Source organism: Patagioenas fasciata, chromosome 1 (assembly GCF_037038585.1).
Source record: "Patagioenas fasciata isolate bPatFas1 chromosome 1, bPatFas1.hap1, whole genome shotgun sequence".
Taxonomy (NCBI): domain Eukaryota; kingdom Metazoa; phylum Chordata; class Aves; order Columbiformes; family Columbidae; genus Patagioenas; species Patagioenas fasciata.
In genome coordinates, this window is record NC_092520.1 from 199,917,122 (window position 1) to 200,456,007 (window position 538,886).

At 40.4% G+C, this 538,886-nt stretch overlaps 11 protein-coding genes across 27 annotated transcripts; 3 read left to right on the top strand and 8 right to left on the bottom strand.

Annotated features, from left to right (window-relative positions):
- Positions 1–25,805: 25,805 nt before the first annotated feature.
- SLC26A3 (solute carrier family 26 member 3) lies at positions 25,806–45,479 on the top strand. The gene is made up of 21 exons (XM_065849926.2): positions 25,806–25,890; positions 29,461–29,658; positions 30,459–30,598; positions 30,682–30,792; positions 30,884–31,041; positions 31,800–31,964; positions 32,671–32,823; positions 33,537–33,619; positions 34,898–35,045; positions 35,177–35,290; positions 35,404–35,481; positions 35,935–36,030; positions 37,310–37,416; positions 37,673–37,742; positions 37,831–37,923; positions 39,291–39,386; positions 40,020–40,253; positions 41,949–42,003; positions 42,502–42,647; positions 43,428–43,493; positions 44,024–45,479. The coding sequence occupies exons 2-21, from the start codon at positions 29,528–29,530 to the stop codon at positions 44,045–44,047; spliced, it is 2,268 nt and encodes a 755-aa protein (XP_065705998.2). The 5' UTR covers positions 25,806–25,890; positions 29,461–29,527; the 3' UTR covers positions 44,048–45,479.
- A 1,861-nt stretch (positions 45,480–47,340) lies between these two features.
- CBLL1 (Cbl proto-oncogene like 1) lies at positions 47,341–56,091 on the bottom strand. 4 transcript variants are annotated; one of them, XM_065862778.2, is made up of 6 exons: positions 55,938–56,091; positions 53,468–53,635; positions 53,042–53,142; positions 52,704–52,787; positions 51,821–51,894; positions 47,341–51,258 (listed from the first exon to the last, which is right to left on the bottom strand). In XM_065862778.2, the coding sequence occupies exons 1-6, from the start codon at positions 55,948–55,950 to the stop codon at positions 50,217–50,219; spliced, it is 1,482 nt and encodes a 493-aa protein (XP_065718850.1). In that variant the 5' UTR covers positions 55,951–56,091; the 3' UTR covers positions 47,341–50,216. The 4 variants fall into 4 exon arrangements, with proteins under 4 accessions (XP_065718850.1, XP_065718851.1, XP_065718852.1 ...); XM_065862779.2 differs by having other exon boundaries at positions 53,042–53,139; positions 55,938–56,090; XM_065862780.2 differs by lacking the exon at positions 55,938–56,091 and adding an exon at positions 55,289–55,519.
- Positions 56,092–57,290: 1,199 nt separating this feature from the next.
- Positions 57,291–82,489, bottom strand: SLC26A4 (solute carrier family 26 member 4). Its single transcript, XM_065848032.2, has 20 exons — positions 82,315–82,489; positions 81,815–81,954; positions 79,524–79,634; positions 77,590–77,780; positions 76,941–77,105; positions 74,214–74,366; positions 74,020–74,102; positions 72,919–73,066; positions 70,428–70,541; positions 69,584–69,661; positions 69,285–69,380; positions 67,777–67,883; positions 66,343–66,412; positions 65,928–66,020; positions 65,730–65,825; positions 64,666–64,896; positions 63,396–63,450; positions 62,927–63,072; positions 61,672–61,755; positions 57,291–60,075 (listed from the first exon to the last, which is right to left on the bottom strand). The coding sequence occupies exons 1-20, from the start codon at positions 82,467–82,469 to the stop codon at positions 60,052–60,054; spliced, it is 2,340 nt and encodes a 779-aa protein (XP_065704104.1). The 5' UTR covers positions 82,470–82,489; the 3' UTR covers positions 57,291–60,051.
- Positions 82,490–88,448: 5,959 nt separating this feature from the next.
- On the bottom strand, positions 88,449–111,726 carry BCAP29 (B cell receptor associated protein 29). Of its 5 annotated transcripts, none has more exons than XM_065857669.2 (8): positions 111,601–111,726; positions 111,044–111,147; positions 108,303–108,403; positions 106,043–106,193; positions 101,417–101,552; positions 98,704–98,809; positions 90,758–90,858; positions 88,449–89,416 (listed from the first exon to the last, which is right to left on the bottom strand). In XM_065857669.2, the coding sequence occupies exons 2-8, from the start codon at positions 111,133–111,135 to the stop codon at positions 89,378–89,380; spliced, it is 726 nt and encodes a 241-aa protein (XP_065713741.2). In that variant the 5' UTR covers positions 111,136–111,147; positions 111,601–111,726; the 3' UTR covers positions 88,449–89,377. The 5 variants fall into 5 exon arrangements, with proteins under 5 accessions (XP_065713741.2, XP_065713734.2, XP_065713750.2 ...); XM_065857662.2 differs by having other exon boundaries at positions 111,503–111,635; XM_065857678.2 differs by having other exon boundaries at positions 111,499–111,635.
- A 4,173-nt stretch (positions 111,727–115,899) lies between these two features.
- DUS4L (dihydrouridine synthase 4 like) lies at positions 115,900–129,879 on the bottom strand. 3 transcript variants are annotated; one of them, XM_071803430.1, is made up of 8 exons: positions 129,763–129,879; positions 128,796–128,930; positions 128,439–128,560; positions 123,504–123,551; positions 121,414–121,531; positions 119,831–119,953; positions 118,687–118,913; positions 115,900–117,269 (listed from the first exon to the last, which is right to left on the bottom strand). In XM_071803430.1, the coding sequence occupies exons 2-8, from the start codon at positions 128,903–128,905 to the stop codon at positions 117,022–117,024; spliced, it is 996 nt and encodes a 331-aa protein (XP_071659531.1). In that variant the 5' UTR covers positions 128,906–128,930; positions 129,763–129,879; the 3' UTR covers positions 115,900–117,021. The 3 variants fall into 3 exon arrangements, with proteins under 3 accessions (XP_071659531.1, XP_071659532.1, XP_065713716.1); XM_071803431.1 differs by lacking the exon at positions 129,763–129,879 and adding an exon at positions 129,374–129,708; XM_065857644.2 differs by lacking the exon at positions 123,504–123,551.
- COG5 (component of oligomeric golgi complex 5) lies at positions 129,835–316,662 on the top strand. Of its 2 annotated transcripts, none has more exons than XM_065857617.2 (22): positions 129,835–129,956; positions 130,860–130,999; positions 131,977–132,034; positions 134,134–134,188; positions 134,285–134,354; positions 139,147–139,267; positions 208,670–208,800; positions 253,304–253,469; positions 254,538–254,650; positions 254,745–254,822; positions 268,765–268,846; positions 271,118–271,322; positions 272,466–272,627; positions 274,120–274,219; positions 292,443–292,553; positions 293,923–293,985; positions 294,785–294,888; positions 296,269–296,506; positions 305,249–305,325; positions 305,817–305,943; positions 306,494–306,573; positions 315,084–316,662. In XM_065857617.2, the coding sequence occupies exons 1-22, from the start codon at positions 129,887–129,889 to the stop codon at positions 315,196–315,198; spliced, it is 2,466 nt and encodes an 821-aa protein (XP_065713689.1). In that variant the 5' UTR covers positions 129,835–129,886; the 3' UTR covers positions 315,199–316,662. The 2 variants fall into 2 exon arrangements, with proteins under 2 accessions (XP_065713689.1, XP_071659530.1); XM_071803429.1 differs by lacking the exon at positions 315,084–316,662 and adding an exon at positions 310,532–311,287.
- On the bottom strand, positions 160,370–167,660 carry GPR22 (G protein-coupled receptor 22). Of its 3 annotated transcripts, none has more exons than XM_071803428.1 (3): positions 167,268–167,660; positions 166,000–166,260; positions 160,370–163,302 (listed from the first exon to the last, which is right to left on the bottom strand). In XM_071803428.1, the coding sequence occupies exon 3, from the start codon at positions 163,275–163,277 to the stop codon at positions 161,976–161,978; it is 1,302 nt and encodes a 433-aa protein (XP_071659529.1). In that variant the 5' UTR covers positions 163,278–163,302; positions 166,000–166,260; positions 167,268–167,660; the 3' UTR covers positions 160,370–161,975. The 3 variants fall into 3 exon arrangements, with proteins under 3 accessions (XP_071659529.1, XP_071659528.1, XP_065702855.1); XM_071803427.1 differs by having other exon boundaries at positions 165,422–166,260; XM_065846783.2 differs by having other exon boundaries at positions 165,187–166,260.
- Positions 315,875–334,664, bottom strand: HBP1 (HMG-box transcription factor 1). Its single transcript, XM_065857633.2, has 11 exons — positions 334,599–334,664; positions 330,228–330,420; positions 328,888–329,122; positions 327,852–327,984; positions 326,988–327,099; positions 326,768–326,880; positions 326,297–326,453; positions 325,595–325,739; positions 322,894–323,223; positions 318,951–319,092; positions 315,875–316,989 (listed from the first exon to the last, which is right to left on the bottom strand). Exons 1-11 carry the CDS (start codon positions 334,611–334,613, stop codon positions 316,972–316,974), a joined length of 1,593 nt encoding a protein of 530 aa, XP_065713705.1. The 5' UTR covers positions 334,614–334,664; the 3' UTR covers positions 315,875–316,971.
- Positions 334,665–341,993: 7,329 nt separating this feature from the next.
- On the bottom strand, positions 341,994–430,545 carry PRKAR2B (protein kinase cAMP-dependent type II regulatory subunit beta). Of its 3 annotated transcripts, XM_071803435.1 has the most exons (12): positions 429,923–430,002; positions 399,858–399,893; positions 382,778–382,887; positions 365,268–365,320; positions 364,067–364,150; positions 351,032–351,138; positions 348,738–348,891; positions 347,368–347,469; positions 346,723–346,797; positions 345,906–345,971; positions 345,612–345,750; positions 341,994–344,176 (listed from the first exon to the last, which is right to left on the bottom strand). In XM_071803435.1, exons 3-12 carry the CDS (start codon positions 382,842–382,844, stop codon positions 344,043–344,045), a joined length of 981 nt encoding a protein of 326 aa, XP_071659536.1. In that variant the 5' UTR covers positions 382,845–382,887; positions 399,858–399,893; positions 429,923–430,002; the 3' UTR covers positions 341,994–344,042. The 3 variants fall into 3 exon arrangements, with proteins under 3 accessions (XP_071659536.1, XP_065703472.1, XP_071659535.1); XM_065847400.2 differs by lacking the exon at positions 382,778–382,887 and having other exon boundaries at positions 429,923–430,545; XM_071803434.1 differs by lacking the exons at positions 382,778–382,887; positions 429,923–430,002 and adding an exon at positions 400,273–400,344.
- Positions 430,546–457,518: 26,973 nt separating this feature from the next.
- PIK3CG (phosphatidylinositol-4,5-bisphosphate 3-kinase catalytic subunit gamma) lies at positions 457,519–491,492 on the bottom strand. 3 transcript variants are annotated; one of them, XM_065839140.2, is made up of 11 exons: positions 491,259–491,489; positions 483,266–485,281; positions 478,997–479,062; positions 478,667–478,892; positions 474,745–474,848; positions 473,022–473,168; positions 471,622–471,712; positions 467,804–467,934; positions 467,076–467,187; positions 464,939–465,096; positions 457,519–459,563 (listed from the first exon to the last, which is right to left on the bottom strand). In XM_065839140.2, the coding sequence occupies exons 2-11, from the start codon at positions 485,267–485,269 to the stop codon at positions 459,282–459,284; spliced, it is 3,321 nt and encodes a 1,106-aa protein (XP_065695212.1). In that variant the 5' UTR covers positions 485,270–485,281; positions 491,259–491,489; the 3' UTR covers positions 457,519–459,281. The 3 variants fall into 3 exon arrangements, with proteins under 3 accessions (XP_065695212.1, XP_065695221.1, XP_065695247.2); XM_065839149.2 differs by lacking the exon at positions 491,259–491,489 and adding an exon at positions 486,590–486,740; XM_065839175.2 differs by lacking the exon at positions 457,519–459,563 and adding an exon at positions 459,570–462,423 and having other exon boundaries at positions 491,259–491,492.
- Positions 491,493–518,056: 26,564 nt separating this feature from the next.
- Positions 518,057–519,889, top strand: CCDC71L (coiled-coil domain containing 71 like). Its single transcript, XM_065843875.2, has one exon. It carries the CDS (start codon positions 518,236–518,238, stop codon positions 519,088–519,090), a length of 855 nt encoding a protein of 284 aa, XP_065699947.1. The 5' UTR covers positions 518,057–518,235; the 3' UTR covers positions 519,091–519,889.
- The last annotated feature ends 18,997 nt before the right edge of the window (positions 519,890–538,886 follow it).

Genomic DNA, 538,886 nt, shown 5'->3' on the forward strand with positions numbered 1-538,886 from the left:
GAGGTAAATTTATAGCAACTATAAAGGCATTGCAAACTTGCTCGTAGTTTGCAGCAATCTATTTGCAAATAAAATAAAAATAAAATAAAATAAATAAACTGTCTTTGCAAGTTTTAGTTGTGAGCAAAGGTAGAATCAGAGCTGCTTCAGTTGTTAGGCAAGACCTTATAAATTTGCTTAACTGATGACTTCCAAGATAACTGTGGTTCAAAATATGCTAACAGAAGTCACATGGCTTTTTATCCAAAAGGTTATATTAGGAAAACCCTATGGACTCTTCTGGATTTAACATTTTTGAGGGAAGAACAGTGTACTTTACCATAACAGATAAAATGACTGATACTGTTTTAGTTACTAATGAGATGAAGGGTATCATAACTCTCCCAAATTTATTACATCAAGGTCTTGCTAGATAATGGCTCAAGCAGAACATGTTATTTATTGTTTAGAATTTCCAAAGATTTAGTCTCTCTTGGCAGCTAATAATATTGGGGCAGTATCAGGTAGCAATACAATTTATTTCACTTGATCTGCACAGCTGGTCATAGCCTTACCTGGCACCAAAACGAATGCTCAGGTCAAACAGAGCAGCCAGAGAACTGCATCTAATGAATGAAAATAAAATTTGGGAATCACCAGAGTATGGAAAAATATTTCATTTTTCAGAATGAAACCTCTTTCTTCTAAATGACAGTGAAATGTACGTAAATTCTACTTTTAAAATACTCAAAAATATATAAGCTAAGATATTTCATTTTTGAAAGAATTTCAAGTAATTAGGAATAACTGATTTCAGTTTATTTAATCGTGAAAAATTGAACCAGAATATCAAGACATTTTTATAATTAACACAGCTTAATTTCATGGTATTTACATTCTTCCAGGCATGCCCCTCAGTCCTCTGTTATTTGCACTTCAGCACATCAGTATTTGAAATGTAAATCCTTCCTTACCTGTGGGGGAGTGGCAACAAGGCAAGACCATTTTCCTTCTATATTGAATTCCACCTATTGTAGAACATGTGCAATACCATGGTCAATTTATGCTAAAAACACCTAAACGTGGTTTTAGGTAAATAATATGCAGCATAGTTCATAATGTTGCTTGCCCATCTTACCCAAAAATGAAAATGTTTTCTGTGAAAAAGAGTTCTCAGGTTTTCTAGACTTACTAATTTCGTCTATAAAATCAAGATTTCCATGAGGTGGCAGTGTTCTGCTGTTTCCCATACAGAGAAGCATGTAATTAAGGACAGATTTTAGAGATTCCTGAAAAGAGAGACATAATATTAGTAAATGCCATGCTTTTGATTAGAGCAGACTTAAATTACTTAGAGGAACCACCCAGGAGAAGAGCAATTCACCCACTAAAAAAGTATAATCAGATCTGTCAAAAGTGCATTAGCTAATGAAGGTGCTGGCACCAAAAAACACTGTGTGAATGAATGCACCTGGGTTCAAAACGAAAGGCCATATTCAGTGGGCAGAATTCTTCTTCTATCTTTCTACACAACTATTTCTCCTCTTGCACCTCCAGCAACACTAAAGACTGGATGTGCCTGATATTTTTGTATTTAAATCCCTAAATCTTAGGCTTAGCATCCCAGCATCCCCAGTGCTTGCAGCAAAGTATCATGGCTCCATCATTTCCTCCCACCATTGCTAAAGAGCAGACCAAAAAGAATAAAAAGTAAAAATCCTTCTGTTGTAGCTAACTGAAAGTACACCGTCAGCACATTTTAGTTTTCCGTGTTCTCCCAGCACTGGTGTGCAGTAGGGTACCAGACCCCCCTCTCGGCACAGGCAGCATGTGAGAATTTCTGGGGAAATGAAATTTTTTCAGACATAGATCTGAATGCCATGAGCACATTGTTATTGCTGACAATGAGTAAGACTATCTTCTGCAACAAGAAATGACTTGAGGCTCTGAAGGACAAGCTTTGGGGACGTCATATCTTGCCAAGACAGCAATGTCAGGGTAGCAATTGCAACAACAGGACGGGGTAGAGCAAATGGCTGCCCATCCCCATCCCTCTCCAAGAGGGAAGCCAAGGCCCCAGCAGAGCTGCTAGAGAGCCCGCAGAGATGCAGCATCTCCTTGCACTCCCCATGTCCCAGCTGGAGAGCTCAGACACGGGTTTGTGCTGCACCGTGAAGTTTTCTCAAACTAGAGACATTGATGGTTACTGGAGCCACTGAAGGGAAAGGGGGTTGTGTGGCCATTGCTTCAGGACCCAGGAGGAGCAAGAGGGTTGAAAGAGACCTGGAGGAATGTAGAAAGTATTAAAGCTGTCTTGGTGGATGGGGAACAGCCTTGTCCATTAGCCGTGTGTCACTTGGGGTCATGGTGGCTGGGACTGCCTTTCTGAAGCTTCCAGGGGACTTTGCTGGAATTTGAATGTTGTTAAAATATTTTCTTGACGTTTTACATCTCAGGGTAATAAAGACCACAAACATCAAAACCCCAGTGGATTGCCTTTAGGACTGCAGTAGTTGTAAACTAGGATCACCCAAGTGTTTTTTGTTCTATTGCTCCTGGCGTGACTCTACCTCACCCTTCTTTGGTTGTGGCACTCCGTCCCTGAATGCTGAGCTTACCATACCTGGGTACACTCCTGCTTTTTATTACATTCATTAGCATGCATGAAATATCCCCCTGCAGCAAAGCTGGCCTCCAGGATCCCAGGCTGCGTGAGGAGGAGTGTTGCCAGCAGGCAGAGGGAGATGATCTCTCCCCACTGCTCAGCACTGGGGAGGCCACAGCTGGAGTGCTGAGTCCAGTTCTGGGCTCCCTGGTAGAAGAGAGACATCAATATCTGGAGAAAATCCAACAAGGGGCCATAAAAGTGATGAAGGCATCGCAGCATCTCTCCTGTGAAGAAAGGCTGAGAGAGTTGGGACTGTTCACCCTGGAGAAGCCTCAGAGGGATCTCATCAATATATATAAACACCTGAAGGGAGGGTGCAGAGAAGCTCGAACCAGGCTATTCTCAGCGATGCCCAGTGACAGGACCAAAGGCCATGCACAAAAAGTGAAACAAGGAGGTTCCCTCTGAGCATCAAGAAACTCTTTTTCACTGTGAGGGTGACCGAGCACTGGCACAGATTGCCCAGGGAGGTTGTGGGGTCTTCATCCTTGTAGATACTCAAAAGCCAACTGGACACAGTCCTGGGCAGCTGTTTCTAGGTGACTCTGCTTGAGCAGAGGGTTGGATGAGATGACCTCCAGAGGTCCCTTCTAACCTCAAATGTTCTGTGATTCTATGTCAGGAAAATAAAAGGTACTATGAAGTTTTCTTGTGAGCTGTCCTGAGAACAAGAGTGAGCTCTGACTTGAAGATAGAGGAAAGCTGCAGGCACATACTGAAGTCAACAGAGGGCAACATGACTTCATATACTAACAGGGAGGTCTGCAAGAATGTTTTAGAAAGAAGTACATGTAAAACCTAAAGCATTACATTTCTTTGAAGCACTGAATGTTTTCTTGCATGGCAAATGGTATTTTTACACATATGTGTATGCACACTTTTATTTGTACACATCGAGATTATCAAATTATCAATCTAAACAAACTATTACACTGGCTCTGACTCAGGAAAACGGAACTGAAAGACCTACCACCCTGGGTCCAAGGACTGGATGGTGGCCATCGGTGTCTTGTACCTTGCAAAGCCATATATTACAAAACAAATTTTCAGATGATTCCTCTTATGTTTGATAAATGCTTTTGCTAAACTCCTCTCTTTGGTGAGAGCGAGCACCGTGGTAGGGTAAGGTACATCCAAGAAGGAGGCATGGGTGGCATGTTGTTTTGTATCCTTGTCCAAAGCAGGGTACTGTACTGCTTTCCAGACTGCTTAGCTTAGTGCTCTGCTTAGGAAAGTTTTCCATCACTCAGACATTATAGTAAGATGAGTAGAGAAGTGGAGAGAAAGCTGCAGCAAGTTCATGACCTCTGTTTGAGGTTCTGCACCAATATGTGGGCAATATGGGATAAACAAGGAGGAAAGCAAGTGGGAGAGGGCCAGATGCAGAACAGCAGCATACCTCAGATTCATTGAAGAGGCAGGACAAATGTATTGAGACTATGTCAGGACTCCTGGTATGTGCTCTGTTCTGCAGGTATTTTACAGTGATCTGTGGCTCCCAAATGCTTGCAGAAGAGCTAAGCGATCAGGACATTCCTCTGCTAGCTGGACTTGTGAAGGAGCCCACATGGGCAAACAGGGGGTCAGGGAGGCTGAAGTGCTGCATTTTCAAGCCAAAGTTAGACAGGAGTTCTGGATGCTAGAAAGGGCACCAGAGCTGAGTCTACCAGCAGCACCCATTTGGGTTCTCTCACACCACATGGTGATCACAGAAAAGAACATTGGTCCAAGCTCTAACCATGATATGCCTAAGGCCTCATCACATACCATGGTTAAACACCCAGCACACTGCCTCTGGCTTGTGAGTCAGGTGCAATGCAGCTGCCTCACCTGAGGGAGCGATTCTTCTTTGCATTTAAATGCTAGGCACCTAGTGAAGGCATCCTCCTAAAGCAGGAACCTAAATTCCCTGGGTGGTCAGCAGGTGCCTTTGAAAATAAGTACCAAGAACATCCTGTCTGCCTATCTTATATGCATGTACCAAGGCCAACAAAATCTTCCTTGGGGCCTTCAAGGATTCCTGCCTCTGCTTTTATTATCCAGAGAAAGCAAGCAATCAAGGCAGGATTTGTCTAACCTCACTGCAGCTGTCAAGGCTGGACATCTGGTTTAGCAGGTTTAGTAGAAAGCTAGTCTTCTGGCCTCCTATGGGAGATGCAGAACAATAGGCAAATCAAGAGGGTTCTTCATCCTGTCCCAAGGTGGTGTCAAGGATTGTCCTCCAATGACTGGCTGCAGTGTTACCATCTGCTGAGCAGAGAGGGAACCCCAGTGGCCTACATGAAACACCTAACTTTGAGATAGTCAAAGCTGGTGGGATAAAAGCTCACTTCATTTACGAAGGAGTGCCTCCATAGCCATGGAGAACTTGGGTGCTGGTTGGACATCTCAGGCAGTTCAAGTGGGACCTGCCCTGGGTCTCCCAGGAATGCAATTATGCTACTGCCCCTCAAAGGAAACAGAGATAAATCCCCCTTTAGTCATCAGTTTGCTTAACTTTTCAAGGCTGTACTGCAGAAAGTGGAAGCTCTATGTCTGATGTCCTTTCCTCCAATTCCCTTCAATCTGACTTCCTGCTGGGTATTAATTATTTCACAATAACAGTGAGTGGCTTTGTGTATCAGTAACTTGGTGTACCTTGTAAAATTCTGTTCCCTGCACCTTACTCATTTCTGAAAATTTGTGACCTTCTATCTAGAGAGGAGATTGTGGGTAAGGATGTTGTGGCATATGAAAGCCTGGTTTGGACATGTGGAAAAGTCTGAGTTATTTCTAGTAGGTTATGCAGAAGAAAAAAATTATTCACTGCAGGATAAAATTATGCAGTGCCCACAATTCAGAGTCTTTGCAATGTGAATTAGGATGGATTATGTATTAGGGACGTTTTCCTTTTGCTGTGCTCAATTTGTCATTGCCCATTTAAACTCCTTAATAAACATTCATACCAGAGCTGTTCATAATGTGTCAGTTAATTTTCACTTAAAAAACCCCACAAACAAACAAGCAAAACACACACACACACAAACCCCAGAACACAACAACAACAAGCATACACACACACCCCCCAAAAAACCAAACAAAAATCAAAACCAAACCAACCAACAAACAAAAAATTGCAGCACTTTCATTTGCTTTGAGCTTCCAGTTAAAGTTCCAGGTTTTTAATAAAAATCAAAACCAAAACTAAAGATATTTTGTATTTTTTAAGCACCTGTAATTTTAATTTGCTTTATTGTTGTTGGAAAACACGTACATCTAAACTGCAGTGGAAAGTTTCCACACAAATTTTCACATGAACTAAAATCTTGCTTTTATCCCCAAACAAGGCCATTTAAAATGCAGTGACTATGCAGCATTTAATTTTCTTTGATTACAAAAGCTCTGGCAAACAAGGTAATTAAAAGAAAGGAAAACAAAACAAAACAAGGCAATTGACTCGCAGATGCCCTTCAAGAGATACAGATTACATCAGGGAGATGGCAAAATTCTACTCAGGGGATGGGTGTTCTCATACCCTGCTCTCTTAATCCAGGATCTGGCCTTTAAATCCCCTGAGCAAAGGGATTTTGTGGCTAACAGGAAATTTTGCACCAGGAGTCAGGGTCATTTTCAGTGTTCAGATAGAAAAATCCTCAAAGTAATAAATTTCCATTGTTAGATCATCTTGGCTTTATAAAAGTCAAAGTTCTCCCTGAAGCACAATGTTATCATACAGCTTGGATCTTTCTCAGTGATAAGAGTGATAAACATTGTATTTCCTGCATCTGAGATCACTACAGTGTTAACAGATCAACTGACACCATGAAAATCAAGGTGCACACACTGTGCTAATCTGCAGTTTGCCCTTTAATAACTGTAATTGATATAGTTTAGTTATATTAACAATACTGTTTGCTTGTGATATCGTGTGTCAGTCTGTTAATACAGTACATTATGACAAAGTCATGCACCTGGGTAACACTAACCCCATGTGACAGTGTAGGCTGAGTTCCAGCTGGCAAGAAAGCAGCTCTGGAGAAAAGGGCCTGGTGGTCCTGGTGGACACCAAGCTGACCATGAGCTGGCAGTGTGCCCTGGCAGCAAAGGCCGACAGCTTGAGCTGTGTGAGCAAAGGTGTAGCCAGCAGGTCGAGAGGTGCTTGTGGGACTACATCTAAAGGTCTTCATCCAATTTTGGCTGCCTGATGCGTGGTGACATGGTGACAGAGGAAGCTGGAGCAAGAGTCCTGTGTCCTTGTTCTTGGCACCTGCCTGGCCACCCCTGTGGCTATCTAACCTGCCTGTTAGGAGCTCCACAGAGATTTTACAATGCTGTTGGCTACCTAGTCCTCACTTCTAGTATCATTATCATTAGAAAGTTTCACATCTACTTTAACTCTACGTTGGGCTGACTGCTCTATCAAAGTATTGTATCAGTTTGATACAATTTGTTTTTGAAAAGTGTCTGTTCATCATTGCTTATCTCTTTATTGCATTCAAGGTGCTAAAACTTCTATAAAAACGTTGAAGCAGTCTCAGATTCCTTTGGTTCTCCTTTCTCTTTCAGTTAAAGTTTTGTAATTTTGTACTCATCAAGACTCCTACACCATCCCATCCTTCTCCAGGTGTCAGAAGATAGTCACAGGTTGCTTCTCTGACTCCTTGAGTAGTCCAGGGTGAATTTCACCAAGTTCTGACAACCTGGGAGCCTTTACCTGCAGTCTGCAAGCAAAAGTCTATAAGCAAAAACTTTTAATATACATTTTTTGTTTATTGTTAGGGTACAGAATAGAGAAAAAAAGAGGTCATATAACACTTAGACAATGTATAATGATATACAACTCAACTTTACACTGGGGGTTGGTGTTTCAGCGATGAAGAAATGTAATTTTGCAGGTAGTAAGACAATGCCAAGTCAAGTGTTGCCTGAAACTACTCATACATAAGCATAAAGAAAAGGAGAGAAAAAGAAGCATGCAGAAAAAAAATGAAGGTTAAAATTAATGAAATTAGCATGACTTGCATTACAAAGTGAATAAGCGCAGAGGCAAGAGCTACCTTTAGATTAACATGTAGTACATTGTACTGGTTTAGACTGGAACAGAGTTAAATTTCTTCACAGTAGCTCATATGGTGCTATGTTTTGGATTTCTGCGCGAAACAGTGCTGATAACACAGAGATGTTTTAGGTGTTGCTGAGCAGTGCTTGCACAGCATCAAGGCTTTTCCTACTCCTCTTACTGCCCTGCTAGTGAGTAGGCTGGGGATGCTCAAGGAGTTGGGAGGAGACACAGTTGGGACAGCTGACCTCAATTCACTGAAAGGATATTTCATACTATATGATGTTGGGCTCAGCAATAAAAGCTGGGGGAAGAAGGAGAAAAGGGGGACATTTGGAGTGACAGCATTTGTCTTTCCAAATAGCCGTTGCACTTGATGGAGCCCTGCTGTCCTGGAGATGGTTGAACACCCACCTGCCATGGGAAGTAGTGAATGAATCCCTTGTTTTGCTTTGCTTGTGTGCGTGGTTTTTGCTTTACCTATTAAACTGTCTGTCTCAACCCACAGGTTCTCAAACTTTTACCCTTCTGATTATCTCCCTCATCCCACTGGATGGAGGAGTAAGCAAGCACCTGTGTACGTCTGAGTTGCTGGCTGGATATCAATCGCAGCATACGTACAAACAGGAGTGGATTTGTGGCAAAGTGGTTGGTGCTGAGGACCTTAAATCCCCATTTCAGTGTTTTTCTTTCTTTTGGATAAGCTGTAGCCTGGCTCTGTTGAATTCCCCTCTGCCGCTGCTCGTAGATGTGTCCCTGGAGCACATTTTCCCATTGAATCCAGTGCCCAGGGATCTGGTTCATGTAGTTTGAGGCTGCTCCATCACATGGCCCAAAGCAGAAGAATGTGAGACGATCAAAAGATTTGCTAGGGAAGTGTTCTGAATCAACACACAGATGTAGATGCTCCCACTGAGACTGCAGGAAGAGGCTGCGGGTGCTCAAATAAAATAAATCTATGGCAGAAAGTTTGGAAATCACAGTGAAGGAGAAGAGATAATTCAGAGAGAGACTCAAAATCATGTATTAGCTCACAACCTCCACTTTTGAAAAGTGCACACATAGCAGAGAAGGTAATCCTGATGGATTACTCAAACCGATGCCACAAAAGGAAAGAGAAACAATAATAATATAATTCTTCTAAAATGGCTGCAGGGCTGTCTTTGGAGGTTTAGCAGATAGCTAATGTTAATTAGTGTTCCTCCACAGTGAGCCTTAATAAACATTGAACCCAAAAATGTGAACTTCACTTTCTCTTCCATTCTACATCTTAATAAAAGATCTCATTGTCATTAACACATTGACATAGAGACAGGCTAGGAGCTGTCTGGAAAGTTTGGTTTTCCCTCTGTTTAGGGTCTCTGGCTTTCAGTGCATGAGAGCAGCCGGTGCTGGGATGGCAGGAGTGAGGAGGAGGCAGGTCCCAGCCCGACAGCAGCGGAAGGCCCTGCGATGCAGTTTGGGGAACCGTAGCTTGGGCTACCGCAGTTTGGGATACTGCACCTGTCTCCCACAGCAGGGCTGCACTCCCTTCTGACAGCTTCCTTTGCCCCACTGCAGCCCAACATGTCGTGGTTTGTGTCTTTCACTTTAACTTGTGTCCTGGAAAGGACTTAACATGCTTCAGTTCAGTCACTTTTCCTAATCCTGATCTGGACACTAGCACAAATGTGTTTCTACTGCTGACACTCCCAGAGCCAGATGTGCAGGAGCCCAAATGGACCTTCTGCGCCACCCCTGTGACTTCATCAGCAGGGGAAGTCTCCTTGCACCCAGGTTCATGCACTTGCAGACAAATTTCAGTGCTGGAGGAAGGCTAAGCATAGTCAGAAGTGAACCAGGGAGCCAATAAGATGAAAAAAAAGTACAAAAAATATCTGACACAAGAATCCAGCTGCTGTAGAGCAGAAAAGAGGATATGGAGAAGTTTATATGCAACTAGGTGCAAGTCAAACTATAGTGTTTTCTGTTATCAGCATCTAAATTAACCAATTTCAGCAAGTTCAGGAATGTCTGTGTCAGTGGGAGTGAAATGCAGCCATACTCCTAAACGCAGCTTCAGGGTGATAGAAGTGCCCAGATAAGCTCTGCAAGGCTGAGCTGCTTTGGGAAAAGGACATCTGTGGATCTTTAAGGCTGGTTTCAAGTAGAATACAAAAGAAGCACCAGAAAGTTAATGCTCCTGTGCCAACTGCTGGGCAGATTTGTCCCCACTGCACTGCTGGGTCATTAGATGCTCCAATGTCCCAAAGTCACCAAGCAGTAGCCTAAAGTACATTACCATCACCTGTGAGGAATCCAGATCTGCCCCTTCTATAGGACTAAGGAATCTTTATTTCAGATACTTTCACTCCTTCTAATGCCCTAATTAACTTGGGCATATTTAGACATTGATTCAGTAACATCAGTTAAAATCCATCTGTTTTCTCTGTCAGTTTGTTCTAGAGGATTATTTTCATGGCTCACCAGAGATATTACTACATCCATTTCTCTCTTGCAGCAGCCATTTGAGGTGACTGACTTCTCTGTGCATTTAGAACTAAATTCACAGTGACTATGCTGTAGCTCAAGTATATTTATTCTGCCTTGCTCTAAAATAACTTCACCACCTCCAGAGAGAGCTGGGGGAACTTGAAAACTCCAGAAGATACGGGGCTGGGTAAGGATTTGGAATGTGGGCTGTGTGTCATGTGGCCACCAGAAAGCCTGCTGTTGGGGAAAGTCTAGTAGCAGAGATTCACTTCAAAGCTTTTGGTTTGCCGTTGCTCTTTGTCGAGGGTTTTGATTGCGGGGTGACAATAAAACCCTGGCAGATGTATTGTTAATCCCCTCTCCCCGCTCTTCCCCCTTCAGCCCCTCCCTCTCCCCACTTCCTCCTAAGGACAGGTGATCGGGACGGAAAGAAAGACAGAGAGAAGAGAGTTGGAAAAATTAAAAATGTTTTACTAATGCTACTAATAAGAACAGAGAAAATAATACAAAATATACAAAACCAATCTTGTAAGTCTCAGCAACTGCAGAACCGGCACCCAAAGTCCTGGATTGGACTCTGCAGCCAACCGGAGCTGGATTCAGTCTGTCGCTAGGCCTCAGTTCGCAAGGACGACCAGCAAAGTCCTCTCCTAATGTCGGCCATAAGCAAAAGGGACGAGATCCTCGTGATCTCCCACTTTTATATGAAGTATTCATGTGAATGGGATGTTATACTCCATTGGTCAGTTTCCTGGTCACCTGTTTCTCATTGCTCCTCTCTTGAGATGTGAATCTGTCCTTACCAATAACCTCGCATTCCATTGCTGTGTTTACCAAAACATGTGTCTGGTTCTCCAGGAAAATGCAGCTAATATGAAGGCTTTAGCTGACAGGCAAATTCACTAAAAGAGAAACTTGTTTTTGACAAAACCAGGATACTCCTCCACCCTGATTTATGCTGTAAACCTGTCATCTGACTATCCCAAGGGGACATCTGGCAGGTTTACTTGGAAAATTGCAGAGCAGACTCACAGTGTCTGTCTACACTAGTAGCTGACACGTTTGCACTCATCTTTCTCCTCTTCTCCTTACTGTTCCTCTTCTATCTGTTCCTCAGTCAAGCTGCACAGTAGCACCTTTGCTGTGGGGCAGACAACACACCAGCAACACACAACAGAGGTGTCAGGGTGCTGGAGAGGGGAGCAGAACCTCCCCGTTAGCACCCATGGCCCCTTAGATCCGATGTTGATCCAGGAGGGCACTGTCAGCTCAGCAAACAAACACAGGAGTTGTCTTATTGCACCCAGCCAGAATCTACACTGCTCTGTCATGATCCAAAGCAGACAGATGTTGGAAATTCATCTTGTGTTCCTGAAGCCCTCCAACTTTGCCCAATCTCCATTTAGTGAGACCTTCCATTATGCACCAAGGATAGGAGTCAAATCACTGGACTTTAAACATCTGCAAAGTCAACACCTGCATCTGGGAGACTCCTGTGGAGTGCCTCTACAGTTGGTAGGAGTGACAGATACTCACATGACCGAATTCAGATGACCTCCTGTAGACAGCCACCATAGGAAGATGGGCTGATCACACCCTGGAAGTGCCCGTCTTTTGATAAGATGGCTGAGTGTGACAAGTTCAGGTATGGGCACTCACATGAGCCTTCTTCCATGAGATATCCTGTCCACCTCCAGCAAAGACTTCCTTTGATCTGAAAGAGGCAAGGGTCCTGTGGGGCACAGCCATGAGATCCTGAAGTTAATGTCTATATCCAACATAGATGCACATAAGCAACTTGAATTCCACCACGTCATAATTTTGTCCATCTTAATAGTTTTCTTTAATTAGTGTTTATTTCTGGGCTTCTTTAAAAAGTGATAGCAAGAAATCAGAAGATCAAATAGCTGGCTTGTTTTGGTTTCCTCTTAGCAGGTCTGCAGCCTTGAGGCCCACTGCACGGAGCAAGGAGGATGAGCTGGAGTGACAGTGGGTGGAAGTGGACATTTCATGGATAAAAGGAATGCAGTCTCCCTAAGTCATATTCTTAGAAATGTCTGAACCATTTGGACTGAAACCATCCCAGAATTAATCCTGAAGCAGATTCTATTCATGAGAGCTTATTACAAAGTCCTGCAGCTCAGCACGGAGTACTGCACCTGCAAAGGGGGGCAGTCAATATTCGCTTGCTAAATTCCTGGTGTACTACTGGACCAAATGAGAGAAAAAGGATTTCCTTTATGGGTTTTGAATCTAGTTTCATTGACATTTTTTCTAATATTGAGAGCTAGGGAGATCAGGAACTCCAACTCAGCATCCTTTGCACAGAGGTAAGTGCGCCTTTTGCAGAGCCGCATTTTTAACATATTTGTGGAGCACAGTCATATTAATGTCTAACAGACTAATGTCGCATACCTGCAATGCCTCTCACAGACCTCCCAAACAACCTTAACCTCAACCTCAGTTATTGCAATTCAGGAATTCTTGCTGGTGGTCCAATCAATAACTAAAATGGATTAAAGAGACATTGTTGGGAAACAATTAAGGAAGACATTCGGTAACACATCCTCACGGATGGCAGCACACAAACAATAGGATATGAACAGCCAGGTCACATAGTTGAGGCGCAACAACCCACGCAAGGACGTGGCTGCCTGCCCTGTACAAGCCAGTCAGTCATGGAGCAAATCAGTGCAGACTCCTGAGACACGGCGGTGGTTTTGAACTGGTTGAAAAACCACATCAGTAATCCAGCTCCACTCTGATTGTGACATGAAAGCAATAGCTCTAACAGCAAAACCTTTGTTCTGCTTTTCAGAACCTGCTTCCCTGCCTGAAGGAGGGAGCAGATTTCTAGGGCAGGGTTTTTCAGCCCAGGGATCTTAAGACCTGGAACAGTCTGAAGGACCTTCCACTGACTTGAAGCACGAGTGAGAGAGAATGTGAGGATGGTAAATTTTTTCCTATTGAAATCATTCAAAGCTTAGCCAGGCTCTCAGAAGTCTTCCTTCAGTCAAGGCTATTTTAATTCCAGAACAATTAAGGCTGTTGATTGCTATGAGCTAATATCTGCCTCTAACAAAGCTGCACTGGGATGTCTTGGCTGTCACATGAGATGTCCTTGCAAAGGAAGTTTCCAAAATACCTATCAATAAAACATCCTTTGATGTGGCACAAGGTATTTTTAAATGTCTTAATTTTCTTTAAGTAAAGCAAATATATAATATATTTATCTACTGCTGAATGTTGTTGTAAAGTCACACTATTAGTCATAAAGCAATTCAAGAATCTTGAGTAGAAGGTCCTAAAAGTGACAAGTGCTATTATATCATTAATAAATTGATGGTGAGATATCTCAGGTAATGTTTAACTGTAACACGAGACAATACTAATAAAAATGACACTTGAACAAGCATTAATTGTTCTTCTAATCAAGATACTGTTGCTCTAATTGAACTATTATCTTCAAAAAAATTGGAGTGATTTAATAAGAGGCATATTTACAAACACTTTCTCTTCAGACAGAGTGTAAAGGTTATCAACATAGGTTTATGTTAACAAATCATGCTTGAGTAAGAATTGTATTTTTGATTGGTTCTCAAGTGCTAACTGGGAATAAAAGAGTTCACTGGCATTTCATATACTGTACTTTTAGACTGTCAAGGTAAAATATTTATATATGTATATATAAATGTATATATAATAAAATATCCATATATAGAAAAAGAATGGTTTATGGTGGCCACAAGAGCCCCAACTAAATTTGTGCACAATCAGGCCAGTCTAATTGTTGTGTTCGCATTGTTGTTAACGTTGATTAATAGCTGTGCTGGAATTGTTATCAGTATTCATTTGTGGTTTTGTAAATGTATGTAAGGAATCTGGCACTGGCAGACATAGACAGGTAGATGTCTAGAAAGTGTGGAGAGAGCTTTACGTATTGAATCTTCAAAAAAAACAAACCAGGTTTTCACAGCTGTATCAATTATAAGTGGGATGCCTGGGATATTCATCTTCACTCTTTTCTCCTGGAGATTCAGAGACTAATTTGTTGGTACCTTAAGGAGACACCCATTAGTCTGCACATGACTTTTATTCCCTCTACATATTTTGCTGGCACCTTGTTTCTCTGTCACAGACATGATACTCTTTCATCCTCTCCACCCTGCCTTCAGAATGCTAAAACTACCCAAGTTTTTCTTGCCTTCCATGAGCATGAGGCACGTGCGGTCCTAGGACAGCCCAGACTGTGTTCCACAACCACATATAATTCTGTGTCTCTTGTTCCCCACACTACTCCCTAAATCACGGGGAGGAGACAGAGAGGTTACAGCAATGGTCCAGTATGTGCTGGGCTCCTGTTTGCACAACAGGACTCCTTCCTAGCATGACTCTTCACTTTCCCAGGACACTGTGCAGGTCAGCTGTCATGTGTGATAGCTTCACCAGAAATACTGCTTGCAGTTCTCCAAGACAAGCCCAATTATCTGCCGTGACATCCAGCCCACGCACTTTGTAACTCTTGGTCTGCAGGAACACATGCCACCGGTGCCACTCAGCAGCTCAGACGCACCGGGGCTGCCCTGCTTACACAACTCTGCTTAAACCACAAACCCTTCTGGGCTTCTGGGATAAGAGTCAAAAGACTGAGCTTAAATATTAACAAAATGCTCTGCGGTGCACGAGGCAGTCAAGGCTGAGCAGAGTGTTCTGCAATTGGGTTGTGCCAGTTTGGAAAAAGCTTTCAATTGCTTCATGTATACACAATAAAGTTTCATTTTCCAGCATGTAGGCAGTTGGCAAGAGAAGACATGATCTGTTGTGTTTAAGAAATTATCTTTTTTGCCTCATATGGCTAAATCAAGCCCAGAATTGTCTCTTTTCAGCCTAGAATGAGTGCTCAGTTGTTTCTGCTCACCTGTGGGTGGACAGGAGGAGGGGAAGGGCTGGGAGCAGAGTGGTGGAAACATCTCCCTGCTCCTTCTCCCTAGTGGGCTGATTCCTGAGCCTTCCAAAGGGGCCCCGCAGGAGGGTCACCCATGGGAGAGAGCATGCGAGCAGCCCTCTGTGCAAGGAGAAGACCTCAGCTGGGGATACAAGGAAACCGGTCAGACCACCCTGTCCCTGCATCCCCAGGCCCTTCATGCACATGGAGGTGTCACAGGACCATGCAGGGGCTGCTGCTGTGTTGGGGCTTTGCACCCACCTCCCACACACGTTCCAGACCATAGGCACAGAAAACCCTTCAGGAGCACAAGGCCCAAGACCCTTCATAGGTTAATTTTGTATTTGCTCACCTCATATTGGCTTCCCCAGCAAGCTGGGTTTCCCAGTTACTCCTGTTGTCTCACCTGTCCGCAGCTCAGCATTTCTGCCTGTGCTTTCCTAAAAGTGCCCTGACTTTCTCCTTTTGCTTCACCCAGATAATTTTGATCAACTTTTGTTATGTCTTGCTACAGAGGCTTGTGTTTTAATCAGTCATTATAAGGACAAACAAAACCCAGTTGCCTGAGAGTAAAGGAGGCATAGCTTCAGGAGGAAGAAAGTCATCTTAGAAAGTTCACGAACATCTTAAAGTTTGACGGAAAGGCAGAAGGGTTCTTGTGGAGATGGATATGCTTTTGGAAAAGCCTCACTTTACAAAAGATGAGGCAGAAAGGTTTTTGGACTTGCCACCACTGACAGCAGAAGGTCTCTTTTCCCACATAGGGAGCCTGCAGGGCCTAGCCTGGTCTGGACAATGCAGCCTCTCTAACGCAAACTGCAGCAACTCAGTACTCTTTAGGACATCACAAATCACACAAAATTTTGTGTATATCATTATTTATTGTGATTGCTAATTAGGACCTGGGACCGATGGGAACAACAGCACTGCACCATATCTGCAATCAGACTCCACAGTGTTGTTTAAATTCAGCCCCGAGTAGATAGTTCTAGAAATAAAGGGTTGCATTGGCTAGAAAAACAGAATGATCTAACAAAATGAAGGAATACACACATGATTGTGTGGTTGTTTTTCCACGGGCACATCACAGGACAGAGGACGTTTAATCAGGGCTTGTACTGATAGTGACATTAGACTACAACCAGCTCATATTTATCAGATGTACTTAGATACCATGTTTTTATTTTAGGCCCATCCTGAGTCATAAATAAAAAAGTCTTTCCAGAAGACCTTGGAAAATATCACATATACAAGTAGAGCCAGTAGGTAAAATGTAATTAACTTCTGTTCATAAATGCAGATAATAAAAAGAATACAGATATTTGGATGCATTGTTCATGGAAGTCACTGTCATTTAAAAAGCTACTACTGTACTCATAATAATTGAATGTAAAAAGTTAGTTATTATTAATGCCTTTGTAAGGAATATGGCTGAAAGGAATAAAGGATATGACACAAGTGAGGAGTTTCCTCAGATCATGTGGCACTTCGTAGTATAGTTTCAGGATTGAACTTTAAGCCCCAGAAATACGTGGTTTTATGGCATTACAAAGATCAAGCTTTTAATTTCCATTGAGACCCACACTGGATTTCCGAAACATACTCGCTCCAAGCACACCATCTGCGTGACCATTTTTTTATGCAAACATCTTGAGAAATGAGAGAGAAGACACTCTGGAGATATGAAGGAGAGTCTGATAAGACCTAATTAATTTTCTGACCTTTCTTTGGAAGATCACCTCCCCAGAGCTCCAGTTGCAGGTTTCTACCCAGCTGACTCCATTTTCCCCATCTCCCTTTGCCCAGCCCTGACAACCACCCGGTTGTGTTTGCAGAGGCTCCCAGGTACTGTTGGCCCCATCCCAAGGAGCATTTGCCTCCTCACTCTTCAGGGAAGAGCCCTGCTGGAAATCCTGCTCTTATTTTAACCTCCTTTTGTTCGCTCTAAATTCCGTGCTTCGTAGACTTTGACAACTGGATGGTAAATACAGGCAGCTCCCCTCTCCCCTGACATTCACCAGTCCTCAAAATGTTTGTTTTTAACTGACTTGTATCTGAGATTACAATTGTTTTTTCCAGCCCAAAGCTGCCCTTCGGGCAGTCCAGTTCCTTACTGCCTTATCTTTGGGTGCTTTTGCATGAAGCTCGGTGTGGGGGAGATTCCCTCTTTAGTTTCACCCAAAAGACTTTTTCATTTCACTCCAGCAGCTCAGCTCTTTGAGCCCCACCAATGACTCAGTGGAAATGATGCCAGCTGTTGAGAAAGAAGCTAATTTCCTGGAGCGACTATCTTTTCCCAAGGTGGCCTTTATCCTAAACTGATTAGATTGCAATATTTTTAGATTGCTGGTTTGGCATAATTACAAGCTGAAGCTGTCTGGCAAGTAGCGAAGGGGAACACCAGCTTCATCAGTAGGTGCTGTGCCCAGGGTCCCTTCCCCAGAAGCTGCTGCAGAAGAAGGTGCCACCACTCTGGACTGAAGGGTCTTCCCATTGCTGTTACTGCTTTGCTGGCTGCAAAATTGCTGGCACACATGTTTTTGCATATTTCTGTTCCAGCTGGAGGAAGTACAACTCTTTTCATCAATAATGCTGCAGATGGGAATTGCAATAGTGGCCAGTTTGGGATACAAAGACAACTATGGGCCTGATTACAGCCCTGCATGGCCAAACTTTATCGTCAGGTTTGGCACAGGGAACAAATAAGCCTGGGCTAAGGGTGATAAAAACAGCTAAAAAAATTTTAAAAAGGCTGAAACCATAGGCTGTAGGAAAGTCACAACAAACCATGTGAACTGCAAGGCTTCTCCTTGTACAAGCAGAGGCCATAATATCAGGCACAAGAATCATGCAGGGGAAGGAAAAAAACAACAGGACTCCTGGCTTGATTGGCTCAGAGATGCTGTGGATGAGCCCAGGAGTCCCGGGACTGGCAGGCCCAGGACTGTGAGCTCAGGAATACAGACATTGCTACCTGCTCTGTGCTTCACCAAGAGACAAATGAAAATTAATGCAAATGTTCCATTTATGGCTGGGGTTTTATTTGCTGGATCTCTCAGCTGCTATTCTTGTATACCTTCTCAAGTCAGTAGTGCTAATAAGAAGTGCTACCACTGGGATTATCGAATAATCCGGAATTACCACTTTCCTACTCTTGCCTTTTCCCGAGCCGATAGTGAACCAGGTCAAGCCACCTGCTGATCTGCATAAGGATATTTTATCATTTCTCTGTGTTGGTCTGAGAACAAGCAGATAGGAAAGATATTCAGGGGTGTGAATGCAACAGAATGTATTGAGAGGTGTTTAAACAATGTGAGAAAAATCTCATTTGTAAATTCAGAATGAGAGGGATGAAAAAAATGTTTAACTTTGGCTTACAACTAACTCAACTCAGCTTTTCAATTTGTCCTTTAATTTGTCCTGCTCATATTTATGATAATTATTTAAAAAAAAATATTTAATATTTTATTGAGTGTTTAATATATTTTAATATTTTAAAGTATGTGATCTCTGTATGATACAGAGTAACAAACTCTAAAGATGTGAAAGTTTTCTAGCACTAATTTAAAAAATTAATCTAAACTACTGATCTTTGAACCTACTGCTTTACTTCTTACATTCTCTCCAACACAAGTAAGGAAAATGGGTTTTCTGTGCTAGATGGCAATGTTTATGTGCTGTATGGAAATGTTTATCAGCCCACAAATGGAAAAAGTTAACTATGTCAACAGTAAATTGAAAAATTTTTAAAAAAGCATTTCAGTGACAGCTCATTGCAAACAGAAACTGAAAATTCTTCTCTTAAAAATTACCAAAATATTCAATAAAATCAGGCTGCTTAAATGATCTGAAACTATCCCACCATAAAACACTCCATGTCCCACGACTATCAGGTTTGTGCAATCCCAGGAGAAGACCAGGCTGGTAATAAAAGTGAGTTCAGGTTTAAAATTCCCAAATCCAGATGTGATTTCAAAGGATTATAAAGCCAAATAGTTCTGGAACAAACACTTGGAGAAGGTGTGGGGGAGCATAAATGTCAGATGTGTCAAGCCATGGAGCCTGCTGCTGGGTGAACCCCCCTGCTAGATGAACACAACTATGTTGTTCCATGAGCAAAACCTCAGATCATTTTATTTTGCACATTCTTGCAAACCAGGCTGAAACTGATAGGAACCCAAGAACTGATAAGAGACCTGGTGAAATATTGGGAAATACATTTTTCCATGTAGCTGTTACCTGAGGGAAACCTCAGGCATAATTCAAACTGTTTAAGAAATGGCACAGTCTAAAGTATCTGGAGATAGTGGAGTATTTTATTGCACTGCTATCTGCAAAAGTACACCACACAGGGAGACCTAGAGCACAAACATACGTGATTACAGGGAGATGGCTCCGACTTAATGTTTGAATACATTCAAATGTTCCACCAGCTACACAGAAATATCTGCTGCGTATTTATTTATTTAGGTTATTTTTAACAGTACCCTTAAGGGTGTTTCAAAATGGATAAGCAACTAGAAGTGTGCTCAGCTGAACTTTTAAGAGGAAATTTGGAACAGTGTCCAGGGCTTGTCTGGGAAATAGGGTTCTGGCACTAGTTTGGAAAAGCTACTTGAAATATTCTGCCAGGCAGCCTTTTGGCCATTTATAATTACTGTTTAGTTTTGGTTTTGTTTTCATCTCAGTTTGATTTTGCTCCTATTTAACATAAATGTTTTGGGCTTAAGAAAGGAAATTCAGCTGACTGCTGTTGTGGCCTTCAAGAGTCATTATCTTGGCTGACCTCTGGAGAGGCACAAACCAGACCACAGTCATGGCCTGGTGATGGAGTAATGGAAAACGGTCCAGCAGTGCTGAGAGGTGAGAAAACAGACACGAGTGTCAGGCCCCATCCAACAGCTCCTGGGCTCGAGTTGACCAACTTCCACCAAGAGAGGAATAAACTATTCCTCCCTCTACCATCTGCTCCTGCTTGCCAGGAGGGAAAGACCTCTAAGGAGATGCAGTGGGAACTCCACAGCTTTCCCCAAGGCTGGCACCACACCACCATAGTATTCACACAACAGCCCTGCACAGTCTCACAGTAAAGGGCTGTGGTGTGAGCTGGCACCACGGCTTCCTAGAGCTGGAATGTATCTACAGAAGGGATATCCACAGTTGCTGTATGCAAGCATGAGGTGGACAGGGCGCCCTGCAATGCTTCTCCTTTAGGCTGGGGGAATGTAGGGTGTGTTTAGACTCTCACAGGTCTAGAAACACTTCGCAAATGGGTGTTCCACAAGCATCTCTTGGAGCAGGTGTCCTTGGAGCCAGTGGGAATGAGCTCAGGATGGAGAGCCAGGGCTGTGCTTCCCACCCCAGCACTGCACAAGCAAGATTATCTATGCCTCTACTTTATTCTCAGATATCTGAACACTCATTGCTTTGTGTGTTAAACGTAACTCCATGTGCGTGTAGCAGTATCTGTACCGAAGGACAGAGCACGTCAGGCTGTGACGCTGCAGATTCCCTGACTCACTCATCACCAGCAGGAGAAGCTCTGCAGGGCCCTGTGGTCATGCATCATTGCTGTGATTTGCAGCCTGGTTGAGTCTCAAATAATGTGTTACTATATTCAGCCACAGTGTGAACATACAGTTAAATGCTGAATCAACAAGTCTAATCTGGCTGGTTGTCTCTGATGTGAGAGCTCTCTTAAGAAATTAATTTGCTTGACAAACTCAAAAGAGAGAGAGGACTTTAAATAAAAACAAAGGAACTACTCATGCCTTAAGCAAAATATGGAAAGTTCATAAGAGAGAAAATAACATTAACATTGAGTTAAATATGACATTTCGTCTTGAAGAATTAAGCTTAATTTCTAATGTTGGCAGAGGAGGACAACAAAACTGGCCCTACTGTGAAAGGCAATGTGCAGGGGTTTGTGTTTGTGCTCTTTGTGGTGTAATGCCATCATATAAGCACCCATCACCCAGGCTAGGATTGCTGGCTTTCAGGGACTCTAAAGTCCATAATAAAAGGGAATTAAAATACATAAGTGTAATAAAAGAAATTAGAATAAAAAATGAGAGGGGTGAGGATATAGCACCAACCGTTTTACTGGAAATTTTCAGCTCCTCTGCACAATACGCTGCACTGGGTGCTCCTGCTCATTGTGTGCTTTATATAAAGGAGCGATAACCTTCACTGACCCATACCCTGGCAGAGTGTTCTCTCTTCCTGAGTCATTAAGCAAAATTCAGACCCTCTTTATCTGCAAGTCTTGGTAAATCTGAGCAATCCAGAAAAATCACTGTTAGTGGAACTGACCTTCTCTTCCTGGCAATGCCACTGCCCTTCCCAATCTTACACTGACTGCCTGATACTTACTTCTTAGCTAAACTCACTGATCCTCACCCCCATTTTATGCATCGCCACTGAATTTGACCCAGTATCATGGCTGATTTGATTTGTGCCTCAGTGTACTTGAAAGAGAAACTTGCTGAAAAAAAAAAACAAGATACTAGAGAGTATAAGAAGCTGGAAGTGAAATGACACAATGTTTCTTTCTGGCATAATGTCCTGAGTCTGTGAGCACAGATGACGACTCTGCTTTCTATCCATTCAGGGCCATCCAGTTTTCTTTTTGTTTTTCTTTCTTTGAGGTCCTCAACAGGGGCTTAAAATCTTCCTGAGGATGCCATCCACAGGCTGCAGCCACTGTCCTTCCTCCAAAATGGGAACGAGAATGCACTGAGCTTCCCAAGTAGAGCTTAGTGTCATGTTTGAAAAGGTTGGAAGAACTTGAATTTACGATATTTTGCACTAGAAGCATCACAGCAGATGGTATTGTGAGCAATATTTTGGGCAGAACCGGGCAGCAGGGTGACCAACTGGGCAGCAGAAGACATGTCATGGCCAGAAAGCTACACATGGGAACAGAAGCTTTATACATGGTGAAGGAAAACATTGGGAAACACTAGAAATCTTCACAGGCTGATGCTGTTATCTGCATTCTCAAGCAGCTAATCTCCCAGTATTGATACTGGTGTTTATGTAACACTAAAGAAAGACGTGGATCTCTTCACAAAACAAGTAGAATGCATCTCTGGCAGAACTGTTTTCTTCTTTCTTTGTGAAAAATAGCTTCTTTCTGCAGTTGTAAGCTGCTCAGACAATTTGTTGCTGCTTTATCTCTTTCCAGTCACTTGTTCCTCGCTCCCTATCCCAGCTGGGGCAGGAGGCAGCGCACATGAAGCCCTTCAGAGCTCAACTCACCAAGTGGCTTTCACAAGCTGTGAGTGGTTTTCAGCTCCCATGAAAACAAGAGGAAGCTGAGGGTACTTGAGACTTGTCAAAAGATCAGGCTGTGACTGATTTGTGGCACTGAACTCTGCATTTCTGAGGCTGCCTGAGAGACAGAGCAATGGAAAATTTTCTTTTCCTCCTCCACTCTGCCTTGGCAGAAAAGGCCATGCCTTCCCAATCAGTTGTGGAGTTTTACTGGTGTTTAAAGACCCAATGTAAAGACATCAGGGGTTTGCACAGCTGAAACCACAGTGTGGAACAGAGGCAACCTGCCCCCTGTACGACCTTCGTATAGCAAACCTCCTCTGCACCATCAGAATAAAACGATGGTTTTAACATTGCTGCTTCAAACAGAAGGGCCAAAGTGTTTATTGCCTTCATCACTCCAGGTAGCACCTTATTGCTACAGCAAATTAGTGTAAATAATCCAAGAGTAGAGCACTTACAGGTGGAGGTGATCAAGCCAAAGACAAGACTCTACTGACTTCGTTAAAGCCAAGGTGCCTCCTGCGTTTAAACCTAGCCCTAGAAAAGCTGTCCTACTGTTTTACGTTGCAACTTCTCATGGTGTATCCTGAATACAAAGAATTAAGAATACATTCAAGACTTCAAAGGGGTTTTAAAATACCATTATGACTGCACCATGCCTGCACTTTGAGCGGGGAGGCCAAAAGCTGTCTGTTTTATGGTTTCATATGTTCTACATCTTTTAAAATGATTGTTATTTTAATGGTAAAAGTAATTCCTGTGTCAGTTTTACCAACTGCAGCAAATATCTTAAGCCTAACAGCAGTTACCAAAAACAGGGGTTTGCTGTCACAGAGAAGGTAGTCTCAACAGTTTAGGAAGTGACCTGGTATGTTTACTGACTAGGGGAGCTTATAGTCTTAGAAGTGTAACTACAGCTTTCAAAAGCACCTGACGTCCATAAAGACTGTCAGGGAACTCAGAGCCATGGGTTAAAGCACAAGAAAGAAATCCTGATTGAATGGTCTAATAGAGCTCTCACTTTGTGGGGATGGATACTGAGGTCCTTCTTGCTTCATTTTTTCTTGATCTAATCATTGACTGAAATACGGGTAAGTCACCTGAGAGCAGAACCTCAGGCTCCTCCTGTCTCTTCTCCTAGACCTATGCCTGTGACTGTCCATCTGGAGTACACAGGTTGCGCTCCCTCCATGCCGTGTCTTGAGAAAACTTTATTAAGGGGCAGGGTCTGTGATTTCCAACCCCTAAAGGCTAAGGTAAGCTCTGTATTCCAGATGGGAGGAGTGTCCTAAGGAGTCAGGCAATCCACAGTCTTCCCAATACCATGGTATCAACAGCTGAAGAGTTTCTCGGTGTTCATGGCAGTGTGACCTATGGAAAGGGTTGTTAAGACAGTTTTCATCAGGAAACTTTCATGCTGTGGTGCCCTCAGCACTGAAGGTTCACTGCTCTCCTGAGCACAGAATACCCGAACACAGACATCTGCAGCTGAATTTGCAGCCTGAGGCATCAAAATACTATTTGAGCTACCTCCTTAGGTGGTTTTAGGTATCTTGGGAAATGTTTACAAAGGCTCACTTTGGCCTAGGGAGGATAATTTCCCTCAGTTCCTCTATAGGCAGTGAAGGGGAGCAGGATCCTGCAGCACAGTCCAACCTGCCTACACCATGTTTGTGCCCCAGCACTCAGCTGCACAGATTTTCTGCACCTTTCCAGTGTCTGTAACTGGATGTCACAGCTGTCAGCTCCACCAAGTCACAGGTGGCCTTCAGAAATCCCTGCAAAGGCTATTTTTAGCAATGATCTGAGCACTCAGGAATTGCTTCTGAAAGGATAGTTTAGAGTTGCTTCAAGGTGCCTTGGAGGAAGGTTCACAGAGGCACATGTTCACAGAATCACAGAATGTTAGGGATTGGAAGGGATCTCAAAAGATCATCCAGTCCAATTCCCCTGCCAGAGCAGGAATGCCCAGATGAGGTTGCACAGGAAGGTGTCCAGGTGGGTTTTGAATGTCTCCAGAGAAGGAAACTTCACAACTCCCCTGGGCAGCCTGTTCCAGTGCTCTGTCACCCTCACTGAGAAGAAGTTTCTTCTCAAATTTAAGTGGAACCTCTTGTGTTCCAATTTGAACCCATTACCCCTTGTCCTACCATTGGTTTCCACCGAGAAGAGCTTGACTCCATCCTTCTGACACTCACCCTTTATATATTTATAAGCAGTAACGAGGTCACCCCTCAGTTTCCTCTTCTCCAGGCTAAAGGAACGCAGCTCCCTCAGCCTTTCCTCATATGGGAGATGCTCCACTCCCTTCATCATCTTTGTGGCTCTGTGCTGGACTCTCTCCAGCAGTTCCCTGTCCTTCTGGAACTGAAGGGCACAGAACTGGACACAATATTCCAGATGTGGTCTCACCAGGGCAGAGTAGAGGGGAAGGAGAACCTCTCTCAACCTACTAACCACTCCCCTTCTAATACACCCCAGGATGCCATTGGCCTTCTTGGCCACAAGGGCACAGTGCTGGCTCATGGTCATCCTGCTGTCCACCAGGACCACCAGGTCCCTTTGTCCTGCACTGCTCTCTGATAGGTCATTCCCCAACTTATACTGGAACCTGGGGTTGTTCCTACCCAGATGCAAGACTCTACACTTGCCCTTGTTATATTTCATTAAATTTTTCGCCACCCAACTCTCCAGCCTGTCCAGGTCTCTGGATGGCAGCACAGCCTTCTGGCGTGTCAGCCACTCCTCCCAGCTTGGTGTCATCGGCAAACTTGCTGATAGTACACTCTATTCCTTTATCCAAGTTATTGATGAATATATTGAATAGTACTGGCCCCAGTACTGACCCTTGAGGCACTCCACTAGATACAGGCCTCCAAATGGACTCCACTGCATTGACCACGACTCTCTGGCTTCTTTACTTCAGTCAGTTCACAGTCCACCTCACTACCCAATCATCCAGACCGTAATCCCTCAGTTTAGCTGTAAGGATGCTGTGGGAGACTGTGTCAAATTGTTGTCCAGAGCTGGGACACCCAGCAGCCCCATCTCCCCTACCACTGGCTTCTGCTCCTTCAGAAATGAAGTGTGACACAGCCGAGCTCTGGTCACCACTTCCCACCATGCCCGACAGAAACCTGGCAGATGTACAGCACAGGATTGCAACAGACAGTCCTTCTTATTCATCTCTGTTTTCCCATATTAGTCTCTGCAGATCAATCACAAACAGATCGCCAAACAAAGTTAAGCAATATCACAGAGAACTTAAAGAAATTACTCTTATCATCCCTCCCGAGGATAGGCTCAATGGTCAAGGGCACAGTGAAATCTTCCTTTTCTTGTAAAAGTTAACTGAAGTTAGTTATTAAAGTGCTGCCACTATTTAGGGAGGTTCTGAAATGAAGAACAGCACAAGATACCGGCACTGCCTCCAGCAATTTCAAGGATATATTGTTTTCCTTAAAATCTTGGTGTGGTTTCTTTTGAAGAGCTTCCTGGAAGACACAGCAGGTACAATTTTGACTTTTTCAGTCTGGGTGTGGAATGTGTGAAGTAATGGTTATAAATGAAATGCTTCTCCTAATGTGTTGTGTTTCTTGTAAAATGTAAAAGCTTCCCTTGTGGAATTTGTTTGTATTTTTCAAATGTTTGTGGGATTAAGCATGTGAATATTTAATTATTATGTAATTATTCAGTTGAAGTAACCAGAGTTTTGTGTACTACTTGGTCAATATTTAGCATAAATTAACAAAGGGAAAAAATATCTCCTCAACAAAATGACACACGTCAAAATATGCATTAGTATTAGCAGCAGAGTTTGAGTGTTTTACATGTGGAAGATGGTAATGCTATTAATTGCTGGCCATGACAATAGGATCAGAGGCTATACGGAATAAACCTGAATCAGAATGTTATCTCTGGGGTTTCAGTTGAGATCTAGTCTCGGTCAATAGCAAATAAAAGTTACTACCACTCAATAGCTGTGTGGTGTAAGCTTGGTCTCTGTTTCTGTTTTCCATGTGTGGATGGACATACTATAGAAGTCATCTGAAGAACTGTGCTAATTGGTTGTGTCCCACAAGGAGTCCAAGGACTGAATGATGGGAGCACTCTGGAAAAGCAGCGTGGGTTTCTGGAGTACAGACCTCTCTTTTAGGGGATTTGCAGATGATGTCGGCCTCCACTATGCTGGCACACCTCACAATTTTCTGTAAAACTCCCAAAATAATAAATGGTGCTGACAGCTGAAAAAAATGTCCCTAAGCAGAGGACATCCATCTTTCTAAACATGTATGGGAAGAAAACAAGAGTGAGCAAGAGGAAATCAGTTCCGAATGAAGTCATGGTAGCTGACAGCTGCCGAACTACATGAGAAGAGCTCAACTAGCAAGTGACTTGCAGCAGTGGTCATCTGGCTGTAGTGTGGTCTGCAGTGTGCTGCACCATGTGGTCTCATTTACCTGTCAGAAAACACGTTGAAGGCACTTTACACCGCACTTGAGGTGCTCAGGCTGGCTTGGTTAAACTTAACTTGAGTAATACCACATGGCACCATAGTCTTTAGAGCAGACTCATGCTCACATGGCTCAGCTCAATGAGCCCCTCGGGGTGAGGCTCCGGGGTTCCTTCTGCAGCTCTAAGTCACTGACCAGGAGGAGAGTCAGTAAACTGGGGCTCCTGTCAGGAAGGAAAAAGCACACGCAAAATACTTGTACCTTCAACAAGCCCAGCACTAATAAACCAGAGTCAATTCAGAGGGTTGTAAAGGGGCACAGTGTATGTTCCCTGAGACTGGGACATTAAATTTGGCCTGCAGAAAGAGTAAAGGCTGGGCAAGGAGCAGGAGTGACAACTGACGTACTTCGAAAAGCTACAGCAGCTGCAGCACTGGGGAAAATCTGAAGTGGAAGAGTAACCCATGCACTTCTTTTATTTTTGTGCCTTATGAACATTTCAAAGGGTACAAATAGTACATCTACAATGTAATGAACAAAACAATTCAACAGGACTTTAAGCAATATTCCTCTCGGCAATGTGAAGTCTGAAAGACTGATAGGCTGATTAGGAAACAGAGCAATTCTAAAAATCGTTGATAGAGTAAACTTCACCCTGGAAATCTAAGTACATCGAGATTTTTCAGAGAAAGAACTAAATTAACCATTTATTTCACTGAAATTTAATCAGCCTCATGTTTGGAGCTCTGATCCAGGGATAGTAGTGTACAATTATACAATTGCAGTATGTTTTTAACTGACTTTGGATCAGGGTCTTGAATGAGCTTAGATTTTCAGTATTAGTCTGTTAAAACAACTATCCTGCAGTTTTTGGAAATTACTACAAATACCATTTTTTAATGTTAAAACACAGAGCTAAAATGTTTAACCCACTGCCAAAATAGTAAACCCTTTGTGGAAAATTAGTGTATTAATAAAAAAATCCCACCATATCTAAGAGGTTCATCTGACACTATTTGTACTTCTACTGAACTAGGAAGAAACTAAAACAAAATCACTTGAAATAGGTCAATAATGGGCCCTGACCTGTAGTAAAGTTTCAGAATGAGATTGACATTTTAATGCCAAAATTGTCATAGATAAAAAGCTTTCCCTCTCTTCATAACTATGCAAACTTCTTTGTGCCACTTGAAAATCTGTCCTGTGATATCACCATATGTTGAGTTTGAATTCGAAATGCCCAGGAAAGGAGCTAGTGTTGGTCAGGCATCTGTTGTGAGACAAGCAGCAAGGTGTCAAGGAACACCTAGGGGAGAGAAAGTGAAGAATTCAGTGCCGGAGCACTAGAACAGGCTCCCCAGGGAGGTGTCACAGCCCCAGGCCTGACAGTGTTCAAGAAGAGACTGGACAACACCCTCAGACACATGGTGTGAACTGTGGGGTTGTCACGTGCAGGGACAGCAGTTGGACTCGATGATCCTTGTGGGCCCCTCCCAACTCAGGACATTTTATGATTCTAAGAAAGAAAAATGCTCTATTATCAGTATCACAAGACTTCTTGCTTCCTGCAATACATCTTTGTCTCTGAGTCAAAAGAAAATAGACCGGGATAGAACGGATTAGTTCCAGTTGAAAGGATCCTACAATGATCATCTAGTTCAGCTGTGGCTACCAGAAGCAAGTTCCATGACTCCTGTTCAGGACTAGTCCTGTATTAAATATTTGATGGTGGCTGCAACAGAGAGAAGTTTTTTTAGCTAATACATTTATTTAGGTGAAAATAATGTGGGAAGAATGTGAGGCATAGAGAGAAACATAACAGCGCATAAAGAGAAACATAACAGTGATGCCATCAATTAATTGCTGCAAAATACCCAGTGGTACAGACTGAAAATAATCTTGAGTCTTCTCATGTGTAATGTGGGCTTTAGGGGTCACTTCTCTAGTGACTGAGGATAGTTTCTCTTCAGCATAAATATGCAAATGTGGGTTGGGACAAGGCAGAAAACAATATTTAGGTCAGACATTGCAACAACTGTTTGTGAGTATGAAACAGAAGAGAAGCCATCCAGACAACCCATAGAAAGAAATCTTACAAATAACAAGCAGCAAAAACGTGCTTTTTCAGTACCAAGCCTGACCTCCTCGTCACACAGACCCAAGCCAAAAGATTCAGCCCAGTCTCTGAGTGCAAGAGAGAACGGCTTAGCCCAGCCCTGGCTCTGCCTTTCCCCCCACGTCGGTGGGTTTCAGGGAGCTCCCAGCCCTCCCAGTGTTGCCACGAAGAGAAACGGCTTGCGATCCGCTTGTTCGCTCTTTAAGAATCTAGTCTTCCTTGAGGAAGGCAGACTTTGTAGACAGCTGACTTGGAGATAAATTAACTCAAAATCCATCTTGTCCACCTTTTGGCTGCATGTTTAGAAAGAAATACTTCATGCTCCAGCAAAACACTGCCCTTCAGTGGGAGGAGGAGGGCAGGAGATCACCTTGGCAAAGCCAAGTGGGTGTCTCAACCATCTCTCTTTTGATCTTCAAAGGTGGTAACGCTCAGTTTGGAGTTCACTCATCTATGCTACAAATACCTGCCCCGCAGTACATAAAGATCTAACCACATTCTTTGTTTCAGGTTTTTTAAGCGACTAAAGCCAGGGAATACACACAAGTTGCCATCCTCACCTGGCATTTCAGGAGAAATGGTTGAACCTGTGGGGAATCACTATGTTGTAGCCAGACCTGTGTACTCGGAGAATTTATTCAACGAAGAGCATGAGAAATTGCACAGATACCATAAAACCTTTTGGGATCACGTGAAACTATATTTTCGGTAAGATTTTTTTTTTTTTTTTATATGGAGCTAAGAACAGCCTGAACTGCCATTCTCTGACAGCATGAACCCCATCCTGACAACTTCTACCTCAGACTCCAACAAAGCAAACAAAAACTCATTAAACAAATACAATGTCAGATTTTTCTAAAGGTTTTTAGCTGCTGTTACCCTTAAGAGTCTTCCTACAGTCATAGCCCAGGCAGCTTCTCTTTCCCTGGGCACTTGGCAGCACAGACTTTGGGGAGACCTTATTCTAGCCTTTCAGTACTTAAAGGGGTCTTATAAGAAAGATGAGACAGACTTTTTAGCAGGGCCTGTTGCAATAGGACAAGGGGTAATGGCTTTAAACTTATAGTGGGTAGGTTCAGATTTTATAGAAGGAAGAAATTTTTTACAATGAGGGTGATAAAACACTGGCCCAGGTTGCCCAGAGAGGTGGTAGATGCCCCATCCTCGGAGACACTGAAGGTCAGGTTGGACAAGACTTGGAGCAACATGATCTGGTTGAAGACGTCCCCGTTCATTGCAGGGGGTTGGACTAGATGACCTTTGACAGTCCCAACCCAAACCATTCTATGATTCTATGAAAACTTTGGTTGGAAGAGATCTCTGGAGGCCACCAGGTCCTCCTTGAAGCCCAGTTGGCAGAGTAGGTTGATCAGCACTGTGTCTGGGTGAGATTTTGAACCCTGGCAGCCTGAACCTGAATCCTTCCCCCTTCATTTCCACTCCAAAAACAGGCTGTGACCCAGCTGAGCTGTTCATCTACAGGCCTCTGTCCTCTTGTGTCTTTACAGCTGCTCTCCACAAAGGGTCAAAAAAATTGCCTTGGGTTTGTTTCCCATCACCTCGTGGCTGCCAGCGTACCGCTTCAGGGAGTGGATCCTGAGTGACATTGTCTCCGGCATCAACACGGGGCTCGTGGCTGTCCTGCAAGGTATCGCCATGCCAGGCACAAAGGAACTGCTGGCTTCACCATATGACACACATGTCACCTTCCCTGGGCCCCTGTCTTCGCAGGTCTTGCCTTTGCTTTGCTGGTGAACGTCCCCCCCAGCTATGGACTCTATGCAGCATTTTTCCCTGTCCTGGTCTATTTTATCTTTGGCACATCCAGACATATCTCAGTGGGTAAGTTCAGGCACACCAACCACCCTCCTCACTGGTAAAGAAGGACATGGTGGCACTTGGGGGTCTCTAACAAATGCCTTGTGGTGCTCAGGTCCCTTCCCCGTCCTGAGCTTGATGGTGGGAGGAGCTGTTGTCAGGCTGGTCCCCGATGACACTGCTGGAAACGGCACTTCCACGAATACCTCAACAATAGATGAAGAGAGGGTGATGGTGGCTGCATCTGTAACCTTCCTTTCTGGGGTTTTCCAGGTTGGTAAACATAGGTGTGTGTGTTCACATGCATCTGCATGTGTGTATATTAACAGATGAACGGGGGATTGGCCTTCCTTTTTGTTATCTGCTGGTGCAGTCACCAAAGTAATTCTCTTCCCCTTCCCACACAACTGACCTTGGCTCACTGATTAAGAGACACCTGCCCCACTCCAGTGACCAGCCACTGACTCATGCTCTGAAATCCTTGGGTTTGCCCAGACCTGAGCCTACAGCCCACACAGGTCCACCAACCTACAGCAAAAGCTAATCTGCTGGGTAGGAGAAAGTAGTTGTGAGAGTAACATGAATAATGCAGTCACAGCAGCGCGAGTAAAAGCTTTATCTCATAATAGAAAAGTATTTGGATTTATCTTTTAAAAACAAAGCAATTTCTCCTTCCTCCTTAACATAGAATTCCTGCAGTTCTTTCCTTCCTAACATATTAATAAGTCTGTGCTTCATGAAACACTGGTACCATGTAAAAATACGGACTGAAAACCCTAAGACTAAGGAGGTTTATTTTAGCTATAAAATAAAAATAATAAGTTTTAACTGCTCTAGCAATTTTACTAGCCTTGTGCTCTGTTGCTAAATGAACTTTTATTGCAATTCTGGTGACAGTGTTTTCCTTAATCCCTGGATATGTGGGATTAGGTTAAAATCTTTATTCCCATTAAATACAGTTCTTTTTTGTTGCAGAGGTTGCTTAAAAGCATGAATAAATCATACTGACGTATGGTCATTTTGCATTTCAGTTGCTTCTGGGAATTTTCCAGTTTGGATTCTTTGTTATATATCTATCACAATCATTAATCAGTGGTTTCACAACTGCTGCAGCTGTCCATGTTGTGGTATCTCAGCTGAAATTCATGCTTCAATTGTCTGTCCCCGGATTTAACGAACCACTTGGCATTGTCTATGTAAGTGCTAAGTGTTCATTATTTGATAATGCTATTGAAACCTGTGATGTATATCTGACTGTATATCACAAGGCAGTAATAACAGAACTGGGCATAAAAACAGCCAAGCAGGATGAAACACAAGAGAAAAACATAAAAGATGTGTTATTAGTATATGACCAATCTTTAAATTTATTACAAAACACCAAGTTACAACCCACTGGGCTAATTAGATAATATTTTCTATTGTGTGTTGGCATACTTTAATGAAGCACTCAACTTTGCCTCAAGCATTTAATTATTCATTTTTACTCCACTGATATTATATATATTTAATTTGGATATGACTCCATGAGGGCTGTTGGGTGAGAAAGGTGGAAGGAGAAGGGCAGGAAGAAGAAGCAGAGAGCGGCACCTGCTCAGTAATTCCATTGCTCTCATTTCCCATCGCACATGTGCCTATTGCTCTGGCCCTGCCTCTGGGGGAGGACAGGAGGAGAGGGTCACGAGCCAGCGGAAGGGGCTTTTTGGGAGTTTTTTTGTTATTTGGATGATGCACATGCACATTCATCGGGGCTTGCAAACCACGTCATGCCACAGGGAATAAATCCCAACTGCCATAACCCTCAGAACAACTCAGATACAGGCCCTTCTGGGAAGGGTAGGGCTACTGTGACACAACACTACTATTTCTAAAGCACTACTTTTTTTTTTCCTGGTTTTGCAGACTCTGGAGAGCGTTTTCAGCCAAATCACAAAAGCAAACATTGCTGACCTGGTCACATCCCTTGTTGTCTTGCTTATTGTGTTCGTGGTGAAAGAAATGAACGATCGATACAAAGCAAAGTTACCAACCCCCATCCCCATCGAACTCCTGGTGGTAATGGTCACTTCTCTTTGATTTTGCAACTGCTCCATCACTATGGTGATACAGGAAGCAGCCTTTTAAGGTTTTCTTCTCCTGTTCTGTATTAAATGATGGGTTGTCATTTTACTTGTAAGGAAAAATTGACAGCGTTCATGAGCTACCACAAGGTGTTTTACTTCTACTTAGCTGTTCTTAACTGAACTGTGTAAAATGTTATAAAATATAATTTTCTTTCTTGGACAAATTTGGGTCTGAGACCAGCTGGCTGCAGTCGCACAGCTGAAGCCCCTCTGCACCAACCCTGCAAGCAGCCACTGAAGTCTTGACCATCCATGGCCAAGCACTAAACAGTTTTGCCCTCCAGCAGCAGATGGTTTTGCCCCTCCAAGTGACAGTGGGGTAAGGGAAGCCTCACATGAGGAGTGAGCTCCTAAAGCCATGGAAGATGTTGTTATAGATGCAGGTGGTGCTTGCTTTCCCCCAGGGCTAGCACAGTACTTGGTTAGAAAACACCTGGGTGGGATGTTCTCTGTTGCTAGTGAGATATTCTTATATATTCTCCATGTGATTTGTGAATGTGAACCCTTACCTGTAAGGGCGTTCGGGAATGACAGCTGAACAGCAAAGGGATGTGCAGACTTGGGCCATAATTCTGTCTCTAGCGATGAGACTGGAGGGCATGTGGGAGAATGCGCCTAATGGATGTGGGGTTTTTTATCTTTCAGACGGTCTTAGCAGCACTGCTTTCCCATTTTGTTAAGTTTGAAGAGAAATTTAATGTAGCTGTTGTTGGAAAGCTAGAGGAAGGGTAAGTAATTTGCTTAAAATTCACCAGTGAAGCGAAAGCTCTCTCCATTTTGTCAGTGCTAATTCGGTTCAGCTCTGTTTTTTGTTTAAAATAATCTGCTTCATCTTCTTTCAGTAGGTAAAGAAACATTTTGCTCTCAACAATATGATGAAACTTTCAATAGATAAAAATTACACACTAGTCACGAAGTAACTGCTTGCTTCATTTGCCAAGACAGCTGTTGAGCAGGAGGTTGATATTTGTCCCTTTTACTGGACTACTCACTCCTGAACCCCTCCATCTCCCTCAAAGTACACGCGTGGTTCAGCAGCCACCACAAGCCCTGGGAACCCACCACAACATCACACAGTTCTCCTGCCTGCTCCCCTGCCACCAGCATCTCCCCAGGCACCATTGTCCTCAGGAGGTCTCAACGGCTGCTCTTCAGGACTATATCCATACAGAGAGATTTATCCATATATAGGGTATATATGGATATATAGAGTGAATATCCAAACGGAGACTATATCCAGCTGTGCCAGAATTTTGGCATAAAGAATTAATAGGCACACATTAAGTTAAAAAGAGGGAGGAAGACATTTACTCGGACAGCCATTTACCCACTGGGACAGTCTTGATTGTCTCTTGTAGCCCTGCGGTTGTTAGTGAATGAAGCTTGCAGAGGAACAGCTATTTCTGCTCAAGAGTCTCCATTCTTCAGATTTCAGTTCACTGAAAAAAGAAAGGTGGAAAAAAATATAAAAGACCAGAGAGGAATTGTCCCTCAGATCTGCAAAAACCCCTGACCAAAAGCAGGAAATGCTGAAGCTAAAGCATCTAGCAGCCTGAGAGACTGGACAGTATTACCTGACCTGGTATATATTTGTCTAGCTGTCTGAAGTGCTTCAATGAAGCACACAGAGATATATTTTTTTGGTTGCAATTAAGTGAAATTCTTCATGTGCAAATTGTCTGTGCGAGAAGCTCAGCACTGGGTCAGACCTTACATCCATCTATAACTAGAAGGCAGAACTGTGCATGCACCTCAGACAAAATAAGTTGTCACTGGTCCTGGCCAACTAATGAAAACCTGCTGAGATACAAATTGAGCTAAGTGCGGATAAACAGAGTCCATGTTCCGAACAAGGATTCTGCAAAGTTTTACAGGATTCAGAGCTGCAATTCTGTGTCAGATCTCTCCAAAATGCTCAGTATGAGCTGGACCACTGCCTTGCTCGCTTGCTTGACAACTTGTCTCCTCTAGGCGTGTCCTTAATGGGTAGAGTTTTTGTCTTTCAGGTTTCAATCGCCTGTTGCACCTGATGTAGGTGTCCTCCAAAAGTGTATTGGCGACAGTATTTCCATCGCAATTGTTGGGTTTGCAGTAGCCTTCTCTGTGGCTAAAGTGTATTCCATCAAGCACGACTACCCACTAGATGGCAACCAGGTAGGTGAATAACGCAGAAGTCAATACAAGGCATTCGTCAACAGGAAATAAGTATTTTTAGGAATGCTTTGCCTTGTGAATAACCGACATGAACTAGCTTTTAAGAACAACCTCTTTTGTTTTTATTTCAGGAACTAATTGCTTTTGGGCTGGGTAATATAGTTGGTGGATCATTCAAAGGATTTGCCTCCAGCACAGCCCTGTCGAGATCAGGTGTGCAGGAGAGCACAGGAGGCAAAACACAGGTATAAAAGACAACAAATCATGGAGATGTTTAATGTGAGAAAGCCCTCTTTTTTCCTAGCTGACCATAATGCCTGTGGGCACTTATTCATGGTGGAATTGTTCTCTCATGCAGATTGCTGGTATTATCTCAGCTGTCATTGTCTTGATTGTGATCTTGGCCATTGGGTTTCTCCTGGCACCATTACAGAAGGTATTCATGAATTTCACCTTGTGCTTCCTCCACTTGCCAAAGACTGGGCTGCTCCAGGGATCACTGAAAGTGTTCATAGGCTTTGGTGGGAGCCAAACAGGGTTTTGCAAAGCTTGGTTCTTCTTCCAAGATCATGACAGAGAGGACCACTACATTTGGTCCCTCAAAGGGAATGCAAGTGCCCAAACACAAAACATCACAGCACCAGTTTTTAGGTGCCAAAAATAAGTGGCATTTGTGGCCCCAGGTCAGGCACCTGCTCTTAACCATGGCTAGGGAGGTTCCAGTGCAACGGACGGGGCATCCTGCCTCTCACTCCAGTGACACAATGCAAGGAGGTGCCTGGTCTTACAGCTGCACTTTGGCCCTATTTGTATGATCTTCTAAGCCTTAGTGTTCAACGTTTGCTTTGCTTGCTTTAGAATTCAGCATGTATTTTGGTCTTTTTCACAGTCAGTCCTTGCATCTTTGGCTCTTGGCAACTTGAAAGGAATGCTCATGCAGTTCAAGGAAGTAGGCATGCTGTGGAGAAAGGACAAGTATGACTGTGTAAGTTGAGTCCTACAACACTCTGGGAAATAAATCTATGATGAAAATTTGCTTACAAGCTATCTTTATTCTTGCCTTACTTCACTAACGGAAAGTACAATTGTGGCATGCCTTTTTTACTCTTATATCCCTTGCTTATGTTTTCCATTTTGTCCCACTTACTTTGAGTCAATTCTCTCTCCTAACTTCTTTTTGGTGATATTAGTTTTCATCCATGCCATCAAAAATCTATTAAAATACAACTCATGTAAAGTCAAATATAGAAAAAAGTTACAGAAAACATCTAAATACTTACACATTCAGGGACACTTTCTCTCATATGGCATGTTACAGAATAATAGAATGGTTGGGGTTGGAAGGGACCTCTGGAGATCATCTAGTCCAACCCACCTGCTAAAGCAGGTTCACCAGAGCAGATCGCACAGGAATGTGTCCAGGTGGGTTTGAATGTCTCCAGGGAAGGAGACCCCACAACCTCTCTGGGTAGCCTGTTCCAGGGCTCTGACACCCTCAAAGTAAAGAAGTTTCTCCTCATGTTCAGATGGAACCTCCTGTGCTTCATTCTGTGCCCATTTCCCCTCATCCTATCATTGGGCACCACTGAAAGGAGTCTGGTCCCATCCCCTTGACACCCACCCTTGAGATATTTATAAGCATTGATAAGAACCCCTCTGTGGGAGATCATGGCTTGAAAGATTTAGTCCGAATAGTAAAGCTCATGGCTGGAGGGCAGGACTAATACTAAGAAAACAAAGGCTCTTGGCTTCCTCATTGGCCAATTCTTTGTGTTCTCAAATGGTTCCAGGCCTCAGTTCTCCCAGCTTCCAAATAGTTATTTACCATGTGAAAATGCTTTGAGATCTGTGGTGAAAAATGCTCTAATCATTTGTGCTCATCAGTCAAGTACATTCACAGCACCTATGTTTGCCTGTTTTGATACCCAGAGCACATTTACAACTCTCAGATTTCCCAGGATTCTGGTTTACTTGTAACCACGCCTTTCTGCTGGGTTTTTATTGAGTATTTAGTGAACCACCTATAGAAGATCCACACTCCTATTATTCTAAGCCTTTATTGTCTACAAATTGTTATCCCTAGAAACACTCTGTGGTGCTAGTCAGTGCGTCTGGCCCTGTTTTACAAGAACAAAAGCTAGGAAATATGAAACCCATCACCAAAGGCTGGACAAGCCCTGAGATCTGTTGCTGCTCCAGCCCTGAGCTCATGACGCAGGTCCTTGGCACGTTCGTAACCACTGCAATCCACCTCCTTGTTACAGGTTATATGGGTGGTGACTTTCTTAGCTGCCATTTTTCTTGGCCTGGATATTGGACTAGCAGCTGCCGTGGCATTCCAGCTACTGACCGTGGTGATCCGCTCCCAGATGTGAGTACTTGTTTGACACAATAATATACGTCAGGGCCTCCCTCTATAAATTAACTCCCCCTGTGCAGAGAAGGCCAACAGCCCCATGCCTTGGTCTGTCCAGAAACCATGTATGGAAAAGTCACTTACAGGCGTGAACCTCTGGATGTGGGTTCCCTCTTCATTCTACCACCAGAGCTGATGTAGCTTTCTCTGATCCTTCCCTTCTGCCAGGTTTCAGTACAGGGTGCAAATAATTGTGTGTGTTTGTTCACAGCCCAAGCTGCACCGTTTTGGCTAATGTTGGGAGAAGTAACATCTACAGAAACAGGAAGGATTATACTGATGTAAGAAATATCTTGTTTCTTTTTCTATCTACTGCATTTGTGTTTCCATAGCAGATATCATTACTGATACTTTTCCTTCATTGTACAGATCTATGAGCCAGAGGGAGTGAAGATTTTCAGATGCGCATCACCGATCTTCTTCGCCAACATTGAATTCTTCAGAGAGAAACTCATCACTGCTGTAAGTGTTTGAGGCTGTCATTCTCAACATATTAATCGCATGACACATTAAGGTGAATACAATTTCCCAATAGTTACTATATATGCAGTCCGTCCACAGTTCAAAGATGAGGTTTTAATGAATTATTCAAATATTGTTACCACTACTGTAATCCCACAAGTATGTACACACCTCTGAGAAAGAGAACAGCCTGACTCATGTAGAACTTCTACTATAACAATGGTCTTTTATAAGAATGTTGTATAAACATAAATAATAAAAATGGAGATTATTTTATTTTATTAGCATTTATAGCCTTTGCACCAGTAAATGCTGGTTTACTCATCTTGCCCCAAGGAACATAACCACAACAGTCAGAAGAAAAGCAGAAAGAAATCGTACTATCGAAGAGGTCTTAATATCTTCCATGACAAACTGAGAGAAGACGCCTGGTCTTTCCACAACCAGCATGGAGACCCAGGACCCCTTGGCCCTCACCACACCAGAAAGGCCAACCAAACCCAAACTGAACCAAACTTGCACCCATAACTTCCCTTTCCTGCTGCTTTTAGGGGAGAATCAATAAGCAGTGGCTGCCATGAACATTGTTAATGAGCAGATCGTTGTTCACAAGAGGGACTGAAATCGGCAGAAGAACCAGGAGATCTGGCATGTTTGGATCTCCATGTGCTTGGCTTTCACCTCAGAAGAGCCTAAAGGTTTTTTTTCTAGGAGTGCAGACGCTCACACCACTCTCTTTCTTTACAAATACAGGCATTTCTAACACCTCTCTCCTCCACCCACTAGATGGATGAGACAGACCACCTGCAGGAATTTAGTATTTTTGCAACCTTTATTGGACTAATTTGCCTGCTGTCTAATTTTGCTAAAACCAGCTAAGAGGTTCAAGAGACATATGCAGTCAGCATGAACGACTTTTGTTTTCTCCTTCAAGAAAACAAAATGATGTGCAGAGGACCCACACTGCAGTCAGGTGGTACAGGGCAGAGACAACCTGTGAGCTCTCTGACCTCGGTCCCCTGGGTTGCCACCTCATAATGAAGACAAGAAGGACAAGCTCTGGGCTAGGCAGCACTGTACCAGCCTGCTGAAGTTACTGACCTCTGCTACAGCATCGTAACTGCCTTGTTGCTGTCCATGCAACATGTCCTAAAGCTGGCACAGATGGGCCTGCCTGTTTGCAGTTGTACCTGTAGACATCTTTCCAACCAAGAAAAAAGGCCCTTGTTTGAATTGGTGAAAAGTGGCAGGTACAAACCATGCTCATCGTGACTATAAAGAAAAGCTGCATGAGATGCTGTGCCCTTCCCTCAGTGTCACTGGATCTGTGGGGGGTTTTTTAATTATTAAAAGTGTTTTTTCTGCAGGTCGGCTTCAACCCACTGAGAGTCCTGAGGAAACGCAATAAAGCTTTAATGAAGATCAGAAAGATGCTGAAGAAAGGGGAGCTGCAAGTGACACCCGTAAGTAAGGCAATTGCACCCAGGAGGGGTTAAGCAACCCTCTCCCTGGCTTGAAGTGGCAGAGAACTGCCTCACAGCCTCCTGTCCTAATGAGATATGCTGCTCCCCAAGTTGCCACTTCATCACATAAATATGATTCAAAAATAAGATTTGAAATGGCTCTCACAGTAAGAGGCCTAGAACTTTACCATGAGCAGAGCTTGTATGTGCCCACTGCCCTCAGATGGCAGGATTAGATCCCACAGATGCGATGTTCGTACTGTGTTAACGGCAGGATAAAGCTGCTTTTCTCTCAGCCCAAATCCCACGTGCTTTTTGTTGACCTTTCCAAAACTACTGAGTAAAAAACTTATCTGACCGTTGACTTCAGGGAACAATAAAAAGCCATCACTAATTGGTTCTGCTGATCATTATTAAATGATTGATGAAAGGAAAGCCAACATTTCCAATTTCCTTCAACTGCAGGATAGGCATAACTTTTCCTAGTGTAAAGCACAGGTGGGTCTTGCTCCATTTCATGGGTACATCTGCTTTGTGCTGCCATCACTTTTGCCCTTGTGTGAGATGCACTACTACCCAGGTTGGGTCTTTAACAGATATATTAATTATGACTTTTTTTCTCTGACAACACAGAAAGGCTTGATTTGCACAACTAACCATACCCACGAGTCAGATGATGAATTGGACAACAACAGGATAGAAGAGCTGGACCAGCCCACCAATGTGGCAGACTTGCCAATTCAGATCAACTGGGGTGCTGACCTCCCCCTCGGCATCACTGTGCCACGGGTCAACATCCACAGCATCATTCTGGATTTCTCATCAGTGTCCTTCCTTGATTTTTCTGCCATGAGAGTCCTCCAAAAGGTAATTCGAATTCACAAGACAGACAGTGATCGTATGAAAGAAAAGCATAGGAACATAGTTATACTTGCAGGGTACTCTTGAGGGAAGGAATGGCACCCAGAGGGATTTTGATAGACCTGATGAGCGGGCCCATGTGAACTTCAGGAAGTTCAACAAGGCCAAGTGCGAGGTCCTGCACCTGGGTCAGGGCAATCCCCAGCAGCAATACAGGCTGGGGAATTAAGGGATTGAGAGCAGCTCTGTGGAGAAGGGCCTGGAGATAATGGTTGATGAAAAGGTGGACATGACCGGGCAATGAGTGTTTACAGCCCAAAAGGCAAATCATATCCTGGGCTGCATCAACAGGAGCATGGCCGGCAGGTCAGGGAGCTGATTCTGCCCCTCTGCTCTGCTCTGGTGAGACCCCACCTGGAGTGCTGTGTCCAGCTCTGGAGCCCTCAGTACAGGACAGACCTGTTGGAGAGGGGAGGAGGGACACCAAGATGATCAGAGGGCTGGAACAGCTCTGCTGTGAGGACAGGCTGAGAGAGTTGGGGTTGTTCTGCCTGGAGAAGAGAAGGCTCCAGGGAGATTTTGTTGTGGCCTTTCAGTAGTTAAAGGGGGCCTATAAAAAAGACAGGGACAGACTTTTTACCAGGGCCTGTAGTGACAGGAGAAGGAAAAACAGTTTTAAACTAAAAGAGGGTAGACTTAGATTAGATACAAGCAAGTTTTTTTTTACAATGAGGATGATGAGGCACTGGAACACGCTGCCCAGAGAAGTTGTGGATGCCCCATCCCTGAAGTGTTCAAGATCAAGTAGAACGAAGCTTTGAGTAACCTGTTCTGGTGGAGAATGTCCCTGCCCAGGGGGCTGGACTAAAGGATCTTTCTTTAAAGGTCCCTTCCAACCCAAACCGATTCTATTCTGTGAGTCTAGCCTTCTTCTTAAAGGCATTTCTATATGACCTGGAAAGACAGTGGCAACCTTTGAGTTTATGTGAAATTTAATGTACATTTTGCATAGAAAAAGTTTGGGAAACAGATTAAGTAATCAATCTAAATATTATTGGAATTAGAATACTGGCTGTGGCAACCTTTATTCACCTGGTAATATTATGGGAAGCTTTACAGAAATGTTTATATGAAATACAGCTTTAAACATCAGGCTGGGATTTGGAACATTAAAGTTTCAGTTCTGCTCCTGCTTTTGCTTCCCTGGATAACCTTGAACAAAGCAGTAAGAACAACATTTTCAAACAGCAATAGCTAAAGTTAACTAGCTAGATCCACGTAGAGTGTGTAAATCTATTTCCATAGGTACTAAACACCTACCATATACAGTGGGAACTGCAGTTCTGCTTGAATCCCTGGTTCTAAAAATCTCCACAGAAGCTTTTGGAGTCTTAGTTTCATCATGTGTCAAGTAGGTACAATTAAGCCATACAATTTATGAAAGGTCATCTTTTTCACTGTTGGCTAAGTGTATTTAATACTGCCCGTTTTCAAAAAGATCAGTCAGCCCAATCTGCTGCCATGTGAAGAGATCATCCTGCTCCAAGGTGCAGCAGAGTTTGAGTTTAGAGCTGTTTGCCATCATTCAAAATACAATCAAAATCTTGAAGTGGTTTGTACATTTGCTGTGGCTAATCACCATAACAGCTGTTATCAGCAAAAATAGCAGTATCTAAATAGTGCCTGTTTCTGGTTTAACAGACTTTGAAAGAATTTGTCCGGATCAACATCGACATTTACATTGCAGGAGCACATGGTGAGTGCCTGTTCTTCCACCAGCATCACCGCAGATGCCTTGTCCCGCTGCCTTGTCTGTCCACCACTGAGCACGGCTCGGGGAGCTCATCCCAGTTTTACCTTCCAGCCTTTGGTGACCAGCAGATGCAGCTAAGCAGAGGCATCATCTTGCCCATGTTTTCCCCAGCAGGCTAGGACCACACATAACAGCTTATTTTGCCTATGGCCACCACTGTGCTGTACAGCCCTGGGCTGCAAGATGCGCTATCGGTCAGCCTGGCTTAGCCATTAAACAAGAAACTGAGCTCAAGTTCTGTTCTGCTTGGCATCAAGCAGGGCAGTACTGATGGGTGTTTATATCCCATTCCCTCCACATCAGTGAAGAGGAACCCACCTGCTCTAATAAATAAAACAGTGCTGTATACCACAAATTCCTGTGCTCACTCAGTGGAGACGCTATTTCTTCATTTATCAAGGCCCGCAGATCACTTTGTGCTTTGATTTTGTTCCCCCACAGAGGGTTTCCTGGACAAACTGGAGAGATGTGCATTTTTTGACGAGGAGATAAAGCCATCCATGTTCTTCCTCACCATTCATGATGCGGTTTTACACATTTTGCTGAAGAAGGACATAGCCAGCTCCCCCAAATTAAAGCTCACTAAGGTAATGCTATGGTTTCTATCTTTCACTACTGTGCTGCCTTATATCACCCACAGGCACCCCAGCATGCTCTGCATAGCGAGCCGTGTGCTCTCTAGCATGTCTCTGTTTAAAAAGTTAAGGATTAAAACTCAGCTGGTCTCCAATAAATTTGGAGAATAAAAGTGGCCCTTGATCCAGGTGCCTGGCAAACCTCTAGCAAAAGGAGTGAGTAATTCCCACTGGAAACTGGCCTGGCCATGGACTTCACTTGAAGCCATCTCCTTGGAAAGAGCATAGAGCAGGGATGGAGTCTTGGCCCATCCATGGGCACCCTCTGTGGTCACCCAGCTGTCAGGGACTGCTGCAGATGCTGCAGCAGCTCTTGCAAGGCAGACTTGATGCTGCTTGCATGTGGGCTTCCCAGGCCTGTCCGCCTTCAAAAGGACTGCTGAAGTATTCCAGATAAATCAGTACAGTCATATGTGGTGTCAGCCTTTCTGGGAGTGTTCTTCAGTCAAGAGCAAGGAAGGATCTTGCTTATGTTAAATCTGTTTAAAAGTACCTACCCCAGAATGCTGCTCATCCGGAAACTGATCCCACTTAGCTGAACTGGCCCAGGTCTTCTGCACTTCCCTGGCAGGGGGCATAAAGGGTTGAAAACTGAGAGTACCCTTCCTTCCACGTCAACTTCTCAGACGTGTTCCAGAGATTTAAAAAGTAAGGCCTTCTTCAGAGTGAAAAAGGAAAAAAAAAAAAGAAGCAATCCATTCCCTAACCCACAACTTCTTGTGTTCATTTCAGGAGAAGACCAACAACGATGACTATATCATCATCACCAGCAATGGGCTGCGCAGCCGGGAGTGCACGGTAAGGCCCCTGTCCCAGGTAGCAGCACTCCAGCCATAGGGAATGCAGCCCCAGAAGCTGCTCATGGGACCTGCAAGGTCAGACAACAAAAGCATCTTCATCCCCGAGCTCTTATATCAGCCCAACTATCAGCATCCAAACAGCTTATTGATGGGATTTGACTTAAGGCAGAGCATTACAGGACAAGAGGGTGTGCTCACCTGTCCACCACAGTTTCCCCATGATGAGCTCACTAGTAGAATGCCCACGTGGCAGAGATATCAACATTAGTCCCATTTATCTAAATGTCTTGGGCAGAAGTGGAGTCTGCAGACAGGGATAAGAAAGGGACAAGCACAGCCTTTCATCACAGACTTGAAGAGAAGGGCCACATCCAGCACACAGCAAACCCCTGAGGAAAAAATATCAAACCATGGTCTTCGCACTCAAATGCTTCAGAGGAGCAAATTCTTACACATCACTCACCAAAGGGCACCCACCCTGGCTATTCCTTACAGAGGGTGACATTTATTTCCTTTTATTTCCTACAGATTCCAACAGAAACAAAATTTTAGAATTAGTTTTCTAAACACAATATCCTCCAGCAGCACAGAGTCACTTTCAGAAGATGAATGCAGATGCAGTGATGAGCGTGAAGACAAAGGATAATTTTAAATACCTTGAACAGGATTTACTACACATGGTTATGTTCCAAGTATTGGAATGGGCTTGTTAGTCTTTATATGTCTCTGTATATATAGAAATATATTTATGTACATACATGGAGGCTAAAATCACATGGATTTTCTTATTTCCTACTTTGTTGACAGCCTACTCACAGAGTTGAAGAAGCAGGTGTAACCCTATTTGCATACACTTGCACATGTATCTATATTATTCTGACGGTTTATAGACAACCTGTACAGTTACTAGAGAATATATAAATATTTGAAAACTTGTAACTTATAACACAAATTAATAGCTGGGAGTGATATTTTATCTTCAGCTTGTATATGACTTGTATAAAGTTTACCTTATGGTTTGTAAGATACCTAGTACACAGAGTTTGAACTTGTTTTCAGCTGGTGCATGCAGTGACCAATGTATCTGCTGTAAAACATGAAGATGGTTCAGGAAAGACACAAGACAGCATTTTCAGATCCGAACATGATTCATTGACTTGGCTTGGGCTGATATAAAGTGCATAAGAGAGGACACTTTTATAGTGAACTATTAAATACTGATTTTGCTAACTCTGCATTGCTTGCCGCATTTGTCAATGTACCACCGAGGAGGCGGCTCACAACCCCGACAGACCGCTGGCCCCAGACTCGGCTCTGCAGGAGCTGGGGGTGCAGAGCTGCTGGGGGAGACTGAATTGCCCAGGTCTCTCGAATAGATGCGCAGGGGACTCCAACTCAAGAAGAGTCAATGCTGAACCTCTAGTTTGCACAACCCAATTGCACAGCTGCCTAGTTTTCACTTTGCAGTGGAGAAGAGATTGCTTGTGTAAAATAGGCAAAAAATTCAAAATTATGAAGTTATTCAAGGTTTGGGCCCAATGGAGAGAGCATTATAAGCTGCAAATCCATATTTTTTTTTAATTTAAACCCAAGTTTCTATTTAGGAAAAACTATCTTCAGGTACTTCTTTACTGGAAAGAAATGTCACTTAGATTTTCTTATTAGTCATCCTTGTGTCGAATGTAGGCAGCTTTCTTTTCTTACTCTTAAAAAAAAGGTCCGCTCCCTTCTGCTTCCAAACAAAGTGCCTGAAAGTCTACCTGACCCAGAGATGGCAAAGAACAAGTGCGGGAACTCTCATTGGTACTTGTGTGATTTTATTCAGTGTAGGAATTAATTCACCATAAATTATCTTGGAGCTGTGTTCAAGCATTTGCTTTCACAAACGAATATGAAGAAAACTCTTGTCAACTGACACATATTCACATTTATTTAAAATTACTCAATTTGGTGGTGGTTTTTTTGGTTTGGTTTGGTTTTTTGTGTGTGTGTTTTTTGTTTGTTTGTTTTTTAAGCAGTTCAGCTGAAGTTCTTTTGTGAAACATTACTATATAAAAATGGAAACATTCCTGCCTGCTTGTGTACATTATCACTCTTTCTATTAACAGAAGTGTATTACAATCAGCCCTACTAGAACTCAAGAATCACTTGCATTCTACTATTATCAAAATGAATGATAAAAGTTTAAAGACAACTGAGATAATTCACCAGGTCCTGCTGCTATCCCCCCTACACCTTTCTGGATGTATGCTGGGTTTTTTTAATCTTTTAATCTCTTTTACTCATGAACTGAGTCAAAACAAAATACATTTTTAAAATAATCCCAACTTAAAATTCATGTCCCATATTCAGCCAACAAAGAGATACAATTCAGAGTATGAAAAGTTTCTAGTGTCACTCTGTCTTATGGCAAAGACTAAAAGTAGTTTCAAACTTCCTTATTCTCACTCACATGGCCCAAACAAATGTAACTGGTTCAGTTTACAAACTGGTCAGTATGAACTGTCACTATGAATATAACATACCTGAACACAGTGAAGAACCTCGCAGTTGTGAAGGCACCATTACTATATAGACATGATTTAACAATTGCTAATAATTGCTTTTAACACCATAAAATAAAAAACGGGGGAAACACAAGTTGTATAATACTGACACTTCCTTTAGAAATGTAGTCAGGATGAAAATGAACCATGCACATTTCTCTGCTGCATTGGACCCTGTAGTGCCATATCTATGAACAGAAGTTCAAACTTATTTCCCATACATTCACTATTACGTTGCAACTGCAACCTGCTGCGCTCCTCCAGCCTCCCAGGCTCAGCAGGACCTTCTGACGGGACCCTGTGCACGCAGAGACAAACAGCACAAAACCAGTCACAAGTTTCATAGAGTAGAAAACATGTTCAAATTCAGTCCACAGGGAACACACACCCACAGACGTGCTGTTGACAACATTTGACTTCACCTAACACAGGAGACAGTTCTTCTCCTGTGCTATGTCTGTAAACTTGAACATGGCATGAATATGAGTTACTTCCACTTAATTTTTTTACAAACAGAATTAGACACTCGTTTGAGAGCAGTAAATGAAAAGAAGTGGAAACTCCATTCAGTAAGGTTTTCTGATTCTCTTGGAGTAGGTTTTTTAAAAATAATTCACTTTATTTTTTTTTAATTCATGAAGAATATAATTTAACACATGTAGGTATCCAATCTTTATGTTAATAGCATTTATTAAAAAAACATCAAATGTAAAGTACATGTCAGGTAATTAGCCTGCTTGTTGTAAAGTATGCATGGTTGTAGGCAACCCTTTAAGTGAAGTTATCAATGGAATTGAAGATAAAGCGTAAGGAGACAAGCATCTAAACCCCAGATGATTTCAGGCCATCTGCTGACGCCCTTTCATTCATTCCATGGTGGACACAAACCATCATCAAACCTCTTTTCATTCCCTCACATGACATTATTAGAAGAACCTACAATGGCTGACAAATTTAAATGTCGCCAGAGTTCTCTTTGAAACTCGAGATCCACTCAGCAATGCCTCAGGAGGGAGATCACTGCCACAGACAGGGTTGTTTATTCTAAATAAACATAATTCATTTCAAACGTTTGTCTTTACAAGAAGACATAAGTAGAAATCCAAAGAATTTGCAAGTACATCTCAACATTTCTAAGACCATCAATAATACCATTAAATACAATATATGGCGTTTCTGAACTTCCCACTGAAATGATCAGGTATTTTGCAAAACAAAAACAAAACTCAACCAATTAAACAAAACAAAAAAATATGCCCAAACCCACATAAACAAATTGAAGAGACTGTTAACGCAAGGTTTCTACCAATGCGGATATTTATAAACTTTGCAAATATGAAAGTATCAACAGTACCATTAGGTTCATAGGTATACTTAAAACTTAATAAATAAACAAACTGATGTAGGCGTTCCTGTACAGGCAGGGCACAGGAATTTGACCCAATCCAAGTCCTGCCTATGTAAGATGACTTTTCAGTAAGTCCTCTATCACACAGACTTTTGGTCCATGGTGATTGAACAATCCAAGGGATCCCACTGATCTTTTGTGTAATATGTCATGGTCCATAAGACATATGCCACCTTTGTCTCAAATATGACCAGCAAAAAATGCTCACACACGCTCTGCAGTGACATACATTTACATTTTGTGCTTTTTGACAGACCAAAGGCTGCTGCTTTCCCTTAATCAATTCAACTACCTCTGCATTTATGGAAAAGCACTTTATCAATAACTTCAATAACAGCAGTGGACCCAGAATTATTAATTTTGAACCCTTCATCTGTTTCACAACAGACTGTGTAACATAAAAGCACGCAACCTGCCTGACTTCTAAAAACAAGTATGAGTTGCCTTGTTTCCTCATCACCTGCAACTGATGGGCAATAGCTGATTTCAGAATGTCTTATTTTCCAAACCAAGAGTGCACGGGTGAGGCTGATGCGCCTTCCTGCAGAAAAGCTGGACACATAGTGAACCCACATGTGTTACCTTCTCAGCCTGATCCAAATGGTACCAAGAATCATCAGGAAGTCCGTTTAAAACAGGTACATCTCACCTAAGTTTGGCTTTGCAGAGCCAAAGAATCAGATATGCAATTTCCTCCCAGCTGTAACCTAAAGGTGCCTAAACCTTCCTCCTACCAAGCAATTTGACAGCGACAAAAGGGGGTCCTGTAAAGCTCCTTGTGTTTATTGTCAGTTACTGAAATAACACTGGCAGAGTAATTTTCCCCTTCATACGCACCAAAACAGTAAATTTTCAATCAACCCCATACCATAGCACACTATCACAATCAGCCTCTTTTACTTTGCCAGTGTGTTTTGCTTCAACTGACTTATTTTTCAGAGAAAACAAAACAAAGAAGCCTGTCTTAGAAAGACGCAGGTTACAGCTAAGCAGACTTCTGAGCGGTTGGCACTTATGCAAATTCTGTGCTATACAAATGGCCAGCATCTCAGAATTTATCTGCACATCGCTAAGAAAGTATTTATCTGAAAAGTATTCTAAAAGGTTTGCCCGTGGTCACAAGGAAATCAACAGTGATCAAGGACAGAGAGTAAATCTTCAGAGACCTTGCTCTGGCAATTTGAAAAAAATGCCGTTTATACCTAAAATTACAAAATCTGGAATGTTGCGCTGCCAAAGCTCATTCATATATTGAACATATGAGGCGGTCAAGAAGGTTTACAAAATAAATAGTAACACTGAGACGTTAAGATGGTTTGGATTATTTGAGTGGGAAATTACAAACCTTCAAAAAGACCCCACAAGATTTCTTCATCTATGAGCACCACTAATGCAGAATTTTGAAAAAAGGTTCAGCACTAACATTGATCAGCAATGCAAAGATAAGCATTTCAAACAGCAGACGGTACTGTCACTGTCCTGTTCTGCTACCAGCTGCACTAAAAAAGAACATTGGCATTTTATGTTATATTTCTCTTTAAAGGTATGCTTGTAAAACATAAATTTCAGACCAAAACAGACCTCAGCACTCATTTATATTGCTACTTTATAAAAAACAAAAACAAAAACAAAAAAAAAAAAAAAACCAACCAAAACAAAACACCTAACTGTTGTCTGTTCAATTAAATCTGTATCACGAAATCAAAACAGATAAAGGGGTAGCTTTTAATTTCTTTCTATCTACATATGGGATTTCAGAATACTTCTTTCAGGTTCTCCTCATGGGAAGTTTTCCTACCCAGCACATTATATGAAGTGACAGAGACAAACACCACTTCCCCACCTAAAATAATCTGCTTCTCACGGACAGGGCAAGCCAGTTCACAGCCACTTCCACCCAAAAATAGCCACAGGCAAACACAATAGCTTGAATTCAACTCCAGTGAGCAGCGCACATGTAAACAGAGCCTTCTGAACCAAAACTAGCTTTGAAACAAACCAACCAACCCAAAAACCCAAACAAAACCCCCCACTGAAACCCACAATACATTATTATGTGGTTCCATGACACACCCAAAGCTACACTCACAAATTTATCCGGCTGCATAACTTTAAAGAAAAAAAATGAAGAAAACACTGAAATGCTGTATTCTGCATGTTCCATTTCTAGTGCCATGAATTCACCACAGCCTGAATTCATTATAAGTAATGGTAACTGTCAGTAGGAGAAATATTAAACTTCCCTTAATATTTCATTACACTGCCCATTTGCAAAGTATAGGTGCCAAAATGGTGTCCCAGAAATATGTCTGTGTTAACTTAATATAAAAACTCACAACTTTTACAACCATATTTCAATTTAATTATTGTACACAGGTTAACAAAAATGTATCACAAGTGAAACTAAACACTGGATTTAACAAAAACAATATTCAGAATGGTACAACACGTGTTCATTTTCTCCAGTAAATAATGTTACAAGTGTTCATCTTAGGACAATTTAGCCACACTAGAGACAGAAGTTCTGTTAAAATGCAACCGTGGTCTACTAAGCCACTTATTTTAGCACTACAGACTATCTGAAGTCAGAGTCCTAGCGCCAAGGCTTAAAAATCATTTAAGATTCAAACCCAAAAATGTCTTACAGTCAAAATGACAGTATCTTAAAAAAAACCACAACAAAATAACCCCCAAACACTTAATTAAAAGGCTGTTGTATATAGCTGTATCCTCTTCATAGCACTCTCTATGCATGTAACTGCTCATATCACTGGTAATAGGGTCTGTATCTGGCTTGGTCAGGGTGGTGCGGTCCGGGAAGCGGGGCCTGGGCAGGAGGCCCCTGCATTCGTGGGGGTGGAGGTGGCCCCCTTGGAGCCGGCCAGATCCCTGGGCTCATCCCCCCGGGCTGTGTGAATGGGGGACTAAGAGTTCCTTGATCTTCACTGAACTGTGGCAAAGAGTTAGGATTATAGTGGTGGGGAGGGGGCGCACTGACATTTACTGGGGGGCCTCCGTGCTGAGGAGGGGGAGGTCCTGGAGGAGGATGATTCATATATGGTGGCATCTGGGCAATGATATGTCCAGGTGGTGGGGTTATTGGAGGAGGAGCAGAGGTCATTGGTGGCGGAGGAGCTTGGCTGTACACCATGTGAGGAGTACCTGCTGCCTGGGGAGGGTGCTGCAGCGGATGGCTTATCGGTGGAGGTGGTGGGGGGGGCGGTGCATAATGTTGCTGTGGAGGCATTATATGGTGAGGGTGTGATACCACCGGTTGACCCTGGTACTCAGGATGATGATGAGCAGGTGCAGGGGCTGGTGGAGGTGGTTCTCGAGCACCCGAATTCGAGTCATCCTGAATGGGGACAGTTATTAAGTTGCTGTGTTTTCTCGTTGAAATGCGGAAGGTGTCCTGACTGACGGGGCGAGGAGGCGGGGGAGCCATTGCCATCTCTGCAGGAGGAGCACGAATGTCTTCATGTGGCTGGTTATAATGCTCATGTGGCACATGCTGTAAAGGAGGCGGTGGCATCATGATGTGCTGCTTTGGCGGAATGTGGGTCATATGATGTTTCTCAGGTGGCATTATGAAGCGCTCAGGAATTTCGGCAGGCGGTGGGGCAATGGGAGGATGCACAGGTTCAATTGGAGGACGAGTAACAGGCTTTCCAGCTCTCATATGACGGTGGTTGATGTGAGCTTGTAGGTCCCTCTGTGACAAGTAAGTTCTCTTGCACCCTTGAACAATGCTACACATGAAGAGAGACCCTCGGACACACTGCTCAATTCGCTGCACAGGTTCATTACAGCTACATCAGGAGAGAATATTGGTTATATTGGTTTATTGTCATCACAGAGAGCTCAATCTGCCTTTTGTTTTTCCCCCCAAATCAACCAGTTTAACATAATCATCCAAATTCGAACTGGGAATTTTTCTCCACTGTGGCAATCAAACAAACAACTCATTGATTTTGAAGCTTATCTAGTTTTTAAGTCTCCAAACACAACTATGAAATGACATAAAAATTTTGAGGTGTAAATTTATAAATAGCATCATTCTCCCTCTTTTGTTAAGACTTTTAAGTGCAGAAAAGTCACTCTCACTAAGTAAATTAAACTGTCATTTATTACTTTTCAAATTGGAGCAATAACAGGTTATCTACACAAATACTTAAACACCAAAGTAAACATTGATTTCTTATAATCCCAAAATACAGGATATGAAACTACAATCAAGTTGTGTAGTATAGAATACTCTACTGCCTCTGTTAAATGTACATGAATAAGAACCATGTTAATACAGTATCTGAAATAAGATACTGAAGTTACTTTCCTACACTTCCTTTAATAATAAATCTTGAGATAACTTACCCTGGACACATCTTGTCTCCCTTTTTCTCATGTAGTATAGCACAGTCATAGCAGAAAACATGCTTGCAAGGTATCTAGAGACAAAACATGACTCTGTTAAGACATCATATATAAACATCTGTATCATTTTGCAGAATACAGTTTTGCCCCCCAGCACATAATTTCTAGTAATAGAAGTGACGTATGAGGTGAAAAGGCACAGTGGCAGTTAGCAGTTAACAGCATGTTCGTATAGAAACTTTATAAAACAGTTTGTGTTGAGTTTGGGTTTTTGGGAGTAGGTTTGTTTGGTTTTATAAAAGTTGGCTAAAACGTATAGGCAAAAGTCTTGCAGTAATATCAACAGTGAACATTCACAGAAGCAGTATATGCAATCTAATTACATTTGTCTTGCTGGCAAGGAAGGAAAGTTTTAAAAGCATTAACTGTCATTAAGTCCACCCTGAAGCCTGTTACATCACACATCTAAATCTAAATTAATCTCAGGGATTTTGTTACACTAATTTTAAAGGGACATAAAAGCGAAAAGTGTTTTCTAACTTCACTGCAAGTCTCTAACTGAGATAAAGACTTTACTTTAAAAGCTAAGTTGTGTAAGGTCAAAAGCCACTAGACTTGAAGCTTCCTTTTTTTGTTGGCAATGGCATTTTGACTTTTTGTTTAACATTTTGAAGCTCAGTTTATTGAATCAGGGGGTAAAGAGAAATCAGCACGACAGATGGAACAAAAACACTCCAGCAAGGAAGGCCGCTGTTTCCATCCTGATGTTCTTCTGGTACTTATTCAGAGGCCTGCTGAAATCAGTAACCTCCAGTGGCCTCATGGAGACATAGTAAAGCCTAATTTTACCTAAAGAGAAATCATGGCTGCATCTTCCACTCACCATGCGTCCATACATTTTGATGGGTAATCCACACTTATCACAGAAATGGACTGGTGTATCATCCTTTTCCCCCAGCAAGTTTATCTGATAGGATAGAGAACACAGTGAGAGAGAAAAAAATCCAACATCACTAAAGCTTCTCATTTCTATTATCACCAACATGCCCATTATTTCTGAATTAGTTGAGAAGGAAACAACAGCACAAACCCGAGAAAGCAGAAAACATATTTTCAGTCAAAAGTAAAGGGAGCACTTTATTTAAGAAGGTATCTCCCAGGACTACCTACAGTTTGCTAAGATTCACAAAGATTCACAACTTCCCATCCATGACTCTTTACCTTATAGTCCCAAAAGATGGGTCCAGGAAACCTCCTTTGATTGCCAAACATTTCACCTCCTTTACATTCATATCGCTCCTCTTCATTATAATCAAATTCTTCTGTGGAAAAAAAGAAAGAGAAGAAAGACACGAGCCAACCACAATGCTTCCCTAATTGACACTGGCTCCTATTAAGAGTATTTGTCCTTCTATATTGGAATCATCAAGGGATGTCACAGGTCTTCTAATCTGCTGAGCCCATCCTAGAGAAAGGCACAGTGAGACAGTTTGCTTTGGAATGCGCATCATTTAATCCTTAACGTGTGGCAGTACTTGGAAATTTAAAACTTGTTTTGCACTTGGGCAGAACCTTGGACCTTTGTTTCTAAGGCTGAATAAAGTCTTGAACAATGCTGCCACCAGCCTAGTATTTATATTAATTTACCTTCATCACCAGCTTGTGTCTTTGAAGGTATCCTGTTCATATTTCTTGGAGTTCGAGGTGCCGGTTTGGCTTTATTCGTCTGTTTTGAGATAAGCTTTATAGGGATTCTTCTACGAACATCAAGACCACCCAATGATCCTGAACTATTTGTTCCTTGCAAATCATTGTCTATGAAAGAAAAAAAAAAATAGTTTATATATTTTTTCAGTTATCTAATAGTTTCTAAAGAGACTAAATATTAACAGTTTTAAGAAAATCTTTTTTGAAGTTTGTTTAAGACTCTTATGACATATCAAAGCTTAACCACTAGAAAATAAATATATTCACATACAATTCTTTCTAGAATTCTATAATCTAGAATTCACATACAATCCAATCTAGAAATCAAATCTAGTCCTAAAACTAAAGCTACTGTAAAAAGTTAGTCTGTCATTTCTACACAACAGAAAAAAAAATGAATTGTATAGCTCGTTTCACAGCATGAATACTACTTTGTACAAGCTTGACAACATAACAGGATGTAGTAGTATCCTTGCTAAACTGAAAATTACTGTTCCATATTACACACAGAATTCTCTATGACCAGATTTAAATCCAAGCAACAGGGCAAATGAAGCAATAAATAGCCTGACACACACCTCAGTAGATCCAGGCTCCAAGAGAGAACCTGGAGGGGATATTGCAACAAGCAACACCCATGAAGGGGTACAACTCCCTACACTTCCAGCGAGTCTTCATACAAAAACAGTTACATCCGTTGTGAATCTACCCAGCTCACTTTCATTTTAATTGAAATTGCCATTCTGACAGGCATTTCAAAGCGGGACGTGCTCAGCCCCGAAGGGGTGTGTCACAAGCCACCAAAACTAGGAATTCCGACAAAGTTTCAAGTTGGGACTGTGCCCTGACAGTCACTTAATCTCAAAACCACAAGCCCTCAATTTCCTGTGACAGATCAAATGTATTTATTCCTCTTGGCACTGTGGTTGACGCCTTTCACTCTAAAAGGTAATACGTAAAAAGGCAAAACCAAAAAAGCCTGGTTTTACTTTTGTTCATTTGTTGCTTTTGTTTAAGCTGTCCTGTTGGCTAACCAGATGGCCCAGTAAACACAGGACACCAGGCTTCTCAGAGACTGCTGGGACTAGAACACTCAATATAATAAAACTAAAGCTGTTTTCCACTTACTGGGAAATTCTGTTTTCTACCAGCATACACAAAACACAACATCATAGACCAGAAAAATGTCTCTGCAGGATCTCAATCCATTTGCAAATAGGGATGACTAAAACAAATGGGAAAAACAACAACACACAACCCAAACACCAACAAAACCCTGTATATTATTTAGCCCACTGAACTGTCAATAGAAAACAATTATGTTCTGATGCTTTTCTTCCACATAGCTTCACAAGCTAGGAACAGTTACATGAGTCAGCTACTCAACTAATCCAAACTAGGAAGTTAACTAGTCATTCATGTTTCACAGAAGGCTAATAAATTCCAGTCTGTGTAAGCAGAACTATCAGGATTAAGTCTAGAAAAAAAAACCAAGTAAAACATACCAAATTTATTATGACTACTTAGAGAAACTTTAATTAGAGGTGATACATCCTCCTGAACTGTCACCTTCATCAACTTCAGCTTATTTTTGCATTTCATGTTTGTTTGTTTTTAATTTATAAATACTTCTCAAATACTAGACCTTATTCATACCAATTTATAATGCAATATTTGCTATGGGGAAGAAAAAATTCGCCCCAACCTAGCTAAAGACCCACATCCACTCATCTGTTTCCGGGACTACATCAGCGCACTGACCAGCGAAATGTCAAAGCTACGATGCCAAATCCAGGAACGTGAGAAAATTTCCTCTCCAGAGCCCACAGACCCAACCACGCAACAAGGTACCGGCCCCGGGCTGCGGAAACGCCGCGGGAACACCAGTGCGTCGCCGCCGCCCCCGGGATGCTCCAGGCCGCATCCACCTGCTGCGGGCCGGCGGGCTCCGCACACACCGCGCTGCTGAGCCAGGCCGAGAGCGCGAAGCCCCCACCGGCAGCGGCCGCGCCTGACGCTGCGTCAACCCCCGCTCCGCGGCCCGGCCGGGCCGGCGTTGGGCCCTCCCGCCGCCGACCGGCCCAGCCGGGTGGGGGCAGGGCCGAACCGCCGCGCCGGGGGAAAGGGGGCGGGGCCGCCGGGCGCGAACGTTGGCGGGCGCGCGGTGGGGGAAGGGAAGGGGTCGATCGCGAGCCCGGCGCCGAGGGGAGCGACCAGGCCCCGCCGCGCGGGGAACCGCGGCGAACCCGGGCCCCGCCGGCGTTACCGGGCGCTGGGCCGCATCCTGCCGTTACGCTGGCGCCGCCCCGCACCCGGCGGCCCCGCAGGCGGCCTCTTGCTGCCCGGTAGCGCGGAGCGAGCCCGGGTGGGGACGCGTGTAAATGGGTCTCCCGGCCTCTCCCCTCCTCACCATTGTGGTCCATGATTCGGCGCGGGGCACTGTGGGAGCGGAAGGGTGCGGCCGGAAGCGGAAGTGACTAGTTGCAGGCGGGGGAGACGTGACAAAGTGCGCCGTGGGGAAGTGTCTGTGCTACCGCGCTCGCTGCGCCCCTGCGGAGCGGCCGCGGGACAGCGCGGGGGCGGTCGGGCCCATGGGGCAGCTCGGCCGGGCGGCGCCGCCGTCTCGCAAAGGGACCCTCGGTCTCGACAGGCGCTGCGGCCAGGCCGGGGTGGAAGGTGTGGCGGTGCCGCAGTGCCTGCCGGGACGGCGGCTGGCGGACTGCTGCCGTTTGGGGGTTGTAGTGCCGCATGCACCGCGCATGCGCGCTGCGGGGTAGCGGCCATGGCGGCGGGGCCGGGGCCGACGCCGACGGGGTAGAGCTCCGGGGATGTAGTGCGCCCCTCGGGGCCGTTCCCCTGGAACCGCTTCCTGCCGCTCTGGGCGGAATCCGGACGCGCTGCCGCCTTGGGGGCGGAGGCGGTGGCGGGCACGGAAGGGCTGAGAGCCGCAGTTGAAGTAGGAGTCGTTGTACGGAAGGACCTTGAGGCTTCTTGGAGACTGGGGACGCTGAAAGGGACCCTCCTGATGGGAGCCGCGACAGCCCTGCCTGCGCACCCACGGGAAGGGTGGCTCATGTGGTGTGAGTTGCCAAAAAATCGGACAAATGTGAGACCACGTCGCACTGTCTGAGCTGCTGCTGGTCAGACTGCGGGTTTGCCTTGGAAACGGCAGATATTCGAACGCCGGGGCTGCGGGAGTGCCGATGGCTTGATGGAACGAGGGGCCTCCAGGGCACCCCAAAGCTTCACAGCCTCTAGAAACCACTTTGTGTAAGGTCCATAAACTCTGCGTTTTGTAAATGCTCTGTAATTCAGTGGGATACTGTCTTTATAGGACTAAAGAAAGGAGTATAAATACAATTGAATCGTAGGTTATAGCGTACAAAGTGGCCACAAGCAGCCCTGCCACAATCCAAATGCAGGGACAGCTCTGCTCCACACATTTGCCATTGGTAACTGTCCCTCTGAAGGCCCTGGGATTGGGATCTTGTGTCCCTGTAATATCTCTCATTATCTTTATAACCTTACCATTTAAAGCTGTCATTTAGGCCTAATGTGTCTTGCCATACCACACAAGGCAGAGAGATCAGGTTTCCTTTGTAGTTCCTCAAAAGACAGACCCAAGGGAAACCTGACACCAATCCCTCCGTAATGTTTTATTTCCCCATAACAGGAATTCTCTAAGAGTTTTAAAAAAATATATATCGTGCAGATACACGGAGCGTGTCTTCAGCATGCACAACTTTATTTTATAGTTAATGGGTAGAATTACTTTTAAAATGCAGCTTTTTAAAAAACTTTAAATATTTCTCCAAATTTAATACCTGACATGCAAAGACAGAATAGTAATACTCAAAATACATACAAAAATATCGCTTCTTCATTCTACTGGAAAAAGATAAGCACGCCTAGATGCATTACTTATGGATGTTTGAATTAGTACAAAATTGTAGGGAATTCTAGCTTCATTGAAAAATTTTGGTATCCTCCATTTTGATGGATAAAGAAAATTAAGAAGCACACGCCCCCGCCCCACTGAGAAAGCATTTGCCGTCTGCATGTTACCTCTGTGGAACTGTAGGCTTTGTGTGCAATGCTATTTTCAGGAAAAGCTGAATATTTTGTGCCAGTTGAATTAAGAACAAATACCACCACGTGTTGAAGAAATATGCAGGCCAATAATAACTGCATTGCATCATACTTTATCATGATTAGTTCCATCTGAAATGTCATATTTGGAAAGGAAACTGGAAGACTGTTGGATATTTAATTGCTTTTTGTAAATACCTGTATGGACAAGAACTGGAGAAGGTTCAAAAAATAGAAGAAGCCCACATTTCTGTCAGATAAGAATGCATACTCAAACTTCACAGTGCAGATGATGTCCTCTTGAGGAAAATAAATCCACTGCTATCATTTTTTTAATACTATCTTTTTCATAGTATGTGCCCTGCATAAAAATCAGCTGAAAGCTCACTTGTCAGTCCCAGGTAGAATATAAAGTGCAGGTGCACTTTAGAAAAGCAATAGAGCTTCTGAGAAACGCGTCACTGGCTTTGTCCTGTGTGCGCTGGCAGCTGTGCCTGAGATGTGGGTTAATGGAAGCTGGGGCCATGGCCTGACAGGAAAGTTTTGTCAGGAATTGGGCAAAAGCACCAACCTCCTGTGTCAGGCTAGTGAAGGGAAGGGGGGAGAATGAGGAGAGGTAATGCTAAAAGCCCAAATTGTCAAATCCCAGCCTGAGCTTAAGCCTTAGCGTCAATAGAAATTACTGCTTTCGTCTGAGGAGGTGCGGATCAGCCTGATTTGGCAATTAAACACGGGCCTAATTCTCAGCTTGTGGAGATGTCAGTCCCACATCCCAATGGCATATGTATATTTGTATTGCATTTGAAATGGGAAACTTAACTGACTGTCACGAAGGCTGAAGTTTTTGCCTTAATTACAGCATGGAGATGCCAGTCTGGTGGTGTTACGTACTGTGTAAGGTACTGTCCAGGTGAGAGAAAGTTATAGGATTTTTTCCACTGATTTCGATGAAGTTCATTCAGGTCCTTAGGACAGAATAATTTATTTAGTGCTTAGCTTTTCACCTGAGATTTTCCACTAACATTACTTGCAGAAAAAGAACCTCTGTGCAGTGTGATATAGGAACATTTCTCCAATGAAATCAAAGAAGGAGACTTAAATATGTGAACGTACTGAAGCTAATTAGCTGACATTGTGGAACTTAAACGGGTTTTATACCGGGACACTTCTCACACTTTTGTTATTATCTGTTCCCTCACCATTCAGGGTGTTTTTCCATTTAAAAAAATAATGTAGTGCTAAAAAATTTAAGGTAGCAATTTGTTTTCCACCAAAACACATTTCTTCTTCATGAAAAGTGAGAACATTGCTTTCCTGCGTATCTCTTTTATATAGTCCTGAAGTAAGGATTAAAGTTTTGCAGGTCAAATTATTTGTGTTTTGTAAATTATTGCACTTGTGCATTATGGACTGTCAAATGTAAAAGAACAGCAGCAGTTTGATGTAGAATATTAAAAGAAAAATATGCTATATAAAAATATAACTATTAAACTAAAAAACCTCCTATATACCATTTAATTAAAAAGAAAAACCTCTATACTAGGTCGCATTCTGAATTTCTTACTTGCACTCAGTAGCAGCCTGTTCTACAGATTCCATTAGGTACTTGGGGACTAAGGTTTTCCTTAATCTAATCTATGTCACAATCTGCCTCTTGATCAAGGACATGTAACCTAGCCAAAATAGTCTTCTGTGTATACTTCACTGTAGGGACGATCATTAATAGTAGTGCATGATTTGCTACAATGGGATTAGTACAGAACTAATGAGCCCACACTCAAGGGTCTTTTCTATTGAAACTTTTCCTATTTAAAGTTTTATAGGAGTTCAGTGCCATTTACTGTTCATATGACTGTTTCACCTGTCACCTGTTTCAGTTATCTAACAACCTGCAGCAATTTAAGGAATTGCTTGGAAAAAACCAATCACAATGATACATTTCTCAAGCCTTGTCAGCACATATGTTCACGGTAATGTTCTACAATAGCAAAGCCTTGGCAGGCTAGAACTCCTGCTCTCCTGCTAGGCATTGTACAAATACAGAACAAAAGGCTTCCCATCCAAAGATTTTGGTCTCTTCAACTCTCCTGGGCAGACCACATAGCAGCTTTTCATCCTGTACACACTGATAAAATGCTGTAATGTACCTTCTGCCTCACTAGTCCCAAAACCGAGTATGTCTTTCGTAATAGTCTTCTGATTTTTTTTTTATCAATATAACATATCAGAAAGTGCTTGCAGAATCAAGGTCCAGAATATTTCTGGGATAATGTTAGCTAAAATGTGGAGATTTCTAGAGATCTGTATCATTCAGACAAACAATCAGGGTTTTCTTCAAGTGCAAAGATTGGTTTCATTGCAGAAAATGCTTATATAGTACAGGTGCATAAATATTGCTGTGAGTCCACAGGTAAGACAGTTCCAACAGTCCGTCCTCACGAAGCAAGTCTGAGCATAGCCTAGCGAGATGGTTTTCAGAAGGTGGAGAGAAATAGGCCATGGTTAGTTCTGAGTAGGCACAACAAAAGTACAGATAAAGTAACTGTTCTGAGGTAGCTACCCTCTGACTTGTGCACTGGATAATTCAGTCAGGAACCTGCAGGTCTGAAGGTTACCAGTGTTCACCTTCAAAATGTGGCTATAAAGGTGGAGGACAGAAATCTCTCAAAATACTCTTTGACCTTGGCTTGATACTTTTGTGTCTGGCTTCTTCTCTTACTTAACAACAATTAGATAAATATACAAGCAATCCTGTGAATAGAAATGAGAATTCAAGTCTTTTTGGCTTGCCATTCCCAAACACTCTGTTACAGATCATGGTGTTTTTCTAGCTTTTTTAATCCTTCATTCCTTTCTGCACTGTGATTTACAGAGGAGTGGGAAGTGCATCTCCCCATTTTAGTTATAAAGAATAATATTTGGGTATCTTGCAATATGCATACCAACCAAAAAAGGAGGGGGTGAATCAGGAGTACCAAGTGTCAGGTACTGACCAAGCCCTGATGAAGTTTGAGAGGCATTTGCTCAGGGTCTTGGTTTCTTCTCTCACCGATCTGTCTTCCAAGCTGACCTGACTTTTTCCTAAAGGACTTCATGCTATGGTAGAATCTACAATGCGTGGTGATGCTGAGAACCTCTGCCAAGCACAACCCCCTCTTAGCGACTTCCCTCCAGGGACCTCTGTGTCCCACGTGCACAGCAACCTTGCTGCCACATTTTGCTAGAACATGATGGAGAAGCGGGTGACAGTGTGGCTGCACCCCCTTTCTGTTCCTGCTGCTGGAGCAGAGAGGCCAAGCACAGGGCACTACCCCGTTTTAAATCAGGAATTAAGAACAGACTTCTGACTAGTACCACAATAGGAGGGAAACATGATAATTGTGCCTTTACCTACATGGAGTGTTGTAAAACTTCCAAGGTGTTGATATATCAGTAGTTTAATCCGTCTCAGACTATAAAAGGGCATTTAGGCTAATCTCCCAATTTCTGAATAAATGTCTGCTGCCCCAGTATTTTAGCAGTAAGTGCTACTTTATTTTCTGGCAGTATTCTCTAAACGCAAAATATCATGGTATTGCTTTAATGGACTTGCACTGTTGCATGTTAGTTATGTTCAGTACACTGCTTTACTGCAGACTCCTCTCAAAGGTTTGGATTGTGCAAGTACGTGTCTGCTGTGTTAAAAAGGAGGAATGAAGGGGCGAGGTTGACCATAATTTTGGACTCCGGTGCCTCAAGCCTTATGAAGTCTTCTTCCAGGCACCTAACTCATGATTAGATCTGTTTATAAGCCTGTGTAAGGCAAAAGTGGCCCTAAGGAGACAGAAATCAGGAGGTGCTTGTCCACATATCATCTACTATATCTCAAGAAAAACTTCCTCCACTAAGCACTGACATTCAGATACCCAGGCAGTGTATTTATTCATAGAGAAGGAAACTGTTGAGGGCTTAGTTGATCCGCCGTACTTTCACCCCATGACTTAATGCTAAAGGCAAAGGAATAGAGCCAGCAGTATTGCATAAGTAAGAGACACATTCATTTCCAAAGTGCGTACCTCTTCCTGAACATCCAGTTGATCTTCAGGCTGACTTGTTTCTGTGAATTCTATGGGTTCTTTAGACTCCTGCATGAGTGAAATCTTGGCAGAAGGAAATTAAGAAACATGATGAGTTACATGTTGTCTGTATAATTGAAACTGATTTATTACTCTGAAATACCTTAAGACAGATTCCACAGCTTACAGGAGTCTGATGTTTACTGCTCCTTGACAAAGCTGTTGATTTAGTTCAGTTGAGAGGAACTTAAATGCTGAAAAGCTTTTGGTCCTGCCTCTCCTTGTATGACTAGTTATGGCTTTGTAAAAATAATAAAAGCAGAATCTATCTCTAAACTGCTGTATAGCTTTGTCAAAATGTTAATCTATACTGTAAGAAAGTAGTATGCAAAAATTATGAAAAAATAAGGGTCCTGTCCTAGTTATCAGTAATATTAGTTTTAATTACTATTTATTCATAATACTGCAATAGTGATTGCTAGGGAAGGAATTGTGGTGAAAAGACAGGAGACCATTATAAAGCCATTTTCCTAATGTGAGCCCACATCTTTGTATGCTGCAGAGTGTGCTGGTTATCTCAAAAAACAGAGAATACAACTAGGAAATGCAGAGAATGAATGGGAATGAACACTAGTGTGGAAAAGCTTCCATACACACTCACACCAAGTAGGATGGGACTTTTCAGCTTTGACCAGAGATACATGAAATTACTAATAGTGTTGGGAAAAGGAGCAAGGAATGGTTATTCATTGCTACTAGCAATCCTGAAATCCAGCAGGCTTAAAACAAAGCGGAAATATTTGTCATATAACACATTAAAAAATTACAGAACCCATCTCCACAGGGTAGTGTCAAGCTAAAATGTATAAAGGGGTTCCAGAAGCTGTATGATGGACACATTGAAGAAAACTCCATCTGTGACAATTAAGTACAATGGTCCAAATGCAAACTCCAGCTGAGAAAGTTCTTAACCTGTCAGTTGTCAGAAACTAGAAAATGTGTCTTAGGATAAAGTGTTCTCTGTGTGTTCTGTTTCTTGTGTTCTTTTCACTGTTAAGATCCCGGGGTCGCCAGACCCTTCCTTTGATCTAGCAAAATATTCGTGTACTACAGAAGCTGCCCAATTTACTAGACTCTCACTTTTTTGTACTACAGCTCTATGTCTCGTTTCCAAACATGCCATACAGTAATGGAAATTCCAAGAATGAATGCTAGATGGTAGAAGGAAGGGAAACATACTACTGGATATCCTTACCTTCTCAAATATGGGATCCTGCTTGTCACTGTATGTCATTCGATTCCTTATGTAGAGCACAGCATCATGGACAGTCAGGAAGAACATGTCTTTTCTGACAGTATCATCAAAGAAGGCACTCCGTTCCAGTTGAGATATAAGGTTGTCTGAATATGAGAAAGTCATAAAAGGTTAATACAATTTGAAGAAATTTAAGAAATAAATGTCAAAATACATGGTTGCAACTATCAAAAAAAATCAAACGTACAGCCAAATCAAGCTGTCAATCTTAATTTTGCCTTGACTTTTACTTTCCATATTTCCTTTCAACCCCACCATTCTTTGTCTCCCACCACAGCGCATCATGTTTATCAGTGTGATAATTCACATTTTTATTAGAACAAATGCTCCCACAGACACATCTAGAGATTCCTTTTCATCTTCATTTTATTCTTTGCATGAGTGGTATTAGAAATATTTGGATGTTTACCTTGACATGAAGCAAAGTATACTCTCACATCAATTCTCTCAAACTCTCTAATTATCTAAAAAAAGATAAAAGTTCGCAACAAGGACATAAATAAAGTCTGTAAGGAGAAAATACATATATATATATATATATGTCTATATATGTAATATATAGGCACACACACACTTCATTTGTTTCTGAGTGTCTTCATTCCAAATGTTTTATTTATTTATCATAAATAAGGAACTGCTATACATAAAGATTCAGTATGTAGGTACCTGGTTGCTGAAGTGGCCTATATTCAGCTATGTAATTTTACACATACATACACACAAGGTTCTCATTCTGTTCTCATAACATGAATAACCACATCTCTTCAAGTGAGAACCACGTGGGCCTGAGCGAGCTTTATTTCCCCCCATGTATTTCAGTTAGTTAAAAGGGGGAAGGCTGGATTCTACCTCTGTCTCCCTGGTAACAGGCAACTCTTTTATAATAGTGTTTCCAGAGGTGATTGATAATTCCATACTCTTCTGTTCATTGATAAACTAGAGTCTTGGTAATCTAAGATCTGATTTATAGATAGGCTAAGCAGTCCCAGCTCCGAAATAAAGTTAGTGAAAGCAGAAATCTGAACACAAAAAGTATAATAAAAGACTAAAGACTGAACAGTCTTTGTAGCTGGGCACCAAAAAATAATGGAAATACTCTTCACCTCATTTCCCTCTCACTAAACTAGGAATATTAGCTCCTTATTAAGTAGGGTGATGTTTGAGGATGAATTAATGAATATTGATTATGTGCTCTGATATTAGCCACAGAAAACCCTATAAAGAAATGAATTGTTCTTCCTTCATAATGTAAATAATATGGAATTAATAAATAAATACGGTAGTTAAAGCCTCAAAAGTGATGGAAGACAAAATTTTGACTACCTCTGTGTTGAGCGAGCATTATCCTGTGCCCAGATTAAAGCAGGAGGCATGTGGAAAGAAAATATATAGCCAAATATTTCATAACATATGCATACAAGGTGACCACATTTTGCAGTTCTAATTTTAGAGTACTTGACTATGTAACCTTCATATTGTTCTTTTAATGCATTTTTAATTTTTTTCCCCACATAAAATATGCATACACCAATATTCTACCTCTTGCTGTATAAGTTTTGAAGGTATTTTTCAACAGCAGACTTTTAAAAGCTCAGAAATTAACTTCAGCTGACAGCTCTTGGTTTACATACTACTGACTAGTTTCATTTTCATGGAATACCAGAAAAAACCGCCCTTACCGTTTTTATTGATCTCACAGCTACAATGTCCAAGAAGGTTACTGCTCCAAAATCAAAAATGAAACTGTGGATGGGCACCTTGGGGACGTTTACTTTGACTGGGAGTTCTGAGTTCCAGTCCACTTGGATCTCTACTTCTTTGGTGGGAACTTGAAGATCTTCATTGTCTTCAGGTTCCTCATCAGTCGTGAAAGCTTCATTATTAATACCAGGCTCACTGATGATGCCATTCTAATGTGCAGATAATATATTAAATATATCATTTAAACATGGAGAAGGTTTTGGAGTTACAGGAAATACTTCCCTATGATAACTTCTGTTTCAGGAATGAATGAGACTGATACCTGTGACCTGTACCCCCTGCTCCCAACCCCTGGTGACATCGTTAGCATAACTAATGACAAAAGACAAGCAGCCATTCTCTGTGTCCAAGCAGGTCACATATTTGTTCCCTTTCCCCTCATTCTCAGGCCTTGAAGGTCCTGTGGATCAAGTAGAGAAACCAAACAGATTTATTCTTCTCCTTCCTAGCAGCCCCAAGATTCCTGGGTACCAGGCTGGTTATTCCCTTCCTTGTGTCAGCAATACTGTGGCCAGCAGGACCAAGGCAGTGATCAGCACTGTGATCCCTGTACTCAGCACTGATGAGGCCCCACCTCGAATCCTGTGTTCAGTTTTGGGCCCTTCACTACGAGGAAGACATTGAGGGGCTGAAGCGTGTGCATAGGAAGCTGGCTAGTAATAGTATGTACACGTGAAAGAGTCGGCACTTCTACTGCACAGAGACAATGTGAGGTGATGAGGTGTGGAGGTAGGATCACGGAATCTCTTGCTTCCACTCCTATTAACACTATGACTGTCACAGCTGCCTGAATCTGTGGGGTCTCTGGCAACAGGTGTAGTGGTCTCGTAAGTCACCTGCAGGTCCCAGACTTACAGTAATAAGTCACACTTTTCCATCTTTATTTTAAAGATGAGTACAGAGGAACTCGTACTTAAAGGTAAAGTAATAAGCTGTAGCAGTAATCCTTTGGGAAAGAACAGAAAGAAAAAAATCAATTTACCTTAGTAGCTTTTAATTTCCCCTTCTTGATTAGCTTTTGTATCTTCCTCAGTGCTTTGAGCCTCTTGTTATATACCTTGACTGCATCAAACCCCACCTACAGAAAAAGGATCAAAATTATTTAATTTTAGCTAGATTTAATTTTGAGGAAATCTCAAAGACAATTAAGAAGCATCCAAGACAGTCACATATCACTTACTGTGGATTTGAGGCTGCTTTTCAGTCCATCGATGTTAGCATAAAAAATTGGACTTGAAAACCTGAGGATCTTCACACCTTCTGGTTCTATAACCTGTTGCCAAAAATATAAGGTTAAGCAGCAGCAAGCATATTTTGGCTCATGAGAAGCAGTTTAACTATTTTAACAGTTCAGCTACACATCTAATTCAGAAAAAATGGTGTGTCTTTGTGAAGAATTGGTGATTCAGTTTTCAGAAGCTTAGAGCCCAAGCACGCAATATGGATCACCCATCGATATCCAAATGAAGAATTTAATGCTGAAACTTCTTATTTTTGAGAACTCCATTTCCAAATTCAAGTTGTCCACAACATGCAAGGCACAACTTTGTCTTACACTGGTTTGTAGACTGGGAAACAACTCAACAATGACTTACATTTTTGTAGTTCTTGACTTTCTTGTAGATGTCTGTGCCAGGAATGTTTCCAAAGCCACCCCATGAAGGACTAACAGAAGCAAAAGACAGTGAAGGTAAACATCATATTTTGGTATTCACAGAATATAAGGGATTGCTGCATGCAAACTGTCATAGACTCTTGTAGTCTGCTGTCTTCTGCCAAACTACTGGTCTCATTGGAAAAGTGTTGTATCTTTGTTTTGTGTCACTGTGGAAGGGTCTTTTTCCAACTTGTAGTGAATGATGCTTTTTAAAGACAAGGTATTTTGGTCTCAGTCTACTTGCTGCACCATTTTTGTGTAGAACTGAATGAATAACTTGTTGCATTTGTTTCCCAAGCCATAAAAATGTAGTAAGAGCAGGTTAGTTTGGTTTGAATGAAAAACAAAAAAAAGACTCAAAAAAATTAATGTTTTTCATTTCAACTCAACTGAAACAATGCATTTACATTCTTTTCAGATTACTTAAAACTTTTTGTCCAATCCTTTAAATTTTGATTTCAGTCAATAACAAAAGCAAAATATTTTGCAGTCTCCAGACTTATTTTTAACAATTGAAGCAAATTATTTGTAAGTTTGTAAAGCCTCACCTCCCTTCTATAATTTGATTTCACAAATCTAAGTTGAATTTGGAATGTTTTTTGAGACTCTTCAAATTCAATTTTTTATAATCTACTATTCTGTAGGAACTTTTGCAAAGCTTTATTTTTAGGCATCTGCTGACAGTGCAGCTATCCTTTGGCATTGTTAGTGACCGTACTCTCTGGCCTCCAGGCTGAAGGAAAGGATTTATGTTGAATTTTCAGAGAAAAAAAAAAATCAATGAAAAGTAACAAGATGGCCGAAGAATATTCTGCGAAGCCACCTTTTCTCACAATTCCACTACCATTTGTTCATGGAGCAGCAACAAATCAGCCACAAGCACAAAATTTTGTCTTATTCTCATGTGTTCTCTTCCTCTTCTTTCACAGGTGCACACTCAGTCTTGTATAAGCAGTAAGTGAAAAGTTATCGGCATGTGTAACATACCATAGCAGTATTACCTGATAAGCATCACTATAATGATCAATTAATTACAGAAGCCATTCATACATCTTTTTACATTTGATCTGCAATGTTCCTGTCCCTTTCCAGAACTCAGCTATGTAAGTGCATAAATAACATACAGTGAAGTACCACCAGAGTACCCAACATGATATAGAATAAATAGTGATAAAATAATGCAGATTGTATTTTATCAATGTAATTAAATGATAGCACACAATGTTTTGCTCTAAATAATAGATTTCACCCATTTCAAAATCTTTGTAAACCCAAGCAGATTTTCTGCCACAGATCATCTTGCTTTTCAGCATATTGTCTTCCTTTTTCATGGTATAACACTAACAATTATTTCTAATCCTGTGTTACTTACAACTGAACTCTCAGCACAACCGTCAGCAATCCAAACAAAAGGCCAGCAAGTAATCCCAAATCAAGTCCCAGAATGATTGATGCTACACATGTGAAAACCCAGATCATCTGGAGAGGAAATAACAAGTGTAAAGTCTTTTAATTATAAAATACAGCTCCTGGTCATGCTAAAGAACCACTGGGCCAGACACTATGAGTAGCAGAAGAATTTAACTTTGGAGGTGGTCATAGCACACTGGCAATTAGCTGACTTCCATACAAAAGCCTTCCTCCATAATAATTCTACCAATCACTATCTTCTTAGTCATAGTTAGCTTTTTTAGGAAATAAGTTTTTAAACGTAACAACATTTTTCAAGGATCAAGTTAATTTAGTGAAAGCAAAGGGGATGCAGTTAACCATTGCATTTTCTTATTTCTGATGGCAGCAGTCTTTGTTAATCTTCCTTTAGAATTTGGAAATAATTTATTTTCCCAGGATATAAAATACTGTAAGATGCCCCACCTACAGACATACAGAGAGGGAATGGGGCTCCTCTAAGAATCTAAGAATCAGAACTGTTCCAGAGAGGTATTTCATATTAACAGGTTGATGGTACTCTCTAAAGTCTCCACTGAATACTCAGGCAGAACAGTTGAAGTGGGCTCCTCAGCTCCTCTCTACACCGCTGCCCAGGCAGAACACCCAGTGGACCCAATCACACAAAAAGCTGAGTGCTCGCACTTGTCACTGTAGTTTTTTTTTACCTGTAAAGAGGACTAGTAAATTATTGACTAGAAAGTTTCAGATCTACCCTAGGTAAGTTCTGCCCGATGACACACGCTGTAAAATCTGTGCATAGTAAGGACTGCATGGAGAAAATACTTTCCATGCAATCTTTTCCACAGAAAACACAGTGAGAGATGTAAGCAAGCACCCTGACATATGATTATAGTGGTTCTTAAGTCTGCTCATATATCCATTAGCATGACAAATGAAATCCACATTCTAGTTTGGATTAACCTTGCTAGAACAATTAGACATTTTTTGAGGACTACCTGAAATTATTCAAGCAAATACTAATGTGATAACAACATAAATGTATGTATGTAAATTAAGAAAATGTTAGATTTTCTGGCCCATTTAAACTGTGCAAAAGATAAAAGCAGAATGGTAAAGGTGGCAACAGGTTATCTTTATTCTGATTTTCAAGCCATCGCAACAAGATTGCTGTAAACTATGGTAATTGCTATGGAGTCATCACTGCACAGGAATGCCCCAATTGGCACCCTTACTGTGGGACAGATGGAATAGAGAAAATGAGCAAAGAAAACTCTGAAATGGGGAACTTTTAACTGACCTCAGGACACTTGTATTTTAGGGACGCAAATAAAAGTTTTCCAATGTTAACTCTACAAAATTCTGTTTATGTGGTAGTTAAGAGAAACTTGGATGGCATTAAAAGGCAAAAAGAAAAACAGAAAAAAACCCCAACAACATTCAGTAAAAATAAAAAATGAGGTTACTTACAGCATCCACTTTATTCTGTCTCCATAGACGGGGAACATCAAACACTTGCATGAACATCCCTTTCAAGTTAGCAATGACTACAGCTGCCAACACAGACTGGGAAGAATAATGATGAAAACATGTTATTCAGAAGCAAAAATGCATATTAAGATACTGCTCAACGTTATACACTATAAACCAGAGCCTTGTCTGGTGTCAGTCAGCATAGTTTAAACAGGACTATTAATCCTGCCCATGCAAGCTGAGCATTCAGATGGCATTGCTGCAGGTGGCTGTGCTGCAGAGGACAAGCACGGTACCTTTTGTAAGGGCTCTAGCAATTTCCCCAGGGCCACAATCACGATCAGAACAATCCCAGCTGAGATGATACCAGCAACCTGCAAAGAACAGAGTGTTTATAGGAAATGAGCTTATTAAGACTCTGTCTTATGTTTCTAGGATTACAAAGAAAAATGTACAAGTAGTTGCACATCACCTTTCTTTAGGAACAAAGAGACCTGCCAAAATGCTGTTGTGCTTAGGCGTACGTGGGCAATCATTGTACACTTCAGCTAGCACAGAGGGAATTCAATTAAGCAGGTAGCATAAACTACTGCACGCAAGGTAGTAGCTCTTGGTAGGGTTACACTGCATTAACAGATGAAAGCAGAGTCTGTGTGTTGGCCAGAAAAGGGGCTGCTGGATAACCCGAAGTTTTCCACTGTTAAAAGGTGTAAAGCTGTAGTGCTGTAAAATAGAGCAGCACACTCAACATGAGAAAGATGATGAATGGCATATGGCAGGGCTGCTCAGACCAGCACATGGGAGCTTCATTGGCAGCTGTGGGAGCATTTCCTGCCTCATCCTGAATTACCACTGTGACAAACTCAGTCCCTGAACTGGGAATGAAATTCTGGGGAATTAGGTTGGAAGGATTTCTGACCCCTGGTGTAACTCATGCTATGTAAAACCTGATTGCCCTCTTCTGGCAGAGCTACAGAAATGATTCACTGCCAGAGCACAAGCTGCTAGCTAAGATGCCTGTGGCTTTCCATGTGCCAGCAACGCAATCGTTTTAGGGCTATTTTCATCCCATTGTGAGAGCTGTGCCCTATGTAAGATTACATTTACTCATGCACACTACTAGTAAGGAGAGGTCATTACCTGAGTCTTTCCACCAGTACTTTCTTGGACGGCTGTCCGTGAAAGAGCAGTAGTTGCAACAAAACAAGAAAAGGCACCTGCAAAAATGTTGCTGATCCCAAAGGCAAGGAATTCCTGAAAGATAATTGAATAATACTGTAAACACAGATGCCTGAAGACAGTTTTGCAATGGAGAATGACAATAGCTTCTACAGTAGTTTATAAAGTAGGTAGCACAATAATATTGAGAAGATTAGGAGTTACTAGTAGCTGTTAAATGTGTACAAAAGTTCCTCTTGCGCCAGTGTGACTACCTCTGTTTGGAAATCAATACAATGAAGTTGGTACACTCTCCCTGACATGGGCATACTCATCTCAGTATAAAGACATTTAAAGCTTATTTCCATCAATGTTATCAAACCTAACATTTCTAACAATTACACTGGTATAACTGCATCAACAAATGGAACTAGTATAAATTTAACTCCCAAGTATCATCAGCTAAACAAATTTTAATCAGTACAACAGTCTGAGTTTAGACAAGCCTCTAACTAATGCAAAGCATTGTATGATTAGTAGAACTAATCAGGAACTTCGCAATAAAACACAGTTTCACTGAAAACTTCTAGTTTGTTGAGCCAGATTTTTTTCACTCTCAACATCCCAATGAACTCACGCTGAGTCCCAGGCAGCGTTCTCATAGATTTGCCCCAGGGTCACAGATGCTGGCGCCTACTGATGCTGCTTGTTCTGCTCAAGTGACAAGGACCCTGGGAGCTTTATGTCCTGGGATCTGGGCCATTCCTCTGCTGGGAAATTAGGCATTTGGGAGCTGCCTGCAACCCCATATAATTGACAGAAACATTGTTTTCACCAAGCTGACACAGTCACAAGGGCTTTTCACTCACTGCAAATTATTTAAGATATAATTTGAGATCTTATTTTTACTCCCTCCTGTCTTTTCTCCAGAATGGAATTTCTTGTAAGCTTTTCATTAAGCTCCAACTACAAGAACAGGATTTTAAATTAATATTCTTTAACAGAATAGACCTAGATGATTTGTGTCTATTCCTGTGTAACAGCTGTGGTCTGCAAGAAAATACTGGAGGAATAGTTCCTGGTGTTCTTAGGTTCTTCAAAATTATTTTACTACCTGCTTTTATGATGGTGTTTTAACTTCTCCAGTTCAAGTAAACTATGTGCCCATCACTCATGGCTGCATTTAACCTTTGCTATGTGTAAAATTCATAGCATAGGATTGAAAGGAAGGCACTTCGCTTTTATAGACAGTAATTCTACTACTACAATATTTAATCAGTATCTTTGAAGCACATCAGTGCTGGCAGAACAGCGTATTCAACAAAAGAATGGCATAAACAGCACTTCCAGGAATATGTATTATTTATTTAGGTTTATTATACTGAAAGTCAATGCATGTTAGGCAACTTTAAGTCAAAGTGTTACCAGATATGAACTTTGACTACTGTAAAATGATCAGCATGTTCAGAAGTATAGTTTTGTTACATACTGCAAAATAGTGTTTCCAAAATCAAACTTTATGTAACACATTAATATTAAAATAAAGGACTCATTAAACAAAGTCCTCAGCTTATCTATTTATTGTAGCAAGTGTATTTTCTCATGTGTTCAAAGGATGACATTCAAAATTAGCATAGATACAGGACAAGGAAGCTTTCCAGCATTTTTCTCCCACACCCATGGGGAAGACACAGAACCCCTGGGGAGGGCACCGAACAGCAGCAGGAGTCCTTTAAGAGCTTGTTGATGTTCCACTCATGGAACATTCTAGCTCTGTGCCTTTAGACACCAATGGTTAAAACAATTCAGCCATTTGGTGCAGACAGGTATTCAAGTATGTTGATACGCTGGTAGACATTCACTTTTGTGAAGCTGCAGGACATAGCTATACAGCTGCAAGTATATTTGTATTGGTGCAACTGGTATCATGCTGAGAAGTACAATAAATTATTCTGTAGGAATAAAATCGTGCCTTAACTGAAAAGTTCAGCTGATACAAATCCTGCATGTAGACTAAGCCTAAATAAAGCTGTCTGGAGCAGCTGCTTAGCCTGACATTGCCTTCCCCCTGGGTCCCCAGCAACACACCTCCAAATATGCCTCACAAGTAGAAATGGAAAGCAAGTTGCTAAAGCTGGCCACATCAACTCGACATCACCAGACAATTCCCCTATAAGTGCTTAGCTTTAATTACCTTCTCAGGGCTACTGCAGTCACTAAAGCAATACAGAAGGAATTAACTAGTATGACAAGCCCATGCTGAAGATAGAGCACATCTCTATGTGGTAAATTTTTCAGGTAATATATGGACTTTTCAGTCTTCTTTTTTTCAATAGTTGAAAGAATTTTTCCTGTCAAACTTCAACTTTAGTCTGAAATAGTTGTATGAATGTTTCTTTCACTTGGCTGCATAAGTCAACATGAAACAGAATTTACATTCACGATGTTTCTAAATTATTTCAGCTGTACATACCTGGTTTCCATTAATAGCATAATCATACTTGGTTGCATATACTTGCCCCACGGATACAGCAATAGCATAAGCAACAATAGCAATGGAAAAGGAGGATGCTATCATCTGGGAAAACAGGCTGACATCTGGAGCTTCAGGAGGCAAAAATCTAGCATTTAGAAAATACATTCATGTTATCAACTTGGGTCAAATTCTGTTCTTACTACAACTGTCAAGGAGTTTGAGGTGGAGGCATACAGGTTGCTTATAATATGAAGTGTAATGTTTCAAGTTAATAAAAAGGTGGAAACAGCCCATTGACATACAGAACACGCTTATCTAGCTCACCATAGCCCAAATCCTGATGCTATTAGTCAGCAACAAAGCTCCCATTGTTCTCAGCATGACTGAGATTTGGCCTTATGATAGCAAAGTGAAAAAGTACATTTTTTGGAGCATTGAATAAAGGATGTATTGAATATTATGACAAATTACATAAATATGTTAATGACACTTCATACTATTGTTAACATACATCTTCAGAAGATCTCAAAAACATTTAATCCCCTACTGTGTTTCCACAAATTTTAATTAATCAAGGCCTGAATACCAAATGGAATGTGAAGGTTACTACTGTGAAGTGTTCTGAATCTTTCAAGTGAAAGTGTCTGCCAGTGTAATCCCGAACATCCTTCCTCCTGCGACCGTGGAAGTGACAAGACTGATTGGGATAACAATAGTGGCTTGAATATGAACCACAGTGGGATAACTCAGGTCTACAAGAATTAAATCTATGCAGAATTTCATTATTAAAAATTCATTAATTTCTTTTTTTTAGATTTTCCATAGTCATGTATTTACTTTATGAGCATGAAGCAATTAATTCAGCATGACATTCCTATGCCCATTTTACAGATGATGGAAATCTAGGCAACACATTTAGGTGGCATAGTGGACAGAGTAAGTAAAACTTAGAGTTACAGAGAAGTAAAACTCAGGAAATCTCCAGCTCTAACTTTTAAACTCAGGTTACAGCTCTCAATATCTCTTTCATGTCTTTTCACTTACCACTGTCATTTTTAGCCAAAAAATACCTATTTCCCAGAAAACAAAAGCACTCACCCGCTTGGAACGCTTCCAACAATGCCTGCATTGTATTTGCCTTCCAAGTCAGCAGCATATGAAATGCCAGTGGCTATTATTGTCTGTAACAAAGAAAACAACAGTTTTAATACTAAAAAAGTATTCTTGTCTTCCTGTAGCTAGCACCATCTATTTTATCTGTTATCAGGTTTTTGTTATGCTCCGTTGCTTACCACAATAACTTCTATTGGTATAGGTATACGTATCTTGTGTTTGAATCGATCATTTATCTCTTTAACTACCACGCAGACAACAATAGTGATGAGTCCAGCAATAAGATCTGCAATGTTGGTGGTACCAATTCTTTGAAATATTTCAATAAGAGTCTGAAAAATAAAAATGACAAAATGAAACATGCCTATGATCACTTGAAGGATGTGAAAATACTCATGAGAAGATCCAGACGCATGGGGTTTTGGAGGAAGCTGAGTTACTTCCTTGTCCAGGCCTGGAGGAGCATGACGATAATGTACTGTCAAGGTGCTGCAGAATCTGTGCATGGATTTAACGGTGAATTTAACTGAAAAAGCCCCTAACTGCAAGAATTGTCCACATAGGGGACTTCTGCTTCCTGATTTTTAGGAAATCAGTACTAAGTAAGAGGAGATAAACCCCTACCTGTGTATTACCTCTACCTGTTATTGGAGCAAAGAACAGAAGATCTATAGCTGTTCCACTTTGTCTGAGTAGCAAGAGACATCCTCATTTTTCTGTTCAAAAGACAGCTAGCAGACCCATCGGCAAGACTCTGGTTCACTATATGCCCAGTACATATGGTCTGTAGATTACATTTTCCTATTTCCAGAGAATGTGTATGAACACATGGGTTCTGCCAGGCTGTGGAGAATCCCACGCTTAAGAAAAGCAGTCACTAAAGCTCACCTGATGGTACATTAACCCTCCCAGCAGAAGTCAGTCCTCTCCTCAGCCGGAGGGCTCACAACTGCAATAGGCAGCTCCCTCCTCTACCCTTGCTACGCCCTTGCCCTATTATTTATTGCAAACAAGTGTACAGAGAAAACATGAAGGGATGATTACAGAACAGCTTCAAATACTCCTCTGTCCTCCTAGGCATCGTGATAATCCTCACTTGTCTCCTGTCTCCAAGAAAATGTAATTATTCCATACATAGTGAAGCAGCTTTAGCAAAACGATCTAGTAGAAAAGAGGTTAGAAAGAGACTCCTTGCATTCTGGTTAGCTCCCACATACCGACCTGTCAGTTTAAAGGCAAGGGGAGGGTTGCAGCAGCACTAGTACCATTCCAAAAAGACTCTGGTTTTGAAATAAAACATCTAAGTGCTGAATCAGCTCTGGTTTCTAAGCTAAAGCAGCAGCCTTCCTGAATGTCTGAACAAGACGCCTTTCCCCGGGTGACTGAAGGTGTTCCTTGCCCATCATTCTGCTCACACCAGAGCCCGTGCTCACTGCCCATCTCTCACATCACCCCGCTTCGCAGGGGAACAATAACTTCCTAACTTGAGGGGGTGAATTCTGCTCATGTTGGATGCTTAGTGTTGCAGTTTGTTGAACACCACTCCTGAAGCAAGTCCAAAACTTGCTGAAGCTGACGCAGCAAGTCACTGGTTGAGCAGACCAGAAATCACAATTTCTTTGCTCTACACGCATCTGCAAACACATTGACTTGGCTCACCTGTAAGAACACAGAAGCTTTGAGCTTAAACGTAAAACGTCAGCATTCCACTCAGGCTTGCAGGAGCTGGAAGAACCTTGTAATTCCTTTTCAAAAATACCTTCTACTAAATGTATCACATTTACGTAAACATAAAAAATAGAGAGAGAAAAACCTGCTGCATTAATGACCTACCATGTCTGCTCTAAGGTCTATTACATAGTAATTTGTCTCATTTAATTTTCCGTGTTCTGAAGTAAAGAGTTTTCACTAATTCTGAAAAGGCTCTTAATACCTTTTTTTTTTTTTCCAAAGAGTTCACCAGATTTTTTTTCCTAAAATTTGCTTTGTTGTTTGTAGTTATATTCATCCTATTTTTGCTAATTTAGATGTCTAATGTATTTTCACTAACCTGGTTGCCTGAACTGGTACGTAAAATCCGTAAATACATTTTTTTGTCTAGAACAGCCTCTTTTAGAAATCTGTTTTTCCAATGTGAAGTGCTACCTAAGACCTAAAACACTATGAACCTGAATAGTTTCTTGCTGGAGTCAGTGACAAAACTCTCAATAATTTTCCCGGGGAAGGAGACTATTCCATAATATGAGACCTGTAGGAATTCAGTATTTCTGTAATGCAGCCAAGACATTTCTCCATTTGATCATTTTGTCTAAGATCAACAAATGGAGTTGTGACAGCAACATGTAGCCTCACCTTAGCTAACCAGTAGGTACCTGGCGGCAGGGTGGGAATCCACATCCTTCTTTAGGTATTCACAAGAATGGCTACAGTGTGGTACGGAGAATGATGCCCTTTACCAGAATAACCTGCTGGTTTAAGAGTAAAGAGGCTTGGGATCGGTCAGTTTTGGGAGATGACCTGACAGCATTAAGAAATGATGAAACACCCTTCACAATAAGACAAAAAACAAGGGGTGGGATGGAAAGTAGTCTCCAGAAGAGACAACCTAGAGAAGAAAAACTGTTTTGCTGGATAATTATGTTTAAATTTTATATGAAAAACTGCTCTGCCTGAAATTCAATATAGCAATTAGACTTTCAGCATCTGGGGAACCAAGAAAGCAGCTACTTAGAGCCCAACAGCTGTAAAAGGACTGCTGCAGATCTTTGTGAGAGTGAGAACTAAATGAATGCCCTATACTTACCACCATATATATGAACCATTCCTGTAAGAAACGGAAGCAGAAGATAAACAATTATATAAAAATTCTTGCGTAAAACCAAAACGGATGAGAAGGGCGTACTTACATATATTATGGAAAGGACACCGTTATAGTTTGCAGTCGAAACGTTTAGGAGTATTTTCAGTTGTGACACGAGCACTTGAAAAGCAGCTGCAGTTGTGAATCCCCCAACTAGTGGATCTGCAAGGTACCTCACAATGAAACCAATCCGAAGGACTCCAAATGCTACCTGGAAAAGTCATGAAGAATAACAGCTCGCTAAACAACGAGAAGGTACAATTTTATTTGGTGATTTCTTATGCTTTGTTATTTTCTCTTGGTTGATACAGAGTCTTAGGACCATCTTCCCCCATTTCAGCTTAGTGCAGCTTAAGATCATGCCATTCAAGGGAATAAAGGAGACCTGATGAAATATGTGATAGGATGCTCCAGGATATGCACCATTAGCACTTGGTTTTGTGCAGGTCTCTTGGTCTGCAATCACAGGGCTATTCTTCAGCTGTCTGTGCTCCCAGTCATGCTGCCACAGACTCTGCCCAGGATAAGAAGAATAATCCCCCCAAAACTCTTCAGAGTTTGAGATTACTTTCCTTCATTTTTGTGTTTTGCTACAGGAAATTGTCTTACTGCCCTAGTAGGTATTTCCATGCTGTATGTTTTCCCATTAAAATCAAATCAATATCAACCTCATGTCTTCAATCCCACTATTTTACCTGTAAAATTCCAACCAGAAATGTGAGAGTACTAGCAATCAGCACTCTCTGTGCATCTCTGGCTGTAGTGTCTATCAGTGTCTCAGTACCATTAGTCCCTGTAGCATTACTGCCATCTATGAGAAAATTATCATCAGGGGCCATGCTCAATACAACAGATCCCACCATCAAACTGACTACAGGGAATGGACCTGTAATGACAAACAGAACACACTGCAGTTTAATACACATTGAAAAGAAGCATTTATCAGACAAGACAAGCAAACTCTAAATCAGAAAATCCATTTAATATTTTAACTGGGGTACAGAAGTATTAGAGTGTTAGGGGGGCAGGAGCCACAGGCACTGCAAACATGACACAAAGACACAATTCCTTCCGTAAATAATTTATATTGTACATGCAGGTGCAGTTTTATGCTTTGCCAATTTAGGGCTGTACCAAGGCCAAAAGGGGCAACATGTTCCAACCATCTCCCTTGTATCAGTACCACAGTACCAAAGCCAGACAAAACACATCACTGATCCAGCTGAAAGCAACATTTATTTAAATTTCATTTGTGGGGTTTTGTTTTGTTTTGTGTGTTGTTTTTGGTTGGTTGGGGGCCAGGGAGGGTGGTGTGGGGGTTTTTGCTGTTGTGGTGGTGTTTGGGGTTTTGTGGGTTTTTTGTTTGTTTTTGGGGTTTTATTTTGTTTTTTTTTGGGGGGGTTGGGTTTGGTTGTTTTTTTGGTCACAGTTTTCAGCTGATCCAGGTTACCATATAGCTGCACAGTAAGGAATCCCACCACCGTGTTGGTGGCAGGAACATGCACCAGGGGTAGGACCACATCTTTTGGCAGTAGTGTGGTACTACATTGGCTAAAGATGACTGAAACTATACTTTGGGCAAGATACAGAGAGAGTCAGTGGTCATCGTGTCAGCAACACACAATCTAAAAGCAATCACCTTTGTTGCGGTTATTTACTAAAATTATGCAGAGAAGGAAAATGTTCTTAAATGTCTTAAAGAAGGATAAGTTAATTTTACAGATACCTTAGAGGATATTTAATGAGTAAGAGTATTAGAGAAAGCATGAAAAGGAGTGTTTGATAATCTAGAAAGTACGAATGTCAACATGAATAGAGGTGACAGCTCAGACCTGGATAGCGAATCTGAGCTGATAGGTAGGGTAGGAAGAAGCTAACAAAGTGGAGGGAACACACAGAAGTATTCAATGCAGCAGAGGAGAAAGCTGATGAAAAAGCTTAATATCATGCAAAAGCTTTGGGAAGGGAGAACAATCTATTCTTACTAAATATGAACAAAGACAGACTGTATTTTGTTAGAATTAAAAAAAGAAACTTCAGCGATCAAGCTGTAACATGAATTTTAAATGTGAGAACTGACAGGAGATAAATCCCATATTTTAAAGAAAGTATTCAGAAAGAAAGAACAAGGTTTACCCATAGCCTTGATGTGAGGACCTAGAGCGAGGCTGGAGCAGACACACAGGTTCTGGGTCTCCGTGACAGGCAAGAAGATGATATTATCCACAGTGATCAAAAAAGGATGCAGCAAGGAAGGCTTGTAGAGAAGACTAAGAGTTCTGTTTTAGCCATCTTGAGCTTTAGCTGATAGACAAAACGTCTGTTCATACTGCCTACTGAGGCCTTGATCTAGTAATTTCTTGCAAAGAGTGTAGCCAAAGACAAAATTTAAACTTCAGCATAAATGCAAGCAAAAAGCATGCGTGCGCACAACTGAAGTTAGCTGTTATGCACAACTACCTGTACAGAGAAGAAATAAGCATTAAGTCCCCCAAACCCATGAATATTAATATTCAGCAAAACCAGTTTGGTTCAGAAAGTAGCTATTTTGTATGAAACACAAATGTTTACAGTAAGAATTAACATTTTGTAATATATCATTCACTGTAACTTGAACATATGCAGTTACCAACTGAGATGTGCCTTGATGTTCCCAGGAAAAAGTATGTCAGGATGGGAAAAAAAGCAGAATAGAGACCATATTCAACAGGCACGTAAGCCAGCAAAGCATATGCCAAACCTGAAATGACAGATCATCAAAATGTCAGATTCAAAATCTCTGGATACACCACTCTCTTGTCTAGAGTGGACTTTCAGAAAGATTTACTCCATTTGACCAGATACAATTTAGTATGTGTTTTGTCTATAAATCAGTTGCGGGCACATATGTAAATATCAATGACTGTAAATTATTGTATATCCCACAATGATAGCTGGATGAGTAAGTCCCGAGAGATGTTCCTATATGTCTACAGCGAGCACAAAACATAGGCTGAAAAAAGTTTAAGTGGGGGAAGAGTGACCAGTCCACCCCTTGAGATAAAAGAGGGATGTGTGAAGTGTTCCAGTCACAGACAGAAATTTCAAGCAGACTTTAAATTACTGAAGTACAAATACGCTTCAGTTATGTTCAGCCCTCTGAAAAATCAGGCTTTTTTTTTTTTTCAGTACCAGCTTATGAACTTAAAACCCAAAAGTAAATCACGCAAATTTGAGTTTTGATTCTTAACATCCTCTTCCCTTGTATACCTGTTCAAGCCATCAAATCCAACAAAGAAACATACAAACAAAAGTGCTCAGTGTCATAACCCAGTTAGCTCCCACTGCAGGGGCTAATATTCTGTGGTATTGATCTTCAAAGATACCACAGAAACCTTTCAGAGGTCAAAACGATTGAAGTCCCGGTCATACTGCTGTGACTGGTGGGAGGGCTGCAAGCAACACACGCAGTTGCGGGGAGTTAGGGACTGCAGGGACTTCAAGATCCCAGAAACCTCTTTTTTGGCAAACATTTTGGTCAATTTTCCCTCCATCACATGATTTAAAATTTCAGATTTTTTTAAAATTACAGCTAGATTTAGATTTGAACTAATGTCGTTGTTTTATCTTTGTTTGTTTTAATACATAGGTGGGAGACCAAACAATATATTTCAGAAACCAACTTTACAATTGGAATCTAATTGTGAGAAAATCAGGTCCCACTGTAAAAAAAAAAAAAAAAAAAAGGAGGGGGTTAGAGTAAGAGCATAAGAGCTGTTGAAAGTTATAGGAAAAGCCCATCTAGCTGACTTCATTTTTAAAAGGCAGGGGAATCCTGTAACTGTGGCACTACCTTCGGCAGCGATTCTCCAGCTCTGACACAGACTCTCCGCTGGGCTGTGGACGAATCACTTGGTTATTCCTCAGGCAACTGTTTGCCTGGGGCAGAAGTTTGTAATGCTTTTTTTTCAGCCAGTCTGAGCCTCCCTAGCACCTCCAAGGGAACAGACAGCGGGGAATACTTGTGGCTAATTAGGAATGCACCAACTGCTTTCTTCATTCTGCATGTGTGCCATTGTCCCCTTGTGCAAACACTTAATTTTCATTGAGAGAAAATGTGGGGTTGACACAGCTAATCTCCCCCAGCCCTGAAAAATTCTGAAAATAGTGTGAGAATGCTATTGAGATGAAAGAAATGAATGTGCTGGATCGCACTCAGGGTTATAGCTCATCCTGTCTTTGAAAGAGGACCTCAGCAGCTGCCTCAGGCAGAAGGTTCTGCCCTTTAAGTCTTCCTTAACTAGCTTATTTTAATGATTTTCTGCTTATTTTTGCCACTTTTCTATTTGTTCGTCTACTGAATGCTTTCCTAGTACATGAAATAAGGAAATAAGGAAAACTTAATATTGCAAGCCACGTACTCTAAGTATCAATCAAGTTTATAATTTTTTAAAATGTGGATGCTCCACCATCTCCTTCAGGTTGTTTTCTGCAGATACCTGAACAATCTCATGGGGCAAATTTTAAAGGAGGGTAGATATCAAGTTTGCATTACTTTGGGGCAATAACTAGATTTTTGTAGGCAGCTTCAGAAGAGCTATAGGCTTAGATAACCAAGAAAGAGAAACAAGACCACATTACATTTCTGAGCTATTGCAATGTATTTACAATTTTAACTATCAAAATTAATATTGTCTGAGTAAAACGCTCAAAAAAAAAAAGTTAAATATATCTTTATAGCATATCAAAGGAAATTTAAATCTTCTAGCCAAGCAGAGAAAAAAAAATACATTAAATCCATCAATTATTTATCAAAAAATAATACCTAATATCTAGTATTAAATAACAAGTCTCAGATTTGTAATTCCACCTGCATAACATCCCTGTGTTCAGCTGCCTCCCTCACAGAAACCTCCTGAGAGCCGACGTGCCCAGCTTTACCTTGCAAGGTGGCGACAAGGCCGGTGCTGACCCCCGAGATGATGTCATTGATCAGCCACTCTTTCACCCGGTAGCTGGGCAGCCACTCCAGGATGGGCAGGAAGGATTTGGTGATATGAAAGGCCCTTTTTCTTGAACATCTGCGAGGAAAAAAGTGGTAAACGTACCCCGCGGGGCAGCAACTGGAAAGCCCTCACCAAGCCGCAGCGGACAGAAGCCGGGGCAATGCACATTTGGGCAGGCAGAGGTTGGCACGGTCACGGCTTCCAGACGGGGATGGGGCAGGTACTGGTGACAAAAGTGCCGTCCGCTGAAAGAAGCGCCTTCGATGTGAAGGGGCGCAAAGACCGATCTATCGACAGATCGGCGTTGTGCGGGCCACTTCATCCCTCGGCGGGTGGAGTTTATCGGCGCCCGGGCAGCGCGTCCCCCGGCGCCCGCCACCTGTGCTCTCCTCACCGCCCCCCGCGCCCCGCGCAGCCCCGGGCGCCGCCACGCACCTGCAGGCCGCCTGCGCCCGCTCGCGGAGCGTGGGGGGCGGCGGCGGCCGCCGCTCGTTCTCCTCCTGGAAGCCCGCTTCGCTGTAGATGGGCCGCGCCACCACGTAGTGGCTGAGCTCCGCCAGCGGCTCCTCCGGCCGCTCGCCCGCTGCCATGGCCCCGCCTGAGGCGGAGGGCAGGGAGCAGCGCCCGCGGCACCCCCTGGCGGCCCGACACCCCCTGGCGGCCCAGCCACCACCACCGGCCCCGACCGCCTCCCGTCAGGCAGGGCAGGGCAGGGCGCGGCCCGGCCCGCGACGCAGCGCTGTCCGCGTCCTGAAGCTGCGGCTCCGCCGGGGCCGCCGACGGCTCTACCTGCGCCCGCTCTCCGGCGTGGGGCAGGGCGAGCCGGCCCCGCCGCAGCGGCATTTATACGGCCGGCAGCTTTATTTACGGGGAAACAGACAGACCTGGCCCCGGGCTGGCCCGAGCGACGCCTCCGTCCGCCCTCCGGCCCCGGTGGCCCCCTCGCAAGCCCTGCCCCGGGCCGGCACTCCCCGGAGCGACCCTCCCAGCCCCGCGGCGGCCGCCACCCCCGCCCCATCCTCTCCCGTTCCCTCGGGGCCGGGGGCTGCATTCCACAGCCGGGAATGGCCGCCCGGACAGCGCGGGCTGAGGGGCGTTGTTCTGGGAACGGGCCCGGGCGCGGAGCGGGGCTCTCTGCACGCACACCAGCCCCGCGGCAGGTGGATGGTCCCGTCTCCCTTCAGCAGCTGCCCCGAGAAGCCATCTGCCCAGCACAGCCTGCGGACGTGCTCACTGTCGAGACGAGCCTGAGGGCACAAGGCAGGCCTGGCCACCACACATTGCTTGGCCCACACAGAGACCTCCTCCCAGTCTCCAAAGCCCAGCTGCATCCCATGATCCCAGCTTTGGGAACTGGCTTCACACAGAAACACAAACGCCAGATAAACTGCATCTGGTCTCTGTACCGTCCCTGTGCTCAACCAGCTGCATTGGCAGGAAGAAGTGGTTTGGAGCACACAGTCTCTTTGTGTCACACCTGAAATGACAGAAGATGGGTTGCAGCTTCTAGTTTGTCCAAACTGGGTCAGAGCGAATGAGCTTCTTGGCAGCCCTGTTGTAATTTAGGATTAGAGGTAAGACTGGGGCTGAAAAAGTCAACCCTGCATGGCTATGTTGCAGCTCTTCCATGTTACACATGCAGGACAACCTAGTGAGGATCTTGCAGAAGTGAAGTGTGTGTCCTCCTTAACCCAGGAGGTTTGGAAATCAGAATCAGTGCCAATGTTTCAGCTAACACCAGAGGTGCTGAGGGTGCTGCATCAGGCAAAATACTTGTTGAATGAACTACTCAGGCATGGATATTCTCAATGGCCTTAGTTTCAAAGCATTTTAGTATAGTCCTAACTTCAGGTATGTTGAAGCCAGCATTGCTAAACTGGAAAAAAAGCTACTTGGTGAAAGTACATTTCATAGTGTAACACAGTTCAGGCTTCCGAACTCTGCAACAGGCTTCCCCTGCTGCTGTACTGTGAGAAATGTCCACGTACACTGCTGAGATGCTGTGATCTGAGCAGTGTTACATCAGGAAGAGAAACAGCCAGCTTTCTCAACCGAGGGCAAAGTTTGTAGAGGCTTGTGAGCATGGCACTGGAGGGAGTAAAAGCTGAGAGTTTATATCTAGTGGTGCAACTTTGTGTTTTAAGGAAAATGAGCTTATGTAAACATTACTCCAGAGTGGGAAAGCTTAATATTACAGGGAAATGAAATTAATATTGGAAAACAGAAGAGTAGCTTAATTAAGTTAGACATATGCTAAAGTACATACAGAAAACTGGACTGGCATCAAAACTGAGTAATCTGTTGAGTTAGAATCCACCTCTGATAAAAATGGAGTAGCATGAAAAGCAGTTTTGAAATCTAACTTTGCAAAGCTGTTGTGGTAGCATCTTAGGTTCTAAAATTAACACAAAGAAAGTGAAACTACTCTAAAAAGAATAATGGCTTCTAGGTTAATCATTAAAACAAAGGATAACAGCAAAAACATTTGCAGGAACCAAACATAGACATCCTACACTTAAACTCACTTCTTAGGACTGGATGTGTATTACATACTATTTTCTTCTAGAACACCCACGAAACTATGATAATATTATTCATGTAAGTAGGAATTAAGAAGAAAACCAGGTGATATCAAGAAGAAAAACGGTCATACTGAAAATGGCAATTAACACAAGACGACTACGATCAGAAGAATCTGCATTGGCTGTAACTTGCACTCCTTGCAAATTCCTTTCCTGCAGCAGGCATCTGTCTGAGTGGAACTCCAAGGTTCAGCATCTCAGGTGATGAGATGCTGTAGGATCATCAGCAGATGATGTACAGATGAGAACTCTGTAGGACCATGCACATTGACAGGACAGAAGTAGACATGTTTTAGGACAAAATGTTTCAAGAAAAAAGCTCCATCAGTGTAACACAATGCACTTACCAGTGTTTGAAAATTATTTGAGGAAGAGGATAAAGAATGCAAATCCTGGCTCCGAATTGATCCTATATACAGACTTGTGTGAAATCAGAAGCAATGAGTTTCTAACCTGCGATGTTGCTGACCCCATTCAGGATGCTGCCCCATGTAGCATTCCCTTCCCCTGGAACACAAACCCTTTGAGCTAGAAGGCAGGCTTTGTTTTGTTGTTCTAGTTTTGTTAGCTTGAAACCTACATCAGTCTTCTAAATCCTTTTGTTCACCTTATTATTTGTTACCCAGATCATGTTCATTTTGTACTTGCTATAAGACAAACAACTCAGGATGGACACACAACCTGTTTCCAAGTCCCTGCATAAAATATCATTGCATGCTCTGTTCCCAAGTGCTTAACTCTAAATGCCTAAGTCATGTCTGGAGAAGAATCAAAGCCTAAGATTTTGTCCCTACTGGCCAAAAATAACAGTCTCTCCCTTCCTCTCACATTGCCTCTATTCTGCACCTTAAAATCAAAAGGAAAGGAGTTGTTTAACACCTTCCTAGCCAAGGTAGTTTCTTCTTCCATTGTCACAGGAATATGGGTTTAAAACTCAGGCTCAGTAGGATGTAAAACATCATCTCACTTTCTAGGGGAGCAACTATTAAGCTACCTCACCAAACACAATTATCACTGAAACTACTGTCTCTTCTGGCTATGTCTTCAAAGAGAAGAGTAAATATCCAATCAGACTACACAGTCTGATCTCAGAATAAAGGAAAGAATTTAAGCTATAACTTACAGAGTCACAGCTTAAACTGCAGGTCTTGCAGAGATACTTTTATCACAGCTGCAATTGGTATCCAATTTTCAGACAAATGAGTTTTGGGAGATGCTTCTCATTTTCATTTTTCCTAGTAGTGGGCTTTGGCATCTCCTCACTTCCAACAGACATGCTAGCGCTAGGATCTAACTCCCCCTCGGCACTAGGTGTCGGGGGTAAGCTCCCACTCGCTAAACGCTGATGCACCCAAGTGTGTTTGGGAATTGCAATCTCCCAGACTTGGCTGTGTTGATGCAGACTGAGATGACCTCAGCAGAGTTCGGAAGGGACTCTTCCAGCATGTATAGTGCTGCTCTGCAGGGATGCAGCCTCTCCCTCCCCACTCAGCTCTCCTGAAGCCAGAGGTGGAATGGCAACATTTTAGGGCAGACTTGCTGATAATAACAGGAATTTGCTGTGGACCACAATTGTATTTCAGAGTGATGGACACAAAACTAGAAGGACTCTGTTGTTTTCCTCACAAATACACCTTGCAACATCCATCTCTATTTGAACATTGCCTCAAGAGCCAAACACAAGTATTACGTTTTATCACAGAAAATAAAATATTCCATGATTCCCAAATCGGGGATGCTCAGTTCCAGAACTATGTTTTTAGACTTTATACAATTATTATGCACAGTAACATTGAGCACAGAGTACTGGAAAGACATAACTGAGATCTCATTTGCCAACTAACTTTGTCTGTAAAATGATTCATATTAGGTTACATTGGGACCCGTATTACAGTTGCCACAGGGATAAGCACTGTCCAAAGGCAAGGCAACATGAGGGTTTCTGTCCCAAAGAGCTTACAAAGGAAATTCAGCATTTCAATAAACACTTGAAAATGGAGGCAGTCATGCAATACTTCCACAATAACTTCACAATTGGAAAAACAAACTTAAATATTATTCTCAATGCTGAGTGAAAACCAGAGCCTTCACTCTTGAGAACAAGCAGGGAAAGCAGAAAATGGAGTTTATGAAAAAAGCATGAAAACACATATCATTCTTTTTGAAAGCTATTGGTTAAACCTGTGCAAATATTTTTAGAATTAATGCTCTCTCCTATGCTTCTCCACCAAAGGATTGAAAATGCGTATTCCTACTTATGTAAACAGGGAAAAAAGCTCCAAAACAATCAGACAATTACTTTGACGTTATATAAAGAGCTCTAAATTCTTACTTCTGGAGACATAACTAGAATTAAATCAACTGTCAAACACGAGTACCAAAAGTAATTTTGATTCCATCAGTATGAGACTCCTGCAGGCTCTGAACAAGTATAAAGTATTGTGAAACAATATGAATGCAAAATATTCTGAAAGACTTGCCATTTACTGGAATTTCCAGATACACTGGACCTCTAATTTTATGAAAAACCCCTATGTTCTTTCCAAGAATACAGTCCTACAAATCAGATATTGCAAAGTATTTTCAGTCTGAGTAACAAAAGATTATTTTTACGTAGACAAATCTGGGACTCCAAAGAGGTGAGTAAGTGATAACACAACTCAGTCAAACATGTGTGATCCTCCCTAACAGACAACCAGAAAAATGCTGATGGCCACGTTCTACCCTGACAGGGAAATCTGGTAAGTGATACAAATAACAGACATGAGAGAAGAAAGGACTGGAGTCAAGGTAGGAAGTCTGCAAGTTTTATGCAATCTCTAATTTTTAATTAAGGAAACATCCTCTGTAGCCTGATGTGCAGCATGTTTTGTTTGAAGCTGTTGTCGTCTCAATCTCTCACCCGGTGGATCCCCATCTTCCACACAGCCCACAAGATACTGCCAGGCTGAGCTGACTGATGCAATTACACAGGACAGCATGCAAATACATCTTGAATGAACATCGTATGTTTAAAAATAGCAGGCATGATTCCAACTTCTGGGGGAGCAGGACATGCCAGGGTGCACTCCTGCACACTTCAGTCATGCTCCACAGCAAGTGTTACCATGAAGCATTCAGACTTCCTTCGTAAGGAGGAGTGTTGATACTATCAGTGCAGTCACAGCTATCCATTTTTCATCCCATGTTATTTTTTTAAGATTATTTTTTTAGGGATGAAGAGCCCAGTGCATGATGTCTTTCATTCTAAGTTGCTAATTTATCTACATAATTATTTACTTCCATTATAGGAAGAAATGCTTGAAATTTAATGAATAGATAACAGTAAATACTAATTTATATTTGCTTTTGCTCTAGGTCTTAAAATAAGAAAAAAAAAAGAGGTGATTTTTTAAGTTCTATTATTCAAACCAGCAGTTACTGTTATACCTCCAAGGCAGGGGCATAAAACTCATTTTCAGCAGGGGCCACATCACCCCTGCTCTAAGGCTTCCAACCACAGTCTTTACATCAGATTGTAGGTAATACTCTGCCATAAACTTAAATATTTCAGAAGGGAGGTAGGGAGGAAAAAAAAAAAAGCAGCATTCAACCATTCAACTACATCACAAAACCTGTGTGCATGTGGGTATTAAAATATGTAGCTTTTCCTGAAAGTTTTGATATGAATAAACGAATCTCCAGTGTGGCAGAACACACTCTGTACTACTTCAGCAAGGATGAAGTATTTTTTAAAAACATAAGCATATTAACATAGCACATTAAATAAGAATGCCTTATAGTACTTAATACACCGTGGTTAAATTCTAAGCTAAACAAATTCTGTTTCTGGATAAATCAAAACTATCCCTATGAAGACAGCTGTATTTCCAGGAGAAGTTAAACATCACCAAATTAAAAGTGTATTTTGTTCCTTGTGTATATGCCTATTAACTCAGATGAGACAACATATTGGGAGATATTTACATGAATAAACCCAGAAACTCATGAAATTAAGCAATGCCTTTAATACAGCAAACATATCCAACTTTCAAACGTCCACTGGAACCAACAGAAAAGAAACTCAAACCAACTTTCTGAATGCCAAAAGGGCTTATGCAAAACAGTGCATGTTTATTTGAGGTATCGTATCCATGAAAACAAAACAAAACAAACCCGACTATCTACATTTAAAAAGAATTTTTACTTAGCAAGGCAAAAGAATTTAGGTGGCACATACAGAGTAAACATGTCAACAACGTAAAAAAATACAGCATGTTAATATCAACCGATCCCACACTTTGGTTATGAAAACTGAAATAAACCAATAAAGAAAAATAATCCAGAGGCATGCAAAATGTCAATATACACTCATCCATGTGGCCAAGTGAAAGACACAAGCTAGTGAAATGGATTCAGAAATAGTCTTTCTTCTTTATTTTTTTTGATTGATTGTCATTCAATTTTCCACTGAAATGGAATGGCTGATGAAAAGCTTTCAGCCTTCTTCAACTCACCAGTACCTGAATTTCTGAAGACTCCAAACAGATGTTGCAAAGGAGGTTTAGGTAATTGGGTTTTTGTGATACAGCATGATATACAACCTCGCTGAAGTGCTACAAGCAAATGGTGCATGATTTGTTACCCTTCCAGAAGGCAAAAGCTTGGAGAAGTCAGGTTGCTCCAGATGGAACTGAATGATTTTCAAGTTTCTCCTCACAAGAGCAGTGACAAACTCCATGGTAAACTGGGTAAGCCACTTAATTTTTTATTTGCAACACGGAATATTTTGGCAACCAAGATACATCAGAGGAATCTGAATAGTGACCATTTTTCAGAAAAATCAGGTTTTGTTTCAGATCTGCTTCAGATACCTAAACAGCACAAGACTTTCCACATTGAAGCAATCATACCAATGCCACCAGTCTCAGATGCACCTACAGTTCTTTCTTGTTTTCCGCTTCATTTAAACTCTTCTGAAAAAGAGACAGATTAAAAATGTTTTATGTTTGGTAATATTAGAAACTGCTGACTCCAGATGCCACATTTTGCCCCCTTGCAGTTGTACCCTTCGAAGTTGCAGTCCCATCAATCCCACCCCACATAACATTCGCATTTCTGATCCCAGTACAGTAGCAGCCAGGCACTCCACTGCTGCTCCCTGCTCATGGCACAGCAAAACTGTGCAGCAAACTCATCAGAAAACATTTCCTGATATGAGCTGATTTATCCTTTGGAGCAGCACCTACTGTGTGCTCAGTACCTTCTGTTCTTTCCATTCAGAGACAAACACAGAAAACTGTAAGGATGTGTGTTCTAGACCACAAGACTGTTAGAAATGCTGCAGGACTACTATGGGTCATTACACAGGGAAGCACAACAAAGACAGGACATGCATGGTGGTCTTAATTCAAACACAGAGATCAGTTGAGCAATCTCTGTGAGAGCATAAGGTGAGGCTGGGAAGCACTAAGTGGCTTCACAGGGTACAGGAAAAATATAACCAGCTCAAATTTGTCCTTTTTAATTTTATTAATACATGACCAGCGAACAGCTCTTCTTGAAAAGCAGGTCACCATAGTTTTCACATCAATCATATATTTTCTCCCAAGACAGGTTAACTTTCATTTTTATTGAATTTCATTGAATTCTAACACAGATGTTAGCCATGGAATATACAAACACCTGTCAGACAACTTAAAGAACAGGCAAGGCTCCCAGTTCTACCAGAAATAATTACTGTATATATTACATGTATTATAGCCATGTGCATATTCAAACCAAATCAAATCGCTAATTCAGCTTTCGTTTGCTTTTTAAAAAATTTTTGTACTTCAGTTTGAGTTTTTATAGTAGTCTGTTTTTAGTCTGGGCTGTTTGTTGTTGGTTTCTTTTTTTCTCTTGCGCATCAACAGTATTGCAACATTTATAATCCAGTATTGCAAAACCATGTTTAAAGAGCAAACAAAATTACTCTTACAAATTATGTATATACCACACACACTACTCCTATCATTTTCTTACAAGATTCCAGTTTGATCATCACATACAAAACCATCTGAACCTTATCTCCCAAGTGACAGCAAAATAGAGTCTAACAATGACCTGAGCTTTGTCACCTGAAGTGCAAAAAAGAAAATGCTAATAGCTTTGCTGCCCAGTCCTTGAAAAGAAAAAATTCTATGAAGTTTAACATTGTAACTTTATGCTGTAAAAGATTTTGGTGAATTCTCTTGCATAATAAATATCCAGTAAGCAGAATTTTTCTGGTACAATTTCTGAACATTGTGCTCATACAGCGATCCAGAACCACCTACCTGAAGCCGTTCATATTCTTTCATCAGATGATCATATTCTCTTTTAAGGCCTTCAGACTGCTTTTTAACCACAATCACTTCATGATTTGCCTTATGGAGAGCTATAAAATATGAGAAATAGTGTTTTAATCATTATTTGTATTCCTGCAGTTCCTCAGAGCCCTAGTTATGTATTAAGGCTCCACTGCACCCACTGCACTAGACAGTCCTTCCTCTAAAAAAAAAAACAGAAAAACCACTCTTTAAATTTAAAACTGAGCATTACAGATGGACAAAGAAAGAGATGTGCAGGACAGGGAGAGGAAAAAGAATGCCTTGTGTTCAGGAATAGCAGTGCAAGGAACAGGAAGGGGCTGAAAGAAAGGTAAGGGCAAGATCAGTAACCTGCTGACAAAGGTGACAAGTTACTGATGACTACAGCGTTCTGTCACATTGCAGAAGACAGTGCTAGAAAAAACAAAACTCTGCGACCCCAAACCCAGAACTGTCAGCCTTCTCAAAACAAAGAGGGAACTCAAACACTTGGCAAGATTTTAGCAAAGCAACTGAGGCAGTCCATAAAATGTGGAGGGGTAAAAAATAGAGAGATAATATATTATTATAGGAGCACAGACTCTCCTGCTTTTCACCCCATTATGTATTTTACTATGCATGAGTTAATTCATTAGAAGCATCACGTTATGGATGAGAAGGCAGAAATGGTAGTGATAAGACAGACAACTCTGAACAGGTTTCTAACACAAGAAGAAGTAATTATTACTTTACTCGCAATCTCAACAGCAATAAGTGAAGAGAATATCTATTCTGCAGTACAAAGCTGCCCAGGATTCTGTAGAGGCTAATTTGGAATGAAGGGCAAATCAACATAAAATTTCACAAACCCATTACTCCTAACCGTCATGTAATTATCCAAGTAAGGTCATTTAGACATTTTTATATTCCTCTGCTATAGATATCTAAGGTACCTTAATCTATTTTTCCAGTGTAGTAGCACAAGCATACCCTAAAACTTCATTTTTTCATGCTAAAAGAGAGAAACGTTGTTAATGACCTATAAGGCGGCCACACAGAGCCATATTTAAGAAACAAATTTCAATAGTACAAACAAAAAAAGAAACATTTACAAGTTTCCTTGTTCCAAAAATGTGGATCTATCCTTTGACTGTGAGCTGCCTCAGACAGGCTGTTCTTTCCCAGGGACCTCTAAGAATTGCAGCACCTCTGTTCTCAAAAGATCAGGGGCTAGATGTCTTTTTTTGTTAAGCACCCAGCTGCAAGCACTCTGCTCTGAACCATGGTTCTACGTGGCCACAAGGTTCCTGAAGCATCAGGACACATGAGATTTGACCACTCTTCTACAAGCAAAAAGGAAGACTCCATCCCTAGCTTTTCTACAATTTTTAATTAATTAATTTGTATGTACAGATTCACAATAATTCTCATTTTAAAAGCCTGCTAGTTATTTTCCAATAACAGGACTTTTACCTAGTCTGAAATTCTGGTGTACTGAAGTTAATTTCACTTATGTCTATTGATTCCAACACGGTCACAAATTCATCCCACCTTTTTACATCCTTTCTCTCATTTCCATACTCTTACACAGATACCCTTCATCCTTTAATGTATTCTTGACAGCATCACGGCAAAAAATGTTTTCTAAAGGTTTTGGTATTTGGAATAACTAAGATTTCCACACACCTAACAAGATAAAACCCATTGCACTTACTCTCTTCTCTGATCTTCCTATTGTTTAAAACATTCAAGAGTAAACTTTGGAAATCACTCCAAATTAAACTTGTGACAATTTGATAAGGTTCTGTATTTTAAGTTGTGTGCAAAAACCACATGCATACCTCATTTCACCTCTTCAAGAGGTGAAATTAGAAAGCTAGATTTAGCCTTTGTTTAAACATTCTTGCACATAATTACAGTAAAAACTAACAATATCTAATTTCTGCAAAAGTTGTAACTTAATGTTACTGATACTATTTAGCTGTTTAAAAGCAGCAGCACAGTACTTTAGTTGCAACTAAAAACAACTGTATCTTTAAAACATGATCAAAGTATCTAAAAGTATCTGCAAAGCAAGAAAGCAAACAAGCTGCTGCATTGTTACAATGTTTTGACCAAAACAGATGTGTGACAGGAATACCTCACCTAACCCTAGAAGAAGAAAAAGCAAAGAACAGATTGTCCTTTCCACCTGTTTTGGCTAAGGACAAAAAAAAAACCACTTTAAAAAAAACCCAAACCAAAAAACAACCCAAAACCTACACCACCCAACCAAACACAGACTCATTCCTGCTGGAGTCACACAATAAAAAAAACCAAGGCATAATATCTTTGACAATGTGAATTCCCTAGCATGCCAACTTCTCTGGATGCTTTATTGTACACAGAGACCATCCACACATCACTGCTCAACTATTTTGCCATTGCAAGAGCACCGCAGTGCAGCCAAGTTGATCATACAGGTATATTGTTTGTCATATGGATCGTATCATATGAACAGTGATCCAGCAAAAAACAGGAGATCTTTTGTGTGCACAATACAGCCAGTAATTATTTCTAGCTTCCATCTGGCCTGTTACTTTCCAGGAGACAGAACATCTGGACAGGCAGCAAGTAAAACCCAACAGCTGATTGTTCCTACCAAGTAAATGCATGAGCAAGCAGAGGCGAGAATCCTGCTTCTGTGTTATTGCAACTAACGAGAGGTATAGTCAGTAAGTCCCCAAACTGGAATCCAGCTTCAGTACTGGGACAGGTGGGCTATTCTTTTTCATTCCTTCTCTTCAAAGAAAAATAAAAATACTCCTAGGGCAGTGTATCAACAGAAGACATGGAAAATTTATTCCTTTACTTCTCCCAACTTGTAAATGTTACATTAGTTGATAGACTCCCAGTCACACATGAAGTGTAGAGAACTTGTCCTTCCCTTACCACATTCTCTGTATCCTGTTCCAAGAAAGATAGTTTACTTTAGATTCCTCTTAAGTTGAAGAAGGATGAGGAATAAAATTGCTCTGAAGAGGTTACCACAGCCCAGCAGCTGTAGCATTTATATTATCTTGCATTTTAGCATGGATGGAGAACTGAACAGTAAAACAAAACCAAACAGCAACAAAAGCAACCAATGATTCTTTGAGCATTTCCCTGCACAACTGCTAGTCCCAGTCTGACTAAATCACTTGAGTTACAGTGTTTGCTACTAAGGAAACGATGTGGAACTTAAATTAGCATTGCTCACAATACAAGTCTAAAACCCAAATGATCTGGACTAGTTTAAGACTAAGAAAGATCTTTCTCTTTCAAGAGTCTTCAAGTTGAGAAAGAGCTATTCACATTTAAGAATTTAGGCACTGACGGGACAAGAGGTTTGCCAACAAATACGCTATAAAGCTTGGAACACAACTCCAGTCAAGTAATTCCATACCAATTCTGAATTCTCTTCTTAAGGTGTAATGGTCAGAAGAAGCTTAAAAAGAGAAGGCAGGGCCAAAAAACCCCAACAAATACACAAAAATTTGCTCCAAGTACCTCTCACAACCTCAAATTAAATTTTGTTACAGGATGTTACAGCATCCTTCAAATGGCATAAAGGGCTTTGTGTAACAAAACCATACTTGCTGTATGCAGTGACATCCCTTCAAATCAACAAATATGAGTATCAGCTCTTGTGGCATATGACATTATGTGATGGCTCACACCAAGGTTATGATCTTGCAGTTAAAAAGTAAGGTTAAGATGGACTTTGTTTTTAAACCTCCCTCTACCATTGCCTAAATAACACAAGATTGTGGCCAACTCTTAACTTGTATCTCCTGTTCCCAGCTCACAAAAGAAAGCTGAAAGGTTTGTTGTTGTTGTTTGTTTTGTTCAATTGTTTGTTTCTAAAAACTGAAGTGCTTCAGTGGAACTCAACATAGATCTAATTTTCATACATGGCCCTAGCCTGCCTCACCACACAAAAGCCGAGCTGAACTCTCCCTAGAAGCAACAGTTCTATTATATGAAATGTATCCCAGTGTCTGTATTGTTTACGTCTTCCTAACACCTAATACTCAAGTGAGAGCTCTACATCTGTACATGCATTCTTTATAGAACAGTCAACAATTAAAAGCTATTTCCAAACCAGTTCCCCACATGAATTGTTCCTCTCTTACAGTCTCCTACAACACTATGCAAACATGAAACAAAAAGCACTCTTGTGACACATTCTGTACACAAAACAAACCTCATTAAAGGATGCACAGAAGTTTCATCAGCATTTCTTCCTGCCCTACTGTATGCCTATGACAACAATATATAAATAGAGTACTATGAGAAAAAGCTGAACTAAAGTTCAAAAGCACCTAAATGGCTATGGCAAGTCATTTCTTCGCAAAGTAAAATCCTAATGGCAGAGACAAAGAAATGGTTTGGGTTTTGTCTTAATGTGGCACTACAGACTCAGCTCAAAGATGCAATAAAGCCACAGCTCAGTAACTGCACACCGGTGCTGGGAACTGCAATGTCTGTCATGCTGCATCAGATGCAGGCAGAAACTGTAGGTGCTTGTCATTTGCCATGAAATGTTGTTAGAAGAGCGAGGGGTTGATGAGCTGGACAGAATTCTGCCAACAGTGTGTTCTGATGCAAGACTTGATCAATATTAGCTGTTCTGTATAAATTTCTGTTGTGTAAATGAAGCTGTAGCCTTTATTATACACTATCATAGCGTCACCAAAAAAATTATCTGAGGCAGAAAGCGAAACAGAACAGTATCGCAGAAGTCTCCTTCCTGCCCAAAGGGTCCCATAATAACAAATGGACATTTTACACATCAGCATTTCCATAACACAGAATCTGTGAGCAAGAAAATAAAGTTCATGCACCAAAAGTGCCACTCCTGTCCCCACCCTAAGGACCGCTGTAAGGACAGCTGCTCTGTGAAACTTCTCCAAGACTTTGTCCAGTTGCAGATAGTTTGCTTTACTGTAGCTTTTTGGATAATTTTCAAAACTATCAAAATGAAACAATTACATAGCACATCTTCTTTCCCCAGAGAATTCCTTTAAGTTGAGACTGGCAGCCATGCTGAGACTCTTTAATTATCTGAATTAATATTTTGTTAGAAATACATCTAATGTGTAGCAGGAGAAACATTCTCACATCTACACTGGGTGCTCCTAGGAGTATGTTTATTTATTTCTAGGTATCAGCAAGACTTTTTCATAATATACAAGTGTATCGATAAAATATCATCTCAGAAGGTTTCTAAACAGTCATGTTATTACATGTCCATCAGGTATGCTAAAAATGGGTTTAGGCTCTGGAAATGCTAGCCCCACTGCTGGGTGCCTATAAAGCCCCCAGTATGTGGATGTGCAATAAACTTGTGAAGAACTAGCCCCCCTTTGCTTCAGTTTCACAATAAAGTGAAAGAGGGCATCAAGGTGGATAAAAAAGTTAAGTCTGAAAAGAAAAATTTGGCTGAAATCTTTGTCACTCATTTCCAACCTTTCCTCAGACTTTTGTAATTTCACTACTCAATCCATCTTGTATTTTCATTCTTCCTCTTCACCTGTCCAGAGCACACTAAGTGGCAAAATGTCTTTTTAACTTAGGTTTTCACTTACAGTTAAGTGGGCAAACAAATAAGGTAGACTGCAATTCCTGTAAAAGGTAGAAAGCTGAAGAACTAGTGATGAGTCTCCTGTCAGTCTGCAATAATCATGGTCTACACTATAATTTCAGTCAGAATTTCAGAAAGAGGAGACGTATAGTATTTTCTCTGCCAGAAGTTGTAAATACTGGATCAAAAACTTAGAGAAAATGTGGATCTCCCCTGAAGTCACAGCACTAATCTGATACTAAACTACATTACTTACATGCGAAGCAGACTTATATTTAGGAATCCTCCTGGGTGCCACTCTATTGAAGGAACTCACCTTTCAGCACATGGCCTAATATAAAGTAATGTATCACCCTATCACCATGCATAAGTAGCTAAACAAATGTTCAGATCAGAGCAATGGATATTTGAAACTGCTTTGTGAAAAAGATTAGACTTGTCTTTTTAATCCAAGCAGCAAAATAAGTCAAAACCCCAACCAAAGAAGAACAAAATTCAAATTTATGACTTGTACTGATACTACAGCTAAAGAAGAAAACCCCCAAAACCCAAACCAGTAAAGTTTTCCTTTTTATATGAGTTTTGCCTTGTTTCATTACTAGGTGACACCCTCCATACTCCTCACTCCTTCCCCTCCCCCCAAAATTTCATTAATTGGACTTTGTGGACACAACAGAAAGATTACTTTGGTCACGTGAGCTCAGTAGCATGCAACAAACTGTTAAAAAGAGTTAAAACAAGGGTTTCAATCTCAATTTTGATTTTGCATAATGCATAGCTGACACCTAGTGAGCATGAAACTAGATATTCGCCTGCTCAGTTGCAAAAGTTTCAAAAGAAAAAAAAAAGTAAATTCAGTTCACACTAAATCTTTAACACTCCGCAGAAAGCTGTGCCTACAAATGTGTTTATTATCAAGTACTTTAAGCTTTTTGGCTATCAATTTGCTCAAAATAATGTATAAGAAAATTTACAAAAAGTAAAATAGACATGCCTTAAGACCATCTAGCTGATGATGGTAATTAAGGTAACCATGATTTGGCAATGAGGGGGATAGCATTAAAGGGAAGGGTTGTAAATATTTTCCTATTCATTTCTTAAAATGCCCCTCTCCCCCTAACAAAAGACTCAAGCATGCCTTAATTTATACATCTTTTGGATGGACAACAGTCCACAGGGAGAATGCAGCTGAAACAGCATGAGGTAAGCCTATTTATTCCTTAGCTTTCTCTGGCATTCCTGACTGAAAAGCTTACATTATATTAGTGTTACATACCACCAGTTAGTTTAAATAAAACCTATGCATTTAAGTTTTTCATTGATCCTGTCACTTCAAAGGCAGTTTTCCCCCCTTTCTTTAAGAAAACAGCAGGAGAGGGAAAACCCAGAATCAAACGTGCCTGAGAATGTGAACTAATGAGATCCACTATTTAAAGACTCTTGCTGCCTCTAGTCCAGCTGAAAACAGCTGTTCTACAGTTCTTGTTTGCCTTCCCAGTGGACAATGAAAAATGATTTATGAAACATTTGTTGTTATTTATAGAGCTTTGTAGCAGTGACATGCAATATGAAAGCAAGGCTATGTTTTGATGACAACATGCTATCTGGTACCACGAAAATCTGTATTTTGTTACCGTCTGAACATGTGATTAATGCTTGCAAGGTCACAAGCAGTGTTATCTTAAAAACACTAATTTCAGATGAGTGTGTGTTCATAAGCATCACACACCTTGATAGATCCCAGCAAGACAGAACCAAACAGGTAAAATCTGCTTCTATCTTAATCTGGGTTGCCAAGAAAGCAGTTTTGACAACCTAAACACGGAAACTGCTAAGAGAAGTATTATGTTACAAACCGCAAGGCATGTTTCCTTGTAGACCAAAAAAAGAAAGATTACAATAATAAATGCCAATGCCTCTGCTGCAGGAGATACATCAATTCAGAAGAGTAGTCCAGGCCTTTCCTGGCAGCTGACCAATACCCTACCTTATAAAAAACATCCCATTTTACACAGGGAGAGTGGCTGATATATATGACATGAAAGATCAGTCTGAGGCCTATAAGCAACCTGCAATTGGTTCCATATCTTGGTTATGTCATTGATGAAGATGAGCCAACACCACTTAAATAGATAATTCAATTTGTTAATAATTACAATGCAACCAAGTTGTTCAAATTACACCATACATGTTTCTATAATGAAAACGTTTACTAAAATATGGAAATGGCAACAGCATGTTTTTCCAGTTCCTAGTCAAACGTGAAAAAGCCCCAATCCAAGTGTTCTGATGAAGTCTTAACTGCAAAGAAGTCCTAAGCAACACCTACCATTTGAGGTCTTCTGTAGTTCTGCTTTCAAACGTTCAACTTCCTTCTTCAACGTCTCATCAGTTACTTCCGATGACTCTTTATCACTTCCTTTTTCACTCAAGGCCTATTAAAAAACACAGTTGCTACAATTAATTTTGTTCAAATTTGTCTGACATTGACACCAGAGAATGTCAGCCTTGATCTTTCAAGGCGACACGTTTTCTCAAATGCCGACTGACACTGACACATACTCGTTCCAGGAAAAGAACAAAATCAAAACCCCTCAGTGTTTTAAGTTGATAGTAATGGTATACTTGTAATAGTGTGGCATTACCTCCCATGTAAGAGTACTTTGTATCTCCGTATCAAGCCCATAATTTGTGTGAGGTTATAAATGGCTTTTCCAGAAGACTAATGCCAGGGCTGCAAGTGACAGAATGCTGTCATATTTATGTGCAACGTGTTCTAGTAAGTTATTCTGATTCAAGTAATGTAATATATCACAAATCCCTCACTGTAGGTTTGCAGCTACTTCTTCAATCTTCAGAATACCTCAATACTCAGATTTGACTTCCACTGAAATTAAGAAAATGAACTAGGAAAGCTTTCAGGAAGAGCCCTGTAAGTACTAGACACAAGAGCAGTATACTCCTTGTACTCTAAAAATGTTGGCACTATTATACTTAATGCACACTCTTATCATTAAGGTAATTAGTATTGATGGCTTAAAGTATTAAATGTTAAGGGTTAGACCCCATAATTAGACCCTTTACTCATACAGCCTCTGTTATCCAACCAAGCATCATCTTGGTCATGAAAATGGCAAAAGAAGTCAAACGTTTAATGGGAAAAAGAAAAGCTGAACAACTGAGATGAACAGTGTTTGAAAAACTTGTGATGTCAGAGCTTACTGGGCACTGGTGGGAACAGAGGGGAAATATTACTCTAGGAATAACAATAAGAACTGTCTATAAACACTGGTAAACAATCCAAATAAAAGAGCTGAAGAAAATTTTCCAGAAACAATTTAACCAAAGAGCAGAGATTATATTTGACTGCTGGTAACAAAACCATAGCCAATTTGTCACGAAATCAGCCATGAATTGCCTCCTTTACTTCGTGTTCACCTCTTTCTATTAATACAAAAGTAGTTATTTCTGTCGATTTTTATCTGAAGTCCTGTGCTCCATGGAACCGCTGAACAAGAGACAGCACAGACCTAACACACTGGAGTAAACTTACAGTATTTATACGCACAGCTATTGCCCTGTGTGCAATTGCTCTTGCCTCTCTCCAATGGGGAAGGAAGCAGCTTGTAAATGAACAGAAATGCAGGGCCCAAGCCACAGAGGAAATTAAGTCATAGCACCTCTATAAAGTGAAAATAAACCAATTCTGCACACGTTGCTTCCCCAGCACAATGGAGATCCAGCCAACACGTGCTGGCTGTACCTGGAGCTACCACAGTTTTTGCAAACTGTGCAATCAAACACAAACAGGAACAGACAGCAATGCCGCTTCCAGTTTCTGGCTTTTGCTTACAAGCAGCTAAGAGAATGTGTTGCTAAGAGAATGTGAAAGCAGAATAAAAAGAGGACTTTTGGCCAAATCCCAACAAGACAGAGAGAAGAAAATAAAGTAGTACCAGTATGCAGTAAAGAGACAGGAAGGGACTGAGGAAGGGACTCTGGATCATTTTTCCAACATATCAAATCCCAAAACTTTGGAATAATTTCGTACTTGGGAAATACCTAATACGCACTCTAGTGATCCTCGTTTTAAGACACCTCTCAAACAACTGGATTTCTGGTGTCCTTTACAGTATTTTTTGTCCACAGTCTGTTCTCTTCGAAGATGTATTACCAAAAAATTACAGTGCTGGTAACCACAGACATTGCTTCAGACAAACTGAAAGAAAAACTGTACACATTTGCAGTGAGTTTTATTTTGACAATGTGCCAGACTGAAGCTTATGGTCCAATCTCTTCCAACGGAAGTTAAACTAACCAATTATGAGGAAAGATTTCATACATTTATCTTCATTATCTTTGCTGTCTTCCCTCCCTGCATACAACTGCATATTGAACCACAACAGACAAATGATAACTTAATTTTCTCCATTCTTCTCACAACAAAAACACATCTTTGATCCATTGGCAGTTCTTTTAAGTAGGACATTTTTGGTAGTATTTTCATTAATACTACAGCAGTGCTTTACTGAGAAAGGAAGCTATTAAGAAATGGGCTGACCCAACATAAAAATAGATGCAGGAATACAAAATAGAAAAGACCGATTTTGCAAGTTCGAAAAGACATTTCAGGACTGGAGTAAATCCTGCACAGAAGAAACAGTCAGTATGAGAACAGCTATAATGTAGGCTTTTCTGTACTGGACTGCTATAGATCTTAACTAAAAAGCCAACTCTTCAGGATAAAAAGAATAAAATTAGTGTCTCCCTCTTGCTATGACTAAATTCAAAGAGATATTTTATGAATATATTACAACTTGCATGAAATTAGTACTGGAAAGACAGATTACTTTAGCCTCCTTTGTTAATAAAGTGCTACTGAAATTTGTATTCAGAATTCTGAATTGCATATTGTAAGAACACTGTTCTTCCTTTTTCCACCAGAAAAAAAAACCAAACACTATTCAGTAGTAAACCATTCCAGAGTACTTTGTACTAACTACTTGCTATATAAGAAAATAATTTAAAAAGTTCAAAGATACCTCTTGCAGCCTTTCATTCTCAGACATGTATTTTTTGGCTGCTTCAGTAGCATCATTTACTTGTGTTTCCAGAGCTGCATGAGATGCCATTCCTTTTGCCAGCTGAGTAAGAAGGGTAACAGTACGCCTCAAAACACTGGTGAAGAAACACAGTGAACAGCAGAGTAATTCACAACACAAATTTAAAACAAACAAAATGAAAATACACAAACCAAAACAACCCCTTTTCTCTCTCTCTGCATTGTATGTGAAAACAAAACCACAAGAGGACTGTTTAAGCACCTGAAAGGAAACATCCAGGCTCATCGATGACAAATATTAGTTAAGAGACAGAAAATATTTTCATTGATCAAAAATCTGATTTTTACCTGATGCGGAACCCCCCTCCACCCAAAATCCCGCAGCCATTATGGGGTCAGAGACCTGCTTGCTTAAAGCCTGAATACATTTACATGACCTAGTGTTTTAAATAGGATACATCTCTGAATACAACACCCAAGGAATGTATTATGGCAATGAGTACAATGCAAAAAAAAAAAAAAAAAAAGAACCAACCCAACTTCATAAAAGGCCTTACAAGAACAAAATCAGCAATGTGAGTAGATTAATCTTCAAAGTGCTCTGTCAATACCATATAAATCAGAACCTGCATAAATGTCAGCACTCGTATGGCACCTCAAATCTAAGCTTGAAAACACCTCCCTTGATCTGATCTAGTGATTGCCTCCTTGTGTGACTCTACTTTCATTATTCATGTTGGAGTATTTCAAAGCAGTATGTTGCTGAATCAACGAAAGGTCAAAGCAACACTGAATTAAATTAATTCCTGTAATACAACTATGCAGCTGCTCTTCATAAGAAATTTGAAAATGCAAGTAATTGGGTTTTCCATAACTTAAAGTGCATTAATAGAACTTTTGATTTTCAAGGTAAGCCATCCTCACCACTTTTTCGTTGAAAGCTCATTTTCTTACTTTTTTGGTTTTAATAAAAAAGTTAAGGCCCCCATGTCACTACTTTTCCAAGGGTTAGCATGTTGAATGTTGGTTATTAATCTATGGATGCAGCAGTCAGGAGTCAGTAAAACATTGTTACTGAAACAGAATCACAGAATCATGTAGATTCAAAGGGGCTTCCAGAGGTCATCATGTCCCAGCCCCTGCCCAAAGCAGGAACAGGTAAAGCAGATTGCACAGAGGCTTGTCCAGCTGAGTTTGCACTGTCTCTAATGATGGAGATTCTACAATCTTTCAGGTTCGCATCCTATTGCCTCTGTCATTCCTGTTCTTCCTGAGAAGACCTGGCTTCATCTTCTCTACATCCAGCCACGAGATAGCTGTAGAAAGCAACAGGATCCCCCCTTCAGTGTCTTTTTTTTATTTCCTGGTTGAAGCCAAGCTCCCTCATCCTCTCCTCACAGGTCACATGTTTCAGCTCCCAACCTTCTTGGTGCCCTGTTGAAGTACTCCAGTATTCTGGAGAGTCAAAACTGGACATTATCCTGCAGCTGCAGTACCACATGCATCAGATAAGAAAGGAATAACCACTTCAGTTGATCTGCTGGCTACACTCTTGCTATTATGGCTCAATACATTACTGACTGTCTACCAAGATCCCCAGGTCCTTTTCTACAAAACTGTTTCTACTCAGTCAGCCAGCCCTCAGTCTGGATGCTGTGCAGGGTTATCCTACAAGATGTTGGAATTTGCATTTGCCTTTGTTGAACTTAATGAGATTTCTGGCAGCACATTTCTCCAACCTGTCCAGCTCCCTCTGAACAGCAGCCCTGCCCTCCGAGGTGTCAACCACCTTCATTTGGTACTGCCTGCAAACTTGCTGAGAGCACATTCAATCCCATCACCCAGGTTGTTAATAAGGACATTCAACATTATTGAGCCCTGTACCAGTCCCTGAGGGGCACTAGCTGGAATCTGCATTACTATCATCCTCTGAGCCCAAAGTCCCAGGGAATTTTCTACCTCCTTCTTTCTCCACTTCTCCAGCCCACATCCCTCTACGGTTAGGCTAACGGGATACCACAAGAGACTACATCACAGGCCTCACTAAAGGCACAAAACATCTACTGCTCTGTCCTTCATTCACACAGTTAGTCATCTCATAGCAAAAGGCAATAGGGATGATCAAGCATCACTTTTCCTCAGTAAATCTGCACTGGCTGGTCCAAGTCACTGTATCCTTCATGTCCATTGAAATGGTTTTGAGTAAGATTTGCTCTATAACCTTTCCAGGGACTGAGGCAAAGATGCCTAGTCTCTAGTTCCCTATATCCTGCTTTTTATCATTCTTGAAGACAGGTGCAATGTTTGCCTTCTGTAGTCACCACGATCCTCCCTTCATCATCATGATCTTTCAAACATGACAGAGTAGGGCCTTGCAATGACATTGGCCAACTCTCTTGCACACAAGGGTGCATCCCATCCTAGGATGTCACGGACTTGCATATGCCCAATCTGTTTAAGTACTCCCTAGCAACACCTTCCGCTACTGTGGCTAACATTAACATTTTCCAATGACTCTCCTAGCAGGCTCAGGGAATTGGGAGGCCAAACAGCAGTCTTTAACACTAAGAAACCATGCAAGGTTGGTAATGAGACACTGTCTCATTCTTTTCCATATCCTTAATCATCTGGTCCCCTGCCCCACTGAGCAGTGGGCCCATATTTTCCTTAGCGTTCCTTTCATTTTCAGCTCTTCTCATCCCTCTCTAGTTCGGCATGGGGTAACAGAGGGACAGACAAGCCTTGTCAGGCTCTCCACATCGCCCAAGACATCATCAAATTAGCAGATGGATGCCTCTGTCCTACCCAGGGAACAGCCTCTGGTAGCTACAACCCTCCTCTTTTCTGTGCAGACAGCTGGTGCGTGAAGGCTCAGCTGGACCCTAGGCCTCCACTGAGAGGTCATTTTCCTCACCTGTACCCAGTGTTCTGCAATTGCTGAACTGCAGATGGAGAAGAGCTTTTGTTGTGTTGCCAGAAGTGACAAGCTTCCAGGCTCCTCCATTTCAGGAATCTCCATCTACCATTCTTCTGTAATTCTCCTATTGGCTGATGTAATAAAATGAACCAAAACTGACCCAAAGAAGGAACTAGGGGCATCCAAATACCCATTTGTGCCTACATGTGGTCTCATCCTACACTGATACTACTGTCACATAGCCAAGTTAAGGCAACTCAAGGAGCACTTTTTCCTCCTTCTCTGATAGACATCATGCCTGTTTAATGGATAAGCAAAATAGCTCTACTACAAAAAGCCCTTTGATCTAACCACTACTGAAGGAACATTAATTTCTTCTAAATCTTGGTGAAAGGCCAGTAGTCCAAAAAAGGTCTTAAGCAAACCTCTTCAAGACCAGAACTTTTATGCACAATAAAATCTACTAGGGCCACCTGACAAGTTCTCTTCCTTAAAAGCTGAGTGGGAGTAAGATCCTGGGAGAACAGCTTTCAAGTCTAGTGTAGGACACAATCCAGTTTTTTCTCTCTTGAAGCAGAGATCACAAATATATTTCTGCACATTTACTTAACCTTTCTGAAGGAAGACAAAGAACATGAAGTATTCCTATCACTATTATGCAGGGCTACAGCCACCTTTGTTTTTTCCAAGGTTTTCCTGTTCAAGTTTTGTATTAATTTTTCCTTGATGCTTCTTTATGTACAATGCTCATCAATCATCAGCTAAAATGGTGATACATCACTCTAACGGGAAGAAGTTTGTCTGAAATCTCTGACTACACACATCTCTCTTGCATATCTAGGCAACGCCAAGCAGATCACTGAAGGAATTCAGAAGAAGGCCAGCATTCCTTGCCCAATGTTTTTCCAGATATAAAATTGTCTGACCAACATGTGTTTTTCCACTCATTCACATTATCTGTGTCCAATTACTTCATGTGCTCCTTGTCCAACTGAGAAAATGTGTGGCTACTGTGAAGATTCACTGGTAGTCTTGGCTGCTACTGCTGGGCAGTACAGAACTGTCCTTTACATTACCCTGTTTTATTAGCTGTGTTTAAACATCCTGAAAGGGATACCACACTGAAGATCATAACATCATAGTAGGCCAGTTGCCACAAAGTGCTTGACCTGAAGTAATATCTGAAAATTTCTCAGAAGCCGGAACATTTTCCTACAGTTCCTAACTTAGAGCTTTAGATGAAGTGCTTCAAGTCAGATTCCAGCTTTGCTTCTTAACACAGCAGGATGCAATTAATACCAGCTTGCAACGTATAATTTTATCAGTAATTTAGTTTTTGAAGGTTTTTTTTAATTCCAGTTCTCCATGTTAAAAATAAGCAAAACATAGGGCACAAGTTTAAGGAAGGACATGAGTATTCCCTGAAGAAAATTCTCCTGCAAAAGACATGTTTTCTCAAACATTCAAAATGTTTATTTCCACATGTTGCTAACATATCCTTCCAACCTTCAAACATTTGTAAGATATTATTTTCCCCGATCTTACTTGACTCATAGCCAATCTGTTCACACTTAATTCTTTAATCTCCTGAAATCGTCCTTCTATTCTTTTTTACAGTTGCATTACCTTGTGGGATAGTTTCTGTAAGAAACATACTATATAGAATTTTTTTTTTAAAGTTATACTTACAGCCAAAGAAATAAGGAAAAACCTGAGATATAGAGGTTTCTTTGCGATCGGAAGAGTTTCATCTGAATATGATCAAAGGCATTCGCATTGACATTTACAGCCTTTTCCATCACATGAACAGCTGAGTACTTCCTAACTTCTCTAACAGCATCTGCAAAGAAAAAAAGTGTGTTCACATCTGTGGGTATGCAGGTGTGATAAACCAGATATAATAACAGAAATATGTATTCAGAATTTCTGCTCCACGAACAGGCGTAGGAAAAACAGTGACATTACTTCTGTTATCCATACAATTCAGAGACAGGTCTTGATAAATCACTGAAGCAATAGCACATTTCCAGAGATACGCCAAACCATTATTCAGAACATGCTTGAACAGTCATTTCCAACATTTGCACCCAGTCACCGGGGATCACGTCAAAGCAACACATTCTACAAATGTTACCAGAGACCCTATGGAAGGTGTCAAAATGTCACTGCTGGCAACTGAATTAAAACCCAGTCAGTGGACAAACAGTGAGAAGAACAGGAAAAGAAAGGAAAAAAGAGATGCCTTCTGAAGTATTTGCCTCAATGGAATTTGATAGATAAGCATGTATTTTAGTAATGACAGAAGTGTCTACTCCACGCTTGAGTCACGGAGGGAGAAAATGATTTCTATAACATCCATCAAAATAGGAAAACTCTAGTAAGCATCAAACATAAACAGAACCTCAGCTTTCTTTCATCTGCCTTTCATCCATCTTTTAGCTTCCTTTCATCCATCATATACTCCCGATAGTTCTGCAGAAGAGCCAATACACTGCCAACACTTTTCAAAGGACAAAGTAATTAATTAGGACTTAGATCCACATAAAACCAAATTCTAACCCAGTTAAAGAGTTTGTATTATAATCTGTAAACTTGAGGTTATCATACATACTTAAGGCAAATACAACACTTAAAACCTCCTCCTGCACATCAATAAAAATACACATTTCATGACATATCATCAGTTCTTGCAGAATATTTTGGCTATGTGTTATTAATTTGCTGCTGCATTTATCTAAGCAGAAAAATCAACTCCAAAGAAAAGCATGTGTGAATATCATCACTTATGACTGTGTTTTTTATTTAGAAGGAAAAAAAAATATTTGAAGTGAAACTTCAAACAATGCAACAAAGACTAACACCAAACAGAAGTCTGTACCCTTGTGCTATAGGAAGATTCTAGTCCTGCAGTTACCTGTCATCTTACACTATACAGCAAGTATCTCACCACTGCTTTACTTTAGCCCAAATCTGTCTTTCTGCAAAATCAATGACCATCACCAACTCAAAAGCAAGCTGTGGTTCAAGTTTTTGATAGGAGTTCAAGAAGAGTAAATGAAATTCATCAGTTCTCAATCTTAAGCCATTTACTGAAGGACCTACTTCTAAGGATAATACTAAAGATAATTTTTAAAAAGTTAATTTGCATTTCCAGCACCTTTTTAATATCAGAAATATCATCTTGCAGTCTAGTGTGACTTTGTTATACATGCAGTGTACCTGTATGTTTCTCTCAGCAGGCAGTAAACCCAAGCATTTTTTGTTTTTAAAGTAGTTTGGAATTCAATAACATTTTCACTGTAAGGCTCTGGAAACACTTCTATCCATGGAGGAGAACTACTTGATCACTGAAACACAGGAGAACTATTTCCATCCCTGAAATATGGGAGATGCTTACCACACAAAGGAGTCAGGAGAGACATTAAATTAAATCAATCAGGCATATGGTTGCCATTCAAGCTCCAGTTTCACTGAAGCTTTACTCCCACTTGATACACCTTTGGATCTATTCATAGCAAATGTGGCCAACAGCTGGTTTGTATCTGTGCTGAGCAAAAGTACTCAAATAGCCCAGTGCTTTGACACATTCTTCTGGTCTTCTATTTCAACAGCAACCAAGAGAAAGAGTGCCATCTGCTGCATATTAAGCAGCTCAGCCCCATTCTGGTATCAAACATTTTAAGTCCGTTCACTTGTGTGAGAAAGTGAAACCAAACAGCAGCCTCAGCCAAGCTCCGTTTTGTCTCCTCATTCTCTATTACAGCATTACTGCACGTGGATTCCCAACACAGATGCAGTTTAAGTCTTCACCTCTTCCATTCTATTGTAGAACTTCTAAATAAATTAGCCGATTTACATTAGACTTGAATTCTTTCCATTAATCTACTGCCACAAATACCACATACTGGTTTTTTTCCCCCCATTCGTTGAGAAATTATTTAACGCTTACCAATAAACAAGACGATCAGCAAAACTATTATTGTAAGAAACATCTTGTTCCAAAAAACTGCCATTTTGCTCCATAGAGGAATCATAAAAATCTTCTGCCATCTGTAAAATAGCATTGTGTTATTCAAAAATAATTAAACACTAAAAGAAAAGCATAATAACCTCACAGAAGAGAGCCTTGTTATTGATAGGAGACTTACGTAAGGTCTCTAAACAGCTGCTTTAATTGCAATGTAACTTGGGTATACATAACTTTTCCAATAATCCAACTTGCTTATCTCTTTTGTTTCTTGTCAATACAGGCAAAGACAGTTGGTTCAATTTGAAAACTTCTCTCATGATAGCAGGTACTCTCCAGACGTGTTTTCTTCTAGCTTTTACTTTAGCTAACGTTATTTTGTGTTCAGTACTGACCACAATAAAGTCAGGGATGGGGTAAAGACTGTAAAAACACATTCCATTGTTTTTATTTATATCCACTTATACTCCTTGTTGCCAAGTAAAATAAAAACCCTCCACAAATTAAGATTGCTTCTACCTGCCTTCTTCAGAAGGCTTATCTTTTATTTACATTCTAAACTGCAAATGACAACGAAAGGATGAAACTTCTGTTTATACTTTGTCAAGTGTTAAAACTTCTTCCAAATGCATAAATTTGTTGGTTAAGGAAGCAACTTCAGAGGCCCAGTGCTGCTGAAGACCACTTTTTTTGTTTAAACAATCAGTTGCCTATTCAGTATTAGTGCATGGAGGGCTCTGCAAGAACTCATACTTGCAGCACAAATTAAGAACATGTGATGTGCTCAGATGAACTGAAATCCACAAGAGACAACAACGGAACAGTTACTTGTCCTTTCCGCAGGTTAGGATCAGTGCTGCTGCAAAAATGAAGTAATACCAAGTTATACCAGTAGGGATGTAACAGAGACATGACAGTCATCACCTGATTATGTCAGGTAAAATTCCCTTTTCCTAGGAGTACTTACATTTTTTGGAGACTGTTCAAATTTGTCCTTTAACAAAGCAGTTTCCAAGCTACTATGAACCTAATTTAAATCAGACTGTAGCATCACCTTCTTTTGGTTATTCACCAACAAGAATTAAAATATTGTAGCACTGTCTGTCCACAAACCTCATTTAAATATTTTAGTATAATCCGCATTATTCATAGCACAAGATTCCTGGGACAGTTTTGTTAACAAGACAACTGAAGGATAAAGCTATTTCGCTCTTTCAGAAACCACTGTTCAAAGGAATAGCCAAATGCTACAAACCAAAGGCAAAAATCTACCCTTTGTATGTAATTAAAAGGACCGCGCTTAATGTTTGAATAAATTTTGGTAAGACTGAAGGTGACGAATTTGCTTTTCAGCCACAAAGCCTGGCTTCAAGTCCTATCTATGTTGTAAGTGAAACCTCTTTCAGCACTCCCAATATACTGTGCATGTGTCATCAGCATGCAGAAATTCTTGCAGCAAGTTACTTCACATAAGCCATTAATAATCTGATAATTATAGCTCCCATAATACTTCTCCCTTCTTACATACAAATACACTTTTGATTAGAGAACAAGAGAAATTATGAGAACTCAATGATTTATGTTGAAATGCTGAACTCCCAACAAGCCAGCTTGTAAAAATAAAAGATTTTAGAACAGTTTCAACTTCTGAAGCTGAGGCAACATGACTAATCATTGATATCAACTGTGAAGAATCCAAACATTGTCAAGACTCTCCCACAGGTTTAAGTAGTTAAATTCTGACTCTTCACACAGTAGACTTTTAGGATTTGGTCCTAAAGATATTACAGTAAAAGCTGCATTCTTCATTCCAAATATATCTAAAGATGCAGAAAATCAATCATGTAACAGTTTTTAGACAACACTGAACAGCAATGGTTTTGAAAAACTTTAAGGTTTCATCCTACTTTTTTTACAAATTACTGATACTCTCGAAAGAAATAATGAAATCACAACTGTTTCTCTTGACTCTTTCAGAGACACTACCTTCCTTCCTATGCAAGAATAAAAACATTACCAAATTTGAGGAAGCTTGCTTACTTACAGGAAACAAGATAATGCTGTAAGCCAGGCCTTTGCATACAACACATTTTGTTTATTTTCCTTACTAAGAGCATTTATTTTACAATAATGAATTATTTTTATTAATGTTTGTTTTCAAGAAGTATTATTATTTTTTAAAATCTATATATAAGTTTACAGAGGCCTTGTGAGGATTTTAAACAAACAAATACAAGTTTCTTACAGCCCTTACACATCCTGTGTGTGGTTAACTCCGAATATCCGATCTCTCTTATCTGTCCAGCACCCACAATGCCTAGTGAACACCAAAACATTGTAAAGCTGCTCCTCCTCAACGTAACAACTAATGAAAAGGCTGCAAGACCCTCGCTTTTCCGATGGAGCTCATGTCATGGGAAGGCAGATGCTCTCCCGTGTTCTGGCTACCCCAAAACCCCCAAAAGAAGACAACGTCCCGCTTGGAGGTGAAGAAATAAGGGCCCCCGCCGCTCCCGGATCAAACAGTAGCGTGTGGAAAGCTAACATAAAGCTCCCTCAAAGAGCCTTACCGTTCTAGAAACTCCTGGTGCCGGAGTCCCGCCCAGCATTCCTCCAGCTTAGCTCACTGCGAGTTTAAGACGCAGCAGAACTTGGTGTTTATAAAAACAAAAATGTAAAACAAGACGCCGGAGCTGGGGTTGGCCAGCAGACTGGAGTCCTACCTCAGCGGGGAGATGAACGGCAGGCAGAGCACCAGCAGCACTCCGATCTCCCCGTACAGGAAGGTGGCCGCTGCGGTCCACTGGAAAGTCATGGTCCCGCACACCTGCGGAGGAGAACGCAGCTCAGGCCCGGCCGCGGCAGCTCCCGCGGGCCCCGGCTCCCCACGGACTTTCGAAGGGAAGTATTTCTAAGCAACTTAACCGCAACTAGGGGATGGTGGTGTCCCTCTGTACTGACTTCCCCTCCCCGGGGGCAGAGCGTGTGTCGGCCGAGGCAGGAAGCTGGGGCCCTGGTTCCTCACCACCGCCCGGCTGGGCGGGCAGCGCAGGGCCCGCTGGCGGCACCCCCGTGACGAGAACGCAGCACCGCCCGGGCCGCAGGCTCCCTCCCCCCCTCAAGCGCTGCCCGCCGCCCCCATACCCCCTGCACAGTCTGAGCCGCCTCGGGCCCCTACCGACCCCCCGCACAGCCACTCGGCCTTCGCAGCCTCCTCGGCGCCCGGCTGAGCCTGATGACGGCAAGCCGCTCCCGAAGGGGCGGAGAGCGGGGGCCTCACCCGAGCGGGCAGGGGCTGGAAGCTAGCGAACCGGTCCCTCTATCTGGTGCTGAGGGGCGGCCACGCCGCGGGCCGGACGTGCAGGCGGGGGCCAACCCTGCCCCGCCCGCAGGGCGTGGGCCGGGCCGGCCCGGGGCTGAGTGACATGGCCGCCGGGGCTACCGACGAGAGGTGCGGGCGGGCCTGGTGGGAGAACCTCCTCCGGTTTCACCCGGGGGAGCGGCAGGCTTCCCGCCGTCCTGCCCACTCCTCAGAGCCCACCTTTAGCTGCCATCCCGGGCTCTGCAGTGGCGGCTGCCGAGGGGTTTGTGTGGGGCAGCTGGAAAGTCGAGTGTGACGGTGGACGGGAATTCGCTGAGATGCTACATCTCTGTAGGAAAATGCAGGGATCTAGACGTTAAGAAAGGTTAAAATTAGTGTATTTTTCACGTTTAAGGCATTATTGTAAGCATTTTGCTGCAGTATCTTGCAGTGATCATCCCACTGCTCCATGACTCGAGCTTATTCGATCGAGGACTTCAACTCTGCTCTGTGGCACGCTGAATAGTTTCTGAAGTTCAGTTAAAATATTGTGTGTCACTGTTCCCCGCCCTCCCCCCCTTGCCCCGGTTATACTACCTTAATGTATTAAGATCCTGTAAATGTTTTGTCAATGAAAATAGGGCCATTATTCATGAAGACACCACAAATAACAACCAAACAACAGTCTCGAACACTCTTAAACAGGTCTGTTTGGACCTCATGAATAATGCAATATTCCTCCAGAAAATCCTGTTCCATCCTGCTGTCCCATGCGGTGCTTTTTATCAGCATAACAAAGCTCCAAGCACATTATTTCCATGCCTTGGTACCCATTTTCCCATTTCTTGATTATCTCTTTCGTCACCCTTGCAACTCTTCTTCATAACCATAATCCCTTTTCCCTGTTGTTCCCAGTTTTGCTGTATCTGTACCCACATGCAGTATTTCTGATGCTGTTACTTGGACAGCCTTGGCCCTGTGTGATATTACTGAGGTACTGATATTGTTATCGGGCACTCCTGCCCCTGCAAGTTTCTAGTCCTGAAAGGACTCCCCCAAACTGCTCTCCAGTTATCTGCATAGTTCACTTGTTTTTGATGTAACTCCCTCTTAACTACCGGTGAAATCCAGCCGTCCATTCCAGTGCTATCTGTGGCTTTTGCCACCTTCTCATGCTGTTATATGTCACAACCAGCAGCTTCATGTCACATCCAGGAGTTTTCTGCACCCTGTTCAGTGAGCTCAGGCCAGGGCCCCCTCAACAGTTTCTCTACTTGCCTGCAGTGCTAACATCCTGAGGTGCTGCTGGTGGAAGAGGTTACCTGGTCTAGCTGGGCATCACCAGCCCTCTTGACACAGGTGCCTGCTTTTGGGAATTCAGTCCCAATTAATTTCCATGAAATTGAGACAGATTAAATGCTGTGAATAGTAGCTTTTGTTACTCTAATCCATCTGAACTGAAACTGGGTAGGAAATTCTTGCATAAGCAGTTTTGAGCAGAGTTGTTTGCAGCTGCTCACAGTCTGAAATTGTTTGCAGTTAAAATTTCCCAGGTCTGTGGCCTGGGGATGGAGCCAGTGTGTTAACATTTTCCTGGTTGCTGCCAGGCAATGTCTGGATGAAAGGTTACATCCCAAATAATTGTTTATGCATAGCAAACACTGGAGAGTGACACAACCAGCCATTTCAATCCAATCTACACAGTGCAAACAGCCTGGGTTTTCAGAAGTATTTCTCACATGTTTTCATAAACATATTTAATCAGAAGCATAGACAAAACATAACCTCTTAGTACATCCCAGTAATTGCATTTTAGCTATTGGCCTACAGCCATTATACTTTATCGAAGCTGTTAAAATGTTATTAAAGACTTTACTTACAGAGCAGTTTCCATTTCTGAGCTGCTTATGTACTTCTTCCTAGCTGCACAATGACGGGCTGGATTTGCACATCCTTGTTACCAGAGACTCTGATTCTGCTTTTTCGCTTCAGGGGCATCATAAGATCTCAGACTGACTCTCTCTGCGGGGACTGCTGTGCGCTGCCCCTGCAGCTGCTGTGTGTTCCACACCAACCTGGAACGCAACCTGAGGGTCAGAGAGAAGCCTCCTGCAAATGTCTGTCAGATCTCCCTACTGCTGAGCAAATATGTTCCATTCTAGTTTGTCTTGTCTGACAGCTATCTCTTCATCACACGCTGCATTTGCCCAACTATCAACCTGAGATAGAGAAGAGACCTAAGAAACAATGGCAGGGAATGGGGAAAATGGGATTGTGCAGGCTGTGTGAGGGAGATGGGATTACTTTAGTGCAGCAGGGTAGAAGTTGCAAGAAAGTACAGGTATTATGAAAATATGGCACTGTATCAAAAATAGCATGGTCAGCAGGACAACAGAAGTGATCCTTCCCCTGTACTCTACATCAGTGAGGCCACTCCTGGAGTATTGTGTTCAGTTCAGGAAAGATATTGCAGTGCTGGAGTGGGTCCAGAGAAGAGCAACAAGACTGGTGAAGGGACTTGAACGCCAGACCTATGGGGAGAGGCTGAGGGAGCTGGGGTTGTTTAGTCTGGAGAAGAGGAGGCTTAGAGGTGACTTCATCACTCTCTATAACTACCTGAAAGGAAGTTATAGCCAGGTGGGGATTGGTCTCTTCTCCCAGGCAGTCAGCAATAGGACAAGGGGACATGGGCTTAAACTCTGCCAGGGGAAATTTAGGCTGGATATTAGAAAGAAATTCTTTACAGAGAGAGTAGTCAGGCATTGGAATGGCTGCCCAGGGAGGGGGTGGACTCGCCGTCCCTGGAGGTTTTTAAACTGAGATTGGACATGGCACTTAGTGCCATGATCTAGTAAATGGACTGGAGTTGGACCAAGGCTTGGACTTTACGATCTCTGAGGTCTTTTCCAATGCAGTCAGTTCTGTGATTCTGTGCGATTCAAATGGCTTATAATGAGATATATGATCATACTGTAAAACAACAGTTGAAGCTAAATAACTAGCTCCCATCTTTAGCAATTTATGTATATTTGAACAGTATGGCTGTTAAGAGTGTGGCTTTAAGACTGCAATTTTGCAGTTTATTCTATGTCAACACGGTGAAGTGTTCAGATGCATACAAAATCCACACAGTAAGAAGACATACAATTAATTTAACTCTCAAAAAAGGATGATAAACTTCTGTTGACTTTTATGATGCATAATTGGCCAGATCAAGCACTCCTTAATTACGAGTGATATTAACAGCAACCTAGGTCTTGTACTTCAGGCAGAAATCTCTGATTGATCTCACACAGGCACAACAACTGTTGCCTTCAAAATCACCAAGTATTCAGTTCCTAAATAGGTCAAGGTATTTAAAGTCCTCAAAAATTAAGTTTTCCCACTATTACACACAAAATAAAAGCCAAATCCAAACACCTTACATTTGTGTTATTTGATTATAATAAATAACTTTTTCTGTTCTGCTGCTTGTGGCCAATGGGACAGTTCACAGCAAGTAACCGTTGCTTGCCAAATAATAAAAATCTTAAGAAAATGCTAATACAGGGCTTGGTTAATACTTTCAAGAATCCCTTTCTTCTACAACCCAGTTGTATAGTTTTACTTTTCAGTTTTGATGCAGAGGGCTGTAGGCATTTCCAGAACTGAGGAGAACTGAGCATTGCACTATAGCTGGATGAATTTGAGACTGGAAATTCAGCAGTACAAAATACAATGTCATGCAGTTGGGAAATAAGAACTTTTGCTGTAAAACTGGGAGTTCATAAATTACGTGATGAATATTAGCTGAGGAAAGCAAAGTATTAACTGCAGAAGTCATTGCTGGGGTTTTACCTGAAATGCCATACATAATTGTGCTCATCTAGTGTGAAGAAAACATTACAATCCAGAAAAACGAAGGAATGGAGAACCTACCACACCAAAAAAGGCTGTAGAGATTGTGTCAATTAGCCTAGGACAGCAAAGCATGTCTGTAGTTTTCCATTTGTTAACACATCAGGAAGGTGACCACATCAGAAGAGCTACATAACTTCGGTGTCTTAAATAGTGACCTGGACTTGATGGTTGTGTCTTTCAAACTTTTGTTCATGTGCCTAAATTGGAACATATTAGCTATAAAAAAATCATCAAGTCTTTTATGCCATTGCATTAAAAGAATTGTGAGAATGTAGGTAGTTGAATGATTAAAAGATTTGGGGAGTACTATCAAAAGCAACCATCCCTCCCCCAGGTTGTCACAGTTTATAGTGTAATAAAAAAAAAATTACAGTTGCATACAAAACCAAGTAATTTATTTAGAAAATTTAGAACTATTTACTTGTATATTCACAGAAGTATCAGAGTCAGAAAACGAAGCAATTTCTGGTATGAATTTATGTGTAAACATATAAAGAAAACAAATTATTTGATTACAAATAATTGTACTGCACAGATTTGTGAAATTTCCCTTGCAGAACAAATGCAGCTGGTCTGTAATGTTATTATCTTGTTCTAATTTTCACGATTTCCCTTCTATACAAAGATTCTAAGCCAAGTGGCTGTCATGCTTTGATAAGCAACATGCCAGCAGGCAGAAAGGACTGTAAGAGCCCACTGAGAGAATCTGTTAGCTTTTCTTTGACCTACAAAGTTCTGTTTTGGTATATGACAAGGATTTAGTCTTTTATATAATTATTATACAGTAGATAAAAAAACCTGAATTTAGTTAGGTTGAACTTTCAAGTCTTTTAATTTAGATTCAGTCGTTTGTAATTACTTTAAACTATCTCCCCATTTTACTCTTTCCTTCTTTCTGTCATTTATCTGTTCTAGGCTTCTTTCACTATATGAAGTGTGGAATTCTTCTGAGTTGTAAGCAAGTTTAGAAAGTTTAAGACAGCAAAAGAAACATTTTATTTTAAAGAGGATACTATGCTGGGCCTCATGGCCTCACAGTCTTTAAACCTGAAAAATGTATTCAAAAGTACAGCTTATATCAGTTAAGGCAAAAATGCCTATAATTGCTCCCTTCATATTCTTTTGGTCTCAAATTCTTGGTGTTATTTCTGAGTAGTTGTTCTGAATTTAGGAGGTTTCACATAAGAAAGGCCCTAGTTTTGCAAACACATTGCTGTGAGCAATTGTCTGGTGAAAAAAAATTACTGGAATCTTACAATAATCCTCTGTGTAGTAGTGCATTTTAAATAGAACACAACATTTGTGCAATCTGGAATATTTTCTGGAGTGAAAAATGCTGACATAAAAATACTAAAGTATTATCCTGATCAGAATGTTATGCTGTGTTGAAAATATGCAATATATGAGTATGACTTATAAGTAGGAACCCAATTAAAACTTCAACAATGTGTCGACAGTTGCAAAATACAAGTTTACATAGAACTAAAACACTTTCAGTTATCACACGCCATAATGGTCGTTCAGATAATCTAGTACTGCTGAGGTACTTGATAAAGCATTAAAAACTTTTTTCTCTTGTTTTGAAGTTATGCGTTCCATCATGTACATCAAGTGGTGGTGAAAACACGTAAAAGGAGTTCCATGCTCAAGAGCAATGTCAACCCAGTCCTGGATGCACTCCAAAGGTGTCTCTTCGTATCCTGCAAACATTGCCGGATTTGCTAAGAGTCCTCGAGCCACCATTGTACCTTCAAATTGGAAATGAAAGCAGTAAGTTACATTATAGTTTACATTTTACATTAGGTCTTCCTGTAGATTTTGTATAACATCCCTCAGGACAACCACCCAAAGCTTACAGACAAGCAATGGGAGAACAACAGGGATAATCATTATAGCTGGATCAGAGAAATCTGTTTAACGATCCAAACTTCGGAGTACTACAATACCTGTCAATGCATTCCAATTCATGACATATCCTGCCAGAAATTTTGAAATGAAATGCAGGACACAGAAGCCTTTCTTCCCTACTTTTGAAACTGCAATTCAATACCATTTTGTTTTTATTTACTACACACACAAGCCTGCCTTTTTAACACACAATTATGACGGAAAGACACAAGGGTAGTAATACGCTAAATTTAGTTATTTTTAGTGCAACTCAGCTGATTCACTGACGTAGAATCCTTCCTCCAGTAAGAGCTCAATGTCTCAATTATATAAATCTCAGGGTTCTTGATCTGCAGTAAATCTTTCTGAAGTGTATTTACAACTATAATTCCAAATTGTCAGACAAACCCATAGAAATTCTATTGTAATTTTTCTGTGATTAAGAGATTCTGTTTTCCTGCACTGTCAACACATAATCTATCACACTTAGTCTCTTCTTCTCTTCAACTAGTTTTTATTGCTGCCATTAAATACCAATAGTGTCAAAAGAGACCCGCCACATGAACGTTTCCATGTAACACTACCTACTGTTCTCTGTCCTGTTATTCTCTAGCTGTGAGATCCAAAGTGTATAGATACAGATCACCTCTTCAAAACATATACTGAATTTCCATATTGTCTTGAAACCATAGACAGTTGCAGGAATCTATTCTGCCTAAATAACTTCAGGGCAATCCTTTACCCCAAAATTCTACCACTGAAGTGTATGATGACATAAATACATACAGATATGAGAGTGCAAACACTCACTGTGTCCTTGAAGCTAACCATCTTAACTGTTAAGGATTTGGCTTAGCAATATTTCTTTTTTCTGCCATATTCTAGCTGTAAGAAATCTGCTCTGTGTGCAGGAAGTAGAGATTTCCAAGTGGAAGTTTACAGTTCTTTAAAAGATGATCAGCTCCATAAAGAGATGGAATGAATATCTGAAGTGAACTGAACTCCACTACTGAGTGATGAGACAGCATAATTAAGCAAAGAGCTTTTGTAATTTGCCTTAGAAATCATTACTTGTGGCTTTGAATAACAGTGCTCTAGTGCTCTGATGATTACAAGTGATTCTGTTTATGAGAATCCAAAGTCATCTAAAATATCCTCTTTCATTTGTCTCCTCAAAGAGCGAAAAGCACTCAAATCATGTCCTACTTACAGCCAAAATAAATACGTTGAAATCTGATTTGTAAGTTTACTTAGAAAATAGAGTATGTATAATCTTACCATCTGCTCCTGTCAAGTGATGAACATTTTCAGCATCTTTTAAAGTTTTAATGTCTCCATTAGCCACAACAGGTATAGACGTGCTTTGTTTAATTATTTTAATTGCATCATAATGTACAGGCTGATGTCTTTCTTGAACACTTCTCCCATGTACTGTAATCCATGAAACTCCAGTTGCTTCGGCTTTTTGACAAAGGTCAACTGTTCTTTTTAAGTCCTCATGGATCCTAAAATTCCAAGGAATGAAAACATTAGATAGTAAGTTACCTGAATTGTACAAAAAGCCTCCTCCCTAAGGAGGAGTTACCACAGGTTTGTATAACAGTATAAATAAAGAAAATACTACTGTTTAATTTGTTTAATAAAGACATATGAGTTTAATGTATTGAAATCACTATTTAATTCAGCACTTCCTAATTAAATCACATATCCGAAATGCACATGGTAAATTTTATAGACATTAAGCAAGGGTGCCCAAAATATTCTAAAATAAACATCATTATTTTTGCGTATTTTATGAAAAAAAATCTGATTTATACTAGTTCCCCTTTCCTGAAGGACTGCAAACTGAGTTGAAATTTAACTGACAGATATGCAAAAGCCACATGGGATGTGTGGATAAATAGCTGGTGAAGTGGTTTAGAGAAGTTTCAGAAGTGATGAAGGGAAGCAGGACGTGTTCCTTACAGCAGCTGTGAGGATGAGTTCCCAGTTTTGTTACTCTTCCCTTTATAGCCAAATGGCAACCGTGGCCTCTAACAGCTCACAAAGTAAATGCTTGTGACAGTACAGATCATGCATTGCTTTTCTTGTATGGAACCCTAGACCTTTTAGCTTGTGCTTTCATGTCGTTTGGATGGCAAGAAAACTCTAGCATCCAGTAGGTTATCTAGGTAAGCCATCAAAGGCTGTGCTGGTTCTACTATCTAAGCCTGGGATTGTTTGCCCCAGATAGTCTTCCACCATCTGGGGTCAAAAAATCTCAGCAGTCTTCAAATGTAAGAAAATAATTACAATGTGTAATAACAGAATTCGATATATTAAAGTATAGTGTAACTATTACACTAATATGTTTACTTAAAAAAAGTTAAAAGGATTCTTCCATGTACCACAAAGTAGTAAGAAGCACTTAAGTTAGACCTACCTTATTTTAATAGATACTGAAAATCCAGGGTTGTCGATCTGATTCCGTACATGTCTCACCATATCTTGAATGAGCTCTGGTTTATTTATTAAGCAAGCACCATAACCTTCTGACATTGCCCATCTTTAAAAGAAAAAGAACATTTGTACTCTAGATTTGAAAAAATGCAAACCCATTTCAGTCAAATAGATCAGTTTCTTTCCTTAGGACCTTTGGAATGTGTAGCTGAATAAACAGAGATAGTACTGGCTGTAAATCAATGATTTCTTTGTTGTTTGACACCAGCTTTTAGATCCCCATTCAGTCTCCATTGTGCTGTTAGAACTTTGGGCAAGTTACTAATCTCTTCCAGTTCAATTTTCTGTCCACAAAATGGACTCACAAGATAAATTAGCATTTAATCAATGATGGTTTATATCATATATAAAATAGTTTGATGTTTCCTTTTCCATTGGATCATGGATTTCTTTTAAACAGAAAATTTGGATTGAAAAGGAAGATTTTGGAGTGCAAGGAAGGATATGATTTCAGTAATATTCTGTTTTCCCTCAACTGTAAAACACTTTATTTTGATTAGCAGGAGTAAACTTTGCCTTAGCAGCAGCAGTTTTTTTCTCAAACATTTTTTTCTAATAAAGGCAGATTAAGTGCACAAAGTTATGTTATTTTGAAACCAGCACACACGAGAAACAAAGGATTCAAATGTAAGCATATATTTTTGGCCTAAAAGGAACTTACAGTTTGGCATACTTAACAGTAGTTAGCTTAGAAAAAAACATACATTTCCATTCTGAAGTCTGAGATCTCTCCAGAAAAGTTTTCTCAAATATTATAATTTTAATATTATAATTTTAAGTCAAGACAACCTAATTAGAATAGACAAATTAAGTATTTTCTTTTACGTTCCTACATTTATCTTTGAGGTCTTCACTTGGAAAAAGACTGCCTGACAAGCATGTAAGAAATAGTTCTCAACTGAATGAGTTAGCAAGAATCTTCATTTATGCATTACTACTTTGTTTCACTGTCAAGACAAAATCTTAATCAATTTAAGTGAAAAGTAGATCACTAAGTCACTGTATTTATAAACCTAATAAAAGATAGAAGAAATTATTTTCAGCACTTCCAGAATAATATAATCTGTATAATTATATTTTAGAGACGATCCTTCATTTGCAGAAGTCTGAGACATCAGGGATTTGTCTCGTTATTTTGGGAATTGCCACATCATTTCTCAAAACACTCTCCAAGTTATTTGCAGCAAGCTCTTTTTGGTAATGCATATTTAACAGCTGTTGAGAAGGGATGGACACTTTCCTTCTGAGCCAACACTCAATATCTCAGAAATGAAAAAAGGTAAGCTGGCAAATACACCTGGTTTTCCCAGTCTCACCATGGTGACAGGCATCTCAGAACATTCAGAACAGTGCCTTGCCACAGAGACATTCCTGACAGGTTAAAAAGCTGTTTCTCTGTCAAAGTCTATTTATAAGTTAAGACAGAAGTTACTATGAAAATGAAGACCAGCATTCTTTATTCTCAAATGATTTCATCATATTTATCCAGCTTTTTCAAAACTTTACCTCTGAGGACAGCCACAGTTCAGGTCTATTCCATCTGCAAAAGGACAGACGATACGGGCAGCATCACACAAAACCTGTGCTTCTTTAGCAGCAAACTGAACAATCAATGGACGATCACCTACTCCAAAGAAAAGATATTTAGAAATTAAAAAAAACCCAAACAAACCAACAAAATAAAAAGAAGAAATTCTAAATGTTTAATGTTTTCATATATTGAAAAGCTGTCTGGTGACGCTCCTGGGCAACTGGTTCTAGATGACCCCGCTTGAGCATGGGTGCTGGATAACATGATCTACAGAGGTCCTTCCAAACTCAACTCTTTTTGTGACCCTATGAGCCCCAGATTACAAATAAATACAGGTAGCTGACCAGTGGTTACTAAATGTCTATTGAGATAGGTGGGAATTCAGACAAACATGTGGCCTAGATGGCTGCTGCTGGCTCAACTTATACTTTTTCTGATTGAAACTGCTTAGATGCTTATCTTTCACAAAGCTGATATATGAAACTAAGTATTCTTTATTTTTCAGCAGCCATTGTGCTTCCCCTTCTAGCCTGCCCCTTCTTGTCTGAACACTGTGTCTTTGCCGCGCTGAGACAGCTGTCTGTCTTGCCAGGTGGGAAACTTGCTGTTGTGGTGTAACCTCAGCCAGCAACTCAGCACCACGCAGCCGCTTGCTCGCTCCTCACCCCATGGGATGCGGGAGAGAATCAGAAAAGTGAGAAAACTTGTGGGTTGACATAAAGACAGTTTAACAGGTAAAGCAAAAGCCACGGATGCAAGCAATGCAAAACTAAGAATGCATTCACTGCTTCCCATGGGCAGGCAGGTGTTCAGCCATCCCCAGGACAGCAGGGCTCCATTACATGTAATGGTTACTTGGGAAGACAAATGTCATCACTCTGAATGTCCTGCCCTTCCTTCTTCCCTCCAAATATATACTGAGCATGGCATCTTATGGTATGGAGTATCCCTTTGGCCAGTTTAGGTCAGTTGTCCTGGCTGTGCTCCCTCCCAGCTTCTTGTGCACCTGCAGCTTTCTAAATGAAAAGTGCTTGACTTGTGTCATGTACTGATAAGTATAATGGCTGAAACATTGTGGCAAAACCAGTTCATCCAGACACAGGAGATGATACATTCAGTATAAGGTGAATTGCGATTTACATATCAAAGACAAGTCACAGACCAGGCTGGCTGGTCAATACAGGAGGTGGGGGACACATGCCAGAGGGCACACAGCTCCACCTTCTGATACGCCCAGCACAGCACAAAGGGAAAAGCCAAGAGCCTTCAACATGGCTGGAGATTTGTCAATCTTTCGCAATCACCCCTTCCCCCCAGACTTTTCTCTCTTTCACAATAACATCTCCAGAAAAGACCAGAAGTTACGCAAGCAGGCAACCCAGAGGGCTATAAAGGTCCACCTTGTACAAGCACTGGCGGCGCCCACCCACCATCCTGAAGATCACTCTGCCCACCAGTCTCACCACATGAACTGAACAAGACATCAGAGGACACTGGACATTGCTGGACCTGAGACTGCGAACTCCATCACACATAAAGTGGAGCCATAAGGATGGTGAAGTCTCTCTCTCTTTTCTTTCCGATACTTCTACCTTTTTTGCTTTCCCTTTTATAAGTAACATAAGATTTACAACCCTGCATATGCCACAAAATTTTTATGTTTACCAATCAAACCTACAACAATGTAAATCCTTCTGTCACCAAATCAAATACCATTTGGGCCATGGTGCAAAATAAAAGCCTTTTGTTTGTGGACCTTAAATACTGTGTGTACTGTCTTCCAAACGAGGGGGACCCACAAACCTGAGTCACTTCTCCCCTCATACCGGATGGCGGGATGTGACAACTTGGTATAAACATTGCTTGGCAATAACCAAAACATCAGTGTATTATCAAGATTCTTCTCATACTAAATCCAGAACACAGCACTATACCAGCTACTAGGAAGAAAATTAACCCTACCCCAGCTGAAACCAGTACGCTTTTTTACAGAACCAACCCTTCAGAAAGGAGCTAAAAACCCCAAAGGCTTTGCCCTTCCTTATCCCAGTCTATCTTTTCCTACCTTCTGTGCCAACATGGCTGCTTTTTATCCACAGTGTGATATGCAGAGCTGGAATGAGAACACACGGACACAGGCAGCTTTAGCAGCTTTGTCTCAAGTGGGAAACCAAAGTGTCAGTGCTCCTCAACTTGGGTTTGTTGAACTACTTGTGGTTTACTAAGCCCCTGCAGAGAGCCAGATGGTCATTTGGAACACGCTCTCCTCTTTTACAGCTACTGCATTACATTAAAGGCATCTAAAAATATCTCAAACAGTCTTAGCACTCACTTACCATATAAACAATTGCTGCAGTCAAGAGAAAGCGGGATATCTGAGCCCTGATGGAAAGAGATGATCCAGCAAATGTACAAAGCAAGTGCACAAAGCAAATGCACTTCTGGTACTGAAAAGACCACAAGTGCTTCTGAAGACTTTTCTGTTTTAGTGAAAAAGAAGTAGTTCTTGAAGTAGTGGAGCTTAAGTCAGAAAGGCAGCAGTGCCCTCTCAATCAAGCTGAAACACTTCTAGAAGTTACCTAAAAATCCAGCAAGCAAAAAACAATCCCTTGCATATTTTCAAAACAGCATCCATTCAATACAGAGCTCCAGCTGAAGAGATTTATATTGTTACAGCTAATATTTTGGAATAATCCCACACTCCCATTTTTTTTGGTTGAGGATTAGGTAATAAAAATACCAAGTCTAGTCATATTAATTTTTTAGCAGCACCCACAAAGAACAGCTACCTCTGCTTGAGAAATATGCAACAAAGAAACATCAATGCTGAAGAAAATCGAAAACAGAAATTGCAATTGTAGATTCCAAACCTACTCCAGTAATAAGAATACAAAATCCCAAACAGCCAGGAAGTTAAACAAAAACACAGTAAAATTTCACAACCTGTTGTGGAGCTACTTGTTAAAATCATAAAAGCTAACAATATAAATATTATAATCTTGGCAAAGCTGTCTGAGGCAGAATGTTTTAGAGGCCTATAAAATTAAGGCCAGCATGAAAGAAGTGAATAGTGATAAGATGTTTGAAACACTAGAACATTTCATTTTGCACCCCTTGTTATCAGGCAGCAAAGTTACAGCATAAAGGAGAATTTCCTCTTTCCCTGCCCCTGCACCCCCCAGAATACACTACATATCTGAAGTGTGGAACTTCAATGTCACAGGCTGTTGAGTAGATTGGAAATATAAGTAAATTCAAAGGGGGAAAACTGGTCGCTCTGTGGAGCTTTGAGCCATACATATTGTTACTTACGTTCTTTATTTTTACACATAAAGAATTATTCATGCTTCTAAAAGTTGAATTCCACTAATAAGAGAGTCTACCTGTGTTTCCCAATGTGACTTTTCTCTGAAATTGCTCTGCTCTATTTGAATAATGCACAATAGTAAACAGCCAGTGCCAAAATAACAATATATACTTCCCCTGCTATTACATATACACTTATGAAACCACCAATTCAGTGGTCTGAATAGATTAAATAATCACATTTCATAAATCCTGCATGCTGATCTTACTAGCACGTTAGCAGCGCTCTCTTCATTCCTGCGGTTGCGGCCTATGCTTGTGTGTTCCTTGTTACACTCTTCTTCTGCAGCCACTTCAGGCCAGCAGATCTGTACCATTATTGTCACATCTTCCCACATATTTCACATCACTTTTATCTTTTGCTTTACAGCCAGGGCTCTGTACAACTTCTTATACTCCTTCCTTTTGTTTTGGTTATGTTTCTGTACCATGCCTGAAGCCTTGCTTCTCCTCATCAACCCCGGCCATGCTTCAACTTTCAACCTTTGGAGACTGAGGGGTGACCTTATTAATGTTTACAAATATATAAAAGGTGTGTGTCAGGAAGATGGAGCCAGGCTCTTCTTGGTGACAACCAACGGTAGGACAAGGGGTAATAGGTTCAAACTGGAATACAAGAGGTTCCACTTAAATTTGAGAAGAAACTTCTTCATGGTGAGGGTGACAGAACACTGGAACAGGCTGCCCAGGGGCGTTGTGGAGTCTCCTCCTCTGGAGACATTCAAAACCCGCCTGGACACATTCCTGTGTAACCTCACTGTGTAAGTGTTCCTGCTCCGGCAGGGGGATCGGACTAGATGATCTTTTGAGGTCCCTTCCAATCCCTAACATTCTGTGATTCTGTGAACCTCCTGGTCTCTTTTTGCTCCTTTTTATCACCCATCAAAATCTCAAGGAGTTCACCAACCACCAACCACCCCTCCCTTTCTACTCCAGCTAATTTGAAACTGCTTCTTTTATCAGTCCTTGATTCCACTGTATCAATGTCTGGCCTATTAATCTTTTCATCTTTAGCAACACCTTAGTTTTGTTAGAGACCAGAAAGTTTTTCCTGGTGAGTTAACTGTTCGTCTCTGAAAGACACAAGAAACAGCAATTGCTCGGAAAAGAATCTTCCTACCATCCTGTACTGGCTCTGGCTGGCATGGAGTTAATTTTTAACTGTATTTGAAGTATATTTATAGCAATCTGTATGGTACTGTGTTTTGGATTTTGTGACAAAACCAGTGTTGATAATGCACCAGTGCTTTGGCTATTGCTACACAGGACTTGCACAGTGACAAAACTTTTTCTCACTCAGTCCCCCCATCCCCGGCAAACAGATTGAGGTAGGCAAGAAACTGGGAGTGGACATGGCTGGGACAGCTGACCCCAACTGGCCCAGAGAATATTGCACACTGCACAACATCAAGTTCAGCAATAAAACTGGAGCAGCAAGGGATGAAGAAAGGGGGCTGGGACACAGAAATTGTGTTCCAGGGTGGTTGTCGCTTGCAGACTGGCTGGCCATTGGTCTGCTGGTGTGAAGTGGAAAGTGATTGCCTCTGCATCACTTGTTTTTTTTTCTCCTTCTTTCTTCACTTATTAAGCTGTATTTATCTTGATCAAGCAAGTTTTTCTTGCCTTTGCTCTTCCTTTGCTTCTTCACTGCTGGAGGCTGTCCTGAGGAGCCCCGTACCCCTGAGGCCCCAGAGGAAGTCAGGGGAATGGAGGAGTTTGCCCTGGTTGATGAGGACTGGGTTAACGACCAGTTAAGCAATCTGGACATCCATAAATCCATGGGTCCTGATGGGATGCACCTGCAGGTGCTGAGGCAGCTGGCTGAAGTCATTGCTAGGCCACTCTCCATCATCTTTGCTAAGTCGTGGGAAATGGGAGAGGTGCCTGAGGACTGAGGGAAGCAAATGTCACTCCAGTCTTCAAAAAGGGCAAGGAGGACTTGGGTAACTGTAGACCAGTCAGCCTCACCTCCATCCCTGGAAAGGTGATTGAACAACTTATCCTTGGTGTCATCTCAAGGCATATCAAAGGCAATAGGGTCATTAGGGGCAGTCATCATGGCTTCACCAAGGGGAAGTCCTGCTTAACCAACCTCATAGCCTTTTATGAGGACATAACCAGGTGGATAGATGATGATAGAGTGGTGGATGTGGTCTATCTTGATTTCAGTAAAGCATTTGATACTGTCTCTCACAGGATCCTCACAGCTAAACTGAGGAAGTGTGGACTGGATGATCGGGTAGTGAGGTGGACTGCGAACTGGTTGAAGGAAAGAAGCCAGAGAGTCGTGGTCAATGGGACAGTGTCAACTTGGAGGCCTGTATCTAGTGGAGTCCTTCAAGGGTCAGTACTGGGACCAGTACTATTCAATATATTCATCAATGACTTGGATGAGGGAATAGAGTGTACTGTCAGCAAGTTTGCTGATGACACCAAGCTGGGAGGAGTGGCTGATACTCCAGAAGGCGGTGCTGCCATCCAGCGAGACCTGGACAGGCTTGAGAGTTGGGCAGGGAAAAATTTAATGAAATATAACAAGGGCAAGTGTGGAATCTTGCATCTGGGCAGGAACAACCCCAGGTTCCATAAGAAGTTGGGGAACGACCTGTTAGAGAGCAGCGTAGGGGAACGGGACCTGGGGGTCCTGGTGGACAGCAGGATGACCATGAGCCAGCACTGTGCCCTTGTGGCCAGGAAGGCCAATGGCATCCTCGGGTGTATGAGAAGGGGGGTGGTTAGTAGGTTGAGAGAGGTTCTTCTTCCCCTCTACTCTGCCCTGGTGAGACCACACCTGGAATGTTGTGTCCAGTTCTGGGCCCCTCAGTTCAAGAAGGACAGGGAACTGCTGGAGACAGTCCAGCGCAGAGCAACAAAGATGATGGAGTGGAGCATCTCCCTTATGAGGAAAGGCTGAGGGAGCTGGGTCTCTTTAGCTTGGAGGAGACTGAGGTGTGACCTCATTAATGTTCATAAATAATGTAAAAGGTGAGTGTCACGAGGATGGAGTCAGGCTTTTCTTGATGACAACCAATGATAGGACAAGGGGCAATGGGTACAAACTGGAACGCAAGAGGTTCCACTTAAATATGAGAAGAAACTTCTTCACAGTGAGGGTGACAGAGCACTGGAATAGGCTGCTCAGGGGGGTTGTGGAGTCTCCTTCTCTGGAGACATTCAAAACCTGCCCAGACACATTCCTGTGTAACCTCATCTAGGTGTTCCTTCTCTAGCAGGGGGACTGGACCAGATGATCTTTTGACGTCACTTGCAACGCCTAACATTCTGTGATTCTGTGATTCCTATTCTCCCCCTGTGCTGCTGGGGGGCATGGAAGAGGAACAAGTGAGCAGCTGTGTGGGTGCATAGCTACTGGACAGCTATGTGTGATCAAACCACCACACATCTAAATCAGTTTGGAGGCCCCGATTTCATGTGGAGATAAGATTTTCCACACTATCACTTGGGTGTGCTTACTGTCACTTAGAATATTTCTGTGGTTTTACAATCCATCAGATACGGTATACCAAAATTGTTAACGGATGTCAAGTTGTGTGACAGACTTCATTCACTTGGCCAATTTGGCCTATCACCACATAAAACATTCTGACAAGGCAATGATTTATTAAAAAAATACCTTTGTTTGTTGTGAATTCGCTGTCTCTGGCTTTTGCAGATCTCACAAAATCAGCTGCCACTATCATTGGTGTGTAACACAAATCACAACTGTACTTCCTAACCAAGGTTCTGAAAGCCAACCTGCAGACATATGAAAATTAAGAGGTAGATAGTAAAGAATTTTTTCTGATTAGCTATTCTAAAAAGCTGTTCTGATATGCAGTACTGTGGGGATGTCCAATTACAATAATAAGATAAAACATGTCCCACATCTATCTCTGTTTCAAATAATTGAAAAAGGTAATAATCTTTGTTTTTCCAGTCAAGATAAACTTCCTCAGACAAAAAAAACCTGACATAGTTGACAGTTACTTACTTTGAATAGCGGACCATAGGGGCACATATTTTTACAACTTGCCCAGAATGAAACAAATCCATGGGATCCTTTACTTGGCATTGTTCAGTTTCTACGATGTCGCCAATCATGTATAATTAACAATCCTTTCAGCATCTGGAAAAACAAACAGTATTTGCAGTATAAGTAATTCAGCTGTTTCTCATGGGCCACACAGCAAAGCATTAGAGCTTAAACTGGACTTGCTTTTCAGTAAAGCATCCTGCAAGAAGGTGAAGTGACCTTCAGAGGTCACCTAGTCCAACCCCCTGCAATGAGCAGGGACATCTTCAACTAGATCAGGTTGCTCAGAGCCCTGTCCAGCCTGGCCTGGGATGTCTTCAGGAATGGGGCATCCACCACCTCTCTGTGCAACCTGGGCCAGTGTTTCAACATCCTAATTGTAAAAAATTCCTTCTTCATTTTTAGTCTGAACCTCTCTTCTTTTAGTTTAACACCATTACCCGCTGTCCTGTCGTAACAAGCCCTGCTAAAAAGTTTGTCCCTCCCTTGCACAGTGTCAAAACACGCCTGTTGCCACCACCTGCGCCCCGCTGTACCTGGTGACACCCGCGGTACCGCCGGTGTGTGCCATTTCCCTCAGCACGGACCGATCGGGCCGCCAGGCAAGTCCCGGTTCTGAGTCCGGACCAGGCGCTCCGGGCAGCCCCTGCCCAGCCCTGACCCGCGGGCCTCACGGAGAAAGTTTTTCCTCATGTCCGGCGAGAACCGCCGCTGCCTTAGCCCAGGTCCGCTGCCTCCCGTCCTCCCGCTACAGGCCCAGCTCCCTCCGCCTCTCCCCGCACGGCGGGGGCGGCGGCCCGACCACCCCTGCGTGCGCTCGCTCTCGTTTGCTGGAGCTTTCCGGGTGCCGCTGCCGCCACAGTCCGCCCGCTCCCCGCTGCCCCCGCTGCCCGCGCTGCCCCGCCAGGCCCGGCCCCGCGCTCACCACGCGCGCCGCCGCTGCCACCAGCCCGCCCGCTCGCGGGGCGGCCCCGTTCCGTCGCGCGCCTTCGCCATCATCGCCGCGCGCCGCCGCCCGGGAGTGACGCGCGGTCCCGGCACCTGCCAGCATGGAGGAGCCGGCGGGCGGCGGCGCGGCCCCGGCCCCGGCCCCGGCCCTCGCTGAGCTGCTGGCGGACGGTGAGGCGCGGCCGGTGGCGGCGGGGGGGCCGCGCGGGGCTGGCTCTGCGGCGGCGGCGCGGGGAAGCAGGGCCTGGGTGCGCTCCCGCCGGCGGGATCGTGTCGGGGGTGCCGTCCCCGAGGAGATGGAGGGTCCTGCCTGAGGGCGGTCTTGGGCCGGGCGGGCAGAGCCGGGGGAGAGGCGGCGGTGCTCGGGACGGGGCGAGGATGGCGGGGAAACCCCGTGCTGTGAAGTGCCGGAAAGTTTCGGCGGCGGGGGGGCCGGGGCTGCTGTCGAGCCACCCCGCCAGGGCCGGAGACCCTGCTGCGGCACAGGGACTGTCACAGCGCGCGCCCCGGCTCCTGACGGGGACAAAAAGTGCTCTGAGAGGAGAGATGGGGGTTCTTGGTGACACCAGTGTGTGCTGTCCGGAAACTCGGGTCTGGCTTGATCCAGAGTCATCGCTGCAGTATCATTCCTTAATTTAGTGTTTTTAAACCAATACCGTTATAAGAGTCTGGCATGATTTCATGGAGTGGTGTCTCATGCCGCTTCGATCCTCCACAGTCTGAAGGTGAGAAATGCATGTTTGGAAATGCGTACAGCCTCAACATCCTTACCCTGGTTACACTGTAAAGTTTGAAGAAGTAGGTGTCAATGCTTTTTAATGCATTCTACTCAAGAAAAGGATGTCAGGAATAAAGGAACATGTGTCTTTTTCACCTCCCCAGCCCCCCAGTCATAATCTCCAAACTTGATTGTGGTCTCTTTCTCAAATCAGTGTTTTATTTAATTATGTGATGTAGAGAATATATATACTTTTATATTTGGAGAAACAGCAGGTCACAAAACTGTATGCTTTAGGTCCATGAATGTTATTTAACTGTTCTGAAGCATGAAGATAAAGTCTAAATCTTTTTCAGAATGTTATGCTGACTTCTTCAGAGAAGATTTTGATGTGAAAGCTTATACTTCCCAGTCCATCCATCAGGCTGTGATAGCTGAGCAACTAGCAAAACTTGCCCAAGGTATTAGTCAGTTGGATAAAGAGCTTCATTTACAAGTAAGTTTAAAGCATACCTGTTATTCTGGGGTGGTTGGTATAAACTAGTCAAAAGCTTAGTTATCTTACGATCTTGTTGCTTCTGAAACTAAAGGCACAACTTGCAGCAAAGCTTGTAATGAATCTGATACTTGACTAAGTCAAGCCTACCCTTAATACTCCTACCCAGAAGCCATGTACTGCTTTGTTTTCAATTTTGGCAGTTGACCTCTGGGTACATGGAGGTTCTGCCCTTCCTTGTAAGCATCTTCCCTGACTCTTCAAGTAATCATGTCAGCTGTCAGAAGCACTGGCCTGTGTGTTGGGATGACAATTGTGAGAACATAGGGAGTGATTTAAGTTACACCTTTTCATTCTGTGCTGGAGAGTAGCCTAGGCTTACCTTTAGTTGGGCAAATGCAACTTTTGTTAGCACACCTCCACACCTTCAGGAAAGCTTTTGAGTTTGGATAGTAGGAAGCTTTTTGGTAAAATCTATAGAAACACTGTGCATCCACAGTGGACCTTGCAATGAAAACACTTGCGAAGTTTGTGCATGGTTTGAAAACCTTCTTCCTCTCTCCCCCTGCCCGAATTGGTAAATTCTTTGGGAACTAGCTTCTAAATGTCATAAATAGAAAATATGTAAAATGCAAATATACATTATTATTCTGTGATGATTAAGCTTATATTTACAATTATTATTATACATGGTGTATTGAAATGTGATTGCTCTGCTGGCTTTAATTAAGATGTCAGCTATGCTGCAGTTACTGACCCTCTTTTCATTCTGAGCTTGCTGCTTTTGTGAATTAAAATGTGTTCTGAAAACCCTTTAATCTTTGAGGTTTGCTTGCTTTTTCCTGTGCCTACCTAATGCATGATAGATATGATGAGACTTTAATGCCTAATGTAGGAACATGATAATATTATTAGTCCTTTTGGGCACACCTCCCCATTTTTCTGTGTTGATTTCTCTATTCTGTTTTTTTTTTAAGGTTGTTGCAAGACATGAAGACCTGTTGGCCCAAGCAACTGGAATTGAATCCCTGGAAGGTAGGTACTGTTATATTGTGCTTGCTACTTCTTACAGTGGAGGAAACACTTCTAATATTTGTTCAGGGAATGTAATTCACTGCCAACTTTGGCCCCTAATCTTAAGGCTATGGATCTTACTTCTGAGGAGTAACGTGTGGCACCTTTTTTTTTGATGTCAGTAGATGGAGCTCCAGGGAGAAGATTTGGAGTAACTAACTCATAGGGAAATGTATTTTGATAATCAGTTCTGAGCAACTTTAGCAATCAGGTCTTTTAAGCCTTTTAAGGAATTTTTCTAAATAACCTTGATTTTGTTGGAACATTAATATCTATTGTTGTAAGTACGAAGTTTGTTCATGTTACATAAGCATGTGTTCCACAGTTCGCAAGTCTTAACCAAAGAGGCATTAAAACATAATCTTAACTGCATTGAGATAGTCTATGCACACAAAGATGATGCTTTAAGTTTTGCAAAACTTGCTTATCTTTGCCCTGCTTGTGCTACGTGTGTTATATGGTTACTGTAGAATAAACACTGAGTCAACATTCATAAGAAAAAGAAAAAATGGATGTTAATAGAAACCTTAATTGTGAAGTTAGAAACACGTCTCTTGGTATGTTTATCGAGAAAGTTAGTAAGTGAAGATGATGGAACTAATTCACAGTATGAGCAATCATTTGGGTGTGTGAAAGTGAATCTCATTAAATGTTTGAAGTCAATATACCCAACTTGTTGAGTCCTTTCTTTTTTAGGTCTGTGGACTGTATTTTAATGGTACACTCATATGGTATACAGACTCTCTTCTGTTTGTAGGCAGCTCAGTAGATATCTTGAGCTACCTGCTAGCTCAAGATAGGCTAAATAGCATCATCCTGTATCTTACGCAGCAGATGGAAGGGTTGGATTGCCTTTTCACCCATCCTAATTCTGCCTTCTGGCCAGAGGCCTGCTGTATGCTCTACAGCAATGCCAGTCATAGATGGAGCAATGTCATGTGACTGGCCCTCCCCCATTATTGCAATGTAGAGTAGAAAATTCAGCCTATTTTGCCAACTTTTCACTGTATCTCTTATCTTCATCCTCTGATGTGTGAGAATTGCATGTCTACCATTCCATGTATAAATGTTAGAGAACTCTTGAGTCTGTCACTAAGCCAAGCTAATCATTCTGAAATATGGAGAAGATGGGAGTTGGCATAATTATACAAAATATGTGAGATACAGTCCCAGAGCAGGACAAGCTGAATAAAACTATTAGCAGTAGTTATGTTTACCTTCCATCTTACTGTATTGGTAGTTTCATCCAATTTAATAATGACATACTTGTAAACAGGGCTTTACAAAAATGTAGTACAATCCTAACAATAACTGGAACAAAAATAATTTCATAGGCCTATGTATCCGTAACTTAATTAAATTCTCAGCAGGCTGATTCCATATTGCAAAAATGACTGCTACCCTTGACTACTTTGTTTGCAATTTGACAAGAAAAGAACAAACATGCTTGTAGGCTTTCTTTGTGTTGATTTGCCAAACTAATCTGGAACAAACATGATTAGGGTATTTTGCTCTGTTTGTAATCTAAATTAGATGACCTCATGATGACATTGATACCTTAATTTTTGCTAAAGATGTTTATGCACTGGAAGAAAACTTTAAAATAGAATTTATTGTCTTCTCAGTCCTCTTTGTTGGTTTCTCTGAACTGTCTAGTCACTATATTAAATAGTGTTAAATAGTTTGTGCCATTTTTGTATATCATGTTCAGGTGTTTGTAGCAGGTTATATGCCTTTGAACAGCAGTCCTGATCATCATACAATATTTAAAGCAACATGTTTGAAAGTTAACATATGATGAATTTCAGAGTGATATTTTTTCTGTAGGTTTGTGTTCTTTACCAATAAATTTTCCATAGCATTCTAAGTGACCAACTACAGGCTCAGTTTATTTCCAAATATGTTGTGCTTTACTCCTTTCAATCTGTTTGAATGCTTTGTTGCAAGGGGGGAAACATTTTTTGTATGCTAAAGTAGTCCACAGTAGTTACTATGACTTGAAGAATAGTTCTTCCTGTAATTTACAAGTGTTCCATGTAAAAAATCTCTCTATTTTGCAGGTGTCCTTCAAATGATGCAGACTAGGATTGGTGCTCTACAAAGTACTGTTGATAGGTATGCCATTCATTATATGATTAGAAAGTATAAATTCTTAATTGTTCTATTATGTTATTAATACTGCTATAAATAAATTTATCTTCTTACTTTTAGAATTAGAGTCAAAATTGTTGACCCCTACAACAAAATAGTGTCTCGCACAGCTCAGCTAGCAAAACTTCAAGTAAGTTGTATTAAAAACGTATTTAAAAAAAATCTATTTGAATGTGTGTTGTTTCCAAAGTGTCAGATGTGGGTGGAATTTTCATACTCCAGTAGCGGGTAGTTCGTTGTTAGTATTTCTCGGTGAAAATCAATATTTGTGTGTCTCTTCATGAGGTTTTGTGAAGTACTTTTTATTGCAAAGTAGGAAACTGACCTTTGCATTACTTGAGTTTTTGTAGAGATGGAGGGAAGAGGGAAGCATTATCTGAGTACAGATTAATTAGGTTCTCATTATTATTTGTGTATTTTGGGTATTTAATGTTATGGTACCGTTGTATAGAAGGGGCGTTTCTGCTCTAAGTGAATGCATGCTTGACTGCTGCTTAATAAGGAGTTTGGGAGTTACATCTTTAAAACCAGTCAAGATGCAATTTACAGTGCCAGTTGTTGTTCTGGAGTTTTATAAGCTCAGGTACATACTTGTCCCTGACTTTTGACTATAAGTGGAGACTACAGGAGAATGTAAATTGCTGTTAGAGGATAGCAGTGGAAGAGAACTTATCACAGTGATGGTGAGGTAAGTGTCAAACACTTCCATTTTTAATTTTCTATTAGTTGAAAATGATTCCATAGATCTTCAGTCATGTAGCTGCTCTCTATTCAGTTTATGTTTGAAAAGCAGGACAACTCCAAATCCACAAGTGTTTAATGAATTATTGTTTGAACTGTTGTCTTCACAAGTTTACCTTGACTTTGCAGAGTTAGGAATTTATCTTTCAGTAGCTGACGTTCGAGCTGTGGGTATACACTCCAGCTGATTGCCATCTGCAGGGGACTGCTGTCGTACAGCAGAGTAGATGAAGCTGCAAACCGTTGTGCAGTTTCCAGTCTGGGGGCCACTGGAGCAGCTGCAGTAGTCTCTTGGCTGAACTTCTATTTTCTGCATTACTTCCAGTAGCAGTGAAGTTCAGCAGGAGGCTCTTAACACTGTTCAACCACTTTATCCAGCTGCTTCTCCTGTTCTTTTCAACTCCAGCTGGTTACTGTTTATACCACTGGGCAGAACTTCTGTGACTTACATGTGGCAGATTAGGTGCAGTTCTTTTTTTTTGTTTTCTGGTGTATGTTGCAGATGTGGAAAGGGTTATGGGAATTTGGAGCTAAAGATGAAGATCATTTCTGTCCTGGCTTATTCAAAAACAAGCTGCAGAAGGATGACTGAGAAGAATGAGTCCCTGAACTTAGAAAATGTTTATTGGATGCTCTTTCCTTCCTCTTTGCTGTAGCAGGATTACATGGATTTTCCTGTGGTGTGAAAGCAGCATGCATCCAGGGTCAGCATTACTCAACCCATGCTAGGGAATTAGTAATATTTGGCTTTTCTTAGCTCTAAGTCAGAAAAAAGATGTGCAGGGTAAGGGGAGCCTGCTAAGCTACACTTCCTACCATCCAAATCCACTTGCCTCAATGTAGAAAGAGGAATGATGATTCCAGCTTCTGTGCCAGTGAGAGTCCATTCTTGGCACGAGAACTGCTGTCCCTTCTTGCATTGGCAGATACATGATGAGTGCTCTATGTTGCACTACGCTGCTGCGACAAGTTGAGGGTCAGGACCTCTGAATTATGAAATGGAGCTGGTCTTATGGAGAGCTGAGTCAATAGGCCTTTGAAATCTCAGTCCTCCTGCCTTTCCTAGAGGCTCTGCTCTGGTGTCTCTTTACCTGGCTGACTTGTTTGTTCAGGAAGGAAGGGCAACAGTGCAGCAAACAATTCATTTGCTGATGGTGGCAGGGCTTATGACATGAAATTGCTCAAAATACTGTCAAAATCTGTAGGGTTGGCAGGTATGTTTTGCTGACCAGTGTGGTGTTTAAGGGCCTCTTGTACTCGTGATGGTATTATTTCAGTGCTTCTCCAGTGATTGCTGTGGGACTGCTCACAAACTGAAGGAATATTTGGCTTCCATAAAGCTGGATTTTAATTGTTTTTAATATAGTCTGTCTTTTTCATAAACATTCTCACTGCAGATTCATTGTCAAACTTCAAATCTAGTCCTGAATTCCAAATTTTTGCTGTGTGCTTGTGTATATTGTGTCTCATTCTGCTCTGAGAGCTTCATGAGATCCCAAGGGAACAACAGACTCACAAAGCTTACTTCCTGCTTTAAATCATGCTGTCCTCTCCTGAGTCTTCCCATAGTCGATCACAAGCTAAATGGGAATATTTAACAGCTGAAATAGGTAGACAGTGTGTTTGTCCTTCAGAGGGTTATTTTCTGTGCAGCTCTGTTTAAACAAGTGTTTCTACATGCTCTCTTAATTAGCTATCTCGGTGTTTAAAAAACCTTACAATAGCCAAATTTTTAAAAACCTTTTTAAAAAAGAATAATTCTGTATTTTAAACTTATTCTCTCTTTAAAATGTTCACTAGTAGCAGATTTCATCCTGGTGCTACCATAACTGTAGTTTGAAGATAGTGGACTGTCTCATCTTTCCTCGGGCTTCTGTTGCATATACATTCAATTACATTATGATCTAGCAGATATATGTAATTGCATGTTTGAGCTATGCACCGGCACATTTTCAAGTGGTCCTGTCCTTATAGTTAAGTCCTCTTTCAAGAATTTATTAAAATTGAGATTCAAAGTGAGCGGCTTTTTGATTTCTTGAGCTGTAGAAATAATATCTGTTAGTGTTGATATGTTGCATTAAATTTCGGGAGATACCTAGCATGTAATCTCCATAAAAATTGTGTTTTATTTTTAATTTTACTAAAACCACTGGGACTAGCTCAAGCTATTGGCCTCTTCCAAATTAATTCTTGCTTGAACAGTGGAATTCATTCCTTCTTGGATAAAAGCCACTCCTTTAGAAAAGCATACTGTACCAACTCAGGAAAGGAATGTTTCCAGAACTAATTCAGACTTCTGTTATGTAGGTAGGCAGGTTAAAGGATCTAGCATCTGTGAACAACTCCAATATTAGAAAAACATTTTTGTTTCCATTACACGGGCCTCATATATTAGATTCTTTTACAGTGACTAAGATTTTTATTAAGTCAAGCAACTCATGTACCTGGAAATACTTGGGTGAAAGAATCTTTGTCAAGGACGCAATGCAGTAGCAATCACTGTGAAGTTCAGTGTATCTTCAGTGTCTTTGGATTTTTCTCCTCCTAATTCACTGAGCCAGAAGTTCACTCGTGTCTAAATATACCTTTTCCCATCTTATTGAGTTTGATAGGCCTTTTAAAAGATTGTTTCTTGGGACAGGAGATAAGGAAAAGAAATGGTCTTTGGCATATAAAGTAAAATAAGGCCAGAAGATAACTGAAGTTGAATTCCTGGGGAAAACTACACAGTTGGATGAGAGAATAATTACGTTTGAACACAAAGTAGTAATGCTATGCCCTCTTATTTGGCGAAGCAGAGTGCGCTATATAAAAAGCTATTTTTGATTCATATTGGTGAACTAAATTTCTGCAAGATGAAAGTGATATGTGGATCAAGATTTTTCTAATTAAACGAATGAATTAATAAAAACTAATACGTTAATCTCTCAAAGTAGGATAAGCCCCACTTGGTTCTCCCTAATGGTAATAGAAATCATGTGGTTAAATTGTCTTAGAATGCTTAGGAAACTTGCACTGCAGACTGTGTGATACAGAGCCAAAGGTGGCGAGAGTAAGCGTGCTTTTGGTGATTTTCCCCAGTGGGGCTTCTTCTGATTTTTCCTTTTTATTCTGTCTAGATGTTTAATAAAATTAAACTATAAATGTTTGTGATTTGATTGGTTTGTGCTGGCACAGGGAAGAGACTGACAAGTTGTGGAGTCCACTGAATATTGACTGTACTGAAATCCACATACTTTCTTAACTTCTCCTGGGTCGCATTTCTGAATTCTAGTTTAGATCTTATCCACTCCAGAATGTTGTTGCTCCTCTAGCCTGTACCTCCTAACACCAGTGACCCAATTCAACCCTAGAGGAACTCTACACTTGATGTGACTCTTACTGTTTCTCTGTCTCAATTATTTACCATGTAGGAGGAGAAAACCTCTTTCAAGATCTTAGACGAGTGAAAAATTAATAAACTATTATGTTTGATTTAGATGTCAGCAATGCCTTTATTCTATATTGTTGCTAACAAAATATACACAAATGTATCCTGAATATTTGCATATACATCTGTCTTCTTAATTTTTAGCCAAGAATGCTGTGTATTTTAATAAACCTGTGAAAGAATGTGAACTAACAATTGGCTGAATGAAGGTGACTGGCCTTATGAAAGTTTTGCTGAAGATGAGTTTTTACATGTATTTCTGCTGTAATAGTCCATGTCTGTAACAACAGTTTAGCCTTTAAGTTTTGTTGTCCTCTGAAGTGTGTGCCGCCATTTTGCTTATTTTGGGTCAATATTTGGTTGGCAAGGCCAACTTCTTAATTTTACTAAAGCTTACAGAGGGGAGGAGTGCTGAGGAGAGATGCACAATATCAAATAAAGCTCATTTCTAGTTAGAAATAGAACATGTCTCTCTCATAGGGTTTTGAGTTTCCTTTTTTTTTTCTTTTTAATAGTGATGACAACAAAATCTCAGTAGCCTTGAGAATGGAATTACCAGCTTTAGAAATTATTGGTCTGTATTGCATAAAATTATGCTTAAAAGTCCTGGAAAAAGATATTTCTAAAGTTCCTTGGTTTTATTCACATTCATATGTCCTTTTTTTGGTTAAAATATTTCCATATTTGAGACCTAATATTATGTGATCATAATGTACCGATAATATCCCCTAATGCTGTGATTTCTCTGCAGGCTGCCTGTGACTTGCTGCGGAGGATAATACGCATCTTGTATCTCAGTAAGAGGCTTCAAGGACAACTGCAAGGAGGAAGCAGAGAGATAACAAAAGCTGCCCAGAGTCTCAATGAACTTGGTGAGTCCTTCTTAGTTCCTTTTAGGGGCATTTTTAGCTTGCATTCCTGTGGCTCACACTAGTGTTTGGCTTGAAAAACAAACCCCCAAAACTTTTTACTGTGATTCTTGCTGTCTGCTTCCTGATTGGAACTGAGAAATGGAGTATACAGAACTCATTAGTACTTTCAATTTTTTCATATGACTTCTCTAGATAAGGGTATTAACAAGAAAATTCTATGATAAGAACATGTTATTTTGGGCAACAGTTTTTTTGTGATTAAATTAATTTCTTATTGGTTTGTGTTTGTATAAAACACTTTCAGAGGCAGCAGATATATATTGAGCTTTTGGAAGACATTGCACTACAATAAGGCATAGTTTGAATTACAGTTTATATTCTAAAAGAAAATTATTGGCCGTGTGACCTTTATGAAAGCCATATGTGATGTGATATACAGATACCTGACCTGATTCAGACACTGGAAGCGTTCTGCTGCAGTAGCGACTAATTTATCCTGTATTTTATTGGCTTCTAGGAAGAATGATGAAATAGTTCTCATGTGGCTCATGTTAGATTGCTAGATTGTTTTCTGTTCTTGAGCTAGCTCGGGTACTTCCAGGGTTTGCTGCAGAACGCAGGGAGGAGCCTCCTCCAGCTTGGAGATCAGCCCTTGGTGTTGAATATGGTGTTGCCAGCTGTTTCTCCTTTGATTTAATGGTATTCAAATTTAAGCTTCCAAAAATAGGTTGTGGGAGGGCTGAACTATCAAACATTCAGAATCATCCTGAGATTTATTGTCCATATTTGTCACTGCTCTTTTTATAGCATATAATAAAAAAAATTATTAGACAATGACTTAGTCTTATAATTAGCAGATGCTGTGTTGCAAATGGAAAATATATATATATTTATTTAGTATATCAGTTTGACTGGAGTACTTAAGCATCAATTGTAGCATTCTAAGATAGAATATTTTTTCTAATTTTCTATTTTTTTCTAGTGTTTTTTTTTTCTGTTTTGATCTCCCTTCACATCTTCAGAATATACAAAGTAATACTGTCTTTTAACAATCTGAATTACAAGTCTTGTGGCATTAATCTGAATGCTAGATCCTGTTCAAATAATTAGTACAACTTAATGGAAAAATTTGAGATGTTGATCTTGTGTAGTTTTTATGATTTCTTTCTTTTAAAGAAAATGCGTTTTATTACTCTCCTTCTTTATTCCTTTCCTTTCACCATTAAAAAAAAAATAGAGCTTGCACTTTCCTTTGTTAAAGTGTGATGGTCTTTTGAATCATAGAATGGGTTGGAAGGGACCTTTAAAGATCATCTTGTTCCAACCCCCCTGCCATGGACAGGGACACCTTCCACTAGACCAGGTTGCTCAAAGCCCCATCCAACCTGACCTTGAACACTGCCAGGGTTGGGGCATCCACAGCTTCTCTGGGCAGCCTGTTCCAGTGCCCCACCACCCTCATGGGGAAGAATTTCTTCCTTATATCTAATCCAGATCTACCCTCTTTCAGTTTAACACCAGTATCCCTTGTCCTATCACTGCATGCCCTTCTAAAAAGTCCCTCTCCGGATTTCTTGTAGTTCCCTTTTAGGCACTGGGTGACTGCTATAAGATCTCCTCAAAGCCTTCTCCAGGATGAACAACGCCAGCTCTCTCAACCTGTCTTCCTGTTTTCAAATACTTGGTCTTTTCCTGAAGCTTAGAGAAGTCTGAGTCATTATTATTGTTAAAGATGAAGGGAAGCACGTCCCCTTATGAAGCAGCTTTGAATTTCGTTCTGTAGACAGCAGGGGAGAGCCAAGGCTTGTGGTCCTTAATCTAATCTTTAATTAATCCTTAATTCTGGATGGTTTATGACCAGGTAAAATACCTTGTCTACTGTCATTTCTCTCTCCTTCTCTTTCCATGGTATATTCCTTTCTTTTCTCTTACCTCTCCATCTGCATTCTTCCTACATGTTTTGGCTGTCTGTTCTTTGTGTTATCCTCTGCTGCCCACCTGATGCCAATTCTCGTTGCCTCCAACTGGCCATGGCACCTGGCACCCAGCACCCAAGGGGTGGGAACACCCCACTGAGGAGTGGCTGGTGTGGTGGGTTACTGGGTATGGGTGGCTCTGTTTGGAGGAAGGTGCGTAGTGGCTGGAGTTAACACGGCTCAGAGTCCTGCAGTGGGAGTCAGGAGCAGGGGTATGTGATACAGGGAGCCTGGATTTTAGGCTGTGCCTAGAGCAGCAGTGTTTTGCACTTCTGGCCTTGGAAAGCATTGGAATGTGTGCAAGACTTGGGCGTGGTGGTGACAACAGCATGGGGGAGGAGAGCAGTGAAGCTGTGGTGACTTGGGGTGAGGTTGAGGAAATGCTGTATTTCAGAAAGATGGGAAATGTGTTGGTGTTGGAAGGGTGGAAAGTGTGGGGACTGGGCACTGGTTATTCAGTGGTGAGATCCAAAAGCTTTGGGAGGACTTGGAAAGTACTACAGCATCTGATGGTAGTATATAGGTGGTAGACCTGAGTAGTGTGAAAGCCTGGTATTGGACAGGGGGCTCTGTGTCATGGAGGCTTGCTTTTGGATTGGGGATCATGGCCAGTATTAATATTAATTTCTGAGTTTAGCCAGATATTTTTGAACATCCCTTTTGTCTTTCGTTCAGGGAAAAATTCTTCCCATTGTTTGTTACCTTTCTCTTGTGCGTGTGGTCCAATGTAATTTCTGCTCTGTTGAGATCAGCAGCACTGTGTTATTACTGTGAAAGCTTTGCACTTTTTATGATATAATATAACTTTTATTGCTTACGGGTTATTCTCGGTAGAATCTTGGGATAACTGGCCATTTATTTTTATCTACTGTTATACTCCGTCTGTATGTTTGGGGGACACAAATGTGTGTGTGCCCATTTGGGTATATGTATTCAATGTGTATTTCTTCTGCAGATCTGTATTAGTTCACTTACGGCTTTTACTTAGTTGTACCTTGAAGTTCATTTTGCAGTGATGGGAAAAGATATAAAAAAGTAGAAAACCTTGGAATTATATAGAAACGTGAGTCAGTCAGAGGAACTACAAAAACCAGTAGCTTTTATTGCAAAGTGCTTTTTATTGGACACTTGTTAAGTTGCTAATAGCCTGCAGATCTCCAGCTTCAGTGGATGATGTTAGGAACTTTACTATGAAAGCATTTGGTAATATTTTCACTACTTAAAATTAAAGTAGATGTAAAATTCCTCTGTGTTGGACTTTTACATTCTTTGAAGTTAACTTTCCACTTTGGCGCAGTAAGAAGAAACAATTCCCTATGTAATTTTTAGAGATTAAATGTGATTAATGTGTGTGTGTATATATATATATGTATTAAGAACTCCAAGCTTTCTTCTGCAACTCCTCCACCTCTGTTGTGGTTTAATCAGGCAGACAGCTGAACACCACATAGCCATTTGTTCACTCCTCCTGCCAGTGGGATGAGGGAGAGAATCAGAAGAAAAATGTAAACCTCTTGGATTGAGATAAACATAGCTTAATAGGACAGAAAAGGGAAGGAAAATAATAATAATAATAATAATGATAAAAGAATATACAGAATAAGTGATGCACAATGGAATTGCTCACCACCTGATGACTAACCCGTCCCCAAGCAGTGGCCACCTGGCCAGCTCTCCCCATAATTTATATACTGATCATGACAAAATATGGTGTGGAATATCCCTTTGGTCACCGGGGTCAGCTGTCCCAGCTGTGTCCCCTCCCAACTTCTTGTGCACTCCCAGCCCACTCACTGGTGGGTGGTGTGAGGAGGAGAGAAGTCCTTGACCCTTTGTGAGCGCTGTTCAGCCGTTACTAAAACAACCCTGCTATCAACGTTATTCTCATTCTAAATCCAGAACACAACACTATGCCAGCTACAAGGAAGAAAATTAACTCTGGCCCAGGTGAAATCAGGACAACCTCTCAACACACTTGTTTGGGTTCTCTACCAAAGTAGAAACAGAGCTGTGACAGTCTGTTGAATAAGCTATTAGTTGCTTCTCCAGTGGTGATTCTTCATACCACACAATCCAAGTCAGTGTATGTACAGGTAAAACAAATAGCATATTCAAATGTCACACAGTGTCTAATGCAGTGAATTACATGCCCTGACGATGCTCCTTGGTGATATTTTAATATAAATATTTTATAAAGCGGAAAAACATTGCTAAGCAAGTTTAAACAACAGAATGTGACAAGAAAATGGTACATTGTCTACAGTTCCCTTTCACAGGAGAAATTCTGCAGGTATTAAAAAATCTGCTGTATTCTCTATGGGTGTGGAGAAATCACAGTTGGCAACAGTGGCCAGTGACTGGTCAGATGAAGGTGAAAAACTCTTGGTTGTGCAGTGAATGCTGGTTTGGCTGTGGGCAGGTTGTTAATTCCATCTGTCAGTTACAGGGCTGGCTCTGGACAAAGGATTTATCACTTTTGCTTCTTAAATACCTATAGCTGATGTCATCATTATTCATACAAATGCCTAGAGTTCTTCTAATTATAATATATTCTTAGTCTCTATATATGATTGTATTATAATTTATTTCACAGCAAATGAATTTATTTGCTTGAATGACCTTGTGAGCAGGTTCTTGCAGCAGCCATAATTTTGCTCTTTTGCAAACTCAGAGTTAGTCTGTGACTAAGCTGTGCAACCATAAAATGAAGGGGAAGGGGTCTGTTGAAATACAGTTTTGGGTGTCTTCAAGGTGGAAGTTTCTCCAGCACAATAGTGCCTGTTGTGTAACTTTTGAGAAGAGAGAATGAGGGAAGATAGGACTATGACCTTACTTTAAAGCTAAATAATTCTGGAAAAAAGACAAAATATTGTTGGTTACAGAAGTCTAGCTAAAATGGAGAAAGCCCCATGTATGTATTGTGTTCTTTATAAAGAGGGAGCAAAGCCTACACAGTTTTTTAGCTTACAGTTATTTAGGCTTAATGTGACAATAGAAGCCTTAAGGGAAATTCAAAGAAATAAAGCTCAGTTTTGATGATCCTTGTAGAGAATTGTAGCTTGGATGGAGCAAACTGCAATTAGTTAGGATCTGCATGACACTGGGTAAATATAATTTGAAAGAAGTTATTTGGCTGTGCCTAGATGGCCTCTTTGTAGCTGGGGTAATGTAAGTGGTGGTAGCACTGTCTTCTAAAGTGCGTTCCAGAACGAGGGACATCTGCACAAAGGTGACAGCGGTCTTGGGCCTGAAAAATTCTCTTGTGGAGGCTAGAAAAAATTGGATGTAGGACCTTTCTAGGGTAAACAAGATGGATCATGATGTAATTTAAACAAGAAAAAGCCTGGGTATAGCTGATATCTTTGTTAGAGTCAAAATTGGAGGAAATGAGAGGAGGGAAATGACCTCATCTGCCTGTGTCTATGGGGATTGCGTTGGTGGGACCTTGTCTCATCCAGTGCTGAGGCTTCTCTGTTGCAGTGTGCTTTCCTAGTATTCCTACTGTATGTAATATGTGGGGGACTACGGTGGGTCCGTGGATTCCCTGACGGAGGGCATGGGAACAGAAATTAGCCTTGAAGATATGAAGGCCTACCCATGAGAAAGATGGGAGTAAAGGAGTATCCGGAGATATTAAGGATGTACCCGTGAGAGAGAAGGGAGTAGAAGAGTAACACTGATGATAGCAAAATTAGCCAATGAGATGTTACTGCTGTAACTTGTAACCAATAGTGAAGAGACACATGAATTGGTAAAACTGTATAAAAATGCACTTGTGGCAATAAATGGCATCTACTACTTTCATCCTGGAAGAACTTGGTCCATGTCGTTTGTCCATCTCAACCACGACAGTAATACCCTGGAGTTTCCACCGAAAGGGAACATTGTTGTAAAGACTGGACTTATCTATAGTATTGCAGCTCATCACCCAGTTTGTGTCATACAATAATACAAAATAATGCTTTATAGAGGGAGAGAATTAAATTGCTGTGTGAAAATTCACTGTTTCTTTTTACATTTTGTTCTTGTAGTTCTGTGTTGTAGTAATGTCACTTGGTCTGTGGTTTCCCTGTCTTTGAAAATGCTTATGACATTAAATAGAGCAAGATCTGTCCAAATATATATCTAAGAAGTCTATTTTTTTCTTCTTTTTCTCTGTTCCTGTTAAAACAGGGACCTATTCTGTGGAAAGCAGAGCATGTTCCTTTGTGTGCATGTCTATATGTGTATGTCTATAAATATTTATAAATACAAATATAAACAATATGTATATTCATCCGATTGTATCTCAGCTGCCTTTTAGAGTAATCTCATTGTTCTTAGTGGTCATCTTTGGGGACTCCTAAGGGAAGAGAGGAGATTCCAGGAGACCAGAGAGCTTGCTTTATTGAAAACAGAAGTCATTGGCTCCTATTTTATTTAAACAACTCAAACTAACTTGACTTCATTAAGCAAAGAAACTCTAGAACAAATAAAAAATTTGTAAGAGTCTAGAATATAAAAGTGCTATTAAATAATAGACCACATAGATTTATCAAGACTGAATCCTGTTTAACCAGCCATGTTTTCTTGGCAGCATAACATGTCTTAGGACTAGAGAGATCAATGACTGCCTTGTAGTTTGATTTAAATAGGGCCCTTGACACTATGTCACACTAGCAGGATCAGCAAATAATCCTGATGAAAATGTTGTGCAATGAATGCAGAAGTTTTGAGAAAGCTGTACCCCCAAATTTATCATCAGTTGTTCACTGTTGCCCTGCAATATATCAAGTGGAGTTTCGTTAAAATGTGTGCTGCAATTGGCTAATGTTTTCATTAATGATTTGAGTGATGTAATATGGTATATCCTTATTAAATTTACAAGTAATAATCAAGCAGAGAAGAATGGAAAGTATGTTGGGAAACAGGATTAGAATGAAGAATATTCTGAGCAAATTGGAGGTACATCTTAGCTGAACTGGTTTCATTTGTCTTTCAGACAAGTGGAAAGTCCCAGCAATAAATAATCATAGTTACCAGCAGGAAGAGGAGAAATGACTGTATGGATAACAGTTCTGCAGAGAGGCTTGAGAGTTCCTCACAAATTGAGTGCAAGCCACTTGTTCATTTGTGTTGTAGCAGCATGATATTGTTGGCAATGAAATTTGTACTGATCTTTATAAGGGTGTTGTGGGCAAGGCACTTGAAACAAACCTTTTATTCGTGCTGGAGTATCAAGTCCCTTCAGAGGCACTTCATTCAAGGCAGAGGTAGGTTAATTGGAGAAAGTCCTAATTACAGCAGTAATGGTGGCGGGTTGAATGGAGGAATTTAAAGTGTCTGGCTCTTTGATTTGGAGAAGAGGGATCTGAGAGGCAGAGTAACATTCTTTAGCTAAGTAAAAGTTTTTCAAATGACGACTAAATGGCTCCATATCCACTGAAGGAAAAAAAATTATCTAAAATGTTGGGAGAGTTTTCTGCCAGTAATGGTAGTTTCAGAGGAGCTGTGAAGTCAGTATTTGAAGCTTTTTTAAAAGCAGTTTAGACAAAACATGTATCGGGAGTAGTTCAGATACAGGTGGTTTTGCCTTGAAGCAGGAGGGCTGAGTAAGCTGACCTGGTGCCAGTCCTTTGTTTCTCTCTGAGATGCTTCCACCTGCAACTCTGTAAATAGAAAATGTGTTATAGAGCAGTTTTGGTGTGTGGTGGTGGTGGGTTTTTTTGTTTGTTTGTTTGAGTGTGGTTTTTTTTTTTTTTGGTGTGATATGGTGTGGTTTGTTTTTTTTTCTTAATTGGTCTGCTTGATATAAAATTTTCTTCCCACAAATTGGTTTGTTGGGCGCTGTGCCCAGATACCTCTTGGAGTATTAGGATAATGTGACTGGAAAATTTCTGCCATCACTTTAGCTCGGCCTGTTCTTATCACTCCTTTAGATGAAATAGATAAATCTCCTCAAAGACCTTCAGCTCACCCCTCTGACACAATTACTTCTCTTCTGGTTGTGACTGACATTCAAGTTAACTTCACACAGTTCATCATGTTACTGGAGTGCTGCATAAATTGACCCTCAAAAACTATTATGTCAATATTCTGCAGGAGAATGCAGTGAGCAGGAAAAGGAAGGTGGTGCTGACTATTGTGAATGTAGATGTCATGTATCTAATTTCTTTTCCTTTGCCAGGAAGGAAGGGAAGCTCTCTGTTTCTCAGTGACCCAACTGTTTTTAAGAAATATATTAAAATATATTAATTTACTCCTGTAAGTTTTTAATATTTGTGGAACAATGATGAATATTGTTTTTTGTTTATCAATATAGTAATCATTGCCAGTTAGTGTTCAGGAAACAACAGTTCTGATTTGTTGAAAACTGAAATGATTAAATTTAGTAGTAAGCGTTCATATGTATTTGTTTTATGGCAGCTGCCACAGGTACTATGGTAGTTATCTATCCCTGCTGCCGCCTTCTTCTATCATATTCAGTGATGAAATTAATGCTTTTTTTTTTTTTTTCCTCTATTCCGAGGAAAAATTGAGAGTGTACGATTGCCAAGCCAGATCTGGTGTTGACTGCAATTAAAGTGAGGAAGGACTTGGTTACTGTCATGTCAGTGAGGTCTTTCACTGTTAGTACACAGTGCAGACAGATTTGTTGATGTTAATATTGCCGTGTGGAGTTTCTCATAAGAATCAACACACTTGAATCTGGATGGAAAAGTTGCTTTCATGGTGCTTTTGCTTAAGGAATTGGATGCATTACAGTTTACTACTTTGTGCAAGACCTGGTGTCCTCCAAAATCATAGAGCATATGTCTGTGGGGTAAGTGAACTGATTTGATTAAAAGAAATTACACGGCCATGCTAGCATGATGCTTTGCCTGGGGTAATTAGTCCTGCTGAGAATGACTGAATTGTATTACTGGCTCAGAGCCGTCTGCATTGTTTTTGAATGTCACTGCTTCAGGTCGTACAATCTGCATCCACACTAAGTGCAAATACCTTGCTAAAACATTTTTCTTCTGTCCCTGGTGGTGTTACCAGTAACACTGCCAGACCCGCACTGAAATTATTTGGGCTGAAATACCCTGTGCCTTTCTGTAGCTGAGTGTCATCTCCATGTTCTTCAGTTTCATGTTGTTCGTTTCAGTTGAGTGTTCGTGTGCATGTGTTGGTTTTTTTTTCCCTGCTGAGGCTCTGTTACCATAAGATGGAAGATTTTGCAAAAAGTTGCTTTGTGAAGTTTTATTTGTAGTATCCCAGGCCAAAAAAACCTCTCTGGTGGGAAGGTGCAAGCAGACAGACAAATAATTTAAAAGCCTTGATATTTGTAAATTTAAAACAGAGAGTCTTGAACTGTTTGGAAGCTGGGAACTCATTTTTGAATAAAAGCTTAATTTTTCCGAAATAAAACTGCTGAAAAATGTTTAATGCCTCAATTTACTGTGTTTATAAAGATCCTGGTTTTATTAGCTGGTCTGTCTTTTCAAGGAAAGGAGTGCGGTGCAAGCTATGGATAGTTAGCGCTAACACGAATTCCTCTTGGTTAGTAAGAAGATCTAGTTGTTTTCTTAGTATTGCTCCTGGCTTCATGTTTCCAAAGTCACTACTTGATTTATTGTGAATTAATGTGAAAGGAAGAGTCTTCTGCTGAGTTGCGTTATTTCACGAATTATGATGTATTTTGTGTAATGAGTGTAGAAACTGGTCCTTATGCTCTTGTGTAGTCGCTGTATGACCTGCTTATTTCTTTCTCTGTTTCAGTTATGCAAACAACAATCTTGTTCTGGGCCATGTTATTTTATGCCACCTTGACCATTTATGCAGTGTTAAGAAGCTTCTGTGGATATTAATTTATTTCTTGTTAGCTTTTGAAATAAAGAAAGAAAAATCTTGATAGTATGTAACAAGTTCATTAATTTGAACTACTCACTATAAGATACTGAATTAATGTGCATGTAACAAAATGACTTGTAAAACGTAATGCAATTTATCATTAGTAAGAGGCTAATAGCATAAGACCTCTTGATCCTCTATTGAACAAGGCAGACAGAACATACAGATTTTACCATCAAATTGCATTTTGCTGTGATTAGGATTCCTAGCTTGGAAACCTTATATTAGACCAAGCATTTTATGTAAATAGTTGGTATGTTTTACTTAATCTCTGTCATGCATTCTTTTTCTAACCATTTTCAATAGAAGACACTAAATAATTACAGGCACATGAGAGAAAAAGACTAAATTTGGTTGGATACAAGAGAAAAAAATCCTGTTGGAATTTTGTTTTTCAACATAACCTTTAAATTATTAGGACTTGAAATTACATTTCCTCAGGTTTTTAAAAGTCTGGTTTCTGTTAATGTAACTTCATTGTAGTTTCATTGCTGTGTCACTGTTTCCAAAGTTCTAACTGTTCTGATCTCTTGAAATTTAATTTTCTTTATGCATACAGATCTATAAAGTAAATCCACGTATACTTGTAACAGTGGATTCCCTCTATGCCTGGTTTCCTTTGAGTGACTATAAACATGTTTCAGATTATGAAACTATTTTTTCATGTTGGCATTAAGCTGGTTTCTGGTTTTGATGAGCCTAATCTTTTAGCTGTAACTACTCAAAGTATTTGATTTTGCTGTATGATTGAGCATTTGATGTAGACCTTGCCAGAGGTCTCTATATTGCGTATTTAAAAATGGATTTAGTACTCTGTTTTCTATCTTGAGGTGTTAACCTGTTCCTGAGAGATATGTTATTGATGTCCCATTAGCAAGGCTGTGTCAGAAGTTACAGTGTGTTCAAGTTGCCTTTGCTGTAGCACATGGAGTATTTCTAACAGTTTTTATCCAGATTCCAGGCTCATCAAAGACTATTTTCTGTCCTTTGCTCTTTCTTGCTCCCAGTTACAGGTGTCCACACCTTTTGTTCCTTACATTTCTGGAAAGTGTTGCTCTTTCAGCCTCTGTCATCTGTTACTCTGAACCTGATTGCTACTATTTCATTATTAATATCAGTTATTATTGTTGTTATTGTCATGATCTAAGGTATGGAAGATTTGGTTTTAGGCCAATATTACAATAAGCTAGGCTTCAGCAGGTACAGAGCAAAATCTGGGGCATGACAGCTCTTGATTTATTTGCTTTTAACAGTTCAGAGGACTCCAGTAGGCAAGAAATGATAGTGCCCAAGAACTGAGAAAGGGGAGGGGGTGTGGGGTAGACTACCAAAACATGTTTTCTGCTAGGAGAGGAATTTTTGTCAGGACAGCAGAGCAGCTGTGCCAGTCATGCAGCTGATAAGTTACTACGCATTTGAACTCTCCTGTGTACTGTCCTGTGCACGAGGCACAAGTAGTGTTTGCCCCGGTAACACGTTCAGTTCTGTGTTAAGCTCATACTTCTTATTTCTTAGAAACACTGAAACTACAGTATTTCCCGTCTGCTTTGATAATGTGTCAGGTGGTCTGGGGCTTTGAGAGTCAGGGGTTTGTAGTCCCACCTGGGCTGGGTAAGGCTGAAACAGAGGGGCCTGGGAATTTTGGAAGAGGAACTGGTTAGAAATGAAGAGCAGAAAGAGTGGTAGAATAGCACAGTTGTGGAAGAAGGTCTTGGTAATTACTCTGTCCTATCTTTTTTCATTTATGAGCTTAAATGTAAAGGCCATGTCTCATAAGGTAGGTTTTTTCCAGATTTTGTTTCTTTGTTTTGCAATTATTGAATTTAAATTTGTGATTCTGAGATCTGAAAACTATACTTCCATTCTGTTTCTCTAATAACAAAATTCCCCTTCTGTTTTCTTCTCAAAGTATCTCTGTAGAGCAGAGGGGAATGATACCAAACCTCTTTCTGTCTTCTTGTTAAGGAATACTTGCTCTCCACCAGAAGGATGTATCCCAGCTAGTAAGGGTGTTTGGACTTTGTTTTTGCTTTACCCTTAATCATTTTAAGCATTTGAACAGTAAGTGTTTTTGTGGTTGTTGGCTAGGGTGTATCATGGGAGGGGAGATACTAAAGGATTTGGAACAACCAGTAACATACATAGTCTTGTGGTTGTGAATGCTTATGTTTAGCCAAATACAGGAAAAGTACAACGTCAGAGGTGTTTTGTTTTGTTTTTTTTTGTTTTGTTTTTCCAATTTTTAATTACATTGAAACAGTCATAATTGTGTAACTAGTACAGATCTTAGGGCATCTTTGAGTTTGGAGACTAAGTATTACGTTACTGGGTAGTCATACTTTTAAAAATAAAACTACATAATTAAAATTAGAAATGAAAGCTGTGGGTTTTTGCTTGCAGGTGACATACAAAAGTTATCAAGACCCAAAGATATCGGCAAGCTCTGTCTGCGTTTGAATCCAGTAACTTTCTGTGCACTGACTTTAAACGTTGTATTAGTTAAAAAAAAAAATGTACTCACCAAAGATGCAAAAAGAGTTTAAGATAATTACTTGGCTGAGAGAGAAGAGAGACAGGTTAGCTGTGAATCTCTGAAAGATCATCTTTTTGCATTTTGTAAATTATCAATACACTGTAGAGTAAGAATAGCTGACCAGAGTTTGAAAATAATTTGTAGTGTATTTTACATGTTGTATAAACAAAGAAAAAAGTATCTGCACACTGGTGTCTGTATGTTCATGGAGATAAAGACAAGTTGGATTACATGATTTAAAATAAGTGAATGCAGGAATATCAGCAAAGCAGGGAGATGTCACCTCTAAATGGAGTGCTGGCGCATTCTCACTGTGTTTCGGTAGGTATAAAAGTTCAAGAAAACAGTTGAGAGATAGGACTCAGTACCTATTATAAACAATTCAGTGATACTAACAACTGATATGGAAAAATTCAGTTCTGTAGCATTTGACACCATTTACAGCTAGAATGATACATATGAAAGAGCACAGCTCTGGTTGTGTGTTCTGCTCTGTGTGGAGGTTCTGCAAGAAATGACAATTTGATGTTTTGGGCATGTCTGCATATGCACTGACTGAGACTCTGGTAGGAACTGACATTTATGACTTTCTCTGTTTTCTTCATTGCCTGAGCGTTTACACACTTGGAAATTCAATAGTAAGCTGCAGGCTGGTGCTCCCAGAGCCAGAGTCCTGATCTCAGAGGTGATCAGACTCACTGGATTGAGGTCGGTAGATAATCACTTCCCCATGGGAAGATGTGGAGAGATGTCACAGCTGTTTTTTCTAGGGAAGCTGGCTGCAGTACCTGGGAGGACGTGTACTTGTGTGCTTCCTTTTGTTTTCCTATGGCCAATGGTGAAATCAGTTGATTAGTGGTCAAGGAAATAACTTAGAGAAAGCAGTTAATAATATCAGTCTTTTTCTTTCTGCTGGGACTGAAACATTTATTAGTGCATAACCTGGTGGGTGTGCTGAAGAAGAACATGGTTAGTTCAGAAAAAATACTTCAGTGTTGTGTAAGTGTCTGATAAAACAGAGTTGGTTTTTTTTCCTTCTCTTTTGAGCAATTGGATTCAGAAATGGTCAGAGAGAAGAGAGAGAATAGAAATGGCTGAAATGGACAGGTAACTTGTGACCACCAAGGAAGACAAACGAGCATTTGATTAGAATGCTTACTAGAAGATCAAGTAATGGTGATAGCAAATCCTGTCTGGAAAATTTATTTGGGGGTAACGGAATGAGAGGTTACAGTAGAAATATCTGTAAATATGCATAGATCAAAGAGACAGCTAACAAAATCCCAAAGAAGTTACTTTCTCAACCCACTGAATTAAACCAGAAAAATGGAAGCATTGCTGTCTGAGGATATTTCTGAGATGCGTGGAAGGATGGTGTTGGGAGCCTAGGCTATTTGTCCTCTATGGGCAGTAGTAAAAAAAAATCACGAATTTCTAACACAGGAATTATCAACAGGGAGAAGCATTATTCGGGATTCTCTTACAATAAGTAAATTTACTGGATTTGGAAGCCAGTTGTTACCAGAGCGGCAAGTTGTGATGCAACTGAGGATAGACCCAGTTCTTAATACTTCATTTTTGAAAGAGTAATTTGGACAAACTTGAAAGTTGACAACTCACTGAGAAGGCTACATTAGACTGTGGAATACTGGCTTTTTGGCAGTCAAGAAAGAGGGTAGTCCTGGCTAAGGCCTGTTTTGGTGTAACGACAACGCAAAGGCAACTACTATAATTGAAAAACAATGTGTAGACACTACTGAATGAATTACAAGTGTATCGATATGATAAATTTAAAATATTGCAGAAAAATCCGTGGCTGGCAAGAACCAGAAGGACACCTATCATAATCTTATTAATATGCAGGTTTCCAGATTGTTAATAATGATTTAGAATAGGAGGATTTTTCAATAAATGCTCTTGCTTTATTTTTGGAGGTGAGGTAGTTTGTTTTTCCATGAAGTAAGGACACCTTGTAATCCAGCAATAAATAAAGAGGATGTTACACACGTGTACTAACTTCCCAGAGTCATTTGTTTGTAACTCCTTACTGAATGGAGAGGGGGAAAGTCCAACTTGTGGTGCTCCGATGTTCAGAAAGAGCAACAGGGTATTTCTGTGGAAGTCAAAGTCAGACACAAAGCTGCTATAGAAAAGTGGTAGAGAAGTTGAATTCATTTGAAAGATGAATTCAGGGCTGTAAAACTGAATTAATGATAGTCAATTACATTTTTATGGAAAATATGCATTGTCAAACGAATTTGTGTGTTTTGATTACTTAGTTGATCAAAGAAATTGTGTAGATGCATTATAGATTTATGTTCATAATCTACAATTTAGATGACTTAAATCTCCTTTAAGATATTGTTCTCCTAAGTAAGTATTTAAATAAGCCGTCTTCTCCTCACCTCACAGTTACTCTGCGTTCTTGGTAGATAATTTTGTTGCCAGAGGAGCTGGAAGAGAGGAAGAGGGGTAAATAAAGTGGTGGTAGTTTTCAATGGGCGTACGTCTCAGGTTAAGGCAGACTGCTGGAGAAGAAGCAGCTGTGAATGGGCAGAGCACCTTCCAAGTTCAACACGTGCACATAACATGCTTTTTAAATTTAAAAAAAAGGAGAAAAAAGTATGATCTCTGTTTTTACAAATATGAAAATATGGTAGTAAACCTCTGTCAAGTGTTGGAACTGGACTGCATCCATGCTGGGATTGCTTTACCAAGGTTGTTTCTGTTTTAGCATTCGTACAGCTGTGTCAGGCAAATCGGTACTTCTGCATTTGGTATAGGGAATTGTGCTGTACAGATAAAAATGTAGTTTTGTGGTTACCTGTGAATAAATACAATTATACATGTCACAGTAGGAGATTAAATGGGCTCTTTTTCTTGAAGATTAAAACTATAGAGATGCATTCATGGGGAGAAAATAAAGGGTCGCAGAAGGGCTCTTTGATTAGCAGAAAAAAAAAATGACAAGAGCTAAGGACTGGAAAGTGATGCCTGGCAAATTCAGAAGTACAAAATAATTGAAAAATGAGATTGTGTGCACAATTTTGTTGTAATTCCTCAAGTAAATACTGGTTGTTCAAATAATAAATGTAATAACCGATTTTACCCTGTTCATTTCTAATTAAAGTGTGAGCCAGTTCAGGTTAAAAAAATCTAACCAAATAGCTACGAAAAGAAGACTGAAGTCTAATCCCTGTTCAAGTCCTGGATGGGAGCCAGTATTCCTGTAACTGTCAATTCTGCCTCGCCTTAAAGATCAGTGGAGGTTTTACTGTATGTAATACAAAGTAATGAGTAGTGAGAGTAAGATTTAATTCTTGAACATAGGAAACAACTTTAAAAATAGACTGTTTTCACAGGAGTAGTTTTTCCTCTGTTTATGGACTCAGTTATGGCTTGAAAAGTCACGTAGTCCAGTTTTTTTGTTTACTATTCAGGTCCGACCTTCCATTGCTCGCAGGCACCAAATCTGATTACTGGCTTTGTTGTCTTAAAGGTAGGACCCTCTTCAGCTGAAGAACAGTGTGGTCTCATATGTCTTTTCATGTAATTTCAGGGAAAGATGTGAAAGCCTATCCTCATTAAAAGAAGGAACATCCTATTATTTTGAGAACATTCTGTTTCTGTGGCAGATTGTCTACAGTTCCAAAGATTTCTACCCCACCCTCCCCCCACCCACACCCAATTTTTAGCTGAACTAACTTGGAAACTAAAGATGTAGGAGAAACTTGAGATTTTTGACTGAAACAAAATTGGGGCATCACAAAGTCTCAGTGACTGATTTAAAAGTTGCCCACTTTTATTCCAGTCTATTTAAACTGCTTCTGGAATTGTCATTGTAAGCTGTACAACCGAGGAAAGGTTTGTCAGAAGCTTCTGAATACATTTATTTTTTAAAGATGTCTTCAACTTGTTTTCCTGTGCACTTTTTTGGTGCTTTATCCATGTTTAATGCGACTACAGATGACCTGTATAGCTCCATTTTATATTTATGGGCATATATCCTCATATGGTCAAAATTATTAAACCTAAAGGTTTATTCTAGATTAAACACAGAAAATGAAGTGATTCACTCTATTTGGAAATTTCTTATGATTTGGTGTTTGCTTGGTATCCTTTCAGAAGATGAATTTATAATTTGAGTAACACTTACTTTAGTTGCATGCAAATATACTTCTAGAAAGTGCTGTATCTGAAAAAAAAATTTTTATGAAACTTTACTTACTAACATCAGTGTAGAAGCTGCTGCTGTTGTTATTGAGCCACAGAACTGGGTTAAAAACCTTCCCTTTGCCCACAAATTCATTTCAGGAATTTAGTTTTCTTCTCATTCATTGATAGATCTCACCAGCCATTAGAGCTGTTAGCAGGAGTAACGGACCTTCTTCGTTATTGTTAAAGTGTTGTACAACAGCAGTGCTCCCATTCGCCTCTTGTTTTGTGATGATACATACATTGCAAATAGTGTTCCTTTCCCATTTTCTTTTTCCTCATGCATGTTTTCAGTGCAGTGGCAGAAGCAACCTGGTGCACAAAGTATCACTGATATTTGTAATAACAGACCAATGTGGGAAGCTTGTCCTTTTTTTCTGCTTCTCCCTTCTTCCTTCTCTGTTTATATGTGACAGGGGTTTATGAAAAATATCTTGAAATGAGATTTGGAAGAAAACCACGGTACAGAGTAGCAATAGGTTGTCATCAGTTATTGTTCTTCCTCCTCCCACTGATTGAGTTTAAACTGAGTTTAATTTGAAGTAAAATCTCACAACAGATTGTGAGAGATCCTAGTACAGTTGAAAAGTAAAGCTGTGCTAATATTGCTCTGTTAATAACAGTCTGACATAGCCAGAGTGACAGATTTTACAGCAATAATGTTGTTTCAGCAGTGACATTGATTTGTTTATCAGATATGGTATCAAGTTAAACTGTTGCAAGATAGGATAGGAAGTTAGAGATCACAGCAGGGTAACAGAAACCAAAAGCCTATTTCCAGAAACCCAGCCTGGAAAGGAAACAAGGACACGCTGTTTGCCAACAGCTCGGTGCCGTCTGCCTGCTTGCCTCAGAAATCGGAACGAGCATGTAGAAATGCGCATATTCAAAGCATATAATTAATTCAAGCTATAGAAAATAAATGAGGTTTTAGTAATTTCAGGTTACGTACCTACCACAAAACTTTCAGTGTAAATCTTCTGTTTTTTCGTTTTAACCAAATTTCATTTCATAGGGTGAGAATTTCTTTGCTAAACAGAAAAACAGCTGATACAGAAATCTATAAAATAAAGACACAGGAAGATATTTCTTCTATCCTGACTCAATTTATAGTAATCACTGAAGTTTAATTTTAGCAAATAACATAAAGATGTCTAATGATATTTCTCCTTCAATTTAATGCTCTACAAAAATAATTAAATTGAGATAAAGAAGCAGTAATAGAAAACATACTGTGGTAGTGAAACACTCAGAGCATCAAGACAAACTGAAGATATCTGACCAATACTAATTTCAGAGAAAATTCAATGTAACTTTTTAAAATTTATCACTGGGCACAGACATCTAACAACATTTTCTTTTCAGGTCTGTGTTTGGAACGCATGTACTCTATATGTACTTTGTACTTGGTAAAATGTATAGTTTGTCTCTAGAAAAAGGGATAGGATTAGATGGATTAGATAGAATAAAGCACTCGCTTGGTTTTTCTGTTATCCTGTGTATGATGTGTTAAATCAAAAGCCTTTTCTGGAGTTGCTGTTCATGCTGTTTTCCCCTCTCCTCCCAGCAATTTTGACAAAACCACATCTCACACTTGGTGATTCAAAGATAAGTTCTTCTTGTACTTTTGTTTATTAGGATTCTTTCCCTGGCGGGTATGTGTTGCCCTTCACCTTTCTGTGGTCCCGGTAGCCATACCTGGCTTACAGCGGCTCCTTCCACCTTCACCTCTTTTCCTCTTGACCTCTGCTCTCCACCTACCTCACATCCTTCTTCCCTGACACTCTATGGGTATAAGTCCATTTTGATTTTCCTTTTTTCCTTTTTTTTTTTTCTCCAGAATGCCCCCAGTAAAACAAATCCCAAACCCTGTGTTTAACTTTACTTTTTGAATTGCTCAAGTGTTCTATGAAGTAGGAAAAGGAGAAAGTAATTACAGAGACTGATTCTTCTCTCCACTTGGTGTAAAACAAATAAATTCTGTGATATTACAGCAGAATGTGTGAAGCGGAATTTGGCTGTCGTAAAGCTGAAAGGTTTTATGACAGAAGCTGATTATCCTTAGTGATATGTTGGAGGTATTTTGTTTGAACAATGGGAGAAGGAAGGTTAAGTTAGTTTATTCTATATTTTTTTAATATTACATCAAAACTTCGCTAAAGAATGCTGTATTATATCCTTTTAAGGGAGTTTTATGGCAATTGGTAACTAAACAGCTTTTTTTTTCAGAGAGAACAAACATGGCTAACATATTCAGCTATCAAAGAAATCTGATGACTAGCACGTCGTGTTTTGAAAAAGGACTATTATGTGCATTGCAATATGATACACATAGCGGTTAAGAGAGCAAAAAAATTCTTGTGCCCAGGTAAACTCTGTATCTTCTTGAATGTATTATTTCATTTAAAGAGAAAAAGACGGTGGTGGGGAAGAGAAGGCATTCAAGTCTATGTGTGGTGAGGCATAGTGCCTGTCTGTCCAGTTCAGAGATATTCTTATCAAAAGCCCCTCCATATAAATATAAAATATATGCTAATGGATATAAGTATGAAATAGATGTTAATGTTGAACTCTACTTTTGGTGTGTATGGATGTATACTAATTATGTATTATGTACATGTGTGTATTTATGTAGCAATGAAGGCAGAGAGGTGTATTGATCTGATATGTACCTGGATACAGCATTTTAAATCTAATACACTGAGAAATCATTGAAGTGATTCCTATTCCCTGACACTAATGAAGCAGACAGAACTTCTGACTGTGTAGCAGCGCCTTGTACTCCGTTGTTGCCAATTTGGAACAAGATATTTGTGATGTAGTCACATTTCTGTTTCACTGGTTTGTGATGTACTAGTGTGTTAAGATGCTTTTCTTAAATATTCTAATAGATACTGGCACTATACTGAACTTTTTGTATTATTTAGTGTGGGCTAACCACATTTTACAATGTAAAATAGAGTGAAGTTAAAAGGTAACACATTCAGATACCAGCTGATACTTTAAGGAGAGAAAACACGTGGAAACTGGTGCTGGTTGCTTGTGTGTCTGAAACGTATTTGCTGGAATTGATATTTTGTGAGTCCTGTACAATTCTGCTTGCCTTAGGCTGAGTGGTGTGAAATGTAATTGAACTAATGACTCACTGTGCTGAGATCATTTTTAAGAATGTAGTGGGCTTCTTATTGTACAATACTGTGGCATATATTTGCCCTTTTTCCTCCAGTGATGATGCCTATTTTTGCATTCTGTTTTAGTCTGTCTGTCAAGCACCCACGGCACACCTTCATATCCCTCCTAGAATCCTCTTCTCTATCTGTAGGATATACAGTCTTTCTGCACTAGTTAGTCTTTGTTTTGTCTTGTTTGTGTTAAATCTGTGTTGTCTTTGTGGTACACATCATGTATGATTCTGTTTTGTAATATATATATGATTGCACATATTCTTACTCCCTACTCTATGTGGAATATTCTTCTGCAGACCTCAAGTGTACTCCAACATGGTGTATATCCTCTCTTTTTTTCCCCTTCATTTGATGAAAGATGAGTATTAAATGTGAAAATGAACTTGCTTAGATTCTTTAAGGCAATCAATGTCTGTGATCAACATACCCTTTAAAACCTGACTTAATCTCTCTGACTGATTCCTAAGCTGTATTTTCTCTTTGTTGTGAAGTAGTGCTTCATTGAATCTAATGAATAATCTTTTAACACTAAACATGTAGTACTTGAGGACTTATTTCTTTTTGAAAAGTCAAGTCATGTTGTCAGAAACCTCTCAAGTCTGAAAGCTTTCCTTAAATGCTTATTTCAGATAAGGACATGGATAAGCTTATTCATGTGTTGGTCATTATAATTTCTTTTTAAAAAAAATATTTTAAAATAAATGAATAGCATTTATTTAAGAATGCTTTATTGCAAGATAAGAAATCAATTAAATCATATTATGCCATTAAGTCTAGCGATTCCACTTTTTCCTCCTTCTAGTGTTCAGAATACAGAGGTTAGCTGGGCAGAGAAAGGAAAAAGTCTTACAAAAAAGAAAAAATAGTTCTTAGGTTTTTTGGGCACATTTCTTTTCAGAAGAGCTTATTCCTGAAATAATGTTTTTGCAGTGATAAATTCAGAGCATATGGGATTTAGAAAAAGAGCTTCTTGCGTAAAACCATTAAGATTACTTCTCCCTGCAACCTCTCAAATAAGAGGAAGGATTTCAGTTCTTGTAGGAGACAGGGACAGCCTGGATGAAACGAGCACTGTAAGTGGGTTCAGTTGACTGCAGATGTGGTTGGGCTGGCTTATAGAAAAAAGTCAGTGAAATAATGTTTAAATATATGCTACACAGTAATACTAGTTAACAAATCATTATTGGTAAGATAATAAAACTTCTAGGTAGAATTTTGATGATTTTTAGTGGCTAGTCTTTGTGGAATATGGAGCTGTAGTATTACTTTTTGATCTTCTGTTCTGGTAAGCTAATGCATGAGCCTAAGTAAAATAAGGTACATTACAAATACTACTGTTTATTTTTAACCACAAAAACAGGTTTGGAAATACACATATGATTAATAATTTAATGTTGTGATGGAAAATAGTTTTTTGCTCTCTTAAACTCATTTTTTAATATTCAACTTCAGAAAAGTGCTTTAGAAATCCTCATTTTTTATGTAATACTTTAGTCAAAGTAACTCTCATATTCCTTTTTTTTTTTTCCTAATAGCAGCCAATACTTATTGAGAATTAGCCCTTCAGTTATTGTTTTTTGTTTTGTTTCACTCCCCTCTGTCCCATAATTGGTAACTACATCAATTAATGTAGCCACTGTTCATTGAAATTATGAATTTTTAAGCATGGGACTGTGCAAACCACTAAACAAACTTCTGTTCGGATTAATATCTTAGTTCTCGCTTACAGTACTGTGGATGATGATGGCTTCTTAATTCTTCTTGTCAGGTACGAAGTGAAGTAGAAAAAAAGGGTATAGCATGATGATGTAGCGTGGTTGTCCAGGACATAAAGCAATAGGGTAACTCAGTCTTGGTGATCAGCTGGTGACAGAGCAGTCGCATGGCTGGAACTGAACATCATTGCTTAAGAAGTGAAATCAAAGTAATACGAAAGTTATTGAGAGCAAAAAACCAATCTTTTGCTTTAGCTGTGGCACTTGACAGCTCTGTCTGTGTAGGTATATGGTATGAATGAAAAATCTCTGTATAAAAGGCTCCCGTGTCACACTAGAGGTCTGGCTGTTTCTCTGCCCCTTCAGAGTGACGATCTGAGCCTTTGCACTGGAGTGGCTTTATGTGTTGCTTGTCTTTTAGCATTGGGCCAAATAACCTTCTTGTCTCTGTGGTTTTTGCCTTCATTTAGCCTGTCTTTCCCCCTTACCCTCTCAGCATCTCCAGCGTAATTATTCAAATTTATGTATTTTCTGTGTAGAAACTGTGGATCTAAGATTGTATATGCAAGACCTTTTTATTTTAAGTACTGTCAATTTTTGGGCCAATGTGATTTTTTTTTTCCCCATCAAAATTAACTGATTCTGAACCATTACTTGAAGGACATTATGTAAACGGCTTTGTCTACACATGCATGGTAATTGCATGCTGGAGAAATTTGAAATAAGTAGCTATCTAAATATGAGGTCAAAATGTGTCGAAGTTGTAGCTGTATAGCATTCAGAATATCTCCGATCAATACTGTTTATGAATTAAATTTAAAATTACCATATCATGCAAAATGTTGTATTTGTGCTTTAGAAAAGTATTCCCAAGTGGAATTTTTGTTTAAAAATTCTTTTATATCTACAGAGAAACCGAACCATACAAATATTTTTAAAAGTTTGCACTTCTTTAAGGCTATTTATTTTCTAAAAAAGAGGACTTGAATATTTTTGACAAATATACACATGGTGTTACGCTAACAAACGGCCATGCAACGTATATCTTACATAATGAAGAAATTGAATATACAAGACCTACTCTATTTAACATATATATTGAAAATGTACAGTCTCGCCAATAGTTAAAAAAAGTTTTTCTTATTTGGCAGTAGTTTTTTACAATTTGTTCAAATATTCTGCTTGATGAGTTTTGGTGAGTACTGAAATCTAGTCAGTGACAACCTGAGGTACTAAACATTTCTGCCTTACTTCGTGGTCTCCAAAGGTGATCTTTTTGTTTCTTTTAGGCTCTATCCATGAGTTGTGTATTACAGCATTATTTGGCAGAGGATCTGCTTCCACTATTGAAACAACTCGCTTTTTCATCTTACTTTTCAGAACTTTCTGAAACTTTTGCCTCGTGAATGCATAAAGTAGAGGGTGAAATATAGTTGTTCCGTACGCCATTACTAGAAAACATAATCGCAACTTTACCAAAAGGTCACTTGGGCCCAAACATAAGATGGTGGTGTTTAAAACAGAGATGGGTGTCCAGCAGAGAAGGAACGTTGAGATAATCAAGAGGGACATTCTGAAGACTCTCTTTTGCCGTTCTCGCCGCTCCCGGTGCCGTTTCACAGCTCTGCGTAGGGCGATGATGACAGACACTGAAGTCCTTACGCCAAAGACGACGTTTCTTCCTCCGCTACTGTGGGACACGTCCGTAGTCTCATGCTGAGTGGTCAAAGAAATAGTTTTTTTCTTTCTCGCTTTCTTCTTTTGCCCCGTTGTAAATCTGGTGCCAATCCGAATGTTTAGAGCCTGGAGTATTTTGGTGTAGGTAATTAACATTACTATAACTGTGAAGAAAAAGATTGGGATCTGAACGAGAAGGTGATAGTACATTCCTAGCTCGGTGTGGTACTCGTCTGTACTCACACACAGAAGCGTCTTATTTTCCCAAGTGCTTGCGCTTCGAAGACTGAAAAAATTGACTTCAATGAAAGGAATCAGGAAAGAGAAAAGTGAAATGATCCATATTGATGTCATTAATATCACAGCCCTTCCCATGGTCAGGATTCGGTTGGCGGGTTTTACGGAGATGTCGTATCGGTCCAGAGTGATAGCAAAGACGTTGATTGCGGTTGAGACGCTTGCGAAAGAGACGCAAGCCTCGTGGAAGCAGCAGATGAGAGCCGTGTTACTCTCCAGTGAAAGCAGAAGTATAACTATAGTTAGAGGAATACATCCCACACAAATTATTACATCAAGTACATGAAGGTTCATTGTAATTATGTTACTGACAGAATTGATTAAGTTGGATTTCATACAGTAAAGTACCAGCACGGTGAGGTTACTGCCGAGTCCCAAAACGATTTCTAGCATCAAAAATCCAGTGAGAGAAACTTGAAAGCTTAATGGGTATGACAGTGGTTGGTACATGTTCGTGTCAATGTCGTCAATGGCATCTCGGACGGTGATGTTAGATTCAGACTGCATGTTGACGTCCAGAATGGGGGAGAAACACATTCTTTTGTTGCAGCTGTTTTTTCTCCTGAAAGGTGAAATAGAATATGAAACTATTTCATTTCTTTCTTTTTTTTTTTTTTTTTTTTTTTTTTTTTAACAGTTATTGTAGCTAAATGCTGGGGAAGGAGGAGGGAGGAAAAGCATCTATTCTTATTGAACTCTTGATTTACTGTATGTTTAGACCTTTAGTTGGCATGGACTCAAAAGCCTGAGAATCTAGAATAAGGTCTTTCCTTTTTAAAGGAAAGCAGGATTTGTTTAAAAAAAAAAAAAGTGAAAAGCTTCCACTTAGGGAGACAAGGCTTTATTTATAGCGATGTGGTTTTTACAAAGGGCCCATTTGTTGAATAAACTATACTTGTGCATTGCCTTTGTATTGCATTGAGGGTCATTTTTAGAAGAATGTTGTTAAGTATTAACAAATTAGTACTCAAGATCATTTTAAAAAGGCTCTTGAAAGTGATAGGAACATGGAGCACTGTTGCTTATGTATCACTAAAAGAACATTTAAATTATTTATGGCCATTTAGCAGCCTCTTTCTTATGAAGAGTTTGCAGCAGTGTTGTGGGCTGAAACTTGAAGGTCTGGAATTCAGCAGATTTTTACAGAGCTTGAAGACTTATGTTCAGTTTTATCTTGTGTGCATCTCCATGTATGAAACCACTACAACAATTTTATAAAAGTATATATAATTTCAAGTGCAAAACTTATGTGGCTTTGGGGGAATCAAATTTGTTATACTACATTTCCTTTTTCTGATTTGAATATTCAATTTATTCAATAAATCAGTGCCTACATGAAATAGAAGAGTATTTAGTTTTATTCCAGAATAGATTTAAGGGAATAATTTTAGAAAATAATACTTAAAACCAAAATAGTCTCAGGGATTTTTTTTTTTCTTTCCATACACACTGCAATTAAATCCAACAGATTTATATAAATAGCATGTCTGGTTTAGGAATAAGTGAGGTTCAAAAAAGTAGCATTTATTACATCTAGGTGTTTTTTAATTTTTGTGGCTCTTCTGCTTTGTTTTACACATGCCAATAGGTTGTAAATGTAGCATCTGCATGTAATACCTGATGTATGTATTGTTTATTTTGTCAGGCAGCTCTTGAGTTTGTAATGAACTGGATAAATAGAGATTATTCAATTTCTTATTATGATAGTTGATTTTTTTTTTTTTTAAGGTACCTTTAAATTTAGGAAGGGCCGTACTTGGCATGAAAATAAATTCAAATGCGGACCTTTGTTTCATTCTGAATACATTAAAAATAGATAGCACTAAGGTGAACAAAAATGAGCTCTTTTTAAATGGAAGTATGAGTTAAGCACACTTGGGATACAATATGCAAATGTATTTCATCTGCAGTTCTGAAAAGCCTGAATTGCACAATACTATTAATTGCAAATTGTAGGATGAAAATTCTTGGTGTGCTTCAACAGTTATTTCACATGTGCCTCTTAAATACAAAAGATGTAAATTAGAACGTATTAGTCTCAGGTGTGAAATGAAACAAGAAATATTTCAAAAGCTTTGTCTAATTTCTAATTTAGGCAACCTCTATGAGGTTTGTATTAACCCTCAGGAATGCAATTCCCTCTGTGGTTACTGTCCTGGCTGTGACTGGATTTCAAGAAACCGTTCCGAATGCACTACTGGATAAAGGCATTAGCAAAAGCCAGGAGGAAATCAAACACAGATCTGCTAAAACAAATGACAACCTTGTCTCTAACATTATGATAACTGAATTTTTGTGAAAACAGGAAGCTTCAGATGTGCTCAGTCTTATGGACAGGTTAAACATCCCCTCTTTGTCACATTGGGCGGGTTCCAGTTAAATGAACGCAGGTGAGTGAGGGCAGGGAGCCGTTTTACCCGGAGCAGCCGGGGCAGCGCTGACCTACCTGCTCCCTCAGGCTCAGGGTCCCCTCAGAGCATCGCAGCAGCGTGACATGGGCTGAAACGCGGTGTCACTGACAGATATTGACATGCACTGTAACCTGGAAACCAAGCGGTAGCTGGGTTCTTATTTTGTTCCTTGTAGGTTGTTTTGATTTTTCTCTTTTTTTTTTTTTTTTGTTTTGTTCCAGCAGTTCAGCAGCAAAAAATTCTGATTAAACACGGGGACGTCTTAATTACCTGAGATACTTGTTCAGAGCAGTGCATACTCTGCATGTCTGTTCTGAGTTTCGAGCCAGCAATGACAAATAAACCGTCTTTTAAGAGATGTTAATTTCTCTTGCCTGTTGCATTTTGTAGAAGCCTGTTTTTATTTTCCAGGTTTTAAAAAAAATGGATTCTGATCTCTGTGTTCAGAGTGTATGTAGACATCCTTCAGTTTATGGTTGCGTATTTATTTCTGTAATATTCCTGCTCGTTACTTTTGAGTGATGGCTTAGTCAAAGAAGTTGCTATACAGCATAAAATCCAGTTCATGTGCTTTGAGAGTAACCATGAGTTACCTAATTTGGTTTATTTTCATTTAAGGAGAATACATAACAGACCATAAAATGGAGAGAAAAATATCCATTAGTCATTATGACAAATAAGTTATTTAATAAGTAGTATAGAAAAAGCCTGGTTAGACCCTTATTCAGCTTGCTGGTGAAGTATGCATATTCTCCTTTTGGGAATTCATGTTTCATTGTTTCTTCATGCATCAGTAGTTTCCACAATTCTGGTTTTAAATTATAAATCCCTCTTTAAGAAATGCTCACCATTTTAAGAATCAATCATTGCACTCTTCTTCTAATGAAAATCTGAGCAGATGTGTTAGTCTTCCATGTATATTGCTGGAGTGTCGTGCACGTAAATGGTGATACAAGTGTTTTCCATGTTTTGTTTCTAATTCCTTTATGTCTTAAGAATACATTTTAGTGATGCGTCCTGCTGCTTGTAGGTCATACAGCTAGAAAGATACCCGGTCAACTGCATTCTTCGTATTGTCACTTGTAAAACTGAATTAGTTGCTGCATGCCCTTGTGAAGGGGAGGAAAAAAAAGGTTAAAAGTAGGGCTTATAATTTCAAAATAAAATAATGCAAGAATATATTTTCTAATATCACTTATTTAATGAATAAAACATCTCTAAAATTGGATCATATAGATTACATAGAAAATCAGTTAGTGTGTTCACTATTTGCTACTAAAATCACGTCATTCTTCTGGCAGCTTACATGAATTTAGTGTTTTGGGTAGGTTTCCTGTTCTGCAAATAGTGCAGGTTACAAAAACCCTGACTAGAACCAGTAACTGTTGGACGTAGAGTGTCTGTGACCAGAGCTAGAAAATATAGTTTTTTAGCTCCTGTGAGCAGGTAGTTTATACATACAACTCTCTTCTAATGAGAAATTAAACAGAGTCAACGAGCTTTATAGGAAATATGCTTTTGTTTAATTTGCACATTGTTACAATTTCCGTTCTTGAAATCAATGTTTAGCAAATCTGTGTTTTTAATAAATGGCTCGAATGTGCACGGTAAAGAAAGAAATAAGTTTGTTTTTTTTTTTTTAAAACAATCAAACAAAAAAAGGAGGATTTCTTGAGCAGAGATTAGTCGTATTAGCCAGCCTTCATAAAGCAATAAGTATACACCAATTATAGACTGTCTCAGCCTTCAAAGAGTGACTGAATAAATCTGTAACATATTCAGCTGCCAATATTTGGAAATACTGCCAAGGGAGGAAAAACATATTCCCAGTTGCATTTTGTATTTTTCCCCCCGTACTGTATTAGCTGAAACTGTACTGTCGTTATGTTACATGAACAGAACAGGTTCTTAATATTCTACAAGTCTTTCATACAAAATAACATTTTTCTACCACTGTGTTTTTAATGGGGGAAATAGCATTTGAATATTTCCTGGTCTCAAACATAACGAGATACTAGCGCTTAATGTAAATGGCATCTGATCTCTTCCCTTTTTTTTCTCATATTTTTGCTAAATGTTGCTTATTCTGCATACCATAATAAGGAACAGATCTTACCTCCACTAAAGATTTGATAAATTCTCGATGCAGGTGAAGCAGTTCCAGGTTGGAGGGATTCATTTTGTTCACTTGTTAGCAGAGTAGAAGGGAAAGAGGGTAATAAGCATATCTTCAAAAAAGGACCTTAATGAGAATTTGTGCCTGTACTGTGCCATTGTTTCAGCATACTGCTAATGTATACACTGCTTTAGTTCTGCTTTACAGGCTGCTGCAGTCTCCCGCTCTTCCTACGGTAGAATCAATAAGCATCTGAAAATACATAATGAAAGTAATTTAACATACTGAAGGCTTCTTGTCTCCAGAGACACCACTGGGATTCAGGCTTTCTGAAAAAGAAAAGCAGCGCTTCTGAGCGAGAGCCTGCGAGGGGCAGCTTGTGCAGAATGCCAGCCTACCTTGTGGCTGCTCCTCACTGCAGAGAGATGCAGTGCGTTCACTAATTGTGATTGGTCAGCGATGCTGGGCTTAAATTGTGCTTCAGATATGGGAGCGATGCTCCCCCCGCCGCTCCCCGATTTATATAAGGATTCTTTTATAAATTTACAAATGAATTCTGGAATATATTAAGGGGATGGCAGTTTTATTTTTACCTTTTCACTCTTTACTTTGTGTACACTGGAAACCACATGACACTGAAAAAAATGGGATTAAACGTTTATCACTTAAAAAGCTTCCAACAATCTATATTTGAATTTGCCTGCTTTCCATTTGTGCCTTTTTTTTTTTTTATAGTTATTCTAAGAACATCTCTGACATAAAACTGCCTCTTGGAGCCATGCTGAATTTCACCTGATAGATTTATATGCAAGTGAACATTTAACTCTTGACTTAAATAAATTACATTCAGGACAGGTTGGTACCTGCATGCATTTAAGGAAAATTTCTATTAGACTTCATGAAGATTATTCAGACCCTCGAAATGGGCCGATAATTAATCTTAATTCATGAATCAGAAAAGAATGATTTTTAGGATCCATTACCACATACAATGTATGTATAGTAGTGTAGGCTGATAATTTTGTTGAAATGTTAACTTCTAAAAACAAATCTTGTATGTTCCACATGAATTTTGCTAGAAACTTCACAGCATTTTGTAAGGAGATCTTGTATGATCCTCTTGACCTTCACTTCGCAGGGGGCAAGAGGTGTCTTTGTTTTCACTTTATTTCTTTTTGGTAACTTATTTTTCCCATTCTGTTCTATCGGTATAAACAATGCTCACAACCACATCATGAGGAGCAGAAGAAGTGTAACACAATATCTGTTTTAATTAGTACTTATGCTAAAATAAACCTTGGAAATTCAGTATGCAATCCCAAATATTTTTTTTAAATTGTTTTGCTGAAGCAAGTAATTTAAGAATACCTGAGTATAAAATACTCTGCTGGTAGTTTTTAGTCTCAAGTAAGTGTGGGGTTTAGGGCTTTTTTTTTCTTTCCTTAAGTTTAAAGATTTATATTTTTTAAGTTTGATAAAGTACTAAATGTTAAAGCATGGTTCTTAAATAAGCAACTATATTTTGTCAAATTTTTATGAGGTCCTCTGTTTTTAAGTTGTTAATGCAATTATAAAATGCAATTTTGTAACTCAGATGTTTGAATTTCTTCTCTTTTTCTCTCAGTCAGTCTTCCAATATATTATTTATCTTTAGGTAACTTTATTTATTAATACTTTATTTTTTTAAATGGCTACATATCCATCTAGCATGCTTCCTATTCCGCACTCTTTTACATTTAGAAAATACCTAGATAAAGATTGCAGAAACTTCGAGCAAAGATCACAAACTCAGTAGGTACCAACTGGCTATGCTGAGTTCTTTGAGCCGTTTCTGTGTCGTCTGCCTCCCAAGAGCTTGAAACCAGTGATACCAGCAGAGCTCTTAAGGGTGACGTGATAAAGAGGATTCCTGAAATGAAAGCGTAAATACTAATATATTAAAGAGATTTACTTGCTTCACTTTCAGTATGACTTAGGATAAGTAGGGAAGCCTGTCTAAATTTAAACAGATGAATCTTCATCTCCTTTTATAATTCTTCAGTGTGTGCCTGAACAAAGATGGAGCTATTGGATGAGCTGTACTGTTAGAAAGAAAAAGATGTATACACGGAGGAATACTGTAGTGGGATTTTGGATGTAGCAGGGATATGTGGTTCAGACGCGGGCACAGGGGTCACAAAAGACTCCCGGTATTGCAGGAGGTGATAATGGCAGAAGCTTCATCTGCAAAAACTGTCTGAAGAGAATGATAAAGAGCTGAGTTGTGAACATACCAAGCTTAAGTTTTCTGGAGAGAGAATGAGGAGAAGCAGCAGTACCATATGGAGGCAAGGAGGAGTAGGTGGATGGATAGACATGCTCACAAACCATGGCTGTGCAGCTGCTCGGTGAGATGGTGTGAACAGATGACATCATCCTCAAAGGGTAGACAGGGAAGAGTGGGCAAAAGAGACAGAAAAATATGCTGTTCTCATACCTGTTTCTGTATAGCACAGAATGGAAGAGAAGGAATTTGACTGATATTTTGGGTTTTAGGGGAGCGAAAAGTTGGGGTGGAAGGGTAATTAGAGGGTAGAAATCTCAGGGAACAGCAGGTGTCTTAAACCAGGAGATTGGTGAGGAAGGGTCTTGGGACTGAGAAGGGGAACACAAGGGTAGAGGGAGACCCAGAATGTGACTGGGGATAGAACTGTGAAGGGTTGATGCTCCTGGGTCTGACGTGGGGAGAAAATGAATGCAGAGAGCCAGGAACCTGAAGCAGAGCAGAACAGAACAGAGCCAGGTGCGTGTAAACAGACACGGGTGCACAGGGTAGAGAGAACTGCAACAGCCATAGCATACGCCCCTGTGGTACTTTTAGTTGAATTCAGGAGTCGTAACTGTCTGTTAGAATATGTTTTTCTGTTTTGCTGAGAGCAGGAAGTAAAAAAATTTGGATGTTTTAGTGTGTTTCTCGGTCTTCCTGTCTTTTATCCGCTCTCTTACTTTCTGCATGCAGAAAGTAATGTCCTAGTGTTGACTGTTACTGCATTCTGAAACGGTGGTAGGTCTTCTGCAGGTCTGGAGATCTAAACTCTGCTGGTGAGTTGTTACGATCATCCAGAATGCAGCTTCTTGCACTGCAGTTTTTTGAAACAGCTCACTTGGTTATGAAGGCTCCTTAGGCTCACAAGGTCTAGCAGGGTCAAATGAAGTACTCAGTTCTGGTGTTTTTTATCAGAGTCCTTGATTTTGGAGCTTTATAATTCTTTTAATGTGCTTTAGGGTTTAACTTTACATAAACCTGTCACAGGCTGTCTTAACATCCAGGTGTCATGGAATAGACACATTCATGAAGATCTTTATTGGCACAGTTAGGAAACTGTGTCTGCTTACTTCCCTTGTTCTCTGAATTATTCTTCTTTCAGTTTCTACAATTATCTCCCCTGAGTGCTTCAGCAGCATTTTCTGTTTCTTTCTTTGGACTGCACATCTTGTTTCCTAGTTTGAATCTTGCTGCTCATTTAGTGGCTAGTTAGAATTTTAGTACTTCTGGGTCTAGAAATGTCATCTGTTCTCACATTTGCAAGAGACTTGGGCTCCTGACACATACAAATTTTTCAGTGACACAAAATCTCTTTAGAGGTTAAGTCACTTTCGAAAATGAACATTGGGTGATTTTGGCCATCTTGCCCTGGGCTTGTTCTTATTTACGAGGTGCACCTGCACAATTCCAGCTGAACGGATGCTCCCGTACCTTACACTCACTGCCCCTGGTCAGTGGGATTCCCTATTCTAGTATAGCTCTTCTAGATGGTTTGTTTGTATCTGTTCTAGCAGCTTGTGATTTGTATCTAAAACGTGATTTTTACCTCATTGCATCTTAGTTTCCTCAAGAAACTGTTGCGAAGAACTGTGGTAGAATGTAGTTGAAAATCCGGTAACTTTTATAATATCAAGGAAAAATGAACAGTGGATAATAGCAGTTTGTGTTTGGGTGTTGAGCTGATGTGCCCTCGTTATGTTGGATTTGTCAAGTTGTTCTGTTGTACAGGCCAGGCTTGCTGGCCTGGATAATGCTGCAGCATGCTTTTATGTTGAAAAGGTGTGACTCTGACTCCTGTCCAGTACATAAGTCTAGTTGTAAAGGGTTTTATTATTGTTTAAGAGTCATATGCTGAATAGATGTCAAAAACTCTGCTAGAATTTGTACGTAAATAGAATTCTGACTCTGATGGTAATGCAATCTTTTATTTCTTTTGACACAAGTACTTTATTCTCATTTCTTTAATCTATTGAGAATGATTCTAAGACTGTTACTCCTTTTCTGTAGTAAAGACTGACATCCACAAAATTACTTTTCTATTCCTTGTCCAATCCTTAATGTTTATTTTCTTTTCTCCCTGATTGTTGATTGCCATACAGCTTTCTTTGTTATTTTTATAATGACTTGTTTAGGTTGGTTTTGTCTGTGCGTGTTTGGCTTTTTTTTTCTTTTGGTTCTAGCTTCCATTTTTCCCTTCCTAGGAAACATTTCTACCCATGGGACATTGTTGATCTCAGTTTCTCCATTGCAGAATTACATTCATAGATTTAAAACAAATTGGATTTTCCAGCTTAATTACATATCGTTTCATTGTGCTTCCTCTTGTATTTGCAAAGATTTACACCTTTGGAAGTAACACAAAGACAAGTATTTTTAAATAGATACAAAACATATTGCATATAAAGCATATATATGATACCTTATAATATGATATATATTTTCTATTTTTAGATAGATATACATATTAATATATTGAATATATATTAATTTTCAAGATGCAGAGTTAATTTTAGCATAGCAGCTTGGGTATGGAAAAATTACCTGCTTATGCTACGAAATAAGGGTTGTCTTATAAGATTCATTTGGTTTTGTGTAATTGTAAGACATGGGTTATTTGTGCAGTAGTATTCCATGTTCAACTGTTGAACTGTTGACCTTTTCAGCACTGGAAGTTCCTGTACTCATGAGGAAATGTGTAAGTTATGGAATGCCCTTTAGCAATTAATACAATTAATACTGAAGTCTTGTAGTTTTGCCCAATGAGGTGATATCAAAGAAGAATTATAGAACCAGTACTGAATATCACTCATATACATAGAAGGTGTCCTTTTCATATTCTAACAGTTAATTCGGTATAGTGATGTAGTTAAATCATGATCCCGGTGCATTATTGCACAATTAATTAAGCATTTTAGTAAAGAAAAAAAAAGAATATCAGTTATCTTCAGGAAGGAAGTATGACTGCTAAATTTAATAGTGATTTGAATAACATCAGTCTGACTGAAGCTTTTCTGCATGGAAATGGTTTGTCCTCTAGTATAAGCATTCATGATGAATGGTGCTGTATCTTGTAGCAGTTATTGGTAAAATATTAAATAGTCACTGTAAATTTCAAGATGAAGTTTTCCTTCTTCTATAAAAATTGTGATATTCCTGTGAATTTAGTTTTTCCTTCATTAAAGATGTACTTCGAGTACTATGAGAATTTGAGAGGTTCCTGCTTTTATAAAGTATCCTTAGAACTAAGATGGCAATTGCTACTGAATTTCAGTGAGGGTTTTCATTATTATGGAAAGGTGTTTGCAGTTCTGACATCATATCTTCTGTTTTGTTTCAAACATAAAGAGAAAAAAGCCACCTGCTTGCATTTGTTTGAGCTTGTGGAAGTGCCTTCAAGAACATTGATTCCATAACTTGGGAAGCAATTCAGCACAATGGTTGAAGGCTGCTGGAGCTGGAGTGCTGGCACTGTGTGGCTGTAGAATAAGGAAATAGTACCTCGTGGTTTCAAGCCCCAGGTGGTTGCTTACCTTACTGTCATCAAAATATTTCAGATGTTGGAAGAAGTTTTCAGTGCTCTTCCCTGCTGCTGGGGTTCCTGCGTCGCCTGGCATCTCCAGGGCCTTGCTCGTCATGGTACTGTGCTAGGTGAGCAGCATCGGCAGAAACGTTTTGTTAGCTTTCTGGCTGGCTTAGAACAGTGAATTGGATTCACAGGCAGCTGAACTTAATGTGTAGCGTTTAAACGTCAGGCTCTGGTTCCATATTCTCGACGCTGTGGGAGCCGTGCCTGGCAGAGTACACGGGATGGGCAGCAGCAGGAGCTGCACCAGCTACCCCCGTACAACCCCCCGATGCAGTGGAATTGCAAATTTTAAACAAAACAAGAAACCAGGAAGATTTCCTTTAGAGTTGTTGATTCAACAGAGACCTTGGAGAGACTTTATTTCTAGTCATTTTAAAAAACAGGGAGACAATATGAGTTTTTCTTAATTAGGACAAGGTGTTCATGTGCTGTGCCCGGTAGTGAGCATTCTTCTACCTGAAATTAAGAGACAAAAAAGTCTTATGATCTTAATTGCCCTGTGAGTAAAGAGCAAACACAACATGAATAGGTATTGCAACATAAACTGTGTTCTTTTAGTTTTGTTAAGATCACCCACAGTGTAAGGGTTGAGTTTATACATTGAAGCCTCTCTCGGAGGAGGCCACAAAAATGATCTGGAACAGCTGTGGGGACAGACTGAGGGAGTTGAGGTTGTTCAGCCAGGAGAAGAGGAGGCTCCGGGGAGACCTAATTGCAGCCTTTCAGTACTTAAAAGGGGCCTGTGAGAAAGATGGGGAGAGAGTTTTTTAGCTGGGCCCAGACAAGGCGTGATGGTTTTAAACTAAAAGAGGGGAGATGCAGGCTAGACAAAAGGAAGAAATATATTACAATGAGGGTGGTGAAACACTGGCCCAGGTTGCCCATAGAGGTGGTGGATGCCCCATCCCTGGAGACATCCCAGGCCAGGCTGGATGGGGCTCTGAGCAACCTGATCTAGTTGAAGATGTCCCTGCTCATTGCATGGGGGTTGGACTGGATGACCTTTGATGGTCCCTTCCAGCCCAAACCATTTTTTGATTCTATGATTCATTTACCCCCTAGGCTCATTTGGTTTGGAAGCACTATATAAAGTGTGTGAAAAGGATCCAGTGGGCTTACTGCCTTTAGAATCAAAGTTCAGTGACCACACACAGTAACTGCATATTTCCATATAGCTGTGGTGACAGGAGCATGTTTGGCCTTCTTCGGACAATAAAGTCTATGGGCAGTAGTTAGCTTCACTCCTGAGTTTTTAACGACTGCTCTAAGTAGTTAAAACTGTCTGTCAGGCCCCCGTGTTCAGTTCAAACATAAGAATACATTCACATCAGCCTCATAGTGGTGATATTCCTCACATTAAGTTATCAGAATCTGAAAAATTAGATGAAGTACCATGTGTTTTCTTGTCTGATTTTTCTTTTTTTAGTGATGAAGTACTCTTTCATCCTCTCTTTGCCACCTTAGTCCTTGAGTAATTATTTTTACAAGGTTGTTTAAGGAAACTGATAGAAGATCTGTTTATGTAGTGCCATAAAAAGATCTGTGAGAGAAGTTTAAAAGTAATAAGCTATAATGATAAATGCATAATAGTAAGGAAACTGAACTAAGCCAGTCCAGTGTGCTGGATTCACCATTTCCTCTGCTAAACAGAATATGATTGATATGCATGTTAATTTAAATTCATATTTGTATTGGTGTCATATACAGTTTATTTTCTTTCTTCCTTCCTGTGTTGTTTGTGTGCACTGGTTTCCATCATTTGTATCTGTAATATAGTTTATTTTTGTGATTATTGATTATTGAATAGTTGCTCATTTTTATTTTAAAAACATACATACTGTAGTTCTAGAGTCCGAAATAAGTATCTAAACTGTGTTTAAAATGCATACATATGCGTGCATATGAAGAACTAATTTTATCTATGAAGCTTTCAAATGTCATGGATTTTTGTGCCTAAACCATAGTTTGAGGTTTTTTCAGTCTCCTAAAGTATTTTTAACCTCACTACATAATTGCTATATTTGAAATCACTTATTGTAGTACTAAAGCAAACTGGAGCTTGTTAGAAAAATGCTTTCATTTGCTGTTTTTTGGGGAAGGCTGAGAGCAATAGTGTCAGTGGTATGTCTGTGGAAGGGAATACTGTTTTGCTTTGTATGTGTCGATGCCTGGAAGTGGCTTTGCAGTCATTAGCTTGAAGCCTAGGTTTTATTTTACTAATAAAATCTCAAGAAAATGAAAGTGGTTGGTGGAGACGTTTTTGTTACACCAATGAATGATAAGCAAATACGTGTTTGTGGAGAAAAAACTTGTCTTATTCTTCAGCAGACTTCACTGATGATTTACTTAATAAATTAAAATGTATAGGTGGAATGAGTTGTAACAATAGGAGCTATAAACTGTAGTTGAAGTGGAAAAGAGGAAAAATGTTATTTGCATTATCTCCAGTACCTTTTGAAGTGAGAAGCTTCAATATTACTGGGTAGGCTGGCAAGTCTGCAAATTGATACCTACGGTTAGGGGCTCCTGGAGGAAACGTGGAAGACGGAATGTAGCAACTCCTACAACCCATCAACCGGAAAACTGCATGAGTTATTACTTACTGACTCTGCCTGTTACCACGCTGTCTTTCTAAAAGAGAAATTGCAGTTCTGATACAATAAAGGTCTTTTCCAGTCCTTGTTCTTTCCACAGTAGATACAGTGCCCAGTGAGAAATGGCACCCCCTGAGAGACAACTGGATGTGGAGAACATTATTTCTCTTACTAATCAAGCAAATTAGTTTTCGTGAGAGGAAAGAATGGAAGGGAGAGCTTACCCTTTGAAAGTGGTTACTCTTTTGAGCCTGCCGGTGGTTAGTTTGGAAATGTTTTTCTTTAAAGTTGTTTTACATTGTGATACCTACTGTCCTGCTCTCAAACGAGAAAGAAAAACTCAGCCAGCGCTTCCTGTCCTCCCCCAGGGTAACATTTTTTTCCCTACAGATTTTTCATTTATCCTTCAGAAACTTATTTTGTTCACTACCATAAAAAAATTCTAGTTGTCTACCTATTTATTGAGTTTCTGATAATACCCTGTTTAACACTTCCATTCCAAAAATCTTTAAGCCAAGATTATCACATTATGTACTTTGGTCTAGGGTAGAATACCTCAAGGAAAATTTTCCAGTGGTGTTTCGGTACATCTGTATGTAAGGACTATATGGCTCTTTGGATGTCAGTTAAATGTACACCTTGATGAGTATTACAGCCTGTGATAGTAGCAAGTACTTAATACAGTTTGTGAGAGTATAAAAAACCGCTCTCAGTAATCTTGAAGCCTGTAGGCAAAGCAGCTATTACTGTGTGCTTTGGAGCAATAAGGATTGATATTAATCACAGAAACTTTACTTTGTATTCAGTACTCTTAATCTAGAACAATTTTACATGGAGAGTTAGAGATAAGGGGGGTTAACACTTCAGATAAGGATTTTAGCTGCTCGTGCAATGTCTGTGACCACAATACCTGCACATCTTGGATCTACTCTGTAGTTTCTCTTCACATCATTCTGTTCTGTAGCAAAATAATTTGGCTACATGCTAGAAACCTAAGGTGGATCTGGAAGGTCCATCTTTATTTAATGAATCTGTCCAGTCTCTATAATACAAGACTAATTTCTCTTTTAAAAAATGCAGGGACTGTATAAATTTTCCACATTAATTCTCTTTTCAAGCCTTTAAGCACAGATTTTTTTTTTTATGTCTAACTAGACTTGACAAAGAAAGTTAAGCCAAGGCTATGCTTTGGAGTAATAATAAGCAAATTGAGGTTTGAGTGGAAAAATATTTGATGTACCTAAATCTTTCTCTCAGGACATTAATTTTTTTTTTTTGTAAAGTCATGTATTGGCGAAGCCGGAATATAAATTATTTCTTGCACTAACCTGACTTCTGTCTGGATTGCTTTAAGGCCTCAATGGCATTGGAAGGGAGGAAGCAAAACAAACCCAAAGAATGTGCAAATAATTAATGAGATTTAAAAAACATATTGATGAAACACTATAGAACTCTCTACTTCATCGTCCAGCTTTTCAAAATTAACCACCCCCCCCTCCATCTCTAAGGAAACAGGCCTTGCAGCATGCATAGAAGATTATTAAGCACAGGACAAAAATGTAGAACCACATTTGGAGAACATTTCATTTGGATTTTGACATATAGGAGCTGTTGCTTCTAACATTTGCAGGGAAGTTAAATTAAGTGTAAAGATATTTGCTAAACAAAACCCATAATCATATCGGATCTAACAGTTCTACAAATCAATATTATGAATAGAACAAACTGGATAAAATGTTTTATGTATGCTACTTTGGATTGTGCCATGCTGGAAAACTTTATGCTTATATATTAGGTGCCTCGTGTTTTGGTGCATTTCTCCTTCTCTTATCCTTCCCAGTATAACCTATTATCTATGTGAGAGTGTGACATGGCAGAAAGAAGAAAAGATATGTCTGTTTAGGATGGGCCAGACATGGAGCTGGGAGGATTAATTTTTTATGAGAACTGAAGAAGTCAGATGCAAGGACAGGGAAGTTGTGAGAATTGCTACAAGGGTGACTGAGCTGCTCTTCAGAATTATAAGTAAGACTTTCCTCGTTTTCTTAATGATCTTTTGCTGTAAGTGGACAGAGCATGCTGAATGCTGAATTTCATGGTTGCTTTTGTAGCACCCTGCTAAGAGCTTGACTTGTAACCATTACTTCAGTTTTGGGTTTTTTTTAAAAAGCTCTTCAGCAATATCACTACCTCTTCACTTTGGTACCACAATAGGATTCCTTTGGGTACGGCTGCCGCGTATGGCAATCTACCGGTTAGCATCCTGCCATCAGCTGGGCACAGAATAGCCCTGAGTAGATTTGCACATCCACAACACAAAGAAATGAGAATGGAAATGGGATCGATCCCCAAAATTTTGTAGACCAGCAGCTGCAGAGAGAACTGTGGACTGTAGAGAGTCCACATAAAACTGCTAATCTGTAATTTTAAATCTTTGTTTAAATCTGTGATTACGATGCAAAGTTTATTTTCTCTTTCTGTTCTTGCCTGAAAGCATCTATGTTTTCAAAGTATGTTTTAAGATCGCTGAGAGCTGCTAGTCATAGATGCTGAAGAATTGAATTCACTGAATCTTTTAAATTTTTTAGATTCTTTTTAGAAACACATCCAGCTGATAAAACTTAATATTCTGTTCTTGTGCAGAGTCTTGGCAAATGCATCTGTCGAATGAATAAATAAATGGAAAGAAATGCAGTTTTAATTCTGGCAAAAAACTATTTTTATTGCTTGCTTGTAAAATTGGCAGCAGTATTCTACTCTGGGATAGTATTATTGGTTACTGACATGGTGGAATAATAGTAGTAGTTAGAAATAAATCTGAATTTATCTGAATTTTATAGTTTGGGCTTTTATTTATTATTTTAAAGAAATTCTAGCACCTGCAAAATAATGCAAGATGCTGGCTTCTCTTTTGGCAAATATTACACATTCCCAGATTAATGTACAGCTTGTAATCTCCATTGATTGCTATTATCTAGCAAGTGCTTGCTGGATATCGAAGCAGCCTGACGCTGTGAGCAGGTTGCAGGTTGAGCCAAGCTGTTCTTTGAGGCTCAGGAGAGCAGCGGCGCAGCTACTGCTTTACCCTCTGGACAGAAAAATCTATTTCTTTTTTTCATCTGCCTGCCGGCTCTTGGCTTCCCACAGAGTTAGTAAGTAATTTATTTGCTTTGGTATTTGAATGATACTTGAACTTTTAATGAGGAAATCCTGTTATGCTGCTTCTGAGAGGACAAAGTAGTATCCAAATAGTTTTAATTGCAGTACCCAGCTCTTTGCTCTTCAATTTTTCTGGTCAACATAGGGCTGCTGAAAGTGTGGGCTGTGTCCAGCTCCTGAGGCCGTCTCGGCACTGCCCCAGACCCTCTGCCCAGCATGGGGACTCTGGTGCTGGCACAGCTGGAACCAGGCACTCTTGGTTGCTCTTGAAGAAATCTGTGCTTGCTCAACTTGGTTAAAACTCACATTGTTGCTGCCACTGACAGGCAGTGCTCACCCTCGGTCCGTCCTGCTTGGCTGAACAGTGCGGACAAAGGAGTTATGCTATAACTCCTATAAATATCATATGCAGACCATATTTGTATTTTGTATGACTGCATGTATGTATGTAAAGAATTCAATCTTAGTTGTAAAATTGACTTTAATTTTCTAGAAGTGGTGTGAATTACACTCTTTCTGGCAATTGTTTCTGTAGAAACAGATGTCATTAAATCAGTTGGTCTTATGCTGTGGCCTTTCTAGCAAATGTAGCCTGAGAAATTGATGTCTAACAATTTTTTTCCTCTTATGGTCTTTAATTGTGACAAAAACTTTGTAATGTCTTTGCACATTGGAATGGGAACGGAGTTCCAAAGTAGTTCTATGACAACAGTGAATTGTCTTACTTTGGTTGCTTTATTACATCTCTTAAGTGCCCACTTAACAGGAATTAGCATACGTCCTTCAGATTTTTCTGTCAGAGTTGACATTACAAATAATTACAAGCAGTAAACTGTTTCATGCTTCTAATTGATTTGCGGAAGTCTTGATCCTGGTCTTCCAGCATCCAAGAATCAATGAATAAATCTTTTTCTGTGCTCATGAAGATTCTTTTCTGGTGACTTATGTGTGTTTAACACGGCAGTATAATTTCATTAAGGGAAATTTCATTATATATTTAGAGAAAGAAAAAGCAAGCTCAAACAAGAAGGTAGGTATCCTACTGTCAACCAAATATTAACAAAGAAAAGACTATTCCATTCAAAGAATTAAAACATCTGCAAGTAACTCTGCTCATAGCATTTTGGAATAGATGCTGATCATTTTTGATTCTTCAGCAGGTTTTGGGAATGGTAGAATTTTTGTTACTGACCACTTTTTAAATTGGTGAACTCTAATGTAAATGTTTCTTTAAGGACCTTGTGGCCAAATGCAGTCTCTGCAGAGGTGTCGCATGTGGGAGGAGGACAGTAGAGCAGTTTTGAGGTCAACGGAGCCCCTGTCTGAACTGGAGGAAGGGCTGAGCACCCATCAGTGCAGCAAAAGGCACAGGCAAACGGGCTGTTCTAGCTGGTGCTGGAGGAGGGTGAAAAGCTGAAGCCCGTAGTAGTTCTGGCCCGCGTGCAGGAGATGGACAGCACGGAGCTGCGACACAGCTCTGCTCATTTTCATTTTCACAGTTCTTGCTGGCTGATAAATTTCTACCATTACCCAACTTAATGTAATGAACCAGAGACGAGAACCAAAACCCACTTCCCTTCTACAGTTTGCTAAAATATCCAATAATGCTTTCTCCAAAGTGGAATCTTCCAGAAAGATACCAAGAATGCTGAATTTGACATAATGTGCTCTCAGCCCAGAGGCTTTCCAAAATGAGCTTTTCACCAAGGATGGGTCTGCTGCAATGGCAATGGAAAAACCAGTTGAAACCATGGTTTGAATGGACATTTTGACCCTGATTTTATTTCACAATAGATTTCATCCCCCTCCCCCCCCAACCCCCCCCAGTTCCAATTTCCAATTAACAAAGTTTTTCTTTTGGCATTACTTCTGCTTAAATATATCAGAAGAAGGATCATTGTATGTGTGAGGGTTGGGAAGGAGCAAAGACAAACACAGATCTATTTACAGTACTACGATCAATCCCTGCTGAAATTTAGATTTTTGTACAAATGAAAGGATAGTATTCATGTTTTCTCTTATATTTTTAATCTGAAAATTTCATTTCAAATAAAGGGGGACTCTCATGATATGAGATTTTCATTTGTGCAATCAAACCACCTCTTAAAGATAAAAAAAAATGGAGATGTGTAGTTGAAGGTATAAGGAAGTTTTTTTCTTCACCTTCCCTCACTTTGGAAGACTTCATAACTCTCCAGTGAAGTTGGTTGTACTCATGGGCAGAAGTAAGTCAAAGGAAAACAAGCTTGGGGAAAAATTAATTAACGGGCTGGGAATGGAGGAAGCATTGGACAAAATCCCAAGGCAGTTTGAGTTAAGAGACAGAGAATTATGCTTCTCTTATACTGCTGTTCACAGGACTTGGGTTTTAACTTTGGTTTAAATGTAGACTTGTTACCTGGATAAGTTACTCAGTGTTCAACTTCCCTTTATAAAAATGCTTAAAACATTAGCCAAAAATGCTGTGAGATCTGAAGAGGAACTGTAGGCAAGTGCCATCTTCTAAAAGTCATTGAAGACATATAGTCTCTGTAATTTTTGAGCAATTTTACAAACTACAACCTTGCATGATGAATGAAAGGCAGTAGGGGAAAGGATTTTACTTTCAAGCTTCATGCATCAATATGATTTTTTAAATATCACGGGAAAGCACTGTAGCAGTTGCATCTGAATGTCGTGCTTTCCTTAACTGTTTAAAAGATGAGCATGAATGGCTGTGTAAATATCGATAGCTTTAAAGACCTGAAGAAAAATTACGGTGAAAACTAGATTTTGGATAGACTCAAATACTGCAAATTCAAGACAAGATTTTTAATGGAATATCCTATAAGTAGTCTTAAGTAATTCTCCCTTAATAATAATAAAATATACAAGTCTGCCCCTCACCTTTGGAATGGCAAAAATAGCAGCAAGGAGGAAATTTCCGCTGCTCGAAGCCAATTGCACCAATTGCAATGCTTGAAAAAATTACCAATGCATGAAACTCACAGAAAATTTCTCTTTCATTGTTTATTAAATATGAACTTGTTTGATTTGTAGACTGTCCTTTACGTTTTCCTACCGAAGGGCACTTTATTCACACTTGAAGAGGGAAACCTCGGAGTGTACGTCATTCTGTGTAGTTGTGCATTGGTTTTAAATTATCTGAACAAATGATATTTTTCTCTACTTCTTTTTAGACTTTTATTACTTCATCTCATGTTCAAATAGGCATGAGCGAAGAAAGGGTGTTGAAGTCACACTCTCCTAATCTAGATATGATCTCTGAGGCATCAAAAAATATGAATTGTTGCACTAATACCCGTAATTATTAAAATGAATTCTCTGCTGTCTGCCTTAAGCTGACGCTTTCATTGTTGAGCATGGTAATATAAGAGATGAAATTATAATTCTGCCATTGTGATATACGAAATAACTACTTGTATCTATAGTACCAAAGCAAACACATCTATCTGTGGTGAAATCTAAAGCACAATGTCAGCTTTCTAGTAAAATGCTAAGTATTACAGATAGTTCTCATATTGGTGAGTGTAAAACCTTTTAATAAATCAGATCTATGGATGGTAGGGTTTTCTGTATATGTATTTAAAGTTTCTATTACACTGCTGCACCACACTTCCATTCCAGTTACAGTAGTTATGCATTGAGTTTCGTGTAGATTGATCTGGTTCTCAGGCTGAATGTATCAGGCTGGATTTGGAACCAATTAGAGCATTTTTAAGTCTGGAGAAGTTTATTTTTAGTCTCGAAGGGAGTTCAATAGGCAAAGATATCTTACAGTTTCTGCTTCATGTTTATTATAACTGTATTTCTACTTGGACAAATCCTTCTTCCCTTCATTTGGGGATGGATTAAATAAATTGGCAGCTTGCATAGATACAAGCAGAGCACAAAGAAAAGGCAGTTCTGCCTTGGAATGTTATGCTGCAGCCTTTTCACCCCGCCTGTGAATGGTGGTGAATGACACATTTCTTTTTGATCCAAAGCTTTATTTATAAAGTAATTGTCTACTGTGCTATAGCAGCACAGAAATCAGGATTATGAGGTTGATGCAGAACGAGAGTAGATGGAAAAATGAACTGGTATACATACATGTAGAAGGAAAATAGTTATGCTGCTCAGTTTCCCTGAATAAATGATCCCACTTGAGAAGGCACGAGTGCAGTGATCCCATTCCTAGGGAAGTTCTTCTCTGAATTCTTGCTCAGAAAATAACAAGTCATTGAACTCCTGAAGCTTCCAGGCTTGAGCTTCTGTTTCTAGCCCCAGTTTCAGACCTGAAAGTCTGAGCTGTGAAAGTTTTGGCTCATCAGATTCACAAATTCTCAAGTGTTACTTATTTAAAGCAGGTTGAGGTAGTTGCACCATGTATTATGTAATCTTGTAGTCAAAAAGATTCCCCCCCTCAAGGTAGTCTAAAGAGAAGAAGTTGGTTTATGTCACTGTGTTCTAATACATAACAAGTGACCTACTTTTGTACTTTATGGAAACATAAAGAACAATACTATATTTGTGTACTTCAGTATCTTCCTACACCTTTCTTTGTCCTTTATTTAGTTTTCTCTTTCCTCTTTTGTGTTCTATGCCCCAAAATGAGAGGGTCAGTGAAATAAGACAACAATATTTTTATTTAACCAGTGTACAACTGTTCATAAATTCCTGTTAATATGATTCCCAGTGCTCACTTTCACATTTCTTTGAAAAGAAAAAGGATTTTTTCACATCTATGTCTTAACATATATCTCTGTATTTGTCTGAATTTTTGGTTTTGGTAGACATCTCATACAAATTTACTTAATTTAACCTGTAAGAAAAAGGAGTCTTTGTATTTAATTTTTAGGGCTTTTTCCTTGGCAAGGGAGGAACTTGACTCTTGCGTAATTGTGAAAAAAATGTTAAAATTTATACATACAAAATGCTGTTAAATGTATAGCTTAAATTAGACTTTTCCCCTTGAACTGACCTTTTCTACTTTATCATAAAGCATGTAATTGTAACAAAGTCAGATAGCAGAAAATTTTCAAGCAGGAATGTTTCTGAGATTCATGGCATCTGCTGAATTGGTGTTCATGAAGCACTTTGAGATGCTCAGATGAATGAGGCTGTATTAGTGTATGTGTTGGATGACACCGTTGGAAGGAGCGGCATGTCTGAGTAACTTGGACTTGTATAAATTTAGCTATATACAAACCCTGCTAAGTAAAATAGCCCATGAAAGGCAAAACATAAGCATTAAATTCCTTGGATGTCTTTTATTGGGGAAGCAGGAATGATAAAGGCACAATATGTTGCAGGCTTTATTTCGCAGCTCTGCCAACACGAGTCCAATCTGAGCTGGAGCGCAGCTGCTATTCCTGCCAGTCCTTCTGAAGGAGCTTGATCAGCTTGCTTTGTTTTTCTGTGTTCTCTTAAAACGGAGACTGTTTAATGACCATTTCTAATGAATTTGTGATGTCCTGTTTGGGGGCTTCTCTTTACAGAGTGCTTCCCTGCACCATTAAAATACTCTTTACTGACACAGTATAGGGCGAGGTAATGAGGAAAAATAGATGTGAAGTTGGAGATGGATTGTGATGGATAGAAATACGTAGAGAAAACTAGATGTTCTTACAACAATTGTGCTATTCTTTTTATCCTTGTAACACAGTTACTCCTCCTCCGCCCCCCACACAACAGATTTGTAATGAAAGAATAGAATCTTGCAGGCTGCAACTCCCAGAGGTAAAACCCACAGTACTAGACTTCCATCTGTATAGCTTATTTTATTTCAGAGAGATTACATGTCGTTTTCCTTGGTTAAATTAGTCTGAAATACCGTCTTTGCAAGTTCATTAAAATTATTCCATAATGGGCATGTTCAGTTTCTTGGTGATGGTGCTTGCTGTTTACCTGGTCGTCATCCTTTCTGCTGCATCCTGATATTTGTTGTGCTCTTGCCTTTCCACTCGCCCTCACGGCCAAGAGTGTTACTCCCGATCCAGTCTCTGTAGCAGTCTCTCGCTCTCCCCTCCCACCCCCATAATAAAATACTGGAGTGAAAATGATGTCACCTGTGTTAGTTACATGTAATTGGAGCAGGGAAGGGAATCCTCTTTGTTGAATAATATATTTTTATATAATTTAAGAAGATTATTTTGCCAGAATACTTGTCTGTAATGTTCACATTTACCAAACATAGCCCTTACTGATGAGTAAAGGGTTTTTTTATCTGCTTGGAGAAACCTGAGTTTGAAATAAAACTATGCATGTAAAATTTAAAAAAAACACCAACAACTTGCTGGGGAAGGGGGCGGTGCTGGGTTTTGTTTTTACTCTTCAACTAGCGTGTTAATATGTACTGAATCAATACTTTGGATCAATACACATGTATTCAATAGTTTCTTAGGAGCAGTTAGACGTACATAGGAGGCCTAACCCTGATGAGACCTGTGCATGTGGATGGTTTAATAACCTGCAAGCCCACAGGGTGAGTCCAACCACAGAGCCCAGTGTGGGACTGAGACAGACTGGTGAGAATGGGGCTTGCCAGCCCAGCATTGTCGCTCCGCACACTGGGAGTGCTCCAGCGCTCACGGACTTCTGCTCTTCACTGGCCTGTAAGACTGTATAGCATTAGCTTTCTCCTTTGCCAAGTAGTAAATTCTGCATCCTCCAAAACATGAGAAAATAGATGAATTAGATACATAAATTACTATGAATATACTTGGGAGCCACTTAAGCTATTTTTGTGAAGGGCAGTGGTTGAACACTTGAAAAAGACTGATTGTGAGTATTATGTGAATAATCTGGATTTGTCTAATTGCCCTCTAAAAGCTTCTTTACTTTTTCCACATGGAATTTACTCTTATTAAAGGTATTTGTTTCAATACCAAGTAATCACAGAACCACAGAATGTTAGGGATTGGAAGGGACCTCAAAAGCTCATCCAGTCCAATCCCCCTGCTGGAGCAGGAACACCCAGATGAGGTTACACAGGAAGGTGTCCAGGCGGGTTTTGAATGTCTGCAGAGAAGGAGACTCCATAACCCCCCTGGGCAGCCTGTTCCAGTGTCTGTCACCCTCACTGAGAAGAAGTTTCTTCTCATATTTAAATGGAACCTCCTGTGTTCCAGTTTGTGCCCATTGCCCCTTGTCCTATCATTGATTGTCACTGAGAAGAGCCTGGCTCCATCCTCGTGACACTTACCCTTTATATATTTATAAACATTAATGAGGTCACCCCTCAGTCTCCTCTTCTCCAAGTTAAAGTGACCCAGCTCTCTCAGCCACTTTGTCTTCTTAAGTTGGTTGCTTTGCTCAACTCCTTTCTCTTCAGAATTTGCATTTCAGCTTTGAAATTTTTGAGTGATTTTGGCAGTACTAATTTATGTATTTGCTTATTTATATGTTCTATGCATGTGTTAATTAGTTACTGAGTAAATGGAAATAAATATAGTAGAATAAATAGAATAAATATAGTAATTGCTGAATAAGATGGTAGAAAGTTGATGCCAGTATGAACCAAAACTTTACATGGTTCCGTATATTACTGCTTTACTGTGGAGCTTCACAGACACAGTGGATTAAAGATTGACTTCTGTGTCTGGTTAATTGATATACATTGTTCTCCTGTGATTATTTTTCTCCTTGCATCTCTGCCATGCACGGGTTCTTGTTCCTTGTGTAGGTGCTGGTGCACGTAAGTCTGGAGGAGTGAGGGGCTGACCTGAGGGACTGACCCAAGGGGCTGAACCAAGGGGTTAGCAGAATCACAGAATGGTTGGTGTAGGAAGGGACCTCTGGAGATCATCTAGTCCAGCTGACCCAAGGCTCTGACCCAAGGGACTGGCCCAAGGCTCTGACCTGGCTGCTGGCCCTTGGGGTCCCGTTCAGCAGGACCGTTGTGTGCATGCGGAGGAGGGGAGGAGACAACGTGGCTAGGAGATGGGGAGGGAGGGAGCCACAGGTCCAGACAGGTAGCACAAAGCCATGTGAAACTGCATCACAAGATACTTGGGTCTGGTGCCAGATCTCAGTATCTTCGCTTTCTTAAAATCTGTAGTATGGTCAGATAACATACAAGTGAGTGTCTGAATCATTACTGTTTCCCTTCTCCCTTGGAGGTCTCTGAACACTCAGTAAATTCCAGTGGAGCGGGAGAAAGCTGACCTTATGGCACGACTCAGGAGGGGTGAATGCAATGACTCACAACCTGGGTCAGTTTAGCATTTGCCTTTGACAGAATAGTTTCTGACTAATGATGCGGGACATAACAAGTAAGAGGCAATCATAATTCTAATCAGTACTCCTGAAAATATTTTTTGCCAATTGATTTTTGCTTTATCTTTATTGTCATAGCATTCTTTTAACATCACACATAGGTATGGGGTGACCTGTATGCTGTGGATTGAGATTGCTGTAGTTTATGTTATGGTTTTAAATACTTTTTCTAAATGGGAATGAGAAAATTAAGTCACGAATTTTGCATAGACTCTGAGACAAGCATTGGACACAGCTGTTTTGCTAACAGAGCTTGCAGGATCCTTTTACCACCCTTTGTCACTTAATTTCTGCAACTACAAGTGGAAAGAGTTTAATAAAAGGTAATAAACTGATTTGTTTTTTTAAAGTAAGATTACAAGTCTGATAAAGCTTAAACTTATTAACGCTATTGAGTTCTGTAGGCCTTTTAATAACTTTAAGGAAAAAAATAAAGTAAAATCTAAAACCAATCAAACCCTTAGTAACTAATTTGATAGAATCAATGGCAGAGCAGCTTTGGCTTGAAAAAGAGTGGTTTCATCTTCGTTGTTGTCTTTAGTAGAATTTTTTCCATCCTCAGTTCTGAAGACTCCTTAAGTCTTCCAACCATTTCCATCTTCGAGCTGGAAGTCTTTTGTGTGCATAGTATGTTTAAGAACTTTTTGTTTTGTTTTGAACACCTCTAATTTTTATTGTAATTTTCCTTGTAATGTATTTCTTAAACTCTTACATATTTCTTCATTAGCGTTTTTTTTCAGCACAAAATATCCCCTGTCTGTCAGAAGCTGACTTATGATTCCATTCTTCATCCATCCAACGAGCACCTGTTGTTACTTTTTGAATTTATAATTACATCTTCATTTCATAAAACAGTAGTAGTATGTCTCATGTAAGTATTAATGCTATTTTAAGAATTCACAGGATGGGAGAAGAATGAAAAAGAGTGGCAGTTTGTGTAGTTGTGGGGTTGGGGTGTAAGGGACTCGTGGGGATGAGCTCTGCTGCGTGAGCAGCAGCACTGAATTAGGGCAAAGCATCAGGCATAGTTCTCTTCTGTTTTGTTCCTTGATCAATATGCAGGTGCCTCTTGGTCGTATCGTTCTTTTCTGCTTATTTAATGTGCTTTCATTTTATGAGACCTGTACAATGGGGTAGTTTGAATTATTTTCATTTGCTGTGACATTGTTTTTAACGTACCAGGGTCATTTATTGGAAGTCTGTACTGTTAGCTGCCATTAAGATAAAAATAGCTCATCTACAAAACCAGGTAACTGTCTGTAGCCAAGTGTCTCAGGTTAAACGATCTGCCCTATTTGAGGAAGTTACACAGATTCAGTGTCTCTACTTCAAAATGTCAGGTATTGTCCAGTAGTTTGTTTTGTTATATTTCATTTCATTTTTTTTTTTTTTTTTCACTCTGAAAACCGGGGAAATATTAATTCACAGCAGAACAATTTGATTGCAGTGTGAACAGTGCTGAAGATGGGTTTGCTTAGAACAGACTTTTGCTGAGCAGCAGCCCATGCGCTGCCGCGTGGCAGCATCATTCTTAATTCTCAGCTTGCTGTCTGCCTGGCGGTGTGTGCTCCAGGGACTAGCTGGAAATCAAAATAGATGGTGCACGCTCCGCTGTTGTGCTCTTGCAGTGCAGAGGTGCCTGAGTAGCTTTGCTCTGATCTGCACTAGAAAGGTTTTGCTGATGTGGCTCTTCCAGAGAATTCTTCCGGTATACGTGTAGTGGTGCAAATGTGTCTTTGCCTGTGCAGACTCTGTTTGCTCCTGGGTGACATGGGATAAACTATATCAGCAAAAACACTTTTCTGCACTTATCCTTTTTACTAGTATAAAAATACTTTGGACCTTTTACTTCATCGACATGATGCTGCACTAGGAAAAGTTTGTAATCTAGAGCTGGATTTAATAAACTCTTCCAGTAAAGAATAGAACATAAAATCAACCATGTTACACTTAGTAGGCAAAGCTAGTGAAAAATACTGAATGAGTCATAATGAGAACTGTATTTTTTTCTATCCCCCTTTTTTGTCCTCAAAACAATTTGATGGGGCTGGTTTAACAGATGGGCAAAAAACCTTTCAGTGTGTGTTGGAAAACTGTTCCCAAATGAAGAACAGTTTTCTTAAGTCATCTGCACTCTTTTTTTCTTTGTTCAACATTGACTGAACTAGTCAAAACATTTTAAGTATATTAAGCAATAACATATTAAGCAAGTCTATAAAATAATTAAATTGAAACTAGAAGCTAAGAGTTCTTAGAAATATTTACATTAATATTTGACTCAGTATAAATTTTATGATAACTACTTTTGAATCTTCTAGGAACCTTGTGCTGAAGATAGAGAAAATGTTTCTCAGGGTTGGTATGCTGTTTCATACTAAAAATATTTAGGATTGTCTGCTGAATTTATTTCTGAATCCAAAATGAGCTGTGCTTTCACTTTCCTGTAAGTGCTCAGATATTATGAGACAGAGAGTCATAAGGTTTATGGCTGTCCTTCCAAGAGACATTTCGTACAGTTATTAAGGTGTCACAACACCCTTTGTTTTTCACAGACTTTATTTCAGTTCATTTTCCTCTCCAGCAATTGCACAGCAATGCTGTGCCTGAATTCAGGTGGGGGTTTTTAATGGTTCTTCCTTATCTGTTCTGGTCCTGGTCACAGCTATTACGAACTGCGAAGGTCTGCCCTCTGCGTGTTCCTTGGGAAGATCCAGCCTCTTAAAATTTATGTAAGGTTAATAGTCTGCATAATTTTTCAGAGTATGAGCAAGTACTTGGCAGCAGGTGCCAGAAAGCTGTGGCAGATTTATGTTGTGCTCTGTAGTCTCAAAATGGGTTCAAAGGACACTGCTGATAACAGGTGACTAATAATACACCATGAAATAACTCTTCTGTGGTGGAGATGAGTCAGGTAGTTATCAATTTCTAAACACATTTGCAAAGCAAAATCCATCTAACAAGAGAGATTTGGACTTTTTTTGGATTTGTGATTTTCTGTAATCCTGCTGAAACGTGTATGTAATTTTTTGGGATCTTTTTTCGTGTCCACACTCCGTGAAAGGCGATGGGAGAATCCTGTGACTTCGTGTTCTTCCAGTGTCCAGTAATTCTCAAGCCCTTGCAGTGTCTTCAGTATGTTTTCCCTTACATAAGATAAGAGAAATCTCTGGCCTGCAGTTTTTTTACCATTAAGATGCTTTCTCTCTTACCTCTGCCTGCAGGCTCTCCATGCAGTTCTCACTGGTGAACCGTCTGATTCCTCTCAAGCCTTTGCTTGAGAGAGCCAGCAAAGGGGGATCACTTTCAGGAGGAGGCAGTGAGAGAAGTGCAGCTGAAAAACAGCTTCTTAACCTTTCTCCATTAAGCATATCGCCTGCAAGTGGGGCTACTACAGCTTCCTTTGTTATCAGACCCAGACTTCTCACACTGTGCCCCTCTTTCAGAAAATTGCTTTGAAGATCTGGCCTGGCTGCTACACGTTCTCTGGGAAAGGGAAAGGCAGTACTATGCCTCTGTGACTACATTGCTAGCTTGTGGCAACGTAGGACTGAAAATCTCATGCTATTTGTAATATATATATATATATTTCCAGATTTTCAGATGCTATTATCAAGATAAAGTTGGAGAGTCTGAACTTTAAAGATCCCATTTAGTTCTGAAAACCTTGGAAATGCAAAGCAAGGGTTCTCTAGAAGTCTAGAAATAGAGAAACCAAGTAAAATATACATCCCAATGTTGTTTTAAAGAAGTTAGAGCTATGCCGTGGTTTTTTGAGGGCTGACTCATTTTTTGAACTCTTGACACTTGCTGCTGCTCTTTGCCTTCTCTGCCGTTTTCCAGGGAAAGAAGCAGTGGTTAGCTGCCTCTCTCCATCTTCCCATCTTCTGCTTCCTCTTTCCTGACCATACACCAGATTTTCTGGCTTTGCTTGGGCCAGATTGTGAGGGAGGCTGAGACTCACAGCAGCTCGAATGGTTACTTGGAGAGTACAGGTATAATGAAGAACATACCTGCAAACAGTCCCTAGACACCCAAAATGTGGGTCCTCAAAGACATAAAGCATGACCATACTAAGTATTCTCAAATGTTCTGCTTTATCAGGCTGAGGAATGTTTGTTTATTATTCTGGGTTTTTTTCTCCTCTCAGAAATGTTTGTGCATTTTATTGATGTGATTCCCTCAGTGAGCCCAGACAAATGCCCATCTCTCAGTTGCTATATAAGGTCTTTGATAGTCAATTTCACTTTTTTCATCTCATTGTCCCTGGAGACATTCAAAGCCCGCCTGGACACATTCCTGTGTGACCTCACCTAGGCGTTCCTGCTCCAGCAGGGGGATTGGACTAGATGATCTTTTGAGGTCCCTTCCAATCCCAAACATACTGTGATACTGTGATACTGTGATTGTATTTCTAAAATTGGAATTTTGTTCAGCCCATTTTACCTCTGCAATAGGCTTCATACAAAACCTTTCTACCTTTCCTTGTGGTGTATGAATTTTGAGGGATGATTTGTAAATATATGCCCGTTCATGCTTTTTTTTTTTTTTTAACAAGCCACTACTTGTTGCGGTTCATAGGACCATAGAATGGTTTGGGTTAGAAGGGACCTTCAAAGGTCATCCAGTCCAACCCCAGCAATGAGCAGGAACATCTTCAACCAGATCAGGTTGCTCAGAGCCCTGTGCAGCCTGGCCTGGGATGTCCCCAGAGATGGGGCATCTACCACCTCAGGGCAACACGTTCTAGTGTTTTACCACCCTAATTGAAAAACAGTTCTTCCTCATGTCTAGCCAATAAATCGTATATGAGAAGATGGAAACCTGACATTCTCTAAACAAGCCAATGAAATTATTTTCCTATTTCCTGCTATCAAATAAAAAATTTTATTATTGAAGCCTGATGCTCCCAAGGAGTGCTCTGTCTTACCTAGAATGCCTTTGAAGACCTGTCTGCTTTCCCTTACTCCAGCAATTTACCTTGATCCCTAATGCTGCTTCCCAAAGTCAGACCAAGCATAATTAACTTTGTGGATGAAAATAAGTCTTAGGAGGAGTTAAATGAAACGTGAAATTGTTGCTTTCTGAGAAGGCTTGACATTTTGAAATCTGTTTTTTGTCCAATTCATGATAAATCTAAAACTACAACAAAACAGAAATCAGAAGAGTTGTGTACTTTGAAGCTGGATAGGCCTTACTTGTTTTTTCCCCTCCAAATTATTTCATAGCATAATATGACAAAATTAAAATATTTGTATTTAATTAGGAAGTAATAGCTGTTTCTAAACAGTTACTAAAATATCTTATAAAACAATGCTTTTAGTTTTGAATTCTCATTTATAACAGCATGCAAACATGGATTAAAAAATTAAAAGCCAGTGCCTTGCAGAGGCTACAGTTTTCATTCTTAGTTCTTTTGTGTAGGTGAACGAGAAATTCTGTTAAATATGAATTTTTTATATTTATACTCAAGTAATCCCTTGTCCTAGAGCCTTATTTTCTCTTCAGTGCTTGTTCTCGGTGATGGAAGGAGCTGAGGTCCATCAGAGCCATCGCAGGAGCCCACTGGTGGCTGTGGTGGCCGTCACGGGCGGGACCAAGCGCTGCTGATCTGTGGCTGCCTCTGCCAGGTTCCTCTACTTCAGTCGGTCCTAATATGCCATTTTATTTACAAATGTGATCTGTGTAATGTCTCCCGAAATGCAGTCAGCTAATCCTGCCTTTTTAATTACTTACAATGACCTTAATTGGATCAGAAAACAGCAAGAAATATAAAGTAGTAATGTAATAGAGCTTGCACAGTGGGAGGACTCTTGCTGTAAGCTGCAGCCAGAACACTGTGTTCCTCGACTGTCTCCATCTGCAGTGGCTGTCACCTGCCTCCCCACTCTGCCACAGCCTCTGGGCCGTGCTGGTGTGGAACTCTGCTGCCATGCAAGTACCAGGACAGCCGTGTTCATGTAAGATGTTCAGGAGCTGGCGCTTGTCAGTATTTCAGGCTCTCAAGCATTGAAAAAAACTTTTGAACCAAGAATGGTTGACCAGTGTTGAGCCTCAGTGTATCACTGTGTCTTGCTGGTGCCCCTAGAGTAGTTGGATCTTAAGGCCCTCCCGTTTGCCACTTTCTCACCATTTCAGCAATCCAGTGCTATGTGTAATAAGTACACCAGTGTCTTCAAAACCAAATTGCAAATCTTTCTTCCTTTTCTAAAGGGCATTGCACAGGGTGAGTAGTTACTCAGTGTAGCTGCTTCCCCTGGGAAATCAGGCAGACCTTCATGTTGAGACTGACCGGTTACTGGTGGCTCTGGTTGCTTTATTGAAAGTTGATTTGGGGGACTCGGTATCCTCGAGCAACTATTATTGCTCTTTACTTTCTGACCATGTTGAGCCACACAACTGAGGGGCTTGATATGTATTTCTGTGTTACATACTTCTGAATTTAGAACTTTTAAGATTTCCCTGGCTGGCTGTTTTGGACTTTTTTTAACCTTATTTTTTTTTTTTTTTTTAAGTTCCAACATGTAGAAAGGAATTTTAAACTATACCCAAAGTACTCATGAGTTCCTATATTTCTACAAATGTTCATATTGCAATGTATATTTTCTCTAAAAAAAGAGTCCCCTCTCAGATACTTATTTTGCAAATAAAATGGCGAAGAACATAATAAAATCGATTAAGTGAATAAAGAGTTTTATTTGAAAGGATATTCACAAACATTTTGTTGTTTTTCCCAGCTGATAGGAATTACAACGAGTCCGTGGGAGCCCCGAAGGGTCAGGGTCGGGCTCGGTGCTGCGCTGGCACCGCTGTGGTTAGTGAGTGTGCCTGCCAGCCATCCTCACTCTCTGTCGAGATTCTCACGTCAGAGAAGTAGTTACATAGCATTTGATAAATCCGTGACTTGCTGCCCTCAAGATTATCCAATGCAGAAATGCGTGGCAAATGCTCTTGTAGTAGGGTGAGGGTGGACAGGTCAGTCACAGTGGCCACCCCCCTATAAATTACTTTAAAATGACTGAGGGGGAAATAGAATGGAGTTATATAAAATCATGAATGCCATGGGAAAAGCAAAAAGACGTAACAGTCTCTGTTTTCCAGTACAAGCACTAAAAGGTGTTGAATTAAACTGTCGGGTGGCAGGTTCACAACATAAAGTTGCTGTTCCATGCAACGTGCATTTCAGTTGTCATGGAAAGCAGTGATTACTAAATGTTTCCATGGGTTCGAGGAGTGATTTTATGGTTAACAGAAAAGAAACAGAAATTCAGGATTATCAAATGTAACAGTACCATTGCTCATAATATTACTAAACCATAAATTATGACTCTGTAGAACAACTTCTTTCCAAATTGTGCATGCTTGGGGCTCAGTACTCTAGCTTGGAAGATGAGCTTGGCCATCCTGAGGGCAAATCAAGTCATGGAAGGCAATAGCTGAGACCACAGCTAGTCCAGGAGCTCGTCTCTTAGGATCTGCTGGCGATTGTTTTACCCAGTTCTAGAGATTTTATGCTGCAGGGATCTCACAGCAACATATATTGGACAGAAATAAGTTTTACATATTAGAATTGCAGATGTTGTCATGTTTCCAGTCCAGACTCTGTGCTGCTCCTGCTTGGTTTCCAGTATTCAACTGATAAGTGGTCATAAGTCTAGTAATACCGATAATTCTGAAGATCATTGATAATCTTTACTTAATTTTCTGCTAAAGATAAATAGTTATTTTCACTTCTTGATTTATTTTTTTTTTTGCTTGGCAAAATACACTTTCTGGATATTGGAAAAATGTGGTGCAGTGTAATAATTTCTTTACTTCAGGATTGGGTTCCTATAAGAAAGTTCAGTATATACTATTGATAAATTGTTTTCCCCCTGAATTTTTAAATTAATTTTTATTTTAAGTTTTTTCCCCACTGAAGGAAGTGTTTAATGTAAACAAGGGTAAGGTTCGTTTTAGAGAAGGATCTCTTTCTTTCCTGATCTTGAAATAATTCAGAACTATCAGCAGTGTATTCCACAAATTATGCTTTGTGAGACTTGAGAAAAAACTGTTGTCAGACTAAATATTGTTTAGAGTTAGAGGAACCGTAATAAAAATTGTGATACAGACTCATTGTGTAGTTATGCAATTGTATGTTTTCTCAGTTTTATTTTTAAGTATTAAATTGCTAAACATCTTTTATCCTTAAAGCAGCAATTCTTTTTTTGTCTGTTCAACTTTTTTGTGTCAATTATTAGATGTAATTGGCTGACAGATGTAGGTAATAATAATTGGCTCATAGATAATAATGTAATTCTACAAAGACAATATCAGCATTATTTATTTAATAACAATTATTTGCTAAATCAAATGTTATCACCCATCTGTTAACAATTTGTGTCTTTAACAACTGAAAGACTTGTTTGAACATGTTTGCTTCCTTGGATATTCAGTCTTCAAAAAAAAAATGTTCTTGATATTTTTAGCATTTAGCTCATTATTTTGAACTCTGCTACCAAAGACATTAATATTTAATTTTGTCTCTGTATGGCATTAATGATAGTAGAACTCAAACGTGTCATCAGTACCATATTTGAGAAGACTTAGCTCTTCCTTTTTGCCTGTTTCAAAATAACAGAAGAAAAACTATGGTTTCTGTTTACATTGATGTTTGATCATATTAAGAAGACAAGTACCTTTTTCTGTGAAATCTTAATTCATGGTAATTTTCAACCTTCATACATGTGTGTGCTTCCTAATTTTGACAATATAAATATGTTTTTCTTGGAAGAAATTATGACCAGGACGCATGAGAGATTCCAGACAAAGTAAAGATAAATCGTACTAGTCTTTCAGGTCGTTGAGGAGGCAGCTGTGGTGCTGCAGCTGTCGGGAGGCAGACCCAGGGTGGGCGTTGGGGTTGTCCCCTGTCACCTCATCTTTGGGGAGCAGTCAAGTGGGTTTGCTCTTCACAGTCCCTTTCGCTGGTGTCTGGGGGTGAGCAATGGCTCAGGTTTGTCACCTGGTGGGTCTGGAGGCTCCAGCAGATGCTGCAGGATAGGTCGGGTTTCCTCAGCTTCCTGGAGTTCTTGTTACTGCAGGTACAGCTAAACATCACAGCAAGTGCTAAGGGCGAGGCTTGTATTTTACTGATTTGTAGCTACGCAATTTTTTACCAAATTGCAACAAATCTGGGCGGAGAGGAAAGCATTAAAGCTGTTTTATTTTTTCAGTCTCACTATCCAAATTGTACAAGTTAGAAGGTATTAAAGCATCATCACAGGTAACTGCTGTCAGTCTTTGTGTCATAGTTAGATATTTTATATTTCTATTGGGAAGTTGAAAGACAGGCACCGGTGGAAGGTAACTTTAAATGCAAGTGCTTGGAATCTGAACACTTACATTCAGTTGGGCTTTCAAACAATATTCTTTTCTTCCCCATCTTTGTAGTGCTGTTGCTAAGTTTTATTATTGCTAGAAGAATTGGTGAGAATTCTGGCAGACTGGGCAGATTTCTGCCATAGGCTCATCCCTCTATTTTAAAAAGGCTGTATGGTTAGAGATAAGATATATTAGATGATATTTTAAAATTTGCAGTTATGTTCAAGTTGTCTACAGAAGCACTCTGGATAATACAAGGTTCACTTTGTTCTTCCGCAACAAATTTGAGGTACATAAAACCTGTGTGATTTATAGCCTGTGCAACATCTGTTGACTCTAAAGATGAAAAAATGAAGTAAATCTGCAGCTAATTGCAGGAAGTTATTGATGGTATGCCAGGGTAGAGGTGGGAGGAATTAAATACGCATTTATTAAAGATACAAATTATGTATATTCTAAAGTATCGAGGGAGTTAATACAGCTGATACTAAAGAAAATGCAGTTCTGCTTTTGCAGAAATGTTTTCCCGAAGGTGTGAGTATGAAAGGGGTGAACAGTGGGTGTTGAAAAGAGGCAGGAGAGACCCAGAAGGAGAGAGGAATATGAAAGAAATCTTTGCAGCTTATATATGTAGTAAAGAGAAAAGTAGTATTCCTCCTTATCCAGGGGCCAAGCTAAGAGCATGATTTTTTTTTTTTTTAAATTTGATTTTGCAGCCCTGTAGCACTACTGATCTTAAAATACCTCCTGACATTTACAAGTATGATAAAAACTCAAAAAAATGTAGGATGTATCTCACCGAAATGAAAAAAATGAAGTGCAGCTTTTGGTGACTAACTCAGTAAGGTAGTTGTAGACCTGTACACCTAAGGTCTGTGACTGTCCATATATACCTTTATCTAGATGTAAAAGTATTAAAGAATTAGGTGATTAACCATTCACATCATGAATTAAAACACACAAATGAACTAACATCTCTTCTGCCCTCCTTTGAGGGCACTGATTCAGTGAGGACTCAGCCATCTTTGCCATCTCAGCAGCCAGTGGGATGTTGGAAATCAGTTATTTTTGACTAAGATTTTTTGAAACACATCATCCATTTTCCTTCATTTTCTTTTATCGTTGCATGGCTCTATAGGAACATGGCATAGTACTGAGGGAAACTGAATCATTGTACCTTTACATAATGTTCTATATTGAGAGATTCTACCTAGCTATTGAATGATAGCATGTTCATAATACTAAAGCTGCCAAAAATACTGGTATTTTCAGGCCAACATGTAAATGTAGGTTATCTTTTACATCCATCTACTCATATTATGCTTGCTCTCATGGCTTTAATTGTGATGCAAACTTAGGTAAATAAGATAGAGCTGAAGTCATATACCTTTGTTTAGATGAGTCCTTGTGTTTGTTCAGGAAAGAGAGGGTTTTCCTCAGCCGCTCCAGTAATACAGTTGGAAAGGCATAATTCCTTTACATGGGTTTATGATGCAGTTGCAATATATTTTCAATGCAATTATCTCTTGCAGATATGAGAGTACATTTCTGTTCATCCTGCTTCATTTTGATACTGATCTGATGCTCCATTTCAAGGAGAACTGCTTGTTGTTCACCTGTTGAGGTTTTAAGAAATATTTTCCTGACAGCAAAAATCCTGATGAATGTCTGCTTGAAATTTATTAAAAACAAGCTTTATTCACCCTTTTTTTTCTTTTTCCAGTTTTGGATGCTCTACTGCAATTTCAGCAGAAATGCGGTTGGCATCGGTAACAAGCAGGCGGTGCAGTGCTACAGGCTTGGGTGGGAGGAAACTGTCCAGGTGGAATGCAGATGATGGCACTAAATTACTCTAACAGATTAATAAGACCAAACTGTATGAACTGACTTGTATTTTTATCCTTTCACAAGTTACATCACTTCGTATTTTTCTGTATCTTATATTTGAGCATGCTGTCATTCTCATAGCTTTCAACCCGTAAGTTCATTTCATCTGTAATCCCCCACCTGACCTTCATCTCTCTTCTGTTCCATATGATACCTTTCTGTCCTCCTTTCTGTTTCCATCTTTTTCACATATGCTGTACACATTGCTTCGCATCTGTGATGCTATGAAGTCTGTTCAAAACAGAAATAGGACAACTAGATTTTTACTGCAACGTTCTTATATTTTTACTTAGCTCCAAAAAAAGCCCATGAGGGGTATTGATTTGTGGAGGTATTATTGCTTTATTGGCACAATAAATATTATTTTGAAAGTCCATGTACATCTGAAGAGCAGTTCCTTGTCTGTGCAGTGTCTAAATTAAACTCCAATGACTTTATTATGGTGAAGTGTTTTTTATTCTCTGTTTATTTTTAATGGACAGTGTTAATTATCAGAATTAAATGTGATCTTTATGAATAATAGAGATATTGGTTTTGTTTTCATGATTATAACTTTTGCTCCATGTTATGGACCTGTTGTACTTGTAATTTATAGGTATCAGTGTAAGAAATTTTCTTTTGAATGTTTTCTCATTTCTAGGCCATCGCTCAAATGGGATATTTAGGATGGAGTTTGTTTCAGCTCCATCCAAATGCTGACGAGGAATGATATGAATGTTACAGTTCTTTGGGAGTCTGTTATCACAGAGAATTCAGGAAAAATGCAGTTTTAGTTACTAAAAATGTTCTGAGAGGTCTTAAGGAACTTTCTCAAATCAGCTTAATTTGAGGGAAAGCTTAAGAAGCTCAGGCTGATTTTTAGAGGTCTAGATCTTAATGTTTCACACTTTGCCAATTTAAATTATATTCAAAACTAATGTGTGCATTCACAGAATCACAGAATGTTAGGGATTGGAAGGGACAGGTAAACATCCTCCATGGGTAAGGTGTATGGCACCATAAATATGGTATTCTCCTCAGGTGTCTCATCAGAATTTCCTGCGCTGTAGTTTCTGTGCCTTGCCTTCCGCCCTGTCCTTGTGCACCTCTGAGCAAGATCTGACTCTGTTTTCTCCTGACCACCTGTTAGGTAGCAGAAGGGAGCAGTTAGATTTCTTCTTAATCGTCTGTCTTCTAGGTTAACAGACTCGGTTCTCTCAGCCTCTCTTCTTACTCATATGCTTCAATACCCTGTCTTGGTGATTCCCTGTTGGACTCACTCCAGTTTGTCAGTGTCTTTCTTGTACTGGGTGGTATGGAGTACAGTGTCCTTACAAGTGCCAAACAATAAGAATAATCACTTCTTTCAACCTACTGTCTATACCCCCGCTACATCTGGTCCAGCACATGGTGGGATGCCTCTGCCGCAAGTACATACTTCTGGTTTACGTTCAGCTGGCTCTGTTTCTGCAAAGCTGCTCTCCAGCGAAGGAGCACCTGACCTGCTCAGGTGCACAGGGTCATGCCAACCCCGGTGAACAGGCCTTAATTTGCTGTTGTTGAACTTTATGATGTTTCTGTCTGTCCATTTCTCAAGGTCACTGAGGTTCTTCAGCCCTGCCCTCCCAGGTACTGAGCACCTCCCCCAAATTGCTGTCACCCGCAAGCTCACAGAGGGTTAATTTTGTCCCATCACCCAGGTTGTTAACGGTGATATTAAACAATATCGGCTCCCCTTTGAGCCTGTCAGGCCAGGCAACTGAGGAGACAGTCGGGAAAACAGCAAAGAGCAGCTTTAGTGGGTCTTGGTTAAGTGAGGTTGTGAGTCTGTGCTCTAAGGTGAGGGGGAGGCCTGGGGGAGATCTAATGGTGTGTGGGTAGGGGAACCTTGAAGGAGTTCAACAGCTCCTGCTTTAGGCCTAAGTGAATGTGGGAGTCGTGTGGTATAACTTGTGATTAGACCTAAGTAATGTTTGTCTTGGCATGTCAAGCTATTTTCTGAATCATGGCATTTTCACAGGAATGTCTCTAAAATATGGTGCTCATTGTTAAGTCAGTGATGATGATAAAAATAGATATCAAAGTCATTTCCATCAATTCCAGATCCTGCCTGGCATCTGATTTCCAGCCCAGAGAGCAGTAGGAATTAACTCTTCCGTCAAGACAACTTAAATGCAGCTTTAATATAATATTAAAAATAGCTAGTCAGTCTTCCTCACTACTGCTCCACTATTCATATCAACTTTGGGTGTGTTTTTTGAGTTTTATGCATGCAGTCTGGAGAGAAACAGCAAGTTTCTTCTGTAGATAGGATTGATCATAGATGATAATTAAAGCACTATTAAATGTTTTACCACAAACCATATTCCTTAAAAAACTCAGCTGGAATAATTTGGAGGAAATACAGCTGAACCCAAGTGCAGGATGACAGCTCATGCCTTCTTATTCCAACCTACCTGTACACCTAGAATTTTCCCCTTTGTTTTAACATGCTAGAAAAAGTTCAGTTCTTTCATACCTATGTGATCTCTAAAATTAGAGTGTTGAATTCTCGATTTTCTTCTGCAGTAAAGCTTTAATCTGGTAAGATAATGCCTCGTCATTGAAGTGTTCAAGGTCAGGTTGGACAGGGATTTGAGCAACATGATACAGTGAAGGATGCCCCTGCCTATTGGACTAGATGATCTTTAAAGGCCCCTTCGGACTCAAACCGTTCCCTGATTCTATGATAGTGCAATGTAGATGATAGGTCTGTTTTACAGTACAAGATAATTGTCTGTGTTTAAATGAGGGCTTCAAGTTGTGCTTTCTTCGAATCATGTGCTTTCCACCAGTTTGGTTTTGGTACTGTTGACCTTGTTTTTCTAAAACTAAACCAGTCTTGGCATGCGATTGGTATAAAAAACTGAGAAGTGTTTTGCTTTGGTTTTATTTTTAATGTCCCCCTTCACTAGGGACATCTATAAGAAGCTATTATGTACCTGGTTGTGTAACACATTCTTCTTCCTTTCTGGACTCAGGCAGCAGGAACACGGTAACATGCTGTCCAAGCTGGCAAACTGAAGTACAGTGCCATGGGCCCCACTCGGCTTCTGGCTCCAGCAGGACAGTTGCACCTTAATTAATGTTGCTCAAACAGCTGAAAAATGAAACCTTATATATTATGCATACAAGCAATTAGTTTTTAAGATTGTAGAAATTTGCTAAATAGAGATCAGTTTTCATAGGAACTTAATGGTGTTTTAGTGACAGAGATTTTATTCTCATTTGTTTCACTGAGGAAAGGAAAAGTTGAAAGGAATCTTGTCCTGTAGAAAAAGGAAGGAAAGGTAGCAGGAGTTTTGTAAGTAACTGGTATCTTAGTAAAATAAAAATTTATTCCTCTTTGTGAAAGAATTCTTGATATCTGCAAAAAATTTTAAAAATCTATCCTTTAAAATTCAAAATTAATCACTTTATAAAGCATATCTAAAATGTATTGCATATTGCATACAGCATGTGGTATAGAGCAATGATGTTCTTATTTTGAACACTTTAAAAGCCACCATAATCTATGCAGTTTTTATAGGAATAAGTGTTTTTCTGGAGAGCTCACGTTGCATAAGATGGCTGTAAGATATTGTTTCATAGTAACTGCAGTAGAATCTGTTTCACTTGATTTAAAGGCTTAATATAATCCTTTCTTCAGCAAGTGCTTCGGTGACTGATGCAGACTGTGGGGCCGTGATTTCAGCCTATGCAGAGAATTAGTCTGATTAAAGAAGAACATGGAGAAGGGTTCTTTTTGGAGCCAGTAGCTTCCAGTCTGAAGACCTATAAATGTATCTGCTCTTGCCATTCTCCATCTGCTCTATACATCAATTGCAAGAAAAATTGGAGTGACTCTAAGAACCAGACTATTGTTCTTTAAGTTCAGGGTGTTTGCCTATTCCACTTAGAGAAAAAAGATGTAATATCAAATGTTAGGTTGTTTTCACTGAAGGGTGAGCATTGGGTTTCTGCTGAGGTATTGAAATCTCAGGCTCTGTTCTAAGACTGGTTTTCATTTCATATTACCTGCATTGATAAAAATTGACATATTCAGGCGCATCAGCATCCTGTGTTGTTGGGGCAGACAGCATCTCCTTCCTTTTCAGTAGCTAGTGCCATAACTAACATTCCCATTAGGACTGTGGAAGTTTCCATGCTAGATTAGATCTGTAGCCCATTTGAATTAGTAAATTACTTTGAGGTTCCTTAGAAGCAGATGGAAAAAAAATTCAAATAGGTCCTCAGCAGTTCTAACAAATCAATCCACTCATTCTGTTTGTTTTGTGCTTGTATCTAGGCACTGCTGGAGGACCAAAGACTGAAGGTTTAATAACCCCTTTCAAAACTGAAATTGATTGTCATTACTGAATGCTTCTCCCTCGTAGGAAAGATTTTATGTGGTTTTACAGTATCTGTCTAGTCCCTTCTAATTTTGTGTAACAGAAATAAATATTGCGAATAGCAGATTCATGAGCTTCTTCCACCAATGCACCCGTGAGCTTCCGCTGAGAGGGGAGGTTGTGTCCTGCATGTGGGTTCCTGCCCTCTCCCTGTGCTCGTCCGTCTGCACCCTGAGTCAGAGGAGAGAATGTCTTGACGTGAGAACTAACTCGACAGAAAAACTCTTATGAGTGCTGAAACTTGGAGGCTGGGGTGGAGTGAAAGAATGGGGCAGCAGGTTAGGGGCACAGAGATGGAAATCAGAGAGTGTTCTGTTCAGGGCAGCCTGTGCTCAGATCAGGTTAAAGTAATAATGACATTGTGGTTTTACTCCATCTTGACATCCTTTATTTTTAATATGCTGTTTCTAATGGGCACTTTCAACCAATTTGTTCTGATGCTTAAATTACCTCTAGAGAAATTTTCAGTACAAATGCTGTGCTGCGTGCATTGTAATGTTTGCGCTATAGCAATCTTCTACAGTATTTCTTAATCATGATTTGGTAGCCTCTCATCTTCTGCATACTTAAATCTCAGCAGAATTCTTGAGTATCATTTGGACCTGTTGACTTTTTAGAATTTAAATTATTAGTTTCTTCCAAAATTGTAATTTTTCTTCATTATGGAAAAAGAACAGCTTTGGAGTACAGATATCACCAACGTTTTTCTTTAACTAAGACTGCAGAAGCAAAATAAAACAAATGACCCATGCAAAAGAAATAAGCCACAAACCTTCATCAAGCTGGCAAACAAAAACCTAGGATTTTATGTTTTTATCTTTTTATTTAGAATTTCAGGATTGGCTTAATTTCATTTAATCCCCTCTCCAAAATGAAACACCTCTTCATTTGTCATTGGATTCTTGCTACTTATGCATCTGGGGGGGTGGTGTGGATCTGAGGTGCTTGCCCCTGAGGAATGCACTTTAACTCTTCTGATTTCCTTCTTTCCTCTTCTTTATTAGTGTCATTGAGGTTACTTCTCAGAGCACAGAAGGATTTATCTTTTGGCTCAAGTAGCCTCTTGAGTGACGCAGCGTAATCACGCTGGTTTATTACTGACTGTCCTGGTTTCCTCTTTGTTGGTGCACCTGATTGTCCTCGGTAGACTTCTGTTGCTTCCCTAGTTTCTAGCAAAAGCTCAAAATCAACTCAGCCTAAATAAAGAGCATAATACAGCTTTTTAAAAGTTCATAGGGCTGCTAACTTCATAGTTATATTTTTTCCAAAACGTATTTTAGTACCCACAGAAAGTTTTAATTCAGATTTTATCCTATCTTCATTATATATTATTATAGAGCAATATTTGAGGTCAAAAAATGAAAAAATGTAGTAGAAAGATTCTACGTTGTTGAGCCACTTAGATTAAGAAATACTAATCGTTTTGCTTAGAGTGTTATTTTTCTATCTAATGTACCACGTGCATATTGGATTTCTCTCTTGTCTAGTAAACTTCTTTTACTTAACTATCTGGGAAATGTTGGTTTAAAAACTGCGTTTTTAAGTAGCATCTCAGCCAGTAGATTAGAAGAACTGTTCAGGTTTAGTAAATCAAGAAAATTTGAAACTTTAATGACCAAAATATTTTTTGTTTGAGAAATATAAAGTTCGCACCCTTTGTTAGGCTGAGATAGATTATAAATGTCACTGATTCCTGGGGCTCACTCTATTCTGCCTTGACATATATAGTATTTTTGTTCGGGAAGAGGATTCAGCAGGCAGTCTGTATTTGAAGTCCTTAAGTGATTTCCAGCTGTGCTTTCCAAACTTAATAAGGTGTGATAGTTAGAAGGTAAGCAATACCAACACCCTATGGGAGAGTTACAGATTGTCCTTTATGTTTATGAACCTATATAAAGAGGTAGGGTTATCAGAGGGACGGGAGGTGGAGGGGTGGCTGTAGGACTGTGTCTTCCTCCCCTCATTTCCTCCTGGGCTTCACTGAGCAGAACTGACCCGTGTCCCATGCTGGTGAGGGCGATGCCGTCCTGGCTGCATCCAGCCCTGCCATGTAGTGGTACAGGATATTTAGGTCCTAATTAATTTAAAGCACAAGTCTTCTCAAAGTTAATAAAATGTTATATTTGTGCTTTTGAAATCTGCTCAGGTAGAGCTGGCAGTTATAAATACTATACTCACTAAATGTCTTATGATTGTCGTAGTAAGGTTAAAGCAGAAGGAAAGATGGCAAGTTTTAAACTGGGCCCCAGTCCCCAGAGTCTGTGCTAACTGGGAGATGAACTACTTAATTCCTGAGAAGAAGACACGAGTAGCTTATGGCCCGTATCACCCTCACCTCTGATCGTGACTATGGTCTTATCGACTGTGCACAGCAAGAAACAGAATAATGGTTGCACAAGTGCCTGAAGCAAAATCCTACGTTTGCTGGTCCCTGGGTTAATAACTGGTAGTACAACTGTTATATTTCATGTGGTGCGGTTTCTTTATTACCTAAAATCGGCCGTTTAGAATGTGCGAGTTCCTCTGCGATATTTTTGATGCAACGTGGCTCTGGCCATGATCTGACTGCCCTGGTGTCAGCTACCCTTCTACTGGGTTTTGTCGTGCTGTCCGCGATGGCAGCATCGCTCCTGAGAATACGCAACTGCAGAAATTTCTAACATTATGTTGTCTGTTTAGATGACAAAAACTATCCAAAGACACATTTCCTGCCTGTGTTGCAGCTTCTGCTCTCACATAGGAATGGCAGGAAAACACTTGCAGGTGTTCCTGCTGTAGACCTGCTGTTCTTAGGGAAACTGCTTTTGCTTTCACTACAGTTCAATACAATTACTGGGGCTTCCCTACAGGTTAGAATGGCAACTCAGAGCATCCATAGCAGCATGTCTTGCCACTGGACCCATGGAAAGGCCTTCTGTTTGGAAGTCCTGCTGAAATGCATTGTCTCAAAGTATTTTGCTAGGATTGCAGGAAATTTGGAACAAAGCTGCACATTTTGGCAATTTTGCAGGAGGTGGCTGCCAGTCTGAGGCGCAGATGGAGGTATTTGGATAAGCTGAAGCAGCATGGCCTTTCTGTTCTTTCCTTGAAACCATCAGAAGGATTAGATTTTTAGCACTTGAAATGGCTTATTTTTGATTTTGAGATCAGGTACAGCAGGGAGAAGCAGTCTCTTTTTTAGTTCTCTTCCACAAGTTTTCCTGTGTGTTTGGGAGATCAGAACCATATTTTAATTTTATTTTGTTTAAGCGGCCTGCAGTTGCAGAATATGATTTACTGATATAAATGAACCCCATAGCAGATCTTGTATTTGTGGAGTATATAGGTCTTTGGTTATATTTGCAAGTTTTTAAACCACGTGTTGCCAAGAAACTACTTCAGCATTTGCTGTGGCAGTAGACTTATTGACTTATTTTGTGAGTAGCTCTTTGCGCTTTCTTTTTTCCTGTACAGCTGAGAGGAAGGGGTCAGAAAACTTGTCTTCACATTCCAGATACTTGCTCATTGAAGCTGGTGGAAGTTTAATATTAGCTTTAATCGGTTCCTATGGAGGCCCCCTGTAGATATGCAGCTGGGTCACAGCAAAAAGGTGCAGGGAGGTGATGGGTAAGTGGGGCCACTGCAGCCCCTGGCAGAAGCAGCTTTTTCAGCGTGTCTGCAATAGGGGGACATGCTGTCCTGCTGCTCGGCTGCCCTCTGACTTCTCTGATCCGTTTTTAAACAAACACATATGGACAAAAGCATTTGCAGGCCTGTTCTTAGTAGACTAAAACCTATTAGACATACTGTACTGTTAAGAGAGCTGATTTCCTTTATGCCTGATGAAGCTTTATGTAGTACTTCTCTGAACTTTTTGTTTCATTTTCTTATGTGGTGTTTTTTATATGCAGGTACAGGGATGATCTTCTCTGCATAGCTGTGAAGTGACTCACTTGGAATATTGTGTTCAGTTGTGAACGTGTGGTTGCTAAAATTAATCTGAGGCTTAGATTATTTTTTTTTGTGAATAAACAACAATACTAGGCTGCTGAAGTGAAAGGTTATTTGGCAAAGATTTAGAAGTTCAGTTAGCGTAGTTGGAATTTAAGTCTGTGCCTTAATGAACTTACTGGGAGGACATAAAACGAAGATAGCTTCATTAAGAAGTTGTAGTGGGCTATTTATAAATAGTGGAATGTTGTCTGACACCAGGTAAAATGCCTTGGTCATTATTTTGTTAGTTTTACTGGTTCTTTCAAAAGCAGCAGTGGAAGACCTGCTTGATTGCGCAGAATCCTGAAAAATGTGTGAGTGGTCCTATGTTACCTTGGAGATAAGCAGTAGTGTAAAGGTCTAGACTATATTGACATGGGGAATTGGGAAGACTTAAATCTAGAAAGATAAAAAAGGAGTGGAAAAAAAGAAGAATATTTTAACTGTGGAAGTTCCTCAGGTTCGCTGGGTACCTTCCTAGGCTGCCTTTTCATTTCTCTGTGGATCTAATCTAAGGCACCCAGACATGTTCAGAAGTGTTCGTTTTAAAAATGTGATCGTCCAGTTCCCACCTAATCTATGTTTAATTCAGAGTTTTAAGTGGAGAGGTGTGTCTGTTCTTGGAAGAGCTTAAAGCATTAGATATTTTCAGGTTGTGCTTTCCAATTCCAGGAATATGGATTTCAGAGCAGTGGCCATAGTTCGTTTGATTTGCAAAAATGTGCAATAATTATAGGTGTAATTGCATAATATTTGAATGATTTAAGTTCTAGCCAAATGTAAGCTGTAGGAAGCTGAATATACTGTTCTTGCATTCCAAGTGAGTGTTAGTAACAAATTGAAGATACCTGGTAAGAGGCATCCTCCAGCCCTTCTTTCACTAACAGGTCAAGTTAGGAGACCAAGATTGGGCAAAGAGCCAACAGGAGAGAACTTAGATGTCAGGGACTTCAGGGAGGGCAAAAACCTCATTTTTACTCCCTGGGTTGTGTTTTAAATCTAAAATTGTCTCATGTGAAAAACCTAAATAATCCAAAGAGTAAGCTTTGTAATGTTACCCCCTTTAAAAGAAACTAATTGTGTCTGGGAGAAAGGATGACACATATTCAAGTCTCCTTTGATAAAGGGAGATGAAATGTTGGGTTTTCTACGTGCTGGAGTGCTCTTATTACGAGGTGGCTGTTAGTGAAAGATGAAGTGATTTGGCCGAATCTATGTAGCTAGTGACAAAAGTTTGAGGTTGAATAGATTTTCTTACTGCAGTCTCCAGTCCAGTCCAATAATCTGTAGATACCCTTCTGATGGTGGTTTCCCTGATGATAATAAATTTTGTGATGTTTCTGTGGTCAAAAATGAAAAAAATATTGTTTTGTTTTCTTGCCGTTCTTCTGTGTTTGATCCCAACTGTTTAGAAGTGCAGTTTAAATATATGGAGTACAATGTAAATCTATTAATGCATAATACACCTGGAATTTCAGATCTTGGAGTAAATTTTGCTTATTCGAAGATTAGAGGTTAGAGAAGTTTAATTATCTGGTCAATCCTTTGGGACAAGGAGACAACTTCTTGCTCCTTCCTGCCTTGTCACTGAGATTCTGGAATTCCTGAAACTCACACTGTGTACCTCTTTGACAGCATTTGGGTCTAGAGAAGTGCAGTCCAGTGAATTCAATGTATTTAATAGCCAGATTTTATTGAATAACAATCTTTTGATTTTGAGTTTTTCTGGTATACTACGTCAATTTGACGTACTGTATTGTCAAGTGTTGTATGTAAAAATACCCTTTGGAAATAACAGTAACTTCTAAATGTTTCAGCGTGTTTAAAGTGTTCCATTATCCTGTGCTTATCCGTGTTTTGTTGCTTTGTAGATTACCTTTCTCAAGGGATAGACCTGTCTGGAATAGAAGTAATTGAAAATGACCTGCTTTTTATTGCAAGAGCTCGGCTTGAGGTGGAAAATCAGGCTAAAAGGTTACTTGAGCAAGGTGTGGAGACTCAGGTAAAATACACTTCCTTCTTTATTTCCTTTCAAGACTCAAGTGTCAAAGTGCTCTGGGCTTTCTTTCCTTTGTTTTGTGTAGCATTGTCTAATGGAGATGAAACACAAAAAGTTCTTACATGAGAAATTCTCACACATGAGATTATCCAGAGAAATTGACAAAACTGAACTTGTACAATATTTGCAAGGATAAAATTTTGCAGGATCTGATCCTGAAATGTAGAATAAAGTAGGTGCTGGTATGAAGAGTTTAAACACTGATAAAAGCTTGATGATTGATAGGACTTTGCATTAAGCACAGTATACTACATTGACAATATTGCCAAGCTTTTTAGATATATCTGAAAAATGCGGTTTCTTAAAACAGTAAGATTTCTACATTTTAGCTGTACAGTAATATATTGAAAAGGTTTGAAAGATTTCCCATTAAAATTTTAAAGGGCATTTTAAACTTTGAGGTAAACATTCACTGTAGGGAATATCAAAACGAATATGCATAATTACATTCATCCATACTAAATGTAGTTATCTACATTTTTAATGACCTGGCTATGTCTATTATTTAACTATTTGTAGTATCATTGGTGCTGTCTTCTTGCCTTTTAAAAATTCATTCTCTCTTGTCTATACTTTTTAGCATCCCTTTAAAAAAAATAGAATTTTAAATCTCGATTTCTACAGCATGAGGAAAAATCTGATACAAGTTCCTATCAAATTTGGGTGTTAAATTAGGGAACAAGGAGGATTAGCACAAGACAGTTTTATGCTCTTTGTTACCAGTGGTTAAACTTACCAGTAAGTCAGTATAGCATTCATTGAAGGTTGACATGAAAACAGAACATATACAGAATGGAAAATCTCTTTATTAAATTGGCTTGGTTAGATAATTGGGGATTAAAATTATCAATATGTCTCACACTTTTACTTAGACCTCTCATTTCAAGAGATTTTCTGCAATAAGAAGTCATGATTGTGGTAAATACCTTTGGCTCTTTCCTGATAACAAAATGGTAGGAAAAAACAGCCCGTTTTTTACTTGATTACTATTCAAAAGTTGAAATTCTTGGTTAATTGAGCATGTTGCCACTCTGTGATTGGGCTTGTTACAAGCTATGAAGCATATGTGATGTTAAATAAAGACTGAAGAAAGATAGGGCCTAAGAAAAAACAAGTGGACATTTATTTTAAATGTAGCAAAAGTCTTCATCAGTTTGTACTCCTCCTAGTTTTTCGTGTCAGATTTGACCTTCTCTAATAATTTTCTCTTCATATTAAGCACTAAAACGGAACTGACAAAGAAACCTTGGGGAAATCAATCCCACTCCACTTGAAAAATAGACAGATTTATTAGATGTTCCAGGCTGTATGCAGGTAATCAAGAGATTATTACAGTATGTGCCTGTTGTGCTTTAGCCAGGGGCCTGTTTCCAGCTAATGGAAGATTGTTTGGAAGAACATTATTAGTGCTTAGTCATATCAGAAGTGGGGATGTTTCCATGAGGAGGTGTTGGCCTACGCTTCACAGGTTTGTTGTTGGAGATGATTCGCAAATTTAATGTTGGAAAAATAGTGTGCTTTAGAAAACACGCATGCTTGCATTGCTCGAGAAATCTAGAATTTGAAATATTACTAGCAGATAGTGTGTCTTTTGTTCTTATTATTGTAGCTGTGTGTTGTATTGACAAGCTGATTTACTTTTATACTTTCCAAGCCCTGAGATTTCCCTTAAGAGGGCGTGGGATCTTCATCTTTTCCTCTGCGTTTTGTACCGCATATTTCCTCAGATGGGCTAGCATCTCTTCTGGTAGCCAGCTCTGAACCTTTGAGAATAGTGCATCTGTGTTTGTCCAGGTGGTTCTTCACTTATTTGATATTCATATTTGCAGTTGCAATTGTAGTTCTCACCTTTGTTTTGATCTACTGTGTAAGTAATAGAGATCAGTTGCCTGCAGAATGGCGAGCTTATTTCTGTATTTCATCTAGCACTTTTCAGCGATGCCGTAAGAAGAAAGTTAGTCTTATGTCTCCATTTAGGAGGACTTCAGTGTCCACCTGGAAGAGAAGCAGGAAGTGGAAATACTTAACAAAAACCCAAATAAACAACAAAAAAAGCCCAACAGCAAACAACCCATAAGTATCTCCTCTTAAGCAGAAGTCTTTAGAATTTGGTGAATGTCTTCCCTAGAATTCACCTTCATTTTTCAGAGCTGCTACTAGAAGTTACTCTGACAAAAAGAACAGAGCTAAAAAGTTTAAAGTGCCCCTTTCAACATTTTGATTTATCTCCTTTGTTTAAGTACGAAACTGGTTTTGTTATTTTGATTATTTATTTAATGGTGTATAAGTCACATGCTAAAGAGCTGATCCCGGATTCCCCAATAACCACCAGTAGCAGCATGTGAAACCAGATATATTGTCTTTTTCTCAGCATTGTAATGCACATTTTTATTGCATGTCCATCATTGTAACATTTGTGTGTTTCTCAGAAAAACAAAATCTCTTTCCCTCTTCCTTTAGACGTGTGGCATTAGCCGTTGACTGCTAGAAGTGAAGTCCTCCACTGATATTCATGGTGGTATCTTTAGAGCTGCCATCTGGGTGTAAACTAGAGGTGTCTGGTAGCATGTCTAGGCTTAATAGGCTTTCACAGAGCTGCCAGCCGTGCTTGTCTTCCTAATCCTTTTAGAAAGGGTAAGCCCTCTTTGCTCTTACTGACAAAAGTAATACAAATAATATCAAACCCGATCAAGCAGGGGAACCGGTGGCTATGGGCAGGTTGTTTATTGTCATGTACGCTTTGTGGCGCACTCCTAGTGAACAGCGCACAGACTGATGCTCTTCCGTGACCCACAGAACAGTATCAAGAAAATGGATTCGGACCCCATCCTTAGTGCTTCGTCCCGAACGCCTTGGTAGCTTTCCTTCATGCTGGAAGCAGGTTAATGGCAGATGATAGTACAGAAAGCAGGAGAGGCTGCTTTAGAAGAGATAGGTTTAGAACTTTATTAAAGCCACCATTCTAAGAGAACAGACAGCAATGTTTTCTGCTTTAAAAAAGACAAGAAGAGGTATATATCCAGCTTGCAGCCGCCTGAAGCATCTCAAGCATTTCTTTTGCTCACAGGATGAACCCTTGACAGAAGGATCTAGATTGGCTCTTGACACCACCTCTTTATTGAACAGCATTATGTTGTGTAAAGCAGAGATGAATAATAAGAAATCACTTGAAAAAAGAGAAATTTGTTACAATTACCATAGGTCAATTCCAGGCAGAACTGCTGCTCTATTTGAAAAGAAAAAAACTTTCTCTGCAACTTCACTCATGCTGGAAACCCTTTCTGCTACATGTTGTCATTCTTGGTGTGGGACTTCTCTTCTTACAGCCGGGGGTGCCCAAACTTAATTCCATCAGATAATTACAAGGCTGGTAGCATTAGGAGCCAGGTCACATGTGTGCAGGAAACAGGTGCATTTTCATTTCCTCCAACCCTACTCCTCTGCAGAGGTAGCCCTAGTTTTGAGCTAAGTTCACTGCTTTAACAACAGCTATGTGTAAGATGGATGACTTTTCACATATATGTACTCGTATACATGAATTGGCTTAGGAACTTTTGCTCTTGCTTTTGACTTTATCGATACAGACTTTACTAGTTAGTTAGGATAATGGAGAGGACTGTGATATCATTAAAGATTAATTAATATATAAAATATCCATTTAGGTCAAACAAGACATGGTGTGTAGATGAGAGTAGAACTCGGATTTCCTTGGCTTTGTACCTTATATACAGTTTGTCTTTTGTGTGTTACAGAAACATTCTGTATCTTTGACCACAGTTAGTAAAACTTTTCCTTATTTGTCTCCTGGAATGATCAATAGGTGTCTGACTATTTTGTTTAAGGAAGGTTTTGGATAAATTATGTGATGTTTGTCACCCAGTTTATCTTATTTAAGATGTGGGCAAGTTCCTTTTCCTGCCCAACATGGGTCTGGAGAGACTTAAATTCACTGATAATTCACTGAAATTGTTTTTGTGATCATGTAGTGAAGTTTCTTGACCATGTTAGACAAAGCAAAAAATAAGTGAAGCTTAATAACTGTGTTTTGTCCAAATTAATGTTAAATTTTGCCTGAGTTTGTTTTTTTAAATACACCTTCCTCGTGCCCCCTCCCCCCCCCCCGCCTCAAATGAAGAGTTTTGCTAATTACAGCTTCATGGAATAAAGAAGAAGAAGACAAGCCAACAACATAAATTAATCATAAACTCTACTTCTGCAAAATGTTCAAATGCTGGGTTTGTATACACAGGATGAAATTTTAAACAGTATAATCTAAACAAAAATGTTTCAGTTAATTTCAGTGTAACATCTTTATACTATTGTCACTGAGGGTATTTGTGGGCATTTTGAATTTTCATATTTTAACTTGCTGAGTAGAATTTGTTTTGTTTTGCATTCTTTTTCATACTGAACCTTTCGTCTAAGTTGTCATCTCTGGGACAAGTATAGCATTTCTTTTTCACATTACAAAATTATTAACTAGATGTGTATGCATGATCGTTCTTGATAACACTGTTTAGTGCCTGAGAAAAGTGATGGATGAAGTATTTGCATAATTAACCAGTTTTCTGGAGGTGATTATCAAGAAGTTGCTCAGTTTATCTCAGCTTAGGGTTCCCTACGCTTGTGTAGAACATCTTGCAGTGTTATGGCAAAATCGGTGAAATTAATCTGAAATCTTTCAAAGACCAGCATTTAATCTCATGTTGAGGATCTCTAACAATAGCTGTTCTTTATTATCGACAAGGGATTGGAGGGTAAAGTGTGTGCATAATTGACCATTTTTGCAGACATCATCATCAAGAAGTTCCATAATTTCTTTCATTTCAGGGTCCTCTGAGCTCAGTACTTGGTAGTAGAAATACAACTTGCAGTTTTACGGCAAGATTGGTGCAATTAGTCTTAAATCCTTCATAGGGCAGTGTTTAATGTAAATGATTTTAAACAATACATGCTCTTTATTATCCTGTGGCAGCATTTTCCAGCTGTGCAAATGCACTTGTACGTGATCGAGATATTCAGACACTAGGAATGGCTGGCACTGGACTCCCTTTTTCACTTTTGGTGAACTTTTAAAGAAGATGATAATGTTGCATTCTTGAGCTACTTGTTTTATTACTACCAAAGCCATGAGTGTCTCTTGCAGCACTACTGTCTGGGCAAGGCCCTGGAATCTTATTTCTTGTTTTCCATCTCACATACTTTAGCAAGAATATATATTCCACTGAAATATTCTTTTTTCTAGATTAGCTTATGGTGTTTTAACACTTTGATTTAAATCAAAGAAGCACTTGGTAGTTTTCACTAGTTTAGTGTCATCTTCGTATTTGCATACTTTATAGTAAAATGGGCTGGGTGTCACCACTGAATGCAGGGCAATAATAACCTCTGGCAGATGCTCTCTCTTACCCAACCCCCCATGTCCCCACCTCCTCCCCTTTAAGGAAAGGGAATAGGAGGAAAAGAGAGACAGACTTGCAAGTTGGAAAAAGTTAAAAATGTTTTACTAATGCTACTAATAAAATAGCGAAAATAATACAAGACATACAAAACCGATCTTGAATTTCCCAGCACAGCTCCGCGTTGCCTGGCAGATCCGGCTGCTCCAGGGCAGGCACCTGGAAGTCCTGGGCTGGACTCTAAAGTAAACCGGAACTGGATTTGGGGATGCAGGGTCTGGATCCAGGCCTTGGGTTGCAGGGACGACAGGAAGGGTCCCCTTCAGGTGCTAGCCATTGTCGAAGAGAGCGAGACCCTTGTGATCACCCCCTTTTATAGGGTGTATGACAATTATGGGATGGAACACTCAGTTGATCAATTTTAGTCACCTGTTCTGTTTGCCCCTCCTTGCAAATACGCCCCTCTCACTTATGGTATGTGCATTTTTATCAGTATTTTGCATTCCATTGCTATGTTATCAGCTCCTGTCTGCAAAAACATGTAGCCAAATTCAGAAAAGTGCAGTTAGTTAGAAGAACTTAGCTGAAAGGAAAATTCACTACAAGAGAAACTGGTCTTGTTTTTAACAAAACCGGGGCACTGTGCAAGTGTATGAATATGGTGTCTAAGGTTGTCGGCACCTTGGAGCCATGCTGGACTGTAGAACAAAGTCCAGTGTCATAGGAGAAGGTCACTTTGTGTGTCCTGTGGTGGACCTCTTCATGTTTATCTTTAGTTCATTTAGCTTGGGATGTGTTACCTTGCCCACACTGTTGTACTGTGCTAGTCAAAAGAAAAATTTTAACTTCCAGATCTTTTTGCCTACCCTTTGCTGCTCTTACATATTAGCTGTCTCATACCTTTCAAATAATATAAACCCTTACATACTTCAGAATAACAAATTAAGTGGAAAGATAGGAGAAAAGAACTCCTCTAATTTGGCACACAACTGGTCATCTTTTTATCCATATACTGTAAGTAGTTAGCCTCATAAAAAGTCTGGAAATGGAAATGCTACCCAGAGTATAAATTTTTTAAGGCAAACGGTAGTCATTGCCTTTTTTTTTTTTTCCTTCTGACATTTATTTTTACTTTGAAAGCTAGAAGCTGGAATTTAACCTCATCACTGTCAAAAATTTAACCAATATAGTACCTTTTAGGCGGTTGATGTTGTGTTTCCTTATTATTCCACAATCTTGATTCCCTGGAGGAGATCCTGATGGAGACTAGACTGAGACTGCTGTTTCATAATAAAGTGATTGACTACAATATGATATAGAAATGGAAGGCATTTTTGATTATTCAGTTTGAAGTCAATTACTTGAATCTAGACTAAGAAGACTCAAGTATTATCTGTAAAAAGGAGAACTTTTGTCATAGGATGAGGGTGGTAGCTATAGTTAACTTTAAATCATCTACTTTTGCTTAGTGAAAACAGACAATGAGATCCAAAGCTTTTTATTTAAATTCACCATTTAAATTTAAATTAGCCACCCATTTTACCACTTTTTGTTATTCTAATCTAGACAGTGAAGACTTATTTCAACATGTTACAGCTGTCATATTGGTTTTCATTGTAAAAGATCACAGTGGCATATGAGTCTATTTAATTAAAATCCTACTAACTCATACTGTTTCTGTTTTTTCTTTTACAGTAGTTCTGTATGCATGTAGAGAATTTTCACTGCGTGTTTATACACCCGTACAAGTTTTACTCTATAAGTTTCTTTGTCACAGAAGCATACTCATGTCGCATAATTCAATTTTATTTTTCATCTTCAATATTGTGATTATGGATTTTGTGATCTTGTTAACTTGCCAAATCAGATTCCTTCATCTGGCCATCTGGTGCATGACACTGCTAAGGGAGTTTTTGATAAATCTGAACTATTTCTTCCTTCAACTACTCTGTTAAGATGTGGCATAGGAAGTTATTGGTCATCTACCAACTAAAAAATATCTGCCATGTATGCATTAGTTATAACCTACATCCGAATCGTAAACTTCATGGGGATTAACCAAACCTTATGAAATTTTCCTCTTACTTTTCTGGTCTAAAAAGAGTTTATCTTAAAGTGTGATCTCATGGAACTGAAGTGTTAACCATGCTTCAGTAATTCAAAATCACCAAGCTAAACACTAAGCATGAATTTATACCTCTGAACTATGGATTAAAATAAACCACAGATTTCTCTGCAGCATAATCGGCTGATACTGATATAACCTAGAATATCCTTTCAGTTTCCATAGGAACAGATGATAGAATGTTTTGGATCTTGGCATAGCTAAAATGAATGTCTGGCTTCAATATAGTTCACTTATATTTTGCAGCTTGCAACCTCTGCATACAAGGGCTTAAAGTGTGCATAAAAAAAGAAAGGTGGAATCTTGATATAACACATATTAAAATGTTTTTAGTAGCAGTAGTGATGACAACAACAACAATAACAATAAAATTACTTTAGGTGTTTCTGTGCATAATTCTTTAGTTGTTAGCTCTGTGTTTTATTATACAGATGTAAAAAGTATTTCCAAATCTGTAGGAAAAGAAAACTATTAATTATTCCTATGTGTTAATGCTTCTTTAACTTAATATAGCCAGAAAGAAAATATGAGCAAAACGTTAGTGCAATATACAGTGTCATATAGGTGGCTATGGCAAAAGATGGTGATCCAAGAACAGGCAAGGAAACATGCTGGCTGTAGTACTTGTTCCATCAGATGTTTGACATCTTAACAGATCATGTTGTTAAATCAGAGAAGGTGTGAGTGTGAAAACATGAACAAAATTTAAAGGATACCTCTTTGTTTGAGATTAATGGATATGTAACTCCAGCGTTGGTATAGAGAGAAAACATGGAGGCCTGGTAACAAACCGTTAGGGATCTAAGTGCCTGAGGCCTCAGAACACCAGTACAAATGAGAGTGTGTGACTGACTGCTCAGTACTTGGGCTCTTTGCACTTTTAGGAACTTTGCATTTAAGATACTTGATCTTTAGTACATCTTGTATGTAGAAATTAGGATGGTACTGAAAGAAAAAAAAAGGCAAAAAGAGGCAAACCAAGGAAAAAGTAGCAAGTTAACTTGTGATAGTTTCTCTTTTCAGTACAACAGTTTTTTGATCTTGGAATGAAGCTGCACTGTGCTAATGTAGTTCAAATAGTAACTTTTTCAAATATCTATGTTCCAAGATAATTTTCAGCTACCTTTAATATAGAAGACTCTTGAGAACTATAGTTATTGGAACATATGGGCAAGTTCAATAGCAATATTTTGAAAATAGAAGGATTTTAAAATAAAGGTAATATGTAGGGCTTTTCTGCTCAGTATTAGAATACAATTTACTGTTATAAGTGTGCAGAGGACCCTATGGCACATGGAATCATAGAATACCAGGTTGGAAAGGACATGAAGGATCATTTGGTCCAACATTTCCTGGCAAAAACACATTTTAGACAAGATGGCCCAGCACCCTGTCCAACTGAATCTTAAAAGTGTCCAGTGTTGGGGAATCCACCATTTCCCTGGGGAGATTATTCCAATGGCTGATTGTTCTAATAGTGAAAAATTTCCCTCTTGTGTCTGATCGGAATCTCCCCAGGAGTAACTTGTGCCCATTGCCCCTCATCTTCTCCTTGTGAAAAGGGAGTCTCCATCTTCTTTGCAGCTACTCTTTAAATATTGGAACATGTTACTTTCTGAATATTGATCCTCTTTTATTAAAGGTTCTCATTTGCACTTTGCCAGCATCATTTAGAAAATCCCTCACAAGCTGTCTAGTAGGTGGTTGAGGCTGGTATTAGCAAAGCTCATTCTGCAGATGGGCAAATACAGAAAAGTTCTAAATTACAAAAAGTCCGAAGGTATTTGAGTTTGTAAGTTTCTGTGCTTTAACAATTAGGTAACATTGGCCCGGTTTAACAGGCCTTGTTTCATGAAAATGCTGGGTTTTCACCTTATGAAAATAACATTTTTTTCTTAAATAGATCCTGTAAGCTTCTATTTTCTCACCCAGTAATATCTGCAACTGTAATTGTTTATCTTTTGAAATATATTGCAGTTAAAGGAGAATAAGCATTGCAAGATTAATGTCAATTTTAGTTCTTTAAAAAGTTTGCAGGTGTGGGAGTGAGGTCCAGGGCTGGCTGACTGGGGATGGAAGGGCCCCTTGCCTTCCACCCTTTCCCAGGCAGCGGCTCTTGCGAGGGGTTTCCCTGCCCAGCCGTGTGGTGGCTATGTGGCCGTGCAGCTGTGCAGCTCCACACTCCACTGCAGTATTCAGTGTCTGGTTTGGTCCTTCTAAAGTTGAAAGATTATTATGCACCAAATACTGAAGTAACAAGGTCTCTATTAGTAAAACATACAAAATGCACAGGTTTTCTTTTTTTATGAGGAGGTAGTATTGGGAGAAATTTGTAACTCTCTATCAGAGGCCATGATTCATATTATGGTTTCAACAGAAGTTTCAAATTTAATTAGGCCCAGGTTAGAGAACATTTTTTTCCTGTCCTTTGGATTTTTTTTTTTTCTTCAAATCACATTAAGGCAGGGAACTGAGAAATGAAATTATCATTGTTTCCCAGATTTGGATTGCCTGACTCCCTCCACTGGGGTGATGGCAATGGCAGCGGCTTCTGTTGCAGTGCCTTGGCGGGTGCTTGTTCAGGGTGAGGATGTACCACCCTCATATTATCTTCCATCCTTCAGCTGGATGCCATTATGCTTCCATTTACCTAGGTCTCAAAATGCCTTCAAAAGCATCCAGATTAAAAACTCTGCTCGCATTGGCTATCTTGCTGTCATACCTCGATTGATTTCCAACTTGCCAGCTGCCGTGTGAGAGCCCTGTGTTGGTGTCTGAGGTGCTCCCGCTGCCTCCCCCTTTGCCCTTTGCCATGGGACCGTGGCCGCCTCCCCCTTTGCCCTGAGTGTCCCCTGCACCGTGCTCAGGAGGTGTTGGCTCAGGGGTTTGGGTGGCCTGGCCGAGGGAGTGACATGTCTTGTTGATCACCTGTTGGTGTCCATGGCTGTTAACTGTACGTTCGCTGGACACGTGTTCCACAGCGTCGTTTTGTCCACCTGCAAAGCAGACAGTCCCAGTGAGATGGTGTCAAAAGCAAATGAAGCATGAAACAGTCTTTCCCTTTTCCCTTCCCTCGGTGGCAGGTAGTGTGCCGTGGTGTAAGGAATTTGGAACTAGTTGGTATGAGGCACAGGCAGAAAGGCAGCGACTTTAAACAAATACTGGAAATAGCAGAAAGCAGGAGACTGTGTTTTGAGGAAAAACCTCCTTGGATAGATACATGCATATTTAATCAGTCTTCAATGATTCATGTAATATTAACATGGTGCATGCAGCAATACAGGTGTTTAGTTTTTGGCTGAAATTCTAATACTTAATTGGGGATTGTTGGCTTTTTAAAAATATCTTAAAATTCTTTGGGACGAGGTAGAATTAACTTAAGTAAACAATAAAGTTACTGCAACTATGTATGCTATACATATTTAATTGAAAATAGTTTAGTACTTAAAGTCACTAAGCTTTTATTAACTGAAAACTGTGTCTGATTTTTCCACAAATATTTTTGTGCCGTGACTTTTTTCAGTGCCTTTCCCAGAGAATCCATTGGTATCTAAACTGTCATTTTTTCCTTTACTGTTTTTCTTCTGACAAAGTGCTGCTTTATGCTTGCTAGTCTGAATTAAAAAAAAGACATCTGCGACAAATAGCATAAATGCTGCTTTATGTTATAAAAAAGCAAAAAAGGCAGACGTTTTTACTGCTCAGTTTTATTAGTGGTATTTTATTAAACTGATGAAGTTAAATTTGCATCTTACCGTTCTAACTTGTCCAAGTTTTATAATATATGTATAATATAGTACTATATATATTATATAAATCTATAGTATGGTATTAAATTTCATTAAATGGACTTTTAAGAATTTGGGGATCAACTCTTTTACAAGCTCTTTAACAAAGTGTGGTATTTCTTCATGTATAGTGAGGTGAAGATTGTTTGAGCAATTACATGAATAATCAGTAGCTTGAATCCTGAGGCAGGTCCAGCATTTCTGCTGGGTAGACATACTGGAACTGCAGAAGAAAGGAAAGCACAGTAACTTCTGAAGAGATCCAGATGTGCAGATTTTTGCAGATCCCCTTGCTTCATGTGAGAGATGTAGTTTTGTCCCACATACAGTGTGCTTTCCAGAGCGAAAGGCTTTGTAACTCAGCAGAGAGTGATGATTTCCTTGGTGAATAATGTTGGGAAAACAGGATTGCCCGGGAAGTGCCTGAGTGCGTGTTTCAGAAGCCTAAATTTTAGGGAGCATCTCGACAGCATAATAGAGATAACGTAGTAGCAAAGATGGCCATGATAGTGTTTTGTTTAATGTAGCCAGGATTAGTTCATGCCAAAATATATCGCTTGTCCTCTGGCTGCTGAACCGTGCTGAAGCGTGTACGGCTGTTGCTGCCTCTGATCGTCTTCAGGAACATAAGCACAGCAGTGTGTGCCCACGCCGCAAGCGAGATGGGCAGCGTGTGGGTATTTTCATTCTGCTCTCTTGGTCGCAAAGCTTACATGTAACAGTGGTTCTTGGGTGCTGATACGTATTCCTACTGCAGAGCTCAGATGGTGCTTATTTTTGTGTGACTCTTTCGCTCCAGGAGTGGAGAACAAGGGAAGCTGGAAGATGAACTCTGCTCAGTCTTTCCCCCTCCCTCCTCCAGCACTGTATGTGAGCAAAGCTAAAGTGTATTAATATGTGCATTTGGGGAGGAATGTGTGTTGGAGTAGGAGTTACCAGCAAGGAGGATGGGAGGGTGCCATATGTTCTCCTGCACTGCAGGTTTTACTATTCCCTGGAGACTTGTTCTGAAATCCTACTGATTTATTGTCCAAAAAATTTTAGTTGTCTTGCAGTACTTGGTCAATATTGTAGAAGATTTGGCTATTACTGTGTAGTGCTGCTGTCTTTGCTGTTATTGGGATGTAAGCACTGACTTACCTGAAGAAAGCCTCAGTCACCTTGTTCTTTGCTATTAATATTAGATGAAGCATTTGCCTGAATTCAGATCTGGGTCAGTATTTATTTATCATTATTCTTGTTTTTTTGGGTACTGCATATTGAAAAAAAACATTCCTGAAGCGCAAATACATCACCCAATAGAAACTTTTGATACGGCATTAATGTTACTCAGTTGCTTTTATCTGCAGACTTTTTTGTCTGCTTGAGAAGATGTTAATGCATGAGGCCTTTTACATTCTGTCTGTCTTTCTACTTGACTCTTGTTTTATCCCCTTTTAAAATGCTAACTAGGAATCTGAGTTTCAAAGTCCCCTGCAAATAAGTACAAACATTTCCAAATACTAAAGACTATTTCAGTTGCTGTGTTGCTACACGCCATTCTTCTACACATTTTGAAAATCAGCTCCCCTTAATTTAGCCAGGCCTCAGCACTTCTGCCACACCTTAGAATTAAAATTATGATCAAAGACATTTTTCTTCTTAATACCAAGTAGTATTCTTCATGGAGACCCTCTGACAGTGTTCTCATACCTGTCGCAGTGGGAAAGCAGAACTGTGTCAAGTTTATGTTGTTTCAGTTATGAAGAAATCAGGAAAGCTCAGGAAATGTGGGTTGGATGAATGCACGGTGAGATGGATCATGAACTGGCTGGGTGGCAGAGCTCAGAGGGTTGTGATCAGTGGGGCAGAGTCTGGTTAGAGGCCTGTAGTGGGATTTCCCAGGGGTCAGTACTGGGTCCAGTCCTGTTCAACCTGTGTATCAATGACCTGGATGAGGAGACTGAGCACACCCTCAGCAAGTTTGCTGATGATACCAAACTGGGAGGAAGGGTTGACACACCAGAAGGCTGTGCTGCCATTCAGTGTGACCTGGACAGCCTAGAGGACTGGGCAGAGAAGAACCTGATGAAGTTTAACAGGAGAAAGCGTAGGGTCCTGCAGCTGGGGAGGAATAACCCCAGGCACCAGTACAGGTTAGGGGTTGACCTGCTGGAAAGCAGCACTGCAGAGAAAGACCTGGGAGTTTTGGTCGACAACAGATTGACCGTGAGTCAGCAATGTGACCTTGTGTCCAAGAAGGCCAATGGTATCCTGGGGTGCATTAGGAAAAGTGTGACCAGCAGGTCGAGGGAGGTTCTCCTCCCCCTCCTCTCTGCCCTGGTGAGGCCGCATCTGGAGTTCTGTGTCCAGTTCTGGGCTCCCCGGGTTAAGAAGAACAAGGAATTACTGGAGGGAGTCCAGTGCAGGCTACAAAGATAATAAGGCATCTGGAGCATCTTTCTTACGAGGAGAGACTGAAAGAGCTGGGTCTGTTCAACCTGGAGAAGAGAAGGCTGAGAGGGGATCTCATCAATGTTTATAAGTATCTCAAGGGTGGGTGTCAAGAGGAAGGACCAGACTTCTTTCGGTGGTGCCCAACGACAGGATGAGGGGCAATGGGCACAGACTGAAGCACAGGAGGTTCCATCTGGACATGAGAAACTTCTTTACTTTGAGGGTGCCAGAGCCCTGGAACATGCTGCCCAGAGAGGCTGTGGAGTCTCCTTCTCTGGAGACATTCAAACCCGCCTGGACACATTCCTGTGTGATCTGCTCTGGTGAACCTGCTTTAGCAGGTGGGTTGGACTAGATGATCTCCAGAGGTCCCTTCCAATCCCAACCATCCTGTGGTTCGGTGATTCTGTGAATCATAAAATTAATTAATTCATAGACTTCTACAGTGAGCTAGGAAACCTTGTGCTCATGTAGTCTGACCTCTGTAGTGCTGGATACAGACTTTAAATCATTAGGCGGTGAACTGTAGTGTATGAAGAATAATAACTATTCTGAGCTGTAAATAACATTCTAAAAGAGGAGATTTGATAACTAGTTAACTTTTATTGGACTGACTGGTCTTAACTTTTAAAAAGAAATTGTATAGCCATGTAAATAACGTAGTTTTTGCTCTGAGGTGGATGACACAGCAAAACTGCTGCAAAAATGAAGTAGATCATTGAAATAATGGTCTGGCTTGTGAACATCTGAAAATTGATCTCATGCATGTTTTTTTAAGATACAAATTTGTTTATAATCAGGTCTGTATTTATATGTTATGTTCTCTATTCAGTTTAGAAATCTTAAAATTTTATAGAATTTTTTTGGGGTTTTATCTTTAGAGAAGGTAAGTTTTAACACAGCTTTTACTTCTGGTCAAAGTAGGTTTTGGTTTTGTTTTTTTCCAACAAGTTGTGCCCAGGTATAATTTCTCTTGCACACTAAACTCCTCCTGTAAGCACTGTTTCCATTGCATCTGTATACAATTTTTATGAACAAGTAATTAATTCCCTTTTTTTTCTTGAAAATTATACTAGTAAATACAGTGTGCCCTGGATAAAAGTACTAAACGTTCTAACACTGTCATGTGTTTCACATGTAATGTTATTATGCATTCCAGTTTCTATAAGGGATGTTTGCATCTTTGTTTTCCATAACACATTGTGGCCTTATATATATTTCATGGTAGTTAAGTTCACAGTTTATGTATCATTGAAACAAGGGAAAATACTAGGGGGATAACAACTGAATTTTAATAATGAATGAGGAAGTGAATTGTAATTGCAGTAGTTTTCCTAAAGCAATTTTAAAAAAATTTTTATACAAATGGCAGTGTTTTACCTTGGCTCTGAGTATTCAGAGGAGGTCTGGCAAAGCTAATTTCTGTTTTAGTTTATAGAGTTCAGAATCAGTTTTCCTTCCTTCTTGTAGGCGTCTGTCTTAAATTTGGTATAATTTTACACAACACATAAGTCAAAAAAGAACTTGACCACTAGGTAGTGGCCACTTATGCTACTGCTCTGAAGATTCTGGGCAAGAGCAAGCAACTAATATTATTTGTCATAATGTTTTAAGTGTTAATTTCTACCTCTAGGTTTGTGGGTTTCTTTTTTTTTTTTTTTCCATAGAAATTCAGACTTTAACTTGGAATTTATGAAAAACTGGCACGGCGTATGGTTGTACATGCGTGCTAAGAACGCCCCTAAGCCACAGAGTTTGTGTTGATTGTGAGTGGGATTCATATTCCATATGCCTTAATGTGACGTTTTAGTTTGTACAGTATACAGTGTCTTTGCGGATTGTAAGACTGTCCACCTGCAGAACTTGTGTGCCATCGTGGCTTATCATCATCTGCAAATTTTAATAATCCTGTCATCTCCTCTGCCATTTGCAGGCCCGTAAGTGAGAATATTGAATAGTACCAGAGTTAAGACAGGCAATGGGAGACACAGGCATTCGAGTGTCATAGAATCATAGAGTTGTTTTGGTTGGAAATGACCTTTTAAGATCATAGAGTCCAGCCATCATACCCTTTTGGTTTTGAAGTTAATCGTATAAATACTCTTTGAGTAAGGTTATCCCACCCAATTCTTTACATCTGTCTTATGGCCATTCAATCTAGACCATGTTTTATTTGCTTTCTTAGGAGAAATTCCCTTAAAATAGTGTCAGCCTTGCTTCAGATCCAAACGTATTATATCTCCCATGAAAAGGTACGTTACTCTGTCACAGAAATAAATTACTTTGGTTTGGCATGAGTTGTTTCTGACAAAGTCATCTTGGCTGTTATTTAGCACCATGTTAAAATTTCCTTGTGCATATCAAAAGGTAATTTAACTGTGCAGTCAAATGTAAATAAGTTATTACTTTGTAGCAATAAGACTATATAATATTACAGTGCTGTTTGATGGTCCAGTTTTGAAGAACAAAAATGTAATATATGAGATGCTAATTTCGGAACACCGGTAGTGTTAATGACTTTGTTATGTGATAGCTTTAAAATCCTTAATGTCTTGTTTGGATTTCATCTCAAGTTTCTGGGAATTTGCTCAAGTAGGTTGGTAATTGAGTTGCTTTCTGGACATAATTAGTGAAGCATACTGTAATTAAAAAACTTGCAATCACTAAAGGTAAAACGTGTTCTTAAAGTACTACAACTTGGATCATAAAAGCATTTACAACCTAGATCATTCATGGAAAACAATAGTACTCAATGTATTTTGCAATGAATCAGCTCTGTTCTCCTTCTTCAGCCCCCGCTGCTGATAGTTATTTGAAGATCAGAACTAATACTTGTGTATATGTAGCTCCTGTAAATTGGATGGATTAAAGAAAGCACGTTTTTTGATGATGCTGAAGCTGAAGTAAATTTTCTAAGGTGGGTTGTACATCGGCTGTAAATGTATAGCAGAATTCTTCTGTAATAAATTCAAGTGTTTATGAAAAGCCTGGATCGCGTGCTAGCTAGTAAGCATATATTATAGGCTTGCCCTGTGCAGGGACAGGAGTTGGACTTGATGATCCTTGTGTGTCCCTTCTGACTCAGGACATTCTATGATTCTATGATATTATTCTACTCATTACACTATCTTACTTCTGTATGGAGCTGGGCACATCCAGTTAAGAAGTGGGAACAGATATTTTTGTGGACTACTGTAATTGGTTCTCTGACAGCCAAATGGGATGATAAAATGCAACTAACATTGTCTACTCTGAAGCTTTTTACAAAATTTCTCATAGTTGAAGACAGTTTCTGGCCAGCCATTAAATTGCATGTGGAAGTGTATGCTTTCTGAAAGGTCTTCATGTTACCTCATAGGATGTAGCCACGACTCATTATAGCTTTTCTGGCTTTGTTTTCTGGAAGTCACCACTCTGAAGGCCAGGTAATGGATTGGATGGGAAGTTGCTCTGTGACAATTTTTACCTTTTTATTAGGTGATTTGTGCCCTGGATTTTTCGAGTCACGTTTACTGATTTTTCTGCTTTTTCTGCTTAACCGTGCTGGTCAAAATTTGTGAGTGGATCCTTGCTCATAATCCCTACAAAAAGGGGGGTGGGCAACTGGAATAGTTTTCCTCTGGCTTTCAGTTTCGTGGTGGTTGTTTTGTTGTTTGTTTGTTTGTTTGTGTTTTTTTTTTTCTTTCAGAGGAGTTTGAATCTTTAACTTTGAAATCTTTGCACTGAAATAGTCCATTTCATGAGCTCATGACAGTAAAATTTAGCTCTACTTATAGCTGTGACTCTGATCAACAATTTTAGAAAGCTGATTTCCTGCTGATTGAAATTTGTATTTTTAGATATTATGTCTATCCATACATAATTTATGCATGTTACAGGGAGAAATGTGCTAGAAATAATGAAGGTTAAAGTTTTTTAACAGGGATATATCTAAAGGTACAAGAAGCAGCAACACATTCCTGGAGGTTGTCATAAGCACAGAGCTGACACAAAACCAAAGGTGACTGGTCCTAGCAGTTGAGGGAACAATTAAAAACATTAAAGGTGTAGCTAAGAAGCGTCCTTCTCCTTTTCCTCCTTCTTTTTTCCTTTTCCCCTTTCCTTTTTCCAGAGTCATAGAATCATTTAGGTTGGAAAAGACCTTTGAGATCATCAAGTCCAACCATTCACCTAACACTGCCAAGCCCACCTCCAAACCACATCCCTGAGCACCACATCTACATTTCCAGGGATGGTGACTCAACCATTTCCCTGGGCAGCCTGTTCCAATGACTGACAGCCCCTTCACTGTAGAAATTGTTCCTAATATCCAAACTAAACTTCCCCTAGTGCAACTTGAGACCATTTCCTCTCATCCTGTTGCTTGTTACTTGGGAGAAGAGACCAACACCCACCATGGTACAGCTTATTGAAGATAATGTTGGGGAAAATACATCTACTTTTCAAAAAATCAACATGAAAGGATGTAGAAGATACTAACGTAATTATGTAAATTGAGAATATGGTCACATTTAGAATACTCTAAAATATACTCACTCTATCTCAGTAATAGGATTCAGAAAAATTTCAGAAAAGAGCACATAGAAGTTTAGGAATATGAAACAAAATTGAAAATATTTTGGTTATTTAGATTAGAAGGCAAATAGGTTGAGCAAATAAAATATATGTAAGCATGTGAAACAGTGACTGATACAGAGAAGAGAAAGTGGAATCGTTTATACTCTCCAGGTTTCCAGCCAGGTCATACAATAGTTGTCCAACAGAGGGTTTCAGAACAGTCAGCAACTTCTGTGACGTGTGTCTGACAAAAGTCACAACAGTAAAGGAATTGATTTGTTAAATATTAGCATTAGTACTTATGAAGATGTTAATACAGAACGTCTCTGAAACACACACATTTAATGTATGTCCCTTTGAAGAGATCTCTGTATCTCAGAAAAGGTGCAGAGATCTGTTGCTCTTAAGAAAATGTTGCAGTACTTTTTTGCTTTTAGTTTTCAACATTAATTCACACTTCGGTTAATGTAAAATCATTTGTGTGTTGTAGAAGCTTGACATACTTCTGTGTCATCAGGAGCTTTGATTAATTATTTCTGCAGTTAGCTTCAAAAATAAAGTACACTTGGTCGTAATACTCATTTGGTATTGTTCTGCATTTGCAGTAATGGTAGAGAGTTCCAAAAGTGCAAAAAGAGAATAACAAAAGCTGTATTACCATTATTTTTGTAATAAACTTTAGAAGAAAAGTTCTTAGCCACTAGTAACTTCTTTGCTCACGAGGATGTTAGATTACATCTGCCTACATTTAGGAACAAGGACATGTTTTGTCTCTTGAAAATAGTGAAGTACTGAAAAGTCCAAATGCTGTTATTGTGGTAAACTGTTCACATGGAAGTATTCTTGCATCTTCTTCAATTTATTTTTTTTTTTTTCAAAGAGATGTGCAACAGCATTTCACTGCTTATTACCTGTTTCATGGTCATTGATGACCTTTACAGCAAAGCGAAGACATTCTTATATATAACACCTTGCTAGGTTGGAGGAAGAGAGGGATTTTTATCAGGAGGTGAACTACTGTTGCTTTGCTAAATTCCCATAAAATTTATTAAGTAAGATAACACTGTTTTAACAATGACATTGTTTTTAAAATAAAACTATTTGTGATGCTTTAATAGGTCCATAATGCCAAGACTTGGCTGGCATACATGGTGTCAAGATGTCAGTGAAAGATGACTTTTGGTTCTAGCTTAACTTAGTACAGTGGTTTTGTTATATTCTTCAAGGTTAGGAAATGAATAGCAGTTATCCAGTACTTAGCTTAGTAGGTTCCGTTTCATAAATAACCATCATAATGGCCCCAGATAAACAGAAATCTTGAATTGTTGAACAGATATCTTCTGTCCAAATTTGTTCTCATGAAAAATAATCATTAAAAGGCACTTCAGCATATGCATATATATAAAATTCATCCTTAGTTGCTGACTGCTGCAAGTTAACCTCAGCTGTGCACTTGTATGTGACGTAAGTGATGTCACACTGTGTTTCCAAGTGACATTATCACAGGAAGTAACTATTATTAGTCAAAATGTTTCCCTTTTAGGAATCCATTGGAAACTGATCGAGCCTATGTGGGTTTATGTTGACATAGGTCCCTGTACAGGTCGTGCCCTACTATTATAAGACTTCTTTGCCTCTTTTTTTGCTTGAAAAAGCAAGCAGACAACACCTGAACATAATTGCACCCTCTGTCTTGCACATGACCCAAACAAATATTTATCTCCCAAGAAAGTTATATGAAGTCCCTTATCTAGAATTTTTAGAAAAGAGGTATTACATTAGGTGTCAGAACAATTCCACAAAGTTCAGAGGTTTTATGAGGAATTGTGAGAAAATTTGTGTAATGCCGTTCTAGGGTTCAGTTAGCTTCAACCCAACTGTTTGGAGCTGTGAAATCAGAAGTTTCTGCAAGGGTTAAGAATCTGCCAAATGTACAGATTGCTGATTGTTTTTGTTAGAATGGGCTATCTGACATTGAATGAAGTGTAAGAAAATATGCGTTCCTTTTGTCTTTAGCCATATAAGAGAATGGATCGGACTCTGAACAAATGCAAATTGTAGATTTTTTTTGTCTTGAAGTCCAGAGGGTTTTTGTACCCTCTTGAGCCCTTTTAAATACAATGTTAAGGCTTAAGACATACAGGAGTGACAATGCTGAGCATTGTAAATGCTGTTTTCAGTTTTCCTTAATGAAAAACATACTATGTTATGGGGTATAAATCCACGTTTAAATTACATCTCCTTGGGGAATTGTCTTAATGCCTTCTGATGAAATTCAGCAGTTACCTGATGCTTGAGCCAAAACAAGATCCTTTAGTACAAGAATTGCTCACTCATTATCATCACTGCAGGGTGAAAGCTGATACCCTATATAGTATAGTTTACCATACTGCATCAGGATTAGTGTTACTCCTTTAATTCTTATTGGTGATTTGGAGTGGATGCATAGGACCGTGCAATACTTAGGCCTGGGGAAGAAACCAATGCATTTTAGGGTTTATTCTTACATGATCAAATCATCCTTTGATCACTTAGAAGGTTAAAGAATGTTTATATGCTCCTTGAGATTTTTGGATGTAGACAGACACAAGCGTTTTCCCTGATGTAATGATTCAACAAGCAAAGTTCAAACGATCAATAAGAAACCATTATCTCTGCAATGCTGCCTTATGTGCACTGTCAGCAAACAAGGAGAGTGAACAAGGATTCATCACCTCCCTAGAGAAACAGGACAAGTCAGTAAAGCAAAACATCAGATCATAGGAGTCCTTGCCATAGTTTGTTTTAAGTTTGCCAAAAAACCAAAAAAAAGTCTGTCATTCTGGAATGGTCCATTTGTGGAATGCAGTGCAGATCATGCGCCTCATCTCTTCAAAATAAAACTGTGTTTTTTCATTTTCTGTGTCACTCCTTTTTAAATCACAGGGGTGAACACGAAGGCCAACTGCTTAGTGTATTTTGCTAACAGATCCCTCTCCAGGGAATTGAATCGTGAACCAGGATTTAATTCAGAAAAGAAAATGAACCTAAATTACTATAATCAGTGAATTTTTGTTCAGATTGGTGGTAAATGAGCTGATACACTAGAACTTAATACTAGTATCAGTGTCTGGAAGGATACTAAGGATCAGATGGGTAAAGAATGAGCAAAATGTATAAAGCCTTCTTAAGTGATAACTGTCCATTAGGAGCAAGCAAACATTGTTTTATGGCAGAGCCACTGCTTCTGTGCCTGTCCTGAATAGGTGAAAGGTGTCATAAGATTTTTTTCCCCCCAGACTTAGTCAATAGTTAGAGGGTTTGTAGCAGAGTTACCGATTTGTAAATCAAAATCTGGACCTAAAATCAATCAAGAGGGTCCGAACTGTACCTGGGCTGGCTGGGAGGCTGTGGGTGATTACAGTTGATAGGAAGATTACGATGTGTTACTGACTTTGGTAAGCCAGAGGTCAGAGGGATGCAGTGTTTGTGTAGCTAAGCAGCCTTTATCTGCTTATTAATCTTCTTACAACTTGAAAAGTTAAACTGTATGTAGTTGTTTCCTTGGCTTAAAGCTACCTATGTGTTTCTGCATAGAATGACATGTAGCTAGGTAGCTTGCTGTGGAGTGGGAAAAAGCTGATGTTCCTACAAGTTAATTTATTTTGTATGTTTTGTATGGCTTGTAGAGCAGTACTCTCAGTATTGACCCTCTCACGGTGTGTTGACTGAATGTATTCCATGCTTTAAATTGAGTTTTGGTGTTAGATAATTGTTCATAGCTGCTTTTCAGTAAACCTCTGGTGGTCTAAGTATATCATAGAATCACAGGATGGTTTGGGTTGGAAGGGACCTTGAAGATCATCTTGTTCCAGCACCCCTGCCATGGGCAGGGACACCTTTCACTGGACCATGTTGCTCAAAGCCCCGTCCAACCTGACCTTGAACACTACCAGGGATGGGGCATCCACAGCTTCTCTGGGCAACCTGTTCCAGTGCCCCACTACCTCATGGGTAAGAGTTTCTTCCCTGTGTCTGATCTAAATCTACCCTCTTCTACTTTAAAGCCATTCCTCCTTGTCCTGTCACTACATGCCCTTGTAAAAAGTCCCTCTCCAGCTTTCCTATAGGTCCCTTTAGGCACTGGAAGACTGCTATATGGTCTCTCCAGAACCTTCTCTTCTCCAGGCTGAACAACCCCAGCTCTCTCAGCCTGTCCTCATAGGAGAGCTGCTCCATCCCTCTGATCATCTTCTTGTCCCTCCTTTGGACTCACTCCAACAGCTCCATGTCTCTCTTACGCTGGAGGCCCCAGAGCTGAACAGCACTGCGGGTGGATCTCACCAGGGCAGAGCAGAGGGGCAGAATCACCTGCCTGATCTGCTGGTCACACTTCTTCTGATGCAGGCCGGGACATGGTTGGCTTTCTAGGCTGCAGGCGCACATTGCCAGCTCATATTGAGCTTTTCACCCAGCACTGTCCTGAAGACCTTCTCCGCAAAGCTGCTGTCAAGTCGTTCATGCCACAGCCGGTACTGATCCTGGGGATTGCCCTGACCCAGTGCAGGACCTTGCGCTTGGCCTTGTTGAACTTCATATTCAGAACTTGTCTTAGTTTGTCTGGTACTAGACCACCTGATGCTGGAGTCAGAAGTTCTAATCAAATGCTTATTATTTTTTGTAATAACTGTTAGAGGTTTGTGAGTATCCCACCTATTTCCACCCTACAAAACCTCAAAGAGTTAAGTGTACAGAAGCACTGTTCAGTAGCAAACATTTTAACGGGCTGTGGTCAATCATGCTATTACGTGGGCTGGTTTTAGTTGTTTCAACCACTGATGATTGTAGTGTAAAGCTTCCTCTCTAGAATTCTGCCATGAATAATGGTGTGAGACAACTTGAAAATACTCTTGCTGCTCTATGCTTATTATTTGCCTACATCCAACCTTAGAGAAATACTCTTAGGTCATCTTTGAGATTGTTTCTTCCTGACCAAAATTGCTTGATTTGCATTAATGTCCCATAACCTGTACTAATAGAATAATTCAAACGGATCAGTTCATTATATGGCAGTGAAATAGATCCAAGTCAGGAAACCCCATTGAATCACTACATCTGACTTCTGCAACTTGATTTTATTTCAACTAGGGCATTTTATCCTCAAGAGATGTACCACGATCAGGACCATGATCCAGATATCTGTGTGTCAGGGAACTGGCAGGGTGAAATATGCCCTTGCAAGCAGCCTGGAGAAGGAGTGAGGTGAAATACTACAAAGATTCATACTGTTGATCTTTGAGAAATATTCCTGTCCAGGGAATAGTCTGCCAGCCATTATAGCATTCTCTATGGCTTGAAGAGGGAGATGCAGCTGATCCTTTTCCCTTGGCATCTATCTGATGCTTGGTAAGAATCTGTGAAGCCACTTGTGAGACAGAGAAGAATGTTGTTTCACGTGTTGCAGGCAGGGGATCCTAAGTTTGAAAACTGATTTAATAGCTGCTCTACCAGAGACCCGCACGTGGTATGAGGATGTAGAAAGCAAAACAGAGCTGCCTGTTTTCTCAAAAGCTACAAGAGGAGATTTCTGGAATACATAGTTTCACAAATATACACACATAAAGACGAAAAAGATCCACTGTAAACATATTACTCTTTTCCACCTTTTGATCCTTCCCCCGCTCTGGAGTTTCTCAGGAAACATGCTTTTTGCAAGGCCCTCAGAAGTATTTCATAGTGCACTCTCTTTAGAATCTATTACCTTTTCAAGAAATGTTCCTTGGTAAGTGAAGAAAGACTAGAGAGTTTTAAAAAGTAATCTTGTATTTTCACTTACCTTTAGCTTTCTCTGGAATTATTAGAAGTTGTATTGTCCAGTTAGTTGGCCATTAGTAAAAATAAACTACGGGATAGAGAAGGCAAGGAAGGTGTCAAAAGTAGCTGAAGGTATAGCTGAGTATAGTCTATGGTTGTATTGAATGGTTATGTTAGGCTTTTCAGTGGAAAAAAGAAAAAAGACCAGTTTTGATTTTTAAGGACTAAAACACATAGCTTTAATTTAATTTAATTTAATTTTGTGGTAAGGCTTTCTGTTGTTTGTCTTAATCCAGCCTCATAATGAGCAGCAACGTGTCATCAGAATTAGAACATAAATTACATTTATTTTTTCTTTGTTTTGCCATTTCTTTTATTGAGCGAAGGAGAGCTGGGCACTCTTTTTACCTTTTCTCAATCCATGGCTCATCTTTTCAGTTTGGCTTTTGGGATGCTGCTGTTTGCCTCCTCCTTCCCAGCTGTTCACTAGAAGATTCAGGACTAATGCCAATTCATTTGCTTTCCTACTTTATTACCAAAAATGGCAAAATTTTGCCAATGTTGTCATTTTCCCACTTCAATAATAGATAATAAAGATGCACATGGGATTTTTTGCATATCTTCAATTTCTTGAGTGTGGGTGGACTACTATTTCAAGCTCTTACTCTGAAATGCTAAAACATGAAAGACTGTAATATGTATTTTTTCCATGATAACCAATATTTTTAGCTTATTTCTGATTCATCTGAATCAGAGGCTATCAGAGGCACAGAAATGAATGGTCTTGTAAGTGCCCTGGGTTTTCTTTCTCTAAACATATAGAGAAGACAAAGTGTTTGAGACACTGTGTAGGGAAGAGGGAGAAAAAATCCCAAACTTCTGGGAAATGTGTTTTTTTCAGTTTGCATTTTGCCAGAGGAGGAAGTTTCTTGACATCAGCTGTAATTGAGTTTGATAGGAGCTAGTTTAAATCCATGGAGAGTAAATGCTATTGAACTTAAATAGATTTAAATACTATGTTGTACAGGGTGTTTTGATTTAATTGTATTTGTAAATGCTGTATAGCTTTATTAGCTTTATTAGAAAATGTTTGGACTAAATTTTTTGGAAAGGCAAATGGAGAGCAAAAATCTGTCCAGATTACTGTACTATATCCAGGGTCAGATATGGATGCTATGAGGAATTACTAAAATAAATTATCTGAAATTAATAAGCTCTGGCAGACCAGATTGCTGATGTGAAGGGATCTGTAGGCTTTGTGCCAAATTAATGTTGAATAATGTAGCATGTGTGTGCCTTCCTGCTCCAGCTTCCCCATGTAATCATATGGCTTCCACTGTTCCTCTTTCAGATTAAGTTTGTCTCCACCCTTATTAATGAAAATGTATCTCACTATAAAACAGAGTTTTGTTAAGGAAGGCTGTGAATTGTGAGTTACAGATTTTAAGGTGAAAGGGGAATATGACATATATGACTCAAGAATCCTGCAGCCGTGCAGGTAATCTCCAAGAGCTAAGGGACATTTTTGTAGAGGAGATGCAATTTGATTTACAGAATTAAAAAAAAAAAAAAAGGTTTAACTAACCTATCCACTATTTTATCTGTTAGGTTGTTTTTTTTAATGCAGAAAATGTTAATTTCCCTTGCTATCAGCAGTGGAATTTTGTTATATAGGCATACCCACTATCCGTTGAGGATGAACTCCTGAAAAATGCAGTGTTAGTGTTTTGACAGATAGCAAAGCAATTTTCCCTGTTAGGGGGTGCAGGCACATGTGGGTCCTTCAAGTACACCAGGACCAGACCCGTGTTGTGGTGGATGGACACGCAATGGCAGCGTTTTCAGGACTGTCAGCTGGAGGAGGTGCTGGCTTAGCAGCAGCTGACTTTTCTGACCAGCCTGTCACTCCAGAAGAAAGAGCTCAGCTGCTTCCTATGTGCGATTGATTGCCCAATTTTCATTTATTACCCTGGGCATCCTTGCATTCTTCTGCCTTTTCACTGTGCAAGCCATCTTCCTCAGAATAATGGAGATCAATTAAAGCGAAGATGAAAGACTGAAAACTGAGGTTTATCACAATGATTAGCCGCAGTATGGGATATTAGGTGATGGGTGAAAGAAGCTTAAAACTAAACATATCGATGAGACAGGTAGTGGAGTGTTCTTTTACCACTGTTTAGTCATGTTACTGGGGAATGTCAGCAATTAGATGTTAGGGTAATCAGGAATTAATGCTTTTGAAACACATCTTAGAGGGTAACAAGTCTTTTAAATACTTCTGTTAGCATTCTCAGTCATGTTGCTATGTTAATATTTCATGTTTCTAAAATCAAAATCCTTTTTGAGGTAACAAATGAATGTCTTGGCCTCCTAAATGTATTGACTGAATTTTAATTTTCCTTCTAACAGCTTTGTTAAAATACATTAGATACCATTTAAAAAGGGTAACTCATCACAATGATATGTAATACAAGAAAAATACTAGGGTACTGACTGATATTTCAAAGATTTAACCTTTGTTTCTAGAACTTTTCAGCTACTCTATTTAATCTACATGTAATTTTAGAGGGTATCTAGTTTAACTTTCAAAGAAGGGATTGGATGCTGGAAAAAGGTATGAAAGTTATATATTATTTTCTCCTGGAAAAGAGAAATACTTCTCTGACAATTCCATGAGGTCATCACAAGAGAACATTCTTCCTCAGAATGTTCCACCTCAGTGCAGTTCTTTAGGTTATGAATTCCAAGCGACTGGTGTATGTGCTGAGGATGATGTGCTGTAGTGGCAATGAACCCTTCGTCTGCAGGCCACATGTTGCCCCTCAGGAGAAGTGACCCAATCTGACACCTGCTTCTGAGAGCTCCCTGCGTGCTGGGGTGTGTGAGGATGGCAGCTGCTTCCTCGCACCTGGTGTCTGTCGTGATGGCCTCTAGTGCTCCCCTGGTACATCACTGTGCCTGGGCTTTTTTGTCACGTTGCGTCCATGAACACAGACACCCACACACACTTTCTTGGTGTCCCAGATGTGCCTGATAACGTGTGTGTGGAGTCAACTTCATGATCAGCACAGACTTCTCAAGAATGAGTCCTGTCAAACCAGCTTAGTTTCCTCTCTTGAATGGTGGATCGCTTTAGTGGGTGGAGGTGTAAAAGGTGGGGTCTGATATTTTGTCTGTAATACTTTTACCTGTGGCATTTTCAAATTCAAACTGAAGAAGGATGATCTAGATGAAACTGCTACAAGATCAATGCAGAACAGTTTGGAAAGCCATACACGGCATTGATTCGCTTCTGAAATGGAAGAACGTATCAAGTGAGTTTCTGCAGGGATTTGCCCCAGGGCTAGCACTATTCACTGCTTGCGTTAATGATCTGGATGATGGAATATGGAATATACTTATTAAATTCACAGACTCCACCTGTCTAAGAAGGATTGAGAGGTCTTGTAAGGACAGAGTTTGCATTCAGAATGATCTTGAGAATTTGATTTGGAAAAATAGGATGCTGTTGAAAAGAAACAAATGTAGGGAAATGCATGAAGAAAAAATGTAGGTATATAGGAAACAGCTGTGTGGATAACAGACCTGCAGAAGGGGATTTTGAGGTGGTAGTGGATTATGGGCTGAATGTCAGCCATGTCAAACAGATACAAAGGAGGAAAATGTTGTACTGGGAGGTGTAAACAAAAGTTTAGCTTGTTAAATGCTGTATTCTACTCATGTGGCATACCCTGTGTGTTCTAGTAGTTCAGCTCCTTGGGAAGGATGTGGACTAACCTGAGAGAAAGGTGGGGAGCAATGAAAAACTATATTTACAAAGAACAATTTGGGTGAATTTCTGCTAGATGTTTCTATTTTTAGGTGTAGATACGGTTGTTTTAGAGAAGGAGAGTAAAGTTGAACTACTTTTTAAGATCTTTCCAACCTGTGTGGTAAATCTAGTGACTTCTTGGAAAAGTCAGATGACACAGTGTCCTGGAACTGACACCCGATGGCAGTGGATGCACACGTATGAGATGGCTCACCTGAGCATACGAGAGCACCGACTCTTCAGCAATTGTCATGTCCCTGACACACGAAATGCTACTGGCATGTCTGCTGTGGTCTTCTTAGAGGGTAGGGAACATGGTCCTTTCCTGCACAAAGGCAAGTGGTCCACCCAGCCAGAAAGGCTGGGCATCTCTCCAAGCTCTTCATAATGTATGGTCAACACCACACATTTGTAATGGATTTGAAGTTTCACTGATGGAAAATACTCGCTACTGTAAACAAAGTAAATCACCGTATCGTCAGTTCAATACTGTGTTTCACACACTGATAAGTTTGTGAATCTGTTGGCACACAACCTGAGCTGGTTGCAGCGATGTTCAGTACCAGCAGTTTGCTTTCTCATATACGAAGGCCAGCAGCGTGCTTTGGAGGCAGAAAAAAAGAGGGAATCATGTTTTGTCAGAACGCTGAAAATCTGAATGATGACTTCTTTAGGTAACTCTTACCTGGAGCCCTCTTACCTGCAAGGTCATCAGTGGCCTGATGCAAACCACAAGAGAAATCAAGATGACATTTATGTAGGATAGAAGATGAAGAAAATTTTCGAAAAGAACTAATAAAATTTTGCTGAAGAAAAAACATGTCATGTTTTAAATGGAAAAAAAACCAATAAACATCTTAAGATAAATGCTGATCAGACTGAAATGAACATTACGTAGAGTGTTTGTTAAGTAGAGCAGAGAAGAATTTATGCTTTTGGAAGCAAAGAATGGTCTCTGAGCAAAGGACACTCCATTGATGAGTGCTGTAGAGATCCAAACTTGAATAATTAATTTTCCCAATTAAAAATATACGTTTCAGTAACACTAGTCCTTCAGAAACATATGTAAATCTGTGTGTTTTAACTATCAGTTGGTATTTACTAAAGCTTTTAAATTAGAGCATGAGGTTGAAATACAGTATGTGTGGTTTTGGTTTGCTGGGACTCTGTGCATGTCTCAGGAATGCTCTGCACACGCTGTTAGGAATAATCAAAGAGAAACTCTGTTGGCCTCTTGAGGGGTGATATTCTTCTGAGCTAGTACAAATCATTTGGAGGGATCCACTCTGGAGTTTCTCTCAAAATATTTGTACTGAGCTCACTACACCCACTCACTTAATATAAGATTTTGTTGAAATGCTCATGTGCAGAAGTAGAGATAATAGTCATGTAAAGTAAGAGTAGTTTGTAGCTCACATCTTAGGAATTTAAACACATGTTATGGATAGATCATTTTTGTGTAAGGTAGTTAACACATATATCCTAATAGGTTTTCGATTTCTATGTCGGGGATTTTATTTATTGAAAATATGAGTGATACTGGAAATCAGTGAAGGTGGACACAGTTCTTTTGTAGGCTCAGTGGAGCTGCAGAACTTCAGCAGTAATGAACAAGTAAATTTATACATTAAAAATGTCTGCACTAGAGAGCTTAACACTTGTGGTACCAGAGTATTGTACTACAGTGTTATAACTGAAGGAGAGAGTAGATGATTTCCTTCAGTTGTCATTTCACTCATCTCTCCCTTCTATCAGCTGTACCTTTTTTCCACTGACGATAGTGTCATTATATTGAAGCTGGAATTGTATGTCCTCGATTTTAACTCGTTTAGCTCTTGACACCATTATTAAAAATGTGTATGACATACCAGTGATCCACTTGAATGTAGATAAAGGGCAGTATTACACACCGAAGCGCTGTTTCTAGGAATTCCTCTAGGCTTCTATTAAAAAAAACCCCAACAAATCGGTGGATTTCAGTCTACAAACATTTTGGCAACAGTCCGTGATTTAAATGATAGTTTGATCTTTATTCAGGGTGTCTGCCTGACCAGAAAACTGAAACTACTTTTTTACATTTATATTGGTAGTTAGAGGTACTTAGTGACATATGTCTCATGTAAAAGATAAAATATTATTTCATTTTCTTGAAAAGTATCTGACATCAAATCTTATTGACTCAGTGTCTAAAAAAGACATTGTGGATAGTTGCATGTATCTTTTAATCTCTTTACTTTTTGTATTACTTTTACTGGTATATAGCTAGAGGAATACAGTTTTTATCTGACAGCTCAGCTGTCATGTATTGCTTCGTCCTTGTGTGAGCTGTTACAAATGTGTGCATGTGTTTTAATGGATCAGTTTCTTCAGAGATAGTACTAAATTGCCGCATTTCATCAGATTAGTTCTTTGTGTTCATGATAAATCAAGAAACATCTCTTTTGATCACATATGTTACCCAGGATTCAAGCAGAAGGAAGGCAGCTACTAAGACTGAGAAACCTTTATGCGTCTTCCAGAAATTCCCTGTGCCAAGTCTTATATTTACTGCACATTGTTCCCAGGTGTGCAGAGCAAAAATGCCGTTGCTGTTCTCTGATATTTACTATTTTCTGTTCTGGAGTGTTGATGTTTTCAGTTTAGCTGAGCTTGATGTGTCCTTCTACATTAAATAACTCTGAAATCTGCATTACCAGAATTCCTTACACTTCTACTGTTATCCCTTTGTGACAGAGGTGAAGTACAGGCATCTGTGGTCTGCAGGTGAACAACAGAGACCAAGGAGAGCTCACGGACCAGGTTTATGATGCTCCGAGGTCTGGCCAGGCACAGTGCAGGTTGTGACAGGGGGGCCTGTGCTGTGGGGCTGCAAGAGTGGGGTTTGCAGTGTGTCATCTGGGTTCTGCACTCAGCGAATTAAGCACCTAAGAATGAGATTTTTGGGAGAGAATGTTGGTACATGAAAACTGAACCTCGGCACACGTTTGCAGCTCTTCTAGGGGTGGTTCTGGTGGGATTCACCACCCGCCACCTTTCACAAGCAGAAGTATCTGGAGCTTCCTTCTGGACATGGGTGACTGCTTGTTTAACTAAAAAGTGATGGCAAAACTGAAGGTGCTGGTGAGGAAGTGTTAATGTACTTCTTCAGAAACTGGGAGCAAAGACCAGGGTCATTGTAAGCCTGTGTCTCGTTTGGGAGGGATGATGTGTCCTGGAGCAGCAGGCAGGCCTGGGGCGGCCGCATGCTGCTGTGGCTCCTGAGGGCTCGACACTGAGGCATGGCACTGGGTGGTCCCTGGCAAGATCATCATGTACTTGTGCAGACAGGACAGTTCGTTTGTGCTTACAGGTTGGATCTATTTAATAAAGATGATATAGACCCAAGGGGGGTGATATCCATTGCAAGAGCTGCTGTTTCACTGACTGTTTGTTAACTGCACTGCTCTTGCTTCTTACCCAAGAATTCAGGTGGTTGAAACCAATTTTAAAAATAAGCTTGCCCATACTCAGCAGACTTAAACCTGTAAAGGGCCAGCAAACAAGCATCTTTCAGTATTGCTTCCATTCTGCTGCTGCTTTGACTGTAGAGGCAATTTAGTTACTTTTTTTTTTCTTTTTTTTTTTAATCTCCCCTTTTTATTCTACTGAAAGTTATTTTTTTATAATAGAAATAGAGAAGGCAGAAGGGAGTGATTGCTGCAAGGAAGTACTATGGAAACCTGTTTCAAATGAAAGCGAATCTTCAGCTCTTTAAAAAGTCAGATTCTAGTGTCTCCTGTAGAGGCAGAGTTGGAGAGGAAGGACACGTATACACGTGTTGAGGAGAACAAATATTCTTGCTTTTCACTGGGGGAAAATACATTTCTGGGCTCATCCTTGCAATTATGTATCCCGCAATGTACTTATTATCTGGGACCTAAAATTTCCCAATTATTTAATCTGTTGTAATGCAATGCGAGCAATATTGTCCTTTATGGTTGATTAGACACATTTGCCATAAAATCTAGGTTGTGTTTCTGACTTTTTTCTTTTTTTTTTTTTTTTAATAGAAAACATGGGCAGATCCTTCCCTTCTTTGAAGGAATTATTCACAAAGCTGAAAAGAAGTTACTGGTGGTGCATACAGCAATAATTAAATAAACATAGCATTAGCATACATTTCAGTTGTGGGTGATTGTCCATATTTTCCAGATGGAAAATGCAAAGCATGAGCTGAATGTGTATTAGATCCAAAGTCACTTGATATTTGTTGTCTGTGCCGTTGCTAAAGAAAACACCGTCAAATGCATTTTGTTGTTATTAGTAAAGCACACAGAAGATTAAAAATGGCATGAATGTAGTACTGCTAGTAATGTTATGATTGACAGATTCACTTTGTTCTCCTGTTACACTTGTAGTGCCTTTTAAAAATTGCTAGTTGTTTCAGTACTATACTACTGCATAATAGCGTATATACATCTCTATATGAACGTGAATATTTTTGAATTAAAATGAATGTTTGGAGTGCAGGTGATTAATCACTAAAATACAGCGTCCAATGGCACTACCTGGCGATATTCCGAAAATGTGCAGTGAATTCAAATACTGAAGTGTTTCATCTCCCTATGGTCACTTAAGTTCCTGGGCATATTTTCTAATGTTTGTTGGTCATGTTAGTTGTTACTAGAAGTGTTCAAAAGCAATATCTAGTAAATAGAGAATACGAACAGGAGATTTTTTTTAAATTTAAAAATACTACTTTTCTTAAAGGATTAGTAAGAAAAAAAGAGTAAAAAGACTTGTTGGTGAAATCATTCTAAAGTAGTAGATTACTCTTTTATACTGTGCGAACATATAATAGAAGCTTTCTTTTAAGATTAACTTTTCATATTTTGACTTAAATTTTTTATTGCTGAGTTATAAAGCCTTGAAAATAGTAAACATGGTAATAGTCTCTTTTGTCCTGTAAGATCCTGATCTTTCAGATTTTGATGAGTCTATGTGCATTTGTTAAAATAATATACTGAATTAGAAACAGATTATGGGATTGTGCAGACTTTGTCTGATTTCAGCTGTGATACAGAAAGCTTTGTATCACTTTGCCATTGTGCACTTGCCCTATATAGAGGTAATTTAGGAAGCTTAATGCAATTGATGTCCAACTGTGGCACAGTATTTTTGTAAAAGTAAAGTTCTTCGCTGCTCCTATCGTGTGTAAATGGTTAATCAAAGTGGATCAACAGATTATGTGTCTAGGTTTCTTCTTTTTTCTCTCTCTCCCCTGTAGGTGTTTGTGACTCATAAATGCAGAATTAGACCGAAAATCTGTGACTGGATAATGGAGTATTTGCAAGTACTTTACTGCAGTTTTCAGTGCAGCACAACAGATAGCCTGCACTTTCTGGTGTTTATTTGTAAGGATTTATTATTCTCTGGCCCTGCTAATCCCATAATTTTTTTTCCTGTTTTTATGATAGTGCAAGAAAGTTGTTTATAAATAGTTTCTATAAATGGGTATTCCTGAAAATACATCTGATCTGAACAATATTTTTACATAACTGTCTTTTATGGTAAAGTAATAGGTGAAAATTGAGAAGTCATTAATGTTTTATATCCCTTCACTCTGCTATGAATCATCACATAGCTGTTTGCCAAGATCTTTGTATTCTGTTTAGTGACACTTTTATATGAGAATCAGCCGGATAATTTTAAAATTCACTCCTTGTCCTTTTCTTTGAAGGTTCATCTTGATTAATTTGGCCAGTTGCCAACAAAATGTTAAAACTTAGTCTCCCTTTGTAGAGGATGTTTTACATACCTGTTAACTTAGAGCTCAAGAATGCTTTTCGAAGAGTACGGATAGCTTTACTGGTCCCAAATTTGTAGAAACTGAATACATTCTAAGAAATTAGTACCTATGCATTGTGTGTGTTAGGAAAAAAAGAGTCAGAATGCTTTAGAAAGCTATGAGAAACCACCTTGTGTGTTAGATCTTCCTGTTGAGACTAGTTATTTTGAAATATGAAGCACTTAGTTTGGTTTCACACCAATTCATACATGTCATATGAGATCACTAAAAAATTATTCCTCATAGAATACCCGTCAGGAAAACACAGGAATGTTTGGTAACATTGACTTCAGCTTTCTTTGCAGACAGAAATGATTTTAAATTGGAGGCTGCTGCATAGTCTGCTGTGTTCTGGTTGTCCATCTGTTTAGGTGCTTTCTCTGAACTGGAAATATGTCAACCAGTGGGTCTTGGCCAGCTCTGACCACTCTGTGGAATTGGAACTGCACTAGGACTAGCTAGTGCCTCTGAGGGCAGGAAGGTACCTGATTCTTATGCTTTTAAGATAATTAATGCAAATATGATAATTGATTCATCCATTTATATGCAGAGAGGCATGGGCCACTGCTATGAGCAACTCAACTGTGAAAGGCTTTGTAAATAAAGTATGCTGTAGGGGGAGAATGGAGGAGACTGAGGACAGTTTGTATCAATATGGAAACAGGAAACTGAGTTTAGAAGTGGAAGGTGGCTCCAAAGAGAAAGATATGAAGGAAGGAGCTGTTACTAGAATGAGACTGCAGAAGGGCTGGAGGGTGGAACAGGAGATGGATGAGGTGGAACTGTGAAACAGGGAAGTGGTGATTGCCTTGATACAGATAAAGAAAGGCAGGCTAAGATTAGATCTTGTTGCATATAATTGAGGTAAGATTAGAATGAGAACCATAGAGGTTTTCCTTTGTCAGACATTGTTTTAATTACATGGGCCTAGTCTTTATAGAATGAGCTTAATTAAAACTGACATAAAGTAGTCTTCTTCCAAAGTCACAGAATCACAGAACGGTTGGGGGGTCAGAAGGGACCTCTGGAGATCATCCAGTCCAACCCACCTGCTAAAAAAGGTTCACCAGAGCAGATCACACAGGAATGTGTCCAGGTGGGTTTGAATGTCTCCAGGGAAGGAGACTCCACAACCTCTCTGGGCAGCCTGTTCCAGGCTCTGGCAGCCTCAAAGTGAAGAAGTTTCTCCTCATATTCAGATGGAACCTCTTGTGCTTCAATCTGTGCCCATTGCCCCTCATCCTGTCGTTGGGCACCACTGAGAGGAGTCTGGTCCCATCCTCTTGACACCCACCCTTGAGATATTTATAATAATTGATGAGATCCCCTCTCAGCCTTCTCTTCTCCAGTCCTTGTCTGTTTGAGTGTTTTATAACAAACTGATTAAAATTATTTCTGATATTGTTTAAATACTCAAAGATAAACAGTACGTGTGAAATTCTACTAAGATTCCAGGGATGCAGCTGAGCAGAGACTGACCCTGGCTTTGGCTGGGTTTCTGTTTAATCCATCCCAGGCTTTTTAATTGGTGCCTTCGTGTATCTGTCTCTCTTCAAAACTAAGGCTATACTGAGGCTCTTTCTCTCCAGATAAGATAGTATGTTACTGTTAAATGCCTTTCCCAGACTGTAATTCTATTTGTGGTCTGTACTGTTGGCTGTTGATTGTTAACAGGTTCTGAAATAACGCAATTAAGTGATCCGAGAAGAACATATAAAGCATTAATAAGCCACATCTGCATACAGCAGAGTGAAAAATATTATCGACTAGCCGTGATACTCATCTAAATAAGATAATATAATTAATTTTGCCTTTTTCTCAGGTTAATAATCTGTTCTTAATCTTCTCTGAAAAATGGGTGTTTCATCGTGTTCTTCATCTGCTACTCAGTGCCACATGAAATTCTGCTTTATCATACATTTGGAGGTGTTCTTACGGTAACAAAAGATTTAAAGCTTCAGCTTAACTTGAAATGGCATACAGAACTGAACAGTATGTTACATTAGAAAGGAGAAATCTTGCGTCAAAATGCCACAGTTTCTAGACGATTAATAATGCCCTCTGTATGAAACAAGTTATGCACTGAACTACTTATTCTTCTCTCTTTTATCTCCCTTCTTTCCTTCTGCAGGTAATGCCCCCAACAAGTTCCTACTTGTGTGAAGGTTTCAAAATGCATTACTGGCAGATAAGTGAAGTGAGGGGCAGATCCCAAATGCGTGTGCTAGTTGCAAGCAAAACTAGGCATAATATTTCTTTTTCTTTTGATGACTTCAGGTTTTCTTCTTCATAGTAAGGTTTTTGTATAATTTAACTTTGCCCATTTATTGTTAAAGAGACTACCCATTTATTTTTAAGAAGACTATAGAAATATAACATGTATTTCTTTAAATATAGCATCTCTAGCAGAAAGAGGTGATCTTGTCATGGTTCGCCCAGTGGACAAATTTGGAAGATGGATATTATTATCAGGGGGTGGGGAACACTACTGACACCAAAGTGTTGTTAGGTGTGTGTAGAGATGCTTGCTCTCTTTTAGCCTGGCCTCAGTGAAACTCAGTGAAAATGACTGCAAAGTTCCAGCGGTACCTTTTCCTGGAGGTGAAGGCAGAAGTAGGGAGGGCAGGTGGAGCAGGAGCAGGCTCAGGATGTCTTCTGACCTGTCTCTGCCTTGCAAGGCCCTGAGCAGCCTGGTCTGCAGAGCCTCCTTTGAGCAGGAGGTGGATTAGGTGATCTCCAGGGGTCCCTGCCTATGCTGTGGTTCTATGATTTCTTCACCAATAAAACTGCAGACCTGAAATTTCCTGTAGGTGGGTGATACAAGGCATTTGAATTTTGTATTAAGAAGAAAAAGAATGTTTTTAAATGTGATCCAACAGCAAATCTGGCATTGATGGAGCTTTGTCTGTACTTGAATATGAAAATAATAACTGAAAAGAATTTAAAATAAAGTAACTTTTAAAAGTTCATTCCTTTTAAATATTTGAGGGCACTTCAGAGCTGTTGACAATATGCACACAGATTCCAAAAATGAGAGACTGTCACTTGCATAGGTAATTATTATCTTGTTGCAAAAAATAGCAAGAGAATAAGAAAACCCAGATGGCTTTAGGTAGATATTTAAATCATTTGGAGCATACCATTTAAGGGGTATTTTGTCTGAAATTGGATTTATTTTGCAAACACAGAAAATATTGTAACCCTTCAATAGCTAATTCCTATTCTTAATGGCTAAGACTGGTTCAAAAGTAAAACCTGATGTTTCTGTTTTGTAATGGCTTTGTTCAACCAGTTAACAGAGTGAGCATGTCCATAATGATATTGTGAGGTGGTAGAAATCGTCTGGTTGCAAGTGGCTGTCCAAAGATCAGAGTTAGTAATGAGATTTTGTGTCCCTGTACTTCCGTGTTTCAGCAATGGGACTTGAGTCAGCAGGTGCAAGTCGAGGTTGTCCAAGGACAAGAGGGGTGCTACAACCTTGCCCTTTATGCTCTGTCATCAGAAAATGACAGCTGTGCTTTTAATAGAGAAACCACATCTTCAGATTAACTGGCCAACTGGTTCATCATTGGTGATGGCTTTAGAGATTGGTCAAGTTGTGTAAGAGGGGAGAGAAGCATTTTAAGAAGCTTGATTTGGCTCAGATACCCCCATTTACTTATTGCCTGTTAGTTTTCATCATTCTTTATTATTTCTACAGTAATTTATACTCTTTCTACACTCAAAGACAGCATTATAGGATCAAATTTGTAATTGTTATGAGCTAGTATGATCTAGCTGAAATGTCCTCAGAGGTGCCAGATATTTTATTTGAAATTGCCATCACATTCATAGCCTGAGGCTTGGTAAACTTTGGAATATTGCTTGATGTTTCATAAGATAATTCTTCACAACAGTTCCTGATGCCTTTCTGTTCCATTAGCTCTTAGCCATCTGTTGCTTTGATTATACTATTATAGGGAATAAGTGTTTGGGCAAGCTATTTAGCTGTGTTGAAAAATCTTGTTTCTTTGCTTTCTAGTATTTTATTGCTGCTGGGGTTTTTTATTTATTTTTTAATTTTTTTTTTTTTTTTTATCAACCTTTATTGTACAATGCTTCTTCTTATTTACTTCTTATTCTAAGAAACAGAAGTCTGACCTAGTTTGAGGACATGATGAGGTTTATGACTGTACTTTATGGCTGTTTTCCTTTCCTGTGAAAGTCCTTCTACCACAAGAAGTTGTGTATTCCAAACAGGGGCTGACAGAAGGTAGATATTGAAACCTAACCATATGTAAATGTTTAGCTTTGGGATTCTTTGCTTTTAAGACTTAAAATGTGCTTTTCTAGAGTCTGGCCAATGTGTTATGTCAGTATTACTTTCTATAGAAAATTATAACATCTTAACCTCTCACTCCTTCCAACACTGCAAAGGTCAAAACAGAAGAACTGGAAAATCATTAGAAAGTATTCTGTATTCTCTGCCTTTACATTGTCAATTTGACCTTTTCATGTATTGCTCAGATTTTAAAGATGAACAGAGTGAAAGACAGATGGGGTGATAATGAACACAGAGACGTGCTTCCCTAAGTAGGTTCATTTTTAGGAGCTGTGATATACCAATTAATTTTTTTTTAGGCATGGACTTTTGAAAACTAAACTACTCTTTTAAACTGCAGCTGTATTTCATTGACATTTAATTTCTACTTTAAGTTTTTTATTTTAATTTTTCATGCAATTAAAATAGCCGAGTGATACTGCAAAGCAAGAATTCCAGCAGTTCTTGTTGCTCAATAGGTCATTTTGCCTTGGCTGTGACTGAGGTGGCTAAATTTCCTTCACTTCTTACCTGCTTGAGGTTTTTAAACTGAATTACAGCTTCTCCTGGTGTAACTTCTCACTTTTTTCACTTCTGGCGTCTGTAACAGACGACTAAGAACTACTTGTAATTGGTAGCTGCAAGTGCTTACAAACCCTAAGTTTCTTGGTCTTCAAGTAGAAGTACTAGTCACTGGGGACAGTAACGTTATTTATGGGAACATTATTTGAAGGAGGCCATGTGTTGTAATGGTAGCAATATTGGAGAAGGAGTAAATACTGTAAATGAAGATCTGATGGGATTCTGAGCCCACAAAGTGATCTTTTTGGGGATTATTTGACTGACCTTGTGAAGCTGTACTGTGTTGGAAATTGCACCTGCTATTTCATACAAACAAAAAGAACTGTGTGACATAAACATAGAAAAGTAACTGAAATACTTCCTAAAAGAGTAAATCTACTATCAAATGAAACTATTTAATACTAAGTGCCAGTCAAAGGTACTTGGAAGTATCATTCTGGAAACTGTTTTTGCAGTTACCCTGGCAGGACTTCAAGAACCTTTTGTATTTGTATCACACAATACACGGTAGCTTGCGAGTTTGGTTATTTCAATGTGTGTCCTGTTCTAGGGTTATTGTATTTAAATGGTGATTATTTCTTGATGGCTAGGGAATGTTGTGGTTTTGTTCAAAATATTCTGCGTGGTATTTCTTGCTTGTGACATTGTCAGACCAGTCTGTTTAAACGGTACCTGGACTAATTAGTGATTATGAATGTTGCTTCAGCTAAGCAACTTATGTAATTCTTTTTGTACTGTGTTATGCTTTTAGTGCTTGCATATGGGACATGGTAAACATTTTACCACAAAAGAGGTAAGGATGTGGCAGCACACTGAAATCACAGCTGTTGAGTAGTATCTATATATATGTGCATACATATATAGTGAAAACTTTCTGTTGTGTTCCTGCCAGTCTTTCCTAAACTGCAGAATAATAAAGATTTTCATCCAGAGTGGCTGTTCTGATTATAGTAAGCAAAACAGAAATGTTCTTGTGCACCTTAGTAGCTGTGGAACATCATTTCTAAGTGAGGGACTAGTCCAAGTTTGACTTCTCTGTATGTGGTGCTTCCAAACTGCTACATGAAAGAACATTTCCTCGGAGAGCTGTTCTGATTATGTGATGCAGGCACTCGTGAAATGTACCTACATGTACCTTAAGCAGTTAAGTAGATTTTTAACTCTACTTCTTTATGAAAGCAGTTGTAATTGTCACAGGTAGTATTGACCATAAATATTTTGGGCAATTAACACATCTTCATTTAAGGAAGAAGTTGCTAGTCCACAGAGGTGAAAACCGTGCAGCTTGGGTTCACGTCGGTAGATTTGCACTAGATAAAGCAATAATGATATGATGCTCCCTAAGACAACACTGGTTGGAGAAGAAAGGTCCACACGGTGAATCCTGTACCCTGAGAAGGCAGACTGTGAGTTTGGAAGCTGTGTTCGTAGCACTCAAGCCAATTTGTTTTGCCTGTCATCCAGCTTTCTTGGTTTTGGCTCAGCTGTATGCTAGGAATCTTCCTGTCCCCAGATTAGCTCAGTGTCATCACCACATTCCCTTGTGAGGGCAGACTTGCTCGTCCAAGCCACATTGCTTGTCTCTGATGGTCTACAGAACCAAATGGGATGGGATAAAATTAATTGAAAATTATGTTAGTAAAATGAACAGTTCTCAATCATAGAGAAAATGAGCAAATGTGTTTGGTACAAATATATCTTTGTAGTCGCTGCTGAATGACTGTCTTTATGTTTTGCTAAAACATAAATTGAAACATCCATGCCTCTTTTCAAGTAGTAGCTAATAGCACCCTTCTGACCAAGCTATTGAATGTATTGTCTGATGGATGCTTAGCAACTTTAATGCTTTTAAAAATTTTTGAGAGTTGCTTTTGAGCAAGTAGATTGTTTTTTTTAAATAGGTTGAACTGATGATTCACTGAGTCTTCCTAAGCTCTTAAGTTTGTACACTTTAGTTTCCATATATCTATAACAAATCATGTTGTGACATGCCAGATGGAGGAGTGCTCTGAATGGAGAAGGGTATTATTGGTGGACCTAACCCCATCTCTCCTTAGCACCCTGCTTCATTACAATTTTTACAATCTGAAGATCACTGCAGCTGATCTTTGAGTAGGTATTGTTGTAGGCCTGCTGTTTGTGAGGCCATGGGTTTATTTCACTTGGTATGCTTGTGTTCATGCACATTGTACTGCACTGCCAACATATTACTACATGTTGTACTGTTTTTCTTTGCCCTCTACTCTCTTGATTGTTATCACTTAACTTTTATGGAGTATGTACGAATATTTTTAGGATGCTAATTTATTGTGTAAAAGTGTATTTTCTAGTAAGACACTACCTTGTGAGAAGCAGAATTGTGTCTCATCGTTGCTCTAACTGCCCATACATTTTTACATAGTAAAGCCAGCCTAAAAAAACAGCCTAAAAACTACTGCCTCTGAGCTTTCATTTACATAATAAGACACTAAACCAAAAAAGAACATAGGATCTTATGGACAGAGATTCTATGGAGAACAGTTACAAATAGCTAAGTGTAGTTGCCTGCAGTGGCAGACAACTTGATTATAAAATACTACTAATAAACTCAGTAAATTGAGTCTCAAAAATAGTTACATTATTTTCCCTATTGTTTCTGTTGGATAGCTGTTCTCAATATTATTCTCTGATGTGATTCCATTTTCCATTTTAAATCACTTCTGTAGTGAGGTTTTTCTTGTGTACTTTGCATGCATTCTTTCCATTTGATAAGAATTGTGTCAGTCTTTTAAATCTCAGAAATGTTTAGCTTTAAGCTTTCCAAATGGAATGAAAATATTAGGGGAAAAAATCTTATAAATGAAGTCTGTTGGTAATGGCAAATTCTGCAATACTGATTCTCAGATTTTTATCCAGTGTGTATTAATGATAAGCAGTCAAATTTTTGTATGCAAGCCTGGAAGCATAATTATTTGTTTTCTTCCTGTTTTCCAACATTTTCTTTCCACATAATAATTTTTGTCCCAAGAGATGCTCCATTTTTTAATACATACTGTATAAACCTAGAAACTAGCTGTGCATTAAAAATGCAGTTCTCTTAGGATTAGTGGTAAACCAACAAAGGACTTTATATAGCCTCTCTGGGGCATACAAAACACAAACTGGTTTTGAGGAGAGAAAAATACTATATATGAAACAAACAAAAAAAGGTATTTTATTGTACATTTTCAGAGTTTTAATATATCTCTAATTCCTGCAATACAAAATGAATACATGAGCTAGAAGCCCTCTGCCAGTAGCTATGTTCACAATTTAAAGCAAATAAGAAATAGGCCATCTGCACAATCTTTGCTCTATTCTAATTTATCTTTGGTTCTAGATTTGAAAGACACTTTGAGTGAATAGCGTAATGATGTGTTTTGGCTGTTCTCAAACTATTTCTTAACTTCAGAATAAATTGACAACTTTTGGCTAAAAACAGTTCTTTTGAAACATAGCTCGGGCTCTCTTGGAGCGCATAATTGTGTCCTTCCTGACCAGTAGCTGCAGAGTTAGTTTGCTGAACTATGACGTGGGAGCTCTGAGATTCATCTTTTGCCTGAAATCGTTTGTGCCTGTACTGCCTGTTTGTCAGGACAGTAAGTATCTGACCATCAGTTATTGAGGGCTGGCAGTGCCTTGCTCACCTTTTGATGCTGTTCTGGTTTTTTGTTAGTTCATATATGAACGTTTACTAGAGTCTGACTGTACCTAGGTTGAGTGCTTTTACTGTAGTAGTAAGGTATTGATTTTATATTACTGACTTGCTACCTGATTTTATAATTATGTAAGTATTCTATAAGAAACAGGAAAGACTGGTAAATGAAGTGTTTCTTCTGCTTTCCTTCCATGCTCTTTCTTCCTTCATTTCTTTTCATTCTGTTCCCCATCCTCTTCCCATTTATGCTTTCTTTCTCATGTTCATTCTGTCCCCAAATTCCCTCCTTGCATTATACTACTCTTCATTTTCTGACATCCCATTAATCTCCCAGTCTTTATGGCTTACTTTCCCACCCGCAGTAGGACACCCACAAGATACTTAGAAATTTTACAGCACACCCAGTTGTCAAAAACCTGAATCTACAAGTCCCAGACCCATAATACTATGCTGGGAATGCTCATTAACTCCCACACTGTTTGGAAAAAGAAACTGGTAGAGTTAGTATGAGCTCTGCAAACCGTAATAAATGCCTAATATTCCTTTGCTTTCCACTAAACCTGGAATCTCCTCATTGGAGTTTGGGAGGGAGGTGGGATCTGGTTTTTTGTTTTTGTTTTTTTTTTCCTTCAGCTGTGGTTCTGATCTTTGCAGAAACCCCAGAAAGAGAGACATGAAAGTGCAGTTGTAGTGCTGTGGCCTCTGAAACGTAAGGTGTGAGGAGAGTGCTCTGTTCATCAATGGACGCGTTGCAGGAGGTGGATGAACCAGCAAGTGAACCCTCAGCACAGCAGCTGCCTCGTAGTTTCACTGCTGCGGTGTCAGTGCATGTTCCCCACAGCCGAGGGGCAGATGAGCACTCCCTCTTTCCTTGAGTCAAAAACGTCTGGCCAAGAACACTGTGACCTAGGGAAGATGAAGGACAGTTGTGCTGGTCTCACTGTCGCCCCTTGTCATGTCAGTGACTGCTGCTGCTGCAGCCACCAGCAGGAAGAGTGCGAGGTCTCAGCACCCGAGTCACAGGGGGTGTCTCGTGGGACATCCCTGTGGTCTCAGGTGCTTCTGTCCAGTCTGGGTGCCAGGATTTCTGCCAGACCATGTTCTTTGCTGCTGGCAGAAGTCACTAAGAAAAATGACAAAAGACCGCATCCCTAATGTGTGTATGATCAACTGATCGCCCCCTCCACTAATTGCCTGTGAGTGCAAATAAAAAAGCAGTGTTCAGTGTATGGATGACAGTGCTTAGTTTCCAAAGGCAATAATTTGAGGCTTTTCTCTTGCTAAATAGCACCCATGGCAGTGTTTATTGTTGCTCAATGGAATTATCATCAGTTTTAATCTTAATCAAAGGTCTCTTAAATAACAGACTCGAACAGTTTTTTGATTGTTTTTGCTTTCCTGTATTTTGGAAAAACTGAACACTACAGAGAAACTTTGTTTTTTCTGTTTGTTTGTTTGGGGTTGGGTTTTTTGTTTGTTTTTGTATTTGTGTGTGTGTGTATTTTGTTTTGTTTGTTTGTGGTTTTTGTTTTCAGGCTTTGGAATTGATCACTGTGTTGCTTTGCACTCTCAGTTCTGCTGTGAGGAAGAGAAAGTTACTGTCAGCATTAGAAACAGAAATGTAGAAATACAAGCTTAAATTCTGTACTAGTCAGTAGCAGGGGCATGTCCTGCTTGTCCTTGGTTACTATTTTTTTTAAGTATATATCACATTTAACTAACTTTTTCACACTTAAATGACACTATTGTAACAGATACTGCATGTTAAGATGGTGTTACTAGCTACACCATAGCTGAATATGACTGTACAGGAGCTGACCTTGGAATTATTGCATCAATCACCAGTAACCCACCCCAGGTTAGATGTTGCCAACAGTGCTTCCAGTTATTTTTTTTACATTCTTCTTATTCAAAGGGTAGTGGCAAAGTAAGCGAAGCAAAACACTGCTAAGCAATCAAAGGAAATCAGTCCTTTCCTTTACCCTCTGTTCTGTTATGCAGCAATTACGCCAGTTAGTTAACGTTAAATTAAATGAATTAGCAGAATGAACTTACAGCTGAACTTGCCCAGTAAAATGATGCCTCATCATGGATAAAAAACTGTATAGTACAGTTTAAGATAATAATTCTTTTTTAAAACTTCCTTCTCTAGAATCCTACTCAAGTGGGAACTGCTCTTCAGGTTTTCCATAACCTTGGGACTTTGAAGGATACCATCGCTAATGTGGTGGATGGATACTGCACAGGCCTGGAGGAGAACATTAAAAGTGCTTTGGATATCAAAGTGTTGACCCAACCATCTCAGACGGCTACAAGAGGTATGATACTTATTTTGCAGAGAATGATAACTGATTTTTTTGACAGAAGTGCAGTGTGTTCTCAAATGGAAGAAACTCTCACATCCAAGCCTGCTACAGGGATGTTTCTCTGCTTGCTTTAACCATTAGAAGACGGGAGCGGGCATGTCTCAGAAATCATCTAATACAAAGCCAAAATTGGATCTGTCATTATTGGGCTCAGAAGTTTTCCTTTGTTCCCCACCCTTCCTCTTCTTCCTGACTTGCCCAGAAAATAGACCTCATTAGTTTACAACTTTGCAGCATTTTCTTAACAGTTTCTCATGGAAAGACGAATCCAAATTCTGCTTTCTTTGTGTTGATGGGAGAATAATGGTTGAAAATTATTTACAAGCAATGCAACAAACATGAAACTACATTGTGGTGCTTTTGTCAGATGAAAATCTTTTCAAAGCAGCATATTTAATAAGAAGGAATGTTGCAGTATTAAAACATTTAGTTCCCACATGTTAGTTCAGATACCAAAGAATACTGAGGAATTGGGTGGACAGGCAAATTTGAACTGTGGCAATATGAACATTTAAAAAAAACCCCTTTGGAACAAGCTGGAGGTCCAAAACTGTAATCACCAACATAACAAAGAAATACAGCCCCTCTCAAGGAAAATGGTGGTTCAGAAGCTGCATGCCCTTCAGCTCAAATATCACTTTTTTCAGCAGTTCGCCTACGCATTTAAGTCTTGAGCTGGTAATACCTGTATTTTTCACAGCTACTGTCTTTGTCATTTCACTTTACTGTTACATCCTGCAGCAGCACTCATTGGCATAGACCTCGGTGTTTCTGAGCAGGTCAGGTTTGGTAGAGCGAGTGACAATGATGAACATGGAAGTATCTCACTGAACTTCGGAGTTCAGTTGACTTCTCAGTTGACACAACCAAGGCCATTCAGAAAGTTCTGAAGCTATTTTAGGCTGCTTTGATTTTTTTTTTTTTTTTAATATTTTTATTTTGGAGAGCATAGAGGTCTAGATTTCTGCTGTTTTACTTTTCATCTGTGAAAGCTGTTGTGTGTTCTTAAAAAACATGTAGGTGGCCCTGGTAGAGCTGCTATGCCAACACCTGGGAACACAGCAGCTTTTCGAGCAGCCCTCTGGACAAACATGGAGAAACTCATGGATCAGATCTGTGCTGCTTGTGGACAGGTACTCATCAACTATTTCCTGTTTGTCTACTCATGCAATTTTGCATATAAGATATTAGGTGTCACTTTTTGTCTCAATAAATTCTTTCTTACAGGTGCAGCATTTGCAGAAAGTATTGACAAAGAAAAGAGATCCTGTGTCACATGTCTGCTTCATAGAGGAAATACTTAAGGTAAAATTTTAATCTGGCTGAATATGTTTTAGTAATTCAGTTAAGGAAAACGTGATGAGGGAATGCTTTTGTTTGCAATTTTACGATTCCATAAGAATTTTGTAATTTAATTAATGGGAAAGTGTTGAAAGTCAAACTAACATTGAAAGCTGTATTTATGGTCTGTGGGTTACATCTGTAGAGTATAAACACGTTATTTTTAAGTAATTTCTTTTGTTTTCTTCAAAGGGAGCTGATGAAGCACTACTGTCAGTTTTTATTACCGATCGTTAATGTCATTCCATAAAATAACATGTGGTTTGGGTAATTAATTAAGTCTGTTAGTTTGCGTAGGAAAATGTGTCTTCATCTAACACTTTCAGCCATCTCTTTCTCTGTTTCTTGGCCATTTCTTCCTTGAAAAATAATCATGGCTGTTCTTTTGAATACCTATTCATTTCTATTCAATTGCATTGTTTTCTATTAGTATTTGGAATAATTTGATTAATGGTCTCCTTCAATGTTAGGACCAGAATTACTGAAGCTATCTCATCTGCCCTAGCAGATGAGAAGAAACAAAAACAAAAGGTGTGTTTATGCTATGCAGACATGTCCTTTTCCAAGTATATGGCTGGATTTTTAATTTACATGAATTTAATTTTTGAAATATGTTGGGGAATCTCTTCATATGCAAATGTGGTCTTCTCAATGGTGAAAGCAAATAATGAAGGTTAAATACAGCATTTAAGTTTATTTGTCTGTTAAGCCCATCTCCAAAAGATGTTACACAGAACGTCACTTTTCTATGAGGCAATTCAAGCTTCTCTTTCTCTGCTGTGAAAACCAAAACACCAAGCACTAAACACCCCAAAGGGTTTGTAAACTTTTAGAATCTTTTCTTCATTAAAAAGTTTGATCTGGCAAAAAACATCTTTTGCTGCCTTGGTGGAGCCCTAGGGCAGATCAACATGTTTAAGAAGAAGCAAGAAACCTAGAGACAGAAGGAGAAACTCTGGAAGGCTCAGGAACAGTTGGGATGGAAAGGGAACTTAGATAAATGAGTGGCTGCCACCCTGAGCCTGTGCTTCTCGCTTTCACTCTTCCCTTCTTCACAGCACTTGAAAAGGGGTAGGAGTTTCTCCAGTTGTTGCAGATGATAATAGAGGGAAGCCAAAGGAAAACTTTTATCATCCTGGAGAATAAATGAACAGGGAAGATGAATCTCAGTAGAAGCTAGAAGCAAAGTAAGGAAAAATACATTAGAAAATCAAAAGGCTTTTGGGTTGTCATATGCTAAACTTGTTCCATGGTATCTCTGATTACTCTTCCTTGCCTTTGACTTCATCCTGCAGGATTGCATCTAAATGACAAATTGTATTTCCCAAATAAAATACAACTGTCTGTTTCTCCATAGTTATCTCTATTCCACTTAGTTTGCTCTTCAACAGGTGTTTTGGTGGAATATAACACGAAACCAGACAGCTGTTGTTCTCAGTGAGGCAGCTGAGGAGCAGTGGCACATCCTTGTCTCATGCTCCCAGAACTCTGAGCATGACACGGTGCTGCCGATTGCACTGGTGCTTTACTTCCTTCTTACCTGAGATGGTTCAGTGTAGCACAGTGTTTCGCTTGGCTCTTCTCACAGTTATACCCTGTGTTCTAGGGTCCCGTGAGAAAGGCACAGCCTGCAGATGGGTGAAGTCACACCAAACAGTAGAGCTGTTGTTTAGACAAAACCAGCCAAGTACTAGATGCTGCTGGAATTTGAGAGCGTATGTACAGATGACTGTAAGGGAAAGTATGAATTGTTGTGTACATTAAAAACTGAAGAAATTGGTATTTTGCCATTTACTAATGAAGATTCCACCTCGAATTAATCCAAACTGAAAGAACATGTTTTCCTCAGCAAGTGTTCTGAAGGGGGAGGAGATTGTATTCAATTGTATTCAATTTCATTAATAAACTGAACAAATGAACAGAACAAACTAAAGGTAACATTATACCCATTCTCTAGGACAGCATACCCACGCCAGAAGATAGAAAAACGAATCATCCACTCTACAGTCTGTGCACTAATTACTGTTACTGATGTCAACATTATTATTATAGTCATCTTCTGCAACAGCTGCAGTACCACTTCGCCTGTCCATCTGCTTCCTTGTTTTGATTACTGTAGTGCAAGTATCATCCGAGGAAGCATAAGAGAGGAGGAGACCCAGCCTTTTTAATTCACAAGTCCTTTAATAGCAAGGAAGCTACTTGCCTTCTTTTTTTTTAAATCATTCTCTTTTTTTCTATTGGGGATTTTTTGTGTCTTTCTCTTCACAGACAGCACAGCCTGCATTTTTTCTAATTTTGTATTATGACCTCGAACATGTGATTTCTGACCTTCTAATTACCTGTTTCTATAATAATACTTAATAGTGTTGTATCATGTCATATCCAAAAATGTAGTTTTAATGCCACTAATTAATTAATAAGAGGATTCACAAAAGCTCTCTTAAAAAAAAAAAAACAAACAAAAAAACCCCCAAAACCCCAAAAAAACCCTAGTCAAACAAAAAAATCTGAAAGATGGAGAAACTGAGGCACAGAACTTGTAAAATTTATAAATACTGGAGTTCGACTGCAGGACAATGGCATCACCTGGATCTTTTCTGCGCTATGATTTGTCTTACAGAATTCACCTCCAAATTTTTCTACTGTTAGATGTGGCCAAGAGGTGAGTGACATACCAAGGCTTGCATGAGTATCATGGAGGCATATGGAGATTAAATTTACACTGCACTTTTCCCCGCTCCTTCCTTTTGCAGATCTAAGTTTTTGTGGTTTTCCCTCGCCACAATATGAAGTGAATGCAATTTTGAAAAGAAATCATGCACTCGTAGTATGTTGTAAAGATGCTTACATTTAATTCTCTTAATGAACTATAGATTCCTTGTTAATATGTGAGTATTAAAATCATAGATTTGATTTCCAAAAAAGATCTATCTACAAGATATTTAAAGGAGAGATATATTTATGTTAAGACTGAATGGACATTTTTCTGGTTTTATCTAACAAAAAAGGCCTTTAATGACTACATTTTAGTTGAGGAGCAAGCCTAAAATAATTCAGAATACATTAAGTTCTGAGTTCTAGTTTTGGGGAAAACAAGCAGAGATTTAATTTTATAAATTTTTTAGAAGATGAGGTTATTGTTTTCATAATGTTGAGAGTAAGGTTTAAATAATGTAAAATTGATATTTTTGTTCACCTAGTGACTGATTATTTGTATCACTTCTTTCAACTGCTTCATTCTCCTTCAGAGAGCTAATAGGTTACTCCAGTTTATTCTGCTTTGCTGCTTTTCTGTTTCCATGTGTAGTGACTAATCCTGCCTCAGCTGTTGTAATTCCTAAATTACAACTGACTTCAGTGTAAGTCTCAGCAGAAAATATCATCCTGTGACAGCCAGCTTCCTAATTAGAGATAAGAATCCCTCTAAGCCCCTCGTAAAAGAGTTGAAAGCGATCTCTGATCCTGATCTATTTTGGGTCCTTCACTCCTACAGAGGCATCAGGGAACAGTTCTGCAAAGTGAGAAGCAGCTTTAAGAGCCGTGAATCGTTTTGTAGGGGGGTTTTGGGGTGGCTGATAGAAAGGGTGGGCTGGGGTCTCTCTGCTGGGCAGAGCCACTTAGTGCCCGGGAAAGAGCAGATCTGCCCTTGTTCGCCTGTGCTCTGCTGGCGTCCCACTTGCCAGCAGCGAGGGTACACGGCAAACCCTGGCGTTTACGTAAGCCTCTGGGTAAAAAAGTGAGCTGAGGGTTGTAGGGAGTGTTATTATGTACTTGGCGGAGGGCTCTTAGCATTGCTTCTCCTGATGAACGTGTGGTGAGTAAGCAGGCTATTTTCCTGAGTTGTCAACACTGGCAATATGAGGTGTTAACGGTACAGAAGGAAATGTCCTCATCATTACATAAGATTAAGAAAATAAATGGAAAGTATAAGTGTTGATTGCCCCAAGTGCACTTGTGTTTCACCTTCTTATTTCTCCTCCCCATCCAAACTTGTTTAAAAATGTTGCTGCTTAGAAATTATTCACATCTAACATCACATATTCACGTTCAGTTGACCCAATTAAAAAATAATCCCAAGTGGGAAAAAAAGAAAAATAATCTAATTGCTGCCTTATGTGAGTTCAGAAAATAATCTGGTTTTCACCTAATATTTCAAGTGTATGATTTATTTTGCAGTAGCAGAATTGGATTACTTGTGCATCATCTCTACTGTGGTTTGTGTTTGTTATTTAAGCCACAACAAAGTACTTTGTGGATATATAATCATAGGTGAATAAGCAAGTTTTTGATCCCCAAAATACTGAAGATGCTCTTTCTTTCAAACCTACAAATTGTTACTCTGAATTCAGTTGCAATATTTTTTAGACCTCTCTTTAGAAAAACACAAAAAGCTCTTAGGAGTTAAAAGTTCTAATTCTAGTTTTGGATGAACCAGTGTGTCCAGACAGTCTTGCTAAAAGTAATTCGGTTCTAATTCAAATAGGAAGATCAGAGCTTGTGCAATGTTTTCCTAATGACACTGTGTTTTTCTAGAAGTTTAATTCCATTTCTCTGGCAGAAATGTGCAGCCATAAATAAAAGGGATGGTGTGGAGGTTGTTTGGGTTAGAAGGTTGTAATGACCTTTCTTCTTTGTCACTTCTCGTTTGGTGGGGTTTGTGCAAATTGCGGTTCAATGATGATGGGAAATTATTAAGTCAGTTGGTTTTCAGTCAGCTTGCTACGCGATAAGAAATGCATTTACCAGAAGTGCCGCCTTTTATCATTGTTCTTGTCAGTCTTACCTGATTGATTACGCTGAGCAGACATGGTAACGAACCACCCTTTCATCCTCAGATGGGGTATGGAGTAGTCAAGGTGAAAGCATAGTTCCAGTTGCTGCTGTACGTGCTAAATCTGTTCTCTGGGTAGAAGAAAACTGTCAGGTCCCTTGGGTAGTTACTGGCTTTTGGAAACACCAAGTTCATTTACTTGCAGTTGATGCATATCTTGCAGGAATATGTGGGGATTAATTAATGTTTTAAGTAGTTTTGAAGATATAGGACACTGTTTAAGACCTAAGTATTTTTCTTCCTTACAAATTAGTTTTTCTGAGAAATCACATAAGAATTCTAATAGGAAAAATGGACAGTCTTAACTTTATTTTCCAGTTAAGAAGGTTGTATTTTTGGAAAAAACAAACAAAACCACAGGTTTTGTTTCTTTTGTAAGCTGCATAAAGAGACCTTTTTAAAAAGTGGCACTACTTCTGGAAATCTAGAAACTATTACACTTTGGGTATAAACTGATCAACTCAGTGTAATGAAATTCTGTGCCCTGCAGTAAAACAAAAAAAACAAAGGTCATTTTTAAAATCACAGTGTCATTTCTTGACATCTGTTCACCTGCAATGTATAATGTAGACAACATTAGAAATTTAAATGCGCTGTTCTTTTTAAAAATTAAATCTTGACTACTTTGAGAAGATAGAAAAGGTTTATTGAAAACACATTCAGAATTTGTCTGTTTCTTTACTGATTAATTGCACTACTGAGGATGATGGCTTTTTGTTCACAGTCTAACATTTGACAGTTACGTTGCTATAGAAATAGTGCAAATAGATTTCCTTATTTCTGTCCCATAAGATCTTGCCACACAAAATTGTTAAATCACTGACATTGTTGCTTTATTGGTGGAAAATATTTAGGCTGTCCTTTAAATGTCTTCTGTTTTTAGAGCAACATTCTCGAGTCCCGTATTTCTTTCTGGTGGAGCCTTTGATTACAGATAGAAAACACTGTATGTATTAGTATGCAAAGCCTGATTTCAGGAGCCTGCAGCAACTAGCTGCATGGTAATATTCACTATATTGTTTTACATTTCAAAGAGGCTTCACAATAAAGATGTTTTTCACATTCTACTCAAAGTATCAAAATTTCTACAGGAAAAAATAAGTTGGAAGTGATTGTCATGAAGGGAGAGCCAGTTTAGAATCAGTGGGTCAGATTTGTTATTTGAATGTTAGAATAGCTATTTTAGACACACACAAATATGATAATTCACAGATGGGAAATTATACTCATTAAGTTCTAAATTTACAGTGTGGAGGAAATAGAGACATTTGTAAAAATAAATACGTCTTTTCAGCATCTTCTTGCATTCTTGTCTAATACTGAATAAGGGGGTACTTTCATTCTCATTCCTTGAATTTAGATTTAATGTTAGATACTAAATAGTTTTATTAAGAGCAAAGCTTAAGAGATTTCAGTTCAGTAATAGCAAAGTTAATTAGTAGTTTGATATGTTTTGTAAAAATGAGGGAAGCTGTTCTGGTTTTATGTTTGAGGAGACTTTAGATCAGTTTTCCAAGCTGCAGCATTAGCATTATTGTAGAGTAACAGTGACTGCAGATCTTCAAATATCTTTGCCCTTACGGTGCTGGTATTCAGTCAACTATTGTTCGGTGGTTTATTAACTTACTAGTAGCTATTAGTGAAAGTGGGTTATACTTTTTGAACTGTGAAATCAAGTCACTTTCATGTGAGTAAACAGGGAAGGGTTTTAGCATGTAGATTCTGTCAACCTGTAGATTTCTCCAGCAAAGATAATATTGTAATCCTGTAAGCAGGCAACATTAATCTACATTTTGAATCTATACAGTTGAGTAGTAATGTTGCTTCATGCTACTAACAAGTCTGCATACATGCTATAATACTAAAAGATATAAAGACTACTGACAAGAATAATATTCAAGTGTGTTTTTCCCCCTGTTCATTCCATCTCAATAAAAGAATACTGAGTCCTTTCCTTGCCACTAGTCATTACGTAGAAGATGGTTGAATCTGCAGTCACTCTCAGTTGCGCTGTGTGCTAAGACAGCCCTGGTTTTGGAGTTCTGAAACTCAGCTTTTTATGAACACAAGGTTGCTCATGAATGACCCAGCTGAATGGCCAGGCCCTGGGGATGGTGACCAGTGACTCTGAGGACCAATAACTGATGATGTACCTCAGGAATCAAAACAGGGTCCAGTCCTGTTTAACATTAATGGTCTAGATGATGGGGCAGAGGTTATCCGCAGCAAGTGTGCAGGTGACACAAAATGGGGAGGAGTGCCTGGTGCTCCAGGGGGTTGTGCTGCCATCCAGAAGGACCTCAGCAGGCTGGAGAAATGGTCTCATAGGAACCTCGTGAACTTCAACAAGGAGAAGTGCAAAGTCCTGCACTTGAGGAGGAACAACCCCAGGCACCAGTACATGCTGGGAGCCACCCGGCTGGAAAGCAGCTTGGCAGAAAAGGACTTGGGGGTCCTGTTGGCCGCCAAGTTGAACATAAGCCAGCAATGTGCTCTTGAGGCAAAGGCGGCAAATAGTGTCTTGGGCTGCATTGAGCAAAGTGTTGCCAGCAGACTGAAGAGGTGATTCTTCCCTTTATACACCACTGGTGAGGTCACACATGGAGTACTGTGTTGAGTTCTGGGTTCCCCAGTACAGGAGAGATGTGGACACACTGGGGAGAGTCCAAGAAAGGGCCACATAGATGAAAAGACTGGAGTGGCTTTCCTTTGAGGAGGAGGAGCTGAGAGAGCTGGGATTGTTCAGCCTGGAGAGAAGGCGGCTCAGGGGGATCTCATCAGTGTATATAAATACCTGAAGGGAGGGTGCAGAGAATCTGGGGCCAGGCTCTTCTCAACGGTGCCCAGTGACAGGACCAGAGACCATGGGCACAAACTGAAACACAGGAGGATCCCTCTGAACATCAGTAAGCATTATTTCACCATGAGGGTGACCAAGCAGTGGCACAAGTTACCGCGGGAGGTTGTGAGGTCTCCATCCTTGGAGGTGTACAAAAACCACCTGGACACAGTTCTGGGCAACGTGGTCTAGGTGGCCTTGCTTAAGCAGGGCGGTTTGCCCAGATGACCTCCAGAGGTCCTTTCCAACCTCAGCTTGCAGCTTGCGCCTTAAAATTTCGGCCTAAAAGGCCAGTCAGCTGCTTTGAATTTGTCATCCGCTACATGTAGATGTTTTCTGTCCTAGACTAGCAAAAGTGTTAAACTTGGCCATTAGAATATTAAATTTTCACACTTAGTATGCTTGCATTATTGGAAGAAGACTCAATTTTATTAGTTAACAACAGAAACATTTACTTAAGAGAACCTTATCTTAAAATACAGTTTGCTAGCTTGTGTTCACCTGGAGTGCACAAGCTTGTGTTCAACTTTTCTTTCTTGAGCTGGGACAGAGACCAGGATGGACTGGCACTGTCCACGTCTCCTGACACTGCCATTATGCAGTATCATCACACATTCCTAAATGTTCTTAAATGTTAAATGGGGAAGCTGCACAATACTACCGTCTGTGCAAAGTATTGACAGTAGTAACTTTGTAGTAACAGTTGAGACTATTTACAGAAGGTGAACACACTTTTTGCTGATTGTTGATTATGGCCCTGATTCAGCAAAGCACTCAAGCACATTCTTAATTTCACATAAATAAGGTATACCATGGAAGTCAAACAGACAGCCTGCATCTATTATTCTAATAAGGGCAAACTTTGTTGAATTATAGCTTGCACTAATGATCTTTGTCCAGGTCATGTACTCAATAAAGTGGGCCCTACTGTTGAGAAAATTCATTGCCATTTGTCTTCTAGCCTGCAAGACATATTTTGCCTGATTTATGTGTGTAATTTCCATGAACGAATAATTCTTGTGTGAATAGCATGTGTGACTGAGTATCGAATTTTTAAACAGTATGAAAAAGGGTAAAATTATAGTGGATGGGCCAGACTGGAATCTGAATGTTGTGTTTTTCTATTTTACTCTACACAGATGTAAATGGATCCCCTAGGAAAAACATTTTCAAAACATAGCTAAGTGCTTATAGCCCATACGTGTTTCAAAAATCATCTTTCTGTTCCCCTCGTTCTGGCCAGCCATCCAGCAAGTCCGAGCAGCAGAGGGTTGCCCCAGTTCATGTTACTGGGCAGTTGTTCAGTTCGTTTCTGACAGCGGAGGATGGAGAAGGGGAAGGCAGGCCTGGGCTGTCTTGCACTGCCCGGGGGGTTGCATAGGGGCTACTGAATCATGTGAGTATCAGTGTTGGGGAATAAAGTCACTGGATGCAGGAACAGCAGTGACAATATTTTTTATTCCCAGTTTGGGATGGTAGATTAGTAGTTTATGTGAGTGTAGTTTAGATTTAGGAGCATTTTCACAGCAGATTTTTATGGAAAACATACCCTGTTCTGCAGCTGATCTTAACCTCACAACCATTTTGTAGTGGTGCAAAGTATGATTTATGTGCAGATTTCCTCTGCTGCAAGATCAAAAGAAAACTGTGAACAGATAATACCATCACTTCAAAAATGCTGAGTTAAATGGATCTGCTTTCAGGAGAAAATCCTATTTTGCCATTATAGTCTTACAGTTGCTTTTAATTAATGTTCATAAATTTAATTCAGTTATATTATATATTGGGGAAAATATGTATATGTCAACCTAAATGTTGCCTGTCCAGAGTTTTAGGTACCATCAATTACATTTAAGGTTTTTTGTTGAAGAAAGAACGTATTGCATGAAAAAAGGAAACAGCATTCTATAATATTCTAAAGTGTAATAACTTCCTTCCTTAAATGATGTACGGATGTTTTCTGTAGGATTTCTATATATGTAATATGCTACCGAAACAGTTTTGCCTCAGATAACAGTACCAGACCTCTTAACTTCAAAAGGTTTATGTGGTCTCTGAGTTATTAAACACGTACACTGATGGGGGGCAAATACGACAGAATGGTGACCTTTTTCCAGTGTTGTTGGTTATGGAATAGGAAACTGTTGGGAAATGATTGCCACAGAGCTGAAAAGATAATCGGATGCAGTTCATTACTCATCTTGTCAGCTGCTCCTGCTACAAGGGATTGTATCACAAGATGTTAATCTGCTTGTGACTAGATTTCAAAGCAAGCATTTTTATTTTGGAGGGGGTGTAATTTCACATCTTTCAATGTTATTTCATTTTCAGAAGCAAGAGAAATGGAAAATTCCCAATTTAAAGTCTCAGAATATTAATTGATAAAAATATTAGTACATCCTTGTGGGTTCTGTTACAAAAATATGATGATACTGTGCAAAAAGCTATTTAGTTGCAGAAGTTGTTCTTTTTAAGCTAATGATGAGGTTGTGTATTCCTTAAAGAGTGGAAGTTAGTTAGTCTGCCAGCACACTTCAGTGGGTACTGCAGGACAACAAATAGAGGCACAAGACAGATTTGCACCAAAAATAATCCCTTCTATGCATTGAATCACTAATGTGGATGTACCCAATATGTTGTCAACCGGTGAGGGTATTGGGTGGAAATGTAGGGGAGAACCAAATTCATTGCTTACACTCCACAGATGGGGAGATGACAGGAATGCAGTTTTAGCTAGGTGACATTTTCTGAAAGTGAAAGACCCAAAAGAGCAGTTACTTTCTGATACTGTGGGGTGTTGCTCACGGTGCTATATGAAGCATAGGGGAAGGCTGATAAATTTTCCATTACGATAAAACGAGCCAGATTTGTTGTGTACATTTCATGCAAGCAGTGCCGCGCTTTCCTCTTCTACCTTCATCCTGCCTGTCGTCTTCAGTGCTTGAAGTTGTCCAGTACAATTTCCTGTTATGCTGGAGAAAAACACTCCTTTTGCTACCCTTTTTTGATGTCATTTTCTACTATTGATTATTGTCAATGGAATTGCACACTAGATTTTAAATAGTTAAATTATAATTTCCATTGTTATCTACAGGCACAGATGTAATTTCTGTTAGAATATGTGGTTTAAAAAATAAGCAGTGAGTTACTTAAAAGTATTTAAAAATAATATACTGAGTTAATGTGTAAGGAAAGAAATGACAGATTTAAACAAAATAAATAAATGGTTTCTGGGTGCTCATGGTTGCATATGGCACTTTTTACTCCACCAGGGTTATCTAATGCTAATGCTTTGCTGTATTCCAATTTTGGTAGCTACAGTCCACCCACTTAAATACCCCCTGGTGTATGCGTGGGCAACAACATTCTCTAGTTCCTGCCACAAACTCTTACGTGGTCTTTTGTGTGCTGTTAATCAGCATCTCTATTTCACCTTCAGAGTGAGTGCATCTCAACACTGGACAGAGTGGAGTATTGTACCTTATATTGTAGAAGCAACCAGTAATGGCTCTGTAGATAGTGTTTTTAGTTGATCCAAAACATGTATCATTTTTTCCCCTAAACATTTTTGACTGAGTGGTCAATCAGTATGAAATGTTATTTGGATTTTCTGTGTAGCTTTTCCCCTCTTTTCTCCTCATCCATGATACAGCAGTTAGCTGAGACGTGAGAGCCTTCTTCACTACAAAATTCTCGTACAGTTAACGAACCACTTGTCCAGGTCAGAAGACACAAGCTAATGGGCAGAGGCTTAATTGCTGCAGCTGCAGCTAATACGCAAGTGCTTACATGAGTACATATGTATATATGTCTGAATTGATATTATTTATTTATATAGATACCTACAGAAGTTACAGATTTTCACAAAAACATTAAATGTCATCACGTGTTATTTGTCACTGTGTTGGTTCTGACAGTTAGGATAGAAATGTCAATGCAGGGGGACTACGTGCAAGTTCATTTTCAAGATCCTTTAATCATTACATTTTGTGCTGAGACTGTGACAGAAGTGTAGTTGGTGATTACAGTAATGAAAAAAAGTTGTTTGAAAGTGCTCTGTAAGGATTTTTCCACCTCCATTAGATCATTTAGAAATTGAATTGAGTTACCATGCTGAATAGGCAAACATTGTTCCAGGCTGGGATAGAGAATATGAAAGCTAATTAATTTACTTCACAGTTGATGTGAAAGGCCATTTGTTTTATAGTAATTTTCATGTTTTAGATGTGAAACTGTGAAAGAGTAATTTCGTGTTTATACTGTAGTAATACCACTACCAAAAAAACCCAAAGATATTTTATGCAGCACACCTTCTGAATAATTGTCTAATATTATCATTTTAGTTTGCCCATTTATGAAAATCAAGCACAATTTTACAGAAAATACAAACATAGCTATAAAATAAGTTACATCAGTTTCTAAATCCATCAGTGTCCTCAAGCAGCCAAAAATGAGATTCCATCATCTCAGTTTATTTTAGAATTCTATTTTAATTTTCATACGTTTTACAAGCATGAGTCCAACAGCATAAAAGATGTTCTCTCTCAATTCTTAACACATAAATTTTGTATTTCTTTTAATATCTTTAGAGATAATGGGTAGGGCTGGAAGAATTCGTCATCTAATCTCAGAATTTGTTTAAGTATTCTATTTTAGTTGATTTTTTTAGATGCCTCCATGTACTTTTGGCCAGTTTTCAGATTTTAGATCAATTATTTAAGATGATAGTTTTGGGACTGAGACTTGAACTTGCAGTCTTTCAATGACTGGGATGCAGTGGTACCCTGTTAATGAATGACATTCCAAACACCGTCATTGCTTTGTATGTTATTGCCAGTGCGAGTGAATACAGTGCATTCTTTCTTCCTCTGTCATCTTAAGTAGTAATTAATTTTGGAGTAGCTGGACTTTTATATTTGACAGCTAATCTCCTTTCTGTGGTGCTGGACAGAGCAGTTGAATTGACACTTTAAAAGGGCTTGTCTCATTAACAAGAACTAGCATTGTTTGGTGTTTGGTTTTGTTTGTTTGTTTGTTCATTTGTGGTTTTGTGTTTGTTTGGTTTTGTTTTTGTTTGTTTGTTGGTCATAGCGAAGTCACTGGCAGTGCCAAAGGAAAAGCTGAGAAAACGCACCCCTCTGACAGTGATTCAGTGTTGAGCCCTTTGCTGAAACCCATCTTTAGCTGTGAATGTTGTGCTTTGATTTAAAGCCTTGGATGTTTCAGTGTGTGTTCAGATGGAAGCAGCCAAGAGCAGTGTAAGATCCTCAGATCCGCTGACATTTGTCATCACTGCTGGCTGTTCCAGTTTTCCATTCTGAGCACTTTTTGCTGATTATCATTACTATAGCGATTTGGTCAAACTGGGTAATTTATACAGTGGGGTCAATCCACTACCCTGTGTACCATGCAATGAAGAAAACTGTTCTGTCCAGAGCGAGCATCCCCTTGCCATGGAAACACTGGACAGCGTTGCAAGTATCCAGCTGGTGGGCAGGACAGGGTACCCATCGCCATCTCTTACAGTTTTTTTTATCTCAAACACACAGAGAGGAAGAACGCAAAACACAGAAAGCAAAATCATGCTTTAGTGCTTGAGCATAAGTGCAAGGTGTTGGGGAGAGTAAGGAAACAGCCTTCTGCTTCTTGTGCGTCCTTTTTGCAAGAACGCGCCTCCCTGTTTCCACTCCTGACAGCAAACGCTGTTGACACAAGGTGGTGGAGAGTCAACTGTGAGGTTCGCTGTATTTTCATGTGACTTACTTTGTTTTGAAATGGGAAACTGTCCTGTGTGGAGCAAAGCAGCGTGCACTGGGTTTAGTCCCTGGTCAGTGTTGGCAAGTGTGTTGTGATGGCAGTAACAGCCATCGCTGTGATGGATCAGCAGGAGAACCCCTATGGGATGAGGAGGTCCCTGCAACGCAAAGAGATTTTCTAACATGTCTCCTGAGGTGCGCAGCTTTGGTCTACACTCATGCCCATAGAGAGCTGGGAACATCTCTATCAGACTTAAAGGGAAATACTCCATTTGAGACAAGACTGAAGCTTTAACTTTTGTTTTCTCCAGTATTTTTTCTAGCTTTAAACCTGAGGAAGACTTCTCAGACTTCATTTACTTAGTTTTTGTTCTCGGTGATGGTGGAACATCTTTGAGTGGAAGCATTTGCATTGTTTAAAATTCTTTGAAAAGAGTATATTTTGATACTTGTCTTTCTTTTGTTCCTTGCTATCAGGATGGCCAGTCTGACATTTTGTGCAAATTTTGGACTGCAGTAACGCAGACACTTTCATCTCAGTTTCAGTCAGCAACAGACTGTAAGTATTCAGTATAAATGATTTGCAGTGTGCTCTATAGCTATTTTATATCTCATTTCAGTAAGCCCTTTGCTCGTTGTCTCCTCACTAGAACTAGAGCAGAGCTTCACTCAGCGTGGGGTCTCTGAATTTAGAGCTTCATGGTATAGTAACCACACAGGGGGATCCTCAACTGTGGCTGAATTTTCAGAAAGAAATATTTTCTACTTCATTAAGTAGTCATTGTCTAATAACAAAAACTTATTTTTGCAAACTGCATGTGGAGATAAAAATGCTTGGAATGGTATGTTATACTTCAAAGGTGAAGTGGGTTTGCCAAATTCAAAAATAGTAATTTGATTTTAAAGAACAATTCTTTCAGTCTTGTTGAACGCTCATCAGTTGCAAAAATCTGATTTTAGCCATTTTTGGATACCTTTGTAAGTAGGAGTTGAGTTTCTTCAAAATTTTGTCTTGTCTAAATATAAATTGCTGGTGTTCTGAGTATACACAATATTCTTTACATATGCAATATGTAAGTAGCAGATACAATCAAGGAATATTACATAAAAATAATGTATAAACATACAACAGTACTATTACCCTTTCATGCTAATGCAACATGCAGTTGGAACGTAGGTGAGTTTGGTGCTGTCATAAATGTATCTTTAATGTTGTATACAGTGTATAAAGTCTATTTTTTATTCATACAGGTAAAGTGTATAAGATTCGCATTTATCTTCATGATCTCAGCTGTTGCATTGGCCCTTAAAAATTTGGTCCTTCCAGGCTTTATAGCAGCGGTAGAATTTTAAGGAACTAACTGGCTGATTCATGTTCAGCAGTTGCTAAGTAACTAGATGATCCCAAAAGAATATGTATTCATCTTGTATTAAAACATATTAATTTTACTGTTTGCCTTACGGATTACTTTAACAGCTCTATGAACATACCCGGAATCTCATCTGTTCACACTGAACGTGTGCTACCTGTTTTCAGCACTTGGGTTTAAGATTGTTAAATTGTGACATCAGTTAATGGGATCAGTCAACATTTCAGAAGTAAGGGAACTCTCACATTTTGTCAGCAGTACTTTGTCTGACAGCTATTCCATAATATTTTATTACTTATGATTTTTCATCTTGTTTTCTCTATAAGCATTTAGAGGGAACAGTTGGATTTTTGAACTGTGAAAGAAGTTTTTATTTTACTACAGCTGAGTTTTGTGGAAAAATGCTTACAGCAAGTAGACTTTCGTTTAGGTGACACATCTATATAAGAATGTTCATTTTTAACATATAAATTCTAAGTGATTGAATCCAGTGACATCAGTCACCGACCTCTGGATCATATAGATCAGCAGAAGACTAGACAATATCAGAAAAATAGTGTAAAAGTGGGAATTCATGGCAGTTTACAGAGTTTGATAAGGATCGTTATCTGCTTTTGTGAGGCTGGCACAGGCTTTATAAACAGAGCCTTGTGACCTAAAATAACTCTGTGTTTGATAATGTGAATCCTCCCATATTCAAAATTAGAGTATATTTGAGTTGAAAGGACAGGCTGGGTGAAATGGGGCAGATCCCTGGAGCCTGAAAAATCAGCGAATGAATGGAACAGTGTTAATCTCCTAATGTAGTGGGAAATCCATAAAGTATGAGTGATGTTAGGTCAAGATTAACATCAGTTGCTGGAGCAGTTGTACATTTGTTTCATTTCCTGTTACCTGCCGCAAGCCTTTCAAGGCTGAAAATAGCACTGATTTTTCTGCTGGCTTTGTCATTCTTTATTTGTCGAGTTTAGGAGTTGCATTTTAGGTACCCTGTTTTAAGAAGCGTGTGTAAAAGCATATGCCTCCCTCATCAGACTTTGACTCATAGAAGTTGTCTTCGTCTGTTTTAAATGGGTATCTTCAAAGTTACACAGCCCCAAACTTTCTCCCCATCAAGCTATTGTTAGAAAATCTCTAGATTTAGAGAGTTCTAATCAGACTTTGGCCTCAAATGAACGGTAAGAATGATAATTAAGATTAGCGTCTTTATTGTACAAACTAAGTTTTCCACGTCCAGTCTTCCAATTCTGGATTTTCTGCTGGTGCTTTAGATATGTGCCATTTAATGTGATAACTCATGCCACTTTGAAATGAATTGTAAATATTACTTCATTAATACTAAAGATAGGATAAAATTATATATCATTCATTGATAGAAATGCAAAGATACAGATTGGTTATATGAATCAAAAAACGGTTTAAACTTAGCAGCGCTTATTGCTTACTGCTTTATTTTTCAGCCTCTATGTTTCTGAAACAAGCTTTTGAAGGAGAGTACCCAAAATTACTGAGGCTTTATAATGACTTGTGGAAGCGCCTGCAACAATATAGTCAAAATATTCAGAGGAATTTTAACACAAGTGGAACTACTGACCTCTTTGCTGAACTACAGCAAATGGAAGAAGATACACAGGACATCTTCATGCAGAAAAAACAAGATTATGAGTATGTATTATGAACTCTAAGGCAACAAAATGTAAAGCTTTTCACTCTGCAAAAAACACAGAATATTTTTAATAACCTAGTGTTATTCAAGTTGTCAGAGTGGGAAAAGTTTAAAGGCTTTTTTTTTTCCTCTTGCAGTAGTTGGTTTAATACTATTTTAGAGCTGCAGGATTTTCATTAGTTTATATAATTAACAGTGTTGGGTTGTCTTTCACAAAGTCCCTAATTTTGGAACTAGTTTTATCTTTTTGTCTCTTTGGGTGAAAAAAAGAACAGAATGCTATAAATTCAGTTTTGTATGTGTTGCAATTACGGCAGTAGCTTTCTCTTAATGATACTGCAATCACTGGCGTGTGACAAATGCTCGGTTTGTTATGATTCACAGTTTTTATGTTTATACATCGTAGAATAAACGTGCTGAGTGGTAGATATCAGATCAAACTGGGACAGGCCCATCAAGTCTATTAGAACTTCTAGACTTACATAAAATAAGATGGATATTTTATGTGGGATTTCTGTTGGCTTAAATATGTTCCTGAGCAGTTAGGGGGACTCTTCTGATTGACCTCAATGAAAGCAAAGTAAAAACCTCACCGAACTTCTGACAATGAGGTAAAATGTTTAAGAGAGCTACTGCTTATGCATTTGCACAACTAGAAGTACTAAAGACTGAAGCTTATTAAAGGTAAATTGAACAAGAATCTTTCTATTTGAAGCTTTCTATATGCATACCTATACCAGGAGATACTTTTTTTGGTAAAATACGTCAAGTACAAGCTATCAGCTGATGAAGTATGTGGATGTAAAATGGTCTTTCATTGCAGTTCTGGGTATCTTGCTGTTATTTTACAGATGTTTTTAGCACTGTTTGTCTCAAGAACACCTTGAATTAGGGATTCCATGTAGGTCTTACAGAAAGTACTAAGAACCGTATTGAACTACGCAGAATGGCTCCCTGACTAGTTACATGGTTCAAGTGAAAAGCAAGGTGCTCCACACTATCAAAATATTTTTCAAGTGCATATGTTTAAAGAGCAGACAGAAAACCGAGGTTCAATACTGCAAAGTCTATATCATCCGGAAAGACTCAATGCTATTGTGTATTTTAATTTAAAATGTATTCATTTTGTCTTATGCTCACAGTCCAGAAAAGGCCTTGAAAGATTCACTGCAACAGTATGAAGCTGCTTATTTGTCAAAATCTTTGTCTCGACTCTTTGACCCCATCAATCTTGTTTTCCCTCCTGGAGGTCGGAATCCTCCTTCTTCTGATGAGCTCGACAGCATCATTAAAACTATAGCCAGGTATGCATGTATAATACATAGAAAAATGTACTCTTCAACATGTTTTTTCTCATAAGTTACAATTTTATAAATGAGACTTTCTTAGCAGTGAAAGATAGATTACTCTTTAGTTATGAAACTGGTTAGTGTAAAAATTAAGTCAGGGAATGGAATGGAATGGAATGGAATGGAATGGAATGGAATGGAATGGAATGGAATGGAATGGAATGGAATGGAATGGAATGGAATGGAATGGAATGGAATAATATTTCAGTTGGAAGCAACGTACAGAGATCATCTAGTCCAACTGCCTGACCACTTCAGGGCTGACCAAAAGTTAAAGTGTGTTGTTAAGGACATTGTTCAAATGCCTCTTAAGCATCTGGAAGAGAAACTTCACACATACTGTAAATGTCTGATATCTTAATTATCTGACTTTGTCAAAGGGAAGATGATAGTGGCTTGGCTGCAAGTGATAATACCTGATGTAAATAATCTGTTAGAGTGAAACAGCCAGATAATACATAAAGAGAACTATTCCAGGAAGATTTTGTAGAATGAGATGCTTCAATTACCAATGATGTGTTTTCCCTCATAAGGTTTTGGAAAGCACAACTGTGTTTAATACAGTCTGGAAATGACGGACAGTATTCACAGTATGTGTGTGTGCACTATTAAATACTGACACTGAATTTGTAACTGGGAGTTACAGATGTGCAGAACGTGCCTGTTGGTTATTTTGCTCCCTGCAGAGGAGAAGGGGAAACGACACAAAAATTACGAAATTTCAGCTGAATTTTCCAGAGTGACCTTTAGCTAATGATGTTTGGAGCCCTGCAGAGTTCACGGAGGTTATTCCTATGTCAGGGTGCCTGGTGTCTCTCCAGCTCTTGGGAGAGGTTAATCTCATCACAAGCAACATGATGGTCCCTGTGCTTCTCTGTTTTCAGTTTTCATTTATTAATGCAGCCCCAACTGATGGAGATCTGGGGCGGCTGCATGAACAAGAAATGCTGCAAGTGATTTAGAAGTATTTTCCTTCTTCCATTTGTTCCCTGTCGTTCCTTTGGGGCCTCTGTTACTATAAAGGATTGCTTAAAACGCAGCTTAGTAGTTGTGTCAAGCTGAGGCGTCCCCTGGGTATTTCTGCACAGCTCATGTAATTCTAGAGTTGAATGACTGTGTATTCACCTGTAATGTTTGAAGGCTGCTGCCAAAGCTTGAATGTAGTTAATTGCAGTCAATATTTTTGAATGGCTTACTAATAGTGATTTCATACTGAAGTGTCATTCCTAAACTTTGCTCATTTTTACTAGAATAGGAACACTGCACATAAAATTCCCAAATGACTTGTTAAATCGTAAACTGAATTACGGTGCTTAGAAAGACTTGGTTGTATGTGTTACTCTCTCTAAATTGATGTGCCATGTAACTACATATTCATAGTTAATTCTTTATCAACTAATACAGCACTGCGTAGTTGTTAATTAATATTTGTAATCTTTGCTTCCAGTGAGCTAAATGTGGCTGCTGTTGATCCAGACCTGAGTTTGGCTGTGGCAAAAAATGTGGCAAAGACCATTCAGCTCTACGGTGTGAAGTCCGAGCAGCTTGTAAGCAATTTTAAATTCCTAAAAACTCATGTTTTTTATGTACAATGTTCTGGGTTTTGTGGATTTTTAACATAAGAGTAAAGCAGTCTAGATAGACAAAACCTTCAAATTGGCTTTTCGTTGTAGTTGGAAACATTTTCACTTAAATTCTGCCTTCAGATAAACACGGTCTATTGGTAGCAATAAAATTTATCTGTATAACTCCAAACTGAATTTGCCGTATTAATTTAATAAAAACCAAAATTGTAGTTCTTGTTTAGTAAAATTAAGACAGTTCCATTTGGTTTAATACTTACCAACATTTGATATTCCATCAGCTGCATGATGCATCGTCATTATGGTATTAAAATTTGAACTATTCGAATATATTTTTTTCACTATTTGCAACAAAAATTGGGCATTTTTCCATGGATTTATTATTTGACATTCATTTAACTGACCTTTGATTTGTTTGCATATCTCAAACACTTCTAGTCATTTGCCGTGCACTGTTATCTAGTGTTAACTGAATAGAGGAAGGTTCCCAAAGCCTTATCCTTTGGGTAAGGATCCCCAAAAAGCCAATGGATAGTACAGTGAATGTTGTTGTCATATGAAAAATTAATTTTTAAGATCAACAGTTTTCTTGTGAAGTCTGTTGCTGAAATTTTAATGCTTTTCTTATGAAGAGATGAAAATTATTTTTTGCAATACACAGACCCACAAGAAACGACTGCTTCTATTTGTAAACAAGTTTTTAACTTAACATGAATTCTGAGAGCAAACTCAGAATCCAGTGACACTCATTTACTCTATGGTTCTTTTAAAGAGAGATACTTGTTAACCATTTTGTGTAACAATTGGCTACAAAACATTGCAGCAATTAAGTTAGTATGGATTCTGTTTACCTTTTAGACACCTACTGTCTCTGAATAGCTTTAAAGAAATTGAAATTCAATACGACATACCTTGTTTACCATGTCTGTTGGCTGAATTGTATTGGAAGTTTGCAAACTAGTGTATGGAAGAGTAATGTAGATGGAGCAGCATTAAGGCCATCAAGAATATTTAAGATTTTAAAATAAAAAAGTGTTTATATTATTTTGCTGTATATTTGGAGCATAGTGCTTAAGTTGGGTCTTTTGTTAAAGACAGCCGATCATGGTTTCATAATTTCAGAGTGAAATTTGCTCATGAAAGAAATCAGAATTTTTAGTAGGTTGCAAGAGTCATCGTGAGTAAAGCATATTACACTTGTGTCCCTATTTATCATGGATTGTGGCACCAAATACTGGCATTCAACTGGAAAAAAAGACATATCAGCTGTAACAGCGAAAGCAGCAGGGTCTGTTGTGCTCATCATCTCTGTCAGAGTTTGAATCTGCGCAGTAGCTTGTTCGAAAGCACACATCGTTTTGTGATCAGCCAGCTGACACATTCTTAAGAAATGCTGAGCAAAATGGGTATGTAGAAATAAGCTGACAAGTGTATGATTTGTGGCTTTGTATTAGCTGACCTTAAACTAAAGGAGCATGGAAGTAAAGAGGGAGTCTGAGCCCTTGAACTTCTTGATATTGACAACTGAAAATAAAACCTGAAACTTTGAAAAACTGACTGGTTTAGTCAAACTGGCAGAATAAACATGATTTTCTTTCAATAATATACCTGCAAATTGTAAAGCGATATCACAGAATCAACTAATTATTCCACAGCTACTTTTTTATCTCTCTCTTTTTTTTTTCTCTTTGCTTACTGATGCACATGTTACAAAACTAAGTGTTGGAAGGACTCAACAGAGTTGCCACGCCATAGGTGTATGGTGCCATGGTTAAGTGCTAAAATGTCATGCGTAGCCTCCAGCTGCCTCTCCCCTTCTCCTGTGCCGTGCTTGCCAGCTCTGTGGATATAATCTAGAATATCTTAATTTTTTTTTGTACCTATTTTTGGGCAGACAGATTGAGGCTGAGATGTGTACCATGTGTAGAACAGGAGCTATGTCAGACAGCACTGTTTCATTATGTTTTAGTGGTGTAGCCAAGAATGCAATCTTCATTCAGTCTTGCAATCCAGCTTGCAACAATGACTTTGTGAAGCTGAGCGGGGTGACCGTGGAACATTTCCGCTCAAATGCTTCATTTCTGATAGATATAGTAGAGCAGTGCTAAAGATGGAAATTTGATTTCCTGGAGGATTCACAATTGACTTATCTTCCAAATTGAAAGTAAACAAAAGTATCTCAGAATTCTCAGAGAAGAAAGACTGGGGAGAACTTTTAAGAGTCATTAGAATATTTTTTTAAATATTGTAATAGTAAAGGTGAAAAACTGAAATGTGCGGTCTTAAAATGTTGAGACATTCTGATGTCAGAGTTTTCATTTATTCCATTTCACAAAAGAAGGAATTGTGATTCACTACGATTTCATCGCTGTTTCTCTGGTTAGCTTTAGATAGGACGAATGACAATAAAAGTGTTATTCATGACTCAAAGATTTTACTTTTGAATAAAAGCAACATCTAGCAATCTGTATATATAGTACTAAACCAAAAACAAGTAAGAAAAAATGGCCTTTTCCTGTGAATCCAAAACATGTGTTTGTGTTACTTGTGACTTTGTATATTCCTGGCTTTCGGTTTTCTGCTTTCCGCACACCAAGAACTTGCTGTTGCTGTGCCTGAGACCTGTTCTCGTGTTAACCAGTTCAGATTATTTCAGAGAAGATATAAATAACCCTCTGTAAGCAGTAGGTATAGATACATTCTGCAATTGGGTGAATCTTTAGCTAATTCCTTGCTGATGCTTGATGTGGTTGGTTTATGCCATGAAGCATTCAGAAGAATTGTCCTAATTTCACTGAGTGTGATTGCAGATGTTCTTACTATACAGGGTTTGAAGGGATAATTATACATTGCACTAAATTAAAAAAAAAAAAATCTGTTATTTTAAGAATATTGTGTCTCAACTTTATCACACATCCTGTGTTTTGTTAGGTGATGCTGAGGAAGGGTGCTTGGTATATTTTCTCTGTACCATTATTATTTTGTCTCTTCTTGTTCACTTTTTCTCTAAATCAGGCAGCTCAATCATCTTCATAACGATTACAGACCTCACGAGATTTTAGTTTAGTCACCATTTCTACATCCTTCTCGTTCCAGATTGGAAGGGAGATTAACAAATCTTATCGTATTTCGGATAAGAGCAAAATTTTTCTCTTCTGCATTTGCACGTTGTAATCCACTGCTTACTTTTTTACATGACTACTTACTGAGCCAGATTTTGTTCACTAGCCACTTTTTCATACAAGTGCCTTAGCCCACATAAAAAAGGACGTTAACTTTTCTCCTTTATTTGAGAGTTTTCCAGAGGGGTCATCCATTCCTATTTGCAAATACCCTAAGTTACCCATCTTGACTGACACATATAACATGTGCTCCTGTTTAGTTGGCCATGTATATGTATATCTATTTCTTTATAAGTTATGTACATGTACCATGGAAATTCTAGTATATTCCTCCTGTACCCCTTTGGATTGTCTTGCGTAACGCCTATGGTGCATGCACCCCACTTTGAAGACTAGTGCTCTAGGGTAATACTCTGCAATAATCTTCCATAGTAAGGAGTGAATAGATTTTGGCGTTTTTTGAAAAGATGCCCGATTGATTGCAGAAGTCTTTTAAATTCATGTTTGATTTCATGTGTATGCTGCTTTAAATCAGATTTCTTATTTATGTATACAAAAACGAAAACGATAATCACCTGTAGATTTGAAGTGACACAAAACTGTATTTCCCCAGTCGATTACCTGTTATTTAGTCATTTACTGAGCTGAATTTTAAATGGTCTTGAAATGTTGCGATTTCTCTCATAATTAAAAATCTCTTTGTTGCAACTTTGCAATAGCTTTGTTTTGGTTTGCCTGTTGATAAAGCTCTTTCTCTTACTGATGCTTAGAGGTGGATGTCTTGGCAGAGAGAAGTCGTGAAACATTGAGGGTTAAAAGCTCTGAAACTTTACAAGACATGTAATTTTGCCAACAACCAGAAAAATAAATTGCAAGATCCATTGTCCTTATAGAGATTAAAGATGAAAGAGCCCTATTTGGTCATCTAATCTATTCCCTTCCCAGCACGGGACTATTTCAAACAATATTTACTGTTAGGGTTTTTGTTGTGTTCTTTCTGCTTTTAGAGTGATGATTTCAGTTACCTCTTATATTGTGAGTGAAATGTAAGTACTGTACGTTCTCTTACTTTTTGCTATTTCTGTTCAGCTTGGCATGTGAGTGGGTTGAAATACACTAACACACCCACCAAGTGCACAGAAATGAAATGTGTTGTGCTGTGAATGTGAAAATGCAGTTGTTTAGAGAAGATGTGGTTCTCCTACTTTTTGATCCTGGAGACCTCTAGTTTCCTCCCTGGAGTTACAGTCATCCTGTCAGACTGTCTTTACTGACTGCAGTCAGAGTCCCACAGTAATCCTTCCTGTCTTGTCTCCTGGAGGTTGTGCCTTGCTGCCTCCTCCCGCCACGGGGCATCACTGTCAGAGACAAAGTGGCCTGGTATCTTTTGGCCAATAAACAGTCAATGTGCAGAGGCAGGATTATAAAAATCAGATTGCCCACTTGCTTCTCAGAGCAGATGGGGGCAATTACACTGGCAAATTCTGGTGGGTCAAACTATCTTAAAAAGTGTTTTTATATGTGGGTATGTGATGGTATGCTCACGTGATTTAGGCAAACACAAACTCACTCTGCTCTGCTCCCAGATGGCAGGGCACATTTTAGCTGCACTCCAAGCCAGGGTGACCAGCTCAGCCTTAACACCTTGCTGAGCATTACACCATTCAGCCTGGAGCACAAGCACAGCAAGTTCATGTCTGCTTCAAGTACAGGCAAAGCAAGAATGGCCATGTTACCCTAGGCAGATTTATCCTAAGGTTAAGGCAGATAAGGCTAAAACCAGTGGGAGCTGCAATTGTCTATAATTGGAGAGATTCCCAAAAATGGAATATTGTATTTATGGAGTAATATGTTTCAGAAAAGTTTGTCTTAAAAAAAAGGAATCTTTCCAACAGACAAGAGGCTGCAGGCAGATGATATAATGGGGATCTTCCCCACTGTCAGACTTGCAAGCAATCATAAAGAGGAAGCACTCAGAAGATGGAGAAGGAGAGTGGGTGTAATGAGGGAGCAATGAAATAGAGAATTTGAATAGTCTTTTTATTCCCTTAACTAAATGTGGTTGGACTTGTGTCATACATCTTACAGAAGCTGATGAATTAGGTAGAGGCCTGAAATACAGCCTGTAGGCAGTGCTCTGGGAGAGCTACTAATCCATCCTTTGCCCACAGCTCATGGTAGAGGCTTGGCTTCTCATCAGGATTTTATCCTGGGCAATGGTTGTGGGATTTTCTGATTATCAGGTTTTGCTAGTATAAGCCACTTGGAAATTTTTAAGCACTGTGTGGAGAGCAGAGTCCTTCCTGGTGTTTTGAAGAATTCTTCCCCAACCTTAAGAAAAATTTAAGGTGACACTTGGAGTACTTTATGTATTTCAAAGTTAAAGTGCTAAAGACACAGTAATAGAAGTGATTTTTGAGATTAAAGAGAAGACATAGGTTCCTCAAAAATTAGAGTCCTTGCACCAAGGTTCAAATAGTTGTCCGATATCCTCAAGGTGTAGCGCATTGATTCACATATTGAAGACCTCTGGTACTGGACATGGCAAAAGGCAAAATGAGAGGAAAAACTTGCTACTCTGATCCCAAAACCCATGAATCGCTATACACCAGAGACACAAAGAAATTTGTATGTGTTTCCTTTGGTAAATTAGGTTTTTATATTCTCGGTTGTTTTGAGGGAAAAGTCAGAATCAGCTAATATCTGTGATAGAGAGTAGGCAACCTCTTTCTCACTATCAGTAGTGTAATGATCTCTATCTACATGTACTTAAGTAAATATTTGAGTTATGTAATGTTATACGTGGATTTAGAATGCACACCAGTTGCAGAGTACCAGCCAGTAATACGAGCAGTACTATGCCGGTACTCAGCCAAGTACAAAAGGTTCTTGGGAAATATCTGTGAAGCTTTGGTTAAGCCAGTTATTGTTTTTCAATGCAGTGGTGAAACTGGATTCCAGATGTTGCGAAATAATTCTGAATGTTTATTTGGATTAATGTTTAAATGTAAAGTGAGTCGGACATAAAAATTCTATAATTAAAACTAATATATATTCTCTTGAAACTTTATTCTGAGGGTTTACTGAGATCTACTTTTCAATTAACTGGTACTAAATAGTGTAACTGTGACTGTGTTATTTTAAAGTATTATTATCTGTCATAATTATGAGAAAAGTACTTGATGACAGATTTTTTAGTGCATTATCGCTTAAGAAAGTAAATACCAAAAAAAAGCATAGGAAGTAGAAAAATGTAACAATTCATTGTTGTTTCAGCCCCTCCTTCAGAGTCAAACACTGATATATCCCAATCGCTCACTGCTTGTCCTCAAATAGTATTTGCTTTTGAAACTGAGAGTGGATATGGAAGGAAAAACATAACTGTCCTCAGAACAGCAAATTTAAACAAGTAAATAAGCTTGGTCTCATCTGTTTGAAGGCAAATTTGTATCATCAAGGCTTGTTGTGATGAACGTTGGCCTCGCTTCAAGGATCAGCAAAATGTGTCTGGTTTTGCTGCAGAAAGGCCAGGCATTTAATCACTCCACACTGTCACCCTGATGTTTGTGTTAATGTCTGCCTCTCTCAGTTGAGAGCATAAGCACAGTAAAGGTTTATGACTGACACTCAGGACTTAATTTGCCACCCACTCTGTGTCTCCAACACAGGACGTAGCAGTTATGTCTGTACTGGTAAGGGAAGGGTGCCAGGGAACATTCCTGGGCCTGGACCTGCTGCAATATTGCCTCCCCTGAGCTGTGGATGGAGGTTATTTGAGAGATTGGTTGCTGGCCCAGGCCAAACACTTGCAAATGGCTGTCGTGACAGCGTGGCGGTACAGACGACCACGTGCCAGATCCAGGAGCCTTTCCTGGCGCTGTCAGGTTTACTGCTATATGGGGGTAGCCAATGTGTGAATGAGACTGAATGAGAGCGACGTGCAAAATCTGTTAAAGACAAAGTTTAAAATGCTGACAGATTGGTGTAATTTTTTTCTTGCATCTGGAATTCATACTTTCTTACTTCTGATGTAAATAAATCTCTAAGGCAAAAGTTAGGAGATGCTGATTTCTTCTACGGTAACATTGCTTTTGGCCTAAAGATTTTCTTAGATTGCCAGAGTTGTAAAAGATATGCTTTCCTAAACATGTTTTTCTATCTGTAATGCTTGTCAGCTGTGCTTGACTTATTTTCAAATAGCATGCGGTGTTTCCACCAGAGTATAAGTCCTTGAAAAGAGCACAGTTGTCTGTGGTGTTATGGCTAGTTGATGACTCCAAGTATTGGATGGATGCAAGAACATTCTTGGACATTAACTCTTTTCAGGACTGCAACACTTTCTTCAGGTAGTGTTACATTTCTTCGAGTCAACTCAGATGACACCTTTTCGGATGTCAGTGGAACCAACCCCTTCTGTAATTTAATATTCTGTTTTTAGTGAATGCAATGGATGGAGATACAGGCTGAGGAGCATCTATCTATCTGTCATGTTCACATATTTTTAGAGCACTGATCTTTGTAATGCTGATCAGCACCAAATGCATTACATAAGATTAGCATCAAAATATATATAATGGAAAGTCAGCTCTGCTGCAGTTGTTCTTAAATTATTTTTAGTGTTGCCCACAAAACTTGTGTGGCTCAGTGCATTTTCCTGCCATTGTGCTCTGTCTCTGCTCTATAGGAGCCATTTTAAAGGATGAATTTCTGTTCTCTCAGATGTTTTCACTCCTTTCTGAGCCTTCAAATAAGATTGTCAGTCAGTGGTACACATTACGAAGATTTTAATAAATGCCCACTTTCCAGCAGAACTGAAACTGAGACAAACAATTTATCTCTCATGTTCCTTTAATCCAGCTTATATTTGAACTTGTGGTTTGCAAGTTCAAGATTCCAAATTCTGCTTTTCTTACATCTTCAGCTACTGTTGTGTTCTTTAATGCTGCTCAGGTGGCTTAATCTTTTGCAGTTACTCATAATGATCTTTTCAATTTTCCACTTTTAATGGATATTCATCATTAATATCTCAATTTTAAATAGCTCTGGTCCACTAGCTAGCTGTTTAGAATAGCTTGAATACATTATTTGGGAGGGCTTTTGAGTTTAAAGAAGTAGACTGTGAGAAAATATACCATATTCTTCTCACAGTAATTTAGAAAATTTATTTTTGTCTTTCAGATTTTCTGAGAAAAAAACTGATCCTTTCCTTTGAGTATGTTTAAAAAACTAGCTTGTAATTACTGAGGTTTAAAATAAACCTCATTTTTCTGCACATCCATCCCATCATCATAACTCTTTGTGATATTGTGGTAGATGAGTCTTGATTTTTTTCATTATTTCTTTCATTGTGGGTTTATGGTGCATCTCATCTATGAGAGTCTATAGAAAATAGTCCGCTGTTTGTTTTTTAGTGATGTAGTTTTGAAAGCGTAATTCTATCATGCCACGGCTTCGCAGATCTTCCCTTCCAGGATCTCTCTTCCTGTGGTTACAATTAAATGTGCTCTGATCTTGGTTTATATTTTTACTGTTTAAAAACAATCTCTAATGTATTCATGCTTCTCCTTTGTTTGTAAACCTTGTTGCAATAAGGAGCATGAGGAGCAAAAGTGCTAGAACACCAGGTGGAATAGAAAAACAGCTATTAATTCAGCTTAAACTCTGAGCCGAGATAGAGACAGCGTCTTTACAAAGAATTTTCGTAATGTCATCTGTTGAAGAAAAAGTGTCTGTCATGCTTGATCAGGGCAATGAAGATTTAAAGAAGCTGTTTTCAGTGAATTATTTAGATGATAAGCACTATGAATGGCATATTTTTGTCCAGAATGTAAAAGGCTAAGTGTATTATAACTGATGCAGAGGCTAAATTGGAACATCTTGGCTCAATCAGTGAAGTTGTTAAGAAAAGCAGAAATGCAAAGGAAGATGGGATTTTAAAATTAAAATATTGCAATGATAAAACAGTTGGATGAGAAGGATCCATTCTTTGTCTTCTCTGAGTATTAACAGAGATAGGAAATTTTTGTGAACCTTTCGGTCTATACTTAGTGGTTGACTAGGAAGAGGCAGAGAGGGGCTGGACTGCAGTTCTCAAATTGTGCCCCGTCTGCCTAGTGGCCAGGAAAAATATCTGTAACGTGTTGCAAGAAAGGAAGATGTTGATCTAGGAGAGGTGTAATTTTGGTTTCTTCTTAGGGGAAATGAAAAAAGTTAAGACCTCATTTATGGAAAGCATTTGTTGGGTTGGCTTTTATCATATGTATTCCTACAGGAGAAATGTACCTTACACCAAACAAAAATGCTCATTTAATTGCTCATTTAATTTATACAAATTCCTGAAATGAAATACACTACAGTAGCAACAAAAGGGATGTGAGCTGCATCTCTGTTAGGATGTTTATTGATGTTTACTGACATAACTGTGGTTTGGGGTATCTGCATCGTTGGTTGTTCTTGTCCACCCATCTTCTTATCTGACATGGCTAAATTTAACTAGCTGAATAAGTCAGCGAAGCAGGGGAGAACAGGATGGAGATGGAGAGAGGAAAGATTTCCTGGAATCAGATTGTTCCAGTGAAGGGAAAATACTGCTCATGCCCTGGAATTTTGGCACCAGCTTTAAACTCCGGCAAAGTTCTGAGGACTGTGATGGTTTTGAATTGAAAAGCATGATGGATTCTCATTGTAATGACATAAAGTGAATTTCTGATTGCCTTTTTTATTATGTGATCTTACAAGAATTAATCTATGTCTTGTATTAGATGGTGTTATATTGAATTGTGAGCTTTCATTTGCGGGTGAATCACTATTCAGGACATATTCCAACAATGAAATTTGTCTGACAGTTCCAGGGAAACGTATCTAGTCCTCCTGTCTAAATGTCGAATATTGTGAACTTGCATGGAGGTATGGAATGTAATAAGCTCACAAATAATCAGGAACAGTAGTGAAATGACACTTTAGGAAAGGTTTTCTGTAAATAACAGGTCAGTTACAGTGTAAGTGTAACTAATGTGTAAGTGTAAGTAATGTGAAAGATTATATTTTCCCCAGTTCAATTTGAGATATGTGAATTAATTGTATAATATTATACCAGTACCTTGAAGACATGGTGTTACTGTCATTGAAAAACTTGTATCTGTGCTATTTAAATGAGAGAACCCAAAAAAATGAATTCAATATTTGGCGCATTAAAGGAATTCATTAATAGGTATTTAAATAGAATATGTGGGAGGCTATTATGTACTTAAATAATTTCAGAATAATTACTATTTGACTGTGCAGTAATAAAAGCTAAAGATGGCAGTAGGTCTAATTTAAAAATAATCAGAAGTCAGCTAAGGTTTTGTAATTTTTTTTAATGTAAAGATCAGAAGAGTTTTGTTAAAAGAGTCAGTAAGAAGCTGCTTATATTGGTCAGAGAGTACTTAGAAATGTCAAGCTGATAAGTCCCTTAAAAAAGCATTTAAAATTTTAAAAATGGAATTAAAAATCTAGAGGGGAAAGCTGCATTAAAAAATAACTTCATGAAACATTGACTTCATTCTCATGTTGTCTTTTGCTGGGTAGATCGTGACTCACATAACAAATGTGCGATTTTTTGGATTTTTTTTTAATGAGATTCTGGCTGAACTCCAGAAAAAATCATCCAAGCATGAAAGGCTGGTTTGAGAGTACTATGTACTTTAGTTTGTCTTGCTGTGAAAGTCCTTAAAAGACTTCTTTAGATCTAGCATGTAATTTTGCTAAAAGGTAGAAAAAGAGCGAGAATGCACAATCCTCACACTATTTTGTTATAGGGTGCTCTGTGTTGTTTCATACCAGATTAAATTATATGATTCAGAAATGGATTTGGTTAAATATATGTTGATATGGGAAAGGCTTTGGAATTCTGCAATTTTGGAACAACTCTAACAAGTGTTTGACAGTGTAAAGCTCATTTATAACCTTCTGCAGGGTAGAAGTGTTCTGATCTCAACACCTGGACTTGATACCAAAAAAGGCAGATGGCAATTAAATAAGTTGATTATACAGGGTGTTTCAAAAAGATGGACCAAATTTCACGGTGGCAACCTGTAACAATTATACAAAAATTTACAAATGGTTTAATGAGTTATCAAGTTTCCGTAACCTTTTTATAAATGTTCTATGTTCCCTCCACTTGTTGTATGGGCAATGTTGAGGCAACAGTTGAATTTGTGTATGGTGATTTCAAACTGGGTCCATCTTTTGGAAACAGGCTGTATATTTTATGTGTAGGCGAATGTCACCCTGTGATGTTGGGGATGGATATCTGCTCTTCAGCTCTGGAGGTGCATTCTCAGGGGTTGGTTGGGGCCAACAGCTATTGGAATGGCATATAAAATATGATTAATCATTCAGTCATTAATCTGGCAAGCATGAAAAATTCAGTAAACTGTTATAGTCAGAGGTATCAGGATCAACACACATTGTCCTTGAAATCCTCCTCAGACTTGGGTAGCTGGATAAACTTGAGGTGAGAAAATGTCCAACACAAGGAGCATAGTTTTGAGAAGTTGAGAAATTATTCTGAGTGCTTCAGGTTCAGGATTTTCTGAGATTCCTTTAAGGAACTGGTTTCAGGTGCTTTCTGAGAGCAGAGTTGCTTTAAAGCATCTCATTATTTAAGAACCATGAGCCATTACTCACTTTTTAGTATTTGTACAGTGCATTTCTTCGCAGATGATTCAAAGTCTCAGAGATAAATCCTGTATTTTCTGTTACAGAAAGGCTATTTGCTGCTTTTATTTCATTGAAAATATTAAGGAATTAAAAACAAACAAACAAACCAAAACCCCACCACCAACAGTACAAAATACCTCCAAGGGAACAGTTTGATGATTGCTGCTGTTCTAGCATGAACAGTACGAGCACAGCATCCAGTGTTTTCTCTTGGTCAATGACTTAACAGTCCCTTCAAATTTTTCTTCCCAAAATGATTGTGTTTTCTATAAGATTTTTGAATGCCTTTACCATAGAGCTCCTTTTCTATATTCCTAGAATATAAAGTTTTCATTTTTCTGAGGAAGCTAAAAAAAAATCAGCATATTCTGGAAGCTACAAGAATGTCCTGAGGGTGCTATATAAATGTTTTTATGTACATTTTAAGTTATTGCCTGCACTCACAGCTTATTGCTTTCTTCGTGTCTTGAAATATTACTTGTTCTTTGAAAAATCAGAAGTCGTTCCAAGAACATAAGTTCTTCTTTATGATTTATTCTTAAATTTTAGTTGTTTTTTTTTTTTTTAAGCAGAATATTCATTTTATCTTTATCAGTCAGGGACCTTATTTTCCCCAACACATTCATTAAAATCCCGCACTTTGAACTTCTAAATGATGTCTCTTCCTTTTACAAATTGTCCCCTAAGTAGCTAATATATGAGGTGGCGTAGCTAGTGGAGTTCAGATTGGTTTGTGTATTTCTGCTAAAGAGTGTCATATTTTTGAAAAAAGTAGCAAACTGATTCTAGTAAACTTTTGCGTTTCTTAGATGGAAAGAGATTGTAAAAGTCTCCTTCTGACATACTAAAAATGTTAAACCTAATAGTAAATCATCCCAATTATTTGTAGCTTACAGGAGACATCCCAGGGCCAAGCCCTATTGACTCAGAACCTCTGTAAGTGGATTCTGTGCTGTATAAGAAGCTGGTATGATCAGGCAGGAGGCCAAGCACCAGATGGATTGATCGCTTTCTGCCAGAGGTACGGCCACATCAGCTGCCTCTGCTAGGAATGTATTTATTCTTGGAAATGTCAGCATGACAATTGGAGTTCATTTTGTGCCGTCAACACACATTAGTCTCGTGATCCCAGAGTAAGATCAAATACCTTGTTGAGAGGCACTGCTCTTGTCTTATTTTGATTTAAGGTCTTCTTACTCCTTCTAAATTATGATGCTGTTTCCTGCTCTTCAGAGAGTGGGTTTGCTGAAGCTGTTTTAGAGTAGGGAAATCAAATAAATGGAGTTTTCCAAAGCTGTCAGTAAGGATGCACACAACATCTTAGGTACTTAGTAAGAAACTGAACTTTTTCACAAAATGTCCTGTCTGTGAAGGGAATGATAGCAAACCAGCTCACAAATCAGTGTTTCTTGTCAGCTGCCACCTGTTGAATGAGGGCAAGTTAGTCACTTGGAAACACTAAACAAATTATAGGAAAAAATGTATCAATAGTCTGAGCTTTTCTACAAGAAAAGGCAGACTCAGTTAGCATTTTTTATAACCCAAGGGAGAACTGATGTTTTGATTCACGTCCTAATCTAAATTCTACATCCATTTCTTCATGGTGAAAACAAGAATTTAAACCCAAAGCAATATTATCATAGCACATGTCTCAACATGTGAGATAAAATCTATGCTGTTAAATTACACGTGTTCTTAGGTATTAAACATAGAAAAGTATAAAATCCGGAACACTTGATCTGGTTATTTCCAAGGCATGTTTCCAAAGCAGGTCTATGCAAAGGGGTGCAAATATGTTTATAGGGTGAGAATTCATCTGACAAGGCTTCAGGCAGTATAGCTCCCTGTATGTATCTGCAGTGCTGCTTTAGATTCCCTTTATAGTTAGTGGAGGGAAATAGGTGCAGACAAGGTTCATTTACTCCCTCCCTAAAGCAGGGTCTCTAAAATAGGCTAGCTGGATTACTCAGTGAGTTGCTTATTTCTCTGCTTTGTGGTTTCCTGCATGTGGTCAGGTGAATCATTCCTGAAATTTTCTGCATTGGGCAACTTACTGACCCAGTACAAGGCACCTGCAATCTCTGCAGGTGAAGCAGCATAACCACAATAGTGTACGGAAGGATACCAACTAAAATAAACTGTTTTCCAGAAGGACTTCTGACTTGGGTGATGGCATAGTGCCAGTCACAGCTTTCAATTTCTCAACCATGTCAGACTGAAGCAAGTCAGGTGGCTTTCAGTCATGTTGCTCCTCTTCCTGACACGTTTTTTTGTCTGTTAGTTTCTACAAGTGTCTTTTTTTGGTTCAATAAACTACCCGATTCTCAGTTTCTACTGATACAGATTTTAAAAAAAGCAAAAGTCTGAAGTCTTCTAGGCAACTTCTTCCAGCTAGTTAGCTATTGGATGGAATCTGCAAATGTCCTCATGTGCATGTCAGGTAGTACCTCCAGTGTTTCTTTCTCATTTTAGTTTAACAGCTGCCCTTTGAGTTTTGTTGAAATGCTGTGTGGGACAGAAGCTTGCATTCACGTTCTCGAGGGTACCACAAGACACAGCCCATGTCCTAGTGCCTGGATGCATGATACAGAAGTCCTGGCTGATATTTACTGGTGGGAGATCTCTCTCCTCTCTTCCTCAGTAGCATCTCATGTTGCCAGTGTGCTGGTATCTCATGCTGGCAAAGGAAGCTCATACAGACATGTCTCCCCTTGTAGAATTGCCACTTGCAGGGAAATGGGGTGCCTGTGCTTTGCCTAGCAGCCATGAAATTGCTGTAAATAGTAGACAGGCTTTGAGGTAAAGAATTTAGCTGTCTAAAGTGACAAGTGTAAGAAATCAATTGCTACACTTACAGACAGAAGACTAGGACTGCTACAGTCCTCATTACTGCTCATTCAGGTCTGGCTTTAGCATAGTTTCTTTTCCTCTGTTTTCTTTCCAGCTAGCAGGCTCAAAGCCAGACTGACTCCGAGGGTGACTGATGCTTCCCTGGAGATGGGATGTGGTCCTTCAGCTACACTTTCTCTCAGTTATTTCTTTCCCCAAATAGATTCTGATTTGGGATGAAGTCACCCCTTCTGTAGTCCCTATTTCTGCTTAGCATAAATTCACCCTCCTGGCCTTCTGCATTCTGGATAAATCTAACTGATTAAAAAACCATCAGATTTTGTCTTTAGTGCCCTCATCAAAAAGAAGGCCCTTGGACTGCGTCTTTCAGCTGAGTGGATGTGGCTAAGCTTTACACTTACTTGGCTTAACCTGCCTACACAGCACAATCCCCAGTGGGCAGATAGCAGAGGAAGGGTTACATTACCACCAGCTTGACTGCATAAGCTGTGTCCAGCACAGAACTTCAAAAGTACTTGCGATATAAATGAGAGTGATGGATGTGAATCGTTGATAAAACCTGGTATGATAGAAATTAAACTGGGGGATGATTTGTGTCTAAAGGAAATGGGCTAAAAGTGTGGTTTGTTGGAACCGGGGAGGCACGATGATGGCATTTTTCTCCCTGGATGCGTGGTTGTACAGTGGATATTAGAGGTGTCAAGAATTCAGTCTGATGCACTGAAATATTGGAATAATGATAAACTACCTGAAATCCAGATGTATGCCAGTGACAAAGTGTATGTACGTGAACCTTGTTGGACAGAGTCAGTGCAGAACCTTCTTGCATCAAGGCAAGGTCATAGAAATCATTGTGGTGACAGCAAGAGGTGGGAACCACTCCGTGAGACTTCTGCTGTAGATGGCACGACACAGCTACCCATGTAGGAGCCGGGTGTTCCCATGCTGGCAGGGGACACCTATCCGTGTATGTGCCAGGTGTTCCCATGGTGGCAGGGGACACCTGCCTGTGTAGGAGCTGGGTGTTCCCAAGGTGCGCCTTGAAGAGAGGCAGTGCTAGGGAAACACATCTAGCTGTCAAAGTTCAAATTGATTAATTTAAGGGAATTCAGTATGGTAAACAATTTTAGGAAGATTGGTTGCTTTTAAGGCGTTTTTAGACTTTGCCTGTGAAGCTGTTGTGCACTATTGCTGACTGCAAGAGTTGCTGCTGCAGAAGGGTTATGTTTGTACTTGTTAGTGGTTTTACTTATCAGTTAAGCTTTTTCACCAGCAGAAGAAACATGGTTTAATTATTTCATAATGTCTAAGAAAAAGAATTTGTGAAATCTTTACAACAGAGTCTGAGGAGCAGAAATGTAAGTGACTAATACGTAAAATTTTACTCTCTTAGTAGTGTCTTCTATGTTTAAGAGTTCTAAATGTGCAACAAACCAATTTAATAGTCTGTACAGTGCTTAAAAATGCTGTGAAAAAACTTTAATGAGGTCTGGGAGGATGATCAGCTGGGTGGACAGGATGTTTCTCTGCACAGCTGTTTTGTTATTAATCTGTGAAGCTGTAAGCTTGAGAAGCAGAATTCTTAAAACCAGTTGTGTCTGTCAAATGGAAATATCAGGAAGGCAGCAGAGATGTACGCAGCTCACATGGCTGTTCTCATCAGGAAGGCAGGAAGATGCTGAGATGGTATATTTGTCAGCTAGTTGAAGGATGCATTCTGATGTCAAATAATTGAAGATACATTGGAAAAGATTTTTCCCTCTGCAAAGGCCTCAGAAACCTATTTATCCTGAAATAATCCCTAAATATGAAGAAAGGGAAATGAACTGATATTGTCACTGTAGTGCTGTGAATAAGTTTGAGTTCCTGTGTGCTTGCAAGAACTTGTCTAAAACTTCATTATTACCAGCACTGGCAAATAGATAACTTTACTTGCATGCTGTCTGTTTGTGCTGACAGGAAGCTATGGGATGTACAGGAATAATCTTTCACTAGTTAAAGAATCACTGTTTCCTATTACTTAAAAAATTTCATGCTTGTTCCTTTTGTTGCTGTACACTCAGTTTTAGTTTAGGAGCTTTCTGTAGGACCTACAACTGTGTTTAAAGACACACTTCATAAAAGTCTCTTGATGACTTGTTCAATGAGTTGAATATGTTTTTACTGAGAGACTTTTGGAGCTAGGCATCTTCAGGAGTTTCCTGGAGGAATCTAGATAATTAGCCAGATAATTATATCTCAGTAAAGCCTTCTATTAATAGCTGTTCTTGCTGTAATATTCTGATGTACTTCTACAATTCACATAGCCTTTTGTCAATTCTTTGTATTTCTGCAGATTTCAGTGCACAAGAAAATTTCTGTTTCCTAGTTACAATTTATTTTATTTTAAGCTGTAAACTTCTGCTGTTCTGTAGTTAATTGCTGTTTATGTATCACCTTGGAACTTTGATTTCTATGGTAATGATAAAAAAATATGTGCTTTGTGGAGCTTAAATATGAAAAAAATATTTTTTATATATATTTTTGCTGAAAGGTTCATGGATAGAACTCTCTTTAATGGCTGGACTAACAGTTTTGGTCCTTGCAGTTCTATTTTCCTGTTCATTTACAAGCTGCTAATATGTACAAAGCTGTAAGCCATCTATTTAAAGAAATTGAGTTTTTAAGGAGGGGCTCAAATGGATGTCAGAAGTAAGGACAGAAAGTATATGGGAAAAGCACAACCTGTTCTTTTCTTCTGGTGGTAGTTTATCCTGCATCCTTAAGGGGGTGAATTCACCTGACTCTTAGATTACAAAACAGAAGTCATGTTGGGACTATGGTATCTCCAAGAGATCTGGATCTGAGTGCTGGGGTCTTGGAGCTGGGACAGCAGCCTCTTGTGACTCCTGTTGTTCCATTTGTATTATATTATCTGGAGATGGAAGCCATATGAATCAAGACAAGAGTTAACTAGAAGAACACTGGTACTAAAGCCCTCTGTATTTTTGCAATGTTCTAAGTTTAGTTGCAAAGATGATGAAGGGTCTGGAGCATCTTTCTCGTGAGGAGAGACTGAGAGAGCTGGGTCTGTTCAGCCTGGAGAAGAGAAGGCTGAGAGGGGATCTCATCAATGTTTATAAGTATCTCAAGAGTGGGTGTCAAGAGGATGGGACCAGGCTCCTTTCAGTGGTGCCCAACGACAGGATGAGGGGTAACAGTCACAGACTGAAGCACAGGAGGTTCCATCTGAACATGAGGAGAAACTTCTTTACTTTGAGGGTGCCAAAGCCCTGGAACAGGCTGCCCAGAGAGGTTGTGGAGTCTCCTTCTCTGGAGACATTCAAACCCACCTGGGCACATTCCTGTGTGATCTGCTCTGGTGAACCTGCTTTAGCAGGTGGGTTGGACTGGATGATCTCCAGAGGTCCCTTCCAACCCAAACCATTCTGTGATTCTGTGTACTGTAATTTTGTGGTGATGCACTGTTCAAAGAGTTAGTACTGCTTTAACGATTTCTGCAATCACTGCAGCTGTCTACCCAAGGAGATGCCAGCCAGGTGATTGGACCACTCACAGAGGGACAGAGGAGGAACGTGGCTGTAGTTAATTCACTGTACAAACTGCACCAGTCGGTTCTGAAGGTAGGCTTCCTTGGATACTTCTCCTCTTGCCATAATGTTAACTTCTTTGTTCCATCGTGTGCATATTCTCCCATTAGCTGATGAGAACTCTGACAAATACAGCCCAATTTTGGGTTAAGAGCTGCACCCTGCTGTGCATTTGTACAAATCTTTGAGACTTGGTTGGCCCTTGTAAAGCACCACTTTGTGATAAATGGTTAATATTAGAAGCGGTGTGAAAGATTTGTTTATAGAGAATAATCATGTCTCACAGCCATTGTTTTGTGAGCCTAAACAATTGAACTCTTTTGTTTTTTCTTGTCAAGTAAGCTCTGTCTTTGTATGGGTCACCCTGATAGCCCTTGTCTGCCACTGTCCCAGCCCAAGCTTATGTTTCTCAGAAGACCCCCAATGCTTTCCCACTATTGTGGCCAAACTGAAAAGGGGAAGGGTGAAATCAAGAAAAGCAGCACCTCACAGATATCTCCATGCATTGTTACTGTGACCGAAGTCTGGCCTGGAGATGTTTTCAGGACTAAGCACAGTTATGAATAATTCCAATTTACTGGTTTAGTGATGCCAACACTTACACGGTCTCTATAAATTAAAACAGGTAAGTGGTAATTGTGTTTAAATCCTGGCCTGATTAGAAAAAAGATCATGAGTACTCCTGGCTGTGGATATGTTTAAAGAATGTTTAAAAATGCTAAAAAGCCTATAAAATTTGCTTGGATTTTGCAAACAGATGGTAGATCAACTTTTAAGTCTGCTTTCTCTGATGTGTTTAGTAATGAACCTCATGTGCCTTAGTGTTGGAGGGAGATCTGATATGATTCAGTCTTCGAGTTTAGTATCTATCTGGCTTAAAAATACTATCATATAGCATGTTGATAACTAAGGAAATTGGTAGAATATTCCTTCAGATCATTCCTGAACTTTGAATTCTAATACCACTGTGGCTGTACATAAACAGCTATTTAACACTTAGTGTTATAATAATCATAATACTGAGAAAGATCAACCATTCTTTCAAATATTTGCTGTAGACCTGTTTGTGTAATTCTCCTTAAATTCTATACTTAGCAGTGGAAGAATGCACCACTTATTTTTATTCTGATTCTGTCAACCCATCAGCTCCATTTCAGTTGAACTCAATTGAATCCTCTCTTTGCCAGGGCAGAAGCAGAGCCCATAGGAAATTTGAGAGCACAGGACTGATACCAGTGCACTGAAAATGCTGTCTGTATGAAACACATTTAATAGTTATCTATACCTATGTAAACCACTTATTACTAAAAGTAAATCAGTATGGTTTTAGATGAAATTAAATATTATGGATTCTAATAATTTGTTGAATGTTGACTGTTAACTATTACTTTACAATTTGTAGGTCATTACCAATCAGAGCTCATTTCCAGCAGCCGCTGAGCAAACAGTTACAACTGCCTTGAAGGTAATTGAATGTCCATACGCTGCAGGGATAGGGCTGAGCTTTGCTTTGTCTGTCACACTTCAAATGAGCACTTATTTTCCCAGGTATTATTTCGTGTTATGTCAAAGGCGTACAAATACTCTGAAATTTATATTTTGCAGTTTATTTATATTTCACATATGCCAAATCACTGCTTGAGTAGCATTTGTATTCACAGAATCACAGAGTATTCAAGAATATTCTTGTAATGGTCGGAACCCAGATGTCATCTGATTGTGAAAATAAATGTATTTCTCTGCAGCATTCACACAGCAATAACTGCATCCTTCATCGCCCCTGTACCCCTTCCAACACACATAAAAATACGATTTTTATGCTACCTGGTGCTGTCCTGGGGGGTGATGCGAATGGCGGCGCCGCCCTCCGTGGATGACAGCTGTGCGCATCTGTCCTGCTGTGCGCTGATCCGGGAGGAGCTGTGCGCAGAGGAATGAAGGGCAGCTTGTGTGTCTGGGGAATGAACAGCGGAATGAAGTGTGTGCACCAAAACATGTACATTTACAAACCAGGAATACCAGATTTTTGAAGGAAGGCTATACATAGAACTAGTAAACAGCCTTATTTCTGCATTTGACTGGTAAAGTCAAGTAAAGAGAAATGTTATCTTAGGCTGTTGTCCTTCTATTTAGCAGTTTCTAATGCAGAAAAATAAAAAACTCAGTTGAAAAGAACTGTTTGTCAAGGTATTTTTGAGGTCTCAAAATGCAAATGCTTCTAATTTTGGTTTCCTTACTTCTGCTTTTTTCTTATTCTATTTTAGGTGGTCCATGATCTAATGGGTAGTGCTGTTCAACCGTTACTGAACTCTGTGGGAGATTCAGTAGAAGCTATTATCATCACTATGCACCAGGAAGATTTTTCTGGGTAACTAGAAATGTGTTTTAAATTTAAACTTGCTTTAGTAAGATGTCCTGCATATGCATAATAGATTGTTATTGCCATGATGTCCTTGGAGCAAGGGTGCATTTTTGTTGAGGGGAAGGCAATGCTTTATGGTCAGTGAAGACAGAAAGCAGAATTACACCTATATTGAAACAAATTAATCAGATAGCATCTGTCTTCTTGCCTTTTTTTCATGTCTGTTGAGTTAAATTCATTTTAAATAGAAAAATAAAGCCAAGCAGAGGCCGTTTTTTGTCCTTAAAAAAACCCTTTTGTTTTGAAAACTTATTTTTTGTGGACTGTCTTCAGAACTGTCAGTATTCTTGACTGAAAATAAAGCAAATAACCTCTGATTTAAAATTACACATATTTTTTCTGAAGTATTAGCGAATATGAAATTATTCAAAAGATCTTTTTTTATAGAAAGCTCACATTCGGTGTGTTATGCTATTTTCCCAAAGCATTTTAATTAAAATTTCCAGTATTCTTCCTCTGCAAAAATCTCGAGCCCTATCTATCATTGAGACTTCCTTCTTGAGTGTTATTTTAGTTGTTATCACTGTTCAGACATCGCTTATCATTAGATGCCTTGTTTTCTGTCTTGGAAATTCACTGAAAACAGTGTATTTTCAAAAGTGTTTTAAATTTTCCTTTTGCTTTTTTTTTCCTTTTTTTTAAAAAAAAAAAAAAACAACAAAAACAAACCTAATATTTTACCCTCTCCATCTTTATTTTGCTACCACGAGCAAAATACCTCTCTGTGTGGATAAACCGAGTCAGCTAAAGGCTGAGCTTTGTGTGGTAGCCTGCACACTCAGGTTCCTGAGTTTGGAAGAGCCTGGCTGTGATTCAAATAAAGAGAAAGGTGATTGATTTCTGTGTCCTGTAGCTTCTGTGCTGCTTCTGTGATAATTAGATTTTTATAACCCTGGATTTGGAGGAATCTAGGAAACTAGTTCTGTACAGAGCACAGGTTTGGAATAGGCTGAAGTAGTAACCCAGTGACATGTGCTTGTGTTTTCTGACCCATTATTAGAGTTTCAAATCAACAACTGGGACATTTAGATTTAGGGGCTGGGTTTGATGTTTAGGCTCCAGAGTGGTGGGTGCTCTGCAAGCTGGGTAGGAGTGGAGTGGTGTCCTTTATCTTTGTTAGGATGGCTGATACAAAGATTTTTTGACTACAGTTTCAGACAGAGCTACATGCTCTTTATTCTGAGTAGAAATGAAACTCTATAATTCATGCCATGACTTTGTGGGATGGGAAAAAAATAAAAAGAATCCAGTAGATTTTGACTGTGATTTAAAGATGAATTTAGCTGTCCCCATTTCTTTTTTCTTTTGTTTTTTTTTTTTTTCCAGATCATTACCTAGCTCAGGAAAACCAGATGTCCCTTGTTCTCTGTACATGAAAGAACTCCAGGGTTTTATAGCAAGAGTCATGAGTGACTACTTCAGACATTTTGAATGTTTCGACTTTGTCTTTGATAACACTGAAGCCATGGCTCAAAGAGCAATTGAACTTTTCATTCGCCATGCCAGTCTAATAAGGCCCCTTGGTGAAGGTGGGAAGATGCGGCTTGCAGCGGATTTTGCGCAGGTACCTTAATACTGATTTCTGCTTTTTACTGTTACTTCACTGTGCTCACTGAAAGATATCAGTAGTTTTGTACCCATCCGAGTGTAAACAGGCGGTTGTAGAGATCGGTGCATTCCAGTTCTGAACACCCTCTCTGCTGAGATACTGGATCCTGAGAAATGCATCCACTAAATAGCTGAAGATCCGCTATCACCATAAGGCACATTCAGGGAGGTGTGACAGCTCCCTGTCAAGTGACTGTTGCATTTAAATTCAGCTGTGCCTCGACATTTCATTCCAGCTGCCTGACCTTTTTGGTACGTCCATCATTTGCCACCATTCATTCACTTCATTCTTTCTCTCTCTTCTAATGGAATAGTGTGTTGCTTTCTTAATTGCTTTATATATCACAGTGCCCACAGTGGCCAACCATTAATTCAGCTGCCTTACAGTGCAGGAGACAAGCTAAAGAAATCCCAGTATCCTGTGGAAGAACTGCCCTTTCGGTAACAGACGGGCAGTTTTCTTGTGGGATTCTTTTCATGCCATGATTGACTTATCTGCCTCTCAGCTTTATCTAACTCTGGTTACTGGACTAAAACACAAACCAAATTACCAGATTAATATCTACTACCTGTCTGCCTTATCTACTATATTCAAATTTAATTTGTCAATAGTAACACTGTGTGATTAACTTGCCAAAGAATACAGGCATCCACTAGATTGGTCTGAGAGTCCTCGTAATTAGTATCCAAGTGGAAAGGGAATTAGCAGCAGCTGTCTGCATACCAAGTGGTGCTTTGGGCTGGTAAGCAACTGAGGCAGGAGAGGGCGGCATCACTGCCATCTCGCTACTGCTTGTGACTGCTTTGTATCACTTGCCTGTGAGTTATATACTCACGAGTAAAGTTTTTTTCTTCATTACTCAAAAGGAGCAAATCAGCTGTTAACCACAGAAGTTACAGGGAAGTTTTCAATTGCTTTCAGTGAGAAGGTTCAGTTCACTTCTCTGTTTTGAAGACAATGGCATAAAATTGGAGAAAAAAAAAAAAAGAAGAATGCTTGACAACTCCTTTGGAAGGAATATAGATAATTTTTGTAATTTATGCTGCAGTACTAAAGTAAGTCTTATAAATTTGGGAAATATCTTCACCGAATTCTACAGTAACGAGCATCTGATCTAAGCACCTATTATAATAATACTAAAAATAGCACTCGTTTATCTTTTCTAAACACTTATTTTTCTCATTCTGACATGGGCTGCCTTTTAAGTGAAAAATGAAGGTATGTTTTAATTTGAGTGTAGAGGGCTTAGCATGTTCTTCCCCACGCTGAGTATAACTCTGAACGAACAACTGTGTGAAAATAAATATTCTGATTTCTTTTGTACTGTGGAAGAAAAAAAAAAAAGGTTTTGAATTCATTCTTGTCTCCTGCCTTCCATTGTTGCTGCGTCTGGGGGCTGCCTTGTGTTTTTCTAATGTTCACATTGTGCCGTATTTTTGACTTGTTTAGAAATGGACTTAAGAAAAGAACTGTCTGGGTCCACCCAACCCCATACAGCCAGCTCAGTGCTCACTCTGGGCCATTGACCATCTCTGCACAGAGCTCCTTGTGGCGCCCCAGGCTGCACAGGGGCTGTAGTGTCTAAAATGGTCTCGACACTATATCCTGTCACTCGGGATAACAGAAAAAGGACCAAAACGTTTTATATGTAGAAGTTGCCTTAAATCCATGTTTTCTGGGCTGTGTCTGCCCCTCCTGAAAACTTGGTGGGTTTTGGGCACGTGCCCATGACACCAGCTCCTGGTAGCCCCACCGGGGAGGTTGTAGTTGCTCTGACCTGCTCGGGAGTCCTGGGCATGTTTGCTGAAATGTGGCTGTAAACTTGAACAGGACTCCTTTCACTTCATGCTCCCAATCCTGTGGCACATGGCCTTGTCAAGGAAAAGTCTTGATTCCTCCAAAGAGGAGGGGAAGTTGCTGCTGCTGCAGGCTGAGGAGAGCGGGGAGAGGGTATTTAGCTGGGCTGCTGCTTGATGGGAAGGGTAAACATTCCATAAATGCTGCGTGCAGGGTTTTTTTTTCAGTCCCAGAAAGGCACTGCATTGTTGGACTAAAGCCAAACCCAAAGGAAAGGACCTTCCTTCAAAGACACTCTGTGTGTAGGAGGAGGTTTGTTTATAAACCGTTTTTAGTTGTGCTCTGTCTTGTAGAGTCAATTTGAATTTTCTGTACTCAAAAAGAGTTACATGTTCGTGCTTAATACCGGCTTTAGAGATCTAAAACCGCTGTTGGTGTTTTGGGGTTACTTGCAAGCAAAAAACCTGGGCAGAAACCCGTCCAGAAGCTTTGGTTAATTTGAAGTTCTATTATAAACTCGCATGCAGTAAGTCAAATAATCTTGGGTTGCATCAGGTTTTGGGTATCTCGTGCTTGTGCACGTTTCTTTCAGAGCACTCAGAGTTACAGCTGCCTTGCACTCAGCAGAACAGCTTTGACGGAGACTCAGACTTGAAAATTTTTGCAGTGGAAACGTGTTTTACTGATAAGTTGCCTCAAAACAACAGGTGTCTATACAGAAGCGGGGAAACTGAGGCTTCAAGTTATCCTCATTCAGAACTGGGTTTGGTGAGGTGCACAGCAGACAGTTTTCTTAAGTAAGGCTCTTATACAGTTAGGAATTATTGCTGTAATTCTTTTGAATTCTCTCTCTTATCCTGTTTCCAGTGTCAGAATTGCATTTTGCTATCTTGTGCATTACAGATATTTCAGCAGTAAGACCAGGTGTGTTCTAGTGTGGCAGCTGTAAACAGATGTATGATAGGCTTGAAATATGCCTGAATATCATTAATATGATTTCATGAAGATCAGTGCTTACAGGGACAGAGAGACATTTTAAGCCTTAGGAAACGTCTGCAGTGCTGCAAGGTTATTATCACATACTGTGCTGTTCTTGGGACTCTTCTTGTTCAAAATATTTCTAGTCTACAGGCTGAATTCACCTCTTTTCATACTCTCAGTTTTTATGCAGGCAATTGCACAGGATTATTTTTTTAGTTCACTCCTATAAATTCCTGGTTCAGTTTGACTTCATTTGTTTTTGTATTTTTAAGGTGACTATAATTCAGTATTCATGTATGTAATACCCAATTTCACTTTTTAATTCAGTACTAGTCAGACTGAGAAAAATGTTCTCCTGGAGGCAAGCAAGCCAGCAAGCCCTGATGGTTTTGCAACATTTATGTTTCTGGGAAGTACTAGAAATGAGGAATCTACAGTAACATTTGGCATGGAAATCAGTAGTCCGCTACATAAAGTTTGGAAGCTGATATAGGAAAACAGCTGTTTATTGATAGCAGATACAAATCACAACTGCATTGAAATAAACTAGTGTAGGAATTGCAAACACTAAATAATCTGTATGCTTCATGGCATGAAGGCATGACATGAATTCCCATCTTTTCGTAGTGCAGGTGTGTGTGTGGAGTGACATATAAGGCGGGAGCCACTGTCTGTGCCAAGAACCCCATCTCATGTCATGACAGATTATTGTCAGCCTTATTGAGTGAACTATTTTTATTGGTTCTGTTCGGGTTAATGCTATTCTATATATACCCTCGTATATTTCTTATCTAGCTGTGATTTATAGGTGTTTTTTTGGCAGTGTTCGGTGCTGTGTTCAAACAGTTTTGATGGGGCATAGTTAACACTGCCAGCAATTCTTCAAGTCTTTATCAATAAACTTCTGCAAAATGTCTTGGTTTTATTGAATCTTCCTAGAAAAATGTTTTTACTGTAGATGTTGAGAATGCTAAATTCTAGTGCAGAAGAAATGTTTCTATCTGCTGCTTAACCTATGCTCAGAATCCAGTTTCCTGATTCAGTACGTGGTGTTAAAAAACAAGAATATTATGTATTTGGGTTTTTTTAAAATATTAACAGATTTGCTTGTTTGATCAAACATGATGATACAAGTCCAAAAATGCTTTTTATCATTGTTTTTGTAAAAAAATTTCCTCTATAGTTTCTCACAGAGAAGTGAGAAAAGCAAGATGTTGTAATGACAGTTGCAGTCATAAGGACAGAAACTGCTAAAGCAAAAATGCGCTTAATGCTAACTATCTTACCAGAAGGAGAAAGTGATTTTCTGGTGTGTGTTATTTTGGAGGTATTGCAGCTGAAGATTTACTTAAATGTCCACCATTTTGGAATTGCTACATGGCAGAAATCAGATTCCACATCCCTTCAAGGGCAGCTGCTTTCATATATCAGTTCAGAGCTCTTCTGCTCTCTTGCTTGTTAACACAGTCTCTCCCAGTGAATGGCTAGAAAAAAGCATTTTGAGTTAACGTTTAAAAACTTGAAATTCATCTTGGCCAAGAGGAAATATAATTGATAAAAATTTAATGTTAAGATTTTCTAGCTGAAAAAACAGCTGTTCAGTAATCAGAGATCTTGAAAATACCACAATAGGCACTAAACAATAACTTCACTGCACTCTTCAATATATATGCATTATCTGTATCTAGACTACATATTAACTTCACCCTTGGGTTGCTGAACATAATCCAATTAGAGAAGCCAGCCATGTGATGTATTTTGTACAATATGGGTAGCCAGTGAATATTTCAACAGATAATTGACCACCTAGCCATGGGCTGTGGCAGGGTCATATAAGAAGAAAATATAATATAGCCTTTTTGGGTTTAGTGAGGAAGAAGCATGTGTTGGGCAGGAGTCTCCCACTGTGTTCTGCAAAGCATAGCAAAACAACATGAAAAGCCATGGGGTTTGAACAAGATTACAGGAAATGAGGCGGAGTCACTAGGCCTATCCTCCCTGCCTCTTCCTTTTCGGCAGGCATGTGCACTTCCTACCGCTTCTCTGATCCTTTGTTAATGATTCTTTCACATTAGTCAATCAAGCCTCTGTGGTTGCCAGTTACTGCTTGGACACTTGATTCATACCTGAATTTAACCTGCATATCCGAGTTTTCAAATTTGCAATTCTGGGATAAAAATTTGGAAAAGAAACAATACTACATCCCCTTTCATATGTAAAGTCCATAGGACACAGCTGTAGGAGAAGCCTTGCACACGCGATACAAATACTGGCTTGCAGAGAGCTGAAAACATCACCTGACCTGTCAAGGCTCACCAAGATGCTTTGGAAACTAGAGCTGTGTGTCATAGCAAAAGCTGCCACGCTATAAACATGCTGCATGAATTGAGAGTTGGTGCAGCTTCAGGTGATGACAGGTAGCAAAACAAAGAAGTGAGGTACACTCAGTCCTCTGCCCGATTCCAGCACCGAACAAACAGCAGCTGCTCCGGCGGTGCCGGCCGGCACGATGCTCAACGGAGACACACAACCCCGCTCAGTGGGCCTGCAGAAATGAATGTAACAGCAGAAAGATGCTGTAGCATCTCAGTGCATCATTTGGCTCAGACAAATAGCTAAAATTCAAGTGAAGGAAACAATCTTAGCTATTATGTGAAGTATAGTTTTTATTGGAGAGATTGGGTTATAATACATAGCAGACTAGTGTTGTAAATTAAAACAAAAAAAAAGTTTCTGTGGTTTATGTACGTTTTTCCCACATTAGTTTTCACTGATTCCCACTCTTCATGAGTCAATTTGAGATGGTATAGTATGCTGCAAAGCTTAAAAACAACTTTTTTCTTTGGCAACTAGTACTTCACGAATCAACCATCTGCTGCCACTAAATCTATCTAGTTCTAGCAATACTGATAATTTCCTTCCATGAATAGAGGTTGAAGATGAAGTAATAGAATTTTCCAAAGTAAATTTTATTCTTTAGTACTTAAGAATAAAGATATTGATTTATGGAAACTGCCAAGTATGTTCAAATTTGTCTTAATAAGGCGTTGGTTAAGCTGTAGAAGGTTTCACTTACATCTCATTATATCATATTATGTTCCAGGAGTGAAACAATCATTTAAAACTTATTAAGCAAAATTATATTTTGCTGTGCTGGGATTTCTTTCCCCTCATGAGTACGGTTTGGTGCATGCATCTCTGTTTCCACAAATCAGACTGGCAGTTTGTTGCCTGTTATCAAATTCTCTAAAGCACCTAAAAGAATTATCTTCTCCCTCGTTCTTCCCAGCTACAAGCCCACGGCTCCCACCAGAGCTGAGACACCAGCTCCTGCAGGATCTCAGTTACTTCCAGCTGCCCCTAGACAATCCTGATGCCTGAAAAGAAGCTCTGGAGAAATCAGAGTGTTGCTCCCATTTGTTTTTCCAGGTCCATAGGGTTCTTGTATCATGATGCAGCAAAACCTACTTAATTACCTTCTCTTCTCGGCTACTTGCTTCTGATCCTGTGCAACAGACTGGCCTTTTGGCTCCAATACGTGCTCAGAAGTGTCCTGGGGGTTTAGGGGAACGACATGCTGACTCACTCTAAGTTTCATTGCACTTTGGAATTGGGCACCCCCCGGCAGTAATCCCTGGGGAGAACCTACCTGCCCGTCCCAGAGTGTGCACCCAACCTGGCGCCCTTGTGCCAGCAGATCCAGCGACAGCACAGGGGCTGGCGGCTCCTCCTCCAGCGTGGGGACGTTGGGATCCTGTGTCTCTGCCTTGTGCCCTGCCTGGCAGGCAGTGTGCGTGCTCAGGAGCTGCAGAGCTGGGTCAGACCTGCTCTTCAGCCCAAGGAACAGGTTGCCCTTGCGCCTGCGTGCGGCAGAGGTGACCCAGCCCTCAGGCTGCGGGGTCGCAGGGGCAGGGCAGGGATCCCCACAGCTGTAGGGAAGGGTCCAGTTCATAGCCCAGAGTGGAGGATTTGGCATCCAGAAGGGCAGGAGGGAGCCAGGCTGTTACCCAGGGCTGCAGCATTCATCTGAAGGCAGAAGACAAAGATCCTTATTTCCACGTCCTGGATTTTTATTCGCTTTCTGCTTCTGTGAGTGTCTGCTTTATATCAAATGTAGGTTTCAGGCAGCCTGGAAGTGCTCAATGTGGGGCAGGTACTCCAAGGTTCCTAGGCTGGGGGAGCGGCTTTGCACTATTGCTAGGCCAACCCTGTGGGGCTTTCCCCGTCGCCTGTCAGAGGTGTCCCCATCTCCTCCTTGCAGAGGCAGCTTAGGGGGCTGGGTTTGGCCCGCTGGCTTTTCCAGCTTTGTCTGACCAAGTGTCATGTAGGTGGACACTCCTATAACATGACCCACCTGACCAGTTTTAGATGTTTGCCTTGGAGAGACATGCATCCCATCCCAGGAGTGGCTGTTGATCTCCACTGGGTGTGAAGAGAACCTGCAGATGTTGAGAAGTAGGTGAGATGACTCCCATCCCACCACCTGCTTTTTAAGATGGGTGCCTGAAATATACGGCCTTAATTTGCATTAATTTCTCATTTATTTTCTTCTGGTTTTAGATGAATTATGGCATCGTAGTTTGCCGTACCGTCTTTCTTGTTTGTGCTAGAACCCCAGCATAGTTACGTGCTCTTGGTGAAGCCGGTGCCCCAGCAGCCAGCGCTGTCTGAGGAAATGCTACAACCTGAAAGATAATAATATTAAACACTTCACCGTAAATAGTGTCTTATCACAAACACTTTGAAACTCATTCAGCAATGTTACTTAAATGGGAAGCTCATTGCATAGTGGTTTTGATCTTCTTATTTATTTTAGTTCTCATCCTTTGAAACTTAGCTTAATTGTGCATTATATGGAAATCAAAGTCTGAATAGTCTTTCAAGTTGGGGATTTTAAAAAACGTACACAGAGAATAAAGCTTGCATCTCTCTGACTGACACTTCAGGAATGCACAAAATAAATACTTAATCCATATCTGGCTAAAATTACTTTACCTATGGGTTTCATTGAGGGGTGGTGTTTGTATTAGTGTGCATATTAACTGAAGCTTTGCCATGTAATATTCATGTTCAGTCTGGGATTTGGAAGTTAAATTGTGCTTTCTCATTTCTGTGTCCTCACTGCGAGTGAAAAGCCTGGGACAGAATCTTGTTTCATGTGCATGATGTAAAAACCCAAGCAGAGCCTGGCTTTTGTTTGAAAAGGCAGGAGAACTCCAGTGCTTAAAAACAGAAAGTGTTTAAAAATGTTTTGTTTTTAAAGATGGCTGCTGTAACTCCGAGACCAAACAGTAGGAAAATAAGTAGGAAAATGATGCTCGACTGATCGTCCTTTGCCTGTGGTTCCACATGACTCTGGCACAACAGCTCTCAGCTGCCTTCTATCAAGTCTGTGTAGGTTTTGAGCCCCAGAAATCGCATTAAAGTGTTTAAGAAAGAATCTCTTTAACCTTGTCACAGGAAAGGGTGCCCAGCTGAAATTACTGCCTGTTTTTACTGCTTTAGGAGCAGTTTGAGGAGATCTGCCTAGATTTGCTTTGTTCCCAGACTGCAGGCAGGTTTTTGCGGTACTGACATAAGAGCTTTATCAGGAAACTCATCACCAACAAAATAAACCTGCTGCGAGAAACAAAGCTTTGGTCTCAGGAAGCTCATGAGACCCCTTCTGTTCTTAACCACAGACTATCACTATTGTTTGCTGTGGGATGCTCACTGCCTTGCCAGGAATAAGGCAGGAGCCTTGGCTTGGGCAAGGCAGTATGGAAGGAAAGGAAAACTTCTTGTCTTAAATTCAGCTGCCAGTGAGAAGTCAGTGACTTGGTCTGCAGGTTTGGATTATTGCTTAAAGGCAGGCTACTTCAATACCGAGTTTTATACTTTGGGACAATCTAATTCAAATTAAAATGTTTGGGTTTCCAGATGGAGTTGGCAGTTGCACCGCTGTGTCGGCGAGTCTCTGACCTAGGAAAGTCGTACAGACAGCTCAGGTCCTTCAGGTGAGTTGCAGTCACAGGAACTAGTGATTGGCAGTATGTCCACATGGTGTTTCAAAACTGATTTATTACCTCGTGTTACTTCTGATTGAACTGAGAGCTTTTTTGGCAACACCCACCTGCAAATCAGAAATAGATTAAAGTTCTTTTAAATTTTATGCAGAGCATATCTGTGATTTAACAATCTTTGTCATGCAAATGTTGGCCAATTTGTACTTTTTTGTGTTGCTTTCAGTGCAACTTCTGTATGAGAGTTCTATAGCTACATTAAGTGTTTTCACTGAAATATGAAATTTACAGTCCTGTGTTAATTACAATAGTCAATTTCTGTAAATTTTTGCAAACTGAACCTGTGTTGAAAACCTAAGATGCAGACTAGTGGAAAAAATTAGATGAATCTATCCTGACACAGTATTGCCAATGTATAGGCGTGTTCCTAATGCATAAGATAAGCTTTTTCTTCCTTTCACAAGTCTATTGTTCCATTTTTCCAGACCACTGCTGTTCCAGACCAGTGAGCATATTGCCAGTAGCCCAGCTCTGGGAGAGGTTATTCCATTCAGCATTATTCTTCAGTTCTTATTTGCAAGAGCACCACCAGAGTTAAAATCACCCTTCCAGGTAAACAAGATCAGTCTTTCCTTTTGAGATGTCCTAAGGAGGAATGGACATTATAGTTTGCCCTAATTATTTTAGTTAAAAAGCATTCAAGCTCATACTTTATATGATCTGTTGGCTTTTGTTTTTATTGTGGCAAAGGTGTTGTGGTCGCTGACTTCATATTTTTATTAACAACAGTAGGAAGATGATAACCTGATTTTAAATAGACTCTCAATTCTTTAAATTCTGTCAGCTCATAGAAGAAATTGCAAGTCTTATCTCAGACTGCAGATTGCCTGGATCCTGCTCATGTAAGATGCAGGAAATCTGCATTCCACTTCCTGTCGGAATTGGGCAAACAGCTGATGTAGGAGATCACGTCTGAGCTCCCAAATAATGTATTGGGCTATTTCTGTTAATTTGTTTCTGACTCCATAACTCATTCTGCATCACTGCGTTGTTAAGAGAGCCTCACGTGGCCTTCATTGACGTCATCTTTGATTCTGAAGTTGGTGTGTGTGTTTCCTTTTCATATTTATGTGTAATTGGTGTTTGTGTTTCTCTGTATCAGAGGGCTGAGTGGTCCATTGCCCGCTACTCCCAGTGGCTCGATGATCATCCATCTGAAAAAGACAGGCTCGCTCTCATACGGTAAAAATCATGCTTCTTTCTTCTCTACATTTATGATAATGGAGCAGTAACTTATCTGCACACCAGGATTGGTCTTGAAAAATAAAAAATGTGCTGTGGGACATGTATCATAAATACCATTACCCTCTCTCCACTCATGGGATGAGTTGCAAAGTGAGAGAATGTATAAACTGAACACTCCCCGTCACCCCCACATACCCAAACCATCCAGCACGTAATCCTCTTGCACAAGAAGGAAACGATGCACAATGATGGAGTAAAGGAATACTGTGTTTTAGTAAAACTGCCTGTCTCAACTGTTGGAAAGTCAAGGCGGCAGCCATCCTGTCTTCTGTATCAGGAAAAAGAAGCTTGGGAAGCTCAAGCAATGAAAATATAGATAGGAATTTAAAGATGGAAGACCCTTTTTGCACCCCTGTAATGTTATTCTTTGATAAATCAGCCTGGGATCTTTAGGAAGTGATAATTACATCAGATTTTTAAAATCTTCCTAGGGTAGATGACTTTATAGCTGAATACTATTTTGCATCGTAAAATGTTAGAAGTTGTGAAGAGTCTTGTTTTTCAAAACAAACGGATTTTTCAAATGTGTTAGAGAGAACAGATGTGTTGTACGAACATGACAGAGCCAGGCTGAGGATCCTAAGGATTCCAGGCTCAGATGATCATTTGGCTCCGAACACCCTAACTCCTCCAGCGATCTTCTCCATGTCCTGTCCTCAGTGTCACCCGCTCCGGTGGCACGGAAAAGGTTGTCACATATAGCTGCACCAGGCTTGATCTGGCCTGGGAGCAAACTCTGTCCTTGAACTTCTGCTTGTGGATGTTGCCAGCTTTTGCTGAATTCATAAAAGCTGACTTTTAAGTTCCAGCCAGCAGTGGCTGTGCTTGGGAAAATCACCCATTATCTGTCCACACTTCTAAAGCAGCCAAGAGGAGGCTGCTGCAAATATTTACAGTTCTTGAAGCTGATAGCACCATGGAGTCCGGTGTAGTGTTTGGGCCAATTAAGGAGATACTAGTTGATCACCAGTAGATGTTATTAGGATTTATTTCCAAAATATTAAAATGCAAACTGTGTCTCTTCATATGTATATTAAAAGAGTGTTTTCTGAAAATCATACATGTCCAGGTTGGCTACAAAACTAGGTTTTATTGAATCTCAAGCTATGACATGTTGAATTACAGAGGAATGGATATTAGATACAGGGCTGATACGGCTGTATATATAACTTAGTTATTAATATTTTTATTTTAATTTCTGTCCTGTTAGTACTGGCAAAACTGACAATGTTGAATTTCAGATATATTAAGGAAAGCCAAGAATGCAAATCATTTGGGAACTGATTGGATTTTGTTCTCTTCAATCCTTTTACACAAATTTGAAAATGCCATCCTTAAACTACAACACATTTTTGTCTTTGCTTGCAATTAAATTTCATCCAGACTGATTCAGTTAATGGGCTTGCTGGTGGTCATGTTGAGACACTGACAAACTGCTCTGACCATGGGGGTATTAAGTGACAGGCCTTGGGACAAAGCTTTTAGGCAGAGAAAGTGTGATCCATTAGACCAAGTAGTGTAGCTGAAATACTTCGACTTTTCATTTCAATCCTTTCATTGAATCCTTTATTCATTTTGCATGACATACCACTTTTCAAATATTTTAACTTTGTTATCTCAAGAATCTGCTGCTGCAAGGTGTCAGTTGGCAAAGTTATCACTTGAGCGATTTACAGTCAGTGTGTTCCTTTTGCTTTGCAGTGTGGAGTGCTTGGACACTGCTCAGACATTGGTCCTCCCAGGGTGTTTAGAGGGCAGCTTTGCAGATCTGCCCTTCCCAGAGGCCTCTGTGAGCACTCCCGTGGCTCTTCCCTGCTCTTGGAGCACCAGAACAGGGCTCTTTGTCACTCCCCACACTTCACTGCTTCTCCCTCCATCCCCAGGCCCACCGCTTGCAGGCACCATTCATGGAGCTCTGCTGAGCCACATGAATTAACTGTAACTGCACTGGATTTGTCGAGCAGACTCTTCCCTGGGGTGGTTTGGTTGGCGCTCGTGCAGTGCTCGTGTCGGGGAGCACAGAGCGGGGTTTGCTGAGCAGCGCTCGGATGTGGTGAGTCAAGGGAAGGCAGGCATTGCCGTATCCATTTGCCGTCTCACCATCTCCTCTGGCCTGTTCATCATTTCTAAATAGGCTGGTTATCTGTACGTAAGGCAGGCAAACAAACATCAGTCACTAGTATGACCATGTTTCACTCATGTTTTCTTTAATACTCTATCGGAACATTTCTGAGCCTGCTCTTCATGTGTCTCGTATGAAGCTAAGGAACTACAGGTGTCTTGCTCATTTGTCTGGAGTCTTTTATCAATCACCACCTTCAAGATTTGTCTGCCTGGAGTTTTTCAGCTGTGCTAGTTGAACCTTGGATGTTTAGAGTCTTCAGATCCCTGCCCTGACCTACATTGACAAATGATCTTTACGTTTGCTGCAACCTTGCGAATCGTAGTTTTCTGCAGCTGCCCTTTGTAACAACTGTGAAATTACTCTAGGGACCTGCTGCTTAGATATTAGTTTACTTGTGTTATCAGAATCCTTACAGCTTCATATTAAATCATTACAGCTTCTTCCGCTCTGTAGATCTTAAATGCTTCATATGCCACGTGGTGTTAATGTGAATTAGTGGCATTCTGAGCATTTTGGTGCATTTCTTTCTGCTTGTATTCAGCATGAAGGGTGGGATTTACCTGGCCAGAAGTGTATTAGCCACACTCCCTTTACAGTCAACAGAAACAAACAGGCGCTGCTGGGGCTGATGTGTCTCGTCCTGAAGTCGGTACCTAAAGTAGGTCAGTTGCGCTGTGTCCTGGGTCCGTGTTCTGTGTGGGGCGCAGGGTGGGGGCTCTGGGGCAGAGGCAGGTGAGTGGCCCTGCTGCTGGGTTGTGCTGAAATCAGTGCTTCTTTCAGCAGCCAGGGCAGATTTTTTCTTTTTAAATTAAGCTTGAAAACTCAACTTGCCTTCTCTAGAAGAAACTTTCCTGTTATACGTGGCAGGATTTGAGCTGACCCCGGAACAGCCCGATTCTTCTCTTTACCGTTCCAGTGTGGGTGAACTCCCCTTGTTCAGCTCACTGCTGCTGGAGCAGAGCTGAAAGTCAGGCCCAGCAAAGGGATCATTTTCATAACGAGCTGATGTCCTGAGCCTGGGCAGGGACAAGTGCCAGCTTGGGAACCACCACGAAAGCCCCGTCAGTGCGTTAGGCGCAGTTTTGCGAGGCGCAGCAGCACGGCAGCTCTGCTTTGCTCTGCTCAAACCAAGCAAGCGGCAGCCAGGCAGCGGTTGGGGCTGCCAGCGCCTCCCAGTGCACCCAACCAGCCCCAGACCCCAGAAAAACCCTCCATGGCACTTAACACTTGTCCATCAATGCACGGTCCCTTCCATCTCTTTATTTTGCGATCTGCAGTAGACCGGAGATGTCTCTTGCTAGTCTGTTGTCCTCCGGATGATGCTGTTGGAGATTTTACTGCTCGGTTTTACAGTAACTTCTATCGCACTCGATTGAATAGACGTGTGTGTCAGACAGATGTGCTCTTACACAGCGTGTTTTCCATTTTGCTCTTTGTCCTGAAGTTTGCAGAGCAAACAGGCTTTTAGCAAAGTCCTGAAGAGGAGTCCTGGCCCCGCTGTCCTCCCGCTGCCCTTGTATAACGGGTCAGGACCTGCGTGCACAGGGCTGCTCCGCTGCTGAGCTGAAAGACGATCCCAGCCTCCTCTAAAGCTTGATATTCAAATCAGGCTCTGTTTGACCGAGTCAGAGCCCAGGAGGGTAGCACTCACAATTCCATATAAAATTAACTAATTAATTAGAGTAATTCTAAATGATACGGCTTAAGATCCCTTATAGAACCACAGCCCAAATCATGCACTTTTTTTTTTTTTTTTGCTTTTAATTGTAGATATAAATCTTCATGGGTTGAAATAACATTTTCAAAAAGAACTATCTGCGTCTTATATAACCAGCTTGTCCTGATTTTCAAGAAAGCTCATGTTTTTGCTCAGGCAAGTGAAGTAATTTAATAAGTGCTTTAAAATCCTTTTCCTTATGTGGGAGGGCATCTTAAACTTAGATTATTTTTTTCCTTACTTCTTATGGCATTTTTAATGAAACATTAATATATGCAGAACATCCCACCAACTCTCTTTCCATAACTCCCTTTTACAAACAAGATTTGTAATGTATACCATAGCTTGTCTTTTAAAATAGAAACAGATTGCTGAACAGGTTTTATGTCCTTTATTAGAATGGGAGATGCTGAATTTAGGGCATTATTTAGTCTAATCCCTTCAAGAGTATGTTTCGTATATTACATAAACAGGGTTTCTTCCATCTTCTTAAACATCAGTAATATGACTATAAATTACGTCTCTTTTTATGAGAACAGCTGTGATCTCTTCTGTGCTGGAGACTTGATGATAGCTGCCTTCACCCATGATGCCATTTCTTTTTCTGTTACTACTTATGTACTGGCGTTTTCACAGTGTCCTCTACAGGAGCAAACCTTCTTTTTTTTTAAATACAAGTTTTTAATGGTAAAAGGGTGCATCTGAATTGAACTCTGTACTTCCAGCATACTTTACAAAAGCTCATTTGAGCTAGAAATGGTAAACTTTACAAAAATGTCATAATAAAATCTGCATTTCAAGTGTTCACATCACCACTAAACTCGTTTGTCTCCCCGGATGAGGTGCAGCGGTGTAGGCATCTCAGCAGCTTCAGCTGCCCAGCTCAGCCGGTCTCCGGCTCCGTGCGGCAGCACCCGCCTTGCTTTACTGCGAGCAGCTTCCTGCACAGCCCATCCCGCCCTCGCACCCTGTCACAACCCCACCATCACTGTCTGCGCTGAAAACCTCCTTTCTCCCTGGATCCATCATTTCTGCAGTTTTAGCACCTGGACCTTTTGTTAGCAGAGACGCTGTTCATAATAGGATGGACACGCTTCCTGGCCTCTCGCTGTCCTGTCCTTACCACGGGTGGCAATGCTGTGGAGGCTTTCCTGAGCTGACCAGAGCCTGACTGTGATTATGAGCTGTTCCAGGTCCCCAGGTTGGGCACAGAGCTCCAGGAATCTGTGGCTGCCTCTTGGCTCCCAGCTGCAGCAGCTTTTCATCCTCCCCCCTGGTGTGAGGCCCCTCCAGCTGCTTTCGTCCACGCGCCCAGCCGGGAGGCGGACCGCTGCGGGCAGTTCTCCAGGCCAGTTCTGTTCTGGAGGTGCCCGTGTCCTCTGTCCGGTGATAGGTGTTTCTCCATGGCTTGTTCATCCCCTTGGCACTGTGGTTCCCGTCAGCTGCTCCCCCAGCGCTACAGTGAAATCCTCACCAATGGGAGACGTGGCATTTGCAAAAGAACCTTCACAAATGTATGGCTGGCAAGTCACGGGAACTTTGACATGAATGTTACATTTGGGGAGCAGTCAGCACTCACCACGCCTGTGTCATGGATTTGGCCATTAGCAAAACTCTTACTGTGTGAGAAGAAACAAGCTTTGGGGCCAAGTACTTGATTATGAATTGCACTTTGACATTCAGTTTTATAGTGTTTACACACTTTTATTGGAGATGCAAGTATGGGACATGAGAAAATAGCGAATGCATCTAGAGTATTGAGAAAGCTTTTATCTTCATTGTTTACTATAAAGCCGGACAGGGTCTATTTCAGAGTAGTAATTATTGGTTGTCTTTTGAGCGGAAAAGAGAGTTAGTTAAGATGCTCCTGAGTTGGTCATATTGATGTAGTTTGTCTCTTTGAAAGCAGAGGCACAGTAAAGAGCAAGCACAGCAGAAGGGTGCTGACAAACATCAGCTTCTAACGGCTGTTGGTCTCTGCTGGGAAGGAGAAGGGTCTGGGCAGTTCTGAGGCCACCAAACCATTTGCCAAGTTCCTTTTAGCTGCATTTTGAGTTGTAAGAGGACAGTGGCTGTCCCTGATGGAGTTGGTTTTACCAGTTAAATCATATTTGAGGCAGGAGAGGAAGCGAAAAGATAAAAGCTGCTGGAAGGTATGATAGGAGGACTCTAATACTGGCGTTTGGCACTTAGCATAGCCTAAATCTCATTCCTGCTTGTTTGATCTGATGTAAGTCTGGCTAAGGATTATCACGGGCTGACATTTAGTGGTTTTGGGTGCTGCTTTTAAGGTAAAGCTTCTCCCTTTCATCTGAAGGGATCTGGTTATCTCTGTCATCTTTTTCAAGGGCTTTTTCAAAGCAAGCAGATAACGTCAGAAAGGGATAGCAATGTTACCATCTGGATAATGATGGCAACCCACAACTTCATCAAGAGGTGTCAGAACTTTCTAAGTTAAGCAGATCAATATGTTTTTTTCTATTTTCAGTTTTTGTTGACTTCTAAAAACTATTTGCACCCAACAAACTTTGGGGAGTGTATAGAGGAAAGGCCAGTGACACTGGTGACTGGGAGAGATTCAGCAAGATGAGTGACAGCTACAGTTAGAAAACTGTCACAGGAGTTTCTCAACTGTCTTTTTAATACAAGGGACTATTCTTTGTAGAAGGTAACTAACATATAAAGTGTTCAATGATTACTGCTGCTCAGAGCACTTGAGTGCTGACCCAAGTGGAAGGGTGAGACACGTCTGACTCTTGTGAAACATCTCTGCTCATGCTGGTGGGATCCCGGAGCCTCCCCTGCCTGCATCTCCCACTCGCTGCTGTCTGCTCACACGTGCTCTGCCCCTCGGGGCCACCAGAGGCCAGTTTATCTGAGAAGCACCTGCTGTCCCACTCCCTCGGTCTCACTTCTTCTCTTTACATCTTGGGAATTAGCACTAACGTGTGGCTGTGCCTGATCTCTCTGCAGTCTGTCACGCTGGTGGCCTTTGCTGGGACTGGGGTGCAGTGAGCTGTCGTTTAGTTGTTGCCTCTTTCCCTGTAGACCAGAAGTGTCAAACTCATTTTCACCGGGGGCCACGTCAGCCTACGTAAACTAACTATTCCTACCTTTTTTTAAAATATATATATATATGTATATACACATATAGAGTCCTAAAATTACATTCAGCCCTTTGAAGGTGACTGCAAGGCTGATGTGGCCCCTGATGAAAATGCGTTTGACAGCCCTGGTGTAGCCGCTGTGCTGCTCCCCAGAGACCACCGGGAAGAGCAGACTGAACGTTTCCAGGGAGCAGGCTGCAAAACATCAGCTTTATTTTGGCTAGATAAATATTCTTTCCCTGCTTTTCTGGCTGTAACGTGGGATAACTTTTCTGTTGCTGTTGATGTGCAAAGAATGCCAAGTGACTCATCAGAGCATGTTGGTACCTGGTGTGGACCCCTCAGCAGTAACTCAGTAGTAGTTGTTACCGAAACTGAAGAGCTCTCAGGTGCGTCCCCACCAACACGAGGGACTGTTGCTTTGCTCAGTCTGTTCTGAAACCTTGCAGAGCCCCTGAGGGATGATTTCAGCTCTGCTGCTGCCCCGTGGGACGGTGCCTGACATGGCAGGGAAGGTCTGCACGGTGTTGGTGCTGCAGCTGTCACCAACCAGAAGAGGATTCGCTGTGTGCTGGGAGTTGTCCCTGTCCCCAGTTGGAACGCAGGCTGTCTGTGCATGCATTTTCGTGAATGTCACAATTTTGCTGAAAGTAGCACCAATGGAACATAATATAGCAAAGGGATTTAGAAGGAAACCCCATGATCATGAGATCTGTTACATGAAAGGAAGAAAAATCAATTAAATTAGAAGCCATATTTAGGCATGGCAAAACTAACTTGGCCTACTTAACTGTTAGGTCAAAATCTGAACATTTCAGCATTTACAGAATCTTTTACAGCTCTGCTGTTCTTCAACACCACTGTTTACTGGATTTGTTGGGTGAAAGGTAGGCTTGTGTTATCAAGCAAGTTCAATTAAGTACAGACAGGTATGTAATCACAATGGCCCCATTTACCTTTGAAATGGCTGTATTTGTGTAGATCACCCAAGACTTCTCTGTGTGACATCCTGTGACAACATAGAAGAAAAACACAGCGTAGACACAGGAACACCAATACACTTTGGTGGCACCGTGCTCCCCAAGGGGCAGCAGCGGGTCAGAAGACTGAACCAGGAATCACCCAAAGGCACCTTGGTTGTTCAACAGTGCCCCAGTTTTCATTCTCTAAGTTCTGCTCATAGTGTCTGCAGCAGCTGGAGTCGCTTCTTTTCGTTTCTAAAGGTTACCAGTACAGCACTGTGCCCGGGTCTGTGCGTCAGAGCTGTCATTTCAAGCCATCTGCAACATGCTGCTGATTTAAATGTTAACTTGTTCGCTCCTCAAAACATGTAAGGAGGGAGACAGAGATAAGGGAACAATTATGTAGAGCAAGATCACACAAGATCATAGGAGCAAAATTCTGCAGTAGGGGGAAAAGAAAAAAATCAGTTAATTTCCGTTGCAGATGCTGAATTTACCGTACTTGCATGCTATTCACTCTTATTTTTCTTTTCCAGTGGTGCACTGGAAGCTTATGTTCAATCAGTAAGAACACGAGAGGAAAAGGAGTTTGCACCAGTCTATCCCATAATGGTTCAGCTGCTGCAGAAAGCCATGTCGGCCCTTCAGTGAATATGTTTGGACAACTCTTCCAAAAGAGGGAATGGACAGTAACACAGGCATGGGTCTTTGTACTTCTGGTTCATGTAAATTATTCTCAAATCCATGTGCTTTACAATGAAATGCACTTACCTCCGTCATTGGTGCCACTTCTGCCTTTTTGCTTTACATTCGCATTATAGAACTTACTTATACACAACTATTGTAAGGAAATTGTACAATTTCTATGTGCTGTGAGCCTACATCTAATAGAAATGAATCATTCTTTAGCATTCCTTTTGAATTTAGAAAGGTTTAAAATTAGAACATAGATATTACAGTATAGTTGCTGAATATCTCAAATAAGGAAGATGCTCTTTTCCTACAAGTAGAGTTTTAAGTGGTTGAATACATTTTAGCCTTATTCAGAAAATTGTACTTTTGTAACTCCAGAATCATCAGTTTCCATCTAAAAATCACTAATTTTAACACAAGGAAAAATATTTATAAATTTACATAAATGATTCTCTATTACACTGCTATTCACTTTGAAATAATTTATATTGATTTCAACTCTCTTTTTGCTTAAACTGTAATAAAGAGCATTGACTATCTAATCCTGAACTTGGTATGTGAAATTCTTCAGCAAAGCATCACACGGTACAGGGCTGACTTCATCATGTCTTCATCTTACAAAATACACAACACCAAATTTTAATGACTTTATTTGAAATAATATACAAGAATATAGTGTGCAAAAAATTTTAGGGGCAACATCATGTAGACGTGTCAAACTGAAATTTACAGTTGTGATTCTTAAAAAAAAGAAACACACAGCTGTTTAGTACATGAAAAGCCACGATTGTAAAAGTTCACAGCAGAAGCAATTTGTAATCCTAATGCAGCTGCTCTAATTTTAGACAGTTGGAGGAAAAAAAAAAAAGTAAAGTGCAAGTGTTGCACGTATAGATAAGTGCAAAGTTTGCCCCCACCATAAAGATGTCATATGGCAAAATAAAATATTGTAGAATATGTGGCAAAGACAAAACACAGAGTTAAAACTATGATGGTGATGATAGCAACAGCACCATTTTTCTTGAGATAACGCTACTTTATTCATTTCATCCTGTCTTGGGCCATTGTTTCTACTGGAAATAACAGCTCTCACTAGTGCCGGCTGGTGCAAAAAACAGCTCACTTGTGGCTACAAATGTTTGACGTGGCAACCCAAGCGGCAGCTCCCGTGCTCCATGACCCTGCGCTCTCCATCTACCACGTTCTGGTAACTTGTTGGCATCTGGGCAGGCTGGGAAGCAAGAGGCTGAGAATACATTTTGCCATTTCAGAAAAGCCCAGGCCCCAGAATCGTAATCAATAATATGGTTGTGCAATACATATTAATCAGCAATAAGAATCAATGTATATAAACAGCTGTTACTTATTTTAAAATTCCCCTTTTTGTACATTTTCTTCTAAAAATAAACATTTTTACAGGTCTCCTTCGCCTCTTTCTAAAGTACTTTAGCACCACAGGATATCCATTTTCAAGCCTATATTACCTGATACATAGATGAAGTTTGGAAGAAAAATAAGGCAATTTGGTTTAAAATGTTGATAGTTTTAGCTTACTTAATGTTCTATTGTAAAAAGCAAATCTGCACTCATGTTAGATCATTTCTGACTTGATGGTGCCAGTATTTTATGGTCACACGAAGTCACAACAAATAGTAAGACCTTGATCTTGCATCGTCTTGCCATCAAGCAACAGCCATTTTGTAAATACAGAGTCGACAGGAAAATTCTGGCTTAATGCTGTTGTGAGCCCTGAGAAAAGAGAAGAGAAAACCAGGTAAGCAGTTACTGAGCAAAGGGGCACGAGATACTGTCTTGAATCCAGCAAACACTTGTTTTGAAAGCCACCACTACTTGTAATCATTGGTCAGTTATTCAGAAGAAAACTAAAGGCCGTAACACAAGATGTTAATTCCTCATCACCAAAAGACCATGAAGACTTCGTCACAGCCTGGAGTCCACCATCACAACCTGGTAAGGTGACCAAGCTGTGAAAAAAGTCTTAGTTCACTGAGGGGTGACCTTATTAACGTTTACAAATATATAAAGAGTGAGTGTCAGGAGGATGGAGCCAGGCTCTTCTCAGTGACAACCAATAGCAGGACAAGGGGTAATGGGTTTGAACTGGAACACAAGAGGTTCCACTTAAAACTGAGAAGAGATTTCTTCTCAGTGAGGGTGACAGAGCACTGGACCAGGCTGCCCAGGGAGGTTGTGGAGTCTCCTTCTCTGCAGACATTCAAACTCGCCTGGACACCTTCCTGTGTAACCTCATCTGGGTGTTCCTGCTCCAGCAGGGGGATTGGACTGGATGGTCTGGTCCCTTCCAATCCCTAATGTTCTGTGATTCTGTGATTTTAAAAAAAAAAAAAAAAGGTATTTCCTGCTGTAACACAGAGGTAACAGGTTCTACAGATTCTGTTATGTTGGCCTGAAGACCCTAAGGACAAGGAAGATCCTACTACAACGCAGGTAGAAAACCATCCTTTCTACTAAGGCCAGCCCATCCCTATTCCTCTCAGGTACACACAGACACCCCGCAGTGAGTTCCTGAAGCTCAGAGGTGCACAGTGAACATGATCTCACCACACCATGCCTGAGACTGCAGTAGTGTAAAACCAGAATAAATCCTATTATTTTAACTAACCCCACAAGGAAATCTAAGAGCAGCTGTCACTGTTGGTTCCAATAGAATACAGAGAACAGAAAACCAGTTTGTTCTTCACAGCTGGGAGCTGGTGAAACCTTCTGCACCAAGGGACTGAAAACTCAGCACCAAGTACGTACCGCAAGAAGCAACTTGGCATTGGAGCATTTCTGATTCAGCCTTGAGGCAACACTTGCGTATATTCTCAAGAAAGTTAACCTCATTTACACACAAAAGGAACAGAGCGTAATTTGAAGACGAAAACCTAAAACTTGCAAAGCCCACAGCACACCTGGTCTCCTACCCAGGCACAAAGCGGCTGAGGAAAGGCCCTGGCATTCTGGGCACCTCAGTGCTCTCTCCTTCCAACCTGCTCTTCTAGCTGAACATGCAAGTTGGCAGATTCTCCTTTTTCTGCTGTTCTCTTTATATAATGTATTAGCTTGAAAGCCCTTATCTTACCTAATACATCCAACCACCTACCAATACACTACAGCAGACTCTTAAATTGATGGACTTTTCTATGAAGTGGAAAGCAATTAATTTCCCTACAGAAGAAGTGTTATTTAATTGCAAAATAAATAAAATAGAGTAATAAATGAAAGTGATTAATGGAAAAAAAATTTGCTCCCTCCATAACTTCATATATGCTGACAGAAACTACAAGTAAAAAATACAAAACTGGAAACGAACTTTTACTGAAGAAAAAGGAGACTGATTGAATCACAGCAGACAATTTTGTGAAACTCTGAGTGTTTTTGAGGGGAATGGGCAGACGTAATTTAGGTACAACCTTATAAACTCAGTTACTTCAAACGGAAATTTGTGCATTTCACAAGCACACTCACTTTCAGTCCAACAGAACGTGGAACCCTCACAATATACTCAGAGACAGAGCCTCTCCTGGTCTGTCTCCTGCCACCTGTCCCACAGCACAAGGCAGGAATGGGAAGGTTTGGGCTACCAGACAGCAGCGGACAGCAGAGTTTGCCCTGAACAAACCCACTCCAGCTGCCGTAGGAACACGTTTAGTTGTACAACAAAAAAGATCACTTCACAAACATACCGAATTTGTTCGTTTTCGTTTCCAACAGTCAGGATTTAAACGTTTCTGTTCTTCTGCCAAGGCCTTGGCTTCTAGTGTGTACATCCGTCTTTCCTCATTTTTCATTTTCTTCCACCTGTCACCAAGTATCACACTTATGGCTCTGCAAGAGAAATGTTTACAGTATGATCAGGATAAGGTGTTAAGAAATACTCTTATTTTTTCCTCTTTCATCTCAGCACTTTCAAGAAGACAAAAGTTAAAAGCAGACATAATACACACAGAAGAAATCAATTGTATCTTAATTTTTTTAACAATCATGTTTCTGATTATCTTCTCATACTTCTTGTAACAGTTAAACAGCTAAGAGTTCTGTGTTAGCTGAGCATGGGTCAATGCACATTCTAACATTTCGAAGGGAGTTCATTAGAATACACAGCAACTTGCATAAAACAGCAAAATAGGGATGTTTAAAAAAACCACCACCAAATGGTAACTCACATTTGTTTTGCTCTGCTTTTGTACTAGATGATCATATGACAGATTTGCTGAAAATATGTTCTCTAATAATTAGAGCAATGATCTGAATACGACCTCAGCCAAACAAATATCTGATTAACTGCAACCCCATGTCTATATAATAGATGTGTGTAGCTCTCTCCACCTTTTACCCCCACTGGGGAGAACATGAGTGGGTGGAACGTACCGGAAAGTTCCCGTTTGTTCTAACACACCTATTATTATTGCCAGTAGCTGAATCAATCGCTTTTCCTGCTCCTTATGAACTTCATGTCTTCTGGGCAGTATTTCCCCATGTTATCATGCCATACTGCTTAACTGCACTCCCACAAATGTTGGATCAATATTCCATTAAAGCTTTTAACTCCATCCTGTAGCTGAATGAAATTCTCTGAACAACAGCTCTTTTATCAATGACTACTACTAAACTACTGAGTAGGGATGCTCTGGCTTCAGATTACAGTGATGAAAGTTCTACAAAAAAGGTGTGTACGACTAAGTACTTCGCTTTATCATATTAAAAAGTTCCTTGTGACCGCAAAGCTACTGACAGACTAACAGAACCAAGAAGAGCAGAGTCTCATCAACCATTTCCACATCATTTCACATGCAGCAATTCTGAAGGCGCTTCTGCACCACACCAAGGAAACGGATTTGGCTCCTGCAAGCCTGTGCGGCACCGCTCAGGGTCCCGGAGCTGCAAAGCTCTGGGTCACAGCGAGACCTCGCCCAGGCTGTGCTGCACCCCTGTTGGCACCTGCTGTCACCTGCTCTGGTGGCTCCTCGCAGCAAATTCCTCCAGCTGCAGCCAGGTCCCTTCAACATCAAACCCAAGTGCACAGCCTGTCTGTATGGCAATGGAATTTCTGCTTTTCTACCGGAATTAAGAACCGGTATCTTAGTTCTGTTGTCAGAATTAAACACACTCCAGCTTAACTAGCAGATGTTTCATGTTTTGGCGGTATCCAGAGGCAAATCAACAGCACCAGAAACCTGTCTGGTTTTGGTCACCAGTCTGTATCGGGTCACTCATAGCCCAGGAAAGAGCACAGTGACCCAGAGTGAGCAGGTTTGCTGAGAAAGCCATTGCATTTCCAAATAAAACTGCGCTATGAAATCTTTGTATTTCAAATGCAAAAATACAGATTCTGTATCTCCAGAGAAAAAACTGCACTGAGGCACTGAAAGTGAATACAGATCTGTATGTCTCAAAAAGCTTGAAAAAATGTAGAAATTGAGCTTTTGTCTTTGCGTTACAAGGAAATAGTTCAATGAGCAAACCACTGAGACTGAAAAATGATGTGTAGAGAAATTTCCTGACATAACAGACCTAATTCTCCCGACCAGAATCAAGAAAACACTGACCCTAGTGCATCCCTGCCTCAGGTGCCCTTCACCAGTCAGAACACGGCAGCGCACTGTGTGCCGCCCTCCTCCTCTGACAATGCTGGAGAGGCACCGGATAACGTTTTAGGAACAGACTGGTGTGCAGGATGCCATCCCTTACACTGCAGCTAATTCAAAAGCAGCTGTCAAACAGTAGTTGAGAATGCCTCAAGTTTACTCAGCAGTTATGTTCAGCATGAACAAACGCTGTTAATAGTTCAGGTGATTTTCTTTATCTTTAGAACGTACACTACTCCAATTATTCAAGTATTTCTGAACCCACAATCAAGTCCAACTACAGTTACAGTGAGAATATCTAGAAAAGAAGTGCCACTCTAACACCAGTTTCTCAAGTACAGTCATAGGGTCCACAGTACGTTTAAGTATCATGTGAATGTTAACTTGTGTTTTTAACCTTTACAGCTCCTTATCTTGTTGACATGGCTTGAGCTACTTTGTCTCAGAAGAAACCTTTTAACTCTGAATACCTCAAGTTCTATAATTTCTTATATGCATTAAGAAAAATGACTGCAGCAAACATAAGAACTCCATGTACAGAAACGGGTACTACCTGTAACCAACTGTAAGATCTACTCAGTAATCTGAAAATGACACAATAGTTACACTTAAGCAAGAGAGTTGCCTCTGAACAGGTGAAATTAGTACATGTCCCAGCAACACTTTAACAACAGTAGCTGAACGCCTATAAACCAAATTATCACTAACTTCTATGACTTCTTCTGTGCTGTATTTTGTGGATGCCACAGAACTGCACCCCAGCGCACTGCCTCCCAAATGGGACTGCAAGTGGCGTGCTCTGCCGCCCACGTGGAACTTCGCCATCGCCTTCCTTCAAGGTTCTCACTGAAATATTCCATTTGTTTTCAAATCCACCTAGCTGCAGATGCAGTTCACTGCACCCATTTGAAATCAGCATTTTAAATTAAATATATAATCACCATAAACCTTCCCAGCTGACATTCTGTTCCGTTTCTCATTGATAGCTGCAATGAATGTGAAGGCATCAGATCTGCTTCACTGGAATTGCTATAAACACTGCAGAGCATCATTGCCAGGACACACAAGACTGGCTGGGATTTAAGGATGAGCTACCTGTATGGTAGGATTTTCTTTCTCAACACCAGTTACAGCCTCCTTACTGGAACATTATAAAATAGCCAAAACTCTCTCAAATCCCTGTCACCTTTAGTTTTTACCAGACTTAGTACTAGAATTTTTATGTGACAATGCAATTTCGACAGTAACAGTTTTCATGTTGTTACATATATTAATAATATGATTATAAGATCAGTGCGTGTTCATTCTTTGGTTTATATTTCATACGCACAATTAGCATAGCATATAATTTAAACCATATGTAATGGACATCTTTATATAAAAAATGTTTAGATGTGAATGTGCATATGAACAAAAGAACAAACCAACAAAGAACCCTTCCCCAAAGGCATGGTCATATGACTCCTGCAAATTTCAGCAGATTGTTGAATGCCTTTAAGACAAACAAAATTTAGCAATGTTTTGTTTGGTTGAAGATCTTTCAGATACCCTAACAATCGGTACTTCATTATTCAATATGATACACAGACAGACTAAATCATAGGAAGTACACTGAACAATTTGCAATAATACGTCAAGACTTAATTAGAAGAACCAGAAATTCCCTTTTTCCAATAAAACACATGAGCAGCGAGCCTGGTACTTTTTATCCCACAGACATTTCTCACCAGTGTAAACAAAGACAGTTGTGTACTTGTGACTCTGGGTGCACATATATACATATGTCAGTTGCTTTACCCAAATTCTTTCTCGGAAGTTAAGTTTGCCAAAAATGGCTTGTGTCAAATTTACCAAGTACTGTATATATTTGAAGTCCACCCATAACTTAAGTTTGTGTCAGTATCTTACAAAACTTGTTCTTAAAACAGCATACACACATTTTATGTCAAATGCAAAATTTAGTCCACTTAAATTTAAAGGTGGGGCATGGATGTTTGGCCAGCACACCAGTAATTAAAAAACTAGAATTTTAAACCATTACCTGTTGTCTTTTCCTGGATACATCTGAGTATATTCAACTCTGTATTTTTTGGCAAAAAGCATGAAGGCATTCATTGGTCTTTTGCACTTGTTTGGAGAAGTGGCACTCACAGTACTTGCAGTCCCTGAGCTGTGGCTTTTGCCAGCTTTGCTGTACAAAGAATTGGAGGAAAGATGTGACGATGCAGCAGATGCACAGTTTTTACTACTGCATTCTGATCTCTCAGCATCTGGATTGTTTGATCCTCCACAAGACAGAGAAGCGCGACGCTGGCGAGCCATGCTGCTGAGCACATACACTGCAGAGGAATCCATTGGTGTAAAATCGTAACTACAAGAAAAAGACATATCGTAAAACAATCAAGGAATTTTAATGTGAAATCCCTAGAGAGCTGCTCGCTCTTCACCTGTACTAAATTTCTAGTATTCTGGTCTCTTTTGTGTGACATAATGACTTGTGCTTGATGCAATGTCATTGTGAAAAAAAACAAACAAACCAGCCACCAACCCAAAAAAAGAAAACCAAAAGCCACACCAAACTTTGGCAGATTAATTAATAGTTTTTTTCAATGTGCTGGTAGATTGCAACTCTGCAAGATCTGCTGTGTATTATCAATTCCCCAGCTGTATATCAATTAAATATACACTGTTTTCAAATTTAATCCTCTTTTGAAATAAGTTTCTTTCTTTCTGCTTCTGTCCTTACTATAAATCAAATCTATTTGGTGAATTATAGATGTGGGAAGAATAAGCACTTGAAAATATACAACAATCACGAATATGAAGACACTATATTAATATATAATATACATTATTGAATAACTTCTCTAAGCAGTTAAATACATATTATTTTACAGCCAAACCTTTCACTGATACTAAAAAATTGTTTAAAGATCCATAATGTTGCAAACTATTTGATTCAAAGCTGACAAACGTCTGCCCTCTAGTGACAAAAATGTGAGGTTCCTCAATATTTCAAGGTATTTCAACAGCTTAGATAAGCTGTTTCCATACAATGTAGACCTCCAAATACTGCAACTGTTGTAATCTGTGGTTGACAAACAACTACAATTAACTACAGAAGAAGTTTAATTCCACAGGCTACTTATTATCGTGTCCAGGTGTGTGCAGATCAGTCTGGGAGCCACAGGCTATCCTGTCTTTAGCACACCGTATGTCGAAAACACACTGGTCAAAGTGCTAATCGGTCATAACTCCAAAACACTCCACCACAAAATAAACATGAAATGTATATACCTCTAAGGTTGTGCTCACTCACTGTTCAATGTGGCTATAGCTGCATAATTTACAGCAAAAATAAGGGCTCTGGAGAGCTTTTTTCTGCACACAAAGTAGAACTACTGGAAAGGCAGGACTGCAAGTGGCAGTCCAGCCCCTTCTGCAAAGGACGGAACCAGGAGCAAGGGTAGAGCCTGAAGGGTTGTCTCCAAAATCCCTCAGAAAAGTAAAAAGCAACAACAAAAGGATAATGCCACCAACCTTGCAGGTGAGCTTGAGATAATGAGAAAGGATCTCTCTGTTCTACAAACACCCTTCCTATTCCTAATCTCCTTCCCATAACCCAGCAACAAAATAGTGTTTCTTAATTCTTCTGTCCTGTAAACAGTTGCTGCTGCACGTTCCTTTCTCAGTGACTTACTCCCTTCTGCCCAGAGAGACAAGGAAGCATCCAGGCTGTATTCAGCTGGGCTGCAGGATGAATAAGGAGGTACAAGTCCAATTTTTTCAGTGAGATATGACTATAATGACTAACAGCTCTGTACATAGGCAGTTCAGAATAGGAGTTAATAAGAAAGAAAAAACAACCCCAAGACAGCAAATGAGTGAAGACAAGCAATCTGAACTCTCTATGCCAGACTGACATCATGCAAGCCTCCTACGGCTTGAACTGCAAACAGCATTTTAAATTCTTTTTTTTTAATTGTAAAAAACAAAAAACAACAGGACTAAGAACAATGCTAAAAAGGGTCCAATATCGTAGGAGAAGATGAATTCTACTAAACCTAGAAATCTCAAAATTGTATGGAAAAATCTTCGTGAGTAATAATATTTCCTTAGAATCTTAGAATAATTTCTGTTGGACAGGACCTCTCAAGGTTATCTGGTAGAACTTCTTGCTCAAAGCAAGGCAAAACTCAAAGTTAATCAAACTTTGAAGTTGGGTAAGTTTGATATATTAGAAAAAACATCACAAAAAGCAGAGTATACAAAAATAGTAAGAACTAGTTATGCAAGTCCTGTATTCTAAAGCCACAGCACATGCCTTTATTACTAAGAAACTAGTCGGATAATTCAGATACACAGCTGCATACAAAGCACAAGTTAATAGCCTGCAGACATACTATTGTGGGAAAACTACTAGGTTTTTTCAAACATAACCCACTTTACCTGAAGAATTTATACAGATAAAATATATTTTTTCACTGTTTCATCTAATCTGTCTTAGACTATCAGAAAAAGGAGCTGAAATGTTATTTCACTCCAAAGTATTACTTCACAGGTTAGCAGAGCACATAATTACATAGCTTTCCTAGCATTCAGTCTTGATTTTCCCATCTCATTTATCTTGTGTTACCCATAAGTATTCTCTTTTTTCCTCTACATGCTTCAAATTCTTGTAGACTTAAGGTGCCTACTCATTAAATAGAAGAACCACTGAGGCCACTTTATCCAAAAATTACCTTTTAAATGTATCAAAAACACCTGAATCATCAAAGTTAATGGCATCAGGGTGTCCAGGAGGTAGACACAGATCTCCAAGATGCATTTCACAGCATGGAATGCCATGCTGTACCACAGTCAAGCTTGGATAAAAAGATGACCAACCTGAAGTGGTAAAGAGTTAAATTAGACAAACGGCCAGACAATCTCTCTAGTTCTTAACTGGAGCAATCCTGTATCTCTAAATGATATCATCTTATAAAAATGTTCTGATGTCGCTTCTTTCACCCAGAAGAATAATCAGAAACACACACTCAGGGAATTCTTACTGCAAATAGTTTATTTTTATCTCAAGTAAAATCTCCTAGTAAAAAAAGTAATCAAAACCTGGAAACTTTTATCACCAGAAGTTCCATGTTTAGCAAGTGAGAAAAGCCTCCCTTATTTGCAACTTTCCTTTCTCCCCCCAGTTTTTCTCCTTTCCTGAGCTCCATTTATATATTTGATCAAATCTTTCCTTATGAGAGATGCAGTATTTCTGTAGCCTTATAGCTTTACAGTTTTGTCTATTAAAATTCTGGACTTCTTTAAAAATATAGTAAATTGATTCTACAACACCACTCTAATCAATTTCTTGAGCAATATGGGATGCCAATAGAATCTGCAACCACTTTCTAAGAATATTTTAATATACAACTAAGTATAGTTGTAGTATTTCGTACCTTTATTTTTAACATAAAAAGGATGATCGAGTCGGCATTCTACTGTAAGCAAGCCATCTTCTACTGTGCCAGGATCAAAAGTCAGCTTCAGCACTGACTCACCAAAGGAAATGCTTTCTTCATGAGAAATCAACTTCAAACCATCGGCACCGTAGCCCTGTAAACAAACACGCAGTTCAGAGCCTTTCCCCCAGGAAAGCATATACCTGTGTATACTGCAGGTTTATATCCTCATCTTATACTAAAAAATACCAGCATTCTTAGTGCTCTCACTAGAAATTAATAATGATACAAGATTCAAGACACACCTAAATGAATTCAGTTGAATTGCTTTATAGCAAGATACTTAAATAGTGCAGTGTAGACTAGTATAAACATGTCATCCCTGTGCCTTTAGTTACTGTCTCAGGAATAAAGAAACTAAATATTTGCTACAGGTATTGAAATGAATTTAATACAAATAATAGCTACCTTATAAGGACTTGCTGGGAGATTTTCCTCTTTTCCACAGCTTTCAGATCTTGCAAAATCTTCAACATCCTGCCACTCCTTATTGCGTCCTTTATGAAAGCACAAACGAGAGCCTAACACATTTTTAGGGGAAAAAAAAAAAGAGGAAAGCCTGTGTCACAAAAAAAAAAAAAAAAAAGCAAACAAAACAAATACTTATTTGACAATACATGTTCTTTACCTTTTAGAAAACAATGCCAGACAGTTGAGGGCCAGGAATGGCACCATCCTAAATCATCATCATCTGAAAGTGATGACATGCAGAAAATGCCAGATTCTGATTCACTGCTCACCTATTGAAAAAAGCAAAATAGTGTTAATATTTTACTGCAGAAGATTGTAGGGCTGGGCTTGTATGTCTTTAGACACATTCTTTAACTTGCATCTGTGTCATCACTTTGCCTTAAATACTAATAGGAATGTAACATGAAGACAAAGACTCAAGGAACACAGTAAATGCGAATGGAATATTTTCATCTCCTTTTTTTGAAATGTGCCATCCTGAAATTTCCGCGTTTTGTTCTCTGAGATTAATTTTGCACCTCTGGATCCCCTTATGCTTAGGCACAAGCATTTTACAAGTCATTCCTTGGCCTTCCACAGAACCACCCAAAGCACACGTTACTGTATGGTCAAATTACTGGAAAGCTGTAAGTGCAAGTCAGTTCAAGATAAATCACTGGGAAAAACGCAATGTCTTTATCACACAAGTTTCAGACACTACACAGCAAAGGGAGAAACAGGACTGACGGGTTTTGTGCATGTAAAAGGAGATGGTTTCATACTTCCTTTTTGAGACAGCACACAAGTTAATACAATTTTTTTAAAGCTTGCTATAGAGCAAACTATAAGACAAGTAGAGTTTTCTTAGAATGTGATCACAAGAATGTGGACTCGATGATGCAGCACTACAAGCCTACTGTGTTTGGTAAAAAGAAAAGTAACAGAAAACCTAGCTTAAATAGGAATGGTATTATAACTAAACAGATGTTTTTTTAAAACTAGCTTCTCTTTTCAAAAAGCTTAACCCATTACTCATGCTCACCCTTTCATGTCTGACTGGTGTTTCATCCAAATCATTCTTGGAGAAGTTAGGATCATTCCTTGAGGATCCTGGTGGAGGACGTGCATAGGAATGTAAACTTTTGCTTGTAGCTATTATGTGAACAGGAGATGATCTGCAATAGAAAAATTTACTTTAAAGTATCTCAGATTAAGACAATACAAGCCTTAGCTGCCATTACTCTAAAATGCTCTTATTTAATAATTATTGCTGTTTGCATAAGCTGAATACCAAATAAACTTCCTACACACCACAATATTCAAACGGGGTGATTAAAGGGTGCAAGCTCAGGCAAAGGGAGTATTTACCATAATTTGTGCATAGCTTTTATACACCACCCAAATGTCAGTACTTCTGCCACATCAGCATCTCCTTGTCACAATGCTGAAGTTTTCACAAATATCTTGAAGTGAATGCCTCATTTCTTAGAGTACATCAAGACACCTTCTCTGTCCTAATGATTAAAACCCAAGCGCACTACTGTTAACAGTACTGTATTTAATTTTCTTATTACAAACCTAAGACCAAACCTGTACAACAGAAGGTAAAGTCCAGAAATTTCTAAGATCCCACACTGCTTCTCACAGCCTTGTGAAATTTACAGATCACCAATGTGAAACAGCATCAAAAAAATACACAATAGATTTCCAACTAGCTCTTAAAAAAATAATCTAAAGCCAGTGCACTAGTAAATATTAAGAATTCAATGTAACAAGTTCATCTTCATTTTTTATCTACTCCTTCACACGAGGTAAATGCCAATAATTTCTGAGCCTCCTGTGGTTAAGCAATGTCCTTATACCGCCCTACCTCATTCATGGCTGGCAATTAAGAAGTTTTTGCAACAGGCTCTGAAATGAGTCCTGTGCCATCATCTGTAGAAAAATAAAGTTTCTATATAGAAAGATCAAAAATAGGCTTCCAGTTCAAAGTCAGAGGGTGTGAAGAATGAAGGGAATATTTCTGAAGACAGAATATTATTAATCTTAGAGTTTGACATGGAAATAAATGTCAGTACCTGTTATAAAAAGAGCACTGCATCAAAGGACTCTGAGGACTTGTGGCTATATTTGCTAATTCTGTCAACCAGTTCACTCCATTCTCACAAGAATAAGCATTTTCCGCATCGCTGTTTGAGGTATTTTGGTTCCATGAAGGCCTTGAACATTCCTGATGTGAAACATCAGCACCAAGCTGGAAAAGTGCAGGTGGGGTAGAATCTGTCTGCACAGCCTGTAGTTCAGGAAGATCATCTACAAACAAATGCACAAATTACCATAACTATACCCACTGATCAATTCTAGTTGACAACAAATTTTGCAAATAAAAATCAAAACAGAACCACAACGAAGTAACTGATTTTATTTTCTCATATCACAATTATGTACATCTCACAAACCCTATTCATAATATGAACAAAATGGCCACAGAAATAATCACGTCTCTAGTCCATTGCACATTCATACAAGCAGTTTAAGAAAAACATTAAGTAACTAGATAAAAATGTAGTTCTGGTTTTGAAGTTTTTACTCGACTGACTAATTTACACAGAATTGTACTGCAGAATTATGCAAAAGTAGCAACATGTTTCACTAAAATACTAAAACATTCAATAAAAGGCAACTAAATTAACGTCTTAGCAGGTGTGACACTAAAAAAAATATCAACAGCAGGGGCTGTACAAGTTAAAAGTTTTCCATGTTTCCAGCAGTGAATGGAATTAAGTAACTGAGAAGTCATGAAAGCTGGGTATACAGTCTGGTAGGGCTGAATTCCTATCAATAATCTACACATTTCACATGTTATACAAACTACAAGAGTTCAGCTTGTTAACAAAAGCCTGTGTTACATGTTCTCATGTAACTAAGTATCATTATTCTTAATTACTCCATGACTTCAATTAAGTGTGTTAAGATTTTATTGATTATATCAATACTTTCTAACCTATATGCTATTTTTCTCCAATAAATAAGAACCAAAGTTAAATGTTCTTCTAGCCCAGAATCTCTATTTGCAGCTGATCTAAAGCAGCATAATTTCCCTTTAGGAGGAGCTCCTGAGCTTTCCGTTTGTTATTCTTGTGCCAAAGAAAGCTCCTCCAGGGATTAGGAGCAGAAATTTGTAGCTCTGAGTTCACGAACACATTTAAGGCAACAGGCCAGTGTGTCAGAACTGGAACTTGGTTAAAGGGAAAAGTGACTGAAAATAAGACCTTCAGATATCACAATTTACTATCATATTCGCTCCCCTACTTAAGCTAAAAATCAGTAATCTAAGTTGACTTCCAGTAATACCACTATAGGAAAACTACAACAAACTTCAGAATCCGGCTGCTTCTGAAAAAGTCATGTTATTTACCAAGTTCCATGTGTTCATCACCAGATGCATAGCCAGGAGAAGAGGGCAGGTTTTCATTACACTTCAGCAAATCCAGTGACTCATTCATGCCTGAAGGTCTCTTGTCCACTACCAGAAGGAGTTTCTGAACTGCATTAGGCATTTGATTTGTCTTCACTTCCCAGACCATGTTAGGATGTTCCAAAGTATCTGACTTTAAAGAGACAGGCGTTAAAAATTTGTATACACATAAACTGTTTTACCAGCTACTTTGCTACCAAAATCCCAAGTCCTCCACAGTCTGTTGAGAATCACAGCATGATTTAGCTTGAAAGGGACCTCTAGAGATGATCTGGTACCATTCCTGCAGAAAGTAGAGCCAACTCTAAAGTCAAATGAGGCTCCCTGGGGCCCTGGCCACTTGAGTTTCTAGTATCTCGAAGGATGGAGGTTCCCTGACACCTCTCAGGAATCTGTTCCAGTGACTACTCTTGCTGTAAACAAGTTTTGCCTTACACATGGTTTGAATTTCCATTGCCAACACCTGTGCCCACTGCCTCCGAGAGTCTGGGGTCACCTCCTCGACCACCACTCAAGCCAAGGTAAACAATATTCACTGGGTACCCTGAGCCACGCATCCCGTCACACAAGGCAAGCAGACAAGTCAGACAAGATCTGACTTTGGTTCATCTCTCCTGGATATTCCCAGTCACCTTCTTGCCTCGTAAGAACCAGGACATGGCTGTCAGAGGATCCACTCCACAATCTTCTTGCAGACCAAGGTTAGGCCAACCAGCCTGTAGCTTCCCCACATCCTCCTCCTTGAAGCCAGGTGTGACATTTTCTTTTTTCCAGTAACTGGGAGCCCTCCCACCACCAAATCCACTGCCTTTTGGAGACCATCCTCACAACAACACTGACCAGCTCCCCCGATGCTTGCACCCGGTCTCACCGATGGTACGTGGCTGCTCATGGACCTGGCCTGCCCCAACCTGCTCTTCATCTGCCAGACACAAAGAAGGACCCTGCTCCTTCAGATGCATGGTGCTAGGCCCAGGGACCTGAAGAATCTGGAAAAAGGCCTTGCAAATAAAGAACAAAGCAAAGAAGATGCCGTCCTCAGCCTGGACTGACATGGGGTCTCCTACACCATTTAGCATCAGGCCCACATTCCCTCTGCTCACTCTTTCACCAACGGTGAATCCGCAGGAGCCTTTTTCACTGCCCTTCACGTCCCTCACTACCTCAACTCTAGCTACGGTCTCAAACACATTTGACTGCTAACATCCTTCCCTGTGCTGTAAATGGAAAGAAAAGGAAGCTTCTATTAGTAGATATCACTGTGGTTTCAATCCCCAAAACCCAGTACTGTAACATTTATACTAAAAGAAATACTTTGAAACATCTTCAGCAGTCAGAAAATTCTGTGACTATTCTACACAACCAGTGCCTCTAAAAGCTGGAAAACAAGGTTATGCAGTCTTCAGTAATTTGGTTATCTACAGTTTTTTCAGATGATGATGAAATAAAGTTACCGTAACGTTATTACCTCGTACTCTAATGCAGTGTCATTGAAAAAGTAATTGCAAGTCCCTCAAAAAGGCGCAAAAAACACATGAGTAAGAAAGAAAATCTGAAAAGCCTACCACACACGTCCACTAAGTTATCATGCACCACATTAGAGAAATACAAACAATAGCTAAAAATAGTCCAATATTTTCATATGAAACAGTAAGCCCATCAGCCTGAAAGTTCCCTTAGTGAAATTCATAAAAAGCCATCTGATAACGATTACAAAAAAAAAAATCTTTATTAAAATAGTTACAAGGTATTGTGTGTATACAACCAACACTAACAACATGCCATGGTTTTACTCATTCTATGAATCTGTTTCATTCATTTTGCAGCTTGTCCTGTACATAATATAGTTCAGACATAACCCTTCAAATTAGATACTGGCCCCACCAGAAGAGGCCTAACCTAATAAGTAAATTTTTTTTACTGGAAAATTTCTAACCTGCTCATCTCCTAACCTTTCAAATACATGCAAAACTCAAATAAACTTGCATTCCAAACACAAGATGTTTGATTCTACTCAAAGGGCACTACTACAATAGCCACAACAGTGTAATTCTGATTTTTAAGAGGCAGAGAGCAAAGGCAAGAGAAATAAGAATATACAATCAAGTAAACTATCAATGGCATGTGTATGTCACCTGTAAGAAGCATCTTTAATACAAATTATGCCTGTACCACCACAAAAGCAGAAAGTCTGGTCATTTCTGAATAGGAAAAATCAGACCTCAGTAGTACAGGTCAGGACCTTGATGATTATCTCCACGCAATCAACTCTGAAAAGCCACTCCTTCTTTTTCTGGCTTGTCTACGTCCCTTCTGCCTTGTTTTTTCCCATTTTTTCCTCTCTTTCTCTCCCATTTTCCTGCCAAAATGAACGACTTAACTTATTTTGAGAATGTTACCTATCCCTTCCTTCCCACCAGTTGCCAAGATTTTGAAGTACCTGTCCCGGTATCCTAACACACTGAATATCAGAGATAAGGTAGAGATACAACATGCTAGTCTGACAAGAAAGATACTTATTTGAGAAACGAATTGTTGTTCCAAGTCACAAGAATTTCTCTAAACCAAAGCCACTCATGTACAAAAGCCAAAAAATCCTCTAACCAATGCATTAAAAAGAAAAACAAAAAAATAAGCCCAACTTTTCAGTTTTTCTGTTCTACTTGATTAAACTCTGGTTTGGACATCATGTGCTTCTCTTGTCCTCAGCCTTTCAATGTTTTGGAACGTTAAGGGAATGGTATTATCTAGCTTGAAAATATTTTTTTTTTTTTTCCCCCCCTCAAATTCAACTTCGGGTTCAAAACTCGTTGCAACAGATGTTTTCTAGAAATATGCTTCATAGGACTGTAACTACTGCCATTTTCTTCAGAGGCTAAATGGCTTCATTTATGAACTTGTCATGGTAAAACAAATGGCAACATCAACAAAGAGTTTATTAATCAAACCGTGACTATTTTTGCGGGGAGAAAAAAAAATCGTGACAAAAGTAAATAAAGACTGTGGTTGAGAAGGGGTGCTGCAGGAAACGGAGAACACCGACCCACGCCGGACAGTGCAGGAATGCCTGAGTGGAAGTGCTGCCCCCTGGTTTTCCTTGTGTTATTTGCCTTCCTTCCCCCAGCCTACTTCCCAAGTCCCAAGCAAGGTCTTCCCCTGCAGTAATTCACTGGAGTTTAATACAGAGAACAGCTCCCCCAAGCAAAACACAACATACTGGCAGGACTGGATCGACACCGGGGACTGCGACTGGCAGAGCTGCCCTGACCAGGGATCCTGCTCCGCAGCCCCGAGCCAGAAAACGCCGCAGCCTGAGCGAGGCACGGAACATGATTCACCATGTTTTTGCAGACACGGCCCTTTAGCATCGCACAGGCCGAACCGCAGCTTCACCGCTGCCTCCCCCGCCGCAGGAGGGGCCGCGGAGGAGGCGCTACCACCCCACACCGTTCAGCCGCCCGCCACTCAACAGCCACCGCTTCGATTACACAAGGAAGACATTTAGAGCAGAACCAAAGCCCGCAGCAGTGCGTGACCCCCGGGCGAGGGCCACAGCCTCACCGGCGCCCCCGGGGAGCCCCGTTCCCCACCAGCGCCTCCACCACGGCCGCGGAACCCCGGGCCCGCGCCTGAGCCGGGGCCGCGCCCGCGAGCGCGCTCCCGCTTCTCTTCCCCCCACCCCGTCATGTGATCCCGCCTGGACGCGGCCCTTGTTTATAAACTTCAGGCGGCAGCGCGCATGCGCGCAAGGCCCCATTCATTCACAACTGCGTAACAGCTCGGCCCGGACGGGGGGAGACGAGGGGGGCGCCCCCCCACCCCGCACCCACCGTTCTCCCCAGGCGCAGCCACCCGCCATGCCGACCCCACCTGGCGCAAAGCTCCCCCCGCCTTCTCTCCCCAAGCAGCCGCTGCTCCCCACCGCGGGGCAGAGCGCCCTCGCTCTGACAGAGCGGGGCAGGCAGGCAGCTCCCCGGGGAAAACAAGGGGGGGCACCGGCTTTCTTTCGCTGGCTTTCGCGGTCCGGCGCCGCAGCTGAAAGGGCCCCAAGGGGCGCCGGCGCCCCCACGCACCCCGCCGGTTTCAGCCCAGCCCCGCGGGAGGGTGGCGGCTCCGCCGGGCCGCTGAGGGAAGGCGCCCAGTAAACAATGTCCGGGCTCAGCCGCCGCCAAAAGCCACAACCCAACGGCCTCCTCAGCTCGGCCCGCGGCCGCCGCCGCCGCTCCCCTCCGGCCTAGCGGACTCTGTCCGTCCCCCGCCGGCGCCTCGCAGGCCCCTAGAAGCGGCAGCTCCAAACTTTAAAGCACTTACCAAACCCGTCGCCATTACCAAATTCCCTTCGACTGCCCCCCCCCCGCCTCCTCCCCACAGCGGAGTCCCGCCCGGCCCTGGCGATGCTCGGTCGCCGAGTGGTCAAAGACGACGTTGCTCAACCCGAAGCCGCTTTCTATTGGCTGTTTGGCTTGCCTATCAGGAATCCGCCCGGAGGGCGGACATGTTTTGACTCTTTTGTGCAGCGGATTGCGCCGCGCTGCCCATCAATCACCCGTGGGCAGCGCCCCGATTGGTCAATGCCCGCGACAGGTCACGGAGACGCATTCTGGGAGTTGTAGTCTTCACCGCCGCCACCGCCTGCCGGCTTGGCGGCGATAGGACGACAGCTCCCAGGATGCCCCGCGCGGCGCTCGGCCGATAGTAAACAAGAGTCACCGGGACACGTGTACCGCGCCCCGGGCCCAGGCCGCCCCGGTGTCCGGCGGCGGGAGGGCCCTCCTGGCTCTCGCAGCTCCCCCGGGCCGGGCGGGGCGCTGTCTGACAACGTCAGCGTGGAAGCGGTGACCGGGCCGGTGCCTGCGCGTACCGATCCCCGGGTGGGGGGGGCCTGGCATCTCTCGTGATTCACCACCCCTCATTAACGCTCCAACGTTGTTGCGAAACGGCCCCGCTCGCGTTCCGCCCGGCGGAGGCTGCGGAGGTGAGAGGAGTTGCCAAAGGTCAGAGCGTGAGTCAGCAGCCGCTCCGCCTCGGCCTCGGCGCCGTCCCTGGCACAGACGCTGCTGGGCTCGAGTCCAAAACACAAGTTAGTGAGGAAAAAAAGCTTTTTTTTTTTTTTTTTTTAATCCATGCGGATTTATTTTATTAGTGTCTCCTGGACATTCCCGTATGTTTATTGCCAAAATAACAACCTGGTTTGGTTCCACTTCTGTTTTACTGTCAGAGAAATGGCACTACAGATATTATGAGATTTGCCCACTTAATGACCTGGGAGACGGCAGAGACAAGAACGGACTCCTGAGGCCACATCCTCATAAAATCTGTTACTGTGCATGATCCAATACAAAGCAAATAAATGCGCAATTCGGAAATAATCAATAGGATTTTAGAAACTGAGGGAGGGTGTTTTGCAACTGTTGTGGTCTTTCGAAGGAAAGCATTTCTTACTCTCTCTATTTTCAACATCATCCCAAGCGTGGTAACGTGTCCTAAATCCTGTAGCAGAGCATTTGTTGGAATTTGGTATCTGCAACAGTTCTGACTGTCGGGGACCCTAACACAGGTGTGTGAGAAAATAAGAAAGAGGGAAAAAAAAAAGAAGGAGTTTACTACTACAATTTAAATAGAAATGGTTCCGTATTTGGAGTTCCGTGCAAGCTGTGTGTCCCATGAAACATGCGGTTAGTGGCCACTAGAGGGAATGCTGGCTTCATTGTTTGCACAGGTCTGCAAAGGGTAATGCGGTTGAAAACGAAAACACACACCCCCCGAAATTGTACTTAGCATCGAAACACACTCGGTATGCAGGTGTCATTGGCACATCAGTTTAAGTTTGGCTTTTCCAAGAAGTGATAAATTTGACGGTTAGTAAAGTTATTGCCATGTGTAGGTGCTGTTGAAGAAACACGTTACTTTCAAAAACGTAGTATCTTCCACAGTACGAGTTTGAAATCACTTTTTATGTGTATATGTGCATCGTTAGCTTAAAAATAGTAGAAAAACCAGTGCCATGGAATTTAAGTGAAATTCTTGTGTGCTTATTCACATAAGAAGCCAACCCTTTGCAGATAATTTTCCCAGTTGTGAAAACACAATATTTATTTGAACAAGTGCCTCCAGGAAAAATCTGAAAATTAATGTGGAGATTCAGCTGTTAAGAGACTAGGCAGCTTATTGTATATCAGCTGTCTAACCCTACATCTCACAAACTCAAATTTTAGAATTCAGGATTTTCCTTACATCTTTATAAAAGAAAGCTTTCGTGGCATCCTCTAAAATACATTTTTTAATAAATTGAAAATTGGTAAACCAGGAATAATCTTTTTTACACCACTCCACAATAAAGTTAACTTTAAAGCTGTGTTCCTTCCTCCCCTTCCCTTTCTCTTTTGATCTCCCATACACATGTAAACTGCCTTAGGTCTCTTTGGAGAGAGATCCGATCTTCTTGGGTTTTTCATGAACTTTGCTGCAGACCCCGCGTCTCCAGACGAAGGCTTGGCAGAAGACCTGCGTTTGCAGATGTCTCCATTCTGCAAACGGGCTACTCTGCTTGCAGTGCAGTCACTTGCAAGGCAGAACTCAGAATTTACTCAGCGGAAAGCTCCGTCTGCCGCCGCGTGGGAGGTGGAGAGCGCAGGGGCCGGATCAAGCAGCTGCAGAAGATATGAAATCCTGTCTCAAGCCCCATCAGATTCTTCAGAAAAGGACTGTTTGGTCTAAAGGTTTGCACCTTGTTATGGAGCACATTTCCAGCCCACTATGTACTTTTTCTACCCAGAAGGAGAAAAGCATTTTTCCTGAACTAAATGTCGATTCGCTGTAAAATTTCACGGTTCTCTATAAAAATTTAGGCAGGAGTGTTATGTGTGAAGCCCAGTCTTCTGAGGTCCACTGGCCCAGATTCCAGATGCAGAGAAGTTAATACCACTGCTGAATTAGAGCTTTGATATCACACCATCTATGACTTATCCAGAAAGCACAAAAATGTGTATCCCACCTAGGACTGAGATTAAAATCATGTAAAGATGAATGTCTGAATTGTTTTGAGGTTCTAAAACCAGAAATGTAACAGCTTTCTTATTTTCAAATCTACTTATTCTCCTTTGCATATGGTAAATTTAACATTTAACAGTGAGGATGCAAGAGAAAATCAGTAAAAGGACAGGTAGTCCGTGCAGCAGATGGCAGCAGAACACATAAAATTGTCTCAAAGCTTATTTACTTACTAACCCCCTTGATTGAAGTCAAATATGTATCTTCTAAATTTCAGAACTAAGGTTAGGTCAATGCCATGCTCCTTGCTGTGTGCCTAGTCTCTAATTAAATCATTATTCCCCCTCCACACACCCCTACCTCACCTTACTCCATGCCCAAAATGAATGGATGCTCAGAGAATGAGTCAATACTGTGTAACACAGCAATTGTTGGTAGCTTTGCTGATTCAGTTGCTTCTGCTGTTGTAAGAGAGGTAGAAAATTAAGTGAGGGATTGGAAGGTGTTTGCTCTGAGTTCTTGTCACATTATGGATGACTATCTAGAAGCACAAAATAAGCAGGAGAGACTACACAAACAGAAAATAAAGACAGAAGTAAATCTGCATCCTTAACTATTTACCTCTTAAAACTGCCAGCCACACAGTCGAGAAACCACAAGGTAGATTTTAAAAATGAACAATATTACAGTCAAAGTCATATTAGTAAAATACATATTCTGTGTCGGGTTTGTGCCTATCTCTGCTTTTAATCTCTCCCATTCAAAGCCAATGTCCTGTCCTGCCCTTATGACACAGCTGCTACTGCTGACTTTCTGAAATAACAACACATCATTATTTTAAACCTGCTACTGGAGCTTTCACATCCACATGTGGACATCCACCCTCCGTCATTAACTGACACTCCCCAGACATCAGAGTAGGCTCTGATGAAGCTTACCAGAGCTTCCACCCAGCACAGCAGCCCTTCTGCCAGACCCTCCCACATCAGTTTTTCTGCACCTCCTAAAGCTGTTTGTACTGCTTCCCTCTTCTCACAGCCCTTTGTGGCCAGCTGCAGTGGGGGCTGGCTCTCTCCACCTTCCTAAGGACAGCTCTGGGCATGCCCACCCCCACATTTCACCTCTTTATCTCCTCACAGAGGACGCTGGTGGGGATGCAGAGCAGAGGAACAGAGGACTTGTTGCTCCCAGGAAAGATATTTTTTCTTGAGTGCTAGAAAAGCAGCTTCGCTTGCCTTCTGCAGTGGTTCAAGTTGGGGAGAAACAGAATAAATAACAGACCAGAGATTTTTTTTTTTTTCCTTCTCCTGATACAGGAATTAATGAGAAATTTACTTCACGTGATTGTGGTACAGATTCCAGTTTTAGCTAAACTTTTATCACCTACAGAGAAAGACAAAAAATTACAGTAGTATCAGAAAAAAAGAAAGGCCTGACATATGTAGAAACAATCCAGAAGAGCGATAAATAAGGAACCCCTGGATCCCAGCTCAAAGCTTGCAGAAAAGTGAGTCAAGAGGAGACTACTGATGATCTGTAGGTTCCCTCTATGCTGGCTGGTAAATTAAAATGCCAGGGAGTGTCCCTGGGCACTGGAACACAATCATCTGTACTGTAATTTTTTTTAGAATAGCCCTGGCATAGTTTTTATGTGGGCAAATAGCAAATAATTTTCGGATATGGTCTGGGAGCTACCACAGGCCAAGGACTATTCTCCGTTGGCCATCTGTGTATGGCCACCCCATGTGGAAAGCTGGAAAAAAGCTTCTAACACAGTTTATAAATGAGCCCACACAAACACTGGAAAATAGTATGAATGGTGATCATTCAGTGCCTCAGTACCAGCAAATGGTCTCAGGCACATAAAATTTCCTACCATGGGTGTAACCACACAGATACAACAAAAACTAAAAGCATAGTAAAGCTAAGGTTGCTTAAGACAGTCACACCACCTGACTCCACAAGGACAAAGCAACAAAAAGAAGATATAGCTTGGTGATACTTCGACAGCTTTTTCCAAATAAGACATTTCTCAGAACTGAATTTCCCGTATCTTCAGAGATGTGGGGGAGTAGGTCCCAGAGGTTCCACAAAAAGACCTGCACAGAGTGTTATCCTTACCCAAAACTTCATAGCTACTCAGCTGAAAAAAAAAAAAAAAAATCAATACTCTCAAAGAAGAAAGGACAAAGTATTTGTATCGTGCCATGATGCTATTTTTAGGCCGTCTAATTTACCTCAATGAGAAAAGCTTAGAGTCAACAGATACTGTCACAATGGCCTAGTCTAACCTATTGTCAGAGGCTTCACACAGTTTTGACTGGGCACAGTTTCTTTTATGAAATAGTTTGGCCTTTCTCTTTTCCCTGTTCCCCACAGATACACACATCTTTACCAGTTCTAAGGAAGAAACACAGCCCTACCCACAGTGTTCACACAGCCATGGCAACACCATTCCTGCACTGCAGCTCAGAGTGATTTGCTGTCGCAGAAGGGACAGGGACGGGACAAAGGAGATGAGGAGGGGAGAGTCACTGCCCCATCAACCAGGCCACTGCGTCCCAGCACGGACCCAGCCAGTCACTCCACTTGACTTACATCCCCCTGCTGCCACTGGCTCTTAGCTGGCCCCCAGAATAAAGATCATTTAAGGGGAAAGACAGAAATGGGGTGAAGGAAGAGACAATGTTAAAATATAATTTTCTTTTGGCTTTTCATATCCTACCAAGATTATTCAACTTCCCTCCAGTCCATGAAGTGAGCATATCCAGCCTGTTAAGCCTCTTTCTGAGCCAAAAAAGCAGATGAAGAACTTAGGAACAGTCTTGGTACATATCAGAAGGAAATCCAGCTCTTGGAATGATTTGAAAATCATCCTAAATTTCGTAAGACAGTCAACAGCACAGATCTGTACATACTCAGCATACAAAGAGGAAACTACTCCTACAAAAAACTGCTGTAGTGCTTACTTGAGGACTACAGACACAGGAAAGTATCTTAGAAACTAAAAAAAAAATAGCCATCAAGTGTATGGACGGATAAAAAGAGCTTTAAAGTAACACAAAAACTTCAGCAAGGGCATGTGAGAATGTCCATGCTGTGGCTGACAGACTTTCAGCAAAGCACTTCATCTAGCAAATGATCATATGCAGTAAGCGTCTGAAGAATGACGAGGAACTTGGTGTGCCGGGCATCTCTGAGAGGTGACCAGCAGATACTGAATCTGTACATCCAAGAACTCTTGATATTGAAAAACAATAATGCTCGCCATGTTTCCATGTGTCATAAACTACAAAATGACACAAATAATGATGTAACTGATCCCAGCACCAAACATTTCAAACAAAACAAATCTGATCACCAAAACCAAACCCACCATTCTGGCAAGGACCAGAATAGTCTTTATGAAGACAAAAGACAACTCGAGGAAAGATCATGGAGAGACAACGGTTTAGGTTTTAGGTGGTCTCACAATGCTTTTCACAGCTTTGCCCCAAGACTTCCACAATCAGTCACTTCTGGACCTCAAAAAGAGGATTCAGAAGGGAATGATTTCAGAAGTGTTTATTCCACATGAACTTTAAAAAAATCTCATGAAGCACAAACAAATGACATGTAGAAAATGATGGCATCAGCACAAGGACCAAGGAAGCTTGCTTTCCTCAGGGCTTATGTCTTGTGATCAACTGAGGGCTGTGGTCAATTTTTTGTTTCCCGTGGTTAAAGCATTTGTAAACATTTGCTGTCATGTGGATTCTCTTTTAGTAACATGTGAGCCCATGAATGCCGTTCTCGTACAGGATTTCTCTCAGGCTTTTCTCTCCTCACGCAGCAGGACATACTTTCAGCAAACTCCTTGGAGCTTTCTCCCCCCCGCACTAGAACTTAATCCTCTCTCAAATTCATTTAGATCATCTGCAGGATTACAAATTGCTGGTGAGGTTGAGAAGAGAGGCGAGAAACAAACTAAGTTGTACGTGCCAAGTAACTGCCCAAGTCCCATTCCTTTAGAGATCCCACTGCAAACAAGGACAATAAAATCTTTAATAACAGAAGCAACAGGTAATCTAAGTATGGACACAGACAGTCTTATAAGGTAAACATGACATAGTATTGTTGAAAATTATTAGAATTATCTACCTTTTTTTGAAAGGTCAGAAAAAAATCAGTGACTTGGTATAATTTCCTTCTTAGGATGAACACTCACCACATTTATGAGACAAGGACAAGCATGTTTGCAGCATACACATGAACAGATCCAGGACAAATCCCACGTGCTGACTGATGAAGGATATAATGATCTGGACAAAACTTACAAAGCGACAGTTTATTACTGTTGGTTAAACCCTCCTGAATTCGCTGACAAAGAAAAGTCCAGAAATCCTCCAGTACCCAAGAGGAACACAAAAAAACTGCTGCAAAATGAAGCTCCGCTTCAGGACTCAGAAAATCCAGAGTCTCTGATTATCTTTACATTTATCACTCCGCAGCTTTTTCCCAGCTATAAGCTTCAAGGAAATAATCAAATACAAAGTATCTATGACAATTACTACACTTTGTCATCTATTCTGAGTAGACAGAGCATCTGCATAACATCATTTATTAAAGTCGACATGAAAGTGTTAAGAATTAGGAATGTTTTCATAAACGAATATGAATAGGTCACTTGTAACTTTATGATAATGGAATTAATACACAACAATATCAATAAACAGATTTTTTTATATAAAAGTGTCATTTATTGTAAGGAAACTTTAAATATAACCAACAATATTGAAAATATCGTGACTGGCATTTATGGCCTTGATTGTAGTTTACTGCCATACAAGTAATTTCTAGCGTTTTTCATAATGACATCAAGCTAGTGCAAAATATAGGTAGCTTTTAGAGATTAAGCATACAGAATGACAAGAGTGTAGATTTTGGTTACCTGATATTTCCTTCTAGTATAACAGGCTTTTCTTTTTCTCCATAAATCAAAAGTACAAAGGCAAATCATCATATGTGCAATTACTCATACCACGTTTCCAGGGTTAAAAAATAAAATTACATTTGTAAATTTTGCTCAGATTGTATTTTGTTCGGAGTCTGACTTATAATTTATACCATACTGTATGATATAAATTATGTATTGTTATCATAGTATATAATCATAACCTCATATACAAGTATGATTATATAAATTGTCAGAACATGTCACTAACTATAGGATAATAATTCCATCAACATACACAAATATATGGCATTAGAAAAGTCATTATCTAAGAAGGAAAGATGTTATAGTTCAGATGTTTGAAACAGGGCACAAGCAGCCTTCCTACAATACTTGTAGTGTCATTTTGACAGCACCGTTGCCAATTGCCATGATGTGCACTAGCTTTCCATGTACATCAACAGTTACGTCAGTAAGTAGTATTAAAATTGGACTGTGCCTGAAATTTCCAGCCACAGACCCTTGTAAGCAATGAGCCCTGTGCTCCTAATCAAGACAATATTCTCTCTCCTCAGTCTCACAAGGTATCCCATGCTATTATGGCTAAAAAGACACTATTTGATGATGACTTGCAGGGTTTTGAAAGCAGGACATGTTAGCTTTAACAATGACATACTTCCCAGACCTGCACAAAGCTTTTGAAGTATTGATCTTCCAAATTAAAAATATTTTTGTACTTCCTGATAAGGATTTTTTCAAGGACAAGCTTAGTTTAGCATGGCTTTCAATATCAATCACTTCAGTAATTGAGTCTGGTCTCTGACAGCTAAAATTCAACTGCAAGAAGAGAGAGATATACAGAGATCATTTCATTTGAAATAGGTAAAAGATTTAACAGATAAAAAAGGTGAGATCTAAAAAAAAAAAATTAACTAGAGAACAAGCATAGATAGAGAAGACAAAATGCATAAATATAAAACAAGGGAGAAGGGAAAAATATAGGTTATATATGATTAGGTAGAACATGACAATGACCTATGCCTTTGTTTTTAAAGCATTAAGTATGTCAGCTGTCCTCACTCTAGACTGTACACAATACATGTAACTAATAAAAAATGCAGTTTATTGCAAAAATATACAAGTCCTCTAAATTGCATAAGATATTACAATGTCGTGCTGAAACATGACATATTAAACAAAGAGGACTTTAAAACAAATTACAAAATGTTAAAAATCAGATTTAGTTATGAGCGTTACACAAAATGCATTGTCATGCTTTATTTACGATTAGTCTTGTGATTCCCTACATCTGTGATAAACGCAACATAAAATCATGACAGCTGTAATAGTCAGAAAGTAATAACTACTGTATATCTTCTGTATTAATACATAATAAACACTTTGTGTGCACTAATACTTTCAACATATCACATTCAAACTAACAGTCTTTCCAGAAAAGTAGTAACGTTTTTGAAGAACAGAAGCTGGTTTAACAATTTTATCGCATGTGGGTTTTTTGAAATCTACTCTTTAAGGAGGTCCTTCTGTGTTGAAGGACTTGATTTTCAAAGGTGCTGTACTACTTCAGGTTGTCTTAATGCCAGGTGGAACCACCAATACCGAGCACTTTCAAAAATCAAGCCCACAATTTATTTAATTCGTATTTTGTTTACTAGTATTTTCCACTATAATAAGTCCAAAAAATACCCCCAAACCCACTCTTAAAATCACAAAAAATGCTTGGCATCTATAGGAAGAGAGACAATTTCTCAGTGCACTAACCACTACTGTGCTATGTTCTCGTAACAGATCTTGTTGCTCCAATGCTTAGTTCATGCGCTGGGATCGGCAATGTCCATGTTTGATCCAAACAGAGCAACTAGCTGCTCTTCATAGTTTGCAATGTTCCTTTTCAGAATTTCCATACAAGGTCCCAAAAGCCTTTCAAACGCCTGCACATCCATAACTAAGATAGAAGGGGAGAGAAAGAGAAAGAATATAACATGTTTGTCTTGGTGTTTATGACATTCCAATGTAAAATTTTAAATGATAACAGGACAGATACTACCAAGGTATATACTTTCTTTGCACAGAGGAGAACCATTTACTGTAGCAAAGCCAAGAACAACCAACACGTTGTTATCTTGAAAGTTCATAACTAAACTTATAATTTGCTAGGTTTCTTATTTATGTGACCCAAGAGCTGCTGGCAAAGTCTGGAGGGGCCTGGATTCCTCCACAGAATTCAGTTTTAAGACCCTTGAGATTAAAAAACCCCACATCCTTTGCTGATGTTGTTGGCTGTATTTGGGGTCTAACTTGGCGTATTTCCTTGCCACTTTTACGTGTTTCCACCCACAGTGGAAATTGGAATAGATACTTACTGCCTTGCAAATGTACAAAAAGTTGAAAACTGTCATTCACATGGCATGTCAATGCATAGCCAACCAGACTATCTTCTTTACCTGATCACACAATGTTATCTTCTATAGTCCTAGCCAAAAGGCCAGGGAGGAAGCTTCCTACTTCAATCAGCTTCCAAGCTGGTGGCCTGTAGTCTCTCGACTCCTGAGAAAAGTTCAAGATCTCCGCTCTTTGGGAAGTGCCAGAGCTCTTACCCTGTACTGAGCAGTGACACTTCCTCACCACTGCCTCTTGTTCTTTTCTCTCTATTGTCTTGGATCTTTATTTCCTGATCATCCCTGTATGTTGGTGGATAAGGATTTTAAAAAATGATCCCTTTATAAGCAAGAGAGAACTTTGCGGTTACCGGCTTGGTAATCAAACTGTCACTCAAGAATGCCAAATCTGTCTTTGCAGTTTACAGTTTTCTCATAATTAGACACAAATATTTAGGAGCTAAACATTAGACCATGAAAAGCAACGGATATGAAGGGTTGTCTATGAGCACAGCTCCTACTCTTTTCCTGAGTCAGGAGGCAATAGTGTGAAGGAATCATTAAATTTACAGCTGGTGAAGACAAATAATTCGTTAAAGCTTAAGTCATGGTGATAAAATGCATAGGATTTTTACCGTGGTTATTTCTTGGATGAGAGTCAGCCTATGGAGAAAATAAATACTTTACCTTCCTGCAGAGTATTAGACACTTATCTGATAGCTACAAATGTTTTGCAGCAATACTCTCCGTACCATCCTGAAAAAATTTTTACTTCCATGCAATCAGAGAAATGTTAGAGAATGTGTCTTTAATACCAGTTGCCAATTGCAAATCATTTCTGCAGATAAATAATGTAAATATGAATGCACATTAAGAGATTATGTACTTTAAAAGTTTTATTTGGGTAAATTTAATTAAATCGATAAACAGATTTCACAATAAAAAACACCAGATAGATTATGTATCATTTTACACCAGATATAAAATATTATTGAACAATACCTAAACATTTGACAGTGCCAAGAGCAAATGCAGAAGCGGCTCGTGGTTTGTTAGTTACAAGAGCAAGTTCTCCAAAATATTGTCCTCTTGAGCATCGAGCTATTTCAACTGCTCCATTCTCTTCTACATCTTGTTTACCCTGAAACATCAGGTTAAAAAAAAAAAAAGAGAGACAGGAGGAGAATGAGAGATTTGTTGAACTCAGGATTGTATACGCAAAATTAGCAACAATGGCAGCATTACTACTAAACACTTAAAATAATTTAAAAAATTCTGTGTTTTAGGGATGTTTACCTTCCTCGTCATTATAATCCTTACTTCTCCAGATTCCACAATGAAGAAAGAATCAGCCAAGTCACCCTGTAGAAGAAGAAAAATAGAGTAAAGGAAGTGTGACATTTCTTTTTTAGTTTAATGGTAACATTAAAATATTTGCAGCCAGTGCCTTGAAATTCATCTTTTTGATACCTGTTGTAAAAGAAACCACTTTTATTGTGAAAATCATACTCAAGGCACATAATAATCAAACAGAGCTGACAGCAAGGCCTTTTAATGAAAAGATGTAGCTGACTGTGCCTCATACAAAAAGCAGAGAAAAACAATGTTATGGAAGATTTTAGGATCCTTACTCCTGCATCTCCACCTTTGTATTCCTTCTAAATTATTTTGCGTACAGGGCTTCCAGTGTAAAAAAGCCTCCAAGAGCTATGTGATAGCAAATAATTATTCTGGGGCAAGATAATCTCAGTTGCCTATTCTGAAGGTTTACTTTTGCATTCTTCCTCAAAAGATTATCATATTTTAACAACAAAACCAGGACAAGTCTTCAGTGCTACTTATTGCAAGCAATCATTCTTTCATATAGTTTGAATTTCTAAGTATACTAAAAACATCGACTCCTTTATTACTTCCAAAGAGGGATGTTTTTCAAAGTAGTGTAAGTGAAAAATTAGCTTCTGAAACGAAATAATCACACCTCTTACATGCAACATTAATTGGTTTTGTTTCATTTGACAAAGAAAAAATAGCTTAAAAATATGCATTATCTATAGATAACATGATAATTGTTCCCTATTGGAAAAGAAGACCTGAAAGTAGAAATCAAGTGTACCTGAGCAATGATTTGTTCTCCATCTTTGTATACTTTGGTGCCAATCACATCAACCACTTTTAAACGCTCAGATACCTTCATTTAAAAAAGAAAATGTAAGAAATATTTGGTTAACATTACAATACTACATTTAGAAAGACCTTTCATATTTCTTTTCATGAACCTTTACATAGAATAGTGTGTCTTTATTTTCCTGTTTTGATAATCATTAAAAAAAGAACTGCTGAATAGTGTTCCAAAGCATACATTATAGTCTTAACAGCTACTCATTTTGACAAAGATTCCATTTTTGTATGAAGTCTGTATATCCCAAGTCTTCAAAAATTATTTTCAGGAAAGTATGCATGTAAAAATATAGCTGCTAAATGAAAATACTTTGGAATTCTCTAAATCATTGTTTAATTTTTTTGGCTAATATTTTGTAAAATTATCCTTAAGAAAATGAAAGGTAAAAATGTATATATATATTTAAAAATTAGAATATTAACAATAGTTCTTTATCCTGAAGATTCAGAGATATCCAAAAGAAAAGTATGCAAAATTTTACTGTGGAGAAAATCTTCATTCCAAATTAAAGTCTGCAAAAGCAGAATCTTATAAGGTACCTCTGACACAGCCATTAAAATAATGCAACAGAACTCTTACTTCTAAAGACTTGAGGAATGGCAATGACTCGATAAAATTTTCATACATTCTTCTCTTTTTGGCATTATTTTTTACAATGATTCTTCGGAACGTTACCCTGTCCTGTAAACACAAAAAGAGTGTTTATTAACAGAAAATACGCATGTGGTAGAAAATACTTTGCAAATGGCTGAATATGTTCAAATTCCCCAATTTTATACACTCAGTTTAGCTGTCAAACCAGCTGGCTGGTATATTAGTTGAGAAAGACTCCTCTAGAGGTCAATCAAGAGCTCCTGAAGTTGAGCTCCTGATCTGATTCACATTCTGAAAATCTTCTCTGTCCTTCAGCAGTGAATACACAGAGTTTACATACGGAGGGTATATAGTTTAACTGAAACAGGTTGGCTACACAATGAATGTTGAGTAGGTAATTTAAAATATTGAAGAAATCCTCAATATTTAAGCATTTAATTTACAAAGTTCACTATCCTGAGGTCCTGTTCATATCGATATGTACACAAAGAGGTTTTTATGTTATTATACAAACAAAACCAAAATACATGGGGGTCTGGGTCTTAGGTCAGTCCACTTTTTGCTGTTTCAGCAGAACAGGACTCACTGCTGCCCTAAACAGCCAAGTGGACATTCCTTACTATTTGGCAATCTAAGTGAAGCAGACGGATGGAAAAACTACATATATGCGGGTTTCTTCTCTCAGCTTCACACGACTGTCTGCTGGTGACAGACAAGAGGTGAAATGCTGTGCAAGCCTTTGCGGCCACAGGTGGGACTTGCTGGCCAATCCAGCCCAATCCAATTTAAAGTCATTCTTATAGCATCCCAAACTCTGCCACAATCCCCAAAGTCATATGGATTGAGATAATGAAAAAAACATGTGTTTCGCTTCAACAGGAAAATGCTATATTTGGATCAGTCATTAGATTGATATACACATCTTGAAGAAGAAGGCTATCCCAGTTTTATTCTTTTAGCAGATTCTGTAATTGTTGTCAAGGATCCAGGCAGTATAACTGATAAATAACCTCATATTTTAATTTTACTCTAGCACTAAAGGCATTTGCTATCAAGATGTGGGAAAACATTTTATATATGCTTCTAAGTAATTGCCAAGTGGTTTGCAATTTGGGAAATTATTATTAAAATAGAATAAAACAAAATTATTTTTTTAAAACTCAATGTCTTCTAAAGCCTTACGTTTATTTCTGCAGATTCTGGGAGAAGACAGTCTTGTGTTGGGAACTCTCGAAAGTTTTAAAATTGAACTTTCCAAACTTAAAATTATTTTTTTTAATGCTGATATAGCACACCAGCACACTTATATCAAATAACTAAAATAAAGAATATCTTAAAACAAGTATTTCACTTACCAAACCCCAGATGGCACCAGGAGAGGTAGCTATAATTGTAGCTGCTCTAGGTGTATTGTACATTAAGGCCAACTCACCAAAACTTCCTCGGTTATCATAGGTTCCAACACACCTCCCAACACCATCACATTTTACATAAATATCATATGTACCTCTGTTAATAAAATACATAAAAATTCAGTGAGGGGAACCCATTCCTGGTCTTTACTAAGCAGCTTCTCACTATATTTTTTAATAGCGTGAATTCCAAAGATAAAGTATTTGAAATATACATTTGCTTGTTTAAATTATATTAAACACTTTGCAGAGACATCTCAATCACTTTCATAAATACTAAAAGTAGTTCCTTCTTAAAGGGAAGGATAGGATTATTTGTTTTTACACTAATGCACTTTAAAGATAGACTGGATTTTCAGTGATGTATTGATCACCAGAACTTATTAAAAATTAAGAACTAACTTAGAATCTGTTTCTTAATTTGATTTTAAACACACTAAATACAAATGTAACAAATCTTTGCAAAATTTTCTATGATATGATCACTGAAATAATAATACAAGTTATTTAACATATAAAATATTGTAAAGTAGTAATGTATAATGTAAGAAATAGAGGAGATGCACGAAACAGAAGGAATGTATATGAAAAGCAACATAAGATTATGAAATAAAGACATGTATTTCTCTAATACATTCTGGATTTCTTCTCCCCATCATTAAATTAGTAACTTCTTTTTTCTTTGGGAATGCAGTAAAATCTGGTATCTTGTAAAACATGGCACAGCCATCCCCATTGATGCTGAGCCATCACTTTGTTCAGTGCTGAATATTTGCATAGTACGTGTTGATAAATCATGTGAATACAAAAATCTGTACAATTATTTCATTTATAAGGGAGTTGGAGGTGATTCACTGCACCTAAAAACTTCAAGGCTGACAAAACACTGTGAAGTCCCTGCAGCTTTTTGGATAAGAGATGACAAACTGTAACCTCACAAAGCTGAAAAACATTGGCTCTTCAGTGAAGAATCTTGGCAGACTTTCATGGTCTTCTGACTAAATACTTCAGTTGGAAGCGGCCTAAAATGATCATCTAGTCCGACTGCTTGACCACTTCAGGACCAAAAGTTAAAACATGTTATTAAGGGCATTGTCCAAATGCCTCTTAAACACTGACAGGCCTGGGGCATCGACCACCTCTCTAGGAAGCCTGTTCCAGGGTTTGACCACCCTCTCAGTACAGAAATGCTTCCTAATGTCCAGTTTAGACTTCCCCTGGCACAGGTTTGAGCCACTGCCATGTGTCCTCTCACTGGGTACCAGGGAGAAGAGCTCAGCAGCTCCCTCCCACATGCCCTCCTCAGGAAGCTGTAGAGAGCAATGGGGTCACCCCTCAGCCTCCTGTTCTCCAAACCAGACAAACCCAGAGTCCTCAGCCGCTCCTCACAGGACATTCCTTCCAGCCCAGTCACCAGCTCTGTTGTCCTCTGGGCACATTCAAGGACCTGAACATCCTTTTTATACTGTGGGGCCCAGAACTGCTCGCAGTACTCCAGGTGAGGCTGCGCCAATGCTGAATACAGCCAAACAATCACCTCTTCTGACTGGCTGCTTATATTGATCTTTGCAATTTCTTCTAGAGTTCTAGCATAATATTCCTTTCAAATGTTCTCAGAAATCACTGTGTTAGCCTAGAACTAAAGGTACAAATAAGAAAAAGTGTTTTGGGACAGCCTGGCTGGAGCCTGTGCCAACAGACTCATGAAAGATATCAAAGTAAATGCTCTTCCTAACTCACTGGATTCAACAGTAATCAATATCCAGGATTTTACTTAGTTACCTGCTTTTTCCAGTACAGATTTGCAAATGAGAGTAGTGACTTAGCTACTCAAGGTCTAATAATATTAACGTGAATGAGAACGTCCACAGAGTATTGAAATGCAGTAAGATTTCAAATTTTGAGCTGTAAAACTTCTCCCATTGTGTTTTATGTTGGATCTCTTTCTATGTAAAAGCAAAACAAAATAAAGAACAAGGAGATAAACCCAACCAAACAGCCTTTGGGATCTACTAATACATAAAGAGGACAGGGACATATTTTCACATGGAAAATCTGTCTCTTTTCAAAAACCACCCTCTGTAGCTGTGACAGAGCTGTACTGGTTCACGTGTGTTCTTGTTTCTTTCTCCCATGCAAACCTATGTAGGAGTTAAATACAAGCACATAGAGAAATACATTTTTCTCAATGGACTTCTGCATAATACTTTGTGCTACGATAAGACACAGCGATTCACCTATCAATGACGTAGAAGTTGTCACCGTCATCCCCTTGATCAATGACATGTTCCCCTCCTTCAACCAGCTTTTCAAACATCGCATCCAACACCTGAGACATCTGTTCCTATTTAAAAGAACACAGACAAAGACAAGAAATTATCATCTGTTTTTAATAATTTTACTCTTCAAATTAACATTTCAGCCTCCCAAATATGCAGATAAAGCTTAGAGACATAAAAATGTTTGTGCTTAAGGAATGTGTGGATCAATCAGAAAGACAGTTTATTTAGCATTCAGGGTTAGCTTTTTCCTCTTCCAGCTTCCTTTCTTATCCCTAACAATAACATAGATCTTGTCTGCGATATAAATTTCTCATGAGCATCCAAAGGTAGAATTTCACCCTTTACAATTGCGAAATGTTAAAAGAAAAAACTGTATCCCGTATTGTGAAAAATACAATTACCTGGTTTTGTCATTAGAAATATTTTACGGAATTTAAAGTTTCAAAATGATTGTGAAGTATTTTGGAAATCTAGATTATAAAATGCCTGCAAAATGTTGAGATGGATATAATTATAAAGATCTACAACACTCTGGTTGAGTAAGGAAATACTGGACTCCTTTGGAAGTAGGAACTTACACATGGTAATAAAACTACTTTGTTAATTTGAATGGAACACAAATGTTTAGAGAGAGAAATGCTAACAGACTAACAAAATGTCAGCATCTGAGTTATGACTGTCTAATAACAAAAACAAATCACTAATTACATAATCTGTCTTGTTTGGTGTAAGTCTGCTAAAACATTACTATTGACGTAAAAAAAACCAAAGCACAGCTCACTGTGGATTAATTATATGAATCCTAAAAAGTTAACTTAATAATTCAAATTCTATTTTCAGTTTGTCCAGCAATATGTCTAAAATTCTGACAATCAACACAAAATTATCCTCCATTTTTTTAAACTTAGTAAGTATGTATCATACTGGAACAAACAGTTCTAGTGAAAACCAGGTAAAGAGAAGCCTGTGGATTTAGATCCCCACACATTTTACAGTTGTTCAATTCACAGCATTTCCAGCCACTGAAGGATGGCATTTGCCGTTCTAAACAAGACCAGTCTAAGTCAGCCCTCTAGAGTCCTTCTGCAGGCCATGGACAGCCCATAACCACACCAGAAAGCTAGAATCCTCCTCTAGAGATCCTCTTTTATTTTCCTCTGGTGATAGAGGTCCACTATAACTCACAGTTAGATGTTTCATTTTTATGCAGATAAAATTAGGTGGAATGAATTCCATCCTTATTCTGTTGAATTTCTTCACATACTCAAAGCTTTTAAAAACATCAGCACTACCCTGTTACTGGAGCCTTTTTAAAAAATGGAAGCTAAGTACAATTTTACTTCACAGAGTTCATTGTGTGTGGGCACAAATAACAGTGGAATGGCAGCGTCCATATTCAGTACAACTGATCATGGTGAAATACAGCGAGACATCGTGCAGCCTGCACAGGCCAGCAAGGAACCCCTTAACTACGCTTCTATTTAGTAACGTTTTTAGTATAGACAGGTACATATTTGCAAAAAGAAGGATCATTTCACTATCAGCTCAGTAAATGAGTTATAGTTCATTTCGAGGAAAGAGAAAAGTCTCTGTGCGCTATCGGGAGAGACTGAAAATTATGTACAAAAACTTTCATGTTTAAATTCATAGGTAATATTACTTCAGTCTTTCAGTTTTCCCTATGTAAACTAAAAAGAACTCCTACAGAATCTGCAAAACTGATATAGTATCAATTAATTATCTAAAGCACTTGAAGCAGCACCTTTCCCTCCACTTGGCTTTGTATCTGAACAGGCAAAGTGGCTCCGCAACCAGGAGCCCTCGGCTGCTGTTGGAAGATAAATAAGAATACGGAGGATGCTCCACACTTATGGGAGGGCAGAGGGTACACGTTGTCCTCTAAATGCAAGCAACGCACAATAAAATGGGTTATGCAGGCCCCGATCCCTGGAAACGAAAATAATCCCAAGACATATTGAAAAAAAAAATAAATCCATTTTTCTTAAGGATAATGCACTCTACAGATATAAAGAACCATATCTAAAGTTTAATATTTTTTCAAAGTCAATTGTTTCTATGTTTATTTACATACTCTGATTAATACATGCAGTGGATTTTTTTTCATTCTAAACTGTGAAGCAGGCAAATGCTTCAAAAAAGAAACATTTTTTAGAAAATTATGGGAACCTTGGATTGTTGCCATGAAAGCACACTTCCATCACCATCCTTTGTGATAGAGAAAATATTTTAACTGCCTTAAAAGCGAGGAGGCTGAATGGGAAATCACATTTTTTGAAAGACACATTCACAATACAAACTAAATTTATGTATCAAGATTTTCTTTTTATAAAGGTATTTCCTTGCTTTAAATTGTAGTCACTGCATTCCTCTCAAAAAGTCTTTTTAACAATTGGACTTGAATGACAGAGTGTGATTTCACAAAATAATTTACTAGACAAGTGAATAAACAGGCCATAGTTACAGCCATCATCACTCTCTCAATCACCCTTGCTTTCAAATGTGAATGTACCTGCTGGGAAGGAGTGTAAAGGAGTGTTAGCTCCCTTACCAGTAGCAGCCAGCATGATACACCCTTTCATTTCACCTAAAGCAGAGATGATGTGGTTTTCTTTCCTCTCTTACTTAGATCAAGATGGTATCTACCGTGCTTTTATATCAACTTAAATTAATTGTGCTTGTAAAGTTCTTTTGAACGTTTACGTCAGTCAGAATCGGAGTCTGCAACTATGAAGCACAAACTGAACAGGACTAGGGGATGGACTCAAGCACTGACACAGTACAGTCTGGGCTGGTTTGCTCTTGGTGCAATTGTCAGCACAGCTGGTACAGCTTTGTCTTGTGCCAACTATCACTCCTCCTGGCAAACCTTGGTCAGGGTTTGGAGGAATGTTTGAGCCAGGGCTTCTTCCCAGTAGAGACAAAACCACCCTGGTTAGTTGCTTGATTTGGAGGAGTTAGGAGAGGAAGGTGCAAGAGAGTTTAGCTGTATATACATATGTCATACTGCACTGCATGGCCTCAGGGACAGAGAATGTCCTCTCATGTAGTTTGTTGTTACCGATTACTGAACTGAACAAAGGTGACAAGACTGGAAAATTTAAAAATAATCTACTGCAGTCAGTCAGACTGCGTTTGGGCATCCTTCTTAATTTCCTGACAAACAAAAACTGTATTTCTAGTCTTGCACACTGTTTCCAGCTTCCCTTCAAACTCCCATCTGCACAAACTATACCTCAACTGCAAAGTCTCTGCTGGTTCGCCCTCTTTGCTACTCCTGCGAGCGAGCTCTCCTCAGCAGCCGTTACCCAGATGCTCTTCAGCAAAACTTCACTGGGGGCCCCATGTTCTCTGACAGTCATCTTGTGAGTAAATATTATAAACACTATACATGTGGCAAAAAATATTTGTCCCTTCTTCCCCTTTATCGCATGGTGGCCACATGAACCTCTTAGCATAGAAGCAGAAGTTTAATGTCAAAAAATCCCTCTGGTAGTTACAATGGTGCCTATGAACAGCATAACACCTAAGCAGAGACTTTATGAATCATTCTGAGTTAGGAAATATTTTATTGTGACTAAAGTGAAACTGAGATACCAGGTGCCTTTAAGACTCTAGGCCTGTGGTGATAGCCATGCATAAGTGTGTGCAAGCCTGAGGTATTGCCATGTCATATCTGAAACATACAAAATTCTGTGCATGTTTACAGTCAGTTACAAGCAAAAGACATGACAGAAGATTCAGAAGAACAAAGTCCCAGACATTAATAATAATTTTACTAAGGACATCCCCTTGGAATAGGGTCTGATTCCATCCTTCTTGCCAGGTCAAGTGAAAAACTGCAAATAATCACTCAGAGCTGTCCTAATACGTGCTTTGTATCACATGAGTACTATCCTCCAGATGCATGTTGCATTATTTGAAAAAATATGTTAGCCTCAATTTATTTCAAGTCAACAAAACAAACATGGCAATTACATATCAAGACAATTCCTTGGAAAAAAAAATCAGATAATGGACAGTGACTATAATTTAAACTGCATTTTTTTTTAATGTGTATTTCACACAGATTAAAAACTCCGACACTCATATGTCCTTGCAAGAGTTTTTGATTCATTCAGGAGAGCTGGCAGATCACGGCACGTCCTTCCCAAATGTCAGTGGCTCTTTTAACTGCCAGCCTACCAAGTGATTTGCTACCACTGTGCCAGGTACGTGTTTCTTAACATCAGTCTATCGATTTACTGTGAGACATTTTGTAAAGGTAAAAAAACAAAGCTCTCCATACTAAACTCAACCTTTCTTAAACACTGAAGCTTCTAAGAAGCATCAGTGTTTGAATTGCCAATATAAACCTTTGCTGTCTAACACAGTGCTGTCCATTCTGAATCAATGAAGGCACTACAGATAAAACAGAAAGTAGGACACAATCATCAATGGAAATTGATACAATGACAAATGTTAAAAGTAACTTCTGAAAAATATCTTTCCCCACTGTTTAAGGGAAGGTATTCAGGAGATAGAAAGCACAACCCCATTTCTACAATTAAAATGATGTGGTTTTTAACAGCAAACCAAGACAATCTTAATTTGGTATTTGACAGGAGCTGGTGAACTCCAGCTATTAAGCTGGATGCAGTGAGTCCCCAAATTATGGGATAGTATGTTGGGACTATATATGCTTCCCCCAAAAGAAAGATGAGTGTGCTGCTGGTGTGCTTCCTGGTAGACAGGAAATCTCAGTTAATTTCCCTTTTAGATCCAAGACATCCTGCACAATCTAAACAGGCATGAAACTGCCTTGCACTTCAGTACAATAGTAGCAAGAAGACTTGCCTATCTCATGTGACTTGTGAAAATTGTCATGTTCTGAGACACAACCATAAGGCTATCCTATGAACAAAGTGAATCCACAGTTCTCCTATTGCCTCTGAGTTCATAAATCACTTCATTCTTTACTCCAACAACCATTTTACTAAAATGAGCCCAAGTTAGAACAGCATCCTACTGGCCACCTTATCATCACCTTAAGCCATATGAAATATCAACAAATTAATGCTCAGCATGATATTAAGAAGGTAATGAAGCAGACAGAATACCAGAATAGGAAGGGAAAAAAGAGGGAGAGAAAGAGAGAAAGAAGGAGAAAGTTAGTAAAACATAGGCAGGGAAACCGTGGAAAGAAAAGGAGTTCCTAATTAACAAGTAAGGACCTTGGAGAGGAGGAGTAAATGACAGAATTCATGTCTACAGCTCTCCACAGTTGTTTTTCAGAACGAATCCAGGTAGATACACTCCCCTGAAACTGTGATATCAATGTTAGCAGCACTATTAATCCAATTCAAAATACTTAGCTGCCTTGTCTTCTATCCACTTTTAACTAATCAAAAGGCATTTATTTCCTCACTATCAAATAATCTAATTTGTGTTTAGAGGTATAATCAATATTTTTCAAGGAATAATATTTTCCTTTAGAATGTACCTTAACATGTAAGTGTGTGGAGGAAGGTTAAATTAGTATTCTGCCTCTCAAATATCATGCACATGCCCATCAGTCCGGCTCAGTAACACTTTCCATATTTTTGATATTTTGTAACTAGGCCTCTAAGAAAGTTGCCTCATTCTTTTTAGAGTTTGCTAAAAAAGAGCAAAAATAATCCAGAGTTGCACATAGTTTCCAAAATTCCTAAATCAAAGATGAAGGCACCTTATGTTGGGCAGTTCCTTTGCAGCATAATCAATAACTGATAATAGAATCAAAGAATCATTTAGATTGTAAAAGGCCTTTAAGATCATCAAGTCCAACCATAAACCTAACACTGCCAAGTCCACCTCTAAACCATGTCCTTAAGAACCTCATCTAAATGCCTTTTAAACACCTCCAGGGATGGTGACTCAAACACCCTGGTCAGCCTGTTCCAATGCCTGACAACCTTTTTTGTGAAGAAATTGTTCCTAATATCCAACCTGAACCTCCCCTGGTGCAACTTGAGGTCATTTTCTCTCGTCTTATTGCTTGTTACTTGGGAGACCAACACCCACCTCACTACAACCTCCTTTCAGGTAGCTGTAGACAGCGATAAGGTCTCCCCTCAGCCTCCTGTTCTCCAGGCTGAACAGCCCCAGTTCCCTCAGCCGCTCCTCATCACACTTGTGCTCCAGGTCCCTCACCAGCTTCACTGCCCTTCTCTGCACTCTCTCCAGCACCACAACATCTTTCTTATCATGAGGAGCCCAAAACTGACCCCAGGGTTCGTGGTGCAGCCTCAGCAGTACCCAGTACTGTGGAACAATCACTTCTCTAGTCCTGCTGGCCACACTAGTGCTGATACAATAGGCAAGGTGGAGAGAATCCCTGTTTGCTAGATCTGGTGTAAGAATTAATTTTGCCCTAGGGAAAAAACAGATTAAGCACAGTTCTAATTGTTTTGGAACCTATTAGTTTGCAGAGAGTTTTGTGCCATCTAAGACGGTAGAGTATTTATGTGTTCAGGCATTCTAGGCTCACTCGTATATATGTGTGTGTGTGTTGCCATTAATTGCTTCAACAGCTGTAGTTCTAATTCTTCATCAAAATTTTAAAGAATGTAAGAGCATTATGAGAATATTCTGTTAGTAACACTTTTAAAGGAATGCTTTGGCCTGAAGTATAAGTTTGCTATTCACAAAACACAGTTGCATTATGCTTGCTTTCATCTTCCTTCAAGTTAATCAATTCTAATTGATTAATCAATATTTGTGCTCTCTTATAATAATTCTCCAGGTGCATGAGTGGCAATAGGCCCAGAAATTGCTCTTGCATATTTGTGAAGAATATGTATAATTTATTACCTTTTAGAAAAGGGTCAAGACCTATTTGAAATGTTCTCTACAGCATTAGCAGGGCAAAGCTCTCCAAAATAAAATTTCCCTGAATGAGGACAGATGACCTAACACTGCTTGTGAATTTTTGCTAAAGGATTCAAACTTTAAGTGCAAGGGTGCAGCACAGCTTTGATGGTACCACTACCTTGAGCCACCCTCATTACTCTGCTAATAGGTTCATCAGTTTTTTAACTACTGGCCTATGGGCCGCAACAGTCAAACCCAATACCCTGTTGTTCATCATCCCCAGCAAAGTTTCCTCTTAGAAGACAAAATCAAAATAATAACTTCTCTGAACTGCTTTGTAAAAAGGAAGTGTAGAAAGCTATGTTGGCCACTAGATGAGCTACTGCTGCTATTCATGCCAGTGACGGAACAGACATTTGTCTGAACAGAGACAAATTCTAGTAACAGCAGCTTTGGGCTTATACTCAGTAATAGCCCAAGGCATCTCGTCATCATCTTGTTTTCTCTTTGCTGGCTTATACAAAGTGGAAGCGGAGGGGAAAGAGGACATGCAGCTTCTGATTCCACTGCCAGTAATCTCCAGCAGCTGGAGCACAAAGGAGAAGGTATAGTAACATGATTTGTGGGTGCATCCAGAGCAAGTGGCCTGGCACACCATGGCAGTCCTGGGAGAACAAAAGTAATACTAGGATCTCTGGCAATGGCATAGCAAGCAACCAAAGAAGAACATTAAATAATACTGCGGTCTAATAGGAAGAGGTTTTTCTGGAAAGAACAACAGGATTCCTTAGAAGAGGAATGGGTTAATCTAACATAGTTTAGGTTAATAGTGTGGGGAAGGGAGAAAAAAACATTTGAATGCACCTTTCTCTCTTCTAATGCACTCATCCACACACTTCTGCTCCTGAATTTCTCTTGACTCTTTCCTGAAATGGTCCTTAAATAAGTAGCCAAAGAGCTGTGCAAAAACCTCTCTCCCTCACCTTGTTGCATGTGCACATTTCAATCCATATTCTTCTCTTCAAGTAATTTTTTCAACACTGTTACACACTAGGTAAAACTGATATTGAGTGACAGGAACACGATGGAAATGAATAAGTCCCCTGAAAAGTGAAAAAAATGCTAACACATCAATTCTTTAAAAGTACTTTTTATTTAAGTGAGTTAACTCAGGAGTTCCTTGCTCTACTGACATTAGTTGACCAGTCACATCCTTATCAATCCACAAAGTTAAGGAAAGTTTCAAGAAAATTCAAGTAACTTCACAGACTTTAAGGAATTTAGAACAGCTGGGCTTTAAAACATAGCGTGCTGCTCAAGGAATTACACCAGAGCTGATGTTCCTTTATACTATGCTATATTTTCAATCAAAGACCATATTTGAAATATTGATATTTATAGACACTTCTCCATAAGTTTACCTATCTGATATTCAAACACTGCTATCGGGTAAATGCAGGCTTGAGACTGTTGTGTGTGTCTAGAAAGTCCTACGTTGTCTCAAAGTCTGAAGGTTATCTTTTTCTCCTCTCTCTCATTTCATCTCACATTAAAATGGTTCTGCTGTTCTTTACTTTTATTTGAAGGCTCTTGTCTGTTCAGATGGACTCTTTAATTCAAATACTTAGCAGTACTGTGAGTCACCTCCTAACTACTGCAACTTCTCCTTCTGCTTTAATGATACCCGTATGTTATCCTTTCATTCAAACTAAAATACAGCGTGTCAGGGTGGGATAAAATTTTAAGAAAGGGTGGACTCGGTTCAGTATCAATGCTGTAACACATGTTGTTATATTGTATTTCAGAGTGGTGCCCTTTCTAGGAACGGTGATTGACACCTTGCTAAAAGGTCATCAGGGAAAAGCCATTGAGCACTTTACATTGTCTCTTCCCCTCTAACTCACTGATCTCTGAAACAATGTTTTTCATACACAGAACTGTAGCAGAAAGAGGCTGAAGTTCAATGCAAGGAAAAAAAAAAAAAAAAACCAACAACAGTGGGAGCTGGAGACTCTATCCATACAGGGCTTGACTTTTGTTCCAGAGACTTTAGCATTGGCAGCTGAAGATATGATCTCCCTCCAAGATGGAGGTTTTTTGGTAACACACCAGAGAGCGAACTGCAGTAGCTGGCACCACGTGTGCTCGTGCTGCTGGTTGGAGAGGCAGAGGAGAGGAAGACAGCCGGGACAGGAACATCTAAATCACTGCAGTGACAGCGGCAGAGCTCTTGAGTCACTGCCTCGCACCAGAACAAGGAGGAGTGGGAGAAGTCCTCTGGGGACTACAGATCTCAGCTCCACAGAAGGAGCAAGCCAGACTGAATAAGGCTACATTTTAATTACCTTGCTATCTTCAGAACTCAGTAGCTTTCCAATGCCTTTTATGAGGAAAAATGAAAAACTCTTTTACAAAAATTATCTTATTCAACTTTCTAGTACACTGTCTGTGGCAGGTTTAAAGCAGAAGGAAGTGTTCTTAATCCACTGGACATCCTGAGCAAAGGGCAATAAACAAGACTTGGAAGATCCCAGGAGTGGATTTCGAGGCTTTGAATTGCAAAGCTCCACAAGGGGAGGACTCCGCTAAGAAGACTTCTGCTAAATACCTGTAACAGACAGTGGGAACTATTAGCAATTACAAATAACTGATCCAGAAGTAAAAAACGAGCTCAAAACATCAAGGGAATAAGGTATTGAGACAGCAGCACAGTCCAAAGACCATCTCCACTAACAGGGGAAGTGATCCCTCAATATTCCCTGGAACAGTTATATCAAGTGCCCACACTAGAACAGTTTAACACTCTACATCTACACCACGTTACAATATCGCTGATGCAAAGCCAATAGATCTGTGCCCTGCAGACCAAGTGGCTGATGACTGCTATTAGAAAAGGAAGGTCAAATAAAGTGTATCCCCCCAGATCAGCAAAACTGGTAAACAGGTAACAACGGACAAGGAGAAGGTTGAGGTACTCAACAACTTCTTTGCCTCAGCCTTCACAGGCAAGCTCTCTTCCCAAATGTCTCAAGTGAAAATGAACTGCAAGACAGCGACTGGGGGAGCAAAGTCCCTCCCACTGTAAGTGAGGATCAGGTTCATGACTACTTAAGGAACCTGAACCTACATAAGTCTATGGAACCTGATGTGATGCACTGTAGAGTCCTGAGGGAATTGGGTGATGTAGTTGCCAAGACACTCTCCATGATATTTGAGAAGTTGTGATAGTCAGGTGAAGTCATTGGTGACTGGAAAAAGGGAAACATCACACCCATTTTTTAAAAAGGTAGAAAGGAGGAGCCTGGGAACTACCAACCTGTCAGCCTCACCTCTGTGCCTGGGAAGATCACGGAACAGATCCTCCTAGAGGCTGTGCTAAGGCACATGGAGGACAGGGAGGTGATATGAGACAGCCAGCACAGTGTCACCAAGGGCAATCCTGCCTGACCAACCTAGTGACCTTCTACAATGGAGCAACTACATCAGTGGGCAAAGGAAGGCTATGGATGTTGTCTGTCTGGACTTCTGTAAAGCCTTAGACATGGTCCCCCACAACATCTTTCTCTCTAAATTGGAGAGATATGGATTTGATGGGTGGACTGTTCGGTGGATGAGGAATTGCTTGGATGGTCACAGCCAGAGAGTAATGGTCAATGGCACAAAGTCTGAATGGACATCAGTAACAAGTGGTGTCCCTCAGGGGACTGAGACCAGTACTGTTTAATATCTTTGTCAATGACACAGACAGTGGGACTGAGTGCACCCTCAGCAAGTTTGCAGATGACACCAAGCTGAGTGGTGCAGTTGACACACCTGAGGGATGGGATGCCATCCAGAGGGACCTGGGTAAGCTCGAGAACTGCACCCATGCGAACATCATGAGGTTCAACAAGGCCAGTGCAAGGTCCTGCGCTTGGGTCAGGGCAACCCCCAGTATCAATACGGGCTGGGGGATGAAGGGATGGAAATCAGCCCTGCGGAGAAGGACTTGGGGGTCCTGGTGGATGAGAGACTGGACATGAGCCGGCAATGTGTGCTTGCAGCCCAGAGAGGCAATTGTATCCTGGAATACATCAAAAGGAGCGTGGCCAGCAGGTCAAGGGAGGTGATTCTGCCCCTCTGCTCTGCTCTGGTGAGACCTCACCTGTAATACTGCATCTTGGAGACCCTTAGTACAGGAAAGACATGGACCTGTTGGAGAGGATCCAGAGGAGGGCCACAAAAATGATCAGAGGGCTGGAGAACCTCTCATATGAGGACTTTCAGTACTTAAAAGGGGCCTATAAGAAAGGTGAGGACAGACTTTTTAGAACAGCCTGTTACAACAGTACAAGGGGTAATGGTTTTAAACTGAAAGAGGGATGATTCATAAGGAAGTAATTTTTTACAGTTAGGGTGGTAAAACACTGGCCCAGGTTGCCCAGAGAGGTGGTAGATGCCCCATCCCTGGAAACATTCCAGGCCAGGCTGGACGGGGCTCTGAGCAACCTGATCTAGTTGAAGATGTCCCTGCTCATGGCAGAGGGGTTGGACTAGGTGACCTTTAAAGGTCCCTTCCAATCCAAACTATTCAATGATTTAGACAGAAGATCTTCTCACTGGAAGAGAAAGCAGATCTCATCCAGAGGATTGATACTATAGGAAGATACTACCAAGAAACTGCATAAAGCCAGAATCAGGAAAGCAGTAGCTCAATGTTAACGTAACTGCAGATTCTAGGAGCACACGATAATCCATTGTCACAGGGCTCATAAGAGAGAAATGTTTAGAGACTAATCAAGAGGGGTCCTCCAAAATGCCATTGGCGGGCTAATGTAATGATGGTCTGGCCAAGTGCAAGCCAGGACACAGCAACAATAAGGATGTTATACAATAAAGCAATTTCACATGCAGAGCAGATGCCCACAAACTACTATATCCCTGAAGATATGCAGCAAAATAGTTCAGGAGTGGAAGGGGCAAATGTTTGGGTGTCTTGAGCTTCAACAAGTATAGTGGAAGAGCTAATTAACTATCCATTAAACAGACAGCACGAGGGCATTAGTTAAGAAATCATCTGTGTCAGGATCCCTAGTGTCCCAAGAATGCAGAGCTATTAGCACCTATGTGAGACTTTTGATGCCCTCCTATAGCTCTAACTGCAGGGTTCTGCAAAGCTGGGGGTCTGTGGTTCACTGCTCCTCAGGGCCTCTCCAGGAACACGGAACAGCCTGTGTGCTGACAAAAGCAGGAGTGAGAAACCTGCAGCACGAATTAATGTGGATTCTCTGTAACAGAACCTGACTTCCAGACAGAGCTGCAGGCTGGTCTTCCCATTGGCTCCCTCTTGAATCAAATTTAAAACTTTCTGTTCTCATGCTTAAAACTCTACATACTTATTTCCCTTTCCCCATGCTCCCTGCCCTGACAGCACCAAATCAATTCTCCTGAGAAAGCATTTGGTGTGCTGCAAGTCAGCCCATCCTCAGTGTGGATGTGTTGACTGATACACTCGCCTTTTCCCTTAAACAACCCAGTGCTTTTTTGAAGCATTATCACCTTTCTCTGATCCAGATCACTCATTCACTGCATTTCAGCTTTCTTAAAAGCCCATAATTGTTTTTATAGGCAACAGACAGAAATTATCTGTACAGAAGAAAATTGTCTGTGGCGTTTTTACAATATCTGTATTAAGCTGAAATAATAATGTAAACACCTCACTATTGCCATTCTCTTACTCTCTATTAGATAATTTGCTGTTCAATTACATGTATAGCTAAGCTGTGGGTTTTAGGTTTTGATGGAGCACTCAGCACCCTTTTGGATGAAAAAAAAAATGAACGACCTAAGTGTTCCAGTTAACTGATGAGTTTATATACTTCCATGTAAAGCAAGAAGATTTAAAAAAAGAAAATACAATACTTAACAATCATATTAATGTATACATTTATTTAATGTACTCCAAGGCTATGATTCATTGTGGTGAACAAGAGGCTCTGTATACAGGACACATCAGTTATCAAAACGGCATTTCTGGAGTTTGCAATGGGGTCAAAAAAGGACACATAAGAACTTACAACAGTCAAATTTGTAAACTTCTGTTCAAAACTTCAAGAGAATTAATTCTTAGTAGCACGTTGTGCATTACCAAGAATCTCTTACCGGATCTAGGTTCTTAAAAAGAAGAATGTCCTTGCACGCCTCCTGCAGTCTGTTTCTTTGATCATCTGTTTTAGGGTGAATAATCTGAGGGGTATAATAGAAAAACCTTTAAAGTGGTTATCACATGGCAGCACTAGGTGAAGGACTGAGCTAATTCAGCTAAGCATTTTACACAATATTTTGGCCATGCTTCATAACACTTTCTGGATTTGAATGAACACTCATTGATAACATTATATCACCATAGTGTTAGCAAATGAAGCACTGCTGTATTTAAGCTAACAAGATCTTTACATTTGTAGAATCCAGTTCATTTCTGAAAGCCATTCTGGATACCTTGATCTGAAGTATTGCTGCATAAACGTTACTCCACTACTCTCTAATCAAATTTGGAGCATGCATGTTTTACAAAAAGCATCACTGTTACATTTAGCTCTTTGCCATGACTACTTCCCAAAGACTATCTATGTTAAATCTATATTGGAAGTTCCACAAAGTAAACAACAAACTTGGCACTATCCAAGTGAGTCAGAGATTTACTAAATTACCAGTGCCTGCTTAATGAATCAATCAAGTTGCTCCATGAATACACATGCTTAAAAAGGTATGCCAGGTTTCAAAGCTGTGATACTGTAGGATAACTTTTTTGAAAGTTTTACAAGCTAGAAATTAGGTAGAATATAAACATTTAAATTTGTCCTAAAAGTCATACTTATGCTATTTCATATTAAAAGCTAAGTAAATGCCTTTAAAACGGTGACATAAGTAAAATAAATATAGTTCATTAGTTATTGCACTGTACATCTGAAAATCTTAGTGATTTTATAATTTACTTTTTTTTTCTGCCTTATGAAAAATACTAGAATATTGAGAAAACCACTTTGAGATTATGGGGACATCAAGTAAGTACTTTAAGGAGCAGGCGCTCTCTGGGCAAATATAATTGCACAGAAATTTTTCCTTAACAGACCATGTATCAAAGGTGTGGTAATTCTGAATAATACTCACATCAGGTCCTACAGAGGTGACTATTACAGAGAATGTGTAAATGTTCCTTTAGCATGACAACCCAAAAGGTTATTAAAGTACTTTATAATAAGAATGCTTTTAGAAAGGAATGGTAATGCTGGTTACATTTTTCTTCCTAAATTGGATGCCTGAGAACTGAAAAAATAAGTATTTGACTCAAAGTATTAAATACCCTAGATTCTGCGTCGTCCTCTTCCTCATCAGGATTGTAAGCTTCTGCACACACTGAAATAAAAGAAGTATAATCTTAATTCAAAGTACAATAATGTTTCACAAAATTTGCACAACAGAAATGCATTGTGTGGCACAGTATTAACACACAGTAATGTAACACATTAATAGAGAACCACAGAAGATACTGCTGACAGGGTCTGTAGCAGATCATCTCTGAAATGCAGGTGAAACAAAGCTACATTTGTATCGTTTTGAACAGTTTTCTGTATTTGAAAGGATCTCTAATATAGTTAAAAATTTCTCACCTAACCTGTTCTAAGTGATCTTATCTTACTTTTTTTTTTTTTTTTCTCCTTTTCCTCCTGATGGCTAAACATTCATTCTTGTTAGAATGTAAGTTTTCCATGCTGGAGGCAGAAACCCTTCACCTGTGTAAGTTCAAGGTGATCTGAGGGTTGTTGGTGGTTTTTTTGGCATTTTTTGTTGTTGTTTTGGTTGTTTTGGGGTTTTGTTTGGTTTAATTTGTGGGTTTTGGTGTGTTTTGGTTTTGTTTTTTTTCTTTGGTTGGGTATTTTTTTTTGTTTTCCATACTGGAAAACTTTTCTCTCCTACCTATATTTTACTTTTCAAGGTAAATAATACTGGTTCTTCATTTTTTTCCATACAAGTCACGTTTCTCAGCTCTCTAACTATCCCCATTGCCATTCTCTGAAGTCCCTCCAATTAGCCCTATCTTTATTGACATGTGATGCTTAAAACTGGACCCAGTATTTGAGCAGAGTACTGAGTACAATAGATGAATTATTCCACACATTTTGCAAGCTATATGTCTTTTTCATCCATCCACACCTTTTTCATAACAGCTTATGTTTATTCATGTAATCTTAATGACCTATGTATCATTTTCAAAAGCCACTGGTCACCCAGCTGTCCTGTGTCCTGTATAGGGCTATTCTGCCCAAGTGTAGCACTACGCACTTGCACCTATTAAATATTAATGTTACCTTTTTCCCAAAGCCATTCCTCCAATGTGCCAAGATCATTTTCAGTTCTAATCCTGTTCTCCAGCATCCTTCCAAACCTCTCTCCATTTTGTGACAGTTGCAAATTTAATAAGCATATTCTCTAATACATAATCCAGATTATTAGTAAAAAACCACAACAGTCTCTACAGTAAACTCTTGCGGAAAACACACACAGCAGTGAAATAGCAGTAGCTGCTCGGAGGTTACCTTATCCACCCAGTTTTGCAGCTGTATCCTACGCAACTTACTTTAAGACACTGCTTGATGTTCCCCAGCTTGTTGATTGGGGACTTTTGTGAGACAGCATTCAAAATTTTCTGAAAATGAAAATGTAGGACACCTGCTCCTTTTCTTTTATCCACAGATTTTCATCTCTTGTTATCAGGTATTTGGTAGTTCTAACAAACCCATGCTGGTTACTGTTTGTTGCTTTCCTCCAGGTACTTACAAAATGTTTGAATATTTGTCTGTAATTTCCTTAGGAACAAAAATGATTCGTAAATCTGTGATAGGCCTCTTCCATCCACAGCTTCACCACTATTTTAAGGCTTTTCTATTTTTCTGTTTTTTCACACTCTCTCATTTTTCTTCTTCAGATTCTCAATGGTAAATGTTAACAGGGCTGAGACTGATTTAGCCAGTTCTTCCCGTTTCCAAGTATAGCGCGTCTCAGGCACAGCTAACCAGGGAACACCTAACATGTTAAGTACTCTCTGATGCGTCCTTTCTCTATTCTAGGCTGAGTTTTCCATATGCTCTTACTACCGTTAGTGAAGACTGACGTGCTTCTGTTAAACAGCAGAGCAACACTTTCCTGGAACACGCTCTAACCAGAAATACACTTCCAGAACAATTTCTGTTACTCTTCATGTTCATTCTTGTACACAGCCTTTTCTTGTTCACATTTTTTGGCCTTGGATTCTTTGATTTACACACACCCCTCTTCCTCCTTTTGCTATTCTTTTGCACGTGTTCTGAATAATCCAACCTAGTTTTAATTTCCTACTTGCTTCCTTCTTGTACTTGATATAAATAAGGTGCTTATGTTTTAGACAGGTTTATTTTCCTATTCTTTTTGTCCTTCTCCTGTTCTGCCTCAATTTGCATTTTTTCTTTTTAAGGAAAAAACAATTCCTTTAACAACTTTTCTCCAGACTCCTTTCCAAAGAGATTATGCCCACAGTCCTCTCATACCCCATTAAAACCTGTTGTTCTGATTCTTTTACGCAGCCTCTTTCCCCTCCCAAAATCTGTAAGCTCTATCATGCCAGGGTTATTCTTACTCAAGCCGCCTTTTCTCTCCCTATTCTTGAACAGTTTCTCCCTTAGAGTTGGTATCAAATAGAATAGCTTCCCCTTCAGTTGCGTTTCCCATCATCTCAAAATTTGGTCCTAAGTGCATTGCAAAACATGTTGGGCAGTTGGTATTCTCCTTTATTGGTTTCCAACAGATGATTGATTGATTGATTGATTGATTGATTGTTTCATTGAAATCTCTCATCACCACCATCCCCTGTACTCTGTCAATAAAAATCCCAATCTACCTGATCTGTCCGTTGGTCTGTGCAATGCCTGTGTAACTATAGAGCCCCTTTAGTATTACTCACACAACACCAGAGTGTCCAACCCCTACTACAGCAGGGTCAAAGCACAAGTGCCTGAACCCAATACACAACAGAAATATCCTTGTCCTCCTCCCTGTCCTCCCATCATGTCTTTGCTGTGCTGGTCCAGTCACACTGTCACTCATGGATTAAGATTTCAGGTCCTCTTGTTTATTCCCCACATTTCCTATGCTATTACACAAACAAACTCTAAAGTAGTGACCAGCTAGACCCATTAATGTCCTCATTATCCAACCCAATTAAGATTATTTAATGGCAAAACATATCATTGCACATATTATGCAGAGTCTCAAAGAAGTCTTGGTCCTCACCACATGAGGCACCTGGAAAACACTAAAATGACAACTTTATAAAACTTGGCATCTTTAAAAAAAAATAAATTTGATAGAAGTCCCTCTGGAACTGACTGAAAAATTCCTACCAAGTTTACTAGGAACTGAATTTGGTCCCAAATAATTACAAATGCCCACAAAAGGAAGTCTGCAATCTGTTGAACAAGTATAATATTTTACCTCTGCATAAACAAAATGTTCCTACCAACTGTTTTTGTGGTACTATAGTTACTTCAGTCTTCTCTGAAATAAACTTCAGGGGATTTTATTTCAATAGCAACAATAGTAACACATCAAGTAAGCACCATGGCCCATCACAACGTAAATCTCTACTTTGAGCTGGTATCAGTCTCTGCGCCCTTGTGCATGTATGTACATAGGAGTCAACAAATCCATATTAAAGTACAGTGTGCTGCTGGGGGTACAAATAGTCCGTCTCAGTCTGATGTACAGTTACATCCTGTCCTTGCCTCCGATAAAACCTCTACATGAAAAAAAATATACAAAACAGGAAATTAATTTAATAGCTTTGATGTTTTCATCCCAGAACTTACAGGTCTCAGAAAGCCTGGCTGAAAATCTAACAGCCTGCCAAACCACATGAAATAAACCGAATTTAGCCTCATACGTGCCCACCCCGAATCACGCTATCAGTCCCTTTCACAGAGCCCGAAGCAGGATCAGTTCAGAAACAGGGTGTGTTCCTGAGGTGTCTGTGGCGTCTGGTGTCTCTGCTCCAACTTCACCCTTCTCTGCTAGAAGTTCATTTCAAGTCAATCTCAGTGACTATTATCAGCAAGTGCCTTTTATAAATACTTCTTCTTTATCACTGATTATGGACAATATATTTAAGAACTGCAGTTTCTCCTGGCTACTGCCTTTCTGTCCAAATTTTAAAATGATTTATTCTTATAATCTGTGATGAGAAGCCTATTCTTCTGGTTACAATTCTGTACTTTGCCTTGGTTTATCTTTTTGCCATAATCACAGATGGATGCAATTTTCATTCGGGCCACAAATATTATACCAGTCTGTGGTTCTGTGTTTTAAATATGGAATTTCCTTCCCTTCCTCGCTTACCGCAGTGATCTGCCCTGCAGACTTTACAGTCTAGTAATATTAATTGCTAAGTTCGCAGCACTAGATGTGTCAGGGAAAAACTTGATAGGTTTTACTTCTGTTCTTGAAATATGGCTTCTGACATTACTACAACCAACTGAATTTCATGACATGAACACTGGTGGTTTGAGACATGAGAATCCTAATGACATAAAGCATCTAATGCTAAGACGCCTCTTACGTACAGAACCATATCTGCAGAAGTCACCTGGATTCCAGTTACAGTCAATGGAGAGAAATGGGCACATGTACAAAGTGATTCACCTAACCCGTATTACACATCCAGATGAGATTAATCTAAAATGTGGCTCACTGGCCAAGATAAACCCTATCCCTCTTGAAATGAGTCCTGTTAGTTACAACAACCTGCAAGACTGGTTTCCGCGCTTCTCCATTTAGTTAATATTTCTTGGAAAATAAAGAAATTAATCATTTGATTATGACAGTGGGTTGCTCATGCAATAGCACAACTTCTCTATTCTTTTTGTATATTCCAGGGAGACAGTCTGTGCTCCCCACTCGTTTTGTCTAAGAGTTGACTGACACCATGTCCCTTAATTATTTTGAAACATTCTATGATTCCACAAGTGCACTGCTGGTGGCTGCAATGCTCATAGTGTTCAGCATTTTATTTTTCTATCTGTCCAGCTCACTCCACACTCCTGACATAACACAGTACACAGTGATTTCATCATGCCCAAACACCCTGCCACATTTTGCTACATGTTGCTGCTGAATGGCAATACTCACATCATTGCTCAAAACATAGTCCTAATACCATTCTTAGGGACCTATTTAATCCCATGCATAATTATGGTATTGAAAAAGAGTGATACAAACACTGTACATATAGCTCTACTGGTTGCCAAGCTCGACTAAGTGAAACTATTTTTATTCAGTTTTTCCAGCTGAGGGTTATGTTTCACATATAATTTCCCAAGATGGACACAAACACAAACAAGCCCAAATACATCAATGCAAAATATTTGTAAGAAAAGTCTGAATTGTCAAAAGGCAGTGGATTATTAAAATACATGTGCTGAAAACTGCACACAACTCTAGATGGATTGCTTTGTCAGCACGAAGAGGTAAGCTTTTATAATTCCTAACTCATCACTCCAAGTAAAGTCAATTTTCTGGTTTTCAGCTAGTAAATATGTTTTATATTCAAAACCAGAAATACAGTCACTTCAGATATGAATTAATTATAAAATGAAAATTAACATACAGTTAGTAATCATCAGATCACCAAAAATGTAAGTCATGCTCTATCTATTCCTTTGATGTATCAGGAAATAAGAAGCTATCAATAATGAAATGAATGAAAATCCATATATAGTCATAAAATAATGTATTATACTCAAAACATGGCTGGAAAAAAAAAAAAATCAGTATGTGTGTACCTTTTCCCTTTTCTAAAATACAAAACCTCCAAGTCATAAAGCAAAAAAAGAGCTGTGGAGATATTTCTTCATCCCATTCAGGGCAAATCAAGAGCAGAGTTTTGCCAGCACAACTAATCAGGCTGGAGAATGAAAACCAACCATCTCTAACCCCTGCAGCTCTGCCAGCATGCCACACGTTCCAAACAACATCCCTAACCACGACCACTATGCCCATCTCCTCATACAGCAAGAATGTCACTTCCCCGGTTTAGCTGTACAGAAATTGCTATGGTGACTTAAAGGCAGTGTGAGATTTTTCCCCATTTTGTCAGGACATACTTCTCTCCATCTACTAAACCCAGATTAGAAACGTGGTGAGCAGAGACTCCTTGCAGGGTAGGTGGTAGTTCCAAACTAGACCGCAAATACTATGGGACCTCCAAAGCTGCTGACACAGAAACCCATTTTTTAACATCTCACCAAATCTTACCACTGCAGGATGAACTAGCAAGAGAGCCCTGCACCCCAAAATCCCAGAAGCGTAAGTAGTTTTTCTTTAAACAAAAGCAACCCTGTGTGATGGCAGCAATTAGAAATAACTGGTCATGGTCTCTGATGCTTACAACTACCAAATCTCATGTTATTTCTAGACCTGGTTGTGACTGAACCACATGGAAGATGAGATTGAAGAGCTTTAAGTAAACTTAAGGACTGAAAAACAACACAGAAAAGGAGATCAACTTTTCCCTCTATCTAAGTGCACAAAGAGATGAGAAAATTTATCTGATTCCATGCATGATACAATAAGGCAATACCAACTGGCTCTGATGCTGAGATCCATTTGTGCAAAACCCTGAGACTATTTCAAGGAGTTAAGTTTACTTCAAATATAAGCTAATTTGGAACAAAGCATGATCGCTGGGGCTATCATTTCCCATGATACTGTCAAAAAGAAAGCATCTGTGAAACGCCTACACCTGATAGGGTCACTAAACTGAAAGTTAATTTAAGCATTATTAGGCAAATTAATACAAAAATGCCTGACAGCTTGCAATTCTGTGTTATTACTACATTACACATAGAACATTACAAATGCTATCCAAACTGGAATAAAAGTATGTATGCTCAGGAAAAAAAAAAAAGGTCTGGCAATCACATAGACATGAATATTCTTTAGATTTTCTCAGATGCAACAAACCCAAAATTGAAGAAATTCCCTTCCAATCTACCAGATTTATGGGGTAGTGACTTTTGAGTGGTCCACCACCTCACATACATGACTAAGTGCTCAGGACACTAGCCTAAAAATCCAAAGCTGAATAAAATCAAGGCAGCTTGTTTGCTCTTAATTATCTGGAAGGTGGCCTTCAGTTCATCAGGCAGGGACTGACTGAATCAGTCTTGGGAGCACGGCCAAGACAGTCTCTTTCAAGATCAGCTGCTCATGAAGGACAGTTATCTCCTCTTGCTTTCAGCATATAGACTGAAATTCTCCAAAGGTTGCCTGATAGTCACGAACACGTACCAAATACTGAGTTTGTGCTCAGCTACGCAGCTTAACGCCAGAACCTTTTGCCAGAGCTGGAAGACTTTGCTCAGTCTGCACTACATGCTTGCAAGAAATCAAACACTCCCACAATCAACTTTTACACAGTATTTTCTCTCGTCCATCTGCTACCAACGCTATTTCTAATTAGTCAAACTTCAAGATATTTCCTCCAGCATTTCCGATTAACGTGAAGTGCCTAATATAACATGTAGCATCTTGAATGCGGTCCATGCCAACAGTGAGTCACAGAACCTCCCAATGATTCCCCATTCAAGAGTGCACATGAGGTTTATTCATATTTCACCAATCCTCACGCTGAAGCAGGGATTTCATCAAGATGGTACTGAACACTATGAAAGCCCATTTGAAGAAATGTGATTGCCCACACAAGACATTTTTAGATAACTTTATCCCAAGAGATTTATTTGCGTGTGGGCACATGTTATTTGGTATTTAACAGTGAAAACTGCGATGTGTTAGACAGCAGTAACCTCCTGTACTCCAGAGGTCAAAGCAAGCTGCATCGCAGCCAGCATGCTCCTCGCTGGGTCAAACATGTGCACTCTTCCCTGGAATCATAGTGGTTTGAATCGCTAAATAGGCTTCTCCACAGAAACAGTGTGTTCCAACTTCACCGCAAGGAGCTGAAAAGACTTCCCTGTTTTTTAAACAGGGAAGCAGAAAGGGTTTTAACAGAATTTCCCTAAGGACTTACATAGTACTTAGTCCTTTTTCTAGTCCTATTTCAGTTCTTTCCATAATTGTGTAATTTGTCAAGATGGAGCTAAAAAAACAACCAGGCTTCTGGCTGATGGTAGGAGACAGTTTTACTTGGCTTCTCAGGACATGCTTGACTTCATCTGGCTGGTTGGCGAAAACCGGTACAAACACACATCACAGTGTCCAGGACACTACAGGTAGTTATTAAACAATAAAATAATTACAAAAGTAAGATGCACTTCTGCTAGAAGAGTTTGCCAATATATACCATGTACTATACTACCTACTCTATAAGCTTTCCCAGTATAGCATATGGAGTAGCATAACATATAGCAACACACTGTACTCTGGTGTTGACTTGTGTAACCTTCTGTTCTCATTCTCATAGGAGTCCAAGCAGCTCACGATGCTACAGTATGTTTTTTGGGACATATCTGAAATACGCATAAATATTTGACAAAGTCTGAGCAGACACAGCTCTCTTTGCATACATTTTCACTTTATATTTGCTAATACTACAAGATTAAAGCAGAACTGCCCCCAGTTGTTCCTCCCATATTTAGTACTTCATGGCCATCAACTACAGCTTTTTTTCTTATTGAAAAGTCAGCATCAGAAAGATCTCAGAGAGTGTACATTGTTTTCCCACTAGAAAACTCATCCTTACATAGAAAGCGAGTAAAGATAAATTGCAGCTATTAAGAAAACATATTCTGAACAACGCAACGTAGTCTTTTTGCCTATTTTGTATCTGCTTTTTAAAATCAGATTTAATTATTTTACATCAAAATATTTTTCACTATAACAAACAGCTTTGAAACCTGATTTGCTACAAACATTTTAAAAATTGAAGCTACAACTGTTCATCTCCAGAGCCTACAACCTGAGATGTACATGTCTGCATTTTTAAACTAGCAACATAGTAGTACAGTTTAAAGAAACCATATACAATGCAATAAACCACAACAGCAGCTTGCTCTTACCCAAAATGAATTATCTGTCTAGTCTGACAGTGTTTGTAATTTATACTGTACATCACATCGGGTTTCATATAATACAGCCAAAAATTATAAAAGAGTTGCTGTTGATTTTTACTATGTAAACTTCAACAAGAAACTTAGATGAGTTCTAGTACATTTGAAGACACATTAAAGTGGTCAATAGCATACTTAGCCAGTTCTTGAAAAATGACAGTAGCCAATTTTTTCGAACTTGATGGCAAAATTATACATATTGAATACCATAAAGAGGAAAGAGAAATAGACATTTGAATTAATTTATTACCCATTAATATCTTTTAATCCCTCCTTTGGTTTGTCCACTCATGTCTTGCCCTCAATCTTGCATAATATCTGAAAAAGGAGGCATTAATTCTGGTTGTTAAATGAAATATTTGTACTTGGGGCTTAATTATTAAAAATAATTATTTTTAATGATGGGCTAAATATGAAATATGTGTGCAAAAAGACACCACTGAAATTACAAACCTAACAAAGTAAAAAAAAAAAAAGGAAAGAAAGAAAATAAAGAAAATGGGAGAAAAATAGAAAAATACAAGTAGAGAAATGCCAGATAAGGAAGTGCTCAAATTTTGGAGTTTGAGAAAATTTTGAAGGTGAGATGTAAGAATGAGTCAGACATAGGACAGGGTGGGTACAACCAACTGGGAATTATTTGTACACACAGAAAAAAAAAAGAAAGCTAAAATCATAGAAGTAAATAAGTGTATTGGGTTTGCGTGGTCAGGTTTTAATAGTGGGGGGGTTACACGGGTGGCTTCTGTGAGAAGATGCTAGAAGCTTCTCCCATGTCCAACAGAGCCAATGCCAGTCAGCTCCAGGAAGGACCCGCTGCTGGCCAAGGCTGAGCCATCAGCAATGGTGGTAGCATCTCTGGGTTAATGTATTTAAGAAGGTGGAAAAAAACTTGCAGGGAAAGGCAGCAGCCAGAAGAGAGGAATGAAGATAATGTGAGAGCAACAACTCTGCAGCCAGCAAGGCCAGTGAAGAAGGTGGGGAGAAGGTGCTCCAGGCTGTGGAGCAGAGATTCCCCTGCAGCCCGTGGTGCAGCCCATGGTGAGGCCACTGTTTCCCTGCAGCCCGTGGAGGTCCATGGTGGAGCAGATTTCCACCTGCAGCCTGTGGGGGCCCCATGTCAGAGCAGGTGGATGCCCAAAGGAGGCTGTGACCCCATGGGAAGCCCATGCTGGAACAGGGTACTGGCAGGACCTCTGACCCTGTGGAGAGAGGAACCTGGGCTGGAGTAGGTTTTCTGGCAGGACTTGTGACCCCAGGGGGACCCAGGCTGGAGCAGTCTGCCCCTCAAGGGCTGCACTTTGTGGAAGGGGCCCACACTGGAACAGCTCATGAAGAACTGCAGCCTGTGGGAAGGACCCACACTGGAGGAGTTTGTGGAGGACTGTCTGTCACAGCAAGGACTCCACGCTGGAGCAGGGGAAGAGTGTGGGAAGGAAGGAACAGCAGAGACAATGTGTGATGAACTGACCACAACCCCCATCATCTCCCTGTGCCACTCTGGGGGAGGAGCTAGAAAAAATTGGAAATAAAGTTAAACCCAAGAAGAAAGGAGGGGTGTGAGGAACATGTTTTTAAGATCTGGTTTTATTTCTCATTTTCCTACTCTGATTTGTTTTGTAATAAGTCCATTTCCCCAAGTCGGGTCTGTTTTGCCTGTGAAGGTAATTGCTGAGTGATCTCTACCTGTCCTTTTTTCAAACCACTAGACTTTCCTTATTTTCTCTCTCCCTGTCCAGCTGAGGAGGGGAGTGGCAGAGCAGCTTTGGTGGGCACCCGGTGTCCAGCCAGGGTCAACCCACCACAATAAGGTAAGTAAAGACATACAGAAGGGGAAGAGGTGAAAGATGCTCTTCTCCAAGGCACTAACATTCTGGAGAAGAAGGAGGGGTGCCTATGCTGTGTAAAGGAGCATTTGGAAAAGTAGGAGTAGAACTCAGAAAAGCATTAAGAAACACAGAATTCAAGAGGGGAAAACAGCAGAACTGAGGTCTGCCAGCAGGTCACCAGGTAAAACAGCTGAGCACCACTCTGATTTAACTGGACTGGAACAGGGAACAGGGAGAGGGACTAGTGTTACAAATCTGCAAAGAGTTACAAAGGTTAACTAAACAAAAAGGTGGTTATTTTATAGAATCACATTTTTGTTTACTTTATATGCCAGTGTTTTAAAGATTAACACAAGAACGAAAATGGTTATGAGTGACACACAAAGAAAATAGTCACTGATGACTGGATATGTAAAGATATAAAAGTATTCAATAAAAGAGAAAAAAATGTAAATTAAGAGCAGACAAGAGAAGGTGACCTCCAAGCCAAAGACTCATGAGAAGAGTGACTGCAGGGAGGTGAGGGACACAGCCCAAACTCTGACAAGCTCAGTGTCCCAGCCATGGACTGATTTGCCCAAGACAAGGAGAGAAAGGTGAGAAATCTGCCAATAGCAGTATAATCGATCACTGAGCAAGATGAGGAAGGTACAGATAATACTAAATCCAGAATACTCCTAGGAGTATTTGGAATGGTATCTAATTAAGTCATAATTACAAGAGTCCCTCAGAGGCACGTGTCAAAATCAGTGTTCCCATGTACAAGGTAGACTTGGCCTAGGCAGCTAAGGGAGTGCAAAATTCAATCTCAACAGGCTTCACAGAAAACCCTGCATCCATACGAGATTCAGAATAGTAAACTGAGGATAGGCACCTAAAAAAAGAGGCGGAGTCATCCTTTCAAAAGAATGGTTGCTATGGCAAATTTACCTTCGCTTTTCACAGCTGTGGGACCAAGGGAAGGAAGCCTGAACCCATTTTCAGAAATGCCCTACATTCTACATTACAGAATACTCTGTAATAAGATGCTCTTCCTTCCTCCTGGGCCCAGGCTGCTCAGCAAAATGAAATGCAGTAATAAGTTAAAGGAGCTTATCTCCTGGAATTTCAGCATGCTGATTTTAGGTGTGTTGGCTTTGAGTGAATGGGTAAGCCATGCACACATAATCCGCTATATAAGAAATATGATAAACCAAATTTACTAAACAGGTTCCAGATAAAACAGGAAGACAGGTAGACAAAAGACATTATGGAAAATATTTCTGCCAAGTTTTGAAAAGGTTGATTTTGAACATCTGGTTTCTCAACAATTCCAAGTAATCCCTTTAAGTCTTTTTGCTGACAGGATTCTCTTTAGATAGCCAAAGGAAGTTTAGAAGACAAATCATGACTATGAAATACGCTGGTTTACTTTTTCATAGTCAAAATATAAGCTGTTGTTATGAAATAATACTGGTACTACACACTAAGGTAAAAAAGCAAGCATCCAACATAGTAATCACTCACCTACATTTGTAATGGTGCAGACAGCTATAACAAGCCAAAAATGAACTACAAATATTACCCTTTGAAGAAGTGAGACTGTAATCATCCTGAGAACACAGATTACAACATTTATACTCCAAAATAATAGAAGCCCGTAACTGTGTGGTTACTTACCACTCAGAACAAGAAAGAAGGCATCATCACAGAAATAGTTAATCTTTTTTCTAAAAATAAAAACAAACAGCTCCACTCGTTCAGCTAGTGAACTGTTACTACTTGGAACTAATATTTCTCAGAAAGTCCTTAGCCAAAGGTAAATGCAGACAGTGTACTCTGATAACTGAAAAATCGCATCTGTATTCCCAGCTTTCTAAACACCCTCCACCCCTCCCACACATACGCATTTGGTGCCATTACGAACTAAATACTACTGTATTCAACAGACTAAATGGGTGAACACAAAACCTGATGCAAATCAAGCTTTTTTCCTGCATATTGTAAAATCAGTTTTATTTCTTCTTCTACCTATGGAAGATTTTGCAGATTTTCACAGTGTTCTGCTCCCTCTTGTTTTATACTATTATAAGAGGATGCAGAAAGGCTGGATAAGGTGTCATCAACACATGTAGGACACTCCAAGTTGTATCACTCTTCCATGCTGGTCATCACCACTTAACTCTGTTTTCTTACTACTTACTTGAAACCACGTTACACTTGAAGATAAGCTGGCTAAGGCTGAGTCCAGAAAAACTGACACAAAGTATACAGGAGAAGATCACTGGGGAACATCTGGCAACATGACCTCAAACAGCCTCCAACTGTCGAGACGGTTGTTTTGGACTTCCCAGTCCACTCCACACCCAAACAGCTGTGATGGCAAAAGCACGCTCGCCCACCTGCAGCCGACCAAGACAGACTTTGCTCTTTCCACTTAATGAAGGACCAAAGTGATCCATCCATGAATGGCCTTCAGACTTCTGCAACAGATCTCAAATAATTACATCGCATTATCTTGGAAAAAGCTGACCACATCTCCACAACCATTTGCTGCTGTATTCCAGCCCCTGTTCCAGTATTGCCCATTTTCCACAGAGTTCCTCGTTTTACACAAACCTCAACTCGTAGTTTCATGCCCTCATACGCAGGACCTCCAGCGCGAGCAGCTCTTGCGTTCCCCTGCACAACCACAACCTTACACTGTTTCAGCAGAAAATTAAACTGTCCGACAGGAGGAAGCTCATGAGTGTGAATGCAGCAACGCTCTCAGCAACTGGATCCACAGCAGAAAACCTCAGAAGAAAAGCGGACTTTCCATTTTGAAAACTAAACATAAAATTAATGCTTCTAGCTCTGCTTCTTCTTGGTCAGTTATACAAGCAAATCAGATCCATACTTCCAGCAAAATAATAGACATATGAAATTATTCTTACTGAAAGGGTGGAAAGATTTTTATTTCTACTTTTACTTCATGAGAGGACAGATAAAAACACATGCCTGCTCTGTAAACTACAATTCCTTCAAATTTGGAGGAGAAAAAAAGAAATCCTAACCTGAGCCAGTTACTTTACATTTACTGAAACCTATACCATAGGAAATCATGTATTCCAGGTGTCCACTTTTCAGAAAAGCTCCTAGAATTACAGCACATGTTAAACAGAGTTAACATCTCACTTTGGGGGTGCTAGAATTCAGGCGTACAGTTCAGTCTTTTTCTCCTGTGAAAGGAATTACCTACAGATGCTCTTCAGCAACAACTCTGTTAAACACCAAAGGAGAATAAATGAACCCTTAGGGTAAGACAGAGCGGCATCTAGCTTCTTCAGCCAAAACAGTCATTTGTAACAGAATGTTCTTTCAGACATAAAACTTAGAAGGAATAATCAAGGCCACAGAGAAAGCTGAAGGAACCACAAGGAAATGGTATTCTTTTATACATACCCTGTGTCTAAGTAGCAGTGCTCAAGAACTTCTGATTTAATTTATATACAATTCCCTTGACACTTCTAGAAATGTCCAGTTTAATGATTAAATAATAATTCAGTGTAAAAGTTACCAAGATAACAAAAATATTCTAGTTGAAGGAACCAGGCCATTTGCTGACTGAGGTACCCACTGCTGATATATTAAATATAACTACTCTAATTCTAAACAAATTGAAAACAATAAAAAGTAATACAAATTAAAAGCTACAAGTCTTAAAAATAAACAGTGGCAGGCTTGGAATATAGTGAGCAGCAGTCACTTTCAGTATGCTGGGGAAGACTGCAGGGACTGCACACAGCCAAATGCATAAAACACAAATACTATCGATTGTAGCCCTGAGCATGTTATTGGTGTTTATGTCCCAATGCCCCTAACAGATTAGAGAGACCAAAGTTAATTAGTGTTTCATGGTAAATAAACTTCTGCTTCTGTGTAGTTCATTTGAAATTATTATTTTGCAGATAGTGCTTTTAATTTAACCATAGGAGGCCTCACCTGGGGCTCCTCACCCTGACAAAAACACAGAAAGAAGCAAAAGGAGAAAATGTTCAATGTATCCAAGAATGGCCTGTAAATTTTTGAATGAAACCAGAACATTGTCCTGGTGACTGAAAAAGAGAAGCCATTATATGACAGATTCTTAACATGTCAGCATGTTCCTATACAGGCCAGAACTCTGAAACCAGGATGTCCCAGTGAAAACAGCAGCTGCCAGGAACCTTACGGCCACAGCTACAAACCTAGAGTACCTCAAAGAGATGTTCTAGAAGCAATCTGGGCTTCGGCAAGGAGTCTTGTTAGTCACAGAAAGCTGGACAAAGACAATGCAAGATCTTAACAAGCTGCCATTGTTCAGAACAAACAGAATCTGATAAATCACAAGTCAGAATCATAATACTGAAAATAAAGACATACATTCTCCCCCTACCCCCCAGACTACCAAGCATTTCACTTCACCAAGAATGAATTAGCTGTATCAAAGCATAGAAAGTTCACATTCATAAAAATATTATATTTCCTCAGCAATTCTACAGGCAGTAAAACGGCAAAAGATAGCATTTCTCCTAAGAAAGTCAACTGATTTCAGGCTGACCTTATTACTGCGGAGCAACACAGAAGTGCAGGAAACTGATGAGAAATACCCATGGGGTCTCCATATGTTTTAATTACAGAAATCTTGGGCTAACCTTCCACTCATCTGAACATAACCTGACAAGAACACTGGCCACTGTAGTACATTAAACACTGTCTCCTTGCATGAGATGGAGAACACTGAGCCAGAGCGATTGTCTGAAGAGAGTCTTGGGGAAAAAAAGCTGAGGCCACATCCTGAAGTGAGATACGTATGTCTACCTACTCCGTAATAAGCAGCTGAACTGAAGCATTCAATACTAGTGCTAGTTGAACTGTAAACAGAGAAAACTGTGTCCTAAGTATTTACATCAAGAATATAATAACCCATCAGGTACAATGAATGATCATTATTCTTACAAAACTCATAGCTCCTTTTCCTCACCTTGGAATAAGATGCATTTCCAAATGATCACTACTGCCACCCACCAAAGAAAGTGCCCAAGATAACATTCATTTTCATATCCACATTCACATTGACCTCATTAATGTTTATAAATATGTAAAGGGTGAGTGTCACGAGGATGGAGCCAGGCTCTTCTCAGTGACAACCAATGATAGGACAAGGGGCAATGGGTACAAACTGGAACACAGGAGGTTCCACTTAAATATGAGAAGAAACTTCTTCTCAGAATGGGTGCCAGAGCACTGGAACAGGCTGCCCAGGGAGGTTGTGGAGTCTCCTTCCCTGGAGACATTCAAAACCTGCCCAGACACATTCCTATGTAACCTCATCTGGGTGTTCCTGCTCCAGCAGGGGGATTGGACTAGCTGATCTTCTGAGGTCCCTTCCCATCCCTGACATTCTGTGATTCTGTGATTCACATCTTAGGGACTGTATCACAGCACTTAGGGTCTAAGATTATTTCCGGTGTTTCACTTTCTTGAACTTGCTTGAACAAAGTGCTGTGTGTTACTACTGAGACCGAAGTGTCACTTTTACAGAAGTAACCCCAGTTGGTGCCAGGGGATCTGATGGAGCTGTAAATCACACAGTTGCTGAACTGGAAAAAGCTGATATATGCATAAACATCTTGGTGTATATTTGGTAAACCGGTGATATAGAGTCAGTGTCACCACACAAGCTTCATCCACGTCACAAGACCCTGTGGTTACTCCATGGATCCCAATGGTCTTTATCATGACAAGCGGAGAAAGAGACAGGCATCTCTTTGAGGAGCCATCTTAGGAACAGTATCCCAAAAAATCTGGTCCCAGAGGTGCACAGAGCGGTGCTGGTCCCTGGCAGTGTCCAAGAAGCTCACTGCAACCTCAGACACCTGGAGCAGCTGAGGCCTTTGGGGCTCTCCCAGTTCCACTCCTGGGCAACACAGGCACCTGATCCCTGCACTTGCTCAATTGAAAAGAACAGCAAATAGAACACTTAGCAGGAATGCATCACTTCCTAAGCAATAAAAAAACTTCACAGGTGGATCAAAGATGGAATTCAAACCTCCCAAGTCTCACAGCACTAAATGTAAATTAGAAAGACATTACTGCTTTAAACAAAAAGAACTGGACACAGAATAATCCATCATGCAGAATAAAATCCACCTAAGCAGAAAGTGGTTCATCTCTGCAGAGTGGCTGGAGGAGCAGACATGTCCCTGGGCATGTCACAGCTCCTGTTGTCACCCGCTCCTGCCTCTGAGGATGCGGGAGGGTCCGGCATTGAGTCCCTAAGGGTATTGCCAAGGGAAAACAATTATGTGATCTGCAGTGAGGAGCATGTACACTGACACTGTCAATGTCCCCTTAGAGTATCATCCACAGAAATACATAATTATTTATTGACGACAACAAAACTATCTAAAATAGACATTAATTCCTACTGTTACGCTTACATTCAGCAAGAAAAAGGCCTTTCTTATTTTCTTTTATTCCAAGAACAGTACAGAACAAAGTGTTTGCTATTACACTGTCACCACTGAAAATCTAATGACTTAGAAAAGGCACATTACAAGAAGGAAGATTAAAAAAAATCAGTGAACTGCTAATGAAAGGAAATTCTAAAATCCTCCAGATCATATAAACCCATTCATAACTCATCAGCATACTACACTGACCTTTGAAAATTATAAATTTAAAAAATCGGTCAAAACATTGCAAAAAAATAAAAAGTATAAATATTACCACTGGTTTCAGTGGGCATGGCAGAAGGCCCTCAGAGTATTTTTAAGCTGTCATGAAGTTAAATAATATCAATATAACACACCTGTAAGGATGAAGCCAGGTAATAACTATAGGACTACAAAAGAATTAGAGACACCACGTAAAAGCACTGTACATACAGCATGGGTAGCCTGTGGGATCCAGAGAATAGTGGATACACCATATACAGAGCCTCCGCTCCCTCATGCTGCTGCATCTGTCCCCCGCAGTCCCCAGCCACTCCTTATATCTGCAAGAATATAATAGAAAGAAAAGGCATAATAGGGTGCTTCAGGACCTGAGAGAGGAGGGGAGCACACGGTTCAGAGGCTCCACTCCCTCACCCAGGTACCACCCAACAACTCTGGGCCTTCAGTTCTCCATCGCGAAGAACAAACTCCTACACTTTCACAGCCACAAGGGCACGGTGCAAAACGCTGATGTTTAATACAGTTTTTAGAAGGCAGGGGACCATTGCTCAATGGATTACAGTTACAGATTGTTGTTCCAATCTGTTTTGCTATGTTTATCACTGTAATTATATATTGTGATAAGCACAAAAGACGTATGACTAAAATTGGATTTCCCAAGGGAGCAAAGACTGAAAGACTATAAAGTAAAAAGAACCCTCAAAAGCCTAAAAAGAAAGTTTTCTAGTCATCAGCTTTGTTGCCTGCAAAAATAAATTAAAATTCTACCTTATATTCCCCAATATCCATGCCAGAGGTAAAGGGAAACAGCATACAGTTCCCAATATATGTTTGTGGCTGTATCAACTAAAGGATCAACGACTCAACTGGAAAATGGAAGTTTAAGTCTTCACTGGACTGGATCCTCCAAAAAATCAAAAGCAGACAATACAAAGAAGTAAACAGTCATGCTGCTCTCACTTCATTTGGTGTGGAACACACACACAAAAACCCCTCCCGTAGGTTAAAAAAACTCCAAAGTTCTGACAGTAAACATTTGTTTAATAGAGAAAGAAGTGTACATGTGTATCCTAGGTGGCTGGGAACAAAGAGCTTCCATTAACCCAGCCAGCCCAGGGTTACATTATTCCCTTCTGTTAAGCCACTTACGTATATTCTACCCACTTGGATCAATGTGCGATTTTATAACCTAATCATTAAAGTGTGTTGATTCTATCTTCAGAAGGAAGGACAGTGGTAGTTTTAACTTTGCAGTCATAAAACCAATGTAAGGAAACAAAGCAGAGGAGTTTCATTGAAAAGGAGTATTCATTAAAAACGGCAACATGGGGATTTAAATGCGGAGTTCCTGCTGGTACCACTCGTGTGATAAATGCGCTACGAAACCCAGTAGTCGGATGTGATTGCAGCCAGCCTATAAATAAACACAATTCCAATTGCTCATGTAAATAATGTCTTTGAAAATGATCCATCAGCCACGTTGTGTTCTGATTAAAGAGCCCTGCATGAAAAGTGTGAACTGAACAGAAATGACCCTGAAATTTGCTTCCTCCCTTGCACAACACAACCACTTGCCCCCTCAACTTCCATCCAACTGAGCACCTTCATTCTCATTTAAATTGGTGGGAGATACTTAGTGCCTTTTAAAAATAGGTCTAGTCCTGAATACATAGGCTTAATAAATTCATGATAGAAAACCTAACTCGGTCAGTTTTAACTTTTGGTAAGAAAAGTTTTTTCTACTTAATAATTCAACCTTAATGCAGAGCTTTTAACCATAGATTTTAAAGCTAGTTTGTCACATATGTGGTCAGTAAACTAAAATCACATGACACAGAAAATTATTTTGCTTCAGCCTTGAAAATGTCACAGACACTGAAAGAACTTTGCTCTGCAGACTGCAAACAAGAATTACATTATGGTCAGAGACTAACCACAAAATATTAAATCTTAAAATTATCTGCCAGAAATTTATGGGTGTGTCACAACAATGGGTACATTGGTACTTTTTAGTAACCACAATTCAATAAGTCCAGTTACCTAAAGAGTTGTTTAATAGAATAAACACATTCTGAAACTCAATAAACTTCTACTCGTTATGAAAACTAAGGCTGATAGCATTCACTCTAGAAAATTTCTCAATTCAAACCAAGCATTTAAAATAAATATCACTGCACTATATCACAATTTCAAGTGTTGCCACCCCCACCCCCCAGTTTGACCACCAAAATACTATAAAAATAAAATAAATAATTGCTAAATCATTGCCACAGCAACTGACAGAGGAAGCCTACTAGCATCCCTGAAACCTCGTCTGCTCTTTCAGAATGAAAGAAACCTAAAATTTAACAAAAACAGAAACTGAATAATAAATAAATAAATAAATAAATAAATAAATAAATAAATGTCTACCTGTCACAAGAAATGAAACAGAGCATTATTTTATGGACAACAAAATTAGAATCCCACAAGGATTATTGAGAAAGAAAACATGTAAGCAATTCTACTTAGGAAGTAAGTACTGGTCCTCTCTCTCCCTCATACACTCCCCTCCATCCACAGGCACACTTGACAGCATTTTGAGACTTCCAAGGCCTGACCACCAACCCAGCCCCAGATCTCTCTGTTCCACGTATGCTCTCATGCCAGAAGGGCAGGAAGCCGCTATTCTGCAAATCTAAAAAACAGTTGGGGTTTTTTTAAATTTTGCTTTCTTGTCCCTCAGAGGCCACTCTTGTAGCTTATTCCAGGCACATTATTCACAACCATTTAGAGAACAATTACACTTTTTATTTATTTAAGACACCATTTATACTCCTGCTCTGTAACATCACAAGAGCCTGAGCTGCAGTTCCCAGGGATCTGGGGCACAGTCCCATGTACCTTTGTTTATGATCTCCAATGCGTCATGACCAGCTAAATGTACTTGTGAATTCAATTAACTGGTTTTAATGTAAATTTGTCAGGATAGCTTTTTGTTCTGTGTCAAGTGACAGTTAATATCCCATCCTCATCCTTGTGGGGGCCTGAGCATCTACAGTAATTAATTTATTCCTGTTACTTTCAGCTTTAAATTTACACGGTTTCTTGACCATTCTACAGTCAAGTTGTGTTCAAGAAGGTTTTAAGCAACTGGCGCCCAGAGTTAGGGGTGAGGATACCATGAGCTGCACAGCCACATCAGCAAGTACAGAGCATCAGCACAATAATATGTGCAGTCTACACCTCCGTAAAACTGCAGCAAACCAGGCACTCTTTGTCTCCTTTCTGCAGCACAGTTTTTATGTTGCTATGCACGTTAATCTTGCTTCCCTTCGAGACCTGCAGTGTTGGGAACGGAACGTGTATAGAGCAGGAGATGAGGATCCCACACCCAACACGCAGTGCTGCCAGGCCCTGGGTGGTAGGTGCACCACGGAGGATTTGAAACTCCACTCAACTCTTCATTTTTGACTGTATTAAGCACAGGCTTCCTACTCTCCTCTTCTAGGCCCTTACTAACCCAGTCTATCAGCTACTGTCACACTGTGTTACTACTCTGTCTCTGCTTTGCTGCTGTGACACCTGCCTGACCACAGCTCTTCAACGGCCCTTGCAGAGTTTTTTCCACACCGTCCTTTACATGTGGATTGCGTTTCTTGAGCTGATCCATAAAAACTGTAACACTTTCCCTTCCTCATTCTTGCAGCAGACCAGTTTCTTGGATGGCATGTGAAAGAAGCCAAATGGGTTGATTCAGTAAGCCCCCTACACAAGATGAAGTATGGGGCACTCCATACTCAACCTTCCTACATGGTTTGACTTGTGCAAGCAAGAAATTTAGTTATCAAAATGTACGTTCTTTACCAACATATCAGTGTAGTTGGGTACTACTGAGACATGATGACAACTTAGATTCTCCTCTGTAATTACTCATCAACAAACTGATCCCAGGAGCACACCATGTGAGGAACATTTTGATTAGGCTCTCGTCTTTTTCAGTGTAATTATGCTGCACAGTAGACATAAGTATTTCTTTTCTCCTTTCTTAGTTGTCTGGCAGCTGAAGCATTCCTTCATACTGACCGTGAGAAAACGTGACTGACTCCATGTGATATGCCTAAAAATCCTATAGAACCGCAAGTGAGACTTATACAAGGAGCCATTTTTGCTGTGTTTTATATAAAATACCTACACGCACTAGCTTTTTTTGCCTGTTGATGGCTGATTTGTCTTAGCCTGTTTGAGCCTGAACCCCGAACTGGTGATGCCTGACGTTCCCCAGGAATTTATTCCCAAATGGCTAGAATAAATTGGGCAGTTCTTTTAGAATAAATCATAAGATTAGTATCTATCTTCTCAGTAAAGAAAATGACTGAAAAAAAAAAAAAAAATCTGTTCTGCACTACTATCTTTGCTTGATACTGAATATATTACTATGATGGGATAGACAAAAAAATAAGAGTAGGTGTACTCTGCTCTAGACCCACCCAGAATGGGTGTGAAAATAGTTCCCAAACCAATGCTATCAGGAAAAAATGGATGAAAGATGTCTCTTCCTGTTGCCCACAGGTAAGAATATGAGGGAGCAGAAAGCAATTCTTCTTTATGAGTCCCTGCTTCCAGTGTTCTAATTCCCCAGCTCACAGAGCACTCTTTTGCTGTTGTACAGCTCCATGCTAAAGCTGTATTTCCAAAACACAGACTGTAAGAGCAGAAAAGACCAAGGCTGGGAAGCAGGTGTTGAATTTGTGCCTTAAAAGATGCACCCATCACTTACTTGACCGCATACACAGGAATTTTAAGGGTATAAACTCCCAGTTTTGTCGCAGAGTGTAGCTGATGTTCAACACGCAAGATGGTTTAAGAGGCTGATTGCAGCTTTGAGGTCAGGCTGATGGGGGCCTTCTCATGTGACTGGTTATTCGAAACTGAATCTCCACGTTTTCATTATTTTCTTGTGTATGGAGAGGGGAAAGAGTGTTACCATGCAGCCTGACATTTAACAAGAAAGACAAGCAAGGCTTTAACATTTCTACTTAAAATGCATTCCTTTGACAAGTTCATTTTTCTTTATTTTCTGATCAACTTCTTCTACCTAGCCTAGCTATGTAATAAATAGATACATACAATTTTCTTCATGAGTAGACCGTGGTATATAGCAATTTTTCATTCTGGCATACTCATAATAATTCTTAACAACAATTGCGAAGACACCAGGAAAAAGGTCTTTCTCAATTTCACACAAAATAGTGGTCAGAACACGGGTGTTATTCACCTTTTTGTTACTGATTGACATCACTAGCTCAAAACCAAAACCCTTAAACATGCATTGAATTAATACAACAATCTTTTATTATTTTTAAATTTAATTTCCCCCTAAAGAAGAAAAATAATTTAATTTGGAGGAGAGAGGTATAAAGGAAGACAAATACATTTAATTTTTATTCAAAGAAATTTCTGAAACTAAAAGTCAGAGATTTTCAAATTAATGTTCAGTTCTCCTACAGTCTCCTTACAAATTTTATACTAAAAATCTATGTATACCCTGCATCGCACACACACATGAACAGCATTGCCATACAATGGCCAGATCCTTCTTCATTTGCCATGTAATCAAGCACCATGGGAGGGAGCAGGACTTGTCAGAACTTACAGTCTGTGTATGACTGAACCAGAGGGAGATATCCCAAGTTCAACATCTATTAAGGAGATTCCTTACTAGTAAGCTAATAATCAAATATGACAAGTGGGAGTAAAAACAGTGCATGCAGAAAGATGTCTGGAGTCCCTTACCGGAATACGCCTTGCAATGCTCCACTGTCATTTCGTGCTGCTAAAACACAACTGTGCACAGTACAAAATGCTTTGCACTGCCCCAGTTGCTTGTACGCAATGGTCACATAAACATTTCCAGAAGTTTCTGTATACAACAGTAAACCAAACACATATAATGCACGAAGAGTGACGAGTGTTAAACCACAGTATATAGTAACAGTATGACAGCAATAGTGACTTGCCTAGCACAGTTCTAAGTAACCCATACACACATACACACTCGATTTAAAAATTAGATCTCCAAATGAGTTTTCAAGAGAGAAGACTTTTCACATCTGTCTAGAAGAGAAGGTGAGATCTGAAATGAGAAAACGGGCATTGCCTAGTGTTAAAGAAAGCAAATAAGGCTCCAAGTTAGGAAAAAAAAGTATTAATGGTATGTACCAATCTGCTTGGCTGTTAAATTTATGTGGATGTCCAGCACACAAGTATGGAACACTGGTGAGACCCACTGACAAGAATACAAATTGATTTCAGAGATGCTATTTTCTCCCAGGCTTTAAACTTGTCTATATCCTCCAAACTAGATGGAGAAGTGGATCTGACAGATATATGGTAAAGACGCATGAAGCAAAGATGCTGTGGACCAGGATGATGTGGGGGCAGCGGGGTGGGTGCAGGAAACAGGGAGTGTTTGACTACAAGAAAGCCTTGGGCTTGTGCTTTGACAAAGGACATTTTGTTTAAGCAACTGAGAAGTACACCCCACAGCTCAAGGCATCGGGCTTCCTACGAAACATACGGAACTGACAGGGAGTGTTTAGGAAGCAAAACATCGGGCTGCTGTTCATTTTATACAATGTGAATAAGTGGCATCTGGCGCTTTAAACAACACAGTATCTAGCAAAGATATTTAAATACATAACTTTCCTCTTTCTTTGACTCCACAGTATTTAGAAGCAGCAATACTTGCCAAATACTAAGCCAAACTTGAAGGTCAAAGGCCAAGCCATTTGTACTATGGTGTTCTACAAGAAAACCTGCTAATCAAAATGTTCCAAAACCATTTTTGTTCCATTTTGAACAACTCACTATGTAAAACGTGACTTGTCCTACTCATCTTTTATCCTCCAGAACAAATCTTCTCTAGCATGCAAGCCAAACCACATGAGATCACAGATGCAATGGAATTGTTTCGGAAAACAGGTAAGCAGATACTACAGCTTACAGATATATGCTCTATCACCTCAAGTGGAGGCAGCATCACTCCCTAATCTAAACACAAAGAACAAAAGAGCACAGCAACTTAAGTAAAACTTATCATAGATACAGATACTGAAATATTTTAGAGAAAATATCAGAATTAATAAATAAGGACTATCAATGCACATCTGCTCCAAAAATAATTTTTAAATCCTTCCTACTTCTTTCAGTAATATGCATACTCATTCAAAAAAAGAGCAATTATTTAATTTCTTTCAAAATTATGAGTTAAAAGCATCCTGATAAAAGCATTAGAAGGTTATTAGCTGCTCTGATCATGTTTAGATTCTGAAGTGTTACTGGGACTGCTGAGATTATCAATGGCGAATGCAAACTTGTAAGCAGATTAAAACAGAAAACATAGTATGACCTACAAGTTGTCAGGCACAGGAAGAATTTGTTGTGTGTCAAATGGTAACTGGAGCTAAGAGAGGAACCTTTACTCTGAAAAACCTGGGTACAAAATGAAAAGAAATTAAAATAAAACGGAGAATAATCTGTGTTTTATATCAACTCATTCCCAGCACTCCTTGCAATCTGAGAGTATCCATTAATAAATCCTAGTACATTTATTCAGTAATCATTGATGTGCAAACTACTGCTTGCAGACAAATAACAGCCATATTTATTGTTATTAGTATGAACATTTGGCCTCATTTCTGTATTTATTTTGATAGAAAGTCTGTTTTGTCTGAAAATCCTGTCTTCTCTGGAATTTATTCACTACTACTTAGTTACATAGCAAGAAGAAGATCTCTTTGTCTAGAATGGATTTGTTTGGTCATGAAATAAATATTAGATACTACATTAAAGCATTCCAAACACGGTAGTGTCAAATACTGATCTACCTAAAGTAATAAAAAGAGCTCCTTAGATAGTGTTGAGCAGAACAGGAGACAACGCCAATGTGGGTGCTGGGGAAGCCGGGCTCCAGCGCGGTGCTGGCACAGTCCCCAAGGGAGGTGAGGATGAGGCTGCAGAATGGTTTCACATACAGACACAAGCTCATACTTTTCCATACCCATCTTGTTTACTAGTTACATACATAAAATGAGTTCAAAGGTACTGCTCAGTCAGGCTAACCGCTCCGTATCCTGCCAGAATATCTGAGCTCTTCACCAAACTGTCCAGGCAACAGCCCGTTAAGAAGAATTTGACTCATATTTCAACATCTACCTCTGGTTTGTGTTTCATATAACTGAAACACGATTATCCCAAATAGTTGAAAAAACTACAGTAATTAATTTTATTGAAACAGAACTATATGCAGAATACTTTTCAAAGATAAAACTAAAATAGCAGGAAAAATTACAATTTCCCATAAAGGGGTGTGTGCAGTAATTTGTGAACTCAAAACACATTCATAACTCTTCTGTTTTCTAAAGAGGTTGCTATCTAGCTTTACCAAATTGCACAATTTAAAAATAATTACTCCGTACATTTTAGTCAGTCTATAAAACGCAATCTAGAAATATGTGCTTGCAAAGTCATCTAAACAAACACAGAAATAGAGATGAAACCTCAAGAAATCACCTGAATCATGCCCATGCACTGCTGTGGTATGAATTACACCTCTGTCGCTACAGAAAAAGTCTTCATTTTCCTTAAAACTTCTGAGATAATACTGTATTCCCGGGGAATTTAGTCTACTGCTTCACTAAGTGCTTAGTTAGAAAGTTTTCCCCAAAGCCTAGCCTAAATATTTGTTTGTGTAAAAGCTGGGCCAATGTATTTCTTTCCTTCCTTCCCTTGTCACCTCCTTGGGACAAATATTGATGCCCTCTCTATAGCAACTTACCCCACCACGCAAGACTTACGCATTTATTCGTACCATCGCCCCTCCCGCCCTTGCCTTGCCTTGCCTTCTTTCCTCCCTTCCTCCACCACCTCAAACTCTGCCTACAGTATGCATCTACTAATCCCTTCCTATTTTATTAAGCTTAAAGTATTATGACAAAAGAGCTAAAATCTGGCATGACATTAATTTGCAACGGTTAGACTACGTCTGTAACTCTGGTCCATAAATGGGCTCTGAAAACTTCGTATTCAACCTCTGCTGATGATCTATACTGCGAAACACTTTGATACAACCTGCTAGAATCTCTGTTTTAGATTTTGGAGGTTTAATAAAGGAATAGATGAATGTTCAAAGTGAACCATTTGAAAAGTTCCAGAAGAAATGTACAGATAGCTTACATTTGGGGTTTTTTTTGAATAAGAATACTACCGTCCAACTATACACTGTTGTATGGAAGAGTTATGGTATAGATGTAATGTAATCTAGAGAAGAAAAAGTTCCATGCGCAGAATCTTTCAGTAGAACAGTTAGAACAACTGAGCCAGGAAGGAGGCAGATGAGCTGCTGAGCACAGCAGCTCTTCTTCAGATCTGCACCAAAGGCAACAAATCTCAACATTACAACAGGTCAGGACTAAGTACTCCAAGTTTAATGTGATTGTTATTTTATCAGACATTCTGAACAAAAACAGTGGTTAGCCTTGAGAAGCAAACGTGCATACTCTCTAAACATCCCTAAGCCTATGTTAATACATCATTTATCTACAGGAAGTTTTCTCAAATTCCCAGAAAATATAAGAGGAGTGCAGACAGAGCAAATTAAACTCTTGTTTCTGTGACGCTCTCATTTGCAGCAGAAACTGGTGAAGTGCACAGCAAATAAACTACACAAGAGGAAACTAAAGAAAGAAGCCAGTTCGCTTGGTCATGGATTGAGCAGGAAACAGCTTCTATCACTAACTTTCCACAGACCCAAAAGCGCTGTCAGGCCACCAAAATAAGTTCTTCATTCTCCAGAGTTACACATGTGCTTCGAGCAGGAGCAGACTGAAGCAGGGCTCTCTGCCTGACCCAATGGCTTTCGGTGCCTACAGCTCAGCACACCATGCCCATACTGTTATACAGCAGCCTAGGCTCAGTCCAGAGACAAGTCTCACCAGCTCCTGTGGCACCTGATAGCAGAGACTGCTCTTGGGAAAATTATGCAGGTCTTTTCTCCTCATGACACTGGCCATGAGATCACCCTGCAAGAGCAGATGGAATATATGAGTTGCAAGTTCCATTGTGGCACGCAGGAAAAAATACAGGGTAGACACGGGGCAAAGAGATATAATCATCTGATCTTAAAACTGCTGTGTACATCCAATTACAGCTATACTCTGTACGAGTTCTGATGCTAAGGGCTTCGCTGAAAGTAAACAAGGGATTTTGTGTAGGGTATTCCATTTCTGATGCAGAAATCTCCAGATCCTATAAGCTCAGGATACTCTTCATTTGTTAATGGGAACAGGTATTGGGCAATTCCTCAAGGTTTGCAAAGGATTTAAGTGTTACAGTGACGGTAACTGTAAGAGAGGCCATGACAAGGAAAGACACTATCCTCTGCAAGGACTGGAGAGTACAGACTGTACATCGCATGTGTGCAAAATCACAAAATAAAGAAGAGAGTGTGTTCTCAACAAGCAGCGATTGAGGCAGTCGCTATTACAGAATATGGTGGAAGTGAAACGGCTGCATAAAAAGCTGCATGAACAGTATGGATGGCTGCCTTGCCAGGGGAGCAGAAGCCAACAAAGGGTAGGTCCACTTGCACAGGGATGCATGGTGTGTGTCTGTGCCCACATACAGCTGCAGCTCTGCACAAGTCAGCACAGTTTAACAATCCCATTACCAGGCTGAAATTAGGCAAGATTTTCTGCTTCTGTGACTTTCAGTAAGTCACAACGTACCACACTGATGTGCCACCATAAGCTTAGGAGTCTTCTTTACCATGCTCTGTCATACAATGTAGATACACCCTAAAATTCTGACCGCACTTTTTCTTCTGGTTTTCCTCACTATTATGACAGCAGCCTTAGTGCTTAACTGAGTTTTAGTGTTAGATACTACTGCACTTCACTTGACGAGGTCCCTGTTTATTTCAGAAGCCTGAAGCACTGGCCATTTTAACTTACGGATTGACTGCATGCATGTAACAAAGAATAAAGATGAATCCAACATCACTTGAATTCAGTTTGGGGGTTATTCGTCACTCAGAATGAGCTGAACCAGTAACTCTGCTTGAAGAGCTACACTGGATTACTGGTTCATCAATAAAGTTCTTTATTCTTCTTTCTTCTGTCACTATGACTTGATATGCCTCTACAACAACGTTGCCTGCTACCCGAGCATTTCAAAGGGGAGTTTACAGTTAATTCATTCCTCACCACTGTTTTTGGTACAGTTCCAGCTTCTGCCTTACTGTATAAACGGGAACAGCACTTCATTTCAGTTAGCTGCCTTTCTCTGACAATTTTTAACATGTTCTAGGAAAGTAGATGCCAACCTCTTTAAGAAAATCTCAATATAATTCAAGCAGATTGTAATTACAAATGAAACATTGTTCCTATGGGCATATTCTGTTCTTGTCTAACAGTATAAACTTGCTCTTCCTAAATATTAGTTTATATTTAACAACTGAATTCAGTATCACCTATGCTCTTTCATACTTATAACTTCAGAAAGCAATTAGCTGTTCCTTCACTAACAAACTCCCATGGTGTAAATTCAGTAAAATTCCTCAGCGTTTCTTAAGTAGGTTGTCACATTTTGTGTAGAAATCATTAAATTGAAAACCAGCAGCGATATATGTAAATGCTACTGTGGGAATGACTAATCCACAGTCCACACATCTCTTCAGAATAATGAAGCCCAAAACTTTCATCTTGTCACTTTCTTCCTAATTGCACCTTACAAAAAGAGGGAGAATAGATAAATTGTTCTGGCAAACTTGTTCCCAGATTTTCCCTTTTATGAGAGCTGTGCAGAACCTCTCCCCTCCCATCTGAGCGCCTACCAAAACACGGGTGTCATCTGCCATGTGCCAGGCAGAGGCGGGAGCCCTGAGTGCCAGGCGAGGAGAGCTGAGCACCCATCGCTGCGTGACGAGGCTCGGGCAGGGCTGGTGACACCGTGGGGACAGCCCTGGAGCGTGACCTACGTGTGCCGGTGTGTAGGCGTGTACCCAGTCTCTGATGCGGTGGTCCCATCCTGCTCCCAGCTGCGCAGTCTCCGGGCTCTGACACCAGCTCACCATCCACGTCAGCAGCGCACCTGATGATGCTATAACGTGCTCACTAACCTGTTTGTGAAGCGTTTCGCTGCATGTATGTGGTATTTTAATCAAAATAACTAGCTTGAGAGGCTTTGAAATGAATCAGTGTGTTTCAGCTAAAAGATTTACTTATTTCCAAAAATTCTAAAATGACTGAAAATGTCATAGGTTTCCTATTAAGAGTTTTCTGCTGACTGAGGTTAACAAAAAATATTTATAAACTGTAGAAATTCTTGCTGGAAAATACTTAAATAATTTTAAGGCTTGAGAAGAAGTGAACTAAAACAACTCCTCTATCAATTCAAATTAACTACCATCTGAGTTCAACAATTCCATTATAAAGGCTTTTGGGCATCTAAAGCAATTAAGAGTGAAGAGAATGTTCCATCTCTTCCTTTCTCTTCAAGCTGTTGATGTTTTGTAAATCTAAAATTCGTAGAGTTAAGCAAAATGGGTTTTGATTCTTAGAGAAACTTCCATACTTTTATTAAGAGAGAAAAAATAAATTAAAAAAAAATTAAAAAGAAGACAGGGCACTAAACACAGCCCCATCTTTATCAGAAATTACTGCAGTACATAAGCAATTTGACCTCCATACAAAAATATTTTGAGTACCTGCTAAATGAATTAAACACATATTTCTGAAAGGGTATAAAAACCAGATTCCTTATTTCTCAGCCTTTCCTCTACAGTTAATCGGCCATGTACCTAAAAGAGACAGTTTTCGGCAGTGTGTGTAAAGGTAAAAAACGTTTCAAATTTCAACAACTGGAAATTACAAAGGAGTTTGAAAGTAAAAAAAAAAAAAAATATGGCACGAAGGTGTCCTCCAGTATCATGTGAGATCCTGTCCCTTAGGCTGATGCGGTCGGTTTATAATGAAGTATCATTTCATTTATAATGTGTTTTTTTGTGTTTTCTTTGGAGAGCTCCTTACTGGCATCCATGATAAAGACGCCTGAAAGTTTTTGCCTTCTCTGCTTCCTTCTATTCTTTCCACAACAGTAGTATCTCCTTGATTGTAAGTTTATTCCAAATATATGTAAGTCAGTTTCTCCCTTGAGGTTCAGCACTGATGTACTCTGACTGTTGACTGTTTAAATTACTTTTTTAAGAGTTTTGCGGTTAAGTTCACAAATAAATCAAGCTGCTTCTCTTTCCCATGTGGTTGAGAGAACAATATTTAAAACTTCATTTATTTCCTTTCCACAGGCCGAAAATCGTATTTTGGAATTAGACATTGTTTAGGGGAGAGGAATGAGGAACTTCTCTCTGTTGTTGGTAAGAGATGCTCCAGAGATGCCCTTGAGAGTATCTACCAGCTCTTCTTAGCTCGAGAAGCCTAACTCAGCGCAACCTCAGTCAGGTGCTCTTCACTATTTCAGAAGCTTAAGCAGATACATAACTTAAGTAACTTCATAGGCTGTTATCTATTTCTTAATTAAGATTATTTTACACATTTGAATGTAATACTAGTCAATGGGTATAAATAGCCTGCGTAAATGGTATCTATCAAGTATAAATTTAAAGTTCATCCTATGACAAACCCATGCTGGTTTCGTTACATTATTCTAAACTCCTGGCAGTATTTAATGAGATAATTTACTTGTTTATCTAGCCATCAAGATGCTGAAAAGCAGGAACTCAATGCTTTTGCTGACACAAAGAACCACATTAGCTTTCCAACCCTAGATATCTTATACTTGGATGGATGAAAACTAATCTCATCCATAGCAAGAAAGTATCTGTCTGTATTCAGAAACTGCACCTTGTGGCTACCTCAGCTTGTTCAGGAATTTCCACTTATTTTTCACCTCATGAATATACAGCTTTCTCTTCTATTTCATGCTGCTTCTACCTCCATACCCCCCTTTCTTCCCATCCAAGCCTCTTGATTGTCTCAACAGTTTTTCTCCTTTCTCTTCATCTCGGTCCCACCAGATTTTAAAAGGCAAATTAAGGATTAACTATTTGCAGCTGGCTCATTGTTCATTTTAGCTCTGTAACGTATTTTTAATCTCCTCTTCTTGCTAAACTTCTCTGTTTAAGACTATGATATCTATTATTCTTTGTGCATACCCTAGAACAATGGAGTGCATTATTAACTAGCCCATAAGTAGCTATGTCATCAGCACTATGGTATATGTGTATTTTATATACAGAGCCCACACTGCATATATACACACATTTGCATAAACACATAGAAGATATACTAAATTAGGTAGCTCAATAAATGTTAAGAATTGAAATTCAAGAATGATTAATTGATCCTAGCTTACTTATGCCTTTATCCTCTACATACCAATGACAGCATATTAATACATTCACAGCATGTTAACAGGAACAGCTGTTAAATAATAAATGCCTTACTATATTGTTTTCAGCAGGTGCTTCAGCAATTAAACTCTGGCGGCTTAATTTCTAGCTCAGTTAGGAAAAATAACTATATCTTATGCCACCAAGTAAAACACTAGGTATTATCCAAAGAATAACAGAAACATCAAAATCAAGACATCCGCTGTAGAGAATTATTGTTCTTTGTGAAGAAATGTGTGTCATCTCCTGGCTTCTCCCTGCTTATCATTGCAAGAGCTCATACAGCAGCTTTTAGCAGAACAGTCTAGGAGCCTTTGCTGCAGATATTCACTTGATATTTCACCACAGCTGGTGTCAGCAGTTCAGCTCCTTCTCCATCCCACCACTGGCTAAAGGCAGTCACTACTACCCTCCTTTCACTACCACCCCTCTTTAAGTGGTTGTTGGGGAGCCACAGCACAGGTCAGTTGCAGAATCAACGGAAATCAACACACCAAGTCCTCCTGTATTTCTATTTTCTTCAAATCAATGCACCTTCAGGTAGCACAACTCTTGGGTCTCTGCAAGGGATGCAGAGATAACCTCTGGGCAGCGGTGTGACAAAGGCAGGGACCCTAAAATCACCCTCTGGGCAGGTGCAACGTGAAACCATGAGCTGTGGCTGACTCTCCAAACTCTCCTCATCGACTCAGAGTAATGTTCATCAGACATAAATCTTCGAAACCATTCAGGACTCAACAATCTTGCACATCTCAGACTTTAAAATAGCTCTTAGCTAAACAGCCTAAAATTAAGAGAAATCCATATTTGAGAAAAAGCAAAACAAAACAAACTGTGTTTCATTTGGCTTCTAATTTCCTAAACAGGAAAATCAGCTTCAATTACAGAATGCTATTAAGCTGCCAAGCATACAAAAAACCCAGCTACTATCTGGCTTTTCCACTTGCAAGGTATCTTGACTATCTTAATGTATCCAAACAATTATTCAATTTTTTAAAAATATCTAAAAATGTGGTTAGGACTGCAAACATAAAAGATTTGTGTTATCAGCATAGTCTGTTTCATACTCTTAATTTTATACTTTATCAATCAAGTTTCTTAAATGTACTGTACCTCTTCAGTAGCCATTTAATATTTAAGAGAAAAGTAAGAACTATCACCTTTCACTGGCTTTGTTTGAAAATGATTATTTTTACTATTAAAGCTGCCAGAAACTTTATTAGAAAGTACATATAGTAAACCATGATTTACATATGGACCATACCATAAAACTTGACTCCTTATTCTGAATGATATAACTCCATTTTATCTCTCCACAAGACCAAAACACAAACATTAAATGCCCATAGAAATTATTTCCCCAATAATTGTGCAAAAATTTCAGGCTTCTAACATGTTTCAGTTTCCTTTTAAAGGAACATTAAAAATAACTGGTTTTCTTTTTCCTGAGCAAGTATTAGCTTTTCAAACAATCAGACTCTCCTACTGAAATGCAAAAGTCTTTCTCACGTCTGTTATAAGGACCGCATTCATTAAAGTCAGCTATCAATCAGTCACAGTAAAACCTTCCTTAAAACACGCAATGAATTTGCATAAAGCCCTGCTCACTGTTCCTGAATGCTACTTAACAAATCATTCCTTTCATTTCATGCTACAGTACCTCACAAAGTATTATCAATACTAAAAGCATGAGAACATTTGGAATTCACTACACTTTCTTGCTTTGTGCTACATACGCTATGCGCCAATCCTCCAAATGCAAACCTTCATTTTTCTATACAGCCCCTTAGTAATCCTGAGGATCTTCACTAATATTTTCAAACTGACAAGGAACTATCTGACTGAGATTGTTAGAAGTCTGGATAGACTTACTGAATGATGGAAGGCAAACTTTATTACATTTATTAAAAGTGATCTGCAGTTGCAAACAGAAAGCATTTTATAGTTAGATTTTAAACTTAGCATACTGAGATGACTGGGAACAGCTCACACCTCCTGCTCTGCTGACTCTTCTGAGTCAGTCATGAGTCTCATTACATTTACTGGTGGCTTTCACACCCCACTTTCAGATACATAGTATTCCACACAAATAAAACTTAGGCTTTGGGCCTCATGATTCAGGAGAAAAAGCCCTCAAAACCTAAGCCTAAAGGCTACAATACAGCAGAACAACAAGGAGAGGCCAGGAATATTAATTTTTAATGCTATGTAATTTGGAGGGATCTGTTACATTTAATGGAACAGGGTAGAGTCCTCTGAGCTGGCAGGAACCAAGTTAACTTGAGGATCACACAGATTGGCCCTGAGCTGGGAAGGCGCAGACCCAGCACCAGACACAGCCACCACGGCAAAGCTGAGCCTGGGCCCTGACCTGCACGCTCAGCACCACGCAACAACGCGCCTGAACACAAACTCACTCCAGTCTGAAAAACACGGGGAAATTTCTAGCACAGTTGTACCTTTTCTCATGCATACATGATCACCAAATTGCTGTTCCAGGTTGTCTATGAAGTAAGCAAGACCACCCTGGTTAAGATCACATTCAGTTCTTGCTTTCAAAGTTCAGTTCTGTTAGGGCTAAAATTACTGTCTTTAAAGGAAAAAAGCAAAGCTTTTGTTTTTCATAAATTCCACAGCAACAAGGCAGCTTAATGCAAGTTCCATGACCTGAAACCTTGGCTACATTTTCCAGTACACCAGATGACAGATGTGGGGTTAACCTAAGTCAGTCATCTCTGAAGAAACCTGACTAATGTCACATCATGTTTTACACAACAATCACCGTCAGCATTACGTTTCAACTCTTATGTAGAACAATGAAGCATGCAACTCCATCCAACTTACCTGATGCACGTCTGGTGAACCGGTTTATCACTGGAGCTGAAAGAAAACACGACATTTCAATTAGATTCTTTCTGTAACAGTCTAACACTTTAAACATAACAATGTTATACTTCAAAGTGCGACAGCTACAAAAATCTGTTAACCATTATTTTTGTATCTTTATAGAAACCCATGTTAACTTCATACACATTTAAACTTTTAAGCAGATAGTAACAAGTAGCTTTCAAGGCCATTTTCGGGTTCTTAAGAGTTACTGTTACTTATTGCTGTTCGTGACTGCGTGTGAAACATTTAGATCTGCATTTCCATTATTTATCAAGAGCACAGAAACTGGAATCTTGTAAACACTGACGCAAGCATGAATTAAAAAAAAATGTAAAAAAAAAAAAAAATCATTTACTTTTACAAAATATACCTATTAGAAATCTAGCACCAAAGATACTCCTACAGAGAAAAAGACTAATTTGCAATCCCATCTGAAAGATCAACTTTTGCTTTGACTAACCTTTAAACCTCCTTGGGTAAGTCAATAACAATGTCAGCCCCCGCCCAGACCCCAGTTTTACAGTGCAAATGACTGGTTTATAGTGCCCTCCTGGCACATCTCCAACCCATGCTGCAAACATTTGGAATCCTGTCTTGCTTCCAACTGGGAGAGATTGCAAAATACATCTTAAAGCACACGGTTTTGCCTCTAATTAATTTTCAGGCTTACCAGCTTCTTCAAGAGCTACTAGATATAAAACAAAGAAATAAACTTTTTAATGTTTTGCCTTCCAAATACAACCTTCAGTCTGCTCCTAATTAGTATAAAACACTGGTCTTGAACTCTTCTTTCACGTGATACATTAACTGCTGGAATAAACAAGAAGAAAATCTGAATGACCTAATTTCAAACGTGGGCAGCAGCTACATTAAAAATGTATGTACTCACAGTGCTTATTAACATTCAATCTTAAAAAAAAAAAAGAAAAATCACTCTTTATGTTTACATGGAACTGAAAAATGAAAAATATTGGACTTTTTAATTTTATTCCACTTTTACATGGGAGTTCTGCATCATTTCTTAAACATCTAAGCCAAGACAAAGAGAAAAAAAAATGCTGAGAAAACAGGAGAGACAGTAACATCTTGAGAGGCAAACTGACTTTTTATTCCTTTGGGGAGGAAAAAAGAAAACAGAGCAAAGCTACAATTTCTGAAGCACAGTCACAGACAGTTTGCGTGAGCACATACAGTAGTGACAGGGCCAAGGGGTAAGAACCACACAGGGAAACCCGACTGCGGTGGTTCAGAGTGCGAGTCACGAGCAAGGAAATCTCTGGTGGACAAGCTGTCACAAACCCCAGAGATATATATAAATAAACCAGAGAGTAACATAACCAGCAAAGTTATTCTTAAACCTGAATTCTGATTCCCCACAACATTTTTTTTAAATAAAAAGACAATAAATATAGACATATTTTTATTAGAGCTGACACCACATTTTATGCAACTACTGTTTTGTAATACAGGGGGCTGTTTTGTTCCTCAAAACTGTTCATTTCGTCACTAGGGTTACAGGCCAAATTCATTTCAGGACACTAGTCGTGACTGTCACCATCAGATGGCTGAGCTGTTACCTCCAGTGTGTAAACCAGCAGCAGCTCTCAGCAGACGTGCTCATATTAAAAAATACTTGGAATCTGACACATTTCTAATAAGAAAACACAAAATATTGCTCTGCTCCCAGTCAAAAGCCTTCCCCAAACTCAGGGAGAGTATTTGGCTTTGCCTGTCAGTTCTGTACATCATCTGTAGATAGGAAGATCTAACTCCTCTAGATAGCTACCACAGCACATTTTACCAACACAAAAAAATACATTAAAAAAGAACATATAACACTAAATTAACATAATTTTGAGACTGCATCTCTTTGAAACAAGTTACTGGCACTGTTGAAGAGACAAGTCCTTCTCTGGTTACGTATTTCTAAATTCCTTTGTTTCTTTGGTTGCAGTAAGCTTAGTTTATTTTACAATCTATTTTACAAATTATTCACTGTTAGGGGAAAAAGAAAAAAAGGAAAAAAATAGCTAGAATGTCAAAACCTTGATAAGCACCTATTTTTGAGCTCTTGTGAATAATCAGTGTTTGAGCAGCAACCAGGCAAAGCCTTTCTGCCCAGACAGGGATTTTGTGAAGGTCATCCAAATGTGTTACTGGGAGATTTAGAAGCAGAACCCACAGTTCTTTGTCATGGAGCAAGCTGAAATACTCTCTATTTCTCTTGTAGAAAATGGCAATATACTTTTTTTTTGGCCCAGAAAGAAGGAAGTGATAGGTCACAGAGAATCATCAGCCCTACAGAAATTTAGCTGGTATATTCACGACAAAGTAGATGCACGGTCAACGAGGTTGCTAGGATAGCTGGCAGGCTAAGCATAGTAAGGTGGGCAAAAGAGTCTAAGAAGCATTTTTCTGGAACCATAAAAACCCCCAACACCCCACTTGCAATACTACTGACATGCGCCAGTTCACAGCACCACCATATTCCAACGAGGGGAAACTCAGCAAAAGAATGGGCTTGATGCAAGACCTCCATGGCTATTAAGGTAAACTCTACACAAAAATATACTTTAAGGTTAGAGTGACATTGTGCTGAGGGTCAGCTGCTCAGAACGATTCAATAAAACAACTTGCTAGAAAGAAACTGCTTAGAGTAACTTACAGCTATAGCTGCCCCACCACGGACTTGGTGCAAAATGTAAAAGGAACAAAAAACATGGATTGCAAAACCTTGACATTGCAAAATCCAGGGATTTTTCCCAATAAAGGGTAAACTGGCATGCAGATAAATTCAGAACATGTCCAGTGACACTTGGTCTTTTTTTACAGTAAGAGAAAGAACGCTGCACCACAACTGAGCAATGTACTGCTGTGCACAGAGGATCTTGTTTAAGTGCATGGTGTCACTTCAATATTAAACATGACTCTTCATATTCCAGCTTGTCTCAACCAAAACCTATTACAGCCTTACATGGAGGAAAATGAATAAAAGGAGAGAAAAAGAGACATGGCAGGGGTCTGTATCCTGATGAAGTTTTGATTAAATTACCATTTGAGAGTGAGCAAGCTATTGATCCTTATCTGACATATTATAGTTGTTCTGCTGTTAGTGCTATATAAGAGAGAATTTCATCATCTAGGATGTTACCTGCTGGTAAGTGAAATTCATGTTTGCATATTCTTGCTCAGATGACTGTACAATTGTACAGTTTTTAAAATATTTTGGCAATACAAATCAAGTAAATAAACAGAAATAATTGATAAATGATCAAAAGAGCCTAGAGTGTTCTCACACATCTATTCACCAAGAATATAGGCTGTAAAAACAACATCAAACTACAAGAAGCATGCACTAAAAATTTTACCATCACTTGACAACTGTCCATTGCTTCTTGCTCCACTATACTTTACCTCTCATCTGTTCTTTATGAGCACTAAGCAGTCATCACAACAGCCCTGTGAAACAGACCATAAAAGCAGCATATTTTTTTAAGAAGAGGAAGAAATTGGGGTCTATGGGGTTGTCTGCAGAGCACCAAGACTAAGAAGGTAATGCCAAAGGAGGAATCCTCCCTAGGCATCCTCTATCCCAGGGGTGTCAAATTTGTTTTCACAGGGGGTCACATCAGCCTCGCGGTCACCTTCAAAGAGTCAAATGTAATTTTAGGAGTGTATCAATGTAACTACTCCTACATTCATACAGTCCTAAAATTGCATTCAGCCCCTTTAAAGGTGACCACGAGGCTGATGTGGCCCCCGCTGAAAATGAGTTTGACACCCCTGCTCTACACAGTTAACTTGAGCTGTCCTTTTTTGCAGACTCTCAATGTAAGTGCTCAAAGTCAAGTTTGATTCAGAAACAGAGATTCTTGTGCCATTAATGTCACCTGGAATAAGAAGCTAAAACATCGCAGATGTAAGACGTGCAGCCTTCCTAAGAAGTCAGGGACTGTCAGCCTGGGATTTAAGAAGAGGTTCTGCTTATCAGGGGCTGCTAAGGACAAACTCCCTCTGACAACCAGACCTGCACACTGGTGCCTTCTGCAGGTCTGCAAAGCAGACACACACACAACCCTGGGCGGTGTTGCAGAGCACACGGGACCCTGTGTGTGCCCAAGGCTGGGTGGGCACACCCGACTCCCCGCAGCTGGAGGCCATCGGGAAGCTGCTCAGGCCATGTTCACGGCAACTCAAGGCGATGCTCTTTCAGAGCAAAACACACAAAGGCAAAATGCCTTCTCTGAGTGACAAGGGCTGGCAGGAGATTAGTGATTAATCTTCAGTATTAGTAAAAATTAGAACACTTTCCACAAGCTCCACTTCCAATTAGCCACTGTAATTTCTTCATAAGACAAAGGACTAAACCTCCTTAAAAAAAGCAAACAAACAAAAAATTAAATTCAGTTGTTAAACCTCTAAAGCCCTCAAATTTGGCAGCCCATAGCTCCCAAACAACAGCTCTATTTACAGAGTAGGAACATCACTATTATATCCTAACAGGTATATACAAACAGAAATATCTGCACCATAGTGTATCATCCTTCGGTGAAAGACTCAAACGCCCCAAGTGAGTCTATGAAACAAAAGTCTTCTAATAAGGACAAAACAGTGTTAAAACTCTCAAGGACCTCACTGAGGCCCAAATGGCCCAAATTTCAAAAAGCAACTGAGAACCTGCTCTTCACACACCACAGGATTTTATATAGCCTAACTCCAGTGATTTCAGAAGAGTCATTCCTGGTTTATACATGCTTTTTCATGACATATTTCAAAATCCCAGGCCAAGTTTCAACTGATGAGCAACATGGACACTACAGGCTCCACCTCTTCAGTTCCAAGCTCACTCATTTCTCAGAGGTCCAGTAACTTTCAGATATACTTTGAATTATGCCTATCGTAATCACATTCCTATACTACGCAAATTCACATTAGCCTGTCTTCCTTCATAAATGGATTATTAATTAGAGTGAACTAATCAGAACAAGAGAAAAATCAAATCTAAATGAACACCTTTCTAAAATACATGCTTTAGTCACACTTACGGGGTTTTTATGTCCCAAATGGATGAAAGACAGTTAACTCCCTGTTACCCAGGACAATGACAGACTGGGACATCATGGATAACACTAATAGTAATAATTTGGAGCCTCTCCGATTTCCCTCTGTTGCTGGAAACTTTCATTTTGGTTCAGGATTATTCCAGGCAGAACGATTATTTCTGAGCATTCCCAGCTTGAAACAGACAAAAAATAATACAATTACGTTAACGTACCTTCACAGTAATGAAACCTCACAGAATTTCAAGTAAGGCAGGACCACTGTCACCACCTTGTGTGCTCTCAGCCCCAGTAGCCACCCACAGCCAGTCTCAGCAGGGCACATCTTCCTCTTCCAGCGCCGCTGGGGCTGAGCCCAGGTTAATGAAACAGCCTTCCCAAAATGAACTCCAGCCAGCTGCCTTTGCGTGCTGAGGTTTGCAGGCACATCATGAGCACCTGAGCTGCCCCTGCCCAGGGTCAGCACTGGAGCTGGCTGTCCAGGAACTTCAGCTGGGCTTGGGCAGCACAACCAGCACAGGTAGCAGCAGCACAGCTAATCAGCCTGGTTTGACTGAAAGTGAGTTAATTTTTTTCATGCAGTTAGAAACTTCTGTTTTTCATAGCTAGCACAGTTGTTGTTTGGATTTAGTTTGAGAACAAGATAACACCCCAGGGCAGAATTAATGTTTTTCTCCAAGTAACTCTCCAGCTTTTTTTGAGTTGGAACAAAGAGGATGCAAAAGCTTACTGTTATCTTAGCTGTTGTGTGGAAGCCAAGGTCTTTCTGAGCTCTCTGCCCACAGGTGGTGTCATCCAGACTGATCAATGAGAATATTCCATGCCATTAGCATACTGCTTCATATTTAATGAGAGTTGGGTTTTCTGGCTAGAGAGACACATTCCAGTTCTGCTCCATTTAGGCTGAGTTTCATCCTTTTAGTTTGGCCTTTTGCATTCTGCTGATTTGCAGTGGCCTCTGGGCCTTTCTGACTTTTTATTTTTCTCTCCCTCTAGGGTAAGTTGTTTGGGACCAGGGTGTTCTCTTCCTGGGACTGGCTGAGGAAGTTCAAGAGGAATTGAATTGTGTATCTTTTATATTCTGTTTTCCATTTTATATATATTAATAGTAGTAGTATATTAGCATTGGTTTTTTTATTTTATTAAACTGCATTTATCTCAATTCATGAGTCTCTCCCTGCCCTTTCAATTCTCACCCTTATTTGAAGGGGGGTGGGGAGCAGGCAGAGTGAGGTGAGCAGCTACCACAGTTTTGATTGCTAGCTCGGGTTAAACCACAACAGTAATCCACAACCACAATGGGACAGACTATCCACAGCAGATAACTTACCAGTGGAGAATTAATAGCTGATTGTATTTAGGGTTGGTAGCATACCTGAGGTCAAGGTACATGGTCTTTCCTTGCTTAGAATCTCTAAATACTAAATAGTACTAGAATACAGATTTAGTAAGATGATAAAATCAAGCTGTTAAAAAGTAAAATGAAATTACATAAACTACGTAAATAAAACTGTGCAATATACATCTCGACATTTCTTAAGAAATCTGTTACAGTTGGAATAACTGTAGAAATGGTTCACTTCACTCTGAAGAGCTATTCTTCCTTCTAGTTATCAGATGCCGGTTGGTATGTGCACTGACAGTTTCAAGAAGTGTCTCTGACAAAGGGAGTTGTCAGGTCCATGGAGAATGGTTCTCACCATTTCTCTGTGAAAGGCCATAACGATTGTGAGGAATGAGGAGAGGGGATGAGTCCAGGGAACACACAACTGTTATTCATAAGACAAACAGCCCTTGCAATACAGTAGTTAGATAGAGCATAGCTTTCTACATAGGTGTGTTTCAATTTCTAGAAATTTAACAGCAACAGTAATATTTTAATGATGAAATACATAAGATATATTTTATTATTCCCCTCACCAAGTAAGTCTGTCTCAAAAGATGATTTTTTTTATTAAAAACAAAATTCAGGAACAGCACACAACATGGGCCTTTACACAAGGAGAAAGGGTAGATCATGGCCATGCAGTTACACACTCTAACACCTGGCCAAAGAACCTGAAAGGTTAGCAACACTGCTGCCAAATTTCCCAGTAAACAAACCTTAACATTTCAGAAGGTTCTGAAGTCCACTCCGAAACACTGATTTCCCTTGGGAAGGAAAACCCCCCAGCTCCTCAAAGGGTAAGATCTGCAGGCAGAGGGATCTGGCTCCATCCAAGGAGGGGTGTGTTGCTGAAAGGCATTGCAAGTACGTGCTCTTCGGAAGAGCGTGCTCACCGAGGAGTCACAGCTGCCATGCACCCGAGGAGGCAGAATGCATACACGTACATGTATTCATATACACACGTAGAATGCGGGCAGGGAGACCAGAAGTAAACGCGTGCTTTCAGGGAGTCCTGTGCATAGAGACTGAGGAGCCCAAGATGAGGAAACAATGCTACAGTGGTATTATCTAAGTGGTACTGGCAGAAAAACTGAGAGAGAATAATTTTCCTGTTGCAGGTAAAATAGATGTTGGCAAGAGAAAATAGCTACAGAAGATAGAATGCCCTAAGATTTTTTTTTTATTAGAAATCACACCTACAGATTTTAAAGCCATCTGTATCACAACAAATATATACATGATTATTTCTGTCTCTGAAGACACTAACACACCTGTAAGAGAAAAAAAAATATACAGAAACCAGAATATCCCATTATTCCAATTTTTATAACGTGCAAACTAAACTAAATTTACAAGAGGCTGCAGTCCTAAAATGCAGTTAGTCAAACCCAAATTTTGAGATTTTTATTGGCTCTACAGATTACTTCTTTTCATTTCTCAGTCTGGAAAATGAGTTCCATTTCACTGTAGAATAATTCCTGAAGAAAGTTGGGAAAGCCTTGTAGTCACAATAATTTGAAAACTACATCACATAATTGCCTTGTGCTCCTCGCAATTTAGCTCTGGAGCTCAAATTTCCAGAATTATGTGCTAGTACACTAGGACTGCCCCTTTCCAAACCCAAAGCCACACACTTTGAAAGGCTGCACAGGATTCTATGGTCTCCTACAATAATCTTAAAGGAAGCTGAGATGAAGAATCACAGTAATTTATTTTATTCTTACAAATGCATAAACGTTCCTTTAAAGAAAGGTTGCCAAAAACAGCACAGAAGAAAGCTGCTCTACTTTACATATTTCACCCCACATACTAATATGTGCTTCCTGGGTGATGCACATGAATTGCTGCTTCAAACCAAAACCGAACAGCAAACTCTCCTACCTCACCTCTCTCTGATGAATACACAGTAACAGGCCACAAATTATTTCTTCAAAACCCAAAAGCTTGACTTGATAACTTCCATCAAAAAAAAGCTCAGTAAATTTTTTGGCAATTAATTAATTGATTGATTATTAAGATGTCACTGCCCAAGAATGTCAATTAAATATGTGGATACATACTGTGGGTTTTGCTTTGTGAAAGATGAAAATGCCATGTATCTATTTAAACCCATCACTATGGTATCAGGAAAACAGCAATGTTATAAATGGAGTCCCTGAAAACATTTAATAAATAGAAAATCTAAAATATTACTTCAGGATTTTTACATTATTTGCAGGTTATAATTAGTGTTGATGTTAAAAATATTTGTTTTCAAAATGCTACTAAGGAGCAGCAGGCTTTCATGGTCGTGTTTTGACATGTATGTACAGCCAGTCGCTATGCTGCAAGTTGGCTGGTTGTTTAACCTGTCATAACATCAACCTCGAAAGAGAGGCAAAGAAATCTTCCCCACTTTATCAGCTAAGAGATTTCAGCTTTTATGAATAATTGATGCTGCACGTCACTACTAACACTGAAAATAAAAAGATGAAGTGTCTGTCTGATGTATCAGACCAATGACCCAATGCAGTCAAAGAGGCTGTCACAGCCCATTAATGGGAATGAAATGCTGCTCTTGGAGAGCATATTTACTTTTGCCACCCAAGCAGCTTGTTTGAGATTTGGCCTTTTTTTTAATTTTTAAACATAGCACTTCTTTCAGATTGATGTTGCATGTTAGAACATAGAAGTATTAAACGAAGATGCTGCTGTATTTAATTTTTCTATCTAATATATGCAGTCTTTGCAGGACACACGCTGGGCTATGAAGACCACAGCCTTCCCACAGAGCCAAACCCCAAGACCTGGAGTGGTGCTTTAGCTTGGGCACCACCTATAGATCCCATTTTCCTTGTACAATTTACCAAACTGCCTATTTCTGCCTAGCAGAGTGGGTTGGGGATTTTTAGGTTTTTGGTTGGTTGGTTTGTTCATTTTTGGGTTGTTGTTGGGTTTGGGGGGTTGTGTTGTAGTGGTGGTTTTTTGTTCGTCTGTTTTTGTTTTGTTTTGTTATTTTTTTTAATGTGATCATTATGCCCCAACACCATTTGCCGTAACATGTCTCTTTGCTAAGCAATTTATTACCATCTCCAAAGAATATTGTGCTATAGCCATAGCATAGTTTACAATTGCCACTAAACCCCATCTGATACAAAATGCCAGTAATGCTTTTATCTTCTTACCATCTGTAAATGGCTTCTTTCCACTTGAAATTTCAAAGGCTATTTTAAGAATATTATGGTTATTTGCTTTCTAACACTGCTGCGTAGGCGTCCAGATCCAATTTCATGTTCTTTTCTGCTTTCTAATTTTGCTGCCTGAGCATATTTACTGATGTATGCATGTTCCCATTCAGAATGGGAGGAAAAAAAATGGTAATTCTGCCAAAGCTCTACCAGCAATGCCCAAATCAGTTGGGTGGTGCTGCTTATCTGTAAAACTATCCAACTGATATTTTGTATGTCATCAGGCTCCAGGATCACCATCTCATAAAATGAAGAATAATTTGCACCTGTCCTTGATCAATATTTCTGTCAGACTGCAAACTAGGCCACCCAAGATTTTACAGGAGTGACCTGCCCTCCTGAATTCCTGCGAGCCAACAGCTTCTGTTAACTATTACACAACTGCGCTTTAGGCTCTGTTCTCTTCTTACAAAATCTTGGCCTATGTTTTTTGTCTCTTGACAGCACCTGCAAGTTATATTTATTCCAAAGGAATAAGGTCGCAATCTTGCTGGTGGTAGTGGGTTGGAGGAGACGTCATGGCTGTCAGTATTCTTGTCTGAGGGAACAGATCTTTGTGTGGAGTTTATAATTATCTCATCTATTTTATACGGTTTAACAACTGTGAACATAACTGCTTTCTCCCATACACATTCAATACTACCCATGTTTAATCCAAAGCCTCAAACCTTTTGAGACTCAGGGTTTCCTGCTACTATTCATGTTTTTGTCACTTTGCCATTACGCTATTATAACAAATCCTACATGGGCAAAGCACCATTAAAACTTCCTGAAGTTGAGATTTTATACAAAGCCCCTGCTTCCTAGGACAATCTTGGCAGAAACGTGTGCTACCTTGATGAAGAAATACATGAATATGTACGATCTGCAATCTGCATTGCCTGTTTATTCATTTCCTGGTGAAATTTAAGATTTTGGACTTGACGCGTATTTTAAAGTTTGCATATTTTAAGGATATTACGTACTTAACAGGAGTTTCTCTTGCATTCAGGATAACTCATTCCCAGCTGGTCAGAACTAAAATAACAATTTTGTTAGCTTTCAGATCATGAGGCCAAGCACGTTTTCCCACTTGGTTTTAAAGAAAGGCTGAGAGATGTACTTCAGAGAGCATAGTGACTCTGAAAGTAAAAGAAAAGCCCAAACCCCAACTGCTTGATTATAATTAGAAGAATGGCATTGAGACTGCATCAGGAACAAAAAAATTCTCTGTATGTAAGTATCTAAATCGGAAAGTCATGACCAAAAAGAAAAGCACTTGAGCATTATTCTGTCCTGACTCCTACCACATAAACACCAGCTCCACAGAAATCGGCTGATACAGCTGGCAGGATGGTGCGTCCCGACTCCCGCATGCTGACTGACGAAACCTGCCGCGGTCCTCAGGCAGAACACGGCGCCTGGTTCCTGCTCAGATGTCTCACTGGTTTAACAGCCTACCAGTAACATGCTTCCCATCACCAGACAAACTGCCCCTTGTCTGGCAGCCAACAAAACCAGCTAGTGAAACAACAACAAAATGTGAAAGTTCCAGCGTCCTCCCACCGGCTCAGAACACATGCACTGGAGTCACTCAGTGTGGTGGTTGACACCTTCCCCAAGCTCAGGTCCCACAGGCCAGAGTGCAGTTTCTCAGAATGAGTTTGGGATATTTTGGGGTTTTGTTTCTCTGTTTCTAGTAAATGCTTGTACTCTTAGGCTCCAGGCCCGGATAAAAGCAGTAACATAAAAGCCTGGGCTCCCAGTGTTGAGATTTGAGAGGCTGAGCAAAAGGAAGAAAAGATAAAAGCAGAGAGGAAAAAAAAAAATACTGTTCATTTCCCACATACATGCAAAGCTAAACTGCCACAAGCAGCTGTCAGGGATTATGGTGAAGCTGTTAGCCAAAACACCCTTCATGATTTGGCCTTTCCAGTTCTCGGAGACAAGTGAATGAAGCACAGCTGGTGCTGGTGGCTGCATTCACCACAGGCCTTGGGTTCTCTTGCAATATCTGCTCTCATTTACTCTTGCAAACATGCAGGACAGCATGCAAACATTACTCCAGGGAGAAGGTGGGATACAAATTCACCCTTAATAATACAAGCCTCTCCCCCACTTGCAGATGGTCAAAACCACTATCCACATCCAGAAGACTACTGATGATGCACTAACTAGAGAGCCCTCAGGCATGATTCAGGTTGACCATTATGAATGGCTTCATAAAAAAAAAAAAAAGGAGTAGAAAAGGCCACAAAAGAATGCCTGGTGACAGCGATATCTAAGTGCTAGGTCCTGCAAGGTACTGGTGGATGAAAGGTTGGATGTGATCTGGCAACATGCGTTTGCAGCCCAGATGGCAAACAGTGTCCTGGGCTGCTGTAAATGTGAACAGCAGGTTAGAGAGGTGATTGTGCCCCTCTGCTCCGCTCTGGTGAGACCCCACCTGCAGTGCTGTGTCCAGCTCTGGGACCCCAACATAAGAGGGAAATGGAGCTGTTGCAATGAATCCAGAGTAGGGCCACAAAAATGATCAGAGGGCTGGAACAGCTCTGCTGGGAGGACAGGCTGAGAGAGTTGGGGTTGGTCAGCCTGGGAAGAGAAGGTTCCAGGGAGACCTCACTGTGGCCTTTCGGTACTTAAGAGGAGGCTTCTGTAATAGATGGGAACAGACTTTTTAGCAGGGCCTGTTGCGATAGGATGAGGGGTAGTGGTTTAAAACTAAATGAGTGGTGAAATACTAGAACAGGTTGCCCAGAGAGGTGGTAGATGTCCCATCACTGGAAACACTGAAGGTCAGGTTGGATGAGGCTCTGAGCAACCCAATCTAGTTGAAGATGCCCCTGCTTCATGCAGGGAGGTTGGACTAGATGACCATTGAAGGTCCCTTCCAAACCAAATAATTCTATGTTGTTAAGTGACTCCACAAGTCTCCACAAGCTTAATGTTCAATTAGCTGCATGTTGGCCTGTCGACATGGCACCGGCAATGCAGGTGCTACTGAAGGCATCATGAAACCTGCCAGACCAACTGAAGGACTGCAGCTAATGGCAAAAATCCATCAACAATGAGCTATGGTGACTTGCAATAAACCAAATTATTGTGTGATTCTTTGTCAATATGGAGAACACAGGAGAAAACAAAGGGCAAACACAACATGGACCTCAACTCCATAATGATCCTGATCCTGAAATTCTCACTTGAATGGCTAATATTTTGGAACATGATACCCCATCGCCAGCTATCCCTCTTCTCACAAATGTAAGCATGCAGAATGTGTTGCACCTCACAACATAACATGTATCACAACACAGTTTCCATCGTGTACTCTGTCTTCATACAAATGCGCTAGCACTTGTATGACTATGATCAAACACAGACCCATACTGCTGCATATTACTGTCCCAGTGCCAAGATGCAAACTACAGCAAATAACATAGCACATATATGGTATAATGCCTTTGTTCAGGTTCTTTTTCCAGGCCTGCAATCATCTCAAACTGTTTTTTCTGTTCCATGGTAACAACTTAAAACCTCCCCAGAACATGTTAGGATTGTATCCCAGACTACACAGAACACATATAGAAAATGGAGAGCTCAGTTGCCTGACTTGATGTGGAGATTTTTGTGCCCTAAAGGTAAAATTTGTGGATAATGATACTAAACGTTGTCACTTGAGTCCCTTTATAAATCTAGTCTCTACTCTCAAACTGCCCCTCGCTGAGCCAGTGCCTGTGCCTCGATTATGGGGCATTTGAGACCAAATAACTGGTTTCTCAAGAGAATGGAGAGGTCAGTGTGAACACACCTTACGGGCAGGTTAATCAGATATGCCTTTTCTGTCCTGAACCAACTGACTTGTACAGGAGAGATGAGGAGTGGCCAAAGCAGTGACAGACAGAAATTCACTTCAGCATCCTCTGTTTTTTTAGTAGGAAACAGAGATTACTGGTAGCATCTGAGCTACGCCTCCAAGCAGAGAGATGGTCAAGCTGCAATATAAAGACCTATCTACTGTAATTTGATGTCTTCCTACACTGCAGTACCATTAAAAGCATTCAATGAGACTATGTAGAACTGTAAATCCCACTACGGCTGAATTACTGGGATCACATTCAGAAACATCCAGTAATGGTGAGTACTTGATTTTTCAGTGCTATTCCATTTTGCTCAATAGTTTGGGCAGCATTTGAGAAGTTGCATCTGTTGTAAGTAAACTTCAGCATCACAGTCGCTTTCACTCCCCTTCCGCTCTGCTCCTGGCTAGCAAAGCTTGAGAACATAGTCCTGACTTCCTTCGGTAACTATCTGTGAGATTCCTACCAGGGGCCAACTTTCCATGGCTCTTGATAACAAAACTCTCCAATGAGCTGATTAGTCATCAGGCAATGAAATAACTCTAGGCATAAAATAATAGTCTTCCACCAAAGGGCTTTTAAAAATAATAATAATAATAATAATAACCTACTGTGGTCCCAGTTTGGATTGTCTAGCAAAATTACATTTGATAATGACACCACTACCTGAAATACAGCTAACACCAATCGTAACAAACATAGTAGTCATGACTCAAAGATCCTTTACCTCTAAACCCATTCAAGAAGTCCAACACGCACTTTTTTCACATTGTCTTTTTACAGTTACCTACCTAGGCAGATAATTTGAAGTATACAGGGAAGTATAGAGAGAGAATAAAAGCAGACCAACAGATGCAGTTGGAGATCTGGAGTCTTGCTGAGACTCTCTGTTTGAGGGAAACTCTTTACTGTGTGTCTGATGAGGTGGTACTTGTCCTGTCTAGTGTGTTCCTTCAACCTCCACTGCCTTTGAAGAAAAATTTTAGAGAAGGTAAACAGAAAGGGTCAAGATCACATCAAAAAGGGAGAAACAAAAACTAAGAGATGAGTCTGTTTGCTGGGTTATGTGTCAGACTAGCAACTCACACCACCGAAAAAAATGCCCTATTCCCCAGGCCATGCCATATTCCAAGGTCAAGCACTGAAAGCTCTTCTCTTGAAGGCAAGTCAATGTGCAAGCAAGCATGCTGAAAAGCAGATAAGATGCCTGGCTCTGACCTAGTAGTCTGGATATTCAAGTGTCCACAAAGACAAGCTAGTTTCTTTTCCAACCTACTGGAACACATGTGCTTTACACTATGCCCTCAGTAGGAAAAAAAATATAAAACTGATTTCCGTAAATTACTTGTGAATTTCTAACATTTCTTTCTTGCTTTCTCAGATTTTTTTTTTTTTTTTAATGTACACTGCTTCAGAAAGTTTCTGAAACTAAAGGATACTCGACTTCATAAACTTAAGATAAATATTACTTTAACTCATATTCCCAGTATCCACATTAGGTCAATACAAGTGAAGATGAGGAGTACTTCTGCTAATTTTTCTTATAAAAGTTACTTTGGGCAAGAAAAAACAACTGAATTCTACTTTTTGTCCTACTAGTAGATTTTTCAAAAAAATTACAAACAAGGGTAACTTTTCGTTTTTAAAAACAACACAAAACTATTTTCACCCTTTATAGTCTGGGTCTATACGTGACTTTCATGTTAAGTGTGACAAGAAGAGTGCATTGTTTAATGTAGATTCTGTAATGGTTGTATGGCAGAAGTCCATATTCATAACCAAAAACTGCCTTTTATATAAACAATTTGGTAAACAGCAGCATTTGTTAGGAACATCAAGCAATGCAGACAAGATAGTTCTGCACTCACTGCACAGGAGGTTGTGCTTGAGAAGCTCTGGCGGGGTGCAGGCACCTAAGGCCACCCCCCACATGGTGTCCCCCTACCATGGCACAGAGCCCTCCTGGGGCAGCTGCTGGCCAGACAAATGCCTTCAGCTTCTCCTGCTCCTTCTTTCTTACTCATGCTCCAAGAGTTTCCATCCCCAGCCCATCCTGTAGCTCTGTCCCCACACTCCCCTAAAGGAGTTCAAATCCATCTGGAAATGAGCAGCTCTTCTCACTAGAGCATCATATTATAGTTATCAACAACTTTACCAGCACTCTCCTGTGATAAAATCTGGAAGAAGGGAAGCTGGCCCAGACATCATCTATGACAACATTCACTGAAGCTTTCTCAGTTTCGGTGCTCCTAAACAGGACATATAGGTTCCCTCTGTCTACAAGAGCTTTGATGATTATTCAGGTATTCCTGAACACTTCAGTGAAATAGAAATCCCTTATTTTCTACATCTGGTCAGAAAAAATGATGCAACAGACAAAAATTTCTTAAATTCTAGCATCGGCTGAGCTCTGGACTCTAGATACTAGAGATTTTTTAAAGTATTGCAGGCAAACAATGCTATTAATATATGAGCCCCTCACAGCCCTTCACACAAATACTGCCACAGGTCACTGAAAGGTGGGGATGGCCAGTATTCTATTTTACCAAGTTATAGCGTGTGCTCAGGTGTACAGTGCAAGGTACTCAAAGGCACACAGTACGTCTGTAACACACATGGAGACTTAACCCTATTTGTCTGAACCCTCAGAGCGCTGTTTTTAATTGCTGGACCGTTCTTCTTCCCTAAAGGATGATTATCAAGGGATGAGATTAGAAAAGACCAAACTTCAATCCACATTCTCGTGGATTTCATCCAGACCCATGGAGTATTTAAATAATTTTTGCACAATTATTAAATATCTTCTATGACCAGTATGATATGGGAAAAGTTGCGCTCAGCTACTATACGGCAGCATTAACACTCATTTAAAAACATGTTTGTCACTAACTTGACAGACTATAACAGCTTCATTAGGCCAGCCTATAAAAGTAGACATGTATGCATTTTCTGAAGCATAGAGTTTCATAGGCCCTGTAGGTGTTCTTGTATCATGACCTTAAAATTTCTAGAAGTATTCCAGATAAACACTATCCAGTTTTACACACATGCCAATAATAGTGATTAACATGTCTCTTTCATTTGTTTCATAGCTCCAGAGCAAAGTTCTCTTTTTTATTATCAAAACAAGAGGTTACTTAAAAATCAAACCAGTTGCATAAAATATGTAAGATTTGACCAATAGAAAACAGCAGTCTAATAATATGAATACATATTTTCTTAGAAATCAAAACAACTGATCATCAAAAAAAATTTTTAAACTGAGAACTATAAGTAAACATCCTTTTGATACAAACAGAAAAAAGCGACCATTTTATATCCAGTGGCAAGTTTCATCTCACAGTGTAACTAGAATTTGTGTGACTTTCCAATTACAGATGAAAACTTCAGCCTTCTTTCCACTCCCTAAAGTACAATCAGTTATAAGCTTTCAGTCCCTCACTCTATAAACACAGAAATCAATGTTAAACATAAACTACAGTAAGGGAAGTTATCTTTAGAAAACATTGCAACTGTTGAATCTCTGAAACACAGTTTGTGCAAGAAAAAGTATGAAGCTACTTTTATAGAGAAAACAAACTTTACTAGCTAAAATGTACTCTATTAAAAACTATAACATGAAGAAGAAAGCTAAATTAATCCCTTCACCTAAAAAAAGGGTAGTTCTACAGCTTTATAAACTGTTTTGTCCTGGAACGCAGAACACAAGTTAAACCATGTCAGTTCCTAGCCAGAAGTAAATATAAAGTAGAGTTTCCGGAGTGAATGAGTAAATCTTCTTGGCTCTGCCTTTACATTTTTAAAACAGCGCATGTGTTTATATTCTGACTTTTGTACTTTTTCCAAATGAAAACAAAACAAAAATCATAAAGAAATACTTTTCAGCAATAACCGGGCTTCTATTACTTTCCGAGTACCAGTTACACTAACAGGCAACTGCCATAAGTGAAACAGCAATTACGTTTCTATTCTTGATACTTATGAGGAAAGAGTGTGCTTCCACAGAACCTAACCTGTCCGATTTAAATGGTTTAAATGTGTTTAAATGGTTTGTGCTGAAACTAAACATGACATTTCATTTGCAAATGACATACCAATTGCTAAAAGAAAAAAAAGGCAATCAATAAAGGTTATTGCATGCTCTGTTGCTATTAATTGCTGTCAGTAATAACCACCTCATTTACAGAAAACTGCTTCATTATTTCTTTCACCTTGGTTCACAGCGAAGTTTATACAGCCATGCCCTCCACCTACTTGTTCCCCTTACCAGCTTTGGAACTTTATGAAACATTTCAATTGAATTTAACGATGAAGAAAGTCTCAAAGCAAAGAAGTTCCTTATAATTTGCAAAACTTAGTAGCTGACACCAAACTGCAATGCAATGTGAAGGAAAGGTCACACAAATTCAGTGTTGGTCTGTCTCATCCGGACTATCCATCAGCAGCCAGTACCAGCGGCTCTCAGCGCTGCCCCATCTGAACACTGACGTGCCTGGAGTAATGTGCTTCCTGAATACAGCTAGATGTTGCAAAGGTGCGATATAAACTCCATGTCATACACCAACTGGATCTTTCCGGCCATAAAACATTCTGGTTTGGTTTTCCCCCAACTGAACTGAACATGTATCAACCATTTAGAGTGCTGAGACAACTTCCCACTATGATTTTTATACTATGACTTAAACAATAGAGGTATATGCCAGTTTGTACGGTCAGTGCCCTGTAGTCAATGTTATTAGTTCTTCACAAGCAACTGAGTAACAGCTTCAGCAAATAAAACATCAAAACAACAACAAAATATTCCATAGAAGAGGAACTTGCAATGAACATTGAAGGTGAGACATCGGATCGCAGTGTAGTGATTTCTAACAGAGCCACAAACAGTAAGCCCGGTCTCAGAAGTAAAACGCATCTCAGAAACCATGGAAAACTCCAGGTACGTGAGAGGAACAAAACTCATTGTGCTCAATGGTTGAATTCCCTCATGCCAGCAGCACAAAGCCCTGGCAGTGCCCAGCCCCCCAGGCAGCGACCACAGGCCAGCCCCTCAAAAAGGGACCCTGGGCTGGTCACCTCCAAGCCAGAGAGATAACCAGTGGCCTGGTTTATTAGAAAGAAGCACTAACAGGCTCCTTAACATGTAAGATTTAAGGATATTTGGTTTTGAAGCTCATTCACGTGCTTTGTTTTGATTTTTGTCAAGGATTCAGATTCTACAGTGGCACACTTCCAGAATGAGACATAAACCCATGTTTTTAACATAAAAAAAGCATATTCCAGTAAGCACCCAAAGAAGTACGGGCTAATACCAAGAACAGTGCAATGATTTGGATCCAAGAGAACTTGCCCCTTCTTCTGAAAGGCCTATACATGCACCTTAACTCACTCCCCAGCTGTCTTCCACATCTGGTGTTACAGCTCTAAAGACACTGTCATGCTAGAATTGTAAATATCAACCTGTCTCCTTTTGACTGAGAAGTGTGATCACACACATTTCTGTCATTTATCTTCCATTACTGTCAAGCAGAACTGCAAATAAGCCTTTATCTCAAAACAAGCTAAATGGATGCTAGCCACTGACTGAGCTTCTCTATCAATAGCAGTTGAAGCAACCTTCATAATTTTGCATACTGCAAAAAAGCAAGAGAAGGAAAACAAAACACTTGATACACTCTTTAACAGCGACAAAAAGTGAAAAATAGAAATGATGTTACCGTCTTTTACTGTCTCTTACTATTGTTCGTTTCTCAAAAAAATAAAATTAAAATAAAAAATAATTTAAAAAAAAGATCAGTGCATGAGAAAGATCCTTTAGCAAAAAAAACCCCTCACCGCCACCACAATAGCTGAGATGGAAGAAGTAGGTTGGAACTCATTGCTTTACTCTTACAGTTTATATAAGCTCCCGAGGAAAATCCTCTCTTCAGTGGAAATGGATCAATGGCATCCAATTTTGGCAGCAGCATGAAAGTCGGGTCTTTCCAGCAGTATTTACAGAAGTTCACATTAAGAAACTTTACTCTAGAGGCTGTTCCACACTCCCAAAACTCCCCAAAAACAAATCAGAGGACAAACACCTACATTTCTGTATGGAAAGCACACTTTTCTCTCACACGCTCAAACTGTTTTTTGATTGAGACTTCCCAAGATCTCAAGACTTCCCAGTTGCTTCTGCATCCCAAAGCCTATTTCAGCACTGAATGCAATGATTTGAAGGATGAACTTAGAGAAAGCATGATATTGCTTCTCTTCTTTTTTCAAGTTTTTGAGGCCATAACCTGAAATAATTAAAGACCAGCCATGTTCATATGACAATATATCCCAGATAACAAACGAGGGCCTACTTAAAGAGTAACTCCATTTTATTAATGTTCCTAAGAAAGTAAAACCAGAAGAATACATCACTTCGCTTTGCAAGGTGGATAATGGAAATGAATCTGTGCCTACTCCCACAACTGCCAGCAGCAGCTACATTCCAGCAGGACAAAACTGACAGATTAGCAAGGGAGACGTGCAGATAAATTTTTACCAAGAATTGAAGTTAGTAGTATCTAAGAATAAATAACCATCTGTCTACTTTCAGAACATTTTTTTATATATGCATTAGCCACTAAATAATATTTCCTGTAGGTTGAGGCAACAGGAAGGAAGGAAGGAAGGCTGTTAACTCTATATTTAAATTACTTCACAAATGCTTAAATAATGCAGTGAAGCAAGCTAGATCAGAGTTTCTTATGTTTTGAGCACCTATTAAAAACCGATAGAGACAGATAAACTATCACCTAAAAGATGGCTTTTAGAGAAAGATTCCTGAACATTACTCAAAAGTATTGAACAAAATGTCTAGAAATAGAAAATGCTACGCATTAAAAAAACACCAACAACACGGAACTAAAGATAGAATGATGACTGAGCCTAGTACCAAAGAGACAGAAGAAGCAGATCTATAGAGGTGCCTGGATCTTAACTCCTCAATTTCAACAGAAATTAGGCAAAACTGAAAAAAAAAAAAAAAAAAACCAAAAATCAAAAACCCGTCCCTCTAATGTTTCATAGTGTCTATTATTGAGAACCTACCTTCTTCAAAACACATTCATGATGAAAAAATTGTTTTATTAGAATGGTAGAAAACATTGTGTTCAAAACTTTAAGAAAACTTTAACATAACTCTATAGTAGACATCTTCATTGTTTCTGACTGTGTGATGAGTATCACAAACATTGATTTGGAAGAGAATAATAAACCTCAGGACAATCCCAGCTCCCCATTAGACAAAGTTTTTGGCATTAAAGGTCTTGACTATTGTTAATCCATAAGAGTGTTTAAACAGACTTACTAGCTTGTAGACACTCACAGAATCTTAAAAAGCAAAACTTAAAAATTTCTTGATGAACACCTATTTCGAGGACTTGTGACACCAGCCTGAACCTTTTACCGAAGGCAAGAACTGGCCTAACGATGGAGTTCCTTAAGCATCAATAAAAAGAAGTGTCACACCTTCAAATAAAGGATCTAAAAGGGAACAAGTTCACCAGTAGTAGGGCAAGATTAGTACGGTGACAATACATACTCATTTGCAGGGTAATCCAAAAAAGGCAACCACAATGCTGCCACGGACAGCTTGAGTTCAAGCTAATCCACACCCTGCAACAGCTACCAATGCCTTCCAGCTCACAGCGATGGATTTCGTTTGTCACACTAGCATTACAACTTCATCGTTAAAATAAAACCGGGAAAACACACCAAACCTTTCAGCCTGCACTCTCAGACGAACAAGTCTGAATGAATATGCTTGGTTCCAGCTTGTATCCATCCCAAAACTGAGGACTCTGTACATCTTTTATTTATAGTCTATACTGAGACTTTGCAAGGAATGTTTTCTTTCCAGCATTGGGCAAGGATTTATTTTCTTCCTGTCTGCTATGTTTTACAATAGACACGTCTGCTAAAAAGTTACACTACAAAGAGACTATCACTATTTATAAAAACACATTTTACATCTGCATCACAGGGATTCAGAAGTTGATGCTATTATAAAGAACTTTATACAAGTAGGATAGTATCTGGAACAAGTCTGAGCAGGAAAGATCACGTTACTTCTCCTCCTTTCAAAATCTATTTTATACAGCAATTTTCTAGTCCATCCATTAAGGAAGTCTTCATAATATTTACTAATTGGCCCTTTTAGCCCAGCTTTACAAAAAACACTTTAGTCAAATAACTGGAACAGTTTGCGTAAGAAAGCTATTCTCGTTATCAGCTTTAACCTGCACAAGCACTCAGCTTCAAATTCTTGCTCTGATGACTTTTTCTTAATATTAATATAATTAAGCAGAGCAATTTAAGAGGCAAACGTACAAGTGAAAAATACTTTCTGTTGTTACAGCATGTTTTTTTACCACTCTACCTTCCATTATCCAGTGTTACAGTAAAATGAGGCAAGGCTAAATTAAAATTTGGGGGTTTGTGTTGTTTCATTCCTTATCATTTCCTCATTTTTATCCATAGTCCGTAAATGACTTCTCTGAGCAGCAGTGCTAAAAGGATGCCTTTTATGCAAAGGATGGCAAATGGCCATATGGCTGGTGTCCAGTTCACTCTGTGGATCCCTTGTGCCCACAACCTGCATTTTACTCCCATGCACTTCAGACACCCTCCCCTGTCAGCATCCCCCTTTCTTTCAGATCTCACACTTTTTTTTGCATAACACGGTATCATTTCAAATGCCGAATGAGGCCCTGGACATTTGATTAACATCATCTTCTTGATGTAGCCCCAAACCCGTGTGTCTTCTGTGTTAGTTGCTGTATTGATTTAAATCTGGATTCATATATTACACTAGCTAGAGATTGCAAACAAAAATTCTGAGTACTTCTGCTATTTTTATCACCAAATACACAAAAACCTGAAATAGAGCTCTTTGAATTTTTAAATGAAAAACAGAATTGACAAACATGAAGCCTTTCTTTGAGGAACAATGTAATAACACTGGTTAATTAGAAAAGTAAAAAATAAAGAGAAACAGAAGACACTCAAAGGTAAACTTCACCCTCTTCAACATCATGTTTAGTACTATGACTGAAAAGTGTTCTACCAAGAGAAATGTATTCTATAAAGGAAAAGATTAAACAAAACCAAAGTTCATAATTACTAGTCACGATAAAAACTCAGAGTAAGAACGTCCTGTTCAGTTCCATGAAGTAAACAGGTTACCATTCCTACCCAGCAAGTGAAAAGGCAAGTCTGACAGGGTTCCCTGAAAGGATAAGAGTTTTCAGCATAAACCCTCTATCTAAACCTATCTAGAGTTATCTGTGTCATCATCCAATGTCCCAAGAAAAGGAAAAAGTATATATTTCCTTCAGAAATCTCATAAGACTGCTTTTAAGCAATACCATAATTGATGTTTATGGCAATAATATGGACTTACAGATGGGTTTATTTCTGTTAACAGATTTACCTAGCACGTAGTAACTCATGCATACATGGACTTCATCTTTTATGCAACCACATCCATATTAAAAAGTTCATATGATAAATGTATCATTCCAAGTAAGATCACCTCTTTTTCTTCTAATTCATGCATGTCAAGACCTATTCTCAAAGCCTTCTCCCTCCTTCATTCACTTTTCAAAAAAAATCATTCACCTTTTTAAAGTACAGAGCTTCTCCATAATTACACTCACTTGAAGCTCAAAAGAAGAGCTCAAACTTGGAGCAGGAACAGTTTTTCTATATCATGACTTTAAGGTACCTCATTAAAATCATAGTCGGTGAAATAACCACTGTAATTTTTTATTAAGCATTAAAGAAAGGAACATTTCACAAAGTCTTTGGTAAGTACTATTCAATATTTCATTTTTCCATCAGCACCAAAACCATCTTAACTCTCTATGAAGACTACAGCTGTACTGATGTACATATCAATTTCCTTGACAAAAAACACTACTGTTATTTTTTGGAACAGAAAATGCTTGAAAACAATCTCAATTCTCCATGAAAAACTTGAGCTGAAACTTTCATTAGAATCCATGCCCAACAGAAGTGTTTTAGGTCTCCAGATATGGTAATGACAGATGATCGTGCCAAAATACATTAAAAGATCACAAATTACTTAGTTCGCATTCATAAAATGCATTGACCACTAATTTTAGTGTAAGTTTGCATTTATGCTTTTCTGAAATACATTTATAATCCAAACAGAATTTCAATAAAAAATTCAGGACATAAATTTGGGATGTATATGCGAAGAGAGCAGGGTTATATCTGGGTAGAGAAAACAAAAGCAGATAATTTAATGTGCTCTCTCACATGTGCTCTCTATCCTTTTATCTTCCTCCCCTTACTTCAGTTCTGTCCCTCCTCCTTCCTCCACCTTTTACCTTTGCATTTTCCTTACCACCCACCGACTCCTTTCTGCCTCCATGTCCTTCCTTCCACCTTACCTTCTTGTTTCCTTCACCACTGTCCTGACAAATAAAATTTCCCAATCTAGAGGTCATCTTTGATATTGGAAAGGCAGAAGTGGGGCAGCAGCCCATACCTTGATTAACCTGTACCTTGTGACCTAAACGTGCGATTTCCAAACCTTATGTTCCAGATTTACAGGAGCAGCTAAGGCCAATGAGCCTGCAGAAATTTGACTATTTAAAGGTAGATTTCCCTCAGACTGAGGGTTCTCACTGGACAGAGCTAGAGAACAGAATGCAACACTTTTGCTTAACAGATTGAGGATAAGCCCTGAGATATACATGTATTAAACTAAGCTTAACTTACTGACAAATGCATGAAGCACCTCTGTGCAGGTTACTAACACTAAGCCATTACACTGTTTTTATAACAAACAGGAGTACGCTCTAAAAACAGGCACCTTCTTAGTGTCCACATATACATCTTTATTCTGTTCACAAAAAAAAAAAAAAAAAGTAAATGTTTTTCCAGCCATGTAAATGCAACAATAGGAGTAAACACAAGGAACAAAAAATGTCAGGTTTCTTTGGGAAACTGAACCAAAGTCAGCAAGTGACACAAAACTCCTGGAGCATTCTTGAGGAAGCCAGTTTTCCTTTAAAACAGACATGATACGTGCAAGAAACAGTGGTGGTGTGCAAATGTTAGTACTGACACTGTTTATACCTTATCATTCATAATGCAATCATGACAAACTCATGCCAACAGAACTGTATGTCTCCCTGTACTTCCTGAATTAATGCTGTTCTCTGTTTCTGAGCTGAGCAGACAGCCAAAACAGTTTCAAGCTGTTTCTTTAAAAAAAAAGCTGGAGATAAATTCAAATGGTTCTGGTAGAGTTTTAATACTTTTATGTCCTTAAGTATTTCAAAATTTTCCTGCTTCTCTTAAATGCACCGACACAAACTTTAACAAAGGAAGAGCCAGCAGAGACATCTTCACTCACGTATCCTCTTGTTTTGAGCAGGGACACATACATACTTTTGAGTGGAGTCTGCTATCATTTCACCTAAATTCTTCATAAAAACATACTTTTCTTTAAAAAAAAAAGTGGTTGTAGCAGAAGTATGTTTTTCATCTACAATCACAAATACACGTATGTCTGAGAATGAACCATATCCCCTACTACAGAGACTACTGAATGCTACCCCATTACAAGCTCACATTTCTAGTTGCTTAGAATTTTGTCAAACTGAGTTTTCGGACTGCAATTCTCCCAGCCTGAAAAAAAACACCTGGGTCAGATTAAGGGATTTAAAAAAACAAATAAATAAGAGAGACAAAAAGAATAAAAAAAGGACTAAACTGCCAAGTTGCTCAGGTTTGATTTCTAAAATAACCATTGCCAGAAAGAAAATAGTTTTCTTCTGTCAAAAATACTGGGATAACACTCTTTCCAAAAGCTCTATTATTCTGAAGATTTACAGTAAGCACTGAAAGCACTGTGGTTTTGTGACTGCACACACCACTAAGAGCAGCCAGTGGCCCTCCCACCCACCAAGGCCCACTGAACCGCCAAGGCACCCGTCCATGCGGCTAAAATTCCCTCCAGGAGCTGTCTGCATGCCAAATGCCCGTCCCCGATGGTCTCTTACACATGCTGCGCACACATCAGACAGGATCTGCCAGGGGGTGCAGCCCAAAGCTGTGCTGGCAGCACACGGATGCCGTGCCCACACACCCGCAGGGGACTCGCCTGTCACCAGGAACTTCTCTGAGCTGCTTCCACAGTCAGGCTGCGCCAGCCTGAGTCTGATCAGCTTTGTCCTTATAATCATACAAATGATGCTTTATTTCTTTTTGTATTTCAGACGAGTGACAGGAGAAATTATTAAAACTTCATTCAAGAGAGCAGAGTCTGTTCAGCCTGGAGAAGAGAAGGCTGAGAGGGAATCTCATCAATGTTTATAAATATCTCAAGACTCCTTTCAGTGGTGCCCAACGACAGGATGAGGGACAACAGGCACAGACTGAAGCACAGGAGGTTCCATCTGAACATGAGGAGAAACTTCTTCACTTTGAGGGTGCCAGAGCCCTGGAACAGGTTGCCCAGGGAGGTTGTGGGGTCTCCTCTGGAGACATTCAAACCCGTCTGGACACATTCCTGCGTGATCTGCTCTGGCAAACCTGGCTTAGCAGGTGAGTTGGACTAGATAATCTGCAGAGGTCCCTCCAACCCCAACTCTGTGATTCTTAAAAGTTGGCTAAGCAGGTATGAGACAGTAAGGCTTTTGCCACCACCCATCATAACCCAGATTTTAATTTGAACATACACATTTTCAAGAAATTCACATATTTTTCTATATGGTCCCTAATTTAATAATATCCTACTACAACCTATGCATACTTTTATATTGCCTCCTTGCTCTTATCGAGCCCTTCCACTGCCCTAATCTACCCGTTGTCATTGCGCAACAGACATGAAGGAAGGTTGCAAACTCTTCAGTGCTTTCTGGTTTTGTTTCATTTAAGGAAGAAAACCATAAGTGAGATTAACAGAACAGATGAAGTTCCATTTACCATCACTAAGCTAGCATGGATGCTGTTGTGTGCAAAGTTTTCTCCAATGCTCTGGTTTCTACAATGTACCTGTTATTTCAAAACAGAGGCTTCATGATGCCAAATTGTACACACAGCATTGCAATTTTTAAGTTTAAAGAACTGCAATGCTCCCTCTACAAACACCTCTACTAATTCACATTAAGACTAGATGAAATATGAAATTTTAGCTATAGCAAATATTCAAAAAACAGCTGTAACAAATTATATGGGGTATTATCCTTCAAATAAGTTGCATATAGACATGTAAGTGGAGAAGTATAGTCATTCATAAAAGAACAAATAACTTACTGAGCATTTTCAAATTCTGCAGACACAGTATAATACATTTCAATATGCACTTAAAACAGTTAGAAGAATTTGCCAAAATGGGGCTCAATTTTATGTATATGTCTTACTCAATTTAATAATTCCTATTAGTATTAGTAGGAATCAGTTGTGGTCACTGGTTAACACAAATACACCCATGTAGGACAACTTAACATATATTTTAAAAAAATAAAACAAAAAAACCCCCCACCAACTAGAAGACCTAAAAATCATTCCAAATTTAAGCAGTGTGTTGAGAAGGGGATAACCTAAATGCTCTGAACCTAAAGAACATGATTTCAGAGGTCACCTTAACTCCACGTGCCAATTCAGAATTACGACACCAACACAACCAAGTTCTTCCTCCAAACAAGGTAACTGTTTTTACCTTTATTTCTGCAACTGATGTAATGAACACAGCAGGGGATATGAACAGAGTTTAATTCATGGTTCACATGTGACTCTTAATCCTGAGAATAGGGTTTTTTTTCTTTTTTTCTTTTAAACACAGCTTATGGTCGTCATTTCCGAAATAGGATAATGCTCATGTACCTTCCAAAATCCATTTCAAGGACAAAACTAATACTGACAAAGAATTCAACTGCAGTGCTTGTAGGTATTTAGAAACATGCACTGGGATTAAAAAAAAAAAAAAAAATTCAAAAAAAAGAAGAAAAAAAGAAAGGTGGGAAAGGTGGGAGACAATAGCATTTACAAGGAGCATCCTGTCTGAATTAATTAAGGAATACCGTCAGTTCGACATTTCAAGTGTACTGCTTTAACAAAGAAAAGGTACCACCAGCAGGTTTGAGCTCCTTCTCGGAGGTTTTTATTTTGCATTTACTTATAAACTTTTCCAATTTATTTTTGTCTCCTGTACAAAAGCAGTACACAAACAGGACAAATTGACTATACAGAGGCAGTTTGATTATTCATAAAGGCAAAAGAAAAAAATGAAAATAAAAAAAAAAATTCCCCCCAACTTAAGTTCAAGAATTGCTATGTAGAGAAACAGAAAGCAAAACCACAACAGAAATGCACTTTTAAATCTGTATTTAAACTCATGAAACGAAGATTTTAATACAAGTCTTTATGCTTCCAGTTGTTAACAAAAGGTTGAGTGGATGCATTGTTATGTTACCTTAAAAGAATGTATATTCAGGTCAGATGTAAAATTTTAATTTAAAATACACACTCCTCCACAATGCACACATACACAAACACACCATTAGTAATAATTTACTATAACTTACTTATTATTCACGTTCCACATGGTTTCACAAATATTTCCGGTTTTGTTACTTTTAATTATTAATTACTCCAACTGACAGAAATTACAAGGCATAATACGATTAAACTTTCAAGATATATTAGGCTTAGAAACATGACATATTTTAAGGGGTTTTTGTCAAATTCATAAATCAATCGGTTAAACTAAGTCATTCTAGCATGCCCCTTAACAAGAATATTGACAATAATGGCTTTCCTTCTTCACAAGCACAACAAAAGGAATATCAAGAGAATCTTGATTACAGGTATTCATTAGATAAAGCTTAGAAAGCTTCTTAAAACACCCTGTAGATTTTTATATACGTAACACATACATGCTAATAAATCAAACTGGATTTCTGCACTTCGCTCCATACAACATTCCAGTTCTCCATTCACCAATGAGTCTGTTTAGTGTTGCAATAACTCATGTTTGAAAACCATGTCTAGTGTTACTGAATTAAGATAATAATTTTATTCTTCCACATTACCACCATTTCAGTTTTCAAAGACAGCAAATTTCCAGATTTTTACTAATCTCACATAATCAGCATTAGAGTTCAAAACTACCACATAAATCTGCAGAACCTGATTGACAGATTCAAATTCCCATTATGTACGGATGGTAGAGCTGCAAAGCACAGATGAAAAGAATGGCAGTTTTCTTATAGGATAACATCTACATTTTTTCTGATAAAATGCACATAAGACATTATTTTTAAAACTGCACTGATATTAATCTAGCAAACAGCTGGCTTCTGTACTCTGCTAAGCAAATCTACCTCCAGCATGACCTGGAGGGATGAATGCTTCAACGATCTGATGAGATATACTTCAATTTCAAGCTGTTCTCAAAAAAAAAAAAAAAGCTAATTATGAAGATGCTTGGACACTTTCTCTTTTCTATCTAACCTTATTGACTGACCTCTCAGCATCTAACCGTATTGACTGACCCTTCATTTAGCCTGATCATGAGACGAAGTGCTATCTACCATTCAGAGACAGCTACTACTCACCTCATCAATCAGAGTGGCTGATGGACTGACACCGTGTCTAAATAAAGCCTAGCAGCCACACAAAGATAAGGTATCATTAGCTGTGTGCAGATAGGTGTTACCCTCAAACACAGAGACACTCCATCTGTTCTACGCTGTCCTCACAGCTACGCTTGCTCCACAGGCCTTTCTACCATGCAGAAAATTTCACCCTGGCTTTCAAAAAGAAATCATGTTTCAAAATCGCGCTCTGTTTTTTGAAACACATGTAAGTACATCGATGCAAAACGCTTAATCAAGTGCACAAATAGAGCAGCATACCCACGGTGTTTTCTGTGGTAGACATACCATTGGACCAGCTACAAAACGTAGATTTGCTCTCTTGTGCTCAAAGAATATCTTTTTGTAATACTACAGGCCTAAACGTGATAAGTAATACAGCTGCAGACCCTGGTGCTACCTGCGTGCCCAGCATCCAGCGCTGCTAAACAAAAGCGAAAAGCCCGGCAGGTTAAAGTTTGCAGCGGGAGACGGGAAACCTCCCGTTGTTTGGCGTCAACGCCAGCGGGGACCTGCCCGGGGCGCAGCCGGGCAGGCCGCCGCCTCCTCCATTCACACCCCTGTCACCGCGGCCAGCGCGCTCCTCACGCCCCCGGCCCCTCGCAGTCCCTCGGCACGACCCACGACCACCGGGGCCGGGGCCTGTGCGCGGCCCACACCCCCCGCCACCCGCGACCGCCTCTCTCGCAGCCGCGAGGCCGCCGAAGCGGGAGCGCCCGCCCTTCGCCTCCCCGGCCGAGCTGCCCACCTGAGCCCGGGCGGCTGCGGGCACCGCCCCCGCCCTGCCCGCCCTTCCCGGCCGGCTCCCTCCTTCCCCCGCAGAGCCAGGCGAGGCGAGGGGCACCTACCCGGGAACTTCTCCTCCTCCTCGCCGCTCTCGGAGTCGGTCTGCATGGGTTCCTCGGCGAAGTTGACCCCGCGGGCATCGAGGGGGGCCCGGCGCGGCGGCTGGCCGCCCCTGTCATGGCCGGGCGCGGGGGTGCCCGCCTTGCGGCCGCTCGCCTCCTTGGCCGCCGCCGCCTTGGCCGCCTCCTCCTTGAGGCGCCCGAAGTACTGGAGGGCGAACTCCAGCAAGTCCCCGGGCTGGCTCCGCAGCACCTCCACCGTGAAGCCCTGCAGCAGTTCCGTCAGCCCCGCCGGGATGGAGATGCTCATGCCGGGGCCGGCCGGGGGGGCGCAGCCTGACTGGGAAGGGGGAGGGAGAGGGGAAGGGGAGAGGAGAAGGAGGAGGGGGGACAGCCCGCGGGCGGCGGCTGGGGCCGGGGGTCCGCAGCCCGGAGACGAGGCGCGCCCGGCGGATCGCCCGTGGGCAGCGGGAAAGGGGCGGGCGGCGGTGCAGGTGGGAGCGGGCGGGGGGCGGGTCCGCGGCGGGCAGCGGCTCCCTGGCAGCCTCGGCGGCCGCAGCGTCTCACTCCGCTTCGCCCCACACTTGGCGCGGCGGCCCCGTCCGTGACTGAAACCTCCCCGCCCCCGCCGCCTCCTCCCCCCGCGCCGGGGAACCTCGCACACATGTGACCCGGGAAACCATGACAACCTCCCGCCGGGGACTGCGGCCCGCAGCGCGCCCCCGCCCGCGCCGCCGGAGGGAGGCGGGGAGCGGAGCGGAACGGAGCAGAGCGAGGGGCGGCCTGTCGGCCCGGCCCGCTCTGCGGCGGACCCCGGCGGGGCGGAGGGCCCCTCAGGGGCGGGCAGGTAGATCTTACCGCCGGGCGGGGTGCTCTTTGCCTCCCCGAGGCCGCTCGCTGGATTCCGTTCATACCCCTTTCCCCTGCCGGGCGCTGCCCCACCGAGCCGCCGCTCCCGGGCACCGCAGCCTCCTGTTTCCCCGGATCCCCGCGGTGGGTGCCTTCCCACTGTGGGGGATCCAGGCACCCGCGCTGGGGATCGGCGGGGATTCCTAATGAGCGGACATGTCCCTGGTCAGTGAAGAAACACGGTGGATGTATTTCATAGCTAATTACTGCTGCGCTTTTCACAGCCATATACCACCTTAAAGATATTCCCCACATCATTCATATACATAGATATGCTATCTATTTATATTCATCTACATTATTTAGGATTAAACGAGTGACGTGGTGCTAGAAAACGCATCCTGTTTGTCAGCTGTTTGTCCATGAAAGAAAAATCTAGCTGGAGAAAGAAACAATCGTTAAAAAAAAAAAAGTCCAATTTAAACATTGGCAAATGCCAACGCTCAGCATAGACACCCTTCCAAGTCATGCTGCAGAGACTACTTAGCACAGTGGTAAGCACTGCTTGTCATCACCAGGAAGCTTGAATGTTTTAAGTAAGTAAGTAGCGATTATGGGTGCCATGTTTTCATAAGGCTTTACTAAATGCTTCTTGAAAGTGAGATCCTTGGAATGCATGAAAACTGCATCACCCCCTGATTCCTAATCACCTCTAAACATTTGGCCAACATTTTGATGTTCCAGAAGTATCTATTAGAGTCTTATTTTTATGCACCAAGTGAATTAGCTGCTAAAAAGTCTAAGGCTGGGACTACTTTGCTGTTTGATAATTGATTTCAGTAAACATTCAGGATTACTCAAATTGCCTTGAAATATACTTCATCAGGGCTTAGGGTAAGATAAGCAGTCAAAATTCAAGTTCGTACTAGCAAGATACTGAAAGACCTGACTTCAACAAAGTAATGTGACAACAAAATACAGCAATCCCTATGATGCTTTTCACACAGATCTGGATCTCAAACCATTTTTAATTGAATTAGTTTCCAAGTGAAGCCAAATGGTTCCCATGGAAGCATTTTCAAGTTGAGCTTATTCACAAATTGGATCTTCAAAGTGTTACAGACCAGGCAAATTAGTGAAGTGAGTGATCCATGCATGTGCTGGTGATACTGCTGCCCTGCAACGGGCAAGAGAAACTTCCACCAGTGGAGCTGTGGAATACCTTTGAGCAACATCTTGTGGCTTAATTTCTCTCAGCAGGAAAAGCCTACAGCTTGCCATTGTGAAGTGCTTATTTGAAGTGAAATTCACTGATGTTTAGCACTGTCCCATCAAGGTCAAGGTAAGTCCTCGGGGGGCAGGCCACCAGAGCTCTCAGGGCTGCAGAGGATTGTTCACCAGCAGGCTTTAAGAATTGCTGCAGTGTCCTGGGGGCCTGACACCCCACGCTCCATGTCATGCCCCAGTGCTGGCCTGCCCTGACCACAGCTGCCTTTACAAAGCACTGCTTGTGTACTGTGTAGGCACAGACCTTGTGATGGCCAAGAATCGAGTGCAGTAGGAAAGCTGACATCTGTACATTACGGGCAGGTGCGTACCTTAGTCATTCTAGAGTGTGGTTCAGCTAGAAATGCCAGACTCATGTACAAGTTTAGGAGCTTAAAAACCCTCTCACACCACTGAGAGGGTGGATCTCTTTGTGATGGGGTTGAGAGGTACCCAAGTTCTGAGGAAACCTTGAGGAAGGGAAGTGTTGGTAATTGGTGCCTTCCAGGTAGTAGGTGTTCTATGAGCATACAATATTCTATTTTCTGGAGTCTTCCAGAACTAACAGAATTGTCATCCCTGAGGTTTTCTCTTAGCTAGACAAGGCACTCTATTATTCTAGGAATTTACTAGCAGTATGGTGTCTTTTGCCATCTAATCAAGGACTTACCTTGCCAGAACCTCCCATCCTCCCAGACATTAAAGGAGATTGCTTCTTTGAGGACATCCGCAAAAATCAGTCTTTGATGTTTGTATGCAAAACTGGGATAATTTGAATAAGAGATTCTTAAGTGGTGGCACTCTAAAGAATGATTCTTTTTTAAAATTTTCAAAACAGCCCAAAATGTTTGTGTCTAGTGAGACTCATCCTGAGTTTTGGTGTATCTCGAAGAATGGCAGTGAACTTTGTAGTTCAAGTTGGTGTGTCATCTTGTTTCCTTACTTTCTATTCCAAGGAGCTTCCATTGACATTTAAAATGCTTTAAAATCCATGTAAGGACAGCTGTCCCAAAATGTGTTATGTCTAGTGGAGTGAACAGTTAGGTAATGAGAACATCAGACAACTCTCCGATAAGTTTTATTAGTTGCTACTAATTTTTGTGTGTCATTCTAGTTCAGCAGTCAACATCATCTTGAAATGAAAGAACATAAAAGCTACAAAAATCCTGCTACACTGAAAAGGGATTAAGCAGAACATTCTCCACACAATTACCAAAAAAGCGATGTGAAGACTTGTGTTGTTTCCATTCCTCCCAGGCAGAAGATGCGCTCTCCATAACACACTGCTCACCAGCTTTGCCTGTCAATCTGTGCCCTCACCTGCTTTAAGGCTGTGAAAAAGGAGGAGACTGCAGCTAGGAGCTGAGAAATAGCAAACACTGTGTCTCCTACACAACACTTCCAGACAGCACACTTCAGACAGTGATTGGGACTGCTTCTGTCAGAGATTGGAGAATGACATCTTTTCTGATCATGTAGAGGACGATGAAGAGAGTGCAGAAGGAAGGAGCAACAGACCTTCAAGCCTTCTTTCTATCAGAGTAAATGCCAATTTAATAAATTTAGTAAACTTGAGCTAAGAAAGTCCAGCCAACAGCCAAATACAGCCTTTTTTTCTGCCAGCTTTCAACTTCTTGCCTGGTAGGAACATCCTTCTCCAGTTCTTCCAAACATTTTCTCTCAAACACCGATCTTCTAATTAATCCTGACTAAGCTCTGCAATGCAGAAGGGGCAGAGCAGGCACTTAACATCCTGAGTGAAAGACTGGGTAAAGCCTATTCTCTGGAGGGTAACTTTAGCAAGCGCACTAGTGGAGCACAATTTTGTAAAAAAAACCTCTTTGTTACCGTCTTGTAGGCAAGAAGGACTGTCAGACTCTGGTCTCTGTAGTAGTCTCGCTCCTAAGCTGGCAAACAAGCGACTCCCAAAGGTGGCTTTCAATGGAAAGAAAGTTCATGTTTTACTGGAGAAAACACAGGACAAAACCTGGCCCTATATCTGTTGCAGTGTAGTAGGAAAAGGCTGACGTTTGGGTGTGGCAGGTGTTACTCTCTGCATTTCCTGCGTTTTAACAAATTTTTGTTTGTTTTAGCTTAAATCTTTTGTCACGTCTTTTGAAATTTTGAACGCAGACACACTTTGCATGCTGCATGATTAAAAGCTGCTGCTGACAAACAACCTGGAAATCCCTTCATGTTTTATGTTTACTTCAAAATGTCTTTAGCTGCATGGCAATGTTTTTCCTTGCTGGCTTTTGATCAAGCAATAGCTGCTTTGTGAGTTTTGAACAACCACTTTAAGTAGGAATAATCATGTTCCAAAATACCTTTCAAATGTCACATATATTGACTTTTTAATTTCTCTTCTCAGTTTTCAAACCAGCTCTTGCCAGCTTACTAGGCAAAACTTGCTCACAGATTTTTCTTACGAACAGTTTTTAATGGCAATCATTCAGCCATAGATTTTTTCAACATTTACAAAACTTGCAGCTGTGCAGATCCATAGTTTCCTGCTTTTCTATTTTTCTCATTAGAATGATTTGTCACTATTATTATTTTACCAAATCCATTACCAGACCCAAATCTATTTATCCGAAAAATGTTCAGTTCTATCAACAATATAACAAACTAGTGTCTGTAATTCATGGATCAAATTTTAACATGTTCCTCATGATTCTCCCTTTACTTGAATCTCCTGTTCTCCTTCTCATACTCTTTGCTCTGCCCGTGCTTATTGTTCTGTGGATTCAAAACACTTAACTTGTCCCTTGCCTGATGGAAATCTAGAATGGTAAGGACGAAGTAGCCGTTTACATGCTCACATAAAATTCTTATTTATGCCAACAAGAGTTTTCCCTGGGCAAGCAGAAAGGCCAGGTTTAAAACTTGGCATGGGAGGAATCCCATTCACAAAACAGATTATTGGTGAAGCATTATAAATTACACAGCCCCTACTGTTTTCAGTACCAATTCATGATCGATTTAACCCGATCTAAGGTTTGAGGAGTTTCCCCCCACCAAAATGGCACCCTGCTATCCTTTGAACAAGTGTTTCTGTCCCCTCCCTTCTATCACCCTTTAGCACTTGTAGGGCTACGTGGTCGGTCAAACGAAATGCCTGATAGAGGTGAGATGAATGAATCATCATGCTGACAGAGAGGAGAGAGCGGAAATCACAGCTCAGGAAGGGTAGTGTCAAACCATCCTTTCATCAGCAATTCAAATTTAGGTTGGCTTACACTGGGCATGAAACCAAGTCTTCAAACAACCTCATCTACTGAGATAATATGGTCAGAAGAATTGTAGAATATCATGTCTTCCGACCTCAAGTCCCTTACTTTTCCGCTCACCCTAGTCCTCCTTAACCGGAAACTGGGCTGTGCAGTAAGTATGAGCTTCATGACTTGCATGACTGTTATTATCTGGTGAATGAACAAATGTTGATTTCCAATGAAATCTATTATTTGTGATCATTAATATTCAGAAACTACTGGATACCGTCTCTTAGACAATTTGTCCTCTTTATGTGCTTCAATTTGGGCACTCACAATCACCTGTAATTTCAGAAAAAACAAAACAAAACAAAACAAACTAGGATTTTTAAAGTCAATACAGTGAGTGCTGAATTCATCATTAAAAGTAAACCTTCTCATTTTAAATAATAATGAGATAAAATGACAGTGTAGCTGTAGTAGATTCTGGCTGTTTTGAGGATCTTATTTTGTACGGCGTCCTACGTAAAAATGGCATTGTACACTGACAACACAACCTGTTAAATGGCTAACAGACACAGCTCTCCAAGTAGCTGACAACAGAAAATCATCATCAGATGGAGAAGTTCCCCAGAAACTGACAGTAGGCTGCTTCTATTCAACACCTCCTGCAGTCACTTGGGAGTAAGTAAAAATGTTGGTGATATAATTTCCAGATGACACAAAATCCAGTCAGAACAGTGATATCAATGAGCTCAGGAAAGTGCAGAGTGGTCTGGATAGCTTCTCCATTTAAATAAAATCTTTCTTTACACAGCTACACACTGTCATAGACTTCAGAAGGAAGAGTGCGTGGAGGACTTTATCTTGGAAAACAGTGCTTCTAAAGGGGTTTAGGGATCAACATGGAAAAACAGCTTAACTTGAATTCCCAGTATAATTTTGTAGAGAAGGAGGCTAATGAGATTCTGGGTTGTTTCAAGAGAGACCCCAAAAACAGGAATGGGGGATCTTCCTCTTGTAAAGCACTCTTGAGACCAGTAAGTATATGGCCTACAGTTTGGGTGTTCATGTGTTCAAAAGAATATGTAAAAATAGGAGATGTGCAGAAAAGAGACACGGGAATTATTCATAAGCTGAAGGAAATGCCTGGAGGTGAAAAGACTGGAAGAGATGAGAGACTTTATCTAAGCAGTTGTTATTATGCTCAGTAGAAAAGGCTTATACTGAATGATCTAAGTGATGAAGGATATCAGTCTAGATAGTCTCGTTCCTTCTAGCCCCTTTAAGGCAAATAATAGTATTGGTCTGGCTTGTCAGAAATGGCTCAACATATTCTCCTGAAAAGTCAAACTCTTTCGTGTCTCTAGAGGAACAAACAAATATCCCAAAAGATCCAGTAGTTCTCAGACCTTATGAAATACGAAGTAACAGTGAGAAAACCATAGCAAAAATACACTTTTAAAAACCTACAGTCACCACTGTGCATGCTTGGGTAGTATTTAAATTTAAAAAAAAAAAAAAAAAAGAGCTACAGTGAAAGGATAGTTTTGCTTTTCATTTTCCTTGAGGGAGCTGGGGAATCTGATGATTTTTGAAACAGGAACTTTCTCCCTGCAAACCCTCTTCTCCTCTTAATAACCCTGAGCTTAGATCTGAAATCTTCAAATTGTCTGCTCTGTGGCAAAAACAAGGATCAAAGGAGTAGAAATAGCTGTTGGATGGAGATCAACCCCACAGTTCCGTGCCTGGCATTGGTCATTAACTGCCAGTGTTCCTCCAAAGCAACCTATTGTGAGGGTGACTCAGAGAGTGGAGTATGTGGTTCTAAGTGATGTCTTCTCCGAGGCAAGAGGCAACTTTTTCATTGGACATTAACTGTTGGGTTTTTGGTTTATGTTTTTTGGTTTGATTTGTTTGTTTGCTTGCTGTTTTTTTCCTGATAGATGTAACTGCTGCTCATTGTTTTCTTGAACAAATTAGTTTTTATTCATGGCAGGAGGAATAAAGCATCTGCATAAGTAGTGGTTAAAGAGGACACAGAAGCACCAGCTGAAATATTTTCCTGGGTTTGAACCTTAGTGCAGTGGTAATGTTTCTGCAGACTTTCATCCTGATGAAAGCAGAGAATAGTGTTAGTGAGTAAAACCGCCATTCTGACCCTAATGAAGAATGTGTTTCTTTCTCAATTTGGATGTCTTTGCAGAGCTACATACAGCTTGGGTTGGGTAGGTAGACACACCGGGCTGTATGACAGACCTTTTTGTGTGTTAAAAGTGTCAGACGAGGGGTTCAGGTATTGCCTGCTCTGTGAGGGAAGACGTGTGATTTGAGTTGGAAGAGCTACGTTTGAGACAAGAACCTGAATTCAAAGCAGCAGACCTTAAAGGACAAACATGGATGCTTCATAGCTGTGCACTGGAGTGCCAGGTCTCCAGTTTGTCTCAGGATGGTTAGTTTATAAGAATCGTAAATGTGCATTTGATTAAAATGTAATCTAAATGTAATGACCTTTAGAGATTCTGGAACAGAAAGACTGTCTTTCTATCTCTCGCTCATATAAGTACGTGTGTGCATGTATAAATAAAAACACACAGATACATATATGTCTGTATATGAAATTACTCTTTCTATTTTGGCAGAACCTAGAGACCCCATCACATTAATCACTCTACAAAGGCAAAGTAAGTATCTTAACTTAGTTGACTTGCAGTGAGTTAAGATTGGCTGTTTAATGTAGACTTATGCATCATTGAATAAAGTATTTGATTATTTTTTTACTTTTCTGAGAAGCAGAAATATTTACATTTTTAAAGTAAAATTCATAATTGCACCACCCTTTCAATATTCCAACTTTAGCCCCAGGAGTGGAATATAAACAGTGCCAGACATGCATTCCCATAAGTTTTTTATCATTGTTTTCGGCACAATCTATTTTTATTCTATTCTATGGGAAATGCACACACTTTGTGCAGTTGCCAGAATGTTATTTCCCAATGCCCTCTATTTATTTCCAAGAGTGCTTTTTTTCAGATTCAAGTACTTTTGCAACAGCACTTTTTCATGTTTTGTCGTGTAAGTAATCCTTGTTCATACTGAACCCATTTGCTGAGGACAACGGTTACGTAAGTGGAGCTGAAAGGGCGGCCATGTAAGTTAGTGAAAGTCTCCCACACTGGTTTTAAGTTGGTTTTTCTTCCTTTTTCAGAGTCTGCTGTTATTCACGCTCACTCTACCTAAAGGCTGCGCGGACGTAGCTGTGTCTGGAGCCAATGGGGCAGAATCTTTGCTTTGTTCAGATTCTGCTGAGTGTTAGTTCCAGAGTCCAGTGGTTGTTGCGGAGATGGTGATGTGTTGCTGAAATCCCTCCCTCTGGGCCTACATTGCAGGACAATTTGGAGGCTGCCCAGATTTGTAGCAGATTAATCTGCAGGAAAGATCTGTGAGCTGGGGCTAGCCAGAACACATCAGGCTTCAGACTGATTTACAGCATAGTTGCATAAGGAGTTATGGAGAGGTTCAAGCTGATAATGCACCTGTTGTACAAGAGACTAGATTTGGCTGTGGAACCTGCCCCAGCAGGACGATTTACTTAAATAAGGACATGATCCTTAGTCAACAAACTCAGGTTTGCATGGTACTTCTCAGCTCAACATAATTTTCTGCCCTAGACCACTTTCACTCAGTGGACTTTTTATCTTGTTTACCTTAAGGGCTTGTTTATGTGTTAAAGTCAAATTAGCAATATCCTTATGTCCTTACAAACCATCCTTTTATACTGCTACCATGTGGCCTGGTCAAGGTCTCCTGTTTTCAGACACACAGTTGCAATCCCAGCACAGTCCTTTACAAAGTGCCCTAGATATGTCCAGACTGCATATAACTGGGGCAGCACTGGAGAAGATCTCTCCCAAACTCCCTGGCAGCACGCTGTGTGAAAACCATTTTACTACTTGTTCCAAACCAAACTTATCTGTGGCACATACACCACAGAACTCAGACCATGACATCCTGCATAAATGCCCTACCTGTATCTCACAGCATTATCCAGCAAAGCCTTCAGACAAGTAGAGAAAGGAATACATGTTTTCTTGAGGACAGATATTTAGGTCAGTAGACCTTCCTGCTTTTTCTACCTGTCTTGATTTATACCTGGTATCTCAAATGTGGTCTTATTGCTGAAAAACTATCTGCATGTTATACTCTTCTTCCCACAACACATATAGCAAAGATCTGGGGCCAGGGTACTCCCCTTGCCCTGTGGATTTCTCCATCATCCTTCTGCCATCTAAATGGTGGCACAGCATCCTTGTCCCATAGGGACTTGGACCACAAGCAGCTGGGTTCAGCAGCAGCTGGCAAGGCACACAGACTGCTGAGATGTGGGAAGGCGAGAAGGTTCTCTCTGGGTCTGAATTAATGACTGCATCTCTAAACTGTGGTCCATCGTTGTAGCAATTATTCAGGAGGCAAGACTGCAAGGTTGGAAATGAAACACACGTTTTTTATAGCAAGTCTTCTCAACTAATATTGTTGTCTAGGCCCTTCAATTCACATAGGCAAAAAGTAGCCCTCTAAAGGCCTAATAACCTCAGTCTTCCAAAGCCATATGACTCATAAAGAAAAGAGGAGGAAGGTTTTGAAACCTGTCGCCTATGAAGAGCTAGATCTCCATGAAGTGACATTGAACATGGCAACATCAACACAAGCCTTGCAGGCCAGGTCCTCTCACAGAATCCATTGCGCCATAAGTATCTTTCCCTGAAAAGCCAAGAATTCCGGCAAAGCAAAGGGACACAGTTGTTCTTCCAGTCAGCCTTCAAAATAACTGTTTCAAAAGATGGTCCACCAAGTCACCACCAAGTCCACCAAGAAACCTGCATTAAGCATGTGCTGCAGAATGCTTCCTTCTTCTCTGCCCCACCAAAAAACAAAAGGAAAAAAAATCTAAAGATCATTATAACAAAGAGCTGCAAGGGCTGTAGGCTTGTCCCTGATAACATCTCTGACCTGTCAGCTGTTTCTAAGTTTCGGGCTCTGAACACCTCAAAGGATGGTGCCTATTAAGACACATGTGTCTGAGAATGAGACAAGTCTTTTTTTTCACACAGTTTATGGAGACTGCCATGAGCAATCAGCTAAGGCATCCTAGGACCTGCTCCAATGGGCAGATAACACAGCTTCCAAAGTCCATGTGGATCTGCATGCTTCTCAAAATCATACCCCCTTCTCCTGAGTGCTTGTGTTTGAAAGATCCAAATCTCTCCTGGTAGCTCCACTCTTAAGGGTCCTAGAGCTGGCCATTGAGGTGGAAACACTACCGAGACTTCGAAACATAGCCTGACTGCCTTTTGTGTAAGAAAGACAGGGGAGTGGAAGTGTCCCAGAACAGTCGCTTTGAAAGGTAAGTATCACTCATGGAGCATCTGCCTGTCTTTGGTGGCCTGCAATAATTAGATGCTTGTTTTGGTGTTTTTTTTTCTGAAGGTGATGAAGAAAGAATGCAGCAGGAATACAGACACAATAGTGTGGGGATCTTTGGGTGAGAAAATTCCCCTTGACCAACCATATCCCTGGCAGGACCAGTTTTAAAGTCCTTGGTATTTTATCCTTCTCAAAAATGTCAGGGTGAAACTGAAAAAACTGCAATATGGGTGTTTCACAGATTCCCTGAACAGGAATAGAAGAGGAAGATGGAGTGGATATCCTGTTTTACTAACATTAGGCAGCCAGATTGTCCTGTGGGAGCTGGCAGCAAGGTCCAACTGGTCTTATCCTTATTATAGAATAGGATAATGATTATGGAGAGCACAGAGAGATTCTCAGTATGTGATCAGTGCCACACTGCTGCCTTGGCCGGCTTCCAGTGTGATACACACCAGGCTGACATCCAGAAAGTGCTAACCTGGTTTTATGGTCCTCCCCATGGAATCAGTTTAGCATGGATAAAGATACCTGAAGAAGCCCAGTCATGACTGCAGCTGGGGTGGAAGTGAAGGAGCATGGGCTGGGATTGCACTGGTGTCACCTGTCCGGGGAAGGTCTGGATCAGGCACATGCGAAAATCTGGTGCGTTTTCCCAGAAGTGAGACAGTTCTCTGTGAGTCTCCACCATTTCTTACCCCTCTTTCTTGCCCTTTCAACACAGATGCAAGGAGAAGGGAGTAATGCAAGAGACCAGGAGGAAGGGCTGATTCCTTGCAGAATTTTCCTCCACCTGCACCTCTGTGTGTTGTTATATATCTGGTGTGGGCAGCACTGCTCCCTGCTGAACATTGGCTCAGCTGGATGCAAGACGGGAGGAAAGAATGGGGAGGGAGGGCAGACCAGGGCAGGCAGGCAGCAGCATACTGCCTTTCCTGGGACTAAAAGGTCCATCGTATACTAACAGGTCATCCTGGAGAATGGCAACTAATCATATCCGGGGCTTTAATGTGGCCAGTTGCCAAGTAAATTCAGGGATCTTAGCAACTGAGATTTTCCATGTTCGATTGTCAAAGAAAGTGCAGTGAACAAGCCCTTAATCAATGGCAGTGGCCCTTGGCTGGGTTCACTCTGGTATCTCCATGTCTCTTTTGTACTGGGGAGTCTCAGTGTAAGTACTGGGGAGCCTTCACCTGGTCAAGGTCCCACTGAATGGCAGCACTGGCATCTGGTGTATCCATCACTTCTCCCAGTTTTGTACATTCAGCAAACTTGCTGAGAGTGTACTCTGTCACACCATCTGGGTAGTGACATAGATAAGTACAGATTAACATCTTAACATCCACCCAAGTTGTTTGCAGGAGCAGGTAAACATTTTGTCCCTGGAAGGGTTTAATTTCCGCTTGTAAATATATGGAGAGTAATATATATGGAGTTTTTCTAAATGCTTATGAAAGAGCACATTTTATTTGAGACAGGCTGAGTGCTAGAATTTATTTTGGAATATCTGCTACTGTTGTGCTTTAACCCCAGCCAGCAACAAAGCACCACACAGCCACTCGCTCACTCTCCCCTGGTGCGATGGGGGAGAGAACCAAAAGGGCAAAAGTGAGAAAACTTGTGAGTTGAGATAAAGACAGTTTAATAGGTAAAGCAAAAGCCATGTACACAAGCAAAACAAAACAAGGAATTCATTCACTATTTCCCATGAGCAGGCAGGTGTTCAGCCATCCCCAGGACAGCAGGGCTACATCACGTGTAATGATTGCTTGGAGAAACACCATCCCTCCAAATGTTAACCCCCCTCCTTCTTCTTCTGCCAGCTTTACATGCTGAGCATGACATCAGATGGTGTGGAATATCCCTTTGGTCACTGGGGTCACCTGTCCCAGCTGTGTCCCCTCCCAGCTTCTTGTGCACCCCCAGCCCACTCGCTGGTGGGTGGTGTGAGGAGCAGAAAAGGCCTTGACCCTGTGTTAGCGCTGCTCAGCTGTAAGTAAAACATCCCTGTTATCAACACTGTTTCCATCACAAATCCAACATATAGCCCCATGCTAGCTCCTATGCAGAAAATTAACTCTACCCCAGCTAATACCAGCGCAAGTACTAAAATATCTCTTATCTTAAAATATGTACTACTTAGTAAAGCATTAAACATTAGTTCATTTTAAATATGTACAGTATTTAAGATTTTAACTTTTAAAACACGCAGATATTTTAAAATTACTCTATTGTGTAAACAAATCCTTGATTAAAAATAGAGGTTCTTGCCGAAATTCAACAAAATTTAATTGATGGCTTTTATTTTCTTTTGTTTTCCCAACCGCTGGCATTCCTCAGTTTAGATGTCAGCATTTCTATGCCTGGAAGCTGGAGAATAAAAATAGTTACACTCTGAAAAGGGGCAGTGCTGAGGTTGAAAGGTCCTGATCCTCCAAGTTATTGCTCTAATGGAAACTCAACGGGACTGCTTGGGTGAGGAGGAATCACCCAGCAGAAATTATGAGTCTGAGCTCCTCTACCAAAATGGTAATAACTCAAACATGGAAAAGATTATTCATTGTCTGATGAAACAGGACAAACTGGAGTGTACAAATCAGTGATTTTTAAAGAAGTGACCACAGCTGAAACCCACTGGAAATCTGTTTTGGAAACAGATGAGAACCTCTTGCTAAGTGGTTAGACTGCAGTGATGTCTGAACAATTCATTTTTAGGGTTGTTTGGGGGTTTTTGTATTTAATATAGATGAGCTACAGTGATTGCAGGCCTTTTTGGAAGCCAAGTATGTGTTCATGTCAATATTAACAATGCCTTGGGCTAGACAGAAAGCTTGAAAACTATGTATTAACATAAATAAAAACCAGTGCATTTTTGGAATTACTTCATTCTGTGGCCTTAGAAGGAGGTTCCTTGGCACAGTAAGATGACCTTATCCTTGAAAAAAAAAGTATTTTATGGCAGAAATATATTTATTTCCTGACACAGTAGGGCAGAAAAGCTGCTGTTCTTCCAAGCAATCCAGCTTGTACATCCAAAATCTAAAGAAAACGAGCACATCGCCACACCACAACACTGATTGCCTGACTCTTGAGATAAGGGTGAGTGCCTAATAGCTGTTTTCCAGACAAAGAGCACTCAGCTAAGAACCAGGGTACCTGTCAATGAGGTTTTAAAGCAGAACATTACTTACAGCTCAACAGTGATTACAGAATACTAAAATAGGCTACAGAACTCTGTCTCTTCTTTCACTACTCCAAGTGAATGAGGAAAAAATCCCCCAAACCCATAGATCTTCTCTGACCCTTTACTACCTGGAGCATGGCCGCCTTTGATTCTGAGCACCTCTCTGCTGATCTCCAGCTTAAGTTTGCTGGAAGAGGCAGCACCTCACTTCTAGGATTCAAGGACAGTCCAGTTGGTGTGACCATACTCTGCTCGAGGACTCTGCCACACCTGGCCAGTTTCAAAGCCATTTGTAGCAAAAGGCATTTAGCACAGAGGAAGGCCCATAATTCTGAATCCTTCAAAACAACATCAGAGCTAATGTAGCTGCAGTTAGTTTTCAGCCTGCAAATGTGTGTCTAAACTTTTGAATTGCTGCTCTCATTGCCCTTCGCTTCTTTTGTGACATTTCTGATTGATTTTCCCTCTGAAAGACATGATTCCACGAAAGGTTAACTAACTTCCTAACTTGCTTATTCTCTGTTTTTGTTTGCTTGTTTGGGGCGGGTGTGTGTGTGTTTGTTTGGTTTGGTTTAGGGTTTTTTGTGTGGGTTTCTTTGTTTGTCTTTCATTTTGTTTTTGTGGGGGTTGTTTCTTGGGTTTTTTTTTTTTGGATTTTGGGGATTTTGTGTATGGCAGATAAGATACTCCCTGGCTGTAGGCTGGAAATGAAAAAAATCTCCAGTGCAAAGGTCTTTGCTAAGCACAGCTTGGAGGTTCACTCATGGACAAGTTAACAGGCAATACAAAAATCCTTTCTGTTGTTCCAGTGCACTTGACTCTCATCCTCAACCTTTTCAAATAGAAAAAAACCCAAGATCTCTGAATATATCTAGTAAAGCTCCTTACACAGGAAACTCCATAGAGTCTTCCGCTTATGTATGTATAGACGTGCGTTTAGTCAGTGCTGATTTCCTTTCTTACTTCTGGTTATCTCTGAACATATTTGTTGTATTCAGAATAGCAGAGCAATTTAGCTTCTCTAAATCTCAGTGGTTTCCTCTGCTGTTCTAGGTCACAATCCTGTAAGTATATGTGTGCCTATGGACCTTTGTGCCTGCCCAACTTTCACTGTTGGATGAAAGTCTAACATTTTATTTCTCAGAAGCGTTTTTGTAACTAATCCATTTCCAGTGTAAGACTGCAACGGCTTAGTTTTCTTGGGGGAAAGATCAGAGACCTTGAAAAAATGGAAATGTCTTGTGTTTGTGTTAAAGTCTGTTCTTGGACTTTGTTGATGACAAAGCTACTAAAAACTGGACCAGTCTGTCTGAGTTTACAAGGACATAATCCATCAGAAGAGATTCACAAAGTGGTTTGGTTTGGTTTTTATCCCAGAGTTAGCTCATTTTCTGAGCAAAGTAAACCCATATATTACATTAAATAGGTCTTCCACAGTTTATTGTTTATTTAAAGGCCTGTAGTTTAAAGAATAAGTAAGCCAATTCCTTCTCAAATGCAGCTCATTTCTCTGTTACCCACTCTGACAGCTGTGACAGCTGTCACAGGGCTTAGTGCATACCGATTTACATATTAAAAGTAGCTGGAGGTGGAGCAGTCTCATCTGTGGGTTTAGGACCTTAAAACATGGTGTGAAGACTCACCAGATTACACCCTGTATTTTTTTTAAACAGTGACAATGCTTTTTAACTTTGTACTTCAGAGAGTTCTCCTACAAGAGTGACTCTTACCTGGAAAAAAGTACTGCCCTGAAATGTCCTAATTATTCTCCATGTTGTAAGTGTGATAAGATGTCAGTGTGGGAATACATCAGGCTGAGGCCAGTAGTGGGCTGTTTGCCATTCTGGGGTGAATTGTTTCTGGCTCAGTACCATGTGCCTGATGGTGGCATGTGTCTTCTCAGGAAGGACAAATTGCTCTCCTTCACATTTGGCAAGCTCCTGCTGGCATGCCAAAGAGGCCTATATTTAGTGCCGGTACTGTTTAGCCAACAAGCTGGGAAAATTGTCATGATGATGCGACTAGAGATTTATTGAGGCTGTTTTCCAAGAGCTGAAGAAGACACGGCTGAAGTGGGCTTTGAATTTCCAGCTCTGAATCTTGTTCCTGTTTTCAGTACATCCTGCTCCCAAGCCCAGGCCTGCGGTGCTGCAGCTCAAACTAGAGCTTATTCACTGCGATTTGGCACTGGCGAGATTCCTCTGAAGCTGGCTCTTTGGATGTACAGCTTGGTACCAGCAATTTGCTCTCCTTGTTCTGCTGAGCCCTGGCTGCAGCTGCCTCCTTTCCTGCTCCCCTGGTGACATGTGCTGTCCTGGCTACACATGCACTCCCAGATGTGCTGAGAGCAGAGATCCAGCGAGCAGCAGCAATTGTTCCCATCAAAACCCTCTTTGCCTGTAATCTGCAATGGGCACCTGGCATAAATATCGTTCAAAAGTCTCCTGAGATGGAAGGCAATATGAGCCCTGACACTCACTGTGGGAATTTCACCTCCTCTGTTCTTTTCCCATGTGAAAAAGTGACAGCAGGAACCTCCCAAAGACGTGGAGTGATACCATGGGTTTATCTTATTTCCCATTTATCTTGTGTCCACCTTGAGTTTGCCACAGGGACATCCACTGTTCAACAAGAGCATCCAAGGTTCCTCTTCCCAGAAGGCCATGGCGATGGGCATCATGGTCTTTGCTATCTACATTTCCAACTGGAAATTTACTCTGTGTTAGTAAGGGTATGAAAGAAATCACCTCTTGAGGAAATAAAAAGGCAAATATCCCAATGTAAACATGGTTTTATTGCCTTTGTTTAGCCTGTGTGAAGGAATGGACATCGATATGGGATTAGCTAAACCAAACAGGTGTTTATTAACAAAACTTTTCAAACAGGTGCTCTGCTCACAGTGTCTCACCTCAAAGCACATGAAAAAAAAGATCGAGGATGACCCTGATTTCCTCTTCTTACTTAAAAAATCCATACATGACATGACTTGCTTGTGTCTTGCCACACATTCTCATATGCAAAACAATTTTTGAGGTATTCTTAAAAAGGTTGTCAAAAAGGTTGTACTGTAATCCTTTGCTTGGGCATTTAAATCTTCTCTGTCATCTGAAGCAAGCATTGCTTTTGGTTCTTGCAGCTATAGCCAAAACATGAAAAATGAGCTGTGCTTTGGTTTTCTCTTCTGTATGCTAAGCAGGAGGTTCCCTGAACTTGTGAGTTTTGCCTGTATTTTCTCTTCATTTGCAGTTTCAGTGTTGCTGGCAGCATATTGTGCAATGAAGAGCAAGGAGTTCCCTTCTTCCTTGTATGTCCATTCTGTGTGCATAGAAATTAGGTTGTTTTGCTGATTTAATTTTTGTGAGGACATATCATCTTTCTAGGCTTCTTGTCAAAATACTGACATTTCTTGTGGAATTTTTAAGCGAGTTGACACTTTTTATCGTGGTACAATTTCTACCTCTTCTTCCAGTGAATGAATGTTGATCAATAACTCTTGGCATTAGAAACAACTCACAGCTTTTGCTTGTTTTCAGCAGTCCAGTAAACTGAGGGAAGGTCTTAACAACCTTCATTTGCTTTCATTAGTAGCTGATTGGCTGTTTTTGTATCTTTCTCAGCTTTCTGTTCATTGGGCAAAGAATAATATGGAGAATATGGAGACTGGGTAGTGTATGTCTGAAACATCCATCTTGTACAGATCTGCTACATCCCTCAGATGTTTGTTGTTGACTGTTACTTGAATACATTCACTGCAGAACTGTAATCTAGCAAGCACTGCCACATGGTGACTCATGGGCATGGACGCTCTCCAAGTCATAAGCTGCCTCTAGTTCTCTTATCTGACAGGAAGATATTTGCTTGTATCTTCCGAAGAAGCCCTTTTTCCATGAATAATGCAGCGTTAAGAAAAGTGCAAGATTCCAGTGTGATCCGCTCTGGGTGAAGCTGCTTTAGCAGGTGGGTTGGACTGGGTGATCTCCAGAGGCCCCTCCCAATCCCAACCATTCTGCAATTCAAAGATACAAACCAGTTGTTGGAGTGCAGGCACTCAAGAGTAAGCTAATGCACACTCCTACTTTTACAGGAATAGTTCTGTTGTTTTCCTCACAGACTTCTTGGCCAGAATTAAGGAAAAACAGCTTTTATTTGGGAAAAACAGTGAAGAAATGAAGTGACAGCAAGGAACTTTCAGCCCAGCTCTCAGCTTTCAGGGCCTTGCTGTCATGTGGACTGAAAGCAGACTCCAGCAAGAACCTGTCCTTACTGCATTTCCACAGCCAGTTGTCCCTTACAATCCTTTTTAATCAAGGAAACCTCTGAGCACAGTCCTATTCCTGGACTAGATCCTGCTGCATAATTTTGAGACTAGTGGCAGACAGCACCTTCCTTTTATTTCCTGCATTTACTCATACTCAGTTCAACAAATCACTGTGTGTTAATGTTAGGTGTTGGTAAAAGTGCCAGAAAAGCATTTTGCAGGTTGGTTTATCAATCAGGCAGCCAGAGTTCACGTGATGCCAATACAGCCCATGTGCAGGGGCTGGATTCCTCCACTGGGCTTGATACTAACATTAGGCTTCCTACATCGACCCATTCTTCACCAGATGGTCACTTTATCTTGGTATAAGGCTTTGTAAACTGTAGATTTTAGGAAAAAGTACTCAGCAAATTAATGAGAAATATCTTGCTGCCAGCAATTTGTAGAGACTAAATGGGATACATAAATGTGAAAATGTATTGAAGATGGAAGTTTCTTGCGTTGTACACCTCTCCCCTCACAGCCTGGGGGCCTCGTAGGGCTCCATCACAGCCTGATTTGCTGTATTGTTGGCTCCCATGTTGTTTGATTGAGTTTGGAGAATTACCATAGCAATCAACTCTCAGCAGGTGATGGTTTCCTCTGAGTGGAGAACGAGCAGTCGCCAGCTCCTGCTGTGCTCCGTTGGGTACACCAGGCATTGCCATCGAGCCCGTTCAGTTCCTGTTCTGGTGTTTTGAACAAAGGAAACAGTCGCTAACTGTTTCTGATCATTCTTGATGGGGAAGCGCGCAGTCCGTCTTTCCCTGTGCATATCATTCTGAGAGATCTCCTGAGTATCTTTTTCAGAACCATTGAGGTATTTTAGTTGTAATGACTAGCTGCTCTGTTTCTGCAGTCCATACTCAAGAGGCAACTGTTTATTCCTTCCACAGGTCTTTGGTAGCCAAGAATACCTTGTCATTCTGCAAATTAACCAGATTTCCTAAATTACCCCAAAGGACTGATTGTCCTAAAACATTCATTGTCTCATTAATCTAATTTTATCTTCATTTCTAGTAGGCACTGAGCACTTTGGGGGAATTATCTGTCTGCATTTCTCGAAACGCTGGGGTGTTTTTCAGCCTTCTTTAGTGGTATTTTTTCTTCTGGACTTCTGTATGTTTTCATACCATACTTTTATGTCTTTTAAATCGTGCCTTTTGTGGATTTGTGAAATTTCTGCAAATATTTCATTTCCCTCTTTGCTATATGGATGTCTGTGCTCTTGTCTGCACTCACGGAGCTTCTCCTGTAATGGTTCTGTTCTCACTGATGCCAGCGAGTTATCTACTTCTAGTGTTGATTGAATTATGCTTCAGGGGTTGTGGTATCCTTCAAGTTTTTGGGAGGTCTCACTGTGAACTATGTGATATCTGCTGTACATAAATCCTGGCAGGTTGTTCCCATCTGTAGTGTGGTTTCCACATCTTTTTGACAAACCAGTGCTTTTTATTCCATTTTGATGCCGTTGTAAATTAGCATATTGTGATTATGATACTCTTCCATGTATCTTTCTTATTGGCCTAACTCTTGTGAAGAGGATACACGAAAGGGCGCTCTCTGAAGTGTTGCTTTACGATGAGCACTGAAAGTAGTTAATTTGCTTCTCAGCAGGTCCAGTGGCTGATGCCGTTAGCTGGGTTTGAGCACAGCTTTGGACAGGCTGCACGTATGATACCAGCTGGGATAACTAGGCTATGGTGGTCCCACATTGTTGTGTTTTTTGAGCCTTGGTCAGCCTGGAGAAGGGCTGCATTTCTGTCGCTAATGCACTAACTACAATAAGATTTCGCCATTTTTCCAATCAAATGTGTATTCACTATAAAGTTCCTTTTTCACCTTGAGCCTGATAAGCGTAGTCAGGAGGGTAATGCAGGGCCTGACACCTGGGGAAAGCTTGCTCTTCCACTGCTTTGCACCTTGAAGTGTATACACACAGCTTTTCCAAGTTCTTTCACTGTTAGATTCCTTTGCTGAAGGGATTCACAGTCAGGAGAATTTTTAGCAAGTTTCTTCCAGTGCAGGTGTTGACAGTGTCCATTTACTTCGATTTTTGACACCCTGGTTCTTTTGCTAACATGAAGTTGTAGATTTCTTGGCTATAAGACGTGGCCAGTCTAGTCTGGTTTTAGATTTTGAGGTTCAAGCATCAGCAACAAGAGAATAGAAATGGGAAACTGGGGCAAAGATGCTGAGCAGCAGCAGCAGGGAATAATCATTCACATTAAGGCTTTATCTACTGATTAAAAAAAAAAAAGCCAGGTTTCTATTTCATAAAAGGTATATATTCTCATTGGATAGTAGTGGTAATACCAGTTCTTAAGGATCATGAGGATAAGTTTTGCAGTAAAGACCACTCTGCATAGGTTGGGGTTTTCCTAGCAATTATGTGGGTGGCTGATATAATAAAAATTTTCCTTCACATACAGATCTCTGCAGCTCATGTAAATCTTTACTGAGGCAGCTCATGTAAATCTTTATTGAGAAACGTGAGTTAGAACGACGCTTCATTTTACTTGGATGTTCATTGTTCTTTTTCCAGATGCATTTTGTAGGCCTGGTACAGAAAAGGAGCATGGGGTCCTGTCGGAAAGAAATCCAAGAGAGAACGAAGAGAGAATGAAGAGAGAGCTGGGACTGCACGGTGATCAGCTTTTTGGAGGGGCGGTGGAGGGTTAAAGGAGACACCATCGGAGCCGCCATGGAGAGGCGTGTGTTGGCATGCACATCCACAGCTGGCTTTGCAGAATGGCTGCATCTATACATGGTGACAGAGGAAGAGAAGGGAGTTTAAAAAGTCAACACTACAAATATACTTGATGAGTTAGGATTTTTTCTTCATCTCCAGGTTGGGGTGAGGTTCTTGTGTTTCAGCCCCCTTGAAGACAATTGGTTCCCTTCTTCTGGTGCTAAAACACTGTGAAAACAGTCCTCTTGCTTTTTTTTTTTTTCCAAATCCTAATGCTCTACATTGTTGTCTGTGTTTAGATGGCTTGTGGGAATACCAATCTCTAGAGGACAGGGTAAACTAAACAAATTTTTATATAAGGATAAATATGGCTTTTTAAGCACACATTAATCTCTGAAGACCTCATGTTAGTATTTACAGAAGAAAGCAGGGAGAGAATAAGAAAAGGAGAACAGTGGGAATGAGACTTTAGGAAAATGTTTTCTAAGAGATGCATTCCTCAAATCCCTCAGAGAGATACTTAACTAACATTGCGTTAACGAACTACAGTTGTGCACAGCAGTTGCATGAATCCTGTGAAAGGGTCCTTTCAGTCCTGTACCTAATCTGCTGATGCCTAAACCCTGCTGGTGGTGCTGGCTGTGCCCCATTCCCTCCTCGGGTGGAGGGCCAGGGCTCTGCCTTTCCCTTTTCAGAAAAGCTGAGTGACAGGGGCAGAACCAAGAGCACAGAGCTCATCCTGGCACGTAAAACCCAACTACTTGAACCCCGACTTCTGCGCCCAGGGCTGCTGCTGCCACCGGGTGCCTGTTGCCCTGGAAAAGATGTAGCTGTGTCCAGTGTCCACCTACTCCCCATGGAGCTGGTGTCAGTCTTACACGGGACCTTCAAGCCTCTGGTCTTGTTAGAAACCCTCTCTTTGTTGTGCCATTGCAGTGACAGATTCCCCAGAGATGCTCCTCTGAAAAATGAACATGGTTAGCTAATTAGCGTCTCCCTAGAACACAAGGTCTGTGGAGGCATGAGGAACAGTTACCTGCCTTTGCGTGAGGCATCATCTTGAATCGAATGGTTCCTGCCTAGAGTGCTTCAGTTTCAGACTCGCTTAAAGTTACTGACATCTCTGGGTATTTTTCTCCGCAGGCAGGCAGAATGTTTTATAAGGTTTGGAAAATACATCATATTTCTGTGGGAAAGAAGCAGGTTTGTAAAACAGAGATGCTGTCATGAATTTCATCAAAATGAAGGATAACTTTGGCTGGAGGGAGAGTGTTTCCTGAGGAGACCTGTTTATCTCACCGAGATTCTTTTGTGCAGAGACATTTGACAGCTGAGCAGAAGAGCTGCCATCCTGCATCACAGCCAGAGTCTGTCCAGGCCGGTATCCTGTCCCTGACAGGGGCAGCTCCAAATGCTTCAGAGAAAAAGCCATTTCCATCATGATGGGAAATCACTTGCCTATGGGATGAGTTTAATGCCAATCCCAGACTCTTGCTGGTTGATTTGGGGCAGAGGTACACCCCGTTTCTTTGCATTTTTCTTTAATCTCAGGTAATTTAATGGTAAATATTCTGAGCAAAATTCAGCTCTGGACATATCTTGAATTGGCAGCAGATTTCTTGGGTTATTAAACAGTCAAAGCCCCCATAGCCTTTTGCAGGATAATTAGTCTCTCTAAAGGAAACAAAGGGCAACAAAGATGACGAAGGGAGTGGAGCATCTCCCTTATGAGGAAAGGCTGAGGGAGATGGGTTTCTTTAGCTTGGAGAAGAGGAGACTGAGGGGTGACCTCATTAATGTTTACAGATATATAAAGGGTGAGTGTCACGAGGATGGAGCCAGGCTCTTCTTGGTGACAACCAATGATAGGACAAGGGGTAATGGGTTCAAACAGGAACACAAAAGGTTCCACTTAAATTTGAGAAGAAACTTCTTCTCAGTGAGGGTGACAGAGCACTGGAACAGGCTGCCCAGGGGGGTTGTGGAGTCTCTTTCTCTGGAGACATTCAAAACCCACCTGGACACCTTCCTGTGTAACCTCATCTGGGTGTTCCTGCTCCGGCAGGGGATTGGACTGGATGGTCTTTCCAGGTCCCTTCCAATCCCTGAAATTCTGTGATTCCGTGATTCTGTGAAAATACATTCAAAGGCAAAGAGGATCTGGTACAAAGCCTGAGCTGTAGTTTTAAAACTGTTTTGTACTACAGGCCTTTAACTTTCCTATTTTTTCTCTCCTTTCAGGCATCTTGCCTGCTTATTCTTCATTACATTAGATTTTACCTTCTTTCGTTGTTTATCTACTCGATGTTTATCTTTTCAAAAGATGCTGCTATCTACAGATTATTAGTTTCCATTTGTTTCTTTGTGCACTCAATAAATGGATTGATGGTCAACCCTGACCACAGACACTACAGCTTTGAGAGCATGACCAGCACTTGCAGACTGTGACTCCCAGCGCTGAACACCAGAGAGATTGCACCCGAGTGTGGGATGTGCTCGTACTTACCAGATACAGCACTCCTGACACACACAGGGCTCTTTGTTAGCTAAATTTAACTGGTGTGTGCTTCTGGCACCGTGCTGCTGCAGTTTCCAAAGTGACAACCTCTTCTTTCGCATCCCCAGGAGATCACCTGAGCAGTGGTACCCCCTTTTCTGAGCGCTGCCACCTCGTCCTCCCCAGCCTGCCGAGGTGCTCGCTGTTTCAAGTGCTGCCATGCACCCTCAGAAATGATGAACCCACGTTCCCAGGGGTAGGAAGGAACGAATTCTTCCTCGCAAGCACCCACTTGTTCATTATCAGCAGGCAGGACCCCAGCCACTCTCTTGCTGGATAAAAGAGACCCACTGGTGCTCAAAAAGCCAGGAAAAGCCACATCCTTCTACCCATCTTCCTGTATCGTGCTAGAACCTTCACCAATGCCTCCTTCACTAATGATGTAATGATGTACAAACCTCACACAGAATCACAGAATCACAGAATGTCAGGGACTGGAATGGACCTCGAAAGCTCATCCAGTCCAATCTCCCTGCTGGAGCAGGAACACCCAGATGAGGTTACACAGGAAGGTGTCCAGGCGGGTTTTGAATGTCCCCAGAGAAGGAGACTCCACAACCTCCCTGGGCAGCCTGTTCCAGGCTCTGTCACCCTCACTGAGAAGTTTCTTCTCAAATTTAAGTGGAACCTCTTGTGTTCCAGTTTGAACCCATTACCCCTTGTCCTGCCATTGGCTGTCACTGAGAAGAGCCTGGCTCCATCCTCGTGACACTCACCCTTTATATATTTGTAAACATTAATGAGGTCACCGCTCAGTCTCCTCTTCTCCAAGCCAAAGAGACCCAGCTCCCTCAGCCTTTCCTCATAAGGGAGATGCTCCACTCCCTTCATCATCTTTGTTGCCCTGAGCTGGACTCTCTCCAGCAGTTCCCTGTCCTTCTGGAACTGAGGGCCCAGAACTGGACACAATATTCCACGTGTGGTCTCACCAGGGCAGAGTAGAGGGGAAGGAGAACCTCTCTGGATCTCCTAACCACCCCCCTTCTAATACACCCCAGGATGCCATTGGCCTTCCTGGCCACAAGGGCACAGTGCTGGCTCATGGTCATCCTGCTGCCCACCAGGACCCCCAGGTCCCTTTCCCCTGTGCTGCTCTCTAATAGGTCATTCCCCAACTTCTAATGGAACCTGGGGTTGTCTTTGCATCTCTTTATTAGTCCTTATTATCAATGGTGCAACTGCAGACAAACAAACTGCTTTCTCTTCCACAGCATGATTTGTATTTTCAGCAAATGTGCCACAAGATTTAAAAATATTTTTCTACTTTTTCTGGGCAATTCTGCCTCCAAAATGTGGAGTGGGGTGAGCGTGGCAGGAGCCTCCTCCTGCACATTTCTGTTCAGAGCGCCTATGATTTCTGTAGTGCTCTTCACAACATATATTGCTTAAGTCACAAGTAGAAGATCCATGAAAACACATCAGTGTTTTTCAGATACCTTAGTATTACTGGCATACTCAAAGGGCCCACTGGACCCTGCAGACAGCTTGGTATTCCAGATTTTAATTTCTTAATTATTATTTTACACAAACTGAGTTAGAAAGTCATCAGCACAGAATTTGTAGCCTGCATAATCCTTGAGACTACTCATGTGGATTTCTGGAACACTGCCAGTAGACAGCAAAAAAAGTTCATCGTGAAAAATACTGTAAAAGAGTTATAATTTCCATTGATATTCTTCTTGAGTCAGCTTCTCATATCTGTATTTCTTTATTATCGGTCACATTTTAGAAGAAATTCTGCTAAATATGTGTTAAATAAGGTAAAATATTCTGCTAATGATAGATTAAATACCTCTAACAAGTGCAACTGGTGTATTCAGTGGAGATCTAAATATAACCATGCTGTACACCTCAGCTCCCTTTCAACTTTTCTTCCCATCCTGAAACATAATTAAGCTGGAACCTTGGGGACACACTCATCACTAACCAACATCTTTATGATCTTGCTGGAGCCAAAGTATATGTCAAATCAAAACCAAGTCTGAGGCACTGACTCTAAGAATAGATTCAAATTTCCACTGTTAATTGCAGTAATAACGTGAATTTAGACTACCAAGAAAATATAATACAACTTAAAAGAAAAAGTAGTCCTTAGAAATAATTTTCAGAAAGAATCTTAGAATGCTAATAGGAAACAAGGATGATAATTGAGACATACTCAGAAAATGCAGTAATTTTCTCCTCTGCATGCTGCATTGGAGCCTGTGAAAAACGCTGTTAGTGACTAATTTGCATGTCCTGTTTTATAGCCCTTACAAACCTTATAGCTCCCCTGAGGGACTGGTGTGTTTATGCCCTGGAAGACATGAGGGCCAACCTCAGGAAACGGTGCTTCAGCTCCTTGCTCCGGCGGTGGCAGCTGTGCCAAAGCTCCGGCTTTCAGGGCTTTGAGCACGTGGCTGATGCCGCAGAAAGTGACAGCCGTGTCCTGCTCTGCGGCGGGCAGAGCGGTGCTGAGGCCACCTCCTCACCTGAAAGGCCATTCCACTCCAGCCGGACTGCCTCAAACCACATCCCTGTGGCGTTTTCTCTCACCAGAAAACAAAGTCAGTTGTGGGTGGAGGCTTCCAGAGGCACCCAGAAGCCAATAGATAATCGGTCCCATGAATGCATGGCTATTTATCAATAAAGTTGTCAGCAAGAACAAGCCAAATAGCTTGTTCTGAGGGTTAAAAGGAGATCTGACAGCTGCTTTTGATGGGCAGAAGAGGGGTGAATGCCCAGCACCTGACGCAGAGGGGCCAGTGTGGCACCTCCTGGGCAGCCCCACTGCAAGGGTCATGGGCACAGAAAGCGATTAAGTCTGCTAATGAACTCAGCACAGAGGTGCATTTGCTGGCTGTAAGAAACATCGCATACAATTCAGTCTGGCACACTGTGAACTGCTGATGATGTGCGGGATCAAAGAGCCTTCCTGTGGGTGCAGATCTGGCAGAGCTTTTCATGCGGAGGGAGGCCGCTGCAGGAGGGCAGCTTCCCTGGAAGAACAACCATAGAATCACTTTGGTTGGAAAAGACCCTCAGGATCATCGACTCCAACCATAACCTAACTCTAGCACTAAACCATGTCCTTAAGAACCTCATCTAAATGCCTTTTAAACACTTCCAGGGATGGTGACTCCACCATTTCCCTGGACAGCCCATTCTAATGCCTGATGACCCTTTCACTGAAGGAATTTTTCCTAATATCCAATCTAAACCTCCCCTGGTGCAACTTGAGGCCATTTCCTCTCATCTTACCACTTGCTACTTGGGAGAAGAGACCAACACCCCACCTCACTACACCCTCCTTTCAGGTAGTTGTAGACAGCGATAAGGTCTCCCCTCAGCCTCCTGTTCTCCAGGCCAAACAACCCCAGTTCCCTCAGCTGCTCCTCATCACACTTGTGCTCCAGGCCCCTCACCAGCCTCATCGCCTCCTCTGCACTCCCTCTAGTGCCTCAGTGTCCTTCTTATGATGAGGGGCTCAAAACTAAACTGGGTCATGGGCCTGGGTACCTGGCACACAACTGTTCTGACTGTTAAAGACTGAGGCAAAGAAGGCGTTTAACATGTCAGCCTTTCCCTCATCCTCTGTCACTGTGTTTCTTCCTGCATCATCAGGGGATGGAGATTCTCCTTAGCCCTCCTCTAGTTGCTTATACATTTATAGAAACATTTCTTGTTGCGTTTTACAGCAGTAGCTAGGCTCAGCTCTAGTTGGGCTTTGGCCCTTCTAATTTTCTTCTAATTTTTTCTTGCCAATGTGATTGGCATTTATTTCCCTGTTCTGGAGTTACATTTAACAGTAGTTTCACTTATTTTTCAAAACTAGGGACTTATTAAATCCTCAGATTTTTCTTTATAGAACAAGCAAGGAATGAATAAAGTACTCTTACGAAGTGGTAAGACTCTACTCACATTTTACAATTATAATAATTGCAATTCTAATACTATAGACTATTAAAATTTTAGGTATCTGACATTGTGCAGAGTTATTAATATGGAGCTAAAACAATTCCTCTGAGTGTGACTGTGAATATGATTTCTTACTGAGATTACATAGTCTTTAAGTAACTGGGTAAAAAATATTTATGTGTATTTTGGGCAAAAGTGCATATTCATGAATGATAATCAAGTGAATAGAACATGTCCATTTATTTCAGATCTACAAAATACAATTCTAAAAATATCATTTTACAGACAATATTCATCATTTAGTTTATATTTTAGTATGGTCTTAAGCCTATCTTGTTCAGAATAATAATGTAACAGAACAACAAGATATTCGACACTTTAACTTCTTTAATTTCCCTAACTAGAGTCCACCATATACGGTAAAAATATTGTTGTGCACAGTAACCAATTAAACATCTACATTTCAAGAACAGATTGGCCATGTCTCATAACCGAGACACCAATTACAGTACAGTTATTAAAAATCCTTCAAGAATACACTCAGTAGTAACACTGGTAACAGTAGTTAAAATCTTAACAGTTCTGTGAAATGATCGAAGCAAATGATACCAGAATTTAAAAATTCAGTTAGTCATTTATACGTAATGTAAAACCCATGTAAAACTACAATGAAAGAAGGAATTACATGGGCACAAGTGCAAAAAAGCAACATTGTAAGCCACCTTCTGTCTTTGGTAAAAATCAACTAGCAGGAAAGATACCATAATAATTCAAGTCAAAGACTAATAATTCATGCTATAAATTTTTTTCCTTTCCTACCATAGGCAAACTTGATGATTTGCCAGCTTCCTACAGTAGAGAAGTTAAAATTCTACTTAACACTGCCCATTTTTTCCTCTTTTAAGTTTAAATATTGAAATTAAAGATAAGGTTTTTTTCTTTCATAAATAGCTTTTCAGTAGTATAGTCTCTTAAAGGAATTTAAAAATAAATAGCAAAATATACATAATTTTAAAGATTACATTTAATTCCTTCTAGGTATATCCTGAAAATATATTACCAAAGAATAAATAACTTTGGGTTTCTTGAGTATTTGGTAAAATGTCAATTACTCTCTTACATAAGAAGTCTTCTCCAAGGAGCAAAGAAGTACCATTGCTTTTTCTACAAAGCTTTTACTACACAGGTGGAATTATAGTAACTTTACAGTAGGAATATAATCTGTAAGATAATATGGATGTTCCCCATTAAAAATACAGTAAAAAAACCTTTCAAAATTAAACCTTCAGAATTTCAGGTTCAAACCTGAGGAAGTTCCAGGTAACTCTGAAGTTCTTCTGGCGGGACAGTCAAGCTCCGTTGTGTATGTCAGGCTACACTAATAGTAAGGTAATTTTCTCTAGTGGTGGAGTCAAAGCTGTTTTTCACTAACAACATATTAAAAATCCAAATAGGACAAAGTGTTAAGGAAGGGACAAAAGAGAAAGATGAGGGTGAAGAACACTTGAGTGTAAGGCACCCTGAGAAAGAAGTTAATTGCTTACAGACATTTCAATATAACCATAGATTTTCAAATAGATTGTTCTGCTTTTGAAGCGCTTGACCCTCATGAACAATTAAGCTAATGTCATAGGGGATTTCTATTTGGATTTGCAGGTTATCATCTTACTCAAGCTCTTCCTTCGTATTTATCTGAAATTATTACTAAAGAAAACAAGAAAAATGCAGGCCACATCAGCAAAGCAACTAGTTAAAAGAATCCAGAAACATGAAGTGTCATTAGACATTACAGAAAAAAAAGTAATCTTAACTGCAGGAAGATCTTCTGGAGGGGCAGAGCAAAAGTCCTTTGCCTTTTCAGAAGATCCATTTAAGCTGCCAGCAAAGTAAAGGCAATTTTGACTGCTCATTTATTCGGAATGCATAAATAACATGTAGATTCACTAACCTCCTATTTACACCCACAGTTCATTTACATAAAATGTTAAGCAGAATGCTTTTCTACTCCTTGTTTGATTCCAAGCACAAGATGTAAAAACCAGTTAAATTGCACAGTCCAGCCCTTATCTCTGCAAACCTCTATCTGATCAAGAAAATGCTTTTTGGCATCGTCTTCGCTTTTCCCTACTGTCAGCGCGTCCCGGATATATTCAATATCCTCTTTGCTGGTTAACTGGGGCATTCCAGTCATTAGCATCATGGAGAACAGGATGATCAGCAGGTTTGTGTGATGTCGAAGAGCTAAATAAGCCTTCACGCATACGTCCTACAGGAGAGAAGAATTTTCTGTTAATTGAGTTGAGCTGAGAGGAATGGGGTAGGATTTTCACAGGACTCTCAATCACCAACACTATTCAATGACTCGAGGACATCAGAGGACACCCAACAGAGCCATTCACCTGAGCAGGAACGTGAAGTGAACTTCTGCCTCCGTCACTCGCTATTACTTCAATTCACCCCCACACCTTGGGGCAACAGGCACTGTTGCACAAACTAAAGGCTCTTTTTAATAATATTATATCAATTACTAAAGCATAAAACCTTAGCTTCACCAAAATTTCCAATTTCCCTGTCGTATGATGTCTTTCTGTGGCTGTTAAAAGAGATGGAAACAATTCACTGTCTTCCTTTCCAGTTGGTACGTTCCCTTTTAAAAACCATGGGCTGGCAAGTGATACTAAATAAAGCAGCACCTCCAGGGGACTGCTGTCGTGGTTGAGACGGACAAACGACATAGACCAAGTTCTTCCAGGATGAAAGTAGTAGATGCCATTTACTGCCGCAAGTGCATTTTTATACAGTTTTACCAATTCACGTGTCTCTTCACTGTTGGTTACAAGTTAGAGCAGTAACATCTCATTGGCTATTTTTGCTATCATCAATGTTACTCTTTTACTCCCTTCTCTCTCATGGGTACATCCTCAACATCTCCGGATACTCCTTTACTCCCATCTTCGTATCTTCAAGGCTAATTTCTGTTCCCAGGGCCTCTGTCAGGGAATCCAAAGACCCACCGTAGTCCCACAGACTGCTCTTCATTTTATAGATACCCATATCTATCCATCTGTCCGCCTATCTATGGATCTATCTATCTATCTATCTATCTATCTATCTATCTATCTATCTATTTTGCAGAGGTGCTGGCTTATTTAATGGACAAGATTTTTCAGGCTTGGTGTTCTGAGAAATGTTTCCAGCTGACTGCCCTAGTTTCCAGGCACACTGCCTGGCTGTAGGACTTCCATGCTTATATATGGCGATATTGGATTCCATACATTTTTTTAATAGCCTTTTCACTTCCATATAGAAGTAATTTGTGCTTAAAAACATAACCTCTACAAGAAGAAAACTTAGGTAGCTTGGAAAAACACGCAATGCTTTTGAAAAGAATATTTAATGCTAAGTGACTAATACATAAACTGAAATAATTGTTTCTTATATTGAATTTATTACTCATTTACTTTTAGAAATAACATCTTAAGGAAGACAATGCAATGAAGAAATCATATATCAGAAAGTGAAATTGGGCCTGCAATGCAGTAATGTAAAAAGATGAAAAATATTTCCAAGAAGGTTGTTGCTATTAAAACCAAAGCTGAAGCAATGCTAATTAACCTTTCCACAAATGCATATGAATTTTTTAAAGAATTCTTAAGAAATCCAAATATTTTATAAGCTCCACCAAATCTCATCAGCCCTCTAGAACACCATTTATTTTTGACAAGGTGTATGCTTTCTTCTTCCTTAGAAACAGCTAGAATTGCACAAATCATCTTAACATTTATCACTGTTCACATCAGCAACGCCAGGAGAACCAACCAGACAGGTCAGAAGATGCTCAGGAAGCAAGATGATATGTTGAAGATCTGTCTGTAGGGTTTCTTCTTCCCTATTGCCTGGGCCCTTCAATCTTTTGCTCTGTTCCCAAATAAATTCTGTCCTGAAATAAGATCATACTTACAACTCTAATGTTAGTTTAGCTCTACAGAAGCAAAAGATAAGTTGCAATGGTCAAAGCACAATTTACAGCAGAAAATACCATCATCTTATCACAGGGATTAGTTTCTCTCCATGACACGAGAGAAAAAAAAAGTAAAAAAAAAAAAGTCTACTTATGTATTATAAACTTCAAACAGGGAAATCTTGTCACAAGAGTGCGTGTGTGTTTTGTTCCGCTTGGAAGAGATGAAAGCTCTTTATAGTTATATCAAAGAAGGTTTTACATTTCTCTATGGATGATGCATCTCACTACTGCCGGTATATGAGATAGAACAATTATGCAGTCGAGAACCTGGCATCACTGCATCTCAAAGACGGTCCTTCCAGAATTCAGAAGATCTTAAAAAATCTGTATCTGCCTGTTACAGTTATTTATTCAGACAGAAACTGAGTGGAGTTTTTAATTAACATCTTCTAAGAAAACTAATTTTTACACTCCGGAGAGAGGCAGTGAGAACCAAAAATAACACATACGTATGTGTCAAGGATACGTAGATGTTTGCCGTGGGATCAAGAAGAAAGCTGCTAACTGATCTAAAGCCATAGGCAAAAGGAGGAGAGCTGAGGAAAAAACAACATCCTGTTGTCCAATAGACAGAATAAAGAATAATTATTTTGAGAGCTTGAAACTCTCCTAAGTATTAGTATCGTAAAGGTCAGGCATTTTTATAATAGAAAGTGTCCAAGTTTTGTTACACAGGCCATCCCTTCTCTGTACAATGTACTACAAATAAATATTTTTCCATGATGAATTGCACACCCTTTTGCTTTCTGTCACCTTTATTTGACAATCAGATACACCAGCATTTGTAAACAAATGGTACAGAAGAAGTTGATAAGTACTGAAAAAACAGATCTCTATATTATCAAATCAGCAAAGTAATGGAAGAATTATTACTTAAGTAAAATCAATATAATAAAATAAACACACGCTAAACTAGCAAAGACAATTTTAGGCAAACTAATACTAGGTAGATAGACAAAGCTCAAAAGACTACAAAAACCAGATGAGGCTCCCTCAAGGGTTTCTACAAGTAAGAAGGGAAAAAGTCACGTGTACATAGAAGTAAGAGAGTTACATGGGTTTCAGCCAAAGGCTCGAAAGGAAAAGCCACCACATCTGACACCTGCAGCAAGAGAAATTTGGGCAGCACTAAGGCAGCTGAAAAATTCATGGATGGAACAGAAAAATACTTATCAGATTAAGTTATGCTTAAATACGTATTTGTGATTAGGACAAATAACCATCAAATGCTGCTTCCTACTGAGTGTTTCTGTAATGTCATTAATAACCTCTGGCATCTAATTTTCATTACACCATCGTAAGGAATGCTAACAAAAATGGAAGTAAAATTTAGATTAAGAGCTAATAGGAACAAGCTTTATTGCTAGTTCCAGAAAAGTTGCCAGGCCACTGACAGCTTCAGAAGTTTACTAATAACAAATTATACTCTGTTGCAGTGAACCTTGGTCAAAATTATTTGTCTAATTAAACTCCTCTGACACCTGCAATATGAGCTACGGCTAACACATGTATCTGTGTGGACTGTATCTAATACGTGACAGAGAAATAAAATTTTTAAAAAAGATTCCTCTCAACTACAAGGTATTTTAATGTAGGTGAAAGTACCAATTAATGAGATATGCTCTCAAAAATTAATAAAGGACAAATGCTGAGACTTTTCCATTAATACAGGAATGAGTCAGCAGGCACACTGAATGAATCCCTCAATATTAGGAAACATGATTAATCCAGCCAGTTGAAAAGTAAAGCTATAATTTTGTGTATTTTTTTACTCTGACCATGTAATTAAAAACCCCCATATTTTACAGCAAAATATGTGATGCAGATCTTGCTCTGTGTTACTATTTTACTTTTATGGAAGTATTTTATTGGTCTTTGAAGCAGGAAAGCATTTTAATGTACTACCAGAATAGCAGTTTATAAACAGTAACTACTGCAGCAACTGTACACTAAGGCGCATTTTTGGGTCAGTATTACTGTTGCGTGTGTCTAAATCATTCCATTTAAACGGACCAGCTCACACATCACAGTCACAGTTCACAAAGGTAAAGCACATTAATCACCTCTCAGCTGGTTAACGACACCAGCGGAAATGACTGGCACTGTCATGACTCCTAAACCCTCTGCATGGCAGCAGTACTTAACAAACTCATACCAGAGTGACAGAATGTATATTCAGCCAAACGCAGGGCTGTCTGATGAAGGCACGGCCAAGACAGAAGTCACCTCCTAGTGCTTTGGGTATTCCGGTTGCTGAAGGAAAGGTCAGGTATTCTCTAAAACGCTGGATGATCCATATACACGAACACAACATTACCTTATTACACTGACAGGTTGCTTGTCTTCCAGCTCTCCACTTAGGCATTTTCACTTTTTCAACTATTTTCTGCTTCCAGAGCAGAGGTGTTCTATGAAACGACACACCCCCAGTGGTGTTTCAGCCCCACACGTGCTCATGGCTCACACACCCTTCCCGCACGCAGCACCGCTCACCGGCTCCTCAGAGAGCCTGGGCTCAGCACTGCCCTCCCACAGCAAAACCCACTTGCCCTGAAATCTGAGCTACAAGCCCCCTTCAAAACACCCGTGCCATGATACAGACAGTCCTTGTGCAAAACAAAGACTCAAAAATCGCACCTGGTTCTTTAGTTATTTTCAGAAGTCTGGGCTCAAGGGTGACAGTTGCCTCGTTATTTGCCGTACAGTCACGTGTATGTTCAAAGCAACATATGCACTATCCAACAATAAGAACGTTAATCGGGTACTCAGGTTGAAAAACTAGACTCAGGACAGAGAGACTGGTTTGTTCACAGGGAATCCTGAACATCTAAGTTTGGCTTTTCCTTTGACTCACACTCTGGAGGAGACTTTTCATATGATACGGAACCTGCTTTCTAAATCAAGCACTTATTTGCAGTCCCTAAAGATGAGCCAAGGAATAACACCCCAGACATTCATTTACTTCTGCTCAGCCATTTCATTAAACATGCTAAACAGCATTTTGTGTTGCTCCTAAACAAGCTTGAAAAATCACAACTGCTTCAGAGGGGCTCAATTTCACATAGAAGCTACAATAGAACAGATTTCCTTCTCTTTCAGAGCGTTAAGTCCATTCACTTCACAAGACTAGAACCTGACACAGCTCAGGGTCACTGCAGATTTCCATTCCCATGCAGCAGTCCAAGCCCCAGCCCACGAGGGCAGAATCAGGAGGGAATAAGACCAGCAGAGCCACCGAAGAAATGCCACCCACCTGCTCGTACTACACACAAGGCTCTACTTAGTGCTCCCAGTCTCCTCTAACGGCACAAACACTGAAGCCCTCTACAAGGTATTTTCGATCAAGACAAGAAACAAAGAAAGTACAGCTTACGCGGTCTGCTGCTAAATGAAGCTTTTCAATGCGGTTTTGTAGATGTTTGAATTCTAGCTCCCATAATCCTACAGATAATTTTTGCTCTTAGTTGGGCCTAAAATATCCCAGAATTGCATTATGATTCAGTAAATCTAATTAACATAATACCCAAGAGCCTAGATCTTTGAAAATTATAGCACTGATATTCATTTCAGACGCTAAAAACCACTGCTTTGATTTGCAGCTAGATATTCACCCTTACCTGAAATTTATGGAAATGGAGACTTGTCTTCTTTCCGGAAGTCCCCATGACAAACAGGAAATCTGGAGTCAGCACAAAAGGAACTCTTTCCTTGTTAATTCCAAGGAAGCTTTTATAATTCCCAAGAATATGGCCAAAATCAATATGGAAAAGGTTACCTTAATAAGAGAAGAAGTAGTCACAGTTAGACTCAAATACACTAAACTGCCATGGACACTTACTTGTATTCACAATAATTCCAAGCCCTCTTTTTTAGAGTATATATGTTCCCTCTTTAGTTCACCAGAAAATTCTATTTTCTCTCTTCTTTTTTGAAATATACAATTATGTCCTCTTGGTAAAGTTACTTTTTATTTATCTTTGGCAGTTGTTATAAAACAGGCAGAACTGCTGTATTTTCACAGCTTTTCAAAAATCAACCAAGGAAAGCTTGTGCCTCAGATCTATAACTATCAGCTCCCAGCACTACATGGAAAAGGCTTGTGGGTTGTGTTTCAAATAGCCAAGGGATTCTGGTGCTAGCCAGCTCCTTGGCTAATGTAATTCACCAGAACATCCTGCTTCTTCCTCACAGACCTTCATTACTGATTTTTAAACCACCCTGTACTGTGCAGAAGAAGTCTGCATTGTTACCCTTTGCATAACTTTCGAGATTGTAATACAGTATCAGGTCCCAGGACAGCAAAGAAAAAGGATCACTACACCTACAGGACTGGAGTGTGCTGCTGTTCTTCAGATTACTTTATTGCTTTCACTAGCAGAGATGATGTAGGGATAAAAGAGTACGGTTACTTAAAACCAGCTTTGTAATGTACATGTATACAGAAAGATAAAATCATAGAATTGTCAAATGGTTTGAGTTGGAAGGGACCTTCAAAGGTCATCTACTCCAACCCCCCCTGCAATGAGCAGGGATATTTTAACTAGATCAGGTTGCTCAGAGCCAAGATGACACTGAACAGTGATCATTAGGTGGAACATCCTTAGATGTTCCAGCCTTTCAGCCAGTTTCTGAGTTGTCCCAACTGACCCCAAACCTGACACCCTCTGCAGACGTCTCGGACTGACACCCTTCTGGCTGCTGTGGCTCAAGACTCCAAGGCCAACCTGCTCCCACCACAACAGAGTAACATTCCTTTCCCTGTTTTCTACTGACCTGTTCCTCATTTTCTGCCAATGGGCACTAACATTGCATTATATGATATATAATGTTGAAACTACAACATTTCTTTGTCTGTTTTTCCCTCAAGGACTCTGGCAAACTTTTTTACTGTAGTTTTCAATTAGCTCATTTCTGCCTTCAGGGTACATTGTCTCTCTAGCCTTCAACTGGTAAAACTTTAACTACAATATGATTAATATTAAATATACAGCTTTCTAATTGAGCCCAAAAGTATTTTCTGTCCCTTAGCATTATGTAAAGACTAATTATGAAGCAAGATAGTCATGAAACTGGAAGTGAATTTCTTAGACCAAATAAAACCCCTCCGTATGTAGTGTTTGTTCTGGGGTCCTTTCTGGGGCTTCCATAGATAAGTGAAATTAGGGATGAACCAATGAGAAGCTACAGAAATAATTCCCAAAGTTTGTAATTCCAAAAAAATGCAGTTCTTTCAAGAGGATTGTAACCGTCCCACAGACTTCAGCAGCAAAACCAATACAATCCATGTACAATTATTTTCTAGGATTTTCTACAAAGGTATATAAAGCAATTATGTTCCTTGGAAGTGAAAATAGTCCAGTAACATCTGAATTCTGACACAGACATGGTTCCACTAACCACTGTCAGAAACACATCCACTCTCTAGACAGGTGAATAGCTGTCTGCTTTATAAAGTTTTTTGGCTTTTAGATCTAGACCAAAAATAGTTTCACATTCCTCATGGCTTAGTTTGTAACAAACTCATTCTTGAAAAAGACATTATTAATGATAGATATCTAGAGCCTATATGAAGGCCAAAAGGGCTGACAATACACTTCAACGCCACAGGAGGACCTGAACTTTTAAGCGCTGCCGACAAATCTGGACTGTCTCTTCATTCATTGTTAAATGCATTATTTATTGAAACAACAATTAAATGTAGTGAAGTATAGACAGTCCCCACTTCTTCTATGAAATTTCCAAAAAATAACTCACCTGTTTCTGTAATCATAATGTTGTCATTGTGCCTATCTCCTATTCCAAGCACAAAGGTTGCCACACAGTATCCAGCACAAGAATAAACAAATCTTTCCACAGCTGCCTGAAACTAAAAAGAAATCTTAGAGATGTTACATGCTTCAATGCTAGAAACTAAATTCTGTCATTCTCAAAGTCATATGCCTTTCTGTTGACACGTATCTAGGAACAGTTAGGCAAACTGTCTTATAAAATACACCACTGCACAGCAGATTCAGATCACAGCCCTGCATCGCGCTCACTGTATTGTGCGAGCGGGTTCTATCCCTTAGGACAAATAAAATAACCACAGAGTTTTCCACACTGAGAAAAAAAACTGCCAGAAAGCTCCAGTAGGTCATTGGACCCACCTAAGCAAAGGAGTTGTAAGTATCCAAACTTGTATTTAAATCCTCTAAAACTACATTGCCTTTCACTGTTACTATATGTCCTTTCAATCTGCTCCTCACATATCACTTCTAAGTATCACTGACAAAGCAGTAATTTCTAAAGCATCTTGTTTCTTGGGAACTCAACTGCCAGCTGGATTCCAAAGGCTCTTTCACAGACACTGGTGGCTGAATACAAGGAAAATGAATGGATTTTTTAAGCTCGTGTAAATAACACAAACAAAACTGCATGGGCTCTGCGCTCCTAAATTAGTAGGGTGCATTTCAAAATCCTACTTAAAAATTCAAAGAACTCACCTTCTCTTCAATCATGCATCTTTCCTTGAGCCACTGGTTTAGTATTTCATCCTTAAATGCACCAGTGTTTCCAACTGTACTCTGCTGAATTTTGGCAATTGTTGTAGCATCTTTCACAATTTCGATCATTCCTACAGAAATTAATAGTTATTAAATTTAAATCAAAAATACACCAAATTAAATGTAATACTGCGTGTTTTTAAAAAACAACTGCAAAATTTCACAGGTTGTTAGCAGAAATTTATTTTACAAGTAACAGCGGTTCCGGTTCATTCCCAGCTGAAACCAGCCAGCACTTGTAACTAGCCTGGCATCCTAAACTCCTCTGTGAGAATGTAAAACCTTTTAAAATGGAAAGAATCACACAATGAGTAGCGATCATCTGCATAAGGGTTTTCCCAAGGAAAGGAACTACCTCCTGTCCTCATCCCCTACATACGCCCAGGTACCATTCACATTCCCACCAGCTTCTCTCCAACTTCACAGATTTGAGGAGCTGAAGAGAAGATGCAGCTTTGCAGCAACCTGGGGACACAAGTGTTGCCAGAGCTGTGGCACAGGAACAGAGCTCTCCCTCCTGCAGTAAATCCAATCTAAGGTTATGTGTGCATATGCACAGAAAGGTTCACAAATACCAGTACACAGTGAGGTATAGCAGTGGGATTGCTGGTGGAAAGCTCTGGCTGTTGGGGCCCAGAGGTTTGTCCCTAAACTGAACAGAACCTCACAAAGGCAAATCAGCACATCACAGCAATATGATGCAGAAATACAGACTGGTACTGTTCATACCAACATGGTATGTGATGAAAGGGAAACTAGAAAGAAAAGCAGAAACAGAGGATACAACACAATTCTGCACTGTAGCCAAGGCTGGCAAATGCAGTCTGTCCATGTACTGGGCATGTCTGCATGTGGAAAGCCAGATTTTAGCCAGACTTATTTGGCAGCTGGGAATGTATTTTCTTGCTCTGGTTCAAGTTCAAGTTCTAGGTAAAAGCATGGCTTCAGCTCCAGCTCAAAGATAAATAAGCAAACAAATACATCTTTCTCCACAAAGTGATTACAAGCAGTTTCTGATTTGGTTTCAGTTTGACTCTCTCTCTGAAATGGATGAATTTCTATCTATACACAGTCCTACCCTTCTTCAACTACTGAATTACGTGCAAACTCTTCTGTAACAGGGTTACAAGGCAGTAATCTCTTCCTGCCCCTGCCTTCCACAGACAGCTGATTTAATGGTTGAATAACTCACGGAGGTATTTTTTTCTGTCTTGACAGTGACCTGAATTTGTTTGTAATAAAACTATGATGGAAACACAACCTTCAAAACCCGCTACCAACACCATAAAATTAAAAAGCTCTGTGTTTTGGTCTGTGCTTGTCAAGCTGTTGTTTTCTTCCTGGAAATGAGCTCCAGGTCACATTCCAGCTGTTGAAAAGGCTTCTTCTGCCTGTGCTCACAAATCTCCCTCTACTGGTCTCAGCTGGGCTGCATTCCATCAGAGGAAACATAGCAGCAAACGCACCACGCTGTGGGCTTCTGGGCACCTGCAGTACTAAAGTACTAAAGTACTCCCCTCCTATTGAGTGCCAGCCTGAACTTCTTAAATTTGGCAGTGATGCAGCATAGTAAGTGGTGATAATTGCCTTGCTGAGCCATGGACATATGGCCATGTCAAAGAGAGAGAGAACAGGGTATGATCTTCTATCAGTGATACGTAGAAGAGAAAGTTTCTCCTACAGAGGTCTACTTGGCAACAGTAGCAGAGAGGACAGATGTTCCAAAATTGCAAACTGCACTGAATGCAGATGTCTTCAACAGACAGAGGAAGGTCTACAGGAGAAGGGATGGCCATCCCAGGTGTGAGACTCCTGGCTGCCTCCCTGTGTTCGGTGTAGAATGGGGCACTGTCCTCAAGTCAACACACAGAAACTGCCTCAAGTTCTACGGAAACACTAAGATGGAGGGAAGAGGCAACTTGGAAGAAGACCACATATGAATTTTGTGACAGAACCTTTGCATGCCACTACACTTTGGCTTCATTCCAAACAAGCACAAGCTCTACATCAAGATGTCCACATTGGGTATTACTAATTTAGGCTGCAGGTACTCTCACCAAATTGAACAGGAGTCTTTACGTACAATGCCCCTACTGCGGTGCTGAAAGGATGCTGAATTCTTACATCTCCCATGTGCGTATAGGAAAATAAACAATTATTGCCTTGAGATTAAAAACGGGGAGAATTTATGAAAGAATAATTAAGGCTGTAACTTGAATACGAGAATGCTAGGATCACTGGCAGAATTACTTCACCTTCCTCCATTATTTCAATACACTACATTGTCTTAAGATTATTTTAAACAAAATTAAATTAAATCCTAAAAATCTCTCTAAAAAATAAGTTTGTTATAGCATACCTACAGGACAGGAAAAAAAACAAGCCTCTATAAATTTACAGTTAGTGTTTTGAGATGTAATGTTCCATTTCATTCATTATTAGAAATCCCTTAATACAATTTATTTAATCTTAAAACACTTATATTAGGAGAAAAAAAAAACCTCTCTTGTGTCACTCTACCATGTATTTTTATCAGTGAGTTTGGGTTTTTTGCATTGCTGAGATATCTTGAAGCCAAAAGAAAGGATGATAAAAATGTTATGTGGCAATGTATTTTAGAGAGGAAGTGCATTACAGATATATGTTGAAAAGAGTTCTTAATTTTACTGGGACTCAGTTCATTATTCTTCAATCCATAAAGCAAAATATATTGCTGAAAAAGGAAAGAACTAAAAAGCTGGAGATCATGGGAGACAAATAGCAATATTTATATTCTCATTATTTTATGAATCCATGCAGTTACTATCATATTGCCAGCCAAACCAATGACAGGAATTAACAAACTTGTTAATTTTTACACACTCAAGCTTTATAAGCAAATGGCAGAGCTGTACTTGCTAATCTGTCTCACTGATGCACTGTTTATAGCGGCCAAAGTACTTTTTTCAGCACTATAGCTTCCTTTGGGCATGGCCAATTTTTCTACACTGACGCGGCTTTTCCTCCAGCCAATCGTTCAAGAACTGCTCAGCAGAATTGACTCTACAGTCAATTCCGTATTAGCTGGATACCAGGGAACTGTGCAATGTGGATGTGCTAGAGTACATAATATATGCAAATATATGCAAATCCAAACACAGAGCCATCAGGATGTATAAATTATACATCGATTTGGCATTTCTGGATGTAATTGGACTCTTCCAGAGCTGATCAGGTTGCTCCACACCATTGCACAGTTCTCCAGAAGCTTTGTAAGCAACTACTCCATTTCTGCCAACCATGAATTCTGGAAAACACATCATCTGTGCTGCAGGAACTAATATCACCTGAAATATCACCTGAGCATCCTGTTGAGTAATGCTGTTGCTTCTGTGTAGTATAAGGTACAAAACTTTAGGACAGGAAAAAAACCCATAAATGTTCTGCTATTTCAACTCTTTTCTCTATCTCATTAAAACACCTCTTGTATAACTCACTCACTTTCACTGCTTTTTCATGCCAAATACTGTTATTAAAGAGAACTCGCCAAACGTTGGACTTGCACAGGAACCGCGGTGGGTTCAGCCAGGGCAGCAGCTGAAGGACACCCGCTGGAAGGGCAGGAACCATCGCTAAGAGTAACTGAAGGTGCACAGAGAAAGTCTAATGAACCGCTATTTATCTCAGGACCACAGTGCACACCAGAATAGTTCTCCTGCACACAACTTCTGTAACTAAGGTATTTTGAATTTCTAATCACGTTAAGTGTGACCACTTACCTATTTTGTTTCCTGTAGAAATACAACCATACGGTAACAAACAGAGGTCCAAGGATTCTGCTTCCCAAATGGATTCCATAATTCGAAGAATCTAGTAAAAACAAACGCATAGGCTAAGCTATTTGAAAATATCTGGACATTACGTTTTACTCACACAAATAACACCACTCAGACTTTTGAGATAGGGCTAAACTTACTTGTCTCTTTTACAGATTAAGAGATAAATACAGAAAGCGTGCAGCCACTCAAGATTATCAGTTACGGAACCAGAGGTTATATTTCCTCATCCGTCCTGTGCCCAGGCTATCTCTTCTGTTTTAGAAAGTATTTTAAGTATTCAGAAAGTATATTAATTAATATATTATTAATTAAATAATACAATATGTTTTGCTAAAAACCATATTGTACGATTTCTACATTAGTTGAGATTGAATGCATTAGCAAGTATGTTCATTTTTTCCCATAAATATCCCCAAAAGTTTTAACAAAGCACTCTGTCAGAACAAGCACTGAAATATTACTAGATCAATGCTACCTACTGATTTGGTTTTCATTCATAACTTCACTCATTTCATAAATAAATGCTAAAAATGCTTCATCAGAAAAACTGGTCATCTTGCACTAAGGAAGATTCCTTCTCTAGAACACCAAAATGTGGAGCATGCATGGCACACAGCAGAAGAAAACAGGGTAACAGTGTGTACTGGCTCTGGCTGGGATGAAGTTAATTTTCTTCAGAGCAGCTCGTATGGTGCTGGGGTTGGGGCTGGTGACCAACACAATGCTGTGTGACCAACACAATACAACACAACACAACACAATACATTGTTTGCAGAGCACCAAGGCTGCCTCTGTTTCTCACTCTGCACCACTGTGAATAGATTGGGGGTGCACAAGAGGTTGGGAGGGTACACAAGCAGGCAGATGAGCCAAAACAATCAAATAAATATTCCATGCTAAACAATGTCATGCTCAGCAATAAAACAGAGAGGAAGGGGGTTAGGTAGCTTAGCCATCTTCTGTGCAGGAACTAGCTTAGCATTGGTCTACCCATGGGATGTGGCGAGTGTGGACTTTATGTCACTTGGTTTTCTCCCTTCTTCCACTTCTCCTTTGCTTATTGAACAATTTTTGTCTCAGCCCACAAGTTTTTTTGTTTTTACTCTTCATCTCCTCTTTCCCCGTCCCAGTGGGGTTAACCAACAACACACTAACATAAAAAACTGTAGGACAAGAAAGAAGATCTAGTTTTGATGGTAGCCTTACCATACACCACTTAAAGAACAAAAGACAACCTCATATTTCATATGGACAGTAAACATAAGGTATACACACTTCTGAAAAGACAAACCATTTAAAAACATTCACATTACTAATTTTATACATTTTAGCTATCATACCTGTAAAATAAGCATGTCCTGACGGAGGTCATCTCCATGTTTGAAGATTATGCCTATGGTTTCATTTGATAGAGCTGTTGGATCTGCACATTTAAACTCAAGCCAGAGGGGTTTCTTCTTAGATGCCATTACTTTACATTTTTCTATCTGTGAAATACACATCAATTATTGCTTGCTAGCCAAGGTATTTGAACGTCAACACAACTAACCCTTTTAAACACCAGCTACAGAGTATTTTACCAACTTGCAACCAGTTATACCACAAGAAACACACTGAAAACACACGTAAGGAATGATATTCAATTGCCACATAAAGCCTCACTGAACCTGCCCAACACTGTCCATGATAAAGGAAAAAACATTCCTTGATCTCTGAAACTGGATTTACCTTACAAATCAGATGAAATGAAAGCTTACCAATACAGTTTATCAAAGATTTTTGTTCACATAGTTTGTGGGGAGAAAAAAAGGCTCTAACCCATTTATTTTTAGATGTAGCTACCGTCCCTTGTAAATCTATTGCTTGCTTCATCTACGAAAGTCCTGGTAGGGCTGAATACTTCCCATGTGAAGAAAAACTACAAAATGCAGAAAGACGGTTTCTTTAATTTTGAAATAAACTTCTTGTCAAGCAGTTGGTGATTTTTGTACACAGAAGACTAAAGAGAGAGAAATACAATTGAGAAAACAATATTTAAGAAGCCACAAATTCTGTATTTCTGAGCAAACCATGTTTGAATTGACTTCTGTACTGAGAGTGCCTCAGCCACGCCCAGCTGGGAGGTGCTTTACTCTCTCAGCTTGAAGACAGAGGAGTTATCACCTGTCTACCAAGGCACAGGTTTATTCAACAGAAACGAGGCCAGATTTAGACAACTAATATCAGTTACCCGAATGAGTACCCTGCTAGTCGGCAATTCCTTAGGTTGGATGGTTTGTCTGTCCTTAGCTAAAAGAAAAATCAAGGGATTCTTTTCTTGTAGGCTCCTTGCTACTCATCAAGCGAATCCGTAGACCTTCTAGGTGCTCCTTTACCCAAAATTCGCATTGCACAGTAGATGCATGAGCCAATTCCCTTTCACTAAACATCTGCTGATTTATTAATCTTGTTTTTAAGTCGACATAAGCCACTGCAATCTCACCACAAAACTGGAGGCAGCAAAACAGAAAAACCCAAGTGTTTTCTAATTTATTGCTAACAAAATCTTATTGCGTTTTCTAATAAAAGCAACATAGATACATTGAAAAAACAGAAATAGCTATGATAGACATTTCTGTCAGTAAGATGAAGGTCTGGACCTAAACCTTAATGACAGATATGAATCTGGGTAAGACAGAGAAAGTAAATGAAGGAACAGAAACTGAATATCCCAGAGCCCCCGAAGTCAGATAAAACAGTTTTATACAGGTATTTAATGTAAAAAAAGTCAGCTACCTGGTTAAATCTTGGATTAAAGTAATGGAATCATTGTAATTGCCATTTAATGATTAGGATTTTATGGGTTGTTGCACTTTTTTAGCGCAGGGTGGCATGTCATCACATTTAGAAAAATCCTAATAGCTTTGGGAACAAAAACTTACTGAGTCCATGAAAATGTCACCATATTCACAGTGAAATAAGACCCTTTGACGAAACAGTAAAAATTTTTACCAAATGACACGCGCTTGCAAATATAAGGGGTTATTTTCAAGAAGAATTTGTAGAAACTCAGAATAGACTTACCACCAGGGCTCCTGCTCTGAGCCCAGGATCATATGGAACTCTAAAACTTTCTGGAAGTTTGCTGCTCTGTAGTTTTTCAAGCTTTTGTCTCAGCTGTGCAATAACTGCAATGACAAGTAAGAAAACACAATGAAGTCTAAAGTTGAAAGGTAAAAATATTATAGGTAGTCAAACTTGTTAAGCATCATGATTTAGCCAAAAACCTCCTCCATTTAGGTACTTTTAAAGTTGCTTTCCTCAAGGATGTCCTGATTTGAGGAACAGAGGAAGACTCTTTCACTTGCACTATTAAGGGTCAGGGCTGCTTCAGATACTCAAAGTCTTTAAGAACCTCACAAGTCATGTTCCTGCTACAGTGTTTGAAGTACTGCACAGTGCTTGGTGTTCTTCTGAAGATTCAGGAGATTACATTAAAATCTCATCTTTCATTTAAAAACAAAACACAGCACAACACACCTAAAAATATTTTTTCCTTATGCCATGGAGGCATTTAAAAGCATTGCTCTCGCAGACAGACTCATGGCTCTTGAATTCTTGGAGCCAATTACACTGTAAACATAAGGATTCCAAGTATAAAGATACTGGTTTCACAGTGCAGCCTTGTTAATCTCACATTCCAGTGAGAAGAAAATTTGTTGTATATTTATATGAACAAGTTTTAATAGTCACATATAAACTGAATCTTTTCATTCATAAAACCTCAAGCTTCTGAGTCTTCAGCTTAGAACGGTACACATTATACTACATATGATGCACTCTGTTCATCTCAGCTAGCAGGTGCTAGCAGCACAAGAAACATACTGGGTATTACCCTACGTTAAGACAAAGACCTGAACTCTGTCAGAAAAAAAACTGCAGCATCACAGCAGAGGTTGCATATACATATTCAAGTAATTTTGGAGATACAGGCCTGAATACTTTATATGCAAAATCATAACATCATGCAATCAAAGAATGATTTGGACTGGAAGCGAACATCAAAGCTCATCTAGTCCAACCTCCCTGCAATGAGCAGGGACATCTTCAACTAGATCAGGTTGCTCAGAGCCCCGTCCAGACTGGCCTGGGATGTTGCCAGAGACGGGGCATCTACCACCTCTCTGGGCAACCTGGGCTTGTATTTTATCACCTTCATTGTAAAAAAGTTCTTCCTCATGTCTAGCCCGAATCTCCCCTCTTTTAGTTTAAGACCATTACCCCTTGTCCTGTCACAACAGGCCCTGCTAAAAAGTCTGTCCCCATCTCTCTCATAGGCCCCTTTTAAGTACTGAAAGGCCATGATTAGGTCTCCCTGGAGCCTGTGCTTTTCCAGGCAGAACAACCCCAACTCTCAGCCTGTCTTCACAGCAGAGCTGTTCCAGCCCTCTGATTACCTTGGTGTCCCTCCTCTGGCCCCTTTCCAACAGGTCCATGCCTTCCCTGTACTGAGAGCTCCAGAGCTGGACTCAGCACTGCAGGTGAGGTCTCACCAGAGCAGAGCAGAGCAGAGCAGAGGGGCAGAATCACCTCCCTGACCTGCTGGCCATGCTCCTGTTGATGCAGCCCAGGGTATGGTTGGTTTTTTGGGCTGCAAGCGCACATTGCTGGGTCACGTCCAGAAAATGAAGGCGTTTCTAAAGCTGCTATCAAATTAAGTCATTCAAGCCAGAAGAATTACCTGAGAACTCACAGAACACAACTGTTACACCTATCCTAAAGGTTTTTAGAGAAGAACTACCTAGCAGCGCCAGGTGACCAATGTGGTATCTCTTCTGGTAGAAAAAAAAAATCTGACAGCAATATAGCAGAGCTAATAAGTGTGCCTTATAATTAGATACCTTTCAAAAACAGACCAAAACCAAATTCAAAAACAGACCCAACCCAAAAGCCCTCAGGCTGTCAAAACTTGGGTCATGAAACAGCTTTCTAAAATGTAACTATGTATTTCCTAGAAAAACCTAGCTTGATTTCATTAAGTCTCCTTATTGTAATGTAATTTGAATACTGTATGCTGACCAATTGAAGATAGTAAAGATCAGGAATTAGTTGAGTTTAAAATGCAAGTAAAGGCATTTGCTAAAACAATTTTCAAGTTGATCTGGCTTAAGAACAAAGTGCTATGTATTTTAAGAGAAGAAACAGCTGCATAGACACATTCTTGGGAGACAAATCATCTAGCACAGAATGGTGATGAAAGCAGATAATCCTGTGCAAGTTGTAATACTATGATCTGCAGAAATTATTTATTATTACTTGCTATGTTCAAATATAAGCACAGAGACTACATGAAAAGTCAAAGAAACAGTATGACAGCATGACTGCTACTGGACTAATATGGATCTAAAAGGAAGGAATTTATTCTTTAAAAAAATCCACAAATACTGGAAGAAGAAAAATAAATACAGGAATTAGATGAGGCTGCATGACAAAATGAAACAGTCAGAAACATTCAGACTGAAAATATAAACAGCTATGAATATTAGAAATGATGGAGCAAAAAGAAGCAATAAACTTAACAAGAAATGTTAGGATATACATTTTTAGAAATCTAAGAAGTAGAAAGTGCCTGTGGGAAAAACCATATCCTCAATAATCTGAGAATAAATTAAATTAGATATAGCATTAGTAGGACACTCCTTAGTTTCAGGAAGCCTTATTCAGTGAAAATGTCAATTATATAAGTCATCTTTCAATGTTCTGCTGCACGTTACATACAGAGATTCTTTAACTTCAAAACCTGGTGGGTGTTAATGTGATTGCTTTCTCTTGAAACTTTTCTTCTTTGCCCACATATCCTTCAAAGATAATGTATTATGGAAACCAGTGCTGTTACAGACATGTGCATCTGCAAGGCTGTAAAGTTTCTTCCCAAACCATGGAATTATGATCAAGTATATTTAATTATAGAGCATTTTAACATAAATTTTAGAAAGTTGTTTAGAAATAAGATTTTATAAAGCGGTGCAATAAGCCCCCTAACTCACACTATGTCGTAACATAACAAATTAAATTATATGCTGAAGCATAAATGTATTTTTCCTTCAACTTCCTTTTGAAACACCACCACAGCAGCCACTTCTGCAGAACCAGAGTGGAAAGGCTTTCCGAACCAAGGGCTTCTGGCCTGGAATACACCAGGCTGAACATGCAGGAAGAGCTTGTCGCTCTACAACTTTTTGCATCTGAATATTGTCATATGTCTTTTCGCACTTACTCCCAACACCAAGCAACTAACAGGAATCATGACAAGCTTCTAAGGAAGCTGGGAAAAAAAAAAAAATAAATGCAGACAAAACCCAGAGGTAAACAGGCATTGCATAACCCTACTGTGGCTTCCAAAGCAGTGCTGACAAGAACTAGAAATAGTGATACCACATCTGTGTCTCACAGGACCCCTGCTCAGCACATTGCAAAACCCCAGCGATGTATAGTCTGTATAGTCACTGCTGGTCCATCAGCTACTTTTGTGGCACAGCGGGGGCTGTACTGGACTCCTCCCCAGTCCTCCTGCCAAGAGTCTTTCAGTGACTGCCCAGGGTAAGGCTGTGTTTCTTGGCAAGTGTCACTTTTCCTCTTTATTTCCAGTTAATATTTGTGTCCTGGATTGCTTCTTTCTTCAGCTAAGGGTTATGTACACAAACTTAGCTGTCTCCCAGCTGCATGGCGTGAGGTTCAAGAAGATAAGCCAAAGCATGGGAAAGTACTGCGTGTCTAGAACATTGATATTCTTCCCCTTTTGGGGTGGAATGAGCAAACAAATGTCTTATTGGTTCAATCAATATTAATTTACACTGGCATTTTAAAAGAAGTAATAAAGATGCCCTTTGACAGTAAATTATCCATGAATTTTCTAAATAAACATCACAATTTCATGCCTAGATTTTCACACCCAAAGAGAAAAAACAATATCATTACAAATAAAGAAATGCCTGTCAGCAAATACCTTGAGAAGTGACATCATACTTTTCTGCAGAAACTGATTTTATCTCCATCGTGACTTTATGCAGCCATTCAATTACTTGAACCTGCTTCATGAAATCGTGTAGCATTGCTTTTCCACAGCCCCTAAGATAGGCTTCCAGGATGACCGCAAACCTCTGCTGGTAATGCATGGACTGGGCAATCTCACTTCTTAAGAACCAAAACAAGAAGTGACCAATTCTTTTGTTCTAGAGGTAAAGAAAAATACTACAATCAGTATGCACTTCTTGATGAAAGGTTTTAACAATGCCAGTACCTTTAGCACAAGTTGGCTGTATTTTGAAGTACTTACTCTCAAACCACGTTTCAGCAGAAATCTGGCTAATGCGCTGTCATGATATGGCTCAAATTTCACAGCCTGAGTAACACAAACACAGAAGACAGGTTATTAACATACTTAAAATCCCATTGAACTTTTACTTTGCCAATGACATGTAGTGAACACACGGCTGTAGGAGCAGAAAATGTACAGTAAGACAGAAGGTCTTTCAAGGAAACAATGTTGAAAAAAACAAAGCAAGGCTTTTCTGTGTTTGACTCAAGAAGCAGTTTTTCTTTACAACAGGTTCTTTCCAGGTGTACTATTAATGCAACGAATAAAGCAACGTAGGGAGTAGTTAACCAGTGAGGCAAATCTGAGCACAGGAAGATAGGTGAACAAAGCAACATAATTCTCAGGCCACAGCAAAACTCAACAAGGTCAGAAAACATTCCGCAGTCTGACTGACATTGGGAAGGCTTGGAAAGATTATTGCCAAATGAAGTGACATATTTGTCATCATTCTTTAATAAAAATCGTCAATAATAAAGCACTGTTTTTTGACAACATCTGCCATTCAGGACTCGGGCACCAGGCATGGGATACAGGAGCAGCTTTCTGGAGCTCCTGATCTGGCTTTTAGCCCCTACATGAATGCCAAAATTGAAGAGAGGCTCTGATACACATCCTATAGTAATGGAGTACAATTAAGAGGAAGAATTCACCAGGCTTTTTTTTTTTTTTTAATGACTCTATGAGCACAGATGTATTTTTTCTCCTCCAAGAGCCACTTGGCTCCACCCAAGCCCACAGATATTTCCAAGCTACTGCCAAAAAAGGGTGGAAACAAAAAGTCAACAACTCTTTTTGAAGTGTCAGGATTGGAATTTTTTTGCTGTTATTCTCTCCCCCATCCCAATAATCAAGTGGATACATCTACCAGAAAACCCTCCCACTTCCAGGTACCGGGCTGTGCCAGGGAACTTGTCCACTTCGGCTGTTTTTTCCAGCAGCTTCTTTTCTGTTGCTTGAGGGGCTCACGTTTATAGGAGGTTTGTATTAACATTAGTGGAAGAAAAAAAGTATGCACGTATACCCCATGGCAAGAAAAGAGAAATAAGAAGCATACAATCCCTGGAATGGGATCACATAATCCCTGTCGAGGACTGAGGGGGTTGGTGAACAGCTTCAGGTTCTGGAAGCAGAGTGCCAGGAAGCGGCATGGAGGGAGATGAAGGGAAAACAGGGATGTGCAGAGAGCTGGGTGCATGTCGTACACTCAGCTTTTGGAAGCAACGAAGTATGCAAACCTTCAGCCACAGTTATTCAACGGAAGAGAATGGCTCTTTCAAGACCACTGTGGTTTGCAGCTCGCAAAGAAGCAACCAATCCATCAGCAGAGCTCTACTAAATTCATCAAACAAATCATAGGGCTTTATTTTATAAACTCTTAAAAGTACTGTGGCACACAGTTGTATTTTTTACTATTAAAACATCAACACTGTTTCTGAAAAGTAAAACTTCCTGTGGCTTTATTCAACAGAAAAAAAAATAAAATCTAGCTTTTTCAGTCAACTTTCTTGAATGAAACATCTTATAAAATGCTACTTGTTCTTTCCAGCTGCTGTCTAAGAGACAGACGAGAAAGCCAAGCACCAGACTTGCCCTTGTACACTATCATAATTCTGCAAGAATAGTCTTGACCATCTCTGCAATACTGTTTTATTTCCTCAAGCAACACCATCTTATTTAAGAAGATAATGAGAACTCACAAACATAAATTGATTTTAAAATATATAGATCATCTTTCTTTGTGTGAGAGATGATGAAGGTATGAGGGTTTTTTAATAAAAATTTATTTTCACTGCAATAAGGCACCCCAAAGCAATAATTACTACATAAATTAAAATTGATCTGCTTACATACCCCTGAAAAACAACTTAAGAATTAAATACAGCCAAACAACCGGCCACCACTTCAAAACAAAACCTCCTTATATTAAGATTGCAAATACAGGTTAACATAAAAGAATATTAGAAAAAATTATTATGAACATGCTTAAGTTTTAGAAATAAATATTTTAAAAGTCAATCCCAGTTTTCTTTTTCTTCATAAAGTCAAATATGAACGTTTTAATACCTAGCCATTAAAAAGCATCTGCTGGCACTTCAGCAGGTCCCTGCACGTACCTTTGCCTCGTCAATTCACCAGGAGAGCTTTACTCACTGCCACATACAAGCACCACAGTAACTAGTGTTTGCTTTACAATGGATACTGTTGTATTTTAACTATCCTATCCATGTTTCATCAAGTGCACAGAGAACAACAGACGTTTATATGAAGTTCAATAGGTTTATTTATGGCCCAGCTGCTTCTATTTGGGATAAACCTGGGGGAAAATAAAATGTTTGTTTGGCTTCTAACTCTACTGGGAGGTAAAATGCAAATATCCTGTGCAGAGTGACATAAGGCATCAAGCTTTCATGAAGGCGTGCACGTGAAAAGTGATGATCGTTTGCAGAAGAGACATCTCAGCTGTGCCTGTTAGAGCAGAGGAATGACTGACACCATTCTCTGAAAAACGTGGATTTTCAAATACTCTGTGGTACCCACACGCTGCAGCAGGGAGTTGATGGCTCACACTCCGTTGTTAGCCAAGGAAGGAAAGACAAGGAAGCAGCGGAGAGGGAAATGCTGGGATTTAGTACGCTTTTCCTTTTTGGGGATGGCAATCTTTTAATTTCTAACTATGTTTCTTACTAGAAATGAGACAATGAAGTTACTCTGATTTTATGCTGCAGTAATTAAATTTACTGTTAGATTTATTATTTTTAAAACACTCCAGATTTGTACTTCCTGAAAATAAATAATTTCAAAACCAAATAATTTCAGAAACAAATTTTAAAAATTCCCTCATTCTCTCAGGTACTTGGATATCAACCTATCACCACCCCAAGCCTCTAATTTGGATACAAAAGTGAATAAAATTGCTGAGCCACATGTAAACAGCAAAAGCTCACACGCCAAGCATATATATAGCAGCAGCTACGTGGGAGGCCCAATGAGGTAACCGTAGCAGCTCCTTTGGTTAATGAAGAAGTGCATAAATTCCGCCTGAGGAGCCTAATCTTCAGGCAAGCAAAGACAAGGCTCAAAAGGCCTTGTTTAAAGCACTACTGATGTGCAGCAAAATCTGAAATACTAACATCATTTTCCTGGGAACCTGGGCTCTATGAGAACCCACAGAAATTAAAAGCCCCATCCTGCAGGTTCCCAGGCTGCAGCAGTTCCTTTTTTTTTAAAAAAAAAAAAAAAAGAAAAAGAAAAAGAAAAAAACATTTATGTCAATTCTGTCCTCTGATTCTTTGAACAAAGTGTTTCCTGCTCTGCAGGGAGACAGCCTTTCTGCACAAACCCGGGCCCTGTCAGGTTTGGGGAGCCTGCAGAGCTGCCTTGCAACAGGGGACACGTTTACCAGGAAGAACCGCAGGGTTACACCTTTTCATCAGCCTTTAGACGCGACTCTGCCGCTGACAGCAGCCGGCCCAGCTCCGGCACCGTGTTGTGAGAAAGCAAACAAACCAGTTTTCTTGTATAACTGATATAAACCTCAACATTTCATCTGGAAGATTCACATACAAAGCGCTTCAAATCGATACAGCGGTGATTCATTGCCATCAAAAGCACAATTTCTCACCCAGCTTCCCAGAACAAATTAATCTTATGGAGTCCTAGAAACTCTTCATTCACTTTTAAAAATTTTTCTGGATAAATTTGTTCCTCCCTTAACAGTACAAGACTGAAGTCATTGGCATATGCTATGTAACTACACTGTTATTCTGGACCTAAAAGCCAACCCCAGATGTTTCTTCAGGCCTTGCCCAGGTCAACATCCGCCTTTACTTCCTTTCTGTCTACATTCTTTCTAAACTGTTGGTGAAGCTGGTCAACAGTTCTTCAGTGCTATGTGATTCAGACCTAAGACAGACAGGATTAGAGACAGCACAGCTTGGATTTGCTCCATCATAGCTGTGCTAGTGTTGACAATCTCCAGAAAAAACAAACTACTGTAAACACAAACTGCAAGACACAAGTCCGTGGTAATGCAAAAATAACAACATAGGCAAAAGGCAAAATGTAGAAAGCACGTTTTGGGTTAACTTGGTCACTACCACTGCTTTGACTAAACACTGAAGACTTCAAATAAAAGGATAACTAACTAGACCCACCAAGGCTGGAATGATGACGGGGTAATGCCAATATTCCAGGCAGGCAGATTTCAAGAATGCAAATATACCTCACCTGCACAAGTTGTAAAAGATAATGAAGAACATCATCATCTTCTAAACTTTCCAGTTTTTGAACTGCCATTGCTCGAACATTTTCATCTGAAAAGTTACAGTCCAGAAGCTGCATTGTGAGTCCAACATCTAAAGTGCTTTGATCCCAAACCTCCTTCTTAGCTAGCAACTGGTAAGTTTTGGCCACTATTTCTTGCTGTCCCCATTTCACGGAGCTAAGCAGCTTAGGATACGCCTTGGGGTGCTTTATGCTTTCATATCTAAAGTGCCACAACAGTTCTTTGTCCTCAGGAGAAAGTGGATTAAGTGGGTCAGTTGCTATGATTTCTTCAAGTTGCTTGCGAAGCTGGTTGGGCATTTCGGCTCGTGTCCTGTCCCCTTGGGGGTCTGACGTTATCCTGTGCTTGGGCAAGGCAATTGGGTGACAATATTTGTCCAGCACAATAGAGATGGCCATTGAGTTCTCTTTATCTGGGTTAGTTGCTGATGTGAGCTTGTCTGCATTGATACTTCCTTGTTCTTCCCCCTTGCCTGGAATTTTCCACATGTGGAGCACATACTCCCCACTGCGTAGCAGGAAACGGTGATCTATCAACAAAAGATTTACATAATAGAGAAGCTGAGTTTTGCACTTTGAATCAGAGTTAGGGGACTCATGTGACTGAAGGTTTGTCTTTGTGGACAGTCCCTGTGCTTTGCCGCAGTATATCTGAAGATTCAGGAGTGCTCCTTTAGGCAAGTCTTTGATTTTGATATCAAACTCCAACCAAATATTCCACAGAACCTCCTCAGTAAAAGGCTTTGATGAAGTCCTCCTCTGTGAAAGGAGCTGCTGCCCATGTTGAATGTTAGCCTCCACAAACACAGTCAGATCAGTATTTCTTGGTAAAACTGGGATATCAATGCCAATTATTTTCACCCTAAATTTCCTATTACAATCCCACAACGAGATAGTGAAGACTCTCTCATGATCTTTTCCATCTATTGTCAATTGTTCATGATACCCTGTAACTCCTGTACAGTCATCCACCAAGGGCCACTCTTCCTTCTGAACCTCATCCTCATTTGGGTCAGGGGGATTGTCTAAGACAAGGTGGATTTCTTCCCCATTCTTAAGGCACTGTCTTATCCAGTGAAAATCTTTGATCGGTGTCTCTCCAGTAATGTACTCATCTCTGCCACAAATTCTGAGAACAAAATCCAGTTCACTATGATCTTCAGGAATGTCCATCAAAGACTTTTTCTTCGCCATTTTTGTGAAAAAGCTGTGGAGAATCATATCTGGCGTGTCATCTATTGACACTTTAATTTTTTGGCTAGTTGTTCCTCTATGTATGATTATGAAAATGTTATTATTAGTGATCTTTTTAAATAAATATTCTGGGAGTGGTTTAGATGTAGTCCATGGGTGCATTGCATACAATTTGGGATCTCTACAGGCTACCTCTATCATTCGTGGAGTGACTAACCTGCGGCGGGTAAATTCTAGCTCATCATCATGCACGTTGCTTACATCAGTGACATCGTAACCAATTAAGTCGTTAAGCTGCCGTTGAAATTCCTGAACTTCTTCTGATGGTTTTTGTTTCTGGACAACATAGATCTTGCCCACCTTCTTCTGTAATACTTTCCAGTACAATATGCAGTCTAATGTCTGTAATACTTGATGTTTATCATAAATCTCATACCACTGCCCTTTCTTCTGATACTGCAGAATAAATTGATCTGGGGTGAATGCATGGTAGAAGTCTGCGGTTTGACTCATCTCTATTGCACGCATCCAAATCTGTGCTTTCATTTGCTCAACCGTACAGTTGCCAGCTATTTCGAGTAACATCATTTCCGGTACTTTAGTATGTTTGTTGCTTGTAGGTAAAATGAACTCAATGGATATCAGTTCCATTGATGACAAATTACTCGATGTACAATGAGGTTTCATTCTTCTTCTCCTTCGCTTGTTTTCCTCTCTCATAACAACGGGCTGTTCATAATCCCCCAACTCCATGCCAGAAGAAATCTAGGAAAACATACAAAATACTTGATTACCTTCTCATTTACATTTTTCTTTACTCTTACTTTATAACTCCTCTCAATTAAAATCACAGTCCAGTCAGAATCCTGCTAGGTATATGCTTTTTATATTTCCCTTTAAGTTCTGGTCACAAATGCTTGATTTATATAAGCTAACGTAGATGTAATATATCCAATAACAAGCATTAAGAAAAACTCAAAACAAATAAACAAAACAAAAAAACCCAAACCCACAACAACAACAAATACAAACACATAAACCCTCAATGATTAAATATTTAAAATAGAGCTTTTAAACAGCCTTCCCAGATTTCACTGAGCATAAGCAGTTTGCATTTATATTTCCTCCATACTGATTTGTTCTTGCTTCTGTTTGATTAAGCACTGATCCTTCTGCTGCCTCATCTGTTTTGATGCTGCTGATATTAACATAAGTGGATTTTCATAGAAATCAAAAGACACGCTATGGTGTATGAGCAGAATGTGATCCCACCGAGCTCTAGGAATGACAAAAAGTAACAAAACAAAGCCATTTATTTTCAGACTGGACAAAGCTGAGCCTATTCCCATTTTCCTCTGCATCACTTTTTAGTGATGAAAAATGAGGACTTACACCAAAAAAAGCACTTATGATTCAAAAGTCATGGACTACTTCAGAAGACATATATTTAAAGTGCATCTAAATTCCAGCCTAGTACCCTTAGATTTCTTCCTCTAAATAAATCAATTCACCAGACTGATAAGATCCATCCATTTTAAAAGTAAACACTTCCAGCACAAAATATTAGTTTATTACAGACGAAAAAACTCCCAAGCTGATGTCAACTTATTACCCTGTACATCAAATCACTCCTAAAACACCTGTAAAACAACTTTGAGCATGAGCAGCCTACCTTATCAGCTTTCAGTAAACAAAAAACATTGCTGCTCACAGTTAATTTCCATTGAACAGTATTAAAGTGGAAATGATTCAGCGAGAGCTTGGCAGAGGCAGCACTGACTGGGCGCGTTCACACAAGCTGCCCCTTGAGCTTTCTTATACTCAGTTTAAGTTACAGCAACGTACTGAACAACTTTTCCAGACATTGCTTTTTACACATAAAATCTTCCTCTTAACTGCTGTAAAAACTAAAACAAATGTAACGATGCCTTAGCAGATAACAAAACAAGAAAATCAGAATACAAAAGGTTAAACTGAAACAACACGCTAGCTAAAATTCTCTTTTCAAGTTCCGGAAAGCAACGACTGTGGATACCCCACTTCTAAAACTGACAAAATACAAGGAAATATTACCTGCTTATAAAGTAAAGGCTGAATTGCTGAAGACGACTCATTTGTTTAATTTCTGAAGTTCCTATTTTTCTAAAGGAATCATTCACACAAAAAAAGTCTTTGTTTAAGCTGTTCTGCTTTTCTTGCTCACCCTCATAGCCAGATGCAAAGGAAGTGCTGCACTTACCAGGAAGGAAGTTTTAACCAACTTGATTATACATATGATTGCTCATTTTAAAAGAAGTCAGAATGCTTTTCCTGTTACAACAGCAAAAATACACCTTCAGTACACCAATGCCATTTTAAGACACATGCATAGAAGACAGGCTTAAAGGCTTTTAAAAATAGCTAAGAGTAAGCCAGGTAATATATCTAATGAATCCTAAGAAAACATTGTTAAAATAATATATTTTAGAGAGTCTAACTACTTTATAAAAGAGTTAAAGAAAAATACTAAATAAAAGACAAATAAATCTGCAGTGTTTGTTTATTTTTGTGTTCATGGTGATACTTGAATTCATCAGTGTTGTTTGAGCCAGTCTCTGTACAGGTGGCACAGGGAGATGGTATCTGCCCAGGATATTGTGTGCTAACCTCCAGAACAGAACTGCCAGGCAATCCTTCTCCTAGCGTTTTTAACTCATCCACTTACGATTACAAACACACAGTGAAATCCACTAGAAATTATGATGATTTATGATTCTGGAAGAGTTTAAACCATGGGCTTTTCAAGCCTAATTCTGGTAGTTAACTACAACCTGAGGAGCTGTTCCTTTAAAAAAAGAAAATCCCCAGAGGAAGAGATTTGCGAAAACATGTACAAATCAGAAAGAAAATACAGAAAAACTTCTAGTCTTATCCTTTTGCCTTAAGACTTTTCCAGTGAAATACCGACCACTTTGAAGAGCAATAAGCAGTACATATCCTACAATAATTATGAAACAACTGACAGGTCTTTCAGCAACAGCGAAGTGGTGGTGTTAGTTGTTTTTTAACATATGCACACTTCCTATCTTGTAAGACACCTTCCTTATTAAAAAGGGGGGAAAAAAAGCTCCTTCTGTATTGGGAAAAAAATCTTATAGTCTCTTAGCTGCCTCCAATGATCTCACAACCTCTGAAATTAATGGCTAAAAAAACACCCTTGAGGTAGCTCTTCTTTTGCAGAGCATCATTTTGCTTGGCAGCAAAGACTGATTTCTTTTTAGAGGTTATTTTTCTCAGAAGTGAATTTGGGGAAAACACATCTGTCCTAGTTCCCTCTGCCTTTTACAGCCAGTAATGGAAATTTCTCAATGAAGTGGTGAAGTTGTCCTGAACATTTTGTTCCTGCCATGAAATCTACCCCTCTTGGGCAAGACATCTCCAACATTCATCTTTCGCCCATGTGCAGCCTGTCAGTACTCATCAGCTACACTCTCTGGCATCTCAGCACTACACGCTGCTTTCCTCTCTGGTGCTCCTCTCAGCCAAAAAAAGCAGTCGGAAAACTTGAGCACCTGTAACCTCAACAGCAGCACCCAGGATGACGGAGGAGTAAGAAGCAGCCGCTTTCGTATAAAAAGGAAAAGGAGCTGAAGTTGTAAGGAAGAAAAAAGAACAATGCTGAAGGTGAAAATGGATTTTGCAAAACCTATGCTTTGAAATTCCCTGACTTTGGAGAGCTTGACTTGGCAATGATTTTGCAGAGCCTGTATTTTGAAGTACAATTTCTAAAACGTGTAATACAGTCACATATTTTTCTTCATTTAAATGTAAGCAACTAGCAGTGAGGGTTTTTTTCATGCCAACAGGCTACAAATGTTTTGTGCAAATATCCCTTGTTCTAAAAGTGGTGCTGACCCTATTAAGTAAGCCTGAACTCATCAGCGTTTCATTGGGTTTTGCCAGTCCTAAGAAAGCTTGCCAGTTTAAAATGTCCTCATCTTGCTGCCACGTGAGATGCACTTAAAGATTAATTTTTCAAACACATATACACACAAGTATTCCATCTCCTCTAAGCTATTCTAGTTCTACTCCATTGATCAAGGCCATCAAGAAAATCGAAAGCAGCATCTCTATCTCATGCAGCAGCGAGCAACTCTACGGTGCTCAGAGAATATCATTGTTTGACACTCTGATCCATGTTCATTTGGGCTGTGACCTGCCATGGCTAGTCCAGTGCAATCTCCATCTCTGTTTCAGCTCTGACCCCTCTTCATTAGCTTCAGAAGCCAATTCTTGGAGTGATGACTGCCTCTAATCTGTCTCTGCAAAGAGACACAAAAGTGTCCCTGTTATTAGGATGACACCAAATCGTATCTATTTCCTGCTAACCTGTGTGTAGGCATAGCAAAGCCATATTTCCTCATGCATATGCATCAGAACACTTGGATGTTTATAAATGAAAAGAATTTAAAATAACTTCCTAAAACCTCTGTGTCAAGTTTAAGCATTACTTACAGTACTGACGTATCTATACACCTACTGCAACGCCATCGCAAAAAAAAATCACTCTTTTTTATTATTAATTCTAATTTAATTAAATTCTAAACCCAAATTTCTCTGTATTAGGAGAAATTAGTCCACAAATCCTGATGGGGTGCAATGCAACAGGAGGAGATGGGCCTGTAAAGGGTAACTAAGAAAAGCAAACAGGCTTGCCTTTGTTTCTAGTCATGTTACTATCTCATCACGCAGGTCAGCAAACTGATCATAACAACAACAAAAATTGGTTAGTTTTCAGCTGGATCAGTTCCTTAATCTGACTCATCAGTTGCAGGAATGGTAAGGAAAGGAAGAGAACACAAGGGAATGAACCCAGCACCGTTTAGGATAACTGAGACTGAAACATAATTCACAGCAGGATTAGGAGATCATTTAACCAGTAAACTTGTTCAACGGTTTGCGAACACTGGTTGAGGTATTATCATGAATTACTTCTTATAGTCTGCTACAAAAAATTTGAAGATAGCTGTCAAATGTCAGTGCTTTGGTAGAGTTTTACTAGTTACTTATTCTCCACCAGTTATTCTCATGCTTATTCTGTAATAGTTTCTGCTTCTGGATTAATCCACCATGTGATAAACTTATTTTTAAATCATTCTTTTCACTTTTGTGTCAGCTCCTTCCCAGACACCATAAGCTACAAGAAAACAGGGACTCTATCAGAGTAATAATCACCTTGTGCCCACATTATGCAAATATAATTATCTACTTACATTTGCACTTTAAGATAAATGGAAAAAAAACCACCTATGACATGAACCAAAGTTTCCCAAGCAGCATACTCCATCTGCTGCATTGTCCTGTATCAGAAGGCCACTCTGTATTTGCTGGATAGAAGTACAATATATCTTCCTTACACCTACAATGATCCAGTGCTGAACTATGCAGGTAAGATACAGCACTAACATGTAAAGAATGAACACAACAAAAACTGCTTTGCTCAGTTCTTTTGTCAAATCCTCCAGCAACTACAAGCTCTCATGGGAATTAAATCAGTGCAGCTTCCCATTAGCAAGCAAATTTCAGAGATAATATAATCACATTCTCCATCAAAAAGTGTACTGATTAGCAGGTACAGCTGAACATCTCCGCCAGGAGGTTGCACAGTGAATGTGACTGCTCTCAAGACTGCACTGCCTTCACAACAGACCTTTACATATTTTGGTTTCTACATGAGGTATCTATTTCGGGGTGCTTCTGGAACAAACAATAACTTCTAGCTGGTTCCAAAAAATGCAGGTAACAATTTTGGCAAAGTTCTACTTAACTGTAGTTATGAGAGTGGTAGTGATCTGCCTTTAAACCAGCACTTCATGGAGTATAAAAACATGGAGATGGCAGTTGTGGCTCCTGCAGGGACACAGTTGCTATTTGGCCCATCATTCAACTTGTGGCCAGCTCTTCAAACACGGCTCTTTGGCAGCGTGATCCACAGACAACCAGTCCCTGAATGCCCTCAGCTATTATTTCAGACAATTTGTGGCAGATGAAGGTTTTATGGTCTACATGTACCAGACAGATACAGGAGATGATTACTTGTTAGATGAGGAACTACAGTTGTTTATTGCTTAAAAGCTATGTTGTAGCAGAGCTGACTCATAGATCTTACGACCAGAGGGAACAGCTACCACTGTCTGCTGTGATCCTTCACTCCGCACTGTTTTAGTCAACATACTAATAGTGTCCTCAGCAGGTTTTGCATCAAACTGTAACCCTTGCTTGGGCTGGGACGTTAGTCGGTACAAGGGCCGCGAGGGGCTAAGGGCCGGAGAGCGAAGGAGCTCAGCCCTCGCCTGGCGACCGCAGCGTTGCCTGCCGCCCGCACACACGCCCCGCTGGAAGGCCCGGGAGCAGCGGGCCGGGGCTGCCTCCCTCAGCCGGCCCACCGGCCGGGCCCCGGGGCCGCGGCCGCCCCGCTTCCCGCCGCCCCGAGATGGCGGCCGGGGCCTCGCCGCAGCGCCCGCGGGAGCCGCAGCCCAGTCGTCGCCGCAGGAGAGCAAACCTCGCCTGCTCAGCCCGGCGGGGCAGCCGGGGACCGCGGCCACCCAGCCAGGGGCGCGCCCGCCGGGCGGTCTGCCCACCGCCGCCGCGGGGAGCCGGGCCGCGCCGCCCCGGCCCTGCGCCCCCGCTGCCACCTGCGAGATCGGGCCCCGGGCAAGGGCGGACGGCGAACCCCGCCGGCCCCCGGGACGGCGCTACTCACCGCAGCGGCGCGGCCGCAGCCCCGGCTCCAGCTCCGCACAGGTGTTTTCCTCAGCAGGAAGCGGAGCGGGCCGGGGGCCGGAGGGGAGGCTCCATGGCCGGCGGTAGGCAGCTCCGGAGCCGCCGCCAATCACACGCCGGGCAAAGAGGGAACCGGCTGTGGGCCTCCCCGCCCCGCTCGGCCGCCGCCGCCCGGCCCCGGGGCGCTCGGCCCCCGCCGCGGCCCGACGAGCCCCGGGGCCGGGCCCCTTCCCCCGAGCGAGGCGGGGGCCGGGGAAGGGGCCGGCGCTGGGCCGGGACATTCGGCGGGTTTCTTGGCGAGTCTCTTGAGCGCGATGCCCGGCCTTGCCGCCTGGAGGCAGCGGGCAGCCCTGCCGTGGGCCGGGACCCGCTGGCCCGGTCCGGCCACATCAGCCGGAGCGGGGATACATCCACCACTATGGTGAAGCACCACAGGCCTGGTGTGGTGTAATCTCCAGCACAAGGCACGCAGGACCTGTCCTGGTAGCAGTACGGGCAGGAAAACCTCTCTGGCCGCAGCTTGAAGAATCGTTTCTGCCCGGGCGCGCAGCTTGGAGCGAACACTGCCGCGCGGTGCCGGCTGCGGGGCCAGGCCGGGGCCAGGTGCTGCCGAGGTCCATCCAGCCCCTCACGCTGAGGCCAGGACAAAGTTATTTTGTCTAAGCTGTCTTCAAATACTCATGGAGTCAGCAATCTGCTCTACCACACAGTGGCCTTCTCCTTTGGAAGGATTTTCATTATGTCTTACTAGATGTCTGCTCCTACAGGTTTAGCTTCTTACTTGTCTTCATTCCGTTTTTTGTTTGGTTTGGTTTTTTGTTTTTTGTTTTTGTTTTGTTTTGTTTTTTTGCAACTACTTGTGCAAAGGTGCTGTATCTTGTTTTCCCACTATTTTTCCATCTCCAGGCTGGGCCGTCCTGGCTCTCTCCTTTAAGGTCATGTTCCTTGGACCTCCTGCGATTCCTGTAGCTTGTCTCCAGGCTCCTGCCAAATAGGCCATGTTGTTTTTGGAAGACACTGCTCAAAACTGGACATAGTCGTACTCCAGCTAAGGCCATGCCAAGGCTGCCCACAGCAGGAGGATTAATTCATCTTTCTTACAGTGCCAAGACTCCAAATGCAGCTCAGGCATAACCATTCACTTCCAATTCAGATAAACAAACAACTGCCCCTCGCTGCTTTCCCCACCCTGGCTGCTGGCTCTTTGGCTCTGAACGGAGCTGAGGGTTTGTATCTCCGCAGCTTTTGTTTGGAATTAACAGCAAAACTCCTTCCGTGGTTGTGCTGAGACCTTTTTTGACCCTGATCTTACAATGAGATTCACAGGTGAACCCTGTATGGCACGGAGTCTGCACACTTGCCTTGAAAGCCATGCTGGCATGAAGTTTACATCTTCAGGCAGCGCTTTACAAGACCATAAGTTGCAACAAAGACTATAAAAATTAATTTCATTTTTCTAGGTATATGTATTAACTTCCATAAAAAGAAAATATCAGAAGGAAATAACTAGTATGTTACTCATCTAGATGCTATTATAAAAAGTTGGATAATTGTCAAGATAGCAGTGGATTTCCTTTGACTTAAAAAATCGTTTGCATAACAACATTAAGAATCACAATACCAGCCTGAAGCAGAAAGTAACTGAGAAACTACTGTAAACAGGGAGTTTCAAAATGAGTGTACATTACACTGAGCTGTGGCTGTAAGAAATTGTAACCCTGTGCTGGCCTCAAGTTCCTCTTTTTACAAAGGTGAAAGCGGAGTAAAAACCTTTAACAACCTTCACTTAATGTGTGTGCAGCATAGGGGAAACACAGTGAATACTCATTTTGTGCTTGATTTTGCCTCGCATAATGAGTAATATCAGTCAAAGTTCGGCTTTGCACAGCACGTGTATCACAGAACGCTTTAAAAGAGATTAAAAACCTTATCAAAATAAGAAGCCTTTTTGTTGTTGTTGGCTGGATCCCCAGATGGATCACTCCAGGAACACAAATGTATCCAGTTTGGCGACTAATCCTGTTACAATCCAGGGACTTTATTTGGGGATGCACAAACATATGGAGATTTGAACAGCTGAATAAAAAAGACTGTCATTTGTCAAAAGAGAATTACAAAGAGAATAATTTACAGCTGGAGCAAATGACACGTTTCATGTTGACTTCATCCAGAACTGTATAAAATACTTTAAAAATATCTAGACATCAGAATAATGGTATTTTCAATGAAAGAATAAATTGGTTTATGTATTATATTTGGTAAAAGGAGGTAAACTGAAAACCTGTGTCTTTTCAGGATGTAGTAAGTTAATAAAATATTATTTTTTTTGTAGTTAATCTTCAGCTCCTCTATAAACAGCACAACTTTCTTTATTGCCTTTTGTGGCAAATCAAGTAATGCAAATTTTCCTGTCACCAAAGACACTCTTTATAGGTCATATATTTTTTGGAAATACACATTTTAGCATTATTTTACTCCTGTTGATTTCCAAATATGACTTAAACCTGTTCCCACAAACTATCTGCTGGTCTATTTTTTTTCCAGTCAAGAACAGCCTGTACAATAAATCGAAATGCACATTTTACCATATAAAAATGGAACTCTAAAAGAGTCAGGAATACCACAGCTTAATGAAGGAAGGTGAAGAACACAATTTGGTATTTAAATGAAGCTGATTTAATCAAAATTAGTCATGCAAAGAAGCAATCATTTTGCTAACATAATCTTGTGGGGTGCAGTCAAAATGCAATTATTTCCTTTATCTTTCAGCTGTAAAAAAATATGACAAGGAATTGCTGTCATGATCTTAAATGGGAGTTCTGGAGGTTGGAAGAATGTAAGATGGTATCTTTTGTGTCATCTGCACAGTCAAACCTCAGTTTTTATGTTGGTTTCACGGAGCACAGAGATAAAGAGTAACAGCAACATTAAATGCTCAGCAACAACTTTATATACCGACATATGTTGGAACTGGATGTAAATGTTGTGTTGTCATTAACAGACTGAGTTCATTGCAATTTAGGAAATAGTATCTAGTAGTTTGGGGGGTTATTTATCTATCATCTATCTATCTATCTATCTATCTATCTATCTATCTATCTATCTATCTATCTATCTATCCATCTATCTATCTATTTATTTTCTGTATTGCCAGCAGAGAAAAAAGTTAAATGGAGAATCTTTGTAGGTCCTGTGCCGACAAAGCCAGAGCCTGCTTGCCTAATCTCAGCAATAGCTACATTCAGTTTTGTAATTGCTTTCTTATATAACGAAAATTAAAAAGAAAAAAAACAGTGTGGGATACATTGTGCTTCCTGACAGAGTGGCAGGTAGCTTTCTCCTTTCTTGCAGAATTTATAAGTTGGAATTTTCTTATTGGGTTGTAAACACTTTATGGTGCATTCTGTGCAGGATTTAAAATAAATTAACAGATTCTCTGTATTTTACAGCTCTGCTCTGAAAACTGATAGTGCAAATATGGGATCAGTTGTGTTAACGTCATTGCAGTTGCTTTGTCCATATGCACGATCATATGGTAACTTTGGTATCAAAAGTAAGTTTTTCTTCTTTCTGTAGCTTGGTAACAAGCAGAGGAGGAGTGAGCTGGATGGATTTCAGTTTTTGCATCGTGTTCTAGGTATGATGGCTGCTCATGTAATGGATATAGCTGCTCACTAAGCATTGCCTGCAGGTCTGTCCTCCGTTTACAGCTTTTTTTCATGGGAAAGGCAGCCTGTCTCTTTATAGGCTGGTTCTGGATTATTGCTTGGGGAAGCAGTAAGAGGCCCCGGGGGACTGGGGGGAAATCCAGAAGAAGAGCAAATAAAAGCTGGGCTCTTGCTGCATCCCTCGGAAGGGACACCAGCGGGCAGATAGATCCTCTGTCATATGTCTCCTATGTGAACTTGGGTTCCCAGGGGGACACATCCAGGGGAATCTTTTAAGATCTGCTGGGCATTAAAGCAGTCCTGTGGCCTGATCCAAAATGTTCTCTGTGAACCTCTGTAGGCAGAGCAGAGTCAGAAAAGCTCAAACAAGGGAAAGAGGAGTCTTGCCTGTCTCTAGTTACTTCTCCTCCAAGAAATACCTGCTCTTTCCTTTTCTCCTGCTAGGATGGTGCTCCTGGTGATCAAGATTTTACAGAAAATCCCTCACTTGAAACAACTCAGGCTTTCAAAACAGGAAACAGCAGGTGTTCAGAAGCCTTCTGAGATACATCTGCTGAAGGCTTTTTCTCCCATTTTGCTGATTTAGGCTCTTAAACTTCAGAATAGGTATTTAAAGCACAGGGGTGGGAGTGCAAGCTGTTTCCTCCATACCACATATGTACACACATCAGCTGAGATGTAAAACTCACGTAATACCTCTTACTGGCTTGAATACCTATTTTTGTCGGTTCACATGTGTTTGAGTTTGTCAGAGACATACTCCTTGTGGTAGCAGAGTGTGTGTGAGCAGATCTTTAAGACCATTGGTTATTCTTAAGGGGTGGGGAAACTCGTGAGTTTTTGTGGCAGCTGTCAGAGGTCTCACGATTAGGTGGTGATGCAATATTTCATCATCTTGTGGTGCTGGGACTTGAGAGAGGAAAGAAAGAGGTCAGAAATAGAAATGTGAAGAAAAGGAGTTCACACTTCCTGCAAGGCCCCTAGTCTAATAGCATTATATTAAGTACTCCTAAATATAAGATATGGGAAGAATTTCCTCAGTTTGTGACACGAAAAGCAATTAATCTAATTTGCCACCCAGAGTACATTACGAGGTTTCTCTAGACAAGCTCTCTGAACTGTGTTGCTGTGTTATCGTCCTGACATCTATTAATCTTTGAAAATTTTCTCAGCTGTATACTTATTTGTTGGTGCATCCTCCTGTCTTTGAGGAGATAACTATTATATATTTGTATTGCACAGTAGTTATGTAAGGGTAGACTTTTATCAAAGGATATCTGTATTTTTGTTGTTGTAAATGAGTAAGGTAAAATGCTTTCCTCTTTGTATATTGAAGTAACATATCCTTTATAAACACAAGTGTTTCTTACCAGAGTTCCAGGCACCCTGCAGGCTAATTGATATGCTGTCATAATACTTGTAGTGCTACAAAGACATTCAAGTAGGAGTATATTTGCTCCACAGAATTTAGTTGAATACAAAATCAACTACAAAGAAAGCTCTTTCCTAGCCTGATATTTTCTGGGAACATAACCTTAACCTTCTCCAACAGCTTTAGCAGGTTGACCTTTAACAAGTAGCCTTAGCAGAGTGCCCAGAAGATCACCGTATTTGGGGCTTTTGGGGCTGAATAAGAAGAATTTATTCCAAAGTGCTGGATCTCTTGTATGAAGAGCCTGTGGGCAGGTGTCTTCCTTTCGGGAGGAGGCTGAGGATCCCATTTGGGTGACAGGGCCGCATCTGTGACAGCCCGTCACACACAGAAAACAGCACCTCATCATAGTTGTAGCTCTGCTAAATAAACACCTGTCCTCAGACTGGAATGTAAAGTGTCCGTCTTTACCCACAAATCAAAGCCTTGACCACCAACCAGCACAACCACAATGAGTAAAAAGCCAGATTCAGACCTGAATCTTTGTGTACTTGCTTCCTAGAGATTAAAAGCTAAGAAAAGCTGGGAACCAGACAGTATTGTGAACTAACCTCACTGAAACTTATGGCAGATAAGTTGTATGGAGGCCAATAGGCTATACAAGCCATTCTTAATTAACAAAAACATGATTGAGATAATTCCTGGTCAACGCACGGAAAAAAACAAAAAAATAGGGTTCCATGTAGTTAATGGGTGAAAACCAGAGCAAAAAATCCTGGGGGTGCAGAAAGGATCTGATTTTGTGCACACAGGGTACATGTGCAATGGTGGCAGTGTTTGTGTTGGCAGGAGTTTCAAAGGGACTTGGCATTACCCTGTTATCCAGCCTGAATTCTGCAAAAGGAGGAGTACAAAAAGCAAGGATTGTCTTTGCTAGTGACTGGGGTGAAAAACGGCTGTGTGAGTTAGTCTGATAATCCCATTTGAACAAATTATGTATGTTGAAACACTGGATTTTCGAGATAAGCAAATCTGTCACAGGTTTTGCAGTTAGGGAGAAGGGAAGGTCTCATGTTTGATGTGCTTGGGGAGATACACGTGCAATTTCTGGCACTGTAACTTGCCAGGAAATTCAACGCAAGTCTGGATTCAGCCCATGGAGAAGGATCTAAATCAGCCTTTGGAGGTGTGTGTATGTCTGTCTGTGATGATTGCATTGGCTGGCACAAACCTCAGCCATTCAGTTGTGCTGCTGACCACAAACACCCTCTGTGACTTGACCGGGTGTGACTTTTGTACCTAACCTCTCTGACCTGCCATCCCAGCCCCAGGTCTCTGCCTGGGCCATGTAGCAGGTAACGTTTGCTGGGCACGCGCCTTGTGTTCCCCCCTGCAGCAGGGCCCTCACCCTTCCGCAGGTACCAGTGCCCGGCTGCCACGCCATGAGCCGTGGCAACGGCGGCCCGGCCGAAACAAAGCCGCGCCTACGAACTCTTGTTCTCCGGAGGCGCCCTTTGCAGTTGCGTCACCGGCCACGGCTGTGACGTCATCACCCGCCCGTCCCGCGCCGGCATTGCGTCATGGCGCCGGGACAGAGGCGACCCTGGTGCTGTGGTGACACCTGCTGGGCCGCGGGAACATCTCCGCGGCGGCGGCTCCGCGCCAGCTCCCGGCCGGGGGACGGGGCGCTCGGGGGCCCCAGGTCCGCGCCTGGGTGGACGGGGCTCTGTCCTTGTCCCGCTGCAGGGACCGAGCGGACGGGGCTCTGTCCTTGTCCCGCTGCAGGGACCGAGCGGACGGGGTTCTGTCCTTGTCCCGCTGCAGAGTACCGAGCGGACGGGGCTCTGTCCTTGTCCCGCTGCAGGGACCGAATGGACGGGACAGGGCCTCGCTGGCGGGTGACAGCAGGAGGGGATGACAGTGCAGCCCTGCTGACACAACCGGGGTCCCCGCCTCAACGAGCCGGAGCGGCTGTGGTGATGGGAGTGAGGGAACTCGTCTGAAGGGAAAGCTGTGCCTTTTATCCGGGGGTTTTAAAGAGTGTTTCCTCTTCCTTCTTATTTTCATGTCCCCTAGAAATAAAACAGGAAGACAAAGAATTGTTATGAGGAGATTTTGGAGCCGATGGATCTGGGTCTTCTTCACATTTCCAGTGTGGTTGCAAGGAAGGTTTTTGGCTTTCTTACCCCTCCCTGTCCCTCGTACATCCATGGGATGTGGAGAGCAACATTACTCTGCAAAGTTACCCACAGGGGTCTTGCACGTTTTCATTCATTAATATCTGAGGTAATTTAAGATCCTTAGGGTAAGGAAATGCAAAGTATCTGTGTGTTTATGGAAGAGAGTTGATGACATGATTTCAGCACATCTGTGCTACAACTACATGTGTCATTCAAAATGAGCGTTAGCAGAGCTTTCATGTCACAGAATCACAGACTGTTTAGGGATTTGAAGGGAACTCGAAAGCTCATTCAGTCCAATCCCCTGCCGGAGCAGGAACACCCAGATGAGGTTACACAGGAAGGTGTCCAGGTGGGTTTTGAATGTCTCCAGGGAAGGAGACTCCACAACCTCTCTGGGCAGCCTGTTCCAGTGTTCTGTCACCGTCACTGTGAAGAAGTTTCTTCTCAAATTTAAATGGAACCTCCTGTGTTCCAGTTTATATGCATTGCCCCTTGTCTTATTGTTGGTTGTCACAGAGAAGAACCTGGCTTCATCCTCGTGACGCTGTCCCACCAAGTCACAATGTAAACTGTGTCACATAAGCACCTAAGTCCAGTTCTGGACTTGACAGAGAAGAGCAGAACAGGAAAGAAAGTGACTTCTCTTGCTGAGGACAGGCTTTGTGACAGAGTTTGGTCTGTGAGAGGTGCCTGGGCCAGAGCTGCCAATCAGCTGCCAATCAGCTGCCAATCAGCCACTCACGGGGTCTTGAGCCAAGGCAGTGCCAGAGTTGAGCAGACAGCTCTGGTTAAGGATCTCAGACGTGGACCGGAAAGTCTCCAACAACTTCCTAGCTTGCCTCTGCTAGGGATTACAGGTGGGGGGGTCTGGCAAAACCCACTTATCCAGAGGTGCTGCACAGACCAGTGAGACTGCTGACATCTTAAGGCTGCAACCATACAGGTCTCTCTCACATGCGAGGTTGGTCTGAAATCAGCACTGAGGAACATGAGTTGCTTGACAGGGTGGCTGCTGATGCTGGGGCAGGTTCAGGCCTTCTAGCTGCTGTGATCTACCAGGAATATGAATCATCCTGAATACATTTTAATTTCCTTTTTTTTTCATCTTCCTGACTCCATTTTCTGTAAAATGTTTCACTACATGATACTTACACTCAGGAGCACAAGCACTGCCCGTGCGTTTGTTGAACTTGTCTCCCTTCTCTCTGCTCTACATTAGCTAGATTTGAGGAACTTACATACTTTATTTCTCCCGCTATCTGAATCAGATAACCACCCCAAGCACAAGGGCTGTGTGAGTGATACAAGCCTGCCATGTGTGATGCTTGACATCCACCCACAGGCCCCCAGCCCAGCCTTTTTCCTCAAACCCCTTCCCGCGTGCAGCCACCTTCTCTCCACAGCTTCTCAGGACAAAAATATTGTAAAATTCTTAAATGAAAGCTAGTGACACTCTAATTATTAGACACAATGGGATATCTATGACAGGGTATTATCTGCCAGAATATTGCCCTGGAGGGTGGTAAAACTCTGCACCCTCACAGCACCAGCAGATCTGATGGGGAGCTGATGAGCCAGCTGCTATTCAAGCTCATAAGCTATTAGTTATCCCTAACATGGGAAAGTGAAGTACAGGACAAAGTTATTATTAAATTCAGATGTAAAGATCCTAGTCAAGATATTAGCAAAAGGCATACAGCAAAAATTATCAAGTTCAGTAAAAGGAGCCAAATAGTTACGAAACATAAATACTTCTCCAGTAACATGAGATGGGGATCAAGTTATATTGAATTAAAAGAAAAAAAGGGAGAAAGAAAAGCATACCAGTAGAACTGCATTCTGACTTATGGGAAATGACATTTTAAAAAGGAGAAGTCACGGTTTCTGGAGAACAATATGAAGTTGAAGGGTATGCAGTCAGCAGTATTAGTTAGCTTCCACACTTGGCTTTTCTGGAGCCAATTGAACATTTTAAGAAACCTCTAGTTTAACTTGGAAGATGGCAAATTAAAAAAGTTAGACCTCAATCAGTAAATTTTAAATACTTTAAGAATAATACAAACAAACTCAAAAAAACCTCCTTGGATTAAAATGTTTTCCAAGAAGTTCTGCATGGGGGTAGAAGCATGGAAGGACCCTTTGGATCTGGAGTTGGCACTGCCTCAGTCACTGGCCATGGGGGAGGGACTATATTTGCAAAATTGCATTTGTTCTTGGCCCTTCACTGGTTAGGAAAAAAGCTCAAATGTCAGCTCAATGAGGGTACAACAACCCACTTCCAGCAGGAAGAGCTGGAACTCATTGGGAGCCTCAGTGCAAAGGACTGCTGGGAGATGTGGCTTTTGAACGCTCACTGGGTGGCCTTAAGCTGAAGAAAATCCCACTGTAAAGTTTTTTGGTTTTTTTTCTCCCAGATAAAAGAAAGAGAGAGGGGAAAGCAGAGATGCTTGCTGTTTTCCTCTAGAAGAGAAAATATCTGCCATTTGCCTTGGTTTGGTTGGAGTGGGTGTAGCTTGCTGACGTGTTCAGCGAAGGACTTTCCACATGGACACGCTTCTGCCTTCAGTTCATTCTTGCCAGACACAGGTGAGCCGTCCTGCACGGGGGAACAGGCCTGACGATGCTCGGCCATTCTGCAGTGACAGGAGAGCATGTGGCAGGGCCGAAGGCAGGATGGTTCTGATCACAACACCAGTGAAGCCAATGCCATCTGTACTGCTGCTGCATGCAGTGACCTCCGAAGTTCCTGTCAGGAGAAGGAAGAAGCTTATGCACAGAAGTGAGGTTAAGGCATCAGTGATGTACAACAGGCAGCTAGAAGGTAAATGACTCATATGGGCTGGACAGGGATGGTAACACAAACAGGGAATGTCTTGTGCTCACAGCCTTGAGGTGTCAAATTGCAAGAATTCGGATGAGCACATTTCAAACTGAAGTGGAGGAATACAGTGCTGTGCAATGAAGTATGATGTATTCCCATTCCTTTTCAGTCAGTTTTCTTATGATACTTTAGGATAGTTTGCTATTTTATGGTTTGGATCCAAAGCCTTGCATTTTTTTGCAAGTGCGCATACAGCCACGTGTCACATAACCAAATCCATTCTTTAAGAAATTCAGTGTTAATTAAATAATCTTGGTATTATTTGGAATCTTTGCAGTCAGACAGCTAGCCAGCTGGGAACAGCTAGCTACAAATGTGTACACTGAACTCAAAACTGGGTTGCAGCTGTTTGGCATTAACTGAAGCACAGTATCCTAAGGGTGGCCTTAGTTTCAGAGCAACGCTGCATGTAGGGAGATCTACTGTGCACTGTTGGGTGGCCCAGGACACATCCGTCTGTCCTGGAGCACAGGATGCCCAATTCCAGGATTTTCCACTGCTTCCTGTAGGTAATCAGAGCAACTAGCTGTGCAACACCTGCCCTGTTGGCCCCCTTTCTGTCAAAAAGTCTTTAGGAAAGTCCCTCTTCGGGGTGGTGTCTCTCTGGTTCTCCCTTTGCTTTGTGCTCATCCTGATGTACATTTGCCTTGGATGAAGTGTGATGACTGTCTCGTTATTGGCCTTTAATGCTTTTCCTGCTTGTAGTGAATCCAGAATTCCCTCGTGTCACTTCGTTACAGCTAACGCTTAGAAGATGTACATCGTACATGAGCACCTGAAAAAATACAAGAATGCCATCCTGAGCACACACACCACCCACCTTAGCCTATTTTAAACACAAATTCAGAGCATCTGAAACTAGAAGACCACATTTTTTTATTTAATTGAAGAATTATACATTTTCCACGGGCATTTCAGCATCTAACTTATGTGATGACACCCTTCACTTGCTGCATTAGGACAAGTTGGATATTTTTATCTGTCTTGTTAAATTATGTGGTTCAACAGGTACCACCTTGTATTTAACATATTACGAGTTAAAACTGGTTAAGAATCTAATTTCATTATTTTTTTCCCTTTCTAATTATAGTCTTTGATGCCTCCTTATGGGTTACAACGATCATGACAGATGTCTTTTAGCAATATTTATTCCTTTTTAAATTCATAAGTGCAAAGTTTGTAAACAAAAATCACAAGTTTCCTTGTAGGGTTTAGTTTTCACATACTAGAGAGGGACCCTGGGCCTCTGTCTCTGCCATGCTTCCCACCTTCAACTTAGATCCACCCTGTTGTGGTGTCCTTTAGAACTATAATTTTATCTAGCCCTGTAATGTTAATTATTATTTGCATCATCATCAGTACAGCAACTGCCACTTATGTACCTGGAGGAGGATCAGCATCTCCAGGATATTGTCTGGGGTTAATCCTGGGCATGCAACCAAGCCTCTCACTAGGACATCCAGACCAGGGCCTGATGCTGTGGTATGATTCCATTTAATAGTTCTTGGCAGATCATTTTCAGCTATTAATTTGTCTAATTGTTCTTTGAATTTGTCTAATTATTCTTTGAAACGTAAGCTTTTGAAAGCCATGGCATCTTGCAATTAATTCTACAGTGTAATTATGCACTGTGTAGAAAAGTATCTTTGGTTTGCTACCTGAGAATTTGATTTTATGCCATCTAGGTTTTGTATTACAAGAGGCAGTGCATACCTATTCCTCATTTGTCGTTCCCAAGTGCTCATGATTTTCCCTCTCTGCCACAAACCTGTTTTTCACAGACTAAAAGTCCAAGCACTCATTCCTTGTATAGAAACCATCCCTTTTCTAGTTCACCATGTCAAATTTCTTCCTCATACACTTCTATTTCTGCTGTACCAAAGCTACTGATAAGACCTGCACATTGTATTCAAAGGTATGTACCACAGATTTATAGTTTCATACTGATACTTTCCATTTTGGTCCCTTGTCCTTTACTAGCAATGCCATTTTGTATAAATAATTTATCAACTGGATTGATTTGCCCCTTGGAGAGAGGAGGATATATGATCCGCAGATTGCTAAGTCTCATGCTACCCAAAGATTTAGGAGGAGTTATGCCAACAGATGCTGGAAAAGTGGTACCCCCAGCACTCAGTCCAGTGCTACATCAGACCAAATGAATTCAAATGCAAGCACAGAAAAGATTTGCTCCTCACTGGCCGGCTATGATAAATCATATTTCAGGAACTTTGCTTGCACGCTGTGCAAATACATACTTAGCAAAGGGGTGATAGTAGTGTGTACTGCTGCCTAGCTGCAACTGCTGCCATGGTGCCTTCCAAGCAGTTGCCATTGTAGTGCAAGGAAGGCCACAGCTGTTTGGAGGCATCATACCTTTTGTACAATGTTCGTGAAGCTAGGAGGAATGTTTTCACCAACAGCAACTGCAAAGGTTCCTTCCAAAAAGGAATGATTGAACTGCATGTTTCTCGTTAACCCTCTGTGACACATCCAGTTTCACTCTCGATCTCCTGCTCTTTATAACGCCTTTGGCCCTGTGCTGTGCACTGGGTACATTAGGGCCTTGAGTTTGTGGTCCTAGTAATGCAGTTTATTTCTTCATAAAATAGGTCCTACTGGGCCTTTGCACTTAGCCTCTTAATAATATCCTTAAAACTCTTTATAGTCTCCTTGCAGTTCTTTCCAGAGTCACCTAAACGCCAGCTACTGTTTTCCAGATCCTGTTCATTGCATAGGAGACCCACATTGCTTCTGGCCAGGTGAGGTTGTGAATGCTAAAAGTTCACATGGGTTTGGGGAAGCCTGAGCATAGTCATGGACGAGAACTCTGTGGCTTCTCAGTTGGTCCAGGAACTCTCCACCTAATGCAAATGCTAGCCCACTTGCTGGCTACCACTTGCCACTACCTGACATTAGAGGATATTGCCTCCCTCAGCATCCAGCACAAACAAACAGGGAACTGAGGGCATGTAGGTGTAGGCTGGAGCTTTCTTTTTGTACCCTCACAACCCTTGCACAAGGAAAGAAAAGAGGGGCACCACCACAGCACTACACAATTTCCACCTTGAAGCTGAATTTACACCACTTCTGTTACTGCTGCTGAACCTCCACCAATACCACCACCTAACCACTCTGAACAGCTGGATTATGATTGTCCACCATGTCAAGCAGCAGGAACCAAGAGGTGCACTCTGATAGAATGCAACTCACTCTTTGCCTGTAGATGGGTGGGGAAAGGAATTACATGGTTTGGTGACAGGTGAAAGAAAAATGAAAAAAAGAGACAAAGAAAGCTAAAACAGGTTGAGAGAAGGAGGAACTGTGTGCAAAACAAACTCCATAGTGGTTGGAAATGAAAGGTGAATGGGTTTTTTTTTTTGTGCTAAAAAAGGAGGCATTGGGCAGGGGGAAGGGAGAAGCAGCTGAGAATAGTGTTATGCGTAAGAAAATAAGGCTGCCCCAGATAGCCCTCGGGGGCACTAAAGAAGATTTGGGAATGGTGTGAGTTATGTCTTCAAGCGGTGATTTGTGTGTTTTGCTGTACTAAGGTGTTGGGTGCAGTCACACAGTCCTTGGCTCTTCCCAAACATAACAGGAGATGAAACTTCAGAAGATGGTGGTGGCAATTCTCACACTGCTCATGCCAGTGATGGGCTGTTGCCATGGTGGTGCTGGTTCTTCTCGTTCTTGTTTCTACTTCTCTTTACTTGGATGTTAGGGGAGAAGAAAATACGAAGACAGGTAGGAGCAGAGCTTATTGTTCAGTGAAGGTGCCTAGCCTATGGAGCAAAATGAAGAGAGTGAAGCCAATTCTTTCTCCTGGCCTCCACAGCATCCCTGGGGGAGCAGCCTGTGCTGCCTCCAACAAAGTTCCCACCATCATACAGAGCTCTGCATTTCAAATGCAGAAATGGTTAGACATGGTGAAGTGTATTTACATGTCAACTGAACTTGGGCAGGAAAGAGGTTTTTTTATCCTGAAGATATTTTAAAAACTTTCAAAAGTATTTTATGTTGCTGCAGACCTCAGGGTTTTCAGAACAGTTATTTTGGTGATAAATCCAAAGTAAGCAACAGTTCAGGGCAAAATTGGGTTTTTTTGGACACCATGGCTCGTGTTTTTCTATCAGTGCATAATTAATTCTACAAAATGCATAGTGACAACAAGCTGTACTAAAGTAATACTACACTATATTAGCCATAGTTTGAGAGAACTGGATTGAAAAGTGATAATGTAAGGCAGAGCTGGAAGTCAAACATGGTTGTGCCAGATAACCAGCAGCTCTAGTCTGTACTACAAGCTGTATATCCAAATGGCTTCCTGGTGAAACCTAGCTTTTCTAGGCTCATTTATCCCCAATATCAGCACATGACATACTGTTGAAAATAATGCCTTTTTAACTGGTGATAACTAAATGGTGCATTTCTGAATTACAACCTGAAGATGCATTACAAGATGGAAATAACTATGGATTTGAACACATGTATAAAGCGGTGACTGACTTCTAGGAAAGCTGAGGCACTGGAAGATAGTCCTCGAGGAGGGATTGGAGAAGGCTGTATGTGAACTAGATTGATTTAGCCATGACCAGTTTGTCTTTGCTACAGATCTTCAGTTCTGCTCTGGGTGTCACATAACCAGTGGGGGTTAGCTTAAAGAAGAAACTGGCTGAAGGAAGCCATCAGTTTTGACTGGAAATATATTTACACCTGTGATATTATAGAATTGATTTCACTTTAATCAGGACTCCTAGAGATTAACTATCTAAACTAGTCATAAAAGTCTTCAGTGGAAATATATGGATGAAATACCCATGTCCATCTGACAGCTAGCTTACTTACATCAGACACTTCAGCAAAAAATGTGTCTGATTTAATTTGCCACTGGCTGATCCAGTCCCTGTAATCTACTTGTCTTTCTCTGCTCATTTTCTCATCCCTTTCTAATCCTTCCACTTTTCTGTAATTGGCCAACCCTCCATCTTCACGTGTTTTAACCTCTCCTGACACAAGAGTTGTCTTTTAGGAAGCTCCTGCCACCAGGAAAAGCCATTCTATAGCTCTTTGCCTTGGGGGGATAGACTGTAGGTTTAAAAAAAAAAAATTCATGCATATACGGAGCGTATCTGGCAAACATTTTCAGCAATAGTTCAATTATTCATTATTGACAATTTTGACATCAGTCCTAGAGCTTTTCAGTTTCATCTATTGTTTCTTTCCTGGTTTCATTTTTCCTTTGCTGTTGTCATATACATGGCATATGTATTTCAAGATCTACATACTATCATATTCATTTTGTAACGAATTCTATGAGTTTATGATTCTAATTTGTCTAATTCTATAAGCATTGTGGGACAAACCAGGGCATGCTGCAAGCAAAGCAAACCTGTATTGTCAGATATTAGTCATTGCGAGGAAGCGGTGCTTTCGGAAATACCATCCCATTTTGGCAGGAAGCAAGTGAGCAGGAATTTCAGTGATTCAGCTTTCAGTCAGGGAGGGGCGATCCGGGAAAAGCTAGAGAAGGAATGGAGAGTATGAGGAATATGGAAGGAAAAATAGCTCTGGTGCACGTAATAGTGAGGACGAATGTAGCATTTCTCAGTTAAAATATGTCCAATCCTTTGCTACAGTTCAGAGATTAAAGACGCCGGTCTTTGTTTCAGGCAGGATTTGAGGTTAGCCTCTGCCATCTTCATTTACACTTCTAAATAATGATCAGTGTTTCCAAAGTGATGGGACATTTGCAGTTCTGTCGCCTGCAGGGGAACAGTGAATGGCTCCGGCCATGAATTGCAAATGCCAGGCACTGAGCAGCTCCCTTCAGACAATGCACTGGGACTTTAAATTTAGGCTCTTAGTGTCAAAAACTTAGGGCTCAAAATGCAGATGTTCGAGAATGCTAATGGACAATGAAAATTCTCTTTTAATTAGATGACTCTCTTTAATTAGATGGCTACTTATGTGAGTAACAATGGCTCGGTGAGCTTAAATTGAATAGGAGCCAGTATAAAATAAACCGAAATACAACCCATATAAACTGGAGTGAGCGACCGCACTAGGTCTTAGAATGGGTTTAATTAAATTAGTAAACGATTAAACCACTACTACTTCTTATTCGGAGAAGCTTTCCAAAGGCAGCTGAGGGGGATGGGGATCAATCGTGGATGATTTATTAACTTTGACAACTTCTTCACTTGATAATGAAAGTTTGGGTCACTTGTATATTTTGGAAAATACTCAATGCAATTTCCAGTTGATAGCATTCATAATATGTATCTGCTTACTTGAGAATAAACATATTAAATAATTTACTGCCTTTCTGAAAGATAATTTAAAAATACTGGTAAATGAGCTAGTCATCCACCTGAAGCCTTTGCAGGTTCACTGAGGATGAACTTGCCTTGAATATTATTGCCTTTTGAAGAGAAACTTTATAAAAATGCATATCATGTGTAGGGTCAAAACCTCTGCTAGCATCAGTCACAGTGTCTGTACTGAAATTAAAAGTATCTACAGCTACGGAATATCTTTTCTTTCATTTTAAAATGTACAGTCTACAAGCCCAGTTCTCAAAGTATTATCTAACTATTTCTTTATTTATAACAATATTCTCGAAATTGGTCAAAATAATTAGTGTGTTCAGATTAGCCAGTTCAGATATTTATTTTGTGCTGGTGTGAACTCACAATAATTGTAAAGGGATTCTAATGAATACCATCAACCAAGTGTTACCAAACTATACATTATTAGAACATTTTGGAAAATGGATATAGATCACAATTTGGGCTTTTTGAACTAGAACTGCATTGAATGACATATGAAATACATTCAAGGAATAGAAAATGATAGAGCTAAAATGCAGATGGGCAGACTTCTGGAAGACTTTAAGTGGGGGCAGGATCTCAATTTAGTAAAGAAATTCAGATCATCTTAAGCGACACGGAACCTCCACTGCTCCCTAAGCCTGGTCGCTTGGGGCAGCTCACAGAGCTGGACCCAGAGGCCACCTAAGCCCCTCCCAGGCTTTTGAAGCCCGTGCCTAACTCAGAGAACAAAAGAGAGAATCGAAAGGAGGTGTTAATGCTAACAGCCAACATCTACATGATAACTGAGTGCTTACAACATGCACTGGAACAAAGAGATCAAGACTCTTTTCCACCTCAGGCTCTGAAGCTCACACTCCTCTGCCCTGGGAAAGTGCCAGAGACCCTGAAACAGGACCGGTTTCTATCACTTTCGATTAAAACAAACACAGCTGACAGTAAGGTTTGCAAGATTGCTGTGAACAAAGAAAACAAATAAGGATTAAGATGTGGTCCAATGACACAGTAACCTGCTGTAAGTATCCATTTAATAAAGCCACATCCACATGACATACAGAGGTGAGCTATTATCGACTCCCTTGCTCTGATTTGTTCAAAGCATTTTAAAGGGTGACTTTCTCTTCATGGATTTCATGCAGGATCACGTATTGTGTCCACCCTAGGCCGACATAAAACGTAAACCCAATATAAACATTGCATTATATCCTGTGATGAGCTCAACAAAAAAATCAACTGTGTGCTCCCACTGTTCTGGAGTGAATTTGTACTGTCAGCTCATCTGGTAATGCTCAAATCTGGTAGGGAGGAAAATAGAGGCACAAACTGGAGTGTATAATGAAAAGAATTCTTGAACTGACATGTTCAGCAACACTTGGTATGCAGAAATAAGGTTTAATTAATAAGCTTATTAAATAATTGCTAAGTAGGCTTTAAATTTTTTCTGGTTCGAGATGAGTGAATGAAATTCACATTTGTTTTAATGGTCTTGGAACTTTAAATAGAGTGCCTCAGGAAACAGTGTCATCAACATTACAAGATGACATGGTCTGTGATGTGTAAGGACCATGTTATCAAGCAACATACTTCCTATGTTGGAATTATATTCAGAAAGCAGTATCACCCATTATCTGATAATTTTACACCTTTGATGATACAGTTTTGACTGAAAATATACCAGTTGGTCCTGCATTGGAAAATAGTGCAGATCAACCTTTTGTTTTATTAATGAAGATTATAATTTGAAAGATGTACAGTAGGAAACATATTTTCTACAGAAAGTGACTGAAGAAATGGAAGAAGGAGAATATTCCTGCATAAATGATACCACTAAAAAAGAGAAGAAAAATGAAAGAAAAATTTAAGAAAAAAAAGGAAAGAAATTGTTTGGCTTTTCACAATTAGTGGACTCACAGAACCACAGAATGTTAGGGATTGGAAGGGAACTCAAAAGATCATCCAGTCCAATCCCCCTGCCGGAGCAGGAACACCCAGATGAAGTTACACAGAAAGGTGTCCAGGCGGGTTTTGAATGTCTCCAGGGAAGGAGACTCCACAACCCCCCTGGGCAGCCTGTTTCAGTGCTCTGGCACTCTCATTGTGAAGAAGTTTCTTCTCAAATTTAAGTGGAACCTCTTGTGCTCCAGCTTGAAGCCATTACCCCTTGTCCTGTCATTGGCTGTCACCGAGAAGAGCCTGGCTCCATCCTTGTGACACTCACCCTTTATGTGTTTATAAACATTAATGAGTTCAACTCATAGAATCACAGAATTGTGGAGGTTGGCAGGGACCTCTGGAGAACACCTAATCTAACCCCACTGTTGAAAGCGGAGCCAGCTACAGCAGGCTGCTCAGGACCGTGTCCAGGGGGTTCTGAACATGTCCAGGAATGGAAGCTCCACTACCTCTCTGGGCAACATGGTCAAATGTACAATCACTCTTACAGTAAAAATGTGTCTTCTTATGTTGCTGTGTAGTCTGGTGACATCTTCTCATGGCTCCTTTGCCTGGTGACACAGACTCTCAAGAATGGCATGTGTCCTGTCAGCTAAAGGACCATCTCGCACTGCCCCCACCCCAGCCAGTGACGCCAGGTGCTCCCTGTGGCCTGAGACCTGCAGAGCTGCATCCTCCTTCTGCAGCTCCATCTGGAAGGTGTTCTAGAATAAAATAGGTGGGAACAGAAAAGCAAGTGGAATAGGCACTCTGGAATAGTCTCATTTGTGGAAGGATTTATTCTAGAACGAGAATGTTAGTGGTGTTTTACATATAGATACTTTTTTTTTTTCTTCCCCCTTCTTGGTCTAGCATATTCAGTTTCCAAAACCTGCGTGCTTTATCTGTACTACTTCCTTCCATTTGATTTCCCTGCCAGCTTAACTGGTGAAGACAATACAGTGTGGCTGCCACCATGTCTCTCACTCCTAACTGGCTTTCCAAAGATGGCACAGTGGCTAAAGTACTCCTACTTTGTCAACAGTAAAGTTAACGTTGGGTGAACTACTTCAGAGGTGGAAAAGACAGAAGATTTGGGAGTAAAATATAGTCAAACCAACGTGGCTGGTTAGGCAGATGACTTAGGTGAACCGAAGGGAATAAAAGAAAAAACAAGATTAAACAAAAACAGGACTATATAAAAAAAATAGAAATCACTTTGGATATATAAACCAAGGACTTCTTAAAGTATTAGACTAACAAATGATTATCAACCCTCAAGGCTATTATGACCACCAGTACAGCTATTTTCAGCATTTATTAATAAGAGGGCAATGATGATATAAGTGATAAACAGTTTGGATGGTTATGTGCATCACACACAGGTTACTTCCCAGAATGTGGAAACAAATGTTAGACAGCTTCAGCTGAACTATCTTATAGGAGTGCTTTCTGTATCACAAAGCATGCTGCTTTGTGTATTTTTATTTTTACTGTTGCTTCAGGGTTTTTTTTAATGTATCAAAGCCTTCTGCTAAAATATGTTAGAGATTTTTTTCCTTTTCCAAACATTATTGTCAATGAATGTTATTAAAATAAAAGGCTTATTTTTTTAAGAAAAGATCCTTTCTTCCTCTCTGCACATAGTCAGCCACCATTTTGGAAGGGGGTGTATCAAGGCTATGAACGAAATGGAAGATAAGCATGCAATAACCAGAGCCAGAGGAATACACTTCACCTGAGGCTCCAGCCTTGCAGGGCTTCTGCCCAAGTTTGGCTGCTGACAGACTCTGTCACCTCTGCCTTTCTTCTTCTCCAAATGCTTCATTGCTTTTTAGCTCTATAATGTGTTGTTTGAACTGTTGCAAGCTGTTGCAGCAGTACAGCTCTGGGAAAGAAACAGTACATTTCATTCACATCACTGCCCTCACTTGTGGTCTAACAGGTCTGTAGAGGAGAACCAGACACGATGACCAGTTTCAGGGTCCACCTAGTCCAGCAACCTTGTCTGATGAGGCCAGAAGAAGAAGGTTAGGGAAACAGTGTAAGCACGGTGCAAACATTGAGGGATGCCTCCCCTGATGTATTCTTCCTTCCTCTCCTAGCCCCTGGCTTACAGACTTTCTCAGCCCAAGGTGCTAGACTTGGTTTTCATGCTCAACAGCCTTAGGTGGATTTATTTTTTCTTCCATTCATGTATAATAATTTTGAATGGTGTGCTCGGTAATGCCTGCAACCTCTTCTCAATAAGCTTACCTTTAAATTCAGTGCTGGGATACATTTTTCCATTTTGGGGACACACAACTTCGCTGGAAAATGAACTCCACTGAGAAATTATGAGCCATCTGAGAAAAAAAAGTGTATTTTTTTTGTAATTTAAAATTTTCTGTTTTATATGTTCTTGTGCTTCTATGGCATTCTTGGATTATGAAAACTAAGACATAATAATTTCTTATCTGTCTTCATGAGTTTTATAAGCCTTTATCATATTCTTCCTCAGCCATCTGTTTTTCAAGCTGAAGAGTCTTAGCCTATTTAATCTCTTTTCACAGAGAAGCTGTTCTGTATTTCTGCTTATCCTAGTTGCCCTTCTTTGCATCATTACTGTCTCCTTTTAGAGATGGTAAGACTAGAAATGCATGATATTCAAGATTTATGGAGTCACAATGGACTTGTATTCAGCAGAATGCTGTCTTCTGTTTTGCTTTTTACCCCTTCCATAGTGATTCCTAACACGTTATTTCTCTTCTTGATCACAGCTGTGATTCCTACACACAGCAGTTTTGTTTTTTTTTTTTAACTTAATAACTGATTGAGACATCATTCTTGTAATTTGTTTGCTTTTGTCTCTTTTTGAAAGTATTTTCAGGATTTTTGCCAGTGGTTGTCGGGGCACTTCTCAGATCCAAGAACCTGATGGCTGTTGGGTAACATCTGAGGTTCAGTTGTGGATAGATGTGGAGTCATGCTTGCACTGTCATGCAAACTTGCCTGAAAGTTTGCTGAAGACAATTCAAAGCAAACTAACCAAAGCAGGCTGACAGTTAATGCAACCTCTCAACAGTGGAGGCAAAGATATTAGAAAAGAGCGCTTACCTTAAAAGGTGTTGGATAGTAGGACTCTCCTTGCTAATCTGGGCAGAAGAGCATGAGTATGCTGGAGGAAAGTCCCCAGCAGCAGAAATTGTATGACTTAATATCCAGGATTTTAAGCTTTATTAGCAGGATTCAAAACTCAATGCCATCGTATGTACAGACAACATTTTTAGCAGTTAAAATAATTAGCAGTTACCAGTGTTTTTTTGGTACCAGACAAGAATTATTTAAGAAAATAAAGTGTTCCTGCAGTAATTTGTCAATTGGTACTTTGCTCTCTTTTCTCAAGAATCCTATAAAGAAAAAAAATTCTAACAAACAATTGGAAATAAAGTTTACAGATTATTCTTCCCTTCCCTTCCCTTCCCTTCCCTTCCCTTCCCTTCCCTTCCCTTCCCTTCCCTTCCCTTCCCTTCCCTTCCCTTCCCTTCCCTTCCCTTCCCTTCCCTTCCCTTCCCTTCCCTTCCCTTCCCTTCCCTTCCCTTCCCTTCCCTTCCCTTCCCTTCCCTTCCCTTCCCTTCCCTTCCCTTCCCTTCCCTTCCCTTCCCTTCCCTTCCCTTCCCTTCCCTTCCCTTTTCTCTTTCCTCTCCTCTCCTCTCCTCTCCTCTCCTCTCCTCTCCTCTCCTCTCCTCTCCTCTCCTCTCCTCTCCTCTCCTCTCCTCTCCTCTCCTCTCCTCTCCTCTCCTCTCCTCTCCTCTCCTCCCCTCCCCTCCCCTCCCCTCCCCTCCCCTCCCCTCCCCTCCCCTCCCCTCCCCTCCCCTCCCCTCCCCTCCCCTCCCCTCCCCTCCCCTCCCCTCTCCTCTCCTCTCCTCTCCTCTCCTCTCCTCTCCTCTCCTCTCCTCTCCTCTCCTCTCCTCTCCTCTCCTCTCCTCTCCTCTCCTCTCCCCTCCCCTCCCCTCCCCTCCCCTCCCCTCCCCTCCCCTCCCCTCCCCTCCCCTCCCCTCCTCTCCTCCCCTTTTCCACCCCACCCCTCTCCTCCCCTCTTCCACCCCACCCCTCCCCTCTCTTCCAATGTAGGCATTCACTGTGTTTTTACTATAACATTTGTTAGAAATTAAAATCAACAAAAAATTAAGCCAATGACTCTATACATCTCAGTCAAGCCATTTTAATCCACTTCATTTTATTAATCTGTTAAAGAAAGGCAATATTTACTTACATAACTCTGGAGTGCTGTGAGTGGTAATTAATGCCTATAAGTAATAGTATGATTAAAATGAAGAGCTAATGCACTTCCAAAAAGATTATTAATTTTATTATCATCATTATGACCGTACTGAGGTATTGTAAATTACTGAAAGATAGCCAATTACCATGGATTTTCTTGAGATGACTTTGTAAGGTATTAAAAGGAGAGTGTTACACTGCAGAAAACTCATAATGAAGTTGTAAAACTGAGATTACATCCTAGGCCTTAAAGTGGTATTGTCCACATTGGAAGCAAAAAAGTCAAAATAATTAATAAATACTGATTAACACAGAAATGTGCCAATATGTCTTCTCACTTGTAGCTACAGTGACTCATTTACTGCTTGTTGAAAATTCCCCATCTCTGTCTCAATAATTTTCGAGTCAGATGCCAGAAATGTCTGTAATTTTAGAAAAAAGGTTATGGCCGGTGATTATAAGTAACTGGGTTTCTGCAGTTTGATGAGGGCCCACTTGTCAGCCGAGCTGCTGAATCTGGCAGTGGGAGCTCCCACCAGCTCCTGTGGTCCAGCAGGTGAAGAGCCTCTTGCTCAGCCATGGTCACCCCATGACTGCGGCCGGGCAGTCACACACCAGAGGGTGACTAATTGCAGCACAGCTGGATCCAGAGGTGCCTGCCCTAATGCTTCCAGCTCCAAGCTCTTATCCTCTGTGTTATAAGACACCTCCCTCACATAGATCAGTCTGCTGCACAACCGTGCTCCTAAGTGTGCTGTGAAATGAATCTCATTAAAAACAGCACTGACACCATTGTTCTTGGAAAGACTTTTTTTAAAAAATGGGTCATTTATAGACCTGGTTTAAAATATGGCTGCACGTCAAGACTGTCCTCATGGAGATTTAAAATAGCTTTGTTAATATCCACTTTAGATGGTTATTTGCATTAATATTCTTGAGCTTCCCAGGAACACAAGCTGAATTACACTGTGAAGAAAATTCCTTTCTTTCTACTGGCAGTAAGGAATAATTTCTTATGCATAATTTCTGCCTCTTATTGACTGCCTTTAAAGACATTCCAATTTAGGTTCTTGATAAGCTGAGAATAAAAGATTTCCCTATTTTAAATTGAAAGATTAATTACAGAACAAAGACTGTCTATGAAGAAAAATGTAATTTCTTGCCCTTTACCAATGCTGAGACAAAGTAATTAGTTAGGAGTCTAATCAAACTTTGAGTACAATTTGTAGAGAAGGTTAAACCACCTCTGCCCTTGCTGACACCTTGCCGTGCAGGGTGCTGGAAAGACCTCTGGTTTAATTGAAACAATCTAGGAACCTGCCAAGACACTCTCCCTGTGGCAGCAACCTCTGAAGTATTGCAACACACCATCTAGGGGGACATGGGACTTCACAACAGCTGACAATATTGTGCTATAAAGCTGCAAGCGTAACAGTGTCATGTAGGCAGAAACGGCGCTGGTGACTCTCACAAAGGGCTCACCCAACGCAAAGACAGCTTTTCCACTTAATTCAGGATATGCTTTGTTGGGATGTGAAGCAAATTGCAATGATGCTGTGAATATTTCAGTGTTGACAGGCTGGAGAAATGCCTGATAATGATAGGGCAGCAGGAATAAGCAGATGGGGTAGTGCAGATCACATGTACTTACACTCTGAAAAAGTTAAGGGAATTTTTGGAGATCTACCAGCAAAAGAATGGGGAAGGCATACTGGCAGGGATTTTGCGAGCTTGGGATAGTGGATCTGCAGCTGGGAACTCTCCCCTCAGGTCAAGATGCTGCCTAAAGAAACTCCTTGAGGTTGAGAGCCTCATCTTATAAAGTTGAGTGATTGCACATTTTGAGTCATCTTTCCAGAATCAGGGGATCCCCTGAGTTGGCTGTGTTGTAACTGCATTCCCCTTGGCATCTCAGACTGTATCTCTCTCAAAATATTAACTGTAGGGGAAACAGAATTGTTTATACCACCAGCTCACAGGGCAGGACGTGTTAGTCTAGATGTGAAGATTCATATAATAACCCCTGAGAATGCTGTATGGTTTTGTACCATAATTTCTTTTATTTTACATCCTTTGTTGATATCAGACTCTTGAATTCTTGTATTTCAGGTATCTCCAACAAATATCTGTTCCTTATCTGAAGGAGGCAGCACTGGCATGGTGCTATTGGTGTTGCGAACCCAACACTGAGTTGAAGTTCAGTCTGAAAAAGCACATGCTCTCCAAAATTTGTGGGCAATACACCACATCAGGTTATCAAACTCAGAGTAATATTAGCTGAAGGAGTTGGAGTAATGCTCATGTATTGCTGGAAGATGATGACGCTCCTGTTTTCCTCCCCTGTCACAGGTTGGTTCGCTGTTCTTCATAATCTTGTACTACAAGCCCATGCTCTGGACAGATTTCCACAAGATCAACATGTAAATACTTTGATTTGTTTAGCCTCTACTGTAACTAACTCATCTGTCTTTTGCATTAAGGGAAGATTAACAGCTGCGGATCTTTTGACAATGACTTCCATTGGTGTGCCAAGCCCGGTAGCTTTATTACAGAATTATACTACGCCAAGTGATTTAGATATTAATGTTTCTCATTGATATTTGTTCTGAGTAGGTAATGGCTGCATGCCAATGAATGTTACAAAATTGATTGCTTGGTGGACTATTTCCTCCTTTGACACTATAAATGCCGCTTTGATTTTGAAGGCATGTGTTGCTTACACGTAACGGATAGATCAGCCAGTGCAGAGGATGACATTCAACATCAGGTCACCTGGATTTGTGCAAAGCATCTGGCACTGTCCCACACAACATCCTTGTCTCTAAATTGGAGAAACGTGGATTTAATGGATGGACCAGTTGGTGGGTAAGGAATTGGCTGGATGGCCACACTCCAAGAGCTGCAGTCAACGACTCAGTGTCACAGCCAAGACCAGTGACAAGTGGTGATCCTCAGGGGTCGGTATTGGGACTGGTGCTGTTTAACAGCTTTGTCAGCGACATTGACAGTGGCACTGAGTGCACTCAGAGAGTTTGCTGATGACATCAAGCTATGTGGTGCAGTTGACATACTCATGATGAGAAGCTCAACATGACCCCACATGACTCATCATGACTCCCTTAACCTACTAGTCATGCTTCTTTTGATGCAGTGCAAGACATGGTTGGCTTGCTGGGTGCAAGCATACATTGAGGAGTCACTGACTAACACCCCCCCTAAGTCCTTCTCCTCAGGGCTGCTCTCAATCCATTCTCCACCCAGCCTGGATTTGTGCTTGGGATTGCCTCAATGCATGTGCAAGACCTTGCATTTGGCCTTGCTGAACTTTATGAGGTTTGCATGGGCCACCTCTCAAGCCTGTTAAGGTCCCTCTGGATGGCATCTCTTCCCGCCAGCATGTCAACCGCACCACATGCTTGGTGTCATTGGTAAACTTGCTGAGGGTGCACTCAGCCCCACTGCCCGTGTTGCTGACAAAGACGTTAAACAACACTGGTCGCAATACTGACCCCTGAGGAACGCCACTCATCACTGGTCGCAGCTTTGACATTGAGCCCTTGTCTGCAATTCTTTGAGTGTGACCCTCCAGCCAATTCCTTACCCACCAACTGGTCCATCCCTCAAATCCACGTCTCTCCAACTTAGAGACAAGAACGTTGTGTGGGACAGTGTCAAATGCTCTGCACAAGTCCAGGTAGATGGCATTGGTTGCTCTTCCCTTATCCACCACGGCTGTAACTCTATTGTAGAAGAACCTTATCCTTGCAGCATGGTGTCCCACCGGCACACGTCACAGTGCTCATGCCAGGCCCGACGAGGGGGAGCTGAACACCCATTGTGAGGGAAGTGGCCATGAATTGGGACGTCCTACTGGAGGTGGAGGCAAACGGGGCTCAGTGGCATTCTAGAGTTGGTGTCCACTCGTCGTGCTGGTCACCCCAGTTGGGCCTGTCCCATCCTGCCGCCCCGGGGCAGTAACACCGGGCAGGTCCCTCGCTGCCCTCGCTTCGGCCTCCCGCGGGGAGCCCGCCGCCCTTCCAACGGCCGCCTCCACCACGCGGGGGCGGGGCTTGGCCGCCCGACGTGTTTCAAACGGGCCAACCGCCAGGCGCGGAGGGAGGGCGGGCCGGCGCGCAGTCCCCGCCTGGGACTTTAAAGCGCCATTTTGTGCCGGGCGGTAGGATATCGATCGTCGCTCAGCACTCGGCGCGCCGGAGGCTGGGTGCGGTGAGGTGGCGGACGCCCGCGGGCGGCCGAGCCGCGGCCGGCGCCCGCACCCGGCGTCTCTATCCGGCGTCTCTGCCCCCTCAGACCTGCCTTTCTGTCTCCATGACCCGCAGTAGGAAGCAGGCGGCGCTGGAGAGAGGAGCCGGGGAGATGAACCAAGAGGCGGGGAGCGCGGCGGTGGCGGAAGCCCAGGCGGCGGCGGGGGCAGTCGGCGGCGGAGCGGCGGCCGCCGCCTGGGGGCTGGAAGGGGAGGCGGAGAAAGTTGTGTACTCGCGCTCGCGGGTCTCCTTCGCCGGCACCAAGGCGCTGGGCGACGCCCTCAAGCTCTTCATGCCCAAGTCCACGGAGTTCATGAGCTCCGACTCGGAGCTGTGGAACTTCCTCTGCAGCCTCAAGCACGAGTTCTCCCCGGTCATTCTCCGCAGCAAGGACGTCTACGGATACGCCTCCTGCCGCGCCGTCGTCCCGGACCCTCCGTCGCCTTCGGCGGGGTGGCCCCGCCGCCGGGCCGGCAAGCGGCGCTTCGCGGCCGCCGGCGCCAAGCGCCGGGCCGCGGCGGCGGGGGGCAGCGCCAAGCGGCGGAGGCGGCGGCGGCGCCGCAGGAGGGGACAGGGGGGGCCGCGGCAAGCGGCCGCGGCACCGGTGGCCGACGGCCCCCCCGGCGAGGGGGTGGCGGCGGAGGCGGCGGCGGCGCTGGGGTCGCCGGGCGAGGATGCGGACAGCGGCCGGGGCAGCCCGGCGGAGAGGCCCGCATGGGAGCCGTTCGGGGGCAAGTCGCTGGAGGAGATCTGGGAGGCGGCCACCCCCCGCCTCACCACTTTCCCCACCATCCGGGTGCGGGGCAGTATCTGGAACCGGCGGAGCCTGACGGCGGCGCGGCGCCAGGCGCAGCGGATCCTCGGCGTGGACCTGTCTCCCGTGGTGCGGGTGCGCCGCTTCCCCGTGGCGCCGTCCTGAGCCCGCGGCGGGAGGGGGCAAGGCCGGCGCCTCACCTTGGCTGCGGTGCGGACAAAGAGACCGATATCAGTCACCTGTTTACATTGCTTTTGTCTGGATCGTGTTCTGCTGCTGCACTTTATGGCCCGCTCGGGCGGGGGCCGGGCCCCCCAGCCGCTCGGGGGCCGCCTGCCGGGCCGCCGCGCAGCCAGGGCCCCGGGCTGGGCCCGGCCCGTTCCCGCCGGGGCGCGGGCAGGTGCGAGGGACCATCTGGCAGGTGTCACCCGTGGGGACCAAGTTCCACTTCCACTTTTTTTTCCTCTCCCATTGGGCTACCTCACTGGTCCAGAAGTCCACCCAAGAAGTTATTTTCCAAAGGAACTTACTTTCATGCTTGTATAATAAAGCACTGTCTGATTCTTGCTATTTTTTTTTTTCTCCCCCTCTTTTCCAATGGGTTATGTATGCTTTGTGGTGTTGCACTAGTATGTGCTCAGGGTATTTTGAATCCCAAGCATTCCCAAGTTTCAGTTCACTCTGATCAAGGATGCATAAAGAATGGAGGTTCAGGACTTGTGGCTGTTCTTGATGGTGCAAAAACTTTTCAATTTCATGGGCTTAGTGATATATAAAGATGTATCGCGCAGTATAATTGTTACGCTTTTGTATCTAAAGTCATTTTTAAAGTTTTCTAGTTGAATAAGTATTTGTTTCTATTGAGCACCTAAAGATAAAATCGTCCTGATATTTTATAACCCTGTTTACTTTAGGGAAGCTCATTTGGTCAACAGAATTGAACTTAATAAAAATCAAAGAACAAGTGATGTTTCAGTTCAATGAAACTGGACAGGGATGGGTTTCTCAGTGAAGTACCCCATCTAGGTCCTTATGGAAATAAGCTTAGAGTTTATGGGGAATGTAGCTGCTCATCAATGCAACATACAGGTGTCTGAAGATGAAGTGTGGTACAATGCTGGTGCTGACAGCCAGAAGTCAGTAGCTTGCATGAACCAAATATGACACTCAAGTGCCTCTCTCTGCAAGAAGAGCAAGACTTGATAACTGATCACTAGATAACGAAATAGTGCTGGTTGTCATCCCAGGGTTGTGAGATGATTAATGATGGAAAAACGTATTTAACATAATTATTTGCACGTAATTATTTTTATAAATGTCTCCTGGGTTTCATGGTAGGCTCTGATGCAAAATTCATGAGGTAGCTTGATTATTTTGACTGAAAAATACCATGTTGTCGTTCTGTGTGATAGGCGGTCTCTCTTTAAACTGATTTATTAAGGGCTTTCTTTGGGTCTTATTCCTTGCAGTTGGCACGTGAGGAGCAAAGGGGGGTGTGTGTGTGGAGGATGTGATTTTTAAAAAATTATTTTTAAAAAATTATTATTTTTATTTTTTAAATGTTTGGGAGAGGAATAAATGCTTCGTAATAGCCAGTTTTTGTCCCTAGTATCCCAGCAAATAAGACTATCCAATTCCCATTCTGGAATGAATAACTTCACAGCTTGTTTATAGAATTTCTGTTCTGATGGCTGTCGACTCCTTGTTGTCTGCTGTTGACAGAGGCATTAAGATGGCTTTATGTGCAGAGGCTGCTTGTAAAAACTTGATAGCGCTCACCTAAAGCAGCCAGCTTCTAAAACCTGTTTATATTTTGTAGTTCTCACTTAGTGAAGCTGCAGAGTTCTTGCTCTTCCAAACAGCATCCATCGGGCTTTTGAAGTTGTTCATATAAGATTAGCCTGCCTGCTGATCGCTGCAGTTGTGCCACGTCACATTTCAGAAGTGAATTAGGAAATGAAAGTTCAAGGGTACATTTTGTTTTGCCGTTTTTTTGGCTGTCATAGCTGCATAAATGTAAAGACAAAATTGTGTTGATTTAAAACTCAGTAAGACAAACTGCAGTGTGACCAAATGCCAAGGCTCCAGGTTTTTCAGTTTTGACATTCCACTTGAGAAATGCAAGTTAAGAGTATTGTTCTTGAAGTGTCTAGTTGACTTCAGTGCTCCTACGGTTAGGCTGAGGTTTTTGTTTATTTATTTGTTTGTTTTGTTTAGTATTCTTTTGAAAGATCTGTGTAGAAAGATGATGAAATGTAAGCAGTTGTCTTGTACAGATTCTTCACTTAACTCCTGAACAGGCTAGATCAAATGTCCAAAGAGCAGAGTTAAGGCTGCCAGAGGTATGATATGGGAGACACTGTGTTAAATTTGTGCTGCCTTGTTTTGAGGCTTATCGTGAGAAATGCTGTGTGGGTACAAAATATGGTGAAGTAACTTTAACTCTGTTGAGTGACTTGTTGTGTGGCATATATGTGTAAGGCTTGCTTATTTTTGTTCTTGGTTGTGCATCAGCTTCTTAGTTTTGATGTGGCAGCTTATGGGGGCTATAGTACGCTTTGCTGATACCCTGTTAGCAAGTGGGATTGAAGTTTCCTTGTAGTCTAATCACCCCGGGCAGATGCATTTATAGATTCTTAACTGAGCTATTTCAGTTTGTGAAGTCAGTTAAGGGGGGGAAATATTTAGTCAGGTTTTCTGGCAAACTGGTGTGCTGAAATAGCTCAAAAGAGGATCTGAGTACAGGCTGAGGTGTGAAAGCTAACAGCTTACAGGGAAGCTAAGACAGCTAATTTCATGATAGTGTTCATGGCGGTTTGTGGCAATCCAGGACAGGATTATCTGTGCTCCAGCTTTCCCTGCCACTTTTCCCTCTCAAAGCTACAACTCCTACCTACTTCTTTTTGTGCTCATCTGAGGAAGCTAAGCAATCATAAACCAATTAAATTTTAGGTTTGGGCAGGTTGATACTTGTTGGCTTTTGTTTGACCTTCTAGTTGTAGACCAGAGCTGAAGAAGTTTGGAAAGGGGTGTGCAAAGCTGCTGCAATGTTGAGTTAGATAATTTTAAGCATGGAAGCCTTAGGTTTTGTTTTATGTAAAGGTCTAGTAATGTTATTGTACTCCATTTGTATATATGCTGTTGGAGAAAGTGTAACGGATTAGGTGGACTTCTGGTCTGATTCTGTGTGGCTGTTCCTATGCATGCAGTGGTGTGCGAGGTCTGATTTGCCTGATTTAAGTCAGTGGTTTCAGCATCCTGTTGTATGGGGCTGCTTCTGAGACTGACAAAATGCAGACCTCGAGTAAATCCAGTGTACAATGCCCAGTCTAGTTCAGTCAGCTTGGATGGTTTTGTGTTAAACAGGAATCTTGTGGTAGCCTCTGTTTCCAGATTTCTCTCGCAGTAGCTCGTTCCATCCCATAAGAGCTCACTTCATACAGTGACTTCATGTCCTGCATGTTGTGCGATTTCCTTTAACAAATCTGGATTTTTGTCCAACCACTCAAAGGTTATTGAACTTCAAAATGCCACAAGGCCAAAGAGAGTTGCATGATGGCCCTGGCTGTCAAGGGGAGAGTTGTGATGACCATTGTGTCCAGCCTTGCTTAGTGCAGGGTTTACATTCAAGAGGCAGTGCCTTCCTCCGGGTCATTGTACAAATCCATTGTTCAGGACTGAAGCTCATGAAAGAAGAAACCAGTGCCTTGCAACATTTTTTTCTATAATGTTGCATAGAAGTCTTCACATCAAAAGGATCAAAGTGTACAACTGGTCCTTGAAACCATCCGTTGCTAGCCTGTGAACAACAAACTCTGTGTATGCTCAAACCTCACGCAGGGCATCGTTGTATATATTTGCTGAAGGCAAGACTTGAGGTACTTGGATTTTTCTCTGAATCGGTAGGGGATGCTGTGTGTGTCTGTATTTCCTTACCTATCAGAAGCAAGGCACAGACTGAATCCAGTTTGTAGATTGCAACTTTGATCCCAAGTAATTTTTCGCATGCTGCTTCTTCAGCAAGACAGCATCCTAGGCTCTTCATGCTATTTTAAAGCAGCTGTCTTATGTTGATTTATGATGGATCAATGCTGTAGTTTGAGTCCACGGTTTGTATGCACGTGAAACCAGTAGTACTGAAGGCACCTCTCTTTCCTTTTGGCCTGATGGACTGAAACAAAACTTTTCTGGTTTGTATTTATGAATTGAAAACACTGATTTTGGGGTTGAACAGAATGTTCTGTTTGACTTGAAATGCTCTGGTTTTGCCTGTGCCTACAAATACAGGAAATGTAGAAGCAAAGGACTGGATTCACAGGAGTGAATTACCTCACAGAAATGAGGTAATTTATATCAAGTAAGATAGCAGGTCAGAAATCCTGGAATTCTAGAGACCCAAATTCCAGTGCCCCTTCTGTCTCACTTGGAGGAGGAACTTTGAAGTTCTGTGTCCTGAGGACTAGGCTGTAACAGCTCAAACCATTTCACTCTGCATAAGAAATATTCACTAAGCTAGGGAAAATTCCTGGATATCAGAGGTTTTAGGGACACTTCAGTTATTCATCCTGTATTTATTTTAAGTAAGCATGACTGCCTTAACTGAGGAAAGACTGAGGCAGACTCATTCCAGAGTATTTTGTGGTTGGGGATCTGCTCAGGCAGCGACTCCAAATGTGTGCTGCTTCTCATGGTTTATTCCCAAACTATCATGAGGCATCCAATATGTATGGTAGTAGGACCTATGTAGGAGAATTTTGGAACTCTTCTTATCCCTAATTAAGGCAAAGCCACTTTTCCATGCTGTAAAAACAAAGCATATTTCCTCAAGTTAGTATCTAAATATCTTCATGGAATCACTAAAAAAATTCTTATAATTCTGTTGTTGCTGCCATTTTTCTATGTAAAAAGACCTGAAAATATTTTCCAAGGTTGATACCAAGAACAAAGAGTCTCATTTATCCATTTATTTACTGTGAAACTCCTTGGAAAATTGCTGGCTAAGTAGGGCTTGACATTACAGGAGATGGAAGAAGTGAGCTTTCATTCATGCAGCTCATTTTTACTCAAACAGGTGTGCAAGATACCCAGCCAAACAGAAGCGCCTGTGGTTCCCCGTACTCTCCACTGAACTTTAAGAAAGCTTCCATGCAGTTCTCCTTCGGACTCCTTATTTCAGATTATAGAAGACGAAATTTGATAGTGTTAAAGCACTGCCAACAGGAAAGGCCCATCCCTTGAATTCCTCTGATCATTCTGGGTTTTTTCCTATTACTACTTCAGGAATGCAGACAATCTGTACCTGCTCTCTTTTCCTAGGTTAGTTTTCACGAGAGAGACAGAGTCTGAATGATCTGGAGTAGATGGGAGGTGAAACTCTTGCTCTGAAGGACAGTTTTTCATTTTTTTGTGTGTGTGTAGTTAGCTGCTGCTTTCCACCTCCTCAGAGTTTGCTCTGTCTTTACTCTGCCTTCAGCCATCTCTAATTGCCTGATAACTTTGTTGGTGCAACTGAGCAGCCTGTGTATCACCTTATGTTGTCCATGCCAAAGGAATTTGCTGTAGGATGATGTATGAAGATCGAGAGGACGTGTTCACAAGTACATGTAATAAGTGTTATTCTAACCTCACATTTGGGCTGCGGTGGACCTTACTCAAAATACCAGATGCTGTTTCCAAACAGCCGGTATTTCCTGGATGTCAGGTAAGAAACCAAACTGAAAGAACCTCGTGTGATGGTTCTTTGTGATTGAGTCTGCATGATCCAAGTGTCTGTATCCAAGATGCCTTTTCAGAAAGGTTTTAAAATGGAAGGAAAGTTTCTTTCCATCTCCTCATGGATCCATACACTTAAATTCTAAAATTGAAATGCTGTGTTGTTATAACGTTCTTCTTTTGTGTGTGTCTCTAGTTGAAGTGTTGCAATAGCAATCGCCCACTTTGTACATCTCAGGATTGTTAAAATTGTTTATAGCTGACGTTGTCCCATGGCTCCGTAAGACAACTGGTGAATAAGGAGCATGTACTTCTGAATCACCTGTGCAGTGTCGGGTTGTGTAGGCAACTGACACAACACAACAACTCTAAGGATATGTGTGTGCTACTGGGAGTTAGTGGCAAAAGCTGGGAGCAGTGATGCAGGTTTTCTTGAGACAGAGTAGGTAAGAGCATGAGCTGCTCTTGTCCTTCACTCTACCCAAGCACCAATGTAAAGGTTCAAAATATCAATAATTTCCTAATTATACAATGTGTAATTAGGCATAGCAAAGACTCAATCTTATAGATGATATATGCAATTATTTCTGAAAGCTTGTAATTAGTATTTGTGTATATATATATATATATGTATGTACACACATGCACTCACATTGTAAAGCAGCTCCCTTGCAGAGACTTTTGTTCTAGCTATTATTTGTTTAATGCCATTGTATCCAATGTATGTGCTAAAAATGCCCCACATTTCCATGCTATACAGATCAGCAAAACTTCTTCCAAGGCCACAACAATCCTTCCTGTAATCTACCTCGCATACTTCCTAATGGTTATCCCATCCAGAAACCTTTTTCCAGTAAGATTTCTGTGGACTTCTGCCTCACATTGAATCCACTAATGGAAAAGGCTGTAGTGTAATCTCCATTTAGCACCTGCAGTCTTGCGGGATTGTGAGGGGAATTCAGCTCCTCCAGAAGAATGGGTATCTGATTTTTCTTTTACTCTTCCAATGCTAGTCTAATAGAGGGAGCAACCAGAGAGAGGAAAATCTTAAACCCATTCTTTTGTCTTAGCTGGAAGACTGAAATGCTGTTCCTGCTGCTGTTGAGTGGCCTTCAGCTGGAAGGGTCAAACAGCTCTGGCACAAAACGTCTTCCCCTTAAGTACTGTTTCCAGGAAGAAACTCAGAACACTTCTTCCTGTGAAGGCACGGAAATAGAGCTGGGCTGATTCTGAGTGGGCTTTGATGTGGCTGTAAATGTCAGGTGTGCTTTTTTTTGATATAAATTCTCACTACTTTGCACCTTAGCTTATATGAAAGAGTAGACAGCTTTTCTTTTCATCCTTAGACCTTTTAAGGAACTCAACATTTAAATCTTTTAAGCACTGCCCACACTATTTTTCTTCCCAAAGATTCATCCATTGCTCAAGAAGTTGTGCGTGTAGAACACAGAATACCTTAGGTTGGAAGGGACTTAGAGAGGTTACCTGGTCAACAGCACCCTCCACAAGCAAGAACAGATGAAAGGTGTCTTGAAAAATTGCCCTTTAAAGACATCCTAAATACTCTTCCTAAAAAAGACAGAGAAGAAATAGGGAGAGAAGTAATCAGAAACGAGAGTGGGAGAAAAATAGGTTGAAATTCACAATGGAAAAATAAGGTGCTAATTTTTGATGTTGTAAAATCTCTATTTTGTGACCATAGTGTCACTTGGAGCTTTGTATACTCTCATTTTAGATGGTTAAATTAATGCTGCTGAACAGAAGCATCCCAATACTTATTTCTGGACAAGTGGGAAGAGGTAGAGAGTGGAGGAAATTTTTGTCAATTTTTACTTTTTGAAATTGTTCCATCTACTTCTCTCATTTTGCATTCCAGCCTTTCACTGCACCTCTGTGTAATTCGAAAAAAATTCCCAAGTGTAGCGAGTTGTGCTACAGAGAATATGCCCTCGCTGCTCTTAAAACACATTAAGTATTTGAATACTGATTAGATCCATCAAATGTACTCATTTATTAGCAATAAATAACGATCCTTTGTGTAGCAACTGTGCATAAATTATTTCCATCTGCACATAAATTTTCCAGTATCTAATGGAAGCTGTTTCATCCATCTTTCCACCAGACCAGGTGTCTTTAATAATCCTCTGATATTTGTATCCTTCTGAATTGGCTTAACATTTTTGTCATTGCCTGTATCGTCAAGTTCAGTTTCCTCTTCCATATTTCTAAGTGTCTAAAAATCTCCTTCCTATTACCAAAAAACAACAACAACAAAAAATAATCGCAGTGATCATGTCCTGCTTGGAATGATTCGAATGAAACAAATCTCAAGGATTTTGGAGGGCTGCCTGAAATGATCTTAAAAAATAAAAAATTGACTTCATGAAAAATGTCCTATTTAAAAGAACAGGAAAACCTAAAGCAGCCAGTTGTTTTTGTGTGATTTATTTTGTTGGTATTTTTATCAAAACATCTTTTATTTTTCAAAAAGTCTTGTATTAAACTAAATGTTTGGAAAGTTCAGTTTTTGGCAAAAGTAGAAATATAGCGGAGGCGGAAGCTGCTTAGACTTCTCTTTTTTCATTATAAATGAATGTTTATAAATGCAGAACAATGTATCAGTGAGCATTGGGAACTCATTTGTTTTTCAGTGATTTTCTCTGTGGCTTTCTTGACAGTGGTGCCTGGTCCAGGGTTTTGTAGGTACCTACGTGAAGGAATCATTAAGGAGATGTGCTGGTCGGTGGGACACTGGCTGGGCAGGAGCGTCCTTGTGTGAGGTACAACTCGCCCTCGCATAGTGGGTTATTGGGATCACTGTGTCCTTCCCGCTGATGCTTGGCATCCCCCTCTCTCCAGGCCCTTGTTCCCTGAAAGAGGGTGGTCTGAAACCTGGGTCTGAACGGCTGTTGCCCTCCTACATTGCACACCACATAGAATTTTCTCTTGGGCGCAGAGTGTAAAACACCACCATTTCAAAATCACAGCTCTCCATCTTTCCTCGCTGGAATGCTGCATAGTATCAGGAGTGCTAGACAAGGAAATAATATTTCATGTCAGCAGTGTTGCTAATTAATATGTAAATCATTTTGCTCACTTTTCCCCATCACAAGATTGGCTTAAGAAAAAAAAATCAAAAGATTTTAAAATGATATATACCTGCGACTTCTGTATGTCACTGAATTTCGTGCTTTTCCTCCAAGGAGAACAGAATCGCATTTTATTTTTTAATGATAAATAAGTTTTCTCAGTCTAGGAATGAGGACAGTAAGAAAAACATCAAACACCATGATCCTGGCAATAAAATCCTGAAGAGCTGGCAGTCGTGGGTCAGAGAAGACAAGACTTGGGAGGGAGCCAGAGCCTGAACGGGAGCAGCAGGCTGGAGACAGCTGTCTGGAATCTGTCTGGGCAGCAGGCACCCCAGGAGAGGAGGGAGTCATGCAGGGAAGCAGCTTTTTGCTGCCATGGGAGCCATAACATCAGAGCTTGTTTCCACTTAAAGGAGTTTCCTGTTAGAACTGCAACTGGCAAACCCTGCCCATGAAGATGAAAGTTAGACAGCTTCCCAGAATGGAGTTACAGGAGCAGAAAGGAGTTGCTGCATGTATAAAAGCATCTATATTAGTAGTTTTGTTGGCATGATTATGGGGTTTGAGAATGGATGTTTGTAATTGTTTTTTTATTTTATTTAAATTGATGGAGCACAAGGCTATAGGAAAGGAAGAAGACGCAGGTAGCAATGTAGGGAGCCACAAGTTGCATATCTCTAGGCACAATTTTGAACAATTCTAATGAGGTTAAATCAGGATTCCCCAGGTGTTAGGACCTTTGGGGACGTACAGATGACTTTTGATAGCAAAGCAATCTTCTGCTATTCCCATGGAGGTTGGGTATGCTTACGGAAATTCACTGTAAAGCCTGTAGGTTTCCAAAGCCTGGAGCACATCCCATTCCTGGCTCTAGGCTTCTTGTGCACAGAAGTCCCATCAAACACACTAAGATGACTTTAGTGCTAGCTGGAACATGGGTTTGTGGACACATTAAAGAGGTTCAACCACGTTATCTGTCCACTTTCTTTTCATCCTGTTAGCTACAGTTTAGACATAAATCATCTGGGTTGTGCTTAGGAAGACCCAAGTTCCAGGATGTCTTCTGATGGACCACTTTAATTAGTTCCACGCTGTCACTCTGTCTAGACTACATGAAGGAAAGCTTGGATCCATGTGGTAGCATAATGCAAGTGTTTAAGCTTTCATCACTCCAGGCAGGCCTGGAGTTCAGCATTCACAAAAACAGTGTGGGTCATAGATGGTGCTGGGCTTGAGCACAAACTCAGACCTAGGACTGAAGAAGAGCATAGCCAGAGGAAGGGCTGGTTGATTTTGGAGATCATGACAACGTCTGGGGGTGTGATATGTATGTTGCGGTCTCTTACTCGCTGGTGCCTGCTGTATCTGCCAGTGCAAACTGCGGGATCAGGCCCAAAGGCAATGAGTGCTGCTGAAGGAGTGACTTAGGTGGAAAGCAGCATGTGAATGTGGTTGATAATACTATAGCTGGGTGTTAGTATTGTGAGTGAAGAGCTGCTCTTCCTCCACCCATTTGATGATCTGCCTATGCTCTAACTACCCACTTGCTCATTTTTACTATCTTCCCTGGTACTCATCAGAAGGATCCACACCATCCAACTGAGGCACAGATATGTAAATGAATAGTATCGCCTCCTGTAGGTCTTGGAAAGCATCAGCCTCCCTTCTTTCACTTTGCAGAGAACATAGGCATTTGCTTTCAGATGTTCACTAACACTGAGGCATGAATTAAATGCCTAAGGCTGTGTCTGCATAAATGTTTTGGTTCAAAGCTATAGTACTGTTTTGAAGTTAGCTCCCTGATTACCCCCATTTACCATGGGCTGATTAGGTATGCAAAACAGTTTTGGTGTCTGTAAGCAGGCTTCCTTTATGAGGAGGATTAATTAGAAGCTCAACTACAACCACAACACCAAATGTGCTTCAACCCCTGATGAAGATACTAGGATCTGAACCAATGAGCAGGCTGCACAGCTGCAAAGTCTTCCAGCACGTACCAAACATGTGCAAGCTACTAGATATCTCCTGAAACCACCAAATGCTCCTGCAACATCCTGAATGTGTCTCCTGCTGTAGAAAGGACCTGCTGCATTTTCAGATTTCCTTGCACCTGCCAGCCCTCAGTTCCTGACGACTCTTTTGTTCCTTCTAAGTCTTCATCTTTCTTGGAAACTGTGACATTTTTTACCCTGACTTCTGTTGCCTTTCCTAGTCTTTGCTGTTCTTCTCTATTATTTTCCCCTTCCTGCTGTTGTCTTCTGCAATGGTAACATCCATGCCATTAACATCTCAGAAATCCAGTGCGTGTGCAACCGCAGGCCCTGTGACCCATCAACTGTGCTTTGAGAGGGCTGGAAGTGTATCCAGCAGCAACAGTATACAGTAGCAGTACCAGGAGGTCGCTAACTGATGAATGGTGCTTCACAGAATTGGGAAGCTGATGGTCTTGCTCTTGAAGATCCAGACAAATGCCTGGGGTTGGCATGGCCAATGTGTCTCCAATGTAGAGAGCTCAAATCACAATCTGGGTGGGAGGAGACCGCCCAGCCTGCTCAGCACCAGAAGAGTTCAGAGGGGCACACTTCTGGCACTGCTTTGGGGGCCCTGGACTCCACCGAAGAGTGATACGAGGCCACATTAAGGACACGTCTTTGGTCCTCTCCCCGCCCTGGCTGGAATCAGGGGAACAGCACCAATGGACCAGTTCCTGGCTCAGGTGTACACTGGGTGAGCAGCTCCAGTGTTGTACAGCTGTGTCTAACCCCTGGAATCACCCCTTCTCAGTTTCTGCAGGGTCACCCTATCACTTGTAAAATATTAATGGCTGTTTTCTCTAGGGCTGTGTGTCAGAACTCATCTTCTGGATGTGTGAACATACCGGGATCTCAGTGCAAGTTTAGATCAGGCAAAGTAAATCCCACAGCTTCAACTAAAAGGAATCTCAAATTGTACAAGGGTGTATTAACAGACCCTGTGTAGCTACAGGGCCCAACAGACCACAGAACTGTGCAGAAACAAGACAAAATATTATAGTTTGAGGGAAGCTACTGAGAGACAAGAGTAAAGATAAGAAACCCGACGTACCCTCTGGGTTGCCTTGTTTATAAGGACTGAAATATTTCCTGAGCACACAGCTGCTCTTTGGCACAGATGCCTGGGAAGAGCTTTCTGGAAATGGGTTTCAGTTTGGACCTGGGGGATGAGGGAGGGCCTGGCCCAGGCTTCCAGAGCAGCCGTAAGGGAGGGAATGGGCAGGAACCAGCTCATGGGCCAGTTCCCAGGCTGGAGAACTGAAGAGACACTTGGCTGGTCCCTTTGGCGAAAGGCAGACTGACACCTTTTGCACCACTGGGAAGGACATTATTGAGTGTTTTTCCAGTCCTTGCCCTGTTGGCTTTGCTGGAGTGACCATAGCACCATTCGTTCAGCCGTCCACACTTTGCTATTTCAGCCTTCTCTTCCCTCCTTCATGCTTCCCCTTTCTGGTGAGGTGGAGCCCAAAATGGGGGAGGAGGTGACAGATGCAAATTGTCTCTACAAAGTGACTGAAGGCAGGAGCTTTCCCCTTGCCTTTCCAAATCCCATAGAACTGATGTCAGGGCTGTGGCTGCATCCCACACAGAATATACATCACCATAAAACTGTGCTCACCAGCTCTCACTACCATTGGAACCACTGGTGTGTTAAAACACCTTGTTACTAGTGGCAACCATTTTCTGCTAGTCTAATTTTTGTCTTTTCAAAGATTGGTAAGGGAGAAAGTAGCATTTCTGGTTTGCTTAGGAAGCTCCAGTGTCTGTTACGCTCCTGCACACGTCAGTCCCCGCTCTGCCACTTTTGCAGACCACAGTCATGGCCAGTTATTTATCAGTTCAGCTGCCCTTGGTGCAGAGGGTTTCCCAGGTACCTGCCATAATCGGATCTTTCCCCATGTTGGTACCTTTAGCGCAGCAGAGCTCACAGCCTGACTGAGCATGTTGCTTAGGCATAGTTTATAATAATTGAACGAATTTAAAGATAGCTGTTGGAATACGTTTGGTTTCTGAGCACTGCTGGAGAGCTTTATAGGTAAAGCAAGACTTTAAACATTGAAGTGATGTAACTCCCATTTCAGGTTGATATGTATTAAAATCAAGTGTGAAAACTGAGGCACACTGACAGTTCAACATTTTAAAGCTTGAGCTTATAACATTACTGGGAGCTATGAATATGCGAAGTTTAGTTGTCAAACTCTTGCACTCATACATGAACATTTTGGTCTCTGCAAGTCAACTTTTGCCCATCTCGGTGACGTGCAGAAGGTACTAAACCTTGCTACAGAAATCCTGGGGCATCCCAGAGGCAGCCGGGTGAGGTGCTTGGAGGTTTGCTGGGCTCCTTCTCCCCTGCCACGTGCCCCTGCTGCCTGCCCCTAGTCAGAGGGATGCTGGGTGCAGTGTGCTCAAAGGGTTTTTCCCTCTGAACTTGGCCAAACCTGCTCCCATCCTAGTCCTGGCAAGGTGACATGAGGCACCCCACAGCATGGGTGAGCAGCTATATAGGACACATTACTTCCTAACATTGAGCAGGCTTAAACATTTTTCATCTTCTCTGACCTCACTTTCAGCATTGGCTGAGGTCATAGCATCTAGTTTCAAGACTGGAAGCAAAATTATTGAGAAAATGAAACTCTAAGTGCCAAACCTGTGTAGTCTTAACAACCATGGGCATTTTTAGTGGCTTAGTTTCTTTCACCTGGGATCCTTTCTTCTGTCCCAGCTGGAGAATCCAGTTCAAGCATTCCTCTTCTTGCCACACAGCTTCCTCAGAACAGAGTTTAAGGTTGGACTAATGGATCGGAGCTCAGCACCTGTGTCCCCCCACCATGGTCCCTCTGCGATGGTGGCCACTCCAAAGCCTCCTGTGGGGGACTATGGTGGGTCCGTGGATTCCCTGACGGAGGGCATGGGAACAGAAATTAGCCTTGAAGATATGAAGGCCTACCCATGAGAAAGATGGGAGTAAAGGAGTATCCGGAGATATTAAGGATGTACCCGTGAGAGAGAAGGGAGTAGAAGAGTAACACTGATGATAGCAAAATTAGCCAATGAGATGTTACTGCTGTAACTTGTAACCAATAGTGAAGACACACATGAATTGGTAAAACTGTATAAAAATGCACTTGTGGCAATAAATGGCATCTACTACTTTCATCCTGGAAGAACTTGGTCTATGTCGTTTGTCCGTCTCAACCACGACAACCTCCCTCTGTGGAAACTCCCCATTCCAATCCCCTTCCCCTTAAATCTGATCCCTTGTTTATTACCCCAAACCAGCATGTTTGTACTGGGGTGACCACGCATCCCCAGAGAAACAGCTTTTCCTCCTATTCCACAGACTTTCTCCAGGCTGTTGTTTTACCTGGGATTTTAGAAACAGCAACTGAGATACATATTTTTTTCTTGTCTGCCCCTCTCAGAACATGGTCATGGGAATCACCCATTGATCCCCAGCCCAGGTGGTAGACATGTCACAGAATACAGCACAGACACTAGGTCCCACATCCTGTTACTTTTCTTCTAAAATTCTGTCCTTAACATATACTAATTTTTCCCATTTCATTCTGTGCAAATGCAGTTTTGATGAGCTCTGTTGCCACAGGTTTGGAAAGAGAAAAGCAAATGTAGCCTGTGGGGGCTGTCCTATTCCTTAGTTTGGCATTTGTGTGCATTTATCTCTTGAGTTCTTCAGTTGTCAAATTCCTTCTAGCCAAGACAGCACTGGTATTTGTTCAGGAGGTTTTCTGGGTGTTGCTACGCTCCTAAAGACTGTTCTTCAAAAGATGTATCACTGAATGATTCATTGCTCTTGCATCCTCCTTAGCTGTCGGTCTGTAGTTGCCCAGCTTTCACCATGCCTATATTGTGCTTTTCCTGTGCCTTTTGCTTTTCCATGCTTGTGATGAATTCAGGGGCTCTCAGTGTGATGCATTGCCTTCTGCCTGCAGAGAAATACCAGCATGGCATCCTCGAGTGACACTGGCTCAGGAAGGAGACATGAGATGTTCACCTCATCTGAGTGCTCATCACATCTCTCTGAACTAAACATGGGGTGGCCACTGTGATCACTGCACAAGCTCTGGGGCTTTGGGGCATTGCACGGAGATGGAGAGGAAGGGTTCATGGCTACAGCAGTGCTTTCCCGTAATTTATCACCACAGGACTTGACTGCACATCTCTGCCAGTATAAACAACATGGAGACATGACAGATTTATACACTGGTGACATCAAAGAGTGCAATTGTTCTTTTTTGTCTCAATTGCCAGTTCTTGACTGTCCACATGGTCTGACCCCCACCACCTGCTGATGCAGCTCCCTCTGTCCAAGGCCAAATTCCTCAGTGCCAGAGATAAGGTGTCCTTGGTCACTGGCCCTCGCCCATGTAACGCCTTACTGGGAAGCCATTACTAGATGTGACAGAGCCAGATCTGCCCTTCAAGAATGTGGGTTTGCATGCCATGACTTGGAACAAAGAACAAAAAACCCACAGGAAAAGAACCACAACAGTACAGTACATGCCAGCGCTCAGGGTGCTGAAAGGCAGACTCCAGTGATGATCATCCTATGAAACAGTTTTGTATTTGGCACTCAGACACCCATGCGATCTGTGTTTTGGGAATCCCTTAGCCACATGAGGAAAGAGTTTCCAATCTAAAAGAAAAAAAATGGCAGAAAGTGGGAGTGGAAACTCACCTTGTTTAATTTATGGCGTGTCCATGTTTATATCCTCCATAAATCTCAGAGAAGGGGCCAGTCATTGTTCTCCCACTCACCTTTAATCCACAATGTTCCTTTTCTGCAGACTCAAAGTTCCAGAGTAATATGATTTATCTTCAGAATTTATGTTTGGTTTTGTTGGTGGAAGAATTCTTCTGTTTTCTTAACTTCAAGGAAAATTAATCATTGTGCAGTGGGAGGCTTGGACATGAGGTTGAACAAGAATGAACTTCTTGTTTTTGTGAACGGGAGAATACAACCCCCAACACCTTTAAATAATATTTGTTCACAAAACTTTTCAGTCTTTTACTACAGTTGAAATACTAGTAGTCCATATTGCCTAAAAGTGTTTTAGGAGCTTGTCAAGATTTTATTTTGTAGGCATGCAATCATCACTAATCTAAGCATCTATCTTCTCCCATTTGCTATTTTGATATTCTGATATTTTAATTCTAAAGCATAAAAAATTTGATAAAATCCCATTCTAAAAATTTTTAAAATTGTTTAAAAAACGTAGCAATTTTAAATATACTTAAAGTCTAAAAAAGTCAGTGTACATTTCACATATGAGCACGCAAACAAAACACATTGTAGAACCCTTGTTATGTGTAAAATGTTCTGTCTCAGATAACCGCTGATAAATAGTGATCAATATATATGTACGTGTGTGTACATATATGTAAGGACAGATTTGATATCTGGTGACCGCATCACCTCCTTAATTGCGTATCATTCAAGTACAAGTCACAGCGCATCTACTCTCTGAAAATAACATATTGTTTTAAGAAATTAATGCTACAAATGGGTAAAAAAAGAAAACAAGTTTTGAAGTTTTTACACATTTGACAAGATGTGCATTGTCTTTTTCACCCTGTTGGAAAGTAAGTTGTGAATTTATCTGTTTTTTTCTCTTATGTAATCTAAGAAACATTCTTACATACAGAAAATGAGATTGTGAAATTCCTGTAGTTTGCAAGGAATCCAAAAGGCAGCCGGAGGACTGGTACATATGCTGAACTGACTTTAAAAGCTGATAAATTTCAATTTGCCTGTGCCCATTGAAATCCATGTATAATCCTGCTATGGCAACAGCATTGCAGAGCAGAATTAACATAGAGATAGACTTGGAATTACTTTACGTCTTGTTTCAGACTGCTCAAATAACAATAGCAACAGAATGGAAGTGCCCTTTGTGCCAAAAACAATAAAGTGGATGCAGAGAGAGTCTGAGAATTCTTGGCAACAAATACCTCACACAAATTAGGCTCTAATATGAAGTATTTTTAAATTTGGATTCCTTTCTTGGATGTGCGAAGGATAAGACTCCTTGGAGCAAGTCCCTAGTAATGTTTTCCCCTTTCTGGAAAAGAGTACAATTCTTGGGGGTAAGGTCTGCATTTCATTCCAGGAGATGATTATTATTATTATGATTATTATTATATTTTTACTTTTCTTTCAGCACAGAAATTCAAGGCTCATATTGTCATATACAGACAAACTCCAAAATGTGTTGAGGGACTGGTGAGAGAGACTTCCCTGAAAGTTTCATAAGGAACTCTGGTTATCCAAGGAAGTCATGGTGTTCAGCATTTTCAATGAACTGCAGCACACCTTCAACCATCAGGTCTGTGTGGGTATTTTTCTACCTCTGATAATACCAATTTGCACCTCAGAATATTTTTTCACATTGTAGCACCAAGTGTTCTATTATCATGTGAGACTAAATTTTTGTTAAAAGAAAGGGGGAAAAAAGTGCAGGAATAAACCTCACAGCTAAGGAGCATGTTAATTCCAACCTCTTAAAAAAGAGGACGATTCAAATGTTTATTTGTATTAAAGCCTTATGGTTAGATAAAGCACAGGATTTTCAAGGTCTGGGGTTTTGTTGTTGTTGGTTTTGGTTTTGTTTATGTTTTGGGTTTGTTTGTCTTTTGCATGGCATATTGTGTTTCTTTTCCTTAAGAAAATTGTCTGCTTCTAGAGGCAAGAGCTAGACTTGAGCATGCTTTTGCAAAGATTTCATCATCTGCATTTTCTCATTGTTATCTTCACCACAGCACAGCCATCGTTCCTGGCTGAGATGGAGGATGATTTTGGTTCTGCTCTGCGCAGAACGCTGTTATTCTCCTACTGAAATCAGTGACGAAAATCCATCTGAATTCAGTGGAAGCAGGGTTGAACCAGCGACTGGTAACAAAGGAGGTATTGTTCAGCATTGCAGGAGTCTGGGATGCTGGCAATGCCTTTGGTCTTTGTGCTCACTTCCTCTGGCTCATTGCGTTCTGTGGCTTTTGGTTTTTCAGCTCGGGGGTGTATGTTTGCTATTGGGCACCAGCGATATTTTGTGGGCTCTGGTGCCTACTGCGCTACAAGGCAGATGTTCCAGCGATCCTTTCAAATGCAACATCTATTGCAGTGGAGTGGGGTCTTCTAATCTAAATGCATAAAATCTAAGATGGGGTTTGCTCTGCACTCTACATTAGTTTTGCATGATTTGTTGATTATTTTTGCTTGTTTTTTCTTTAATGCCAGCAATAAAAGGTAACTAAAACCCCAAGAGGCTGACTTAAGAACCCGTGTTGCTCTTGTCTTTCTTAATGTGTCGATCAGCAGCACATTTCCTTCACGCAGGATGCCAGCAGCCTTGATTTTCTATGCTGAAGTGGTAGTAAAATAGCATAAAGAGAGGCTGGGAAATTGAGAATTATGGGAGGTATCAAGACCTCAGTCTTACAAGAGGTTCTCGGAGGAGCACGGATCTGTCATTCCAGAGACTGGAGAAAAGCACTAACACCCTGGTTAAGTAGGTGCAAGCAACTCACAGAGTATATTCTGGCAAGGGCAGAGGAGAGAAGGGACAGTCAGTCTCAAGAGGATAGTGGATATTTTTGTAAGCATATGCATAAGCTTTCAAAATGTATATTTTAAAATTTTGATACGTAATGATACTGATTTTCCAGGCTAAACTATTACAGATAATTACCATCTATTTTCATTCTTTACAATTACTGTAAAGGTTAAAGAGAGATATTTATTCCAAATCAGATTTTATTCTTATGCTCAAGTACCTGTTTAGATTAATTCTACCCAAAGCAGATGGACTATTTTGCTTTTATGAAGCAATTTGGTCAAATTTGGCAACTGGGCATTTAAAAAAGATGAATCTGAAACATCTAATGTGCTAGTTATCCCTTGATGAACAGGCCTTTCCCTTGCAGGGAAATCTGCATTTATTGTTGTTTGTTCCACATTTCAAAAGCACTTCAGCTATAAATTGCAAAGATACAGTTCAAATACATTTTTATTTATTACTAGTATATCCAAGGCTATCAGAGGTGGCAGCTAGTTTGTTGAAGCATTGTCATGTCTGGGTGCATCTGCTGCTAGTGGAAGATTAAAAAAAAAGACTCTTTGCTTTGGTATTTCCAGTCTAGAAATGGATTTCTGTGTTCTATTTCCAGTTTCTTCTGTCTTAGCTGGATGGTGGCTAAGGAGGTCTTGCCCCCCTGGAGTCATTGGGGAGCGGTGGCTGTGGACTGTGCTGGTTCACCCTCCCTGCTGCATCCAGGTGCTGTGGCTGCACAAGATCAGCTGTTCCTTTGCACCCTGACTTGTGGTCTCCCAGGATGTGGGATGAGGCTGGAGCATCTCTGTGGCTCGGGAAGGAGCCCTCCCCAAAGCTGCCCATGCCCTGCCTCTTCTGCAGTGAGTCTGACTCTGGTATCCAAGGTCAACAACAACCACGCTCTCCTTTTATGCTGCCAGTGTTGCAGAGCCTGTGTATTGTATCCTGCTTGGGAGAGTCGGAGGAAACAGTGTGAAACCTGTGTTTATAAAAGGATGTGGGATATAAACTAACACTCCCTTTCTGATATCTGAAGATTTATCTCTCAGTAAAATTCCTTGAGGGAAAGCTGCAAAAAATTCAACCTCAGTGTTAATTAAGAATCCATAAACTCCATTTATTTGAATTTACATATGGAAGAAAAGGTGGTATGATAAAAGCGAGATGTAACAGTACATCCCTCTCTGCAAATATAAACACAGTTTTCCCTGTGTTTATGCTAGACTGTCTACAAATGCAGTGTAATACAGAAAAGGGATGCTTGGAACGCTGAGCACAGCTCCATGCCAGGGCTGAGCACTTTGGCGAGCGCAGTGTCTGTAGTGGACACAGTAATGGGGACCACTCTGCAGCTGAGGGCGGGAGCTACAATCATGACATGGAAGGCAAATCCAGGGCAGGATTTTGAGTGGGAAAAGCTGTGGCCAAAGACATGAGATGAGCAGTGGGGAAGGAGGATGTACAATTATTCTGAATGAGAATGAAACACTGCCTGAGCAACAAGGATGAGTAAACAAGATAATTACCAGGAATTTACAGAAGTATTAGTGCAATCA

Bases quoted from the DNA above. Each gene is read 5' to 3' on its own strand.
- SLC26A3 (XM_065849926.2), top strand. From the start codon at position 29,528: ATGGTTGAACCTGTGGGGAATCACTATGTTGTAGCCAGACCTGTGTAC. The intron at 35,291-35,403 runs GTATAAAAGACA...TCTCTCATGCAG, and splicing joins GCACAGGAGGCAAAACACAG to ATTGCTGGTATTATCTCAGC. The intron at 37,417-37,672 runs GTGAGTACTTGT...GTTTGTTCACAG, and splicing joins GTGGTGATCCGCTCCCAGAT to CCCAAGCTGCACCGTTTTGG.
- PRKAR2B (XM_065847400.2), bottom strand. From the start codon at position 430,229: ATGAGCATCTCCATCCCGGCGGGGCTGACGGAACTGCTGCAGGGCTTC. The intron at 347,470-348,737 runs GTAAGTGAAATA...TTGTGTTTACAG, and splicing joins CTGGTGCCATCTGGGGTTTG to GACAGGGTAACGTTCCGAAG. The intron at 346,798-347,367 runs GTAAGAGTTCTG...TTTTAAATGAAG, and splicing joins CATTCCTCAAGTCTTTAGAA to GTATCTGAGCGTTTAAAAGT.
- CCDC71L (XM_065843875.2), top strand. From the start codon at position 518,236: ATGACCCGCAGTAGGAAGCAGGCGGCGCTGGAGAGAGGAGCCGGGGAG.
- GPR22 (XM_071803428.1), bottom strand. From the start codon at position 163,277: ATGTGTTTCTCCCCCATTCTGGACGTCAACATGCAGTCTGAATCTAAC.
- DUS4L (XM_071803430.1), bottom strand. From the start codon at position 128,905: ATGATTGGCGACATCGTAGAAACTGAACAATGCCAAGTAAAGGATCCC. The intron at 123,552-128,438 runs GTATTTTTTTAA...TTCTCATTCCAG, and splicing joins CGAATTCACAACAAACAAAG to CTCTGCATATCACACTGTGG. The intron at 121,532-123,503 runs GTAGGAAAAGAT...TCTTTGGAGTAG, and splicing joins CAGCCATGTTGGCACAGAAG to GTGATCGTCCATTGATTGTT.
- COG5 (XM_071803429.1), top strand. From the start codon at position 129,887: ATGGAGGAGCCGGCGGGCGGCGGCGCGGCCCCGGCCCCGGCCCCGGCC. The intron at 132,035-134,133 runs GTAGGTACTGTT...TCTATTTTGCAG, and splicing joins TGGAATTGAATCCCTGGAAG to GTGTCCTTCAAATGATGCAG. The intron at 294,889-296,268 runs GTAACTAGAAAT...TTTTTTTTCCAG, and splicing joins CACCAGGAAGATTTTTCTGG to ATCATTACCTAGCTCAGGAA.
- SLC26A4 (XM_065848032.2), bottom strand. From the start codon at position 82,469: ATGGCAGCGGGCGAGCGGCCGGAGGAGCCGCTGGCGGAGCTCAGCCAC. The intron at 81,955-82,314 runs GTGCGTGGCGGC...TTTTCCTCGCAG, and splicing joins CGGGCGCAGGCGGCCTGCAG to ATGTTCAAGAAAAAGGGCCT. The intron at 77,781-79,523 runs GTAACTGCATAT...TTGTCATTACAG, and splicing joins ATCAAGGCACATCTCAGTTG to GTCCATTCCCTGTAGTCAGT.
- PIK3CG (XM_065839140.2), bottom strand. From the start codon at position 485,269: ATGGAGTTGGGGGATTATGAACAGCCCGTTGTTATGAGAGAGGAAAAC. The intron at 465,097-467,075 runs GTGAGTTATTTT...TCTCTTATTAAG, and splicing joins CATTATGATTACAGAAACAG to GTAACCTTTTCCATATTGAT. The intron at 459,564-464,938 runs GTAAGGGTGAAT...TCTCTCCTGTAG, and splicing joins TCCATTTCCATAAATTTCAG to GACGTATGCGTGAAGGCTTA.
- CBLL1 (XM_065862778.2), bottom strand. The intron at 53,143-53,467 runs GTAAATTAATAT...TTTTTTCCACAG, and splicing joins GACACAAGCTGGTGATGAAG to AAGAATTTGATTATAATGAA. The intron at 52,788-53,041 runs GTAAAGAGTCAT...CTATCCTATCAG, and splicing joins CCATCTTTTGGGACTATAAG to ATAAACTTGCTGGGGGAAAA.
- BCAP29 (XM_065857669.2), bottom strand. From the start codon at position 111,135: ATGACTTTCCAGTGGACCGCAGCGGCCACCTTCCTGTACGGGGAGATC. The intron at 106,194-108,302 runs GTAAGCGTTAAA...TTTTCTTTGCAG, and splicing joins GCTGATCGTCTTGTTTATTG to ATGCTGTTAGAGAAGTTAGG. The intron at 98,810-101,416 runs GTATCTTTGAAC...GTTTTTTAATAG, and splicing joins AGAATGAAAGGCTGCAAGAG to GCCTTGAGTGAAAAAGGAAG.
- HBP1 (XM_065857633.2), bottom strand. The intron at 329,123-330,227 runs GTAAATAACATG...ATTTGTTTGTAG, and splicing joins TGATGAACACATGGAACTTG to ATGATCTTCCTGAACTACAG. The intron at 326,454-326,767 runs GTAGCTATTATT...GTTTGTTTACAG, and splicing joins TCCCAGCAAGTCCTTATAAG to GGCTACGGTGCCGATGGTTT.